The sequence below is a fragment of the Drosophila subpulchrella genome, chromosome X (assembly GCF_014743375.2).
Source record: "Drosophila subpulchrella strain 33 F10 #4 breed RU33 chromosome X, RU_Dsub_v1.1 Primary Assembly, whole genome shotgun sequence".
NCBI lineage: Eukaryota > Metazoa > Arthropoda > Insecta > Diptera > Drosophilidae > Drosophila > Drosophila subpulchrella.
Genome location: NC_050613.1, coordinates 25,386,163 through 25,959,920, shown reverse-complemented (window position 1 = coordinate 25,959,920; position 573,758 = coordinate 25,386,163). Strand labels below are relative to the sequence as shown.

The following is a 573,758-nucleotide window of genomic DNA, read 5'->3' as shown; positions in this document are numbered from 1 at the left end:
TCATAGCACGATCAAGAAAAATCCATGAAAAAATCCGCCACATCGGGGTCACCAAATCTTATTTACAGCATATCGTAACACTTCCAAGAAAAATTGTTTTAAAATTAGTTGAAGCTCTACCACCAAAAATAGAGATCCCTTCAAGATCCAAATCCCATCTAGCATATCACAACACACATAAGAAAGGCTACAACCAAAAGGATTAGAAGCCCCAACACCTTTCAGATCCATGAAGAAATGCACTGAATCGGGGTCACCACTATACCTACAGCATATAATAACGCATTGAAGACAAATTAAACTTAAAAGGAGTAGAAGCCCTATTTTAAAAAATACCGAATCCAACAAGGTATTCTTAAAAGGTCTTCTATAAATCCTAGAAGAAATTCCGTGAGACGGGGTCACCAAATCCTATCTTCAGCTTATTTAAACGAATGTAGGCAATACAATTGATCAAGTTATAAAAGACCTTTGAAATAAAATAGTAATAGTATAAATAAACAATACTAAACTTAACATTTTTCAACCGAAAAACTTGTATAGGTAAATCAGAAATACTTGAAAATAGCTAACAAAAATGTATCAACAATAAAACCCGCTGGGTAACTATTTCTTCGAACCCCGGTAAATTCCTGATGTTTGCGCTGCCCGCATTAATTACTTTCTGGGAATAAAAAACCCGCGCGCCATTTTTGTTTGATGGGTCAGCAGCGGGGGGTTGGGCTTTTCCCCAACTCCAGTTAAATGCTAATTTTCATTGGCTTTCCTCTGGTGTTTGTGTTTTTTTTCCCCTCTTTTTTTGTTGGCCCCAAAAGTTTTGCCTTCTCTTTCTTAATCGTCAAACAATTTGCAAATCGCATGCAATTTTCCTGCCTTCTGACTTTTCCTTGTTATTGCCTTCGTGTTGTTGCATTTCCTGTCGCCAGTACAGCCCCCTTTTTGCCCCCCTTTTTACCCCGCCACTGACCAGGCCCGCATACGTTTTGTATATTACATGATCATTAATGAACTGCTCCAATTATAGAGAGCGAAGAGAAAAATTACAGAAAAATAGTATGTGTGGAATAAAACATACCTCCATATCTGGATTTCCATATTGCCAGAAAGGGGGGGGGGGGGGGCACTTCGGAGGCGCCTTGGTCATTTAAATTGTTGTTTTGCATGTGAACTCCACATTTTCCACACCTTTTAATTGACGGGCCCCAGCGAATCCATTCGAATAGGACGAATGGCCAGCGATAGATGGGAAAATGGGAAATGGGCTGGGGAAATGGACAGGGGAAATGGGAAAATGGCTGAGCGGAAAGCGCCAGCTGTCCGGAGCAATTTCTGCGACTTTCCGCCGCGTTTCCGCCGCCAACTGGGCCACGTCACCAGATTCAATTGTCCAGCGGAACCACGTGGATCCGACGGATTGATTGGGTATCTGTATCTGGAAATATGTATCTCTTGGAGGGAATTGTTTGACAGTTTACAAGGAAAAGCCCATTAAATGTTTTGATTTAAGAGGTGTCAAGTTGATTTCGTGTAAGATGTTTTCATTTATTTTAAATCTAAATTGCTTTAAATGTTTTTATTTTGGAGGTTTTGAATAATTTTGTGTAAGCAGATGTTTTCATTTTTTATACATTTAAATAGTTTTAAATATTCTAACTTAAGAGGCATATTCTGAGGTTAAGATAGGCTTTTATAAGCATTTTCTATAACAAGAATCTACATTAAGAAAAGGTACACTTTTTGAAGACTGTCCTAATGATGTATACTTTTTGGTCTGAATAAGCAATAAGACCTTTAAAATACTTTTTTTGTCTAACTTTAACACTTTAATAAGGCTCCAAATTGTACAATATACATATAATAAAATTAATATTTAAAATTAAGACTTATCTTTAGATGAAATGCTTTTATTTTCATTATAATGTTTGGTTACGTTTGTCCAGATAAAATTTGGATTATAAAATGTAAGCACATTAAAAACAAGATACAAATTATATAAAAATATTAGGGAATATGGATAAGAAAATTAAACCAAATACGACTTATGTTTCCAACACCATTGAGACACAAATCTAACATAGTATGCCTTTTATATTTTAAATTAAAAAATTAAAAATAAATTCAAAGGTAGGTTTACATATCTCACAACTAAAATTCACATTACAAAAAAATTATACAAATACATTGGATAATGTTTGTTCTTAAATCTGAAAAAATAAAGGCATTGGTGGCAGTAGAACTTATCAATGGAATAATAAAGAAAATGCAATGATAAACATGAAACGATTTAATTTCCATTTGGCAATTACTAGAAATTTGTTTCTCAGAAAACCATTGGGGCAACGATTTGAAATGCTGGCATTACGTAAGCCAAACTCAGTAGCCGGTTATATATATCCAGCCGATTGGCACTCAATCAGAAGTAAGTCCCCCCCTGACAAAAACGCATTCCGGCACGTAAGCCGCGATTGGCACCTGCGTGAAATCAATGGATCGATCGAATCGATGGGATCAATATGGGCCGGAATCGTCGGCGAAACTAACGGTTAGCGGGCCATTTCGCAGGTAAGTTAATGCCAGAGCCCCCGGGAAATTGCAGAGAACGAAAAGCCAGCGCATTCGTAATTGAGCTTATTATTCAGTTTTTGTTAGCCGCTTTCTTTTCGCTCGAAATGACGCATTTTCGGTTTAGTTTGGCTGGCCGGCCGAGCAAAATGGCAACAATCGCAAGGTAAAATCGCAATATTGCGGGGCCAGAAAGGGATGGCTGTTGGAGCGGCGATTGGATTGGAAGAAAACCGGCCAGCCAGGTTATACACATATATATATATATTTATATATATCGGCAACTAGCAACTGGCAACATCTACAGCGGCAACTGGCAACCGGCAACCAGCAACATGCACACCAGCAACTAGCAACATGCAGCCGCACAGCAGCAACAACACGCGGACAACGCCTTCCAACGTGACTGATTGCCACTTGGCACGCAAGCCAAACGAAGCCAACAACGTTGCCAAAGTTACTGCAGTCAGTAGTTTGGCTGGAAAAAAAAGAGGGGAAAAAAATATATATGGAAGCCCCCCTTGCCTCAGCCCCTGCCCCACCGCCATTGCGCCAAAAGCAATGGCCGTCAAAAGCCGCTGTTGTTTACCATTTTGTGCGTGTGTGCTGCGTTTTATTTGCTGCTGGCATGCAAACCCATGCCCCTTTGGGCCACACCCGACAGTCTTGGGGTGTCTTGGGGAAAAGGCAAAAAAACTGGATGGATGCTCCTCTAGGAGGGGGAAAACTGGCTGGCTGGATGGATGGTCCACCAAGATGATTGACTTCTGCTCTTACACTTTAAGCAGAAGCCATCCACGTGGGTCAACCGATTATATAGACCTGATTTTTGGGGGGGAAAATAAAATTTACAGAATTAAATAAGTAAATATATTCTGTAATTATCATACTTTTTACTTATTTATTATTTAATTTATTATTTCTATTATTACCTTTAAGAATTATTTAATGACCCTTTTGGTATCCAAACACATAAATATTTTCTACAGCTAACATTAAAAGTATTAATTAGGTTATAACATTTTAGTTTTATTATTTATAAAGTAAACTTATTTTTTGTCTTTGATTAGTTTAAAAAAAATCTTAAGCAATTTTAAAATTATTTTGTAAAAACCAAACTGATAAATTTTTTTACAACCGTCATTAAAGTATTCTTCTACCTTTGATGTAATTGAATTTGTGCCTTGCTTTTCATATATATTATTTATCTGTTTGCCTTTGATCAGATCTAAAAATAACCCTATAGAAATATTAACAAACTTATTTTATAACCAAAAATATAAATATGCTTAACAACCATCATTAAAGTATTATGTATGATACTAATTATTTATTTCTTATGTCTTATTATGCATTGCCTACATATTAGTTTTTTGATCTTTGGTTAGTTCTAAAAATATCTTAAGGAAATAATAACTAAACAGATAAATATTTTTAACAACCATCATTAAAAAGTATAATTTATTCTATTAAATATATTTGTGTAGTCTTATTCATAACGCAAATATTTATTTTATTGCCTTTGTTTTCTCTCTTAGAATAGTTTTATATATATAGTTATATATTTTTATTGATTATTCCATTCGGATAATGGTTCTTAAACATTCTATATCCTATAATAAATATCCAAATTACTTTTCTAGGGAATTTGCTGCTTCGACTTGGGCTTTTTGAGAACCCAAGTCCGAGCCCCCTGGCCAAGCTGGCTTTTTGTCTCTGTGCAGATTCCCGATCGAGTCCGAAACTCGGGGGACTGGAACTGGGGATCGGATCGGATCGGATCGAAATGCTGCCGTTGTTATTGTAATTTTTTTATGATAATTTGCGGAATTTTGTTTGCTGCCGTTGAGCGTGATTACAAGCATCGGGACTCTTGGCCATCGGCCTGCTTTTTGGCCCGGAGTGGCCAGTTTCGAGACTCGGGGCCGTCGAAGCATTGTTATTAGGCGCATCTTATCGACAGGAAGCGATCATCGCACATTGGAATGGCTTCGGTAGAGACCCCTATTCCCCCCCTCCCCCCCCGTTTTGGAAAAACCCCCTTTATTAAGCCCCTCTTTATGACTGCCACTGATTGCCGGCTGTGCACTTGTTGTTGCAGTTTGCTGCCGTTGCCATTTGCAGTTGCTTATTAAATGGATTTCGTTGTGTTATTAAGTTCCCTGGCATTCGTGGAAATTGTTACTTAGGCAGCAACTGGTTGTGGCTGTGGTTGTTATTGTGGTGGCCATAGTGCTACTGCATTGCAGTGATACTCGCAATTTTCCATCTCCATTTGGCATTGTTCGAGCCCGAGCAGGCCAATCCGCAATCCGCAATCCGCAGTCCAACTGGGCCGAAACAGATGCCAGATACATTTAGTGGCTTTGTTCCACTGGCTCTGGCTCCCCCGCCAAAGTGTGAATAAATGCATATTAATCTGGCGCTGTTTCGCCTTAATTATTTATCATTACTTGGTTTAGGCCAAGTAATTGCCAAGCGCGAGTTTCCCTTTTCCTTTTTTTTTTTTTGCGTCAGCTGGCACATAGAGACATTAGATTTGGACCACAGATTTCGTTGGAAAATCACAGAGGAAAGTTGCTACTTAATTTTAGCCTGCCTGCGTTTCTCTGCCACCTTTTTGATCACAATTAAAGGCGCACTTTGCATTTTAAATGGTGTGAATTGCCACTAAGTTGGCTAAAAAGGGAAATACTTACTAAAAAGGTTTATTATCTTTTAATTAAACTCTGTTTTTCATTCGGAAATATGACTTGAATCGGATACTTAAGTTAAATCTTATGAAGTGTACAACTACAAGAGCTTTTCTATAAAGTTTCGTTATAATTTTATCATCTATGTTCTTTTTTTGTGATTGATTTATGTCAAAAATTGTTTACTTTTTAAATATATGTTTTTTCCTTTCGATCTGAACCATTTTATAGACTTAACCCTAATGAAATCTACTCACACATTAAAGCTGCTTCTGCAATAATTAAAAAAAATCTTTAGAATCTGCTTACATATTCCGAGGGACCTTTCCATTATGACAGCGCCATTTGATCGATCATGCCGCTATTTGCGCACAGCTTGAGATGAGGGAATTACGCTGAAGGACCTCCCGACGACCTCAGAAGTCCTGAGAGGTCCTAGCACGTGCTCTTCGGCAGCCCCCTCCAGGGTAATCAATCTTCCAATTACTCAAACAGCGCGCGAAAATTACGTTTTTCATTTTGTCACCAAGGGGCACTCGATAATAATTTTCAATTTTTTTGAAATCAAATTATTTGCCAACTGGCAACTGTTTTTCAGGCAGCTGCAAGGACGCAAAGGACTCGGGACAGGATGCTTGAAAAACGATACTCGGCGCTTTGTTGCGATAATTATAGAGTGCGTCGATGGCGATGTCGATCCAGCACCCAGATTCTGATTCAGATTCAGATTCTGATGCCGATTCCGGGGACCGATCCATCAAGGAATCAGTGAATCTGAATCGCAAGGACATGGCTTCCGCTCGCCAGGACACTCGGGACGCAGACGCAACAGCAGTAACTGGTAGCCTGGATTTCTGGATTGCTGGCTTTCGAGTACTTCTGGCACCCCGGGCTCAGATTTTGGGTGCTGTGAAAGCACTTCCGGCCGGGCTCTATAATTATATTAGTGCGGAATGCGGAATTCAATGCCCGAAAAGGGTGCAGGACGCACCACACGAGCTGCAGAGTCCTGCGTAATTACGACAAATCACAGACAGCGTAATAGAATTCGAGAGCGAGTGCCATACTCTGCACTAAAAGAAAATTATTTAAAAGAAATAAAGCAGCAAGGCTTTAAAATTAAAATTAATATTATAAGAAAGTTCACAATAAGTATTTCCTCAAATAAAAAAAAAAATAAAACAAGTTATAAGTAAAATGTTAAAATTGTGAGAAGACAGTAGATGGCTGGAATTTTTCAAAAATATCCTATTCAATAATGGATATATATAAATTTGCCTGTTGCAAATGATAATATACTTCATATTGGTAAATAATATTAATTTATTATTCTATCCAAAGAAAAAGATTTGAACAATAATTGAGCTGTATAGCTTTAAAGTTTATAATCGCATTCAAACATAAAATTTTAGTTTTTTAGCTTGGACGAAAAATAAAAAATAATACATACAAAAATATAGGTAATAAAACAATAAATTAGATATAAAATGTTCTAATTTTGTAAAGGAATATTTTCTTTACACAATAATTTGAATTTTAAATGTTATAATTTTGTAAAAGTAATTTTACTTAAATACTAATTCCTTTAAACTTTTTTTTATCTATCCAATCATTGTTATATGGATATAGATATATACCTTTTGCAAATGGGAATGTATTTTAAAGTATAGAGTATTTATATTTTAATAAACATTTTTTATAGCTTGAAGAAATGGTACTTAAAATTTCAAAGCAATTTAAAATTACTGAAATTCATTTTTTGATGTAGTGCTTTAGTTTTTCATTTTATTATTAAGCAGATATTTTTGTAACATTTACTTAGAAACCAATTGGAATATTTCTGCTTTTAAATATTATAATACAAATTACTGATATTTAAAAACCATTTTAAAGAATTACGATCTCTTATTTTACTGAAAACTACTCAAAGATTAAACCTTTTTAGGTGTTTTTATATAAGAGCATAAAATTGCTGCACTAAAGCAATTAGCCCAGTTCACCCTAGAAATCCGTTTTGCAGCAGTGTATTATTTGCCTTTGGTTTTCGCACACTTCCGGTTTGACATGTGACAGGCAGCGTGTCCTTGCCCCCTCCACCCCCCTTCCATGCCCATGTGCCGAGTGGGCGTGTCACTCCCGCCCGTCAAATGAATCGCTGCCTCCACCTCCTTTTTCTGGGATGCAAAAACAAAAAAGCAAAAATGAGAGAGAACCGAAATAAAATAATAATAAAATCGCGCGCCAGAAATGGGCCGGCTGTCGAAGGTCCTGGCTGCTGCTCTTTGGGGGCGTGGCAGGACTCGGGTTTTGCACCTCAGCTTCTGCTTGCCCGATCCTGCTGCTCCTGGTGCATTTTAAAGGAGCTCGCGTTTGTCGCTCGTCGCACAATTGGCACGCCCGTTCCGCCTCCGCGCCGCCTCCTATTCAGCTCCCTGCATCTCGCTGCCCAGCCTCGGGAATGTCCTTTGTCCTTCGACCAGGTCCTCTCGATGGCCCGGTGCCTTGGCTGCACAGCAAAAAAAAATTCGTTATCATTAGGCCTTTTTTTTTGGATTTTACAGGAGTTTTCTATGTGAATTTCAATGAAAAATGTAGACATATCAATAAATAAACATTAAACTAAATTTTATCAGTATTTGAATAATGTTGTTTTTCAATTTTGTAAAAAAAGAATAATTGATATTAAATATTTTGCACATTTAACAAAAACAGCATAATCAGAAGGCTCTTTTTATCGATTTAACCGAGGTTTTTAAGTCAATTTTAGTCAACTATGTTCATCAATAAATATTTAGTGAATTTAAAAAATTTATCAGTATTTTGTTGTAATTAATATGTAATTGATTTTATTTTGTATACGAAAGTATAATTTATTTTAAATAATCTGCACAGCAAAAATAAAAAAATCGCAGGCATAAGATTATTTTTTAGTATATTTTACGGAGCTATCTAAGTATATGAAATGCATTTGTAAATCTCTAAAATATAACAAATACTTGTGGCTTATAAACTAAGCCAAATGTTCTAAATTCGGTTTGTTGATGGTAAAATGTTATTAAAATTGTTCAACCTACATTTTAAAATATTTAGAAAAAACTTTAATTGAATTGGAATTTTTAAAAACTTTGAGTATTATTCTGTACTTAAAGAAATTGGATATCCAAAGATTGTTTATAGGTATATAATATTATTTATGTATTATGTATAATAATGTATTATAAAATGGTATTGCATAAACCTGAGTTAAAGCAATACAATATTTTTGATTTTAAAGCTATTTATAAAGGAAGGCTTTATACAAAGGCTGAAAAAGTTATAGGTTTCACAAAGGAAATTTAAATAATGGACTTTTTTCTGAACAAATCCGAAATCTATAAAAGACGTGATAATTTTTTCCCGTGTACCCACACAGAATCGCACGAAAAGAAGTACGCACAAGCGTTGCCTGGAACGTGTCGACCTAATCAGCTGCGCGTTGTCCTCGTAATCCTTTTTGTGCATACACAAATATATATATTGAGAGATTCATAATGCTGCACTACCGTTCCGCCCTTCCGCCCACTTTTGAGGGGCGTGGCCAGCTGGCTGCGTAATTGTGTGGGCGCTGATACACTTAAAAATTTACTAGAAACCCATTTGCCGATCTCTTCCGCACTCGCAGCTAATGCGGATCAGATCCTTAATGGGTTTTCGTCCTGGGGAGGAGTTCCTGTGGTGGGTGGAGCCCAGTTATGACAGCCTAATGAGAAGGCTTACGGGGGATTCCCCGGAATTGGTTTATGATAGGATTTGGTTATTAGCATTGAATGGTAGCAATTCAGATACTCGGAAAATGTGAAAGAGGTCCAAAAAAGGGTGTGATAATGCTGTTTCTGAGAGGTCTTAAGTATAGAAACAAATGCTGAGTAATAATTTGCTGACAAAGGTGTTAATATTATTATTATAATGCAATTTGAATATATTCTTTTGAATATAAGCTTAATCAGTTTGCATTTGTTACTTATTGAAATATTTTTAAAATATTAAATTTCAATTAATATACGTTAGGCCTTAAAAATATTAAAGCAATTTAAATATAATAATATTTATTATCATTTAAAAATATTTACCATATTTCCTAAAAAAATTATTTTACAAACAATAAGATAATGATTTAGTTTTGCTTTCTTCTTACAAATAAAGTTATACCACAATTTCAGTTGACCGTAGAAATAAATCATTCAAAATATGCTAGGATAGTCCTGTGTTTTCCTAAATTTCTTGTAGAAAATGCAGAATCCTTCTAAGAAAACTGTACATCCCCTTGCCTCGATTGAGTGACTGCTGCATTTGGGCCAAGTTTTGTGGCCAATAGTCTCGACCTGGCCTGTACTTATCGCAATTACACTGTGGCAAGATGCCAGGGCAAGTGGCACGTTGCACGTTGCACAGAAAAGTGCGTGAGTGCCGCAGCCTAAAAGGCAGACAAATACTAGATATGTAGGTTTAACAAATGGGTAGAAAAAAGGGTTGCCAGGTGCGTGACAGCGAGATGAGGATGAAAATGCTCGTCTGCCCGTTGACGTTTTTCCATTGCACGCATATGTTGGTTATTATTCTAGTTTTTTTTTTTTGGTATGGCATAGTATTTCAATGCGTTTTTCAATTTGCAGTTAAATGGCAGTTAGAAAAGTGCACGCAAACCCCGAGATACTACCGTTTTTGACTTCTCCGGTGACCGCAAGGCGATTACCAAGGTCCATCAAGCATGGCCAGCTTGAATGGTGGAGAGAAATAGTAAAAAAAAATGGTATAAAAAAAAAATAGGTAAAATAGGTGGGGGCTACGAAAAATATATGGGGGAAAACCCTCCAGCAGATGGCCAAACAGATTGGTGGGCCAAGAAAAAGAAGCCGGGCCAAGTGAAGCCAATCGGCGGTCGCTGTTTGCCACAACAAACAATCGTTGGTTGGCCAGCGGAGGGTTAAGCCATCTGCCCTCTCTTTCGCACCCGCGCATCGCCCCTCTCTTTCGCACACGGTCTCCAACTATGCGTATCATCCATGGGACTCTCATTTCGAACAGCACAAAAAAAAAATAGATATATAAACTGATTATTAACTTTAACCGCGTAATTACAGGGGGAGGCGGTTCGGGGGCGTGGCACTCGTTCCGTTGACAGTTTTTTCTTCTTTTTTTCTGTGTGTCTCCAGTCAGCCATTGTCATATGGTATGATATATATGGGCTATATATGGTCGGAGGCATCTGAAAAGCAGCCCGTGTTGTTCCATTCGCATTTTTCACATTTTCCATTATAATTTTTCGTTTCGTTTATTTGCCATAATCACATACGCGACGAGCAATGTTTATTTAATTTTGCTCATTGTTGTCTGTTTATTATTATTATTTTTTTTGCCTGTAATATAATCAGGGGGCCGGGACACGCCCACTTCGGTCAGCGTTTTGTCGAACATTTTGCACACAAACGTTTAATTTTTTTCATATTTCTTTTGTTATTCGATTTGTTGTGGCTTTTTTTCGCGATGTTTGCGCAAATTATATGTTGTAAACAAATCACACAAAAAGTAATACAGACTTGCATTAGTCGGATATATATTTAGAGTTTATCGAAACCTGTAATCAGAAACGGGGGGCAACAAATATCTAAGAATCTGGAAATGAAAAAAATAATAACAAAATGTTCTTACAGGAAATTATCATTAATATTCAAACAATCTTTATTGAATTTAATAAATAATTGTAAAAATGCTGTCTAAAACCTGGGAAATGTCAAAAAAATAATAAAAAAATCTTTTATCAACTTGAAATGTAATATATGTAATGTAATAATGTAATAGAAAACTAACCTTACTTTATTTAAACTTTGAAAGGTTTTAAAGGCGTCTCCTTTGTATCAGTGTAAACTATTTTAGCAAAGAATAATTTTTAAGTGTCCGTAAACCTTTACTTCTTTACCTAACATTAAACAAATATTCTTTATACATATAAATAAAATAATTATTGTAATAGAAAACTTGAACATAATTTTAATAAAATATGTTTTCAAAAGTTTCAAGTGCTTCACTTTTTTATCAATGGAAACTATTTCAGCAAAGGATTATTTGAAAAGGTTCTTACATTTTCTATTCTTTATCTAACACTAAAAAATATTCTCCATACACATTAGTATAATATGTTAATTAAGGATAAGTGTTTCCAAACTTTGGGCCACTCAGGCCAACCGATTTGCCTGCCAACAAAATCGAATTATGAATTATGCAAAAAAAGGAAAAAATTCAAAGGGAAGGGGAACCTCCGAATCAGTGGAGTGTTCATAATGCGTCGGGTTATTCAGGGGAAGTCGCCCGAAAACGTGGATAAATGCCAATTGTGCTGAAGGTTCGTTAAGCAATTAAAAAGTTTGACAAAACACAGCGAAATTAACGCACAAACACATCAGGCGCGATTTTCAATTTAAAGATTTGTATTTTGTTGTATATTATATTAAATAACCCCCCACCTATGCATAAATGGTATTGTTTGGTTTTTGGTTTTTATTCAGGGACTTGGTTTTATATTCATGGATATGCTATATATATGTATGTGTATATGTGGGGACCACATGCTGTGCGTGCTGCATTGTTTGTCCTTGGTCCTTGGTCCTTTTGGCCAGGACACTTCTGCGGTTAGCCAAAAGGGGGGGAAAAAAAGTAAGGGGATGCAGCATCATGCCAACTGCAATCTGCAGGATCGATTCGATCGATCAGACAAATGCCAGGCGACCGAAAAATGACAGCCATTATCAGCGTTTATGGGGATTTACGAGCGAGCATTGTGTTGGGAAAATGGGAAATGGACGGGAAAATGGGACCCCCTTCTCCTGCCTTCTCCTCCCGAAATAGCAAAATTGTCACTGTGAAAATTTGTCAGCGCATGTCGCGTAATTAGAAGGCCTCGCACAACAACAAATGCCAAATGGCAGGGATTTGGAAATTCGGAATTTCCTTTAATTGATAAATTGTGTCGCATGCTGCGTTGTCCTCGAGCCCAGACCGCATTGCCATTGTGAGTATTTTGGGATTGAGGGACCGGGGGATGCAGGACTCGGCATTCAGGACTCAGGATACAGGACTACGGGTTCCGAACTCTGGACTCTGTACTCATTGTCAGTTGCGTAAAGTTGACGTTTATGCGTGTTATTGTCTGTCCCCTCGTCGATTGAGCGTATCAATTACTTGGGCAAACAATCCTTCATAAAGGACTTTGACTTTGACTTCGACTTTGGCATTGCCTTTGACTCCTGTGCCACAGTTTGTCCTTTTTGTAACTTTTTTTTCTGGCTCCTTTGGTCCTTTGTGCGGCCAGCAGAATCTGTGTCCTGTGTCTCCTTTTTATTTAATTTTCCCTTTTTTGCACACCGGTAACTACTTCCTGGAAGTCTCTATTACACTGAAAACTTAACAGCCACTGGCGGCTCCTTTTGAAAGGACACTGAGTACAGGATACAGGAGTGGGTATCGATGGCAAACAAAAGCCAGAACAAACTTGGTCTCGAGTTGCAACAATTAATGGCCAATTGCCGACATTGATCTGATCATTTAAGTTTTAATTCTTAAGTGCAATAAAATCAAACGATTTCACAGGGCAACGTTTAAAAATTAGGAAATGGAATTGGTCAGACTGACTTTGAAATACTTTAAAATAAGGCTAAACAGTTATTATTATTATTTATACCAAATGCGTCTACAGCTAAACCAAAAATATACAAAGTCTAAGATATTATTAAAGTTATGAATAAACATATTTTAAAGAACTAAAAAAATGTGGGAAGTGATTTATTAAATATTAACAATATATGCAGAAATGTAACACAGTCTTTAAGGGGGAGAAATTCGTATTATTATTAAATTTACAGTTTGTTAAGCCTTCTATCAAATAATAAATTCCTAAAATGTGAATATAATTTAAGTGATTAGGCATTAATAAACAGGGGAAATGTTATAGTTTTATTGGAAAATGCCTCTACAGTTAAACCAAAAATATTCCAAGTTAGTATAACAGAATGTTAAACCTTTGATTAAAGAAAAAATTCCTAAGATGTGAAAAACAAATTTAAATAACAAGGCATAACGCATCTATTGAAAACTTAAAATAATAACAAAACAAATAAAGATACTTTACAGAACCTAAAAAATGTATTAAGTGATTTTTTGATAAACCAGATTATTTCAGAACAAAGCTGCTGTTTGTGGACAATCACAACCTTCTATGCCTCCAATTATTTGTAATATTAATAATGCTATAAAATCAATTAGAAAATCACAAAAATGTCTTTTAAAATCATTTTGTGTGTGTGTATTTATCAGAACTTTCCACTGTTATTACCCATATGCATGTGTGGATAGCTGGTTAGTTAGGGAACTTAGAGAACCGGCCACTCAGATACATTTGTGCGGCGGCCTTTGGCAAATTGCAAGGCGAATCGAATCGAAACGAATCGAATTCGATTTAACTACCGCCAGTGCACACACAAAACGACAATTGCCGATCATTTTCTAATTAAATCATTAAACTTAATAACCGCTTGTCTTAGAAACGAGTAGCCATACAGAATGCCATTGACATGAGTCGTCGTTTGAGAGGGGGGAAATGTTAGAAGGGTAGAATATAACCCAGAGAAGGGGTTGCAAATGTGTCCTTTTGCGAACAGGACACTGGTCAACCGGATCCCAGGTAGTCCCAGTCCTCTTCCTCCCCAAAATATTTCCAGTTCTGATGAATGCTAAATGGATTATGTCAAATTGCGTAAATGCCACGGGGTTGCTTCCCTGGCCAAATGCAATTACTCGACTTTCAACTGGTCCATCGTTAGATTTTCTCTTTTTAACTTTTCTTTAAATTAGCCGCTGGCACCACGAAATAGTTGACAGTCAGCGCACAGATTTCCGGGGCAAATTATTCTGCTCGAACGGCTCTCGACAAATGATTTTCATTAGGATTACAAAATGCGAAATGGAATTTTTTCGGCAAGGGAATGAGCAGTGATGAGTGTGATTTAGAAATCGCTAATGATAACACACTTTAAAGGTAATCACTACAAGCGAATTCCTAGAAAATGTTTTTAAAAAAACTTTAGCTAATTGAAAATGTTATTTGTTTTATTTCGCAGTCTATTTAAAATATTCGAGACATTTTTATTTTATATTTATTTGATGATTTTAGAGATGCTTACAAAATAATTGGTTTTGTAAAGAAGTTGATATTTTATATATATCTTAAGCTAAGCTTAATGTTGATTAGGCTTACAAAAATAAATAAAATAATAAATTAGATACTCATTAATTAGAATTCTTTTGATTTATTCTCTGATCTCATGAAAATATAACTTTTAAGGTGGGATTTTTCTACAAATAGTTCAGTTAAAAATTTCGAAGACTTCTTTTTGATAAATAAAATTTGTTATTAATATAATATATCCAGAAAATCATAGCTTTAGCTTTAAATTTCTAACAAGTTATCTAATTAAGTGCCTTTTTCTGGTAAATTTCACATATCAACCTATTTTAATTCAATATTAGCTATTTATAAGTTGTGCAAAAATAGGTATTTTATATTTTATAGTAAGACGCAAAGTATTTTAGAATTTATTTAAAATTCTGGCCTATTTCGAGGGAACTGCCTGTCCACTTATTATCCCAAAATTATCCAATTTGGCTGCTTTTTCCTGCCAATTTTACCAGTTTGGCGACCTTCTAGCCCCTGATAGAACTATCACCCCAAAATCAGGTGACCAGGTGGGCGGATTCGGATTTTTCTAAGGCCTGCCAGCGACGGCAATTTGTTGCACAATTCTATTTACGTAAGCAGAGCCGATGACTGCAGGCGAGGATCGACACGCGATGCAGTGGCGCAGTGGAGAAGTGGCATTGGAACCCACACATCTGTTGACACAACATACACACTGCCGGAATTACAGGGATTGCGATTGGGAATCGCACAACTGGCCAAGGTTCCCATATACAGGATATACCAAAGGACCGTACAATTGTCGGGGAGTTGAAAAGTTCGAGGGGATGGGGAAGGGCAATCTCAAACTTTTGCAGCTCTATAATTTCCATATAAAGGAAACGGAAAAATAATTATTAATGCCCACCAATTGTGGCATATTTTTTTTTTTTAAATATATGTAGCTGTATTTTTTATTGTGGCACCTCGTTGAGGCCATCAAAGCCTGCTGAATAATTGAGAATGTCCTGCGGCTTTGGTGCGAAAGGCATGTGCACTACGATTTATAGTTTCCCAGGACACTCTTATTCAAGCTGGGTATTTGTAATTTGTAGTAAGAAGTAACCATTACCATTACTTTTATTGTTTCGCCCAAAATACTTATTTTTTTGGGTGGAAAAAAGGATCTTAATTTTTTGGCGAAAAACCGAAATTTTTCATAGACCATTTTTGATGTATCTTGGTCAAAAATGGTCCAAAATATAAAAGGCGTACTGTTATGGACAGCTAACAAGCTAGATAATTAGTCGCAGTTATTTTCTGGCTGATTCTAAAAACTAAAAAATTTCCCAAATTTTCATTTTTGTTTACAAGGGGTTGTATATCTTTTTTTGTAAAAATGGGTCAAAAATAAAATTTCTTAGGTGTGAATGCGAATTTATTGGAAATTTTGTTACGAGTTCAACAAGGTATGACAATCGATTTTTGAGCTATAACTTTTATTGTTTCGGCCAAAATACTGATTTTATTTGGGTGGAAAAAAAGAATCTTAGTTTTTTTGCAAAAAACCGATAATTTTCTTTGACCATTTTTGCTGTAACTTGGTCAAAAATAGTCCAAAATGTAAAAGGCGCACTGTTTTGGACAGCTTATAAGCTATATAATTAATCGAATTTATTTTCTGGCTGATTCTAAAAACTAAAAATTTTCTCAAATTTTCACTTTTTTTTACAAGGGGTTGTATCATCTATTTTTGTGAAAATTGGTCAAAAATTAAATTTTTTAGGTGTGAATGTGAATTTAATGGAAATTTTATTAAGAGTTAAACAAGGTATAACATTCGATTTTTGGGCCATTACTTTTCTTGTTTCGGCCAAAATACTGATGGTTTTTTGGTGGAAAATAGGAATCTTAGTTTTTTGGCGAAAATTCGATATATTTCTTTGTTTTTTTGTCTATCTTCCTAGATCCTCAGTCTTGTAAAGATGATTATAATGTTTAGCCAATTGCTTGCAACATAATGCATAAGTATTACACAAGAAAATACTCCCAATATTTGTAAGAGTATCAAAGGATGTTCGACTTTTAGGACTCTGAGTATTCACCTCACTTGTCAGTCGCACTTGTTTTTTTTACCAACTTTACTTTATTGTTTTACCATAATTGTTGTTGGTCTTAACAAGCTACACGACAGCAGCGTCAAACCGCAAAACGTCCATGGGGATATATGAAAAAAACAAAAAAAAAACGGACAAAAAGAAAGCCGGAACAAAAAACTAATTGTAATACCTTTCATTTGAAAAATATTAATTATAAAGCACGGAAATTTGTAACTGCCAGCTGCGGACATGTGGAATTTCTGATCCGTTTTCCGCTTTTTCGGTTTAGAGTACTTCCAGTAATTTTTTCAGTTTTCACGAATGCAATGTTGACAAGTGGGCGTGTACCGATATGGGAAAAATAAGAGTAGAGAACTGGAGCGGGGCTAATTGTGAGAATCGGGCAAGTTGTGCCGGGGGAAATCTGATAAAAACCGAACCGAAAAACACATGTTGCCAACAACCTTTTCCTTTATTTTTGTGTATTTTTTTATTTTTTTGTGAAACCGAAGACTTATATTAGCAAGGAATGGCACTCGGGAATCATCTAATGTGCGGATGATGGATGATAAGCCGACAAAATAGCTCGACACTCTCGCACTTCCTGTGCGCCCCTGGCATTCCCATCATCATCATCGAGAATCTCCCGTTTCATCAATGGAATGGAATATTATTGCAGCGTGGGAGCTCCAGGATCTCGAAAGGCAGGATCAGAAGAACAGGTACTACTCGGCGGCACCCAGACCTTATATACACCACATACGAGTGTATGTGAATGGGAGATTCGCCCTGACACACGATACTACTTCAAATGGCAGGGAAGTGGAGAAATAAGAGCAAAAAGGAGACACTCACTCGGGTGCAGAAAAAGGATAATAACGAGGCTAATAGACGGTATCGAATTTAACTCTAGCAGATAATCATCTCGGGGCAAGGTAATTGTCTAAGGATACTTGACGCTCGGAAGGCAAGTGTCCTCCGCCGAGGTTAAGGAACTCCCTGCTCCTCAACTCTTTGTGTATCCCTTGGGTTCGGATCCGGGGTCCCGGCTCTTGAGTCCTTTGTCCTCTGGCCTTGCGTGTCCTTCGGCTCCGCTGCCTCTCTCCTTCCTGCCAGTTGGCTGCAATGAACCGGAGCAGATCCAATCTGACGTAATTAAATGCAACTATCTGCCATCGATGGATCCTAATATCCTTTCTGCGATTGCGTGCCACAATTAAATGGCATTTGAAGTTTCGAAAATAAGCGCTCAATTATTTACAAGCAGGGGAGATACCTTAAAGCGGAAATCCTGATTCTAATTCTTAAAAATAAAGACACTTTAAAAAATATAATAACAATCCACTTTGGTTAGTCCAATCTTTTATATAAAGGCCTATATATCATAGTGTATATCTTTAGTGATAAGAAAACGTAGTAAATTCATCAATTTTATAATCAATTTAAATCTTTTAGTTTTGGTGTTCATCCATAATGGATTTTATTATACGTTTTAAATAAGAAAGTATTAAAATTTACCATTCTAGTTTATTTCTAGATTTTAAGCTGTGAGTATAATATGAAACTCTTTTTTTATTTAATTAGAAACTGCCTATAGTAAGTATCATTAACATAGTATTTAATATATTATACCTTGACATAAATATTTGTAATATAATATTGCATTTAAATATACGTTTTATAAAATATTCATGGCTGTTCTGTTTTTCCTTTTAGAGTATTTTACTCGCATTCGACTTGTACAAATCGTTTATGTTCAGTGGGCTTACAAGAATTTTCTTATATAAAGAATTAAGATAATTTTTTAATATCTTAACGCTTTAGATGGTATAGAAGATAGATGGTATAGTATAGTTATTTATCAGACGAGGCCTTCCCCGGCCTAGCTTCACTGTACTTGCACTTTCTCAGCCCAAAAACCCGCCAAGTGCGACTGACAGGACTGGGAACTCAACCCTTTGGGAACTTCCGCTCAAACGCACGCAGTCCGAAATGATAGGTTCGTCAATTGGAGACGCAGTCGAAATTAAATATTACCATTCGAAGAGTTGTTAACGAACTTATTAGGAGCAAGGGGAGTGCCGCCGGATAAGTGAGTATATATATATTTAAGTATGGCATATTCGTGTATCTCTGGCCAACAACAGAAGCTTGAACTATATGCCACTACATATATTCCCGTAGAAGTGCCCCAGAGATATGGGTACATTAAATAATTGCCTTATGAGTGGGAGGGGGGGGGGGGGGGGGGGAGGAAGGGGTTGAAAAAGGGGGCGGACTGGGCTGGGGGGTGTGGCCTCGGTTCGGGCCATGTCATGTGGCCGGGCCAACCGGCTAATTGAGCAATTAGTGGCTAAAAAGGCAACAATTGAGGCCATTTGCTGGGAAACCTGCGGGGAATTCGTAATGACTGCAAATGAATGGGAGAAGCCTTTTCCAGCGCACCTTAAAGGTCGGGAAATTTTTGGCAATGATCCGGTAGTGGTAACCAGTCTTATTTGTAACTAATGTAACCTTTCCAAGTTCTCTAAGTACAATCAGTTACTACAAATTTCAATTTAAAACCTGTCATGGTTCATTTTAAGATAAAGGCTACCCAGATCTTTTCATCGCTTATCGAAACATTAGTTTTTGGGTTTTAAGAATTGGTCTATTGCAGCCAAATTTGAAAGTATGTAACTCAAAAAGCCTGTGATTTTAAATTTTCGGAATAGTTGGATTTTGAAAAGGTGTATCTAAAAGAAACCTGCGACTTAACATATTCGAAATATAGAACTTTAAAATGATAGCCTTTATCTACATTTCTAAAATCCTTTACTAGATTTAATGGATTATAATAAAATAATTATCATCATCGAAAAATAGAATATCTCTTAAAATGTATAGTTTAATTTTCTAATAGGTCTTTAAATGGCTTATGGTAATGTTACATTTTTTGAAAAATGTTTGTTTTACTGGTGGCCAAATTTTTTACTCAACTGAACGATGAAACTTATTTTTTACCAGTTGGATTTTGATTTCAAAGTGTCATATCTTTAAATATTTATTTTTCAGCTACATCTTTCTTTTTAAACTTAGACGATATTGTTCAAAGAGCTAAGAAGTGTAAGGCAAAATATTTTTTTTTATAAATCTGTATTTTGGCAAAAACATTATGTGCTGATGTTGTGATTTAGATTCCAAAATTTCAGTTTGCCATATTTCAGTTTTCCATAAATGTGACCCAGAGCTTGGATACACGACCAATAATGGCATAATTCTCTATTATCCTGTATTGAACTTTACCATTTAGCCAAGTTACGATACAGGGAGGGGCACGCGACCCCTCTAACCGTGAAAAATAGAAACCGCAGGATAACAAATGAAATTTGCTTAAATGTTATTGCCGCCACAACAACACAACATTTGTAATCAGAGGTCACAGAGAGCATATATATTATATGCGACGAAGGGAAAGAGCGTCGAAATCGCGCCGACAGTTAATGAGATTAAAACACCCAGCGGGTATCCTTTGCGTTCGGTCGGTTATCCTGGCCCAGCGGGATATTACCGAATTGCGCAGTGCCAGACCGAAAATTGAGAAGTCAAAATGTTGGGTGGGGTTGGGAAGCCGAGGAAAAGTCGAAGGAATCCAGTGGAATCCAGAGGAACCCAGCGAAACCCAGAGGAAATAGGGAATGCCTGGAATCCGAGATGAGAGTCGCGGCATAAATCACTGCCATAAATTAGTTGGCTTTTAATTACGATTATTATGCTGATAATAGGGCGCATTTAACGCGCGATAAACATAAATAATCGTGTCAAATGCAAACAGATGTCGAAACAAGATGACAGCGGAGATGCTCCAAACAACCTCAACAACTCCAAATCACGGAGTCTCCATTCAGGCAGCGACTAAAGATTTAAAAGATAATGCCGGATACTATCAACTCGGCAGGTTCCCAGTAGTATTCGGAATTCGAGAGAGATCTTAAGAGGAGATCTTAAGTTGGAAATTAAATAATCATCTATTACATTTCTAGTTTCACACTTTGTTTATAGTTTGAAAAACTAACACAAAATGCTAAGAATTTTAAAAACAATTGTTTTTAGTCATTTAAGCATCGATAATAATTCATTCTTACCTTAAATTAAAATAAAAATTTCATTTTATTCTTATAACGTTATAGTTATTATTATTATTATTAATGATTTTTAATAATAATTGTGATCTTGTTTCTCATATTTTCTTATTCTTTAAAAAGTGCTAGATATTCCCACTTTATAGTTAAGACTACCTTATTTAAATTTAAAAACTGTCAATACAATTATGTCCCCTAAAACCTAAACATTAAGATACATAAAGATTAAATTCCAAGTATATTGTTATTATCATATTTGTTATAATAATCATAGCCCAGTTTTCCATATTATCTTATTCAGGATGCATGATACTCCCGTTTTATAGCCTGGCATACCCCAACTTATTGATTTATTTAGAGGGTATGCAAATATTTTCTGTGCGCGTTTCATTTTTTTGCTTAATGAAAACAATGTGTGAACAAGATTTGTGAACGGGGGCTGGCGGGGGCGTGGCAACCATTAAAAGATTCCTCGGATGCCTTTGGCAACTCCGGCGTTGACACTTTCTTGGGGTTTTTGTTTTGGGCATTGAAGATTGGAGATTTGGGGAATGGGGGTCTGTGAATGATGGGGATCTCTCGTTTCTGGCGCCTAACTCGGCTCAAATGTGTGAAAATCATATTTTAATTAAAGTTTGCTGCTAATGATTTTGTCAGCGCCGCAGAGTCGCTCGTTTATCATCGTCATCGCCTCAATCTTTCTGCCCCAACTCAACTGCAGATCCACCTTGGCCTCTTCTGATTTATTCAGTTTTATTCTCGGCTCTGCTTTCCCACTATATAAGTATTGTAGGCACATATATATATATGTATATATATTTACAGCCAGCCCATGTCCTTTGCAAGCCGATGCCAAACGCATGTCCTGTCCTTTGTTTTATGTCGCTAGCTATCTCTTTTCCCACAGCCCCCGCTCCTTTTGTGTTTGTATTTTTCATTATTTTAATTTACAACTTGCTCTGGCACTCTTTTGAAATCCGAATCCTGCGGGGGAGGAGTGGGTTCGGGTGGGGTGCCCAGCGGGATGCGGCTACCATGTGACACACAATACCCAGAAAACAGGAGTCAAGGATCCCGGGAGAGTGAGGAAAATTGTTGCCTCATTCCGATTCACCGCACTTGAGAGTCCTTTTGGGAAACACCAATTAAGACAGTTTTGGTGCCTTTAAATATTCTATATTTTATTTTATTTATGAATTTGTAATTTGTAATTGATTGTATAAGATCACTAATTTGAACCCATAAAAGGGCAGTATTTTGGCCAAAACGATAAAAGTAATAGCCCAAAAATGAAATATCATACCTTGTTGATCTCGTAATTCCAATAAATTGGCATTCACACCTAAAAAATTTTATTTTTGACCAATTTTCACAAAAAAAGATGATACTACCCCTTGTAAAAAAAGTGAAAATTTGCGAAAATTTTAAGTTCCTAGAATCAACCATGAAAAAACTGCGATCAACTCCCTAGCTTGTTAGCTGTCCATAACAGTGCGCTCTTTAGATTTTGAACCATTTTTGACCAAGTTACAGCAAAAATGGTCTAAGAAAAAAATCGGTTTATCGCAAAAAAACTGAGATTCGTTTTTTCCACCCAAAAAAAATCAGTATTTTGGCCGAAGCAAGAAAAGTAATGGCTCAAAAATCGAATGTCATACCTTGTTGAACTCGTAACAAAATTTCTAATAAATTCACATTCACACCTAAAAAATTTAATTTTTGACCAATTTTCACAAAAATAGATGATACCAACCCCTTGTAAAAAAAGTGAAAATTTGCGAAAATTTTAAGTTCCTAGAATCAACCATGAAATAACTGCGATCAATTCCCTAGCTTGTTAGCTGTCCATAACAGTGCGCTCTTTAGATTTTGAACCATTTTTGACCAAGTTACAGCAAAAATGGTCTAAGAAAAAAATCGGTTTATCGCAAAAAAACTGAGATTCGTTTTTTCCACCCAAAAAAAATCAGTATTTTGGCCGAAGCAAGAAAAGTAATGGCTCAAAAATCGAATGTCATACCTTGTTGAACTCGTAACAAAATTTCTAATAAATTCACATTCACACCTAAAAAATTTAATTTTTGACCAATTTTCACAAAAATAGATGATACCAACCCCTTATAAAAAAAGTGAAAACTTGCGAAAATTTTTAGTTGTTAGGATCAACCAGAAAATAATTGCGAATTATTATCTAGCTTGTTAGCTGTTTATAACAGAGCGCCTTTTAGATTTTGGACCATTTTTGACCAAGTTACAGCAAAAATGGTCTAAGAAAAATATTGGATTTCCGCAAAAAACTAAGACCCTTTTTTTCCACCCAAAAAAATCAGCCAGAAAATAACTGCGATCATATAAACATATATCATAATATCAATCATATTTTACCTTTTATTTGGTGCAAATCATTTATTTAATCTTAAATATGTATACCATTCCTTTATTTTCATTTCTTTCTCACGACATTCTGGTATTACTTGAGTACGATTGCGACATTAATTCTTTATGGCCCTGCAAACGCTTTAAGAGAGCAGTGAGGGCCATCCATTAATGCCCCCCGATGTCGAGAGTGCTCGTCGCCCAGTTTGCCATCTCGACCAGATCCTTATTCATTTGAATCTTGGATTCATTGCCCTGGCAAATTGTTTTTGCCCCCTGGGCGACCACACCCCCACCGAGGATGTCAAAACACCAGCGGGAAAAATAACTGCGCAGCTTAATCCACTTCCAAAAAGGCAAACGAATATAAAAGGGATGATGGAAACAATCTGCACCCACTTGACGGGCAATCTGTTCCAGAGGATTGTTTCGGGGATTGCGAGGGTGCCTTGCCTCATTCACGGTAATAAAATTTAAATCACCCACACACACATCAGGATATCAGGACATCAGGGTCGACCTTTTAACCCCCCCAAAGCCTTAGTATCCTTCAGTCGAGATTGAGAGCGTTAAATGTCGTTAACGACCAGATGAACTGGCCTGAGTTGGGAGTTGCTGCCGGAAGTCCAGCAGTTCGGCGGGCATCCCCAAATAAAAATCCGTCTAAGCCACCCCCCGAAAATCAGATAAACATATTTTACGCTTATTTGCAGATACAAAGATTGATTTACCAAATTGATTAAGTCTCCGTTTTTACCCCATATCCATATATATACATATCTAAGTCCATAGCCCAAATGATTTGGAAACGCTCGCGTTTTGTTGTACATTTATTTTGAATGAAATTTAAATAGTTTATTCGTATTTTAAATAATTAATTTACATAGACAAAAAAAAGTAATCGAAGATGATAAATTGCGTTATTTGTTTTTTGTTTTTTTTTTTTTTGTTTTGCATCCGTGCTGTTTTCTGTGTGTGTGTGTGTGTGTGTGCGCTAAGTATCTAAGTATCTGCCCTAAGCCTAGTTCAAATAAAACAACAAAAACACATTTAGTTTAGCTTGGTTTTCTTCATTTTGTTTAGTTGGGATCGATTAAAGCACTAGCGTCTAAGATATCGATATCGATACCGATATCGATCGATCGACCTCGATGGGGTTAGCAAAAATATTTGAAGGCCATATGCTAATTTACAAGGGCCAGAGTTCAAATCCCCCCCTGTTACATATTTTTTTTGTTTTTTTACAATTTTGGTTCGCTCACACTTCATAATTGGACTAGAAATATATTTATGATGTTTTTCCCCCGCTCAATATCCGTATTTATATTTATATATTTTAGGTTCCTTCGTTTAGAATTGCATAATTATGTTTTTTTTTTTTTTTGTGGTGCTCGAAGCTTGTCTCTTGGTTAATATCGTATATATATATATTTGCTTAGGGGCTATGAAAAAAATTACATATTCATAGGGCTAGTAAAAAAAATACAAAAAAAAAAACTCGAACTCCCTTCAGTATTTTTTTAGGGATACAACTAGATATACTAGAAAATGGCTTAGACTAAACAAATAGGCTACAAGCAATAGATATTTATTTATCGTTTTTCAGATTAGTGCTGGGGATAAGCGCCATAGACACATAGAGCGGGCTTTATCGAATATGTACAACCGCCGGATAGCTTTTAGATGATATATATTATCAGATATATTTGAGATGGAACCCATTCCTTAGTTGGTGAACAGGAAGGGTCCCAGCGAACCTCAAACCATGGGTGGCTTGATGTCCACCAGGGAGCTGGGATCCAGGCCAGGTGAGCCACCGGTGGCCAGGTGGTGCGAGTGGTGGGCATGGTGGTGCAGGTGGTGATGGGGATGCTGCTGCTGCTGCTGCTGGCCGAATTGCTGATGAAGGTGTTGGTGGTGTTGCTGCTGCTGCTGCTGATGGTGTTGCTGCTGCTGCTGCTGCTGGTGTTGCTGCTGCTGCTGCTGCTGATGTTGCTGCTGCTGCTGCTGCTGTTGCTGCTGCTGCTGCTGCTGCTGTTGCTGCTGCTGCTGGTGGAGCATCACCGGCGAACCGCCCGCGGCGACCATCTGGTGCGGCGTGGCCAGGTGCAGACCGCCGCCCAGCAGGCTGCTGGACGTGCCATTGGCGCTGTGCGCGTGCAGCGAGGTCGGGGTGCCGGGATGGCTGCTCCCAGAACCGGAACCGGAAACGGACCCGCTCGACCCACCGGAGTTGGAATTGGAATTGGATGTGGAGCTGGAGCCGCCGCCGCCACCGGAGGACGAGTTGCCCCCAGCGCCACTTCCATTTCCACCACTTCCACTGCCGCTGGCCAATCCGGTACCGGAAGCTGATCCCGAGCCACCCCCGCCGCCACCGACCCCGCCCGTCTGAGGGCCACTGCCCACGCCGCCCAGCCCGTTGGACTCGCCCGACTGGTTGGCGGCCTCCTCCGAATCGCTGCACGATTCCGAGGAGCCCTTCTTCAGCCCATGGCCACCATGGCCATTGACCTGGTGGCCGGCCGTGCCATTGTGCGTCTTCACGTGCTTGGCCAAATGGTCGCTGCGCATAAACCGCTTGTTGCACACGGGGCATGCAAAGCGCTTCTCGCCGGTGTGCGTCCTCAAGTGCCGTTGCAGCTCATCGGAGCGCGTGAAGCGCTTGCCGCAGAACAGCCAGTTGCACACAAAGGGACGCTCGCCGGTGTGCCACCGCAGGTGAGCCTTCAGATGCGACGTCTTCCCATATACCTTGCCACAGCCGGGTATGTGGCACGAATGGATGTTCTTCTTGCGCAAATGGACGCCCGCGGGGCCCAGGCGCTCCGCCTCCTGACAATTGGGGCAATCGCAGGTGGCCCGACCAGCATAACGCCGCTGTGATCTTGGCGATGGCGTTGATGGGGAGCCACCCTGCGGGGAACCACCGGCGGCTGCTGCCGCTGCCGTTGCTGCCGCCGCCGCTGCCGCCGATGGTGAGCTATGTGGCAAGGAGAAGCCACCCATGCCCACGCCCACTCCAATGCCCACGCCGCCGCCCACGCCCACACCCTGGCCGGGCAACATGCTCTTGTAGGTGTCCTGCAGCAAATGCTGGCCGGATCCCAGGAGCGAGTGACTCAGCGCCGAGCTGTAATTCTCGCTGGCATAGTTGGCCATCGTGGAGTGCATGCCGGCACCACCCATGTCCAGCCAGGAGCCGGCGGCACTGTGCATATCCCACCAGCCGGAATTCACGCTGGCCGCCTCCTTGTGGCTCACGGCATTGAAGGGCCAATCGTAGGGATGGCGGGAGTAGACACCCCCAAAGGCCGCCGCTCCGGCCTCCACCTTGCCGAGAAGGCCCTGGTGCATATGATGGTTGTCCATGTTCGAGGTGGAGGCGTTCGGGAAGTAAAGATCAGAGCCATAGGCCGCTGCCATCGCGGAGGCCGACGAGGAGGAGGCGGAGGAGGAGTGCGATCCGGAGGCGGCGGAGGAGGAGGAGGAGCCACCGCCCGAGGAGGCGGAGCCCCCGCCCACCGCCGCGCAGGAGGAGGCCAGGGGGCGACTGTAAGGATAGATGCTGAAATTACTCGCGGGTCGTATAGGGCCAGCTGCTGCGGCTGTCCGCGCACAGCGCTCCCCGGGAATGCCCCGTACCAGGTGGGTGGATGTGGATGTGGATGGACCTTCCAGGGATGGCAATCCCGTATTCTATACTTCCAATATCTTGCCTACCCCTATATCATTGTGGTATACCCTCTAAGGGATGCCAAGCCTTTGATTAAAGTTCAAATAAATTGTTTACTATATCATCTCTAAGGATAGCATTCCTATATTCTAGCCTTTGGTTATACTTTAAACTTCTTCATTACCGCTATATCATCACAATATATAGTAATCCATTCTACTAGCCTCTCACTATATTTCAAATATATTGCCTATCACTATATCATCATAGTATATCCTCTCAAGGAAAGCAATCCTGTAACCTTCGATATACTTCAAATATCTTGTTTATTATATCATCCTGGTATATTTTCTCAAGGATCCAGTACACTATATTATCATAAAATATTCTTTCACGTATAGGAATACTGTATTCTCGCCTTTGATTTGTAACATCATAGTATATCCTCCCAAAGATGGCAATCCTGTATTCTTCTGGCCTCTAATTATACTTCAAATATATTTTTTACCACTATATCATCGTAGTATATTCTCTCAAGCATAGTAATTTTAAAACTTAAGTATCTTTCCTACCACTAAATCATTATTGTACGTCTTTCCTACCACTTTATCATCATTATACTTTGAATTTTATGGAAAATATTTCTTTGTTGACCGTTTTTCGGAATCCCTGACTAAGAAATATTCTTTAGCATAAAATATATCTCGCAAGAGTATTGTGGAAAAACCTTGGTAACTATAACAAACTGATTCCCAGTTTTATCTACTTGTTTAAAGACTCTTCTAGATCCCAAAGGCCTGAGTACCATCCACCCGCTGGGGAGTCCCCGGAGGATCGCTGTGCGCCGCCTGTCTGCTTACCTAGCTGTGATGTTCACCATGGTGCTGGCGCTGGCGGAGAGGCTCCTGGAGGACTGTCCTCCGCTGGATCCGCTGGAGCTCGACGAGCTGGCCGCTGAGATGGCGCAGGGCGAGTGCTGGCCGGCGCTGCTTCCTCCGCCATTACCCCCTCCGGATGAGCCACTGGAACCCGCTGCCGGGGAGTTGGGGCTCTTCTTCCACGGATGGAAGCCCTTGCCCACAGCGGCGTCGGCCAGCGGGGGTGGGGATTTGTTCGACAGCTTGTTGCACTGGGCGGCCAACATGGCGAGAGGGGTTCCCCTCAAACTGGGATGGTCCTGCAAGGAGAAAAATGGACACAAAAGTCGCATTAAAATAAACAATCTTAACATTTTGTTAAATTAAATTAGTTTAAAATTGAGAAAGTAAAAAAATAAAATACTTCATAAAAATATTATTATCTCATAAGATTAAAAAAACTATTTTTTAAAAGGTTTAGTTCCTATCGCGAATACATGTAAATTATTAAATGTATTTATTATTAAATATTTCAATAGACCAATGTTGCAATTGTATTTTCCCCATAAGTGAAAAAAGGTTCATAAAAATATTATATTAATATTATAAAATAATAATTCATATACAAAATCTTCTTTAATATTCAAATCGGTATATGCACTCCATCGCCACACATTTCTAGAAAACTTTTCCCATGGGAATGCTTGCATTTCTTAATTAACTGCCGTTCGCGCGAATTTGCAAATTACTTAAATGCGAATTAGTCGAGCTCAATTTCGCTTCCTGCCCGATTTTGCTTTGTTTTTCGGCCAACGGTTTCTAATGTCTGTTAACAGAATGGCCAAGGGGCAGGCTGAGGGCCAAGAAGCCAAGAAGGCAACCCACAAAATTAATTCGCCACGTAAATCAAAACTGAAATTCCCTTTTAGCGCTGCGAATGAGCCGCGTTTTTACGGTCTCTGGCGTTCTGTGGATACCCTTTGGGCCTAAAAGGGTTAAATGGACTAAGATAAGATTGAAAAGGTGTTAGGGATAATACTTTAATTGAAAAGCTTAAATTTTATAATGTTTGTATGATGTAGAAAAGAAATTATTATTTAAATATTCATCTTCATAAGAGGTACCTATTTATCATAGATTTAAAGTATCCAAAGTTTCGTATTTTTTCAAATAGAAGGAGCTTAAATGCTGTTTTTTTAAACTTATAAATATTTACTATAACAATTTATTATAGATGGGATGCTCTTTTTTCAATTTGGCAATGTATATTTACTTTTATATTTCAATATTTCTTACAATATTCCAAATAATTAAAAGGTACTTTTTTGCTTGAAAGTATTTTAAGTTCCTTACTTTTCAAAATAGCCAAGAGATCCTTCAATTTAATAGGTAAATACAATGTATATTAACTCAGGGCATTGCCCATTCGACTTGGAACAGATAACTTTTTTCCCACAGACATTTATAATCGAGCGCTGCGTTTTGGGAGGAAGTCATTAAAAGTCGGCTCGATGTTTGGGGATTCCTTGCCGTCCCGTCCTTGGCCAAAACTAATTTTCAATTCCGCTTTTTGTCTAGCGGCAACTTCGGCACTTGTTTTCTCCTTTTCTCACTCGAAATTGCTGCCTGATTGACGAAGGTCGAGGATTTCTCTAGAGAGAATTCTACCAATCTGTGGTCCACCGATCCTCCGATCCTCTGATCCTTTGATCCTCGTCAAACACATTTCATGCCTGCCAGCTGCTTGAGTTGCCGCAGCAAACAACCTGGTTAAAAACAACCAAGAGTCACGGCAACAACAACGCCAGAATTGTCAACAACAAGTTGAACCACTTTGGCAATACGGTAAAAGTTGTTCAATCAAGCGCAGCGCTATATAGTTACATATATACACTGATCCGAAATTAATCTGCCATCAATCGATTACCAAGGAAATGAGTCAATTCGCACTAATGGCAGGTTGCTTTGGCCTTTTTCTTTATTTATATTTTTTTAATAGCTCAAAAATAGTTTTAAAAGATACAGATAACAGATAGTTCCCAATAAAATGAAATATATTTATTGAGTCAAGAGATATTATTTTGGAATTCGGAACTTTATAATAATAAGTTTTTTCAATTATTTATCTTAAAGAACAAATAGCTCACTCACATTTTTATAGCGTTTTAAGCCTATTTTTATATTCTGTATATATTTTGAATGTAGATTTTTTATTTAATTTTAAATATTACAAACTGTTCTCCAGGTTTAAGTTGCATTGCATTGTTGTTGAATGACTTTAAAGAACCCTAAATATTTTTACCTATAACTGGTTATTTATGATTTTTTTCCAACTTAAAGTTGCAGTTTATTGTTAACCATTAAAATTTGTGCTAAATAGCTTAAGTATTTGTCACCTTTTCTATTTTTAACTAATTTGCTATATGTTTTTTTACACTTTCATTTGATTTTTTGATAGCAACTATTTGTTCGAGTGCATTGTGACCATAGCCCAGTAGTCGTGGCCTCGTCGAGTTGTCCAAAAAAATTAAGTTAATAGTTTACTGACTCGAGTCGGCCGATTTACAGTTGCCTAGTTTCGAGCTTTTACCGTTTCGATGGCGATTCGTGGAGGGGGTGGTGCAGTGGTGCTGCAGTGGTTTTATGGTGGTGCAGTAGTGCCTCGGCGGATTGCTCTGGCAACCCGCAATCAGGCCGAGATCGGGATCAGAGAGCCTCCGCGGAAGCTGCTATTTCGGCCAGTAATTGGCCACTCCAGAAATTGAGAGGAAGGCCTTTGGTCCGGGGACTTCCCCCACACAACCGCCCACCTATATGTATCCCATGCCATTTCCTTACTTTCCTGTGGATCTGTTTTTTCTCCTTTTTTTTTTGTGGCACGTTTATGTCGCTGCCGCTTTTTTTCAATTGCAAGAGTGCTCATCTCCAGCATTGGACAGGTGCTTTGGCAGCCTAATGACATCACCCATTCAAATCGTGAGCTTTCTGGATCTCTCTCTGGATATCTGGATATCCAGCCACCGAACTACTTTGGCCCCTCAGTTGGAGAAAAAAAAAACAAGAAATAAAAAACCCAAAGCTAAAACCCAAACGAAGTCAGGCCAAAAAAGCACACACTTAATTGGAGCAATTTCAACGTCGTGCAACTGCGCGTATGAGTAATGGCCGTTGTGCCAGTGTGTGTTGGATAAATTATACAAAATGATATCGGGGCAGGCAAGTCAGTCAGTTAGTTAGTCAGTTGGTCAGTTAGTCGGTTAGTCAGCTAGTCAGTTAGTCAGTCAGGGGAGTCTGGGGCAAATTAAAATGCAACTCGATTTGATTAATCGATCAGACTTTTGATTGACTGGGCTTGAGGGGGAATCAAAAGGTTTGGGTCAAACGATGATGTGTAGGTGGACTGTATAGTATCTTTTATTATCATAGGAAATATAAATAAATGGTGAGAAAAATGTATAATTATATTTTTGTTCTTTAAAATTAACAGAAAAATAATTTTATTATAGAACATTTTTGAAAAAGCACATAAAAATTAGGGATGGTTAAATTTATACCACCTTCTTTATTATCATATAGAAAATATGGGGAAAAGTTTACCTAAATTTTTGATCTTCGTATTTGTAAAAAATGGTTTTTATTATAGAGCATTTTTGAAAACCATCCATTTCTATTATTATTTATTCTTTAACCATGTAAAAAATATAGTAACGCTTAGTATTACTCATTTATAATAAATCATGGTACTTGAAAACGAAGTGATGAAAATATCCCTAATTGATATCTTCCTTTAATTCCATTTTGATATTATCTCAACCTGATTTTACAACTTCCTTATAGCTACCCCATTTCCTTTTCTCTTTCTTGTTTGTGTCACCCTAGGAGGTCTTGCAGTTGGCCTAATTAAAACAGTTGAATGTCATTTCCCAAAGCTGAAAACGGAATCGGGAATCTCGGAGATCAAAAAAAAAAAGGAAGAGCAAAGGGGATATCTTCAAAAGGCGCGAGCTAAACAAATTTGGTCAACTCAGCAGGTGGGGGGCTGGCGTTTATATGGCTTTCCCCTTCCAAAGTTCCCATTTCGGACTCCGATTCGGATGCCCTGGTCGAATTCACAGCGGGCGCTATCAGCAAATGGTGCTGCAGGTTCCTCACCTTTTATCTACCTCTCCCGTCTCTTTCGCACCCCGCTATACCCCTCTCTCTCTCTGCCGCATATCAGGCATCTCTTTCTGTTCTCCGTTTGGCAGAAGCGGCAACAAGTTGGGCACTTCAATCGGAGGCGGTGTCATAATTTTCACAGCAGGTGTCGTCGCTAATGATTTACAATGAGCCAGGGAAAAACGGTGAGAAACGGAGAATTGGAGAATCAGAGAAAGGGAGACAGAGAAATTGAGTGAGAGAGGGTGGGAGGGGTGATGCACTCGGTTGCATCGCCGTGTCGGCAAACAACAATAAAAATGTGAAAAATCTAAATTCGTTGTGGTCGACGTCGCTTGCCGTTTGAAGTCGATTCCGAAGACCAATTCATTATTCATCGGTTGGCATTGTATGCTATTGGTAGGTCATTTCTATATATAGGGTTCGATTCCTCATGGGTGGGGCGTTGCAGTGGCTAATTTGCCGCTGGGATCGATGGGTTTTTAGACCCAAAGAAGGTACGGCGACTGGCGCCAAGTGGCGCCCCCTAGGGTGCCCGAGTGCCAAACAAATTGTTAACCATTGTGATCCGATTCGATTTGGAGTCGGTGGATCAAAACGGCGCTATATCTGTTACAGATCTGCATTTCAAAAACAATTTTAGTATGTTTCTTAAGAATAACTGTTAGAATAAAAATGTAATTAGAACCTATTTTTAAAAATGATCCGTGATTCAATAAATTATATCATATTATAATGAGGTAGGTAATTTACATGAAAATTGCTATTACAACCCCTTAAAGTCCTATTTAATATTGCTAGAACTAACTATAGTTCTTAAAGAACTATTAAAATGGTTATAAAACCGATAGGTATTTTCTAGTAGGGGATCATAAAAATATGGCCATTAAACTTTGAAAATGATTCCCCACTTTTCCAACAAACTAATACGATGGGGGCAGCGTTTTAACTCCACTTTCAGTCTTTTCCAATTATCGCTGCCATTTACACTCCTGATGAGTTTTCTCCGCCATAAAAATGGGCCCCTAAAAAATCAACTATCGAAGCCGACAATTATCGCCATCCATCAACGGGAATCAATCTCAGCTAATCCGTGGGTCCAGCTAATCCCCAAACTTTGTGGCACAGTGTGTGAAAGGCAGCAAAATGCCGCTCTTCTCATCAGCGCAAAAAATCCATCGTCGAGAACCACTCAAAAACAAAAAATATTTAACTGCAGCAAAAAAAAAGGAGAAAAAGTCGAAAAGTCCGGCGCCAAAATGCAAATAAAACAACAAACGTAAGAAAACATAAAACGGCGCAACGCGAATATAAAAGAATCTTTAAATTGCGCCCTCTGCAGAAAGAGAAGAGGGAGCTACCGAATACGCTGAAGAGACGGCTGAAGAATCGGCCGAAGAATTGGCTTGGAGAATCGCGGCAGAGCAACGAGGCAGATACAATTTTCATAGGCAATTAAAAAAAGTTCATTGGTTTTGATTTTATTTTCGGCTGCAGAGGAGTTCTCCATTCTCGGTTCTCAATTCTCCATTCAGAAGCCACAAAGCCCAGGGCTCCTCGGGGCACTCGACTTTCAAAAGGATGAAAGACCAGTCCCCAGACATACTGTACATATATATGAGAATATATATATCCCCACCAGCAGCAGGCAGACCCTCATCCTTCCATTAGCATGTAAAGTGTAAACTAATGGCTTTGATTCTGATTCTGAAGGAGAGCGAAAAAGAGTCTTGCAAATTAAAAGCAGCGTGGGAACCGAGTCGCTTCTGTCCCAGAAGTTTATTAAAAAAAAGCGTAGTAGTCGTAGTAGCCTCGGTCAACTTTGTCTTGGGCCGGGTTCCGGAGTTCCTTGGAACTGGTCTCCTCTGGACTCCTGGACCTCTGAGCCCCATAAGTAAGCCATACACGAAAACTCATTAACAATGACGCTCCAAAAACGCGGCGGTGCAGAAGTAGCCGGGCAAAAATTAATGGAGTTTCCAAAGCTCCAGACTTTTTCATCATAATTTTTATTATTATTTTTTCATCCTTCTTCGCCTGTGCGTTATTTTGTGTTTCATCCTTATCTGGCTGCCTCGTTGCTGCTTTTTTATTATTTATTATTTTTTGAGAATTTTCTGAAAAAAAAAATTGGGGATGGGGGGGGGTGCCAGGAAGGTAGGTGCTATCTATAAATACTCTATTTTGGGATATATACTTGGAAAATAAAATTGATTACAAAACTCAGGATATCATTTTATTAAACCATTATCATCAGTTATTAATGAAATGATCGCCATTATCACTTACTTTTGGTATATATATTTCTATCCCTGCTTCATATAGGGTATATCCAGGTCTATATGTGCATTGTTTCTTGAGTTGGCCCGATAATTACGAACTGAGAGATTCGTCTGAAGGCGAAGTGGAGTCATAACCCAAATTGATGAAGTGCATTAAAGTGTCTTTAATGTGCGGCAATAAGAAGGGGGGAAAGAGACGGATGGAGAGGCGGCATGAAAGAGATGGCATTAGAGGGAAGAAAAGAGAGAGAAGACTTTCGCTTAAAAGATTTTAATTTAGGAAATGCTTTAATTTGATGTTCCTCCACTTTGCTGTTCATTTGGCCTTGGTGCCAGTGCTTACACCCCCCTTTTTGGGGGTTGGTATCACGCCCCCTCCTCCATCGCCGCCCCTTGACTACTGAAATATCATGATTAACTGACCGCTCATTAGAGCCACATGACATTATCGACTATGTGGCCCAAAAGGACCCCCCTTCAAAACGGGTCACATTTAATGTGCCTCGGATTGCAATTAATTTGAACCCGAACTTCTGGTGAGTGCTTTGGCCTGTTTGGGTGTTTAAGTTCAGGTTCCAGACCCAGTAATTGGGGTTGATTATGTTTTCAGTTCTGGATTTTCAGGGGAGCTGTTGCAGCCCAGAATAAAGGGGTTAACAAAGGAGCAGGCAGTGCAAGCAGAGCCATAAAATCCAGTTTGTTAAATAATTAAAGTGCTTCAGAAATGTGAAGCCAAGAGTGTTGAAACTTAAGCAAAGCTTTCCCTTTAATGATCAATCAAGTGTTGTTAAATTATATTAATTAACTTGGAAATCCCAATGTTTGGCAACTATTTTCGAAGTAATTTATAATATTAAAACATTAAAATTAACTAGTTTATTTTAATATTTAATTCTTTAATATACCATAAATATTTTTTTAGAGTCACTGTATAGAAACTGCTTGATTATTCTTTTTTAATTTCTAGAACTACACAAAATTAGCTTTTTAAGACCCACTCCTGCCAACCTTTAAGCCCTCTCCCTTTTTTCCTCGTCGACATTAACCCACCACATCCTTGACTCCTTCACACATTTCCTCAGCCCGAACCGCAACTCAACTTCCCCTGTTGACGTGTTCAACTCGCATTACACTTAGAGCCTGCTTAAAACTTCATAAAACTCACAACTTTCAGCACATTGGGGGGATTATTTGGCCAAAAAAAGAAGGGTGTGGGGGGGGTGTTGGCTTCAAACAAAATAAACGCTGACAGGGAACAGCAACAACATTGGCCACAAATTTGCAACGTCATTAGCTGGCAAAAAACAACAATAAAAGATATTTGCCAAAGGCGGTGAGCTCACATTTTAACCCTCTCTGGTGGCAGAACAAAAAAGGGGGTCTTTTTTCCTGTTTTAATTTTTTTATTCCTTTAGAAGGGGCATAAATTTCGGGGTGGAGCTGCCAATTGGATAGCATTTTTAAGGACATAAATCCGCATTTAATCCTCCAATCACCGTGCTCTAAGCGCCATTAAAAGGAATATTTAGCACTGACTATGGGCATTTTTTATGTGGTCGTTTAATTGCCGGTGCATTGCTCAGTTCGTGGCTAATTTATGCAATTTATGCGCCGCTTTCATTGCGGCAATTAAATCAAATTAATTGAATTATGTGTGCAGCTCGCGAAGGTGTTGTTCCTGCGGTTGTTGATGTGGCTGTGCTATTCGGAGCCCCCATAAGGTTTGCATGTCTGCCCATGTCTGCAGGCTAATTTGAGCAAAAAACAGAAAAAAATACATCACAAAATAAGAGAAAAACTAAGAAATAAAAAAAAACACACACCACGAAATGAAGACAAAACATTTGCCACAGGCCACAAAAAAGCAGCAGCATATTTAAAAAACACATTAAAAATGCAAACAAATTTTTGCCGTTGATGCCGATTAATAAACCAGGCCTAGACGAAGCCAAAATACCCTTCATAATAAAATATTAGGCAGGATATTTAGATATTCACAACTAAATTTCCCAAACAGTTGATAAATACTGATGATCTAATCAGTGATATCCTGTCGATACCTCACCGTTATAAAAAATACATTATATTTGATCAATATGATCCCCAAACTTGTTATAGATATGAATGATCAAGATTGTTTGTGACTTAATATCTAAATCTAATTACTGATAAACCTGTCACCACTTGACCGCCATAAAACATATATTTTATTTGATCACTATGATCACTGATCACACAACTGACAAATTAGCCAGCCCAACACACAATGGAGATTGCTACTTTTATTCCCAACTTATGGCAGCTGATCTCTAATCATCACTCGCAGGGTAATCGCTTAAATCAAATGAAATTACCAACTATTAGACTAATCGTTGTCAGCTATAACGATCTGCCGATCTATGGCATCAATCAGCAGGAAAGATATAATATACATCCATATAGATCACGGATGGCAATAAAGAGGATGGAGACCAAGGCCGCAAAAAAAGATAGCAGGAGATACGAAAATTAAAATTTTTTGAAACTTTTCAGTTGAAAGCTTAATTTTAACAAATATTTACACGAACAGATAGAATCTTTAGCTCATTTTGTTTATAGTATGAACAAATTTAAACGTCGCCGCAAGCTGTCGATGTTCATGTCGATGGTCAGGCATTGTCGATGATCATCACGATGATAATGATGTTGTACCCACCAGGGGAACTGGAACCCAAGCCCAAGCCCAGATGGATGGATGGATAGTTGGATGGCTGGATGGATGGCTGGACGGATGGTTAAGCAGCCCCAAAGCAAGTTGGTCGAGAGTCAAGTCGTATCGATCGCAAGTCGAGCTCGATTCACTCACCCACTTAGTCATCCAGCGATCATTTGTATCTGTGTTGGGTGTTCGGCATCTGTATTGGGTATCTGTGTGTGTGTGGAGTGTCTGTGTGTAGGCGTGTGCAGCTGTGTGTCTTCATTAGCATAATGAGTTTGATTGAAAGCCAACTTGATATTGATAATGATATTTATGGCGAGACAATTGATTCGGTCTGTCTCCCTCGCTTTGGAATATATTACATAAGTCTGGGTATTTTTAAAGTGCACTTTTATTTTTTTACAGATCTACGTCTTTATATACGGTTTTACGGTATAACAGTGACTAGAATACCTACCTACTTATAAAAGTTTTTTATATATAACATTAACTGACCTTAATCTTTACTTTTGTTTTTAATAGGTTCTTCTAACATATATGAAAGCTATACCTATTTTTAAAAATCTTTCTTATATAATAAAATTCTGATAATACTGAAATAAATTCCAAGTTATATAAAATCCTTTTTGAATAAAATAATAATCTGGGATTATACTTAAAAGTTCCTATGTTTCCAAACTAAAGAAAAAATGGCAGCTATGTTATATTTATCTAAAAGGTATACTTTGATTTAGGGAGGTTCCGTGATCATATCGTAAAGTTCTCCTGCAATGACTGTACTTTTTCGTATCACTAGCTTGCTATCTCTCTCTCTCGCACATCAGGAGAGCGAGACAGACGCATTGGAGAGGGGTGGATTAAGAGAGATGGGTTGATGGACTAAGTGCCGCTAAATGCTCGAAATGGCGCAGTAGGAGACGAAGGTCAAAGGGCAAGGCCGCCAGTGAATGAATGAGGGACAGAGACAGCGACAGGCGCGTGTGAAAGAGAGGGCAGCGGGGTGAAAAAGAGGAGGCAACTGCCAAATGGCGGTGATGGATGGGCGAAAATAAAAAGAACCAAAAATAAAATACAGACTCAAAGAGGGGATGCTGGATCTGGATGGATGGGTAGGGAAAAAGGACCGACGACCGACTGACACGGATTCTCGACCCCATGGCGCGAACTTCGAAATGTGCAATTTTTGTAACAAATTAGCGGTCTACTACGAGAGGGAAAAAAGAGGCAGAGAGCCATGGTGATCCTGTGATCCTGCCAGCGATTATCGCCGCAGGATGTCAGAAAGAGAGAGGGAGCGCTATAGAGCTGACTGAAATCCATCGGTTGATCCTGCAAATCCTTTAATGCCAGTGCAGAGCGCCTGATTTAAGGCCAAAAGAAAACACAACACCAAACACTTATACCCAAATACAGGACTCTCTCTTTGTCCGTCTTTCATCCAAAACAAAGGACATTTGCTCTAAATCTGCGCTCTAATGAGAGAGTTCTTGTAAAAGCAGTACCAGAAAATGCCCATTGTCCTTTTGCTGCACTTGACCACACACACAGGACAATGGCACACAAAAGCTGGCTTTTCTTTGGGCCAACAATATTTCCACTTGATTCCGAAACTATGCCAAGAATATAGAGAAGGCCTAAAACAACAGGAACCCAAAAAAAAAAAAAACAGAAATCCTCCGAACGTTTTTCACTCGAAAATTTCGCGCATTTTCTGTGTGCAGACACACTTAAAAGCTAGTTTCCTGCCACGCCCCCTATGCCCGCAGTGCGCCCCCCGACACCCCTTTCACGTAGTGCCCCCCACACCCATGTGTTATCATTAAAACCACGCGAAAAGTGTTCTAATTGCAAAACTTTTGCCATGCAATATTGCTGCTGGTTTTCTGCGCCGCGTGTTTGTGGTAATTGCAAATTGCAGTGGCATGCAGCTGCAGCCCCCCCCCCCCCCCCCCGGAAACCCCCCCATGGCAGCCCCTGGAAAACTTTCAAGGGGGATTCGGCACACACAACCTGACCAAATAGTCGGGACTTGGCCAACAACTCTCTGGAACAGGCGGCGACTTTTAATTAAAAGTGACGAGTGTTTAATAAGTGATGGGCTGCACAAAAAACACCTCACCTCTCTGCTTTTTTTCCATTTCTACGCCATGCAAATGGGATGGAAAATCATGGATTTTAGAATTATTAAAAAGAAATCACGTTTTAATAATTTACATTTAATTAAGAAATTTTCAAAGCGAATTTAAATGCGATATTATTAATTTAAGAACTATTTCTAAATTTAAAACCAGTTTAAAATTAACAATTAATTTTTGTTTAATTTTTTAAAATATGTTTATGCATATAAGCTGAAAAGCTTTTTACTTTCTGAGCCCACTCTTTAAAATGTAGTTTTTCAAAATATCTTATGCATATAAAATGTAAAACCTGTATTTAATTTTCATTTCATTTTCGATTAAAATTTATCAATTTTTCTCTGGCAAATGAATTGCACTTGAATTGACTTTTTAAACTCTATCTTTGAAAAAATGTTTTATAACTAAGAAAATATATCTTAAGCATTTTTATTTTTAATTCAAAATTGTCAGATATTTATCGATGACTTTCACTCTTCCAAATGAATTTTTAAAAATATTAAAGTAGATCTTATAAATAAGTTTTAAACGTAATTTGTGCTTTAAAATCCCTTGGCAAGTAAATACTTCCAGCAAAGCGCTGGAAAGCCTTTGGCTAATGCACTTTTGTCATGTGGAATGCCATTTTACCAGAGCTGCCAGTTGACGTGACTCGTTTAATGGTTGTACAATGTGCAATCAGATTTGTTTTACAGCTCCATATACCACTCTATAAACAATATGCATGCATATGGCTAAATAGGGGCGATCGGGCGATATCTAAGTGGGCCAGGCGATGCCATTATCTGTTTAATACTATTCTGTTCTGGTCAGTTTAGCCAAGCAAATAAGCTGGCAAAAAAAATAGGCAGCTACAACGGCTAAATAAATAGACAAAAATGCGGTTCGTGTCAATGGCAAATAAATCTACTAGTTATAGTATGTGCATCCGCCTGTTTATAAATATCCCCCATTGTGGCCTCTGTTGTTCTGCTAAAGTGCGACAATTTGTGTTAAACAAAAGACTGAACTTGGACACAGAAACAGTGGCGAAATCCAGAACACAAGAACAAGGCGTCCCAAGGATGTGAAGGGAGTGTATTTATATGGTTATATGGGATATATATGGGGTCCAACTCCTACGGAATGTGTTTATAATTGGTTATGCAAATCAATTTGTTGTTGCTGCCGCCGCCTACCCAAAATGTTTGATAAATTGCAAGGGGCATCCCATAAAATCGCTTTCAGCCTTTCGCTGTGCTTTGTTTTCTTCGCTTTGATGGGTGATGATATATATACCCTATATATGAGAAATTTGTACTTTATATATTCCCTAATTTAACTTACACTCTTTTTCTAAGCTTAAAACAATTATATATTAATATGAACTATTTTTATTAATTGGATTGTAAATTAAAACATCTGTTAATTACTTTTATAAGCAAAAAAAAATATTTTACCTTTCAAATTGTTTTATATCTCTTAACTCAGAGCCCTAACAATAATATCACAAATGTTTGGTTTATCTTAACTTCGGGGTGATCTTTATAATATGTGTAAGTGTTATGTATTAATTGTGTTACATTTTAGAACATCTGTTGAAGTAATTAAAAAAAATAGTACTTCCCAAATTTTTTCTGATCTTTCAATTAATATCCTTGTTAATATTAATAATAATAATATTATTTATAATATTAATAATAATATATTAACAAAGTTTTGCTAACCGTAACTGGAAGATGGACTTTGTAATAAAATCTTTTTATATATGTACCTAAGTATTTTGTATTATTTATATAATATTGACACATCTTAAAAAAAACATTTACTTGTTTAATTTTTTTTGAGCTCTAAATTCAGTCATAATAAAATTTATATTTTATTTTATAATAATATGAATTCTTAAAAATACATTTTATTTTTTTTAAATTTTAGTTTGGAACTCAAAGCCTAGGGCATTCCACATTCGATTTCACAGCCCCTTCTTTATAGCCGCTTGTTTGCAGCTCATTTAAATTAGCTAAATAAGAGCGAATGGGGCCTGGCTTGGACTGGCCCCCTGACCCTCCTCCTGACCCTCCTCCTGACCCTCCTCCATATCCATATAGCCGCATCCGCTATCCCGCTGTGAAGAGGGCTTGTCCAGCTGTCTGGGCCGCAGATCCAAAATGCTGCCGGTTTTGGTTTTTTGTGTCCGTTCCCCCCCTGATTTTATATTTATTTATTCTCGCTGTTGCCTGGCTCTTTTGCATATTCATTTCGAATGGCATTTCGAAGGAGTCGAAGATGGCCGGAGATCGGAGGACTGGAACTGAAAACTGAAAGCTGAAAACCGGAGACAGAAGACAGAAGACCGGTAGCCAATTGCTTTGGCAGTTAAGGTTGCACCAATTCGTTTAATAATAAATAATGAAAATGCCCATGTCCGTAGCTGGCAATTTGACTTATTGATTTCTTTATTCGGCGGCATTTTTTATATTTATTTTTCTGTTTTCTGTTTATTTTTTTTGTATTTTTCGCCCAGTTGACAGTGTCCAGCGAAAAGCGACGATGACCAGACCAGAAGATTACCAAAACCCCGTGGGCTGACTTTGATTAATGATGGCTAGTCGTGGCAGAAGTTCCTCTTCGATTAGTGTCTTTATAAATTTTAATTTCATAATCCAAAGGCTGAAGATGTAACCAGCTTTGCAGCCCAACATTCTGAATATTCTCGTTGATAAATTGCCCTGACTGGAGGCATTCATTTGGATTTACTCTATGGATTTAAGCACAAAGTGTAAACTAGACACTTGCAGTTGCCTGGGGGGGCGAGTGGAGAAAAGGTGTTACGGCTACTTCTGAGCCAAGAAATGGGAATTATAAAAATCATCCGCCATAATCAATCAAATCGCCCAAAGTTATTTAAATAATATTTACAAACATTCGGCATTTATGCCCATTTTCTCCAAGGCATTTTCTAAAAAAAAAAAAAAGTAACGATCGACGACGCTTGGCAACGCTTCTTGGCCATAGTGTTTATGGCTTTTTATAGTGGCTGCTAAACAAGAAAATTATGATTATTATTTAATGACTCAATAAATCAAAAATCGTGTTGTGACTCTGATTTCGAATCGGATTCTGGCTAATGGCATTGCCATTGTTGTTAGTATTGTGAATGCCGCCCGGTTTTATTGGGCATTAAATGGCTAATTAACAAAACGCAACAAACACCAGAGATCGTATCGTAGAGCTCATTATACCATTAGGAAGTGACAGCAGTACGATGTACTATAGCTTTTTGATCTCGATTTTGTTGGCCCTTATGAGCGAGCGCTTAACAAGTCGCCCGTGGAATCCATAGACATAACGATCGACTCTTAAAAAGGTTTTCCCTTTCCATTTCCCCAACCATTTTTCCCCCGCTCGCTTTCTTCTTCGATTTTCCAGGCGCAAAGTAGAAAATTACAACCTGCACACACGCTAATGTTAACCGGGCGAAGGTAACCCCGAAAATTACCCACAATTTTCAGCCAGACAACCGGAGTCTGGCGTTTGACTTGCTGGCCCTCGGGGCCATTTTCTCAGTTTCGAATTTTCCCCCTTCCCTTTCTCCCCACAGACATTTTCCCTAACCAGCTTTTCCCCCAGTTCTGCAGGCTGACGAATGTGGGAAAACTCTCTGCCGACTGACGACCGTCGACTGGATTTTGAGTTTTCAATTTGATGTTGATAAACGCTTTCGATGGCCGAACGTAACCGAGACTTGGCTCAAAATTCATTTAACTAATTGCATTTGTTGGACAAGCGACTGCCTCTAAACGAATTTGTCAAGTCAACAGGCCACAGTGGATAAAACAATGAATAAACCAGGCAGAAATATAAAGAAAATTTTAAGAAATTTCTATTAAAAAAACAAAAAATATGAAAATCGGGGTCACCAATCTCCTACAATTTGTCTCAAAAAAGCTGGATCATAGATCATAAGATATATTTTTAGATTCAGATGGTAAAAATTGCCTACCGACTTTCTTAATCATAAAATATATCATATTGAATACCAAATACGGGGTCCAAAGACATTGATTTGGGGTCACCAAAACGTAATTTCAATGAAATCAAATGTATAATTCAGTTTTAACTTTGATAAAAATCCAAAAGGCACATAATATCTTTTGGATATTACTAACTGTGAATTAAATTGGGGTCACCAAATATTAAAGTTCATAACAAGATAGACAAAAATCATCATTCCATGATTTTTTTCTTGTTGTGCTTAAATTATTTGCCAAGTTTAAGGGCTTTTTCATCCATTGCAACCAATGTTGCTGCTGTTGCTGTTGCTGCTGTCAAGTCAAGTTGACAAACAACCCAAATGGTCAAAGGTGAGCCTGGTGATTTTCATCAATGGAAAACCCCGCTGCCAGTTTGCCATTGAGAAAATTGTGTGCACTGGAATTTAATTCATTGCATACAAATTGCTGCTGCCGTTGAAGTTGATGTTGCAGTGGCAATTGCAGTTGCTGCTGATGCTTTTGCTGCTGCTGCTATTTGCATGCAACTTATTTGTCAAGCGGCAACAATTTTCGCGTACACATTTCAATTGGGAAATTGTTGTGTGGCAGTTCCGCAATAAAAATAAAATCGAAGCGAAGAAAAAGAAAAATGTAAAAATAAATACTTGAGCCTGCATCCGAGTTGCAGTAGGCGTTGCACAATTTTTTCGTTGCGTTTCAATTGCATTTCGGGGGCTTTGGTTTGCTTTGCTTTTTGCTTTGCATATTTTGTCGCCATGTTCAGATAGTTTTTGGCACGCCAGCAACAAGAACGCCCACTTTTGGCTGGCAAAACGAAAAAAAAAAAAATATATAAAAATATAAAAAAAAAAAAATACAACTGGGGGGAAAAATGCCTTTAAAAATGAAATTGAAACTGAAACGAGTTTGCAACGTGGCCAAGCAGCAGCAAGCGTCTTTGGCTCAGCTTCGTGCCGTGGCAAATCAATCAATTTGTGGCATATTTTTACAGCCCGTGTGGCTGTTGCTGTTGTTGCTGGGGATAATCGTTGCGCTTCATCAAGCCACAAACATGAAACATGAACATCATCAACGCCATTTCAACGCGCGCCTCGCCGCAAAGTTATAAACCCAATTTCGGACTCGGACTCCAGAGACCAGCGACCAGCGACCAGCGACTTGCAACTTGCAACCCGCAACTCGCGATGTTGCACAAGGACAAGATGGCATAAAAAAAGCATATAAAATGCTTAAGTACACGCTCGCCTGGTGGTAATCACAGCAGATACATCTTAAGCAGGCAGCGCAGCGGCCACAGCAACAACTGCAGCAACAGCAACTCATGTTGCATGTTGCTGGCGGGCCTAACAACAGCAACAATGTTTCCCCGGAATATGTGTGTGTGTCGCGCGCTTTTAAGCACGAACCGCTTGCAGCGCTTAAGCATAATGTTGCTGCTCTACACTGGACAAAAATTCATATATATTATATTTTTTAAATATTTTCAGGACTTAGTTTGTTAATTTCCTTGAGTTATACAATTTTTTCTATGCAAGGTACAGATAGAATATAATTCTTATTGATTAAAGTTACATGAAACAACCAAAATTTCTTTCTTTTATTGTATGTTTTCAAAATAAATTCCTGAAAACATAAATTTTAATACTGTTCATTTAAATATTTTCGGTATTTAACTTAACTTTTTTCCACAGCTCTAACATTATTGGTTCTATACAAGATTATTGATTGAATAGAATTAGAACAGAATATAATTCAAAATTCTTTTTACTATATTCAAAATCTTATTCTGGAATATTTATATCAGGGGATCAATATTTTTACTAAAATATTCTAAATTTATTTGCAATTTTTTAGCCTTAAGCATACATTTTCTTGACTGTATATTTTTTGTAAAGTTCCCAAAATGAAGCTGTAATTTTGTGCAGTGTCCAAATTGTTGCAGATTTTGCTGTTGTGGCAGCGTTGATAATGCGCGCAGTTTGACCTTATGACTAGACCCCCAAAACCGTTTGACTTTGAGCAGCTGCGGCAACAATAGCAACAATAGCAACAGCAACACTTGATGCACCAACATCAGGGCATCCCAATGCAACCAAGGTAAATATTGAAACAAAAAAGGGTTTGCAAAAAGTGCTAGAACAGGCTCTTCCCCCATTTGCTAATTGCCCCCAGAACATTGGGATTAAATCGGAATGAGGCACTGCCAATTGCATGGCAACTTACACGCAACAGCAGCAGCAGCAGCAACATCGCCGCACGGCGGCAACATGCAACTTTTTACTAGCTATGAATAATGAGCCGGTATGCGCAAATGCGGCAGCCGAAAAGTGTTTTGCATGCATTTGTCAATTTAGCATGCCATCAAACATCCTTTCAATTCCTTTTGACAACAGCCGACTGAAGTCATGCCCGTTGATTTTGACGCGCCAGATTGCCAAGCAGCCAAAAAGTAGGAGGAGTCGTCAACATCCAAGTTCCCGAGTTCCCCAGATTTTGCGGGGGGATCCCGGGATCCCCAAGCCAAAAAAGCCACCTCACTTGTCAACGCGAGTGACTAACGAGTGCATCATTAAACGATTTTAACGACTTCATTTAATGTTTAACACAATATTTACAGCTGGCTCTGTGCGGCTGAGATTTCCTTTGGTTGTGATGACAGACGGTCGGCAGAAGAACTTTGAAGAGTGGGAGCTATCAAGGGAAAGATCGAGGGCCTCGAATACTCTTGACTTTCAAATGATATACCCAATTTAACAGCATTGTTTAGAGGTATAATGAAGATATCTGTGATCAGTTTTTATAAAACTGAGTGATTAATGGGCATTATCTCTACATAACGGACAGTTACGGACAAGCAAAGAAAGGGCTTTCGAAGAAAGCCACTGTTTAATCATTTTTGACATTATTCTTAACATATATCGACACTTAATAGTAAGGCCAAAAGAATTTTACCTATATATATTTAACTGAGTTACTCCATGAGCATAATCTCTACATAACGGACAGTTACGGACAAGCGAAGAAAAGGCTTTCGAAGAAAACCACTGAATAATCATTTTTGACATTATTTTTAAAAAAGATATATTACAACTGAAACGTAAAGCCAAAAGAATGTGTCCTATATATATTTAACTGAGTGACTCCATGAGCATAAACTCAGCCCAACAGACAGTTACGGACAAGCGGAGCATAACCTTTTTGAAGGAAACCTCTTATCCAGCAACCTTATCCTTGGCCTGATTTAATTCAATTGAAGTAGATGCTGTAACCCCTGCCCCCTTGTAAATCAGCACCTACCACATAAATCAGGCGAAAGCGGGAAATCGGCTGAGTTTAGTGGGCTGGCTTTGACATTCGATGAGATATTCGCTGGCGAGTGTAAAAACTAACGGCAATTAAACATGCCGAGGAGTTGAAGCGTTTTACGGCTCGGCGCTCGTTTCCTGTCATTCGAAGGGGCCCCAAAAATCCCATCCCAACTTGGTATGTCAGTCGGGCACACTTCAGCACTTGCAAGAAATATGACCACATAAAAAGTTGTGAAATGCACCACAAAAAAACAGAGGATTTTTATCTTCTTTTGTTGCTGGATGGGATAGGTATGGTTTTGGATGGGATGGGTATGGCATGGGTAGGATAAATCCTCTGTGGCATTTCAGTCCTAAGCCGCCTAAGCAAATAAACCAAAACCGAGGCGCTTGAGCAGGCCAAAGCACTAAATAGCCGTAACGAAAACAAACTGCAGCCCAGGGAAATGTCCATATGTATACATATAGTATACATCATCGTCGTCATCATCATCATCACCATCATCATCATCGGCCACACATTGTAGTGCCTTGTTAAGTTGCCCCTGAGCCGAAAATCTCCTGACAAATCTGAGCACTCTGCGCCCTTCTTTCTCTATAATTCCGTGTGTGTCGGAATTATCTCCGCTTTGGTATTTGGTCTCCTTCTTTTCTTTTCTTATATTTTTTTGTGAAGAAATTAGCAAAAATCTTTGTTATGCAGAAAGCCTAGACGTGGGGGAATTAGACTAAGTGATACTCAGCTGAAAAGGACTCATGTGTGAGGTGAACAAGTCAAAAAGGTCCTGGAAGATGGAGATTGATATGGGTAGATACAAATAAAGATATGGGATAGATCGATGAAAATGCAGAAAATATTTAAGTACAAGTTATTGTGTAAAGAAAGGTATTACCAATCTTCTATTGAAATATTTTAATGGTATACTTGTCACTTTACTTATATTTTCATATATTTTTGTTGACCTTCATAATATTATATAAATAATATTTTACATTTCCTAATAAATACTCATTGTTCAATATACTTTGTTTAATACTCATATACCCCTAACTAACCAAGAACTTTGAGATACATTTTTAGGACTCACGAGTTTGATCAACATTTCATAATTCCCTCAATCCATTTGTGTCTACCTCTTTGCGAAATGAAATCTTTTATGCATTTTAGACACGCATCCCTCGAACTTATATGGCTGCCTTTTTGTACCGCTCTGCCCGCTCTTAACCCTTTGCAGCCCCCGATTTCTGTATCGATTCCAGGCCCAAAAAAAAAAAAAAAGAAAACACATATAAAAAAAAGAGCCAGGGACGAGAGCGAGAAATATCTGCGAATGCGAACTGCGCCCGAACCTTTTCGGTATGATTATCACAATTATCTGTAATTCAGACCATAAATCATTTCATTCTGCAAGCGCACAAAACTTTTAAACGTAACCCAATCTTGCGGCTTGGCTCAGCCGATGTGGCTCGTTGCTGTTTTTTTTTTGTCTGTTTCTTTTTTTTTTATCAAGTTATACAAGGCTTTATAAAAAATACATATAAATAAATAATGTCTTGCCCCGACTCTCGGGGTCCGTATAAGGCCAGTTTGTGAGCTCCGGAGTCGGCCATCGCCGCATTGCCGTCACCAAGTTGGAAAATACTTGGGTACGAGCAGAAATTTACAACACGATCAAACAATTCGATGCTGTTTTCGAGGCGAGGCGAGGCTGGATCGATTGATTGCTTAAGGAGGGTAGCTGCCAGGGGCGCGGAGAAAGGGGCTCCTCAATACTATACCACACTATAGGGTATACTATGGTATAGTATCTGCGATCGTCGATCGATCGACGACCGGTGCTTGGGTAGCAAACTTGTTGTGGTGCCATGTTGCCCATGTTGCCGTGCCGTTGTTGCCGGGCATTAAAATTGATTAACTCATGAACTTGCATTCAAATCAACGCTGCTCAAACGCTTGACTTCGTGTCAACAAAATTTATAACAAGTTATTGTGGCCGCTTGTGGCTTGTGCAATCGTCGCTTTTGCACTTGGCCAAAGCAGCGAAAAGCAGATGAAAATTGCCCCTCGATGCGGGCAGCGATTAACCCAAAAATGGCCACCACTGGCCATCGGCGAAAGAGGGTTAAGGGGTTATAATGGCAGCTGCGGAAAGAAAGTACCTTTAAGTTACAGATACATTGTGTGTATCACCATCACCATAAGTAGCTAACTTTATAGAAGAAAATCTTTCTCTAAAAACAAAGATCGATGAAATGTCTTAATATTGTCAGTTAAGTAACGGTTAGTTAAGTAACGGTTAGTTAACCAGAAGATTCTCATACAGTTTCTCTGAAACAAAGATCCCTGCTCGGGCGCCATCACAAAGTTAAATTTTTCCAAATGCAATACCATTTTGATCACTAATATCACTAGTCCTGAATTATTTCCAACAAAATGTGAGTTCATTTCAAAGCCAGAAGATTGTAGGTTCCATAATCCCATCAATCCCATAAAATCAATCACATAAAATTTCCTAATAAAATGAAAATTAGTACTATGCATCCGCATTACCTTTCAATAGAACCCAATACCAAAGCAACATTTTCAAACAAATAATTGACAGCACTCCATTTAATTACAAAAACCCAACCTTAGCTGGAAGTTAAACTATTACATGATAGATGTGGAAATAACCAAGGGTTGTGGTGGGCGTGTCCCCACCTCCCCCCTTCTCGTTTTAATAGTGCCCTCCCGAAAGTTCCTACCGATTGTCAGCGGTTGTCACCTGCAGCGTATTCGATGTCAGTTCAAATTAGTAGTGAATAATAGAACAGAGACACCACCGGTGAGGGTGATGTCGAAGAATTGGTTGGGGGGGTATACATAGGTAGATGGATCTCACCTGGGAATGTTCAAAGTGTAAGGTGTAAAGCGAACACACGTCGGATACCCCTTTTGCCCCTCTCGACTCATTAGAAGCGCATTCAGACCATTCAGCATTGAGTGATTGCTGTTGTTGCAGGTAATTGCCGGGCCATCTAATATGCACTTGGCCCGGTAGTCAGTCATTCTGTCAGCCAGTCAGTCAGTCAGTCAGTCCAGTCCAGTCCAGTCAATCACTCCCTGGCCCCCTGGCCATTCAAATTCATATTCATATTCATTAGAAACGAAGCCAAGCCAATGGAATGCCAAAGAAATGGGGGAAAATTCGCATTTAAGCATTTTATATATATGTATAAATTCAATTAGTATTAGCATTTTTTAAACATTCTCATTTCGAGAGAGAGCGATAAATTTGCATAAATTCTATTTGGCATTTAAATTGTTTATTACATTGTCGGCGGGGAGCGGTACTTGACTGGCAGTTAACACGTGTTGTAATCTCAATTATCCAGGCTGAACGCCCCGAAAAGGGCGTGTAAAGTTTACTCTAGAAGGGCTTACACACAGAAATTGTTTTAAAGCATTTAAAATAGAAGCCAATGCTGTGTGACTCCATCAAATTCCAACACACCTGACATTTTGATTCCATTAAAAATAAATCACATCACTTGCTGCATATTGATGTTGTGGAATTATTTGTCAAGCAATTTTGGTCAGGGTCTGTTCCAGTTTTTCTCATTTTGGCATGCAAATTTATTGTGTTGCGTATACGCAGCGTGTTCTCACCATCATATTTCTTTATGGCCAGGCTATATAAACTGCAAGTCAGAAAGTCAGATACACACGCATATGAATTTTTGGTGCGTGGTCTGCGTGTAATTGAAAAAAGTAACAGAACAAGAAAAAAAATGGTAAGGCTAAAAAGGAAAAACCAAATTGAAAAATGCTTTTCAAGCGGCGCTTTTGAAGCAGCAGCGACCTTGTGCCCCGCCCCTCCCGCGGATGTTCCTTTCTGGACTCCCTGCATTTTTTGCAGCATCATGCCAACTAATTTTCCAAATGACGCAAGTTAATTGCGACGGGCTCAGCCTTTGTCAAAGGTGAAAAATGCCCAGGCCAGACTGGAAAGAGGGGAAAAAGAATGGCTACAGGGTAGCAAGGGGGCAGGCACAAAGCCAAGGCGCATTCATTAAGCCAAATCATATTAAGTAAATATGTCGAGCAGCCGAAGGAGGTAAGAACACTGTCAGAAAAGGGGTGTTTATTCTGCAAGGCAAGGCTATTGTACCTGTCTAGCCTGAGAACATTTCAGAAAAACCCATAAGGTCCTAACTACAACTATTAGGTTATGGTTAGCTAATTTCAGGATCTATGAAAGCAATGGAAATACCATATAATGGATCACATTTCAGCAGCCATAATATGTTATTAAGTAACATGGAATAAATTTTGAATTATGTTCTCTGTTTAAATTTAAGCTCTAGATAAGTTCTGATGGTTAGCTAACCCAAAGTTGTTTGAAAGCCCCTTTAACAAAGCTCCTAATGTGATAAACTGACATAATTATGAAAGGTTTCTATTTTAGATTGTCATGGAAATCAATGTAAATTGACTGAGCTTATTAAAAAATGTAACCACCAGATAACTTTCAATGGTTAGTTAACCCGAAGATGCTTATAGGGCCTTTATCCAACTGTCGTAAATGTGTTTCTTATATTATCAGGCAAGGTTTTATCAGGAGACTCTTATATTTAATTTTATTCAACTATTAAGCTTAATCTCCAGATAATTTTTAAAGGTTAGTTAACCGCAAGATGCTTAAAAGTCCCTATACCAAACCTCCAAGCTTAAAAACCTGATAGAATGAGGTTATATAATAGCTTATTACAAAATGTAACCACCAGATAACTTCCAATGGTTAGTTAACCCGAAGATCTTTATAGGGCCTATATCCAACTTTCGTAATTGAGTTTCATATATTATCAGGCAAGCTTTTATCAGGAGATCCTTATATTAAATTTGATTCAACTCTTAAGTTTAATCTCCAGATCATTTTTAAAGGTTAGTTAACCGCAAGATGCTTAAAAGTCCCTATACCAATGCTCCAAGCTTAAAAATCTGATATAATGAGGTTATATAACCATACAGAGTCGTTCCCAACGGTTCTCCAATAAAATTTAGAGGACAAAAGCAATCCTCAGCCCAATTTCTCCAGGTGTACGATCTATGGGGCGCCTGTCACGGCTACCGCTGGCCACTCCCTGCCTTCAAGACCTCTGGCGCCTTCTTCCCGAGTGGAGAAAGAAGCCGGAGAACCACAAACAAATTAGTCAATGACGCGGCGAGATCTTCCCCAGTGTATTTTCATTAATATTTTATTGCTTAATTCCTTTTGTTATGCTGATTATGCCGACGCAGAGCGCACAGTGAACAAATGAGGCTGCTGTTCATGGGAAAACGGCGCGGATCGTTGCATGATTTTCAATAATTTAACAGCGGCTTTCAATATAATCCCTTCGTCGAGTCGAGCTTTTCTGTGATCTGCTAGCCACACGGCTGTCTCTTTTTGTTTCCCGGCACAAATGTTAATTTCAGTTTGTCTCGGTAATTTATCATCTTTCTACTGTTCCTTTTTTTTCTCTCTCTCTGTGATGTCTTTAAACGCTTTTAATTAAAACCAATGCGCATGTGTAACTTTCTTAAGCAGGCCCCAAAGAGTTGGCTCAAAGTATACATATATATATATTTTTTTTTTTTTTGTCTAGTCGCAGCCGCTGCTTTGAACTTGGCCGACAGGCGCGTTTGTTAAATGATTGATGTGGTATTAATTTTAATAAACGTTTCTCGTTCCTCTCTGCTCCATCAATATGCAGATCCGTTGGAGAACGAGACCGAAAGACTGGGAGACTGAAGACTGAAGACTGGAAGACTGGAAGACTGAAGCTTGGAGACCAGGGGCCAGTTTATATGGGAGCCACAGCTCGTTTCGTTCTGCGGTTCTTGGCAAATACATTTTTTATGGGCACACGCAGTTGCGTGGCGTCTGCACTTTGGTTGGAAAAAGTGAAAAATAAAGGAAAACAAGAGGAAAACAAGAGGAAAACGTGGAAAAAGGGGGCGGGCCGGTGGCCAGGGGCAGCAGATTGCCATTGCCTCAATCACATTGCGCCCATTTGGCGTTGCTGACTCTATTAAAAGTGTCATGCGATTCATGCAAATCCCCAGACGAGGGGAAAAATCTAAAATTCCCCAGGTTCAAACTGCCACATAATAACTTTAAGTTATTAAAATAATAAAAATGGTTATGGTAAATTGATTTAAACTATTTATAAAATTACAAAATATGGTTTTAATGACGACATTCTGAATATCAATAAAAACATTTTAAAAGCAATAGATACTTATGTATTAGCCTTTATTGAATTTATTTATATTCAATAATAACCAACTGCTTTTTAAGCTCCTTTTCTTTAAAAATAGTGTTGGCAACCGCTATACTTTTCTAACGACATTGATTTCAAGTGGACAGCTTAATATATATACTAGAAATAGGGTTTTCAGGGTAATTTTTGAATGATATACGACATTGACCCTAAATTAATTGGACTAATAACAGAGTATTAAAACGAAATATTTCGAATTACAGGGCTCCGCACTATGATATTATATGATGTGTGGCAAGATCATAGGTTTTTGCATAATCTGCTAATTGAAAGCCGAATTGAAATCGAAATCGAGAGCAACACCAAAAGCCCGGAGGAGTCATATATGTACAAAACGATCATTAGCGCAAATCTGTCTTAGTTTTTCGGGCCTGATCAAAGGCCCGGACGAGATTGATGAGCGAATTTTGGATCGGGGCCAGAAGATCATTATGAACGGTGATGCGTTTTAGCCTTTAAGTGTTTGCTTCCGCCGCCGAGTCGAGAAGTCAGCGTGGAAATACGATCTCTAGAGTTTTGCCAAAAAAATAAAGTAGGCCCGGGAATGATTCCATCGTTAGTTTCACACCTCAAGTGAGCCTGAATAATTGATTTTGAAAGCGAGAAACGGCGCCTACCTGGTCTCAGTATCCCCGAAAATCCATAGTATCTGTATCTGTATCTGCAGCTCTAGGTATCTGTGGCCCATACCGTGAAATCCGTTGGCACACAGAAACACACAGTAAAAATCAAGGGCTGAACAAGCCGCATCCAATCGATTTGTGTCCCGTTCCCTGGCATTAGATACTCCCAATCCCGATGAGTTCCAATCATCATCATCATCACTGCCTCACAAAAGGGATTCCAGCTGAGCGGCTGGCAAAAGGTGTGCGCTACTGTCAATTCCTCGGATGCGGATGTGGATGCGTATGCGAATTTGAATCGGAATCTCGGCATCTGAATCCAAATCATTGTTTGTTTATGGCTGTTTATTGTCAATGCTAATGCCGTGTAAGTGGTTGATTTGCCTGATAGCGGCGACAATTGGAAAAGTAACCACCAGGCAAATGGTAGATACTTGGCCGCTTTGGCAGCTCGGTATCCATGAAATACTTTTCCATGAAACAACTTGACTTCTCTACGCGAATGATTTATGTCGAAATGCTCGAGTGTCTGTGGGATGCATTCATCAAATCATGACTAACTCGAAAAATACCCGCCAGCCACTTGTCCGCAGTGAGCTCACATATGTATCCATGAGATACTCGGGGCGATATTCTACAAAGAGATCTATGAAATGCACAGTCCAGGCACTTGGCATTTTTGTTGGCCGCACAATGGACCTGTTTTTGTGGGCTAGTTGCCACCGTTTTGAATTCTAATTGGGCAGTATGTCCATAAATATAAGTAAAGTATATGTTTATGTATCCATTCGATTAAATACAGATTTATTTAAATATATAATATTTAAAAAATTTGTTTGGGCAAGGCTATGACATTTTTTAATAGCTTATACCTATACAGCTAACTTTTCCAGAATTGCATTTATTTTTGAACCAGTTTGGAAACCTTTAGAGATTGTATCTTCATTTATATTACGCTCTAGATACAATTGCATCTAAAATTAAATTTGTAACTATTAAATAAAAAAGGTTTGATTCGATAAGATGCAACTACAGCAATAGACAGATAACTTCAGTATTTGGGCAGTAATTCGCTAGATGGGTACCAATTGTTTTAAGGAGTGTGATAAATTGTATCTTTTGTCAAGATGAAATGTATCTAATACTGTGTTTATGCTATGCCTATTTCATGAAATCAATTCATGAAATGAGCAAATTCGTGTGTGCATAAACACCATTTCATGAATTCGATAACACACGAAAGTTGACTATGAATTCAGCCCCAATTTACGAAATGCTGAGGCACAGCCTACTTCACAGCCTACTACTCTATAGAGCTCCATATCAAATTCAAAAAATTTGACAGCTTTACTAATATCATTTCATGAATTTGTCTGTGTTGTATAAACAGGGGCTATTATAATTTCATGTATTGGAGAAAGCATGAAATTTATAGCATAAACATAGTATAAGGTGTAAATATCATCTATACCTCAGATTATTATTATTTCATAGTTTTAGTAAGATGTGTAGACACTTTTATATCTTTATAACCGACTGTATTGTATCTAAGAAGGTAGATCTACCTATACGTATATATTTTTTCTTGGACATATGTAAATATTATTTTATAAGATGTTTAGAAACTGTATCATGTATCCCATTCATACCCAAAGAAAGTATCTAGGGAGGGTTTTTATCCATAAGAACATATCGATAAAAGTCAACTGATTTTAAAGGAAATATGCAGAATATGTATCTGAAAAGCTAAAAATTGTATCTAGAGTGTAACTCCCATAGATTCTATCTAAGGAGTATCTAGCTTATATGTTCTTACATATATATTTTTATATATATTTCAAAAGATAAAAGGCAATTCTTTCTAAAGAGAATGAGCCTAATATGTATCTCTTATCCAACAATTGTGTTCCCAAACTTTATAAGGTCAATGTAGATAAGATATCATTAGATGGAAGGCAATTGTTTGTAATTGTAAGAAGAGCCTATGCTATAGAACATATATATTATATCGATGTTATTTTATTAAGTGATTGTGCATATTGTATCTTTACACCCTACAATGCTATCTAAAGACCAAATGCCTTTTTGAATCCCACTTCATAAGGTTAATGTAGATGGGATATCATTAGAGGAAAGGCAATTGTTTGCAATTGCCCAGAGAGATGCACCGCGATAAGAGCATCTTAAGTGACCCATCTGGGAGATACGTATCTGGGAATCCGAGGATTCCGAGTTTTCGGGTTCGGGATAGGCTTACCGGATTAACTTGTGGCTTCTGCAAGTGTGTGGCGATGTTGGTGATGTTCATGCCCATGGCCGGGATCTGGGATCCGTAGAGCTGACCGGCTGTGGGGGTCATGTCCGTTAGCATGTTTGTCGCAGTGTATGTTGCTGCTGCTGCCGCCGATGTTGCTGCTGCAGTTGCAGTTGCAGTTGCAGTGGTCGTTGCTGCTGCTGCTGCTGCCGCTGTCAATTTGAGGCGCACAATGATGGTGTCTTTTTTTCAATTGTTTTGCGGCCACTTGGGTTCGCACAATGGTTTAGGGTTCGTCTACTGGTTGGGTTTTCTATTCTTTTCGTATCTTTTCTTTTTTGCTTTCTGTAGCTATTGTTGCAGAAGAGGCTCACTGGTTTTTTACTGAAGAGAGTAAGGGAAATAGAGACATAAAGGACATGGACATGTGTGTATCTTTAAGGATTGGCAAGCACAGCACAGCACAGCACAAGCACACACGCACTCAGAAAAAAAGCAAATGGGCAGCAAATCGCGTAAGGATTAGCCCAGATAGTATCCGTATCTGTATATGTATCTGTATTTGTATCTTTTTTGTGAGTCCGTCGGCGCTGCACTTTTGTTCACTCGGCCGTCGGCTGATGTTTGCTGATGTGTTTGCCCTCTACAGTTGCAATGTTTGACTGCTCTTATTGTCCACTGGTTATAGGATTTTAAATATATAATATTTAAGGGGATTTGTTTTTTTTTTAGTAAGGAACACAGGCAAAAAAATAAATGTAAGCGATCAAATCAAAGGAATCTCGAACCAAAAATGCACAGTTGTTTTTTCGTTTTAGCTTGTCTGCTGGGTTTGTTGGCTTGTTTATGTTTGTTTTTATGCTTTGTTTATGCTTTGTTTGTTGGCCAGTTGGCTTGTTTATTTGTTTGTTTATCGGTTTGGTTTGCTTGGTTGGGTGACAGGAGGCGCCTGCCAACGAGAAAAAAAAGTGTCGCTGCTGTATCCGCGCCAAAAGTAACGCCGTCGTCGCTGATCGTTCAAAGGCTTGCAACTGTTTCACGCGAACAAAAAGCTTGGCTAAATGTCGCCGCTGCCGCCGCCGCTGTCGCAGTCGCTGCCTCGGCCGACGTCGCAGTGGCAGCGGTGCGAGCGGGACACCATGATCAAAAATATACCCAGTTTATATTCCACTTCGTAGCGCTCGCCCCGTTTGGGATCCCCATTTACCAAAGGTTAGTGCAAGCGAGACGGTCGTACAGACAATCCATCTCGTTCGACGAAACCACCACCAACACTCTCTTTTTGGTGGTGCGAATGGGTGCCCATATAGAGATGAGAGATATATGTGTTTTGTGTTTCGGTGGTGGTACGCTCCTTTCCTTTTCACCATCACCCCACAGAGTTTCATTCATAAAAACCCCGGCGAGCGGTGGGAAAACCAGTTCCCAGAGCTCAGCCCCCTCTATATGGTCGCTTCGACCAATGGGATTACGGCCGGGCCTAACCTATAATTAGAGCGATGGCCGCTGTGCGAGCGAGATGGCAGGCGGCACTCGGGACACGTGCCCCTCTCGCCATCTCTTTCCGCCCTTCCGGCGGCCCTCTCTTTCAATCGCGTGCCTGCGTGGAAAATTAAAACCCAAACTCAAACCCAAAACCCAAAAACAAATGCAGCAGGCCCAACTATCTTCAATTAAATGTTCGCCTATGTTGATTTCCCAGAACTGACTAGCTAGCTAGCTAAAAAAAAAATGGGTAAAAACAAAAAAGGGTATACAAAATAAAGAATAGAAATCCACGCAAAATGAAAAATTGTTTTCCATTTCTACTTTTCGGTCCTATCGGTGGTAGTTATCAGTTATCAGAGTTTTAGGCACAAAAAAAAAAGTCACCGGTAAAGTGGTGTGTTTTTACCCCGAAAACAACTGAATTAGGGGTAAGGGAATTTGGTCAGCTTTGCGGGAAAATACTAAGAAACTTATTTTCCACAAGCTTTGCTCCCAAAAGTAGACTACCTTTGCACTGGGACACTTTAAGCAAACCTAACTTGACCAAATTATGAAGTGATCTATGAACTATAGAAATAAAAGTTCTATTATAAGCAGAGTTATTAATTATATTTCTGAAATTTCTTATAGGTACATTTATTATCTTCAGCTCATTTTCACTTTTATTTCTTGACATAACAATATTCCTTAACAGAAACACTTATCATTTCTTTAAAAGTTCAGAACTAAGAGATTATTTAAAATACTTATGTAGGTCAAGCCTAAAGAAAAGTTGAAGAAAAGCGCAGGCAATCTAGAAAACAATTAATCATATCTGTTTCACTGCCTAAAGATATTATAAACGTGTTAAATTCTTCCTTCTTTTGAAGATTATTTCCTTTCATTAATATAATCTTAAAACATTAAGGCCTTGAGACAATGGAAGATTTTTGACGAACTGTTTGAATTTAATTAAAAGCGTCTTGGCAACCATACCATAATTTAAATGTTCTTAGGATATACCATTCTTAGTCTGCAAAACATATTTCTCCGTGCTATAAATATTAAAACTATTACACCTTGGGAACCTTAAGATAGATGAGTAACAGGATTGACCCATGTCGCTCCACTCAATGAGATTTCGGGGACCAAATCCAGATTAACCCGTGCCACTTGGCCCTCCCACAGCTGGAAGCTGTTGCATTTTTGGGCTGCAGCTGAGAAGCGGGCTAATTGAACCACACCCCCCGTACCGCCCCGCCCCTCCCAGCCCCTCCTCACCACCACTGGCCGCCTTATGCAAACAAAACGCCCAGACAGCCGAAAAACGACAGCCCCTGAAAAGCTGAAAAGTCCAACAACTGCGGACTGTCGATGGAGGTGGATGATGTGGATGTGGATGTGGATGTGGAAGTGTGCCCAGCACAAGTCGCCTGGCCGCGGGAAATTCTCTGCACAGCGGGAAAATCAAAAGGCTATATAGTCCGACAAAAAAAAGTTATAGATTTAACAACATAAATGAAATGGGTCTTTGGCTAAAGGTATAATAGCTTCACATTTCTTATATAGTCCACATATTCCCTTATAGTAAACCTACTTTTAATACTAAGATTTAAAATTAAAATGCCTATAAATTACCATAAATTTAGATTTTCCAGTATAAAATTTTTGTGCCCTTATTGGATATTTTAAAATATACATTATAAACTCTTTGTTATAATCTTAAATAGAATTTCGGTTGGAGAAAATTTAAAAACAATACGAAGAGCTCAAACAAAATCAAATTACAATGTTTTACATAACCGTTAAACCTATACAACCTCTTTCATTATATGTATACTTTTTAGTATTTTTTAAATAAATACATTTAATTAAAATAGTATTAGAATATAAATTATGCATGGATTTTGAGTAGTATTATTGATTACTGTTTAGTTTTTCAACACTACTGCGATAAAATATGTAAGCTATTTTTTTTTTGTTTTTTCTAAGCCCATGTGATTTAATAACATTTGTTATTTAATCGCCTCCAAGTTATAGATTTTTTTTCAGTGTTGCCAGGAATGAGGGCTTCCATTTCTAGCCCTGGAGTAAGTTGGCCAATTCTGGTTTCTTGCAGTGAGTGGAGTTTGGAGGGACTGGGGACTCCGACTCACGACCCTGCTGCAGGACAAATGCAACACATTAAGCGGTGGGCGGCGGGTGGTTTAGGTGGGTGTTGGGCGCTGTGGGCGGAGTGGGCGGGGCCGGGGGGTGTGCACAAAGTCGCTGGCAAGGCCAAGCAACTTCCTGACTCCCCATGGTCATGGAGTTGCGGTTGGACCTCATCAGCTGGGCAAACTGATAAGCCTGACTGATTGCACCGGGGCATCCCCTTTTCCCCATTTCCTTCTCTTTCGCTGAGATTCATGCGAGCGAATCAGCTTTCTGCACTCGACCTCTCTGTCTCACCGGACACATGACTCTCTCTTTCACTCCCGCACAGGGTGGTCTGCCACGCATTTTCCCGCCGCTTTTCCGGCCCCCATTTCCCCCACCACCCTCGACTTTCCACTTGTGGGTGGTTACCTCTCGGCATTGTTGCCTTTTTTGAGTGGCTCTGATTGCCTCACATCAAGTCGATACATGTGTAAAGAGACAGTGGGGATTGGCTAAGATGAAGAGAATGGGTAATCCCTTGATAAGACTTAGATTATCTTAAGACTAACAAGGTCTTGTAACTGAACAACAGGTTTCTTTAACTTGAAAGAAATTTAATATTAATTGTAATTTAATTAAAACAGAGACAAATATAAGGATTTTAGGACGACATTATAATGTTTTTAAAAGAGATAAAGACAACTCAGTTTTCAAAAAATATTGAAAAGGAATGGTACCAATATAAAATGCTTAGAACCAATGAACTTGTAATAAAATTCCCAAATAAAGGGCTTACAATAGTAAAATCTAATTTAATGTGTTGAAATTAATTCGAATCGTAAGAATATTAAATATATTTTTATAACAAAATTGTTTTAGATAGCATTTATTTTTAAGATCCAATAAAATTAATATTTTAAAGCTTAGTTCTAGTTAACCACCTAACTAAAAACCTTAAAAATATCGTGTTAAAATGTTAGTATCTATTTAAGAAATAGGTCCTTAGCATTTTTCCTAAATCTAATCTTATTTTAAAAAGTATTTTGTTGTACTTTTTTTCTGGAATCGTTTTTAATATTTTAGACCATATCATGAAGTCTCAGTTTTTTTGATAGATAAATAAAAAAAAGTTCTAAGCATTTTTCCTAAATCTAATATTATTTTAAATATTATTTTGCTGCACTTTTTTCCTGGAATCTTTTTTAATATTTTAGACCACTTCGTAAGCCCTCAGTTTTTTTGACAGATGTTCCCTGTATGTTTTAAGCTTTACTCTTTGACTTCAAGCACGACTTTATTTACGATTTCATTAATTCAATGCACGCACTGCTCGAAATCGTTGGCGTTCTATTTCTCCTCGGTGTTTTCTAACTCCCTCGGCAATTTTGCCAACTTCATTTGGGGCGTGGCCCATTTGCGGGGAGGTCCTCGACGAGGACGAGAAGGAAAACGAGGACTGGAGGTCCTGGCGATGATTTGCACTTTCGTTCATTGTGCCTGTCAACAATTATAATGACACTCTTATTGTCAGCCATTCGAGACTTTCAGCTTTCTGCTTCGCTTAATTAAACCATTTTGCAATTTCGCCAAAGTTCTGCTGCCACGCCCCCGCGCCGCCTGAATGGCCCTCAAAGTGGCAGTCGTCGGTAGACGCGACTTTTATGCATTTAATTAAAAATTAAATTTTTAATTGCACTCAGTCGCTGGTGATTTTCTCCCTTTTTCCCCGGCTCGTTGTTTTCTGTATTTTTTATGCTTTATTGCGCTTTTTAATTAAATTGTTTGCAACACCCACAAAGTGACAGGCGGCGACAGGCTTTAGTTTTAATTTCACTCAGCTGATGATGTTCTATCGCAATTAAATATCACATTGAGATGATATAATCCAGTGGTATAAAATTGCCAAAAAGTGGTCCAAATTGTGTGATTTATGGGTATAGAATGAAGACTAATTTATTATAATTTATATTACTCATCAACAGAAATTAACAAATTTAAATGATTATTAATTGGAACATTTAGAACATTTAAAATAGATATATTTATATATCAAACAATCCCCAGAAACCCATATAAAATTCAAATCACTGCAACTATCCCCTTGAATTGCGTTCGATGAATGGGAAACTTTTAGTGAAATTACACCATTAGTGAGTATTTATTTGGTGGTTGACTTTTCGCTCGAATCAAATGGATTTCATTGCGAACGTATTGGGGGCATAAAATAAAAGTAACCCCCGAGAATGCAGGAACTAAAACTACTCGAGGCTATTTTACGGATATCAAAATACAATTCAGACAAAAACCATGGGTGGAGAAGGGGGCACACCAAAGGGGCAACCAAACCCCTGGGCCTCATGAATGCGAATGTAAATGTTGTTGGCAACGCGGTTAAAGTTGTGGTTGTCTCTCTGGTGCTTGAGTAAAAGTACAAGTTATGCGTCAAAACAACGAAAGCAGCCAAGAGCAAGAGGATATGGCGTTGGGAAGGAGGTTTCCGAGGGGTTTTTGGGGAGTCCAAGTTCGTTCCTCTAAATTGCTAGGCGAGGGCGTGGCCCAGAATCGTAAATCACTTTGAAGTGGGTCGTAGACGTCCGAGCTGCGTTCCAGACAACAAAAAGCAACAGCAGCAGACACTGCGAACCACGAACCCCGGACACCGAACGTCGAAACCCCTGGCTCTACCCCTGGTAACCCCCTTCTTTTGCGATGCCCCGCGGCGACAGGAAAAAGCACGCTAGGCGCTGCCAAAGCTGCTTATCCTGACACACGGTAGCCGTTAAGTGTCCAAGTCAAAAATAAAAAAAAAATAAGAAACCAAAAAAAAAAAAAAACAGCGGAAGGAAGCGAAGATAATGCCTCTCGTTCGGCATCGATCGGGGTTGCAGGCAAATCAATCAGCAAATTTATTGATATCACTCATCACCCCGAAAAAGTTTTGCCTTCCTGCCCAGTTAATAACAATAATTATTCAGCAAATTAAGTCGCACGCATCCAGAAAGTGCAGTCTCGCCAGGAGAGCAGGATCATGATCATGTCCAATCGATCTTGATCTGCAACGTCGTCTCGGTGTTGATGACTTGTCTTAGCCAAAGATCAGGCCTCGGGGGATTTTCAGACACTTTATCGAAGGTCCGGCAATTTGACTGTAACGCTAAGTGAGATGTGCCAAACTCACTTGGCCAGATGTGAAATTTAATCCCAAGTAATAGACCAGTAGGGGTTCGGGTGTTCCAATGTGATAAGGAAAAGGAAACTTAAAGAATCCCGAATAAGATAATCCTGAATATCTTAAGCTGATAAGAAAAAGTAAATAATTTATTAGAGATTTTCTAAAATCAAAGTTATAATTATGATTACTAATATAAGCTAGAAAACATTTTGCTAAGGATCAGGTGAGCCATACCATCCCGAATAATAGAATAGGTTCGGGTGTTCCAATGTGATAAAGAAAAGGAAACTTAAGGAATCCCGAATAAGATAATCATGAAAATCTTTAGCTGATAAAAAAAAGTGAATCATTTATTAAAGATTTTATAAAATCAAAGTTATAATAATGATTACTAATATAAACTAGAAAACATTTTACTAAGGATCAGGTGAGCCATACCATCCCGAAAAATAGAATAAAGTAGGGGTTCGGGTGTTCCAATGTGATAGAGAAAAGGAAATTTAAAGAATCCCGAATAAGATAATCGTGAATATCTTTTGTTGATAAAAAAAAGTGAATCATTTATTAAAGATTTTCTAAAATCAAAGTTATAATAATGATTACTAATATAAACTAGAAAACATTTTACTAAGGATCAGGTGGGCCATACCATCCCGAAAATGTTTGCAATAGTGTCAATAATAATAAATATATTATGTCTAAAAGTAGTATCCTTAAGAACAGTTAAAACACCTAACAAACTATTTATCAATAATCCAAAGTATATTATACTAACCAAACCATCTTTATAAAAAGTATTCTTAAGTTAGGTAAAATCTGTAACCTAAAATATATTTAGCCCACCAAACAATCTCTATAAAAAATATCCTTACGATCAGTTAGAAAACCGAACTGTTTATCAAAGTTAATGTCAAGCGTTGGGATCTTCCCACCGTAAACGATGGTCTTAGATGAGATTTAATTTGCGGGCGATTTAATAGAGCTATCAAAGTGAAATCTCCAAAAGCTGGAGGTCCTCCATGGAGGAGTGGGGGGGGGAAGAAATGCGCAATCAACGCCAACATATTGTACAATACTATACATAAATTCCAGGGTAAGGCCCAACTTACCATATAATGACTACCTACCTTGATTACACACTCCTCCAACTCCGATTCGGAACCCCGACTCCAATCTTTTGGAGCGAAGAGTGTTGAGGGTGTTGCTTAAGCTCCCCGATGTTGTTGCTCCTGGGATGCTGCATGCCCCAAACCCAAAACCTGTGTTTAAGCTGAAGAGGGTGCCAACATGCGGCGACCCAGGAGCCCAGGGAACCCAAGGAACCCAAGGAACCCAGGGAACCCAAGAGACCCCGAAGACACCCAACTATAACCGAAGAGAAACCCAAGAGAGCTGCGTGCCAACTGACGACGCCTGATTGCTGGGATCTTGCTGCTGTGCCCGCTTCATTGCACTTAATTATTGTTATTTATTATTTTTATATTGTTTTGATGAGATGTTCAGCAGCATGTTGACGAAATGTCGAATTTGCAAATTGTTTAAATCAACTGACGTATAGAGTGGCGCTGCTCTTTCTCGTCCCGCCGCATATAATAATTGATCGATTGCAGGCTCAGGGCGTTTCTTGTGAAATTATCATAATTAGACTAAATGCCCGGGCTTTTGCCTTTGCTTTTTGCTGGCTGTTCATGCTCTTGCTGTGAAAACTGGGGGCTACCGATGGCCATCCTTTTTTGACACTTGCCACCTTTTATTGATGGCGCCCCAGGAGGAAGCCGAAAACAGATTTGCCATTTGTCGCATTTAATTGCATAATTGCCGGCAATCATCTATCCATTCTTAAATGCCATTCGATTTCAGTTGAATACCAGTGGCAAATTAAGCGAATAATATGCCAGGTAATGTTCAACTATCTATTTCGGATTCCGAATTCAAATTTAAACTGCCGCTCATATATCAGAAGGAAGCCAACAGTAGCGGCAGTAGTGTCAGGGAAAACTAATGGGAAATGGAAAATGGCAAATGGAAAATGGAAAAGTGGCCCAGGCGCTGGTCAAACCCGTTTACTTGGAGTCCCAGTAATTTCTGTATTTCTCTTTTTTTTTATTTCCCATTGCCTGTATTATTTTTTTTTTCTTTTTTATTTGGCGCGTCCACACAATTAATTACACAAAAAAGTCGGCAAAAGTCCGGGACCAGACCGTAAAAACATATATATATATGTGTGTATATAGAGTCGGGGTATACGAAGAGATACATTTTTCTTCTTACAGCGCAACCTGTAATTATCGTTCGATACAAATCGAAAAGCGAGAGACACAAAACAATTTATTATTGTGAATTAATAAATTTTATTTTTCATTTTTGCCTCCGCTTCCTTCCAGTTTCCTTTTTTTTTTCTGTGTCTTTTCTGTATTTTTTTTTTTCGAATTTTTTACCTGTGTATCTGCGCTTGTGGGTCTGACAAGGCGCATATATCTTGGGCATTATCTTGTCATACGATCTGGCAGCGGCATTAAAATGCTAAAATGCGCAAAAAAGAGGAAAAAAACATGCCAAAAATAATGGCTAACGAAAAATTAGCAAATGGATTTTGACTCTTTGACTCTGCAATAAAAGAGAAATTTTTACGTAATTCTTTTCCTACATTTCTAATTCGCACATAAAAAAGTTTAAGTTCGTTTTAATCACCCATTAGAAAAAACTTGTTAGCGTTTTCTGCGAAAGTCTTTTGTGTTCAGCTCGTTTGGCATCTCTTTTCCAGTTGCCTAAATTTAACATTTTATTCGGGTGCGGGGAAAATTCATTACAAAGATTACGCATACGCCGTGTTGAATGTTTATCCTGGTAGAATCCAAATGGGGCGTGGCATTCCCCTTTTTTATATTTTTTATGGCAACAACAAAGGGAAACATTTAATGAAGTTTCAATAAAAACGAGAGAAGACCAGAAGATGGAAATAAACACACACATAAAAAAGGGGAAAATAAAAAATCAAATAAAGAAATCAACCAACAAACAACAAGGAGCGTTTGCTGATGACAATGACAAAATAAAAATGGGAAATGTTAAATTGAAAGTGGGAAACGGGAAAAACGGGACAAACGGGGGTGCTATGCAGTTAGCTCCTAGGAAGAGTTTTCCCCCGACTTTTCCCACCAGCCGCCTCGATTGAAATTAACGCAAAAAAGGCGTGGCCTCTGCCGTTGTGACAACAACAAGAGCTGGGGCGGTGGGTGGGTGGTGGGGTGGTGCGCCCAGGGAAAAGGAAAACACAACCGCCGATGTGCAATAAACAAACAGCCAAGACCAACAACAACAAAGGGGTTGGGCGGTGGGCGGTGGTGGGCCCAGGGGGTGGTGTTTTTCGGTGTTTGGTGTTTTGTGGGGTTTTTAACGCTGCCTTTGACTGCCACTCAATTAGTTTTTATTGCGCTGTCAGCAAACTAAGCCTAAAAAAAAAGAGAAATGGGGCAGTGCGAGTACTACGGGATCTACCTCGTTTTGTCAGCTCATAAAAATGTCACAGCAGCTAATTAAACGGAATGAGGGAAGGTGCCCTGTGTTGTGACAGCTGCCCGGCCAAAAGTTTGACAAACAGCCTGGTAAATCGTTAAAAAAAAAAGAAAAAACGAGAGAAAGGAAAACGAAGATCTCCAAACGAGATCCCCGAGAAAATCGTAAACCGAAATCCGATGATTGACAGCCCCAACCCGGTACCGATCGCATGCCAGACAAAAAATACAAAATAACACCCATTTTCCCAGCCCACCGGCTAATCACCTGTTCCGAGTGTTGCGCAAATTGATTTTCATTAGCGTCCGACTAATTAATTGGCCCAAACGAACGAGCCGCGCCAGCCTCTCTGATTAATTTGCATGTCGATGGGGCTAATGCCACATAAGCACGGTGAGAAAAATAGATCTTTCCATCGTGGGACCACCACAGAAAATTATTAAGAAATTTTGAATATCATTTAAAGGATTTCTGCATTACTAAAAAAATAACTAAATTAAATAGCCGCTTAATTTAACGAATCAAGGACGTACACATTACTTCATTGGCGCTAGTATCACATGAACACGATTAAAAATATAGATCTTTCCATCGTGGGACCACCACAAAAAATTATCTAAAAATTATGAATATCATTTAAAGGATTTCTGCATTACTAGAAAAATAATTGAAATTAATAGCTGCAAAATTTAACGAATTTAAGACGTACACATTACTTCATTGGCGCTAGTATCACATGAACTCGGTAAGAAATATAGATCTTTCCATCGTAGGACCACCATAAAAAATTATACAACAACTTTTGAAATCACTCAAAGGATTTCTGCATTACAGCCAAATTCAATAAAATACAAGAGTATTCATTTCGACTACAATAATGCGACTTAATACGGTAATAAAATTGTAACCACAAAAATAACATATTAAATAAATGTATCAAACAAAAATGTTTAATATACATATGATACATTTTTATGATTTCATTTTTTTTAATTGCTAGATTTTTTGCTCTCACCAGGAACCTTAAAAATGATTTACTTATAATGTTTTCAGAGCCACTTGTTTAAATGTAGTCTATGGGCTATGAGTTGATGAACTCAGTTTTAAGCTGACTTCCAATTAAATTTGCCGCTTAATCATTAGCCCCACAATTATATATAACGCATATATACAGTAATATATATAAATCGAAAAGTGGGCGTTCCGAAAAGTGAGAAAAGTCCAATTCCAGCAATAAAAACCGAGCCATTATTGAATGATATTTTTTTGGCTTCTTTGGCTGATGTTTGTGGCATTGCTCTTTTTTTCTTTATTTTTTTTTTTTGCTCTTTTTCACTTTTCCACCTCTCCAAATATTTTTTCCGTTGTGAAATTCAAAACTCGGCCGAGTGAAATTTCCATGTCAAAAGCGGCCTGGCCTCCACCCCATTGGCCATGCTAAATTTTCGTGATGCTGCGAAAGTCAAATATAAAGCCGAAAAAAAGCCAGCAGAAAACTTCAAAACGAAAAATGCCGACAGAGAGTGAAAAAAAGAAAAAAATCGAGGGGAAAATATGCTGAAGAAAAGAAGCCAGGCCAAAACGGGTAAAAAAAAAAGAATGTAAGAGCCGAAACATTTTCGCAACGCTCTCGAAAAACCTAAAGACGACGGCATTATCCAATGTCCGACTGACTCAGAAAGGGGAAAGGGGTTTAGAGGGGTTTATGGGGGTCCAAAGGGGGTCCAAAGGGGGCCTAAGGAGGAGGAGGTCTCACCTGCCTCAATCCGCAATCCCCAATCCCCAATCCGCAATCCTCGATTCGAGGCATCTGCATCTTTAACCTCGACGACTTGACGACTTTGACTTTTGTTATGGCAGCGCCAAAGTTCCAGAGTTCCCGAGTTCCAGAGCTCCATGGATGAGATGGCATGGCCCACGGGCCCCGAGATACCGACGCGTTGAAGATTTTGTGCCAACCCACTTTTTTTTTTGGTCTCGGAGTCGCCAGTTCCAAGTACCCGAGTCTCTGGCAGACATGGGGCAGACCAGACCTCAAGGAGGCATTCTCCATCTACAAACTGCGAGCTCCATCCATTCGCCCGCTTTCTGCGCTCATTTATTTAACGTTGCCATGAGAATTATTAAAAATTTGATTCGCATAATTTGTGAATTATTTTGTGTCTGGTTTTGAGGTTTTTTTTTTTTGATTTTAGTTTGGGTTTTGGTTTTGCTTTCGGTTTGGTTCTGCGCCTTCAACGCCAACGTTGTCATGGAGTCACCACCTCCTCCTCCTCGATGGAACCTCTAAAAAATGCAACAGTCGAGATTTGCACTTGCCGAAGCTTAACCCTTGTGTCTTAACCCCTTACTGCCACTATTTAAATCGCCTCAGTCTATGTTACGAATTTTGCCTTATTTATTGGGATTTTATTTCAAGCTCTGCAAAAAGGTGACCCAAAAAAGGTGATCCCGATATTATTGTATTGTTCATATTGATATTTTAGATGGAAAGTTCAATGATTAAAAACTAAACAAATCTTATCCAAAATTCAAAGGGTAATACTTTTAAAATTAAGTGGTTTCATTCCTAAAATAATTTGGTTACACTTTTTTAATCCGTATTTTATATTCAAATATACAAAACTCTGGCCTATAAAACAGAATCAATGCTTAGCCTAAAACAGAATAACTAGAAAACTCAAAATAATTTATGTCTTTCATTAATGTGTTAAATTGATTTGTGAAACATTTGTTTTAATTTTTTAAAATTTGTTAAAATTTTTTTTTTTTCGGGGACTGGGACTTTGGTGACCCCGATTCACGATTAAGGGTTAGGAAAATCATGGCTGCCCTTGCCGATTTCCCCGCCGTTTAAATGCGGCCCACACAGAAATCTCGTTGAGGAAAAGCGTTTGCTTAACCACGCGATAAACATTTTTAATGCATAATAATAGCGCAAAACTAATTAAATTGTTCAGTTAAAGCTGAAAGGCGTTTTTTTAATTTCTCTTTCTGGCGAAAAAGCAAAACAAATCTATTTGGCCTGAAAGCGTGCGGAAAGTCGATCAAGGTATTTGATATATATTGTTTTAATGGGTAGTACGGTGAATTAATGAGCCACAAAGGCATTAAAGATTATATTTGCATATTTGGTTTTTACGAGAAATTCATTTTGAATGGGATATATGTGCAATGTACATATAGAACAGAGTTTAAACAAGGACGATACTTACACTTTGAAAATATAGCTTTAATGAATATTTGCATATTTATTTTTTGAGGTGTTTAACTGATGTGAATAGTAAGTGGAAAAAAAAGAAAATATTTATTCTTTTATGTAGAAATAAATAAAATACAAATTTTTGTTAAAACTAAACTTGTTTTATTGGTAATCTAAGGTATTTTTAGGTATAACCATTAAAGTATTGGAGTAATGACTCCTGTTCGGAGTTGACAAAACCAAGGACTCTTCAATCGGGTTTCTTAAAGGACTTTCAATGCATAATTAGGGTGCTGGATTTGGGATCATTAGGTCCGATGGACATTGCCAAAATCGACAGCTGCCTGGGAATCGGAGTCGGAATCGAAAATAGATCATAGAGCTGCGAACTGCGAACTGCAGGTGACCAGAGACTTTGAAGGCAACCGAAAAGTGCAACTCATTAGCTGGACGAAATTCGGTTGCAATTCCTGGAACACCAAAAAAAGAAAAAAAAAAAAAAAGAGGAGCCCGAGAACACGAGCAAATTCATTCAGCAATTGCACTAATTACACAGTCAAGTGGCGCGGCAGTCGGCAGGTCAGTTCATTCATAGGACCGAATCCATTTATCACCCGATGCCTGCTGCGTTTAATTAGCCTTTACCTCTAGAGAATGGGAAAAAAGCAGGAGCAGGAGCAGGAGGCCCAGGGACATGGTAACAATTGCTATGACAAATTGACCAGGGCTGACTGCAAATTGCTGCTGCAGCAGCAAGAAACAATTTTGTAATGAAATTAATTGAACTCCTGCACGGCTTGCTTGCTCCAATTTGGGTAAACGCCCCTCGCCCCCCTCACAGAAAAAAGGAAAAACCCAAGAAAATCTAATAAATGTTTTGTAACCTTGGCCCAGGCAAAAGAGCACCTTTTGACACCTGTTTGTCCTGCGGTCGTAAAAACCGAAGGACTCAAGGACTCCAGACTCAAGTTTTGACTGGCTGTCCTGTGCTGGAGGAACTGTCTACAAATCATTCATCATCGGGGCTCCCTCCTCATCCTCCCCAGCAACATTAACTCAACTCTCCTTTCGCAACTCGACGTTGCTCATCTTTCATATAAATGATTTCTTCGTTTCGTGGTCCTTCGTTCTTCGTTCTGTTTCTCTTACTGACCGACCGCTAACCCATAATTATGCGTCTTATGAAAAGCAATACCAAAAAGAGGAAAAAATACAAAATACGAAATACGAAATACAAAAAAGGGGCAAGTATTAAATAAAAAGGGGCTGCACTTTGGCATTGGCTGCTGCTCCAAAAAATACTCGGAATTTCCAGATACATATATCACTGGGCCGCTCGGCTCAAGGATATTTTAGCCCATGTCAGGAGACGATGGAAAAAAGAATTAAAAACGGAGCAGTCCAACAAATGATCTACCCTCCTTTGCCCCTGCCTACAGGTGCAATTCTTCTAATGCATCTCGGTCCTCGGAAGACAGTCTTCTTCGTGGGAAAAGTTGTGCAGATTGGGGGTTGTAAGTTCGGACAACCCATGACAGGTATCGTAAGTCAGGTCTTCAAGCTTAGGTCAGGGCTGTATTCCAGTATTTGAAATAATACGAATTTAAGAGGAAAACATATTACATTTACTAAAGTTATACTAGGCTGTGTCAAAAACTTAAAGTTTTTTATAAGTGTTCTATTTCAGACTGGAACCCAAAAACTGACTTCTAACTTCCATAACTTATGTTATTGGAAACCGATTTTAAAGTGGTATACCTCTATGAGTTTGTGGATGAATTTTCTAATATTCTACATTAAGATTTCTCTCTTGAAAGTAGGTTAAAACTTTAACCCATTTTCATGTTCCATATTTCCAAGGTTTTCAGAATCGGTAACCAAAACTGCACTTCTAGATACCATAACTTAAGTTACTGGATCCCGATTGAAACGTGGGATACCTCTATGAATTTGTGGTTGAATTCTCTAATATTCTAAATTAAAATGTTTCTTTTATACGAGGGTCAAGATTTTAGCCCATTTTCATGACAGATTTGTTCGAATTCGCAATACCTTTCAGAATGGTGACCCAAAACTGCACTTCCAAATTCCATAACTGGGCTAATTGAATTCCGATTTTGAAATGGGGTACCTCTTTGAGTTTGTGGTTGAATTCTCTAATAATTTACATTATAATTTATCTTTTTTAAGGGGGTCAAAATTGTAGCCCATTTTTATATTGGATTTTCCGAAATACCAAGGTTTTCAGAATGGGGACCCAAAACTGCACTTCAAAATTTCATAACTTGCGTTATTATAATCTGATTTTAACGTGGGATACCTCTATGAATTTGTGGTTGAATTCTCTAACATTCTACATTCAAATGTTTATTTTCAAAAAGGGTCCAAATTTTAGCCCTTTTTCATGTTGGATTTTCCGTATTTCCAATGGCTTTCAGAACGGGATCCAAAACTGAACTTCTAGATTTCATAACTTTAGTTATATAATACCAATTTTAGTGTGGGATACCTCTATGAGTTTGCAGTTGAATTCTCTAATGTTCTAAATTAAAATTGGTCCTTCTATCAAGGGTCAAAATGTAAGCCCACTTTCATGTTCGGTTTCTCCTTATCTATTAGGTTTTTGGCTCTATTCACGTCGTGTGAAAATGTCGATGGAAACTGTGGCTTAGATTTAATTATAATTGATTTTGGTTGCGGCCTCCGCTTGGCAGAGAGTGAAAATCGATTAATGAAGCCCGAAGGAAATTAATAAAAACCATTTTTCGTGCCGCAGATTCGATTCTCGCTGGCCATTCAGAAAGTGAGGGAACCGGGGACGGTGGCGCCACTTTGGGCCGGCGCATAATTAACCAAACAAAGAGCCGCACAAGCCGTTAAAGTGTCGAAGTTGAAGTTGAAGATGAAGCCGAAGTTGAGGTTGAAGCTGGGCTCGAAAAGTCAGTCGTCAGACAGACAAAAGACCGGGCCGAAAAAAGGGAAGAGAAAAAATCACTATTTTGAGAGCCGAAAAAACCAATTCAAAAATGCGGCAAACTACAAAGCCAAAAGAAGAACATGAGGATTGGAAACTGTAACGAAACGAGTGTGTGTGTGTGTTAACCACCTACGTACCGAAATACTAAAAAAATATATAACAAAATTGATCGGAGGCCAAAACGCTGACGATGATGATGACGAAGGGCCGAGAAAGGCTCTCAGGGTCCAGAAATCATTAAGCGTGATTAAAATGCGCGAAAGGATGAAATGTTTTCCCCCTTAGACGAAGGTGAAAGAGCCCGTCTACCGAAAAAAACCAGAAACTCAATCAATATAACATTTTTCACTTTTGTTTTCGAACTCCGAAACTGTGTGGGAAATTAACAAATTTGCTCATTTGATGAGGGTTGGAGAAATGGGCAAGGATTTCGAGGGTTTGACGCCTTTTCGCATTTGATTCAGGGAACTAGCGGAAAACTGGAGATTTGCGTGGGATTTTAAAGGTAAATTCTATTATTTATAATGCTCTATCAAAAATATTATATTTGCTCTTGAAGAAATATTAAATAAATAATAAATATGTTGAACGTGAGTTTGAAATGTCGTCTTGAATATTTGAATTACTTAAAAAACATATTTAATTGCATGATTGAATTGTAAAAATATTAAGATCAAGGAAGAACATTTTAGTCACTAGCCTGTTAGTCATATTTATTTTATACATACTTAGTTTTATGAAAAATAATTTTGTATTTAAGTAAAAAGATTTTAGAATCCTTTAATTGAATGTAATAGTTAAATTTTACGTTTCCATATTAATAATTTATTAAAACCGCAATGCAATTGACAAAAAAATAAATGGATTTATAAATTTGCTTTTATTAGTGTAAGTACCTAATTATATTTTCTTTGACTTACATTTTTTCCATTCTATTTTCTATGGCCATTTTCTTTTAATGTAATAATCACCTAAGAAGTGCACAAGAGTCTTTTTCCAGCTAGTTTTTAATGAATATTAAACGTGAGATAAGAGTGGATGCCAGACTTTTGTGGCACCCCTTCTTTTTAGCGCATCGTACACCCCTTTTCTTCCTTTTTTTGCACTTGGGACAAATGCAAATAAAGCAGCAACTTAAATATATCATTTCTTTGGCTTGTTGCTGTTGTTGTTACTGGCAGCCTGTAATTAGCCGCAGACGTTGCCTGCCATTTGCCATTCGCCATCATCTCTGGACGTTTCCCTGCCCCAGAAAAACCCCCTTGCCCCACGCCCCTGATCTTGGGCCACTGCCACTACTCACTGATAAAAAAATGTAGTAAATGCAAGGATTTCATATTTAATTTATTATATTTATTTATATTTATTAATATATCATATATTGAGGATTTTTTACTTTAAATATGAACATAGTTAAAAGTTAATATAAAATTGTAAGGATTTAATATTTTTTGGTATATTTTGCATCTATTGAGAATTTAATTTACTTTAAATATGAATATAGTAATAGTAAATTTAAATTTGAAAATAATGCTTTCAATGACCTTACATATTTAAAGTAAATATTACTCATATCTAATATTTTGTACCATGATTTTAATATTTTCAAATTAAATCACGAAATTTATTATATTTTCTATTGAACACTGCGTTTATTTAATACAAAGTTTAACACTTCAATTTGCAGATATTTATTTGTACTATTCCATTTCTATCAGTGCTGCCACTCTACCCTTTATTTATTTTTCCCCTGGATTTTGGCATCTACAGCTGCCGGCGCAAGTTTCTAAGTTTTCAAATCCAAGCCAAGACTTTGGGCCAAGTCGCAACTCCAGTCAAGTCAAGTCCATGGCCAAAAGTTGTTGTTCTCTTTCTGGTTTTTGACGTTGCCCGTTTGACCTGCCAACTAAAAGTCCGGACAGGCTGCAGTTCTTGTTTTTATTTTCTTCTTTTTATAATTCTTTTCTTTTTTTATTTTGTAGGCGCAACTCGTAAAAGTCTAGACGTGATTGTATCACGATTTCTATCGCCATTTTTGTTGTATTTTCCCCATCTTCTGGTTCGCGTTTTGCTTCGATTCCCATTTTATTTTTTTGGTTTTTTCCATTTTTGCCAAGAAAAGATTCCTGGGAATTCTTCTTGCGACCGACGAACACAAAATATATAAATTTCTCATTAGGCAAAACTTTAATCCAGTGCGTGGGTCTTGTCGGCCAAAAGAAGAGGAGATCTGAAGCTCCTTAATGAGTTTGTATAAAATATTAGTATGCCAGGAAGCACAAGAAATTCGAACGGTAAAATCAGAAGAACAGGACCTTAAAATATGTTCTTAAAAAATTCCTATAGAACCAAGATATAAGATATTCCAACCAATATTGCCCACTCCATTGTAATCAAACAATCAAATTTGAGTATAGACTTGTGAACCCTTTCAAATCGTTTTCGATTTTCCATTTGAAAATTATTTATGATAGGAAATGCCCCCCGGAGAAAATACATATGTAGAACCTATAGAGAGACTATTATTAAGCATACGCCAAGGGGACTTCAATTAGTAACCGAAAAAAAAAACCCTTTTCGGAAAATACACCACGAAATTTCCCATAATTAAAGGCTTCGATAAAATGTAAATTTAGAGAAATCCACGAGAGGCAAACGGAACCCATTTTGATTGAGTTGTCACGGAAAGCGAAATAAAAGGGGTTCGAGGTTGCCGGAGGCCAAAATAATCATTAATCAATAAGCCGGTGGCAAGTCGACCAGCTTAACCCCTTGGCGGCCATCGCGGAAAACCATGGCGCCATACGATAGTATATACTTTAATTTATACAAATGACAAAATAATTAAAATTACCCAGCCCGGTCGGCTCGAGCGTCAACTAGGCCATATATCATTAGGTTAACAACAATGGACAGTCGACAGACCACCAGAAGCGGGGAAGCGAGAAACGAGGCACGAGCACGAAAGCCCCCGCACCTGGAAATATACATTGTAGTGCCTCTATTTCCCAACCCCCGGTGACAATTTCCATTATTGACAAATTAATTGTCACCTTTTAACAAAATGCAGCCAAGCGGCCACATCGGGGATCTCCTTTTTACCCTCCTCCCGCCCTGCGGCTCATTTCAATAAAAATTACAGTACAAAAAGAACACTTTCTTGGCCATTGTGGCATGGAGTGGCAAAGAAATCACATAATTATGATTAGATCGTCTAGATAGAAGTTCGTAGGTCGCCCGGAAAAGGTAAAGTAAGTGGAGGGAATCGAACTTGTAGATACCCTGTGAGTTCATTTTAAGTTGGTTTATTTATAAGGTGTTCATTTTAGAAAGTCGATATGGAAGTTTAAAGGTCACGCGGAAAAGGTTACCTAAGAAAAGAGAAGCAAGTTAACAAATTAAAAGCCTACATTTAAGTTCGTTCATTTTAGTTGAGTTAATTTCAAGAGAGTTTATTTTTGGTAAGTTCATTTCAAGAAAGTTCATTTTAGGTGAGTTCATTTTATATGAGTTCATTTAGGTGAGTTTTTATTAAATAAAAGCTTCTTGTAAAAACTTTACTCAAGATTTATTGAAGGTGAATTCATTTTAAGGTATTAAATGCATAAATTTAGGTTAGTTCATTTTAGTTGAGTTCATTTCAAGAGAGTTTATTTTTGGTAAGTTCATTTCAAGAGAGTTCATTTTAGTGAGCTCATTTAGGTGAGTTTTTATTAGACACAGAAATGAACACAAAAGCTTCTGGTAAATACTTTACTCAAGATTTACTGAAGGTTAATTCATTTTAGGATGGCGAGTTCATTTTTAGAGGAATTATTTTAGGACGGATTTTAAGAGCACTTAAAAATAATTAGAAACGAAAAAATCTGCTAGGTGCGTTATAATTCTAGACGATGTGGACTTCTTTGCCGTGATTTTCCATGAAGTACCTTAAAGAAAACCTCCACTAAACCGAAACTCCCCTTTGGCATACCCTGGCTCTATTTTCTTCCGCCTATTTTCTGAGCACAAAAAGCGTAAACGCCGAACACGTAAAACTTAGATTAGCGCCTTTTGTTGGCCCACAAGTGTCATTAGTTAGCGCAGGATACGCTATATAGGTATATGCATGTGGAGCAGGAGGTCGCGAAAGGCAGCCGGACTGGAGTTCTAATTAAATAGACACGACAATGGCACGAACCGCAAAGTTAATCATATTTTAATGTTCCATCCAACCCCGAGGACCTCGATGGGTGGGCTGGGTTCCATTCTTTTCCATGCCAAAGGGCCCCGTGGGCTAATTACAATAACAAGGCCGTGGAACTCCCAGCGATACGAAGGTATTGTCATTAGCCAGGACTAACAGGACTATCAGCACTGCGAGGACTTCGATAGCCATCGATGGTTCCTTGCTATCCCGACTTTGACCCCAAGTTCCTTCGCTCAATAATTGAACAGCTAACGGAGTGGAGCTGGAATGTAATTTATCTAATGCAGTCATTAATTTCGTATTAACAAGGTGTGGATGGTAAATTAAACTTGCCAAGGTATGCGACCGCATATACGGAGAAAGAATAATGGAGTGGTAAAGGAAATGAGCAAATTGGGCTACCTTTAAATGGTAAAAGTTTACCTTAGAGAGAAATATAAAAATAAGGACGTATTATAATATTGTTAAATAATAATAAAATTTACACAAATTGGGGATATACAAGGAAACCTTTTTAACCTTCTTACTATGTGAATAATATATTATAATATGTTCTTAAATGGTTTAAGCAAGGTATCCTTAGAAAGAAATATTGATATGTTTTTCATTGCTTTTGCCAAACGATGACCTTTAATTTTCCCTAACTTTATAGAGGAAAGCACTGAAGTGAGTTATAAAAGAGTAACTAGCTGGAAAAATAATTTCCAAGGGAAAATTAGCTCGTTAAAGGATAAGGTTTATGGAGGGGGTAGTGGGACTCTTTGATCCCCAATGCGAAAGTTCGGATTACTCGCTCTTTTTTGGACTCCGCTTTCAATCATTAAGGCCGCATGCCACTGGGTTTCAAGTTCAATTGTCCTTGGGTTGCACTGGCTGCGACCACACCCCCATCGACGCCCATGGAACCACCCATCGAACCACCCATCGAACCACCCATCGAACCACCCATGGACCACCCATCACCACCCATTGAACCCACCCATGCACTCCAGCCTCATCTCACACTTTCGATGAGAGCTGAGCTGAAAGATAAATCTACAAATGTCGCAAACGAATGCCACGTGACCTTTGACACATTAGTGTCAGTTGTGTGGGTGGCTCTATGTGTGTGCGTGGGTTTTAAAACAGAAACCAGAGCGAGAAATCCAAGTCAAAGGACAAACAGCATGACGAGGCAATTTACACAATTGTTGTCAAATTAAAGTGCATCCGCTTCGTTGGTCATTTAAAGCCAAAAGTCGTGAATACCCATCTATTCTATAAAGACACCCCCCGATCTAATGAGCCCGCCACTCTGCCATCATCATGTACGCTTCTCAAAAACAGTTTCAGCCTGATTTGGCCAAAAAAAAAAAGAGGGGAAAGGGAGGAAGGGAGCCACAATGTTGACGTTAATAAATTATAAAACGAAACTAATGACAAAACATATAAATACGAGGAAGGCGGCGGGTGGATGTGGATTTTAGATTTTCTACTGGTTTCGGGTGGTTTCATCGTCTGCTGGGGATTTTAAAATATATTTCCTCGGAGGGGAGGCAAAGCAATTTCAACCGCGTAACGAGCGCAAATTGTTTGCCTCCTGGGAGGCTGTAAAGCTATCTACGCAGGACACGTGACCGGGCTGGAAAACATATTCGATGCATCATCCCCCTGCCCCACGTTTCTTTTTTTTTTTGGGAACCTTTTCCTGATTATTGTTTTTAGCTTTCCACTTACATGCGCCTGGGTCATCAAGCTGCTTTTCAGTGATTTTCAAAAGAAAATTTCAAGTCAACTGTGGAGTTAATTAGTTGTCTGTGGGTTTTCATGGTAGAATTTGTGATGACAATTTTTTTTGTAAGGCGATAAACTAATATTTTAGGTCTCCTAAAGAAATATCACCTAAAAGAATTTAATGTAGATGAATTGAATGTAGAAGAATTTAACTGTCCTTAATAATAATAATAATCTTCTACAGTAGCTACAGTAATTATTATAAAATAACTAAAAAATCTAAAAAAGTATTATTCTATATAAGAAGTTAATGTAACTTTTATCTCCTTAATAACTATAGTTTTAGAGAATTTTATAAAATTTTAGATCTTACTAAGAAATGTCATTTAAGACTCATATTACTTAATTTTAAAGCTTATAAGCTGAATCGATCCATTTTTATGGAATACTTTAAGATTAATAGAAAACTTTTGTTCAAGCTCTGATAGCATTCACCTCAAGTTTGAAGCTCTTTTAGGCTATAAACCAGGATACCTGCACCATTTTACCCTCTGTCCCCCCACCCCATCTCTTTTTACCCTGCTAAGCAATGATTTAATATTACTCATACGCCATGTAAGTTAATTAAAAATTCTTTCGAACATGAAATTAATTTTTGCCGGCGCGTAGCGCATTGCCTCACCTGGCCAGTTGATCTTTCTAGTTGGCTGGCACACCTGCAAGTGTCAGGGCTGCCATGGAGCCCCCTTTCTGGTCTTTCGGAGGAGACGTCGCGACGTCGTCGAGATCCACACAATTCGATAGTGCAAAGTGTGCCGCAAACTTGCACACACACACAGTGTACACACAGCACTCGCAAAATCAAGAAATCAAGCAAAAATATTTTACAACGCAGCAAGAGCTGCATCGGCAAAAAAAAAGGGGGATAAAAAAACCAAAAGAAAAATTATTAAAAAATAATTTCCAGAAATTGCTTGCTCTCTCTCCCTCTCTCTTTCTTTCGGCTCTATCCGTCCTTCTCTGTTGCCGGCGCACTTTATTAGATTTTTATCGGGCCCATGTTTAAAATGACTTGAGGTCTTTGGTATGTGCCCAGCGCCTGTGAGGAGCCTGAAAAAATAAAGAAAAAACAAAACACAAAAAAGAAAACAGAAACTTGCAGCCAAGTTGCAACTGCAGCAGAAAACATGGCCACAACTTCGGCGAGGTGTGGCCAAAAAGTTATCACACAAAATAGCAACGATTTGGGGTCAATGAATTCAGTTAGTGCTTTCTAAAATATTTGTCTAAGGAGCCATGGTCAAAGTCTTCTATGTTAAAAAAAATTACATGCATAAAATGTTTCCCAATTTAGCAGAAAGGTGACCCAAACTTTACGTATAATAACCCATAGCTTGATTTAGGTGAAGCCTCTTTCAAATTGACAAACATAAAGAAGTTAGGAGTTAAGTTATATGGAACATGGAGCTTGGTGACCCCAATTTTTTTTTTATTTGCTTTACCGAAAGATGGCAGATATTTTTCTGGCGGAATATGATCCTTTTCCTTGGAACGCCATAATCAAACTTCTAGTTCTTTTTTTTATTTAAGATGGGGGTCTAGCTACTTTTGGCTGTGGTGACCCCGATTTCGAAAAAAACTAACCGAATACGGCAGAAAGAAATATAAGTTTAAAGGTAAATAGTTCCCAGCGCATTCTTAGTCACTGCTCCATATTTTCCCATAATAACCTCCGTTCTCCAAGAACCTTTTTGGGGGGTTCAATCGTAACTCTCACTCGCTGCCCCGCTATTATCATCTGGTCGAGCTGCATTTATAAGCCATAAAGCGGCGCAAACGCTCGACAAATTGCATTTAAAATGCGAAGAAGCCCAGCGGCCTCATCGACTCACTCGTCGTAATCTACGACTCATCCAATTTGCTGACACCCATCAATCAAAGCATCAAGCTCAAATCGCTGAGTGCTCGGTGGGAGGGGGGCGGAGGACGGAGGGGGCGTGGCCGGGGGGAGGGCGCTGTACAAAATGATCGCCGGTTCATGCGCTCAATTGAGCATTCAATCAATGCGCACGCCCCAACGCCCAAAGAGAGTTTTTATACCCGTTACTCGTAGAGTAAAAGGGTATACTAGATTCGTCGGAAAGTATGTAACAGGCAGAAGGAAGCGTTTCCGACCCCATAAAGTATATATATTCTTGATCAGGATCACTAGCCGAGTCGATCTAGCCATGTCCGTCTGTCCGTCTGTCCGTCTGTCCGTCTGTCCGTCTGTCCGTCTGTCCGTCTGTCCGTCTGTCCGTCTGTCTGTCCGGATGAACGCTGAGATCTTGGAAACTATGAGAGCTAGGCTATTGAGATTTGGCGAGCAGATTCCTGAGCTTCTTACGCAGCGCAAGTTTGTTTCAGTAGAGTGCCACGCCCACTCTAACGCCCACAAACCGCCCAAAACTGTGGCTTCTACAGTTTTGATGCTAGAGTAAAAATTTAAACTGAAATGAATTGTTCTCATCAATACCTATCGATTGATCCAAAAAAAAGTTTGCCACGCCCACTTTAACGCCCACAAACCGCCCACAAACTTCAAAAAACCGTAAATATGAACGCGGATATCTCGGAAACTATCAAAGATAGAGTATTGGGATTTCAGATTTAGATTCCGTAGCCTTGTACGCAGCGCAGGTTTGTTATGCGAATATGCCACGCCCACTCTAACGCCCACAAACCGCCCAAGCCTGTGGCGCCCACAATTTTTATGCTAGATAACAAATTTTAACTGAAATGTATTGGTCTCGTCAATACCTATCGATTGATCCAAAAAAAAATTTGCCACGCCTACCCTAACGCCCACAATGCTTAAGTGTGTCTTCCGCCGGTAGGTGGCGCACTTAAATCTCGCTTTGCTGCTTGCATATCTCCATTTCCCTTTGGTCCCTTTAGCTGAGTAACGGGTATCTGATAGTCGAGGTACTCGACTATAGCGTTCTTCCTTGTTTTTTATTGTATTTTTCTCAGTTGTTCGACTCTGTGGTTTTGTTTTTTTTTTTTTTTTGGCTATCCAGCAGCTGGCACAGTAGTCGGACCTAGCGATGAGCACGTGAAAGGGTCGTGAGAGGACCAAATATAATCGTGGGCCAGTAATATATTAAATAAATTATGATGGTTTCTATGATAGAATATGATAAACTTAGGACCAGTAAGTTAGGGATTAACAATAACACTTATCTTTTTATTTAACAACACTTCTTGAAGCCGTTCAATACAATTTATTTTATTAGGGATACTATCCTCCAGTTACAGTGGCTTACAATGAGTTGCGACTGGTTGACTTATAGTGATGGAACAAACATTTGGCGCCCAACGTGGGGCCCAAAGAAGCCCCCACTTTTCGTGTCACGCGGCCACCGCCGACTAGTGGTTTCCTATGGTGGCACCACCATCTGACATTCAATTAAGCCGCACGAAGAAAGCGACGGCTGTCTGCAATCTGAGAGATCTCCGGTGGGTGTTGCACTTCAGTGGTTCGATGGTGCGCCGCTTCGGTGGCTCAATGGCTCGGTGGTTTGCTGGATCGCTGGCTGCTGCACCGCGCTGCACCTGTACACATAATTTGCCTATTCATGTATCGACGGCATCGGCATCGGCGTCGGCGGCTTTTGAAATCAAATTAACAGCCGCAATAACAGCCGATTTCTTGGAGAAATCCCACCGTTTTCTGTCCGGTCATCTTTACATCAGCAGTTTTTTGGTGCGCGAAACTTAAAAGCATTTTGAGTGCGTCTTTAACAGAAGCCCGATCCCCGCGCTTGTTGATTGATGTCAAGTTAAAAGTAGCAAAAGCTACGTCCAGGCGGTACCTTATCTTTTAAAGATCAACAATGCCGTCATCGTCGTCCGGGATTATTTCCCAAGCCCATCTCCTGGACTTCCGTCAAGGTCGCCAAAATCCGCATGGATTCGGAGGAGAATAAAGGAGCACTTAATGCCCACTCTTTTCAGATTTTCCCTATTAAATCTTCTTCGGTTAGATCAAGTTTTGCTAGGCCCAAGAGTAATAATCTTAAAAAATAGGAGATATACCCAACAAGAGTAAATAAGCCATAGGCCTTATAATTACTCCACATTAAATTCAAAATTACTCTTTAAAAATCAATTTGCTAAGACTAAAATCATTAAACTATTACAACCATCAAATGCGATTACTTACAGCATTGCCTCGAAATTCGCATGTGGTCTACAGTAAGCCCCTGCAAAGTGGCACACAACTTGGATGACTGGCTGGCTGACTGCTTGGCTGGCAAAGGAACAAGGGCCTCCTGGCCGCAGCTACTTATTTCTAAGAAATAAAAACCGCCTGGGCGTGTCGCCTCCGCCTGAACCGCCCAGGAATCCAGAATCCAGCCCAGGAATATTCCTGGAGTCTCGAAAAAGTTGAGGAATTGAGGAACTGAGGGGTCTGAGTCGAAAAAATGGGACCTGGTCTCTCGGTTGGCTGGCATCGCTCAGTTCAGCACAGTTCAGCTCGCTTTGATAGGCCTCTGTGGCCCTTTGGCACTCATGCGCGCCACTTTCAATAAAACACCCACTTTTCAGGGCCGATCCCTCCCCAACGTCTTGTATTTTGGCAACCGCTCTCCGAAAATGTTCGCCGCAAATCAGTGGGAAGATACAAAAAAAAAAAGGAATAACGAAAAAATGGCACAGTGAATGAGCAACCCTTTTTAGATTAACTGCTTACGCACTTGGCCAAGATGTGGGCGGTGAGGGCCCAGCTTTCGCTTTCTATCGTCATTGAAAACGAATCGGAAATACTCTGGACCTAAGTAATAGTTAGAAAAAACGACCATGAAACATTTTCCTAAGTTTTATAAAGCTACCAAAAAAGTTGAAAAATAGTTATGGCCGATTGACACTTGCTTAACTAACGATTAACTAGCTGGTTTTATTTTATCTCCATATCTGTTAAATTTTATATTTTCATTTTATATGTAAACTTTCAATATTTTGAGCTGACGAACCTTTTTTTGTGTTCCTAGAATATATTGATTTATTTGAGCCAGTGCCATAAGTCCTTAACCATTTGTCAACTTTTTTCTACCATTGGAATTGAAAATGTGGTTACAATATACATATTTAATAACTGAATTTTTATTTTTAGCCAGAATGTTTATAATATGTGAATTATATAAAATTTATCAAGATATTTGTAGAACATGAAAGTTTATTCCACTTTTTAGTTTAGGTTAAAAAATTGCATTTATATCTGAATATTTTAAGAGCTTAATGACTTTGAGATCTACTGCTTTATAATAGCAGGTTTTAAATGACATTTTATAATTTTAAATTAGTTCAAACCATGTTTTTATTATTTGTTTACCTCTATCAATATTTTTCCCAATTCAATTTTTTTCTACTACAAGAAAAACTTTGTGGTGGGTCAAACAAAAACTTGAAAACCACTATTTCCGCATAAGTTTTCTAACTTTTTAGTAACCACATCGATTCGAGACCATCTTATATGCAAGCGACCTTATTTTCTCCCTTTCTCGAACATGTTGAGGGATCCTTTCTGAATCGACGATGGAGCGCGTGTGTGTCAAGCGAGTTGAAAAATGGGTGTCAACGCATGAAAAGCAACAAACAGTCATTTTGTGTGCTGTGAGGCAGGATTAAAGAAGGGGGTAAAAAAAAAAGAAATGGGTGAAGAGTTGGGGGGCTCAGGACTTCAAAGAGTTGGCAAACTCAAATAACCCAGAGCAGGACCAAAAAAGGGTTCACGAAATTGCCGGCGACGGCGTCCATTCATTTGAATGCACAGACGTTCGACTGATTTTGCGTTTTGTGTTCCAGGATGTGCGTGAGCAAAAAGGACTCAATGGATGGGGCCGGGCAAGGACTCGAGCTCTCCTTCCCGCCCTCCCCCCACACTAATGCTAATGCGAGAATGCAGGCAATTGGAAAATTTATTCAATTGCTGGCAATTCAACTAAATCACTCATTGGCTTTATTATGTGCGCCTAATTTAAATACACGCGCTGTGCTCTGTGACTTTGTCGCAATCACCAAACCGAACCGTGCCACCCAAAAACCTCCCAAAATAAACCACCCACGCATTAGCATCGGGCTTCAGCTTTTCAGCTTTGGTGGAAATAATTCGAAAATTGAAATTACTTTGTCTTCGGCGGCTTGATTAAAGGCATATTGCGCCATCGTCAGTCGAAAGGAGTCGACGGCGTCTGCTGAGTCAGCCAAGCCATTCAGGCAATTCACAAAATAATTTCGAGAACGAGGAGCAATTCAAATGGTTCATTTGGCCATAAAGAACCCAATGAAGTCGTTTCATTCAGGTAGAAAAATGAATATGCAAATATCTATAGGGTGGTCACATGCTCGAATGCCTTAAATAACTTTAATCAACACTACTTTTTATTTAAAATTGCTAGAATGCATTGAAACTTTTAATCATCAGTACTTTTTATTTAAAATTTATTGGGGCCATTTCTTAAGGTTACTTTTCAAAGACCATAGTTAATGCAAATTCTTATTAAAAGTTTGTAGAGTTTGTTGTCATCTGAAAAAAAAAGCTGATGGCATGTGACACTTACCAACACTGTTTTCCGTTTTTATTTTATACCAACTGCAAGAGAAAAGTTAAATTCTCAAATCCTAAATGCTAGACATCTTATATTAAATTTTGTTACCTAATAAAAAGGATATTAAAATAGATAGTATTGACCAACACTTTTTAAGATATGGTCGACAGTTATTTATGTTATTCTTATTCAGTAATCAAAACAAGTGGATGATGAATTCTACGCACTTGCAGAAAATCGTTAGCAATTTGTTGTTGTCTGAAAGAAAAGGGATACAAATGTTGTCATTTACCAACACTTTTTGCAATTTTACCTTTTAACGTCGATGTCCTTGGTAAAATAGGTGGACCTAATCCCATTTACTTACGCACCAGTTACTTGTAAGTGATGAATTCTGCACCTTCTCCAATTTCTTGTTATCTGACAAAAATGGGATACAACAAGTGTGCATTTACCAACACTATTTTGAGGGATTGTCCCTTTGTGTTGTATTTTGCCTTTTTTTGTTTTTTTTTTTTGCTTGGCCCTGCCCTACTCACATTTCAATGTCCAAACGGCAGCCCAGGGAAGACACATGAGAACCCGAGTCCAAAACGGAGTGGGAACCCTTTTCCTTTATAACATGTCGGCTATAATTCCCGGGCTCTGACTAATGCCGTGCAGAAACAGAAGTAAAGACGCTGGATCTTACGAATGAGAGCAAGAGCAATGCTAAAAATATTTCAAATACGATAAATCAGTTGCCATTACACACGCGGCCCGGGCCAAGTAAATTAGCCCAGGGGCATGAAATATTTCAACTTAATATTTTCTTTTCCTACATTTTTGTGCCTCTTGACTGTTGCTGCTTCTGCTTTTGCTGCTGCTGCTGCTCGATAATTATAGACTACAGTTAACAGGCCACATAAAGCATAAAATGGCATTTCATATGGGAGCATAGTATGGAGCATATATATGCGGCAGACGTTCGGGCAGCTGGGCTAAAACTTCTTTCTGCCATGTCAATTGATATGAAATATAACAAAAAAAAAAAAAAATAAAGAGAAAGAAAAGGAAAAGGAAAGGAGGGCGAGTGCTGACATGGTGGATCCTAAGATTGGGTTTTTGGAGTGCCCGGTGTACCTGGGAAAATCGAGTAGACTTCCCGTCAGGTGTGGCAGGATTTCGCAGGCCGAAGGGTCGCCCCCTAGAAATCCGATCGGTTGGCTGGGCTAATCAATGCCAAAAACGATACCAGATTGCATCCCAATCGCAATCGCAATCGCATCAAATGTATCTCATTCCGCAAGTGCGCACAATGCGACATACGACAGGATGTGTCAAGGATATCCGCTGCCGCATAAGTCTCTCATATTCAACGCTATTTTTCTCTGTTTGCATTTAATTTTTCCGCTCCGGCAAGATGATAAATGCGATCCGCCGAAATCGCATACAACATTCATTGCCGGCGGGGGGAGGTGTCGCCGTACAGGAAGCCCGAGCTTGACACATGAAACGTCCTGTTCGATGAGGGGAAAAGGAAGAAATAGAAACAATTTGCGACAGGACATCTTCATACGAAGTTTGTATGCTCTTCTAGGGTTTCTTTTTAGGAGTTACCGAACCGAATTTTAATATTTTTGCTCATATAATAGTGGTATATACTTTACAGCAGGTTAGACAATAATATCTTAAGTAAAAAGCCGAGTTCGCTTAGTTATTTACAGTTTGGGTGTATTTTATCAACCAGATTTTCCTTAAAACAGCTTTAGTTAGAGTTAAGAACCCCGCATACCAAATTTCCTAACCCTATAGAGACTTAACTAGACTGAGATCAAAATAACTCTTTAACGTTATACCATTTTATTTCTAAAGCTTAAGATTTTATTACCCTGGCTTTTCTTGCAACACTTTTAAAAATTACTTAGAACCCTGCATACCAAATTTCTTAACCCATTCTAAAGTCAAGACTAAGATCAGAATAAGTTTTTAACACTATACCATTTTGCATTTACCTTCTATACCCCTATTTAGAGCCCACATTATCACATACCAAATACGAGATGGCCAGGCCAACTCCTCACTGAGTTCACTCAGTTAGTTGGCTTCATTTTTGTGTTGCAAAAGTAATCGAAAAGTTGGAAAACTCTGCGGGCCCAACGAAGCGGCGAAGCTCGATGATGTATACACTGGTCCTTATCCGATTTTCCCATTGTTTGCCAATTGTTTGGCGCTGCGATTCTCATTTTTATGCATTTTTTATGTATATCGAGTACATGATTGTGTTGCTGTTCGACAAGTTCATAAAAAATGCAAACACGCTGCTTCAACTGGAATGTTTGTCCGCCTGTCCGTCCGTGATTTATGCCCTCGCGTAGCCAGGCTCTTTTTGGCCCATTGTTGTGGCCCGGATTGCTGGACAATCCCGTCGATTGGCGCCAAGTTCGGAGTCCGGGATGCCTGGTTCCTGATTCCTGATTTCTGCCTTCTGATTCCTGATTCCTGACTGCTGGTTCCCGAGCTTATCGAACACTCTCTACTGACCGTGCGGCATCCATTTCCATTTCCGCTTCCGCTGGCCATGTTTTTCTTTTTGCCAAGCGCATATAAAAAAGTTTATGCAAATGTTGTGTGTTGTTTACTCAGTCAGCTTTTTGTGGTCGTTGTAGCCGCATTGTTCAAGTGTCGATTTCGAGTGGTGAAAAAATCTGGAGTGAGTAGCTCAAGTACCACATGTATTTGTATTTTGGGGTGGAAAACCCACGCCATAGCTTTGTTTTCAGTTTTAAACGGAGGAAAAGTTTTTCATGAGCTCATCATTGCGTTCATTAGCGGGAAGCTAAGAGTAATCAAATATTTTATAACGTTCAAATGGTGAAAGTTTACATTTCACAACAAAAGCCTAGCAATAAAATGGGTGAAAGGATCATTAGTTTTTAAAGATCTCTTGTTAGGAGAGCTCATATATATTAGGATTATTATTGTTAAAATATAAATTGGTATCCCATCCTATTAAAGTAATAGTAATAAAATAATATACTTTAATATGATGGGATACCAATCAAAAATAAACTTCAACTTAAATCCAGAAAGAACTTAAAATTTCTTATATACAACATTCTGTCCGAATCTTTAGTCAACTTTAAAAATAGAACAATTGCCTAGCCTTTCTCCGTAAATTAGTCAAATTTTAGAACGTGCTAATTTCAAATAAATATGCCAGTTTTCTGAGCACTCATTGGAGCCCAGGCTGAGCGAATTTGTATATTTATTTAGAGACTTAGTTTATTGTGTGCTATAAATAATAGAAATTGCCCACTAGAAGGCCATTGTTCGGGGTTTTTACTTTTGTTGTACTATTTCACACATTGTTGTTAGGTCGGTGGGTTCCACAGATCCACAAACACCAGAACCAAACCCAAAAACCTGGGCCAAAACCGAACCGGACTTCATGGGGCCACACACTTTGTAAGTGTTTTGCGGTCGTAAATAACCTCGAATAGTTCGCAGTCGTTGCTGAAGTTTGTTACATGGCATAAATCAAATTCTTGATTTATAATAATTGCAAAAACACTCACTCAAACCCGGGGAGCGACGGGAACTTGAAACTGTCCGGCACATGTCAACCGAATTGGGTTTCCAGGAGGTGTTTCGGGGAGCATGGATATATAGGCGTAATTGTTGGCACACACGTCAGCTCCAGACAGGCCAGTCCAAAAACAATAGGAGTCCAGCCCGGTAGATTGTATAACCCAGAATAAACTACAACTGAATACATGATATAGTTCGCAATAAGTAATAACCCTATACTATAACCGAGACTGTTATATAACCCTGTAGTATAACCCGGAATATAATATATCCTGTATATAATATAACATTATATGGGAAATCTAAGATACAAATTAACATAAACCAGAATAAACTACAACTGAACACATGATATAGTTCGCAATAATGTATAACCCTATACTATAACCGAGACTATTATACAACCCTATAGTATAACCCGGAATATAATATATCCTGTATATAATATAACATTAGATGGGAAATCTAAGATACATATTTATATAATACAAAATCTAGCTTCCTAGTTCTTAAAGTAACAGCATATCATATGAAAACCTATGTTCACATATTTAACATATTTTAGTGGCTTAAAAAATTTAACCTTAATTGTTTAACGCTTATGTGTATCTATTATTATAATAATCATATAAAATTTATCAAAGAAATGTTGTCTAGATCTTAAGAATTTTATTAAAATAATTAAAACACACAATTAAGACACTTAAAAAATACATTAAAATAATCTAAAAAATGGCAATGGCCTTTTTTAAGGCTAGTTACACATCAGTAGTCCCTTTAAGGGATATACAGCGAATAACGCCCATTTTCCCCCCAATCCTTGGGTTCTGATACCCTGTATAAACGGAAATCACACCGAAAAGCAGGCGCAGCAAATCGATTTATTCCCTCCAAAGGGGAAATTCGGTAAAGAGGGCGAAAGGAAAAACTTAATCAATTCGCAACGCTTTTTTGTGGTCATAATGCGGCATTCATATACATATAGTACTCCCTTTTGGGCGAGGTGTGGGCGTGGCAGGTTGGTGGTTGGGGGGCGCTACACGGTGCAGACATTTAAATGCATTTTAATAGATTTTCCACTTTTCCTTTATTTTGTTTGGGTTTTTTTTTATATGAGCCCTACTATTCCGCAGGAAATGGAAAACAAAACACACACACGCGTGTGTATGGGTGGGCGGAAATGGGGGCGGTGTGGGCGGTAGGTAGTGTGGTTGGGGGGCGTGGTTCATATATCGATAAACCGCAGCAAATCGAAAGAAACATTCTTTGACACAAACAAATAAGCGAAGCGCGAACAATAAAATCAAATTAAATGCAGCAGAAAAGGAGCAATTTACTCGAGTCCTTTTCTTATGGGGTCCTTTTATTTTTCTTGTCCTGTGTGAATTAAAGGCGCCTGGTCATTGTGGAGCCATTAGCGGTCCTCGAGCGCCCCTGTTTTCACCGCTTTCCCTGCTTTCCCTGTTCCCTGTTTTTTTTTTGTGCTGTCAGCATGAAAAGTGGAAAATTTATTGACTGCACATATGTCGCACTTTTTCCATTGGCTCCTGCCAACAGGACACAGTTGTTGTGTCCTTAATGTTTGCCCTCGCCTAATGCACACATAAATATTTTAATTTGTATGCCGCAGATGCCGTTTGGCTCGATTGAGTTGTCCTTCGTTCGATGGCTTTGAGGTCCTTATCCCTTTGGCCACTTTAGTGGTCGAATCGAGCCCCAATCCAATCCAATCCCTCATATCCTTAACGATTGTCACGGTTTGATGTGCCCGACAGTGATTGGGTCACGTGCCGCAATCCACAAAGGACTCCTTAAATGCCAGTTCATCGATTGGGTTCATCGGTATTCATCGGTTTCTTGATGGGGTAATTATTTTATATTCAAATATATAGTGCATGTAAGAATGTCACCTTGAGCTATGAAGAGTATTCAAATTTTTCAGCGTTCTCAAAGTGTGTTAAGTATCATGTTATAAAGTTCATTGGATTAATTAGAATTTATTACATTTTTAATATCATTTATAAGATTTTAAAAATAGGTATAAACAGATTTAAAAGATACCAAAAGATTATAAATTAAAAGAAATCAGAAGTTTATTCCATAGTTTTAAATTTCTAAATTTAATTGTAATATAAAACTTAGTAAATTAGCTGATATTCAGAAAATGCCTTTAAGGAACAACTAGAAAATACCGTATATAACATGAAACTATAATATTTAATATTTTAATAATAAATCCACACAAAGTTCAAAATATAAACATGATTAAATGTATCTAAATGTATTAAACAAGTTTTAATAATATTTCTGCTCGATCAGAACATAAAATATAAAATCAATTAAATTTACCCATATTATACATCTAGAAAATCCCCCAAACTATCCACCAATTCAATCTGAACCTGTATAAGAAGTACTATTATAATACTTCCGCTCGATCAGAGCTAAAAATAGGTGCCATAAATTAAGAAATTACGTTCTGGGGATTCCATATCTGTATTATAATCCTCAGGCAAAGTCAATCCATCGTTGAGCTGTTTATCTGGGGCCTTTTGCCAATCGGAATTGCGATCTTGTTGCGCGATTATCCCTTAACCACATGTCATCTTAGCCCCCCACCCTCGATTTATATTCCTAGCAAGATCTGCACCCGCATTGGGCCAAAAAAAAAAACAAGCCATATGCCGCTGCAAGGATCTTTGGCCAGAAGACAAAGGGCCAGGGAACCCACACACAGGACTCGCAGTTCTCGACCGCAGGACACGACCGAAATTTATAATCACCGATGACCATGTCAAACACGCCCACCGCCAACGCCCCCCGAACAAAAACAAAAAAATAGAAGAAGGAGGAAATGTGAAAAGTGGAAAGTAAAAACTAATAAATACCAAGTGCCGATGAAACATAAAACATTTTCTAGTTAAGTCATGTTCGATCATCTCGGCCGCAGGACCTTTTTTAGACACGCTTGCTTAGCGCAGGCAGCGAGATAATCTCAACTCAATTTGCTGTCCTTTCGAAGGACCAAAAGGATCGCAGGAATCCCGAGCGCCGAACATCAAAACACGGTTTCTGTGGAAATGTCAAAAGCGATAAAGAGAGAGAGAGAAAGTCAAGTGCGCGAGCAAAGCGATTATTTATAGCCCCGATCAAAATTAGAGCAATATCTGGTTACCCCAAAAACTTCGGCAGCGCCACTTGAGAATCCGAGTGTTCCAGATCCTTGAGGATCCTTGAGGACCCTGAGATCCGAAGCGTGCCCAGAAGTCGAAGTTACTCGAGTCGAGTATGTGTGACAACACTTTGCTTTTGGTTTTCGGCTTGGATCCTCGAGTGGCCATAGGTGTGGTGTCAGCTAGCCACAAATTCTGGGAACTTCTCGGCTGCTGATCTAATTCCCTGCCGCTATCCTAAGTGGTTACTCATGTCCAGGCGATGTCCTAATATCTGGTTGCCTTGTTCGTTTTGAGATGTGATTTCATAATTTGTTAATTTGTGTTTTCTAACAGGTCTCGGGCAAGTACTTTTCCACACAGCCCAAGGTAAGATCTATTAAATCTCACACGATTGATATGAAACTGCATAAACAGTGGCATTATAGTTGAATATAACATTTTATATACAAAATATTTTCTAATTCCTTGAGTATTTTATGTAATTTTAGTTAAGATAGTATAAATAAATTTATTTTGTGGGAACCACTCAAACAAAATAATTAGAAGATACACAAAAAAAGAAAGGAAATTCCATTCCTGCTCTATTCCACATAGCCCAAGGTAAGATCTATTAAATCTCACACGATTGATATGAAATCAGTGGCATTATAGTTTAATATATCATTGTATATAAAAAATATTTTCTAATTCCTTGAGTATTTTATGTAATTTTAGTTAAGATAGTATAAATAAATTTATTTTGTGGGAACCACTCAAACAAAATAATTAGAAGATACACAAAAAAAGAAAGGAAATTCCATTCCTGCTCTATTCCACATAGCCCAAGGTAAGATCTATTAAATCTCACACGATTGATATGAAATCAGTGGCATTATAGTTTAATATATCATTGTATATAAAAAATATTTTCTAATTCCTTGAGTATTTTATGTCATTTAAGTTAAGATAGTTTGAATTAATTTATTTTGTGGGAACCACTCAAACAAAGTAATTAGAAGATACACAAAAAAAAGAAAGGAAATTCCATTCCTGCTCTATTCCACATAGCCCAAAGTAAGATCTATTAAATCTCACACGATTGATATGAAACCTTATAAATAGTTGCATTTTAGTTAAATATATCATCGTATTTACAAAATAATTATGACTTCTGGGGAATTTTATACATTTTAAGCTTTAAATATCATAAAAGATTATAAAAACAAAAAAAATGTTTGAAACCTCTTACAATTACTATACAATTTTATATAAATAGTTTGATTATACCTGAATATAAAATTTTAGAGAAATGTAACATTGTTTTTAGGTCAGAGACTTACCAGTTTATATTGTTTTATAGGCACTATACGTTTAGGCAATAGAGTGAAAATCTATAAATATAATCATTTATAGGGCCTCACCAACTAATATTTCCATCGACTCTGTAACCCATACTTAAAATTACACTTTCGCCTGGCCAAGAGTTGGTGGAGAGCACTTTTCGAGCCATTAAACCGACCAAAACAGAAAAGACGAATACCTCATGTTCGGGTTACCTCCTCTACGCAATAAAAAAAAAAAAGAGACGAGGAGACGCGAAGAAAAATTAACAAATCATAACATCATCATTTATCATCATTAAGCTGCGAGATTTTATATTTTGTATTTCTTGTAGTACTTTTTTGTTTTTTTTTTTTTTATTTCAAGACTTTTCCCTTTTGGTTATGTTTTATTTTCCTTCGCTGACCGCAGACTTCAGTTATAAATCAATCAGATTTTGTTTGCCATTTAGTGGAGCGCCCCGAAAAAAGGTGGTGGTGGTTGAGGGTGGGGCGTAAAGGGTTTTCGGGGTTTCGGGGGTCTTAACGCGGCCAACGCGGCGTATGATTAACGTGCGTGTGAAGTTGTTGGGCTGCCCCATCACACCCTCCATCTCTACGAAGAGGTTTCTCCCCCGATTTTCCATCTACGAAGAGTCTCTCGCCCAATCCCAACCGAGGTTGAGGTTGTCAACCGCTTGCACAAATGCATCGGAGAATCAGAGAATCGGAGAATCGGGTATCCCAAAGATGGTAAGGAGTTGGCCCAGTTGTGGGCGTGGCACGTTCGGGGGCTTGGCGCTCACTCAACTTGAAAATTGATTGATGCCCGGGCAGGGCAGCATAAATCAATATTTTATATTGGCCGCAATCGATCTGCATCGCTATCTGCATCGCTTCACGGCGGATCGGATTGGATCGATCTCCTCTCCGGCGATTTGATTGCCAATCTTCACGCCATCATTGCTTTTTTTTTTTTTGTTCTCTTGCCGGGACAAAAAGTTCCCCATTTAATTATAAACCCTCTGTTGGGCAATTCATTTTGGGCTGGCCAAAGTGGGATAGTCGGTAGAGCTAAATTGACTCTCATTGGTTGTCTTTAGATTGAATATATGCCCGTTCTGAGTTATGATCCCCTGTTAAACTAGGAGGCAACTTGGGGGAAATGAGCTTAAATTAATTTAGCAGCTGGAAATGATTCAGATCTACAAATGACAAGGCGAGAAAAACTTGATTTTACTATTTTTGGAACCGAATATCCCTTAAACCTCACAGAATTGTTATGAAACTTGGTACACATTTGTATTTCGAATAAATATAGCATTACATGAAGCAATCCCTTGAATACCAACATTCAATAGTGATATTTTTGACCATGGGAGTTCAAAGCTAACCATGTTTTTACTGTTTTAAAGCGATGGCCGATGGTAACGCAGACAGGTATAACCGATGGCTTTAGAAAAAGTTTCTATTATTCAAGTCCCGCCAAAGATCAGCGCACCCAAGGCAGATCAAGTTCGCCGGAAGTCGAGAAGCTTCCTGGGTCCCTCTTTATACGCAAGAAACCACCCCTGGTCGAGATCAAAACAACCCCGAAATAAAACCGAACCATAGACCCATAAACAAGGGTGCGTCGTGATCGGTTGCTCCCCGAGAATAATAAAAACTGGTATTGCTTTGTTTTCCGATATAATTTTGTTCGTTTTTTTATTGTTAGGATTTCTTGTATGGGGAATTTGTCGCCTTGTTTTTTTTGCTTTTTGTTGTTGTATATAATTTATCTTAAAGACAATTAACAATTATTATGGTACACAACTAGATGGTTTCTCGCATTCTATATGGTATGGCTTATAAAACGATTTATATGTATGTACAGACATGCAAAAAAAAATGCCTTAACTAGGTTTTGGGGGAAAAAAAAATTGGAAAAAAATTCAAGTTCTAGAGCTAGTTAATAATATAGTTAATATATATATATATATATGTTTATAATATTATATAATGTCTTATGGGGTATTTGTGGATTTATTTTTTTTCGATTTTCACATATATTTTTATATCAACAATAAACACTGAAAAAAAACACACACTAGAGGTTCGTTCTACGCTTGCTTTGTTGCCTTTTGGGTTGCGGGACTTTATGGCATTTTTGTTTTTCAACTTTGAAACTTTATAACAATCTGGGGGGCAATCCCTCTTAGGAATCCTAGGCGGTGGCATGCGGATGATAGGCCGCTGCCCAGGCGTTGTGATGATGTGGATGTGGATGCGGATAGCCGTAGCTGGCGGTGCCTGCTCCAAATTCAGCCGGATAGCTGGCCGCATACTCGGACTTCATGTGGCAACTGGAGCTGGAGTCCTGGCTGGCCCCGCTGGCCAGTCCGCTCATGGTTAGCCCATATTCCGCCGCCAGCTGGGACTCACTCTGCATGGCCAGGGCGGCATAGTGATGCTGGGCCAGTGCCGCTGTGGCGGAGGCGGCCGGGGAAGATGCTGAACCGGTGGCGGCGACGACAGCCGCTGCCGCCGGCGAACCGGCGCTGGAGGATGAGGATGAACTGGCTGAGGTAGTGGCTAGTGGTTGTATGGCACGGCTGCTCCAGGGCTCCACGTAGCTCGTCGTCGTCGACGACTGATGATGATGATGCTGCTGGAAGAGTGGCGGCGGTGGTGGTGGAGGATTGGCGGACGAGGATGAGGTGGCCTGCTGGTAGAGATTCGCATAGGGCGCATAGTTGACCAACGGTGCCGTCTGCTCCGGCTGCTCCTGCTTGAACTCCACGGGTGGTGTGAGTGGCGGCTTGCCCGCCTTCTTCTCCTTCTTCTCCAGCTTTATCGCCGCCGCAGCCTGCTCCTTGGCCTCGGCGGCCAAAGCCTTCTTGCTCTTCTTATCCTTGAAATGGGTCTTCTTGTGCTTGCTGAGATGATCGCTGCGCGAGAACTTCTTGGAGCAAATGGGGCAGGCATAGGGTCGGTAATTGGTGTGCGTACGGCCGTGCCGCTGCAGTTCGTCGGAGCGGGAGAAGCGCTTGCCGCAGGTGAGGCAGAGGAAGGGACGTTCGCCGGTGTGCCACCGCAGGTGGGTCTTCAAATGGGAGGCCTTGCCGTACAGCCGCTCGCAGCCGGGAATGTGGCAGATGTGCTGCTTGCGACCCCGCTCATCGGGACCCACAATCGGCGGCAGTCCGCTCATCTCGTTCGTGCAGTTGGGGCACGTGCAGCGAACAGAGCGCCGCTGCAGCTGGGTCTGGAAGGCGATGTCGTCGAAGTTGAAGCCCGGATAACTCTGGGAGCTCCACGGCTGGTAGAGGCGCTCCTGGTGCGAGAACCAGGCCGCCGAGGAGGACATGCCCACCGCATTGCCGTAGTAATCGGAGGCGTACTGGGCATACGGGAACTGACTTCTGGAAGAGCAGGGAAAATGGAAGGGCAGCTGGTTAGTTTTGCACTTAAAACATTTGCTTAATAGTTTACATATTATAGTTATTTTTCTGCGATTTTTATCTAACCACTATTGAGCATTTAAAAATATTTTATTAATAGCTGTAATCACACTTTGATTACTATCATTAAAAGCTGAAGCCCTGAATTTGTTGGCAAACATCGTTATAAAGTGGTGCTGTATTTAAATTAACCTATCATTTTCACAGCTTTGATATCAGATCTATATATATGATGCACTACTTGAGATTATTCAATCTATTCCATCTATCTATCTATTCAATCAAATTACTTGAGATTATTCAATCTATTCCATCTATCTATCTATTCAATCAAATTAAATGAGTTTATTTTTAAGATTCTTTCTTTAAGACTTATGCTGATTGAACTGTAATTTAGTAATAATGGTTCCGTAATACAGGAAAATAAAAGGTAAACATATCCGTTTAGTTCCTTATTCCATACCTTGAGATGAGAATAGATAATCTAAGATGGGTATTGTAACCAATAATAACTGTATGTCCTAGAATCTATTATTAAACTAGTGACCAATGGTTCTCTAATCAACTTCAAATGTGAATCTTTAAGACAATCCAATTATATCAACCAATTATATAAAGATTCTGTTTTAAAAGCATTTCTATGATCTCATCTCTAGGTGGCGATATTAATTCATAGATATCCTTAGAATTTTTTTAATTCCTTAACTAGAAATATAATGCGATAAGATTCTACCATCTCAAAGTAATCAACAATCTCTGATGATGGTATATAGGGATGTTCGTAGAATTTCTAATATCTTAACTTGGGATAAGATATACCATCTCAAAGTAATCAAAAATCTGATGATGGTACATAAGGATAACCATAGAGTTTCTAATATCTTAACTTGGTATAAGATACGATAAGATACTCCCTCTAGATACACCATCTCAAAGTAATTTCAAATGGGAACTTAAAATGGTATTATATGGATTCTAGCATCTCAAAGTAATCAAAAATCTCTGATGATTGTATATAAGGATATCCATAGAATTTCTAATATCTTAACTTGGGATAAGATACGATAAGATACTCTCTCTAGATATACCACCTCAAAGTAATTTCAAATGGGAACTTCAAATGGTATTATATAGACTCTAGCATATCAAAGTAATCAAAAGGATATCCATGGAATTTCTAATATCTCAACTTGGGATAAGATACGATAAGATATCCTTTCTAGATATGCCATCTCAACGTAATTTTAATATGGTATTATATGGATATTTACCTTGGGGCTCCCAATCCGGGATAGGCGGTGTTCCAGCCGTAGGCGGCACTGGCGACCGCCGCTGCTCCCAGGTCCGCTGCTGCGGCTGCCGCTGCTGCTGCCGCCGCCGCCGCAGATGCCGCCGATGAGGAGGACGGCGACGAGGATGTGGATCCCGCAATCGCTGCCGCTCCGCCACCACCCAATCCGCCCGCCGATGGGGGTGGCAACAAAGTACTGGTGCTGGTGGGCGTGGAGGGACTGGCCGAGATGGAGGCGAATGACTGGGCGGGCGATGGGAAGATGCTGGGCGAGACGGAGGCCGATGAGGGCGCCGACTGGATGCTGGAGTTGGGCGAGGCGGTGCCCGTGGAGGAGGCCTGCGGATAGGGCAGCTCCAGCTTCATGGCCGGCTTGCCAACGGAACGGCCGTAGATGGGTGAGCTGCCGGAACTGGAGCCGGAACTGGAGGAGCCGGAGAGGGACGAGGGGGCGGACAGCAGGGCGGCGGCGCTGAGGAAGTCATGTGGCTGCGGCTGCTGTTGCTGTTGCTGTTGCTGCTGTTGTTGCAGTTGCTGCTGCAGTTGTTGCTGCTGCTGCTGCTGCTGTGGCGGCAAGTGTTGCATGTGCTGTTGCTGCTGCTGCTGCGACAAGTGCAGGTGATGTTGCGCCTGCTGCATGTGCAGATGATGTTGCTGCTGTTGCGCCTGCTGCTGTTGCGCCTGCTGCTGTTGCGACTGCTGCTGTTGCGACTGCTGCTGCTGCGCGTAGGGATTCAAGTAGTTGCAGGCCGCATCAATCATGTTGAAGGGGAAGCTTTCCTTGGATTTTCCTCTCGAAATGAAAATGTGACTTTGATTTCTCGGCTACTGGCTACTGTGTGCGTTTCCTTAACACTTTTCGCACATTGCTCTCGCGCGCGCACTTATTGATATTCGCTCGCGTAATTATGGCACGCTTTTCACTTTAGTTTTATAATTATAGTCTTTTGCCGCGGCACACACGTAATTGCATGCACATGCGGTGGCGAACACGGAAAAAACACAAACAAATTAAAGGCGACCGAAAATTCGCCAATGCGCTGTAGTGCACATATATATATATATCGGCGAATTTATATATATATATATATAGATCCAAAAACGAGCGAGTTTCTCTGCTGCTGCTGGCTCTTCTTCTTGCTGCTTCTTGCTGCTGCTGCTGCGCGTGATGTGATACAACCACCGGTAATTATCGTCGATTGTCGACTGAATTCCAAAACGCGGCGAGAGAGTCTAACAACGTACAAAACGAATCACTTGGCTGCGGGCAGCGGCGCGGGCAGAGAGCGGGGCAGCGGCAGCGGCGGCGGCGACGGCCGAGCGCGGTAGTGCTGTCCTGCTCTGGCGCACGCCCTGCTCAGGCCTCTCTCTGCGGCAGCCCTCGCTCTCCCTCTCTCGCTCTCGCTGCTCTGGGGGGTTTGCAATCATGGTGGTTGTTTTTTTTATTTGCCTTCGGGGCAACTCTCTTGGTCTCGCTCGCTCTGCAGGCGAACACTGCTTGCCAGTCAGCACTCTCTCTGGCTCTCTCTTTCTCGCCTTAGAGATGTGGCTCTCTCTTCTCGGTGTTGTTTTTGCTTCTGCCGCCGCAGGCGTTTTTGTGTGTCAAAGCAATTGGGTGAGCATGCTGTTGTTGTTGTTGCCTTTGCGGTGCATGTGCTGTTGTTGTTTTTGTTTTTGTACCTGCGGTCAAACTTTAAGTTTTGGCCACAAATGTTGATCTTTCTTTAAGGCAAATCTTTGTGGGCTAAAGTTTTTGCTTAGAACTTTTAACAATACTCAGCTGGGGTTTTTTAAAAATATTTTTAGCTACATACGTGTATTAAAATTTAAATCATCAAAAATAAATATTTTTGAAAATTATAATTTTTGAATTTATTAAAAAAAAATATATTGGACCCAGCTAAGGATTTTGAAAGAATATTTTTTAGCTTTACTTATGAAAATTTAATCATTTGAAAATTAATATGTCGAAAATTAAATAATTTACATTTATTTAAAAATAATAAAATTTTTTTTTTAACCTTGTGCTTTCAACAAAGTACATATATCTTTCAATTTTTTCTGAAAATGATGCTTCAGAAAAAACATTTCCATGAATTTAAAAATTTCGAGAACATGCTGTACACAACAGACATTTTCTAGAATTCTAGAATAATATTAACTTTAAATTGTTAGAACCTTAAGCTTTTTAAGAACACATTGCTATTTTGGTATTAAAAAAATTCTTTAAGTGCTCATAAAAAATAAGACCGTAAATTATTTCTATATTTAAAAAAAAAATTAACACCACACGTATGTAACTTTCGAATATTTTCCCACCCGATTTAAGATGGCCATAAATTACACCGCTTTTTACACATTTCAAGTACCTTCATTATGAGCACGAATATCTGCTTAAATTCCCATTATCCCTTAACCCATTCAGCCCTTCAATTTGTTTCGATGAAAGTAAGCAGACAGAGAAAAGCATGGCTCATCATTTTAATTAAATTAAAATTTCTGTTTAATGGCATTTAATTTTTCATTTTACGGCCGAGAATCCCAAACAAAAAGAAGAAGAAAACGAGTCAAAAGAAGAAGAAGAAGAAGAGGGAGCGGGCATAATTCAAATATCAATACAATAACAATAAAAACTAATAAATTTGTGGTCGCGGCCCAATGAAATAACTGTATTTAAAGGGGCGTTGACCAAACACCACCACAAAAGAGACAGCAGCTCTCTCTTTCGCTCTCTCTTGCCCGCGCAGGCCATTCCATTGCGCTCCCTTTTTATTATGCGGCGTCTTTTTTATTACGCATACGCAACGTGGACCGGGGCCACAAATTTTACGATTTGCTGCTGCTGTGAAAAGATAATGATGACTCCCAAAACGAAACGAGCCCTCTGAAGGGCCTCTCGACGTTTGTATTATCCTTTGATAAACCGGGAAGTTAAAAAATGAAGCGATTCTCCGGTTAGTCATCTTTAATAACTCTTTTAAAAATCATCCAACTGATATGAAATTTGGTATGCCCATGTATTATGACTAAATAAATTTGCATCCCAAATATTTCCCCGTTTCGAACATTGTCTCCGTGTGTAAAGTAGAAATTGAGGTAATACATATTGCAAAGATTATTCAATTGTTAGGAAAGTTGGTGTTACATAAATTTAGGATTAAATCCTCCTGTATCCCAAATATTTCGTAAATTTTACGATTTGCTGCTGCTGTGAAAAGATAATGATGACTCCCAAAACGAAACGAGCCCTCTGAAGGGCCTCTCGACGTTTGAATTACCCTTTGATAACCCAGGAAGTTAAAAAGAAAGCGGTTCTCCGCTTAATAAGTCATCATTGATAACTCTTTTAAAAATCATCATACTGATATGAAAATTGGTATGCCCATGTATTACGACTAAAAACATTTGCATCCCAAATATTTCCTGGATTCGAACATTGCCTTCGTGTGTAAAGTAGAACTTGGGGTAATACACACTGCAAAGATTATTCAATTGTTAGGAAAGTTGGTGTGACATCAATTTATGATTAGATCCACCTGTATCCCAAGTATTTCCCCTTTTTGAATGTTTGTTCCATTATACAAAATATTATCTTCCTCCAATATCATTTGATTTTAAAGGCAATCACTATAAGGAATGATAAAAGGGGATATGAGATTGTATATGGTAAGGATGAGAATAATCAAGAGAGGTATGAGGTAAATATTGTATTTCCTAACTATATATTAAAATATTTTTTTAAAATACCTTTCAGTCCCATATACCCAGCTTGTGCTTTACTGGGTATGCGACTGGGACTTCTGGGCAACATGTAATGAAACGGAAGATACAATTATATTGAGGCAAGCAGGGCAACAACAAGGAGCCTGTCTCGTGTTCGGCCCTCTCCTCCCTGCCCTTCATCCTCTTCCTCTGGCTCCTTTGGCTTCCGAAGATTTATGACAATGGTGAAGTCCACTAGACTTGAAGACCGTCTGCCTGCGCCTGCCCACCCCCTCCACCGCCTCCCTCTTTCCACCCCAGACCCACCCTCTTTTCAGGAACTTCTCCTTGTCCTTGTTCTTGGTCTTCTTCTTGTTCTTGTCCTTGGGCCACAACGTCGCCGCATAATCAATTAGCAAAAAGTCGGCAGCAACAGCAAGGAAAGTTCCTACTATCCCTATCTACCACCACCGCCCACCAAGGAACACGCCCACTTTTTTGTACCACTAGGTCAAATGAAGTTGGAAAATCGCTTTGGGGATTGGGACTAGGAAAAGACGGTAATTTTCAAAGGGGAATAGAATGCATAGACTTCTAAGGGAAACTTTAAAGGAGCTATAGATATAAATATAATAATAAATTAATAATATTTATATATTCCTGAGATATTCTTATGTACTCTTAAGGATAAGAAAGTAATAATATCAATTATTAAAGATCTAACAAATATACTTAATTGATATTGATCTAAATAAACCCCTACACATAGAGAATTATTCAAGTACATTGTTCTTGAATTGAGAACATTCGTTCTTAAAAACCGTCTAAGTACATTTTGGTATCAATGTTCTCAATATTAGAACGAAATGGTGAGAAGAGATAAGTTAAATTGAGTTTGTTTAACTATTTTTTGACAATTCAACTTGATTCGAGCCAAATAAAAATATTTTCAACTTAAAAAATGTTTAATTTTTTAAGAACATTTTCAACTAAAATGAGAACATCATAATTTTCTCTGTGTACTTACTTACATTTAAAATAAAAAGGTAAAGGAAAGTAATATCAAAATTTCTAAAATAATAATAAAGCAATGCAAAAAATATATTAATAACTCATTATCACCCCACTTATAGTTAATATATCGACCAAATCGTGACATTATTGATCTGTAAATCTGTCCAAATATTATGCAAAATGAGTCCTAATCCTAATTTTGAGGAAGTGACTCCCTTCAATCCGCTTCTCTAGTCCGCACAAACACAGTCAAGCCTACGTCCCCAACAGAACCGATCTTAACCATTCCAATCCATGGCGATAATCAATTGATTAACCGGGACGAGCCCACCAAACAAGGCGGTGATCAGAGATCGCCTATCGGGTCAGGTAGAAAATCGGGAGTCGCGGAGGGCCTAAGCTGGTCTTAAGCTGGAAAAGTTTTGACTTCGTCGCATCAAAGCTCCTCATCCGCGGGATTTTTCGCTGGATCGTCTCTAATCCCGAAAGCGGACAGCCTGGAACCCTTCCAGGATTATCCCGTCTTGTTTTGCTACCTAGCCCCCGACTCGGTTACGCCTGAATCGTAATTATTGATTCTCAATCCTTATCGCGGTCCTTTGGCAGATTAATGCGACATCTTCTGGTGCCCTACACTCAGGAAAATAATAAGGGGTACTTTTTATTTTTGAAATATATCAATTTCTAAGATAATAACTGTCTATATATGGCTGTAGCTATAGATCTTAAAAATATATTCCTAACCTAAAGCAGTTGAGTCAAAGAATTCAAATATTCCTACGGTAGTGAGGTGCATTAAAAAAGTATTCGCCCGGAATTTCAGTAATTTAAGTTAAGAGGGTTTTTTTTTAGAAAAAATATTGACTCCAAAAAAGGCATTTTTCAGATAAAGTAGATTTACTTCATAAAAAAAAAATTGTTCGAAAAAAACAATAAAAAAAAAATTTTAATTAAAAAAAAATGGTTTAAGATAAAAAAATTGACATTTAGTTTGAAAGTAGTTTTTTTATTTTTGCATAGTTGGTCAAAAAAATGCCTGCTAGTTTCTATGGCCAGAATTTAAAGGCGTATAGAGAAAAGATTCTGACGTTCTTATCTGAGTGAAAATGTTCTTAAAAATAGAACGACATTTTTAAGTTGAAAATGTTCTTGTTTTGATCGAATCAAGTTGAATAGGCGGTATTTATGCACATTGTATATCTCAACCAATAAACTATTAGTTCAGTCCGTAGTATATACTTAAAAGTTGTTTAATAATAAATCTAATATTGAGAACATTTATACTTACACGGTTTTTAAGAACGAATTTTCTCAAGCCAAGAGCAATGTAATTCAATAATTCCCTCTGTGTGCAAGTTTCTATGCCCAGAATTTAAAGGAATCACCCGCATTTTCTCCGAGTGCAGCTTTATGGCTCTCCCATCGGTTTTTGGTGGTCTCGGATTAAACCGCACCCCTTGACCAAAGGTCCTGTGGGCGGTGGGTGGCTGGGTGGTTTCGGGGCTGCCGCGGGGTGCCATAAATGCATAATCCACGTTTTACGATCGCTTAGCAGGAAAAGTCAAGGGATCGTCTGCGGTAATCCGAAAGAAAGGGGGGTTGCAGGTAGTCGATGGGTAAAATATTCAATTGAAATGCTTGGCTTGCCGGCTCGTAATCCTTTACCTTTGCGACAGGACCCCGACCCGCAACCTTAACCCGTTATGCAGATTTGTGTTAATTGGATTTATGGGGATTTTCGCATCTAAATCCTTTCACTGTCTGCAAATATTTTGGCCTTTCTAGCGTCTTCGCCCCGTTCTTCGTCGAAGATTAGATTAATCTCCGGGGTTTTTTCGCCAATTGACTTTGTATATCTTGTATACCTTGTTTCTGGGACCTATCGCTAACTATCTTTGACTTCTGGACAATCTCTGACTTTCGCAAAAGTTGATCTGGGTTTTGTATCTCAGTCGTTGTCTTATCGTTTTACTTTGGTAATAATACGAAAAATCAAACAATTTTGAACAGAGGATTTGAGATTAAACGATTTTTTAATATTCTTTAAAGATGTACTGCACGAATTCCAAATCAACTTTATATTATATTATAATAAATATTATTTTTCATCTAATAATAGGTTTCTTTGATATAATTCTATTTGTATCTTTTGAGAATAAACCCTATATATTTTGTTAGAAATATTATTGTTATTCTATTAGTTAACTTCTTTGAGATCATTGCGTATTATATTATATTGCATGTCATATCATATTATATTATTAAAAATAATCATCTATAAGGTATATTATTTTTCATCTACAAAAAGGTTTCCTTAAGATAATACTATTCTGATCTTTTGAGAATAAACCCTATATTTTTTATTAAAAATATTATTGTTAATCTATTAGTGTACTTATTTGAGGTCATTGCATATTATATTATATTGCATATCATATCATATTATATTATTAAAAATAATCATCTATAAAGTACTTTCATTGAGATAATAGCATCTTATCTATTCCGACTATGGTTTGTCTTAGGGAAACTTAAAAGACATGAATATATTAAATGAAGTAAGACTTGTGCTGGCATTATCGACGAGATGCAACAGATGGCAAAGGAATTCATCTGAGCAGATCCAGGCAACGCCCCCTCTTTTTTTCACCCTTCCCTCCAGAATATATCCATACATATATGGTTCTCGATTTACCCAACTGTATCGGCTGTTTGACGACAGATTGCGCAATCCTCAGGCCTCATCGCAAGGTCGTGCCGCGCCCCCTTTGACCTTTTCGGGGCGCACTTGTGGCCATCTCTCGGGATCGCAATCGATTTAGGAATTGGGTTCGGGTTCGGGTTAGGGATCCTTGGACTTCCACTGAATTCTCTAATCAAGCGGCAACGATGCAAAAAAAACACACACACACTCAGTGGAACAAGAAACAGAAAAAACAATAGCCATCAAACAATAAATTTTAATTTCAATAATAAATATTACCCTCCATGTGTGTGTTTTTTTTTTCTCTTTTATGACGGAGCGTGTGGCTCTGAGGGGAAGGGGGGGGGCCCCGAACCGCGAACAAGATATTAGAGATCTCCTCGGGGACCGTTTTGCACTAAAAATGTCAACAGCATCAATTTACAGCCCCTAAATAGGGGTAGAAAGCGGGGGAGCCAAGAAAGAGTGCCGAAACAAGGGGATTCTAACACTTTCCGGGAAATCACTTGGCAGACCGAACCGAAATCCCTAGATGTCCGAACTCGAGACACTTGTTGCAGCACTGGAAGAAATACTTGTAAATTGTTCCCAGACATTATCATGAAAAACTCGGTTCTCAAAAGTAAATGATTATACACTTATAAGGTAAATAAATTAAACAATGTTACCTCTAATATATTATAATCCCATAAAATTTAAAATATATAACTCATTTATCAAAAGTAAACGATAATTAAATAAAAAAAAAAATTACCTCTAATATATTTTATTCCCATAAATCTTAAATTATATAACCCCTTAAAGTTATATATAGGGTTAAAAACAAAACCCTCTGATTTTTTTATATTTTTTTTTTATTTTGATACAATTTTTTTTCTTGATGAAATGTACTATAGAAATCTTAGTTTTAGGCATTCCACAAATTTTTTTAATACTATCCATTAAATTGAACATTTTAAAAAATTCTTTTAACATTCTTTTAAATATTTTTTTACAAGAGTTTTTTTTTTTAATTTTCCCAATTTTGTTTTTAAACATTCCCATGAATTTATAAAAAGAAACGTCTTAATTCAGCTATTTGATAATTTAATTATTTGTATTTCTTTTTCTCTTAAATTTCGCTTGAACATAAGACCAGAAAATCGTGTAAGAGTTTTGCGCAGTGCACGGAGAACAGGAGCTGACTGGAGAGAACCGGAGAGGAGAATGCAAGAAGCCGCCGCATAAATGGGGTGTCGAAATGATCATCAGTTGAGGGCGCCCCGCGGCGGACCGCTCCTCTGATCTCCGCACCGCACGCCCGCTGCGCTCCCTCCACGGTCCAAGGTCCATGGTCCATGGTGTATGGTGTATGGTATGGTGAATAATATAAAAGGGATCCTCCGTCCTGAAACAGGACTCCTTGGGCTGCAAACAGTGGCAAAGTGAGGGAAGATGCATGGGAAAATCGATGTGATTTTACTGTGTTTGCGAAAATCCGGGCGACAAAGGTGCCAGGACAAAGGACAACTAATTGGTCCGATTCCAAATTGCGAGTCGCTGTTCTTTTGATGCCTTAGAATCTGCCGCTGCTCCATTGTCCCAGAATGGTGGACTTTTGTTTCAGTCGGTGTCGGCACAAACAGGTTCAAAGGGCAATCGACCTGTGCTAGGGAAATCAAAAATATTTCTATTGCATAATAATAAACAGAGCCCACACTCACCGCAATTTTCAATTTTTCAAAAAATAATACTTTGAAACTTGTAAACTTTTTTTTTTGGTATCTAGCGCAAAGCGATCATTTTGTGGTTCGTAATTTTATGGAAATCAAAAATTCAGAAAATGATATTATTTAAAAAAAAAAATTTAGAACTTCTTTTTGACGCAAAGGGATCTAGTTAAATACACTAGCCAAGGATCCAGATAGTGCATGATTTTCGGGGTCACCACCCTCTATTAGATCTTCGTTTTGTGGTACACCACCCTCTATTGGTACGATATTTATTGGAAATCAAAAATTGTTCCTTATTATGCAATAAGCAGAGCCCACTTACCGGAAATTTCAATTTTTCTGCAAATAATAATTCAAAACAAGATTTGGAACTCTTTTTTTTTTGGTATCTATCGCCTGGGGATACGGATAGTGCGTCATTTTTTGGGAGCTGTGTGAATGGAAGTCAAAAATATTTCCTTATTTTGCAATAAACAGAGCGCACTTACCGGAATTTTAAATTTTTTAGCAAATAGTAATATTTAAAATACAAAATTTGTGATCTATCGCAAAAGGATCCGGTTTAATCAACAAACTCGAAGGAAACTGCGTCACTATCGGTATCACTACCCTCGGCCGATTCGTCACTTTGTGAGTCACCACCCACGGCGACGGAATGCACTAGAACAACCGTCTCGCGATTATTCTCGACTTCAGGATCTGTAGTTTCATATTCTGAGGATCCAGATTGAGACACAATATCACTATCAGTATCACGAATTACGAGTGGCAATGGAACAATCATATATTCCCTAGCTATGAAATTATCAGCTTCATCCTCCGAGTATCCAAATAGCGACGCATTATCACTATCAGACCCAGTTGGTAGGGGATCCGGTGGAACAACCGCATTCAGATCGTCATTAGTTTCCGTAGATTCCGATTGCGACACTTCATCCGTATCAAGCTCTTTTGGATCTTCGCGGATTTCAACGAGATTCGCGACGGGATTCTCTAGAACAAGCGCATTCGAAGTACCGTTAGTTTCGAGATCGTTAGATTCGCGATTTTGAGATTCGGTTAACGGGGTTTGTGGGGTCACACTTTGACGTGCCCTCTTCACGAATTGAGTGTAGGGTACATCTCGGTTGCGTAGTCGTTTGTAAATGGTCTGCATATCGAAAATAAAGTTAAAAATTTTTTAGTCGAACTTTTCTGGAAGTAACGCTAGTTGAGATGCTTGTCGTCTGGCTGTTGTGGAACTAATGAAATAAATGGAGCTATGTCTTACCAAAGCCTTGACATATTTTGATTTCGGATTCCATAGCTTCCTAGATCCCCGAATTTTCCTCTATCGATTTTCCATTAACATTTTAAATTTAAAATGTGTATTTTATATAAATCAGCTTAAAAATCAACTAAATTAAATATAATATATAAAAAAAATGCTTCAACAGCATAAACCATTTTAAAAATTATATAAATAAATAAATTGAAATATTCCTAAATGTTTTATTTTGCTGAACGTTGACATTTTTTGTACATTTTTCTTGGTTCAATTATTTTAATAATCATATTCTTAATTGTTCTTTTGTTGGAAAAATTACTAACATTAATATTTTGAATCGAAACTTTGATTTATTTCCAGTATTTGGTAGGCGTTACAAAGGAAATCAAAGCAGATACAATTTAAAAAAATATAAACGAAATCCCACTACGGTCTAATAAGAAGTAAGCAAGTTTTTAAATCCCTTTCCTTAAAATTAGAATTTATAACAAAGAATACTTATTATTTTCCATTGTTTAAAGGCGGTTAGCAAGTACACCCTCCCGTCTAAGCCGATGCACCATCCTAACCTATCGAAGACACCTTGATATAGCGGATACATTCTTCCATACTGGTTGTGGCATTCGCTAGCGGTGGTGAGTGACGTCGGTAAGTAACGCATTCTGACATTTTACAACACTGTTGGCGGCATATTTAAACGTTTCATTCACCTCCTCTGTGGTGAAAAAGTATTTTTAATTTTCTCGCAAATTATTTAAATACAAATATGTTACAGTCCATATCTCAACCAGTTTTAATGGTCGAATCCATTTTCTTAAAATTTTAAATCCTTAAAGGTACTACATTACTATTCAGCAATTATTTTAAGCAGGTTATTTATCATTTTTTTTTAACAATTTCCTAATATTTATCCAAAAAATGGACCACATACTTGTCTTAACACTTTTATATAAGAAATGTGTCTAAATAGTCCCAATTAAATATTAATTGCATTAATTTAAGTAAGAACAGCTCATATTTGATCCAAAATAATGTAAAATGATTAAGTTCTTTTATTTTACAATTGTTTTACAATAAATAAAATAATTTATTGCACGAAGAGCGTGTACTTTTCTATTTGACCCAAATTATCGAAATTAACCAAATCCAAATTAGTTTTTCTTTTTTAATATTAATTTTCATGTTCATAGGAGATGGCACTTTAGAATGTCTGGAAACGGCAAAAATAATTTCTTAATAAAAAAAAGTTGTTTATTAGAAGGAAATAATTTTTAAAAATCAATAATGAAGCAGTCGCCAAAATTGTATTAGAATCCTAATGAACAGAATTAAGAGATTTGTAATATTAATTTTTTTTTGTTCTCAAGAGATGGCTCTTTAAAATGTCTCCAAGCAGGAAAAATAATTTTTATATTATTAATAAAAAAAAGTTGTTTATTAGAATTAAATAATTTTAAAAAATCATTAATGAAGCAGTCGCCAAAATTGTATTAGAAGCCTTATAAACAGAATTAAGAGATGCTGCCAGTGAGTTTTGTACATTTTAGCTCGCACTTATTACCAATTTTAATATAATTTGCATCTATTAAGGTATATTTCCAAAAAAAAAAAAAAAAAAACAATACAAAATAACATAGCTAGACTACTTATTGCTTTTTTGAGCTACAAACTAGCCAAATGGGCAGCACTAGAGGGAGAAGAGGAAGAGAGGAGCGGCGGAAAAGACGAGAAAAGGGGGGAAAATTGGCGCAAATTGTACACGCGAGGCGCAGCAGTGACGTTGGATCAGAACTATCGGTTGGTGTGGCTTGGTTGGCGGCTGATTAAGTGCCGCCGATTCGCAATGTCCCTAGGAAAATAGCATAATTAAATAACCAGAGCCAGCGCATCCAGTGTAAAAAGTCGGGCATTATTCCCAATCGCAAAAGAGAGTCATCTCTCGCCGACTCGCTGACCCGTCTCGTTGGAGTCTCGCTCGTGCCATCTCCGTCACACTCGTGCCCCCAGCGCCAGCCAGCCGTATTGCTATCCTGCTCGTTTCGGTGACAACGTGTCGGTGTGTGTGCGCCAGTGTGTCGGAGTAAAGTGTGTGTGTGTGTGTGTGTGTGTGCGTTGTGTATGTGCAACAAACAACGGCGGCCGCTAACAAAAAAAATTGTAAATAAATACGCATTCGATAGCGCGCGAAAATCGTAAAAGTGCTGGGAAAGCAAAACGGAAAGCTGCCCCAAAAAAACACAAGAATTCTGGTCGTAAAAAGGGAAAATCTAGAAGCCAGTGGGGCATTTTTTGAACAATTTGAAAATTAATTTGTTCTGTGCGTTGTTTGCATGGCCACCGGTTCGTCGGACAAGGACGACAATAGTGTTATCCTGCGGCGGCTGATTTTTCGGCTTGTCCCCTCTCTATCTCTCTTGCGGCGAGAGCAAGCGGAAAACACGCTCACACTGCACCCACCAGAGATGCGCAAAGCCAGTGACTCGATTCTTTTCGTGATCCGGCGGTGAACATCGTTACTTTATTATGTTCCTTGTATTTAATTCGAAAGGGATTTTTTTCATTTATTATGCTTCAAACCACTGTTTTTTTTTTAAAACATGTTAGCGTTTTTTAAAATGGTTTATATATTACATCAGATTGTTGGTAAAAAGTAATAGTTCAAATTCAGTTCAACAATTTAAGCGGAATAAAATAATAATTTAAATATTGAAAAAGCTGATTAGGCAAACATTTTAAAAACACAAATTATCCTAGAACACTATTCCAACAAGTTTCCAAGGTGAACTTTATTTTTTTTTACATTTCCAAACAATTGTGCGCAATTAGCGTGACTTAAGCTGTGACTGCGGCCGCATAAAAATATCGCCGAATGTGTCACCGGTGAGCAGTGCTCATCTCTGCACTCGCTGCCTCGTTATCTGGCGCGCCATACGTGTGCGGGTGTGTGCGTATCGGCTCTCAGAGAGCGCGTGGCGTGAGCGGACTCGCCGACGCGGAGAGCGGAACAGGCTTTGCACAGGCGGCTAACAGCTGTTACGGCTGCAACAGCGCGCTAACAGCGGCATTTGTATGGATTTCGGGCCGTAACAGGCCGCTAGCAGGGGCCCAACAGAGTGCGAGAGCAACGAGAGCGGCGAGAGGCCACTCGCGTGTTGTGTCGCACAGTCAATTTTAGTGTATTTCCGTGCTCGGTGGTGTATTTGAACGGCCAGCCGCGGTCACACTGAAGCAAAAACATTTTTGGCTCGGAGAACGATTAACACAAGCGGACTGAAATTTTTTTGTTTTAGTGTTGCGAAAAAGTTTGTGGGATTTTTGTAAAATCGCCGGAAAATGTGAAAAATATATGGTAGAAAACCGAAATTCGGCAAAATTCCATAGAATATTTAGAAATTTAGTGCGTGGCAATCGGTTGTGTTGTAAAAATTTAAAAACCGGCCAAAAATTGGCCGGAAATTTTTTCAAATTTTCCACGACATTTTCTCGAATTTCGTATTTTCTCAAAAAAATTTTGCGATTTTTATGCAAGCCGGGAAAAATCAAAAACGCTCTGGCGGAGACAACACAAAAAATTTCTGCAATAGAAACTTTGAAACGACGTGAAGAAGAAAACGAAACGAAAACGACGAGCGAACACAGAAAAAAATGGAATATATTTCTGGTCGTCTGTTTTTCTTTCTTTTTCCAATGCTCCTCGCACTCGTTGCCGCTTACCCGTCGTGTGTGTATGCACACCAATGCCGCTCGGCACCAATACCAGCGCACGCTTTCTCTCTCTCGGACTCGTGCTCGCTCTGGCACGAACTCGCTGTTCACGGTGTGCGTGTGTGTGTGTGTGTGTGTGTAACTGTGTGGTGAAAACGTTGGCGTCGCTGTGAGAATTCTGTACGCGCGCCCCAAACCCCAAGTGTGTGTGTGCGTGCCTGCGTGCGTGTGTGAAAGCTTTTGTCAGCCAGCCCCACTAGCGCTCACTAGTGTCGTCCCGTTCGCACCCCACTCGCCACTCGCCGCCTTATTAAATTGAATTTCATATGATGGCCGCTCGAATGCGGAAGCAAAATCAAAATACGGCCACTTTTTCGGCCATTTAAAATGTAAACTAGACTGCAAGCCACAGGCTCAGCCGGCTGGTATTTCTAGTTCAATTTTTTCCTTGCTCTTGCATTATTTTTGTCCCCCCAAAAGGGTGATTTTTTCCCTCCTTTTTCTTAATTTTTCTAGACTTTACATTTTTTTTGAGCATCTTTTAAAGCATAATTTAGCCAGCAACGGCAATAGTTTTTTTTTTTTTTGTGAACTGGCGGCAAAATAAATTTTATTATTTTCATTTTCGTGGTGTGTGCGCCAGCAGAGCGAGAGGCCAACACACACGTCCACACGTCTGCGGGCAGAGTAGCGAGTACAGCGCATAGTATTGGCGAATAAAATTGCGGGACAAGAACAGAGAGGAGCGGAGAGAGAGAGAGATTGAGATTGAGAGCGGGAGCGTGAGCGAGAGCGAGTGGTCGTCAAGCGGCGCAGAGAGTGCAACGAGAACTGTCATCGGTCTGTCTCTTCTCGTTGCATTTAGTTTCGTTTCCCTTTTCCCCTCGGTTTCGCTGACCACTCGCGCGCGGCTAAAAAAATAATAAATAAATATTGCTTTCGATTTGTGTGTGCGGCCCATTCGTTCCAATAATCTAATAGGCATTGTTATTTGTTCTTGTGCGTTTACAGTTTATGTGCAATGTTAGAGCGGCAAACGGCGGCATTAACAGCAGCAGCAGCGGCAGCAAAAACAACAACAACAACAACAGAAGCAGCAGCGCCAGCAACAAAAACAAAAACAACAACCGAAACACAACAAACCCAACAACAACAGCCAACAATGTGAATTGCTTAGTTTCCCCATTTTTAATTGTAAATGAAAACCGAATCAAGTGCAGATAAAAAAAATAAATTATATTAATTGTATACACACACAAGCATATATAATATATAGTAAAATATATTATGTATATGTAAAGAAAAGCGGAGCCGAAAAAAAGCCGCCAAAAACAAAATAGCAGATTAAAGATGAAAGAAAGCGGAATAAGGCGGATTGCAAGGGAAGAGGAAGAGTGAGAAGAGAGAAGCAAGAGAGAGAGAGCAAGCAAAACAACGACCGTTAATTTTCGCTCAGTGGAGGCAGGCAGGCAACAAACAAACAAACAAACCAGCAAACAACAAACAAACAATAACAATAACAACATCGAGCCGCCCAGCCAAGGTCAACTTTTGGTGTTTTTGGGGCCCAACAACACAAAATGCACGCGTGTGTCTGCTGCTGTTCGACAAACAACAATTGCAACAACAACAACAATAATATTAACAACAAGAACAACGACGGCAGCAGCAACAACAGCAGCAGCAGCGGCAGCAACAACGGCAACAACAACAAACTGCAGCTAGGAGTTGTAGGAGAAGAGGAATCATCAACCACACAGGTCAGGCGAAAGGAGGAAAGCCGGAAGCAGGAGGAGCAGGCGAAGGAGCAGGAGGAGGAGCACCAGAGGAAGGAGGAGGAGGAGGAGGAGAAGGAGAGGGTGAAGGAGGAGGAGTTGTCTGCTGGCCAAAGCGCCAGTGGCGGCGACAACGACAACGATCTCAACGGCTCCGCAACGAGGAGGCGGTGGTGGCTGCGCGGTCCTCCAGGATCAGCGGAAGCGGCAGACGAAGAAGGAGAACGGAGAGAGGGTGCAGCAGGAGGAGAAGGTGCAGCAGGAGCAGGAGGAGTGGGTGCGGGAGCGACGACGACAACAGCAGCGCGGTGGTGGTGGTGGTCTCCATCTCCAACACAATCTCCGCCAGGTGACGTTGCGGTGACGATAGCGCCGGTGACGTTGTTGCTCTCGTTGCAGCGGCAACTAATCATTGGAGCAGCAACAGCAGCAGCAACATCCTTAGCAACAAACACCTCAGCAACAACAGCAACAACCTCCTCTATCAAGTTGAAGATCCCAAAACACCAATACCAAATCCCAATCCTCGCCAGCCACGCCTTTTGAGTGCCTCTTTGTGTGTTGTGTATTGTGCGTGTGCCCTGTGTTGCAGTGTCAAAAAAAAAAAGAAAAGAAAAGAAAAAGAAGCAACAACAAATCGTAAATCTTTTAAAACACTAAACTAAACCAATCTTCTGGCAACCTGTGCAACAACTGTCAAAAACAAAAAAAAGAAGAAAAGCAGCAAATCAAGCTTCTTGTCAGAAACCCTAAATCAGAATACGACTGACTTTCAACGTGGTCGGATTATCAGAACGAAACAAAAAAAAAAAAGAACACACCAGACAGACACATATAAAAATTATATTATATCAAAAAAGCTTGCAAATACGCGAACTCGGAAATATAACCGGCGAACGGAGGAACCTTTTCCCCCGCTTTATTTTCCCCAAAACATTTTTCGTCTTCGTTTTCGGATTCGCTCGCGTCCACGACGGAACAATCCAACTAACTCTATATGATGGCCGATCACTTAGACGAACCGCCCCAGAAGCGGGTCAAAATGGATCCAAGTGAGTAGCGCCCAGGGCCCAGGGAATTTCCATTTTCCCCCTTAGTTCCCCAGTTTTTCGTTTTCCATTTACCACATTTTGACAGGAGAATGAAAATCCCAGCATGACTTGACTTTTCGCAAGCCGGCATTTTATTTTCTCTTTCGAAATGTCAAAGAAAATTGTTCATTTTAGTTAATATCTTATAATAATAATAGTATTATAACTTAGACAATCATTAGCAACTTTTGTGGGACCTTTTTATGAAGATATTTTATAAATACATAAGGATAAGGATTGCAGTGGTCCTCCAGAACTGTCTTTTAATATTAAAGGAACCCCTTATGACCAATCATTAGCAAAAGGAGAACGAAAATCTCAGCACAACTTTACTTTTCGCAAGCCGGCATTTTGTTTTTTCTTTCGTAATGTCCAAGAAAATTTTAATAATCAAACATTACCAACATTTCCTGATCTTTTGATGAAGAATTTTTATATAATACATAAGGATTGCAGTGTCTTTCAATATTAAAAGGAGCACCATGAGATATGGCATATGTAAATGAAATCTTTTTTCTTATATTTATAAAATATGACGGACATTAAAGAATATTTTTTTCTTTTGTTATATACACTGGTCGGCATATGTATTTTGACAAAATAAAAGTTAAGTATACTCATAACTTGAATATACTTCTTGTAAACTATAGGCATCAATGGAAAGGTAATTTCAATGCCGTTTGAATGATACAATACATTTCTTTACCCATTCAGTACTTATTGAAAAGGACGAATTTGTGTAAATCAACTTTGAAATTTTTAAAAAAAACTTTTTTCCTCGTCTTGAAAACTTAAATTTTTTGATGCAAAAAGTTTCTTCAAACAAAAACAATAGTAACTGCAAAAAGAATTTTTCAAAAATCATTTTTCTTATATTTTTTATGAATTTTTGAAAATGCTTAAAAACAGGCATTTGAGCCATATTTTTGTCTTTTTCATACAAATTTTTTCCGACATTGTCACCTTCAAAAAATCATAAAAAATATAAGCAAAATGATATTTGAAAAATTCTTTTTGCAGTTACTATTATTTTTGTTTGAAGAAACTTTTTGCATCAAAAAATTTAAGTTTTCAAGACGAGGAAAAAAGTTTTTTTTTAAAATTTCAAAGTTGATTTACACAAATTCGTCCTTTTCAATAAGTACTGAATGGGTAAAGAAATGTATTGTATCATTCAAACGGCATTGAAATTACCTTTCCATTGATGCCTATAGTTTACAAGAAGTATATTCAAGTTATGAGTATACTTAACTTTTATTTTGTCAAAATACTTATGCCGACCACTGTACATATATATCAAATTTGAATTCAAGTAGATAGTAAGTTTTTAATTTCACCATTTAAAGAAATTGTAATATGATTGATCCCACGTGAGGATCCCTGACAAACCCCTTGCTAATCCCCCATCTGTTCCTCTTCCCGCAGCGGACATCTCCTACTTTCTGGAGGAGAATCTGCCTGACGAGCTGGTGTCCTCGAACAGCGGCTGGTCGGATCAGCTGACCGGCGGAGCAGGCGGCGGCAATGGAGGCGGCGGCGCCTCCGGCGTGACCACAAACTCCACATCCGGACCAAATCCCGGCGGGGGACCCAATAAGCCGGCTGCCCAGGGACCAGGAGGACCTGGTTCCGGACCCGGCGGCGTTGGCGTCGGCGTCAATGTGGGCGTCGGCGGTGTTGTCGGCGTCGGCGTTGTGCCTTCCCAGATGAACGGAGCCGGCGGCGGCAACGGATCCGGCACAGGCGGCGACGACGGCAGTGGCAACGGTTCCGGTGCGGGCAACAGGATCAGCCAAATGCAACACCAGCAGCTGCACCACCTGCTACAGCAGCAACAGCAGGGCCAGAAGGGCGCCATGGTGGTGCCCGGGATGCAGCAGCTGGGCAGCAAGTCGCCCAATCTCCAGTCGCCCAACCAGGCCGGCATGCAGCAGGTGGTGGGCACCCAGATGAGTATGGTCAACTCGATGCCCATGTCGATATCGAATAATGGCAACAATGGCATGAATGCCATACCAGGTGAGTCTCTCTCTCTAATCTTGTCTAGCTTTCAGTCTAGAATTCTATGGTAACACCTTCTATAACAATCCCATTCTCGCTGACTTCCTTGCAGGCATGAACACCATTGCCCAGGGCAATTTGGGAAACATGGTGCTGACAAACAGCGTGGGCGGCGGCATGGGCGGCATGGTCAATCATCTGAAGCAGCAGCCAGGCGGCGGCGGCGGCGGCATGATCAATGCCGTCTCCGTACCAGGTGGACCCGGAGCGGGACCTGGTGGTGTTGGCGCTGGCGGCGGCGGAGCAGTTACCCCCAACCAGGGCATGCACATGCAGAATGGCCCCATGATGGGCCGGATGGTGGGGCAACAGCATATGCTCCGTGGCCCCCATCTCATGGGCGCTGCGGGTGGAGCCGGCGGACCAGGCAATGGACCAGGTGGCGGAGGACCACGCATGCAGAATCCCAATATGCAAATGGGTGAGTGTTTTCCCCTTACCCGGATTGTAAAGGAATCGTTGACTAAGTATCTTGGTTTTTATGCGCTCGCAGGTCAACTCAACAGTCTGCCTTATGGAGTGGGTCAGTATGGAGGCCCTGGCGGTGGCAACAATCCCCAGCAGCAACAGCAGCAGCAACTTCTCGCCCAGCAGATGGCCCAAAGAGGAGGAGTTGTGCCTGGAATGCCACAGGGTAACCGACCCGTCGGCACTGTGGTGCCCATGTCCACACTCGGAGGCGATGGATCCGTGCCCGCTGGTCAGTTGGTCAGTGGGAATCCACAGCAGCAGCAGCAGATGCTGGCGCAGCAGCAATCCGGAGCCATGGGCCCGCGTCCTCCGCAACCCAACCAACTGCTAGGTCATCCAGGGCAGCAGCAGCAGCAACCAGGAACCTCGCAGCAGCAACAGCAACAGCAGCAGGGAGTGGGACTGGGAGGAGCTGGTGTTGTGGCCAATGCGGGAGCAGTTGCTGGCGTGCCGGCAGTGGCAGGCGGTGGAGCTGGAGGCGCCGTGCAAGCGAGTGGCCCCGGTGGCGCCAATCGCGATGTGCCCGACGATCGGAAGCGACAGATCCAGCAGCAGCTGATGCTTCTGCTCCATGCCCACAAGTGCAACCGCAGGGAGAACCTCAACCCGAACAGAGAGGTGTGCAACGTCAACTACTGCAAGGCGATGAAATCCGTGCTGGCCCACATGGGCACCTGCAAGCAGAGCAAGGACTGCACCATGCAGCATTGCGCCTCCTCGCGCCAGATTCTGCTGCACTACAAGACGTGCACGAACAGTGGCTGCATCATTTGCTATCCCTTTCGGCAGAATCATTCGGTTTTTCCAAACGCGAGTGTTCCACCTGGTGGCGGCCCGGCTGGAATAGCAGGTGCACCACCAGGAGCCGGCGGAGCGGCTGGTGGAGCAGCCGGAGCAGGCGGTAATCTTCAGCAGCAGCAGCAGCAACAACAGCAGCAGCAACAGAACCAACAGCCCAATCTCACCGGTCTGGTGGTGGACGGCAAGCAAGGACAGCAGGTGGCACCGGGAGGTGGTCAGAACACTGCCATAGTTCTTCCCCAACAGCAGGGAGCGGGCGGAGCACCGGGTGCGCCCAAAACGCCAGCCGACATGGTCCAACAGTTGACCCAACAGCAGCAGCAGCAGCAACAGCAGGTGCACCAGCAGCAGGTCCAGCAGCAGGAGCTCCGTCGCTTCGATGGCATGGGCCAGGTCGGCTTATCGCCCGTACCAGCCGGTGGAATGCAGCAGCAGCAGCAGCAAGGATTGCCTCCTGTGATTCGCATGCAAGGCGCTCAGCCGGCAGCCAGGGTCCTCGGACCCGGTGGTCCCGGCGGTCCAAGTGGACCAAATGTCCTGCCAAACGACGTGAACAGCCTGCATCAACAACAGCAACAAATGCTTCAACAGCAGCAGCAGGGCCAGAACCGACGACGCGGTGGCCTGGCCACTATGGTGGAGCAACAGCAGCAGCAGCAACCCAATCCCGCCCAGCTGGGTGGCAACATTCCAGCACCACTCTCTGTCAACGTCGGTGGCTTTGGCAATGCCAATTTCGTTGGTGCCGCAGCTGGCGGAGCCGTTGGAGCCAATGACAAGCAGCAGCTGAAGGTGGCCCAAGTGCATCCGCAGAGCCATGTGGTTGGCGGAGCGGGCGGAGCAGCGGCGGGTGCTGGAGCGAGCGGTGGCCAAGTGGCAGCCGGTTCCAGTGTCCTGATGCCGGCCGATACCACGGGCAGTGGCAACGCGGGCAATCCCAACCAGAACGCTGGAGGCGGCGGAACCGGAACTGCCGGCGGCGGTGGCAATGGCGGCAACACTGGAGCTCCGGGCGACAACGAGAAGGACTGGCGGGAATCGGTGACCGCCGATCTGCGCAACCATCTCGTCCACAAACTGGTGCAGGCCATCTTCCCCACCTCGGATCCCACCACCATGCAGGACAAGCGGATGCACAATCTCGTCTCGTATGCGGAGAAGGTCGAGAAGGACATGTACGAGATGGCCAAGTCCAGGTCCGAGTACTATCACCTGCTGGCCGAGAAGATATACAAGATCCAGAAGGAGCTGGAGGAGAAGCGACTGAAGCGCAAGGAGCAGCACCAGCAGATGTTGATGCAGCACCAGGGCGTTGCGAATCCGGCGGCAGGAGGAGCAGGAGGCGCAGCTGGCGGAGCGGGCAGTGCAGCTGGCGGTGCTGGCGGAGTAGTTCTTCCCCAGCAGCAGCAACAACAGCAGCAGGGTCAGCCAGGTCAGCAGCAGCAGCAGCCTCTGCAGGGCTGCATTCATCCCAGCATCAGTCCCATGGGCGGTGTGATGCCGCCGCAGCAGTTGCGTCCACAGGGCCCACCGGGAATACTGGGTCAGCAGGCGGGTGCAGCTCTCGGCGTCGGTGGTGTGGGTGTCACCAACAACATGGTGACCATGCGCAGTCACTCGCCCGGCGGCAACATGCTCGCCTTGCAGCAGCAGCAGCGCATGCAGTTCCCGCAGCAACAACAACAGCAGCAGCAACCGCCCGGCTCTGGAGCCGGTAAAATGTTGGTCGGTCCACCCGGACCCAGTCCCGGTGGCATGGTGGTCAATCCGGCGCTATCGCCCTACCAGACGACCAATGTGCTCACCAGTCCGGTGCCGGGACAGCAGCAACAGCAGCAGTTCATCAATGCGAACGGCGGCACAGGCGCCAATCCTCAGCTGAGCGAGATCATGAAGCAGCGACACATCCACCAGCAGCAACAACAGGCGCAACAACAACAGGCGCAGCAGCAGGGAATGTTGCTGCCGCAATCGCCCTTCAGCAATGCCACGCCCCTGCAACAGCAGCAACAGGCGACCAGCAACAGCTTTAGCTCGCCAATGCAGCAGCAACAACAGCAGCAGCAACAAGGTCAGCAGCAGCAACAACAAAAGCCCGGCAGTGTGCTTAACAACATGCCGCCCACGCCCACGAGTCTGGAGGCTCTCAATGCGGGGGCTGGAGCGCCCGGAACGGGTGGTTCCGCCTCCAATGTGACGGTTTCAGCTCCGAGCCCATCGCCTGGCTTCCTGTCCAATGGCCCCTCGATCGGCACGCCCTCCAACAACAACAATAGCAGCAGTGCTAACAACAACCCGCCCTCGGTGAGCAGTCTCATGCAACAGCCGCTGAGCAATCGGCCGGGTACGCCTCCCTACATACCCGCCTCCCCAGTGCCGGCGACCAGTGCCTCCGGATTGGCGGCGAGCAGTACGCCCGCCTCGGCAGCAGCCACCTGTGCGAGTAGCGGCAGTGGCAGCAACAGCAGCAGCAGTGGAGGAGCCACTGCGGCGGGTGCCAGCTCCACGTCATCATCATCTTCCTCGGCGGGCTCGGGTACACCGCTCAGCTCTGTGTCCACTCCCACCTCGGCCACGATGGCCACCAGCAGTGGTGGTGGTGGTGGCGGAGGAGGAGCAGGTGGATCATCTACCACACCCGCTAGCAATCCACTGCTCCTCATGTCTGGAGGAACGGCCGGAGGTGGAGCGGGAGCGACGACGACCACTTCGACGTCGTCGAGCAGTCGCATGATGAGCAGCTCCAGCAGTCTATCCTCCCAGATGGCCGCCCTGGAGGCTGCGGCGCGGGACAACGACGACGAGACACCCTCGCCATCTGGCGAAAATACCAACGGCAGTGGCGGTAGTGGAAATGCTGGCGGTATGGCCTCCAAGGGCAAGCTGGACTCCATCAAACAGGATGACGATATCAAGAAGGAGTTCATGGACGACAGCTGTGGCGGGAACAACGACAGCTCACAGATGGACTGCTCGACGGGCGGTGGCAAGGGAAAGAATGTGAATAACGACGGCACCAGCATGATCAAAATGGAGATCAAAACGGAGGATGGTCTCGATGGCGAGGTGAAGATTAAAACCGAGGCCATGGATGTGGACGAAGCTGGAGGTTCGACGGCGGGAGACCATCATGGTGAAGGTGGTAGCGGTGTTGGCGGCGGCAAGGACAACATCAATGGCGCCCACGATGGTGGAGCGGCAGGCGGTGCAGTGGATATAAAGCCCAAAACGGATACAAAACCACTCGTACCGGAGCCACTGGCCCCCAATGCGGGTGACAAGAAGAAGAAATGCCGTAAGTGAAGGAGGAGGAGTTGTATGTAGAGAAATCTAAACTAACCCGCTATTTCTTCCATATAGAATTCAATCCCGAAGAGCTGCGCACCGCTTTGCTACCAACGCTGGAGAAGCTTTACAGGCAGGAGCCCGAATCCGTGCCCTTTCGCTATCCCGTCGATCCCCAGGCCCTGGGCATTCCCGACTACTTTGAGATCGTCAAGAAGCCCATGGATCTGGGCACCATACGCACCAACATCCAGAACGGCAAGTACAGTGATCCCTGGGAGTATGTGGACGATGTTTGGCTGATGTTCGACAATGCCTGGCTGTATAACCGCAAGACATCGCGGGTCTATCGTTATTGCACAAAGGTATGTGGCTAGGACCTGGATCCTCAAGAATTCGAGGTTAATTCTGGTGGTTTCTTTTTCATTAGCTTTCCGAAGTCTTTGAGGCAGAGATCGATCCTGTAATGCAAGCCCTCGGTTATTGCTGCGGCAGGAAGTACACGTTCAATCCACAGGTGCTCTGCTGCTACGGCAAGCAGCTGTGCACGATTCCGCGGGATGCGAAGTACTACAGCTACCAGAACAGGTATGTGCTGATCCGATCTGGATCCTCCATTTCTGAACCCCCCCCACCCACACTTTCTCGCCCGTCGAGGATAATATTTGCTTGGCTCCGTTTCGTTTCTGTTTCTCTGTTTGATGTGAAATGTAATTTAGTTGAACCGCTTGCTCGTTTATGAATGTTCCAATTCAGCGAGTCCTTGAATATATGTCTTTTATTGTAATCAGAGGCCTGTTTCGGTTTTCAAAGATCTCTTTTTTGAAAACAGTTTCAGTTTTTCAGACAAAAATTTAAGAACCTTAAATATCTAGGCTCTATGAAAACGCTGTGAAAATTATAAAGCCAGAACAGGTCCTGTGATTTAGTTATAAACCGCTTGCTCTCTCTGTTACCGATTCCGTATCAATGTTTGATTGCTGCTTTCAGCATCTTTACTTTACCATAATCTAAAATGTCCGTTTTGTGCACTAATTTGATGGCTTTAGATCCTTGATCCCCCTTGCTCCCTTCCCGCCCTCTCTCTTCTGTGTTTTCCTGTGTGTGTGTTTTATCCCCAATGTTGCTGTGTACATAAAATCATTAATGTTGCACATAGCGCACAATGGAATTCGAAAAAGATATATATATTTAGAGGTATATAACAAACCAACAACGATACACACACACAAACACAGACACCTTATAGTATCGCCGCTTTTGCTGCTGCTTGAAGCATTCCCCGATCCATCATGGCCATTAACTAACTGGATTCAATCTAACGCAATCCAATCCCTGGTCCAAGAAGTCGAGGTTTAACATTCCACATATTTCGAGTAGTCAGAACCGAGCAAAACGAATCAAAAACAGGGAAATCACATCCTTGTAAGACTGTATTTCTGGGATATTTTAATAAAAAAAACCCCGAACAAATAACCCAACTGCAAGATCTGTTCAAACATCAAAATCATATGATAGCGAACCGATCCCGAACTCATATAACAGGAAAACTTGAATATCCCAGTGTATTATTTAATACAATACAATACATTCATATGAGGTATATGATATAATAGAAAACCGATCTCAAGTTCATATAAATGGAATTGAAATACAATTCTCTTTATATTAATTGTATTAAATGGAATTTTTAAAAAGTTTAAGCTCTGATATGTTCCAAACTTAAGATCATAATACTCATGGGATATTGAAGTGTACCTATAACGATTATACCCCTTAATTGTTGTATTAATGTGTAAAAATTCTAATGCAAACAAAATCACTCTTTTTGTTTCTCTTCCTTTCTTTCTTTTTATGTTTATTTTGATTTACATTTCTCCCTCGCAACAACTACAAAAAAACCAAAATAATAATAATAATACCCGTTAATCTGTGTCACCTCATAACTGTATTATTGCGTGTCTTAATCAAACTTTGTGTCTGTGTGTGTGTGTACCACTCTCTGTGTGTGTGAAAATTGATAATAAAAAAACAACAAAAAAAACTGAAACAAATACAACATATGAACCACACTCACATATACACTCGCAATTGACTAAATGCATATAACCATCTCGCTTGCACGCACACCTGTACATCCGTACATCCGAACACCTGTACACCCATACACCTGTACACACGCCTGTGTTGTTGTGTTCCCTTTTTGGCTGCCATCTTCAAATTTCGTCCATCAATCAACTAAAATCGTAAAAAAAAAAACAAAAAACCAAAAAAACTATATAAAAACAAACGCAATCGAACAACCAAAAATCAAAACAACAGTCTAAAGGAATACGGTGTCGCCTCAAATAGATACACCTACTGCCAAAAGTGCTTTAACGACATCCAGGGCGATACGGTCACACTGGGCGACGATCCTCTGCAATCGCAAACGTAAGTACCAAAAAAAAGCAATTAATATATATTGTTTATATTATTTTAAGTTGGGAAATAGTTTGTATTTATTAAAAGAGATTATTTCTAGAATATAATCTATAGTTCCTATAGATCCGACCAGATTTCAATAAAAATACGGTCTTACTAAAGATCACATAGCATATCATTTCATTGAGGAAATAGGTTCAGAAATATTATTAGTTTTACAAGGAGGGTCATTAAAAACAATAGTTTACGTTGGAAATTGTAAAAAATTTAATCGTAAAACGTCGAAAAGGTAAGGTTTAAGTGAAAGTAACTATTTTATTTGTAAAGCAATGAGCTCTTGGTATATTATCTGATAAAGTTAAAAATGCTAGTTAAAATAAATAAATAAAAACAGGATACAAATAATATATAGACATAGGCAGCTTCAACAGTCTTTAATAGGTATAAAGTATTTGTTAATCGTTCTCGGTTATTTTACGTTTATTAACATTGTATACACTTTAAAAAATCGGAGAAAAAGTAGGGCCAAGTAAAATTAGTTAGTTTTATAATATTAATAGATTACAACATTTTAGATATAGGCGGTTTCAAAAACAGTCATCAATAGGGATAGGAATAAGTATAAGGGGCTTAGATTATTTGAAAAATACCTTAATTATGAACCCCACCATGTGTTTACCCTCTTCCCACAGCCAAATCAAGAAGGACCAGTTCAAGGAGATGAAGAACGATCACCTGGAGCTGGAGCCGTTCGTCGATTGCCAGGAGTGCGGGCGCAAGCAGCACCAGATCTGTGTGCTCTGGCTGGATTCGATTTGGCCCGGCGGCTTTGTGTGCGACAACTGCCTGAAAAAGAAGAACTCGAAGCGGAAGGAGAACAAGTTCAACGCGAAACGCCTGCCCACCACCAAGCTGGGCGTGTACATAGAGACCCGGGTGAACAACTTCCTGAAGAAGAAGGAGGCGGGCGCCGGCGAGGTGCACATCCGTGTGGTCAGCTCGTCGGACAAGTGCGTGGAGGTGAAGCCCGGCATGCGGCGACGATTCGTCGAGCAGGGCGAGATGATGAACGAGTTCCCGTATCGGGCCAAGGCCCTCTTTGCCTTCGAGGAGGTGGACGGCATCGATGTCTGCTTCTTTGGCATGCACGTCCAGGAGTACGGCTCGGAGTGCCCGGCGCCGAATACTCGGCGTGTTTACATCGCCTACCTGGACTCCGTTCATTTCTTCCGGCCACGACAATACCGTACGGCGGTATATCACGAGATCCTGCTGGGCTACATGGACTATGTGAAGCAGCTGGGCTACACCATGGCCCACATCTGGGCCTGCCCGCCCTCGGAGGGCGACGACTACATCTTCCACTGCCATCCAACGGACCAGAAGATTCCGAAACCCAAGCGCCTGCAGGAGTGGTACAAGAAGATGCTCGACAAGGGCATGATCGAACGCATCATACAGGACTACAAGGACATCCTGAAGCAGGCGATGGAGGACAAGCTGGGCTCCGCCGCCGAGCTGCCCTACTTTGAGGGCGACTTCTGGCCCAATGTGCTGGAGGAGAGCATCAAGGAGCTGGACCAGGAGGAGGAGGAGAAGCGCAAGCAGGCCGAGGCCGCCGAGGCAGCGGCTGCAGCGAATGTAAGTGTGGTTGGAAAGGATATGTTTAGTATATAACTACTCAAACTAGTCGCTAAATTTGTTTATATATGATAAGTATATGGAATATTTGTAATATTACATGTTCCCCTAATCCTTTACAGCTTTTCTCCATCGAGGAGAACGAGGTCAGCGGCGATGGCAAGAAAAAGGGCCAGAAGAAGGCCAAGAAATCGAACAAATCGAAGGCGGCGCAGCGTAAGAACAGCAAAAAGTCCAATGAGCACCAATCGGGCAACGATCTCTCCGCCAAAATCTATGCGACCATGGAGAAGCACAAGGAGGTCTTCTTTGTGATCCGTCTGCACTCCGCTCAGTCAGCAGCGAGCTTAGCGGTTAGTGTGCTTTCATAACTGAGTGGGATTAGGTTGACTTACTTGGTATTATTTTTCCATTTTACAGCCCATCCAGGATCCCGATCCGCTGCTCACATGCGACCTGATGGACGGACGCGATGCCTTCCTGACCCTCGCCCGCGACAAGCACTTTGAGTTCTCATCGCTGCGGCGCGCCCAGTTCTCGACGCTGTCCATGTTGTACGAGCTGCATAACCAGGGCCAGGATAAGTTCGTTTACACCTGCAACAACTGCAAGACGGCGGTGGAGACTAGATTCCACTGCACCGTCTGTGATGTGAGTATTGTTTATGGGATATTCCCATTTTTATTTAAAACAAAAACGATTTGTATATACATATGTATAAGCATGAGCCTACTCCAAGTGAGATAAGGCGGGTAATGTGATAGAAGTGGCTTGGGTTCGACTTGTCTCGCTCAGTTGAGTGTGGACCGCTCAAGACGCTATTACTCATAAAGCAAATCGGGCGTTGTAGAAGAATAAGCTCTGATTTCGCAAGAAATTGAAATTTAGAAAGCAGTTCATTGAGCGATTTACAAAGTAATCTTCGTTTAAAGTAATGGTAAATGGTTAAACTATATATATAAAGTGATAAAGTGGAATTATCATCATTCATATATATTATATTCAGATATTTGCAATACAAAAGGGAATTTATCTAAAGTTTCAAACTAGTTTTCTTTATATATAAAGATATGGTATTATATACTTTATTTATACGCAGAAAGTGACTCTGGAATCTTCTATACATAAAGGGGAATTTATCTAAAGTATAAAACTAGTATTCTATATATACAAACTATATCACGCCAAGCGAAATATAGAGGGGAATACTGGTAAACCTTGAACACCCCTTGCTAATCCAACTCTCCCTTCCTTTGCCACTCCACAGGACTTCGATCTGTGCATCGTCTGCAAGGAGAAGGTCGGCCATCCGCACAAAATGGAGAAGCTCGGCTTCGACATCGACGACGGCTCTGCGCCGGCGGATCACAAGCAGGCCAATCCGCAGGAGGCCCGCAAGCAGTCAATCCAGCGGTGCATCCAATCCCTGGTGCACGCCTGCCAGTGTCGCGACGCCAACTGCCGTCTGCCCTCGTGCCAGAAGATGAAGCGCGTCGTCCAGCACACGAAGAACTGCAAGCGCAAGACCAACGGAGGCTGCCCCATTTGCAAGCAGCTCATCGCCCTCTGCTGCTACCATGCCAAGCACTGTCAGGAGCAGAAGTGCCCTGTGCCCTTCTGTCCCAACATCAAGCACAAGCTCAAGCAGCAGCAGCTCCAGCAGAAGTGAGTTCATTTCAATTGATTGTATTGATTCGTTTGTATCAAATTAATTGCCTCGAAGAGGCAGCAAATTGATTTGGTTTATGTGCGGGGTATAGTCATCTGTGTAGACCCACTAAAACATTTGTATTCTTCTTTCCATTTTTGCAGACTCCAACAGCAACAGCTGCTGCGTCGCCGTGTGGCGCTCATGTCCCGGACAGCAGCTCCGGCTGCCCTGCCCGGTCCCGCTACCGTCAGCGGTCCGGCCGTGGTCGCTGGCGGAGTGCCCGTGGTGGGGATGTCCGGCGTGGCGGTTAGCCAGCAGGTGATACCCGGCCAGGCGGGCATATTGCCACCGGGAGCGGGTGGCATGTCGCCGTCCACAGTTGCAGTGCCGTCGCCCGTTTCGGGCGCCGGCGGAGCCGGTGGCATGGGTGGCATGACCTCACCACATCCACATCAGCCGGGCATTGGTATGAAACCAGGTGGCGGTCACTCACCGTCGCCGAATGTCCTGCAGGTGGTGAAACAAGTCCAGGAGGAGGCGGCCCGTCAGCAGGTCTCGCATGGCGGTAACTTCGGCAAGGGTGTGCCCATGGCGCCGCCCCAGATGAATCGACCGATGGGAGGCGCCGGACCCAATCCGAATGTTGTCAATCAGCTGGGCGGCATGGGTGTCGGCGTTGGTGGAGTTGGTGGCGTCGGTGTCGGCGGCGTTGGCGGAGTGGGCGTTGGCCAATTAAGCGCGGGCGGCGGTGGCAATCCACCCGGGGGCCCCGGTGTTCCCGGCTCTGGTAACTGCGGCATGGCCGTGAACCACCTGCTGTCCATGGATCAGTGGGGCGGTGGCGGTGCCGGCGGCGGAGGAGCAAATCCGGGCGGCGGTAATCCCCAGGCGCGCTATGCCAACAATGCCAGCGGCATGCGCCAGCCCTCGCAGCTGATGCAGACGAATCTGATACCGCCGCAGCAGCAGCAACAGATGATGGGCGGCCTGGGCGGACCCAATCAGCTGGGTGGTGGCCAAATGGCCGTCGGCGGTCAGCACGGAGGCATGGGCATGGGAATGGGAGCACCGCCAATGGCCGGAACTGTGGGCGGCGTGCGTCCACCACCCGGAGCCGGCGGTGGCGGAGGAAGTGCCACTGGCGGCGGCCTTAATACCCAGCAACTCGCCCAGATCATGCAGAAGATCAAGAACAATCCCACCAACGAGAGCAACCAGCACATTCTCACCATCCTGAAGCAAAATCCCCAGATCATGGCGGCGATCATCAAGCAGCGCCAGCAGAGCCACCAGTCGCAGATCAATGCGGCGGCAGGCGGAGGAGCACCCGGCCCCGGCGGTGGAGCTCTGCAGCAGCAGCAGGCGGGCAACGGGCCGCAGAATCCCCAGCAGCAGCAGCAACAACAACAGCAGCAACAGCAGCAGCAGCAACAGGTGATGCAGCAGCAGCAGATGCAGCACATGATGAACCAGCAGCAGGGCGGCGGCGGTCCACAGCAGATGAATCCCAACCAGCAGCAGCAGCAGGTCAATCTCATGCAGCAGCAAGGTGGGCCGGGAGGACCCGGCACTGGACAACCGCATCGCATGCCCAACATGCAGAACGCAGCCATGATGCTGCAGAGCCTGCCGCCCAACATGTCGCCCGGCGTCTCCACGCAGGGAGGAATGGTGAGTGACCAAGAACAGTCTCATAAAAAGTCCAATCTTGGGCCAAATCGGGTCATATAGTTTATTTTTATAATTGGAGAGAGATAATCCCTTAAAATCATATATAAACTTCTAATTATCTTATTTTACTATAAGAATCGCCGGTATCCTAAATACTGAAAACGGTTTGGTATAAAAATCTAAAATCAAATGCCGAAATAAGGAAATAATTGTAGGATGCATACCAATGCTAAGTATATAGAATAGTAATCAGGGTTTACCACTAATTATATCATTCTTAAGTTATTTAAACAAAAAAACGTTCATCTAAATTTAAGAAATTTCTTAGAGGTCTGAAGTTATATAATCTAGATGTTTGTAATAGGTATAAACCCATGTTTTATTAAAAAATAAATTCTACGATGCCTGCTGTACAAAATATGTAGAACAATCGACCTCGAAACACCCTAAAATGCTAGTAAAATATAAAATATTTATCAGGGTTTTCTACTATTACAAAAACATTCATTTGAACTAGGGTAATTTTTTTATGAGGTCTAAAATAATTCTAATATATAAAATTGTTGACCCAAAAAAAAAACTAAAAATGCTGCTTAAATATAAAATATCAGGTTTTCCTATTATTAAGATCCATTCTTAAGTCTCATTTAAACTAAAGTAATTTCTTGATGAGGTCTGCAGTTAACCCACATTTAACACAACTCTATCTAAAACGATCCTATGAACTGGGTGAACCCAGTGAATTCCGGCTGTTATACTGAGTACAAATTCCACCCCCTCACAGGTGCCCAACCAGAACTGGAACAAGATGCGCTACATGCAGATGAACCAGTACCCGCCACCGTATCCGCAGCGCCAGCGTGGTCCGCACATGGGCGGAGCGGGACCCGGTCCCGGTCAGCAGCAGTTCCCCGGCGGCGGCGGCGGCGGAGCGGGTAACTTCAATGCGGGCGGAGCTGGCGGCGCTGGCGGCGTCGTGGGAGTGGGCGGAGTGCCTGGAGGAGCAGGAGCCGTGCCCGGCGGCGATCAGTACTCGATGGCCAATGCGGCGGCGGCATCCAATATGCTGCAGCAGCAGCAGGGCCAGGTGGGCGTCGGAGTTGGTGTCGGAGTGGGCGTGGGCGTGAAGCCAGGACCCGGACAACAGCAACAGCAGATGGGCGTCGGGATGCCGCCGGGAATGCAGCAGCAGCAGCAGCAACAACAACAGCAGCAGCAGCAGCAACAACAACAACCGCTGCAGCAGCAGCAGATGATGCAGGTGGCCATGCCGAATGCGAATGCCCAGAATCCGTCGGCGGTGGTCGGAGGACCCAATGCCCAGGTGATGGGTCCACCGACGCCGCACTCGCTGCAGCAGCAGCTGATGCAATCGGCCCGCTCCTCGCCGCCCATCCGTTCGCCGCAGCCAACGCCATCGCCACGATCGGCGCCATCGCCACGTGCTGCTCCATCCGCCTCGCCACGGGCCCAGCCCTCGCCGCACCATGTGATGAGCCATTCGCCGGCGCCGCAGGGACCACCGCACGACGGAATGCACAATCACGGCATGCACCATCAGTCGCCGCTGCCAGGAGTGCCCCAGGATGTGGGCGTGGGCGTCGGCGTTGGCGTCAATGTCGGCGTGGGCAATGTCGGAGTGGGCAATGCGGGTGGCGCCCTGCCCGACGCCTCCGACCAGCTGACCAAGTTTGTGGAGCGGCTCTAGTGCAGCAGCAACAGCAGCGGCAGCACCAGCAGCAGCTACAATGGATGGTAGCCGTGGCCCAGGGGCTAGAGACTGATTGTATCACCAACCAGACGACGACGACGACGACGACGAGGATCCACATCAGCATCATCGTCATCCAGCCAGCAGGGATCACCAGTGTGTGTTAAACTTTAAACGACCTATTGCGTACTATATTATATAATTATTTTTTTTATCAAAAGCACCCCCTAATTGTATAGCGTTATCATGATTATAAACCAAGCAACTATCACACCTAATTTGTACTGTAGCCTAAGATATCCAATTTCCCACAACCCCCATTCATCCGAGCACCCAAAACCCCTTACTTTAAGTCTAGGACAAAATTTGAACAAACAATTATGATTCGATTTCCAATCTAAGCCCGCGCGATTAAGTAAATATATAAATCATATATTTCATATGCTCTAATAACACACACACACCATGTATTAATTAATTAATGAATGCAATTCGTTGTTCAACCAAACCGAAATAGAAAAGTATGAGAGGATCAGGATCAGGATTAGTACGATGAGGCGAAACATGGGCAGACCTCGATGTGACAACGTTTAAAACGTTGAGCGAAAGCTGAAAAACCTTTCCTTAGTAACTTACATTTTAAGCAGCAGCGAATGTCGAAATGTTTTGTAACGTAAAATTATTTATTTTGTGACAGAAGCGAACAAACGAATCAAGCAAGTTTGTGTAATGATTGAGAGATTGAGTGTTGTAAAGTTGAATTAAGTTTTTTGTACCCTTGTAGTGTTGTAAGCCAGTTGACAGACGACGACGATGACGACGACAATTCACCCGACCATCCGCATCCGCACAAGAAATATATAGCCTATAGTGAACATGTGCCTGTTGGCGATCGGCAGTTGATTAAGTGCTCCTTATAGGAGCTTCAAATTGGGAACACGCATAGAGTAAATACATATTTTTTATACACAAATCGAACGGAATAGGAATCTGAAACGTAATCGTAATCGCAGTCTGAATCGAAATCGGGGATCCTCATCCTTATAGCCTCGCCGCCGCCCCCCCTTAATCATCATAACCCAAGAATCACTTCCAGTTGACAGACAACAATAAGTATAACCAAGGATGAGGAGGATGATAATGATAATGATAAATGATATTGATAACGATTATAACGCAACCGCAAACGCAATTAGGAGAATCAGGAATCAGGACAGTAGCAAACGAAACACCAAACAGTTTAGCAGAGGAGTGGGATGACCGGGGTAGCGATACGAAAGGAGTATGATTAACAAGAGCAACAAAATAGCAATAGCCAAAATGCTTTGAAAACAGATTTAGGGTACTTGAGCTAACTAAGGAACTAACATTTACAACATATATATATATATATATTATGATGATTATGCATACGTAGGACGACAACAAATTAGAGTTGTAATTTCTAACAAATTGTTCACGAATTGATTGTTTATATTGATTAAGGATTTTAGTCGTTTAAGAATTTCGCCCCCTTTGTGTGTGTGTGTGTGTGTGTATGCGTGAGTGCGGTCGTTTTGCGCGCGCGTGTGTGTGTGTGTGTGTGCGTTCCTAATTCCCCAATTTTATTACATCCATTTAATTTCGAACCTAATTGTATATATTATATACTATACCATAATAACTTGACGTTTTACTTAGTATTTGATTTTGTGATAGCCAAAAGAAAGGGATGAGGGAGCGCCAACAGAACCCCCATTTGTCTCAAAAGCAAAAAGCAGGATTTTTTACGGGGGACACGCAGGATTGATTGCTATTTATTAACGCTAAAACAAAGGAAAACAAACAAAAAACCATTTAGGCTATAAAATTTTAGGCTTAAACGCGATTTAGTTATATCACTATTTATTAGACCGTAGTCTGTAGTTTCCAACTGGGTTCTTATATCATGTCTAACTATCATTTTTTTTTACATCTAAGATGGTATCTCGGAGGAGGGGAGGATGGATAGTGGTATTGTTTTCGTTTTCAAACTGTTTTCATTCTACCAGTTGCCGCCGCCCAAGAATCAGAAAGAGACAGAAGACAGCGAGAGAGCGAGACAGTAGATGAGGAGGGGAGGGGATTTTGTAAATTTTAGATACTAGGAATACTACTTATTCACTGCGCATAAAAATGCCTTCGATTGCGAGATCAGCAAGTAACTAACATTAATGTAAATACCCAACACACACACACACACACATACGAATACAAATACAGATACACATAATATATATATTAATATATAATATATATTTACCGATTACTGATTACCGATTACTGATAGGTGTAGTAGGTCACATGTACGCGACAGTTTGTAAAATCCAATGCCCTAGTTCGTAAGCCGCGCATATATCGAAAGAATCGGTTATATCGTTTATACATAGATCGATCTACAACGCCACACACACATATGGCATAAAAATCTATATATATATATAAATATATCGGGATATATACTTTTAGTTAGTGTGTTTTTAAACGAAACGCGCATAGTTTCCTTAGCTAAGCGAAAGACAACAACAAAAAATAAGAAAACCAACTAAAAAAGCTGCGCCTGCCACCGATAAAACCGATAAACATAAAAAAAAAAACAGAAAGGACGAGGAGAAAAGGAAACCCACGCTGCGCTGCACACAATCAAAACAAAACAAAAAAAAAAAACAAAAAACAGACACCAAAAAACAAAAACTAAAAATAAAGCAAGTTAAAGTAAATATTATTATATAGAAACGAAAACATACTCAAGTCACTGGGCTCTGCCGCCGAATGCCTTTGTACTTTTAACGTATGGAACAATGATCGGTAATTGATTATCGACAATCGTCGATCGGTAATAGTTGCGATAACAAGACGCTGCCTTCAAAACGCAGACGCCGCGTGCTGGTGCAAAACAAAAAAAAAAAAGAGAAAGTTATCGGATTAGCGGGCGCAGCGTTTAATTTTTAAGTCAACCCACGATAGTAACCAAAAAAAAATGAGGAAGATCTGAGAGAGAGGGAGACGGAGAGAGAAAGAGCTGCTTGCCGTCTTTTCTGCGCATTGTTTTTGTTTTTATACCACACACACAGTCAGCAGCAATGAACAAAGTTATGGGTGTGAAAGAGAGCGAGAGAAAGAGAGAGTGGCTGAGTGAGTGTGCGAGTGCGAGTGGTAAAGACACATCAATTATCGTTTTTAAACCGTTTTGTGTGAGAGCGACGAAGCGAGCGAGCGAGAGAAAGAAAGTTAGAGAGAGAGAGAGAGAGAGAGCATATTCCAAAACTATTTGTGATTACAATTATATATGATGATGAAAAGAGAAAGAAGTAGGAGGAGGAGGAGAAAGGATGCGAAGAAAGCCGGAAGCCAGAAATCCAGAAAACTTAGAAGCAACACAAATCGCATTAACCGGATGATACCTAGAGTCTAAGCCTTAGTCTAAAACCAGCGCTATATACACATTTATATCTACTTAGGTACGATCGATCACACGAGAGCGCGGGATATATATATATATATATATATATATATACACATATAAATAGTTAAGTCCACGATTGTAAATTATAAATGAACATTTATTCTAAATGCAGTAGCAGCGGAAAAAAAAACGAAAATCGTTAACCGGAAGACGAAGACGAAGCACTTTGCTAAACGCGTTTATTATTATGCATACAAAATGTAATTTCTTATAACAAAAACCAAGAAAACCCACAAAAAAAGAACTCGCGAAGGGGAAAAAGAAAGAAAAAGGAAAAAGAAAACAAAAAGAAAAACAAAAAGAAAAACACAAAGGATGCGAAGGATAGATAAGTCAAGTGTAAAGTAAACCAAGCCTTAGTAAAAACTAGTTCTAACACAACAACCACAACAACAAAACATGAGAAAAGAAACGGTAAAAAAGAAAAACGATGAAAAACGATTGATACTAATAACTAATATTAATAATGAGTATGATAATGTTTATGCTAATGATTACAATAACGATAAATGATAATGATAAATGATAAAGATAAACCGTTACGACATAATACCTACTTGTAAAATAGTGCGACAGTTAAGCTGATAAGATGACTTTGACTTTTCTATCAGATTTCATTAATTTAATGACACCCAACACCCCCTCCTGAAAAGAAAAAACAAAAACACACATACTCCCCCACCCCACACACGCATACACAACCACATGCATGAGTGTATGATTAAACATAAATATATAAATATTTTTTTTACTATTATTACGATGATTATAATTATTAATATTATTATTGTTTCTACCAATCTCTATTTCCTACTTTATTTCCCTTCCTTTTTTTGTCGTAATGATCCAAAATCACAGCAAACCAAGCGAAACAAAACAAAGCAAACAAAAACAACAAAATAAAAAACCAACAACACTGTAATTAACTAAATACTTTGCTTGAAAGTGTAAAATAAATTAATTTAAATAAAAATTATGAAATTAAAACGAAAGAACATTGATTTATTTTGAGGGTGGGAATTGAAGAGAATCTGAAAATGTTTTAAGTCTTGCAAAGTTTTGGAGAATAGTCACTGAAGTTGTTAAGGTTCCATGGTAATTTCTATAGATAAGGAATTCTTAGCTCAGAAATATCAGCAAAAAAATTTAAAATTTTCTTCAACTGCTTTATAATCCATTTTAAGATTAAACAATGATTATATAATCTGCTGACTGGCCAGATAGTTCTTCGAAAATAATGTCGGACCATGCATACCATAGTCATATACAATGTATATTTGCCTAAATTTAATTATAACGCAACGGGGAAACGTAGTTAGTGATAAGAAAGCAGGTGCTCCTGGGTTAGGGGAATTCAGAATCGAGAGTTAAGAGCCGAGAGCCCTTGATATGATTCACATTCGCAGAAGGATTTATAGCCCTTAAGCTCCGTATAGTCGCTTCACTTTCCCCCAAGTTTTATAGCTTTTCGTATATCGCCAAACGGATGTCGGGAGAACTACGGCTGTTTGAGTACAAAGTCCGTAACGCTCTTCCTATTATATATAGAGCGGTTTACTTTATGCTGGGAATTATCCGTTAGTATCAAACCGTACCATCGTCACTTGGAACATCTATAAATAATGTGTCGAAAACAGTTTCAAGTGCCGGCCAATTGACGTTTTAGCTTCGAGGGATATATATGTACCGATCCCATCGCTTCGGTACGATCCCTGATAGCCCCAGGTAGAGGTGGACCTTAGTGGTATGAATTGCAAAGGGGTCTTATGATTATTGTCTTAGGGAAGGTATGCAGAGATAAGCTTTGATCCTAACTACTATATTCAACGACTCTCCTAATAATAGATAGTTGTTTTATTCATTCGAAGTTGGTCCACTCCAGAAGAATGAGTATTACGAAAGACCTTCAGCGGGGGGTCGCAAAGTCCAAATGGAGGCAAGCATACGCGATCAGGCGACCTTGCAATGACATCACGGTAAGGAAAACTAAGACTTGAAGAGCTTTGTAAAGAAATAGGTAATAAAAGGTTAAGTCCTGCTTTAAGTTGAACTATGGGGTTCTTAAATCTCTGTAGTACAATGCTTTCTTATTTAAATATCCTCCAATAGTTAAACTATAGCATATTTTCGTATTATCGAGCTCGTATAAAATCTTAACTTCCACGGCAACACAAATCTGTGATTCATTTGTTCATTTGAATCAACTTGTACTTTAGGTCCCAAAGTTTTGCCAGTCTAGCCGTGGCTTATCACTTAATTTACGATCCTGCTGAGATTCGTTTCTCTCGATAAGCAAAACTTTTGGTACAATTGGTTTACAATGATTTCCTGCGCTAGTAAATCTACGGAGACCAGCTCAGCTGTTTGGTCTTGAGCCAGTAACCGGGGTAATCTGTAATGGGCAGATAAGATTTGGGTTGGTAAGTACCCACCTAGTCACGGGTGTTGTTCCCACGCCATAAACATAAACAAATTTTGCTTTCTTTGAGAGAGATATACGTGTAGATTTCCTATCGATGGTTCCGCACTCCATCTGAAGTGAGTGATGAGTGTCTTCCGAAACGAATGCCACCACTCGATCTCAATAGACAGGGGCAAGTGGCCTCTCGGATCGTAGATACGATCGCCTGATATGGCAAATGAAATAAGGCTGATTATGCTCCTCACCGGGTTTATCGACTGGTTTTTTGTTTACCTCCTTGAAACGGTTTCGATTCGCTTCCGTGCGGCCCCGAATGAGATTATTTAAATTCTACGAAGTGTTTAAACGCTTTTTTTTGGGTTTGGTTTCAGGGAAGTTCTTTTCGATTGGCTTACCAGGAAAGCCCTCCAATTAATTGCTGCTAGATACCTAAGACCCAAAACGCTCTATCTCAACATTTATTATTTATTTCGTTTCGTTACTGTAACTCATTTGGACTTTTTCTTATCAATTATAATTGTTGATAATACTATTTAATTTATTTATAGGTCTTATATAATCACCAAGCTAGAGCTTGGTTTCTTATCACATTTAATTCTTAATCATTTCATCATAATGCCATTTTAATCTATCCACAATATGGACCCAAATATACATCAACCGTATTATATCATCACAAGCTTTCGTTTTATTTCTTATATCACTTCATGCAAGGAAATACCATTCTTATCTTAAACAAATATATTATATAATGATCCTAATTTCCAATATGTATTTCTATCACGTTTGTTATCCATTAAAAAGTGCCGTAGTCATTCTTCTATCTAACTTTTTTTTAGAAACCCCTTCCTCAATTCGACCTTGACTTTCCATACCATCCGAAATGATCGGATAATTGTCTGTTCAGGTGGGCCACTCGTGGGACCAAAGTCCCCTAGCAATGGGTAATTTAATTAAAGCGAATCTAACTGCTGGATCGTCTTATTTATTTGGTTTCGATAATGGCATTCTTTGAGTCGCATGATGAACTAGTGTCTGCAATCTTGGCCACAGCCCTGCGATTACTATTTCTTGCCATCGACATGGATTTATGGACGCCGGACGGCGGACTATGGCCACAAATCCGTTCGGCAAATCCAGGTGGGGATCGGGGGAGTGAGCCAGATAAGACACACGGGGCAATAAAGCGGGCAATGCAAGCCAATTGATTGGGAGACGCTGGCCAAAGGGGAGGTTACCCCTTATCGGGGGCTCCAAGACCAGTAGCCGGGAATATTTATAGACTACAGGGGCGGGCGTTGCTTGGTCATCGTCATCGCTGCCCTCAAGTGCCCACTCGAATCGGGTACTCGAAACACCGACCCAAAAAAAAAGTAGTAGTAACTAGCCTATAAAAGTAGTGCGATCCCTGCGATCGCCCACTCAGTAACACAATCCACCTTCAGGTGGTCGCGACGCGTTCTCCAGATCATCGTATCATCATCGCATAGGATTATGAAGGACCATTTTAGTGTCCTGGCAGTCGCGCTGCTGATCGTGACCGTCGGTGCCCAGGATCCCTCGTCCAATTACCTACTCACCGGACACTCCACTCCATGGAGCAACAGTCTGGCCCACCAGTTCTTCAGTTTGGCCTCCCAGCATGCTCTACTCGAAAATAGGACCAAATCCGGCCTGGTGAAACGCGTCTACGAGGACCGAACCTTCGACGATGACCTGTGCGATCGGGATGTCACCTTCATCCGAGACTCTATCGACAACCTGGAGGAGTGGGCTCTGGAATGTAAGTATTATATCCAAATTGGTGATCATTGATCGTTGCTAGGAAAAAACCTCGATTACTAGAAGTATTTGTATAGGATCATAGTCTTTAATTGACTCTTTGTTGTTAATATCCATTTAAAATTTGGATATACCTCATGTATATTATGCCTTTTAAACAACCGATCCTTATTTGAAAAGTATAGTATAACTATTACTTGATTTTTTTCTTAATATCCATTTGTAAAGTTGGAAAAACATTCATTTGTATATATACCCTCAATTTAGAAGGTATTTCTCCAAAAGTGTTAGTGTTACTCTGGTAGATATAACCTAGTAAATATGATTTGAGATATAAAGACGTTCTTCGAAGAATTGCACCTTTTCCAGCCATACAATTTACTAATATCCCATTTTACTTACCACTTTTCTTCGATTACCACCATTCCACTTCAATGTTTGCATTGCCCTTAATCATAAATCCCATTTAGCCTTGATTTCAATTTTATGAGGGCCATAATTTCAATTTCAAATCAATTTCACTGCTGAATTGCCAGCGATAAGATCTGGCTAATCCCTGCGAAATTTCCAAAATGGTATCACGGCCCAATCATAAGTTTGTATTATTATTTATTAAGAAGATTGGGAGATTAAGAATGAGACTGATCCGGTCACTTGATCTTTGGTGGCGTAATCCGATTTCAGTGATTTCTCAATTCCATTCATTATTTCTACAACGAACTGCCACCATAAATCCGTAACTTTCGTAATTTGTGATTTTTACTGGTTTTCTTGTGATCCCCTTATTTCACAACTCCATTCATACTTAATAATTCTTATTCGTATCGGTTTGCGGTAACGGTTTCAAGTGAAGTGCAATTTACGATGTCCATAAATCAATACCGAATAGTAAACTGCACAAGCCCCGTGGCAATCCACAGGTCCACATCGCAACACTAATCGTATCTATGCATTATCATATCGAACCCCTTCAGCTTATCGCTGCTGCAAATCCCCCAGCATAAAGCCTGCAGGTGCTCTTCAAAAAAGCTCTTATCTTACTTCTTCAAATTAATACAATACTCGGAAAACCAAAGTGGGTTCTCTTTTGTGATGGATTGGGGAATCTTTGATTAGATACCGATATAATACAACAAATGAAAAGTGGTCAGCCAAACAGGGTAGAAAATCGGAAATATCTTTTCGATCCCGTCTAACTTAAGTTAGTAGCTCTTGGCATTAAATAAAGATATTGATGGTATGTAGTTTACGATTTATTAAATGGATACTTACATATATAATACAAAAATGAAAAATGGTCCTTCGAGCAGGATAGATATTCGGAATTTACATTCTGGTTCCTTAAAATGTTAGTTAGTACCTCTTTAAATCAACGAAGGATGGTTCTTAAATCTCCGATTCTTCCGATCTCCTGCAGTCCCGGACACATGGGGTCGCATGCCCATGGGTCTCTTCTGGGGCCACACCATCAGCATGGGTCAGTACGAGGAGTGCGTGGCGGCGACCAGTACTCATACCGAGGAGGTCCGCGGACAGTACTGCCTGGCCAGTCTGAACATCACCACGTTCTACCAATCGGTTAAGAAACGTGGCGAAGAGTTCACACGTATTAGCTACAAGCAAACGGATCCCCAGATCTTTGAGCTGGGCATCTGTGTTCCCAAGACGTGCAGTGCCGAGAAGGCCGATGAGTTGCTTAAATACGCCATCTCCAAATTTTACGGCCAGGATGTGACGGATTCGGAAACTCCAATGGTCACCCAAACGCGCTGTAAATACGATGCACCCATCGAGCTGCGCGGCATTGATATTTTCGCCATGTGAGTATGACTATAATAATCCAAATGCGATTATATTACTAACTAAATATACCAACCCACGCAGCATTTTCTTCTCGCTGATCATCTTCTTCATGGTGGCCAGCAGTGTGTACGATTACATTCAGACCCGCAATGGAGGTAAGTTTGGGATATTCAAGTTGTCTGGGATAGGGTCTCATGAGATGCTCTATTCACAGCCCCCAAGAAACCCCTACTGCTGGCCTTCTCCGTGCTGACCAATGCCCCCAAGATCTTCACCGTGAAGAAGGTGAACAATCCGAATGTGATCCATTGCCTGAATGGCTTGCGATGCTTCAGTATGATGTGGGTGGTCTTCGGACACGGCTACATGACCTTCTACGACCTGCCGCACATCAACAAGAACAAGTTCTACACCTGGGTGCAGACCCCGTACTCGATGTTGGTCCAGAACGGTTCCCTCTGCGTGGACACGTTCTTCTTCATGTCTGGTCTGCTGATGTGCTGGGGCGCCTTCCGCGAAATGGAGCGCACCAAGGGCAAGCTGAACATCCCGATGATGTACTTCCATCGCTACATCCGACTCACCCCGGTGGTCGCCGTCGTCGTTTTGTACATCATGTCGCTCTACAAGTACTCGGGCGCCGGACCCATGTGGTTCAAGCTGGGCACCCAGGACAAGAGGTGCGCCGACACCTGGTGGGCCACGCTGATATACGTCCAGAACTACGCCTTCCCCTACAGCATTGTGAGTGATCATTCAAGTCTATGGTTATTCTAACAGTTTTAGATCTTAGTCTCTCAAGCAAAATCATTTTTAAATAACATCTATATCAATTCAAGAGCAAATGATGACATCTATTCCAATTTTTGTGATATTAGTTATTGGTCTTTCAAACAAATTCATTTGCTTTCTTCCAATAATATTTGTTATTGGTCCTTCGAGCCGCATTCTTTTTATCTTGAGGATCACAGCAAAATGATCACAGCAAAATGATCACATCAATTACAAATCTATCAAGAGCTAAGTCCTTTTAAGTTTTTAAGAACCAAGATAAATGACCAGTGAGGACTTCAGGAAATACCACCCATAAAAAAGCTATTAATATTACTAAATAGGAGTATATTGAATGTAAAGGCATATAAATCATCATTGTTAGAATGGTAAAAACACTAGATTACCATATTGATGGATCTCGAATTCCATTTTCTAGTGCATCTCCCAATCCTGGTACCTGGCTGTGGACACCCAGCTCTACTTCCTCTCACCGCTGTTCCTCATCCCGCTGTGGAAGTGGGGCAAGAAGGCCCTGGTGCCCATCGTGATCTTCCTGATCCTGTGCCTGGGCGGCACCTTTGCCACATTCATGTTGAATGACTTTACGCTCTTCCGAGTGCAGGACGATCACGTGGATCTGCGCCAGCGGTTGACCTACTATCCGACCCACACGCGCATTCCCACCTGGCTGATTGGCGTGATCTTTGGCTACTTCCTGTTCACCCGCAACCGCGGGCGCCAGATTCCGATGTCCAAGCCCATGGTGTTGACCGGCTGGTTCGTGGCCTTCGGCACGATGTTGGCCTGCATGTGGGGACCCTATTGGCGCATCCTGCCCGACACCCCGGACTCGCCTCTGATCGAGGGCGCCTTCTTTGAGCCCCTGAGCCGTACGTCGTGGGCCCTGTCCATCGGCTGGATCGTTTGGGCCTGCTACAATGGTCACGGCGGCCTGATCAACGACTTCCTCTCCTGGAGCTTCTTCACGGGCTTCAGCCGACTGTGCTACTGCATGTACGTGATCCATCGCATTGTCCAGCTGGTCAACGCGGCGCGTCTGCAGACGGACACCCACTTCTCCAACTACGATGCGGTAAGTGGTGCTAGGAGGATTTCTCTACCCGATTTACTAATCCCATATATTCTTTTTAGATCCTCCGCTGGTGGCACGACTTCGGCATCACCCTGTGCGCCTCCATCTTCGCCACTCTGGCCTTTGAGGCACCCATTTTGGGCATCGAGAAGGCCATCTTCGGCAAGCCGGCGCCCAAGAAGAAGCCCACTCCCGGTGAGCTGGCCAAAACTGCCGCTCCCGTCGAATCGGAACCGGAAACGAAGCCGCAAGCGGTACCGGAAGTGGAGCCCAAGCTGATCGAGGAGACCAAGGCGGACGTAACGCCCATCCCCTCCAGCGAAGAGAATCCATCCAAGGCCTAAGCCTCCCAGCCTCGACACGATTTTTTTTTTCCACCATACGAACCAATTTTTTGTGTGTAGTTAGTTCTATTTATTAAAAATTTTAAACAAACAAGAGGAAATTTATTACAATTTCGTAGAGGTATCACACTTCAAAATCGGGATCCAAAAACTCAAGGTTGGAATTTAGAAGTTTAATTTTGGGATACCATTCTGAAAGCCATCGGAAATATAGAAAAATGTAACATAAAAATGGGTTAAAATTTTTACTATCGTTTAAAAGACAAACATATATGTAGAATATCAGAGAATTTAACCACAAACTCATAGAGGTATACTACTTCAAAATCGGTATCCAATTTGCAAAGTTATGGAATTTAGAAGTTGAGTTTTGGGTTCCTATTCCGAAACCCATTAGAAATTCGAAAAAATCTAACATGGAAAGGGTGTAAAGTGTTGACCCTCTTTTAAAAGAAAAATTTTAGTGTAGAACATTAGAGAATTCAACCACAAACTCATAGAGGTATCAACTTCCAAAATCGGTATCCAATTGGCAAAGTTATGGAATTTAGAAGTTGAGTTTTGGGTTCCTATTTCGAAAACCATTGGAAATACGGAGAAATCGAACATGGAAAGGGAGTAAAATTTTGACCTTCTTTTAAAAGAAAAATTTTAATGTAGAACATTAGAGAATTAAACCAAAAACTCATAGAGGGCTCAACCTCCAAAATCGGTATCCAATTAGTAGAGTTATGGAATTTAGAAGTTGAGTTTTGGGTTCCTATTCCGAAAACCATTGGAAGTACGGAAAAATCCAACATGGAAAGGGGTTAAAATTTGACCGTCTTTTAAAAGAAAAATTTTAATGTAGAACATTAGAGAATTCAACCACAAACTCTTAGAGGTATCAATCTTCAAAATCGGGATCCAATTACCCAAGTTATGGAATTTAGAAGTTGAGTTTTGGGTTCCTATTCCGGAAACCGGAAATACCCAACATGAAAATGGGTTGAATCCTTGACCCTCATTTAAAAGAAAGATTTTAATAGAGAATATTAGAGAATTGAACTACAAACTCATAGAGGCATCCCACTTCTAAATCGGAATCCAATAACTCAAGTTATGGAATCTAGAAGTGCAGTTTTGGGTTCCATTCTGAAAACCTTTGGAAATAAGAAAAATCCAACACGAAAATGGGTTAAAGTTTTGACCCACGTTAAAAAGACAATTTTTTATGAATTATATTAGAGAATTCAACTACAAACTTATAAAGGTATCCCACTTGAAAACCGGGATCCAATTAACCAAGTTTCGAAATTTAGAAGTGCAGTTTTGGGTTCCCGTTCTGAAATAAAATAACAAACTGATAGCTCGACCAATTTGAACTTGATTTTAAAAACCAACTACATTTAAAGTTGCTTATTTACTCTTCTAATTAGCTTTTATTTACTTTTGAATGGTTGGTAAATTTTTTGACTACCATGTATGCTACTTCTTAGCATAAAAAAAGCTGTCCAGCCGAGACACGAACCGGCGAGTCGAGTGCTCTGGCTTTTTTAGTCCCTTTCCACGCTCCGGAATATTCGGGCGGCCCGCCTATGGTCACACTCTTATTTACTCGGTAAAAAATGGAGGCAGAACAACAAGAATTCGTAAGTTCCGTTTTCAAAACCAAAGCAAACAAACAAATAAATATTATTGAACACTAAAAATCGTAAAGGAATCGCTTAACGAAATTGCGTTTTTCAACATTTTTTCCCCGTTTGCCAGCGTGTGTTTGTGTGCGTGTGTTTCTGTCGGTATGTGCGAGTGCTCACCTGTAAGTGTGTGTTGGGCAAACTTTTGATGTTTCGGTATTTGTGCGTTTGTTCCGCAATTGCAGTACATGTGTGTATGTTTGTGCATACATCGAAATGTGTGTGCGTGTTTATGTCGGTTAACACGTGCCGCCCCCGCCCCTCCGCTAATGCTCCATCTCCCTCCCACACGCATTCCGTTGCAGCTCTCTTATCAATGCAACAACAACAACAACAAATGTGTGCGTGTGTGTGTGGGTTCGCTTCATTAGGGAAAGTGATTTCCGGAGTGCAGTTGTTTTTGTTGTTGTTGCAAAAGGGTCAAAAACCGGTTTAGTTGCAAGCAGAAAAACAACAAAATAAGAGAAAAATTGAGAAAAACGAATGGTGGAAAAACGCTTTCCCTTCGTTAAAATAGCTGTAATTTCTTGTTGTATTTTTTTTAAGCCGGCCAATTTTGCATTGCACAAATCTTTGTTCCCAATCCCACTGTCAAACACACACACATACACATGCAATTGCACTGCCATTGTTTGCTTAATCACTTAACGGGTGCGAAAGGGAGAGAAGAAGAGCGGAGGGAGTGAGAGAGAGAGCGAGTAAATATATTTATTTAACTGGGACCCAAAAATTCCATCATTTAACTGCTTCTTCTTCAAAGTGTTATTAAAATTTTCCAAAATATTAGTATTCCAGAAATTGGTGTCACTGAAATTCTCCAGCATTATTTTTCTCTTCTAAATGATAAGCAATTGTAGAAAATAATCTGCACAAATTTCGAAAATTATTGAATGATTCATTGTTTCACAACGCTTTGCAAATTTAATAAAACTAAATTAAATGAAGTACATTTAAAATAATACAAAATGCTGCAAAGTGGTATTTTTTTCAATTTACTTAAAGCTTTTAATTAATTCAAGTCAAGTTATGATTTTCTAAAACTAAAAATTAAATAAAGTTTAATTTGACCAATATTCCTTATATTAAAATTCATAAATTTATTAATGTCTTCATTTTAATATGTAGCATAAAATAATTTTTAAAATCTTCCCAGAATTCTAGAAAATGGGCAAATATTTCTTCGAAATTTATTTGTCATTCTGCATTCTGGTTTAATAATTTCTACATCGAAATTCCTTTGTAGTCGCCAGTTTTTCCCGATTTCAGTTTGCCATTTTCTCTACGCCATTCGGAAGTGGCGTTGTTTATGTGCTTTCCTGATAATTTATTTATTTTCTTCTAAAGATCCCCCAAACCATCCACCTCGTAAATTCGTATTTCCTTGGAAATTCGGTTTCGGGTGTTCGAAATGGGTTTTAAGCGAAAATCATTTCATTCATGCAAATCTATCGTGTTGTTATTGCACGTGTGCTGATGAGGTGGGAAAATAATAGAGGGGGAAGGTCAAATTGTGGTTTATTTTGCTGATTTGCCAATAATATCAGTAGTTCAGGACGGAACTGAAATCACTTTTTGTATTGTACGGGAATCTAAGCTATAAATAATCGGATTCTTATCAATAATACGATTTTTAAAGTTTTTTAGTGGGCTATCTCGGTAGATTAATATTACAAAATCCTATATTTCGAACGTTGAACAATGTTTCAATGGGTTCAATGGATTATTTCAATCATATCAATATTTCAGGTCGGTTTAGGAACTACTTTTTATAAAAATCACGATTTTAAGCTATAGGTAATAATATTGTAATCATTAATAATCTTTTTTAGTCATTTAGGTGGCCTATTTTTATGGATTGTTACCATAATTGGAACACTGTTCAATGGATTCTCATTTAAAGGATGCCAATTGGGATTAGCTTGATGAAAAGTCCTGAAAATGACATCCTTTGATGGCATTCCCATAGCCTTTCTCCTCATTTTCATATTTCGTGTGCGCACAATTGATTTCCCTTGAATTGACATAACCAACTACAAATTGTTGCGTTTTCATTGTTGCATATTTGCCAACTTTTGTGGATGCCACCACCCCCATCTGTCTGTCTGTCTGTCTATCTGCTCGTCTGCTCGATGCATAAATCAAATTGCTCATAAAAAGGGCAGACAGTCGGGCAACAACAATGACAACACTTCACCCAGCCAGCTCTCTGGTTCCTGGTCCTCCATTCGGTTCCATGTGCACTAATAAATTTATTTGTGCCAGAGGCGGTGGGTAGAAGGGGTATCTTTAGCTGGTGCCCAAAAAATGGGTTATTTTAAAAATCATATTCCAATAAAAAGCATCTAAGGAGATTTGAAAATCCTGCTGTTACTGAAATATACCATACCATATCATACACAGAAAATTCTAACGTTCTCATCTGAGTTGAAAATGTTCTTAAAAAAAGAACGACATTTTTAAATTGAAAATGTTTTTGTTTTGCTCTAATCATGTTGAATTGGCGATATTTGCATAGAATATCTCAACAAATAAACTATTAGTCCAGTCAGTAGTGTATACTTATCAAAAAGTTGTTAAATAAACTAAATAACATTTTTAAGAACGAATGTTCTCAATTCAAGAACAATGTTCTTGGAAATCTCTCTCTGTGTACCATTTCTGTTTCGAAATGTTCATTATATAATTTTAATGAACACAGTTTATTGAGCTTTTAGTTCTTAAATAAATACACAAACTATGATAACTTTGAAGCACAACTCTGTGATTGTGAGCTCCCCCAAAATAATTATCACTGAATTTCCTAGGCTCTTTATTTTCCCCCTTTGAAAACGCATACTGCATTCCCACAAAACCCCTTTGCGGCAATTCCTTCAACTCCACCTCTGCCCTGCGAGCGCTTACAAAGTTATGAAATATTTGTGTCCCATTGCAGTTGACTGCTCGTACTGTCCTTCCCCACCACCCCCCACCCCCAAAAAAAAACTTGGCTTCCTTTCTTCCTTGCCACGAAAACTTTTGCCCTTTTCGGTTGCCCTGCATTTATTGTGGCATCCTTGTGCCGGGATTTTGAACCCAGCCAGCCAAAGTACAATAACCCATGTCAGCACAGGGCAGGATAAAATCCAGGATGAGGTACGGCCGCCTGTTGCTATGCCTGTTCTTGATTCTGGGCTGACTGGGCTTCCTCATTTGCGTTGATTAAGCCGCGAGGGCTGTGCCACAGATAGCAGCCACAATAACTTTCATTAAAAACGAAAAGCGGAGAATAAAAATAAAATGGAAAATAAACAAAAACGGCGTTGGCGTTGGCGTTGCCTTTGCCGTTGTGCAACTGGGCCCATGTGTGTACGTACGCTGGTGGAAATGGGTCAGCCCAATCCCAATCCCAATCCCATATACCCATTCCCAGTGCTCCCTTATCATAGCCCACAGCCCACCAAAGTGGGACAGCCGCCCGAATCGAAACTGGAACGAGAAGTAGGGGGGGACTTTTATATTTCCCCCCGATTCTCTGGTAGCCCCGAGCGCCTAGCAAAAATAATATTCCGAAAATAAACAAGCAGGCGAAATAATATATACAGGGGAGGGCAAAGACAAGCCCACAAATGCAAAAAAAAAAGTATATGAAAACTACAAAAGGTGTAGACTCCCCACAGAATATTGTTTGCACAGTCGGTAGTTTAACTATACAGAACTTAATGGTAGCTTTTCAAACCATAAACTTTAACTAAATACCTCTAATAGTACCTAACTAGATATGGCTAAGCACTGTAAACCACTTTGTAGCACTCAAAACATTTACGTTTTTCAGAAATGTAAACCTTTTGCATCTGGAAAATTGAATTGCGCCATTTTTCCCGATTACTACAGTACGCTTGCCTGGGTATTTATGGCATATATAGTAGGTATTTGTATATGGGCATGAATCTTATTGTTCGAGAATATTTCATTGATACTCGTATGGGTGCAAGTGGAAACTGCTCTGAATAGTTCTTTGTACCTACTTGTATATTATTCTTAATGGTATAAAGATGTGTTTATTTATTCTCTAAATATACACTCCCATAAAGATTTGTAGATTTGTTGTGGAATGTTTACCAGACAAGAAGCTCATTGTTTTGATTTAATGCTTTTAGGAGCTGTATTTGAATGTTAATTTTAAGTTTGAACCCTCTAAATGATATTGAAAATAATATTCAAATTTGATACTATAACCTCGCATATGTAAATCTATATATTTATATGTATAAATCTCAGGGTTAGTATTTCCAGAATCAACACAGTGTTTAAACTAGTAAAGCTACAGCTTCCATATTTTCACCAAATATTCTTTTTGTAGTGCTGATCTGAGCTAAGAATGGATTTTTTTCTAAGAGACCAGAAACAGCTCCAAAGAAATCAAGTTGGTTTGGAATACCTAACAAGAAAGGAAATTCTTTATGGTGTTTTGTAAAATTTTAGAGGAGATATCTGATCTGCACCCTCTTAACCCCTTAAATCTCGACAAATGGCCATTAATTTCCGTGCTTCCTGCATGGTAACCCCTTCGATTGTTTGCCCCACTGCGGCGGGGATGTGTTTGCCACCAAAGTGGGTCAATGGATATATCCGTCTGGCTATCTGAGTCCGGCCATTTAATCGTGGCCAGATCCCTGGTCCGTTGCTTATTACGATTTTCCATTTACTTGTGCATAATTGGAACTATTGCGATTGCCATTGGAGGTGGAGGATGGGGATGAGGATGAGGAGGAGCACTTGGTGTGCAGCTAGGGCATTGTGTTTCATTTTTGTTGTTTGCCTCATGCCTCCATGCCAATCATGCAGGTTGTTGAACTCCCTAGACCCGACTCGCACACTCGCACACTCGCATGTGACCGACCGATGGAGTGGCTCTCAGAGACCAGAGACCCGGGCTCCCAGTTCCCAGCTTTCAGCTCCCAGCTCTTCTCTTCCGCCGCCAGTTTATTCTGATTCTGATTCTGAATCCGAATCCCAATCTGCTCCGCTGATGCTCCGCCTCTGAGCTTCAGATGCTTGGCGTGGATTTGACTTGACTTGCTGTTGTTGCTTCCGCAGTGATTTCTTTGCGAGTACAGTAAACACTAGATAAGGTGTTAAACCCATGTACATAGCAAATATTTAAAGAGCCTAGAAAGTCTAAAATATACATGGATTATATAGCTGGGTTATCTTGCAATCCCTGGTGATTTCTTATCATTTCTTTGGCTGCCCAAATGTAGACTACGAAATATTTAGTTTTATCCAAAGCCAGCAAATGCAGGTACTTAAAAATTAAATAAACAAATATGTATTGTAAAACCTAAATAAAAAATTTTCACAGAGAGAAATATATGAAGAACATTGTTCTGAATTGAGAACATTCGTTCTTAAAAACCGTGTAAGTACATTTTCGTATCAATGTTCTCAATATAAGAACAAAATGGTAAGAAAAGAAAAGTTATATTAAGTTTACTTAACAACTTTTTAATAAGTATACTCTATTGACTAAACTAATAGTTTAGTTATTGAGATATACAACGTAAATACCGCCAATTTAACTTGATTCAAGAACAAAAAAACATTTTCATCTTCAAAAATTTCGTTTTATTTTTAAGAACATTTTTAACTCAGATGAGAACTTCAGAATTCCCTCTGTGTAAAATGTTTCATTTTATCATAGGTATATTTAATATCATTATGTTATACAATCTGAAGTACAGCATTCCAACTATCTTACATCTTATTGAGTACCCACTGTGCTGTATCTGACTTTTTGGTCTTTTTCTATATCCCTCTTATTCTTGGCTCTTCCCAGTTCTTTGGCTTTCTTTTGCACAATTACTACCAAAGTTTTTGGCTTCGCTTTGCCTTGCTTTGGCTGCCGTTGGTTTTGTATACAAATATAGTTTCTAATGCAAAGGTCCCATTGTCTGAGTCTTCATTTCCGCTGTTCTGGTTCTCCATCTCTCCAGCTCATTGTGTCGTGCTCAAGTCCTCATTGCGATATTTTCTCAATTGCATTTGGACCACGGCCTGACAATGACATGTGTCCCCACATCTCATCCGTATCTTTCATCTTCCATCTCTCGTCTCTCGACTCCCAACTTGTCTTGATCCCATCCTCAACACTTTCGAATGCCGCGGGCTTTTAACCATTTCTAACAAAAATCACAACTATGGTACACGGAGAAAAATTCCACTTCATTGAGACGAAATCTTTATTGGTTTTAAGGTATGGTCTATAATTTTAAAAAATGTATTTAGTTTTTGTTAGAAACACAAGATTGAACAAAATGGGCGTTATTGCACTAGGCGTTGTGGCATGCACCCGTTTTAAATTATTGGTTATTGTATTTCAGTGTCATCCCTCATTAATACACGATAAGTAAATATATGTCCAGTAAAGTATGGTATATAATTTTAAAAATTGTTGTATTTATTTTTTGTTAGAATCTCAAGATTGAACAAAATGGGCGTTATTGCACTAGGCGTTTTTGCATGCACCCGTTTTAAATTACTTATTATTGTATTTCAGTGTCATCCTTCATAGATACACGTTAAATAATAATGAATTTTCAAGTTTAGACATGGTTAATTTAAAATTAAAATATCTCCTTTTATGTATGCATTTATTTTGATAATTAAACTTAAATCCTAATTCTGTGACTTTTTTTCATGTGTAAAAACTAGACGAACACGTAAAAAGCAAGTTGAAAGAACTCTTAGGGGCATTGTTGCTCTTTTTTCGCTTTTGATTGGTTTGACCGATTTACATTGTGCAAAAGAAATGAGTTTTGGGGGAGGTTTAGAGATATGGTGCTAAATGTGGGGGCCGAGGGCTTTTCATTTGTTTTGGCCTACATAGAGTCAGAAAACATGTTGCTGTTTTTTTTTTTATGGTTTCTCCCACATTTGGCTCTCTCTCCTGTTTGGAAGTTTTTAGCCATTTCTGATAATTAAAAAGGCAACATTTCATTTGTTTTGTTTGCTTTTCTAAGGCTGTTATGCTCCCTTGGCAGTTTGCCCATTGGCTGTGCCAGAAGCATAAAACGGATTGGATTGGACGGAAGGGAAATGGCTATGTGGCAGACTTAATTGAGTCCAATATGGAATCCCAGAGGGCTGCCAAGTACGCTCCAAGTCTATAGGTTTATTGCCTCGGACTGCAGACTTTATCAAAACACATCTAAAAAGTATTCGACAGACAGAACTGTTTTGACATCCTTTAACTATGAACCTTAGGTTTGAAGTTTTTAAACGGTATTAAGATGGAACTTGCTTTTTTTAGAGCTATTCTTATCAAAAAACTTTGTTTATAGAAGTTCAACCTGAGTATATTGAAAAATAAATAATTATATAACTAGTCTTACACATATAGTATACCATCTACAAAACGTCCAACAGCATAAACAAATCTATCACGCACTTTGTACTTTTTAATTTCAATTTAAAAACATCGTAATAAAGCAAGTTTTAAGTTGGGTACATGATATAAGAAGTCTTCAGCTGGCGAAATGGAGAATGAGAAATGCTTTCAATTGCTCAGCTTAGTCACGTTCCATGGCCAACTGGAGAAATGTGTCGCATCATGAAGGCATTACCATGTTTTTTTTTGTTTTCGGGGGATTCCGAATCTTGCTCCATTGCGTAATCGTATAGATATACATATTTAATGGGGGAGGGGGAATGATAAGGCCCCTAATCCAATTTGTGATCACTTTCTATGGGGAATGGGGTCAACAACGGCGGCTAATTTGTGGATCAAACTCGTTTCGAGGGCGCCAAGTACAGTCGCATTTCTCTTAATGGGTACAGCGTTATAGAGATATATAAAATTTAAAATTTATTTTTAAAACTATGAGTAATTTAACTATATTCCTTTTTTTTTGAGATTTTATGTTACACTCGAACTACTTTAAAATATCAATGGAAACATTTCTATAGAGATGTTTAATAGAATTAGTTGGAAATCCCATATTTTTTAAGATGAATTGTATGTTGTATGATCGATATTTTTTCCCCTGACTTGGAGGATCTACTGTTGTGGGTTTTCGTTTTCCTTACTGAAGTAGGACTGTAGCAATCAGATCGATTCATCGGTATTAACATATGTGTGTTTAAGCTGCGGTGATTTCTTTTCAATGCGGATTTGTGTATAAAAACGCATTGAAAAGAAAGTTTTTTCAGCCTGATGTGTTGTGCTCAGCAGCGGCAACAACAATAGTAGTAATAGTAATTATATTATAATAATAATAACAACAACAGCAGAAGCGTGATGCTCAAGTCTTTTGTCTTGTCTCAATGTCACGCCCCCTGGGGTAAAAAGGGGGAGGCGGTGCGAGGGGGCAGCGGAAAAGAGACAGACTTAAGCGAGCGTTTTGTTTAAATAATCGAAAGACAGGAGCGCGCGCGCCACAAGAAAGCGTAATAATAATGAAAAAATAATAACAATAATCATGCGCAAATGGTAGAAAACAAAAAGCACTCGCATATGTAGAATACATATGTACAAAAATGTACATATGTGTGTCGTCGTCGACGTACGCGAAGCAAGTGAAATTTTTTTTGCTCCAACGACACTCGAAACTGTGGCGAAATTTCTTAACACTTTCATAAGAAGTCATGAAAAAAAAGAAAATAAATTAAATTAATCACAAAAGCCGCTCAGCGAGCCGTGCCTTTGGGCATTAAGATTTAAGCTTGATTTAGTTATTTTCCTCGCATTTTTTGATTATTTTTATTGACGGCTTTCGACTGAGCCCGATGCGCACCTCTGTTAGAATACAGTGGGAAAAAAGTGGGCCTTAAAAATTACCTTATAACTCCTCAATAAATGGGTTTGAAACAAAGTTAGTAACAGCAAAAATGTGGAATTCAAATTGGGCGAATCCGACCGCGTAAATGTTATATAGACTGCCTGTCGAAATGTTTTTTTCAATACATGTATGTATTTTAGTTACTTTTAATTTAAGTTTACATTGCTTTTTAAGAACTCTCTTTAATATATCATAAATTAATTTTAAATTTTAGATATAAAAAAGAGCACTGTTGCTACAATTCGTTCCACTGTGCGAGCTGGCGATTAACAGATCATGATCACTGTTAATGGGCATCCTTTTAGTTTTAACATCGGCGCTCCGCTCTCTCGCCCCCTCTCTCTATCGCCGGCTGACATTGAATTGTGTCAGTGGCAGCAGCGACAACAACAACTGCGCCTTGTAATGGGGCGTACTGCGCAGCTCCACTCGCTCAGCTTCTCTCCGCTCCACAGTGGGCAAAATGGCTTTGCCATTGCAAGATCATATTTGTTTCTTTAAAAATGATTTTTATAATTATTTTTTTTCTTAGAGATAACTTTTTTATATTACACGATTTATTAAAAAATGGGCTTAAAAATGTATGTATGTACAGTAATGTATGATCAACTTAAAGTCTTAGTTTCCACAGAATATTTGTTGAATACTTTTGTAGAACATATAGAAAATATAGAAATGTGGAGGAAACTAAGCCAAAATATAATTAATACAGGTCACATATGAAAAGAAATTTTAAAATCCCAGTTCTTGTCCGCGTGGCCCACTGTGCGCTTTTCTTTCTCTTGTGCGCATGCGCAGCGGCTCTGCCGACGCCAGCAGCGGCTGCTGGCTGCGTTTCTCGCCGTTTCGCTGTTTCGCCGTTCGCTGTTCATTGTTTGTTGTCAGTCGACGCGCGTTCATCTCTTCTCATCCATCCGCCTCGTGCGTTCGCGTCGTTTCGCTGTGATGTGGAATTAAACTATTACTATTATTATTTATTTGTTTTTGTGCGTGCAATATAGTGGTATTTGTGTGTGTGTCTGTTTGTGTTTGTGTGAAAAATGCCCTAAAATGCAGCGAACGCATTGGAATAAGGACAAGCCGGAGGACAGGAACAACAACAGTGGCAGTGGGAGGGAGCAGGATAGCGGCTGTCATCAGCGTCTCTTCCTGTGCATTGCCAAGGTGTGTGAGTGTGTGCGTTTGTCCATCTCCTTCTCGCACATGTCTTTGATTTTTACTTTCTAAGCTTTGCTTGGCTTTTCTCTCATCCCAGGATGCTCTCTTTGCGTGGCTCTCTCTTTTGTGCTACACAAGAAAAAAGTAGAACTTATATTATTATATTATATTTTACGAAACTATATGTTCAAATTATTTTAATCAAGAAATTTTGGTTAAATTCGTTCTTAAAAGATTAAAATAAATTTGAAGTCGGGTTTTAAGCTTTTTTGCCATGTCATGATTGATATTTATATGCTTTTTTTTTTTAGTGTAGTTAGTACCTACTCTCCTTCACTTGCAGTGCTTTTGCTGGGCTATTTATAGATAGTTTTTGTGGCCTTTTTGCTCCTTCTTTTCCTTTTCAACTTGTTGCTCTCTCTGCAGCTTCGCTATGTGTTCTTCTGTTCTTCTTCTTCTTGTTCTTTCTTCTCTAGTTCATTAGCATCGAACAAAGAGTTCTCTGAAGTTGCCTTCCCACCTGAGAATTACCGGGAAAGCCAGAACAACTTACTCACTTATCGCTGATGCTGTATTTATCTTCAGAGAGAGGGCAAGAAAAGAACCCATCTTAGTTATACCAAGTAGCCACATACATATCTTATCAGATCCGACATTAAATAAAAGCCTTACACTTCATTTTGGCTAGAAAGAAAGAGAGTTTCGTAAAAACAAGTACCAAATTGCCCAATACCAGGAAACAAGACTGTTAGATCTGGGAACTGTCTATAGAGATTTGTTGTAATCTTCTCATAAAATCAGCCATTAAATAAGAATAAATCTAAGTAAAGGCAGTTCTATAAAAATAAAATGTCTGAATTTAAATTCCATTTGTACTGCATGCTTTTTTTTTAAGAAAGACCTACTTTTCGGTTATCCGTATGTTGTACTCATACATTCTAATTGCTCACCTATTTCCATGAAATATGCTAGCAGATATTTCCGAAAATTCATAGCAGCTGTTGGTAGTATGAAATCATGTTCCATTTCCACTACCATTTCCATCTCCCTTGGCCCCTCGTTAGCCAACAGCTGGTTTCTTTTGTTTTTCGCCTCGCATTTCTTCTGCTATTGGCCAAGTTCCGTTTGGAACTCGGATTCGTACCATATGTAACACATCTCATCGCACAAGAAACACGAGCTGAACGGCAGACCCCAGACCCGACATCAATTCGCATGCAAATGAAATTTCGCCGCTGCTTCTTTGCACATTTCTCTCTAAAAGCGTTTGTTCATATGCAAATGGGCGTGGCGGAATGGGAAAGGGGTCTAAAAAGGGGGGTATACGGATAGACAATGAAGATAAACCGTTTGAAAAGCATAGTGGATATTCTTGGACAAAGTCTTAATAAACAGATATTATACCTTTTCTTTGTGTTTCTTGGTGGGCATTTTAAAAATGCATTCTTTGATAACTATAATTTATTTATAAAAAATAATTTACATACAAGTTTGAGAGTTTGAGTTTGTATTATAAAATATTTATTTAAAATATTTACAATATTATTTTTTAGTATGCATTAAAACTATGTACTCATTTTCTTTAAATCCGTATCGTATTATAAGTACGAGTTGAAGTTTTTTACTTCACAAATCCAACTTTTTTCCACACATTGAGGTTGAACTGTAGCGGCAAAATGCGAACTGAGCGGTCTTTTGTCCCGCTCCAAGTTGGCACAATCCGCTATGGGGTCAGCTCTTCTCTGCCCTCCTCATCCTCAACCTCATCGTCATCTCAAAAGCCCCCATATCACTCCCCGTAAACCAATTTGCGACTGCGCATTACGCGGAAGCATAATAAATGCGCTTTAGCAGAGCATTTCGAATCAATTGCGAAAGTGTGAAAGGAAGTAGCCCCTCCTGCGAACAAAAAAAAACAGATACCCCCTTCACTGTGTGCGTTTCCTGCTGTGGAAACTGTGCAATATTCTCAGACAACAATCTGTCAGCAATATCCTGCATCCTGTGAAAGGAAATCGTCGAAAGGAGCCGGAATGAAGTCGTAAATAATGGCGAATGCCTTGCTTGAGGATCGTGGGGGAGGGCCTGGGGAATTCGCTTGATGAGGGTTATTTCCGAGCTCACTGAATGGTTACAATGCGAGAAATGGATAACCAAGATAAAGTGGGACTTTAACACATTTGCATAGAAATTCGACTTTAAATAATCTCTTTAGATCTATATTTTCTACGTAAACTAGGCCATCCGTTTCAGATCAGAAACTTTAATAATACACACCCTTTATAAAGATTGTATAGCTCTGTTTAAACTCTTTCCACTGACCCAACTGGTTTGTCAACTCACTGACCGAGTGCAATTCAGCGTAAATATATTCTGATTGAATGCTCCATTTACTACAGAGCAATTGTTCACGACCAGAGATTAGTCAGCAGTGAAATCATTAATGATGAGTGATCATCTGGGTACAGTAACTACTATGCTGATCAATTGATAGGTAGTAGTAGTCCTCCCCCATTTCTGCTTTCTCCGCCCAATCAGCATGGGTTGGTCTTGGTCTTTCTGCAAGCAAGTCTAACTGGGAGTTTTCCAATCGCTGATCGTTGGATGATTTTCAGAACCAGCGGCTTCCATGCTCAGAGTCCGTTAACAGCGGCAAAGACTCTTCTCCAGAGATCGGAGACACCGATTTAGCCATGGCCCCGAGTGGTTTTACAGTTTCCAGGTAGAACCGAACCGAACTCAGTAAAAACTGAACGGAATGGAACGGATCGGAACAGTTTGCGAGGTCTGTCGCTTTTACTTTGCATGCAAACAGTTAAGAAGACTGGCGGCGGGGTTGTTGTTGCTCTATTAACTGGCTCTGGCCAAGAGATTTACGTTGACTGTAATCATAACCATAACCAGAACTCAAACCGAAACCGGAAGTGAGTGAACCGCCTTCCGCCTCTCTATCTCTCTTCTTCAACCGCTTTCTTTCTTTCTTTAGCATAGCTAAATGACAAACAATAAGACTGATTATTCATGCGATATTGCAAAATACTATACCTGATTATACATTGTTTAAAAAGTTGTAGCTTACAAAGAGAATAGTACATTAATTTCTTATTTGCATTACCATAAAATCTTAATTAATCATTAAAATCTCTTTTAGAACCAAAGAAACTAATGATCTTTTGTAAACATTTCTCATTTGATTGATTGAGATTCTTTCATGGAACTGATACATCAGCGCATCAGCATACACAAACAATCGTTGTTTTTTTTTTTTTGGACTGCCCACCACAGCTGACCCATTCCAATGAACTTAGTCACAATCCGGGGCATTCGGGCGACTCTCTCCGATAAACCTTTTTCGATTTCCAGTCCAGTCCAGCCCCGCCTCGACCCGCCCCTGTGATCCCCACGAGGCAAAAGTGAAAGTAGCGCCCGCGGGGCCATTAGCAAGTATCTAAAATTAGACAAGACTTGGTGACCTGTTGGCCTAGGCCAGCTAACAACTACAACAAATAAACAACAAACCCACAACCGACGGATGACACATTATAAACAAATACCACACATGTACCTACATATGCATATAACCAGTTTTGGGAACTGCTTTTTTCTCGTTAACGGAAATAGTCCAATTACAAATCATAGGATTCCAATTTCGACTCCTCACGGGACATATTTCGTTTCCTTTGAAAAAAGCGAGAATTGAATATCTTATGTCATAACCATTAAGCATTAAGCCCCTGTTCCCTGACTTCGTCGCGATAATGTATTCGTAGAAAGACGCGAGATAAACAAACACGATCGTCAGGAAAGAGGTGAGGATCATAAATACGATGACGCATAGCATCGCTCACCTCTCTTTCGGGCCTCACATCATCAGAATCCGTTTCGAAGGAATCCCTGGACCCGCACACTGGGTCAAGATGTGTAAAATGGAAAAATAGTTTTCATTTTGTTTTTAATATTTTTATTAATGTTATCCAATAATAATTTTTTTTGTTCCATAGATACACCGAGTAATATGCTGATTTAATAAAAATATTTCATTATTTCTAGAGATAAAAAATGTATCATGTCTAAAAAAAAATTTCCAAAGAAAGGTTCGTCTCATTGGTCTCCACAGATCTACCTACAGAATTAGTTCCTTCTTAAGAAAATGCTTTTCATACGAAACCCAAAGACGGATATTTGGTTTCCGAATTGTTTTGCAAAAACCCATGACAATTCTTAAATATTTAGCGTGAATTTGCACAAAAACAAATTAATTTATAAGAATTCGCACACGAATGTGAGCTCGTAGAGCAACAATTCATGCTAATTGATAGGTTTTGGGTTCAATGAATGGGAGCTTCGGCGAACTTTGCCAGATAAAAGCTGGTGTTCTTACGAACACAATTTGCTAGATAAGGTATCGCTTGTCGCAGCACTAATCAAACAACGGCGCTATCACCGATCTGTACCACTGTGCACCGGTCGAAGGGTGACATATGGTGGCTCTGGTACCGGTACTACGGTGGCTTCGTCTCCATCGGCGACTCCCGCATGACTCAAATTGTTGGTATGCCTCCGCTGGCGCCGCCCGCGTCTCCGTTTCCGAGAAACCGCTCAACGTGTTGGCTGCCCCTGCAGTTCGTTAACCGCAGCGGAGCAGCAGCGATACACAGATCGAAAAAATAGCAAAATCCCATTTAAAAATATTTTGTAATACTATACTTCAAGATGTGATTGATCCTTGACTAAACTTAAGATCAGGGTCGTAACTTTTGGGGAAACTTTTCGACTTTGGGGTGGAACTTCTCAATTTGGAAGGGTTGGGGTCTTAACTTATTGAAAAATTACAGTGTTTTAATGAATTTGTAGGGAAACATTATAATATCTTAATATAATTAAGACGCATAAGCCCACGGTTCAAACCAGATTTCCAAAGGTGCCATTTTAAAGAGCTTTCAAAATTTCAAAAAATTGTAACATTCGATATTTTAGACATAAGATGAAAAGTAATAGCTTATGGATTAAAGTCATATTTTAAGTAAACTCACTTATTTTAGAAAAAAACTGTTCTACTTTTGACAGTTTTATAATGATAAAAGGTTAAAGCTATACCTATTTTTATTGGAACTACTACAATTTGATCTTAGCAAAGTGAAATAAACTAGTTTAATTAGAAGATCTCATTAAAAGGTCCCTGTGATTTCTTAAAAGTTCACTTAAAGCGATTTAACTTCGAACCCAGACCCGCATTTCTCGCAGTGTATTCGCTATCAGTCGGCGACGTCGACAGCGCTGCCTTCCGCTCTGCCCGGCGATCGAAGCCAAGTGGTCGCGAGTATTTGCAGTTTTCAGTACACAAGAAACTTCGGACGCGGCGTGTCGCGAAAAGAGAGCCCCCTATATCATCATTCATCATCTGCAGGATATATCCTAATTTTTGTTCAGGTGTTATAAAGTGCGAATTGAACCGTCAGTGATTTAAATCACAAATATTTGATTATCGAAATAATAAAACATGGTGCATCTGTATCAACGACGTCGCAGCCGCGAACAGGTGGGTTTCGATCGGTTCGAATCAGTTCCGTTCTGGGCCATTTGTATACATACCTTCATATATGTGTCGGTAAAATAATACCTATACTCGTGCCTGGCATGTGAAATAGCTAATTAGTTAGCGTAGAAAATCGCTTGAATGAAGAGGACTCTGAAATAATGAATAAAGCATTGGAAAATCGATGGAATTTGCACCTGGTTAATTGTAGCCAAGAAGAACCGGCGTTGAATGAACACTGGAAAGCCCAAAAAACACCAAACAGCGAGAGAGCGAGATAAAGAAAAGGCCTCAATTGGTACGCCAATAATGACGAATTGCCATTAATTGAGCAATTCCCACCCGGCGTATAATGCTTTAATTTCGTTGATCCGACACTTTGGTGGCTTTGGCTCCTCGCATTGCATTAACCTTGATGTGGTGAAACGGGGCCAACAACACACCCCAGAGCCACTGAAGAGGCTGACCCATTAAGAATTGAATGAAACTTGCACTTTTCGCCAGAAACATGGAGAGTATACATATATTATCTCTCTACCAAAATAAATAATGACAATGTTATACGTGTTTAAAGAAGCGTTATCGAATAATGTCGCGGAAATTGCTAGATAAAGATAATTCGACTGAAAGCGGAAAAGCCAAAAGGTGGCACATTTGTTGATACCACCCATTTACACACTTAATCTCGAAAGATAAGGTGGGCACAGTGCCGTAGCATTGCACAATGTGCATACTAAATCTATATGTACGTAGTACTTGTAACATTATAAGCAGTGATGTGATCATGGGCGTGAGCCATTAACTCAAAATGAAAGATGATCACCGTGCTTAATTGCACAGCATCACGATATCGTGAGAACACCGAGTTTGCATCACTCCATAAACTGCACAAATTTACGATCCGTCAGCTCTGAACTAGTTCCGCCGATCATAAAGACGGCGGTTTTATTGATCTGCTCAGACTCGTTCTCAGTCCTATCCTATACTATACTATTCTATCCTATCCCATTCAATGCCCATGAATCAAATGGGCAATGGCAAAGCGGAAACCAGTTGACCACTTAATGTGGGTCAGAGTGGCAGAACTAGTTCCGTAATTTAACCAATTGTCGTAAATTCACTTGGTTATGATGGAGGACCCAACCCGTTCTCTCACTGCAGATGGTTTTTAATGAGGCTATCTTTTAAGATCTCCAAGATATTGTACAGATACTGGATTAAAGCGATAAACTTGTGCTGTCACAGTTAAATTTCACATAAATTCGTAATGTAATGGAATCTAATCGTATTAAATCGATGAGGAACGGCCTCAGAGATCCGGGAAATATATAACCCATAAATTTTAGTCAAAATGCCTGTCAAATGTAGGAAGTTCTACAAACTGGTTGCTGATAACAATTTATTTTTGTACATAAGACTAAATAGGTTATGCTTTCGACCCTAATTCAAAGGAATTTCGTTATGATTTACTGCGGGATATTTTTATTAATATTTAATTTTTTTTGGAAGATCTGTTTAATAATATTTATGGGAGAATTTGGTTTCTTATTTGTGGCTTTATATAATAATCTAATCTATATTTAGTGGGATTCCCAATACAATAGCCTTACTTTTTCCAAGAACTGCACAAGAGAATGTCGTTTGATGGATTTCTGGTTATTACCAGATCATCTTAATGAAATCATGCAGTTCTAATTGATGTTACTAATATTGCAAACAAATGTCTCATATTCTCCCTTTACTTTTTGTAACTTATTTTGCAGGCTGTGAAACAATTCATCGATCTCTGCAACAACCTGGGTGCTAACTGCAGCACGACGACAGCCACATCCCCGTCAGCTTCCTCCTCCTCAGCCAGCAGCACGCAGAACTTAATAGCGATTTTGCCGCCACACACACAGCAGCTGCAGGTGCAACTACCGGCGGCACCGGGCGATGGAGGAGGTGGTGGCGGTGCGCCCGTGAGGCGCCACATATCGCATACGACAGCCGTCAAGTTTCTGTACGCCCGTAAATTCGATATACCGCGAGCGGTCTCGCTGTACGAGCAGCATGAACAGATCCGACTCAAGGAGTATCTCTATAACATCGATCCGGATGTGGAGCCCTTGCGCTCCGAGCTGCAGACCGGCAAGTTTACCATCCTGGTGAGTGTGTGATTTAATTGCTGACCCTTGGGATACATTGATAATAACCATTTAACTTGTGCTTTCAGCCCGCCCGCACCTCCAGTGGGGCCGCAATCGCCCTCTTCACCGCCAATCGACACAGTCCGCTGAGCGTTTCGCACACGACCACGCTGCAGGGCATCGTCTATCAGCTGGACAGCGCGCTCCAGGATTCGGAGACGCAGCGCGCCGGCCTCGTCTTCATCTACGACATGAGCTGCTCCAAGTACTCGAACTTTGACTACGACCTCTCCCAGAAGATTCTCACGCTGCTCAAGGTGAGTTTTCGATGGCATACTTTTGGGCGGCGGGTCCATGGGAAAATTCACAGAGAGATCTTGAAATCGTAGGGGAAGTGGAAGTTTTTGATACAAAGATATTTGAATACAGATGTAAGGATTTCTGAATTATTTTGTACTCATGTATCTGTTTGTTTTACGCCTGAAAAGGTGCTGTAAACATACTCTTAAAAGTTACTTAAGATACATAGGATTATTAGTATAAAAAAGAAAGTACCTTTTATGATTTTAGTTTTGTCTTAAAGAAATATGGTTTTATATGGGTATGAAATCAACCAGCCAGGTTGTATCCCATCAATATGCAGAACATTTCTAGTCAATAAAAACTTAATTAAAAGGTTGTATAAACCTACTCCTTAAAGTTACTGAAAATATGATGGATGTTTAATACAGAAAATAAGGTACTTTTAGAAAAATTTTATTTAAATGGATAAGAAATCAATCAGCCAGGTTTAATCCAATCAATATGTAGAACTATTCTAATTAATTCTTTGATGAGTTAACTTGTTGCCTTATACATCTGGTTTTTTAGTCAGATCAGTGATAAGAAACAACCTTTAAGATAATGCACTTCTACTTGCAAAAGTTTTTGCCCGAAATGTGTCTGCTTTGGAGTGGAATCCGACATATTTCCAGGTGGCCTGGCCTGTCATCACAGTTTGCCCCATTGTGGCACTTCCGGCTCTCGTCGTGGCAAGTCAAAAGCCAAAAGTCAACGCAACCCAATCCCAGCTTGCCCCACAAAGGCACGAAGCGTGGCACCACGGCGGCCCCTGAAATTAAAATATTAAACATGCCTCTATTAATACAAAAGATATTTCTCATTTGGTGTGTGCGTTTTGCGTTTGCGTTTTTCATTGTGCCCATATATGCGCAATCTTTTTTTTTTGTCGTATCTGTGAATCCAGTATCCGCGCATCCAACTATCCGAGTTTCTGTGCCAAGTGGGCTGTGGGTTCTCTATCAACGGAATGCCGGAAAAATGTCTTCAAGCTGAACATTTCTGTCTCGTTTCGTTGGCTTTTCATGTCATGCGTCAAATTTTGTTGTTGTATCTTGTTCATATTTACTTTGTGGTTCTTGTTGATTGAAAGGAAGTGGGAGGGATCATGGATATCATGGTCGGTATTGGGCAAGTTCTTGGTTTATATGGCTTTTGTTTAAATGCTATAGAGTACATACATTACACATTATACAAAAGCAAATGGAGCTGAAATTTAAATTGGAACTTTTAAAGTTTCTAATTTCTAGCTTTTAATAGTGTGTTGATATAGTATTGCATGTTTTTATTTTAGAAAATTAGATAAAATATATAATATTAAATCTAATAGGTTACTGTGAATGTTTTTAAAAGAAAAAAACGTTGAATTATCTAAAAAAAAATAAAGTAAAGGGAAAGGAGGATTACTTATTAACTTCAAAAATCCCATGTTCACATATAAAAACATTTGAAATTATAACCCCTTTTGTATGCAATTGTTTTTCACAGTTTTAAACTGTGCTTTGTAGGCCCCTTTGAGTACTGTTGTGACTTTCTCCAACTCCACAGTTCCGCCCATAAAAGTTAGTTATTCGCTTTGTTTTTACATGAACTCCCATAAAATATTACTGTCGTACCTGACTCGGAAATCCTTGTTGTAGGAAGTAGTTGAGTGCACACAATCAGCGCTTGAACAGAAAAAAGGGGAAACCCCCTCTAAAAGTACACACACACACACACACACACACAGGGGGCGGTGGGTGAATGTGGGTGGTAGGTAGGCGGTGGGTGGGCGTGGCTATCGCAGCATGCGGTGCGTGGGCGGCGGTTTTGGTCTGCCCACGCAAAAGATGAAAACAACTACCTACATACATACACAGAGAGAAATATCCAAGAACATTGTTCTTGAATTGAGAACATTCGTTCTCAAAAACCGTGTAAGTACATTTTGGTAGCAATGTTCTCAATATTAGAACGAAATGGTGAGAAGAGAAAAGTTTAATTGAGTTTATTTAACAACTTTTAAGTATACAATACCCCCAATTCAACTTGATTCGAGCAAAATAAAATCATTTTCAACTTAAAAATGTCGTTCTATTTTTAAGAACATTTTCAACTCAGATGAGAACGTCAGAATTTTCTCTGTGTACATACCCACTCCCTTAGTCACACAGAATAAGACGTAATTTTGATTGGGGACAACCCACTGTCACCACCCCCCCTCCCCCACTATTTGCATAAATAAAAAATGTACAAAAAAACAACAACAGGTAGCTATCATCATCCAAGTTTGCTGTTGTTGCTGTTGCTGTTCTTGATGTCTTGTTTTCCATTTCATTTGCGTTTCGTTTGCTCGAGTCCCACATTTTTGTGCTCTTTGCTGTTTTGCTGTTTGTCTTGGAATTGCGTTCTACATTTCGTCCTACTGGCAATGTACAGTTACCAGAGATCGTACTGTGAACGAAAGTATATATGTATATATATATATAGCATAAATAGGTATTATGGGGGAGTTTTGGTTTGGGGACCCAGAGAAATCGCCGGCCGGCATTGAAAATCGGCGAACATTGGAGCCCCTCGACATATTTCGCTCAATTTGCCAAAAAGCCTCTTCAGGTTCATACATACATACAAATATATAGATGAATATACATTTACATTGCTGTTTATCTACCTACCCATATTTGTATACATAATCTACCCACTCTGTTGTATAAGCTGGGAAAGACAAATATCACTCATTATTTGTTATCTAATATAATCTATTACTCATTTCATTAGAATTGGATTTATTTCATCTCACTTTTGCGAACACTTTAATATTTGTAGGTCGAAAATATTAGATAGATCCTTATGAATAAATGTGGTGTTCATTTTGTAGGGAAAAATACAGTTATATATGTAGGTCTTAAAGCCAGGTGATAGATGATATGCAGAGGGTTTAACATTCAATAATATATGTATGTATGTTGAAGTTGGGATAGTTGTAAAAGTACTTAATTTTTTTTTTTAAATTTCTTGATACCAAATTTTAGTTATATACATTTAAAATTAAATAAAAGTTGTAATATATTTGAATTTTATGAAATTTATTAACAAAATATAAAGTTCTTTCTTTACTTATAATATTTCAAATACATTATTGCATTGCTATTTTTCTGACCACGACTGTCTTAATACATACATATCCATCCATATATATTTATTTATTCCATTCTGCTACGAAAATCAAAACGCACAAAAAATAAAGTTAACAATGAAAGCGATTCGGCGTGGGCGAGCTCTTCCCTCGCAAATGAAACGCCAGTGGTCAGAGGGAGATGGGGATAGGTGTGGAGAGGAGAGGAAGAGGAAGTGCGGGAGAATGAGAGAGTGTCCAAAAAGCGTTCTCTTTGGCGCGTGTCTTAGTGCTTTTTTACTATTATTATTTTTGGGAATGAGAGAGAGAGAGAGAGAGAGTGGACAGAAGATAAGCTGCGTTGGCGGTAAGCTCGACGTCCGTGACGTCATGGTGACCGAAAGAAACGAGGGAAAACATACAACTCTGGCTTGTACCAAGGCGCGTATGCGCAATATTTTAGGTCCAATCACGCATACGCAGCGTTGTCGTAATCGGAAGATGGACGAGATCGCAGCACGCTCACACACACAGATGCACACACTTGAAGAGCGTGGAATGTGCCCACGCTTTTTCACTCTCACTTTTACGCAGAGAGTGGGGGACAGAGAGAGAGAGAGAGAGCGAGAAAGACTCTGTTTATGCGTAATCAATTTTTAGAAATTGTGATAAAATTTGTAATTAACAATTATACGTCGAATTGTATATTTGAATCTAGTAATTTTGTCTCTTTTGCCAATAAAATTAATTGAAATTTTTAATCTGAGGGTAAGCTTTGGGTTTATACTCTAGCTCTATTGACTAAATATTCGCATATCAATATTTTAAGCATGACAAATTCTTTTTGCCATCACGTATTCAATAGTTCATGAAATTTAAGGCATAAACATGGTAAGCGACAGAGAGAGAGCTCGGAAGAGAGAGCAAAGCTGCGAGGCGCGCTCTTTTTCGCTGGGCCGCTTGTGGCTATCTTACGCTTTTGCTTGATTAACTAATTCAGTTGACGTGTTCTAGTCGAACGTTATAGGTTATAGATATTGTATCCAAAAGATTGTATCCCTCCCCCATCTATCCCAAAATAATACGAACGATACGAGCGGTAAAAATGTGCGTCAATATGGAAAAGTCATTTCCCATTTCCACTAAAGCACGCGTGTGAAAGTTGTATTTCTTTTTGTTTTCGTTTGCCCCCGTTTCTTTTTTTGGCTGCTGCACTTGGCCCACAAACACTTGATCAAACAGTGATTGACGGCGGGATAATTTGGTCGTATTTATAGAACGCAGATCGTTCGTTCGGGAAAGCGGCGCGCAGTTCATTCATTGCTCAGTTGGTTTAAATATACGATTGATACCCGATGACGCCGACCCGATATGCTAACGCTTTTGTTATTGTTGGTCGATACGTCGGCTGCCGTTTTGTGTTATTCTTACAACGTGCTTTTTGTTGCCACAGCCGTTCGGTTTGACATTGACGCAAATGTTTAGACCAGGCCCGAGTCTCTAAAATGCAAATTAATACGCCAGAAAACAGAAACGAGAGAATTGTACGCCCTCGGAACGTGGATTACTCCGCTTCCGCATTACAAGAGTGGTTCCGGAAAATCCAAAAAAATAAACCCAACGAAAAATAAAAAAATTAATATAGTTTAGTCTGGAAATTCCCAGAAAAGTCCAATATTTCATTTGAAATACCACAGTAAGCAGTTTGATGGCTTATAAACGTGGGACCTTTGGTTTTACTTCTACTGATAATTCGAACATTATTTTGTTGCGTAATTCATATTTGTGGCTTTCTGAAAGAAATTACTTTTTTAAGAGCCATAGAATAGCTATATAAAAAAGCCAAAAGATTGGGTTTACAAAAAAGACTTATCTTATCAAAGCTATAAGTATTTCTGATTCCTTCTTTTTGGTCGGAATAAGCCTATTTAATAAAGTTAAACCTTTAGGTTTAGGCTAATCAGAATTTAATAATATAATACTGGAAAATTCCAAAAGCCCAGTCATCAATGCTTCGGTAACTCTTAAATGTATTTATTTGTCAGTTGAAGTCACTTTCCATATTTGTTGCTGTGTTTTTTTTTGACTATTCCAAGCCTTATTAATAGTCATCTCATTTTGGCAATCTGTGGTTATCGGAAACGATTAAGATGCTTAGCTGATTAACGCTGTTAGCCAGTTAAATTGTTCTTATAAGTCACTATTTTTATTTAGTGTTTCCTTAAGTCTGCAATTAAGGTATCAAGACTGGAATAAATATATATTTATGATAAATAAATTTAGGCAGCCACTTGAAGAGTATATTATGAAAATAATTACTTTAACTGCCTTGAAACCATTTTTGCATCCATAACTATAGTCAAAATGTTATTCTTCGAATATCCTGCTTTCTAAATGGGGTTGGCAACCCTGCTGGCAACTTCAACCACTTGAGCCACCCACTCGCGGGCAATCGACAGCTGCATCGCATGCAACCTTGCACTCGCAAACCAACCCCTAGCACTCCGGCTCTCTCTCTGTCTCTCGCTTTCGCTCTGCGGCTTTCTTTCTCCGTCCCTCGCTCTCCCAGCAACCCCCTGGTGTCCAGTCCACCAGGGTTGCCAGAGAGCGGGTGAGAGCTGCCCACTGTGCCGACGGTGGTGGCAAAAAAGAGAGCGCGTGCGCCGAGAACGCAGCCGCAAAATAACAAAAAAAAAAAAATATCAGAAAAAACCAAAACGAAACGAAAAAAATAAAGTAAAGCAGCCGCAGCAGTCAGACGTAGTTCAGCTTTCCACGACGACGCGCAACAAACAAACTACATAAAGAAAAGCGAGAAAATCCAATGAAACGCAGCGGCCAAGAAGAGACAACTCAGAGGCGTAGGAAAATCAAAAATCGAAATATTGTTAAACTGAAGAAGATATCAAGCTAAAAATTGTTGCTCAACCAGAAAAGAGAAATACTCCTGCTAAACAGTTGAAAAATTCTTCTTTTTTTTCTTTCTTGTTTTTCCAAGTACAAAGAAAAGTGGAAAACTCTCGGTGCGTGTGTGTGTATGTGTGTATCCGAAATCAGCTTTAGTTTGTTGAATGTTTCACACGCACTTTGCAGCAACAAATTCGCGAAACTCTTAGCCGGTTGAAAGAAACGGAAGAAAAAGATAGAAAAGTATCTGCAAGTTTGCCAGAGTAAAGGGTCAAAACTGGCAAAACAAACTGAAATTTAAGCTAAACTTCAACCCGAAAACCTGATCTCAAATGCGTTTTCTTTTTGTTTTGTTTTTCCCCCGTTAAAACCCCAACAATCCCAACCCAACCCCCGAATGTCTGCCGTTTAACCCATCAGAAGATAAAGAGAGGATGTGCATGCATCCCATTGTGTAATGTGACAAATCGGCAACACACAAAAAAACAAGAAGCAAAAAACAAGAAACAAGAAATACAAAACAAACGCAAATAAAGTTATGTAAAATTGTTCAATTGAAAGTGCACGCAATTAGCATTTAATTGTGCGAACCAAACTATATATTACAGTAAAAATCTGAATAATTAGACAGCGGCGGTGGCGGCAACAACAGCAACAACAATAGCAACAACGCGGCAATCAACAACAATCCATAACAACGCCAACGCGCGACTCAGGTACATGATTATACAGATACAGATACAGATACTCTGGGATACGGATAGATATACAAAATATATAGATATATATACATATATACTCATCGCCTATATGGACAGAGAGTCGCCCCCTGACTGATTTGTAAAGACCTCGCCAAAAACATTTCTATTTGTTGTTTTCGCTGTCTTTTGTTTTCAAGGAAATCACATTTTTTTTTGTTATTTTTTGGCTATTTGTAGACAACAAACATTTATTTTTAATTTGAATTTTGTTTATGATTCATTAGCCTAGGCTTTCGCAGTGATTCACGTTTTAAGTTGACCACGGTTGCTTAGGTAAATCACAGATACTCCATGGTTATTAATCAATAAGCGGCTGAAATCTCGCGGATTTGCGCCCTATGTGTTTGTTGCTCAATTAGCCAAAGCCAAAGACTTCGGATGGGACGTTTGTGTCAAAGTAGGTCAGCTAATAATTGGGTTGGCCCCACTGGAGGCGAAACTATTGTTGGTAGGAAGAACACATCAGGGGATACCACCGCTCTGAGCCCATTTAAATTAAATAGGGGAATCCAGCAAAGAGTATTTATAGATCATAAACGAAAGAAATTTTAAAAATGTTTAATCCTTAACAAAAAGAGCAATATTTATGAGAAAAGATACATAACTGCAAAGTTGTACATAGTCTTTTACAAAAATATAGCATAAAATTACAAAATCGAATTTATCGATAGTAAATAGTAATCGAAACAACCATTAAATTAACTATATGAGTGTATACCAAGACTAATTTACAAAATAAGTAATTATCGGTACTAATTACTTATCAAAACACGAAATACCATTGAACTATCTGAGTTTTTAGAAAGAGACATTTATTAAAAATCGAAATTATCGTTGTTAATTGTTTATCGAATTTATCGTTTTAGCTTTTTCAAAGAAAATCCAGCTTCATCTATTAAAAATCGATATTTCTGAAATGTAAGCCCCTTTAAAGTTGTTTATACCGCCAAGAAATCTTGAGATACTGCTCCCACCACCACTTTTCTTAGCGAGCTGCCTTATGCAGATATCTTGGGGTTCTCGCAGTCGACCATCAATGGCAGGTGATATGCGACTTTTGTTTTCTTTGCGCTTACCTGTCCTCTCCGCTGCTTGCCTTTGAGGCAACAAAGGCTGCTGCTGCGGCTGTCATTCACAGAGCTTGACAAAAATCAACAACAATAGGAGCAACAGCAACAACAACACGGGCTTATATGCCAATAATACCGGGAGGGGAGTGGTAGAACTGGGGGTAGGAATACGAAGACCGAGGAGGAACAAGTGGAGGCAATCAAACACAGCTGTTGGCGTTGGTTCAACGGCGCGTACATATTTTTTGCTGCCACTTTTTACTTCTTACCTTTTGATTTATATCCCCCGATGTCTGCTCGTTTTTGAATATACAAAGGTACATATTTGTGTGTGTCATTTTCTATATGCCAAAGAAAGAATGCTAGTTACAGTGCGTATCAGAACTTTAAGACAGTTGGTCATTCAATGGACAAAGGCTTTCAATAGCAAAGTGTCAGAAATGAGGTCATTTCTAAATACAGTTTATCAGAATAATTGATATTAGCTATCAAGCAAAGGTAGTAATATCAAATCGAAACAATCGATATTAGTTATCGACTGGGATCAGTTGAAATATTGGTTATATTATTGAAGTTACAGATCAGCCAGTTGTAGTAAAGTACTCAACATATTTATTCAATCAACAATGCTGTACTTTAATCAAAAATCTAAACAATCGATACTAGTTATCGAGTGGTATAAGTTGGTAAATTGGTTATATTGTGGTGTTTATCCGACTATTTGATATTAGTAATAAACCATAGATAGTAATGAACTCAAAAGATTTATTTTTGATAACTAGCTGTTCTGATGTTTAATAAAAAATGCAAACAATCGATATTAGTTATCGACTTGAATTACCCATTCACTTCAAACCAATTACATTCTCATGTGGGTAATTTACAAACTAGAGTGCTTGCATACTTTATGATAAATATTAAATTTATCGCATGCAGCCCTTCGACCTTTCGAATGACAAGTGTTTTAAGTATTTGCCCGTGTCTCCAAGGGATTTTCAATTGGTTGGCTTGCGGCCTTACATATATCATATTCTGGGCAAATAAGCCTCGATTCGGTTGGGATCTCCCACATGTGTGTGCGATAGTCGAGTCGAGCCGTCAGTCAATCAGCGTGAAGAGCTCTCCAATTAGCATGGCTTAGCCGGAGCCATCAAATATTGATTCCCCTTACGGATGGATATCTTGGTCTTCTGTGCGACTGTTCCACCTGCAGCCGAATAATATTTATTATTTATTTTGAGTTGTGTTGTGGCTTAAGCCATTTTGCCATATGACATATTGTCATGTTTTTCGCTTTCTACTTTTGAACCTTTTTATTGTAAACGTATAGCTGGCTCGGTTGGCTGTACTTGAAGATGACAAAAAAACGATCTATATACGATATTTAAAGTTGATTTAAGCTGTACCTAAGGTATTTCCACCTCTGTTTTGCATCATTTTCTCAAAAATAGAAATATTTCATACCACAGCTGTTCTGACTTCAATTAGATAATTGAATAAAGCTGATTAATCATAACTTATCGATGGCCATTTCCCATGATCTTTTGGCCCCACGTTCGCTTATTCATTTGTCTTTGGGCCTCTTCCTCCCTTTTGTCTCCTCGTTTATCGGTTTGTTTGCTGTGCGTGCCGCTTTCGCCTTTTTTGGCCAACGCCGACGACAAATTCATTTCATGCCCAAAGACGGGGACAAGCTTAAAACGCATTACCAAATTTGGCCACGGCTAATTTCACATATTTATTTATTGTTTCGCCCCCTTTGAATATGTGGTATATGGAATATGACTGAAAAATGGTCAGGGAGAAAAAAGCAAACAAGCTGGCTATTTTTTTACATATGGCTGGGACCGCGTGGCGTATACTTGATAACAATTTCAACTTTGATTGCGTCAGTTCCGCAGAAATTCCTGGCTTAATGGGTTCCTGGTGAGGTCCCCTTGACATTAGTAGATTGCAATTAAAATGCATCTTCTGAATTCCCAGAAATAGCAAACTACATGTAAATGATATTCTCGTTAATTAAGGGATTGATTTCAGGGAATATTGAATTTATTTCATGATAGTGTTCCTTCATTTACTGTTTGCTATTCGTGGAAGTGGGCAAAATTTGTTAATAATCGCTGATACAGTGTATCATTTCTGTTTTGATTGGATTTCGCCTTGACCATGATGAAAATTATAATTAAGCTGAAATTGAATGCCTTGCATCAGATTCCCAGAAGCCATCCAATTAAGCCAGCTTACCTCCATATTTCGCAGCCAGGACTAAAAGTCGATTGTGGCACTTGAGGTGAGTTATTATACACTCAAAAGAATCTGTTATGGGGCAGTGTTGGAAAGTGGTTTTCAACAGGCCTTCTCTTATAGTGTTGAAAAGGTCTTTTGTTTCAATTGTTAGTCAAGATTTACTGTTTTAAGATATAGCCAACATCTATCGCCAGTTTTCATTGCTAATTTTGAATATGAGTCATAACAAACTCCACAGGTTCTGTTACAAAGCAGTGTTGGAAAGTGGTATTGCATGCATTTTGTTTTTAAATTGCATCTAAATTCAAGTTATGGCTTGCAAATTATATAGTTACCTTGTCATTTTCTCTCTGTGCATGATAACCACTAGGCAAAGTTGCTAATTTTAGCTTTAGCCAGGAATAAACTTCATATAACAATATCCAATTTCCCCAGCATCCCACACATTTTTGCAGCCAAGTAACCAGGATTGCTTTCAGCAAAGTGGGATGGATGAAATGAAGAGGGGTCCCACAAGTCGAGTCGTCGGGGAGAATCGGGAGCAAAACGCATGCCAAGGCACGTTAAGTTGCCCACTCGAGTCCCATCAGGAAAATTCCTCCTTAGTCTCTCCGCCGGAGGGGGCGTGGCATGTCGGCGGTGGGCGGTGGGCGGAGGTTAGGGAAAGGGTGAAATCCGGAGACGCGAAGGTGGATGGATGCTTCAAGTTTGTCCCAAGTTTCATTCAACTTTTGCGCAGACTTTTTGGCCCCCAAGGCTAATAATCTGGCCAAGAATAGCAGAATTTTCATGATGTTCACCTGCTAATGTTTTTTTTTTTTTCTGTGGGATGTGTGTTTGTCAATTAAATGTGTGCATGTGGGGTGGCTGGCTGGCTGACTGAACATTGTGATTGTTATTATTGGATTGCCTGCTATCTGAGCGCCGCCAGCCCCCCAATTGGATTCTAATTGGATGTGGGAATAACCAGAAATTGAGGGTGTTGGAAAGCGGATGGCATGTGACCCTGAAACGCCGGACGACAAGTTCGATATTTGTGCTTTGGGTTATAGTTTCAGTTTCAGTATATTTACCTTTAGTGTTACAATGTGCAACAAAAACGGAAACAAAAAGAACACGTACGAATATTTTCGATTATGACTCATAAGCACCCTTAAAGCTCACATGCCAGAAGAGAAGAATGTGAAATGAAATGTTATACAATATTTCATTATTATTTTTTGTTGTTAACCATTCAAATTTCTTCGAGGCACGCACCTTGCATTATTTATTGGCCAAGTTGGGGAAACGGCAAAAAACTACCAGAAGAAAGTCGATTATTTATTGCCTTTATCGAGTACTGCTGATATGCAAATTGGACAAGTAAAGGACATGGGAACTAGTTTGCCAGGAAAATGTTTTATATAATATATATATGGTAAAGAAAAACTAAAATATTAATAAATTATGTTGCCAACTTTCAAACTTTGAAAAATTAAGGCTTGCAAGGTTATTTATTTCCTTCACCTTCACCTGAGGCTCATTTTTAATTGGTATGCTACTTAAAAGACTTTCGACAAGGTCAAGTAGTTTAATTAGGGAATTGATTGAGAATTTTCAATATGCATATTGTAGAACTGAAGGACATGGGATGAATTTATAAGCGTTCACCTGTTCCTTGAAGGAGAATAATAAATAGTGCTGAATAACACTAAACATTTCACTCCAAGCGTAATAAAGTAATAATCAAGTATTGATGATTAAATGTTTGGTACCTAAATTAAAAATTAAAATTGGTCAATATTAATGCTAACTAGCATTTATAGGCTTAAAAAAAAGGTACAGTTTTCAAACTCTTATTGAAGAGAAACAAAAATAATATTGCCTACTTTCCTGAATGACGTTTTTAAAAATTATGCAACACTGAAAGAAACTGATTTATGCGAGTGTATTTGGAATAATTTAACATATTTTTCAAACCAACTTTTAAGAATATGCATAAAAAAACTATTTTAAAATGAAATAGAAAAAATAATTAGCCCTTTTTGATGATTTATGATTTAAATTCTCCTTGAAGGAAAATAAAAATAATATTGCCTACTTTCCAGCACTGAAAGCAACGGTACTTTAAGGTAAATTCACGTGTCTATGTATGCATGTGTATATACATATGTGTGTGTGCTATGATCAAAGTGAAAGTGCACATGAAAACAAACTGAAAAGCAATACAAAGGCATAAAAAGTAACGAAAAAGGGGGGCAAAGCAAAGAAGGAAGAAGACGAATATGAAGATGAAGAAGGAGAAGCAGCAGATGAAAGGAAGTTGTTTATTGTGTGTGTGTGTGTTGCCTGCATTTCTGCGTATGTGTATGATTGGATGATGCAATCTTTAGGAGAACAAGAATAGCAAAAAGAGAGGAGTGGAAATGCAGGGGGGGAGGGGGTTTGTTGTTGGGAAGTTCGCCCAACTTAATTGAAAGTGTTGCCAATTAGAGCTTTAACTGGAATTTATTGAGCCAACAATGGGGGAAAAGCAGGGAAACGCAATATTTTTTAGGTAAACTGCGAAAAGAACTTTTAATTAAATTTTCCACAAACACACGAGTGTGTGTGCGTGTGTGTGTGTGTGTGTGTTTATATTGGTTGTGATTGTGCGTTTAATTAAAGTGCATTTGTTGTTGCTTTTACCGCACTTTCTGTTGCCTTTTTCTCGTTTTTTTCCCCCACTGCCTGCTGACCTTAATCTGCTTGCTGCACCGCTTTTGGGGCCAATAAACTAAATAATGATGGCATGGATGATATATTGTATATGTATGTGTACGTATACACCAAAATCAAACCCACCCACACCCCCTTTCTCTTTCACTGACAGGCTCTCTTTCTCTCTTTGTATATATGTATCTATGTATCTATGTACCTATATACCTTTCTCTCTTTCGCTGGGAAATCACATTTCACCTTTGAGTGAAGCCAAGTATTCCACTTGTTGTTTTTGCTGTATCTCAATGTGGCATCGGCGAAAAATGCCGCAATGAAATTTGCTCAACATTTGCCCAACTGGGTGAAGGTTGCCGGTTGGTTTTCCACCACCCATCGCCCCACCAACCCACCACCCACTTTTCCTCATTCTCAACCGAACATTCGTCGAATGTTGTCGCAGTTTTCTTTTAGCCGCTTTACCTAGCGGCCTTTTCAACTTAATCAGTACTGTGTGTGGTCAGCCAAAAGCATGTGTACTAAAGTACATAAATGGTATACTAGCAAGAACTTACTCTGGTCACAAAAAATAAAATATCTTTGGAGCCAAAAATCCTTTCTTGGCGTAAATCAACACTTCAGAAAGTAAATTTGGTGGAAAAGTGGATGCTGTACACAGAGAAAATACTGACTTTCTAATCTGAGTTGAAAATGTTCTTAAAAATAGAACGACATTTTTAAAGTTGAAAATATTTGTATTTTGCTTGAATAAAGTTAAATTGGCGGTACTTACATTGTATATCTCAACAAATAACCTATTAGTCCAGTCACTAGTGATTACTTATCAAAAAGTTGATAAATAAGCTCAATTTAACTTTTCTCTTCTCACCATTTCGTTCTAATATTGAGAACATTGATACCGAAATGTACTTACACGGTTTTTAAGAACGAATATTCTCAATTCAAGAACAATGTGCTTGAATAATTGGTTATAAATGGTTACACGAGTTTTATATATATATATAAATCTATACCTTTTTAGGACTGAGCAGCTCTAAAAGGTATAAATTAGATTAATGTTAAAAAGATCTCACAAATTGACCTATAGACAATCAAAGTCACTTTAAAATGTCCTTAAAAATCATGAGAGATTTATTAAAATGAAAGTTCAACCAAATGATTAAAACTTATACATATGTATGTATCCTTTTCACAATCCAAATCACTTCATGTATTCCTCAAAGGGGAAACTTTTAAGTTTAATAAAGGTTTCTGTGCCTTATTCATCGTTTGGTTGAAAGAGATTTCAGTGATTACAGGAATAAGGTTTCCACATTTTTCCGAGAACTACCAGAGTTCTTTGAAATCCCCTTTGCCAATGTTCGCAACGCAATTGGCCACAGAGAAGAGCAACCAGAGATTTCATTGGGTTGCGTGTTAATTAATAAATGCAAAGCTTTTTAGTCGGAACTCGTGCCATGTGCAGGTCAACTTGGTTTATTGCAGAAGGTTTCCCTGGAAACTGTGCCCCCTATGTGCGTGGGCCACTCGCAAATCGGAAATTGTATCTCTGGTTTCTGCCACGCGTGGACTTTTCATACCCCCACACCCTCCTCTTTTTTGCTTGATGCCCAGCAGTATTCACTATCAATATTTCTGGGAAAAACTACAGGTTGTGTGTGGGTGGAAGGTGGTGGGCGAATTAGTTAGTGTTTCATCAACAGAAGTTCGGGGAAATGTCACTTCAAATACAGTCGAATGCAAAACCAAAGCTGCAAAATACATTTCTGGGGAAAATGGCACAGGTCGAAACCGAATATTAAGCATAAATGTCAAATGCCAGAAATTGGTTCTCGGTAGAATGAAATTACGTTGTCTTGTCTATTGACGTATATCATTAAAAAGTTTCTGCGAAATGCCATGCGAAAGCATTCTAATTTATTACTTGGTTTATAGACATTAATCTCACTTTTAATCAATTAGTAAAATGAAATCAATAACAAACGGGCTAAACTAATTGCAAATTACGAGTAAAAATTCGGGAAAGTATGACTTTACGAGTCATAGAGGTCATTTCTAAAGGATAGTTAAGATAAGATGATGTGTAGATTCGATTTAAATGTCCTTTCACAATTGGCCACTATAAGGTGTACATTTTTATAACATATATAATTCGATTTTATTTCGAGGACTGGCTGATAAAATATTAATTGAAGACTTTAGTCCAGGAACTGTAAAGAATATATAAAACCCTACTTAAATATTTGTTTTTCCAATATGTCCTGTTTTTAGACGTCTTATAAATAGAGTTTTGATGGTGAAAAATAGTAAAATGAGTGTGAAATGAGTGAGTAATACAAATCTAAGTGGTCTTTTAATAATAAATAAATAAATAAAATCACAAGTAATGTTTTTTTTTAATCCATCAAAATCTATAAATTTCAAAATCGAATGGATGTCTTAAATTTAAATGTCCTTTCGACAATAAGAAATAAAAATTTAATGATAAGATGAACATTTTGGAAACTTTTATGATAGGTATAGAACCTAAATCCTTGTGAATTAAGATCTCTTGGCGTCTTGAAGACCATTTAATACTGTAGCAAATATATAACGATAATATATATAAACACAAAGTTCAATCAATAACCAGTTCTAATCCCGAAAATCTCTCTCTTACCTTTTCAGGGCGGCTATCCGGCGCGTCTGAAGAAGGTGCTGATCGTGACGGCGCCGCTGTGGTTCAAGGCGCCCTTCAAGATCCTGCGTCTGTTTGTGCGCGAGAAGCTGCGCGAGCGGGTGTTCACTGTATCGGTGCCTCAGTTGGCGCTGCACGTGCCGCGCAAGGCGCTGCCCATTCACTTGGGTGGCACGCTGGAGGTCGATCACGCCACATGGTTGCTCAGCTGCCGCCAATCGATGACGAATCGTGAGGACGAGCTGCTGGCCAATATTGTGGGTGTGGCCGGATCTGGCTCTGCAACTGGATCGTCGGCGGCAGTGGCCACCAATGGCACGGAATCGGCAGAGGCGGCCACAACGGGTGCCACGATAATCAGCGCCGTTCATCTGCTGGGCGATAACAATACCACCGTGGTGACGGTCAGCAATGGCGTGGGTCCAGCCGGAGGAGCTGCGTCCGCGGCGGCAGCGTCAGCAGTGAGCTGCAGTTCCGAGCCCAACGAAAACATCACAATCAACGGACTGAGTCCCAGCCACCGTCAGCAGGCGAGCAACAGCAGTAGCAGCGGCAGCAACAGCAACGCCACAGCAGCCAATCCCCTCAAGCTCAACACGAGTGGTTCGGCGGAGAGCAACAGCACCACCGCCGCCGCCACAGCAGCAGGAGCAGCTGGAGCAACTGGTGGCACCACCAACACCACCACCACCACCACCAACGGGGGCGGCGAATTCTGGTCAGAGAATCCGCCAAGTAGCGCCTCGTCCGGCTTCAGCGACGACGACAGTCTGGCCGGCCAGGAGGGCGACCCGAAGCCCATCGATCAGATTGTCCAGATGGTGAAGCAGCGCGGACGCCATGGGCTGATCAAGGAGTACGCGGACATTCGGAATAGGGCGCCCGAGGGCACCTTTTTGCATGCGAGGTGAGGGCATTAGATTGCGATATGTATATACATTGGAAACCTGTATAAAACATTTCGAAACATTTATGATTCGAATGATTTAAAATATCCATGTTTATGCCATGCCTATTTATGAAATCATTTCATGAAATGATCAATTCTAAAGAACTCGCTGTATTTGCTACTATTCAAAAACACTTCCTTGTCATGTTAGATTTTTCTTTTCTGAAGAACTCGCTGTTTTTTTTGGTATCATTGTGTTATCAAGCTAAACTCTGCTGTGAGTTTAGTTTTAAACTAGACTTGTTTGTCATGTTGGATTATCCTTTTCTGAAGAATTCGCGATATAAATATTTAGTCCGCCTAGAGCGAAGAATAAGCAAATATTCAAAAGCGAATTCTTCAGTGGAGGATGGCCAACAATGTCTTGTGATGTTGGATTATAATTTTCTAAAGAATTTGCGAATTTTATATTCTTGAGTTGGTCAAAGAAAGAGCAAAAATTGAAACGCGAATTCTTTAGCAGAGGAAGCACACAGATATCCGAGTATAGCGAATATATTTTTAACATTTAAGTTTGGAAAGCTTGCCTAATTTTATTTTTCATTCCTATAGTTCAAATATTAAATACTTAGTAACGAATTTTCTTGAATCCCTGCAGGATGCGCGCCAACCTGACCAAGAACCGCTACACAGACGTCCTCTGCTACGATCACAGTAGAGTGGTGCTGGCCCACGAAGACGGCGACGAGCCGTCGGATTACATAAATGCGAATTTCGTCGATGGCTACAAACAGAAGAATGCCTATATTTCAACTCAAGGTGCGATGGTGCCATATCCTACTATATATGAACTGTGAGCTAACGATTTTTTGCTTTCCCTGCAGGTCCATTACCAAAGACATCCCAGGACTTTTGGCGCATGATCTGGGAGCAACATTGTTTAGTTATAGTGATGACGACGCGCGTTATGGAGCGCGGACGCGTTAAATGCGGCCAGTACTGGGAGCCGACTGAAGAAAGTTCCTTAGAGTTTGGCGACTACCATGTGCGAACAATTAGCGTTGAGTGCAACGAGGACTATATGGTGGCCTCGTTGGAATTGAGAAACATAAAGGTGAAGTTTATTGAATTAGCTAGCAAGCTGCATTAGAACTTTATAACTCACTTAGTTGTTTTGCTTATCACCACTTTCCCCAAACAGACTGACGAAATACGCAATGTCTCACATTGGCAGTTCACCAGCTGGCCGGACTATGGGGTGCCCAGCTCGGCCATGGCCATGCTGAACTTCCTGCAGAAGGTGCGCGAGAAGCAGGCGGAGCTGGTCAACGCACTGGGCGACACCTGGGCGGGTCACGCCCGCGGACCGCCCATTGTGGTGCACTGCAGTGCAGGCATTGGACGTACAGGTGAGTTTAATAGTAACAAATCCCAATTCCTGCCATTTTCACTGACCCTACGTTGCTCCACAGGCACATTCATCACCCTGGACATATGCATATCGCGGCTGGAGGACGTGGGCACGGCGGATATACGCGGCACCGTGGAGAAGATCCGGTCGCAGCGAGCCTACTCCATCCAGATGCCCGATCAGTATGTGTTCTGCCACCTGGCCCTCATCGAGTATGCCTATTCGCGCGGAATGCTGCAGACCGTCGATCTGGCTGGCTTCGATGAGCGCGAACAGGACTCGGAGTAGGCAGGCCGTCGTCTCCTCCAGATGTCTGTGGAAAAAAGCGGACCGGAAAACAACTTGTATACAGAATAATTTTTACTTTTTACCTTCGCAAATTGGTACACACAGTCTTCAGGAATGGGGCAAAAAACGGACGAGAAACCGAATAATTCTATGTTTTACCTTTTGCAAATTGGAGTTTTAACATTTTTCCGACTAGATGTTCGTCCTGATTATGATATAATATGATATGATATGATGCGAGTGAAACGATGATGGGAAGCACCGATAGATTCCGAGGTACGAGGAAGTTGAAAATGTGTAGAGTGTAGAGTAACAAATTTACGTTAATCTATTATTTTTTTTTTAAATATTATTACATACCAAGCTATAGTTGTATAGCAAAAACATCTATATATAAACATTATTTAAATTAAATTTAAACTAAATGAAAAACAAATAGCTAAAAATAAAGAAGAAACAAAAACAAAACAAAATAAAATCAAAACCAGCCGCATTAGCGAAACAAAGCTAGAAAATAAACAGCGAAGAGTGTTTAAACATCATGACAAAGTTAACTAGAGTCCGATGAAGATGAGGAGTACAACGAAGGCAAATAGGATCAGGATCCTGATGAGGATGAGGATGAGGATGAGGACGAGGACCAGGATCAAACCGTCCGGCGGAGAGTCAGAATCGGAGGAGCGGACAATTCTTGTGCATTTTGCCCCCCATCTCAACCCAAGAGGAACCACGGCGAGTTGCAAATTTCCTAAAAGCAACCAACTAGTTACACACATAACTTATATAGCATATGCCTAGATCTACGTACCGCATATATATATGAATATATGTATAACGAATATATAACTACCAGAGGAAATCAGATATAAGCACTGTTCAATGTTGTTGCCCACGAAAATAGCCCAAGGGAAGAGGAGATCTTCTCCAGCCTGCCCTCCTGGCCGCATCTTCTCCAGATGTGACCCAAACCGAAACCCCCCACCCCCCAGAAAACTCTTCGCCTCCCAGCTGTTAAATGTGTTTTTTTTTTGTTTTTACCCCCAATTTTTTTTTTCTTTTGCTAATTCTTTACAAATATTTATAATTAGAGCAAAATTAAGTGTATTATCGTGCAGAGGGTCGTAGTGAATTTTACTAACAATTATTTTACCAACTAAACATAAATAGTTGAAAGAGTATTACAGAAAACAAGAAAATAAGAAACATATATCTAACATGCCTTCTTTCCTACATATTTCATATGCCAAGCGAATCTAAAACGGATCTAATAATCGTAATGAAAACAAATGAAGGAAAACCAAACATATTTTGTATTACTTTTTTAAATAACAAGAAGATCTATATAAAATTATGAATCAAGTCAAGAAGAATGGCAGCTTTCTCGAACAGAAATGAAAACGAAATACGAAATATTAAGTGTAATTATGTGTATGTAATGTCGGACAGAATGCATTTTCTTCGTGCATCTTTGCGAAAGTATTATAAATATTTATATATATATAAAAAGAAATTAAGTGCATATACTGCGACACACATCTGCAAGAAAGATAAATATACGTTTTTTTTTTCGTCATGTTTGTATGCATGTAAATACGAATACCTACGAAATATATAGTATTTTTGGTGCGAACTCAAAGATTGCCCGCGCACTGTGCTCCAAAAAGAAAAACACTCTCCATACACACACTCTACCACTCACACGAATATCATTAGAATTGTAAAAGCTGTGATCAAACCCGAATGAAAGATGCAAGTCGAAATTGGAGCCACAGATACTCCTCGCACAGCCAGTCAAGTCAGACCATTGAAGTCATATGTATACTCTACAATAATACTTAATCGCAAATCGCAGAACAGAACCATTTTCAATTCTTTCAAAGGCCTTTTCCGAGAGAAACAAAGAACAAGAAACCTAACCAGATTGCATAATGAATAATGAATAATGAATAATGAATACTCACCTCCCAGATCGATGGACGTTCTATTTTTATAATGCTTGACACAGAGATCATACTGCATATAATCGAAAAACCCTAAAAAGGAGACCCAAAAAGATACCACGATGATAACTATAAATATTTTTTGTAGGCTCCAGTCGCGGAGTGGAGGAAAGAATTTATTTAAAATATATATATATATATATATATAAATATATATCTATGTATTAACACATGTATGAAAATTAGCAAAATTTCTTCAAGTGTAATTTAAAACTTAGCTAGAGTCACAAGCCTTTGTTTTCCGTTCAAACGAAGTGTAAAGAGAATTACCTAGTACGAGTACTCAAAAGTGTTGCCTGTGTCACGATGCTTTCAGAAAGCTTTGCTGCGCACAACATGCACCGTAAAAAAAAAATCGAAAAGCCACTCACAAGATCGATCGATCCAGCCCACCCTTAACCAACTCTTGAATAGATCTATCCACTAGCATCCCCTAGCCGCTACTTTCCCCCAGCATATTGAATACTCGCATTTGTCGCGCACTTTAATAAGAGATACCACTAATCCCGGGAGACAGACACATCTCCATCACTCCAGCAATCCAGTAATCCGGTAATCCACTGACCCAGCTCAAAACCACAGGGAGACACTGTACAGACACCGGCAAACCAGTCCAAGATCCAGTCCAAAAGCCCAAAAAACATGGAAGTCTTAGCCTAGAGAAATGGTCGCATAATATTTAAGGGCATTTAAGTATATGTTATCATTTCATGAAGACAAACGAAACCAAAATACAACTTGATGTAAAAGCAAAATGCATTTTGCAGTTAAAAAACAAAAACAAATAAAAGTAACAAAAGAAAATTGTGGATAAAATACATAGAAAATGAAATACATTTGGCTTATTTCGGCGGAACTCTTGGGGTCTCTCTTCTCTTTTCAGGAAAAATTCGAATTTATTCCAAAATTCGCAAAGAGTGGTAAGTTTGTCTAAAATACACCAAATATGTTTGCAAAATGAGCCTGTTTATGACGCTATCTTGACAACATCGACTGCAAAATGAGCCTGTTTGTGACGCTATCTTGACATAAACGACTGCAAAAATGAGCCTATTTATGACGCTATCTTGACAACATCGACTGCAAAATGAGCCTGTTTGTGACGCTATCTTGACAACATCGACTGCAAAATGAGCCTGTTTGTGACGCTATCTTGACAACATCGACTGCAAAATGAGCCTGTTTGTGACGCTATCTTGACATTGGCGACTGCAAAAATGAGCCAGTTTGTGACGCTATCTTGACTTTTCTGACTGCAAAATTGAGTCTGTTTATGACGCTATCTTGACAACATCGACTGCAGAAATGAGGCTGTTTGTGACGCTATCTTGACACTTTGGTTGTAAAATGAGCCTATTTATGACGCTACCTTGACATTGCCGATTGCAAAAATGAGCCGATTTGTGACGCTATCTTGACTTTTTGGTTGTAAAAAATGGGCCGGTTTGTGACGCTATCTTGACATCAATGACTGCAAAAATGAGCCTGTTTGTGGCGCTATCTTGACATTGCTGACTGCAAAAATGAGCCTATTTATGACGCTATCTTGACAGCATTGACTGCAAAAATGAGCCTGTTTGTGACGATATCTTGACCAGTACCCTTTGAAATATGTGAAAATAGCTAGAAAATAGCTGGGACCAATTTATTAGCTTTTTAGCGGTTCAAAACGGTTAGTACTTGATTTAGGACAATGGTTGCTGTCCCCGATATATCCCAAGTTCATAAACAACCACAATAATCGGTTTTGCTTTTGAAGTAAAAGGCTCACATTTATTCGTTTATAATTATAGTTAATTTGTTCATAAATACACGCACATTAATATTTTATTAAAACAATTCATTTATCAATAAGTAGTTCAAAAAGCGTTTTATATCTTTCTATCTCTGTCTCTTTCACTGACTCCATGTCTATCGCTCTGTCTCTCTCCGTCTCTGGCTCTCCGTCTCTTTCGCTTTCCGTATTAACTAATGCCAAAAATACATGTAAACAAATCACCATTTAGTTATCTTTTCGTTTCGTTCTCGCTTTTGATTAATACTAATAATAATAAAAAATGTTTTTTGTTTGCTTTCGTTTTTTCAATTAGCTACGTTTTTGAATTTTGTATGATTTCGTTAAATATATAAATCCATATTAATTTATGCGCCGAAAGAACCAATAAAGCCGAAGCAACGCACTGGACCAATTTGTAATCGTTGGCAAAACAGCAGCCAATTGTTGTATATATAATATACCATATTAACCCGCCGGGAGCTGCCATGTGCAGTCTGTCCTGGCCAGAGATTTGGTCAAGTGGCAGGCGAGGATGCACAGGGAAGCTTCCGCACGGATAGTTAAAGGGTTCGTACATAAATTAAAAAACAATTTACGTACTTTTTGGGTTGAAGGAGAGAGGGATTAATATATATATATATATATGCTATATAATAACTGACATCCACAATACGCTTATTTTGGAATGCACACATCTAGGGAGTGTTCAAATTTGAGTTGGAATTCGAGTTAAGGCTAAGACAACATTATAAGCTAGTTAAGTATTGGCGTAGTAGAGTTGCTCTGCTCTCAATCTTTGGCGCCTGTTAAACCGTAACCGTATCCGTATCTGAATCTGAATCTGGAGGAGCAGCGGTTACGTTTTGAAAATTTCTCTAGAGGCAGTTGGCATCGTTTCAATTTCGATTGTAAGTCGGGCAGAGTCAAGCGAAGGATCCTTAGGCTTACGGGTTATACGGGGTGTACGTGTAGATCTTAGGACTAATGACTGGCGGCGCTGGCAAGCCGTTTTGCTCTTGAGGTAACTTCCATTCAATGAACGGCAAACGAAGGCGAAGGCAAATTGTCTACGAACTAGTGGGGTGACATGCCTAAAGTAGCTAGTCTTTCTATGGCTAGGCTTTTCACTTTTTGTCTTTCTTTTTTGAGGGGGACGGGTATCCTACGTATATAAATAACTACAGTACAATCCGGGGGTGTTGCAGAAGTCCTATGAAATTTATATATGTATTATTTAGGCGTCTAGAAATAGCTAACAATTATAAAGTACCAGCAAACTTTTCACAAAAGATTATGAAATAAATTGCATTTACATATTAGCAAGTATAATTATTTCAAATGTTGCAAATTGCCTTTAAAAAATTCAACAACTTTAAAGTACCAACTTACTTTTCACAAAATGTTATGAAATAAATTTGATTTACCTAACTCTTTATATAACTAGTAGTAAATTTAGGGATCAGCATTTGAAACCAAATATTTTAGCAAATATCAATATTTCAAATACAAGATGCCTTTAAAAAATGTTAAACTAATAAAGATTATGAATACATTTCATTATCTAACTCTTTATACAACTTGAAGTAAATTTAAGGATTAACATTTGAAACCAAATAATCTTTTAAAGTGTAAATATTTTTAAAATTGCAAGTTGCCTTTGAAAATTTCAATTCCTTTGATTGCAAGGGAATGAAAACTTAAACCTTTTCAGGAATTTCTGCATCACCCCGAATTCCTAGACTTAGGTAAGTTATAAAAAACTTCTAAAATGGAAATAAAGCGTTTCGGGTGTGTTTTTTTGGGTGCTACAACGTGAGGCTGAGGTGCAATATCACGTGCCTACTCGATGCCGAACGTGTTGGTCTCCTCGACGGCCAGCAGCAGCTTCTCGTAGAGCAGCTCGGGCGTGGGATAGGGCGGCAGGTCCAGCCGGTTGAAGCAGGTGTGGGCGCGGGGCAAGGCATTCGGCTTGCCCCACTTCTCGATGCAAAAGCGCCGCGGACCCGTCGATCCGCGCAGCGCGGAGAAGCCCTCGTAGGGAATGCTCGAGGTGCCAGTCACAAACTGCAGCAGTCGCAGACGCTGCTCGTTGCTGAAACGCTCGATGACCTGCCAGAACCACACGATCACCTGGTGGTTGTCATGGTAGCCGGAACGATACTCCGTATTCAGCCGCCAATCGTTCGTGTCTATCTCAGCGGTGCCGGCGATCACCAGCTCCAGTTCCCGAGCATCGAAGACGGAGACGAGGCGCGAGTCGACCACTTCGTAGAAGCCACGCACCAGCGACTCCGTCTGCTCCTGAACGCCGCGCTCCAGCCGCCACTTGATCATCCGCTCCAGATACTCCTTCTTGTTCTTCTCGTTGACAATGATGTTCTTGCCGCCCGGCTTCAGTTCGCGCTCCACCACACGGCCGAGCAGCTCCTCGGTGACGCAGAACGTGAGGCCCAGATCCACGCCGGTGCCGATGTCATTGTCGCGTATCCACTGCAGCGACTGATGGAACTCGTTGTCCAGCGACTCCAGATCGCTGAGCGCCACGGGCAGGCGGAGCAGCGCCTTGTAGAAGGGTCGCGTAAAGAAGGCGTCCAGCAGGTATTGGTGCACCAGGGCCAATCCCAGCACACGGCCGCTGAAGCGGAACCAGTCGTGGCAGTTGTCCACGAATGCCGACAGCGGCGACACCTGCACCGTGTACGTGTCGTTGGCCGAGTACTCGAACAGGCCGTAGTACGGGTTGAACAATTCGCGGGAGAGCAGGAAGAAGAACTCGCGCGAGGGTCCGCCGTAGTCCAGGCCCTCCTCCGTGTCCCACAGCACGGCGAGGCGGCCGCGCTGCAGATCCTTCTTGTTGGCAGACATGATGCGGCGGAAGGCGTCCTCCAGCAGGTGGCTGCGGCGGATGTGCAGTCTGAAAGGAAGAGATTACCGGATTAGTTTTGCTCAATCTTGGGAGTTTTTCAGGTTCATGGCCAGATTTGGTTGCATTTTCTATTAGTACATCTTTTAAGTACGTTCACACATAAAAACATACCAATTGGTCCTTTGAAACCAAAGATATAGTATTTTATAGCTTATCTTTGGATACCACAGAAGCAAAATTAAAAATTTAGAAGGGATTATCTCGATGTAAGATTCTCCAGAGCGAAAATTATATATAACCCATTTTCTATTGGTACATATTTTTAAGTACGTTCACACATAAAAACATACCAATTGGACCTATGAAACCAAAGATATAGTATTTTATAGCTAATCTTTGGATACCAAAGTAGCAAAATTCAAAATTTAGAAGGGATAATCCCTCTATCTCGAAGTAGGGCTCTCCAGAGAATGCGAAAATTACTGTTTCGAAGTACCAATGTATATAGCCCATTTTATATTAGTACATCTTTTTAAGTAAGTTCACACATAAAAACATACCAATTAGACCTTTGAAACTAAAGATATAGTATTTTATAGCTAATCTTTGCATACCAAAGTAGCAAAATTTAAAATTTAGAAGGGATTATCTTGAAGTGTAGGATTCTCCAGAGAATGCGAAAATTACTGTTTTTCGAGGTACAACCCATTTTCTATTGGAAAATTTTTTTGAGTACGTTCACACATAAAAACATACCAATTGGACCTTTGGAAACAAAGATATAGAATTTTATAGCTTATCTTTAGATACCAACGTAGCAAAATTTCAAATTTAGAAGGGATTATCTCGAAGTAGGGTTCTTCAGAGAATGGGAATACTACTATTTTTCGGTGTACAAGTTTATAAAAACCTTTTTCACCACCCCAAATACTTACTTTAGCTTGTGGGGCCCCTGGCCATAGCCCTTGGACTCCAATTTGCGGTAGAAGCTGCGCAGCTTGGCCTCGAAATCCCTGCGGAACGGAGGCGGCGCCCGCTGCGGCATTCGGGAACTCAGGACCGGCGATCCCTGCGGACTGCGCTCTTCGATAGGAACATAGCTCATGATCTCCTGCTCAAACAGGCTGCGTGGGAGGAGATAGAAGGTGGAAAATCGTTTAGATACAAGGTAAAATTAGTTGCACTCTATCAAAAAATAAAAAAAGAAAACAGCGATTAACTACGGGGTTGGCCATAAATCTACGGCCAGAACTCTCCGCCACTGGTGGCGTCATTTTCCAGCGGTGCTTTTGATTGCTCATGGCTAATCCGACAATTGATTAGCCCCCACGCAGCAGAGCACCAGCACATCCGACAGCCCGGAAAGGACGCCAATCCAAATGGGGATTGATAGCGTTGATAGCGGTTAAAGGAGATAAATGCGGTTCGGACTTTGGATTAGCCATATGGGCTCCCACCGAGAGAAAAACTAAACGAGATGGGTCATACATAGAAGCTTTTTTGTATTATATCTTAAAATATGTATTATAACAGTCTCACTTAAGTGAAATTCGGTGTCCGTTGATTCTTGGTTTAGAGTAGATAGTTTATATATTTTAAAGATGAAAAACCAAATATCGTTAAATAAAGAACCTAAAGAACCTATATATAGATAGATTAAAAGATTCAAAAAAGAAAGTGTTCTATAGCATAAAATCTAACCTAAACTATGATAATTTGTAAGATCATAGAAAAGACTTATAGACTCAAACAAAATATTCGAAACTAATAAGATTGTATCTTCACTAATAGCCATAAGAATCGTTGGTAACTTCATAAAGAACCCATAAAACGGCTGAAAAATGTAATAGTAATCAATTAAAATCCGACAACTAATTGGACCCCCTAATGATTGCAAATTTTCAACTACGTATCAATCTTAAAACACTTGTTCAGGCTGAAAATCATACGATTGCAGCTGGCTGATACGTCACTCGGCGACATATATACACATACTATATATAGAACCGATTCTGGTGGTGTCGAACCATTTGCATTGAATTCAGCGGCGATGAAATCAGACCAGAGATGACCAATGCAAAAGGTCGGGAGGGCAAGTGATTTGTCAGGGGCATTAATATGCGCGCCTTGAATACATTTTAGAAGAGCCCAGCGCAGTCTTTCTTCCGCCCCCTCCCCCCAACTGGCCACGCCCACCCCTATCTCTACCCCTCAAAATAAAAAAAAAACCAAAGACCGCCAAAGTTTTCTCACCGCCAGGCGGAAGAATAGCTCGATTTTCAATCAATGCAATCGATTAGGTCAAAGGCGACCTTCGCCCAAAAGCCAGAACACACTTTTCCTTCCAGCTTTTTTTTGCTTTTGTCTGGCTATATTAACTGTTCCGATTCTAAGTAGTTAATCCATAATTTAAATTGCTATTTGGTCGCGCCTTTTGCTTTTCGCGCTGGCGGCCTTCAACTTGAAATTGAAAATTGGCCAATTAATAACGCAAATTATGGCGGTCAACCGCAGTTGCTACAAATAAATGTATTAATTTTTTTCGGGGGGAGCGATCGGATCGTATCGTATTGGAGATCGTATCGAATGGATAGTGACAACGGTAACAGTCGTTTTGCCTGCAATTATCGCCCCGCTCGGAAGTGACTAATTCGGCAATTGGAGCTCCCTCCTTTTTGGGGCTCATTAGCAATACTTTTCGGCAGATGGAAATGGAAACGGATCAATTAATGGCCGCACACATGCCGTGTCAAATTACTTTCAAATTACTAATCTAATGAAATTCTTGCAAAATTATTGGAACAACAGGAAGCTGCAATTAACGCAAATTAAATGGGGGGAAAAAATAAAAATAAAACGCGCGTTTTGTGGTGACACCCACTTCAAACCCACAACAAAGAACCATCGATCGCCATTCTGCGGGGCCTTTGAGCGATAGGCGGTGGGCGGTGGGGGAGCAGTGGAGAAGGGGGCGTGGCCGGATTGCGGGAATATCTATAAACACTTGATGCAATCGCTCTGGGTCACTGACTTTGCTTCTAGAGAAAGCCCACACAAACGCGGAAATACCAAGGGATTGGCTTTGATATCTTAAGAACAACTCTTTCTGTAGCCGTTATTGACCTATGAGGATTTTTACTATATTATTTATAATCTTAACTAATCATCCTAACATTTTAATTATCAAATTAAAATATTTGCTTAAGAATATCAACTAACCAACTAACTAACTATTAAATATATATAGTATATTATTTCCTAAAACAAAAAATACTAACTATACAATGATCATATTAAACTGTTTGCATAAGAAATTCATATTATTAACCACTTGGGATCCATACTATATTATTGATGATCATCAATAATGATGATCATCGGATCATATGATCAATTAATGATCATGCAAGCTAATTTCGGTTATCATATATTATACTCGAGTTCCATATTTTCTTCAGATGATCTACAATTACAATTAGATTACAATTGAATTAAAACAAGTCAATTCAAAGTATAAATCGCAACAGGCCTGTTAGACAGATTTGTTCCGAAGAACTGCCAAGTTTATTCAATAATCTTTCAGTCCGCAAAAATAATTCCATTTATGCGGGAACGAATGAGCGCTCGGGGATCTCAGATACAATTTATATTTTATTACAGTTCCCCCACTTCACTTCCTCAGCATATTTTATATCCTATCATATACTTATGAATGCACCACCGACTTTACCCACATTTCACAAATTATTCGCTAAATATTTGGAATTGGAGGCACTCCAAACATACTTGTATATGAAATATGATATGATATGGTAGCAGAGCGCTTTTATGCTGGTCGTCGAAACAGTAAAACAACATTTAAATATATTTATGTGGCGACTCACGTACTTCTCCCACATGTGGAAGGTGTAGACGAACTTGGAGAAGAGACCCATTTGATGGGTTGTAAATCCGAAATGGATTCTCAATTAGCAGTGCACTAAATTCACAAAAAGCCAAGAACCGAAAAAAAAAACAAAAACATAAGTAAAAATAACTCCAAACACAAGCGATAACTTCGGTGGTATCGAATCCGAATCCAACTGAAGCAGGCAGGCGACTGATTTTGGGTCCGGGTCCCCACATTATACTCGATTCGATTCCATTCCGAGTTGATGCACTGGGGGGCAGCAGGAAGGTGCGACCGATACCGCGATAAGCTGATAAGCACGACGGCGATAATGGATAATGGAGCCTTAACCCATTTGGGTTCTCGGCTGCCTACGGGTGAGTTTTTGTGGTTGGATATTTCTTTTGGGTATGAGAATACATATCTTAGGGTTTTTTGGGGGTTTCAATCTGCTTTTCACTGAAAACATATCAGTTTTAATAAATATGTATTTAATATGTTTCAGTTCCAACGATTGGCAAAAGAATATGGGTTTTACGCCCGAAAAAGTAATACCTTAACATCCATCCTATCCTGTCATCCTCACTATTTACACAACCGAAAATGTCAATAAAATCTATGAATTTTTTGAATTAATCAACCTAGCATGTACAATTTTAATTATAATATAACAAAGTTAAAGATCTAATAGACTTAATACTATATATTATATTTATTTTATTAGAATACAAAATAAATTCACATTTTTACAAGAGAGTCCTATTTAAAAAAAAACAAAACAAGGACTATTTAAAAAAAATTTATAGGATTTTGAAAATTTATTGAGTTCTAATAGGGATTATAAAAATAAATCGGATTTTGAAACATAAATTTAAATATTACCAAGACTAGCTAAAAATGATTGTTAACGTTTGGATTTCCTAATAAAATGTTTTTAAAAGGCAAGAGATTATAAAGTGTTTTCAAACATAACCCCTTTAAAAAGCGTTTCAAACGAGCATTCTCCTAAAACTCTTGGGCAAACGAAATCTAATCCAAAATCACTCAAAATAGTTGCAACACTGCCCCATTAATTGGTAAAATGTATGCCCCGCGATAAGCTACAAACTAAGTGCTCGGTCCAACAAAGTAATTGTGTAATGTAAGCGAACCACTTGAACCTAACCAACTAACAAAACATATCCTTGAGGCCCTGAGATCCCATGACATGGAACTCTGCAATTGGACACTCGCCATAATAATAGAGCCAATGGGACGGACAGAAATATGTGATGGGTGATGGGTTCCCACATCGCCATCACACAAATTACTCATAATTTGTGCGAACTGTTTACTTGGCATTCCGCAGCATTCCTGAAAGCCCAAGGGACCGGGAGTTGGGGATCCATCGGATCGGAAAGGCAGAGAGCTGCAACGTGGGAATGGAATGGGACCCGGAGGAGTCGCCAGCTGGAACCCGATCTCCACGGATAGAAAAGTGCAGGCCCGGCGGAATGGTAAACAAAATCGGATGCAACAGAGGGATTTGGAGGGGGATTTGGGACAGGATGTGATCTCGTTTTGCATACGCTGCACTTCTAGCCAAGCCACTTTTTGTGGGAAGTGCATGGGAAATGGGAGACTGGCCAATAGATGAGTAAACACTTCTTGGATGACTCAAAAACAAAGTATTAGATTATTGTGAAATAACAAATACTACTTGGTGTGGACATAGATGGCATTTATAAGAAAGATGATAAGCCCTATTTAAATAAAAGGTTAAAATGGGAAAGTTCTAATAGTTAGGATACAATAAAAACAAGACAGAATCTATTAAGTATTAATACAGCAAAGCTACCAGAAGACATAAGCTTCTGAGTTAAGATTCTAGCGTATACTTGCTTTTTTTCATCGGGGAAATATCCATTAAATTTGAACAAAATAGTTAGAAGTTAAGAAAATTTCTTATAGTTCCAATAAATGAGATAAAATTAAAATATAGCAATACAGATAAGATAATAAACTAACTGAAAAGACAATAACTTTTAAATTCTTATTTTTTATATATTCTAATTTTATATAGTATCCTTGCTATTGTATACATTCAATTGAAGTTTTCTAAAAACTTCAATAAATAGAATATAATACACATAAGAATCCAAGAATTCTATAATAAAGTAGAGTTAGTTCCCGAGTTTAAAATTCCACTTATATCCTTGTTTAGTATTTGGTATATATATTTTTCAATATAAATGCAATCAAAATAATTGGTAAATAAGTTTAAGTTATTTAACAAAACCATTTATGCGACTAATATAAACAGAACCAATTTGGGGTTCCTAAAAAAAGTTTTATGGATTTAAAGAAAAAGTTCCCTTAATCCGATCGTTTGCTTATCAGAGGGTACTTTACAACCATACAAAGATGACTCAAAGAGGTCAGGGGGAATTTTCCAGATGGTATTTAGAGGGTTTTTGATTGCCAAATGATCTACTTACACGGCCCACACGATGTAGGCAGCCTTCGACAGAAAGCCCATTTTGTTGTGCGCCCAAAGTCTTAAGATCCAAAAAGTTAACCATCACTGAGAACACCGGAGAGATAGCTCCTTGCGGTTATTTCGCTAACCGGTAGGGAAAAGGCGCGAAACGGTTAGTATCGGTTAGGGCGGTATCGGGTAGAATCGGTTTTGCTAGGCGGTCAATCGGAAACGGGACGATGTGTGCTCACGCTGCGGCTGTTGAAACGCTTCTGGTGATAGAAGCTCACTATCCGACGGAAAAAACGGAGCCAAGTCGCAACGGAGGCGGCAGAAGCGGCGGCAGCGGCGGCGAGCGTTAACCGGCGGAGTCACAGATAAACAAAACAAAAACTCTATACATACATGTATTACAAAAATAAAATAATAATAAAAAAAAAACAGAGCTCCAAACTCTCACTCTTTCCAGAAAAGGGTGGTTTTTATGCTCCCCGATCGAAAGCTGTACAGCATGTGCTATAAGGTATTTGCTATATGGTATTTGGTATTTGGTATTTGGTTGTATGCTACCCCAGTGACCGACGATTGCAGAATGCTGGCGTTTGTCTAGCCGCCGAACCGATAAATATGAAATTCAATTCAATTTAAGCGGCAAAGGAAATTATTTAATTATTCGCTGGTTTTGTTTTCGGTCGGCTTTTCGTTTCGTTTCGTATCGTTTAGTTCTGTTTTGGTTTTGGTTTCGTTGGTGATTTTGTTATTCGGTCTTTGTGCAAGGCGGCGGCGATCGCGATCGCGAGACGGTGCAGCGCTGCCCCAAACGACGTCGCCGCCGAACTCCAAGTAGCAGCAGCGATTGCACAGTGGTCAACAAAGGTGGTTAGGATTGAAAAAACAAATGGTAAGGGGTCTTAGAGTTTTGAAAACTTATTTTTCGAAAGCTTTTGATTATTAAAACTTGCAAACCCCATTAAATACCACACTAATATAGATGACAATATAAGTATACCATTATAAAAAAAAACCCTTTTTATAAAATTAAAGATCATAGTGCCGCTGTTTAGAACTTGGAAAATATATTAATGAAGCAGATTTTAAGGATAATAAATAAATAACCAGATAACACAACTGGTAAGGGGTCTTAGAATTTTGAAAACTTAATTTTAGAAAGCCTTTGATTATTAAAACTTCCAAGCCCCATTAAATACCACACTAATATAGATGAAAATATAAGTATACCATTATAAAAAAAACCCTTTTTATAAAAATAAAGATCATAGTGCCGCTGTCTAGAACTTCGAACATATATTAATGAAGCAGATTTTAGGGATAATAAATAAATAACCAAATAACACAAATGGTAAGGGGTCTTAGAATTTTGAAAACATATTGTTCGAAAGCCTTTGATTATTAAAACTTCCAAACCCCATTAAATACCACATTGATGAAAATATAAGTATAATGGTAAAAAATCCCTTTTTACAAAAATGCAAATCAAAGTGCCGCTGTCTAAAACTTGGAAAACATATAAATAAAGCAGATTTCAAGCATATTTTGTGGATAATAAATAAAAAGCCATAAAATCTTACAACACTTTAAATACAACGAAGGTACAACAGATTTTATTTTATTTTACTTTATAAGAAAATCTTTTTTTTTTAAATTTCGTTTTTCAAAAACACAAATTTTTCGAAAAATCATCAAAATTCGAGCAAAAGTTTTGTGCATAATAAATTAATTCTTAAAACTTCCTAAATCATTTAAAATACTATAAAATGAATGTAATGTAATAAATGTTTAAGATTTCTTATCACACCAAAAAATATTCTCCTTAAGACCTGAACTTTAGTTTCTGGAAACCCTAATAAAAGATTATTTTCCAAGTAGAAAATACTTGTATGTTACTTTGCATTGTAACATTGTTATAACTGGTGGGTTACTAAAAATGATATCTAAATAGCATTCTAAGGTGTTCCATAATCGTAAGACCTGGCTACACTGTACCGCCTGTCAGCTGTTGCCGGCATGACTTCGGGTTTGTGTTTGGGGTCGGTTTCGGGTTCTTGTTTGGGTTCGGATTCGGAATCGGCACTCGCTGCCACCGATTGGGATTGAGTCACCCCCATGAGGAGTGCACTTCAAACGATCGACGACAGCCCCATCCCATCGATTCCAAGCCACTCGCATGGCATTTGGGTGGGTGAGTGTGTGGCGTTGGTCATGGTTATAATTGTCCGCTCATCACTCCACCACGAGGGCGACAACGACGACGACGACGACGACTTATACGACCACTCCCACTCCCTTTCTAACTGGAACTAGTGCCACGCCCCGCATTTAGCACGCCCCAAAACGGAAGCCAGCCACAACAGAAAGCGAAAACACACCACAAACAGACGCCGGCCACTGTCTCCATGTGTGCCTGCCCTGCCTGCCCTTCCTGCCCTTCCTGCCCTGCCCCAATGCCCCAATCCCTCAATGCTCCAATGCCTCAATGATCCCATGTCCCCATACAAAATTAAGCGCATGCACGCATGCGCAGCCGCCCAAAAGCCCAATGAACTGTAAACAAGCAACGAACAACGGCAACAACTAAAAAAAAAGCGAACCTTCCCTTCTACGGGTCAAATTTGAACGGCAAACAGCAGTTAACCCAACTTCACCGCCAACTTCCTGCTCCAAAGAAAATCATGAAAATGCCAATACCCTTAAAACTTTGTTATCATGTTTGGACTCTAATGTGAACTACTCGTATGCATTATAAAACTTGGATGTCTTATATCTTTAAGTATATAAGAATACATAAGCAAAAATGTTTTAAAGTTTAACTTTAAACATAATAAAATATATTATATTATTCAGTGTTCATAAGGATCTAAATACTCACATAAGTACCTAGGTACAATCTCGTATAACTAGGTACAATAAATAATTTTATATTTTTTAACTTACTAAAGCATTTATTTTCATTGACCCTAAAAAAATAAGATTACCTACGTTGGTAGGGTACTTAAATATTTAAAACTATTTAGTTATTTGCATTGTTTTTTAACCATATTAATAAAACAAAAATATAACCCTTTCCGACACTGGTTAAATTAATATTTTGCACCTACTTCTTAAAAAAAAAACGCTGTTATATAAGCCAAGTTTTAAAAAATAAAGCCCCTGCATTTAAAACATTTTAAAAAATAGATCTTGGTAAATATTTTGTTATTATTATTTTTTGGGTACCAAAAAGTATTACCTTTCCCAACACTGATTTTGATAAGCTATATTTATAGTTTGAAAACATGTTGAATATCTGAATTTATAACCTTATATTAAAAACATATAATCAAATATTTTGTTTAGTATTCGGTTTTCTTCGGGAAATTAGATATACCCCAAGAAAGATCATTTAAAACTTGTCGATGCCTTGGCGACAGCGACGAAGTTCAACGATGACGATTACCAGAGAGACTACCAGCGAGGGTGCCGATGATAATGATAATACTGGCTGATGACGATGACGACACCGCCACACCCCCGCCAGAAAAAGAAAGACGATCGGTAGGGACTCGAAATTAAAAATGGAATTGGAGTTGCGATGGTTGCACAGCTAGTATTCGTTCCCCGTTTGGCCAATAAATTATGCTTCATTTGGAATTGGGTTAAATTGTGAGCCGGGGGAAAAGGGGGAAGAATTAGCGGATTAGTGGGGAGAGTGCCATATTTATGGGGCAGCTGCTGTGGCTTTAGGGCGTTGCCCTGCCCGAAAAGGGGGCGTGGCTGCCCCGAAGTTGGAATGCCCCCATCCAGGCAGTAAATATCCAAGATCGCTCAATAAATACCCATCTGCAGTTATCTATGTATATTATTTCAGGTAATTCACCAATGTAAAAGCATTTAACCAACTGGCGAAATGTGTAGGTAAATAGATGGACGGCTTATTAATTGCAGCCCGTTTTGAGGAAGGGGGGTTACCTCATTCGAACCTATGAGTAATGACCAAGTGCAGATTGTCTGGGGCTGCGAATTCTGATCTAAGCCTGTCCTACGGGGAGTTGTGCAATCCACTTTATGTGTTTCCCCAATCCGAACGGTTTCAAATGCTTGTGTAAATATTTCTCCTAACAAGCTTGTTTACTGGAATTCTTAACGAGGCAATACGTTTCATATGGGCCAGTCGAGAGATTGAATTTCATGTTTTTCTTTCAAGATTTTTTTTTTAAACCCAATTGCACAGACATATTCTGTACACTTTAAAATGCTATCGTTATACGTTATATTTTCTATCAATCGATGGCTTGTCTTTATTAAGAACCTTTAAAAAATTACAACCAAAGTTGATTGACTAGGTAGATTGTGACCCTTTTCAATGCGTATTCTCAAGTGTTTTGTTTTAAGTTTAGCCCAAAATTATAATTGTTTAAATTAAAGCTTAACGTCAAGTTTAGGTGACTTTCCTCCTAGAACGTGAACATTATAGTAAATATAAACTGATTATCTATAATATGAATATGAATGAATATTGCTCCCACTTAATATTTCCTCTCCTACGAGAGCAAAAACTCCCACGGCTCTTTTCCCAATGAAGCTCGACAATTTGGCTAATTGAAATGCAATTAAACGGCTCGATCGGAATTATTGGTGGCCGCCGCGGAATAATCGACAAGTTGAAAGCTTAATCTCTCGACTTCAATTTCCATTTCCATTTTTCTGCCGCCGAGATTGGGATTAAGATTAAGGCCAGCACCACTGCATGTCGGATGCAGTTCCTCCATTTTTGTGGTCAGAGCGGGGCGGCGGTGGATGTGAGTACTTTTGAAGAAACACGGCCAATTAGACAATAAGCAATGAGATTAGAAGCCAAGACGAAGTGCTAGCCTTGCCGTGGGTAGGTGGTGAGGTGGTTGGTCCGTTTGCTTTGTTGGACGTGTTTGGCGTTTTGGAAAATTAGCCAACAACCTTCGACACGGTTTTTAAAAGCAATTAAACCCCACACACACACTCATTCGCGGAGCACTCAAGCAGGACCGCCGCCAAAATCGATTGAAGCCAACAGAACCGAAGTCAAAAACCCACAACACCAAATCCACAGCCAAAACCAAACTAATCCGCACCGAGCCAGCAAAATGACGCACCAATGCAATTTCAGGCCAGGTGGATTCGGACTCGGATTTGGATTTGGTTTTGGATTCGCCCTGGCTGTGGGGAACCTTCGTCAAGTGCAGGTGGAGCCATTGGCTGACGGCCACCGGTGCGTCATGTGAGGGGTTCATTAGACCCACGGCAGTTCCGAGGGTTTCCAGCTGTCTGGCAGGCTTATTATTGGTTTAAAGAGGTAATAAGTAAATAATAAAGTGCATCGAATATAATAGTGAACAAGATTCTTAAGGAATTAACCCCCCGGTAAGAACATATTTATATAAAACAAGTTTTTAACATAAACATGTTTTGAACTATCTGTTTAACAATTTAAATGTATCCACTTTGGGATTTTAAAAGTTTTGGAAAACGTAGAATGAAAAAGCTAAAGAATTCAACCAAGAGCCCATTGAGGTATCACACTTAAAAATCAGGATCCAATGACTCAAGGTATGGAATTTAGAAGATCAATTTTGGGATCCCTTTCTAAAAAACCATTGGAAATTCAGAAAAATGTAACATGAAAATGGGTCTACATTTTTACTATCGGTTAAAAGACAAATTTTAATGTAGAATATCAGAGAATTTAACCACAAACTCATAGAGGTATACCACTTCAAAATCGGGATCCATTTACCCAAGTTATGGAATTTTGAAGTTGAGTTTTGGGTTCCTATTCCGAAAACCATTGGAAATACGGAAAATTCGAACATGGAAGGGTTAAAATTTCGACCCTCTTTTAAAAAAAATATATTAATGTAGACCATTAGAGAATTCAACCACAAACTCATAGAGGTATCAACCTCTAAAATCGGTAACCAATTAGCAAAGTTATGGAATTTAGAAGTTGAATTTTGGGTTCCTATTCCGTAAACCATTGGAAATACGGAAAAATCGAACATGAAATGGGGGTAAAATTTTGACCCTTAGAAGTTGAGTTTTAGGATCCTAATCCGAAAACCATTGAAAATACGGAAAAATCGAACATGAAAGGGGTAAAGTATCGATTCTTGTTATAAAGAAGAACTTTAAATTTGGAATATAAGAAAATTCAACTACAAACGCATAGAGGTATCCCACATCAGAACCAAACCCCTATAACTCAAGTTATGGAGTCCAACAGCTCTTCCTAATGCTAAAAAAAACCAGGTCGGTGCACTCACCTCAGCAAAATGGTCAGTTGTAGGTCATGCCCCAATCTCTCGAGAGCGGGAACACCCTCCACCCGCAGGATATTGATTTTCTCACGGAGCGGGCGGGACATGGTGTGCTGGCCCTGGCGCTCTCGCAGGATCTCCAGGATGTTCGGCTGACGCAGGAAAGCGATAACCTTGAGAGTGAAACAGAGATTAAATAAAAAAGGGCTAGGAGGATTGGGAGCAAACAACAGACTCACCTTTTCGTTGTAGGCAATGGGCACATCCTCGTACCCGGCTGCTGTGGCCCCCACGCCGGCCATTCCGGCTGCTCCGCCCGCTGAGCGATCCATGCTGAGGGCACAGGCGATGGCTGCCGTGGTGGTGCAGTTGTGGCCATGTCCATGGCTGCTCCTGGCGGAGGACGACGAGGACGATGAGGGCCTGGGCGGAGGTAGGGGCGGCACTCCGGACACCGAGGAGCCGGGACTGGCGTTAATATGCCCACTGGTGGCCGACAGGCAGTTCCCATCCACGAGATCCGGATAGTAGTAGCCCACGCCCGGCTGTTGCTGCGTATGCTGCTGGCGATGGCGCACAACACGCGGACACTCGACGGGCAGGCGGGGATCCATGAACGAGGTGCGACGGTGCTGGTGGTCGATAAAGAACTGCTTGCCCGACTGATCCAGCTTGGTCTCCCAGCAGGAGGGCAGCTCCCTGCTCATCTGGGCGAAGGTGTTGACCAGCGCCACCAGATCCTTGTTGTACTGGTACCGCTGGAAGCATTGCGGATCTCGTCGAATGCGCATGACCATGTGCTTCAGCGCCGCGTTTCGGTTGTAGATGGCCAGCGCAGCTTCGTTGGTGTGCAGCAGGGAATAGAAATCCGGACGGCAGAGCATCAGAATAGCGGGATGGATGGCCGAGGCGGGGGGAGGAGCAGCCGGAGCACCGGGATTGGCGCCGCTATTGGCCGATGGAGGCAGGTTATAAAGCTGCGCGGCTCTGCTCTCATTGGTAATGGTGCGGCGGATGCTCTGATACCGCCTATCCAGCTGTTGGCGATGGTGCTGCTCTCTTCCCGCTGGTCCACCACTGGGCGCCGCTCCTGGTCGCTGCCAGGAGGTCGTCCGCGTTGTGTGGTCGATGTAGAAAATGCGTCCATGGCTATCCATGCGCGCCTCCCAAGCCGGTGGCAGTGGTGGCTCTCCCGCGGCTCCAGCTCCGCTTGTTCCGGACACCGTGCCCGATCCCGGTTCCATTAGAGCTGCTCCAGCTGCTGCTGCCGCCGCCGCCGCAGCTGCTGCTGCACTTCGTTCTGGGATGGATGGCAGACGAGTGCTGCTAATGTGCACCACTTCGTCAGGCGGCTCCTGACCCTGTTCCTGGCCACCATCCTGCAGGTAGACGTAATCCAAATGACTAGTAACGGCTGGGGGATCCGATGGGACTGGGATCCCTCCGCCGCTGGCGAGGCTAGAGTTGGCAGTGACGGCTTGGAGGCGGGCATGCCGTCGGGCATGGTGAGTGGGCGTGGGCGGACATACCAGGGGCGATCCAGTGGCTCCCCCTGCGGTACCAGCTCCGGCTCCTCCGCCCACACGCTTCAGCAGACGCTGCTGCGGTCGCTGGCCGTGGAAGGTTGGCGTTCCTGGTGCCACGGCATCCTGAAGTGCGCCACCCACTCCCCTGCCCCTGGTGGGCGAGTGCTGCTCCGGACTCAGGCTGAGATCCAGGGGCGAGGCGCTGCGCGTGGAGCAGCCCGAGGGAGGACTCCGCGGCCGCTTCGGTGACAGCAGGAGACGTGGCGAGGCTTGCTCCTCCGAAGAGCTGGCCTTGCCATTGGAAAGGGCACGAGTGAGCGGACGGTGCTGACGCAGATACGGGAATTGCAGACTGTTTGGCGACGAGGACGAGTGTCCAACACCCGAGGAGCTGGGGAAGGTGGGAAACTCATAGCTCTGATGGACCGGCACCTTTTGTGTGCTGATCGTGTTGATGTAGCTGTCCGGACCGATCTTTTTCTTCAGCAGCGGCTTGAATCGCACGGGTGGCGTGGCCAGGGGTGAGTTATTAGAACTGCCACTGCCCTGGGGCATTTCCTCGGTCAGTCGCTCGTCCGTGTCCAGGATGTCGAACTGGAAGACATCGCCCTGCAGCTTGAGATCCCGACCAACGGCCCGCGGCGGCCAGGAGCGCTCCAACGGGCGATGCTGCGGTGGCGAGGGCTGCCGGAGATGATGATGGTGTTGCTGTTGCTGTTGCTGCTGCTTCTGTTGCTGTTGTTGCTGTTGACGGCGCTGCACATGGGTACTGGCCTGAAGGGCAGCGGCTGCCCCCAGCAGACTCTCCACAGCAGCCGCCTCCTCGTCCTCCTCCTCCTCGACCTCCTCATCCACTTCAGCCATGCTCAGGGTATCCACCATCTCGGCGGGCACGGTTTCGAAGCATTCGCGAGCCACCCACAGATTAAAACCGTCTCCATTGGCATTCGACAATGTGGTGGCGGGCGAAGCACCCGCCTTGGTCTTCTTCTTGGCGCCGCTGAGGGGCGTGGAGCCACCGCTTTGGGGCGACAGAGTCCAGGACTTGCGACGGGCACCACCACCCACGCTGCTGCCACCATCGCTGCCGATGCTGCCGTTGTAGGAGTTGGTGGGCGAGAGCGTGGCATTGTTGGCCGGCGTCTCGCAGGATTTGGTGGAGAGCAGGGTCTGGTGGCGGGGTTCCTTGGGCTCCCTGAACTCTGGGGGTTTCTCCTCTTTGGGCGCTGTAAGTAGGGAAGGATGGATAAGTGGATGAATTGGCTTTCTATGCTCGAGTTACTTACATGCTTCACTTGGTGGGCTGGCCAGTGCGCAGGCCCCCAGCTGCTCCTCCGTTTCTTGGTTCCCTGATGACAATGGCTGCTCCTGATCCTGCTGCTGCTCTTGTTCCTCCGCCTCGCTGACACTCACCTGGACATCGTTGGTCAGGGTGAGGGCACTCTGGAAGGCCTGTTCTAGTTCATCGCTTTCGTTGCCGTTGCGCGCCTCGTAGAAGGCCTCCTCCTCCTTGGGATCATCCTCCTCGTCCTCATCGTCTTCCTCCTCCTCCTCCTCTTCTTCCTCCTCCTCCTCCTCCTGCGACCTGGCTGCAATGGGATCCACTGGGCTCCTGTCCGCCAGGCATGACGAAGATGCTGCCAAGGGCTTTAGGGCCACCGGAGCAGCTGGTGGCTCCATTTCGCTGGACTCCGGAACTCAAGATGTGCTCTTCCTCTTCCGCTTGGCGTCCCCACCTCTCTTCCTCTTCCGCTGCGTCCGCCCCTACCCCTACCAGCAATGCCACCCTGCCCCCGCGCCCTGCCCAGGGTTAACGGTTACAGTTACAGCTGCAGTTGCTCTACTTCGGCGTTGTGACCTTTGCTGCCCTTCGACCCGCGCATTTCCGTGCTCACTGCCATTAGACTGGTTCTTCTATTTTTTCGACTTTTTATTTTATCAATTGTTAATTAAAGTTTTTGTAATTAAAAAGCTACAAAATATTTTTTACGCGCAGCCAGTGTTACCGGATGGCAATGCTGTGATTTGCCAGCACGCTGCAGCACGGTACCACTGCCCGCCGGAGTGGCCACTTGGATAAGCACCAAATCGAATTGACCGCATCTGGCAGCCCTGGCCGTTTACCTTTTTTTTTGTACTTTTGTGGCGCTTCACATTCGCAATTTGCGCCGCCTTTCGAATCCTCGGGCTTAACCAGCGAGCAACTTAACCGGTAACAGCATGGCCGCTGCAAGTGGAGAACTGTCCAAGAAGTAAGTGCCCCGGACTCGTCGAGATTCGATTCCATTCGTTCGTCCGGCCAACCAAGCAGTCCTTTGAGGTTAGGTTGAGACGGCAACGTTCCAGTGCTTTTTGTTGTTGTTGTTCTTATTGACCGCTGGTGAAATATTGCGGCTTTTGTACAAGAAGTAACAATGTTCGCCCGCTGCGTCCTTAAAACCGTGCAGGGGGCGTGGCCCAGGTCCAGGTGCAGCAGGATTTGGCCACAGGCAGCCGGTTTCCACGTGAGCGGCTGCCAACTGCAGCCGAGCAAGCAGACCAAACTGTGGGTTACTCATCCGCCCCGTTGGCCAGGCTGTCATAACTATGTGGCAGGGATTCCCAGAGTCCTAGCCAGTGATTCCTGGGCATAATCCCCGCGTAGTTATGACAGCCTTGTGGTAGCATCTGCCACCATCTATTTATATCAACCTACTCCACTTTCTCGCCCCACAGTGAGCTGAAGCGACGCCTGAAGGCCGAGCAAAAGGCCAAGGAGAAGGCCGAGAAGGCGGCCGCTGCTCCGGCGGAAGGTGCTGCCGGCGGCAAGAAGAAGACCAGCGCAGCCGAGGAGGAGGAGATCTCGCCCAACGAGTACTTCAAGCTGCGTTCCGCCGCCGTCCAGGAGCTGAAGCGTTCGCCCACCACGGATCCCTATCCACACAAGTTTCATGTGAGCAGCTCGCTGGAGGACTTCATTGCCAAGTACGATAGCGGTCTCAAGGAGGGCGAGACCCTGGAGAATGTCACGCTGAGCGTGGCCGGGCGTGTCCATGCCATTCGCGAGTCGGGCGCCAAGCTCATCTTCTACGATCTGCGCGGCGAGGGTGTGAAGGTGCAGGTGATGGCCAGCGCCAAGTCGTACAAGTCGGAGGCCGCCTTCGAGACGGACACCGCCAAGCTGCGACGCGGCGACATCATCGGCGTTGTCGGACATCCCGGCAAGACCAAGAAGGGCGAGCTCTCCGTGATGCCCACCGAGATCCAGCTGCTGTCGCCCTGCCTCCACATGCTGCCTCATCTACATTTCGGCCTTAAGGACAAGGAGACGCGCTACCGCCAGCGCTACCTTGATCTGATTCTCAACAACAAAGTGCGCGAGAACTTCCAAGTACGCGCCAAGGTAAGAATCAGATGAATTAAATGAATACGAGCAAAAACTAAAGCACTACCTTCTCCCATTTTCCCAGATCATCTCGTACGTTCGCCAGTTTCTGGATCGCCTCGGTTTCCTGGAGATCGAGACGCCCATGATGAACATGATCGCTGGCGGAGCCACTGCCAAGCCCTTTGTAACGCATCACAATGATTTGAAGATGGACCTGTTCATGCGGATTGCTCCGGAGCTGTACCACAAGATGCTGGTGGTGGGCGGCCTCGATCGCGTCTACGAGATCGGTCGGCAGTTCCGCAACGAGGGCATCGACCTCACCCACAATCCGGAATTCACCACGTGCGAGTTCTACATGGCGTATGCCGATTACGCCGACGTTATGGACATCACCGAACAGTTGATCTCGGGAATGGTGAAGGCCATCCGTGGATCGTACAAGGTCATCTATCACCCGGAGGGTCCAGAGGGACCCGAGCAGGAACTTGACTTCACGCCGCCCTTCAAGCGCGTCTCCATGATCAAAACGCTGGAGGAGAAGCTGCAGGTTAAGTTCCCAGCGGCCGATACCTTCAACACGCCGGAGACGAATCAGTTCCTGTCCCAGCTGTGCGCCAAGCACCAGGTCGAGTGCCCCGCCCCTCGCACCACCGCTCGCCTGCTGGACAAGCTGGTGGGCGAATTCATCGAGGAGTTCTGCATCAATCCCACGTTCATCTGCGAGCACCCGCAGATTATGTCCCCGCTGGCCAAGTACCATCGCAGCATCCCCGGTCTGACGGAGCGCTTCGAGCTGTTCGTGGCCAAGAAGGAGATCTGCAATGCCTACACCGAGCTGAACGATCCTGTCGTGCAGCGCGAACGCTTCGAGCAGCAGGCCAGCGATAAAGCGGCCGGAGACGACGAGGCCCAGCTGGTCGACGAGAACTTCTGCACGGCTCTGGAGTACGGACTGCCGCCCACTGGCGGTTTCGGCATGGGCATCGATCGCCTGGCCATGTTCCTCACGGACTCCAATAACATTAAGGTGGGTGTTTACGGTGTTTTGTTTATATGAAATCCGTGTTAAATCTCGCTTATCCCACAGGAGGTGCTGCTGTTCCCCGCCATGAAACCGGAGGAGGCCAACCGCACGGCAGCGGAAACAGCTCCCGCCACCACCGCCCCCCAGCAGTAGAAGAGGCCACCGCTCACTCCACTCAACCCCAATCCTTGTACGTTACGCTGGTCCCGGGCTAGTCCCAGTTGCTAAGTTATTCAACGAATAAACCTTTTTTTCCAAATATGTGATAAATGAGTTATTTCATTGTGTCGAGCTGTGGTCATTTCCGAATTTCAGTTGGATTTGGGGTAAAACTTTCATTTTTTACCTTTCTGCAGACAAGATGTAAGATGTTTAATTTACTAAACACGATTGGGGTTCGGTTCCAGTTTTTCAAATATATTTTTAAGGAATCAAACTATTACCCATATTATTTACTTGGTAGAAAACTAGATACAACCGCACTGTTGGCATTCAAAATTATTCATATTAAATTTTGTGATTGTGATTTTGTTATGTATGTCCGTACCTCGGTTTTATACGCTTTATAAATTATTTGAACGACAAAAAATGTTCAAAAGTTAAGGTAATACCCTAAACATTTCATAAATAGAAGTTTAAAAGCGGAAATTGCGTTTACCAACACCGCGTAACTTTTCGATAGGCACGAAGAACTAATGCCTTCGGTTATCGATAACAGTCTTGTTTTTTTTGTTTTGCCGAATTTAATGAAAACATTGTGCGAGGACAAATCGCGGCATCTGTCAATTAAGCGGTAACACAAGGATGGGGGACCAACAGCAGCTGATCCTGGCCACCGGGGGCTACGATCACACGATAAAGGTGTGGCAGGCGCACACGGGGAACTGCATCAAGACCATGCGATTCGTGGAGACCTCGGTAGGATTAACTCCATTTACCCAATATCCTTTAATGCACAACCATCGATCTTTCAGCAAGTCAACGCGCTGGACAGGACGCCGGACAAGACGCGCCTGGCGGCCTGCGGCTACCAGTGCATCCGGCTGTACGACCTGGAGTCCAACTGCACCGCCCCGGTAATCAACTTCGATGGGGTGCAGAAGAATGTGACGCGGCTGGGCTTCCAGGAGGACGGAAACTGGATGTTCACCGCCGGCGAGGATCATCACGTGAGGATCTGGGACATGGTCTCCGCCCCGCCGCACTGCTCAAGGGTGTTCGATTGCGAGGCGCCCGTTAACGCCGCTTGCCTGCATCCCAACCAGGTGGAGATCGCCATTGGGTCGCAGAACGGCAGCGTCTTTCTGTGGGACGTCAAGTCGGAGCGCCACGAGAGGATCGTGCCCGAGGTGGATGCCTCCATACAGGATGTGGCCATCTCGCCGGACGGCAGATATCTGGTGGCGGCCAATAACAAGGGCAACTGCTACATCTGGTCGCTGACCAGTCAGGATCAGAAGATGAGCACGCTAAGGCCCAAACAAAAGATCAAACCCCATAAGCGCTACATACTGCGCTGCAAATTCAGTCCGGACTCCAAGCTCCTGCTGACCACCTCGGGTGACGGAACAGTGGGTATTTGGAAGACGGAGGACTTCACAAAATGGCTCGAGCTGTGCATCGAAAACTATTGGGTCTGGGATGCCGCCTTTAGCGCCGACTCCAAGTGGCTGTTCACCGCCTCGTCCGACGGCATTGCCCGACTGTGGAACCTGAAGGAGAAGAAAACCACCAGGGACTATACCGGCCACACCAAGGCCATCACTGCCCTGTCCTTCAAGGACGAGATTGTGGGCAAATAGTAGTAGCTAGGCGCTAGAATTTAGGCAATTTGTAAGCTTTGCGACCAGCGTGTCGCCATGAAGAGTCCTGCTAAGTTGATTGTCTCCAGGTGGGTGGATGATTGTCTCCTGATGGATTCTCACGTGGGTCTCCTCAAGGGGCAGTAAGAACTATTGAACTATTGCCATTATACAAACCGAAGTCCTTTTTATACAGAACCTTAATCAATATACAGCTGAAAACTCATTGAACATCTAAACTCATTTTAATGTAAATGAATCCTGCTTGAAATCGGCTAAATTTAATCAACATTATAAAAAAAAGATTAGTCCTTCATTTAAATGTTCATTAAGCTTAAAGTTATTAACTATTCTTTTTATTACTCTTTTGAATGCCAATTTGGTATAATTACTTAAAATTCAAGGTCTCAAAATGTTCTATATTACCCATGCCAAGAGGAGTTTTATCTGTTCTAATTGTTTTCAAAAACTGCCAGCTTTGCTCATGGTCCTCTTTGATCTATTTTCTATATACCCGCCTATTCAATGATCCTAAAAATCAGAAAGTGGCTTACATATTCCATCGAGATAGTTCACAAACCGCCAGACAAGCGAGACAATCGTTGGGAACCAAGTCATTCAATTGCTCTGTCAAATAATTTCACAATTTTTTGGCACTACAGACAGTAGCGATGACTCCACATACGCAACACACCAACCAGAACTGAAGCATCATCAAAAAACAACACCCACAATTCAACAGAGAAATGAGAATACCTCTGAAAATGAGCGCTTGGCTTTTGTAGCGACTTTTTCATAATTTATAAACCTTTGATACATAATTATAGTACGACTAAATCGTGTGTATGCAAAATGCAATTTGAATAAAATCTTACGGGCATAAAAGTACATACAATACAGAAACTAAAACCAAGTTTATCTTTTAGATAATGCAAATACAGGGGGGATTAACATAGATGTGGCAAATTGACTTTTATCGCTTGCTTCTCTTAGTTTTGGGGCTTAATGGACTTTAAGTGGACGGGAGCGGGTTAAGCTGCCTCGGGGTTTCTGGCATTCTAGTCCACGTAGTCGATGCCCTGGGCCACAATGGATTCCTTGATGGGATCTGGGTCGTCGCCCAGCTTGTAGCCCACGATGCAGGTGACATCCACGGCCTTGCCAGTGGGATTCAGGAGGAGCATCACCTGGTTGATGGGCGTGGCCGGGCGGAAGGGCTTGTGGGGCGGCATCTGGCTATCCGTCGGCGGCAGCAGGCGCACCTTGCAGGGCTAAAAGGCGGAGAAGATTGGGTTAGTCCCTCTAAACACGCTCTAATCTCTGCCAGCTTCGTACCTTCTTCACGCTGGCCTCGAACTGAAAGTCGCGCACTGGCTGGCGGCTCTTGTTCTGGGCCGATATCACAATCACCGACACACGATGGCCGGGCCGATCGCTGGTGAAGTTCAGACTGAGTTGCATGTCGTCGTCATCGAGGACGATGCGCTGCTCCCCGGTGGCCTGAATTGTGTCCAGGTCCACGTGGATCTCGCTAAGCGTCTTGGCCGGCGGAACAGCTGCCACGGGAGCAGGTGCCACCACTTCTTCGTTCTTTCCAACCTCCTCGCTGAGCAGGGGAACATCATCCACAGAATCAGCAGGAACAGGAACAGGAGCAGCTGTAGCAATCGCTGGCTCCTCTGGCGCCTTCACTTGCATCCTTTCGCGGGCCAAGTCGTTGAGCGAGAGCTTCTCGGGATCGCGTTTGAAGCTGGGCGTCCGATCCTGGGTGGGCAGGATCTGCTGGAAGAGCTCCTCGCTGAGCATATCAATCTGCGGCATCTTTCTGGCCGTTCCCGGCACTTTGCTGGCCTCGCCCCCGTTGCCATTGGCCAGCGCCTCGGTCGTTGCGCCTGGGCTCAGGACCTGCGGCTCCAGCAACGTGGTGGCATTCTGGAATGACTGGCTCTGGCTCTGGCTCTGCTTCGCCTCGCTCTCGGCCAGGGCGCTGCTGAAGATGTCACTCAAGTCGGCCAGCGGATCTCCACCGGTGGCCGTGGTTGCATTGGAATTACTGCTGGCGGTATTTGGTATAGTTGAGGTGCTCGGAGCACCCTCGCTGCTCCCACTGATCAGCAAATCCCCGAGCAGTTCGTTCAGCAGCAGGGCGTTGTTGGAGCCGACAGCTGTGGTCGCACTGGGAGTGGCCTTTGCAGTGGATGCGGTTGTGGTTAAAGTACTCGTGGTTAGGGCGGGAGCAGTGCTCTTCGTGGGCGAGGGCACCAGGAGCTTGTAGCGCTGCATGGTGGTGAGTAGGGCACCATTGGCGTCCAGGGTGTCGGCTGTGAAAGGAGATTGAGGGGTTAATATATATATATATTTTTAACAGCCCTGCAACAGTGGAATCACAGTACTATTGAAAAGAATTCTTCAGAATATAAATTGATAAAAAGCTTCTCAGATATTATTTAGACTAATAAGATGACCCATGGAAGGAATAATCTTTTTCAGCTGTGATTTAAAAGCTATAAAATGAGTATTTAACTTAAATGTGTAAGAAATGAAACCTACTGAATGAAAGAAATTTTTTTCTAAATTTAAAAAGATATCGCCATTGACTGAAAATGTTCATCATATGCAGGATATTAAAGTATATTATAAACATGTACGTAACTGGCAGAGGATTGCACCCACCCACGAGCACTTGTAACTATTTTTGGAAGGAAAGCGATCAGCGAATTCTTCAGAATATGGTCTAATTAAGCTTCTAATGTAGCTGTGTGAGCCAAATCTATTTGATTACATTTTCATGTTGGTATGAGCTTATATCACACTTATTTTAATCAATTAAGTAGCCTGATTACTGAGCTGTGACTGAAGGGCATAAATGTAAGCCCCTCGATTAGTATCACACCCACCTACTAGCTGGGCATCGGAGTCGTCCAGCAGCTGCGGCAGATGCTGGAAGATGGGCTTGTGCTTCTTGCAGCTCTTGTAGAGCTCGTGCAGCGTCTCGTTGACGTCCTGATTGGACGGGTCGTAGGTGTCCAGCATCTGGTTGAGCAGCTGCATCGTTTCCTGCACCTCGCTGAGGACCAAACGGTGCTGGGCCAGTAGATTGTTGCGTCGCGCCTCCTGCGCCATCCGGTACTGCAGCAGGAGGTTGGCCCTCTTGAAGTTCTCCGGGTTATTGCTCTTGATCAGCTTGGCGAACATGGCCTCGTCGATGGTGCCCAGGACACTTTCCCTCTTGGCCACCGCCGACTCCGTGGTGCCGTGCTCGATATCCCCCTCCTTGCGCAGCATGTCGTAGGCATCGCGGATCTTCTGGCGCTGCGGGAACTCTGTGGTCCAGAGGAGCAGGCACTCCATGATGCGCTGCTTCACCTCGTGCGGCGTCTCGGCTCCCATGTACTTCTTGGACACCAGGCGGATCAGTTCGTTGAGGAAGCGGAACTTGGCCGCCTCGTCCTGGAATTCCTCGCCGCACTGTGTCATGCACTCCTCCAGCAGCTAAAAGAGAGTTTAATATAAACTTAAGAAATTATCGCATAAATAAGGGAGTTTCTAAAATATTGTTATTAATAAAAAAAATGGGGTAATAGACATTTATAATTGACTTTATCAAAAGGGAGGTTAATTAAAAGAAAAGAGAGTAGTTTTCCTAATCGTTAGTAAGTTAAAACATGTCTAGCCATAGAAAATATTGGCTCTCAGGAACATTAAAATAAAATCAAATAAAGTATTAATTGTATATTTTTACAAATTTAAGGATTGTATGTAACAAAATAAAATTAAAATGATATGCAATAAGTAAAGTATACATTTAATAAAATAATGTAAATATTATAGGTAGGGATTATTTAAATAAAAAAATTTAAAAAACATTATTCAAGATGGTACATAAAAAGTTTAAAGTAATAAAAAATAACGATCCTAACATACGAAAAAGTATCTTGTATACATTCAATGACAAAAAATAAATATTAAAATAAAGTATATAGAAATGAAAGCATTTAAGAATACATATTTTATAAGATGGTACACAAAAATGTTAAAATAATATTAAATTTGACGAGCAAAGTTAACGCTCCTGACATATGAAAATGCCGCTAACTGTTGCATATTATTTTAGCCACTTTTGTACCCAGCTGGCCATACAATACAGGCACGAATTTCGGCTACAATTGATAACAATTGTTATTGCGAATGTAAGGCAGCCACATAAGTGCGTGTGACTCTGTGTGCTTTTTGCCCACTGTGCGTCGTTGTTTGTGAGTGTGTATTTGTTTGTGGGGTCTCAGTGGGCCGTACTTTTTCCCACACACACACCCCTTTACCGTTAGGCGGAGACAGTGGGCGGGGTGGGTGGAAGAAGGGATAATTTGAGGGGGAATGCAATAGTCACATATATATCACCTACCGATATCGCTCGCGTCGCCTCCGTGACATTGGTGGACCGCACCTTGGCCACAATCATCTCCTGGGCCTTGTGGACCAGCTGGGCATTGCTTTTGACCACAATGCAGAACATTTGCACGCCCAGTTCGTCGATTTTCTTTGCCGGATTTGTTGCTCTTTCTGTGTGCGGTTCGTTGGAAGAGGAAGAAGGCGCTGAATTCCGCGGTTTTCCATTGCCGATTTGGGGGCTTACTTACCCAGCATCTCCTCCATTATGCTCTCGTCGGTTGTCATCTTGCGGGGAGCGGCCTAGCTTTATTTTATATTAACTGGGGGATATATAATATTTGCGGTGATTTCGAACAACAACCATTGTTGCTAGAGATGGGAGTAATATCGATATTCTAAAGCTTTGCCGTAATCGATTGTTATTATATTCGTTATTGCCCACTAGTGTGACCAGCCGCCGTGCGTTTAAATATACCAGAAATACCGAAAAAATATACATTTTGGCGTTGCCACATTCTTGTAGGGCTGCCATCTTAATTTTAAAAACATTTAATGTTACCACTTGGGTTTCACGAACGAACGTTGGTTTTTGAAAGTCGGGAATGCATGGGAATGGCTGTTTTTTTTTATTTTTGTGGCGTATTAAATTATATTAAAACATTTGGACGCGATTTCAAAACCTTCTGCATGTTTAATTTAATTTTTAAGTATAAACTGTAAGTCTCCCTACTTTTTCTAGGTTCAAAACCCACTCAGTGTGCTTGCAATAACCCCATAAATGTATGTAACACTTTAAAATACCAATCATTTCCAGACACAATTGCCGCTTATGTAAGCACACGCCAGCACGTGGGCCGTCTGTGTGTGCGTGGGCAGCAACCTGTGGCCATTTCACCTTAAGTTAACCTTTCGGCAGGACATCGCGCAGGCGCTCGACACCGGCGGGCTATAATTAGAAGCACTTGCATCATCATCTCGCCGGGGAATCGGAATTGTTGCCCCAAAAGGTTCACAAGGTGGTGGGGTCATGGTGTTTCATTGCCCATTAGCTTAATAGTGGAAAAAGGGCATATGTATATTGGGAAGATGGTATCTCGACGACATGTTAAACTAAAAGTATGGTTCAAAATGAAAATAGAAAAAGTATTTAAGTTTTCAGTTTAGGACTTACTTTTATTTTAATACCCGAAGCCCTTAGAAGTAGGCTACATTATATCTTAGGACCGAAAATTCAACCAGTAAATGCCGACAGGTGGCGTTTTATTTTTATAATACATATTTCCAGTGGGTTCAATCGCAAAATACGTTTTTTTGAAAGAAGCTCTTATTGATAATTTAAAAAAAAATTGGGCAAATGTGAAGTTTTGATTTAAAGTACGCCTGGAGGTTGGGCAACACATTTCGTTTAGCGGGTATACAAAAGTCGTGGCTCTCAACTGTCTTGTTTTTTTTTTATTTTTTTATCGCATTTTCTGCGTTTGGCAACACGTGCAGCACTCACTCACACACACACAGACACACACTCGCGTAGGAGGCTCGTCACCGGCCTGCGCATGTGTGTTGGTGTGTCGGTGTGGGCCGCCAGAGAGAGCCGCTCTCTCTCTCTCTCTCTCTGCCCCACTCTCTTGGGCGCTTAAAACTGTTATACCAAAACCAGTTTACATGCGCCGCCGCGTATAACAAAAGCCTCTGCCGACGTCGCTGCTTCTGCTCCAAAAGGACAAACTCAAGGGCAAAACTCAATGGAAACAAAAAGCAGAAAACTAGAAGAAAAACAACAATTACGGCGAGAGTCTTGCAGTAATTTCGTACGCCTGACTTTGATAAGTTCGCCTTGATTACAATACTCGGGCATATGTTTATGCATATGTATTTGCATACATATGTAGATATATACATAGATGGGCTATACGTAGTGGACCTAATACTAATTCTAGATTACACAATCGTTCCCGGTTTTTGTATCAAATTTTTCTGTTGCCACTCCCACGCAATTTGTTGTTGGGAGAGGATTCGGCGGGTGACTGTGTATGTATGTGTGCGTGTGTCGCCTTTGACTGACACACTTTTTGTCCTCCCACTCTCACTCTCTCTCTCTTATCTCCCCCTTTCTTTCTGGCGCGTGGGCGTGTTTGAGACCGCCCTTTGAGGTTATGTCCGCTGATTGCATATTTGAGCAACTGCCATTGATTAACCATCATCAAAACTGGCGACAAAAAACGACAGAACACTCAATCGCCCGACTATGTATCTCTATCTGTCGGTGGCCCTTTGTTAAGTGCCGTTATTGATATTGATTGGCATCGGCGAGGCGAGGCGGCCAAACTTTTCCACGCAAGCAAGACAGCTGGCTTCGAACATTATCGCTGGCAAACAATTGCCCGTTGCGATAGGTTTTACCGCTATAGTTAACCAAACAAATACCCGATACGATCAATTGACCGTACCAATGTTCTTTCTTAACGGTTCTTTTATAGAAGATCAATGTTACAGTTACCGATAGAAGTTACCGGCTATGAACAAAATAGTGAAGCTTACAATAAACTTACCATAATTTTCCACTCCAACGAATCGGTTTCTAAGTTCAGTGTTAAATTTTACCGTTACCATGAGGAAAATATACCCGATACGATACTTTTTACCGTTTCAGTTTGCCTTTCTGTTCTTTCTGAACGGTTCTTTTATAAAAGATCAATGTTACAGTTACCGATAGAAGTTCCGCAACCGTTTGATAAAATAATACCCGATACGATGCATTTTTTCATTACCGGCTATGAAAAAAATAGTAAAGCTTACAATAAACTTACCAATATTTTTCACTTTAACGAATCGTTTAAGAAGTTCAGTGTTAAAATTTACTGTTACTATAAGGGAAAAATATCCGATACGATAGTTTTTACCGTTTCAGTTTGCCTTTCTATTCTTTCTTATCGGTTCTTTTATAGAAGATCAATGTTACAGTTACCGGTAGAAGTTACCGTAACCGTTTGAACAAATAATTCCCGAAGCGATGCATTTTTTCATTACCGGTTATCAAAAAAAACAGTAAAGCTTACATTAAACTTACCAATATTTATTTTCCACTTTATTGAATCGTTTTAAAGGTTCAGTGTTAAATTTGACCATTACTATAAGAAAAAAAACCCGATTCGATACTTTTTACCGTTTCAGTTTGCCTTTATATTTTAACCCAGTTTGGCTTGCCAAAAAAACCATCTGAGAAAGTAACAAATAAAACATTTTAAAGGAATCATACAAATTTTTTTAAAAATTATATTTATAAATTGTACGTTTCGATCTTTTCAAACTGTACCCTACATATTGCTAAAAACTTGTAAACTTATCTGGAATTGATAAACCTTTTATAAAATAAACTAGTTATTCTCATTATTTGTACATGCATTTGAATCGAGTAAGGCCTATCAATGCCATTAAAATATGAATGAAATTTGGACAGCATCGAATGACTTTAGTCGCCATAACCTGGGGATCCATAAACACAACTCTATAATTGGTAACTGTCGTTAAGCCTCGGGAATGTGGTCAGAATGGCCGAGTGCACCCCCACTGAGGCACTTGAGATCCCAAGGCTATTGGAATTATTTTGGCACTATCGATCAACAATAGCATTCCTTATTGCACTCGTCGAACGTAATATATTGCCGCATCCGGAGTCTGGAACGTAAAGCTTATCGGCCGGGGGGCCAAAAGGCGATCGAATTCCTTTGATAGGGAAAGTTCTTGGCTAACGATTGAATTATTCAATTGGGCCGATTTTTCTATAAACCAGTAATCCCCTCCCCTTTTTTTCTATATATATATTTTATTTCGATTTGATAAGCGCCCCGGGGAGGATTATTTGTTGGAAGTACTTGACAAGAAGAATGGCAATATTTATTCTTTTAGGGGCCAATCAACCGCCGAAGACCCCCAGTCACAGAACAGAATTGGTTTTATTAATCTCGGGGCCGTAAATAGTAAATCCACTTAGTGGTGCAAAAAAATGACAGATTTTGGTAGATATAAAGCAAGAGATAGGACCACCAAAAAAAAACATGAATTAATTACTGCCTGACAGCAGAGGCGATTTTACTACATGGAGTACGCATATAACCCCATGTCCGGGTACGTTAAATGCTTATCAGGGGTTCTGGAGGGGTATTATCGCCCGACTGGCTTTTGCACTTTTACTTTCATCTATCGGACTCGTTTCAGAATCACGTCGATTGGGCTGAATTGACTTTATCGGACAGTCCGATCTCTGGGCACAACAAGCGTTAATGGAACAATGTTTCGGGAAGGGTAGATATGCATAAAGTAAATCAACTTTGCTCACAAGTTGGTAAAAACTTACTACGTAGATCTTAAAGTGGAACATATCATATATCTTGGCAAGGCGCATTTCTTTAAAGGATACATGCTTATCAAGTAAAATGCCAATAAGATAGTGGCTCTACAAAAGTTTACGAGTCTTACGACTTTACGATTATTTCATCAAGTGCTAGTAAAGTCTCTTTATGAATCAACCACATTTTAAACTTAATCTCACAATATATGAGTCAACAGGTAAAACCCATTATGGTTAAGACTTTAGTCGCTCTAGAAGTACCTAGTAAATTTGAGCGATTAATCAAAGGGACCCATCAATAAAAATTAACTATAGAGGAGCAGAGCATTACCAAATGGTAATTCGCTTATCATTCAAGTGGGGGTAAGAACAGTACCAACTTTGATGATCTGTCGTTGGCCAATCCTTATAAAACTTTTTTGGGGGATGGTAGACGTGTGTGGGCCCAGTAAAAGATATGCTAACATGGTGAGCACAGATTATTGCGTATTTATAAGACCTAAATTAGAAAACGCTTTTTAGTTTAATCAGCACTCCGCTACTTAATAAAAGTTTATTAATAATATTTCGTAGTAAGCTGAGTCATTGTGGAATAGTATATATATAACCACACCTTCTCCTTCCAATCACCTTCTAAACGATATCGATTAAGAGTATTCGCTTCTCCTCCTGGATCCAATTCCATTCGGGTCTTTGTTTCACGTGTGTGGGCTTATCAACTTGAGGTTCGGCAACAATTCTAATTACACTCCCAATGCGCTTGACATGGGGCCCCCAATTCCCATGCCCACTTCTATCTGATTCCGAAAAAATATAGAAAAAATTCGCACACATTCCATGGTCGAGTTTTAGTGAGTTTTATTCTATATGACCGATCATAAATATGTTTATTGTTTATAATCGTAAACAAGAGGCGAAAAAAGAGAGCATTTTCGAGGTGTTGGGGCTGAGGAGGGGTCTTTATAGATTGCCTTGCCACTTGACCTGTGATTATCGGGGGATCTGGAATTTTTCCTTCACTTCATATTCGTTTTTATAATTCTTTATTAATCTTAAATTTGTTTAACTTATCTATTTAGATCTTTGAAGTTCTATGGATGTGATGTAAATTTATTGATCGTAGCTCTCAGTTGAAGCCCCATCCCAGAATATTCCATCTACCGTCAATATAATCCCAATGAAGTGCTCGATTTCCATCTGGTACTTATGCAATAGCCACTCAAACTGCGTTTTACGGCAATTGAGAAGCGGAAGACAACGAGATCCAGTTCGAGATCGAATTGCATTTGTTTTGTTTGTTTTCATTTGCTAACATACCCGTACCCGTACATTTTTCAGGTAATTATCATAGTATATATGGCCCTGGCTGAATAGTTGCTAAATGAGTGGGCCCAGTGCAGTGATTATTGTGTTGGCAAATGAATGAATGAACCCATGTAGGGGGTGTAAAAGTGCGCCCTGTACAGCGGTTCAAAGTTCTGACTCGGGTCACAGTCGTCGGTTTAGTCACCTGCAATCGAAATCGTTGCGAAAACGGGTTATAAGTAATACCCTAACGAAATCGTGAGTTTTATCATCGTTATTCTTCAGGCATTTGTAATTTATGATTAAGGGATCACTAGAAAGATTATAAAAAAAAAACGTATATGTGTCTTACTTCAGAACTCCAGGTTTTGTAAAATACTGGGTTCAGACTTTTCTTACAACTGATTTATTTCGTTTTTAAGGGTTACTTGGAATAAAATCAGTTCTTAGTAGTAAGAACATGGGGTAAACACTTTAATTTGTTATTGGTAATATTTTGGGTTCTGCATAGATTACTCAACTTTTAGATTCAGTTTTTTATATATAGAAGAAAATATATGATATTTATTTATAAATTTCCCCCTTATAGCACTGGTATTTTTTCTTATCAAACATTTCCGTGCATTATCACCATTTGTGTTCCAAGAAATATAGATATACGATCCGAGTGAGTTTCGAAACCGCAGCAAATTTCCAGGGTTCAATGTCGGGGGACTGCAGGGGATTGCACGAGCGTCTAGATGTTGGTATACCTCTGGTTCGGGGTGTAGGGTGTAGGGTGTAGGGTGCTCGACTTGGCCCGTCCGTATGAGAAATGCAGAAACGTGATCTATTCCATGTTGTCTCACTGGCATTCTCTGTGGTTATCAGCCGAGCTGTGTGTGTCCCATTTGCACTCAAATTGGCCAGTTGTTTACGTTTGCCGCTATTGGCTATTGGCTATTTGTTTTTTGCTTTGCTCCGATTTGTTTTGCTAGCTTGCGATTCTGTTGTTATTGTTTATAGCGCCCCAGAAAGGTGTTTTATTTATACCCCCCACCTTCATCCGCCCACGAAATTCGCACACCTCGATCAATCCCATGGAGTGGAGATTTATTGGGTTCGAATTCCCGTTTTCGCATAAATAATCGATATTCCTATTAGCTTAACGCGAAACTTTTTACCCGATATGATCTAAGGATCTTAACCAGAGGTTAATGCTTTTTACTCAAAATCTGTGGCTCTAAGAACTGAAAATCAATTCACTTTTATCATCTTACCATATCTAAAATAAAATTACAAATGAAGACTTTAATCAGAGGTTACACAACTTTTAGATCAATCTAGATTAACCAGAGGTTAAATAATCAAAATTCCCCGTAACATAAAACCTTAAAAGCCTCATTTTTGGTCCACACTAGATCATTTTGATGAAATATTATATAACTTTAAGTTCCCCCATCCATCTCAACTCTCCAACTACGCCTTTCAATCTGCCACATCATCAATTGTTCCATTAACAGATCGTTTTGCTGACCAAACAAATTCAAAAGAACTGCTAACGAAAGTCTCGTGTTTATCAGTCTGCCAATTGACTCAAGTGTCTGGGATCAAATAAATTTGTATGCCCAGCGAGCTCCTCCAGAGTCGGTTGAGTCCCATTAATTGAGACGAAAATACCTCGTATGGGTACTACCCATACCCATACTGGAGGCCCTGGAGGCAGTTTCTGGCGGTTCGGTCCGCCGAGAGACCCGCTCAATTGGTTTGCATTTGGGCTCGTTTAGCGATTAGAGGCGAGTCGTCGCACTTTCATTCAATCATTCACTTACATCACCAATTGAGTGGCCATGACCATCGTAAGGTCTCGCCGGAGGCAACTGTACCCCTGTTTCAGGCCTTCGGCACTACGACGCCTATATATACATAGACTTGCCCCTGAAATCCGGATGCGGATGATCGGGTGTTCTAATTACGGATCGTATCCCAAGACAGCTTCTCACCAGCCCGCCCTTTCATAAACAGAAACGCTTTTTTGTATTACTATCAATTTTCTGACACTTTGAACACACATCTGTTTGGACTTTTGTAATGAGAGATTATCAACTCTATGGCCTTAGCTCTAAGCATTCAAATCCGATACCTTTGAGTGATATATGGGGTAGTATATTAGATAAAACTAATGTTTTCCAATTTACCTTTATTACAGTTTAAAAAGCTGACTCGAAATTCTAGAAAGGTTGTTGTAATATAATATTTAATGGTTTCCAATGCACTTTTCGGTTTTACGTAATTCAAAAACACAGCTCGTTGACAATCCCCTGATTGATGATCCCCATACAATCTTCATCTTAATTACCCGTATTATATCACTCAATTGAGTTCATCTCATACAGCTTTTGTTTGTACTTTCCCGAGTTATTTTAATTACTCACTTTTTCTGGGCTTTTTTTTCGTTGTGTCACAATTATATATATTTTTAGTTGTATTTGAGGTTCCAAATTAAAATGTAATTAAAGCTGCTAAATTAGCAGCAAATTAATTGCCCAGCCAGGCACACGATCGCTGACACCGGCACTCAAAAGTATTCACCAACACAAAAACCCCTACAATTAGGAGAAGCAAATTGTTTTCATGGCGCAGAAAAACAAAAGAGTTATAAACTAATAACCCCAATTATTCGCTGAAAACAACAGCAATAAAACAAGATCGCCAAAGGAAATGACGGCAAACATCTGTGGATGATTGTTGATTGTGGTTTTGGAATGTTGGTGTAGAAAAACGTCGAGCCCAATGGGAAAATAACGAACAAAAATTGTATTAGTTCGAAATTTTTACCAATGTACTTATTTATAGAGGTTAATTAGAATGTATTGCTTAGATATCTTCGCCATCTTAAGTATTTTTTGATTACCCACGTATTAAGCGATTATTTGCAATCTTTATTCGCCATATCTGGGCAATCGTAGAACATTGCAATTGTCAAGTCCAAGCTACCGAGTGCGAAATCAAAGGTTTTATCACGGTTGCCGACCGATAAGATTTGATATCTGAGATATGGCCCGCTTATAGGAAAAGAAAGAGAATGTCAAAGAATGTCAAACCAGAAATATAACTTGAATTTGGTCTTAGTTCTTAGTCTTTTTTTCAAGCATGACTTTGCAAATTAAAAAAAATCCAACCTATATAAGACTATTTTATTAAAAGGTTACACCAATCTATTGTTAGCGAATCCATGTTAATCATCAACATTTGATTACCCCTTCTTTCACTATCAAGACTAGCTATCATATATCTATCAAAATGTTCGTGGTTACAATCAAGTTTTCCTATCTAAATTAGCATTTTGTTTTTTTATTTGGACAAGAGAACTAATTCCGATTTCAATTGACAACTGGGTAGTTGGTTCCTGTAAAGTGGTCCACTCCAATTTCCATTGACGGTGCTCCTTCCTGTCATTTGATGTTGCTGTCATGATTATATGTGAATTGCATTTGTCTAAACTGGTTTAAGACTCCCGACCTGCTTCAAGATTTCGATTTCAACATCCATATCCGCAAGTGAAAGCTTCATCCACAAGCAACGAACGGTTGCAAATCTTTGGAGAAATATCTATAGAGCCTCTGACAAATATTAAAATTAAAGGGAAATCCAATAACCAAGCATTTAAGAGAATATTTCAAACAAAAAATGAAAACTTTGTGTGACCTTGCTAATGAAACTCTGTCCAATTTTACACGCTGTTATAAGGTCACACTGAAACTGAGGATTTGCTTTAATTTTGAAAAATTGATCTTCAAGACGAAAAACTTTATATAGCACTGTGAGAAGTCGACAGTTGTCAATCGTTCTCTTGTAAATTGTGAAAAAAACAAACAAAAATGAAAAACAAACGTGGAACATTGTGGGTATAAATATTGAATATGATTGTACAGGCGAGACGCAATTGTTGTTGTTTGGCACTCACATGATTGTTGCCTTTTTTTTCGCTATTCGCTTTTGCATTTTCATTTCACACTTTCGAAAATTGCATTTTGCTGTCGTTTGAAATGATTTTTAGCATTTGCATAACAACAAAGCAAAGCTCTGAAAGGTGCGAGCGAGTTATAAAATATAAAATGGGATAGGAAAACGAGATACATAGTTACAGATCAAGAGAGCAAATTTGTCAGCCCTCTCTGGGACCGTTTCTCTAGAGTCTAGATCTTTTTATTACTGCGTATTTCGATTCTCTGAAACTATTTTAGCAAACAAAAAATTCTTCGGTATTCATATCGCCTGGCGCACCGAAAACACATAGCATATTTTGTAAAAGTGCCGCGAAATTAACGCAAAAATTTCGACAACAACAAAAAACTGTCAGAGCTCTCGAAAAATGTTGAAAAGAATTTTGTTGACTCGCCAATCGCCCAATGATAAATCTTTTCTCAACTGACGCAGAAGGCGTCTGATACTTTCCGCTGGGGCGTGGTTAACGCCCACCTGATTCGGGGACTCGGTGACGTATGCGCGATATTTTGATAAATTATTTAACTTCTGTATATATTGTGTGCTCGGATCAAACATATTTTTGGGGTGAAAGATCTTAGGAAAAATTGACGATTTAAAAAACCTCCAAATAAATAAAATGGATATGATTTTAAATGACAATGTAATGGAACTCGTATGGTATAATAATATTGCGCATACGCAGTGTTTTCAAGAATATTGCAATGATGTAATATTAAACTTGAAATTGAAATCCATAAAAAACTACCATATGATATCTTATTGCGCATACGCCGCCTTGTTCCCGAGAAGTTTCGTTCTCTGGAAAGTACAATCGAGTGAAATTGAAACAAAAACCATTGAAGACGTGGGGGATCTGTTTAATCGGTAGTTCCAGAAAGTGCAAACGCTTATCAACCACGATGCATTGCGATTGCATGGAGAGGGCGTGAGCCCCTGATAAGTCACAAGTGTAGGGAGATAAGGATACCCCTGGTATCAAGGGCATCAGGTGTTAAGTGGGGCCAAGTGGGGTTAAGGCGAGTGCAATGCAATGATTTCAAGTGCCTTTCAATTGGCTTGCGAGCTTGAGGTAAAAATGGTCCAGAGTTTTCCTTGATTGAATTAAACTATTTGGGTATTTGAAGATCTGAAATTCCCATTTAAGGTAAATTTAATTTAAAGATCAATATTTATTTCCTTTAATTCCCTAAAAATAGTATACTAAAAAGTACTAAATTAAAGTAAAAATAGATTAGAATTTTAAATTCCCCAAAAATAATATACTAAAAAATACCAAATTAAAAAAAGGGGTAAAATATATTTTTTAAATATATGGTTCTGGTATCTCAGGTTTATAACGTAAGTTAATACTCAATTTAACATGAATATATAATTTTTCGATTATATGTTATATATTGATTTTGTGTGATTTTCTCAAAATAATAATATTAAATATACCAAATGGTATTTTCCCTGAAAACATCTCACTTCCGATCCGGTTAATACCCAAAGGGTATCTCCAATTTGGGATTCCCGACGCCAGCGACGAGTTGAAATTGCTTTCAGCATTTATAAATTGAAATTTGCATTCGAGATATTTAAATTGGGTTTGAGCCGCAGTAAAACGTGATCGCGACTTGGCTGAGATTGCGGTGCATCGGGGTTGCACACGAGAATCGTTTTCATTTGAAATTCTATAAACAACTTTCGCGGAACTCGAGCTCTGTGAGGTTTTATAATAGAAAATAAGTACTTTCCCCCCCCCACCGTTTTTTATGGCGAGACTTTGGCGTTTGCACCAGTGGCTATCGAACGTTTGCCTAACCGCCTCATCAGTAGCCCCTATATCTCCCCACCCTCCCCGCTACGATCAATGGCTCAATCAAGCCTTTTGTCCGCCTCGGATCCCCAGCACTTGTAATTCAAATGCGTCAAACGAAAACTCAACCGCAAATGATTCAATTTAAAATGGACTACAAAGCAGCAGAAAACTACGTAAGACTCAAGTGCTGTGATGGAAATACCCTTTAGTAAAGGGGGAGATACGAACGTTACGTATCCTATTTTAAAAAAATATTTTTGAATTTTTTTTTGGAAAATCTTACTTCAAAGCTAGGTCATTTTTAGCATATTAACTATTTTTATTTGATATACTCTACCTGTAATATTTTTTATAGATCTATATAGAATTGTTATACAAAATATACATCCAAAAAAGTATTCGCCATGAGTTTTCAAAATATTGAGTCAATGCCAAACTTTTTTTAAAATAAAAAATATAGGGTAAAAATTTTTTTTTTTAAAAAAGCATTTTTAAAACTTTTTCTAAAATTAAAAAAAAAATTCATTGATTCCAAAATATCAAAAATTCAGGCGAATACTTCATTGAATTCAGAAAATGGATAAGTATATCAAAAAGTTATTGAAATATTTATATGCCTTTAGTTTTTATAAACCCAGTTTATAGTAATCCCTGAAAATAATGATATAATATTCAATACCAGTTACGACAAAGCCAATATGCCCACTTTGTGCGCAGGGTATGTTCGAGTAATATAAATAACAAAATTGAGCTGGCAAAGTGCTGACTGATTGTTATTGCCCCTGATGATGTATAATTTTAGTCTGCGGCAACAATAATAATAAAAAATGCAGCGACCATAGAACGAGAATAAAATTTAAAATAAACAGATACCCCGCATTTTTAGACCCAAAAGAACACGTTTTATTTTCTATTTACTTTTTTTTTCTGTCTGTTTCAATCATTTTTATTTGGTTTCACTGTCGACAAACATTCCATTTGTTTATATCATTTACTAAATTCATCTCATCTTCCCAGAGCCTTCGATTTGCAGTTTATGTGCGGGTTTCTTTGTTTTTAGTAATTAAATTTTTGAATCGCCTTTTGATAACGAGAGTTTTTCAATTGGTTTTTATCTTTTAACATGGGCTAAATTTATTTTACAATCTTTTTTTTTTTGTTTTGTTGAAAAATAGAAACACTGGTTCTTCGTTTTTTCCTATATTCTTTATAACATATATTTTTCTTAGGCTTCCTCTGCTTATTATTAGACCAAAAAAATGTGTCTTCTTCGTTTTGCCTTGATTGCGAATTGTTTAAGTTTGTTGTTGCCTGAGCATGCCGGCCAGCAGCTGCAAAAATGATGATTAAACAATTAAGAAACAATACCAAAAACCATATCGAAAGTATGACCAAACAAATAGTACCGAAATCACTGTGAAATACCAAAGATGAACTATGGGAAATAAATAACAATTATGTGTGTATGAATTAAGAACAAATTTTATTTGCTTTCATTTTCATTTCGCTTATTTGCCTTTTGCTTCTCGCATTTCCTCCGTTGTTGTTGTTCGTAAACAATAATTAAATATAATTAAGGGATCTGTGGGTTGGGTTTTGGTTTTTCTCTTGGGGTGGGGACATATATATTGGGTTGTATTGCGGGCTTCTTCGACGACATTTAGAAACTAAGATAAGAACTAAACACTAAACTAGATCAAATGTACAATTACATAAATAATAGCTCACAAAGTGCGTTTCTATATCGAAAGAAAAAAAAAAACTGTTTTTTTTGTTTAGTTTTTACCTGCTTAAGTGTTAACAACAAACAAATTCACTAAACAAAGACAAGCAATACATTACAAAAAAAAATCAGTAATATAGTGGCTAAATATATCATATTTATATTTATATATATATATGTAAATATATATGTATGCAGTATTATCATATAACGCTTCGTAATAGGTTCTATATAAACATTTACAGTTACAGAAAGGACACGGTAGCATTACCTAGTATTCCTCTCTCTCTCTCTCTCTCGCTCTCTCTCTTTCTGTCTCTTGTTTAGCGGCTTGTTTTTTGTTGCTTTTCCTTCGTTTTTGCTTTTGCTTTAACAATGTGCGGTTTTACAGTTTCCCTTTCCGTTGTCCTGCAGGATATGCTAGAATGCTTGTAGCACAGTAGTATAACAGTTTCTTCTCTCGCTTGCTCTTAAGTATCTCCGTTTTTCGGCGCTTTTGTGGGGGATTTTCGGGGTTTTTGGGCGGGGGTATTACAAAAAAAAAAAATTGTTTTGTCTCAATCGAAAAGAAATTCGCTTCACAAATTGTACTATATATATACCTCATGTTTTTCTGTGTGTATATGTATATTATGGATTTTGTAAAATATATATATATATATATATAGAAATGTATATAATAGCATAACAAATTTTCAACAAAAATCGAAAATCGATCCATAATCATTAAGCATAGCGATTTTTTAGGTTTTTTCTGTTTCGTTTAACTAGGAGAGAAAGAGATAGAACGTCTCTTAGCGGGGCTTTTCTGTTACGTTTCTTGTTAAAAACCTGGTTTTTGCCTAATTAAAATACTAATCAGAGGCCAGGCCAACTCGCAAATGCCCTATATAATGTATATGGGGTTTTTTTTTGATTTCTTTTCATCGTGGCAGCTTCTTTTTTTGTATTTTTTTTTTGTTGGGTGATATATAGGGCCTTTGCGAGTTAGCGTGGCTCTACTGTAATTATTACGCATACGCCACCGTGGCCGTTTACTAGGTTTTGTGTCTGCTGTGTGTGGTGTGGTGTGTACGTTGCTGTTTCTCCTAGGACTGCTTCAGCTGCTCCAGCGGCTCCAGAGGCTCCATGGGCTCCTCCTCCTCCTGCTGCTGCTCCACCTACTTCTTGCTTTTAATTATGTCCTCCCGGCAGGCGACGGCGGCAACCAGGGCCGCTCCACGGCCCGAACCGTCCTCGGAGAGCATGAGGTCAAAGGTGATGCCCGGCTTGATCAGCTGCGAGATCTTCTCCACCATCAGGTTATGGAACTTGGGATGGAAGCGGTACACACTGCCATCGACGCCCACCGTCACCGTGGGCTCGTCCATTTTGTTGATCAGCGTGGCAATGCCGGCGGACACCAAATGGGCGGCCCTCTTCGACACGCACTCGCAGATGTACCGCACATTGGCGCAGTCCGAATCGCTGGCATTGGTCAGCCCCAATTCCTCCAGCACCAGGCGACAATTGGTGAAGTTGCCCGGCTCATCCGCCTCGATTTCGCTCACATATTTGGTGAAGAACAGGCCGCGGGTGTTCAAGACCTCCGAATCCTGGCCGTTAAAGAGTATACCCGCATGGGTCATCTTCACCAGCACCAGACGCACCAGCTCGCCCATATACATGCCCGAGATCATCTTCTCGAACGTCTGCTTGCCGGGATTGATGCTATGCACATCGATATCCCGATCGAATTCGGTGCGCACAAAGTCCAGGGCACCATTATCACCGAAGGCGCCCCATTCCGTGTTGATGAGGACATGTTTCTTGCGTGGATCCTCGGCCTCAAACAGTTCCGCCTCCTCCACCCGCTCCATGTAGCAGGCATTGGCGCCCGTGCCCACAATCAGACCGATCTTGCAGTTGTGATTCTTCCAGGCGCAGCTCATCAGGGTGCCGGTCGTGTCGTTGAGGATGGCGCACACATCGATCTGGACATCGCCGCGCCGGGCGATGGCGTCCTTAAGCAGCTGGACCACATCCTCGTTGACCACGCCGGCACAATTGAAGCCCTTGGTCCAGGTCTCCAGCAGACCCTTGGTCAGGCCCAGCTGGCGCAGCGGGAAGGAGAAGGTGAAGCCCAGCGGCAGCCTCTCCTTGTACACATTATGCTCCGACATAAAGTTCGATAGGCACTCGGCAATGTGATCGAAGAGCTGTTGCCCGCTACCGATCATGATGTGCTGCGGTATGGCATAGATTCGGGACTCCATTTGGAAGTCGTTGTTCTCCTGCAGATGGATGAGCAGCACCCGGAAATTGGTGCCACCCAAGTCCAGGGCCAGGAATTTGCCCCGCTCATTGCCATTGGGCAGATCCTGCACGTAGGTCACAAAGCACTTGACATTCGCCTTCGGATGGGTGTCCTTGGCCAGGCCGCGACGCAGCTCGTGCAGGATGCGGTAGCACAGCTCCTGGACCTGCTCGTCCGTCAATAGCAGCTGCTGACATAACTCGTGCACCATCTTGGTTTTCTCTGCAGCGGACAAGAGTGCAATTTGCTGCGGGCTGCTGTTGCTGTGAGTTGAATTTGTTGTGGCCGCCGCTGCCGCCGTTGTCGTTTTAACAACATTTGTGGCGGCGGCTGTGGTTGTGGCGCCCAATTTTGTGGTCGCCGCTGGTGCACCGCTCAGTGCCGCCCCCTGTGCTGCCACGCCCACGCGGTCCGTTTCATCTCGACCGCCTCCAACGGCATTATTGTGACCATTCTGTTGGGCGCTATTTATGGACACGCTCCTCATCGCCCCGTTCAGCTCGCGATCCATTCTTTGCCTCTTTTTTTTTTTTTTTTTGGTTCTCTCTCTGTTCCTTGCACTCACACGGCAAAAAAAATGTGCTAACTGTTTTCCTTTATTTACACACTCGCGATCGTTCCGTGTAACAGCTGAAACAATTTTTTCTTCGAGTGTGTTCTTGAGTCTTTGAGTTTGAGTTTTACAGTTATTCTGCTTTGCTAGTTTTTTGTGTTTTTTCTAGTTTTTCTGTTTTACTGCCTCCACACTCGCCGCTCGCTCTCCGTGTTTTATTTTCGTCCGCTGCACGCGTCCGCCGCTCGAAACGTTTTTTACGGAATTGAATTCACTCGCCGACCGTTGCTCACTTTTCGCCGTCGCTGCCGCTGCGCTGCCGACGCCTACGCCGACGGCGACGGCGGCGCTACGCTCTCGCACACACGCTCTCTTTCTCGTTTTGCGCGACGCGTCGTGAAGGAACCTTGAAGGTCAAAGACTGAAAATCGCTTTTGGGGCGGGATGGTTGGAGATATGGCGCGTATGTGTACGCCGCTTTGGGGTCTATGAATGGTTGGGAGGGGTGGTTCAGGGGGCGGAGAGAGAGGGCAGAGAGAGCGGAAACCGAGAGCGGTGGCAAACGCGCGTTTATGCGAGAGCAGTTACACGTTTTTTACGCCCTATCGCGAATCTACCTAAGGTTTTAGATATTGTTTATCTAATAAATAAATTTTTTGTTTATGCTTAATAATTTAAGTCAATCTGTAATCAGCTTAATAATTTGTAAACAAAAAATTTTTGTGTTATACAACTTAATGTTTTTTTAAATGCATATACATAACTTTTAAAAAATACATAATTATTGTAGTTCCATACATACATAATATGTATGTATACAGTATGTAATTATACGTTTCGTTTATTTTACTCACAAAATTTCTAAACATCATGTAAATTGCATCGCATAAACGCGGAACTACAAGGGACAGGCGGCGGGGCGCTCTCTTTTTGCTTCCGCTTATGAGCGAACCGCTTTTGTCGTCGTCAGCAATTTGGTTTTATACCCTACACTTTGTAGGGTTCATTGAAATCGTCTATCTGTTGTTTCCAATACCTCTTTCAAGTTTTGCTTTTTGTGTTTTTATGCTTTTGATCAGGTTTTCCATCACATTATAGTTAAAGAATTTATGTAACATTTTTTTTTTTTTTTTTCGTATTTATGTTTTATCTATAAAATTTGCAGGGAAAAGTACTTTAATTTAAGATTCATGAAATCAACGCAAATAGTTAGTACGAATGGGATAATAATTTTACTACCTTCAAATGAACTTAACCACATTTCTTATACGACTTCAACATATATTTTGGGTCTATAAATACTAAATTTAATAATTATTACGGTCTCAAGTGCGATTTTTGTTTGCTTCTTTCAATTTGACGAGACAATAAGGGTCGCCACTAAGTATGCAATATTTTTTTTCGAACACAGGGACGAAAATGTTTGAACCTCTGGATAAAAGTAGCGCATTTAAAAGTCGCTGTGCCCCCCTTTTTTGCTGCCTGCGTGTTGGCTTCGTTCCTTGAACCCCCTTTCCGCACCCACCCCCCTCGCCCGCGCTCTATCAATCTATTTGCTCTTCCTCTCCGATGACATTAGTATTAGTATAGCAATGTCAGTCCAGCTGAGGCGAGAAAGAGAGCGGCTTGCTCAGTTCACCTAGAAAATGAAAGAGCGAGTTTGCTTAGCTGTTGGCCGCCACTTCCACTCCCCCCATCCGGCCCCCTTTTACCGCTTCTTGGAATTCTCAAGTTCTGGCGACGCGTCAACATCCTCGAATACATATACATACACGCAAGTATGTATTTTTTCAGTGTCCGTGGGGCTCGTCTCCCCGTCCCGCCCCGCCCCCTTTGTGTGTGTACGTGCCGCCGAGTTTTAGGTTCCTCTCCCTCTGCTCTCTCGTTCTCTTTCCCGCTCTCCATTCAATGGAATTTTGTTGTTGCCCATGGGTTTTTCGTATTTTTGCAGCTAGATTTCATGTGCAATTTCATTTAGATCACTGCATATTTGCCTATTTGTTTTTGCCTTGCATTCTTTTTTCACCTTTTTTATGGCAAAGAGGCTCGTCCGCAATTACGGCAACAACAACTAAAGCGCTTCCAACTACAAGTGAGAGTACGTTGCGTACATATGTATGTATGTATGTACATATATGTATGTATGTACATAAGTATATCCATATGTATATGTAAACGGGCATGTCTGCAAACGTGTGTGCTGGCATGTGGCCTCATAACTGTTATACAAGACCAGACACCAACACTCGAGGGGGCAAAAATAGCAGCTGGAAGTCAGGGTTATTAAGTAAAGTTTATGCGAATTTTATTATTTTAAGCTGCAAAATGAGATAATTCAAGCATTAAAATTAAGGGTGTTTTTAGAGTTCAAAGCTTAAATAATAAATTATATGGAAATAAGCGTTAAGAAAATTGATTTGAAGTAAATCTGTATACCTTTGTGTGTGTCGAAATTACGTGTCTTGCGAAATTATTTCGCCACAATAACAAAATCCATTAGTTGTTTACGCCAGTTTGGCGTAATAAAGCTCCAAAAATAAAGGCCAAAAAATCAGAAAGTGCAAAATGCATTAAAAATTCAGTGAGTTTTGATGATTTCAAGAGTTTTTTTTTATAAAGAGACGCTCCCCCGTCTCTCTGGTACATATGTATGTACATCTATACATATATTATCGTAGGTGTGTCTAGGTGCGTGTGTTTGTGCGTTGGGGCGACAGAAATGATTAATTGTTTATCTGGCTCGGTTACACGTTCCGTTACTCAGGAACACACAGTCGCCAATCGAAAAAAAACTAGATTAATTCTATATATAAACCGAAGCGGCAGATACTCTTAAGGATCTATCTATAAGGAACTGTGGGATATAATAAACTTAATGAAATTTGTCAACTAACTTTTAGAACAACAAGGATTTCTGAATTTTAAATGATCTTAAGTTCAATACCAAAAAAATATGGATAAACTTAACCGAAATTATGGTGTCTTTAAACTTCCTTTGATATTGTAATGTAATTGTAATCAAAGACTAAAAATATCTGAAAAATCCATCTATAAAGAACTGTTGGATGTACTATGTAAACTCAATGAAATTATGCATTTAACTTTAAAAACTAAAAATATTTCTGAATTTTAAATGATCTTAAGTTGGAAATTGATACAAAAACTTATAAATTTAACTGAAATCATGATTATTCTGTGATATTGAAATGATGATGATCAAAGATTTATGAATTTTAAGTGACCTAAAGTTGGAAATTTATACAGTTTTAGAAATGTAACTAAAATCATGATTCTCCTGTGGTATTGAAAAGATGATCAAAGATCCTATTATAGTTATTTTTTTTATATTTAAGGCAAACTCAAATTTTTGTATAAGCGTATTGCGTTGCAAACGGCCTGTCAAATTCATTGCAATCTTTTTAAAGGTACATTTGTACATATAAAGTCAACTAGATTATATTAATGGCAAACGAGACAAGGAGTGGTAGTGGTTGTTTCTTTTTCTTATCTGCAGTTACGGAAATTGCTTTGGTGAAATTCGAAATGGGGATGGTGGGGACAGGTTGAAGAACGGGAAATGGGGGCCAAGCCACTTGGAACCCACAGAGGGGCGTGTCATAGCACAGTGATATTTTCAATAAGTATATCATTCCAATGAATTATTAATTTTGATTATGACTAGATCCTTATTTTTTCGAAATGGAAATGGTGCAATTGTTGCTACGAATGTTTGATTGTGCCCACAGAGGAATAAAAAAGGTGTTAAATTTCTACAGATCTCTTGGAAATCAAAAGGGTTTCTACTGTACTGGCTTGTGAATAAATATTTGTATTTTTCATTTCTTTATATGGAACATTTGTATATTTGATAGGTCCACACAATAGGTGCATGGGCACGATGAGTCAGCGCTTTTAAAATGAGCAATGATGACAGCTGAGCACAGAAATATCATTTCAAGTGCAGCTAAACTGCGTTTGTGAATGATCAAAGTGTATGAAAAATATATTAGAAACGGAAACAAAGAAAAGACTCACGATCTCTGGAATATGATTAGTGATTAAAAAAAAGCTGAAAAGCAAAAATATTACGTTACGCTACGGTCTGTAGCTATCACTTAAAGCGTAATGAACCTTTAATAATTCGATGATAAATTTGTAAAGTAACTAATAAATAACAAATAATGCGAAATAGTGATACAAATAGTTGGATTCAAAGCTATTAAATGCCTTTTAGTTACATATATTACGTTCTTACTAACTGAGAGTTTTAACAGTCGTAGAAATCTTGATCATTTGCATACATCATTAATTATACAGACTTAGAGGAGAATACTTGTAAAGTTGCTTGAAGATGATTTTTTCCTCTACTCAATTACGCATTAACTCCCCCTATTTCGTCGTAGGTAATCCATAGAACAACCAAAAAATGTACCTAAGGGAATTCCATTTACAATGCTTTTGATTGTTATAACAGGTTCCTTGGGCAAAAAAATCAACTGGTTCCAGCTGGGTTTTTTTTTAGGGAAGGGGCTAACCCGAAGCCGCCCAACCACGCCTTGAATTCCACCGATTTCGTCAGCCAAAGTTGGGATTACAGAACTGTTATACGCGTCCTATCACCAGGGTCTCCAGTGTCACCTTCAACTGTTATACCATATTGTTCGTTGTCCTCTCCGGTGTTTTCTTTTCGCTGGTAGTACGTTTCTGGGAATCCAGTTTTGGGGGCTCGCCCCATGGCACACACACACCAAAAGCCCCCCCGTGTGTGTGTGTGGGTATTTCTGTGCTTGTATTTGGGGGTTTGCCCATGTGCGCTTGCTCATCGCTTTTGTTGTATATACAAAATAATCGATTTTTTACAGCATTTTATCGTATGATATTAGAGCTCTTTCTCTGTATGTCGACTGTGACGTCAATGATGATGACGTCGCCCACTCCGGCTCTCCCTCATATCCGCCATCTCGCTCTCACTCGAAGGGGTCAATGCAGCCCACGAAACCGCATGGAAAATTTGTGAAAATCGCCGGCCTTCGCTTTATAAACAAAAGTCATTAATTATAATACGTTTTTGGCAACTGTAAATAACTTCACGTGACGCTTGGCCAAAAGCCGGAAAATTCATCTGACCAGAAAAGCGACGGAAAAAAACATACATATTAAACGAGCAAATAGATAAAACCAAAATTAGCGACAAAAAACCCATAAAAAATGTTCAAAATCCCACTGAGAAATTCACCGAAAAATATCAATATAATAAAATAGGGAAAACAAAGAAACGCACATGTTCATGTTATACGTAAGACTGAAAAAAGTATAATACATTTATTTTAAATAATAAAATGTATCCAAGAACTATTTTAAGAATAAGAACACTTTTATTTTAAACGTGGGATACATCACTAAAATTCATACTTTTAACGATACAATAAAGCAAAGAAAAGCAAATACAAATTCGCCACATCTAATGGCAAACATAACACCGTAATAAATCAAAAATAATATCAAAACCTAATATATTTGAAAAACGTACTAACTATTTTTGAAATAAAAAAAAATTTTCAAAATAAAGTTCATTTTGAATTCAAAGGATAAGACAAAAAGCTTTAAAAAAAATATAAAATAAAAAACAACACCATAAATTATATATTTCTAATGCGATTTTTAAAACTAATGGCATACATAACACCGTAATAAATCAAAAATAATATCAAAACCTCAAATATATTTGAAAAAAGTAGTAACCTTTTTGAAAAAACAAAAAATTGCAAAATAAAATTCATTTTGAATACAAAGGGTAAGGCAAAAAGCTTTACAAAAAATATAAAATAGAATTCAGCACTATAAGATATATATTCCTAAGGCGATTTTTAAAACTAAAAGTCTTTCTACAAAAATAGGAAATTTAAGGAATGACAAGTAATACAATTTTGTATGTTAAGCACCCATTTTAAAACCCATTGTGTACGACAATTTAAGTTCAACCAATTTGAATGAACAAAAATAGCTAAACTTATACATATACATATTAATATACATAGATAAAAAGTCCATTAATAAGCGCAGCCAGTCATTAAAAATCGCTATTTTGGCCTTGGAAGCGGTTGGCTGATTACGCAGTGGGCGGTGGGCAAAAGGGGCTTGGTCAGCCAGAAGAACTACTCGTAGATATGTTTGTAGATATGTTGTAGATACGTTTAGACCGCAGCTCTATAGATAAACCCCCCTGCAAGCAGGCACTCCTTTCGCTTTCGTGCAAACGGCATCGAGTTGGGCAAGGTCACGGGGTAAAGGGCGGCGAATAAACTTCGTCAAGGTCACCGGCGCAGGCGTATAACAGTTAATGCCTCGCCGCCGCCCTCAAAAATAAGATTGCAGGTGATCATCATCACATCAGCGAAAAACCCGTTTTATCTTGAAAAACTAACCACAAGACGCGACGGAAAAAAAACTGGTTGGATCGCTTGTTTCTTAACGCAACCGCTGATAAAGCTATAGTATAGGTATAGTATACCTATGTATAGTATGGTATAGCAATAGCCATAGCCTAGACATTTGCCTGTTAACTAGGTGTCTTGCCTTTGCCTTGGAAACGTTTTCGATGAAGATCGTAAAGTTTGATTTTTTTTTCGGACGAACAACAAAACACGTTTCCAACACATGAGACGGCTGGGCCGTGAACTGTGGGTCTGGTCTGCTGCCAGATTGAGATTAGACCGACTCGTGCCATAAAAACACAAATTATTGGGTGGCGCGATGCTGATTCCGGGAAGCACGTGAAACGGTAACGGTCAAACGGTCAAAGGAGCGCTGGAAATTTGAATTCGAATTTTAGGCGCGCATTCCAGCAGCGTTGCCAGAATTTAGGCAATTTCGAATACAGTTTAGAAAACGTTTTATAGAAAAGAATCCTCAAGATCCCTTAATATGTATATATTTTACAGTTTCTTTTTTATCGGGATGAACAAGATTTCAATTCTGATCAGAAATATGTTATCTTCAATAAGCTTTTCATTGACTATATTTCAGAAATGTATTTTTCTACTCCGAATAAAATGTTTATTTGTTTATTTTATTTTAACAAATTAAAGCTAGTATATAATTTTAAAATTAATGTTTTAAAAAAGGGGCGCTGGAAGTTAAAATCTTAATAAGTAACTTATTATGATTCCATAATTTTTGTAACGGTTCTAGCCACCTCTAGTACACAACCAAGGTTGCCAGTTCGGCAGAAACAGAAGCTGGTATTTATTTGTAGTATTTTTTGCAGTATTCATCGGCTGGCCAAGCAGTGTTGCGCAACGCGACGGCAATAGTGTTGCGAAGCTACGCCGTGCGAGTTTGCAAAACGTATTTTGTGTGTTGTTGTGTTGCTCGAGAGGGGAATCCAATAACTATACTATGGGATATATGCTTGCACGCCAATATAAATTAAATAATTTCAAATAATTGGAATTCGAAAAACAAAAGCCAACCGAAAAGCGGCGGTTGTGTGAGAACCAGTCCAGAAGACCAGTGCAAACCGAATTACCATTGTTATTATTATTTATTTGTTTTCTTTTGCATTTTTTTAACCGCTGTGCGGGAGTGCGTGGTGTGATACCAAAAACAGTGAGAGAAAGAAGTGATTAAAGAATAAAAATAAAAGGGGCAATGACGACGTCAACGATTAAGCCAACGGGCGGCGAGGAAGTGCCGCCGGCGGGGGTGGTGGGCGGCGTCGGCGATGTGGGAGTGGCCGCCAGCCTGTCGAAGCGGGATTCCGAGGAGGATGCGTGGGCCTCCAAGGGGTACATAAATCCGTTTGTCCATCGCCTCGAAATCGACAGTCACATTGAGGTGGCCAAGGTGAGTCCCCCTCCCCCTACCCCTCCCACGCCACTGTTTCCTCTTCTCCTCCTCCCACATTCCATCTCGCTCTTTCATTCATGCGAATCGGGCACATGTGCGATCTCCAGGTGCGCATCCAAAGGGGAATTATGTTATAACCTCCCCCACAAAAAAATAATGCATATGTACATATAACAGTCTTGCAACATCAATACCCTTAATCCATTTTAAGCTCAATCCCTTCTTCAGTTTCAATTACCCCCGCTCAATTGTACTCCACATCCGCCCCTGGCGATCTCCACTGGAGAGAGTGCGAGCGAAGAGCGAGAGAACTTTCTCTCGCCCCATCTCTTTCCTTCGCATTGCACTTGACATGCATTTGCCGTTACATTGGTCAATGTTCTTCTACTTTTTCGCATTGTTTTTGTTGTTTTTTCGTTCCTTTTTTATCGCCCTCTTCCTTCTTATTTTTTTTATCTGCCGCTGTCGACGTCTCTGCCTACGTCAGCGTTTTTTCTTTTTTTTTTGCTTGCGCGAGAATCGTATGATTTTCTTGTTCTCTTTGTTGTTGTTACGCCCCTCTAAATTTGCTGTTGGTGTTTTTGTTGCCATTGCTGCTGCGACGCACAGTGGCCAAAGTTGACCAAATAACGCGCAATAACAAAATTGTGGGGAAAACTTAGGTAGATATCCTGGAAGAGATTTCCGTTTTTCTTTTTTATTATCCATAAAATTAATTATTATCAATTGGTTTAAAAGATATATTTTATTAACAAAAGGGTTAAATGGCGCCACTGTGCGACGCCGGTTCTTTTGGCTTGTGTGCCGTTATTATTGTTATGTTTGTTGTTGCTATCTAAAGTGTATGCCTCTCGCTTGCACTTGCCAATTCAACGGGGTTCTTGTTCCGCTTTATTCCCGTTTTTTAATGGGTGCCTGAAAGATATTGTGGGGTATATTGGGATAAAAAGATATAGGGGTTCAATAAATACCATTTGTTATTACTATCTAACGAACCGACATAGCCCTAAAGATACAAGATATGGGATTTCAAGCAATCGCAACTAACTAAAGCGGAAATATCTTAAAGATACAAAGATTTTCAGATACAATTCGTACATGTATATGAGTTTATAATACAATAAAATATAATTTGTTTGTAGTTATCTTAATGATATCGCCCGATGGTACTGCATACCTAGAGTTCTATAAAAAGATACATATTGAAAGTACCTGTCATAAGGGTTTATATTGTAAAGATAAATCATTCCAAATAATTGCTCCATTTCCCGTTTCTTGGCAACCTTTGAAACACCTGCAAATTACCGTGTCAATTGCAATTTCCACCGAATCAATGGCAATAAGAAAAGTTTATTTTTACAAATGCCACAGTATTTGTTTAAAAAAATATTAAAAAAATGGTCTATGCATGATTAATCATTACGATTGTTTTGTAAAATATTGTTTTGAAATTCGTAGTTCATTAATATACTGACTCATAACAAGTTATTTCGCTTTGATAGTACCAATTTGTTGTTTCTAATAATAAACTAGAATAAATTACCCATGACGCAACCGAAAGTAATACACATAATACTTTTGTAGTATAAATCTCGGGACGAAAGTCAAATGGTTTTTATTAGATTGCCGGGTATCTTTACGATCAGTCTACCAAGTATTTGTCCAATCTTTCTTATTCTTTTTCGATTCCCGCTTTTTGTCATATAAGAAGAATTGGGTTCCACACTTACCACCCTGAAACCTCCCAATATGTATCACCCCACGACTAACCCGACACCTTATCACTACCTTCCAGTGCAACGTCAGTTGTTTTATTGCTTTTAAAGCACCCGATAATCGGGAAAACAGTTCTAATTTCATGCACGTGGGCTAATGGGAGAACTTGCCAGCTGGTAATACATATTTAGATATACCATACTTTTGGCCCACCCCTTCTATAATTCCTATATTTTGGTAAAGTTCGCTATTTGCACTTAGCGCTAATTGCTGCGAGTGGCAATAACACAACGATAAACAAAAGCAAATTCAAGTGTTTTAGCTTGTTTACGGATCAGTGCAGATTAGCCCGGGAAATGGTCTAATTGCGGTTAAAGGTTGCACAGAAAGAAACCTTTTATTATACAACAAAATATTCTTGAATATATTTAATCTTCTATGATACTCAAAACTATATATTATACTCACTACTATTAAAAATAAAACCTTTAATTTATGGAGTATAACTATATTAATTTGCAATAGAATGGCCCTTTTATCAATAATTCATTTTTGACACTATTTTAAATCAAGATATAATTAAATTTCCTATATATATAAGTATTTTCTTTCACTTATGATTGATTGTTTAGCTGATTCACCGAAATTCCCGTTTATGGCGTGTTTCAAATGAGTTGTGGCCATTGGCCAAGGGATTTGTAGGGATTTTCTAGGTGTATACTAGGCATGTACTATAAATAAATAGAGATTCGTTTGTAAAATGACTAAAAACCTTAGATTATTCCTAGAATGCATTTGCGGTAGACTAGGCAAATAATAGTATTTTGTTGGATAGGGCTTACGTAAAAATAATATTATAAAAATAAAGATTAAACTAGTTATGACTTTTCATTTTGATAAATAGCACTTAAGGTTCTTTAATTTTTTATATTGCGACATTGCAAACTGTATTATTCCATCAACCTACATATTTTCATGTCTCAATAATCACGCGACGTAAACAAATACTATATAATCAGTACCGATCTCAGTGACGCATCCAAATGGCTCTATCGCTGAGTCAAGTTTCAAAGTCTTGAATAAACGTTAATTGTTGCAAAACCAACAAACAAAATTGATAACTGCAATGGGGCGTAAAAAAATTGAAGTATATATACACATATTGCTAAGTTGAAAGTCTGAGATCAGCTGGGGAAGAGGAAGCAGTGCACTTATTGAGCCATTGACCCACTGAAATAATATGAATAAATATAAAGCCGGCGAAAAGTGGGGTTTTTGAGGGGGGATTCCATTGCGTGCACCACACAAAAACCCGTTTTCGCTTTCATTTCGCTGCCGACCGAAGTTCAAGGCACTTTAATGACCCTGACATTGTTGATACTTCCCACTTTGTTGGCATGCAGTAACTTTGACCATGACTCCCAGAAACACTTGCGGTCAAGAACATGATTAAAATATTATTAACCTGTTCTTGATCTTATATTATATCATCAATATAATCAGCACAAAAAAACGACTAAGAAAGAATATTTGGTAAACAAAATTAAAGCTGGAGCTTTACTAGCTTGAACTTGGCATTGATTCTTATAATGATAACGAGCGTTTTTTATATATAAGGTTAAAAACATTTTTGAACTTCTGTAAAGCATCATATTACTTTGCTCTTAGCTGTATATTTAAATTCATATACACACCGAAATCATCTGAATGAGTTTTTTAAATATAGAGATTATTATAGAGATCTTTGGAATGTGAGAATATTAAAAATTCAACTCTGATCTCACAGAATAATGTGATAAAGCGTAATCCCTAGAGCTGTATTATTTTAATAAACGCCACTCCAGACATTGGGTCGGAATGGTACGGTTCGGACTATTTCTATACCGATTCCAGGAACCGATTTTATCTAGAGGGCCGGATTGAAAGGCAAAGTTCAGGGCGGTACCCGACGGGCCTCCACTTGACTGATAAGCATAGCTTAAATGCTATATACTATAAATCGCTATCAGCGATTAACGCCCGGTTTATTGGCAGGTGGCGAATGTAAACATGGAAATGTTTGGCGACTCATTGATTTGTGGGGTCCATATTTTAATAGGCGACTGCTTGAATGAATTAATGCGAATACATGGTCATGTGATTGGCCTATTATCCGATAAGGGATACGTGATTGTCTGACTGTTTTTTTTGGTTCCTCAGATTAAGATACGATTTTTCGATTAAGTGCTAATGTACCCCGAATTGCGATTTAAAAATACTTTGTTTATTCGTTAATATTCTTTTTTAGGGCCAATAATCTTAGGTTAGTAGTATAGAATACATGGATACATGGATTAATAGAATTGATAAATCCTTTATTTATATGCCTTTCATATAAATATCTGTCTGGTAGCTAATCTAATCGGAATCAATTTAATCAGGCTGTATAAATTAAAACTTGACTTTTATTACTCAAAGACCAAGAGTTATGGGATACGAGGTAACCAAACATTTTTCATTAAATACATCGATTTCTTCTTCCTTGTTTCTAATGTCACCAATGGAAAGTCTCTACTATCGATGTTATCGACCGAAAAGCAGCTAAAAATCGATTGCTGGCAACAACGATGCTTTTGCAGCTCTAGCAGATAGTGATTTGTGTTAGACAAGTTCTACTGTACATCGTAACACATTTGGCTCTGCGTCAAAATTATTTTGTGGCAGGAGCTGGCAAATTCTGGAGCAAACAGGTTAAACACAACAATGTCGATGGTCGATACCCTGGACTACCTCATAGTGGGCAATCCCGTCAGCCAGCTGATCATCTTGTCCGCAAATGCCTTACTGCAGACCATCGGATTGCTGCCGCCGAAATGTCCCATGGAGGACACGCTTCTCGTCTTCCAACCCTCATCGCATTCGTTCGTGCGTTCGCATAGCTCACTGTACTGCCTCGCCGGAAGCCATTATAATTTCGTGAGGCTGGCCGGGATTAGCGGAGCATCGGCCATCTTTATGGGGGCCTACTGCAAGTATGTTCTGCGAGATCTGGATAATGTTCGGGAGCAACTGGACTCGCAGGCCTTCGCCGATGTGGCCAATCGCATCCACTTCCTGCACTCCTTCGCCTTGATGGCCATGCCCCTGGCCCACTATCCCTTCCTCACCGGAGCGCTGATGATCACCGGCACCCTGTTCTTCAGCGGTTCCATGTACTATCGCGCCCTCACGGGCGAGAAATGGATGCAGCCATATGCCACGGTCGGAGGATTCTGCCTCATGGGCGCCTGGCTGTCGTTGGTCCTCTAGAATTCGCTGCAATACGAATACGAATACGAAATACTTGTGTATAGCTTGTCCGGAATTGGAATGCCAGAATGCCACGATGAATCTCGTATCTCTAACTATGCTGGCAGTAGTGTATAGTAAATATATAGTTCGTCTTAAAAGTGAACTCTGGGAGGCTTCAGCAGCCCATGGAAGACACTTTTAAGATATATATTTCTATGAGCTGTTGGCCAAATGTACATACATAGATCCCTAAAATCAAATAAATACAATATAGGTCTATCATATAAGAAATAATATTATATGAAGGAAGTACAACAGGAATTATGGAGCGTTTTGGGGTTGGGATTCGAAGGTCCCTATTTAAAAGACCTTCCTTTTATTTGGTAGTTAATATTTATATTTCTATGCTTACCATAGTCGATAATGGTTACAATAGGTATATGCTTTGTAAGATATACCCAAAAACCCCATTACTTAATTTGTCAAATCCCTATTCAAATTCTTTACCCATTTTTCTTACAGATCTATGTGCTGACAGTGCTGCTGCTGCCCATCCGCGTGGTGGGCTGCGTCCTTTCCCTGATCTCCGCCTGGATGTTTGCCTGCATTGGACTCTATGGGATGACGCTGGATGATCTCAAGGCGAAACCCCTAACCGGCTGGCGCAAGTGAGTAAATATCACACCATTTCGCGAATCTCTGACTAATTAGCATATACCTTTCAGACAAATGCAATGCATGACGGCCTGCGGCATGCGCATGGTGTACACCTTCGGTTCGTTCCACTATGTGACCATGAAGGGTCGAGCGGCGACACCGAAGGAGGCACCCATACTGGTGGTGGCACCGCACTCCTCCTACGTGGACTCCATCCTGGTCGTGGCCAGTGGCCCGCCCTCGATAGTGGCCAAGCGGGAGACGGCGGACATCCCATTGCTGGGTCGGATCATCAACTATGCCCAGCCCATCTATGTGCAGCGCGAGGATCCCAATTCGCGCCAGAACACCATCCGGGACATTGTGAACCGAGCGCGCTCCACGGAGGACTGGCCGCAGGTGGTCATCTTCGCCGAGGGCACCTGCACCAATCGCACAGCCCTGATCAAGTTCAAGCCGGGTGCATTCTATCCGGGCGTGCCCGTCCAGCCGGTGCTCCTCAAGTATCCGAATAAGTACGACACCTTCACATGGACCTGGGACGGACCTGGAGTGTGAGTATCTAGGGGTTTTGGAAAGAATTTTGAATAAGAAACAGTAAGGCGGTTCAAAAAGGGTTTAAACAGCTTTATGTTAGGTCAAAGATGAATAATAATCAATCTTTAATAACAAATATGTTATTGTTATAATAACATAGGTTTTTAATCCATTATATGTATATTTGATTAGACTAATTTAAGCTTTAGGCTTTATATAGATTAGGAAGAGATAGAGAGCTTACTTGTGAAACTTTCAATATTGTAAGATAACTTTTATAGGAGGGTACTTGTATACCTATTAAAATCGATCTTATATTTTAATATTGATCTGTAATAAATATTATTGTAATTATAACCTCTTGTTTAATTTAGGTTGCGCCTTCTCTGGCTGACGATGACTCAGTTTTATAACCGTTGCGAGATCGAGTATCTGCCCGTATACACCCCATCCGCGGACGAGGTGGCCGATGCCAATCTGTATGCCAACAATGTGCGCGAGGTGATGGCCAAGTAAGTGGGGCGAAAGCCCGTCCGATTCTCTGAAATGGAAATTTTGGAAAAGATATAATTTGTAGAAATTGAATAGGTCATTTCCTTTAGCGTTCCTGTTTATAGCAGCAATTTTGTATTTTATAGTCAACATTATAGCGTTTATTTATGATAAACAAGAGATATTTTTTGTTTCTAGTTGTAAATTAATAATGTATTTATATAAGTCCAAATTCTTTGTGTATTTTTTTGGCGTATTTTATATCCACATGCGGTTATTATAAGTGTTTGTGTTTTTCCTTTCGATTTTTTTGGGAAGGGTGGGAACAAAATATTTATTTTTATTTAAGAAAATGATTAGTTAAATTAAAGGCCATGTTCAGATATACAAATATTATTTAGTTATTTATTTAATAACAATTTTCAAACGCTTCAAAATTGCCTTTACTGTAAGTTAATACAATTTTAAGATCACAAGATTATTGAAATGCCTACTAATACGCATTTTTCTAGGGCTCTGGGAGTACCCACCTCGGACTATTCCTTCGAAGACGTCATCGTGATGAGCCGGGCCCGCGACATGAAGATCCCCTTTCCCGGCGACATTGTGGAGATCGAGCGGACGATCGAGAAGCTGGGCCTGGTCGAGAGCCATCGGGATGCGGAGCTGTGCAAGGAATTCCTCCGGCTGCCCAACACGGACGCGGTGGACATCATCACGTTTGGCGAGCTGCTCCAGATGGATCTCAAGGATGCCAATCTGCACAAGCTGTTTTCGTTGCTCGATCACGTGGGTTTCTCGATCGGGAATCGCGAGCTCTGTCCTTTTCTAATCCGAATTCTTTATCTCTTTTCTTTTAGCGCCGCACGGGCACAGTGAGTTTGAAGAGCTTCCTGCTCTGCTCCCTCTTCTGCAAACTGAAGAACTCCGATCTAATGACCTTCCTGCGGGCCCTGATCTATGTAATATAAATTAAGAAAGCAAATGTGAATTGATTAATACAGTTTTAATATCCAATAGCTGTATAGCGAATCTAGTCAGCAAATCGACAGGGAAAGCTTTGTGCGATTAATGAGACATGCTGGCGGCAAGCTGAATGAACAAAAGGCCCAGGCGCTCTTCTATGCGCTGGATACCCAGAACCTGGGCTATGTCTCCTTCGGTGGGTACACTATATTAAATAAATGCCAATCCTTAAATATAAAAAAAAAAATATTTCAGATTCCTTCGTTGAGCATACGGAAAAGCAGAAATCGAGCTATAAATTCCTCTACCACAAATCGGAGCACATAAGGCGACCGAAGGCAGTCAGCACGCCTGCCAACTGAATATGTGGAGCACACTTTTGTGTTTATTTCACTGGAAATGAAGAAAGTATCTGGAAGACGAGGAGTTGCAACCAAGAGAAAAACAAATACCCAACCTAAGCAGAAAGTTCAACTGTCGAGTGTATATTTTTAATATTTATTTATCGTGTAGCGCGTGTCCTGGCACCCCCATATATATATTGTAATTAATATAATTTCTATTATTATTACCATAGTTTCTTGAGAACACTGCTCACAGCACAGAGATCCGGATCTTATTGCGCCCCAGCTTTGTTATTATTTATACTCGGACTCTAAACGCAAGTCATTTCATCTTTGTGATTCTTATTATACACACTTACGTTATATGTACACTTAAATATTAAAGCATATATAAACAAGTATGTATCTTATGTAGAGGCAGGCAAAGCAACCTTGAATATTTCCTAATTTCCCTGGCCAAAAAAAAAGAAAAGAAACCACAAAGAATTGTATGGCAAGCCATAGGTATAAGATATAACAGCAGACCCAGCCAATGAAGCTCTCCATCGATCCCACTCACTCACTAAAAACCACCAAGACCACACAGAACAATGGAACTGCGATCGAAATCGATCATAACCACCACTACTAACCAACCAAAACTGAACAACCACCAAGCACACTACATGAAAACCTTTTGTAATCGATTATAATCGATCGGGGAAGATTTCTTTTTCACCTTAAAAGTATAGAGAACCATGTCACACAATAACCCATATAGGAATGCTTTCTAAAATTACCCAATCTCAACTAAATTTGTAAGAAATTATCGATTATGATCTATTATTTTAGATTTGCTAATCAACCAATTTAAAAACTGATTGTACATAATGTCTTCAAGATAGACAAGAGATTGTAAAACTTTCGATTTCTTCTGGATCATTCTTGTAACTGTTTGCCTAATTTAATTTTGCTGAATTTAAATTTAAGGATCTCTGATCTGTAGAATGTTACCTTCAGATCTATAGTTCCTCAGAGTTATCGAACATTTCTTGTGCATTTGTATCCACACGGCCAACTTCTCTAGACTTTACACAAAAGCACTTGGCACGGAGAGCAGAGATCTATGTAGAGCACAGCCTGTACTTAAGTCAAACACCTTGGGCACACCCCCACTTCACACTACATAAATGATTGATTATTGGAAACACACCATGGAACACCAGGTATTGTGTAATTGTAAAGAATATCTGCTATCTGCAATAGAAAATCTGCTCTTTCGAAATGATAATTATGCTTTCGAGAGGGCAAACAGGCGAACTCCTCCGTAGTTTTTACATTTTGAGAAGATCTAACCCTAAGCTAAACGATCTAATTTATGTGCTATTGTAATAGATATTATTAGAGCCCTAAGCCTGCACCGAGAGCAAACCCAATTCGGCTGAGAAATCTGCTCAAAAAATATATATGTGTGTACGATTTTAAACCCAGCCTGCTTATCTATTTCGATGGGAATGGGTTTAATGGGCGTTTTCTAAAAAAAAAAAAAAACGCCCTCCGCTCATGAGTTGATCTAAAATGTAAAGATCTCTGGAAGCAGCACAGTCAGACATTGAGACTCCAGCAGATCGGATCTAATTTTTTTTAGTGATCACTAATGTTTTAATTTTTTTTGGTGACCTCACGTGGTTTTGTTAAGTGACAAAATGAATGGATCTGCCAGGAGCAGACTCCTGTTGTGTTTGGCAATCTTTATTTTAACGGATATTTGGCCTTTTGCGGAGGGTTTTGTCAACTCGTAAGGATTTAGTAAAAAGTTTTTAGTGTAGATGTTAATACCGCTCATTTTTAGGCCGAAAATTATAAGCAAAGATGGCAATTTGATTTTTGAGTCTGGAGCCAATCGAAATATCAGCTTTCGCTTAATGGGAACTTCGCGGCTAACGATCAACGAGGAGTACGATGTGATGGAGCTATTGATGGCCACTGGTGGTCCCAAAAAGCGACCCAACGGTCCCAAGGATGAATGGAACACCGGCGAGGATTTCGTGGATGTGCGGGAGCTGGCGGATCAGCTGGCTGATTTTAAGAGACGAGCCTTCGGGGTCAACGGCTTGGATGAAAGGCTGCGAACGCAGCTAAACAGGTGAGAGCATAAAGAGTGTTACAAACCTATTTATAACTCTGAGAATATAGAAGTTCGACTCGGGAATTTTGGGATGCAAGTTCGTTGTCATATCCTTATGTGAAAAAAACATAGATATAGGTTTTATGTTAATAGTTTCAGATACGAAAGTTTCGAATACATATTATAACTAGCCGTAGGATTGTATGTGAAAATTAATTTCATAACATTTATAATTTTCATTATTTTGAAATATGACTTCATAATTCCGTTTCTATTGGGGACAGGACTCGCGGATCGATGGCTCTGTTGCGGCGTTTCCAGACACGACTTAGGGCGGTGGAGAACCGGGTGGATCGTGTCAAGATGATGTTGGAGACGAACAGTTGCGGAAGTGGACCCTGCGAGAACGGAGGAACCTGCTACAACACCTTCAACGGCTTTCGCTGCCAATGCCGGCCGGCCTTCGAGGTGGGTCTACACATTAAATCCCCCTGAGAACCCAGAAAAAAAGGGGAGTATTGGGGGGCGTCTGAAGTGGTACCAAAAACAGATTCTATAGCAACAGTGATCACTAGAGACTTCCACGTATAAGTAGATAACTGATTACTCTGTTTCCTTGTTTTAATGATGCTTATTCATATTCAACATAAATATTTCAAATGTAATTCACCCGCTTTACACGGCGAATTCTTTAGCACACTTTAATACGCCGCGAATTCTTTAGAGAGGGGGAATCACCAAAGGAAATACAAAGCTGTGTTTTTCAGATCTAGGTACTAATATTCAATTTACAATACTAACTAATTACTTTGATTCTTTACTACGTAGGGCACCAAGTGCGAGTTGGACGTCAACGAGTGCGCCCTGTACGAGGGCACCGACCTGGGCTGCCAGAATGGAGGACAGTGCCAGAATCAGTTTGGCTCCTACAGTTGCCTGTGCCAGCCGGGTTGGCATGGGATGCACTGCACCCAGCGCAAGGCCGACTGTTCGCAGTCGAGTGCCTGGGAGCTGTGTGGCCACGGATCCTGCGTTCCCAGCTTCGACGATGCCGGCTACCGTTGCCTCTGTGAGCCGGGTTGGAAGACCAATGGAGTGACTCCCGTTTGTAGCGAGGATGTGGACGAGTGCAGCGATTCGGTGGCCCACAAGCCCTGTTCCACCGGCTGCATCAATCTGCCGGGTAGCTTCACCTGTGCTCCCTGTGCCGCCGGCCTGACAGGAAATGGTATCAGCTGCCGGGATTTGGACGAATGCCAGACGAACAACGGTGGCTGCAGCCTGAATCCCAAGGTCGATTGCATAAACACCTACGGATCGTATCACTGCGGCGAGTGCCCCATCGGTTGGACGGGCGATGGACGGAATTGTGAGAGAAGCGCGGAGGAGTTCGACATCCAGACCGGCCAGCGCCCGAGGAGTTGTCCGGCGAGCAACAATCCCTGCTACCCGACAGCCAGCTGCTTCCTGATCTCAGGCACCGCATCCTGCAGATGTCCGGCGGGCATGGTGGGATCGGGATACGGTCCGAATGGCTGCGTCAATGGAACGACCACGAATTGCTTTGGAAATCCCTGCCTGGTGAGTCGCATTTTGGTCTTAGTCTTTTGGGAACCCATTAAGTTTCAATATGTGGGAGGGAATACCTATAAAATCTTAAGAGTTTTTTAATAACTTCAAATAAGTTATAAAGGTATCTGAACAATAAGACCTTTTTTTATTTTTAAACTATTTCAAATATTTACAAATATTTTAAAATTCTAAGACCTTTTTTTGAGATTATTTGTCTTTAATCTATTAAATGTAGCTTACAACTCATTAACTAGGTATTTAATAAAAATAAATAGGGATACAAAGAAATATAAATTTAGGGAGTTTTTGTTCCAGTTCAATAATGACGTTTTTCTTAATTTAAAAATACACACTAATATTAAATTAAATTTTGCGCGTTTTCTAGTCCTCGTGGTAAACTTAACGTAGGCTTAAAACCATAGGCTTTAAACATATGAAAATGTAAAGCTTATAACCGCCTACCTAAACATGGGGATGAGAAAACAGATCATACATTTTTTAATTTTGATAAATAATAATAAGTATGCATTTAAATAACTCCCATACGATACTTTTAGCTTGGCATGAGGATGAGAAAATAGGTTCAAAGGGTAAAATAACATGTAAAACCTCAAAGACAGATCATAAAGTTTTTTATTTTCCCAAATCAATGCATAAGAAATATATCCATATTATATTCCATTTTTTTTTATAACTTATCATGATGATTTCTAACCCGTCCTTCGTTTGATCCCACAGAACGACGGCATTTGCCTGGATGCCGGACCCTCGAACTTCACCTGCTTGTGCCAGAGTGGGTTCCGTCCGCCGATCTGTGAGCCGGTGCCGAGTCAGTGCGACCGGAAGCCGTGCCAGAACGGAGGACGCTGCCGTCCCACCACGTCCAGCTCCGATGGCTTCGTCTGCCAGTGCCTGCCGGGCTACCGGGGTCGCCGGTGCGAGACGCGCTTCAGCAGCTGCAATGGGATGCTGAGTGCTCCGAGTGGCCGGCTAAGGTATCCGCCGGAGGGCACTGGCTACGAGCACAATGCCCAGTGCGCCTGGGTCATTCGCACCAACGAATCGCTGGTGGTGAATGTAACCTTCAACAGCTTCGATCTGGAGGACTCCACGGAGTGCCGCTTCGATTGGCTGCAGATCAACGATGGCCGATCGGCGGCTGCCCAGATAATTGGACGCTATTGCGGCAACCATCTGCCCCACGGCGGGAACATCATCTCCTCCGGCAATCAACTGTACCTGTGGTTCCGGTCCGACAACTCGACGTCCAAGGAGGGCTTCGATCTCACCTGGACCTCGATGCAGCCGCAGTGCGGCGGTCGGTTGGAGTTCGAGACACACGGCACCCTCGCCTCGCCGGGATCGCCGGGAAATTATCCCAAGAACCGAGACTGCCGGTGGCAACTGGTGGCGCCCACCAACAAGCGCATCAAGCTGACCTTCTTCAGTCTGCAGCTGGAGCAGCACAGCAATTGCAATTTTGATTTTGTGGAGGTGCGATTTTATATTAGATCACTAAATAATCTCTAGTTTCGTTTAACCTCCCATTGGAGTGACTTATAATATCGTAAATTGTCATCTAACTTCCGGATTACAAATGTTTCTTAGCCAACCTCTTGAACGGTTTTTAAATTTGTATTATTTTCTCTTATTTTTCTGCCTTAAAATTATAAATTAAACTTAATTGTTTTGTTAATGAACAGGCTAAAAAAAATGTTAAAGGTACAATTTTTTCAAAAAGTAGAACGATTTCTTTTGTTACTAAGCAAACAGCTGAAAATAAGTACTTTTTAAAATGTTACATTTTCGTAATATGGGTAAATCATTTATTTTTTAATTTAACCCATCTTGAAGATCATTTATTGATTAATCTTTAAAAACACAAATACTGGTTAACTTAAAATACTTTCTACACCACTTTTTGGTTGATGGCTACCCAATGAACTAAAAGTACAAAATACATATTATCAACGAAAATATAATATGTATCTTTAAATGATTAATTTTTGAAAATATCTACAACTCTTTGATCATATGTATATATTTTCCTAAATTAAGAATACTGTTTCAAAAATAATTTTTATATTTCAAGACTTATTATAAACTAAGGGAGTTCTTAATCGGCTTTATTTATTTCAGATCAAGGACACCATTTCCGGACGCGAGCTGGCCAAGTACTGCACCAGCGGAGCGCCGGCGCCGCTGCTTCTGGCCACCCACCTGGCCGAGATCCACTTCCACTCCGATGCGGAGGGCGGCGACACGGGCTTCCAGCTGCACTATTCGGTGGAGGAGCGGGTACCCGGCTGCGGTGGCGTCTATACCGCCAAGCAGGGCACCATTGCCGAATCCTCTACGGCCAATTCTGAGCCAGGAGGTGTTTCCTGCGAGTACGAAATCCATTTGGCCGTGGGCGAGCAGGTTGCCATTCAGTTTGTGCGTCTAGATCTGGAGCCCCAGGACTGCCTGGAGGTGCTGGACGTCACGGACGAGGGCGGCAGTGTGCTGCAGGAGAAGATTTGCGGATCAGATGCGGCACGTTCGAATCCACCAGCCTTCACATCGCAGTTCAATCGCCTCAAGATCAAGTTCTACGCCCGTGCCGGTGCCTTCGAGCTGAACTATCGCATGGCCTGTGATTTCAAGCTGGACGCTGACCAGGGCACGATCACCTCGCCCGGCTATCCCAACATAACCAAGAGCGATCGGATGTGCACCTATACGATAAGAACGGCGGCGAACACGGTGATCAGCTTGAAGAGGATCGATTTTCAGCTTAACAGCGGCGAGGACGATGAAGATCAATCTAGCTGTCTGACCACCAATTTGAGAGTGGGTGCCATATTCAAATATCCACTTCCCGATATTCATTTCCACATATAAATATCTAGATATCCAGATTCAGATATCCATATCCAGATATCCATGTCAAGATATCCATATTCATATACGTATTACTTATTCTACCCCATATCCGCAGATAAACGATGGATTAAACCGCCAGATCCTGGGACCCTACTGCGGCAAGAATCAACCGGCGGAGGACTTTGTCAGCGAGACCAACTACCTGCAGTTCCACCTGACCACGGATGCGTACAGCTCGGGACGTGGCTTCAAGTTCGACTACCGATCCCTGGCCGGCGGAGACGACAAGTGTGGCGGAGTGCACACCCGTTCCGGCGAGCACATCCGACTGCCGACCACGGAGGGTCAATATACCAATGATGCAACTTGCTACTGGGTGATAATGGCTCCGGCCAACAAGGCCATTCGCCTGCACTGGATCAGCTTCGAAATGGAAGAAACACAGGACTGCAGCTTCGACTATGTGGAGATCTACGACAGCCTGTCCGCCCAGTTGGGCGATGACAAGGCCAAGCCGATGGCCAAGTTTTGTGGCACCCGTCTGCCGGAGGATCTGGTCAGCCACTCGCGCCAGCTGGTCATCAAGTTCGCTTCGGACTACAGCGAGTCGGATGGCGGCATGGAATTGACCTACACCTTCGAGGACCGCGACAATTGTGGCGGACACATCCACGCCTCCAGCGGGGAGTTGACCTCCCCGGACTATCCGGCCAACTATTCGTCTGGCTTGCACTGCGATTGGAAGCTGACCGGAGCCATTGGCCATCTGCTGGAGATTCAGGTGGAGAACTTTGAGCTGGAATCGTCGCCCAACTGCACGGCGGACTATCTGGAGATCAGGAATGGGGGCGACGCCGTTTCCCCGCTGATAGGTCGCTTCTGCGGCCAGAGCATACCCACGCGGATACCCAGCTTTAGCCACGAGATGAGACTGATCCTTCACACGGACTCGGCGATCAATGGTCGTGGGTTCCGGCTGCGCTGGCGAGTCTTCGCCCTCGGATGCGGTGGTCAACTGCGCTCCAACATGGGGCTCATCTCCACGCCCAGATACCCGAATAGCTATCCCCACTACTCGCACTGCGAGTGGCGAATAATTCTGCATCCCGGATCGGCCATCTCACTGCTTATCGAAGACATGGACGTGGAATCTTTGAGTAGCTGCTACTACGACAGCGTGAAGATCTACTCGGGAATAAAGATGCCCAACCAGATTCCCGAAAAGGTGCTCTGCGGCGAACAGAAGGACGAACTGATCCAGCTAGAGATGAATGAGGCCACTATAGCTTTTGATTCCGATTCGTCTAATGCCGGCCGAGGATTCCGGATTTCCTTCAAGGCGAATTGCGTGAGGAACCTGACGGCCACCACCGGAACCATAGAGAGTCTGAACTATATGGAACCCTTTATGGAGACCATACCCATCAATTGCAGCTGGACAATCAGGGCGCCCAGGGGCAATCATATTCGCATCGAAGTCTCCCATTTGGAGCGGCACGAGGAGCATATACTGAGTACCCAGATGCCCGGGGGATTGTATATCGTAGACGGCCGACATGTCCAGAAAATAAGCAACCCGATGGCGGTGAATGCCAGTGGCGAGGTGCTGACCGTCGTCCACAATGCCAGCTATGTGAACTTCCAGCTGGACTACCGCATCGATGGCTGCCTGGAGGAGCTGCGCGGCGAGACCGGATCGTTCCAGTCGCCCAACCACCCCAATATGTATCCCAACGACCTGGAGTGCTACTGGCTGATCACGGTCCAGCGTGATAGCGTCGTTGAGCTCACGATCTTCGACATTGATCTTGAGGAGAGCGTCAATTGCACCAAGGATGCGCTATCGGTGAGTTTGGGTATTTGGGAATTGGGGATTGGGTATTGGGTGTCCGAAGTACTAATCCAATGATTTCAGGTGTCCAACCATCAAAACAGTGTGGAGACACACGAACGCCATTGTGGATCCACGGACAAGTTGGTTCTGACCAGTTCCGGACATCGGTTGCACGTGCGTTTCAAATCCGACGGTTCGCACAATGGACGAGGCTTTCAGGCCACCTATCGCACTGTGAAAGCAAGTGAGTAAAACATTTGTGAGCCCAGGACATCTAGAAAACCTAGCTATAAATTTATATTTATACTACTATTTCTAGTATATATTTTTCATAGCATACTTTTGGCCATCTAAACAAATGATTTCTGTGGCAACACCATTTTAACCCAATTGGAAAAATACTTTCTAATTTATATGTGATCACCCAAATCCCTGGACTTTTAACAACACCCTAAAATGTAGCAATACAATTAATATAAATGACTTCTGTTGCATACTTTTAGACACCTTTATAAGTTATTTCTGCAGCCGTATTTACTAGTTCCCATCTTTCATGCCCGCAGCTTGTGGCGGCAAAATCACGGCCCGAAACGGAGTGATCGAATCGCCCAATTATCCGGCGAAGTATCCGCTCCACAGCCATTGCGAGTGGCAGATCGAGGTATCCGCGCACCACCAGATCGTTTTTGAGATGAGTGATATTGAACTCGAGGCGGGCTACAGTTGCAACTGGGATTATGTGGAGGCCTTTGATCTGGCCGAGGACGACACCGACGGTCAGAGGCTGTTCAAGCTCTGCGGCGATAGTGATGAAGATACATCCCTGCTAATGTCTGCCACCAACATGGCAGTGGTGCGCTTCGTCAGCGATGACTCCATCTCCAAGAAGGGCTTCCGGATGCACTTCCACGAGTCATGTGGCCAAACGGTGGGTTTTCAAATAAAATATATTTATATATACATATAATATGTAGCTCAAAATGTCAAATATTCCAAGTATAGGAAAAGGTTTATAGTAATTTGTGTGATACCTATGTAGCACAAAATGTAATGAGTCCCTAAAAACCAAATATCTCAAATATCTCCTCGAAAAATAAGCTAGGTTTATAGTCATTTTTATGATCTACTGATTCTACTGATTATTCTTTAATATGGAATTTTACAGTTTAGGATGCACTTTGCATAGTCTTCTAGATCATTTAATGTTGTATGTTGTATGTTCTTTTTTTTTACATTCAAGCTGTATTTATTTTTATGACCGTAAACCACATTGCAGATCTCCATCGACGACACGGACTTCGAGTATATCCAGATGTCCCGCCAGGCGCCGCGGAACGAGAGCTGCCTGTGGGTCATCCAGTCGCACGAGCCCAACAAGCGTGTCATCTTCACGCCCACCCATATCAAGCTGCGCGACGGGGCCAACCTGCAGTATCCCACGGAGGGCGACTGCCTCCAGGTGGGCGTGAAGATCTACGAGGGTACGGAGGCCAAGGGAACACCGCGTCTCCAGTACTGCCGCTCGCATCCGCCGGCCCTGATCTCCAACGGCCAGGCGCTGACCATCAGTGTGCCCCTTCAGCTGGTCGAGGAGTTCGATGGTCACTACATGACCATGACGACGGCCTGCGGCAGCTTGTATAACGCCCTGGCCGGCAAGTTCACCTCACCGTATTACCCCGCCTCGTATCCACCGAACATCGAGTGCCTGTGGGTGCTGGAAGCCACCGCGGGCAATTCCCTCAGTCTCACACTCGAGTCGATGGACCTGGAGAAGTCGGATGGGTGCAATCGCGATTATCTGGAGGTGCGCGAGGAGTCGGACAGGGGAGAACTCATCGGTGTATATTGCGGCAATGAGGTGCCCGGGGTGATTCACTCGCGCGGCACCATCTGGATGAAGTTCAAGAGCGACGATGACAACGTGGGCGAGGGATTCATGGCGTCCTACAACTATGGTGAGTGCATTTCCCTATTTTAAGCCCCTAATCCTAAAGAATTCGCGGTTTAGTTGTTTTTTTAATGGTTGATTGAAAACTTTTGGTGTCATCCTGAAGAATTCGCGAATGAATTAGTTCAAAAATTAACTACATTTTCTATTCCCATATAGAGCACCACAACGAGCTGAATGGCACCGATGGCATCATTGAGTCGCCGCACTATCCCAGCAAGTTCCAGGATCCGGAACCGTACAGCTGGCGCATCACCGTGGACAAGGAGTACGTGGTGGTGATATCGGTGTTCCATTTGAGGGATATCGACCAGCCGCATTTGCGCTTCTACGATGGCTATTCGGATATTGGAGCTCGCATTGAGATGACCAATACAGACCAGCCGATCATATCCAGCACCAATGTGGTCTACTTCACAGCCAACCGGGGTCCCTTCCGGCTAAGCTGGGAGCGATTGTCCAAGGAGGAACTGCGCTCGAATCGCACCGCGGAAGAGCAGACGCGGCTGTGTGGTAGACAATTGATCACCATCGGTCGCTCGGTCATCGGGTTCCACTCGCCGGGCTATCCGCATGGCTACGAGAACGGTCTGAAGTGTGCCTGGAGCCTGGTGTCCGCGAATTCGGCCATGCATACCGTCCTCACGCTGAGCCAAATCGATCTGGAGCTGTTTGGCGGGGAGAACGAGTGCGTGGCGGATTACGTGCGGGTCTCGAGCAGTAACGATCTCCAGAACTGGTCGGAGCTGAGCAAACTGTGCACCCTGCCCACGGAACCGAGTGCGAGGATCTTCCACGGCCGACCCTATCTCCGGGTTGAGTTCGCCACGGACAGCAGCGTTAACAAGACGGGATTCAATGGCATTGTGCGAACGGTCTGTGGCTCGGAGATCACGGCCAGTCGGGGTCAGGTTAACATCACCGAGGTCCTGCGACTATATTCGCGAACAAGCCAGGATTGTGTGTGGACGATAAGGGTGCGCCAGGGACGGCGGATCAGGATCGATTTCCCCGACTTCCAGTTGGAGAACAATGCGATGGCCGGATCGAATGATTGCCGCAACTTCCTGGTGCTGCGCAATGGCCACGATGAGGATTCACCCTTTTTGGGCCGGGGCAAGTACTGTGAGGATGTCGTCAACGAAGTTCTGAACACCAGCTCGAACACGGCCTATGTGAAGTTCCACTACATGAGTCCACCGCGCTTCCTGCTGACCTTCCGCTTCGAGGAAGTGGGTCATGCCTGCTCCGGCCGCATTCGATTGGCCAGCAGTGCGGATGAGCAAATCATCAGTTCACCCTACTACCCGCACCTACCACATCCACACTCCGAATGCATTTGGATCGTCCAGGCGCCGCCAGACCACCGCATCATGCTGCACTTCGAGGGTGCCTTCGATCTGGTCGAGGCCGTTGGCGAGACCAAGGAGTGCCAACGGGAGTTCGTCCTGGTCAACGATGGCAGCACGGAGCTGAAGCCGGAGATCGGTCGCTATTGCGGCGCCCGCAAGCCGGACACCATTTACTCCAGCGGCAATCAGCTGAGGATCCGCTACTTCACGGATGTCTCGGAGCCACATATGGGCTTCAATGCCAGCCTGCGACTGGCACGATGCGGTGGCTCGTTCCACAGTCCCGAGGGCATTCTGGCCTCACCCGCGCGTGATCTCCTCCAGATCCATGAGGCGGGCAAGCAGCTGGAGGAGTGCGTGTACACCATTGAACTGGAGGCGGGCAGCTCCATCGATCTGCATACCGAATTTATGCAGATACCCCGGCTGGCGAATGGCAGCTGCTCCCAGCGGAATCATCTGCGGCTGGAGGAGATGGACGCCTTTGGGGCGGATGGCGTGGAGAAGATCGCGGACACGATGACAGTGTGCGGCGATGAGCGGCACCATCTGTTGAGCGAGACCAACAAGATCGTCTTCCGGTACCGCTTCCTGGACGGCATTCCGGCGGAAAATGAGGGCTTCCGCATCAAATACAAATCCCTGGGCTCCCGCTGCGGCGAGACCATCCGCGCCAATGTCGGCATCCTGCAGACGCCCGGCTATCCGGTGGGGATTCGCCAGCCCCTGCACTGCGTTTGGCACATTGAGGTGCCCAAGGGCTCGCGGGTGCGTCTGGAGATCCTGGACTTCAACACAGGCGTCTCCCCTGCCTGGGGCTTTGACTATGGCGGCGGCAGCTTCCGGGGTCGCCTCACTGTGGCCAACGACTTCAAGATGCAGTCCCTCCTGGGGCGCTATAACAGCGATCCGCCCGCAGTGGTGGTGTCCTCGGACAACACCATGGGCATCGATGTCTTCCTTCTGCCCGTTTCCGAGAGCCACGGGATCAAGCTGCGGTTCAGTGCCTACGGCTTCAGCACCTGCCAGCGGAATGCCATTGAGCGGGACGTGGCCAAGGAGATGCAGTTCCAGCGCCTCAATGCCAGCGATCCGGTGCACTGCAGCTACAAAATCGAGCCGGCGGCCAATAGTACCATCCTGATTCAGGTGAGTGTGTGATCGTAAGGGGTTATCGGCTATGTAACACAAATAAACTCACTTCGCAACCTTCCTTCCAGGTGAAGGAGTACAACACCACCTCCCCGATGATGCGGAACTCGAATCTCTGCGCCCTGCTCTCGCCGCTCAAGCTGAGCCGAGTGGACCAGGAGGACCATCTGGCGCAGCGCATCCTCTGCGACTACCAGGCACCCACGCCGGGCAAGCCCCTGCCCTCCGTCAGGGTACCCTTCCCCATTCAACTGGTGGTCTCGGCCTCCGCCCGCAACTCGTTGGCCAATCTCGTGCTGGGCTACAACATGCAGGCCTGCGGCGGAGTCTTCATCCTGGAGCCGGGTGACAATATGACGCTGCGACAGCCATCCGGAATGGAAGCGATCCAGGGGGCCATCGACTGTGCCTGGTCCATTGGACCCTATGTAGATGCTAGTGGCGACGACGAGGTGGAGCCCCAGGACATCCAGCTGGAGGTGACGCTGCACGATGTCAATCTGCCCACTCCGTCTCCGGCGGCGGGATCAACGGAACTCCCCTGCCTGCATCACTATCTAAAGGTACGTATGCATGAAAACCACTTTAAATGTCATTCCTAGGTGTCTAAAAGTATGCAACAATATATTTGAAACTCAGAAGTACAATGAATTCATTCACTGCATACTTTTGGACACCTTTACAAAGTGTGTCCCGAAGTGATTTCAAAACCGTAGTGTTTGAATATATTTAGATATTTTGAAACCACATGTAAATGTACATTTAGGTGTCTAAAAGTATGCAACAATATTATCTAAGCTCAGAAGAACAATGAATTCATTCAGAAAGACAACTATTCTTTATTTGCTGAATGCTTTTGGACACCTAAAATTACATTTAAAAGTGATTGCAAAGACCTAGTGATATAAGCTTTATATATTATAGGTGTCTAAAAGTAGGCAACAATATATTTTATACTCAGGAGTGCAATGAATTCATTCGCTGCACACTCTCAGATACCCAATGTGATTAGAACCCTAGTGATTTGAAATATTTATATGTATATTACCCATACCCTTACTAATCCCTCTACCCCTGCGCAGGTGTACAATGGACCCGATCAGAACTCGCCCTCGCTGGGATCCTTCTGCAACCAGGCCACCCCTGTGAACGTGGTGGTGGAGCGAGGCCTCTTCTTCGAATACCACTCCGACAGCTTCTCCCCCAACGCCACGTTCAATGTGTCCATCAAATACGGATCGGGATGCGGTGGCAAGCTGACGTATCCGTATCGCCACATCGATTTCGACGAGCAATACAAGAACAATGTGGAGTGCATCTGGGAGGTGGAGGCGGCGTCGGGCTATCACATCGGTCTCACCTTCCACCGGCGCTTCTACATCGAAGACAGCCCCGGCTGCACCAAGGACTATCTGCTCGTCCAGCAGCGCAACGAGTCCTCTGGCAACTGGACCGATCTCTCAAGGATCTGCGGTCGTGTTCCGCCGGCGATGATCAACACCACGTCGCCGTACCTGCGGCTAATCTTCCGCTCCGATGGCGATGTGGTGGCCGATGGCTTCCTGGCCACGTTCGAGAGGAACTGCGGTGGCCTCCTGTACGCCGACGATGAAGAACAGGATCTGACCAGTCCGGGCTTTCCGGTATCATACGAGAAGAATCTACAGTGCAACTGGACTATTGTGCCCAGGGATCCCTCAATGGCCGGCGGTGTCCTGGTCAGCTTTACGCAATTCGACCTGGAACACGCACCCATATCCGCGTGTCTGTTCGACAATGTCTCGATAACCACCACGGACGAGAACTCGAATACGGAACGGTCCATTATCTGCGGCGTAAAGCATAACCACGAGTACAGGGCCAAGAAATCCATCAATATAGTGCTCAAAACGGACAGCAGCTACTCCGGGCGGGGATTCTCGTTGCGCTACACTAGCCGCCTTTGCGGTGGAGTTATCGCCCAAAATTCGGTGGTGCAATCACCCAGGCAGCATACGGATAACAACATGCCACCCGGAAGCGATTGCTATTGGAACCTGACCGCACCCGCTGGCAACAAGTTCACCATTAAGTTCGAACTGCTCGACTTCGAGGCCAATGGGAATTGTGCCTACGATGGCGTCGAGGTCTTCTCCGGATCGATTCCGGACGAGCGTCAGAGGCGCGGTCGCTTTTGCGGCCGCATGAACGAGGATCTGCCGGTGATCAGCATCCCGCAGGAGCGGGGCATCATACACAGCTTCTCGGATGGGCGGGATCCTTCGAGGGGATTCCGTGCCCTGGTTCGCATGATGCCAAACTGCGACGAGAACATCTCGCTGAACGGATCCTCGCGCTATGTCTTTAGCAAGTTCCACAGGCCTGGGGGCTATGAGGCCAGTCTGGATTGCCATATCGTTTTCCGGGTGAACCCGGATCAGCAGATTAGCCTGCAGTTCAGCAACTTCCATGTGGAACAGTCGGATGGCTGCGTCAAGGATTACGTGGAGTTGCGCGATGGCGCCGGACCCTTTGCCGATCTCATCGGACGTTTCTGCGGCCAGGATCAGCCGCCCAGCCTGGGCTCCTCCAGGCACACGCTCTTCCTGCGCTTCGTCACCAATGAGATGGTGGCTGATACCGGCTTCGAGGTGACCATCAATGCGGTTCCCCGACTGTGCGGCAGTTCGGTGATTACCTTGGGCTCGGACGGACGCAAGGAGGTCAACATTGACTCGCCGCCAAGGACGCCGGGTGGAAATTACGCCAATGGAGTGGCCTGCTTCTGGAAAATTGTGGGTGATCAGCCACTTAGGATTAGCTTCGTCAACTTTGATCTACATGGACCCGATGCCAACGGAAGCTGTGTGGATGACTACCTGAAGATCTACAATAGTGAGGTGATTAAAGTTGAAGCCTAAACAAAAACATATATTGGTGATAGCCTACTACCTACGTGTGTAGAATCTCCATTATCAGCAAAAAGTAATGAATGGTGACCCAAATTTTTTTTTTTTTAATATTTGTAAAGGAAATGCCGCTAGTACCGAAATTTGTATCAATTGGTATGAGATTTTTACAAGTTTCTCGTCTAATTCTCTAAAAATCTGAGTTAGAAATGTTCTAAGTTAGCGAAGGTGACCCAAAACATGACTTACGCATCATCCATCAGCGAAAAGAAATGATTGGTTACCCAAATTGTTTGATTTTTTAATATTTGTAATTGCAAAGCGCTTAAATCAGATAAGTTTATCAATCAAAACAAGATTCTACAAGTTTTCGGTGTAATTCTAAGTTAGCGAAGGTGACCCAAAACATAACTTACAGGTCCCGTAACTTGACCCACAATTTGATCACTGTTGTGATCTACTTTTCCATTTCTTTTTAAATATTTTTTAAGGGAATGTGACCCAAAATGTAACTTATAGATCCAATAACTAGACCCTTAACATGATTCCGGTTTAAAAATGCTGATTTGCCTAACTGCTTATCCTCGTTGCTATCATTTATCCAGGACGCCGAACAGGTGGAGCTGGGCTATGGCAGCGAGTTGGTCTTCAATGGCCAGACGTCTGGACAGGATCACTTCGACTACGCCACCGAACACGTGTACTGTGGCAACGTCAAGCCGGACACCTATCACTCCAAGGCCAACGAGGTGTACCTGAAGTTCCGGTCGAAGGGTTTGGAGCAGCGTGCCGGATTCCAGCTGCGGGTCATCCTGAACTCCAACGCCGACCGCCACTACGATGGGCTGCAGGGACGGATACATCTATCGCAGACGATCGATAGCGATATCACGATCCGGGCACCCGTCAATCACACTTTGAGTTTGTACTACACCGAAGTGATCTTCGGCTCCTACGACTGCCAAACTGAGAATTTGGAAGTTTACGACAGGACAAACAAATCGTTGCAGCGCATCTGCTCCTTTGTGGATGCGGGCAAAAGTCTGTTCAGCAATTCCGATGAGCTGCGGCTGCACATGAAGACCGGTTCGTTTTTGACCTCGCTGGATCTCACCTATTTGGCCAGTCCGGTGGAGAAGGGACCCGGATGCGGGGGACAGTTCTACAACATCGAGGGCATCTTCGCCAACCCCTTCTATCCGGCCAATGTGCGGAATAACTCCGAGTGCCAGTGGATCGTCCGGGTGCCCAGCAACAATAAAGTTTTTCTCACTTTTGAAGGTGAGTTGTGAAACCCATATATTATATTATAATGGGTTTCCACCATTTGCATTTGTCGAATTTTTTCCAGTTTTTAATCTGGGCTCCAAGACCACCTGTCACACCGACTACCTCCAGATTCTGGAAAATGACGAGGCTGGGGAGGAACTCGAAGTGAGGCGCTTCTGTGGCGAGGACACCCCGAAGTACTACAAGAGCCAGCGCAGCCAAGTGGTGGTCCGCTTCCACAAGACGGTCAACTACGATGGCATCGGCTGGGTGATACGCTTCGCCGGGGTCTACTCCAACTACCAGATACCCCGATACTTGATGGGCGGTTGAGTCCCATTCTAAATACGTATTATTGTATAGAATATATCTGAATAAATCGAATTTTTTTCAGTCCTACAAATAGCAGCTGAATATAACTAAATATCCTTCCCAATATTTTAAGTGGCTTGTTAGAGTTTCATCATTCATTATTGAATTTAAATCGGTAGGGACGAAAAAAGGCTTAAGCAAACACTTATTTAAGTTTTATTGATGAATATTTGTTAGAGACTATCACAATAATACGCTTTTTATTAAAAAATCACAGCTTAAGGCTTTCTTTTTGAATTCTTATTTGCGCCAAATATTTTTAGTACATCAGGGATGATGTTGAGATATATCGGCAGCTCTACAGTCATCGTGCTTATCGATTGCTAGAAAGCGCCATTTTTTTGTAAAGCGTTTGATAGGTTTGACCGGAACTCCACGCGGCTGTGTTTTAAACTAACAGAGAAATATTGAATTATAAGCTGTTATTCGTTAGAATCATGGATCAGAATTCTCCGAATAGGATTGCCCCAACTTTTCTGGGAAATCAAGGCGAATCCGCCAGTAAGGAGGTACATGAGAAAAATTCGCCGAGTTTTAACTTTAAGGCAACCGAGGAGGAGCTCAAGTTCGTGCGCGAATCTAGGGCTACGAAGCAACCCCTGGGCATCCTCCAGGAGATGCTATCCCGACGCGGCATCGTCCTCAACTATGATATTGTCCATACTGAAGTCGCAGCCGGTCACGTGCTGAACTACTGGTATCGCGTCTTCTTCATGGAGAGGGAACTTCCATATTTCGCTTTGGGTACTGGACGCTCTAAAAAAGCCGCCAAGCATGATGCGGCAGGAAACCTCACCGAACTAATATGTGGATCGCCTAGAAGTGGCCCAAATTCAGAGTAAGTAGACCAAAAGGTATTCCCACCTTTACGTAGCTCGCGTTTCTTCGGTTTCTCATGAGTCTAGTTATTCCAGGAAATGAGGTTAGCTCTTGAGAACCGTTTATTTCTTGGAATTCAACTTAAGACCTTTATTCCAAAATATTGGTGACTATTTTAATGTTTTGTTTAAGTGCAGTCTGATCTAAAACAGTGGTCGGCACACACATACCATCACAAGTTTGCCTTGCGTTAGTGTGAGTGTAAAAACACGAAAATGGCGCGCAGCGCTCTGTAGCCTGACGTTTCTCTGTTTTGCACTGAGAATCTTTGCCGCAGCAGCAAAAAAGCGCGCCGAAGCTGATAGAAAAAAGACCCGAAGACCCTTGCCGAAGTCATACGAACATCTACGTTATACGTAAGCGAGCAGAGGATGGGCAGAACACTTCCCTATGCTCACTACATAGATAGGCCGCTGCCGACCCCTGATCTAAAATATTGTTTAATTACAATTACATATAAAAAATGTACGCAAATATTGTGGGATTTTAAGGGAACAATCAAAGGGGATTTCCCTAGTCTGACCTAAAATATTATGTTTAATTATAATTACATATAAAAAATGTACGCAAATATTGTCGGATTTTAAGGGAACAATCAAAGGGAAATCCACCTTTCCATAGCTTTCGTTGCTCTGGTTAGTTCTTGAGAACCGTTCATTTCTTGGAATTTAACTTTAAGACTTACTCTTATGCCGAAACATTGGTGACATTTTCGTAGACAAATGTCTGCTAGTCTAAAATATTTGATTTCTAATATTGATAAATATTTTGAAGTCATATATGTAAAGGTGCTTAACCGAAAAAAAATTATTACTTCTTGTACGGGCTAATACCAATTTGTTAGGATCTCAGAAAAACCAAAAAATAAATATCCGACAACTACTAATGATATTATGGGCGAAATCGAAAGATCTAAGCATACAATAATTGTTAATTTTGAATATCAGATAAACAGGTATTTTGTTTTTTTTCTTTCAGTGTCCTCGATGATGCTCATTCTATCCGCCGGCTGAACGAGTTGTGTATAGGACGCCGCTGGCCACCGCCGGAGTATGACTTTGAAGCTAGTCGCCCCGAGGACCACTACCACACGGTCGCTTGCTCGGTCCTCGAATATCGCGAGGAGGCCAAGGCTTTTACCAAGAAACAGGGCAAGCGTTTGGCCGCAAAACAAATGTGCGACCGTCTGCTGCAGGAGCCCGTTTCTTCCGAGGAAGTTCAACAGATTGATGATGGGGTACTGAACGTGGAAGAGTGGATACCGAAACCCCGATTGGGAGAGAAACTGATGCCGAAACCCGAAATGGGAAATAAACTGATGAATATTCAGGAGACCTGCCTGAAGAACACCAAGATTGAACACAAGAAACTTTTAGACGAGGTCGCTGCGGAGAATGGATATAATATCACCTACGTGGATATCGACGAGGCCTCCTTCACTGGGAAATTTCAGTGCCTGGTCGTGATATCCACGTCGCCAGTGGGAATATGTCCCGGCACTGGGGCTTCGGTTGAAGAAGCCCAGTCGAATGCCGCCCAGAATAGCCTGGAATACATGAAGATACTCACCCAAAAGGGGGAGAGTATTGAGCAAGCGATTGCCAAGTTAAACTAAGATATTTCTCCCTTGATACAACTTTTTTTTTTTCCAAATATGTAAGAATTAACTAATTCTCTCGACCGAAAGTCTACACAAATTTGAAGCTTTCTGGTTGTACATGTATTCTAAGAATGTGAAAAATGTCATAAAGTACCCATGTATTTGAAAAACGTAGATTCGCTTTGCTTATGCTCAAAACTACCAACATTTAAAGCCCTATGTTTAATAAATGCGAATAAACTGAATGTAAAAAAGTGGGAACATCCTATTTTGCTTTAACTATATGCATATGTCAATATATTTGTTCCTCCCAAATACAGTTACTTTCTGATTTATTTTGTTTAAAATTGTTAAAAGCTTTTTAAATGTTTCTTTTTGACACAGAACTCAAATTTTTTACACATTTGTTAATATTTGATAGAAGTATGTCTTTTGGATAAATCGGTTCCGTCGTCCACAAGCTTATAAAGCTTTAGGTCTTATCATCATTTCGACGAAGGTAAGTGATATTTGGTAGTTGTAGGACTGCCAGGAGCCCCAAAAAATGCCATATGATCCTTGGTCTTCCCTTTGACCATCTTTATAGAATTGTCCATTCAGGGAACTGTAATTTTAAATGGTTGAAGTAGTAGTTTAATTTTAATTTAATATCTTTACCTTTTTGCACAGTCCTTGAACCACCATCCTCCACCGTGACTTCTAGCGCAATTATTGTCGTTATCAAATGTACTGAACTTGCATTTCTTGTGGTATTCTAATGAATCTCCGACTGTGCCAGAGATCTTTCCCAAAGTTTTAAGTTCGTATGATTCGTTTTCATTGCCTAATTTGAAGTCATTATAATGAGCGTAGCCGGTGGATCCATTAACTTTCCGAAGGGTAATGTAAAGTTCATGCGGTCGAGACTCCGTTAGCAAGTGAATTTTTTCTAGCCCAATAAAAAATTCGCCTTTAATGTCCCCGAACCCATTTTTATACTCCTCCCAGGTTCGATTAAAGTCCACGGATCCGTCGAAACGTCTCTGAATTACCGTCCATCCCGAGGCAAGTGAAACACATGGCACTTTAAAGGGTTCCATACCATGCGGCTTTACCTGGTAAATGCCATTCGGAACGCCACTGGGACATGTTTCTGGAAAATGTTCGTCTTGTTCGACTCTTTCAGACATCGTTTTCGTAAAAGATTTGATATAAGTACTTAGTTCGGAGATAGTTTTTCCCTCGTCCGCTCTTTCGGATATGGTTTTTTTAAGAGATTCGATATGATTCCTTAGGTCTGAAATCTGATGCTCAGACATGAACAACTGATTCTTCAAGCCTTCGATAGTTGCTGTCATTGTATTTATTTTTCTGTTCAACTCGGCGTTCTCATCAACGGCTTGTTTCAGCTCCGCAAAATGCTCAAAAATATGTGATAAGGCAGAAAAACAATATTCGTTACATTTCTTCTCATTTGAATTTATATGAGCCAAATCTGCACCGGAACGAGATACCAGCAATAAAGTCAAAGACGACACAAAAACTAAAAAAATTCGCGTCTTCATTGTGTTAAGCACCACCATCGACTCAGAACTGATTTTATATTGACGATTCCTATAATATTTATATATTGTTGATAACATATACATAATTAACAAATGTACATACATATATGGAAGAAGAGTCAACGAAACTTGAGATAAGAAAACATTTTTTCTTACCCTCCGGCTGAAAATTATTTTATAAATAAGGTAATATATAATATGTACGTGCTATGAAAGAAATGTATGATGAAATGTAATCCCCAGGAAAACGTATTACCATAAAACAATTTCAACGGATCCGTTTTGTAAAGTTGCATACAGATACATTAGGCTGCTTATTTTAGTTAAGTTCAAGAGTAAGTATTCAGAAAAACATTATGGGCTTTGTAAATGCGGGCTAGAGATTAAAAATTATGAAAAATGTGGAATTCAGCATCAACAGCCAACATAAGGCTCGAAACTATTAATCAAAATCATGTTTTTTAACGTTTAAATAATATTAAACTAGTGTAAATGTAATATCAATGAAATTAACAACGGGCCACGTCATCGGTAATGTTAAAATAAAAAGTATACCCTCGGTGGGTGTTAATATATCCCAATTATTTATACATACATACATAAAAATAACCTAGGCGTTATGGTTATTCCAGAACTGGACATTTGGAGGCAGTACATACATACACAGATAACATTAAACTGGTATTTTTTAATTATTTTAAAAATTAAATTATAATTTCATCTCCCATTCTACATTCAGGTATTTGACTATAAGAACTATAAATAAAAAAATTAAATTTAAAAATATAATTATTAGAAAAAAAACTGTTGATGATATATATCGCACTCGAAACGTTTACCAACACCTACTCTAAGTGCCGATAACGATATAGGCCTATCGCAGAACTATCAGTCAATCCGATATCGATGACAATAATCGAATTGTGTGTTCGCACATTTTACAAATATTATTCAATTTTTACGCATTTCCGCTATGTTGTTGCCGCCAGATCGTTTGGAGCACTATAAAACCAGTTTGGAGCAACAGCTGAAGCGTTTGGCCAGCAGCATAAGGAGTTATTTGGTGCTAAAAGCAGCTGACACATCTGAATTGTCGAATCGAGCGAATCGCTTGTGGGAATTGAGTCAACGCTATCGACTGGTCAAGGGGTAAATACTATTTTATCAATTTAAACAAGGCTAATATGTTTTCTTAATGCAGTACCAATCAAGCTGCCACTTTCGCCCTGCTCGCTGTGTGCCAGGATGTTTACCAAAACCTTCAGGACAGCATGTAAGTGGTCTAATCCCCGCCAGAAATCTCTCTGATTTCGTTTACTTTCCATTTAACAGATTGAAACTAGATTTAGAACTGGATCAGATATCCGCCCAAGTAGCCGACTTCGAGATCGAGTGCCTGCAACTCGGTCAAGAGCAAAGCCAATGCAAAACGCCCACAAATTTAACAGAATTCCGTAATTTCCTGGAGGAATCCCTCAAGCTGCTGCAGAATCAGGTCAAATATCTGGAGCTCCATCTTCGCCAGCTGCAACCCAAGTTCTTGGCCCCGGAATCCTCACTGGAGGCCTTCAGATCCGATCTTCAGCTTCCCGAACACGCAGAGGCACGAATTTTTCTTGGACTGGCCAAAATCGAGAGATTGACCAGTTTTCCACTGATTTTGTAATGATAAAAGGGTTGTTCTTGCTAATAACTAAAGGAATACAGCACATTACTTGAATCTAGTTGTAAACCATTAGTAAGAAGTTTTTTGGTTTGGTTTTAATATTATCATTATCTTCCCTGTAAAACAAAATAATTTTCTCAAAATTCCTTTTTTATATTTAAGTAATTTTTAAGAGATATTGCCCTTTTTTGTGAGTTGACTTTATATAAAGCTGGCTGTATCAATCCTCAATTTATTGTTGAAACCATTAGATATCAACCGCACTTAACATTAATTCTACAAACTGAATTTTTAAATGCTTTTGTTTTGGGTGAAAAAAGAACTTTGTTCCACAATCGTATTCAAATATAGTTTTATACAGATTTATGGGAGAGAATTAAGTTTTATCCAATGCAATTTACAAAAATCTAACGTTAAATATAATAAAAGGCTTGCAATTTTTAAGGGCAAGTGGAAAAGAAATATTTGAATATTTATATCTATACTTTTTCACTGGTGTTCGTAATAAAAACATTTTTTGTTTTAGGTATTAAACTACCTTTTGTTCGCTAAATGAAAACCACTTAAAACTTTTAAAAATGATTTTAAGGAAATTGCAAGCATTCAATTCAAAGGAAGTCTACTTTTTTGGGAAAATCATTTACAACAAATTCCTCCATGTGTTTATAGCGATTTAAAGCCATCCACTATAGCTGCATTTTTTGTTGATCTTGGGGAAACCATTTTGTTAAATGGCAGGTCAAGCGTAGATTTTCCGGGGAAATCGCTAGCAGGTCATGGACCACTGGCTTTTCTTGCTATTTTTCACTGAGCACTCAACAAAAACACAAAAAAAAAAAAGGGAGGTCCAATAAATGAAACCAAAACACACCTTTGACTGGTATTCTTTTCGTAGAATGGCGCTCCAATGCTCTCGAGATTTATTTAAAACACATTTTGGCTGTTTTCAGGCGAATTGGTTGTGTATTTTCATTTGTTTATAACGAATATGCAGCAGCCTCCCGCGGATTTCCTTGCGTTGTCTCCATCCGCCTCCGCAAAATTAAAAAGCCGCGTGCAAAAACAGTGTGTAAGAAGGTTCTGTGGGAATGAAAGGGAATTCGGGTTAGCAAAGATAGCACTTGGATATATTTCAGATGACCGACTTACCCTCTCGAGTGGGTCGCCAATCGGAATTAGCGCAGCCTCCTGGCCTCGCGTTCAGACTCCAAAAGGGTCAGGATGTCGCCCTCGCGAACGGGTCCCTTCACGTTCCGGATGATCTGGCGGTTCTGCTCGCCGAGGAACTCCACCTTCACCTGCGTACACTGGCCCTGGGAGCCGGTGCGGCCCAGAACCTTCATCACGCGTGCCCACACAACTGGTTTGTCCATGTTAAATCGCTAAATTCGCAGAGAATTCACGTGCAAGTTGCGCTTCAATTGACAGCCGCAAGCAAAAAGGAAGTTGGCCAGTTATCGGTGCGGCGACGTGAAGTTGGCTGCGCTGCGGGCGACGCGATAGGTGCGATTAACGGCGCTGCCACCTATCGATTGCGGGGGCTGGGCCTGGCTATTAAATAGCTAAAAACATTCGTTCTTAGAACTTGAATATTTGTTTATTTAAGTTGTGTTAACCTAATCAAGTCTTGGTGAATAATTTTATTACATTTTCCTTACCTTCTTCTATTAAATCCTCAGCCATAGACTAGCTAAACACATTTATTTATAGAGCCCAAATGTTTAATGACTTAAGTTGTGTAAACCTATACAAGGCAATGACTTGTTAAAGGCAATCTTAAGTCTTCTAAAGGGTATATCATAATCAAAATTATATAAGCTAAAAGTCAGCAAAATGCATAAATACAAAAACGTTACTTCTCTTGACTTGCAAAAATTAAGCGCGGCTTTTATTAAACTACAAGCCATGTGTTGTCATGCTAAATTTGTTAGGTCTTTTTTGAATTAAGATATTGAATTGTTTTATTGATTTAATATTTTAATATAGGCTTGTCACAACTTATAAGCCGAATAACTAATCGGAGGGCCATGTTTACTAGCCTTTTAAGAAATAGCTAAATTTCTCGTTTAAAAACAGCCAGGCTGTCAGCACTATAACTGGTAGATATCGATACAAACATAGTGTTGTGAAACGCTACCGGTAGCTTTACCACCGGCTACAAATGGTTTTTGGCTAACAAAATCACATAATTAAGGTTAATTATGTTTGCCAAAAATAAGCAGTTTTCTAGTTATCCGTTTTTAAGTTACTAAATTGCAAATACACGAGTGCTGACAGTTGTGGCGTTTTTCAACACTGCCAGCGAAACCAGAGTTGTCGAGTCGGGGGAATAACAACAAAATAATGAAAATATTTTGTTATGCAGTGAAATCAAGTATATAGATGTATTTTTAAATCCATTTGAATATATGTTTTATTGATGGCTTGCGAGTGAACAGCATTTTAGAGGCTGAAATAAGCGGATAAGGGGAAACTCGAGGCCTTCGGTGCGAGGGCCTGGCAACCCTAGACGTGGCACCACGTAGACATTTGACAGTGAAAGTCGTGCGTCGACTTCGTGAACGCTCGGCTTCTGTTTTCGCCGCTATTCCGCGCCGCTCGTCACTCTGTCATTTTCACTCGATCGCGAAGGTTGTGTGTGCGTGTGCGTTTTCCCCAGCCGATTTCCCAGCCGAATTTCCGTGTGTGTGCCGCGCATTCAAGTGCAGCCCAGCCCGAATAGCAAAAAAAAACAAGGCCAACAAGATGAGGCATCTGATGTTCCTAATGCTGATGGTCCTGCCCATCGTCATTTGCACCTTCTCCTCGCGTAAGTATCTTCCATTTCCGACTGCCCTCGCGATAAATAACAATCGGTGGGCGGGGGGCACTCTTCATACATACGTGGCACACTGCCGACCCATCTCCATTCGCTACGTGGATTATACTATATGGCCCCCCAATATCAACGTGAATCCTCTGCCCTTATCGTATTTCGCCGATTTTCATTCATCTTCAGTGGCCAAATTTTCATCACACAGTCAAAACTGTTGAGTTGGCATGGCCCCTATCGCCCTCTCGCTCTTACTCGTGAATATGGTCGGCTTCGATGGCAATTATTTCGGTTGTTTTTCAAGACCAAGGCTTCAAACTCGGCACAATAGTGTTTTTAAAGGTCCTCTACGGCATTGCCGAGTTTCACAATAATCGGTTGAGTTTATCCCATACTTGCCATATAAATCACGGCACTTGTTGGCAAATTGGATGCTCCATTCCAGGTCAAGTGTATATAAATCGAATAACTTTTCGACCTACATAAAATAGTAATAAAAAAAGCTTTAAAACTATATAAAACAATCCCATATTTATACTATTCACGAAGATAGTAGCCAATCAATTGTTATAAAAATACCATTCCCAAGGTTTGATATCCATATACTTTGTATATATTCTACCACTTGGATTCCAAAGATTATATGATAGCTATTTTATGAATTTACCTATAGTTGTGCCTTCATTTTGTTTCAATGTTCATATTCAAAAAAACTGTATTCCTCCTTTATACAGCCAACAAGTTCGGTGCCTATGCCGCCGAGCCGGTGGAGGACGACCTGGTGGACGTGGACGCCGAGGAGGGCGCGGTGACCGGCGAGGATGCGGAAGCGGACGAGGACAGCGACTCGGGCAGCAGTAGTTCGCCGAATGCGGACACCTATCTGCTCTTTACGAAACCCCTGTACACGCCTGGCCAGCAGCTGGATCTGCCCGGCGGCAAGCCCGTCGAGTTTCTGATCGGATTCACGAACAAGGGAGCCGAGGAGTTCGTCATCGAGACGGTGGAGGCCTCCTTCCGCTATCCCATGGACTTCAACTACTTCATCCAGAACTTCTCGGCGGTGGCCTACAACCGTGAGGTGAAGCCCGGCTTCGAGTCGACCGTGTCGTACACTTTCCTGCCCTCGGACCAGTTTGCCGGCCGTCCCTTTGGCCTGAACATTGCTCTGGCCTATCGCGATGCCAATGGCATTCAGTACAACGAGGCTGTCTTCAATGAGACCGTGCTGATTTCGGAGGTCGACGAGGGTCTGGACGGCGAGACCTTCTTCCTATACGTTCTGCTTGCGGGCATTGTTGTCCTGCTCCTGGTCATCGGACAGCAGTATCTGCTGGGCAGCTCCGGCAAGAGGAAGCGTGCCGCTGCCAAGAAGGTGATCGAAACCGGAACCGCCAACGACAGCACCATCGACTACGATTGGGTGCCACAGGAGACGCTGCGTGCGCTGCAGAAGTCGCCGCCCAAGACCAAGACGCCCAAGACCTCGCCCAAGCCCGGCAAGCAGGCCAGTCCCAAGGCGGTCAGCCAGCAGAGTCCCAAGCAGCGCAAGGTCAAGCGCTCCGCTGGCGATGATTAGGTTCAATCCGCTCAAGACTGCACATATCCCAACAACAACAACAACACCAAGAACGGCAGCAAGAACAACGACAGCCGAAGCAGCAACAGCAAACCCCATTTTTTCATACTGTAGGGAAGAAGAGCAGAAGAGCTTGCAGTTTCGTAATTAATTAGTTATGTATCATCATGTTCGAGATCATTTCTAGACATACTATCATAATTTTTTTTCGTGTATCGAGAGATTGTTAGTCCCTAAACGAATAACGAACCAACGTTTCCACAGATTTGTTTTAGAATTTTGAACTTTGAAATGCCAACTGCACATACTCCAAACACAACAAACAAACAAACAACAAAAAAAAAAAGAAAAGAAACAAAATTGTAACCTAAAGAAATTCCTTTGTGAAATTGTCTTCGTTTGTTGAAGACACATTATAGAAAGAGGAGAGCAGCTTAGAGAATGAGCCGTCGAACTAAAAAGGAATATCAAGCGAAAATGCAAGAAAGACCGATCGATTGATAGGTAAGACGAGAAAACCTTCCAATTGTACGATACATTTAAATTAGTCTTATGATTACAAATCGATTGATTGCCTTTTGTTTTTGTTTAATTTACGTTTGCCCCCACCCATCCAATTCCGATTTTGACTGTCATTCTTTTTCTGTTAGAAACGAAAGATGTTGAAGTGAGTTCTTTTTTAGGTAGAGAAGTCGCAGGAAGTCGACCGATGAATAAAGAGAAATTTTCTTACAACAAAAACAAAAAATAATAAAATTTGAAAAAAAATATCAGAGTTGTATTTATTTTAGATGTACTGAGATCATATATTTGGATCATATTCATCATATGTCTGTCATATCATATCATCATATTTTTGGATAACAAGGTTCTAAATGTTAAAAATCTTGTTAAATAATTCATCTCTGTACTAATGGCGGTAACATTTCTGGATTATTTTGGAGCCAAATATAGTTTTCATTCTAATGAAAAGTACCTAAAGTAGGTAATATTTTAAAAATTATTTAATATTATTTTCTTTCTTTCCAAGGCAGTCAAATTTCTTCTTGGAGTTCTAAATATTAGTAAAATATAAATATTGATTTAAATTTTTTGTTTTTCAACACTTGTAAGGATTTTTTGATAATCAAAGTCTCCATCTGTTGGTGGGAACCTTAAATTATCTTGGTTTTCTCGTTCTCAAAGATTTTTTTGGCAGCTCCCAAATAGTAATAGTAAAATATTATTAATATTTAAGAGTGCTAGGATTTGCAACTTTCTCTTTCTCAAATATTTTTTGGGAGCTCCAAAAAGTGTTAGTAAAATGTTATTCATTTTTAATTACATATTTTGTTTTCCAAATTTTTGATTTTTTTTATAGTGTCGCCATCTGTCGGTGGAAACCTTAAATTAGCTTGGTTTTGCATCGGCTAAACTTTCTCTTTGGCGGAGCTTTTGCCGCTGTTATCCTCTGCGAATTCAACAGGCCTGTAAGCAGCGCTGTTAAGGACATAACAACTTGTTGTCCTGCCGCTGTTAAGGATTCGAATCGCCCATTCAAACTCATTCGTCAACAGACTCTCGTGCGGTTCGGTTCTCAGCCTCTGAATTCAGCAGCCCAAATCACAGTCGCAAGTCACTGGTCACTGGTTTATGGTCACTGGTCGCAGTTTAAAATCGCACATTTACTGCTTCAGTATCCGGTTTTCGAAAATATTCGAAAGTGCTGAACACACTTTTTTTTTGGTTTTTGTGATAAGCTAAGAAATTGAGTATATACAGAGCTTTGGCGGGCGAGCCAAAAGCGTTTTGAATACCGTTTTTCAATTCAAGAAACGACCGAGCCGAAGTGAAAGTGTGTGTGGCAAAAATTTGAATCCCATTTGCGTTCCGAATCGGAGAAGGATTTAGCGGAGAAAGCTTAAGAGACAGAGAAAACACCGCAGTCAAAGGTGAGTGAAGTGCTTGACAAATGTAAATAAGGCGAGTTTCTTCGGGGAAAGGGAACATTTTCCTACCCTGAGACCCGGATTGCGGTTATGTTTGCCCGAAAAAATACTTTTTTCAACTTTTTAGAACGGTGGAATTTAAAAAATTCAATTCAAATACATACAAAAGCTATAAAAAACATTACCAAAGCTTAAGGGCCGTTTTCTCGACCGCATGTTAAATTTAAAGAAGGGTTAAAGCCTTGGAATCTTTTTGAATTTAGAGTTTTAAGTCTGAACTAGGTTTAACATGCGGTCGAGAAAAAGGCCCTGAATACTGAATACATAAGCTAGTTTTTGAAAAAGAACGACCTTATTAAAATCGGTCCTTGAGAAATTTTAGAAGTTTTGAATCGCAACGCTGTATTTTTATAATACCTTCGCATGCTAGTTGATTCTAAAACTATTTCAAAAAGAAACAAGTTAATAATTTAATTTTAAAATTATTTCAAGATCAAAAAGTGTTGTTATAATTTAAAAAAATATTTAAATATTTAAATAGTTACAGCCAAAATTATTAAAATTCGTTTATTAAGGCAAGACAACATCAAAATATATAAATTAAGAATTTTTCTATAAAATGTATTTATGGAAGGTTGCTCTTAAATGAACTTTTAGATCAGAGAAGTAATTGTGAAAGTGACGATTTACAAACTTTGATTTAAGTAATTAAGATTTTCAAAGAAATGTGGGGAGTCCTGCTCAATTTTTGAGCAATTAAAACTTGCTTGTGAGGAAATCTGCAAGGAGATGTTTGAAATATCCTTGGCGTAATATAAGCACTGAATTCATGAATGTCCCAGTAGGTGCGGGCACATGTTTGCTTATTTGGCCCAGCATTTGTTTGTCTGTCAACAAAATGGTTGACTTGAATCGAGTCTTCGGCCAACTTTGCAGGGTTGGAAAATGAAGTGAATTAATTACCTCTTCGGGCTTGAATTCGTAATTAATTCGCTCTTGTTCCTGCCCGTCGTGTGGCTCTTTCTAATTCGACTTATAAATCATGTTGGCTGAGCGGTGGAATTAGAAAACCGAGGAGAAAGGTGAGTTCCTTTCGCTGGGGATACCAATTTGAAATGCAAAGACATTTTAAAGTCGCCGGAAATCTGGGCACAACAAGATACAGATACAGATACAGATAATTCGGCTGGATAATAAAGTGCCACAAATTTCTCATCCCCAACTAAGTTGTGGCTCCAACTGATGGACATGGTTAAATAGTTACATATGTAAGCCATAAATTATATTCGATTTTTGTCTGGGGAATTATCGTAGTCAACCAAACTTTATGTGCCAAAGAGTTAACTTTTTAATGAATGTAAAATAGTTTTACCACAAGCAACTTTGCGCTTAATTGGAATTTAGTTTGCCATAATTGTGGAAATGCTTTTAAGTAGATGAGCTGTTTGCAGCAAACTGGAAAAATCTTTTTAAAACAACTAAAATAATAATCGTTTTAAAACAGTTAAAAATATAAGGTAGTCTGAATTTTTGAATTAAATTACAGAATGAGTTATTTTATTTGTAACCTCAGTATTTTTTTTTTTTTACATTAAGGTATATTTATTTTTATTTTATGTGTAAAGTGATTTATATATTTTTCTTTACCATTTTTTTGTGATTTTCAAATGTGTTTTAAGCCTTGAATGGTTTTTAAGAAAGTGAGCTGTATTCAGAAAAGTGGAAAATTTAAAACAATTGGTAAAAATTTAATAAAATAATATAGTTTGTTGAACATTTGAAAACATAAGATAGTCAGATTTTTGGGATTGAATTACTGAGTGAATTATTTTATTTATAACTTTAACACGTTTTATTTACATTATAAACTATATTTATTTTAATTTAATGGGTAAAATGATCTATCTATTTGAACACTTTTTTGATTTGATTTTAAGCTTTGAAAAACTGCTGAAACCATTAGAATTAATTAAAAGAGTTTGGCCAAAACGGTTTATTGAGTTGCCTCTTTTTTTGGGGGTTGGGCAAAAGTGTTGCTGTCATTTGGTTTATTTTGGTTTTGCTTCTGTTTTGCTTTTCTTTTTTGGGTATGGGGGGCAAATAATTGTCAAGCAATTTTACTTAATTGCCTTTTGCAGATAATAAATCATTTTCTTTGCAATTTGCGCCGACATCAAAAACCCGCACTTAAGTGGAGGTCTCCGCAGTATTCAGCCACCTTCCAATTTTGTTGGCCTTCAGTTCGACCACCCCTTTCATCCACTTTCACCCACTTTCACTTGCTGCTCAATCAGACCTTAAGATGGCCTTAGTTGGCTGCTCCTTTTTTGTGTGACGCTATCTGCTTTTTGCTAATTAACTTGGCTTGTTGCCTGTTGCCACAAATACAAATACGAATACAAAAACAGCCAACACACACACACACACACGCACTTAGGGATAGAAAGAAAGTGTGCCTCACACACACAGGGACAAAGTTGAAGTAGCTACGTTTTGAATTTCTTTGGAATTCGAAAATCTCATTAAAATGTTGGCCAAGTCTCGCGGAAATGGGAAAAATCGAGCGGGGAAAACCCTTTCGAAAGGTGTGTCCCGGGTCAAAAATGGATTTTAGTTGACATTTTATTGTTTTCTTGGCCTTATTTACTCGATACTCAGCAAAATGTGAACTAAAAAGGTTAAGCCAACCAGTATATATACATATATAAGGAATAAACATTTGTTTACGTTGCTTTGTCAAATATTTTCGGGTAATTTGCCTAACAATATTTTGGGGGAAAACCCCCAAAATGATATATAGAAAAGAAAATGGCCAAGAAAATAGAATGATTAGAAAATATAAAATATTGCAGGAAAATGTTGAAAAAGAAAGTACCAAAAAGTGATTGAAAATGGTCGATGAAGACAAGAAATGTATAAAGATAAATCGATTGAAGCGAAGAAAACTGAATGCCAAAAGAAATTCGAAAAGAATAGGAAATTGAAAAATGACAAGCATAAGGCAAGAAGAGAAGAAAAGAAGTGAAAATAAATTACGAGAAATAGGGGAAATTGGAAACACCGAAGAGGAAAATGGTTCAGAAATCGTTGGATAAAAAATGGTTCAGAGTCATAAATACTACAAAAATTGTTTGAGGACTTAATCAATATGAAAATGAAATATATTAGATCTAGTATAATAGATTTAATAAAGAGTTGCACCATTAAAACTTGGTAAAGGAAAAAGTATCCAGCTTAAAATAAATAAAAATCGTAAGTCAAATAAAATTAAGAAAATTGTAATATCCTCCTCCGAGTTTCCAAACTCTGGATTTTCCATTTTGTACCGCACTGTAGTCGAATTGAAATATGAAATTATAATTGCATTTGCATACTGGGCGAGCTAACACAAAAGATTTCCGAAAGTACTCCCAGACAAAAGTGCCCCAGATGGATCAAGGCCCCCTTAACCCCCCTACGCCCCATAACCCATCACCCATGACCCCCAAATCCCCAAAGCTCTCCAAACATGTGCGATGACAACATTTTCCACACCCGAAACAAGAATGAAAAATGATAATTAAATAACAACTAACCAACTAACAGGCTGGGCAAGGAAAAGCCAGGAAAAGCGAGGAAACTCTGCGAAAAGAAGGTGTGAGTTGAGGGTTAAGGGCTGAGCCTGTAATTCACTTGGTTGACCAACTAAAGTTTCTCCTGCCCGAAATTTCTTACCAGCACTTGTCAAGGATAGGAAACTATTTTCAAAAAAAGTTAAGTCACTTCTTAGTGAATAAAAAACAGCCTTGTTTTTATAAAAATAAAGTTCTTAAAACTTAAGCTAAAGAAGAATAGAATTGCCTTGATTTACAGAAGTATATTTTAGTTTTCTTGTTAAGGATATGAGGAAAATACAGTGGGAACTATTTTCAAAAATTTTAAAAGGCCATTTTTTTTATATGAAAATGTATTTTTAAAATAGGTTTAAGAAAAATGAAAATGCCTAGACTTGCAGATTTTTATTTTAGTATTTTATTCTAAGAACCAAGTAGCTTAAAAAAGTATCTCAAAAGGTGCAAAGGCTATATCATGGATACTATGAAACAACAAGAAAGGGGATTTGATTCCATTTTTAAATCTCAAAAGGAATATATTGTTGTTGATTAAGAATGGGATTTCATAAAAATGTCACAGGCAGTATTATTTTGTTTTTTTTTTTTTCACTTTCACTCTCCATTGTGGCGAGGCGGGTAGTGGAGAGTTGGGTGTTAAGGGGGCTTCGGAGGACCTACAAGTAAAGTGGAGTAAGGCAGCGTAAAGTTAAGCAGAGACGACAACTTTTTTTGTGCATGATAACGGCAACAACACAACACTAATGGCAATGTATGTGTATGTATGGCTCGACTCTAACACGTGTGCCTGTCGGTGTGGCTTTCTTTTCTTGTTTGTGTGTGTGCGTGAGTGTGGCTTTTCCCTTGCACATGTGTGTGTGACAGGCGGCTGTCATTTGTAATGCGCTACGCAACAAGAGAAAGAAAAGAAAGAGGGGGGGGGGGGGGGGGCGGTAAAGGAGTGGCAAGGAAAAACGAAGGGGAAACTATTTCCCCACATTCGGATTTCTCGTGAGCGGAAAACAGAAAAACCTCTAATGATACAACTACAGAAAATTGGAACACTTCAGAACAACAATTAGGTGTTGAGCAACCGAAAGGATAACCAAGCATTAAACAACTTTTGACATTTTAAACAAATTGGATTGGCTTATTCTCTATCTTAGGTATACATAGTTTTAACCAACATGGGTGTTCAAAATCCTTGGTAAGAATCCAAATTTAAAACATTAGTCTTTCCACTTTAACATCATATATCATATAGTTTTATAACTTATAATATTTATAAAATACATTTGAATTCTGCAAATTTTGAATGTATACAATGTTTTTGGTAGGTATTATATATATTTTTATATATGATATTATGATAAATGTTTATAAGGTTTTTTGTGGTTAATATATGTACAGAGTTTAGTTTTTATCTTAATGGGGCTTTGTTCAATGAAATGATAAACAAATAAAGTCCTAAAAATAATATGAATATTATATATTTTCAAAACTGGTTAAAAATTCTTTATTTAAGGGTTATACGATATATATACGATACGGTAAAGGGTTATCTTTCTTTATTTGGTTCAGTAAAATGACAAGCACATGAAGTCTTAATAATACTATGTAAGCTGTGTTAATTTCATTTAAATTCAAGAGATTTAAATATTTAAAAACCAGTGTCAAAGTCAGAAAAAATGTTCTATAAAGGTGTACTTAAAGAGCCTTTTAACTCTATATATAGTGTGTCCATGGCAGGTTGGGTCTGGCTATACCCTGTTGAATTCCATAACAAAACAGTAAAATATCATGTCTCGAAACAATAACTCACACACACACACCTACACAGAGAGAAAAGCGGGTAAACAATGCCATTGCCTGAACAATTTCAAAGCCGAATGAGGGGGGGGGGGGGGGGGGGGGTGGTATACGGAGGAGGGGGGAGGAATTGTTGTTTGTCACCGCTGCCTTTGCCGAGCGAGAGCAATATTCATAAATTTTTGAAATAAATGTTTACAGACACTTTGCACGATTTCGCATTTTTTCTTCACTTTTTTACCTGTTTTTCCCGCGCCCTTTGTTGTTGCGCAACGCACTTGATGCAGATGAGATATTTCCCTGAATGGCGGGAAAAATGGCAGTGTGTGTGTGTGTTTGTGTGTGTGTTAGTCTAGCTCATCTGCATAGGTGAGTGTGTGTGTGTGTTTGCCGGGCTGGCAGATAGTTTATTTACTTATTCATGCCCCTTCATTTGCATCGAAAGCAAACGCGAATGCGACTGCGACAACCCTTATTTGCCAGGGTTTCCACCTCCACACTTTTCCCACTTTTCACTGCTGTCACCTCGAATCGCAATCGGTTATCAAGCGGAACTTCCGCAAGTCGCCATCAAATTAAGTCGTCAAATTTCCTTGATTTGTGCTTGCGAATTTGACAGCGAGGTGGATTTATTATTATTGTTCTAACAATACATTTTACTAGTCAACAGTATTTTTAAAGTATATACTGCTTTGAAAAAATACTTTTTATGCTCTTTTAGGAAAACGACTTTAATGTTTCTATGCTTTTACATCCATAGAGAACTTTATTAATAAAAGATAATATATTATAATTGCGAAATTGACAGCGAGGTGGATTTATTAATATTGTTCTAACAATAAAGTTTACTAGTCAACAGTATTTTTAAAGTATATACTGCTATAAAAAATACTATGTGTGCTCTTTTAAGAAAATCACTTTAATGTTTCTATGCTTTTATTTCAATAGAGAACTTTCTTAATAAAAAATAATATATTATAATATATACCTAATATATATAACAATATAATTAAATATACTGACGAATAATAACTAGTATAAGTATACAACTTAAAATTAATATATTTTTTTTTAAATCTTTGACTTTAGTAACCAAAATCCGCTTAGTAGTAGTATTTTATATTTTTTTATATTCATTTCTTAATTTAAATAATTAAGATTTAATTTAAAATATAAATAATAGCTTTGAACTTGGCCAGTACTTTCTTAATTACAAAAAAATCAAGACTAAATTTAAAATATAAATAATTTCTTTAAACTTGGCCAGTAACTTCAGCGACCAAAAGCCAATGAAAGAAGTAAACAAAAATTTGCTTACCCCTCTGGTCTCACTTTATTATATCCCCCAGCATTCTGTAATAAAATTACAGATGTTTGTTTGCTACTTGGCCCCTTATCATTTCACTATGCTTAATCTGGGGTGCTCTTCAGTGGAATAGAGATATGGATAGTGAGTGGGGCTAAGCTCAAAGGGAATTTCTGGGCGAGTTCCGTGCATTTTTCATGAGGGCAGCTCACCGAGAGCAGCGCAGCATCAATTAAACACTTTTCTTCCATGGCTAAGATGGCCAACACAAAAATGAAAATACAAACGGGAAAAAAAGGAGGAAAAATAAAAATAGCTAGGGGAAAAGGCGGCGGCAGCAGTAGGACGGGTAATAAAATATTTACAAAAAATAAAAGTGCCGGACAGCAAAGTGAGCGCTCTCTAGTAAAACGAAAGACACCGAGGATGGATGGTTAGAAAGAGACGGCTGTCCTGCGCCAGCTGGGGTGCGAAAGAGAAGGGGCGAGCCGGGGGGAAAAGAGAGGGCGAGAGGGAATCAATGTTCAAGTGGACTGAGCTGCATAAGTGCATCCGTTGAGCACTGCTCCTTGAACATTTTTTAGCTGATTCGTTTATGCTATTAACCCGACTTCCACTGCCAAGTGCACAATTTTGTTCCACTTTGGAGATACCCTGTAATTGTGTCGCAGACAAGGAGTACACGGCCTTGCACTCAGAAGAAACGTTGAAAATATGACCATTTTGTACTCTATGAATATTTTTGTGGTTTTTTAAATTTTTTTAGGTTGATTAGGGCATTTTAAATATTGAATTCAACATGAAATTATTTTTTATTAAATTTAAGAGTGCCTAAAGTAATTCTTTCAAAAATAATTTATAATATTTGGTAGCTTGACTTAAAAACTTTCCAATTTCCAAATTTAAATATGTTTACCCAAATTTAAATATGTTTACCAGTTGTGACTAGCGCTGTAATTTATAAGTTTTCGAACTTGTAGCGTTAGGAAGCCCAAAACAATAAATAATAATAATAAAAACAAAAAAAAAAACATTAAATTTAATATGTTTTGTTGAATATATATAATGTTTTTCTATTAAAAAAATATTTTGAATTCAATAAGCATATATATATTTTAACTATTTAATTTGTATTATTGTTTTATATTTAATATATACGAGATAAGCTTAAGCGTATCATTGTTTTTTAATATTGGTATTTTGAATAGGTATAAAATAGTCTATATGCCTAAAATTTGCGGAGGCCTGTGCGCCCAAAAAGGGGGCGTGGCTAATTCGATTAGTTGAAGAAGACTGGGCGGCTGCAGGAAATGCAATCCATTTGTAGCCTACTTTTTCGGGCGCCCTCATTACAGTAACATTTCGATTGGGTTTTCGCTTTCTGCTCGATGGAAAACCGAAAACTTGATTTGTTGCCTTCATTTTTTGGGGGCCACACACACTTGATTTGTGGCCTGCGATTTTTGGCTGGTCTGCTTAAACCCAGCCGAGTATTCCCGTTTACCCCAATTCGTTTGTGGCCAGATTCTTTTATGGGCTTTAAGTGGCCATTAGTTTTCATTTACAAATGTTTTTTCGCCCCCCGTGTGTGTGTGTACATGTGTATAGTATAGATATATGTATGGTCAGCCCGCAGTTATTTGCTTAACTTCAAACAAAAGTCTGTCTACAAGGACACCAATTAGCCGTCGAGAAGGTTGGGGGAAAAAACCGGGGAGTTCGGTCTTAATTTGACGCACTGAATTTTCCTTTTTTCGTTTTTTTTGGGTTCGCCTGGCCCTTTTTTAATTACACGTTGTATGTGGCAGAAGGTCCTTGTGTGGCTGGCCAAATATTTTACGCTTGATGTGGCAGCAACAAAGGCAATAACTAGGCCCGCATTCTGTTCTGGCCAAAAATCGGAAACAAAACTGTGAGGAAAATGAAGAAAATTGGTTAGGGAAATGATTGGAGATTGGGCACAGTAGTGTGTAAAATTTAATACATTTTCTGGCTATTTGATTTGTTTATTTGTTATGAGATTTCCCTTATAAAACTATAATCACTTGCAGTTTTTATTATTTAATAATTTTAATTTTAGTTTTATTGCAATTATCTTTGAAACATTTTTTTCATTTATTTATTTGTTATGAGTTTGCCCCTCTATAAACTAAAATCGATTGCAGCTTTAATTAATTAATAATTAAAATTTCAGTTTTTAGTAATTATTTTTGCAACATTTTTCATCATTTCTTCCCCTCTTTTGTGCCCAAAAGAGTGTAAGCAAGTACTGTTCTACTTTTTCATCTTCTCCAGTTGAAGGGTTCTTAAGTTCAAAAGTTGCTCAGCTTGAACTTTAAGATTTTTATTTAATTAGGATAATATGCTTGAAGTTTGGGTGCTCATATATGCATATATTTAAATATATAATTAAGTGATTAGTATTTTATTAAATTAAAAAGCTTAAAAACACTTTTTTTTCTTTAAATTTTTTAAAAGATAAAGCTTAAAAATCATTTTGTTACATATTTTATATAACGTAAAATGGGCTTTTTTCAAGTGTGCTATATGAAAGGAATTTCCATTACTCTCGAAGCTGGGGCCTTGATAATTTGCGTCCTCGAAACCAGTTTTTCCTCCTTTTTTCAACTCGTTGACACATCCCTCAATGGGATCAACTTTTATGTGATTGTGATTTTTTAATTGCTTTGCTTGGCCCCCAAAAAAACAAAAGGGGTTAAGGCGCTAGAAGTGGACGAATGGGATTAAATTGTTGGGCAGACAGGGTTCAAATTGGTTTTTTTGCACCCATTGTCATGCGCTCGGTAGATAATCAGCTTATTACATTTCATTTTCACACTGCTTGTTTGTTTTTTTTGTAATTTTTTCCTTATTTTTTTTTGCATCTACAAACAATGGTCTAAATTGATTTTAACCCCCTGCAGCCCAAGGGGGCTGGTTGGTTTTCGTTGTGCCCACAATCAAGGCTGTGCAAATATCAACTTGCAACTTGTTTGTTCGAAACTTTCATTGAACATTGCATACTTATGGCAGTCGCTTTGATTGGCTCTACCACCCTTTTGCCCCCCCCCCCCCCCCCCCCCCCCCCCCCCCCCCCCTCTTCTGCTGGTGGGAAAAGCAATTTCCATGGGGGGAAATTGCACAATGCTTAACTCTCGGCGGGCCTATGCGGCGTATGCTTGATACTTACAACTTGTACAAGCTACTTATCAAGCATACGCCGCATGGGCATTAAGTTAAGTGCTGGGCGTAAAATACAATGTCAAGACTTTCTAGCTTTCTCTTTTTGAGCCCTGAAACTGTAGTTAACTTTTCAGCAAATAAGAAATATTCTAGAATATTTTAAAATATATCATTCTCTTTTATAAATACCATTAGTTTTATAACTGTAGTTAACTTTTCAGCAAAAGAGAAATATTTTTTAAGTCTTTATAAATAAGCTCTGCCATTTTTAGTTAAAGTCTGGTAAAAAGTCGAAAATGTCCTGGTCAAAATGTTGCAGTTTTTCTATTGTCCCACCAACTGCGTAGAAAATCTCTCGGGTTGCTTTTCCCCATTTTCCTCTTTTACTTTTCCCCCTTTAAATTCCCTTTCCTCCCTCAACCTCCGCTGCATCCCATTGTCCACTTTCTCCTTTCTTTCTGGTTGCCTGCTAAACGAATTTTATGACTAGGCTTCCGGTTTCTGCCAGTTTTTGTTAAAAAACTTTCGAGGGGGTGGCAATAAAAAAAAAGATAAAAAGAATTGCAAGAAACTGGAATTAAAAAGAATTATGCACAGCTTAGCGCTACTTAGTAAACTGTGAAAATTATATAATAGGATAATAAACTTTTTGCAGAAGTGGAATTTGCAATTGCCTTAGTCTGCTAACACTATTAAAGGGCCCAATAGTTTTTGATTTTCAGACCATCAATTTATATAATTTAATATACTAATTTGCGTACCCTAGTTTACTCATAATTTTATTATTTTTTATAACTTTCTAGTCAAAAAGCCAAATAAAAGTCTTGCAATTGATAGTCTCCATAAATAATAAATGTTAATAATAATAATAAAATAATAATGTTAATATTTATAAATAAATAAAAATGTTAATAATAAATGTTAATAATTATCCTTCTATTATTTTTTAAATGGTAAATTAATTATCAGTAAATAAAATATTAATTTTATTATTTTATTATTAATATTTTATTTACTGATATTTAATTTAAATAATAGTAAGATAATTATTAACATTTTATTTATGGAGACTATCATTTGCAAGAATTTTTATTTGGCTTATTGACTAGAAAGTTCAATTAATGTATCTTCTTTGGGGCTATATATCCCTTAAAAACCCTCTTAAATTTAAAATTTCTTTACTTGGCAAGAAGCTAGCATCTTTGTTTTATTGGACTAATGGCTCCAAAGTTGAAACAATAAGTCCTCCTTTGTGGCTATGGAATTCCGAACTATTTCACTTTAGTTTTTCCACAAGGTTTTCCCCCAGGTGAACCGTGGCTCCTCTTTTATTGCCCCCGGGATCATTACACCAGAGGGCTAGCTAAAAATTGGCAAAATATATTGAGTGCCTTGTGGAAGCATCTGCGGTCTGGTCGGATGATTTATAGACTGTAACCATGCATGGCTCTCTCTTTCGGGTCAAGAGTGGGGGGGTCATGGTGCACCGAAGGACCAAAAACAAAAAAAACGGAAGGGAAATTCAGGAAAACAGGATGGAAAAGCGAAAGGAAGCGGCCGACAGGCAGCCGGGAAAAGGCAAACAAAAAATTGCAGTGGGGCAACAATATTTTCACTGCATCCCCAATGCAGGCAAAACAATCAATGCCCTGCTAGTGTGTGTGTGTGTGTTGGCCAACTTGGGTGTGGCCGGAAAACTAAGGCTTTAAAAGTTGCCCACCCCCAGCAACCCTAAACTCCGGAAAATGCGAAAAACGAGATTTAAGAGTGGGGACAAGTGGGTCTATCGCCTTTTGTGGAACTTCAATTAACGAAGGCCCAAAAAGGGATCCTGTGAAAATACACAGGTTGTGCAGAGAGCTTAAAAAAGTTAAATATTCAGGAAATAGTATATTTTGATAATATTAATTATATTATATAGTTTTACATATTTAATAGTTCTTAGCCTTGTCATTTACTTTACTAAATGTTACTATTCTTAAATGTTATATTTGGCTTTCAAAATATAAACACAAATAGTTATAAAAATAAATATTATTATTCATTGCAAATATAATAAACATAAAATAAATTATATTTGTATTTATGTGTGTAAATACATTAACATTCCAAATGCGAGAATTATTATTAATTAATAATTCATTAAATAATTCTTGGCCATTTCATTGCTTCTGCCAGCGGAACAAATATTAAAATAAAATTCTTTGTTATGCCCATTGCTCTTTAATAATTTTATTGAATATAGCTATATAAATATTGGATGATATTCATGATGTTAATTAAATGTGGTATTTATTTGTGTTTATTTAACATTCCAAATGCCAGTATATTACAATATAAACATTAAAATATTATTAAAAAATCTCTCATTAAATAATTCTTGGCCATTTCATTGCTTCTGCCAGCAGAACAAATATTAAAATAAAATTCTTTGTTATGCCCATTGCTCTTTAATAATTATATTGAATATTGCTATATAAATATTGGATGATATTCATTGTAAATATAAAAACATGATGCTAATTAAATGTGGTATTTATTTGTGTTTATTTAACATTCCAAATGCCAGTATATTACAATATAAACATTAAAATATTATTAAAAAATCTCTCATTAAATAATTCTTGGCCATTTCATGGCGCCTGCCAGCAGAACAAATATTAAAATAAAATTCTTTGTTATGCCCATTGCTCTTTAATAATTATATTGAATATTGCTTTATAAATATTGGATGATATTCATTGTAAATATAAAAACATGATGCTAATTAAATGTGGTATTTATTTGTGTTTATATAACATTACAATTGTATTATACTCGCAGTACAATATAAATATTTAAATATTATTAATAAATCTCCCATTTAATAATTCTTAGCCATTTCATTGCTTTTGTCAGCGAAGTAAATATTAATTAAATCTTAGTTATTCACATCTCCACTTTCCCTCATATTATGATTAATCTATGGCCCCAATAATGCTATACAAACATTGGATGTAATTTATTGGAAATACAACACATGATATGAATTAAATTTGTATTTTTTTGTGTACATTACACACCCATTTCTCAGCTGTCTGGGAATTTCGTTGCAATTTTCAGGCGATTGTATATAATTCAGATGTGCGCGAACACACACACACACACACTTGTGATGGCCGCGGTGCGGTCCTGTTTCCGTTTCCGTTTCCTGTCCGCTGGCGTTGCCATTATGATTTCTATTATTCGCAAACTCGGCACAAAAATTGCGCTGAAACTGGAGTGAAATAAAGATTCAGCTTAGGAGGAATGATGATGATGATGATTATGATGACGGTGGATGATGACGACGGCACATCACGTTGGGGACCCGCACATCTGGAGTATTTATGGGCGTGGTGTGTATGCGAGGCCATAAAGCGCACATGGCCCCCAAGGAGTAAGTGGTCAGCTCGGAAACTCGGGACCTGGAACCGGGGAGCCTCGAAACTTCGGAGTCTCAGATACTTGGAACCTCGAAAAGTAACGAAGGCGAGGAGTCTGACAGGTGACGAGAGAGCTGAAGGACATGTGGGCCATGAATGGCCAGTGGGTGGCCCTGCCCTTCTAGCCTTAACCCATGACGCCCAGCAGCCACTTCAGTTATCCAGCGATTCGCACAGGGAGCCCGCTCCGATGCCTGTCAATTAATGACCCATTTGGCCAGCCAAGGGTTAAGGCCTGCCCTGGTGGTTGGCTGTTTCTATTTAAGGAATTGCTTCTGCTATTTTTTCCATCCGTTCAACATGCACACACATAAATAAAATAATGGGTTAGGGGTCCACAAATTGGTATACACAGCATTTGAGCATCGAGAAAATATAATTTGTGTTTAATATGAAATGAAATATGAAAGCCCTTTTTTTTTGCTGCTTCGATTATTAAGACACTTTCATAGTATTTGCTCATTTAAAAAGCATTTTAATCTTTAAAGGGCTAGTATGATATTTATTAATTGCAATTTTTGCGGTTTTTTAATCGTAACTTGGTCAAAATGGGGCGCACAGCTGAAAGACTAACTGTTTTGGACAGCTAACAACCTAGGCTTCCGATCTCTATTACATTCCGGGAAATTTATTTTTTGACGAAATTTCACATTTTTCTATTTTTGCGAAAATCGGTCAAAAATTTAATTTTCCGGGTTTGAATGCCAATCGATTGGAAATTTAATTACGAGCTCAACGAGGTATGACATTCCCGATTCCGACGTTATTTCGCAAAATTATTGCCAAAATACCTTGGATTTTTGGTTCGGAAAATGGTATTTTGATTTCAGACAAAAATACCATTATATTTTTGCGGTTTTTCAGTCGTAACTTGGTCAAAACGAGGCGCACAGCTGAAATACCGACTGTTTTGAGCAGCTAACAACCTAGGCTTTCGATCCTCATCACATTCCGGGAAATTTATTTTTTGACTAAATTTCACATTTTTGATAAGGTAACATTGTCTATTTTTGCGAAAATCGGTCAAAAATTAAATTTTCCGGGTTTGAATGCCAATCGATTGGGAATTTAATTATGAGCTCAACGAGGTATGACATTCCATATTCCGGCCTTTTTTCGCAAAATGACTGCCAAAAAACCTAGATTGTTGGGGTCGAAAATAGGTAGAAGGATTTCAGACGAAAATACCACTATTTTTTTTGCTGTTTTTCAGTGCTAATTTGGTCAAAACGAGGCGCATAGCTGAAAGATTAACTGTTTTGAGCAGCTAACAACCTAGGCTACTGATCCCTATAATTTTTCGAGAAATTAATTTTTTGACCAATTTTTGCGTTTTTCGTATCTATTCTATTTTTGCGAAAATCGGTCAAAAATAAAAGTTTCCTGGTATGAATGCTAATCGATTGGGAATTTGATTACGAGCTCAACGAGGTATGGCATTCCATATTCCGGCCTTTTTTCGCAAAATGATTGCCAAAATACCAAAACCCAGTAGGTATTCAAGAATGATAATATCAAAAGGCGAATATTTTCGGTTCGCAATAAAAAGAGCGAAAAGTACTGGGCATCTGATGGTTGGTATTGAGCTACATTTTCCCCCCAGAATACACTGTGCCCTCTGACCTGCCTATCTGCACTCTTGGGTCGTGTGCCACAAGTGTCGAAAAGTGTGCGCACTCCAAGTTTTTTCAGGGGGTCCTCGTCCTTTGTCCTCCCCATGTTATATCTCTTACCCGTGGCCAGGACACTTGTCGGCACTTCGTTGCCAGTTGTCCGCCTCCTTAAGACGACTCTTGGGCGAAAAGTGACGAGGAGAGCGGGGAAGAAGTTTGGATACCCCTTATATAAGAAATATTTATGTTTTAAAGGGTTCTTGGACGTGTTTTAGGATACACTGACCCTTCGAACTCTTATTTAAATTAAGAATAATTTAATATATATTTCTAGTAAATGAGCAAGACTTGTTTAGTTATCTACAAGTATTTTAGAAAAAATATACCAGTACTCCATGTATAAAGTTTTAAGTGTTACCAATTCAACTTAAAAACGTGCTGTTTTTATGCTAAAAATGGTATTTATTATTCAGCAACAGCTTAAGGATTTATGATGTTGATGATTTTTTACTTTAACATCTTTTGGGATACAATTTTCCTAGATCGCTTTGTTTTAGTCAAGTGAAGAAATATTAAAAGAATAAAAAAAAAATAATTAATTACTATTTACTTTTAATATTTAATGAAAATACTTCATCACGTGTTTGTAGCACTTCCAAATAAACACTTTCTTTTTGATATGCGAAAGCAAAAGTGTTTTGCAAATGCTGGCATTTTATTATGTTTAAATCACCCTCAAAGGCCAAAAGTTAAATGTGTACACAATGTGCATGGTAAAATAGAAGAAAATGGTATTTATTATCCAAACAACAGTTGGATTTTCCTTGCTTTTGTGGCTTCTTTGATTTAAGCCGAAAATTCAGCAGCAAAGAAACCACCGAAATTGAGCAACTGCAATTTAGTCTGCCTTTCTCCAATTAGAAGAATCTCAAGGCAAAATTCTCAGGGAATTTCTGTGTGTTAGCCAGAGGCGGCCCCCCCTTCTCCAACCCAACCTACGCCCCTGTTTGCCTTTCCTTTCAACTCCTCGCTCTCTAATTGAATATGCATATTTAGCTGTCAGTCATTTTGATTGCGTAACAAACCGAAATGAAATGAAACATGAGGCCCCAAAGAGGCACACAGTCTACCCAAAAACCCCATCCACCCTATGGATGGTGACCTTCAACCCCCTTCTGCCAAATAACCCAAAATAACCTCAGTCTAAACGCTTTGCATTTGAGTATCTTGACGACAAATCATTGTCATCATCTTCAGTCGAATTTCAATATATTGGAGATGCGTTTATCTAAAGCCACAAGTGTACTGAGAAAAAACAAAGTGAGCTTTAGAGAGAATCTAAAATTTAAGGCTTAAATGTAACAATAGATTATAAGACAATATTTATACATATTTAAATTGATCGTTTTGATTGATTTCTTAATTTGGCGGAAGAATCTACTTTCCCGCTCTGTATATTTATTTAATCACAAGTGCACTGAAAGTTAGTGAAAGTCAGTAATTAAAAGAAAGTAAAATTCGAATCCTAAATGTAAATATAACATCAAGTTAAAAGATTTTTAAAGAATTACATTGTTACTGATTGGTTGCCTAGTTTAGTGGAAATATAAAACTCAATAAGAAGAATTGTTATACAATTTGATGTGTTGTCCAAATGGCATGGAAATCCATTTTCCCGCCCTGTACAATTGTTATAAAATGTTCAATAACACTCACTTGGCATATATGCCAATTAAAATGGATAATTGAGCATTTCTGCAGCCTACATTTCGAAGCACTAGACAATTGACAGTTGATAATGCATTTTAATTGCCGAAATATGAATGGATTTGCTGTGAGAATGGATGGTTATGTAATCGCAACTCCATTTAATCATCGATACTTCAATTTTCAGACAAAAGGGGGCCGACAACTAAGGACATCTAATTATGAAAGCCCATCAGAATGGAAAACTAATTGAGGTATTAGCAGTTAATTAAATGGAATGGATAAAGAGCTTGTTAATTGTGTAGTTTACGTAATTAGGGAATTTGCAGAACGTTATTTAATATCTTCAACGTTTTAGATAGCTTATGAATTTGTAATAATATTTTGAAGGGGTTTATATTTTGGTTTTTCGCTTAAATTTAATTCAAAAAGGTTTTGCACAAACTAATAAAATTAAAAGTAAAAGTAAAATTCGGTCTAAACAAATTTGTAATATCCTTTAAATCAAACCAATAATTAAATTGTTAATATTACAAAGGCTGTATTGTAAGTTAGTACATGGAAACTAAAACTGAAATATTAGTAAAATTCCTAGAAAATAATTGAATACAAATGTATTCCCAGAAAATAGTAACCAGCTTATATTTATTATTCTCAAATCGACTCGCAGTAGTTTGCATTTATTCACTTATCAACTTTATCTGTTCATTTCATAGCAATTTTCATTTCAATTGAAATGGGAATCCCCTCGCCTAAGCTCGCTTTGAGTTTTGTTTCCATTTTGGATGGTTGGTTAGTTGGTTGCTGTTTGCTGTAATTATAATTGCCAATTTGCAAATTCAATTGACCGTAATTATGCTGGCTACCACCGAAAAATCGCCATGAATAATGCAATGAAAATTGAATTTCGCATTCATTCAATTAGAGTGCGAATGCGAATGCGAATGCGAATGCAAAGGACAATCGAAATCCCCCTTCCAGGATAATCCTGCAAACCGAAGGAGGCCATGGCGATTGCCAATAAAATTCTAATTTCATGCAATTAATTTAAAAACACGCTGGCAACAAACAAGAGAGCTCTGGCAATCTTACTACTTTATTGCCACTTGAGTGTTGAAAGTGGAACCCACTTTTACTTTTCCTAACTGTGGAGTGGAAAAAGGGGGTGAAAAGCGTTCAATTTGCAAAGATCTCCTCCATCCAGCTGGCATTCCTACTGCCCCAAACGCCCCAATGGGAATGTAACTCTTCGAGTAATCAACTTAAAAGATATATCCCCGAACGAGCCTGGGGAATCCGATTATTGTGGCATACGAGGCGGGATTTTTGCCTGAAATTTGTTGGCTTTGTTTTTGCCTCCGGCTATCTGACGGATTGCATTGCCAGTTATTAGGAATTGATTAAGGTGATTGGATTGCAGGATGTGTTTGAGTTGGGAAGGTGATTCAATTTCATTCTACGGCTTGCCAAAAAAAAACTCTACTTGTTTGATTGCCAAATTGTACTTTCAGGAAGTGCATTGTACTACTGCATAACTTTAATGGAATACAAACTTGCGGTGGAATGCTGTTATGAAATTTTCAAACTCAAAAGAAATTTTATAAATTAATTTTTAATAAATAACACATTCCTAATGTTTTACCTATTAACCAAATTATTATAATAATGGTTAAGCCTAAAAACAGTAGTGAATTTAGTAGGTTCTTTAACCATAAACCATTTTTATATATCACAATTATATTACCCATTTAAATATACATTGTATTAATTGTATATTCTATTTAAAGGCTTTTCAATAAGTAAATTTATAATTTTTAAATTAAATAATTTTTATTGAGTAACTCATTTATACTGTTTTACCTATAAACCAAATTAATATTATGATGGTTAAGCCTAAAAACAGTAGTGAATTTACTAGCTTTTTTATCCATAAACCATTTTTATATATCTCAAAATATCCCATTCAAATATACATTTTATCAATTGAATAATATATTTAAAGGCTTATTAATAACTAAAAGCAAAAATTAAATTCAATAAGTAATTAAATATATTTGAGTGGTTTTACTTTAAGGACAGGAATATTTGAACAGCCAAGAAGTGGTCGGCTTGAATATCTTTGGCCCAGAACACTCGTAAGTACATGTGGAAAGAAAGTCACGAGTGTAACACCTCTGGGCCGAACCCTTTAATCCGGTTAGAGCCAGCTACATGCACATGCATACATCATAAATAATTGAGTTAACCATCGGTGTTTTTCCCCCAACTTGCTCTTTTTCTGGCTTATTCTTTTTTTCTTCTTCTTTTTTGGTTCGACAACATGACAAATTTATCCTAAAGTTAATTCCCTCAGTCAGAACAGAAGCCCCGCGCCTGTGGCTGCTGACCCCTTTGCCTCGTCTCATGAACTTTGGCCTGTAAGTACGATTGAGGGCGCACAAATAGGGCTTAGAATAGAGAAATAATAATTAAAAAATGTTGTAGAATTATCTCTGGGTATTTAAAATGTTTACCCACATATTTCCATAATTATTAAAGAGCTTTTTACTATTAAAATATATTTTAGTTAAATTAAAGAATATTAAGTATAATAAGAAAGAAAGCCTAATAAGAAAAGCCCTGATTTAAGATGATATTTGCATTGTATCAGTAGGGATTTTTGAACTTTAAGAAAAAAATTAATGTTATTTGTGTAATTTATAAAATTTTAAATTTCTAAAAATTATTGTGAATATTTTTTTTCATATACATTTTGTAATTATAAGAAATTTAGTCCATATATTTTGTGGTCTGCTGTGTTTTTGTGCGAGTCAGTTGGGATGCTGTTCATTTTGCTGGCGATGTCCCCGGCTGGGCGCAATTCGTATACATATTGATGAATATGTATAAATAAATTTCTATTGATTTTTCATTATTTATATTTAATAATAAATAAGGCAAACAGCAGCCCTCTCGCTCGCACTGCCTTCATAGCCCGAGTGATGTTTTTTCCGAAAGTGTTGACACACCTAAGTTTGAAATTGAGTCGTTGGAGCACATTGATTGAGTTGCTTTTATATATATATATATACCTACGAATATGGTATATATAGGTATATATATATTTGTGTATTTTTTTCGGGGATACACAGGGTTTACACAAAATTTCCGCTTTATTGCGCAGCTGAACAACATTTTAAATTCCCCCCCACAGGATTTTCAAAGCGTTAGCGTTTATTTTATTTTTTTGTCCACCAGCGTGTTTGCGCTAAAAATAATTAAATTCAATTGCAATTCAGTTATCGCGCGACAGCCACAAAAAAATAAACCAGAAAAAAATGTGATAGAAAATTCAAAATACCCGCCCCCGCCCCCAAACAGCTTTCTACTTTCTTTTTTGTGGTGAGAAGAAATAATATTGAAAATTTATTTATAGCTAAATACGCTACGTTGCACCTGTGTGCGTGTGCTGTCAACACACCCCCTAGTGTCTGTGTGTGTGTGTGTGTGGACACAACAGATGTTTGCTGGTGTTGGAGAGGGGTGAGCCTGTGTGTGTGCATAGTCGGGTGTAAAAATGATTGAGTGTTTGAACTCAACTTTTGTGTCGTTGCCATCGTCGTCATCAGTGGCGGTGGAATATAAATGTCTGTAAAAGTGCAGGGGGGAAAACCACCTGTCAAGAACCACCCAAAATCACCCACAACCACCCATCGCCACCCACAGCCACCCTTCACCACTCCTTGGTGATTTCGGTCAGCAAATTTCTTCTTTTGGTACACGAAATATTTTCGTAAAGCCTCCCTTGAAGTTCCGTTTTAAGTCACCTTTCTGAAAGACCTCTAAAAAATAAAAAGGTATCATATTATAATAAATTTTTAATTTATTTAAAAATAATAAATAGTTAATAGTTAAATTACAAAATTAAAAATTTATTATGATATGATATAATAAATTTTTAATTTTGTCATAAGACAATATTTTAATCTCGTGCAGATTTTGAGTCCCAAACAATTGCTTTAATTCATGGTTTGGTTACCCTAAAAAGTTTTAGTGTAATGACATTACAAAACTTAATATTTTCCAAAAATATAATGGAAAAGAAAGTTCTCATTATAAGGAAATTAAGCAAACAACTTAAAAAAGTAAGTAACTTTTAAATCGATAGTTGGCCAAGTTGTGTGGCTTATAAATACAGTTTCAGGTCACCTTTCGGTCAAATCATTGTAAATGAAATGAAATACTTAAGTAAACAATGAATTACAAAATTACCCTTTGAATTAAGCCACGTCTTTTAAGCAGTATGTTACATTCGAAATGGAAAGTTGAGGTTTGAAATATGGGCCTTAGGATAGCAGTTGTGGGTCACCTTTTTTTCAAGCCTTTTTATCTGTGATTTTTCTTTTCTGTCTTAACTTTTTTTTAAGTATATTTAAGCTTCGACGCCTTTTCCTTATATATTTTATCGCTTTTGTTGTTATCGCTGTAGGTGTTCTCGATTTGTTCAGCTTTATTTCGCAGCGCCTTGTGTCTATGCCAAGGTAACCCCCTCAACACAGAGATAAATTATATGAGCTATCTATTTTACCAAATTTAGTAAAATACAATTTTTTTGTTTAGATATTTTTGGGAAAATGTTTCATGGGGACAACATATTTTTGGGATAAATTAGGCAAGCCAAAAAATAATAAAAATGATCAGGACTAGATTTCTGTATGGATCTAAAATACTATATTGTCTCAAAAGAAGAAAACATATAATAAATAATTGTTATTATGTTATTATTATGTTATGTTACTAACACTTTCATGGGAACAACATGTTTTTGGGATGAATGAAGGATCAGGACTAAATTTCTGTATTGATCTAAAATACTATATTGTCTCTAAAGAAAAAAGCATATAATAAATAATATTTAAGATGTTATATTGGGAAAGAAAAAAACACCATAAATAATGTTGCATCGGTTCTTATTATTTGTGCACATAGACACGTTTGTGAAATGCATTTCAACGACCCCATATTTCCACCAAATCACTGATACCGTAGCCCCTTTCGGAGGTAAATTTTAGGGTAGCTCCCTTGGATCCAGGACCTCCACTGGATAAAACGGCGGTGGCTCCGTGCGATTTCTTTTTGTCCGTAACCTTAATGGCCGTAATGGTCAGGGCGTCCAGGTTGTTCTGTTTTGAATATTATAGATACTATGGCTTAGTGGTATATGGTAAAAATATATATGAATATTACTCACCGACTGCTTGAACACATAGGTTTTCTTCTGCACCAGGCCCACGAAGAATGCCTTCGAAACGGTATCCTTGGCCAATTTGTAGTCGTTGTCGCCGATTGTGCCCCACAGGTAGTCATTGGTCGCCAGCGTTGGCAAAACGAGTGCTGCTAAAGCGAATAATACAATTGTGGGATATCTCATTTTGATAACTATTTCGCAATGACGAAACACTTCAAACTGATTTGGAAAAGAATTCGTACCCACTTTTTATGGCGAAGCTTTGGTATCTACAAGTACTTACTTAATTAAAAAATGTGATATTACGTCGAACATCCTAATCAGTTAAGTCTCTTTATCATTTCCAAGCTGTCTGTTCCGGTTTTCGCACAATAATGAGTTACCCACTACCTGTTCTGGTTTTGATAATCGAAATCTTACTAAATATAAAAACTCGGGAATTTTTAAGGCAACGAATATATGCAGGGTTGAACTTACATTTTGTATCAATTAACATAAGATAAATATTTTATCATGTATGTTTAAGTTAAGGAAAATTATTTGGAATTATTTTCTTAGATCTTGGTTTTTATATTACAAATTGTAGATAAATATTTTATTATGTATGTTTAAGTTAAGGAAAATTATTTGGAATTATTTTCTTAGATCTTGGTTTTTATATTAAAAATGGTATAGTAAATATTTTTTACGTGAGATGTTTAAAACTTTTCTTAGCTTAAATATATATTTTACTCTTTTTTCCAACATAATATTTATTATATGTGGAATATTTTTTGTAATTGTGAAAATATCGAAAATTTTCAGTGCATATAGTTTTTCTCCCAGTGCATTCTGGCTACGGGTTTAAATTGTATTTAAGGTGGCTTCGACTCCAGCGGCTTTATCTACTTTGGCTGCCACTTCTTTTTTATCTGCTACCGCTTTTGTTGTTGTTACACAGGAAAATTACCAGCGACAAGCTGCGACCTTGGGCGAGGGGGGAAAAGCGCGGAGGGGGTAGGGGGGGGGGGGGGGTGGAAAAGTCTACGGGGGCAGTGTCAACAGTTTTCCCTCCGGCTGAGTGAACCGCCTTCGGGCATGTTTGTCTGTATGCACTTCAATAAAAATTTAGCATACGCTTCACTTCACTTCACTTGCCACACACACAGTGTGCCACGCATACATATGCACACACACAGGTGTACAAGGGCGGTAAGAAAAATAGGACAGATGTATATAAATATATTTATTTATTTATATTCAGCTGAAATGAACCTAAGTTATTTGCGGTCATTGTTTATCATATTTTAGATTTATTTTATATCAATATATATAATTGTCAATTTAAAAAAAATTGAATTTTGGTTTAATATATCAGTAAAGTATCACATTTTAGGCTTACATATAACATTTAAAAGCACCTATTTATCCTTGGTGCTATTACTTTGCCCCGCACTGTGCGTATACACACCTGTAACGCCCCCTGGCGGCGGCTACATGAAAACATTGCTTTGTATCATTTCCCCTTGGCGAAGCATTTTTCGATTATATGTTGCCTTTGCTTTTTGGCTCGTTTTTCAATCTAAATGTCAGCACATGTGCGTGTGTGCGTGTGTGTGTGTGTCAAGATGGCTGCCAGCTGTGCGTGCGCGCGTTAGTGTGCGTGCGAGTGTGCGCTAGTGTGAGTGCGAGTGTGCCCAAGTGCGTGTGTGAGTACGCGTGTCGTGGCAAATTACTCGAGTGAAGTGCGCACTTCAAGAACGAAATAGCCAGAGCAGCCGACACGGCCCCAAAAAAAAAACAAAAAAAAAAGAAGAAACAAAACTTCATCCTTGCCAGCCTCCTTTATCCGGCCACGCCCCCTTCTGCTGACGCCCCCATCTTGGAAAACTTGGCGGAAACGCGGGCATGTGTGTGTGTGTGTGTGTGTGCGAGCGAATTTCCTTTCTAATTTGCTTAACGCAAGTTGCTCAAGTCTCGTTACGTTATTGTTCATTCATTCAGTCGCAACTGCAACTGCTTGCTCAACATTTCGAAGAAAAGGAAAACAGGAATTCCCCTAGGAAAAACCATGTGAATTCCGAAATACCCATTGGTTAAAATTTCGATAGGAAAAGCAAGCAAGTTACGAAATACCCATTAAAAAATTGAAAAGTACACAGAGAAAATTTTGACGTACTCATTTGAGTTGAAAATGTTCTTAAAAAAAGAACATAATTTTTGAAGTTGAAAATATTTATATTTCGCTCAAATCAAGTCGAATTGGCGGTACTTACATTGTATATCTCAACAAGTTGTTAAATAAACTCAATTTAACTTTTCTCTTCCCACCATTTCGTTTTAATATTGATAACATTGATACCAATGTACTTAGACGGATTTTAAGAACGAATGTTCTCAATTCAAGAACAATGTACTTGAATAATTCTCTCTGTGTATGGAATATGTCAAGGGTTATAGGATGCATATCCCTCTCTTTTTGTCTTTCAAGATAAAAAGTTAAAATCTAGGATTAAAATATATAATGAAATATATAAAATATAAAGTACTCTTTCAGACGTTCCTAATTTGAAAATCAAAAGAAACTAAAATGTTCTAGAGACTTTATACAGATGAAAAAAAAAATACTAACGATATACTAACTGTTAATTTTTTATATATCAATCCTTTAGCCCAATGATACAAAATATGATAATATTTGTTAAAGTAATATTCTTTCTTTAGATTTTATTAAGGGGCTGAAGGGGCTTAATATTTTTAAATAAAGATTCATTCTTGATCCCTTAATATACCTCCTTAATCCCTTAACATACTTTGTGATCTCCAAAAATTACGATTTATTATACCAAAAGTGCCCAGCAACCCCTTGATACCTCGCAACATTTGGCTCTTAACGTGTGCATATAAAAATGCGAAATGGAAACTTTGAAGTTGAAGATTAAGGAAGCATAACAATAGCAACAACAATTTATATCAAAACGACCATTAAGAGGAAAAGGAAGGAGAAGAGGGAAAAAGTTACGGAAACATTTCATTTCAAATTACTTTGCAGCTGTTGCTGTTGTTTTAAATACTTAAATATATAGCTTTAACGATTCCTAGAACTTTGTTTTTAAAATGTTGTTTATTATTTTAATATTTTAACATAATATTTTGTTACTTTATATTAAAAAAATAAAATCATGCAAGCTAAAAATCGTATTTTAATTATTTTAAATTTTTCTTTGTATTCTTTGTTCTTAGACATTTTTTACTTGGGTTTTTCTTGGTTCTTGGTAGGGTTCTTGGTAATCTCTTCTCTCTTTATGATACCCGTTTTCCTATTAGCTAATTGTCAAGTAGTCAAATGAACCCACTTAGTCCACACATTTAATATGCATTTTCAACCATTTTGGGCGACATCAAAGGCAACGAACTCGAAGGCCGGAACTTAGGCGACCTGCTTATCCGGGCTGCCTTTTCCTTTCGACCCCTTTCTCCCACTTTCACCCACTTCCGGCCGCAGGAAGAGGAAGTCGATGGTCCTCATCCGCATTTACATGGCCCGCAATGCGATACACCTCCAAATGATGGACAATGTTTTATGCATGGATATTTTTCACAGAACTGCGTATTTATTTAATGCATCGCTTTTGCAAAACATTAATGCTTAAAAATATGTGTATTAATTAATTAGTCTCAGGGTTAGGGATCCAACTTGTAAATACATTTGAGCAACTTAAGAGTGATATTTACCTTTCTACGGGTTATCTCTTTATTTACATTAAGTATATCAAAACAACCCTTTTTCATATTTATATTTTAGGTAAGCGAACGAAGAATACCACTTTAAGAAGTGACTTATAAGAAGACTTATCCATATAAGTATAATAACAATTACATAACCCAGATCCATAAGTAAGTTCAACTATTCATTTTTAGTAAGTCATGAACATAATATAATAATTATATTAAATCATAATGTTTAATAATAATAATAATATTATATTAAGCATGATTTTTCACTTAATGAGTGTTATTATCCATATTATCTTGTTACATCAATAAATTTGGGTACAATCGCCATGAAAAGAGTCATTTAAATTAATTAATCTGATGGCCAAAGGTCACATACTGAATATATACATTTCACATGTTACACACAAATGCCTTTTAATTAAGTTTTTAAGCCTCTGGTTTGGACTAAAGTTGCGGTTAAATAAATTGTAATAAATTCTGCCGGCTGATTGTTTGTGCAGGTAAATTTAATCAATAAATAAAATGTAAATTTCTCTACGAATCGTAATTTCCTTCCTTCGCCTTCGTTTTTTTTTCATGTTTTCCTTGTATTCTTTCTTATTTTTTGATTGCTAGGCCCAGCGGCTGTTGACCTTCCCCGCTCCTCTTTGGTGGGGTCAACCGCAAAAGAATAAGGGTCGAGGGAGGGGGGGGAAAACAAAAAGACTGGAAAAAGGAAAATTGAAGAAAAGTTCGGGTGCGTTGCAAGAAAAAGGCCGGGAATTCAAGTCACGACATTCGCACCTGGGGCGAATGGCGTTTAAAATTCAGTAAAAGGTCAACAAATGGCCAGGTAACTGGCTCGGTCAGCTGCGCAAAAACGCAAAAACCCAAAATATATACCTAAATATATCCCTATATAGATAGCTTGAAATAATTATGTACAGTTCGTGTCATAAGAGTTTTGAAATATATGTTTTATAAACTAATGTAAGTAAATATCACAAGTCAAAACATTTATTTGGATTGTGAAAAGGAAGTATAGGTATTTAAAAATGATTAATCTTAAATTAAATTAATTACGAATTTAATTGATAAGAATATAAAAATGTTTAAGGGGTGTTACAAATATTTAAAACTACGTAGTAATATATATTTTTAAATGCAAAAAAGGTCTTTAAGGCTTCCCTTTTGCTATTAATCTTGACATGTTAAAAATGCTTTGAATTTTTGACTTGCAATCATTTTAAAATCCTGAAACGCACTGTTTTTCTAAATTTTCTGTACATTTGGCTTTGCAACGACAGGTCAAAAAGTCTCGCTTCAATTACTTTGAGTTGTCCAAACCTTTTTTGTTGGCTTACCTTTATTTTTGTTACTTTCTTTCCCTTTCTATTGTCCCACTTTCTCCGGCTCCTTGGCTCCTTTCTGCCATATTTTTCAGTTACCCTTGTGGCCTTCTTTTCAAATGAAAGGTGACGCCGTATATTTGAATTTTGAATGGGTGGTGTTGATGGATGTGGAACGGAGGAGGTCCTCGTGGGTGGGCAGCGTCACCCCGGCATTATATCCTGCTATACTGCGTCAGTTTTTATTAAAAAACTCATTATATCTCGCTCAGCAGGACGAAACGGTCTATGACGGCGTGCTCCATGGCGGGGAGCATGAACATTTATTTCAGTTTTTTCCAGATTCACGATAAACATAAGCCATTTAGTTGGTACAAACATTTCGTATTTCAAATTTTAAATTAGAACATTCAACCACAAACGCTTGGAGGTATCGCACTTGAAGATTGGGGTCCAATAATTGAAGTCATGGAATTTGGAAGTGCAGTTTTGGGATCCGATTCGGAAAGCCATTGGAAATACCGAAAAAACGAACATGAAAATGGGTTAAAATTTTGACCCTCGTTAAGGAGACAAAATTAAATAAAAAAAATTAGAAAAAAAAACCACAAGCTCATAGAGGTATCCCACTACAAAATCAGAATCCTATTACCAAAGTTATAGAATTTAGAAGTTCAGTTTTGGAAAACCATTAGAAATACTTAAAATTTGAACATGAAAATGGATTAAAATTTTGACCATTGTTAAAGAGACAAACTTTAATGAATAATATTCAAAATCGGGATCCAATTACCCAAGTTATGGAATTTAGAAGTTCAGTTTTGGGTTCCTATTCCGAAACCATAAGAAATACCGAAAAATCAAACAAGTAAATGGGCTAAAATTTTGAGCATCGTTAATGAGACAAATTTTAATGTTTAATGTTAGAGAATTCAACCACAAACTCATAGAGGTATCCTACTTTAAAATCGGGATGCAATAAGTCAAGTTATAAAATCTATAAGTTCAGTTTTGGGTTCCCATGTCAAAAAATAAGCATTAAGAAATAAGAAAAAAATTATATCGACTCCAAAATAACTTGCTGTACACACATTCAGACCCCTTTATAAGTGGTTTTATTGATAAGTATAACTAAAACTCATTCGTCAAAAGTCAAATCATTAAATCTGGCTTCCCATTTCTCATAGTTTCGGTTTTATTTTCTCGCATAATTTCCCCTATTTTCATCGCATTTCCGCTTCCTGCTCTTTCCACCGGTTAATTTCCCCTCGGATCGACTGTAAAGCTATCTCAATCGGGGTTTTCTTGCCATTGGTTTCCTTCGATTGCCAGCGAATTTTCCCTATTAAATTTCCTTGGCTCCTGCGCTCGGATTTTCCTGCCGGGAAAATGTTGTTAGCTGTCTTTATTATCTATTTTCAGTGCTGCAACTTTTCCTTCACTTTTTCTCCTTAAGTAATTTGTTTTCTCTCTTTACCACGTTTTCAAGGGTATTCTTTTTATATATTTTTGGCTGGATGTACTCTGTTTTACAGGAAAATCCAACAGCGGTAAAAACGAAAAATGGAAACTATTTTGCGACACAATCCTTCCGGTTCTTTCGCCCACTTTTCGATGGGAAAAGTTTTAATTTTAGCTTGGTGGTGGTGGTGGTGGTGGGCAAAAAGGGGGGAAAATAAATAGGGTGCATGTGGTGGTGGAAACTTTTCAATAAACTATCGCATTGCACACATGCCACACATCCGCTTGCCAACTGCTGCCAACTGTTGAGTTATTTTTTTATATTGTTAGAGCAATCCCCTTCATATATCCTTTTGCCCCCATTTTCCCGGCTTTTCTTCATTCCCCACACTGCCTTTCTTCGCTTTCTCCGTTCGCCATTGATAAGCTGCGAATGGTTTGAACGCCATTTGCCAGTAGATTTGTTGTGCTGGTCTATTTGTTTGCCCAAGAGAAAAGTTACTGGACATACAGTAGAGGTTGGCTATAAGATATATTCTATGGATTTTTATTTTTTTTATATTTCAAGTATTAAGATTCCAAGATTATACATTTATTTTAACGCCACAATAATAAATATAAATTTGGTTTTGATAAAAGTTACTGTACATACAGTAAAAATTGTCCATAAAATATATTTCATAGATATTTTTAATATTTTAAATACTTAGATTCCAAATTTTAAATTTATTTTAAAGCAACAATTACAAATATAAGTTTTGTTTTTACTTAATTTAGACTTGATTTGTTCAATTTAATAAAGGTTAAAAGTGGTTCTAATCTGTCCCAATCTGATATAATTTTCCAAATCCTTATGGTTCATTATCAACGATGGCCCACTGTAATTTGGTGAAGTAAAACTCGCTTTCTTCGCTTGTTGTTTGTTTTTCGCAGGGCTTTTCTTTCACCCACCGCCTTCCTGTCTTACTATAAAAGTTAAATTGCAATTTCGAAAAAGTATTTAATATGACAGTTGTGCAGGGGAGAGGAAAATAAGTAAAATGGGGAGAGAGTGGGGGAAAGTTGGGAAAGTGGGGAAGGTAAAAAGGATTGGTTGCAACGGGCGGGGAGGGAAAAGTGGCGATGAAAACAAGGAGTGGCACCGGCCTCTACAGAAAATCTCAGCTTCGGTATGCTGTCAACGAAGTTGTTGCAATTTTGCCAGTGAATTTTCCACCCCCCTGGTTTTCCCCAAACCCCGTTTTCCCCCACCCTTTTTTCGGACAGTGAAAATCGCTTAAGCAACAAGACCTGACAACGAATCTAGTTTTGCTGAATGTCACTGCCAACCGTTTTGACGAGCCAAAGTCTGAAGAGAACTCTCGTGCTAATCGCATCAGGAGCGGCAATTGAAGATGATTAAACGACCGGGCGACTGGAAAATGTCGAGAAGGGGGAAAAACCTTTTAAGCTTTTCATTTTATCGGTACTCGCTTTAAGTTTATCGAGCAATTAGCAAAGGGATCATTTAAGTGGTCTTTAAAGGGAAATATTATGTTTGGAAACGAATTATCATCTATATCTCAAACTATTTTAAGGACCAAACGTAGTGTTCCTGCTTATAAGCTTACTTTTCTAATTAATCGAAATATTTAAAGCATTTTATTTATTTAAATATTTTAAATATCTGAGAAAAACGTTTTAAACTGTTCATTTAATCGGTCCTCGCTTTAAGTTTATCGAGCAATTAGCAAAGGGATCATTTAAGTGGTCTTTAAGGGAAATATTATGTTTGGGAATGAAATGTCTTCTATATCTCAAACTATTTTAAGGACTAAACGTAGTGTTCCTGCTTATAAGCTTACTTTTCTAATTTAACGAAATATTTTAAGCATTAAATTTATTTAAACATTTTAAATATCTGCAAAAAAATGTCTTGATCTGTTTATTTTATCGGTCCTCACTTTAAGTTTATTGAGGAATGTTGAACGAGGGTAAAAGCCTTATAAGATATTCACGTTTTCGGACTTCCCTTCAAGTTTATTGGACAAATAAATATATTTAAATAATATCTAAAGTAAAAATGTATCATTGCTAGTGGAAGCTCACCTTAATTTTAAACTATTTCTAATATTTTCAAATTCTAGATATTTAAAACCTTTCATTTATTTATTATAAAAAACAAATAAAAGAAGACAGTTAGAATCTAAATAATGTGAATAAAGATAACCAAAACAAGGATCTTTTAACCCAAGAAATGCGCACTATTGGCTATCCCCCAGAAATCCGTTCGAATTCCTTTTTGGATTATGAGCCTATGGATTTATTCAAGGCCCAATCAACCCCACCGAAATCCCCTATACCCCCACCCAATATATACACAAAGCTAATGCCGAGTGAGACCTTGGAGGCGAGTAGATGGATCCTTGCCCTTGACCTTGGCCCCGATGGCGTATACGCAATTTATGGAAAAATATGTGAAAACAAAATGAGCTCCAGAGCATGTAAATGATATTTGCCATCCGATGCGGAAAAATTCATGAGCGCATATCGACAAGCAAAATATTCAATGACAGGGATTTTAGCCAAAATTTGTGAACGCTCATAAATATTCTAATAAATTAAGCAAAATTCGTTGGCGAAAAACCAGAGAGCCCATAATGAAATATTGACGAAAATTTACCAAAAAAGTCAGGCCAAAATCAGCAAACACACGTACATATGCATATAAAAGGCAACCGAAATTGGGTTCAATAAAACGAGAGAACCTCACACACACTTTACGACAAAAGAATGAATCCAAATCCTGGTCATAAAAAAGGGCAACATGAAACCAAATGTAAATCGAAACCAATGTCAAACGAGGCACGTCCCGATTTCAAAATGAAGAGTTTTCCAAATGCGATGGAATTAAATTTGGGGCTGTCGTTTCGCTTCATTTGCCCTCGGTTCGTGTTTATTTTTAGCCCAAGTATTTGGGCTTCTAATGAACTCAAATGGCTCTCGAAGCCATTTGTATGGTAAACATTTTCTTGATTTATTCTGGGCAAGGTATTTGACAAATTAAATCCATAAAATGAAAGAAGTATTTCCTTTTTGGTTGAATATGCCGGGTAAATGATTAAATATTTGGGGGCAGGATTTGTGGTTATAACACAAATGTTTATTACATTTTTATAAATATCTCAAAGGCAGTTTTTAATTATGACAGCATTTATTTTCTTTTGGTCGTATAAATATTAATCAAATGATTTATTAACCGTTGAATTAATTTGTTTAGCATTTGGCACATATAACACTTGTGCAAGCCTCGCCCACAAACAATTTAAATTGAATTTCGCCGACTGAGTAATGGCCAAAACGAACAGGTTAGTTAAGGTCGAAGGTTAAGAGAAATGAAAATAAAATGTGAAATAATCAAAGCGCATGTGATTTGCATAATTTGTTATGTGGAATTTCCGCTCACATGACTCTCATTTCCTGTTACACACTCTCGCCCTTTTTCCGCCCCCCTTTTCCCGCCCTTTTCCCAGCTTTTCCCGCTCTTTTCCCAGCTTTTCCCAGCCAGATTTCCCGGCAGCTCTTCCATTCCGCTTGGATAACTGTTTAATATGCATAAACTTCACTGGGAAATGTGGGTGGTGGGTGGTGGGTGTTGGGTGGTGGGCGGTTGGTTGGTCGTTGGGTGTTCGGATCCCCGCCCACAGAAAGGAGATTTTTGGATGCTGTATCCTTCCGTTCGGTTAGCAAGCCAAAATCTGCCTTTGGGGCCAAATTGGGGGTTGAGTTGTGTGTTGTTTTGGCCTAATTGGTTGCCGCTACTCAGCGAGGAACTTTATCTACCAGTTTTCTTACCATTTTCCATCTTCCTGCTTTAAAGCCTTGCCAAAAGTTCTCGTCTTCGTCTTTCCTCGTTTTTGACCATTTTTATGGGATTTATTATTTGCTTTATGGCGCAAAACTTTAAAGGCTAATTGGGCGTGTCTTTATGGTTTCCGATTTCAACATAAATCGAGACGGGAATATTTTTCCTTTGCACTTTTCATATTGTTAATGAAGGGCATTGGCATCTCCCCTTATTGATCAGCTTTTTGGTGAACTGCCAAAGGAAATGTATAGCAAGAAAACTTTCTAAATATGCCTGGAAGAGTTTTAGTGGTACTTCTGTGTTTTGTGTGGGGAAAATATTATGGAATATTTTCGCCGGAATTTTCTGCATAAAAGTGCTTTGCCAAAGATTTTTGTAAAATCTGTTGAATTGCTTGATTTTTTGTTGGTGATTTTCTAGGAATTCTTTGGATCTAATGGGAAATTTTATAACACAATTTAAAGAGGAAGCATTGCAATGTGGTTTCGAATAATTTTCCATATCTTAGCCAAAATATGTATCAAATTTTTAATTTTTTAGAATTTTTTGGAATTTTTTGGAATTGATAAATGATAATCAGGCTTATAATATTGATTGAGCTTGCCGGAAATCGGCATTAAAATAATATTATATATAAAATATAGTTCATATTCAAATTAAAATATTAAAAATAAAATATATATAAAATTTATATTTTATTCTTAATACTATTTTTTAGCAAATTACAATATATTACAACATATTAATATAAAAATGCTAAAATATAATGTAATATAATATAATATAAAATGATAAAAACGCTACAAATTACAAAACCTCTCTTAAAAGTGTCGATATATTTATATAAAAATCCTTTTTAAAGTAAGTTTGGCTTGGACTCTCTGTCAAAGGCTTATCTAGCCGTATCCCCCACGTTTCACAAAAGTTTCCCATATATCTCACTCCTTAGACATCCCTTTGGTGCCCGCATAAAACTTTTCGCATAGCACACTTTCCGTTTTATATTCAAACAGTTTTATTTCGACCTGATTTTTACACATGAATTAATAAAAAAAAAAAAAAACGCTCATTAAGCCCTCGTCCCCGTTGGTGGTCTACGTTTTGCATGATTTTTTGTGTTTTCCTGGTATTTTTCCTAGTTTGCGTCCTTGTTGTGGCTTAGTTCCCATGGCGGCCTCCGGTGCGTATGAGCAATGTGAAATGTAAGCCAGTTTGCGGCACATTTGCATACTATGTGGCAAAGGGTTTTGCCAGCGTGTGCGAAGGAAGCTAATTTGCATTCGAGGGTCTGTAAACCAGACAGATATGGATGTGGGGGGGGGGGGGGGTGGATGATTATGTCCTGGCTGCCTTTTGTGGTTGAGTTTTCTTTTTCGGCGCTTTTATGGGAAATACTTTGTGCGGCCACAGCCGTATTTCGTATTTTATGTTATTTGCCAGTGCTTTGCATACTTTGGGGCGTCTTTAAACTTGCATTTTGAATACGTTTTAAATGCCCCTTTGTGAGTGTGGCCTCATAAAATGTTTTTGAGTTTTCGAGTTTTGTTTTTAGGGCCACCGGCTTGCGGTTTTTGCACGGACCCCTGGGTACCTTTTTTTGTGAAAGAGAGCTGAGAGCTCTCTCTCTTTCGGTTTATTTTTTTATTTTATTCCGGTCCCGTCGTGTGTGCAATTAAAAAAGGGTTCACTTGCCTTTTTGCTCATTTCATTTGCATACCGCTTTTCCCTTCGGCGGCAGCTGCCCCAAATTGATTTCCAACCTTGGCCAAGTCCTTCAACAGTCTGCCTTCGAAAAATGAAACCAAATACGTGCAAATTTCGAAATACTCACATGTTATGATGGCATCATTATGCATTCAAAAGGGGACTTTTAGATTATTAATTGAATTTTTATTGGCAGTCGTAAAAAGTACTTAGTATTTTATTTATTATTTGGTATTTTTAGTATTTCCAGTATTGCACATCTATTACAAGAAATTATATATTTTATAACACTAAAATCTAATTGTATTATTATTTCAATTTTTTATTGACAGTCCACAGTCAAAATATAAATCTACTTACTAATTATGATTGTATTGTTATTAATTCTAGTGCTTATTTTAAGTAAATTTAAATTTTGTTGCATAATTATACAAAATATTAGAGAAATTTTAAAATATTCTTAAAGATTGAGTTCCACTTTAATTATATATTTTTTTATTCACCGGACTAATTTAAATTGAAGAATATAAGAAAAGGTGATGAATTGAATGAGAAAAAGTTACATTTAAAATAAAGTTAAAACCATAAAAAATTTATTTCGAGCGGAGACCTATTTAAATCCAAACCCTATTTTAATTATTCGAATTTCACTGTGGCTGCTGTTGAAGTTGCTGTGGTTTGGGAGGATCTCGGTGGCCGGAGGCAACTTAATTAACGCGTGTCAAATTCATTTCGTTGGCCACACTAAAACAAATGTCATCCTCGCAGGACACGCAACTTATTTTATTGCCAGAGAGCGTCTCAAAGTCAAACGGATACGTGATGGAATGTTCGGGGGTCTTGGGAACAACATTTTCATCCCGAAAGATAAACAATTGAAATGGAGAAAAACAAGATGAGAAAAAGACAGTCCACATTACATTCTTAGATACACTACCGAAATAGTCGAAATTTGAAAATCATACCCATGAGTTGAAAAAATATGATTTGAATTCAATTTATTTTTCACTAACGATTTGAATTCAATTCATTTTCCACTTACATTTTATAAGGTAAAAAATTGTTGAAGTTTTTTTTAGAATTAAAAAGGAAAACAATTAAAACCAGCAAATTCTTAGAAAATCTAAGAGAACTTTTAAAACAATTTATAAAAAGTCTTTATACCCCGATTCACTTTGTAGTGTATTCGAGAAGCATTTGAAAGTTTTTCTTTCCGCCAACTTCTTCACTTTTATGATTCCAAAACGTCTAAACAACAATTGAGATACAACATAAAGAAGAACAATAAGCAGGAGTACAACAGTGGCAACAACTATAATATTAAATGAAATTTATTTTATTGCAGACAACAGACGCCAAGTTTTGTCTCATCCCATCCCCATTTCCATTTCCATTGCCATTCCGCTTGCCTTCGCTTTCACTTTCACTTTCACATTCACTGGCTTTCACTTTCTGCCCCAAAAAGTATGCTTTAGAAATTATCAAAGCGGAAACTGGCCAAATGAAAGGCGGCGGAAGCGAGACGGCAAATTTGGACAGGTAAACCCAAAATGGACACCTGGCCTCAAGTGTTTTCACACACACACACACACACACGCACACAAAGGACTCGACAAACACATAAAACATAATTGCAAATTAACCTTTTTCTGATTTTCTACACTCTCCTTTCTCCACGCACATGCATACACACATATAAAAACAGGTGAAAGCGCTGAGAAGAAAATAACTGTAATTTCGATTTGAGGATGCCTGCAGGGCACTGAAAAAAATACATAGCTTATATTTGCATTAAATATTTTTATTTTTGTGATGCTTCATATCGATACCTCTTAAAACGGATTTCAAAATGCCTCACTAAATATAAATACAATTCTTTTTAAAGGTGTTTTATTTATAGACTGGTACAAAATTTCAGCCTAAATGAATTGCAAACTACAAAAATTGTAATAGAAAATAAATTTAGTAAAATAAGCGGCTTTAATAAATAATGAGTAGGATTAATTTTATTTTTATATATTATTTCGTAATATACGAACTTTTGTATCTTATTTTATAGATATATGTACAGACTTATTTCCGTCTTATTCAATAAGTTTTATTTTACTTAAACATATGTATTATTATATAATAATGTATTTTTCAGTTTGGTACAAAGATATTTTATGAATATATTTACAGACTTCTTTCCGTATTATTTAATAAGTTTTATTTCATTTAAACATATTATTATATAATAATGTATTTTTCAGTTTGGTACAAGATCATCAAGATATCTTTATATATTTTTCAAAGACTACATTATGGACATACACAAAAGTGTGTTATAAATCCTTAATTTTTTTTGTATTTTATATTTGCTAGGTATTTTTCTCAGTGCCCTTAAGCGCGGCAATGACAACTCCTACCTGTTGATGGGCCAACAAGGGACGACTGTACATTAAGTAGGCAAAATTATTGAGTTTACCGGGTAAATGCCGAAATAAACACGGGGAAAGGAGGCGGGAAAAGGGGGCGTGGCGGGGCAGGGGGCGCCATTAACACAATTGCCTGGCTGGCTGCCTCGGCAGCTCGTTTGCGTTGTCAGGCGTCTTTGGGTTAATGATTTTTATGTGCATTTTAATGTGGCAACAGTTTTTCCCCCATCCGTATTCACTCCGCTTGTTTGCGTGTAAAATGAGCGAAAAATAATGAAAAAAGCGCCTTGAAGCTGTGAAATGTCACGAGATACACACGCACACACACATGAGCATTACTTAACTACAATAACATAAACTTAAGCAAGGGGTGGTGGGTGGTTCTGGGTGGTTCTGGGTGGTTTTTGGGTGGTGCAGGAGCTACATGTGCGCTGCGGGGCAATAAAGTTGATTGCCTTGACAACTTGTGTCGCCAAGTTTCCCGCTCTGCGCAAAAATCCCCACAGCAATTACAAACTTCAATTATAATGCAAAAACATTATCTTGTAATTTTAAGGCTGCTGCGACGGCTGCAGAGATTGATTTTCCCCGGAAACTCCTGTTATTCAAGGATTTAATTAGTTGCCGCATGTGATTTCCGAGAAGTGGCTCCAATCATCAGAGCCGGAAAATCGCTTTGATATAAAATATATATTTTATGGGCCCTTGAATTGGTTTCATTTAAATTTACACCTTAAAAAAAAGGCATAATCAACATTTAACAATCTTATATTTACGCAAAGATAAAATTCTGACGTTCTCATCTGAGTTGAAAATGTTCTTAAAAATAGAACGACATTTTTGAAGTTAAAAATATTTTTATCTCAACAAAATAACTTTAGTCCACTCAGTAGAGCTAGCGAAAAGTTGTTGAATAAACTCAATTTCTCTTCTCACCATTTTGTTCTTATATTGAGAACATTGATACCCAAATGTACTTACATGGTTTTTAAGAACGAATGTTCTCAGTTCAAGAACAATGTACTTGAATAATTCTCTCTGTGGCATATATTAAAATGGCTTATTTAAAAAATGTGTACTAGTTTTTAGTTTCCTAAAAACACAGATTGAAATGTTTTTTAATTATATTTTTTGTTCCACCTCTTTTAAAAATGGTCCATTTATAATGCATAGAAATATTATTTTATTTGAATAATATAGAAAATAATATTTTCCACAAAAATTCTGATTTCTTGTGTACAAATGGGCAGGCATCCTACGCTCTTTTGGCCTTGATTTTGCTGGCCTTTCTTTATTTCTGATTAAAAGAGTGTGAACTCCTCCGCACTTTCTCCGGCTGCTTCTGACTGTTGCCACAAATGTGGCCAAGTGAAAGGTGACTGTTCCCAGATTTCCTATTTCAGCTTGCCCCATAGTATTGCGTATTATTTGAGTAAAGTTTTTGCATTTTTCTTTGGCTAAGGAAAATTGAACTGTCAACAGCATAAACCGATTGCCCAGCAGGCTGAAAAGTAAAAATTGTGGAAAAAGCGGCGAAGGTGCGCTCTAACAAGCCGAGTGGAATGTGAAATGAAAGAAAGTTTTTCACTTCCACCTTTCCCCCTCTCGGCTTTTCCTTGGCTACTCCTCTTTCTGTTTCGCTGCCCCAGGGGCTGGAAAAATGTGAGCTGGGCAAAGAGATAAACAGTAAAAAAGTTTTAAATGTTGAAATTAGCGAGATCCGTTGGGTATACAATTATTTACTACAAAAGTTTGATTATTTATGTGCTGGGGATTAAAAGAGCATAGTTATCTAAAGTTTTCCATTTTAATTGTGGCGGAAGAAGTACAGTTTAAATTTAATCTACCCAACTATTTAGAAATCTTGTTTGTTTGAAATTTTTGTAGGTTAAATGAATATTACACATAAGCTTAAAGAGATTTTTTGGTAAAATGCAAAGGATTAGTGTGACCAGATCATAGTTACAACTGAAATATCATATATAGTGTTGCGTTATGATATTTTTGTTAAATGAATAAGTAAATTTAAATATTATAGACTGTATATATATATATATTATATTTTTTATAAAAAATTATTGCATACAAAGAACCAATTGTCGATATGTTGGTGCCCATAATCGCTTGGCCTTGGGTGTATGTTTGCTTTTGCGCAGAGTCCATGGAGAACGGCAGTCAACTGTTGATTGAACATCTGCGTTGCCTTTTCATTTGCATATTTATATTCTTGTTGATTTTTCCTCGTCCGCCCATCCTTCCTTTCTGTGCGTTTTCCTTTCGCCCCCTGATTTTCCACCCCCCCCCCCCCGCGTTATTTTATCATTTTCTTTTTTTTTTTTTTATTGTTGTCTTAGACAAAGTTTGCCAATTGTTTTGCCACTCGATTTGCATATGAAAATTGACACAAAAAAATTCTCACCACAAAAGTTTGGGCTGTTATTTATTTCGATTTGATTTCGATTTCATTTTTGATCCGCCTTACCAAGTGGCGAAATTAATTAGCGAGCATTATACATTTTTGGTGAGTTCCCCTATTGGCATAATGCTCATTTTCCAAGCAATTAGCAGGTGCTGTTCGCCTTTCAGGCGCAGTGAAAACTTTCTCCTGACTTTTAGCCCATGGCCACGGAAATTTCCTCCTGTATTTTGCGGGCATGTGTGCGGGTATCGCATTCTCCACCCCCAAAAGCCCCCTCCCCCGACCATAATGTGCTTATCTAATTTATGGCTTCATAAAGCGGCAATTATCGAATTTCGGTATAAAGGTGCTTGTAGGGTTTTCACTAGACCTGAAAAGCGCGATTATGGGTATGGAGGAAATTTAATAGGCGACTAACGAATACCTACTAGAAATTGTTCCAACATTTAGACTTCCTTCGTTCAAAATTTATCTAATGATTAAAGTAATTAAAAAGAACATTTTTTTACGATCCTGGTGATGCAGGAAATTTTTAAGGTGACTTAAGAATAATAAAAAGTATGATATGCTATTAATAGATTTATTTAAACATTTACAAAACTTAAAGGGTATATTCTTTTTAATCTACATTTAAATATATTTTATTTAGTGTACATTATGAGTTTTTGAAAACGAAATTTAAGAAAAGAAGTTTACCTTAATTAAAACTTTCAAAATTGCTTAGACATTCCTTACGAAATCTGCAGACTCTGAGCCTCAAAAGTCAGTTTCAGCCATCAGTTTTCCTTTGTTTTCCAATTTTTTTTGGTGATACGAACCGAAAACTGTAAGCAAAGTATAAGGATCTGACTCTGTCTCTCTTTCTTCTCTCGACTTTTCTCCCTTTTGTGGCTTTAAGACAAATGACAAAAAATTGTCTTGGTTAATACATACACATTTAAGCACACATACACTCGCTTAACAACCTGTGATACTCTTTTTAAAGGTACTTTGAAACTCTCAAGAGGGCTTAAAGGGCTCCTAACAAATATGATATTATACTATTATAGCTTCAAGCATGCTGAAAATTTGTAATTATTTGAATACAAAAGATATGTATAAATTTAATTTTTGTAATAACAGTATCTTCTAAGTTGATAGATACACTTAACAGCTGAAATGAGGAGTTATTTTTTTAAATAAACAATTATAAAACTTTTTAGATTTCAAAAGCAACGTTATAGTACTTAAACAAAATGATCTAATCACTTTTCTAAAATTCCAACTAGAGTACCCAAAGCTTTGGTGTTTTTACAGTATGGGTTTCTTTTTTTTAGGACTGCAAAAACAGCCAAGAGCAGGCGATGTTCTTGTTCCTTGTCGTCAAAAAGCAAAAAAGTTGGGTGCTCGCAATATTTATTAAGCTTTTATTCAAGCCATCAGGCATTAGGGATAACGATGTGTCGTTGCAGTGGCGGCAGCAACAGATTCTGGGGAATCTTAGCCCCCATCCCACATCCCCTTGCCCCGCAGCCCCTGGAAGGGCGGAAGCCCCGAAAGGCTTAGGCAGGGGTGGCGATAAAAGGGGGGGCCGAGAGGCTTTAGGGGAGGCCCGCCTCCCCCCTGAAAATGTAGCCGACTTATTTGGGTCCCGAGACCAATTGGCCATTAAGTATACGCCGTGTTCGCCGTTGCTGTTTTCCACTGAAATGCCTCGAATGAAATTGTCTCGAAATGGGCTGCACAGCTGCTTCCCGGGCTTCCTAGGATAACACTCTATATTTAAATGTTATGTTGGTGCTTAAATCGAAGTCCTGTTTCTGGAATTGCGAGAGCAGGGATTTATTTTGGTTCAATTTAAGTCCTTGGAATTTTTTTAGATAGTAAAATAATTAGTAGGTCTTTGCAACAAGCTAGAAAATATTTATGTGAGCTTAAGACTATCGCCACAGAGAAGTGGTGGCATTTCACCTCCCATTCGCATGCAGACAGATTTCCATTTATATATATAGGATATGTTTTTCGCTACCGAAAACTAAAAATCCATTAAAATGCACTAGAGAGCGCCACAGGATGCAGGCGGAAAATATCCAAAAAGGACGATGGGAAGTGGGTGGAAATCACAGAATTCAATTTGAGCAATTTCCTTTTTTCAAAAGGTGCTCGCTCGTCGGGTGTTGGCCAAAATTAAAATGTGCTAAGCAGGCCAAAAAAAAAAGAGGGAAGAAAACGATGGAAATGGAATTGGAAGGCTCTTGAAAGTCACTCAGATTAAAAGGAGACCCGAGTAAACACTTTCCCACTACCAGAGCCGCCTTTTCTTTTCTTCTCGCCTCTCCAGGGCACACTTTCAATTGAATTTTTCAATTCAAATTGAAATTAATATTCACTTTGAGCATATCAATATACCAGGCTATATATATATCCCCGCATTCTGGACTTGGCTTAGTCTCCCGCGGGTTACACATCGCCCAAAAATATACGAAAAAAAAAGAAATGAAAGAGAAAAAATCAATAACGTAGGGAAAACCCGGGGCCAGAATTTGTTTTGATGAGCTGGAATTAATGGAAAATTCAAGTAAGGCACAACTTTATCGATTTGTGGCACGGCAAAAAAAGGAACGCCGTATTGGCTGAATTAAGATAAACAAAATAGGATTTATATGGGGGGCCATAAAGAAGATGCCAGACATTTACGACAACCATTTGATTTACTCAAATGAGGACAATGTCAAAGCCAAATTGTAAATTGACAATGGGCCATAAAAGGGGAAAACCCCGAAAACCCAGTGAAATGAAATGAAATGGAAAGTGAAAGTGAAATGGAAATGGGATTGGAAAAGGAGAGGCGTAATACGCATGAGGTAAAAGGATCCTTCTTATCTAATAAGTGTAATCATCATCAAATAATAATTTATAATACAATGAGCAAGGGCCAAATTAAGCTGAACTAGATGAAAGGAGGAAATTTAAATTTAAATTGCATTTTTCACTTTCACTTTAACTTTATACCTATTATTGTTATATATTAAGAATAAACTTTTAAGTATTTTATTTGACTGACGTTCTCCCAAGGATTCCTCCTTGAAATCTCCAAATCATTGACAGAAAAACCCAATTAAATTTCCATTTGCCAGAAGAGTAATTGAAATTGATGTGAAATAGTTTCGTGGGGTGGTTGGGGGTGTAAATCAAACAAAGAAATTCTGGATGGCATCTCTGCAGTTTTCCAATTTCGGCATAATAATTGAGGGCGACGAAACCAAAACTGCAGGCATTGGGAAACGAGCGCGAGATAAACGAAAAACTTTCGGCACTCAAGAACTTGTTTTGTTATCCTCAGCGTCGCCTGTCAAACTCGTTGTAAAGCCTCGAGAGTCCTGGGCTCAGAACTCATTACAACAGAGGTCCTGCGGAGGCACAAACTTTCTCGACTAATCCGTGATTAAATACTCAGTCCCGGCGACTTCGTCATTCGGTTCTGTTGGGTTCTCCCTGCGGTTCAAGTTCAATCATGTCGCCATAAGCTGACCCCACTCCCGCCCCCGCCGGAAGTGGCCGGGAAGCCATTTTGACCCTTTTAAAGTCCTGCACTTCCGGCCGGGGCCGGTGAGTCCTTTTAGTGCTGCAAAGGGCTCACCGGCTGATGGGTATCAAATGGAGGTCGGCTCTTCTGAGTGATTCAATTTCCAAGTATAATACGTAGAAAGCAGAGGAAATCTAAATACCCTTTCCTAAAAATAAATAGCTCTTGGTATAATTAAATTTATTTAATTTATTAAAATATACCCTTTATAACAAGACACCTATTTATAAATAACATTTGATTTTATTTAATTTTGGTTATACAACCATCCTTTAAAAAAGTTTTGTTAAGATTGCGCTTCCAGGTTTTTTTATAAAATAAATATGGAGTTTTTCCTCAGATATATTAATAAAAATAGTTGAGTTAAAATAAATAATTAATAATAAATAAATAAATACTTATTAAGTGTTTACAATGATGGTATGTATTTTAAAAATTTTAATTAGTTGTAAAACCAAATGTTTAAATTTATATTTAATCATTGAAATATATTGTATCTCTATACTAGAAGAGTATTCATTTAACATCAGCGAGTTCTCACTTCCATCGTGATCTTGTTTATATACTTTCTAGCCCAGTTCACATTTGAAAAACATTTGACATTTTGTTGCCCGTTGCCATCTGCAATTGAAATCAATAAATTTGCCAAGGAAAAGCTTGGCTGGGTAAAATATGACGAAAATACTTTAGCCGTTGGCTGGAAATTTTCATTCCGCATTTATGATTTGCACACTCTTTGAGTGTCATTTGCACCGCCATCACGTGCCGACAATCACGCAAAATCATTGCGCCGTCATTTATTAGCAGGACAAAGGGCGGAAAATGGGAAAACGTCTTATGGAGTTGCCACTTCCGCTTTTCCTTTTCCCTGACGCAGTTCCAATGTCAGCTGCCATGGAATTTTCCCTTTCCCTTGGTTAGGTCAGCAAATTGTTTTGGGTCTGCGTTAGATGAAGATATGAAATTTGAAGAGCTCAATTTATCATTTCCAGAGAGAAGAAGCACTTGGAAAAAAAGATCGCTTAAAAGAAAAAAACTGTTCAGAAATAAAAAAAACAAATATGCAATAAAATAAAACCAACAAAATTATCTCTATAGTACTAAGATTTTAAGAAAAATGGCATCTAGTGTTGTATAATATTGAAAATAAATTTAATCTATGGTTCTAAACTCTATAAGAAGGATAATATCTTAAAGCCCTAAATTTTCCTTAGTGCGTTTACCTGGAATCATGAAACCTTTTGATGATTTTAGCTGATGATTTGGTGACCTTTCAGGGAAAGGCTAGCGCAACAAGTCCATCATACTAGAATGAAAATAAATTAGTGGCACCTGTTAAGGGTCTGGTGACCCCTGAACTGTTGACCCTTGAACTCAAGCCTTGTCATTCAATTTGGATTTACTGCATAGCCTTGTTTATATTGCCAGTAGCCAAACATTTTTCTTGTTGACATTCCTGGTCATTTATTTACTTTCGGTGGCCAAAGTCCTTCGTCCATCTATCTTAATCAATGAAACAATGGCCATTTATCGTTGTGATTTGCTGGAAATATACCTATAAACAGCACACTCCATCTAACCACATATTTATACGAGTATAAACTGTTACCGATTGACTACAATTATTACATGTCGTTAATCAAAACCACTGACTCGGAATAATTGGCCCATGAAATATTTATTATTTATTTAGAGAGCACACAAGCACACGAATTTTAAATATCAAATAATATTTTGACAACCTGTTGGCTTGTTTTTTGTACGTGAATTAAATTTGCATATTCATTTATGGTCTTGTTTGTTTTTCCATTTGGAAAGATTGAATAGAGGCATGCCTTTATTATCATAATAGATGCAAAACTATTAAAAGCTATTTGTTGACGGTTCAATTATTTAAAAGTCTTTGTTCATACTTTTAAGTTTTCAGCCTCATATTTATTTTAATTTTTAATTATCTACACAAAGTGGTGCCATTTTAAAGCTGATTGCTGTTTTTACCTCACATTTGAGCACAAATTTAATCTAAATTTAGTCCAACCATTCAAATGGTTTTTAGGTCCTGCAGTTCGTAAATATTTGTAACAGTAATTATTTTTTTTCATTCGTTTGGACGCGGTTCCATTGGAAATCCGCTTAAATGTAATAAAAATAAATTTAAATTGAAATACGCTTTTTGCAGGCCGACTTAAATGGGCGGCCATGTAAACATAGACAAACTTGGGGGTTGGTACACTGAAATTTATATTTTATCGTATTTAAAAGTGAAGAGAAAGTATATTTGAATGTCTTAAGTTTTTTAAACAAAGAATTATATATGGGTATTTGAAAAATTAACAGTCTGTTTAACATGGCGAAATATATATATAAACAAATATTTAAGATATCTTAGTGACTTAAATAGACTTTACTTTTATAGTGTATGTTGCAGCACTATAAATTTAAAAAATTTAATGCGTTTTACATTTGAAGTGTTGAATAATATATTGGCATTTGTAAACTGGACAATCTGCTTAATATGGTGAAATATATATATTTTGATCATTTTTTTAAGAGTGTACAAAGTTGGGGGCTGACTCCATCGCCTGGGGATTGGGTCCTGATTTGGGTGTTTGTGCTTGATTGACCGTATCGTCTATCTGTTGAGTTCTGGGTCCGCGGGGTGTCGCATTCAAGGGTCACGCCTTGGATTCTGTTCTCCAGGCTCTCTTCTAATTAAACCATTTTGAAGTTGATTGCGTTTTCCGTGCGAGGCTTCTGGCGGCCGCTTTCTACCGATCAAATCAAATTTAAATGTTTGAGTGCTACTCAAATTGACTGCCCACTTTTACCCCCAACCCCAAAAATAAACCAAAAAAAAAAAAGGAAAATTAAACGAATCGAACACACGCCGCGCAAAAATGTCGAAGGCCCCGCAGGGAATTCACATTGGAATCAGTCTCTGTGTTCTGTATTCTTAATTTTTTTGTTTTTTTTTTCGTGGCCCCTGCCTGTGGTGCATTGTTCGTATGTTTAATGTTATTTAAATGCATAATGAATCCGTTAAATAAATTCTTTTCCGGTGGCCCTGAGGAAGAGATGCTCAAAGTAGTACGATTTGAGTATGAGTTCGTATATAAAAATATGTATTATTCATTCAAGAATTATTTTTTAAAGTAGTACGATTTGGTATGAGTTCGTATATAAAAATATGTATAATTCATTTAAGAACTATTTTCAATAAGAAATATTATTTTCCAAATTTGAGTCTTATCCAATGTATAGATATATACTAAAAACTATAATAAATGGATAAGTATATACCAAAAACTATGATAAGTGATTACAAACTGTATTTCTTCATAGAATACAATTTTTGAAGGGTTTCCATACCATAGTCTATGCTTTATATTTAATTGTAATTAAGCCATTGGATTTTCCCATCCTCTTAATTAGTGCTATTTTAGGGTAGTAATAAAATGACGACCCTTAACTTTTCTAATCGCATTAAAGTTCCCAAACAACGAGCATCCCCCGAAAACCGATTCCGTGACCTTGTTGCCTCAAATCAATTCGAAAAGGGACTGAAAATGGGGTTTGGGGGGTGTATATATCATAATTGAGCCACTCGATTGCTTTGCCTTCCGTTCCATTGTAGTTCCTGTAGTCAGCAGAACTTTCTCCCATTTCCCGGACCCGCTTTTCCCCTAACTTTTCCCCGGACTTTCATCAGTCCCTCGTGGGTCTATCTGTCAGCTCACACGATGAGTACTTAGCTGGGAAAAAGAAAAGCGATTTGAATTTTTGGCAGAGGCGATGCCCTAACCCCTATAACAGCCTATATCCGTCTCTCTCTATCTCTTTTTTCGCGAAAAAGAGACGGCTGTATGGCGTTGGAAAGAGACGCCTGTCAATTTTCATTTTCATCACGAGCGCGCCAAAAGAGAAATTTAAATGAGGTAATCTTTCCCTTTCCTGGTGTGTATTTGCTGGAATTTCCTTTTGTTGTTTGCCAGGCTTAAAGGCGTGCGTGTGTGTGTTAGCTCTTTTGCTAATTACATGCTGCTTATTGGGAAACCAGGGGATGGGGTCAAAGGTTATGCCTGCATTCGATCCGAAGTCGAAGCAAATCGTTCGCTATTAATAGACGCTCATTATTGGCATTTTTGGCATTGGCATTGGCCAAAGTCAAGCCCACACGTCTCAGGGTGTTTTTCTATTTTTCTGCCACTGAAGTCAGCTGAATTCCATAAGAGAAGATGCCAAAAGTTCGAAAAACGTAGAAAATATATCTGCTTAATATATAAGAATTTTTAAGTCATTTTAAAAGATACAGTGGTCGGCATAAGTATTTTGACAAAATAAAAGTTAAGTATACTCATAACTTGAATTTACTTCTTGTAAACTATAGGCATCAATGGAAAGGTAATTTCAATGCCGTTTGAATGATACAATACATTTCTTTACCCATTCAGTACTTATTGAAAAGGACGAATTTGTGTAAATCAACTTTGAAATTAAAAAAAAAAACTTTTTTCCTCGTCTTGAAAACTTAAATTTTTGGATGCAAAAAGTTTCTTCAAACAAAAACAATAGTAACTGCAAAAAGAATTTTTCAAAAATCATTTTTCTTATATTTTTTATGAATTTTTGAAAATGCTTAAAAACAGGCATTTGAGCCATATTTTTGTCTTTTTCATACAAATTTTTTCCGACATTGTCACCTTCAAAAAATCATAAAAAATATAAGAAAAATGATTTTTGAAAAATTCTTTTTGCAGTTACTATTGTTTTTGTTTGAAGAAACTTTTTGCATCAAAAAATTTAAGTTTTCAAGACGAGGAAAAAAGTTTTTTTTTTAAATTTCAAAGTTGATTTACACAAATTCGTCCTTTTCAATAAGTACTGAATGGGTAAAGAAATGTATTGTATCATTCAAACGGCATTGAAATTACCTTTCCATTGATGCCTATAGTTTACAAGAAGTAAATTCAAGTTATGAGTATACTTAACTTTTATTTTGTCAAAATACATATGCCGACCAGTGTACAAATTATTACCAAATTTGATTAATTTTGACGTATGTTTTTGTCTTTAAAAAGAAAATCATATTTTGAAAAAGTTTTTCTATAAGTAACTAAATTTTTTAATAACATTCAAAAGATTTTTTTTTTTGCAAAGATATATAACCATTTTTTTAATAAGTAAAAATATAAAATAAATAGGTTCAATGTAAGGTAAATACTGTAATGCAGCTAAAAATGTTTAACAAATATTTTTAAATAGCAAACAACATATTAATAATATTAATATTAATATATAACCACTGTTAAGAGTCAATCAAAATCAAAATGGTTAGTTTGTACATCCTGCTTTTGTCTCTTAAAAAAACAATCGGATTTTGAAAACACTTTGTTAAATGAGTAAATTAATAAATATAAATAAAATAATAAAAATAAAAATAATAGATGAAATATATCTCTAACACCTTACTGCTTTCAAAGTTAAATTAAGCTTCTCATGGGTATTTTTTGCTTTCAAGCCTGATAAATTGGCAAAGCTTTAAAACATTGTCATCACCATGAATCCAGAGATAAAAGAGTCAGAGTCGGGCTTTTTTTTTAACTTTTAGACTTCGGCTTGTCGGGATCTCATCTCTGTTTCTTGAGTCCTCGAATTAAACCGCCGCCTTGTTGCCCACACACGAATCCTATTCCTTTCTTTTTTGCGATTCTGATGGGCCTAATGCCTAATAACAATTTCATTTACATTTTCGGCACATTTCTCATCGGTTTTTGGCCCAAGCGGCGTATGCGCAATGTCCCCCAGCCGAAAGGTATTTTATTTAATTTACTTTATTTTCCTTTTTTACCCTCCACTGTTCTGCGACCTGTAAAGGGGTTTTACTGAAATCTTATGATTTTTCCGGGCTTCCCTACTCACAGCCTGCAATTTGAATCCCATTCAATTAATTGACACATTTTTTTTGCGAAACTTTTTTGTTTCGCTTTCGTTTTGGGATTTTCCCCGCCCACTGGCCACGCCCCCTGGGAAATATGCCCGCTTTGTCCCAACGCCCACACAATTTCCGGTACGCTTCGCAACACTGCAACGTAATTATAATGCACAAAGGCTAATTAAAGGGCGAACGGGGAATAAAGGCGAACAATGTATTGGGCTTCGGATTTGCGTTAAAAATACAAGGTAACAATGCCGCATTTGTTTTTCCTCTTTTTTTTTTTGATACACTGTAGGTACTTTAATTACCAATAGGGGCTGTCAAGTACATTTTGTGCCACAAAATTGCACGTTTTTATCGGGATTTTCCAGCAGTTTCAGGGTTTTCCTTAATGTGAAACCACTTTTACGGGATTATTTTTTTTTAGGCCTTTCCCTGATTCTGTTTCGCTTTTCCATTAAGATAATGTTAACGCCCAGCAGCCACCTGCAATTTTCGCATTTTTTATGAGGGGTTGCATCATCTTTTTTTTCGAAAAATGTTCAAAATATAACGTTTTTAGATTTAAATGCCAATCGATTGGAAATTTAATTACGAGCTCAGCGAGGTATGACATTCCTTTTTCTGGCTCCATTTCGCAATTTGTCGACAAAAAAACTGACATTTTTTGGGCAAAAATAGGAAGTAGCATTTTTTGACGAAAAATACGTTTGTTTAAAGCCGTTTTTCAGTCGTAATTTAGTCAAATCGAGGCGCACAACAAAAAAACCGACTGTTTTGTGCAGCTAGCAATCTAGGCTAACGATTTCTATCACATTCTGGAAAATTTATTGTTTGACTAAATTTCACATTTTTTATAAGGGGTAACATCGTCTATTTTTGCGAAAATGGGTAAAAAATTAGAGTTTACGGGCTTGAATGCCAATCGATTGGGAATTCAATTACGAGCTCAACGAGGTATAGCATTCTCAATTCCGACGTTATTTCGCAAAATTATAGCCAAAATACCTTTGATTTTTCGGTCCGAAAATGGTATTTTGATTTTAGACAAAAATACCACTATATTTTTGCGGTTTTTCAGTCGTAACTTGGTCAAAATGAGGCGCACAGCTGAAAGGTTAACTGTTTTGAGCAGCTAACAACCTAGGCTTTCGATCCTCATCACATTCCGGGAAATTTATTTTTTGACTAAATTTCACATTTTTGATAAGGGGTCGTCTATTTTTGCGAAAATCGGTCAAAAATTAAAGTTTCCGGATATAAATGCCAATCGATTGGGAATTTAATTACGAGCTCAACGAGGTATGACATTCCATATTCCGACTTTTTTTTCGCAAAATGACTGCCAAAAAACCTAGATTGTTGGGGTCGAAAATAGGTAGAAGGATTTCAGACAAAAATACCACTATTTTTTTTGCTGTTTTTCAGTGGTAATTTGGTCAAAACGAGGCGCATAGCTGAAAGATTTACTGTTTTGAGCAGCTAACAACCTAGGCTACTGATCCCTATAGTTTTTCGAGAAATTAATTTTTTGACCAATTTTCGCGTTTTTCATAAGGGTTTTCCATAATCGGTCAAAAATAAAAGTTTCCGGGCTTGAATGCCAATCGATTGGGAATTTAATAACGAGCTCAACGAGGTATGGCATTCCCTATTCCGACCTTATTTCGCAAAATGATTGCCAAAATACCTTGGCTTTTTGAGTCGAAAAATGGGTGGGAGGATTTCAGACAAAAATAGCCCTATTTTTATGAGGTTTTTCAATAGTAACTAGGTCAAAACGAGGCGCACAGCTGAAAGACCAACTGTCTTGAGCAGATAACAACATAGGCTTCCGATCCCCATAACTTTTCCGAAAATCAATTTTTAGATTAATTTTCGCATTTTCCTCCGCCTTTCGCATTTCCACCAATCAGGATATTACATTTTACGACTTGGAGATCTGCCAGCAACAACTAATTCTCAACCGTTCTCTGGCGATAAAATTAGTGTAAACATTGCTTTTAATTGGTATAGCAATTATTTAAACATCACTCTCATGTCGCGAGCAGCTTAATTAACTGAAAACAATTGTAAACGCTTGTACTTATTTAATTAAAAACGAAAAACCGAAAGGGATTATGTTAACCAAAGCAAAACAAGTTGTTTTAAACTGATTATCCTTGCCTCCCCTGTCATTTCAATGCAAGTACGAGTATTATAAACACGCAAAGCCACAATTCATAACTACCGGCCGTGCCATGGACATTTCGATAATCCCGCTGAGCTTTATGGAGCGACAAATTGATTCAGTGTTTATCTGACACTTTTCAATGTTTCTCACTATTTGAACCATCTTTCGATCCGAGTTTACACAAACGCCTCCGTTTGGACAAGCCGGCAGTCAAAGTAAACAAAAATCGGGCCGCAAAAATCAAGCCCAGCTGCGGCGAAACTTTTGCAGTTGATTTAAATTTTGCTAACCGAATTTGATTGCTGAAAAGTTGCCGCCTGTGCACAGTGACCGCAAAATGTCAACAGCACTTCTCCGCTTTTAAGCTGCACTCAAACAAACTCAAATGGAAATGTGAGGAAAATAATTTAAAATGCAGGAAGATATTTTATAATCCCCGAGGAAACAACGATGGAAATGTGGGTAGTGCGAGAAAAATAATGTGGTGTGCATTTTATAATCTCTAAAAAAATGAAATGTTTTACGGTTGATCTTTAAACACTCACAATATTTTATTTATGTATTTTTAGTGAGAGAACATTAACAGTGATTATTTGTAAAATTCCATTTTAAATTTCCGTTAACCATACTATTTGAGAATAACAGATATTATAATTGTTATCGCCGTTCTATTTCACTTTTTATTCGTATTTTCTATATTGGCTTAAATTTACACATGTGCTCGCTAGTCTCTCTTATATCGCAGTGTGACCGTTCTCCGATCTTTACAATATCCTTATCTTCATATATTAGCTTAACTTAGTTTTACATTGATTGGGAATATCGGAATTGGTACATAAATGCGGAAGTTAGCATGTAAATGATATTAATACTAAATAGTCATCGGCATACAGCTTATTCTATGAACCTATCTAATACACTGCTAGCATAATATTTTTTTTTTGTTAGAGAGGTGTCCTACTAAATATGTTTTTTCTTAGGGCTTAAAAATATTCATTTATTCATTCATTTATTTATTTAAATCCTCACACTACAAGTAGACTTATATTTATTGCGTTAGTCACATAATATATTTGGTAAATAATATTAGAACTTTTTATATTAGGAATATTAATACTCACTAGTAATTTACCAAAAAACAATTTCCTTTTACTATAAATACAAATATTTTAAATTACATTTCTTGTAGGTTTTTATTATATAATGTGGATGCTTCTATAAGGACTTTGCAATAAATACTTTTATATGCACTACAAGCTTACTAATACATGTTTTTATATTATAAACATAAATAAATTACTTTAAGCAGGCCTTGTAAACATCATATATAGGAAATGTAACCCATTATTTGTTTCCCCATCATTTCAGAACCATGCGTCGCTCCTCGTTCACGCCCGTCTTCAACCTGAGCACCCAGGAGCCGCTGATCGTGGTGGAGGAGTCGCACACCGCCGAAGATGGCGGCGACCTTGAGGGGGCGGCCGGCGGTTGCGACCCGAACGCCTCCGGCACCCGGCGCTCCAATAGCGACGACTCCGAGCCGGACTCGCCGGTGAATCCCTACCTGCTCTGCCCCTTCCCCGACATGCAGCAGCGGCGCAAGCACTCGCTGCCCTCGCTCCAGATCACCGAGGGCATCACCGCCAGCCAGGTGCGCCGCCTGTCGGAGGTGGGCGGCGAGACCGGCGGGCTGAGTCCCAAGGAGGTCGAGTTCCTGGCCACGCTCTCCCAGAAGGCCAATCCCTCGGCCGGCGGACGCCGCCACTCGGTGGTGACCATCTCGGCGGTGCCGCCAACGCTATTCGGACGCAACCGCCGCGAGTCCATTTCCGGTGTATCCTTCAGGTGAGAAGGCCATTCGCCCCGATTCGCCATTCCCCATTTGCCATTCCCCCACTTGCCATTCGCCATTTGCCATTCACCATTAGCCATTAGTCGGCGGAAGTGGGAAGTGGAAAGGTTCCGCGCAGCGGGACACACGACCGCAGGACCTTTGTTAATCACTGCACTAAAACAAATAATAACTAGTTAAAGAACTTTTAAAATTAAACGAATTTCTGAAAAAATTATTACAGTAAGAACGTTTTTTTACTTTGACAAGAGGCTTTTTATTTTATAAAGTACCCTCTGTTTAAACCCAATCTCTATTAAAAAAAAAAATCGTAAACCTAATTTAAAAAAAACATATATATAAAATATGATGATCTACTAATTTTTGAATTTCCTCAAAATAAAAAATAAGTACATTAAAAAATCTTTTAGTGCTTGTCCTTACAAAAAGTTGTTATCATATTACACGTATTATCATTACAGAGTAATGAGTTAGCTCATTACCTACAAGACGGTTTTGCTTATTCTCTTTTTAATTATATATATCTATTAAAATAAGTACTAAGGGGCCGTTAACTAGTACGTTATTCGACTTACATATTTTGTACCCCTGTTTAAACCCAATCTCTATTAAAAAAAAAATCGTAAACCCAATTTAAAAAAATATATATATAAAATATTATGATCTACTAATTTTTGAATTTCCTCAAAATAAAAAATAAGTACATTAAAAAATCTTTTAGTGCTTATCCTTACAAAAAGTTGTTATCATATTACACGTATTATCATTACAGAGTAATGAGTTAGCTCATTACCTACAAGACGGTTTTGCTTATTCTCTTTTTAATTATATATATCTATTAAAATAAATACTAAGGGGCGTTAACTAGTACGTTATTCGACTTACATATTTTGTTGCTTAGGAGTCCTTAAAGTTTCATAAGGTAATTTCTCTCTGTGCACATATCCTCTTGCCTGGATAGCTCCTGCCCTTGTCCTATCTGCTACTCTATGTACCGCGCCTAATTGAATCGCCCCGCCGGCTGTTTTCAAGCATTTGTGCTGTGACAGCAACATTTTGATATCCTAATAGGCGAGGGGCGGGGACGGAAGTGGGCGTGGCCAGGGCGGGAATGACCAGGGGCGTAATGAGATTGTCATAAACTGCGACCGGTCATTGCCATATGATGAGGCCGGATAATGAGTCTAGCAATCAATGCGGAGATGCAATAAAATCTGAGGCATGTAGAAAAGTTTGTGGCCCACTTTTTGGGGATTAATCAAAGAAAATTTTATTAGGTATATATTTATTAAATACAATCTCAAGTATAAGAGCCTAATGCTAAAGATTTGGGAAGTAGTGCCTGTACTACTTAAAAAAAAATATTATTAATAGTTAAGTGAGGAATGAAATGTTTTAAAAATATAACAATATTAACATACTAGGCTTTAAGGATTTTATAAAATACTTTGAATTATTTGACTGGTTTTCAATGATATAAGCAGATTCATTTTCATTTTAGATATTTTTTTCTGGTATTTTCTAAACATTTAGTGCCATTTTGGTCCGATTTTCCAGCCGAAAACCTAGTGCCATTCGACCATTTTAATTGCATTTCATCCAGCGTGGCAGGCCAACTCCATGGGCCAATTTCCCCGTGTGGCAGCGCACTTTACGAGCCCAAGTCGGCGGCTGGAGATGAGCGGCCTCGGGGGCGTATAATTTATGCTAAAGTGATAACCGCAGACCCATCAACCACTTACTATCGCTGCACATGGATGTGGGGATAGGCCAGGCAGTAAAGTACAAATTGGAACAGCCCTGGCCGAAATGTCAAATAGTTTCTCTTTTTTTTGTTTTGCTGTCTAGGCACCTAAAGAAAATAGGAACTAAAGCAGCGTAGGAAAATATATCTAATAAATCATTTCTAAAAAGTTTTTTAAGGTTAGGTACGCCTGCTATGACCATTTTAAATTAAATTTTTGGATGGGAACACGTCAATGATTACAAAAAAAAAACCTTTGGACAAAAATACCTCAATTTTTTTGGTTTTTTTCAGTCGTAATTTGGGCACAGCTAAAATACTGACTGCTTTGAGCAGCTAACAACTTAGGCTACCGATTACATCACTTTTCGGGGAATTAATTGTATGACCAATTTTCACATCAGGATTTTTTTTGCGAAAAATTGGTCAAAAATTAAAATTCTCGGGTTTAAATAACAATCGATTGGGAATTTAATTATGAACTCAATGAGGTATGGCATTCCCTATTCCGACCTTATTTTGCAAAATGATTGCAGAAATACCAATTTTTTGGGTCCCAAAATGGTATTTATTTTTCAGACAAGTATACCCCTGTTTTTTGAGGTTTTTCAATCGTAACTTGGCCAAAACGAGGCGCACAGCTAAATGACCGACTGTTTTGAACAGCTAACAACCTAGGCTTCCGATCCCCATCACATTCGGGGAAAATAATTTTTTGACTAAATTTCACATTTTTCATAAGGGGTAACATCGTCTATTTTTGTGAAAATTGGTCAAAAATTAAAGTTTCCAAGTTTTTATGCCAATCGATTGGGAATTTAATTACGAGCTCAACGAGGTATGACATTCCCAATTCCGACTTTATTCGCAAAATTATTGCCAAAAAACCTAGTTTGTTTGGGTAAAAAAATAGGTAGAAGGATTTCAGACCAAAAAACCATTATTTTTTGCAGTGTTTCAGTCGTAACTTGGTCAAAACGAGGCGCACAGCTAAAAGACTAACTGTTTTGGGCAGCTAACAACCTAGGCTTCCGATCCCCATCACATTCCGAGAAATTTATTTTTTGACCCAATTTCACATTTTTGATAAGGGGTAACACCGTCTATTTTTGCGAAAATCGGTCAAAAATTAAAGTTTCCGGGCTTGAATGCCAATCGATTGGGAATTTAATTACGAGCTCAGCAAGGTATGGCATTCCCCATTCCGACCTTATTTCGCAAAATGATTGCCAAAAAACCTAGTTTTTTGGGTCAACAAATAGGTAGAAAGATTTCAGTCCGAAATACATTTTTTTGCGGGTTTTCTGCCGTTTCTTGGTCAATAGAAGGCGCACAGCTGAAAACCGACTGTTACTCCCAATTCTAATATACTTCGCAAAATGATTTCCATATGGACCGATTTGAAGAAAACAAATCAAATATTGCTCCTTATTTATAGGTTTTTTTTTCAAGTAATTACAATTTTTAAATTAAAACTTCCGCATTTTTTTGCAGTGGCAGTCGCCGTGGCAGCGTGATCGCCGGACCGCCGCTGACCGACCACCGCGGCAGCGTGCACAACTTGCAGCTGGACATCATGGACGGCATCGTGCAGCAGCGGAAGACGCGCAGCGGCAGCGGCGTTTGGACAGCGCCCGTTCTGCAGGAGGCGGACAGCAATGTGCCCGTGCAGACATAAGCGGCGCAAGGACACGCAGGACATGGGGGGGATGAATGGAGGGATGGATGGCGGGATGGATGGAGCTATGGATTTATGGAATTTCTGGAGTTTCTGGAATTCCTGGCATGAGAGCAGGATGATGGCTGGACGGATCGACAGATGTGCAGATGGATTGGGCGGACGTGGACACTGGGCAATGCAAACAAATGCCCGGATACTCCGCCACTCGAACAGCAACTGGACCTTTATTAACATTCCGTGTATTTACCACCCCACCCCCTTATCCCAACCCACCCCCCCTTTCCCTCCGATTTTCCGCCGGGAAATTGCTTTTCGCGGCTGCCGCATGAAGCAAACAAACCAACCACAAAACCGCATGAAAAAGAAGAAAAATTCGCACGAAAAATGGCAGAGAATGCTGGGCGGGGTACAGAAAAAAAAAATAAACAAAAAATTACAAAAAAAGAAAATATAAAACTTCGAAAAATGAAAAACTGCAGTTAAACAATAGAGCGGGATGGCGAGCCGAGTTTAAGATGAAAAGAATTGGTAGAACAAAAAAAATATAGAGTTGGAAAAGCGAAAAAATAAAAGGAAAAGCAACAGAAAAACGCAACGCGACCATTTTGATTGCCAGCAATTTCGGTTAACACCTGTGCCATGTGCCACGCCCACAAATGTCGCCAGTAAGCCCACCCACGCCCACGCCCACGCCCACAATTACGACTTAAAAATTGCCACCCCCTCGTGCAAGGATAATTGCAAATAATATTTAATTGGAGTGTTCAAGAAGAAGGACAATGGAAAACAGAAAGATAGCGCAACACTCGAAACCCTTCTCCGAAAAAAAGAAACAATTCCCGAATGGTCAAAAAAGGAACACTTAACCAAAGTAAGTGGTGTTTCGGGGAACCCTCAAACCCTATCTCGTTTTTAATTTCTTCGCTAATTTTTATGTTTTAATAATAAAAGAAAGGATTTAAAAATAAAACAAAGATTCAAAATGTGAGATATTAATATATATTTACAGCATTTCCATTAATTAAAAGAAATAGCTGCCAAAATATTTTTTATTGATATTTATTTTTTAAGTAGGGGAAATTGCAATTTAATAATTTACACTTGGTCATTGACATCAATAAAAAATATTTTGGCAGCTATTTTTTTAATTAATGGAAATGGTGTAAATATATATTAATATCTCAAATTTTGGATCTTTGTTTTATTTTTAAGTCCTTTCTTTTATTATTCAGGTATTTTTTTATTAGTAAATAAAAGAAATAACATTAATATTCATTTATTATTTTTTTTTTAAATGTTTGTCACCTGTTTTATTTTTGTTACTTATTTTACTTTTAATTTTAAATAAGAAAACTTATTTTTTAAATTTTTATTGGCTTATGGATAAAACCATTATTTATTTTTGCTATTGGACAGTTGATTAAAATTAAACTTAAACTTAAATTTCCACAACAATTTACAACTTTAAATTTAAAAATTAAAAAGAGTTCCGATGGCTGATTTATAAATTCACAGAGATTTTGCAATTGGACAGTTGCTAAAAATAAAGCTTAAATCGCTTTAGCCACAATTTCTGCCCAGGTTTTTTAGTATAATTTATTTGGAAGCCCTTTTGAAGGGGGGTCCGTTAATTGCAGGTGTTTGAAGTGCCCCAGAGTGAAACCCAAGTTCTGCCCTATTTTCCAGTACATTTTTCTGTACTTCTTGCATTTTATTTTTGACATTTGTCAATGGGCTGTGTGCATTTTAAATACTCCCAGTGCCGGGCAGCTAAACATAAACATGAAAAACACGCAGCACAAACATACATAATGAAAGGCAGCTTTGGCCCAAGGACGCGAAGAGGGTTGGGGGGGTGGTGGGGTTGGGTGAAATGGGGGCCAAGGACGAGGCAAGGTTGCCGCAGCAAACAGCATCGCCCCCCTCACCCCTGTGGCCAACGTGGCGTGTGAGTAATATTCTGCTGCAACAGCTGCATCAATGCCAATGACAATGCCAATGCCATGACCAAGGAGATGGCTCGTGTTTTTAATGGCTTGTCCACTGGCCAGTGGCCCGCCCCCATCCAACCCAGCTGGCCACGCCCACTCGCCCCCTCAATAAGGCTAATTTTATGTGGGCGTTGGCCGATGGGCGTTGGGCGGTGGGCGGTGGGCGTGTCTCTTAATTGAAACGCGTGTTAGTTTGCATTCCATTTCCATTTCCGTTTCCGTTTCCACAGAATCCACTCGGCCAGGCGCCCGGAAACTAATTATAGAAAATCAAAATGCAATTGGCAATGGCAACTGAACTGCGTTTAGTCCACGGCCGTCTGCCGGCGGCCATTTGGTTGGCAAAAGTGGGCAAACATCAGTTTGTCCTCGCTAAGCACCATAATCATGTAGGGCAAAATTAATGGCCCGGAATTACCAAGTGTCCTTTTGAGCGGAGTGAGCACAGTTTCTGACAGATCAAGCGATTAATGGCTTCCAAGAGTTTGGATTCAGCAATTAAGGGAATTAATTTATAAAATATGGCTGTAACAAAATTGAAGTGAGCTTAAAATATTAAATTTGAGTTTTTAATTTCAGTAAATTAAATGAACTCACTTGGGAAATGTTCAGAAGATTTTAAATTTGCTTATTTTATATCTCTCCAAAATTTAGCTAAACCTAAAATATTATAATATTTATGTTTAATTTTTAATTTTAGTAAATTCAATAAATTTACTTTAAAACAAGGAAGAACGCTATAGTCGAGTACCTCGACTATCAGATACCCGTTACTCAGCTCAAGGGACCAAAGGTAAATGGAGATATGCAAGCAGCAAAGCGAGATTTAAATGCGCCACCTACCGGCGGAAGACAGATTTAAGCATTGTGGTCGTTAGGGTAGGCGTGGCAAATTTTTTTTTGGATCAATCGATAGGTATTGACGAGACCAATACATTTCAGTTAAAATTTTTTATCGAGCATAAAAATTTTGAGCGCCACAGGCTTGGGCGGTTTGTGGGCGGTAGAGTGGGCGTGGCATATTCGCATAACAAACCTGCGCTGCGTACAAAGCTACGGAATCTAAATCTGAAATCCCAATACTCTATCTTTGATAGTTTCCGAGATATCCGCGTTCATATTTACGATTTTTTGAAGTTTGTGGGCGGTTTGTGGGCGTCCAAGTGGGCGTGGCAAACTTTTTTTTGAGCCAATCGATAGGTATTGCTAAGAACAATTCATTTCAGTTTAAATTTTTACTCTAGCATCAAAACTGTAGAAGCCACAGTTTTGGGCGGTTTGTGGGCGTTAGAGTGGGCGTGGCACTCTACTGAAACAAACTTGCGCTGCGTAAGAAGCTCAGGAATCTGCTCGCCAAATCTCAATAGCCTAGCTCTCATAGTTTCCAAGATCTCAGCGTTCATCCGGACAGACAGACGGACAGACGGACAGACGGACAGACGGACAGACGGACAGACGGACAGACGGACAGACGGACATGGCTAGATCGACTCGGCTAGTGATCCTGATCAAGAATATATATACTTTATGGGGTCGGAAACGCTTCCTTCTGCCTGTTACATACTTTCCGACGAATCTAGTATACCCTTTTACTCTACGAGTAACGGGTATAACAAGATTTATAATTTCTATATTATATATCTCCCCTAGCTTTTACCGAAAATAAATAGCCATATTAATAAATACCTTTCGCTCCTTCCACAGGTTCCATCATCAATCGATTTAAAAGCAAAATACAACTCTATGTAATCACTTTATAATAATAATACATGAAATTAAATCAATATATTGTATATTCAGGAATTGATAAATTAGTAAATAACTAGCGCAAAAACGAAGAAAAACGGCAAAGCGACTTAAAAACAACTATTTACTTAGGTCCTAGTTGCTCCTCATTTTTGGATGTTGTGTAGATTTGTGAACCAACCACCGCATGAAAGAAGAAACCACCAATGAAGACACTAAGATACAAAACCCACAGACTATTTATCTATAGAACAGAAGAATCCAACTCGATTGAAATGTGTAAATCCTCAGGTGCTTTCGATCTAGCTTGTTTTTGCATTTTTCATTTTCAATTTAACACTTAACATTTGCAAATTTTATCCCAGACGGATTCAATCAACAAGTGCAATCAAAATTCAAGAGAGTTGACAAATGTACCATGTACCTAAAGTAAAAATTGAAACCCAACATTAAACTTTAAAGTGGAGAGCTAAATAAAAAATGAAAATAAAATCCCTAGGCTAAGTGTAAACGATTTATCGCCCAACAGCCATAAAACAAAGTGGAAAATCAACTATTTTTGAACTGGGCTTGCTGCTTGCCCAGCCCAGCAGGTCAGCCAGCCTTTAGTTCGAGTAGCCATCCCCGAAATCCGAAATCCGAAGCCCCAATTAAAATAATATACATGCATAACGGAAAATGTGAGAAATTGAGGATTTCATCAATTTTATTTCGGGTTGTGTGGGGGTAACCAAATATTTAGAGGACATGTTTAGGGGATTTGAGATCACTGAAAGGGCGTCTAAAAATGTTCAATATTATGGCATTCTTTTATTTATCAGTTAAATATTTATTTTTAATAGTAATTTAATTTAGTATTTATTCAAAAAACATTTAATTTATTAATAATAAATCGGTATTTAATCAATATAAATACAGAAGAAATTTACCTTTTAGGAAACCCCTCATCAGAAAAGTGTTTTGATTTGCTTTAAATTACGAAATTAAATTATGAAATTTTAGGACCATCTTTTTTCGTGATTTCAAAAGCCCTAGATAATCTTTGGAAAATTGCCCTGCCTAAGTAAAAGTTACCCGAAACCAAGAATGGAAATTGAAATTGAAGAGATCAGCATGCTCTCGAGTCGACGGAGTTTTCTTTTATATAAGTCTCGATGTTGTTATTGCTTATAGAGTATACACATAAACGTAGGCTATAACCACGTCGTCATAATAACATTTGGAATGTACATAACAAAATACTGGAACTATTTTATCTTCGTTTTCGAGATTGCGCCTTCTTAGCACTCCAAAAAAAATTAATGAAAATTCCCAATATTACAGAAAAAAAGGAAGAGAACATTGAAAAAAAACACCTTAAAAGAAAAACCCCCTTCCTCTATTTTGACCTGAGAAAATGTCGCTGGACGACGAAGGAAAAATATATGGAGACGTGTGTAAAACAAAACTAGACAATTTTTTTATTATTAAACATAGTCAAGGATAATCAACTCGAGACGATGGGAAATTGGGCCGCAGTTGGCGAATATGATTATGAGAAACCAAGGATGTAAAAGATATATTTATAGAAATGAACTATATGTATACATACGGACAGATTGATTATATGATTATATAGTAACTTATTGTCACAACGCAAGAGCAATCAATGTTTAACTTTATTAAATGTTACAAAGAGTTTTAAATATTAAATATACCTAAAGAAATATATACAGATATAACTATATATTGCAGATTATATTCTATACATATAATTTGTAGGTGAAGCTAAGATGAATGAAATACTAGACGTACTCGTAGTTTGCCATTGTGTTTGCCAAAAAAAAAATCGGAGATGAATATAAAAAGAAGTTGTGTCAGCCAATACAGAAATTTAAGAAAAATTATTTACCAAAGAGTTCTGAAGAATCTCATTTAAATTCATCTGTAAATCTATTGTATCCGCGAAATAAATAATCCAGGAATAATTAAAATGTGCAATCCAGAAAAAACTAACAAAGGCCAATAAAAACGCATTTCCCGGGCTGGCACTCTTCATCAATTTTTTTTAATAGTATTCATTTGAAAATCGTTATTTTTGTGTCTTAGCAATAATAATATAAATACAAACAAAATGTGTGTGTCGCTCTGTCTCTGTCTCTATTGTGTTTGAGATTACTCGTATCTTATAATGAATATTATTACTAAACTGAAGCAAAAGAATAAAGAAAAGTAAGAAAGCAAAAACGGAGGAAAGCGCAGAATGGAATCCACAGAAGAAATTAAAATTGCTAATTAAAACGATTACTTACAGTAGACCTAAGAATACAAAGATTAAATAAAGAAAACGATTTCCTTAAATTTAAATTTAACATGCGATTTGATTTAACATTTTTGTAACATTTTTGAAAAGCTTCACGGACTTAACAGAAGCTTTTAAAGGAGAAATGTGAGCTTTTAAGGCGCGGAAAAGCTCTTTAGAAGCTCTTTGCGAGTGTTGAACTTAAAAGCTATTTTCTGATTCGTGTATGAGCTTTTAAAGCTCATTTGAACTTAACCTAACTTGTGTTAAGCTTTTGTTTTGAATATTAATTTATCGTCAACCTTAATGTTTTTATTTTTATTGCAGAGGTGTTGCTAATAGTATTAGTATATTGGAATTACCTTTTGTTATTATAATAATAATTCAGTGATGGTCATTCGGCTTGCCGAAGTTGAAGTGAGCTAATGTCTTTTTATATGTTTTAGTTTATGTATATTGCTGATGCTGCTATTGAAATGAAAAGGGTTAGATATATTATAATTTATTTTATATGTTTTTGTAATTATGATTTTGTCTCTCTTTTTACTCACTGGTAGAGTTGGTAAAACAATCGATAGCACTGTCAATACTATCGAAGGTTTTTAAATTTGGGAAACATCGGAGGTATCGTTCAGTAGAATAATTAATTCTTTCGTACGAATTTTGGTATTTTTGTGCAATACGTATTCTTAGGTATTTTTTTTAATTTTAAATATTTATTTTCAACGCCGAACTTATTTTCATTTTATAACCAGCTATTAAATAGCTGCACTCAGCTTCTTGTTCACATATCGCTGAATCGGTGAAGCAATGAGCTGATTGGCATAAACAAACAAACGATAGTATCGATAGTGAGTGGCAACTCCGACAAAACTATCGCCGGAGCCGACTATCGTTGTTTTACCAGCTCTAACTTCTAGTGTTCTTCTGTGCATTGCGACTTTGTCTGCCTCAAAGTACATGCCACTTTGCTACTTCTCCGCCTTGCAAATTGCTCTTGGGTGAAATTAAAATATTATTTTAAGCCCTCAAGAAGGAAATGGCTTCTTTGAGGTCAACCTTACATATTTGGATATTCAGGTGCGAGCGGCACTTCTCAGCCTCTAATTTAGCCAGGACCATAGGAGAACAAGTCTTTACACAAGAGCTTTATTAGTCTATTTCCGTTTAAACAGGCCACGGAATATTTATTTTGAAGATCCTTGGCCCTCGAGCGCTATTAAAGGCTGGATGGTAGAAATATTGTGTTGAAAGATAGCGGGGATTTTTTCCCCGGGTCTTTGGGCCGAGGGGTTCCCGTGGCCAGTAGGAGGTTGCTGACTGGCTATATAATATTCCATTGCCCTCATACTGATCTTATATCGGCCCTTGGAGGAGCGATCAGCAAGTTATAGGTTACTTTTGCGTAAAAAATTTCTTGGATTCGCGCGCTCCTTCGTTTCTACCTAAAAAAAGCAGAGCATTACTTTATACTTATTAAAAATGTGCCAACTGCTATTGGCTTCTCCATATTGGTTTCCTGGATTTCTTTGATTCGCAGGCTTCTTCGTTTCTACCTAAAAAAAGCAGAGCATTACTTTATACTTATTAAAAATGTGCCAACTGCTATTGGCTTCTCCATATTGGTTTCCGGATAAGTTTGCTTTTCTTGGATTTCTTTGATTCGCAGGCTTCTTCGTTTCTACCTAAAAAAGCAGAGCATTACTTTATACTTATTAAAAATCTGCCAACGGTTTTTCTAGTATGCTTTCCGGATAAGTTTGCTTTTCTTGGCCATAATGGAAATGTTTTTAATTCGAAATTAGGACATTTATGCGGGGAATCGGCTCTACCATTAAGTTCTGCTGTTCAAAAATTAAATTGCAAGGAAGTTCCACGGCATCACTCTGATTGCCCCCCCTCCAGGATCAGCTTGCCATCCGAAGCGCACCTTTTAAGTGGAAAATCTGCCTCCAGTTTAACTTGGTCAGGAAAGCATCGTCTGCCGGTCAAATATTTCCACTAGCTGATAATGCGCCGGCCTATCGTGAGAAACGTCAATGGAAACTTTTTGCATCGGAGTTGGTAAACCCCACATTGGTCCACGCTGTCTCGCGAGCGATCAGCAAGTTATCGATCACATTTGCGTAAAGCATTTCTTGTATACGATCGAAAATGCGCTTTTGAGGCGCATCCCAGGGCTAACGGAAAAAAGCATACCATAACAAACTAAGTAAACTAACCATTTAAAAATAAATATAGCGTTTTTTACTTCAACGGTTTGAAAAATATGAAAAAAAAATTCCTGGAACAAAAATGTAAAATTAGAGTATATTGAAAACATTGTCCTTCATATCTCAAATTGGTTCTGTTTCGCAATAGGATTTCACAACGCTAGCGATGGAAGTCGCGCCTCAAAGTTCATGCCGTCTCCGCCTTGCAAATTATTCTTGGCTGAAATGAAAAATATTATTTTAAGTAGCTGTCCTCAAGGAGGAAAAGGCTTCTTTGAGGTCAAGTTTTCATATTTGAATATACCTTACAAGTGTCTCGGAATGGTTTGGGGTACTTCCTCCGAACTGAAAGCCAACTTCGGCGGAGAATCGCCAGTAAAATATTATTTTAAATAGCTGTCCTCAAGGAGGAAAAGGCTTCTTTGAGGTCAACTTTTCATATTTGAATATGCCCTCCAAGTATTTCGGAATGGTTTGGGATACGATACGAATCCAAGAAATGCTTTACGCAAATGTGATCGATAACTTGCTGATCGCTCGCGAGGGCAATGGAATATTAAATTCGCTATCCGATCCAGGACTGATCTCATATCAGTGGACAGCGTGGACCAATGTGGAGTTTACTAACTGCGATGCAGAAAGTTTCCATTGACGTGTTTCACGATAGGCCGGCGCATTAGCAGCTAGTGGAAGTATTTCACCGGCTGACGATGCTGTCCTGACCAAGTTAAACCGGAAGCAGATTTCCGTTTTAAGGGTGCGCTTCGGATGGCAAGCTGACCCTGGACCGTTTGATGCGGTCAATCAGAATGATGCGGGCAATCAGAATGAGGCCGCGAAGCTTCTTTGCTATTTTCATTTTTGAAATTAGTCGAACAGTAGAACTTAAGCCGGGTGGAATTAATGGTAGACCGATTCCCCACATACCTGTCTTAATTTCGAATTAAAAACATTTTCATAAGAAAGTATTATGGCCAAGAAAAGCAAACCTATTATCATGCATAAATCAAAGCGTACAGCTCCTATTTATTTTATCCGGAAAGCATCCTTGAAAACCGATAGCAGTTGGCAGATTTTTAATAAGTATAAAATAATGCTCTGCTTTTGTAGTTAGAAACGAAGGGACGCGCGAGTCCAAGAAAAGCTAACTTATCCGGAAAGCATCCTAGACAAACCGATAGCAGTTGGCACATTTTTAATAAGTATAAAGTAATGCTCTGCTTTTTTAGGTAGAAACGAAGGAGCGCGCTAATCCAAGAAATTTTTTACGCAAAAGTAACCGATAACTTGCTGATCGCTCCTCCAAGGCTCGATATCAGATCGGGATGAGGGCAATGGAATATTATATAGCCAGCCAGCTGAACCAGGACAAAAGTCAGCAACCTCCCACTGACCACGGGAACCCCTCGGCCCCAAGAGCCGGGGAAAAAATCCCCGCTATCTTTCAACACAATATTTCTTCCATCCAGCCTGTAATAACGTTCGAGGGCCAAGGATCTTCAAAATAAATATTCCGTGGCCTGCTTAAACGGAAATAGAATAAAAAAGCTCTTTGAAAGATTTGTTCTATTAATAGGTCCTGGCTAAATTGGAGGCTGAGAAGTGCTGGTGCAACTGCACCACAAATTTTCATTTTTAAAATTAGTCGAGCAGCAAAACTTAAGCCGGGTGGAAATATTTGGCCCAAACCTTAGGCCGACAATGCTGTCGTGAACATCAAAGCGCATCACAGGGCTAACGGAAAAAAGCATACTATAACAAACTATAGTAAACTAACGATTTAAAAATAAATGTAGCGTTTTTCACTTCAATGGTTTGAAAAATATGAGAAAAAAAATTCCTGGAACAAAGTTAAGAAAAAAGATGATTTTTTAAAATTAGAGTATTTTTAAAACATTGTCCATCATATCTTAAATTGGTTCTGTTTCGCAAAAGGATTTCACAATGCTAGCGATGAAAGTCGCGCCAATTTATGTGTCAACATTTGGGGGAAACTTTTCGATATAAGTAAATATTCAGGGTATTCCCTAAACTGTTGAATTGCTGAATTGTTGAATTTTGATCAGCTGTTCCATACAAAGTCAACTGTCAGAAATTTCATCAATTCAACAGCCTCGGGACTGTTAAAAATTTTGTTGACTTTTAGGGTCGTTCCCTTAATTGCTGATATTTTCTGTTTTTTTAACAATTCAGCAACTCAACAGTTTAGGGAATACCCAGATTGACACTATCAATGCAACTACTTAACTATATTTTTAATATTTTAACCGTCAAACTCAATAAAAACCACTCCCAAAACTGAGTACAAAAATAAATAAATATAGTTAGTTTATATTTCTGTTTATAATATTAGTTTATATATCATTTTTTTTACTTAATATTTATAGATAGTTTTCTATATTCATGTTTTGAAATAGTTTCTAAAAGTTGATGTGGCACCATGCATGCCCAAAAAATAGATCATCAGTTACAAGTATGTGCTGTGTTAACTTGTCAAAACTTTCCAATTATTAACATGCACATGGTCCCTCCTAATAATTTACCTTATATCACATCCGTTGTATCCACTTACATTTCCGGAACAATGGTTAAACCAATTTAGAGATGAATAACATGATAAAGCTATGGAAACCCGATTAAAAGGAAGCAAATTTTGTGTATACTAAAAATTCTTTCAATTTAAATTAGTTTGTATACAATTTTTTATATAGTTTCTAACGAATGATGTATAAGTTATATGAGAATTTTTTTTGATTTTACATTACTAATCTTTGCTTAGTTTTTGGCGACTTTATAAATTTTTGTTTAAATTTTTCTTGTTTGAAAGAACTAAGAAGTATGCGTCAAAAACGTATGATACCTTAATTTTTGAGTATTATTAAGTGTGCATATAATTTGTGTAAGCCGTGAAATTTTCAGTCATTTATTAAGCAGACAAATCGAGCTAAATTGCGATCAAGTGTCCGACCTTGGCGCGCCGCCACTCGAGAACATGCTCAACGGTCGGTTCAACTTTGGATGGTTAATACATTTATTTTGATTATTTTCGGGCGGGTCACGCTTTCGCCGATGACCCTGGTCTTAAAACGCGCGAGAATCTCTCTCTGGATAAAATAAATGAGAACTGCACGCTTTGGGTTATGCATGATAGTATTATATGTTTGCTTTTCTTGGCCATAATATATCTTTAGGGAAATGTTTGCAATTCGAAATGGGTATAGGGATTGTGGGGGAGGAGCTCTCTACCTTTAATTTCATTGAGAAACTGGCGATAAGGAAATTTCTGTATAACCCGTAACGTTCGGTGATGTCTCTGAACGCGATCTGGCCGGGTCTGGAAATGCATTTGAATCGGTATGGTATAGGTATGTTTAGGGTATATTTTTTCTACCTGCCACCTGATAGGCGAAACAGCTTTCCACCGTTAAGAGCCACAAATTGTCCGGTTCGCTTTCCCAGAATGCGGAACGCCAGAAGGCAGGGAAAAGTTTTTAAGAGCCGAAACAGCTGTTCATTTGGTGACTGACTTGCCGGCAATTACTGCGATTTTTTGCGGAACGAGGCGGGGGCAATAAGGGTCCCTCAAAATAGTTTGGATACACTCAAAAAGTCAATAACAATTTCCGACAAAACTGAGTTTACTGTAAGGAAACTACTCTTATAGATGATTCTATATGCGATTTATCATTAAGGTAACAATTTAAGTATTGGGTACATTTGATAATATAATAAATATGAGTTATATTTTTCTACAAATATTTCCACAAATTTTACTCCCATATTACCTGTATACCCATATTATCTGAACAGTCAATTTTTTTATTTAGTACTAACTACTACACATAGTTTGCATTTAAAATATAGAGAATGTAGTACCTAGCTACTGTGGCCACCGACTCCTTAGTTTATATTAAATTTCTCCTTAAATACAATGAAACTAATAATTGTTTCATAAACCCCATTTCGATCAACCAATTTCTTCATAAAAGAGGACTAAGAATTTCCCAGAGGACACAGTCAACCTGTTGCAGTTGCAACTCGAGCCGCGTTCGCTGCAACATCATACATGTTGCACGTTAACTCAATATTCATACTCCCGATGTGCCGCAGATTTCGCCTTTAGAAAGAAAAATAAACAGAAGTCCCCTCCTGAGAAGGTATAATAATAATTTATCAACAGACAGCCGACAAATAAACACACATGTCTATGTATACACCCGAAAAAAAATCGTCATCTAAACGCCCCTTTTTAGGTGTCAATGAAATATTAAAAAATAACATAAAGAATGGTAAAAAACTCAAAAAAACGAAAATTTTAATGATAGTGACATAAACTTTGAGGGACAACAGCTACAGTTTTATATCTATATTTTTATTAATTTTGTATAAAACTTGTTCACTGTACGTTTTTTGATGAAGAACCACTGTACCAACGAAGAACCAATCGAAACGCTATTCAATCACAACTGATATCGATTAGGATTGATATCGATACCGATAATTTTTTGAAGAGTTTATGTTGATTTCATTCCTACCATCTCATCGCAATGGACATTGAAAGTTTTTTTTTTCTTGATAGAACCTACTTATGACCAGGGTTCAAGGGACGAGTACTTTCTGTATCGGAGTAACCGCGGTTGTTATCAAAAAAACCCTATTTAGATTAGATTCGATTATTAAGATTTTTCATATATTGTTGTATGCTTTTGACCCTTACTTAGGATCAAATTGATTCTAAAAATTTCACCCACACTTACAAAATTGACACTCAACGATTTTTTTTGTGTGTACATATGTATGTACGTATGTACGGTGGGTACCGACTCAGCAGCTTAAGTAGCTGCTCTAAATAATAAATTCAATTGTAATCAGAATCGTTTATGTAAATATTCAAATCGTCAATTTGCCCGGGGTGCCCGGGGAATTGTCCACCAATAATCCGCGAGGCGGGGGGAGGTGTGAAGATGGCGGGCAGATGCAGATAAGCACCCTATTAAGCCAACAATAAACTCAACAAGTTGTTCTGGAAAACTGTCAATTAGAACCACGCACTGTGGCAGCAACAATTTTCATTTTCCGAATAAAAACACAACATGCAACATGTTGCACTAGGGGTGGTTCACAGGTGTAGATGTAGAGGGGGCAGGAAACCCCTTTTGCTTTAATATTTTTGGATTCAGGGTAAACAAAAATATATGTATTTAGAAAAATGTTTCAGTGTACCAAATAAGTTTAAGCTTTATATAGTAAACCATTATATGAACAATAGGGTGGTCTAAAAAATGAAAACTAGTTCTCACCATTTTACATTGTAGATTAAGGTCTGTAAAAAATGTAATCAAAAATAAAAAAAATTGTACATTTTACAAAAGTGTAGGGTGTACAACAATTACTTTACTCTCAAATAACTGTCTACACATATTTGCATAAGATCCGAAAAAAACAAAAGTATTCTCTCCTTCTAATCAGACTAGTTGTAATCTCTTATAAGATGATATACATACGTACGTACATGCATAGCTATTCTATTTTTATCTCACAAAGAGGTAAGGTAAGTGAAACACTGAAAAAAAAACAAAAACAGAAACAAAAACAACGGTTCTTGCTTAAGCGAATATATAATTGAATAAAAGAGAGACTTAAAGATAAGCATTGCGTTCCGTTTCGCCCCCTTTTTCCTATTTACCGTACTTTCACGTTAGGGAGAGTCATCAATGAATTATATTTCTTACATAAATCCATGTACAGTATTGTACACTGATAAAAAGACTGGTCAATTAATTTCATAGCCAAATCATTTGATTTTTATGGAGTGGGGTTTTTTATTCATTTTAAACATGGTGATAATATTTATTTAATATTTTTCCATTGACTTAAATATTTTAAAACGGAATATGTTTTGTATAACATTTTGATAACATTTTTTTTAATATTTTTACATTGACTTAAATATTTTGAAATGAAATTTGTTTAGTAAAGACTTTTAATTTATTTATATTTTTTTAGCAAATTAAAGGTAATATATAAAACTAAAATTAATATTTGAAAAACAAGGGCCGCTGGAAGCTAAAGTCCTTCGGCCCGGCTTTTTAAGCTAAATTAGGATATCTAAATTCGAAGATGAACTCTATTAATGAATTCCCTCAATTTTTTAATGTGAGAAGGTAGGATGGAAGGGTGACGATCCAAAAATGGAAAATCGTGTGTGATTTAAAGCTTGGCAGGTATCGAGAAAATGGTCGATCGAATAATAATGAACGTTTCTAGAAGCCTTTGAAATATTTTTTAATTCTGAATACTTTTTTAGGTATGGTATTAAAATATTCATTATCATTGTTATTATTATCATTCATAATTTTTAAAGAACCAACAGATAGCTCCAGTGGTATGAGTAATTGAAATACATTTTTACCATATACAACCAGAAAGATAATGGAACAGAGGACTTTCCATATGAATGAAAAATACTTGGTTTTCGAAAATGGTAATTGCTCACAAAAATTGGTGACTTATGGGCTTTCGAAACATTTTCGAATACCCGAACTTGAAATATCACCTTGGGACTTCCGATATCCTCAATGGGTTTTTTTAGATTTTATACTTAACTTCAATATAAAGCAAGAGATTCTTTTTTTAGTAAGCATGTTAATAATTTTACTACCCCCTTTTTTTTATCAGTGCAAGGTGTAAAACAATAAGATGAATGGGAGTTACGAGAGAGTATTACCACTGAGCAGCGGCCCCCCTTGCGAGCGAGTGCGAGAGCGAGCGGCGCTCCTGGGCCGAGTCGCGGTTGCAACGCAACATGTTCGAAGTTCGACGCTCGACGGCCGCTCCACGTTCGCAGATCGCAGGCCGCCTCCGGTCAGTCGCTCGCGGAGCGCCTTCGTGAAACGGTCAGCCGCGCGGCCAATAAAATAAGCAACTGAGTTGTTGTTCAGTGACAGTGCGATACTGACTTTGATCCGAACCCGAATCCGAATCCGAAGATCCCACAGATACGTCCAGAGCCGAGCAAAAAAAAAAAAAAAAAAAAACGCTGCAAGCGGAGCTACTATTTAAAACAAAAATTCCTGTGAGTGTTACGAGTTTTTTTTTCAAGTGAGTGCGGTAAATATTTCGAGCTTTTCTTATTTTTTTTGCTGTGCCTTAGATGAAAAACAAATATTTGAAAAATTAAAACCAATCAGTGTAAAATCGAAATCGCTAAATATATATCGAAATAGAAAATATGGAAAACAATTGGAATCGCAGGCCAACGCAAAAAAAAACCAAAGGGGCAGACAGAAAGAAAGCGCTTTTATTATTTTTATTTTTAACGATTTTTCTTGCAATTTTGCCGTGTTTGCTGGTGTATTTGTATTTTGCACACACTTTGTTGTTGGGTCAGTTGGCGGCTTTCGCCACTTTACGAGCAACTTCCTTTTTTGGCCCGAGGAAAACCAGTCTGGCCAAGAGGAGACCTCTGTGGCCGAAAAGACACTGCGAATGTAAACAAAACGTATTTGTTTATGACTTGACCAGGATAAAATCCAAAGCCCCCCAGACCCTCAAAACTCAGAACCCATTGCCAGAAATTCAGAGATTCTTAAGTTCCTTTCCCCCCGGTTTCAAAAAAGAAATAAAAACAAAAACACCCGGTGAAAGTTTCCCAGTCACAACTTAGAACTCTCTTCATTTTCGGGTTTCTTTACTTTTTTGCTTGATAAATGAGTCGCTGGCATGGCCCCCGGGGCGGTAAATCATCTCTGCTTGTGGCACTGACAATTTCACAAATTTATATATTTGCCACAACACCGAAACAACACTAACACTCGCAGTCGAAAGTTTTCCACTTGGAGAGCCAAATTTGACTAGCTGGAAAAGTCTGCGCGACTAAAGTGGAAAATTGGCCAGAGTTGTGTTTGCAAACGCCAGACAGAAAACCCATTGAGGATATCGGAAGTCCCACGGTGATATTTCAAGTTCGGATATTGGAAAATATTTCAAAAGCCCATAAGACCAAAGATATTATGAGCAATTACCATTTCCGAAAACCAAGTATTATTTATTCAAATGCAAAGACCTCTGTTCCATTAATCTTTCTGGTTGTATATGATAAAATAGACTTCAATTACTCATACCGCAGGAGTTATATGTTGGTTTTTTAAAAATTATGAATAATAATAATATTAATGATAATGAATATTTTAATACTAAACCTAAAAAAGTATACAGAATTAGGAAATATTTCAAAGACTTCTGAAAATATATGGGAGATCTCACAGAAAGAAGGTATAGCTGCTCTATTTTGTAGATATTTTAACAATGCAAAGTTTTCCTATAGGTATATATATGGTATTTAACACTCGCAAAAAGAATTCAGAATTAAAAATTACTCAAAAGACTTTTAAAAATATTTTGTGAGATCTCACAGAAAGAAGGTATTGTAGCCCTATTTAGAAGATATTTAAACACTGAAGGTATTGTAGGTCTAAGCTGTAGATATTTCTAACCCTGCAAAACTGTCGCATAAATATAGATGGAGTTAGACTATACAAACTGGAAACTGGAGCCACCACTGGCTCCTATTTTAACTGGTTCCCCCGCCCGAGAATTCTCCATGTCGGCTATATATTTTTCCACCGCTTTTCGCTGACTTCGCCACTCATATCGAATGGCAATCTGGAATATGCCAGGCAGATCCAATTGCATGCCACATATGCAGATGTAATGGGAGAGTCGGGCCCACTAGGCCCACCCCTTGCCACACGTAAGCCCCCTTAGAGCTACCTCCCCCCCCCCTCTGAAAATGGGACCCCCTGGCCCCCGCCAACTGTACCGCTGATCTGCTTGCCTCATTGCCGGTTAGAAAGCCAATGGAACGAGTTTCGTTGAGTGTGCAACTTATTTTCTAAATTGTTGTCGCTGCTGATCGTTGAGCGTGGCAAAAAAAATACACACATTATTTATATGGCCAACGTCGCACAAAGAAAATACCTGTCACCAAAATTGGTCATCAATTTGTTGTCTAGAAAAACGCTTTAATCAATGACGTTTCAATTAGATCTTCTCTTAAAAATATGATAAATGTTCACAAAACACGTTGTGATCTTAGTTTTGGGGTGATTTCATTTTGGTGGAACGTGTTTTAATCTTAATTTAACTATTTTTATAGAGTGCATGATTCATAAGCTTTTTTAGAAAAGTCTTTAAAATGTGTCCAAAATATTTATGACATTAGTTGTAATAAGTAGGTTCGATGTTTTTGTATTATGAATAATCCGCTGTTGAAACCGTCCAACTTTTTACGTTTTTTTATAGGATTATAGTGTTTTTAGTGTTTCTGATATATTAGAAAGTAATAATTTTAAGTAATTTATACCCATGGTTCATTCAGTTTATAAATCTCTATAAGCAAGGCTCTCTGCAGAGAGTGGTGGGTGATATTGTCAAGATCCCATACCGCTCATTCATCATTGCGAAGATCGAACTGCCATTTATGCGATTGATTGATTGAATTTTAATAAAATCTTTGAATTCTGATTTATTTTTTTTGATCGGGTTTTTCTCTGGGAGTGCGTCGTCATCATTTAATGGTGTAGCAAGAAGAAGAATCACCAGAACGAACCCATAGAAGAAGAACAAGAAGAAGCAGAAGACTGGGAGAGAGGGCTATGAAGAGAGAAAGAGAAAGACAGAGAGAAGTTAATGGATTAGGAAGCGAGCACAAAAAAGGCAGTCAAGAAGAAGAAGAATCGAATCTCGGCTTGCGACACTCGCCCTCTCCCTCCCACTCCCGCCCGAAGAAGGTGGGCCAGAAAGAGAGGGGGCGAGCAGAGGGTGAGAGCGAGAGCAAGAGCGGAATTTGATGGCCAAAGGAAAGGTGAAAAGAGGCAACTTGGCTTAGACGATGATGATGACGGTGGCTCTGAGTGTGTGTGTGTGTGGACAAACAGGTATTACACACACAGACTCACACCTGTGTGGAATAACTAAGCAGCGACCCGATTTTCAAGAGAGAGAGAGAGGGAGAAGAAATCAAGCCAAGAATCCATGCCATGCGCTTGAAAAGTATTACAAATCTATAACAAATCTACCACGATCTTCAAGCCACCAGAGATAATAATAAAGATGAAATTGGTATTGGTATTAACCAAATATTTCCAGTTCTCAAAAGTTGGGTTATAAAAAGAAGTTGTTTGGGCCATTTGTTTGATAGGAAATTAAGAAAATCTCCTGGTAAATTATTACTATGACATCGTATTAGACTCTAAACTTTTCTTTTTTTTTTAAATAATATGATAATTAAAAATGTTTATCCTTACCATTAAATAACTTTAATATTTTTTTTAATTTATGCAAGTAGATATAATTTGAATTTATAAAGTTGATCAATTTTAGTATATTTGTATGTTGATTAAAAATAACTTGAAACTGTTGGACATTTTACTAAATTATTCGAAAACTTTTAAAAATACATTAAAACTCTGACGGTTTCTTAGATTAATAGTCTTTTTTTTTTATAAAAAAAACAGAAGTTAAAAGTGCTTATAACAAGTTGTTGGCTCTCCTAATTAGCTATTCCAATTCCGATTAATGGAATTCTATTCTTAGGCTGCCCAAGTCAAAGAGTTTTTGCCCTGGATTTATATACCTAAGCTATATAGGCCGAAAATCGGTATGCAAAAACAAGAACAAGTAGTCATCATATGTAAAACTGTTCTCATTAAGTTCCCGACAGATCATAATGATGTTTCGCCCCATCTCTGTCTCACACTCTCGTGCGTACTTGTATGAAGGAAAAAAAAAACCGATTTTTTTTGTGATTTTGCCGGTTGCCACACCTGAAATTCAACTCTCTCTCTCTCGCTTGCGCCAACGCAGCAACAAGAACAAGAACGACCAAAACGAAAGACTTAAACGACATACGTGTCTCGCGCTGACGTCGCCGCTCTTCCTCTCTCTTTCACCCGGCCTCTCTTCCCCACTCTCTCGCTCACCGATTTCAGTGTGTGTTTTTTTTTTGTTTTTCAGTTGGTTTCCAAAGGCGCGCCGTCGCAGTTCGAAAAACGCGGCTCCCGCCAGCCAAAAAATACAACCGCAATTAAATTTAAATAACTAAAAAAAAAAATCGATTTATAAAAAAATCGGTAAAAAACGAGAAACGAGATTAGAAACAAGTACGAATTTTTTTCAAGTGCTGCCAAAGTTTGTGTTTTCTTTATTTTCTGTTTTTGTGTTTGCCCTTTTGCCTGTTTCGTTTTTGGTTTCTGTTTTGGTTCTGCTTTTTCCCGTATTTTCTCTATTTTACCTGTTGCTTTGGCCTGCAAGAAAAAACAGCAGCAAGAAAGCAACAACAAAAGGATCTATTAAAGAAGAAATGAAAGAAAAGTGCTAGTACAAGGATTTTCGCTCTCTCTCGCGCTCTGCGGCTCTCTCGCTCGCTCTCGCTCTCTCTCTCTCTCTCTGGATTACGCTCTTCATTTTGCCAGTGACAGGTAAGCAAAAACAATAACAACCAGAAAATCGGAAAATCAGAAAAAAAGAAAAACAATTTTCTTGTAATTTTAATTGGAAAACGTGTTACGTTGCACACACAAAAATGTGAGAAACCAACAAAGAAAATCTTTTGGAAAATGTTAGGCAAACGAAGACATGTGAACTAGAAGAAGTTGCCGGTCGAGCGGTAAATAAAGCTATTCCCCCCAACCACCCCCATCTGTGGTATTTTTCTGTACCATCTGTAACTTGGGCTCTATAAGTATTCAATCAGCGAGTTTTGGTATGCAATATGTTTTTTTTCTTTTAAAATACTTTTAAATACTTGCCAACTCGAATTTCTCCTTTATCATGATAAGCCTATAGAACACTTAAAATGGTCCAGTTTCTTTTAACACATTTCTTTAAATTTATTTTGAAAAAAATATCGTTATACATAGCCTTCTGTCTAATTTTCTAGAATTTAAGAGGCAGCTAAAGAAGTATCTTCAAGTTGTTTTTCTAAGATTCGTTCTAATTTGTGGTTGCCTGTTTGTTTATTTTTTGTTCTTCTCGCAACTTCAGTCGCATTCCCTTAACGCTCATCAACTCGTTTGTTGTTGGGCTGCATTTTCTGCGCTTTTCAGTTTGGCCCACCCCCTCTGGGTTTTCCGAACCCCCCCCCCCCCAACGCCCCCAGGAACTTACTGATTTTCCCCTTTCGTTACGTCTCATTGCCTTTTTCTTGTTCGCCGTCCTTTTCCTAGGGCAATGCATTTGGAACTAGATCTTAAAAGATTTTTTTTCAGGGGAAACCAGCATCTTTCTATACCGTCTTTGATATCTTCCCTCTCGTTTGCACAGTGTGTGTGTGTGTGTGTGAAATGTTTTTGTTGTTTGTTGCCGCTGATTAAATTGTTTGAGAACTTTCGTTTATAACTTGATGTGCCACCCCGGTTTCGCCTTCTGCTTGGAAAACTCGCCACCCACCCGGCGACTTTCGCCCGGAAAATTCCTACCACCGACCACCGCCCACCGTATTTAGTTTCATTTCTGTGTGCAATTAGGCAGCATTTATCTCGTTTAAATTTGCGGCTGTTTTCGAAGCTCAGCGGGTCCCGCTTATCACAAAAACCCAAACAAAGCACAAAAGATACGTGTGCGGGGTACAGGGGGAGAAAAAAGGCCGATATAGTCAGCATTTATAAAAGAATATATAATTTTAAAAATTATTCAGACTTAGATTACACCTTTAAGTTAAAGACTTACTCAGTAATGCAATTATTTTTGACTGTAAAAGTTAATTTGGGTTAGATATAGCACATATAATTTTTACTAAGCCTTTATCCCATGGTGTATAAGCATTAAGGTCAATTTCTAGATTTAACAAATTTCTCCCAGTGCAGGCCGTCTAGAGCCTGATGAATGGCTGGCTAAATTAAACTTAGAACTTTTTGAAGTCTCAAGAAACTTCAGATCTTAAAAGGAGATGTATTTGAAGTGGAAAAGATTAAGAAAGATGAGGGAGAACCGAATGAATTTTTACCAAGAAACATCGTAGGCTTTAAGTGAAGATACATATCCCCATTTGTTGAATATTAATTATCAGAGGCATGCAATTAAATTGGCAAAATTGATAATAACCCTTTTTGCCAAAGCCCTAGAAATCCAATTGAATCATTGCTATGCTGACTAAGTCCTCAAAACCTGACAGCTCATCTGGCCCACCCCTTATAAAGAGATGGGTCTCCATAACAGACCTACTTACTCAATTGTTTCTCGCTCACTTCACATGGCAGCCACGCCCCCTTTTTAGGGGCCGGGGAGCACCTACGTCAACCTCCAACCTTTGAGGGAAGGCTGAGGCTCAGGCTGCTCGATTCTAATGCATTTGCAAACCCTGATGGCAATTGAAATGCTGCTGCTGCAGTGGAAGAAGCAGAAGGAGCTGCAGCATCACCAGAACCAGAAGCATCATCATCGTCTCCTCTTGTTGTTCCATGTGGCATGTCATCATTAGGATGTCGTCTGGGCTCTATAGTCTCGGGTATTACCCTGTGCGAAGAGGGGTATATTCGGGTGATCCTTAAAAATGAAATATAAATATATCTTATATTTTAAATGCTTTTCTTTTTAAGGGTATATTGTTTATAAAAGCAATCTATGTTATGTATTAAATAATACCAAATAAGGGGTACCTTTTTGGGCTGAAAAAGTTGCTTTACCACCTAGGTACATACTTGTAGTATTTGGTATTTGGGTTTATTCGGGTGATCCTTAAAAATAGAATAGAAATTCCTTTTCTTATATCTTAAATGGTTTTTTTAAAGGGTATACTCCTTATAAATGCAATATATACTATGCATTTAGTAATACCAAGTAAGGGGTACCTTTTGGGCTGCAAAAGTCGCTTTACCACCTAGGTACTTGTAGTATTTGGTCCTACGAGCCGGATACCCTCAATACCCCCAATTCCGACCCCTGACCCCCGTTTTCTGGTGCTGCTCTTCTGTTTCTGCGGCGGCTCTAATGCATTTTTCATGCATACATTTAGCAAACGTTCGCCAATCAGACGATGCCGCTACTTGATGTCTGTCTGTCTCCTTTGGAACCCCCCCCCACCAACCTACCAACCGATTTTCCCATGCCCACCTGTCTTTCCGTCCGTCCGGAACTCAACTCGACTGCAGTTTTTTGGTATTTGTCATGTTGACAAATTGCAATGCCAACCAACATATGTGGAACTATTCGAGGTAACGCAAGGATATCGGCGGTGGGGGTGCCGATTGAGGGGCTGCCGCTCTCGAAAGTCCCAAATCCATATGCAAATGCCATTGACAGGTGGGCAGGCGCAGGTAATCTGCATGACAATCTTTTTTTTTTTTCTCTTTTTTTTGGTCCTGTTTGCATTGGCCTAATGCACCGGGAGAAATCCGGTCGTTAATTGGCCCTGGCTGCAAAGTGTTTGATTGCATTACTTAATTGATTAGATTTAATTAGAAATTGGCATTGATTGACACTGCGAAATTGCCTTGTTTTCAAACGGAGAGAGTTGTTAAACGCTATTCGAGAGCAGCGATTTTTATTGCAATCTCTTAATTTTTATTTTCTTTTTGTTTTGGAACTATACAAATTTTGTTTTAATTTTTTTTTGCACTTCTTATACAATTTTAAATAGTATTTCCTCATTGTTTCTCATTAGATGTTATTTTCAATTTAGTTATTTAACTAGTAGAGCTATAATTTGTACATTAATCTTCAAGCTTATATTCTGGTATTTGGTATTAAAAGATTTATATTTTGCCCTGATTTATTTTGGTATTTTTCCAAACTATTTTAGTATTTTTGCGATAAAGGTTTTCAGGAGTTGTGATTTGCCTTATATTTTTAATAATTCCTTAGAGATTGGTTTCTTTAAATGTAATGATCTTTTATTTACCGTGTAATACGGACCAGAAACAAAATTAAACCTTCATTGGGAATAGAAATTCACCGATTCGAGCCCATTCAAACTCGATTGTGCTGGGGAACTCTACGTTTAGAGCATCGCTCCCCGTGTGCGGGTGTGTCAGATTTGCTTCTGAACAATTGCATTTTAATTGCAGTTACAATTGCAGCACTTTCGCCCCGATATCTGCGCAGATTCGGGCCCAAAATGCTAATCAAGTTTTTGGCCGCTTTCCGTTTCCGCAGTTGATTTCCATCGGTTAATCAACGGGGCACAACGCATCGCATCGCATCGCTGTAATTTCAGTTTACGAGAACGTGCTGATTTTCGTGTATTGCATTTATCGCCCGTATATGTTTCGTGTTTTATTCCATTTATTTATCTTGTGGTTTTCGCCCAGTCCTTGAAACTGGATGAGATCATAGCCCAGGCGTTCGGCCATATCGAAATCAAACAATAACTCTGTTTGTTTTTACAAGGAACAGGAGAAATCCCTCCGGCTTTTGGGTGGAAAATAAATAAGCAACAGAAATTTGAAATCAAATTGCCGAAACGTGAGAGACATTTTCAAACCGACACCGTAGATAATTTTTCAAGAAAGCCCTCGTTTGTTTTTGAGGAAGTACTCAAAAGATTGCCAAGATTGATTGAAAGGTACGAGAGTTATTGTTTTTTATTTTGTGACCTCGAAATTGGTGGAAATATCATTTGCCCAGCAATGGTTTTTGCACATTTCGACCCTGAACTGCCAAAAATAAGATAATTAATCAGAATATAACTGCCAAAATATTTTTAAAAAATATCATCGTTAATTTTATTATCTTGGAATAAGGTTTATCTATACAAATAAATAGTATCTTTGTTATGTACATTTTAGTATTCAAAATGATCCGAAAATGATATTGAAAAATCAAAAACAAACCCCTACTAAAACATGAGATTTATGTACCGCTAATTTATTAAATCTTTCAACACTTGGGTCGACTCGGTGATTTATTTTCTTCCCAAAGCCAGTTCCGTTTGAATAATATAATATAACTACTCCAGGGGCAGCAGATAATTAAGTTTTTATTAATTAGCAACTGCACTCGGGGTGATGATGTTTTAGATACTCACGTGAAGCATTCGTCAGATTGTTTTCCAGGAATACTCCATTCTATACAGATAATTTATTTGCTAATTATTTAAAGCCACAATTTGCAAATAATGTGTGGACACAGTCGAACAGCATATGCGTCGTATATAGTTATAGATGTTCGAGTAGAAATTCCCCCGAGCCCAGAATTATTCCAGTTTTTCCCCTCTTCGCCGCCAATGGGGATTTCGCGGGGTGCCCAGGTTCCGCAAAACAGGTATCGAGGCTTCAAAGTAAAAAACGTATATATATATATATATCTAAGGCTGAGAGAAAAAATCCACTACAGCAAACTTAATTAGAAACAACACCAACGACTGCGGCGAGGCAAATAAAAATTAGAAATCTTGAAATGTTGCTAAAGTTGTTGAGCATCTGTAGTGGATACGTGGCTTTGGCGGTTGTTGTTATTCTTATTTGTGATTCTCTTGCAAAAAAAAAAGGTTTATAAAGAAAAAAGCAGCTTCGAGTCACCGGCCAAAGTCATGTGAATGGCTTATGCTAATTTTATTTCATTTCGCAGTGGCTTTAATTGTTGGCGGCCAGCGAAGATGGGCCGAATACTTCTAATGGCAATGATAATTTGGGTATAATTATTTTCTCCCATCTCCCAAACGTTTTCTCGCTCTCTCGGAGATCCAAAAATATAAAGAAATTTGTAGTCTTTGATGTGTCAAAGTCAAGATCTTCCCCAGAGATCAATAGATTGTATTGTTTTTGTCGAACAAAGTCAATAATGATATCATTATCAGAGGCTTTCAGTTTTCAAAAGATGACTAATGCGATCTGGTAGCTGAGAGATTTCAGTAGCATTTTTCAAGTCAGCTTAATTAGTCAATAGACTTAAGATCGGTTTGATTACCAATATGCTATCATTTGTTTTTCGATAACTCAATGGCATTGTTATTGGGTTAATGTAATCTGTCAATCAACTATTGGTTATGTTTAACTTGAACTCAATGGAAATCATGGGTCAATATATAGAATCAGATATAGAAGGGGATCTCATTTATAGTTATTGTTAAATAAATAGTTAATCGATAATTAAAACATACAATGTCGCATTTAATTTATCGAAATCGATAATTATATTTGGGTGCAATAAATTTACCGCTAGTGACATAAATCGAAATAAATATTTTTGGGCCCACTGCCAACGGAAGTTGACGCAATCGACCTTGTTTAAATCGCGAACCCATAAGCGATGGCGACAGTTGCATTGTCACCTGTTATCGGATCTATCGATGCAACTCTAGAACTCCCCCCCCCCCAACTGATATTAATTAGAACCCCTGCCTTGTTAGCACATTTTCGATGTCACAAACTTTTCGAGCTGCAAAACCCAACCCTTTATCTCGCTTGTAATTGAATATATTTTTCGGTCGGACGGCACTACTATATGGACGTGTTTTCGGGGGAGAGAGACAGACAGAAGTGAACTATGGTGGCCTGCCATTTGGATTTGAATTACTGTCCGATGGAATAATGAAAACGAGCAGGGAAGACGAGTCGAGACTCGCAAAACCTTTGCGCAAGTTAATGAATGAGCTGACATTTGGGTTCGTTTTGGTTCGCTTTCAGTGCTCAGAGCCATGGCAAAAGTTCAAATATTGGTTTGCATCGGTTTACACACAAATTAAAAGTACCGAAAAGCAGAAAGTAACATTCCAAAACAGACTGGGACAGAAATGTCGTACCGAAAAAGTTGGTTAACTAAAAAGTTTCACCGTTTGCAACGCTTTTGGGTCCCCCCTGACATAAAAAATAAAACGTAGGGTTCAATAATCGAATATTACTTACCTGGTATTTAGAGATATTATTTAAGGTCAAGTTCTCAGTTGCTTTGAGACACGTTTTCAGTTTTAAATATTGTAAACGTGAGTTTATTAAAATTGAAAGTATTGTAAGAATATAGAAAATTGTAAACTGATAGGTATTTGTAATGTTTTAATATGTGAGTCAAAGGTTTTCGAAATTGGTTTGAGACATACTGTATATACATATAGGGATCTTTAAGAGTTGACAAATATTTTTTATGAGAATTATAAAAATATGTGAAATTGCAAACCGACCGTTATACATTTTTTAAAAGATATACTCTATATATAAGGTTCTAATATACTGTATTTATAAACCCAATATAGTTTATAGAATTGCTTAATTATACAAAATTGTATGGGCATTTATGTTGGGATATAAGTATTAAATATTATTCATTTTCCACCTTCTAACGGCCATTTCAAACACAACTATATGTCATATAAAGAGGTCTTATTTAGCAAATGGGCACTACACTCATTAGCCACATTTGGTGACTGTTTGTGGCACAATACGCCCCCATTCTCTGCTGCTGATGGGTACTCAAAATAGTGCTGGCAAAACTTATAGACATAATCACAACTGTGGCTGATACCAGATACCAGAGCGCAGCAACAATGGCAACAAATTTGTGTGTGCAACATCGAGGCGAAGCGAAGAGCCAACTAACCACAATGAACTTTTGGCAAACTTGCTGGGGCGAAAGGCCCCGAAAACCCCCCCCAGAAACATCCGAAAAGCCCCGAAAACCCCGAAAACGCAACCAAAATGTCAAAAGCCAGAAAGGCAAAAGAAGCTGAGATGTTGAGGCGAATTCTGGAGAGCTGGTAAACTGAAAACGAGGCGGTGACCTTGCCCCGAGTGCCAAATAAAAGTCGATCATAAATATTTGCCTAAACAAGAAAGCCGGGACCGGAGAATAAAGCAAACTTAAATTAGCCATCAGCTTCAGTTGGTCGTCGGGCTAAAAAATGTTGTGCCATAAAATGTAAATAACGGTGGCCCAGGACCTCGAACAGCTGCAGGACCTCCAGATGTTCCCCCCCCCCTCGAAGAAAGCCAACCAAAAAATAAAATAAAAAGAGATACAAAAAAGAAGAAGGAAGTTAAATGAAGATATTTGTTACAGTCACTGCACCTTGAAATTGTTCTGCGGCAACCCCCCAAAAATTCAGCCAAACAAACCCTATATATATATATTAAATATATATACCTGATCGGGTGTGGCAGACAGTGGAGTCACCTGCGATAAGGTGAGCAGATTTATTGGCCCGACTTGCAATGGCGCAAAAAGCTGCTTTGAATTGAGTGCTGCAAGCAGCTTAACTTTGTTGTACTCCCACTTTTTTTGCCAGTTATTTGTAGAGTGCTAGGTAGAGCTTATTTTTGCATATCTAGGGATCAATCAATTTGCAGGTTTTCAGTTCTCCTGAGCACTTTGCTGGGCCCCATTGAAGGTTTCCTCAGACTGAGTGCGATTAGTATGTAATCTTAAAATGTCCTTGGGGTAGAAAAGGGAATCAATCAAAACTTAGGATGGATAAGAAGTACGATTTGTGTTAGAAAAAATCGAACCTGACATTTTATTTAAATTTCGTTTCGGTTTTTACATATATTTTCTGTGGCACATTCTATTGAATTGAGGTTTTAAATCTATTTTAATCTGAAAAATGTTATTTGTTGTTCCCCAGTTCCCAAAAAGATATAATGAGGAAAGAAGAATAAATAATATTAGCTGTGGGTGATCATTTTACAATAAATTAGATAGTATCCGAATTTTTTTTAAATTACCATTATAAATATATTTATTAATGGACTTAGAATATATCTTTTCTGAATTGATATACCATTTTTTTAAATAACCCTTCCATTTAAGATGACTTTGTTTCTAAAATGTGGGTGATAATTTTAAAATAAATGATATAGTATCCGATTTTATTTTTGAATTAACATTGTAGATTATATTTTATTAATGGACTTAAAATATATCTTTTCTGAATTGATATACCATTTTTTTAAATAGCCCTTCCATTTAAGATGATGTTGTTTCTAAAATCTTAATTATTTTAGGGCACTTATAGAGTCGTATAGATTGCATAATTTGTTTCCTTTGTAAGCGCATCTTGTGTATTATTCGAGCTTATTTCGCACGGTGCTCGGATATTTTTTATGGTCATATCCCGCTGCTTCTGTTTTTGTCTCTATTCTGGATCCGCTCCTGGAAATCCTGGGGGACGTGTAGATGGTCGCCGGAATGGAATGGAAACGAGTGGAGTGGAGTGTAGTGGAGTGCCAGAGACAGATTATCATCAGTGGGCAACTTTATTAGTGTCATTAGATGCAGTCAAAGCGCACGGCATGGAGCAGAAAATGCTGGCCATGCGATGCCAGAAAACTCTACTTTATGTTCTCTTTAGAACGAACCCCTAACCCCCCAATCCGCCAACCACCCCCTGTCATTTTCTCTGCCGGTTTTCCTTCGTCTTCTGCTGGTTTTTCCCAGCTCGCCGACTACTCCGTTTTGTGCTATTTTGTCTCTGTTGTTGTTGCGAAACGACTAACTGCAAATTAGTAGCTACTTCTAGCAATTTATCTGAGCATTGTGTGGCGGGCATAGGTGGTGTGCGGGGAAGGGGGGCGGACTTCCACGGGGGCCAAAGAGGGTATAACAACCGTCAGATTGGAGTCTCATTATGAATACGCGTTCGCAGTTTGGACACTGATGGACAGGGGCGGGGTTACGAGGGGGGGAGCTCTGGGGTTCTGTAGCGGGATCTAAGGGGCACTCCACCATCATCATCGCAGTCATCATCCTCATTCCGGGTCCCATCTTCCTCTGCTGCATCTGCAATTGTATCTGGCCAAAACCGAAACTAGAAACGTTTCAAATGCCAGACCATGTGCAATGCCTCAAAGATGCACTCGGAGAAAGGGGCATAATTAAGATTTATCTACTTGGAAAGAAAATGACTAAATTACCTAATAATAGGTACTGAATATAATAATATGATAACAGAATTTCGTATCAAGGCTATCAATTTCGATTCCCTAAAAAAGAGAAATCCTTTAGGAGCATTTTTCTAATATTATAAAAAAACATCAATGTCTCAGTGCTAATACTTTATTTAATGTCTTTATATTTTAAGAACAGAAGTCTGAAAGCCTAAGCTTTTTAAATAATATGTATAAATAGCACTAAGTTACAATCTTATCTCAGTTGATAACTAACTAGGCAAAATGTTTTTCAAGAACATTTTAGGATCTTGTAAACGGTTTAATGAACTTATTAAATCTAATGCCTAAAATGTTATACACTATAAGATATTTTTGATGATTTCGAAGTAAGTACTGAATATTAAAAATCTATTCAACTTATTTATGATTATTGGAAGTACCTTAGTATTTTTAACAAAACCATTTGATAATAGGTAGTAGCAGGTTTCGATAATTTCGATTTCGATCTTTGATCCATGCGGGTACCTAGATATTTTTAGAAAAACCTTATGACAAAGGTATGTATGTTTTTCCCCATTTCTCCCTATGTAGTCAACCAAAACTCTCGCCATATCTGAATACATCTCCTTCACATCCACATCCAACTTTTCGCCGTGGTGTGCATGTGTTTCATAAATTTTGTATGCTCATTATTTTCGGCTATGCAAGAGATATGGCAAAAAAGGTGCGGGTCCCGTACTCGAACCCTGTACCTAACTACACCCACTACTCCCCATTCTCAATCTCATCCTCATCTTCATCCTCCCGATCTCCCATTATTGTTCAGCTCTCTCTCTCTCTCTCTCTGTTATTATTCTTGTTGTTGTCTGGCATCCAAAAATTTTCAAGTGACTCAAAGTTTGCCATGTGTGGGTATTTGAGTATCTGTGTGTGACTGGGTATCTGTGTGTTTGTGTCTGGTGGCAACCTAATTTTTTGGTTTACGTTCAGTTTTAATGGGCTTGGGAGCCCGTCAACGTTGCTCTCCCTTCGTTTTAGTGTTGTTCTTGTTGTTGTCTCGTTGTTTTGTTTTTATTACTATTGTTGTTGTTGTTATTGTTGTTGTTGTTGTTGCTGCTGGCAGCATCCTCATCAACAACAAACGTAGGTAGCTAAATTATAGCAACAACAAAAAGCAAAGAAACGGAAAAAGATAGAGGAGTTAGCGGCAAACTAAAAACACTGAGGGAAAATATAACCAATAGTTGTTATTAAATTGGGGTCATAATAACCTATACAAGTTTCATATTAAATGGTTTTGTATATCCTAAAAGGGATCCCCCAAAAAAATATTATTTTAAAACATAAGTGATTAAGTCTTATGTCATATGATATTTTGAAAATTGAAACATTGTATTTCAAAATTTTTAGTTTCGATTTTTTTTTTAACTTTTATAATATTGCTATTAAATAAAGGCCATAATAACCTATATTTCATATTGAATAGTTTTGTATATCTTTATAGGATCCCCGAAAAATATATTATTTAAAAACATAGGTGATTAAGTTTAATGTCATATAATATTTTGAAAGCTGGAACACTGTATTTCAAAAAGTTTAATACTAAGGTAACAATAACCTATACAAGTTTGATATTAAATCGTTTTGTATATCCTAATAAGGATCCCCCAAAAATATATTATTTTAAAACATAAGTGATTAAGTTTCATGTCATATAACATTTTGAAAATTGGAACATAGTATTTCAAAATTTGTAGTTACGATTTTTTTTTGTAACTTTTATATTATTGCTATTAAATAAAGGCCATAATAACCTATATTTCATATTAAATAGTTTTGTATATCTTTATAGGATCCCCGAAAAATATTTTATTTAAAAACCTAAGTGATTAAGTTTAATGTCATATAATTGGAAAATTGGAACATTGTATTTCCAAAATTTTAATTTGGATTTTTTTTAAACTTTTCTATTAAATTGTGTTTGTTGTAGGCTGATCTATTTTTTTTTACCAAATTCCTTAGTTTTTCTCGATGTGGTATATTTCCCCTTTTTTTCAACTCTCCCTACATTTGCTAAAAACAATTGTTTCTTGTTTATGGCCTAAAGGCAAACATTTTAAATTTACCTCTCTTTTCGGTTGCCTGTTTTCGTTTCGGCTTTGCTATGGTTTCCATTTTATTACCGCTTTTTCTTTGTTTCTGCAAATGTTTTTTTCTTTTTTTTTAGAAGCAATAAAGGTAACTAAAATAGTGCCTTCTTAAATGTATTTTCTTACTTAAACTTCATAATTGAATACAGTGAAAATAATATTTTCAAGTTTCTCTTTCTTGCAGCTTTACTTACGCTATAACTGCAGGATTTCCTTGATTTTCCACTTGTTGGGCATAGTTTTATGATTTTATAAATTGGATTCCACTTGCCGCTTTCATCTCAAGCTGTTGATGTTGCTCTTGTGCACATATGTTGCTGTTGTTGTTGGTCGTGTTGCTGCTGTTGCAGTAGTTCAGTAGTTGTTGCTCTTGCTGTTGCATGTTGCTGTTGTAAGTGTTGCTTTCGTTGTTACTGCTGCTAATTGCGTTTTTGCTGCTGCTGTTGATGTTGTTTGCACTGATGTTGCTGCTGGAGTTGCTGTTGCTGCTGTTGCTGTTGCTGCTGCTGCTGCTGCTGCTTCTTTCTGGGATCCATATGGAGTTGAAACTTTTTCGTGTTGCCTCTGGGCCAAAAGCTGCTCCTTCTGTTGCTGCTGCTCGCATTAATAGTCAGTTAGTATGCACGGTAAACGCTCGCGGTCTCGCAAACTATAGAAAAAAATATTAAAAAAAATATATATATACAGATAGAATAAAGTGGCTGGCAAGCCCAACTTTTTTTTATGATGCTTCAAATAGTTTTCAAACTTATTTTTTATTCAAATCAAATGCAAAATCAAATGCAATTAATTAATGAACAACGAAAGCAAAGCAAGTGGAAAATCAAACGGAAGATAAACTCTGGCCCGGCGGTCTTTTTTTTCTGGCTTTAGCCCAAAACTTTTCTCATAAAAATGGTTATGTACATATATGAGTGGAATTTTTGAGACGTGAATTATGGAAAATGTTTGAATTTGCTCATGGCCTCTCTCTTTCGCTGTCTCTGTGTATTTTTCCTCTCTTCCTAACTCATTTGGCAGACAGAAACACAGACACTTACAAAACGATTTCCGTTTCCTGTGTTCATTAAACTGTCCGAAAAAAGAAAGCGACGACCGCACGGATACATGAGCGTCAGGCGGCAGATACCCAAAAACTTGGATACTAAGATACTCGGATACTTAGATGCGCTGGCCACAATTACAAATGCCAAAAAGAATGGGGCAAAAAATTATACAAGAGGAAGAACAAAGCTATGGCTTAAACAAATTAGCCGTGTTATTGTATGGCTATTTAATAAGAATCTTATAATGATAATGATTTCAATATAGTTACTGCTTAACATAATCAAATGGTATTAAAGCTATGAATTTTTTGCCAGGAAGTAAATCTACATTTCTATATCTAAACCTATATATCTATCTACCTATCTATAAAATATTATAGTATTTTTCTTTCGTATTGACTAAAATTGGGATTTTATTACTATTATTATAAAAGTACTTTTAAAACTGCTGATGGCTTGAATATTTCGATTAAAATGATCTGGTTTGAGTGTTTAAGTGTTTATTATAATGATATAGGGGTTAAAACTTTGCATCCAACTCGATCCAATTTTACGGTGACTTAAAAACCGAAAAAGATCCAATTACATGGACTTTTCCCCGAACAATCTCAAAGAGTATCTCCGACTTTGTAAGGCCATTTGAGCGTATCTGCATCTGAAGTGATTTGCTTGACGAGCTTTCATTACACAATTCGCCATTTCAGCCGGCCATCGAACATCTTTTCGCACATGTTTGGTTTTAAGAAAATTACAAAAAGAAATAGTGGCTATTATATTGTTGTTTGTTGTTTGGTTTTGGTTTGGTTTTTGGTTTTGGTTTTGGTTTTGGTTTTGGTTTGTCTCTGAGTTTTCAGAGCCAGAGTCGCTAATGTATTCAAAAGATAGCGCAGAAAACAAACGTGGTCGCAGATACAGATACTTGTCTCGGCCGCATTGTTGCTGTTTGTCTCGCCTGTTGCTTTGAAGCCAGCCCGATATCCGCTACTGTACCCCCTCGAAAACCCCCCTAAAAACCCCCCTCCTACTACTGGGTACTCTGCCCACAACCCGTCCAAAGCCCCACCCCCTCTTTTTGGCCCGGCCTGAAAAAGGGGGGGCCACGCACACCGCAATGTGAATGACCCTTTTGTCGTCTTCGCATTCGCCTTCATCGTCTCCTTCGCTGTTGGTTTTTCTCTTTGTGTATTTTTATTTTTTCTTTTTTTTTGGTTGTGCGGTTATTCCGACAGAGATTTTCTAAGCTGTGTGTGTGTTTGGCCAGGGAAAATAAGGGAAATGGAAAATAGTTGAAAATTACGAAGTGCGCCAGCGTATGTAAACCGAAACCTCACATTAGCCCGCGAGGGCAAAAGAAAACTAAAAGCCCGGCTAACTGGGCAACAGGTAGGAAAACATAAAAACAGAGAGAGAGAGCGTTTGAGGGTGATCTATTAAAATAATTATCGATGCAGTTGGCCTGCAATCATTTTCTACGGCTTCCCATTTTGCATTTCGCAGAAAATCTTTATGCTTGCATGTGTGAGCCCAGCAAATGGGGGCTAAGAAGGGGTTAAGAGGGGGATTAGAAGCCCCCGAGCGTTTTCGCATGAAATATATTTATCTGTAATTTAAAGTTCATGGCGGTCATGGGTTTTACGGATGACAATCATGATATGGGGGTGAAATATTTGCCACCATAGACGTACATTTTGGTATACACCAATATGTTTAGCTTACTAAGCTAAATGCAATGTTTCAGTCTTATTTATAGAAGAATAGCAAAATTTATATTAGCATAGATTGAAGTATTTTATTTTTTTTGCGTTTTAAATTAAATCCAATTTAAATTAAATCTAAAATTCTAAATATATTGTAATTAATATGAATGTTTTAGAGTTCATAGGGGTCACTAACATGTGACAACCATGATATGAGGGTAAAATATTCAATCCCATTAACGTACATTTTGGTATACACCAATCTATTTATCTAATTAAGCTACCCACAAATATTTAGCTTTATTTATAATGGTTTTTTCTTAATAAAATGTTTTCATTCAGTCCACGTGATTCAAAAGTGTGAAAGCGTCTGGCGAAACCCACGTGATTTCCAAGTGGCCGGCAGATGCGCTTTGTTTTCGTTAAGAAACCGCCAAAATGGGTTAAGCTCGGGGGCTAATTATATCAATTCCCATCGGAAGCGAGCCAATCCCAATCCCTCCACCACCCCGCTCCTTACTCCCCAGATTTCCTTCTTTTTCGGGGCCATTGGAAGTCGCAAAATGTGCAAAAGACAAAGCAAATAACCGAACGTGACTGGAAATTATAAAATTAACACGAATATTGTTCATGTTTATTTCGGTTTTTGGTCATTTGCCGATGAATTTTATTGGGGAGCCGCCTTCATATACACATTTCGATACATAAATGGTAAATGCATTGAGATAAATAAGTGAGTAAATATGCAAAATTGACACTCGCAGGTAGAAACCAAAGGAAATATCTTAAACCGAAAAAAAATAGAAGGAAAGAATTATAAAAAAAATACAAATGCAATCGTAAACAAACAAAAATGATCTGCGATCATGTGACGATTTTATAAATTGCTTTTATTGCCTTCATTTCGAGTGTGCTCTTGGTCAACGAAATGCTCTGCCATTTATTTTACTGGATATTTAAAAGAGATTATTTAAATGTAATATTATACGTACGAACTAATTTCGGACTTACTTTTTTTATAAAAATAAAGTCCCACTAGTGACTCACCATAAATAAAGATATTTTCAGCACGTTTTGCGGAAATCTTCCTTTGCAATGTGATACGATCCAGTTATTTGTGACTTACTCGAGAAATTGATATCAGACCGTATTATTTTTCGCCATAAGTGTAATCAAAGGTATTGGATGACCGAAAGGCGTACAGAGTATTCCGTTATCGGGGGAAATAACTTACGAGTGCCTGAACATTTGCCGAGTCGGACTCTGAACATCTGGATATATATTTCAATCGAAACATGTGGAGGGCAAATTGTTTCCAATGTCTCTTTATTTTTTTTTTTTGGTATTTTTATGTTTGTGCCGAGGAGCGCCAAGCCGTGATTAATTGTATGTGGATTTCACAGTACGAGGCATTTATTTTTGGGGGCGTGGCCGAGCCCCGCGAAAATGTGCGGCCATCAAATCGCATTAGGTGGCCAGAAAATAGCAACAGCAAAACACAAAAAGCACAACAATCTAATTGCATTTGCACGCATTTTTCAAATCGTTTACATGGCATTCTAATGGATTTGATTTGGTTTTCTAGATTCTGGTTTTCCCACTGGGAGGTGGAGTGACCAATGTCCACTTATTGTTTTGCCAACGAAAATTTTGATTGGATTTTGGTGTAAAAATATATGTGTGTTGTGTCTATCAATTCGATATTCGACGCACTACTGAGGCCAACCCATTCAAGTTCAATGTTGCCAAACAAAAATGGGCAAACAATTGGCAAACCAATCGCAGGAAAAAATAATGCCCCTCGACAAGTTTGTTTGTCGAATCGAAATGATTCTGTGACCCCGAGACTCTGGAAACCGTGGATAGAATCTTATTTTTCAATAACTAAAATATGGTATTTAATTCGAGATATTTTCGTTTAAGTAATGCATCCATTTTAATTTATTTGTGAAGTGCGAAACTTTCGCTTAAGTGCCTCTTCAATTATGATTTATCGTCGGCAATTCAATAAGTGGTTTCAGAACAAGTTATGTTACACTTCTTACAAAAAGCTCTCAACTTCATATGTTTCATTCAATAATTGATATCAAAGTATGATAATGCATAATGCGTTGGTCCCAAAGTTAACGATAAAATTCCCTTATGAAATTATAATGAATTAAAAATATTTTATCAAGAAGTCTCAAAAATGAGAACAGATATGCCTTATCTAACTGGCGATTTTTATGTTGAGTTATAAGGAACTGTATATGTTTCCTTATGTGCCTGATTTATGAAGAATTACTTAAAAGCAAGTACTTTTAAATTTGATATTTTTCTTATGAAGAGAGAAATAAGTACAGCAGAAATTAAAATTTTTAAAAATGTAATAATTATTTATCGAACTTAAACAAAAGTAGGTACCTATAATTTTGATATTTTATGAAAATGAGTTCCTTCGGGTTGAAGTTGTAATTTTTCTTATAGAGAGAGAAATAATTCTAACCCAAAATCACGTTTTAAATAAAATTTAATAGTATTTAAATAAGTCAAATTACCAAAAATATTTTCTGTGATCATTCTTATTTACTATAGTAATACAACAGTTACTATAATACTTATTTATTTAGTTCCAAACAGAAAATAATTAGAAAAATATATTGATGTATGAAAAAAGGCTATTTAAATTAAAATAAATACAATGTTAATAAACATATAAATTTGGGTACTTCTAAGCTTGTTTGCCCCACTATTTGCTTTGCCCAAAAAAACTTTTCCCCTATCACCGCATGACAACTATTAGATATAAACTCACATCTTCAGTGGACTTCTTTGCCCCAGCTTTTTTTTTTGTTTATAGATTGACTTGACTTTGGATGCCATCCATGGTCAGCTGAGCAATAGATCGTCATCTCTCCTCCTTGATATTGTATATATACATATATCTATATATATAGGGCTCCCTGGAGCCCTTTCCCCCGATTCAATCAGTTGGCTCCCCTTTGCCACCGTTTTTTCTGCAACATTTTTATTATTGAAAATTGTTATTTTGCTGGCAAAGAGGGGCGGTGGTGAAGTTGAAATTGAAATTGGGCGCAGCTGGCTGGAACTGTAACTGCTCCTCCTTTTTAGTTAGGGTTTTCCTCTTCATTTTCTTTTTTTTTTTTTTGCTGTTGATTTTTTTTCCATTTTTTGCAGACTTCACTGTAGCATATTTCCGCCTTGGCTTCTGGCGGCTTCTGTCTATCTTCATTGGAATTTTTCGGGGTGTGTCGGCTGTGTCGCACCTCGAGAAAAGCCAGCAGTGGCAAGAACAGCAACAGCAACAGCAACAACAACAAGAGCTGCGAAAATCAGGAAAATGCACAACAACATTCGACACTTCAGCTGGGCCGGCTGTCAAGTCAAGTCATCTCATCGCAACGCATCTCATCTCGCCCCGAAGTCGAGTCGCCAGTCAAGTTGAGTCAAGTCAAGTCCATTTCATTCCATCACTCTCGACTGCAGTGCGCCTATCTATTGGGTTTGGCCACTGCCACGGCTACGACTATGGCTTTCACTTTGAGCGCAGATTTTTCCCATTTTCCGCTCACTAATTTTTCCGGATGCAGTTCGTCGCTGCCTTCCGCTGCCTCTCCCTCGATTTTCCATCAGTATAGTCTCTGAAGGCCCGCATCATTGCAACTTCCTTTAAAAAAAAAAAAAGAAAAAAGCGGAGAGGTCGAAATTGACCTTTGTCTAGGGCTACACTGGCCGAAAATGGTAGGGTTTTCAAAGTATTTATTACTTTTTAAGATCCTTAGCCCTATTTCAGGGTTTTCCATTAAACAGACTGAGTTCTTCAAAAATATTTTGGTATTTTTATTTTTATAAAACTTAGGGATAGTTGTAGCATTAAAAATGTATTTTAAACTAGAATTCCGTTTTAAAATATTTTTAAAAACAGAAAGTCAATGAATTTTCGAAATTGGTAGAATTTATACCCTACTTACTTTTTGGGACATTTCACCTTATAAAAGGATTTTTTAGCAGCCAATCTTAGTTTTATAAAGAGAATTTTATTTTAATAAAACTTTGCCATATTTGCTGAGAAAATGTTTAAGAAATATATATTTTTATTTATTACAAATTCCCAATCGCGCTTTTTCTTGCACTGTAATTAAGCACTCCTCTCCCAAAATCTCCCCCCAACAATCTTTTTGTCATTTTGCCATTCTATTTGGACATTAATTATGCTAGTTGGTGCGTAAATTTCCGCTTCAGTTTTTGAAAAGAAGACCAAACGGAAAATGGGAAAACTATGGGAAGCCACCCACGCCCCATTTAGAAGTTCATGGTTTTCCATTTTCTTTTTTTTTTTTTGGATAAATAAATCTTTAAATGACAGTTGAGCTATTATTCCCATTATTATTATTATTGGCACTAATCTGCTTGCTGTTCGGCATGATTTGGCTCCTTTAACCGATTGCCGATTGTGATTAATGGCTTTGGGTTTTGGATTTTGGAGTGTGGTCTGTGGATTTCGAACGATGGACTACGGATTTCGATGTGGTTCACTGCTCGGACTCTCTCTTTGGCCCTCGAGGGCTTCGGATCTATTATTCGTTGGGTATTTAATTTATGGCGAGACATCACATATGGGGGTTATATGGTGTATATAGCGACGATACCGATACCGATACCGATGCCGTGTGAAAACAAAAGCGAAACTCTATAGCTTAAGGCTGGAAAGCCATTTAATGCCAGGCACCAGCGATGTGCTGTCACTCACTCACTCACTCATTCAGTCATTCACACAGTCAGTCAGTCAGTCAGTCAGTCAGTCAGTCAGTCAGTGGGCAAAAGTTCAAAGGGCATAAGCACCTCAACGGATTCCCCACACCCCAGCGTTTTCACCAACAAATTGAGTGCACAGAAAAGGGATAATCGTGTCGAAAAGCCCCGAAAGGTTTTCCATCGTCTCACCAACTTATCCCCTTTACCCTCTCCCCACCAGCAAAAAAAAGGGGAAAAAATAAGAACAGAGGAAATCTTCGATTTCTGTTACGAATTTTTCGCTTTTCGTTGGCCAGGGCTCAAAGGAGAGTTAAATGCGGAGTCTATTCGAAGAATTTTGGTGTTTGTACGGCCAAAAGAAAGTAAAACACCCGGAAACAGACAGCACAAATACGTAGGATAGCAGGGAGATTGATTTAAGACCATTGAAGTACCCTTTAACAGTTGATATGGTATCATGAGAAAACCAAAATGTAAGAAGAAAACTGAGGAACTGGGATCATTATGTTGAGATATATTATACATTGGTTGATAAGAAATCCAAAACTATAATGTTATACCTATATTGGTTATAAATTGAAATAGACCAAATTTAACATTTATATAAGATTTAGATATGGGATTGAATATATCATATCATATATGTATATATTGTATTATAGATATTATTATATAGATATTATTATTATAGATATTAATATTAAAGATATTATTATTATAGATATTATTATAAAACCCCCTTTTCTTAAGAACACTTTCCAACAAAAAGTCCTGCATACCCTACTGTTTATAGAGAAGCATATAAATATCAGTTGGATATATAACTGCTTGTGTGTGGCAAGCGAAAAATGGCAATGTCCAAAAGTGGCAAAAGGGATTCCTGGCCGAAACCCCCCCCCCCCCCCCCCCCCCCCCCCAAACCCCCCTCGTGAGTCCTTTTTGCCAATCTGCCCTTGGGCCCGAAAATTGAAATCGAAGCCGAAAAGCGGCGGCAAAGGGATCGGGATCGGGGATTCGAAATCGGGGTGCCTGGAAAAAGAGCTCAGCACAAACACCAAGGAAATACAATAAAAATATTTACCATTGTCGTCGCGCAGGTGAGGCGATGTGGTGTAAAGGGGTTAAGGGTGGGAAGGGGGGCTAACAGGGGTTAAGCGAAGGTAGTGGTTAAGGCTGGGGGAACCCCCCTCCAGATGGCCAACAAAAAAAACATCGTAATAAATAAATGAAAATGACGAGGGCAATTGATTTATGTTGCCGTTGCATAACTTTTATGCAGCACTGTGTAAATGGAGCCAAGGAATTAGATTTATTTTGGGTGCTTCCCCTTTTTCATTCAAGCTGAATTACCTGAATGTTATCAGGAAAATTCTGAACGGCAGGCAATTGTTTTTTTTTTCTAACTGAAGTATTTTATTTAATATTCCATTTTAACTTCTTGCTTTAATGTATAAATTTTCCCTATATGACTTGCCTATTTTTTCTGTTTTAGTTCCAACTAATTCTTCCGCTCTTATTTTCTGCAACGTTGACCAAAAAACACGGTTGACCAAATGCAAACGCAGCTAGAAAATTGCGGGCCGCTTACACACATATGTATGGCTTTATGCAGATATATATAAACTTCACCCATTAACACAGTTTTCACTCCGATATTTAACCCAAATAACAGAAACCCAGAGAGACACGAGATATAAGACAGAAGACAGAAGACACAAGACAGAAGACCGAAAACAGAAGACAGAAGAACGGGGAAAAGCCGAAGAATGAAACAGCAAAAGTCGTCACAACATCTAGAAAAACGAATGAGCAGAAGAAAGAAGAATTTCTTTGAGCTTGCAAAAAAGGGGGATACAAAATCTAGCTTAAAAGAAGAAAAAGCCAAGAAGATCCCAAAGGGGGCGAAAAAAAGGGGCTGATTCAAGTCAAATGCGGCGCCGCAAAGTCACTTTACCTGTTTTCTTCTGGCCCATACACTGAGCAAAAAATTCCAACATAATATTAGATATTATATATTTCTTTCATCTACATTTATTACTGGATTGCTCTTTTTAAAGGTCTTTAAAATAATATTACTGTCAATAGAATTTTTCAAGAAAAAATATTGTCTCTAAAAATATTTTAAAAAATATAATAATCAATAAAATATCTTCAATAAAAATATATATTTACCACATTTCTGTTGACAGTTGCTTTAGACTCAATCATCTTATATCATAAAATAATGATTTTAAAATAGTTCTGATAACTGGCTCGTTCTTAAACAAAGGTCTTTAAATATTAAGACTTCTTTAAAATGAGCTCTTAAAATATTTATTAGAAATATATATTAAATTTTATTAAAAAATCTTAAACACAAATCTAAAATACCATATTTTTAAACGCCTCTTTTATAACTTGTTCAACTTTCTTGGGCATTTTTCTTCTGTACATCTCAAACATCTTTCACCTTCTCTGGCACCTTTTTATCTCCTGTCGGTGCATGCAAAAACGTTGGAAAGCCATTGAATTTTTAGCCCCGATTTGTCAAAAGCAGAACCAACACAAAAAGCCCCCTGCTCTTCATACAAAAGTCCCCTATTTTTCCCCAATCGCAAATCGCAAATCTCGCAATGAAAGCATATCAAAGCCAGAACACACGAAACAATGATGAATCAAGGTGAGAACCGGGAAAAAGTGAAGATGGGAAAATGGGGCGGTGGAAAATTACTGACTAGTTGCTGCCCAACTGGAGGGAAAACTCAAAGCTCGTCGGGTTTGGGGGGTGGTTGCGGTGGTTCTGTGACGCATCAACCTCCATCAACATTTAGTTGACAATGGCAGAAGGTCAAAGAAAAAACGAAAAATTCGGCATGGGAAATTGGTCGGATTTTTTTCCAATTGAATATTTCAATTTATGTGCGGCATACAAAAGAGGGAAAAGCTTTTGCCTTTGAGCGCAATGGAGTTAAAGCCAAAGTTTTAAATAAAAATGGGCATTTTTTGGGCATTCAATCCAAGGATTAATTGATTGCTCTAAAGGAAAATACTTTTATTTAATTTTTGTGTATTTCTATTATCACGGGTATTTAAACATGCAATGTCTTGATTATATTTTGAGTATCTCAAAGATTTTCCCATGACGCCCCATCTCCATTTTATCTCAACCAATTCCCGCTACGAAATGGTTTTTACTTCTTCGCCCTGACCCTTCTTCAATTTGTCATTTATTTTTCGCTTTATTTCTTCGCCAGCACCCCCTCGTAAATACTTTTCCATAATGTGAAACAAAATTTAAATATTTCAATTGGTATTGCCTGTTATACGTATTTTTTTCTACCCCCCCAACGATGGTTGCTGGCAACTTTTACCTACTTTGGAGTATATTTTATGGCATTATTTTTATTTATTATTGGCTTGTCGGCGGCCTCTCCCTTCGATTGTTGTGAATTTTTATTCATATACATTTATTTTGTTTTGTTGTTATCATATTTCATATTCCTGACATAATGCGCACCTGATGCCACCCGACGAGCCGCGTGTGGCCAATTGGCCAAAAACATTTTGCGGTGCCGTCTTTGGGATATCTTCTTCTGGCCAATCCTCCTTGATTTTTCCTTTTTTCCCCTGGCTTTCCATTCTTTTTTTTTTTATTTTTCCTGAGAGCTTTTCAGCGCGAACATTAGCGGGATTCTGGTTTTGTGAGCGGGGAGAGTGCAATAAATCCAGATCCAAACTGATTTTCTGGGGGAGCCGAGCTTAGAGATGGTCGCGTGATTGGATCGTTAGGCAGGGGGAATATGACCCCCCCACCTGCCACCTCTTCCCATTTCAATTTCAAGTTATGACGATGTCCTGGTACTACCCACACCGAAAGAAATTATAGATAGAAAAGCAACTGTTGTTACATTAATTCTACTCTATAAAGTGTCGATTTGGGGTCTATAAGAGCAGTATTAAAATTAAATACTTATCAAAGTATTAAATTGAAGTTAAATGGTTTGAAAATAATACCACATATCCAAGTTCTAGACTCTTTAATATAGAAATGATATTGTAAAGTATAGACTTCTTATTATTTAGTCTGAAATATATACTATAATTTCTTATTTAATACAACCGATATTGGATCTTAACTTTCTGTTTTTTTGGGTGCACCCATTTCCCCTACTTTTCTCATTTTTCCCCCCGTGTTTGTGGCCATTTTCGAAAATGGCTTTGGCAATTTCTTGGCTGCCGCGTAATGAAAACGGACAGGTGTGCTCGGCCTGGCCAAAAAAAAAAGCCCCAACCACAAAACCCCCCTATCAATATGCCGCCTTCTATCATCACACACCGAACCCTGCGGCTGCTGATGATTCGCGTAACTTTTCATTTGCGCAGCGAAATGTCGCAGATGACGATGGGCCATGGGCTAAATACTGATGTTGATGCTGATGATAGCCCACCGCCCACGGGGCAATGGCGGATTTTCCCTGGCCGAAAATTTCCTGCATTTTCCATCGACTTGCCCGGCAGAAGGCGACGTGCAAGTGATTTTTCAACATAGCCTAAGGAAATTCGGGATATCGGAATGTTCATGTTTGGCCTTCTAATTTCTTGAATTTTTTTTTTGAAAAATATAAGGTTCTTTGGCGAAAATACAGGTCACTTTTGGTCAGTAAAATTGGGGGTAAACTATTGCAATAAAATTTAATTTTAAGAAAAGTTGTGATATTATATTTGCTTTTTCATTTGTTTTTGGGGATTTTCTTATATTTGCAGGTATTTGGTTAATTACTATATATAATATATTTATTAAATTGAACAAACCTGAGATGTTTCATCTTTTACTTTTTAATACCAATTTTTCTAGTTTCATAGAATTAAAAAAAAAATATTTTTATAATAATAATAATTTTATAATAATAAATGATATTTAAATGTATACAAAAAACTTGTGAACTTATTCTTGTCATTTTTTAAAATATCCCCAATAGGTAGTATTTAAGATACTTAAAAGTAGAACATGTATTTTTTTTTAATATTTATTAAATTTTTAAAAAATATCTCCTTACCAAAAAAAAGGTTACTTTTAATAAACATTAAAAAATTTCAAAGAAAACCTTAAAATAAAATTGAGTTTCAAAGATGGGCTAGAAAAAGTATTGATATTATTTTTGATTGTTTTTTTTTTTGTATATTTTAAAAATCCTACTTAACCCAACTCATAAAATTACAGCAACTTAAAATACCTGAGATACCTAAACAATTTACCTCTATCTATATATTAAAATTCCTTCAAGTGGTTGACAATTTATATAATGTTTTTCCGTCCTTTCCTTTTTTACACTTTGAGTGCATTTCATCTTTGACCCCAACTTTTGCCCTGTGTCTTTGCATTGGTTTTTCCTCTTTTGTTTTCCATTTTCTATTTGCCATTTTCTCATTTCGTTTTTTTTTTCAGCAATTTTTTCTTTTCTTTGCAATTTTTTTTTTGCAATTTTGTGCGCCTAAGCTTGGCGTGCGTGAGCTTTTGTGTGTGAAAACAGGTTTCACTGATTTTCAATTTCAATTGTCTAATACTGACTGTGTGTGTGTGTGTGTGTGTATTTTCTTGAGCCATTTTTATTTGCGCACATTAGCAATTTCTTTTGTTGACTCGTTGGCATCGTCGGGCCTACTCCTCAATCTGACCCAACCGCATTATTGTGTCCACCACCCCCCCAAACCACCCACCGGGTTTTCCTTTCGAAGACGATGTGCGTGATTTTCCACTTGTAGGTGGAGGCATCTCCCAACTCCCCGGCCCACATTATGATCTCCCATTGTATCTGATTGTTGCTCATTTTTTAATACTTTACTTTTTATTTATTTCACATCAACGTTTTCCAGCCTGCTTTTTATTTTTTCTTCGCTTTCGCTTCGTCGAGCAATTCATTTGTGCTTTAATTTAATGTAATCTGCTCAATGTTCTATTTTCTTCCTCGTTTCCACGCCGCTTTCATCTTTCTTTTTTCGCTTTCGATGCGGTAATGCCACTTGATTCCAAGTCGGAGTCTTCAAATTGTATTACAAGTAGCAGAAATATGGAAAAGAGTTGTGTAATAGTTGGTTAGGTAAAAAAATTAGAACTTGAAAAAGATCTTTTAAGAATTATGAAATCATTAGTAAAAAAAAGAATGTCTAAGAAACTATTTTTACTTAAAGATTCCATTTTATAGGTTTAATATTTTTCATATTTTGGTTATCTATACTGTCTTCCATTATTAATAATTAGAATTGTAATTGCTAGAGTACAGTAAATTAGAACTAAAAAAATCCTTTAAAAATATGAAATCATTGGTACTATAAATAAAATCTACTACTTACAGATTTCATTTTATAGGATTAACTAGTAATAGTGTGTTGGGTAAAAAAATGAGAACTTGAAAAAAATCTTTTAAGAATTATGAAATCATAAAGTAAAAAAAAATGTTAAAGAAACTATTTTTACTTAGAGATTCCATTTTATAGGTCTAACATTTTCCAGATCTTGGTTTTTTATACTGTCTTCCATTAATAAATATTATAATTATAATTGCTTAAATAAAGTAAATTATAACTAAAAAAAATCCTTTAAAAATATGAAATCCTTGGTACTACAAATAAAATCTTCTACTTACAGTTTTTATTTTTTAGGATTAACTAGAAAATGTTTATTTTGTTTTTCTTTACCATCTTCCATCAAAGTATTTCCATATTACATAGTAAATTCTCGTTCGAAAACTTCCAACAAACTAATCGCACTTCACTTAATAATTGGAAAATGCTCTGGATAAACATTTTGCCAACTTTTCTCACCACCACCATTTTTTCTCCTTGCAGGATTGCAGTGAAAAACTCCAAGGGAAATGCAATTTCCCTATCAAACGAAAGAGCCGGCAGCAGCAACAAACAAGATGCCATCTCCATCTCCCTCACACCATATTAATTTTTATTTTTCAAGTGTCTGAAAATACAACAACCGACGAAAAAAAAATATAAGAAGAAAATAAAAAAAAAATAAATACGCAAAAGAAAATCGCGGGGAGAAAGGAGAAAAGTTTAAAGACGCCGAAGGCAAAAGTTCACATAAAGCAGCCGAAAAAAGTTTTTCAATTATTGTAAAAAGTGTTAAAAAGATAGGGACAACGCGAGCGAGCGAGCGAGACGGCGAACAGAGTGCAAGCGAGACGGCGAGCAATTATCTTTCATAAGCAAAAAAGTTTAGCAGGCAAAAGAGCAAACGGAATAAGACGAACGACGGCCGACGGGGAAATTAAATTTAATTAATTGCGCTTTCAAGAGCCCGCCTCCCCCGGCCCTGCCCTCAATAATAATTAAAAATATTAAACGCGTTAATTTTCCGCTTATTTCATTAAAGCAGCCCACCAAAAAAAACAAAACATATACATATTTCGCACAAAAGGAATAAAGAAAGAAAACACCAAGTAAGGGGAAATCTCAAGAAGCAAGACAGAAGAGCGGTGGGCAGAGTAGAGGTCACCAGAGGGTCACCAAAGAACCCGAATATCCAAATCAAAGCCAAGGATAATCCAGCCCAAGGATAAGGAGCGCGGAAGCCAGGGAAGCGACCAACGAACCAAAAATGATTCCGACGCCCGTGGGCATTGGATTCGGATTTGGTCGCAAGCCGCCCAATAAGGCCAGAATGCGTTCTCGCTGGCGACCACCGGCGACAACCCTGCTGACCCCCGACCCCGCCGAGGGCGACAACCCTGCCGCCGACCCGCTGCAGGTCACCGAGGTCGCCTCGTCGTCAGCAGCAACATCCTCGCCCATCGGCGACCGCCATCCGCAGCAGCACCACAGCATCCTGCACCACCAGCCACAGCACCACCGCCAGCGCGGCCAGTTGACAACCCTGGCGCTGCTGCTACTGGCCCTCGTGGCCCTCAGCAACCTGGAAACCCTGCTCGCCGTGCGCACCGAGGGACCACGCAACCGCCATGGATCACCAGGTGAGTCCAGTCAACTCCAAGCATATAATATATATAAATGTGATCTTAAAAGTTTCCTAGAAACGAGCTTATAGTGCAGAATGTAATTCCTGAAGAATTCGCGCTCACTATAAAAATCTTAAATCAAAAACAGAAATTAGGAACTAACTCGTGAGTTCATACCAAGAAATTGTATTAATGAATTTGATTGATCTTAAAAGTTTAGAAACGAGCTTATAGTTCAGAATGTAATTCCTGAAGAATTCGCGCTCACTATAAAATTCTTAAATCAAAAACAGAAATTAGGAAATAACTCGTGGGTTCATACCAAGAAATTGTATTAATGAATTTGATTGATCTTAAAAGTTTTCTAGAAACGATGTTATAGTGTAGAATGCAATTCCTGAAGAATTCGCGCTCACTATAAAAATCTTAAATCAAAAACAGAAATTAGGAACTAACTCGTGAGTTCATACCAAGAAATTGTATAAATGAATTTGATTGATCTTAAAAGTTTTCTAGAAACGAGCTTAGTGCAGAATGTAATTCCTGAAGAATTCGCGCTCACTATAAAAATCTTGAATCAAAAACAGAAATTAGGAAATAACTCGTGGGTTTCTACCAAGAAATTGTATTAATGAATTTGATTGATCTTAAAAGTTTTCTAGAAACGAGCTTAGTGCAGAATGTAATTCCTGAAGAATTCGCGCTCACTATAAAAATCTTAAATCGAAAACAAAAAATAATAATTAGCTCGTGGGTTCATACCAAGAAATTGTAGTAATGAATTTGATTGATCTTAAAAGTTTCCTAGAAACGAGCTTATAGTGCAGAATGTAATTCCTGAAGAATTCGCGCTTATATACTTACTCGCTTAGGTCCTGCATGCAATGTATATTTTTATAAAACTTTCTGGATAGAAAGTACCTTAAACTAATATTAAAATATATTCACGTTCAAATCTAATACTGAATCTTAAATATGCATTTGTAATTTGTATCTTTTACCTATGCTTGTTATCTATAAATCCTTAATGTCGTCAAGTGGCCTTAATTTAAAATTCCAAACATTTGCCTATCCCCATCCTTTTGGGCCGCCCATCTCAAATTGATCCCCTTGCTTTGACTCCGGTACACATTCCTTTCAAATTCCCCGACATGTTTGACTTATAAATTAGGGGGGGGACTTTGTGACTTTTTCCACCCCCGCTCGGTGTGGAAATTGCATTTCCTTAATCTGCTGACTCTGCCTCTGCCTCCATATATTGATTAGCACTTCACACCAGCAAATTAATGCACAAAGCGGACTGTTTGTGTGAGTGTGGCGCGGCGGTAACTGCTCGTGTCACTTGAAAATCTTGCCCGCAGCATGACCAACATTTCCATCCCATCCCCTCGAAAATTATGAACGCCGCGAGGGGCGAGGAAACCCCGGGAAGACAATCGAAAGAAAGCAGAGTCAGCCCGCAAAACCAAACCGTATATATAAAAAAGAGACACTGAGATTCAGTCGAGTTGGGCAGGGAGGGCAAAACAAAAAATTAATAAAATTACAAAAATCGTTACAGACCAACAAAAAACGAAACAAAAAACAAAAGGCCAGACAAAAACAAAAAGGTGGAGAAAAAAAGTGGGGGAAAAAACCGAGTGGAGAGTGAGAGAAAAGCAAATCCCTCACCACATTCCCCGCAAATTCTTCGCGGCAAGACGATGGCGCAAAAGTGCGCCAAGTCGGTGGCTTTTGCTTTCTGCCACGGCTGGCTTAAAAACAGGGTATTTGATCAGGTGATTCCATCCTAAAAGTTCCCTGGAATCGAGCTTTTAGTGACCAATGTAATTCCTGAAGAATTCGCGCTAACATACTAATTTGGGTCTAGGTCCTGCTAGCAATGTATAATATTACTTGACTTTGGTAATTATTTATTTATCTTTTCATTTAAGTTTATACAATTTCGTTTGTATTAATGAATTTGATTGTATTTCTTAAATATCGGGTATTATTACAAAGTGATTTCATCTTAAAAGTTTTCTGGAATCGAGCTTTTAGTGAAAAATTTAATTCCTGAAGAATTCGCGCTAGCAAACTAATTTGCCTAGGTTCTACTAGCTTTGGGAAAAATTTATTTATCTTCTCATTTAAGTTTATACAATATCATTTGTATTAAAGAATTTGATTGATCTTAAAAGTGTTTTAGAAACGAGCTTATAGTGCAGAATATAATTCCTGAAGAATTCACGCTTATATATTTACTTGCTTAGGTCCTGCTTGCAATGTATATTTTTACAAAACTTTCTGGATAGAGCTGGTTTAGGGTCATAAACTTTTAAATAATAGATAGCTACAAGTCTACACAATATATATATATATATATATATAAATATATTTAATGTATAACTCATTTTTACTGGGTTTCTTAGAAATCGTGTATGATTTCATCTTTATGGTTCCCTGGAAATGATTTTACAGTCAAATAATAATTTAAGCGCTGGAAACTTATAGTGCATATATTTGCACAGAACTGGTTTAAGGTCATAAAAGTGCTTTTAAGAATAATTTATTAACCTTTTTATACAGGCTTGTATCATTTGTGTTTAACCCTTTTTGTAGTTACTTTGTTGTATCCTATAAATATTACAATGTTTCTGCAGCTGTCGCTGTAAATATTAAATTTATGGTTATTTCTTTTTTTAATATTGAAATACTGGGTAATACCCATTCGTTACCTCATCGACGTGCCACTTGTCTATAGTTGTTGTTGCCAGTGCTGCCAGAAATTATGAATCAGGAAGTCTTAATAAGCGCAATTTCAAGTCGTTAGTCACACAAAGTAGAAAAAATGCTGGAAGCTCTCGAGCCACGTCTTTGGCAGTGCTCTGAATTCTTATTTTTGTTGTATATTTTCCTTCATTTTTTTTTTGTTTTTTTTTTTTTTGATTTTTTCAACGCTCTCACACGAACTCACATCGGACTATTAGCGCCTGTATATATAGGTTTATACGTAGGGGTCTACGGAATACCATACTTTATATATGGGGGCGGTCATTTTGCAGTCGGTTTTTGTTGCTGTTACTGTGTTGCCGTTGATTTTAATTAAGTGAAACGTTTTAATGTGCGCCACAGATTTTCAGATTTTCTGATTTTCTGCCCTTGATGCTGGCTGTGTAGAGAAGGAGAAAGGGGCTCCGAGACTTTCATGGGCAACTACAAGTATTTACTGTGTGTAGAGAAAGAAGAAATGTGTGTGTAAACAGTAAATGTCAAGACAAGCGATCAAATTGCTTATTAAAGCAAATGAAAAACGAGCAGGAGCAGCAGCATTTGAGCTGTGAAACTAGGGGGTGTGTTGTTGGTCTCTAGGGCCAAGAACAAAGTTGATAAATGTCCAAGCTATATCTATTTAAGCCTAGCTGTGTGGTGTACCTTTAAACTGCAATCGCATAAGCCCAGGGGGAATTAAGCAAATGTCAGACAATTCACAAGATAATCCCTTGAAAAGAAACGAAAACATTATTTTTTTGGCGCTTTTAGCTGGCTGTCAGGCAGTTGTCAGTTTAGGCCCTATCGATTGTTGTGGAAAAATGTGGTAAAATATTAATTTTTCATAGCTATCAAATCAGCTTTAATTATTTTTAATAACTCTAGAGTATAAAAAAGACTATAATTTATACATCAACATAGATTTACTTATATGTAATCACAATGCACACAAAAAAAATATTAGGTAAAATTGACCAATATAATAGTTAATTGTAAATTTGACCAACGAAATAGTTACTCTACCAACAATAAAATAAACACAACTTAATATTTTATGGTAGCTTTTCTAGTAAATAGTAACCAAAACTTTATTTTTATAAATTGCTAACCATTTTTTACAGTTACGTAACTATCCGCATTGGTGAATTTTACCCATACATTTTTTTGTGTGTATGATTGCATTTTTCCAGATATTGCAGTCACCCTTTCTCGGCTCTTTCCCTTTTCTCAAGTTGTCTCTTTCTCCGATAAAGCTGAGATTCCCCAGCTCGCTCAACATATATCCGATATATATGTATATATACTATATATGTACTTCAAAGATATATCAGCGAGAGGGGCAACAATTGCAATACAAAGTCATTTAATGCAATTTGCTGATTGCGCTTGGCTGATGTTGCTGCTGCTGCTGTTGCTGTTGCTGTTGCTGCTGCTGATGTTGCTCGTGTTGCTCGTGTCGTTCTTGTTGCTGATGTACCTTTTGACATTTGAGCAGTGCTGCTGCTGCTGACAATGCAACTCTCCCACAGTGTGACGCACACTTCCGTGTCCCCCGAGGCTCGAAAAACCCCCTGCAGTTACCATTCAAAGTGCAAAAGCCAAAGGCTGAAGAAATGGCTTTAATGGCATTTAATAAACATGGCACAAACAACATTTTCAGGCAGCAATGAAAGGGAAGGGGATGGGGTGTAGGTCTTTATAGAGGGAGGGGGGGGTGGGTGCATCATCATAGCAACCGGCAACCGGATTCAAATTCCAGTTTCAATATGCTGCTGCTGTTGTTGTCGATGACGAGCCAGCCAGAGAATGCCGCAGTTTGAAGGAGTCGCTTGCCTCATCACAATCATAACCATCATAATCAGCTCTATGATCATCGCCATCAGCATCATCATCATTATCATTATTATGCATTATCATTATCGCGAATGTGCTAGTTACAGAGTGACACCCATTTCAATGCAATGAAATGCAATGCAGTTGACGACGTTGTCGTTGGACAGCCAACTTGCAATACACTGCAATTTAATGGGTACTAGGAACTTTTAAATAAAATGTTCCAAGCATAAATTGGGGTTCTTGGTGAGCAATGAAGTACTCAATAAATCACTTCAATGTGCTTTGGTGCTTTTAATATTTATTTGTTTATCAAACCTATGCTGCCACATCAGGTCAATAAGGTTAATATAAAATAAATTAAAATAGTCAACACATTAATTTCTACATTTTTGGGTCAACAATAAATATCTATGGATTATTATATATATTTTTGTAATATTTACTTACTTATTCTACCATATGTTGTTAAATACTTTTATAGCTGTTGAAAAAATTCATCAAGAAAAAAAAATTCACTTAGAAAATATAAACAAAATCACAACAATTTCCAATTTTAAATTTTTTTGAATGTAGTAATTTGTAATATGTTGGAAATATAAAATCAACACTACAACAAAGATGTTAAATATTTTTTTAACAAAAATCATTTAAAAATCTTCAGCCAAGGGCATTTTCAATTCGCCTACCTCTTGATTTTGCAGCCACAGCTCGTTTTCAGCCGCTTGTTGCTGTTGTCATTTGGCCTTTAATCACAGACGACGGCAGCAACATCAGCTGCAGCAAGCAGCAACACCAGCAACAGCAGCAACATCAGCTGCAGCAGCAGCAGCAGCAACCGCAGCATCAGCAGTCAAAGCCACTGGCGCCTCTTCTTCTTTCCACTCACTCACCAATACCAATACCCAAGGCACGCACACAAAGGCAGTTGGCCAGTGGGTGGCTGTTGACCGCAAAGTTAATTGCAGTGTGTGTTGCAGTTGCCTTTTGTTGCTGCTGCAACTGCTGCAGTTGCCGCTGCTGCTGCTGCTGCTGCTGGCTGATGTTGCTGCTGTTGCGGTCGCTTGGCCCGTTGCGGGCAAATAACTTTGCTAATACTTTGACCAACCCAAAAGGCTCTCGGCAAACTTTGCCACCAAAGGCAAGCGAACACACAAGCCTACACTGAAAAAAATCAGTGACAAATGAATAATCAATCATTAATGACCTTTACAAGAACATTAAAATATGGTATAGAAAAAATATAAGTTTTAAAAGGTGTTGATAAAAAACATCATATGTATGAGTTAATTTTCATCTAAAACTTCAAATAAAAACAGTACCTAGTGGCTTAAAAAAATATTATCTTAATTTAAAAAACCAAAAATATAATTTAATAAGAAACAAACTGCGTATGTAGTTTTCTTTTACAGGGTTCTCACATTCCCCACCCTATTATTTTGACCGCTGCTGTCAGCTTTCGCCCAACCGTTTGGCAAATGTTCAATGCGCAACTGTCGCGGCCATTTAAATTGCATGCCAATGTCAATAAATATGCTCATTGGGGTATTCCGGTCTCCCTCGATCTCGGTCGCCAAGGCGATCTGAAAATCCCAGTCAATTTCTAGGCGAATCTAGCGGCTTTTCGCCTTTCCGCCGAGTTGACAAGCTCAGGTGAAAACCAGTTCAAACTGCAATCACCGAACGCAGTTGCATTTGCAGTCGCTGCCCCATGCTTGACTGCCTTATTTTTTTAACATTTTTCTCCTCTGGCTAGCCGGCCGGCTCTAATTGTTGCAACCAGAGTTGCCAACGCGCTAAAAAAAAGAGTTGAGCAAATTAACCCAATTTTGAGAGGTTCTAGGATTAGTTCTTCTCTTGTAAAGGATTTTAATTATTAATGTTGTTAATAGTTTTTAACATTTTTCTTCTCTGGCTAGCCGGGCGGCTCTGATTGTTGGAACCAGAGTTGCCATTGCGCTAAAAAAAAAGAGTTGAGTAAATTAAACCAATTTTTTAGAGGTAATAAAATTGGTTCTTCTCTTGTAAAGGATTTTAATTATTAATCTTGTTAAAAGTTTTTTAATTTTTTTCTCCTCTGGCTAACCGGCCGGCTCTAATTGTTGGAACCAGAGTTGCCATCGCGCTAAAAAAAAGAGTTGAGTAAATTAAATCAATTTTGTAGAGGTAATAAGATTGGTTCTTCTCTTGTAAAGGATTTTAATTATTAATTTTATTAATAGTTCTTTTTTATTAAATGCTTCAGCAATATATTTAAAAAAACAAAAAGAATCTTTAAAAAATTAAAAAATATAATATATCTTCAACAGAAATAATATTTGTCTTTAAAAAAAGTTGGTATACTACTTAGTGGGCAACAAATAAACTGAAATCTATGAGATAATCTCATATTAAATTTTTATAAAATACTAAAAAAGTTCGCTGCCTAAATCCTTTGATTTGAAAATATATTTGAAATGTTTACACATTTTAAGGCTAGAAATTTAAATAATTATTACTATTATATTATTATACATTAATTAAAAAACAATTTGAATAACATATTTAATAAATTTTTTTAATTTTAAAATTTGAATTTGGCTTAAGCATTTTTTTTTTAAATTAAAACTGCATTTTTATCTAAAAAATCGGCCAAGTTATCATCTCCGATGTTTCACGTTTTTATCATCTGTGCTTTTGTTGTTGTTGTTGCATTCTTCTCCTCTTTCGTCTCGCTTCGCAGAGTGAGTAAGTGATAGAGAGAGAGAGAGAGAGAGGGAGGGATGATCGCCGGTAATAACATCATAGGTCAGCCGGTCGTTTTTTGATTTTTGTTATTCTCGTTTTAATATTTATTTTATTCCGTCTCTTTCCCGCAAAGGTATTTTTCAGCTATAAACAGTTTTTTGTATCTTTTTTGTTGTTGTTGTTGTTGCTCTTCACTCTCGTTGTCTTCGCAGTTGTTGCTATTGTTGCTATTGTTGATTTCTTTATTGCTCGCCGTTTTGTTGTTGTTGTTGTTGCCTTCGCTGTGTATTTCTTTCTTCCATTTATTTATTTTCATTTTGCCTCTCTGTCTCGCCGCCTCTGTCGCCCCGTCTCTTTCCCACTGACGTCCAGCATTTGGTGCCAGGCACCGGCGATCACCGTTTCAAAAACAACAACAACAACAACAACAATAACAATGGGAACAACAACAAGGGCAACAATGACAGCAACAACAGTTACAACAACAACGGACAGACAAACAAACAGACGGAAAGACACACAGACAGACACAATCGTTGCTCTCAGTGCATGTGCACTGTCTTCAGAGAGTGCAAGCGAGATGGCAACTGCAAGAGAGATAGAGAGACTCTAGAGTGGACCAAAAAAACAGAGAAACTGCACTGCTTGCATTTTAAGAATTGAAGTTTTAAAGAACTTATGCCCTACTACATGAAGCAAGCAGTAAAAGAAAGGGGTTTCTAAGCCGTTTAAAAAATATATTTAAAATAATCTACATACTTAAGTATTATATTTTCTAAAATGAAATTAAAAAATATTTAAAGTATTACTACAATATTAGAGCTTTAAAAGAATGGGTTCTGTAGTTCATATAGAATAAAGGTATTTGTACAAGCAGTGGCAACATTGCGAATGATTGATTAAAATAAAGAGTTTTCTAAGCCGTTTAAAAAACATATTTAAAATAATCTCCATACTAAAGTATTATCTTTTCTAAAATGAAATTAAACAATATTTAAAGTATTACTAAAATATTAGATCTTTAAAAGCCTGGGTTCTGTAGTTCATATAGAATATAGATATTTGTACAAGCAGTGGCAACATGGCGAATGATTGATTTTTTTTCGAGGTAATTAATTTGTATTATTGGTAAACTATTAAAGTTAAGCACTCGAACTCAGGTCCACTCTGTTGGATATTCTACACGGAACTATTAGAAGAATGTGCAGATCGTATGTAGATAACCTGGAAAAAATCTCGTAACTTTTGCGCAATTTTGTTGCAAAATCAATTGGATCTGCTTATTAAAAAATATTAAAAATAAACAAATTGATGGTTTTTATTATAAGGTATTACAAATAAACCTAATAAACGGGTTGTAACAGTCTAAAGAAAGATAAACAATAAACATTTAATAGCGAACTATCAAGTACCCATCAATATATCTTGTCAAGAATATCCCTTATTATAAAATATAGCCAGGTATTTGTTCGTTTCCATTTTAATTTCAAAATTTTAATTGGCATTTCAAGCGTGTTTGGCCAGCAGCTCATTCCCCTCATTGCCTTTCGATTTATTTTCTCAGCATTTTCAACGATTCATTTGAGGCCTTAATTGCAAAGCATTCAAATCCCAACCAATTAAGCCCTAGTCAAAGTGAATAAAACGAAAATTCCGGGAAACCGACGGCGTAAAATGAAAACTCGTTTCGGATTCTCCTTTTCAATTTGGCCAGAGATTAAGTTACCTATTTATTAGTTTATTTGTTTTTACTCTTAGCCGAGTGGGATTTTTCCAAAATGTTGCACAAAGTTCACTTAATTTGTGTGTGGCTATAAATTCTTTACGAAAAATATTTTTCGGTTTGCCTTTGGCCTGGTGTTTTTCCACATTTACGAATGTGCGGCGCATCTAAATGGAAATTTTTTGTTTTTAATTTTTTTGCGCAGCAGTTTGTTTATACCAATTTTTTTTTGTTATTATTCTGTCATTTCGGGGGAACACCTGCAAATGTTTTTGGATTTTTGTAGTTTCACCGCATTTAATTTAAATAAATACTGCATTCGGATCGATATGGTTTCAATTATGGCAGCAAAGGGGCAAAAAGAAGACAAAACATTTTTGAGTATTAACGTTTTTGGCAAAAGCAGACATCAACCGCAATTTTTAGCACAAACGAGAAGTATTTTCCTGGATTTTCGGAATGTTTTAAACACCTTTCCCCCTTTAGTTGGCTGTAATTCCCTTCTAATTGACAGGCAAATCGGCCTTGACTCCAAGTCGATCCTCATAGATACATTCGTGTATGTTTCAGGCGAACGAATAAATTTGCCAAGCGCTGTAATAATAAATAAATACTTGGAATCGCATTACAGTCGCCATCTCCGACCACAAAAGCGAAAGCCAGACGTACACAATAGCGAAATGTTTAATAAATAAATAAGTTGAATAATCAAACAGCGGAGAGGGCGAATCCAGAATGAAAGGCTTAAATGTTTCGCTTGAAATTAATTATTTTTGATTATTCTGCAATCTGGTTTGACTTGGGTCTTTAAGAGCAATATGGATAGGTGCCTATGTGATAAAAAGCGATTATAAAAGAATATTTTGTTCTTGAAATATGTATGTACCAGCTCTAATATATTGTAGTAGCTCGAAATGAATTTACATGTTAAAAAAGGTGTTCCCCTTAAGAATAAAATGAATTTACATATAAAAAAATTTATTCCCATTAGAAATAAAATATTGTTAGGTCACTTTTTGAAAAATGGATTTTTTAAGAGTATTTTGTTCTTGAAATGTGTATGTTACAGCTCAAATGTATTGTAGTAGCGCGAAATGAATTTACATGTTAAATAAGGTGTTCCCCTTAGGAATAAAATGAATTTACATATAAAAAATGTATTCCCAATAGAAATAAAATATTGTTAGGCCACTTTTTGAAAAATGGATTTTTTAAGAGTATTTTGTTCTTGAAATATTTTTACGACAAAATGATTTTACATATAAAGCAAGGCATTTCCCTCTTTGTACAGCTCAACCTTTTATTTTTATTTAATTAATTAAGTTTAATACGTTTTATTATAGTTGCTAATGTGAACTATTTATTATTACACTCGTTAAACTGAATACTTTAAACATAACTGGCGTGCTTAGCAGCGAACTATTTTAATTGAAATTTAAACAAATTTTCGGCAGTTTTTCGGTAAACTTTCTCCAGCGAGGAAAGTGCGGGGGAAATGGGGGAAAAGCGAGGGTTTATTTCAGCGAATAGACTCTCTCTATATGCAAACAATATGGCCACGTGCATACCTTTACTACCTCTACAAACACACGCCGCATATTTTATGCATTCTAACTGTGCTTTCTAATGCCTGTCCCCGATGTACGCTGTGTGTGTGCCGGCATGTAGGTGAGTGTGTGTGTGTGTGTGAGTCTATATGTATGTGTAGGTGTGCCGGCTGGCAAAGTTAATTGTTTTTGAATAATTAATTACAGACTGCGCGGCAACAACAGCAATGCGAATTTATGTAACCAACAATGTGATAGAAAAACGGGGGTGGTTGGCAAAAGGGGATCCAAGGGGCTCTTTGTCCCCCCGACAACAAAAACAACCGGCTAACGATTGTAAGCCGCCATCAATGTCAATAATGAGGTTTTGATTGGAGCTTTGACGGACATTTTTCAATTGGAAAGTTTTCGTCGTAATCGATAAACATGTTGGAAATTCAAAAATTAAGGGCATATGTCAATGGCGGGCTTTTAATGCAAAATAATGGAAATATTTGCGGCATTATTAAGTTTTACATCAATTTAAACGGTGATTTAAGCAAAGTTTGTTCCTTAAACTATCGATAAATAACAATTTATCGGGACTAGCGATAAATCTTAGTATCAACTTGGCGCGCTAGTATAGTTATAATAGTAAATAAGTAAATAAATGTATTACCAATGATCTTACTGAAAAGTGAATCTATAGAACTTACAGGATTTCCAGGCAATTTAATTAAAAGAAACGTAATATTTAATAGTATAGATTATATTTTCCACTTTATCTCACGAACGTTTAAAACCTCTTCCGATTTAATTGATAGCAACTCGATTAAGCCAGCACTCCGGCCTTTCGTCATTCGATATTCCGCCGTATTCCCAAACATTATTAAGTTTTAAAATATTCCCTTTCATGTTCGGTATATATATGTATAAACATTATTTTTTTGTGTTTATTTTCGATGGGCGTTGAGCAAATAGTTTGGCAAGCCTTTGGGCCAGGCAGGGGGATTAAATCGATTTTCAAGCCCCAGGTCTCTGTTGTTTATTATTATTTTTTAATCAACCATTAAACTGGGTCCTGCGCCAAAATGGAACGAATTTAATTTGCCAAAAAATACTAGTTTTTTTTAATGCATTTTTTCCTTGGGAACCTCCACTTGCCTAATGAACAGAGTTTCCCACTATTAATTGGGTAGAAATGGCAAATTTATTGGCGACAGTCGGCTGTTCGAAACACCTGTAGATTTTCTTTTGTATATTTTATATTTATGCTACCTTTATTTTATTTCACCATCAATTATTGTGAAGTTCGTTTGTTATTTTAAAGTAATGTGCGTTTCAACATTGTAAAAATAGTTAAGTTGAAAGTATAACCATAATTAAGTATACCAAATATTTTTCAATATTCCTGATATGGGTTGGGAATTATATATATCAATAATACTTACGGAAATATTCATTCTACTGTTGCGAAACGCACTGTATGCCAAGCGGCAGCAAAATTAATTGAATGGCACAATTTTCTGGGTGAAAAGCGCAAAAAGCACTCCATACAACCCATAGGCATCAACACCCGTGTTCTTTTTGGTCGAGAGGAAAAACCATTTGGGCCGTGATTTTTTATGATTACTTTTTCGCAACTCCCGCTTGGCGGACAACCTTCCGGGATTTTTTATTTGTTATTTTGTGGGCGTGTGTGTGTCTTGTTTTTTTTTATCGAGTTGCATAAACGAATTTGCATCGTCGATGCGATGAAATAAATGCGAGAATTTATACATTTAACGTTATTTTTGCATCTCCTCTCCGGATCGGCCACGCCCCTTAATGCTCTTAGTGGTGCCACCGCCCAAAAAAAGAATTAAATCGAATGAAAAATATAAAAAAAAAAGGTATCGTATAGCTGGACACAATTTAAATTTGCATACGAGTCGAATGGTGGCCACTTGAAAATGGTGGCCTTTGGGAATTTAAATATATTGAACTTGAGTCGAAGTATTATCTTTTGTGGTTCAGCATTCTTGGTGATGAAGAACAAATATAAAAGTGGGTAAAAAACATGTTTTAATGTGAATTAGTATTTTTTAGTATATTTTTTGTTCAAAGAAAATGCTGCATTGCATACTTTAAGGTAAATTTTTCCTAGTGATGAAGAACAAATATAAAAGTAGGTAAAAAATATGTTTTAATGTGAATTGGTATTTTTTAGTATATTTTTTGTTCAACGAAAATGTTGCATTGCATACTTTTAGGTAACTTTTTCTTGGTGATGAAGAACAAATATAAAAGTAGGTAAAAAATACGTTTTAATGTGAATTAGTATTTTTTAGTATATATTTTTTTTAAAGAAAATGTTGCATTGCATACTTTTAGGTAACTTAATTTTTAAACCATTTATATATTAAGAAAACCTTATCTATTTCATACTTTGTACCCTTGTTTGCCTCCTAGAAGCTTACATTTGGCACCCATCCTTCTTTTTTGGCCTAAACATACTTTTGGTATTTCAAAGGACACCCATAATTCGTTGGGGAATTTCATATTCTTTCGCATACCCAAATTGTCCTAAAAGGTTTTTCAGAAAGTGCGTTTTAAAATGCCAAAGGGGGATTCGCAATTGCGCTATTGAATTAGAGCTGTACCTGCAATCGCTTGATTAGCTCCTGTAAAATACAGGTGGCGCCCAGGGGCGTAGCAAAAAGGGGGGAGGGGACATGGTGCCTGGGTGTTGTGGCATGCCTGCAATATTTGTGTGTCACAGTGACAGGAGGGGACAAGTCAATGACCATAAAAGTCAACACTCACTCGGCACACGCAACGCGAAAGAGACGGCATGCGTTGCCGCGAAAGAGAGGGCACGAGTCGAGTGGCGACATCTAGCGGCGGCATTTTCGCCTTCCGGCCAAACCTGAAAAAACACAAAAAAAAAATAGAAATAGTAAAAGAGGGAGCAACTTTGCAATGCAAATTTCAAGTAGCTCCAGTCGTTCCCTCTTTTTCTCGGCATGTGACACATTTAAACTGAATGCAGTTTAGTTAGTCGAGGTGTTTACACTGGCAGAAATTCCAGGGAATCCATAAAAAATAACCAAGAGTATAAATAAAAATTTCAATTTAAAAATTCGAACAAAAGCTCCCTTAAAAAAAAGGAGATTTGTAAAAAAAATATTAACAAAATATATAAAATATTTGTTCTTTCACTTAGAACCCATAGTTCTCAGTGTGGCCGACATTCAAATGGCTAAAAAACGTGCAAAGCCAAGAGATGATAATGATGATGGCAGAACCAGTTGCTCCGTTAAAGCCTGGCCATAACCATTAGCCAGCTTCATTCATGGATTTCAAAAGCACACACACATCCGAAAGATTCCATCTTTGCTGGAAAAATAGCAATATACCACATGCTATAGGCCAAAGCTCTTGACCAACTCCAAAATAACCTTCTCAACGAAGGAGGCTGAGAACCCAGCCCCCAAAAGTTGCTCAATCACAGATTCGACTGCCGAATGCAAAATGCAGAATGCAAAATGCCAATTGCAAATACCAAAGCCCCCTTGGGAAGTCTTTGAAAATTGCCAGCACTTTTGCATAAATGTTCTGGTGTTGAAATCTATTGGGGTGAATCTATAAAACCCCATTAAAATCACATTCAATGAAGACCATTTTTGTTTTTTTTTTGCCCCTCTCCTAGACAAATTGCACAACTCTTTTGTACGTTTTTGTCGCTTGGGGAAGTTTTTAATTACTTGCCAGACTTTGGATTGAAATCCCAAACCCCCGCTTGCCGGCGAAGCCACTTCAATGATTGATTACACACTGATGGCCCAGTCAAGGTGACTTCGGGATATCATCTTGCACTTCATCTGCCACTTATTTATCTCCTGTTGCCCCTCGATTGCAACTTCATCCTCTGGCTGGGATTTCAACTTGCCATCGGTCGGACTTCCTCTCTCTCTCTGTGCAGTATCTCCAGTATCTACAGGTCCCCTAAGTATCTTCAGTGTTTATAAATTAACTTGGCTTCACATTCCAACCGATGCAGGCAGCATCACCTTTGCCTTTGCCTTAACTTTACCTTAGTTTGCCCAGTACTTTTACTTTACTTTTTGAGGAAACACGCGAAACCCGCCGTTAATCACCCAACGCCCACAGCCCCCCCTCCCCCAATGCCACGCCCCATTTTATGGCGGCCCAGTTACCTGTGGGCCATCCAGGAATAAAGAGGGTATTACGATTATGACAAGTAAAACAGCGACTGTGGCAGCCAATTAAATATAATATTACATTTCACTTGGTTTAAATGGAGCTGGCATTTCCACGAGAAATATTTACACAAGGTGTTATTAAATCACCAATGGAGCAAAAAAGCAGCTTATCTAAATTATATTCCATTATTTTCTCTTTATAAATTATTAAATATTATTGAAATTATATCTAAAGACGATCTAAGAATAATGTTTTCTTTATTAAAGCACATATATTTTGCTTACGTTTATAATATATTTGTTTTAAATTATTTTCTCTTAAAAATTAACTTAATAATATTTTAATAATCTATTAAGATTTACTCAAGATTATAATTTAACCATTTAAAATAATATATTTTATTTTTATTTGCAGGTAAATACACATTGACATGTAGAACTATATTCAGGTAACCTCAAAGGTGCTCCGTTTAATGGAAAATGTAAGCATACCTAATGTAAAATAACATAAAATATGTAATCTTTTAAGGATAATCTCATAAATTATAGTGAAATACTTGGAGATTCCAGGGCAATTTAAATTCGACCCCAAACTGGGGTTTTCCCATTTTTTGTCCAACTCTGGCCGGGATTTGGGTTCGTTTTGGTGCCGCTGCACTTGCCATCTGCCGCCCACTCATTAAGAATCCAAGCTGGGTCCGAGTTTTCCACCTTATGCCACCCACTTTTTTTTTTGTAACCCATAGCACTTCCCTTTGACTTTGTTGCTGGAGTTGTTTTTCACAAAAATGTCCACTCAAATGGCGTTTAGCGTGCAATTATGAGCTTCTTTTCTTTCCGCCTTCTGTTTTATTTTTCATTTTTATTTTTCGCTTAATTTTTTATGCTTAAGTACTGCCCAAATGAAGCAGGCGAGCACTGGTGGCAAGATTAATGAAATGATAATGCAGAGTAGCGAAAAGATCTCTTCGTGTTTTGCATAAATAGATTTATGTATTTTTCACAGCAATATCATGTTACAGAATTTTTAAGAAATTTTTTATTTGCTTCAGCAAAGATTGTAAAAAACAATTCATAATATTTAACTAGAGTTATGTGCCTGATGTCTCAAAAATAAATCTTTATATATTTACCAGCAGCTTTGTTAATTCAATGAAAATATATTTTAACCTAAAATAATTCCTTGTATGAAATTGCATTTTTCAAAAAACCTTTTAGAGGTAATTATCCAGTCGAATATACATATATTCCCCTATTTAGCTTTTCCGCTTTTCCTGAGCTTTTTTTGGCAGCAGCCTCATCTGATTGTGTCTCATTTGCAATTGAGAATGTCCCCCATTTCGTGTTTTATTTTTTATTTTTTCGCTCTCATCTCAAACAGAAGACTCCGGCTTTAATTGCTGTCACATTTTTTGTTTTTTATTTAATTTTTTTTCACTGTTTCCAGTGCTGTTGTTGTTGTTTGCTTTTGTTTTGATTCTATTCTGTGTGTGTGGGGGGTCGGAAAATAGGGGGCGGGGCCGGCATTGAGGCGGAACAAAGCTGACTTAATGACTCCGGCCGCCCGCAGATGGCAAAAAACGAAAAACGTCAGAACAGAAAGTATAAGTAGAAATTTAAATACAAAAAAAATGAAAAAAAAGATTCCGCCCAACAAAAGAAGAAACAAATTAAAAAATACTTAAAAAACGCCGGAATTTAAATCAAATTTAAGGCAAGTGCCTACATTTTTAATGGTGATTCCGCTTGGTCCTTGAGTGTTGATAGGGAAAAGCCCTCTTTGCTCCTTGACATTGACGAAGATATCTGACCTTTTCGGGGCTCTGTGAATGTGACTTTCAGTGACATTAGATGGGGACTGCTTATTAATTTACGTCAATTAGAAGCAACAGAAAATATTTATTCATTTTACTTTTTCATTTTCCCTTTGTCCGCCCGCTGATCTAATCAAAAGCTGGGGGTCCAAATGGCCCCCGACCCCGCTTTAACCCCCTTTCGCCGCCTAATTGATATTCATTGTCTTGTCTAGATTTTTTGTTTTGTTTTTTTTTTTTTTTTTGCCTGGGGATCATAAATCTTTAATTTGATTGAGGCCCTCGATGCGATGAGGGTTTTGTTTAAGGCGGATTCAATTTATTTCTCTTACATTCAATTAAAATGTTTTCTATTTTTCCATTTGCCTGGTTAATAAATTATCAAAAGCACACGCTGACAGCTTCATTGGTGGAGATATTCCTACATGGGCAAACAATTTAGTTATACAAAGTAGCAAACAAGTTTTGAATATATTAGAATACAGTTCAAATGACTATTAAAGCTTTTTAGTTATTGACTATAATTTATTTCTAAAATTAGAGAGATAAACTTTAATGTTAAGTTATGGTTTTTACCTGCTGCCAAACCTCTGCTAAATCGAAAGTCAAATCTGGGTTCCAAAAAAGTTGAAACAAACTTTTCGGCGGGGCAATGTTTCTTCTTTTTTTGGTTCGAAAACTTTTGGGATTTTTGGACAGTTTGTTAAAAACCATGTCGGCCACGTAGATTTCGCATATTGTTGGCAACACGCGCCTATTAATTAGCCAAAAGTCAGTCGAACTAAAACGGGCACAAACACACGCTAACGAACTAGTTGGGGATGTTTTTCGAAAATTATATAAGCCGTCTAATTAAGGGCGTGGCACTTGGCTGCATTTAAATGTTGGCAATTTTCGGCTATTTAAACAGCACACAATACAAAATTAAAGGGGGTCTCAAACCCCCTACCCAACAAAATGAGAATTTTACAAATTTTTTGATTTGTGGCCAGTTGTTGGGTTGTTTTTGCCACAGTTGTTTAGTTGTTGTCCAGTGCCGGTCACCGACTGTAGCCGATTGTATCGCCAGCGTAGCCACCTCACTACTTCCCAGAGCCGCACTTTCATATTACAGTGGATATGGCTTCGTCTATAACTACGTAAAAATGTTTAATAATATATATTGAAAAGTGATTCATATACTTGGGATTTAGTGAAGTAAACGCAATAGATCATATATATTATTGCCTATGACCCGCGTTTTCATACTACTGACAATTTGTAATGGTATACACAAACACGCGTTTTCATACTACTGACAATTTTTAATGGTATATACAAATAATAATTCATATATTTCTGTTTTATTGAAAGAAAAATATACATTTTAACGTAATAAATAGTTTATTTTAATATCAACTATTGAAAAAAACACAACTATTTTAAGGAGAGTGCATATATTTAAGATTTTTTACATATTATATTTTTAAAATATTATTTTGTATCATTAAAAAGTTTGTGTTTTTCTTTAACTAAAAAATGTATGCAGTCCATCCAATCTCCACTGTGGTTGTCATCCGTGCCTGTGGTCAAGAGGAAGTGGGTGGGGATGTGGGCTGTTCGACGCCATTGACCACGAAAATTGCTCATGCATGGCCGAAAAAGGCGGTGGGAAAATGGGGGCGGGGCTGTGGCGGTTGTGGATCGAGTGCGTGCGCTTTTCGTGTTAATAATAATTGACATTATCGTTGCTATTTGTTGCCTTCGTTGGCCATTGTCGTTGTTTTGCTCTATTTATGTTCCCCGGAATTTATGTTGTTCTTTTCTGTGTGTGCTACGGCCTTTGTTTGGGTATTTGTCCACAAACATTCTAATCAAAGTTTATTAATTCACAAATTGCTACACTTAACTAGTGCGATGGCAGAAGTGAGAGCAAGAAGTGTAGGAATTGGTAATAGAGTCACTAAAATGGGGGGTTTGTTTGAGGAAATTATTTAATTAAATTGAATTGAAACAGTCTGTTATTACAATGCCTAAGGTTTAATATATTATGAATTGGTTGTATTTCATGAAGGCAAAACATTGGATAGTCGTGAGTCATAAAAATCCATAGCCATACTTTAAGTTCAGCAAGCGAATCGAATTAATATCAATTTTTTTTAATGGATATATGCACATTCTTATCTGAACTTTGCCACCGCTAAAATGGAAATATTTTTATTGTTTCGAAAGCCATTATAATCAATAGGCTGCAACTCGACAGCCCCCTTCGACCGCAAATAATAAGTGGGAATTGTTTTTATCCAGCGCCAACCAGTGACATTCATTAATTTTTTTTTCCGCTGTCACTTAATTTTCTTGTTTTTGCAAATTTTTGTATTTTTTTTTGTTTGTGCCCATTTCTCTGTGCCATTTCCATGCCGATTTTGTTGATTTGACGACAATTTGCATGCAACAATTTATTGTTGACGGTCAATTGTCAGTCGAAGTTGAATGTCAATCAAAGTTGACAATGTTGCCATGGGCGGTGGGCGGAGGGCGAAGGGGGGTGGGATCGGACCCACCCCTCTGACGTAATCAAATTGTAAAATGGCACAAAATAAGGGAGCTCGAAGAGCCAAATGATAAAATCGAAACTCAATTATTTGAGATGCGTCGTCACCTTGAATAATTGAATCAACATTTTCGACAAACTCCCCGTCTCTTTCTATCCCCCCAATCGGTGGGTAAAAAGGGGGGGGGGGGTTTGGGGTTGGACAATTGGACAATTGAATTACGAATGTCGAGTATCGAAGTCGAATGTCAGTGGCGATTGAATCGGGGGCAAAATGGAAATGCAATTAAAATCAAAGATGTCCCAGTGCCAGACTGTAGAAAGAGATGGCTGCAAAAAGAGCGAAAGAGAGGGCCAAGTGGATGACACTCTATTAGCCTGGCTTTCTAATGGAAGTTTGATTGACTAATGATTGCAAGGATGATGGCGGAATTATGGCAAAAATTAAATACCTGAATTATTTGAAACTTAAATTATTTTAAATTTCTATAAAATGCAAAAGCTGATTAACCCAACTTTATTATCTAGTCAAATAACTTAATTTAAAAAAAAGCTACATTAATATGAACGTTTCTATAACAAAAAAAGACAAATGATCCTAACCAATAGGTTAGCTTAAATACCATTAAAAAACCTCTCTTTCAACTTTAATTGGCCGCTTGACCAAGTCCATTTATCACGCGGAAATCGCACTGATTTAGTCATGTGAACTACTTACCCATTCGGAAACGAATTAATTTGCCATAACTAAACTTTTTCGCCGGCCATAAAACAATTTCGGGATTTTGTTCTCTTTTATAGCTTCGCCGATTTCGCCATGTTTATTGTTTTTAAAATAATGTAGTACTTAGATTAATTGCGCGCATTATTCTTTGTCTGGCTGTACAGCACAAATAAAATAAATATGCAAAATATGAAGAAACAGTCTGGAATTTTTGTGGGATAAGGTAAATATTAGCATTTTTGGATAAGATAAGATGGTAAAGCGTTGAATAAAGTTCATTGTTTTGTGATATTGCTATCTCTATCGCTTATACTCGCCCCCTCTCTTTCGTTTTTTTTTTTTTTTTTAACCAAAGTGTGGGCTTTGAGTGTGCAAATATTTGAGCGTCGCCTATTTGTCAATTTTCTCATGCTTTTCGTTTACGTATCAATGACCCAAGGCGACCACATGCATATGGCGAAAGAGACGGCTATAGGGGGGGAGCGAAAGAGACGGGGAGTGCCCCATGGAGAGAGAGACGGGCGATGGCAGCTGCTCTTCCATTGACTTTACGGTCTGCTATTTGCTTAGTTTCTGAAATTGGAAGTTTTCGGGGGTGGCAAAATTACCAGAGTGCAAAAAAGAGTACGAAAAACATAAGCTTTTGTCGACTGTAATTCCATTAAGTCCTTATAAATTCTTCTGACTGAACACGAGTAGTGGGCCAAAAATTATTTAAGGTTCTTATGCTGTGCAAACATTATTGATAAATAAATATTATTTAAAAGTTGACTTTAATTTACATTTACAATTTTAATTCTTTAAATTTAAAATGGCTTACTATTTCCGCTGTTAAAGCTGGAGAATACAGCGCTGAACAGGAAATGTAATTATTTACATACATGAATAGCTAATTGTTTCATAAACGTTAGGCTCTTTAAACTGTTCGATATGACTGTGGAGCAAATATTTTATTAACCAAAAAAGATACAAAATACTAAAAAATCTAAGACAAATAACACAAAATTACTATAAAAACAGAGATAAGTTAGAGAGATTTAAGAACTTAAATAAAATGGTATTTCCCCTATGAAGATTCAATCTGATAAACGCTTTAACCCACCGTGCCGAAATATTTCATGCACAAAATGCCTTTCGGGCCAGGGCTTTTAATTGCAATTTCATGTAGCTCTTGTTTTTGTCTGTACACGCACAAATATTTGGCCCACTCAAAGGCCACCGGAGACCTGCAAATAATAATTATAAAATTAACAACAATGGCAAATACTGTGAATTATTTTTAATAATAAATGCCAATAATCAACGCAATTAACAAATTCATCGAGCTCAATTGGACAAAGTCAACGACTTGCAAAGGCGGCAACAATGTGGGATAATAACAATAATAGTCTTCTTAAGTTCGCAAACGTATCTGCCGTCCCTTTCCCCTGACGGTCTTCCCGTCTCTCTCTCTCTCTCTTTGAAGGCTTAGAAAACTTTGACTTTGGCAAACGTTCAAAGAGCGTTAAATAAATTATGCGGAAATGCTTAAATTATCCCTATTCCTAGCTCTGTTGGTCAGGGCATGGAAATATGTATATCAAATTAAAAAGAGAAGGAATAAAAGAGGGATTAAGCGAGTAAAACAAATCGGAAGTTAGGCTTTCAGAGATGATGGCGTGATAAATATCGATATATAAATATCGAAAATATCGGAAATTAAAAAAAATTTGTCTTACCATTTTTCAATTTAACAAAAACAGTACTTCGTAAAAAGAAAACATTGTTAAGATCAAGTACTATAAAAAAAACCTTTTTCAATCGACTTTACAATATAAAAATAGCTTTTAAATGACTAAAAAAAATGTTCATATAAAAATGGTTTGGTTTTAAATATTTAAAAATTATATTTGACTCAGCAATTTGCAAATTGTTTTCATTACCATTTCTTTTATTAACTTTAATTATGACACCATTTTTAAATAGTTCGATTTTTCTTTACAAAAAAAATTAAACTAATCCAATTACAAAACGCAAAAGAAGAACTCTTCAGGCTGACCTACGTCGTCTACAGTTTCTGCTCCACTTCGAGTGCAGTTCAAGTGCAATAAATTCGCTCCCCCCCCCCCTCCAGGGGAGAAATGGGGAAAGTGGGCGTGGCGGGTGGTGGGTGGTGGGTGGAAAATGGCGGCAGGATGTTGGCAAAACCCCAGCGAAATGGAGGGAAAATGAAGGCCCAGTGCGGTTTGCAAGGCATTGGAACCAATTAACGAACAATCAACCCCGGCAACCGCAAAATCCAAATTGTTCAGTGTTACATGAAACAAAGGGGTTTGAGTTTGAGTTTGATAGTTCAGTTTCAGTTAATAATACGCACATATATATGGTCGAATACATATGGTATATCAACTGACCAGATTTACAAGCGTGTGCACAGCAGCATGTAAAAACCAATTTCAAATGGCGACATTTTCAGGGGAAGAGATGCAAGTGTAGTTGCATATTTAAATATTTTTTATTACTATTTTGAAACTTTCTATTATTAGAAAATGTTATAATGTTAAAGGAGAACTTCACTTTAAATATTTTAAAATCAAGCAAATTAAATAAAGTATAAATAAAAATTAAAATATATAAAAATATTTTTTTAAAGTACAAACAGAAAAGAATCCAATATTAATTAATGAGCCAATCCCAAGTCGCCACAACTGAAATTGCAACAAACCCGATTTAAATCTCAGCAGATAAAAATTGAACATGATTTCTGTATTAATTTTCCCCTCTGTTTACATTTTTTTTTCCTTCACATAATAATTTGCTGCAATTTTAGTGAAAACATGCAACAAATAAAAACAATAAACATTTTAATTAAACTACAATAATAATCAGCAGAAGGCAAACGAGAGACACTGGGTAAAATTAAAATATAAAAAGAGAAACACAATGCACACGCACGCACATTTAATAAATCATTTTCCATTTAACTGGCAAATCAAATTATATTTAAATATGCTCAAATTGAGCAAACACAGCCGGCGGGTAATTCACCGAACATTCCGCACAGAGATAGTAATATCCACAGAAAGTTGAAATAAACATAAACAAATCCGCAGACAAACAAGGCTAATCAACAGAAGTTTTCTGGGTCCTCAATGAAATCAATCAAATTAGCATGCAAATTGAAATGGCTGCAAGCAAATCGAGAACTAACGAAGTTAATTTCTTTAAACTGCATAGTTGAACATTTTTAAACAAGGTTTAATGCTTTCAAAATGAATAACATTATTTTGGGATATTAAAATAATTATTTGATGTGTTACTTAATAATTAATACCTATTGTATTACTTAATATGGAAACATTTTGTGATAATTGAATTTAAAGTCCACACATTTGTAATTCAATATGGTGTGGTTGAATTAGTTGATTAAAATAAATAAGTTGAATTAATTACATGCGGTATAATGCAATAATTCCCACATTGTAAGTACTTATTAAATGAATTAAAGTAATATTAGCGCAGGGCTTTGCCTATGTGGAAATATTTTACTGGCTTTCGATTGCCATTTAAAAATGTTTTCAAATATATTGCAAGTCATATTTAAATGCCTTTTCAGGCCCTTAAATTTGGGCAACTTGGTGTGACCGAAAAAATCAAGTCTGTAGTCAGAGCCGTGAAATTCAAGTCTTTAAATGTGTGGCCAAATAAAAAAAAAGGCGGCAGACGAAAACGAGCAAACAAACGTTAATACAAAAAAATTACAAAAATGTGTATGAATGAACCAAAACAATGTGGGAAAGAGAGGGGGCTTGTGGTGGGAGGGAGACAGAGAGTTGGCAGCACTTGGCGGTCATTGTTCCAATTTCTAACCATTTTTTACCATTTTTTTTTTACTTTATTTTATTTTGTATGTGTGCTGTGTGGATTTTATTTCTTCTGCTACGTTTTCCAAGTGTTGTTGTTAATTTGTTTGGCTGTGGCGCGCATTTTTCACACACTACTAAACAGGGGGAAAATGGAAAATCCCCCCCAAACCCCCCAATTTCCCCCGACCATCCTGTGTGTCTTGTGACTCCGGTTTTGTGCATTAAAGCCTGCAGCTACCAAATACGCCACAATTTAAGCATTTGTATTCGTGCCTGTGGCTCACATGTCAGGTTGACCGCCCTGAACGAAAACAGCAGGAAAAACAGCAACCTAACAACAACAAGAAAATGCAGATAGTGGAAAAACCGGAAAAACAAAAACTTAAGCATGGCCAAAAGGACAACAAGTGGAGGCGCGCCGAGTCAAGGAGTATCTTGAAAAAAGGACAAGAATATTCAATCTTAACACATTGAATTTTTTTCAACATTTAAGTTGGCAAAATAAATATGAAAAAAAATTATAAACAGCTGCTAAACAATTTTTCCATGAGCTAAAAACAAGATATGTGCTGTACTACTACTATTTATAAGCGCTTGAGGCCAAATTGTGTGCCCAAAATGTACGGAAAATATGCGTGTGCAAATCTGACAGCTGAAACTCGCTGTTTTCCCGGCGAACACAGCTTTGAACTTAAAACCAAAATAACCGCCGACAGTTTTGAGTGATTTGGCTGTTCAACTAGTCGTATGCGTGATATGTGACAGATCTAATTTGCAGCGCTGTTCAATGCAGATATAAATCATAATTAGACGAGGCAAACTGATGTACTTACTCAAATCAGCACAATGGCCACATGATACTTACTTTCCGCTAATAGGGCTTTTTCCACATGGCGTATACGTAACTTTCGAACTTTTGTTCGTATTTGTTCAGCAGTTTTCCCTTAATTAAAGAGAGTAAAATATCAGAAAAATATATACCGATAGCCTTGTGGGTTTTCCCCTTTTTGATTTAACAAAAAAAAATATAAAAACCTGATATCAAATACTGTTCAAATCCAAACTAACTAACTTTATTAAAGCAGAAAAAATGGGGGGGTTTTTCATTTTTCAGATTGGGAAAAGCGAAAGGGTTTGGGGATTCACAAAGGGAATTCGAACTAGACCATATGCGATGTTAGCTTGCTGCTGCTACTCCATTTTTTATTTCAGTTCCCGTCCAGCGATTAAAAGCACCTATACATCCCAAAAAAAAAAAAACACCAACACCCACGGATGCATGGTAAAATAGATAGAAGCAAACATGTTCCCGTGCAGATAGAGAGAGACGGGTAGAGTGGGCGGAAAAGAGAGGGGGCGACTGACAGCTGCCGTCGGCTTAAATGGCGCTTACAGCAAACGCAAAAATTCGCGCCAAGCAAAAACAAAAAGCGAGGCATAGGAACAACAAGCAAGGAAGCATCAACAAAATCTGGAAAACATAAAGCATAGGTCGACACAGGTACAGTCGAAATTCCATATATCGAACTAGTTTTGGGTTCCCGTTCGGAAAGCCATTGGAAATAAGGAAAAATTAAATATAAAATGTTGACAATTCTTAAAAAGATAATTTCTAATGTAGAGTTTTAGAGAATTCAGCCTCAAGCTCATAGAGGTATCCCACTTCAAAATCGGAATCATATTACCCAAGTTATGGAATTTAGAAGCTCAGTTTTGGGTTCTCATTCCAAATAACATTATAAATACCGAAAAATCGAACATGAAAATGGGTTAAAATTGTGACCCTCTCATAAAAGGTAAATTTTAATGTAGAATATTAGATAATTCAACCACAAACTCATAAAGGTATCCCACTTGAAAATCGGGGTCTAATTACCCCAGTTATGGAATTTAGAAGTTCAGTTTTGGGTTCCTATTTCGAAAACCATGGAATATTCCGACAATCGAACATGAAAATGGGTTACAATTTTGACCATCTCTAAAAAAGTAAATTTTAATGCAGAATATTACAGAATTCAACCACAAATTCATAGAGGTATCCCACTTCAAAATCGGAATCCTATTACCCAAGTTATGGAATTTAGTAGTTCAGTTTTGGGTTCCTATTCCGAAAACCATTGGAAATACGGAAAAATCGAACATGAAAATGGGTTATAATTTTGACCCTCTCTAAAAGGATATATTTTAAAGCAGAATATTATAGGATTAAACCACAAACTCATAGAGGTATCCCATTTCAAAATCGGGATACGATTACCTGAGTTATGAAATTTAGAAGTTCAGTTTTGGGTTCCTATTCCGAATACCATTAGAAATACCGACAAATTGAACATGAAAATGGGTTAAAATGTTGACCCTTGTTATAGAGACAGATTTTAATGTATAATATTAGAGGATTCAACCACAATTTCATAGAGGTATCCCACGTCTAAATCGGGATCCAATTAATCAAGTTATTAAGATTATAATTACAGTTCCTTTTTTTTGGTGAGCGAGATTTTAAAATACATATTTTTGGATACGTACTAAGATTACCTATATTTTCTATGCTCTTTAAACCGAGTGCTTGCTGTAGCTTTGAAAAATGGAATTAACGTTCGCATAATTGAGCGCGAAAATTGTAACTAATAAAAGAGCAAAACAAAAAACGCAGCAAATTCAATTAAAGCCACAGAGCGAAGAAGAAGCATGCCCAAAATCACTCCACACACACACACACACACACAAATCCAAGTACACACACACAAAGTGAGTGTGAAAATTAAATTTGCCATGCTATTAGCATTTGTCTACGCAGCGAGTGGGAAAGAGACAGCAGGTTGCCAGGGGAAAGAGACGGGACGAGCCATGACTGATGCGAAGAGAATGGAATGATATATATATATATACCCATACCCCATATATGGGGCTTTTTTTCGGGTGGTTGGGGCACTTTTTGATGGATAGTTGAAGAAGATTCTCTTGTCAGACACGTGTTCGACTGCTTGCTAAGCAGTGTTAATGTGACATCTCGGCAGGGGAGGGGGTATTTGCTTTTTTCGGTGCTGTGCAACACTGGTTCTTCGGATTGTCATCCGGTAAATTGCTAAATAATTCAGGGGCCCCCGAAAGAACGAGTTGCGGTGTTGCGAGTTGCCATTCTTACACTGCGTTTTTATCCGCTCGAGTGACTTTTGTGGCCCACTGTTTGTGCAGTCAAATGTTTTATGAACAATTGAACAGATTAATTGACTTTAAATTGAGTTAAAATTCAAAGTCATGTTAAATACAAAGTCGCTTTAATTGCTAGTTGCTATTCCTAAAATTTAGTGCTCTAAAGTGATAACTTTTGGCTTTACAAATAATTGCCTTGAGAGATCTTGGTTGTGAAGGAAATGATTTTTTTGGGATTAGTAATATTGCTTAGTATTTTTTAAAGTTACTTTATCTTAGTACAAACAATTTGGTTAATGTTACAAAATATTATTTTAGTAAGCTAAGTTTTTTTTGGTTACCTTTTTAAAACATGCATTTAGTAAATTCGGATTAGTAAAACTGTTTTGTATTTATTAATTATTTTTGAAAATATTGTTCAAGTCCCAACATTTTGTCTCTCTGTATCGGAAGTATATTACATATGTTATACTTAAAAAAAATCATGTCGTATGCAAGCTTCTACAAATGCGGTGACCCATTTTAGGCACCCTTCCTCTGCAAAAGCATTCATCTCTGTCGACTCAATTCGAATTTATCAAAGTCTTGGCCAAATAATTTGACCAATATTGCATATGGATGTGCATATATACATATGTTAAGTTATATGTATTACTAAAACGGAGTCAATGATCGGCGGTCACTGAACTCCATGCTTTTCACACTTGCCCGCACTTTTTGTTGTCGGTCTTTCGATTTAAAGTGTCAATTTTTGGGGTGCTCTTGCTTTTTGATTTGATTTTCGTACGCTAATTCAATTAGATTTATGTGCGCCATTTGACATACATCCCTCTCCCTCGCTCGCCGGTCATTCCGTCTCGCTCTCGACCCATGCTTTTTGTTTGAACTCAACTCGTATGTTTATTTATTCCTGGACACGTCGCTAAATGGGTTTTCTTGTTTGTTCAAAATCAGATCATGGCCAATAAATCAACACTCAATTCGATTTCCAGCGTGGGTGCTGTGTGTGTGCTGTGTGTTTGAGTGCTTGTGCTGTGTGTGGTTGTCAAGCAAATTGATTTGTCCATTTCTTCGAGGGGTTAAACAAATAGAAAGAGAAATAGAAACAGAAATAGAAACAGAAACAGAGGACCCCACCGGCAACAGCAGGTTATGCAAATTTAACAGGAAGGGGCGGCCCGATTTTCCCGTTCGCCAACTTAATAACCGAATCGCCTTAAAAGAAAAGCCAAAGCCAAAACCGAAAAACCAGCCCAAGGAGTCACAGTCAAAGTCAAGAAAAACTTGTTTTCCCCAACCGAACAGCGGAAATTGTTGGGTTATTATGGTTTTTTTTTTTTTTGCTTGTCTTTTTAAAGCTAAACCAAGTCAAAGACTCATAATTGATACGCAGAAAGAAAGGGGGAAAATGGGGAAAATGCGAGAGATGAACGGATAGAGAGGTGTGTTCACTGGCGAACCAGTTGGAAAAGTGATAATGAATTCGGGGTAAACTGTGTCACGGAAAATAGGAAAAATCAACAGGAAAACTGAGAAAATATGCAAGACTTTAATAAAAATGTGGTGGCTATTATTCATATTCATTAATGGAATTGTGAATAATGTGTTTCTTACATACCTTAAAAAATTATTTATATTTAATTTTAATAATTCGAATATATAAAATATGAATCAAATGGCAATTTATTTTGTTCGCCATCAAATCAAGTATACGCCCTGTGATTTTTATGAAACCAAATTGTGAACTCTTCCACCGACCTCTTTGCATATAATTATATTTCTGCACTTCTTATTACGATCCTCAGTCAATTGAACCTCGTTTTTGGAACAAAATTCAGCATTTGACACTTTGGCTTATTGAAATGTAATTGAATTTGGAACGATCGGATGTTCGTTGTGGATCGCTCGATTGATCGACCTCATATAGAGTCGATAGTGGTGGTGTGATGCTGATTTAATTAGGCACTCGCATCGAGACTTTTGCTCATTTTCAGCACGTACTCGAGCCAACGACCAATGGCCAATGGAAAATGCAACTGGCTCGCATTGAGCCCGGTTATGACCGACCCACCGGGCACAGTGGTTCAAGGTCCATTGGAACCGGTCTCAATTTATTGACTAGATGACTGTCTGGGCTTGTTTACACACTTTTATATATACAAAAAATTCTATCATTGCAATCATTTTTTACACCTTTTTGTATGCTTATAAAATTTTTTGATAAATTGTCTGTGTAAAACAATATGTTTTCCAAGTTCATAAAAAAAAATTTTTTTTTGCTTATTCCTGACACAAATTTTTATGATTATAAGTTTAATGCGTTTTAAGCTTTCAAAGTGACAAAGGATAATTTCTTCTATTAGTTTGCCCAAGCAGTTTGATTTAATTTCTTTTAAAGTTAAGAAATTTTTTTTTAAGTTTTGGAATAGAAAAAAAATTTTTTTTTATTCATGGCACATTTTAATCATTATGAATTATATGCATTTGTATACCGTTTATGATTTAATACTGGAAATAATTGAAAATATTTTCTAATTTTGGGAATATTATCCAGAAAATACCCTTATATCTTAAAGATTTGAACCCACTATGCTGGGACTCTGAAGTTTTCTGCAACTTGGCGTTTTCGTCTCCAGTCCGATTGTCAATAAGGCAGCTCATGGGTCTCCAGTCTTCGGTCTTTGGTCTCCGAGAGCTTTGAGTCTCTGGTCCCAGGTCCCTGGTCATTCACATTATCGTTGCATGTGCCGAGAGGTAACCCCGCATGGGTGTGTTCGTTCATCTTTATTTCTTGTGCGTGCAAAAATTCAACAATTGCAGAAATTGAAACTTTTGCCTCTTGCCGTTGTTGCCCCACACAAGTAACATTGAAAGAAAACTTTCAGACATGAAAAACGTAAAAAATGAAATAAAATAAAATAAAATGTGCACACGTTTGCCTGTTTCTGTTTCGGTTTTTAGTTTTCAGTTTTTAGTTTTGCTGTTTTCTGTTTTCTGTTTGTGTTTGAGTTGGAGTTTATGCCCTGCAGACAGACGCTTAATATGCCAATGCACTTTTTCCGAGGGCTGGAGGAGGGCTTTTCCCCCGTTCTGGCTCACATTTGTGTTTATTTAATCTTTCACCGGCAAAATTGATATGCCCAAGTAATAAACAAACATCGCCAAAAAAATAGAAAGGAGAAATAACACAAATTGAAATTTATGTTTCAATATTTGCCTAATGTCTCAAGAAGCGGTTCTCTGTGTGGCAAGTGGCTGTTTGAGCTGCACAACTCAAATCGATTAAATTTTAAAGGGTGCTAAGTGCTTTCTCTTAGCAGATTTATTTTTCTGCCCTTAGATAGGGCGAATTATGACTTGAAGTTATTTTATTTTGTGTGCAAAGGCATTTAGTTTGTGGTATTTTTGGATTTATCTAGATTGGTATTCTGTTTTCACAACATTTTTCATTTTGCATTAGTTAATTAGCTTGGATTTCTCATTTGATTTTGAATTTCATTGAATTTCTTCAGCTCCTTAATTAAATTATGGATTTTCTTTCTGTTTTTTGATTAATCTAGATTGTTATTCTATTCTATTATTTTACATTTTTAAATAAAGAAATATATAAGATTTATATTTTACAATTTTCTTCAACAATGCACAACAATTTGCTTTTCTCTTAAATGCCATTCTCTTTCAGTTTCTTCAGCTTGGTAATTAAATTATGGACTTTCTTTCTATTTATGGATTAATCTAGATTGTTATTCTATTTTATTATTTTGAATTTTTAAGTAAAGTAATATATAAGATTTATATTTTATAATTTTCTGCAACAATGCACAACAATTTGCTTTTCTCTTAAATGCCATTCTCTTTCAGTTTCTTCAGCTCGATAATTAATTTATGGATTTTCTTTATAGCACTTGACTTTTGGAAAATTGTTTTCCTGCTTTCCGTTGAGCTCTCTTTTTCCATTAATTTCGTGCTTATTCTTGGCTATGCTTCCACACATCAAGCATACGCCATGTGGTGCATTATGCGAAATGTACTTCTTTTCGCTGACTCATTCTTTCACTGAACTTTTGCTGCCCTGCCGCATTTTTCATTTGATCTTACTTGGTTGCCCTTTTGTTTACTTGTTTATTTATTCTTTATATTTTTGTGCTGTCCCCCACTCTGGCCATATTTTCTTTTTTTTTTGTTTACTTTTTTATGTAATTTGCGCACAATTTGCAGTTCATTGTTTTAAAAAGAGAGAGAGAGAAAGGCTGAGGGAAATGGGAAAGTAACCAAAGTGTGCCTCATCAGGACGTGGGTTAACCCACTCTATCAGCCATTTTTTGCAGGGAGAAGAGAGCACTTTAACCCATGTTGCCGAGGACCCTTTCCTCCTTTCTCCGCGCCTTTCTTTTTATTCTTCGCCTCTTCATTTGTCTGTTGTTGATTTTTCCAGCCTCAAATGAGTCTGTCTTATATATTTTATAGATATATAGGTACCATATAAGGAGGGCTTTGTGCGTGGGAACAAGGACAAGTTGCGGCTTCTGTGGCAATTTCTCTGCTACTTTCTCAAATAATCATTTCAATGCAATTTTTATATAACTTTTCCCTCCACTCTCTCGCTTTGCTAATCCACTGTTGACATGCAATTTGATTCAATTATCATGATTTTGTTTGAGTGTGTGCAGTCTCCTCCCCGAAAGTTTTCTTTTTTCATCTGTCGCCGTTTTTCTTATGCTGGTTTTTTGCTTCTTTCAAGAAGCGTGGGAAATTTAACAAGCTTTTGGTTGATTTTCCCATTTTTTTTCTTTTGCTCGTTGTGTGTGTGTAACTCATGCAATTATTCAATTTGTGGCCAGCCATTAGGGCGCAAAAACGGCAACAAAAAAAAAATAGGAAAAAATGTTAGGAAAATCTGTAATTTTCCCCGATGTCCACTAATTAGTTTCGATTACCCAAGAAATATATATGTATGCCTTTATTCCCTGCTGGATTTTGCTGTACCTAATGGATTAACAACTAAGCGATGCGTGAATACGAAATTAAAATCAAATTTTAATGCCTTTTTGTCGTAATTTTTTGAGCAATTAATCGTTTTGCTCTTAATGATTATGCTCTGCAGCTGTCTCGCTCATTATCTGTACAGCCATCTCGCTCCCGCTCACGCACTCGCCTGTTTGTTTGTTTCATTAATTAATCATTGCTGACATCACGCATACGCAACGTGTGCTGCATACGCAACTTTTGTGCGAGGGAAATTGCAAATTGCAAACACAAATATGAAAAAAATAATATAAAATAATCACATTAAATGCAACGGAAAGGAAAATTGAAAAATCCACGCAAACACAAGAAAATTCCAAAATTCTTTCATAATTAATAAAATACAACTATTTTGTATGCAATTTTATGGGAGAAATATTTTTCAATTATTTTTAAATAATTAAAATTTAATTTACAAAAAAGAGATTTAAACATTACAATCATTTTGGTTTTCCTTCACTTAATAGCTTTGCTTAATTTACGTAGAAAACACCGCATAAGACTGAAAGCTTTATCCATATTACCCTTCTCTTTCTTTCGTAATTTCCCCTCTCTCTCTATTTCTGCCCAAAAATTGCTTTGGCGTCGCATAATCGCCGCAGTGTTGCAACAAGAATAACAACGAAAATCCCATTTCCCCAGTGAAAGTAATTTCTATGCAAGGCCAACAATAACACCAACAACCGCAGCAAGTTAGAGCGAGACGGAGATGGAGATGGAGGCGTTGAGAAAGCGAGATGGCGAGAGGTAGAGTGACAAAACGGCACTTTTGGGCGAGCATATTTATGATGTGTGCTAGTGAGTGAGGGAGAGGGCAGGAGCGGAGTGAGCGAGAGGCAAGAAAAACCTTGGCATGTGAATGAAATAATTTTAGGGGCAAAAAACGAAACAAACGACTAGGAATCTAAATAGAAATCCCTAAAAAAAAAGGATAAGGGACCATTACAGTCATCAACATGATTTTAAGAAGTTAAGAAACAAATTATGTTGCAAAAGTAATGTAAATGCTTAATAAATATAATTTGATTTAATTTATAATGGTTACCTATATATTTAAATCAAAACACTTTATAAAAGCGACTTTAAAAAAATGTTTACTGTTGTATTAAGAACCATTTGATTTTATTTAAAAATACCTCAACTGAGTCCTAAAATAGCTTACACTACTTTTTGACCCAGAATCGATTTTGAGACTCAAATAGCATAACTTTAACCTGCCAGGACACTCAAGATCGCTAGCAATGTTCGACAAAATCCCGCTATCACATTTCCTTGCGCTGGCCACTAAAAAAAAAAATAGAAAGGAAAATGTATTCGACCATCAAATGACGCTGCACATTGTAGATTCGTTTTTCCGCAACACCCACAAACACCCACATAAAATTTAGTATCGCATAAAAATGGCAGAGAAATATACACGGAAAACATGACAGGATGAGCACGAAGAAAGTGCGAAAGGAGCGGATGAAAGCAGGACAACAAAGTGAACACTGAATGGACAACGCTCTTGACCACTTCCCGCACATGTGGGGGTTTTGAGGACCCGGCAGCAGACCCCAAAGCAGCTTAACAACTCAAACATCCTTGGGAACCGAACTCCGAACTCCGAACCCCGCCCTATATATATGAACACGACCCCCCCACCCCACAAACCCAATAACTTTGGGCCAGTCAAAGTCGAGGCGTTTGTCGCCGAAACGAATTTGTGTGTCACTCAGCAAATAAGTCGCACACACACACAGGGTTGCAAAAGGGTAAAAAGTACAGGAGGTGTTGACATTGCCCAACACTAAGCGATGATGTCCAAACACACAGACTCCCGCATTTTCAATCGAAATTGGGGCTTGCACAACAAATGGAGTAGAAAAATAAAGTGAAATGGAAAAGTAAAGGGTTAAATTTACCTGATTGTTACTTGTTTTTCAAAACACTACCTACAATTTTTGGTTTTTAAGTAAATTTACTTTATGATAAGACTTAAAAAATATATGATTTGAAATTTAAGTGTTAAGGGTTGCAAAAGGGTAAAAAGTACAGGAGGTGTTGACATTGCCCAACACTAAGCGATGATGTCTAAACACACAGACTCCCGCATTTTCAATCGAAATTGGGGCTTGCACAACAAATGGAGTAGAAAAATAAAGTGAAATGGAAAAGTAAAGGGTTAAACTTAGCTGATTGTTACTTGTTTTTCAAAACACTACCTACAAATTTTGATTTTTAAGTAAATTTACTTTATGATAAGACTTTAAAAATATATGATTTGAAATTTAAGTGTTAAGGGTTGCAAAAGGGTAAAAAGTACAGGAGGTGTTGACATTGCCCAACACTAAGCGATGATGTCCAAACACACAGACTCCCGCATTTTCAATCGAAATTGGGGCTTGCACAACAAATGGAGTAGAAAAATAAAGTGAAATGGAAAAGTAAAGGGTTAAATTTACCTGATTGTTACTTGTTTTTTAAACACTACCTACAAATTTTGGTTAAGACTTTAAAAAATATATAATTTGAAATTTATTTAACTGGCAAATTGAACACGATAATAAGATATCTTGCATTTATTATACTCTTTTCAGACAAGAATTAAAATAAATATTTGCAAAAATGGTAAACGATATTTTGCTTATGTGCTTGAAGCTCAATAAATTCGAATATTGAATAATTAAGTCAATAAATTGCTGCATATCCTGCATACCCTCCGAGTTCATAGGTAAACGGGATAAATCATCCGATAACCCAGCTTTGCCAGCTTTTGGCCTCCTTTTTTGTCGAATAACCTAAGCATTTGCAATTCTCCAGACATTTATGACCACAGAAAATGGCTTTGGCTTTCTTATATTTCCCCCCCATTCGAAGAGTCGAAAATTATTCGATTATTTGTTCGAAAGTTAAAGAAAAAAACGCAATCGATTTGAATAGTCAATGTCCCGGTGGAATTTGCCAGCTGAATATTTGCATCTGATATTAAGCATTTATATAGATTTCTGTGTGAATACGTTTTGTGTGAGCTGAGCGCTGTGTGTGCTGTGAATTCCTCCGAGATTGTCGTCCCATTTCTATATGTTCTTTCGTCTCTTTCTTTCGACTTTCGAGTATCCAAAGGATATGTCCGAAGTCAAAAACATTTAGTTGCAGAGCGCTGCAGACCGCAAATTAAATGGAAATAAAATGCAAACCCATACCCTCCAGGGGCAGGCAAGTAAATAAAAAAAAAAAATGTATATAAATAGAGGTGCATTTATTTATATAGAGTGACAGCCAGGCGGAAAACCATTCCCATTCCCATTCCCATTCCCTATATATTTTTTTTTTATTTTTCTTCTGCCGATGTGTGTGACACACATATACAGAGACGTACGCCAGTCGAGTGCTGAGAAGTTTTGAGCAATTCTTTTTAAGCGTTTTTCCTTGTTTGTGTATATTTACCTTTGGGATTTATGAGATTAGTTGCAGACGCACACAGATGCACACACAGACACGGTGACTGCAAATGAAAAGCAGTTCGCAATTGCTTTGAATGCGAGCAGAAAAATATTTAATACAGCTCACAGCACACACACACAAACAAACACACACAGAGGCGGAAAGGATATGAAGACATTGCACAAAGGACACGCGCACGCACACACACTGACAGCCAGACGCACCGGCACACAGACAACTTCATTTCAAGTGCAGCGAAGCGCGCCTTTTTAGTCGCAGACAAATGTCCATGTGGCCACAGTGGGCCCTCTTGATGGCTGAACAACCACAAAGAATAAATTCCAAGGCTAAATGTATAGTAACCACCAAAATGGTGACCCCGATGTGCACTTCGAAAGCCAATTACTTGGGTCACAGGACTCCCATCACAACGAGGTATACCTCTAAAAATTTGTAATTGAATTCTTTAAAATCTGTATTTAAAATGTATTTTATTTAAGTTGTAATATTTTTTTTTTTTTATTTTCAATTTAGGTAACCCAAGCACAACTTTGAAAGTACATAACTAAAGTCACGGGTGTTGAATTTTAAAGTGTGATACCTCAAAGAATTTGTAATAAAATTATAAAATTATCTTTATTTAAAATGTTACAAATATTAAGAAAAACAAAAAAAGGTGACCCCAAACTGAACCTTATAAGACCATAACTTAAGTATTAGGACTCAGATCTCAACGGGGCATTCTTTTAATAATTGGTTATACCATTTCTTTTAAAATCTGCATTTGTAAGAAATATTTTTAAGCTTTTAAATTCCAATAATTCCAATAATCTTTAGCTTGGTGACCCATGACAGCACTTTTTAAGTGCATAACTCCTGTAATGTCCAACCGATTTTAAAGTCTAATACCTTCGAGAGCACATTTTTAACTTAATGTTCCAGTAATTAAATACAATGTAACCAAAAAGATAAGGTTGTTTATTTTAGGGCTTCACTGTACGTTACCCAAACGAAAGTAATGGCTGCTCTTGGGCCGACCTCTCTATGACCACATTTTGTGTACATTTCCCTGGCAATGACAGAGCAACAGTGAAACGTAAAAGTTGAACCATAAATTCTATGACAATACTTGCAGTCGTTTCTCATTTGAATCCTTACTCTTCGATTTCCCATTGCTTTTTCACCATTTCCCACCGGTCATATGGATTATTGGGCCTCTGCAACTGGAAATCGAAGATTACACTGGGATTCCTGTTGTTTGGGCTCTTTGTGAGAAAACTAATTAGGTTTCGTGCTAGGATGGGGGGGCAAAATCGATTTTGCATATTCCCTGCAGTCTAAAAATTGTAAGCAAATTACATATTACATATTACATATTATTACTTGCAAATGGAATTACTTGCAAGCGGCTTTCATTATCAATTACTATTTGCTTGAACGCACATAGAATGTAATTACTTTGATATTCCTGATATTCCTGCATTAATTAAACCAAATATTCATACAAATTCATATCCCTTTCATTGCAGGTAAAAAAAAACTCGAACTAACTATTTCCAATTAAGAACAGCACATACATGCACGTGTGTGTGTGTGTGTGTTTATTTGCTTTGATGGGTAAGTTGAAATCATTTGCATATTTTTCCACTTTGAGCAAGACATTCGATATGGTTATCGAACGAATAAACCGAAACTCCTGTTAGTCAGTGTAATCGAACACAATTAAGCGCACTTCCTTCTCCCTCTCTCTCTCTATGGCTATCGCCCTCTCTTTCCAATTTTAATTAAGGCAAAAAAGGACAGAGATTCAGTGAAAGACTATCCTTGCTTACTGCCATTGGTAAAAAAATATTTGCAAGACATGGAAAAAAATTTTAAAAATGCAAAAGTTGCTGAATAATATTTTTGATTTATGAAAAGCAATATTTTCTACCGAAACTACCATTGCGGTTGATTCATTTTCCCATTTTTTCATGCTGCACTTTTAAAATACTGACTTCTCCTTGGCTCCCTTATTTTCTTCGAGTGCACAAGTTACTTGACTGCAAAATTTGCTTAGCACTAAAAGTGACGCCGTCGACTGAAAGTCAAAGAGGAGTCAACAAAAGCGGTTGACTTACTTTGACATTAGCACTTGGCGTTCTCAAAAGGAACCTTAAAAAAAAAGCTAGAAAGAGGCGGCACTATTGTGCGCGAAAGAGTGGGCACTAGTGATTTCGATGGCTCGTCAAAGTCAATGGTGAAAAAAATAGAAAAAAAATAGGAAAACGGGCCAAGGCTTTGGGAAAATTCATTTCCCAATGAGAATGGCGGGCGTTCAGCTGTCCAAGATGAAATAAATAAACTACAAATTGAATTGACCGAAAATTGAGCAAACAGAAAAACACAAGAGCTCTGTTGTTAGCAAAAAGAATAGATTACAAGAAAGAAAGTGTTTACCCAGCGGAAATTGATCTGCCTCGTAAAGGGTTTGGGTAATCGATCAAGTTGGGCGTATAAATTGAGCTTGAATAAATTTATTTGTGCCTTGGAAAGTATTCTATTACTATTAAGAACGTTTTATTAGAACAACAGATTATTATTCCAATTTATAGAATTAAACTCAAGGAATTGAATAAGTAATTGGCTGTTGATAATGTGCAACATATACCAACAAAGTACTATTTAAATTTATAGAATTTAATTTAATGGTGAAATGAAATCATAATATTATATATCGTTTAACATATTTCTTGCTTTCCCTTTGCTTAAATGAAATTTGATATTTTTCCTACAGGAAGAAAAGCATTCTCTTCCGGCATGATTTCTGTTTTTCCTTTGTCTCTCTGCCAATTTGACGTAATTGCTCGAATTCATTGCATATTTATATTTACTTGCGCAAATGTGAGGGAATCACAACTAAAACTTTTACCGAAAACATTTTCCAACTATTTTGTCCAGTTCCTTCGACTTTCCTCCTGCTTTTGTCTGCTCCTGTCAGTTGCTTTGCCATTGCCTTTGCTATTTGCCATTTGCTATTTGCTATTTGCAATTTATTTGGACTCGAATCAAAGTGCAATTTATACAGACCGGCCACGCCCCCCTTTTCGAGGAGCTGCCTCCGAAGATTAAGGCCCAAAATGTCCGACTTCCGTTGGCCCCCGTTTCATTTGTTGCATTAACACAATTGCCAATTAATAATGACCAGGACTAAGAGGATACCGTAAAGGATTTGTGTAGTGAGTTGTAGTTGTATATGGTGGGGGGCTCTCAGAATTATTGCCTACTTTGGGGCCAATTCCAGCGGTGTGACAGCCCCCCAAAAATCCAGAATCCATTTCGGTTATTATTACATTTGCCTTTTGCACCTGTCTGCCAACAGCTGCCTCTGTTGTTCTTGTCCGTCCCGACAAGTAAATTAAAATTCAAAACAATTTTCTCTATGGCAAATTCCATTTTATGACCATCAAAATTTATGCAATAAATATAAACCAAAATTTGTTGCCAGCAATGTGACAGAGATGGAGAGAGATGGCCATATGCAAACAGAGAGAGAGGCAAGAGTTTGGTCTGAGGAGTGTGACAGAGTTAACTGCTGAAGTGAACAGCCAAAGTGCACTGATCCAAAAGCAGAAGCCAAGGGAAAAATGATCAAATTACTTCTAATCCCTGAAAGCACTACACAAATTAATATTGCTTTCATTGAAAAATATCTAAAAAAATTATGCCAACATATTAATTAAATATTTCAATATTTAATCTGAGCTCCGAAAGCTTCTGTATTATTTATTAAAATGTATACATTATTTTCCATTGCATAATCAATAAGGTGTAAAGTTGTAAATTGACTTTTCGATTGTCCCAAGAAAAAAAAACATGGCTTGATTAAAATAAGCATTTATCATTTTTTACCATATAATTGCAGTTTGAAAAGATGGAATTAAGTTAATAAGCTGGGATTCAATTGCAACGAATATTTAATTATATATATTTAATTAATGTGATGAAATTTGGTGTTATGTATATGTAATGTTAAAAAAATAGAGCCTTACAGAAATGATTGCATGTTTTATGGACAATTGATAACATTTTTTGCTGTGCAAACCGCACAAACAAAGCAGCAACAACATGTGCATAACCTGTGCTCCGTCTCTTTCTGTCAAGCCAACTCCGTCTCTTTCTGCCATCTATAGCACCCTCTCTCTCTTTCTGCCGCATCGAGAGGCGTGTGCAAGCAGATAACGTTGGCATTACGTCAGGATAACGTTGAAATTACATTTTTCACACAAGGACTGTCAGCTGTTCTGGCTTTTTCGTTGAGTGGGCGGCACTTGGGTGCATTGCGGGGTTGTACAGCTGACGACTGACCGTTACACATGCAAATTTACTTGCAGAAGCAGCAAAAACACATAACTGTTAAAGTTAAGCCACGTCCGACTGGCGTCTCGTCTCGTTTTCACAGTAAGAGCGAAAGGGAACGCCGAACCGCCGGCACGTATGCAACCCGCGCGAACAGTGTGACCAGACCGGCGAAATGTGTGTGACCAAAGTGTCAAGTGAAGCATTTGGCTTCCTTAAAAACACGTTTGGCCTTATTAGTAGCAACATATTTGCAATTTTTGTTTTGGTATGAAGTTTAATCAAATTGGCGAAAGAACAAGCATACATATTTATTTATTATTTATCTATTTCAAAAAAGATGATTACATATTCTTAGTTAAATAACTTCCTGTTAAATATTTCATATTTATATTTTTCCATCTTTAATCTCTTGTTTTAGTCCGGTTGACCGCAAGAAAAGATGGAAATGTGCCAGAAGTACCTCACAATATGCTGCCACACACACATATCCTCTTTGGTCCTGCAACGCCCTTGGCTTTGGCTTTCGCCTCGTTTAGGGGTTTTACCCCCTGCTTCCAAATGGAAATGGAGTCTAAAAGCGGGTGTTCTGGACTCCGTCGACCTGTGGCTCTCTGTGTGGCACATAAAGTGCATATTATTTCTATAATAATTTCGCCTTTTTTGCCCCATCTTTCCGTGTGTGTGTGTGTGTGGTTGTGTGCTTCAGGAGCAGAGATGCTTTCAAGGATTTGCAGTCAGGACTCGTTTGGGTTCTCGTTTCGCTTACTTTTTTCTTACTTTTTCGCCTGTGCCAACTTTTGTTTTGCCACTGCTCTTCGGCGAAGACTCTTTTGCATGCCAAACCATAAATGTGCGAATTAAAATATAAAATGCAATTTACTTTCCATGTGGCTGTGCACCTGTATGGCTTTCCGTTCCGCCCCGGGCTCACGGGGCGTATGTGGAATGCGAATGCCCGAGGCTTTGGCCAGACTTTGGTGAATAGTTCCGTGAAAACATTCTTGGGAAGTTTGTTGCACATTTCCCAAAAGTTTGCCCGAATTGGGCAGTAAAATTTGCATATCTTCTAATTTATCATATGCATTAAAACTGATGGAATATTTACTTTTGCTTAATTTTGCGTACAGCTCTTTATGTTTAACAATATATTTTCTATGTTATTTTAAGTCATGATACATATTTTATGTTACAACAGAATCATTTTAATATTATTTAAACAATATTTATGCCTTTTCATTTATAATATTTAAGCACACAACTTTCTGTGGAATGCTAAACTTTTGGTCAACTTTCTCCCATTCACTTTCTTCGTTTTAATTCAATTGAAGGAATAATTTTAATGGATTGATTGATGGCCACTTGAGTGTCAACAGGATGGCTGGCCTGTCCTTGGGCTAACATTCTAAGAAATAATGGAAATCATTCAACTGCAATTTCAATTTCATAAGCTTGTAGACTTCGCAAAAGGCTCATCTATTGAGAAAGAAATCTCTTCAGCCAAATGCAATTAATTCGATTAAAAGCTTACGCAAATACACAAAAAAAAGGACTTTGATTCGAGTATTTGCCTAGAGACTTGCTGAGCCGAAGTAAAAAATATTCGCCATACATCAGCAGAAAAGTGGACAGACTTGCTCGACCTTTTCGCTCATTTGCAGACGCGTCCTGCGGTCAAAGTTCACTGAGGCAAGTGCGTCCCACAAACAACATGGCAACAGCTGCTGTGTCAGCAGCAGAGAAAGAGACAGCCTGAGGCGGAGTGAAAGAGATGGGGCATATCAGCAGTGACTGGGCGAGAGGGAGACGCAAACCGATTATCTACCACAAATATGGCCGCTTCCGTAAAAATTGGCATGAAAAGGATTTCCGCTTGTCTGAGCAGTGGGGCATTTTCTTTTTTCCTCTAGCCGTCTTTTGTATACCTGAGGGGCAATACACTGGGGGAAATATTTCATTAAAACTGACTTTTATAAAATGGCCCTTAAACTAAATAAAACTTAGAGCGCATATAGGCGTATTAACACTTTTATTAGGTATATTCATATACTTAACATTTTTTTTCATTTTTATTTTGATAATTTTAAAATTCGTTACAATATAATTTAGAAAAAGCTGTAAAAAAAACAATTTTTAAATTTCTTTAATGTTTTAAGGCACTTTTTAGTTAGTTATACTTTATTAAAATTAGAAATAAATAAAAATTAAATTTATATACATTTTAAAAACTTTTTCAGAACACCTAAAAAAACGTTTTTTTAAATGTAGTAACGTAGTTACAAACACGTAACAAAATCTTTAAAAATTAGTTAAGTCTCTTAACATACGAACTTATTTTTTCCCCTGCCATAAATATACATATATCTTTTAATATAAAAATACTGAAACAAATATAAGTTCGTTTGTTTTCCCAAACAACCTTGCTTTAAAATGCAAAATAAAATCCCGCAAAGCTTTTAAATAGATTTCGTTGAGTGCTTTTGCATTCTGATTTAGTTTTTTTCTTTCCAATTCAACTCCAAGCCAATCGCAATCGCAGCACAAACCAATTTGCTATGAAAATTTCTACTCTCTTCGAGTTCTGTTTATTAGCAAAACTGTCTGCTGCCCTGCTTTTCCCAATTTTCCTTCTTTTTTCTAGCCATCTATTCTTACTCCATCCATGGGTTTTCCTTATTTTTTGGATATTTTTTTGGACGGGTGGGGGGGCGGAAAGAAAACTTCTGGGTTTGCTTTTCTCATTTGTTTGTCCATTGTTTGGCCCCGCTTTAAATTTGACTCTGCCAACATATAGAATATATATACATATATATATATGGGGGGGGATCCTTCCTTCTGCCTCGATTTCCCCACCTATTTGTCTATTATCGATAACTTTAAATGGCTTTGTGGGAATTTCTTTGGCTAAATAGAAAATTGCTGCGGACGTCCAGCTCTCGCAAATGAAACTTTTGCTCGAAAGAGATAGCTGCACGGCGGTTAGAAAGAGAGGGGCGATGGACGATGGGCAATGGACATATGGGGCAGGTCTCGAACTCAACTTCAATTTCAACGTCATTTTGTATCAATTACCTTTTAACAAGTTTCCATGGGCAGAAGCCCGCTCCTTTCGCATTTCAAGGGGTTTTCCCTGCACGCACATTTCAAATATTTTAGTGCATTTTTACTGGATTTCAGCATTCGTTTCTATGTATTTTTGAAGTTCTTTTTTCGTTTTTGGTTTTTTTTTCGTTCGTTTTTGGCTGAAACGGAAACGGCAGCAGCAGCAAAACTTTTATCACGTATTGACGGTTGAGTGCCCCAAACGCTTTGACCCCGCCTGCCCCACGCCGTGACCTCTGCCCCCATATCACCTTCTCATCCTCCTTTTGGTTGGCACAGTGAAAGCTGACTAAGCAGGACTTGGATTGATTTTTTGTATGGCTTTTGAGGAGCTGCATTGGTATTCTATAATTGTTAAGAATTATTTAAATATTGAAAATAAGTTTACAGCTTAAGTTTATTGCATTTAAAAACATTTAATAAAATGTCTAGGCAATAAAAGTTAACATTACTGAGTGATGACTGTGGATTAGAGTCCCTTCATAGCTTAATGTTCCTTTGCCAACTCAGATTTTCTCTTTAGGAATTACAGTAAAAAGTAATTAAATGAAAAATAATCAATAAATGAAAAATAATATTTTACCAAGATTAAAATTTAATAATTATTCATTTTAATAATATTAATATTACATAATATGCAGTTATTGGTTGATTGGTTGGATTTTTTATTAAAATTTTGCCATAATTTATAAATCATATTCCCTATTCAACACCACTACTGTTTAAATTTGATTTACCCTTTGCCTGCCCTTTCCCCTTGTTTGCTCTCTTTTTATTCACCTCAACGAGTGCTCACTGTGCATAGGTGCACGGGACTTTTCAAGTGCATAAACGGTTAGATTGCTGTGAAAAGTTTCGGCTGCCCCCGTGACGCCCCCTCCCCAGCGTTTCCTTTAAAATCGGGGAAAATGGGGAAAAAGTTACTTTTTTTTTGTTGGAAACGTTTTCAGCTTGAGCGCCAATGCGGCCAGCGTCAACGGCTCCTTAGCCTAAGCTGCCCCGCCCACCGCCCACGACCCCCCCTTTTTTTCACTAGTCACCTTTAGCCCTTAGACCCCCTCCCCCCTTTCTCCCACGCCCACTTTCGCTCTGTGAAAAGAAGTTTTGCGAAGGCAAGCGTCCATTAAGTGTTGCTGTCCCTGTCGCCCACTCCGTTGCCCTCTCTTTTCAGCGTTAGTTTGGCCAAGGAAAGCGTTTAAATGAAATGAATTTCCCAAGTTGTTGTTTGTCCGCTTTTTCAGCTTAGCAGCGCAGCAAAGTATGCTATGGAAAGTTGGAATACCCTCAAAGAAGGGTATTGTGATGTTGTTCCATATGTCTAATAACGTATATTCTAGATAGACTTTACTAGAAAAAGTAGTAATAATAAATATTTTTAAAATAATTATTAATAATATTTAGAATACTGACTGATGAGGGCATTTCAAGGCTCGTTTTTAGTTTTTTGAAAGTACTACAGAAGTTATTATATAAAGATTGATGGGGGTTGTTAAAAATATTATAAAATATTAAAGGATAATGGTTTCATTTTCTTGAGGGTATTTAAAAGCATGTTAATAATTTCTTTTACAGACTCAAAATATTAAAAATTATCAAAGGATAATGGTATTATTTTCTTAAGGGTATTTAACAGCTTGCTTATAGTTTTTTTCACAGACTCAAAATATTATAAAATATCAAAGGATAATGGTATAATTTTCTTAAGGGTATTTAAAAGCTTGCTTATAGTTTTTTTTACAGACTCACAAGTTTTACGAAAGGGGTTGGGAATGCCCCCCTCGTTCCTCCACGTCTCTGTTTACTGACTTTGTTTATGTATTTTAACTATGCAGCCTGGCAATTATTTCAATTAGTTCATTATGTTGCCTGATTGACTTGCACTTGCCCCAAGTACACACAACTATGTGTGGTAACGAGGGAGGGGGCGGGGGAATGTGAAATGCTGGGGAAATCCCCCAGGCTACTAGGGAAAACTTTCTCATGTCCTTTTCCTTCTCCGGTCTCTGAGCCACACGGAATCCCCTACGGGACACGCACCAAAGCCCAAAAGTTGTTTGTTAACAAGCACAATGTGTTAATTTAATTACAACAAAAATCCAACACGAAATAGAATGCAATAAAATTTAGTAAAAATGGTGAAAGAACTGAAAAAACCTCAGCTTTACCCCTAAAACTTGGTTAATTAAAGCTAATGGTTGACTAGAAAAACTAAATTGGATTGCAGATGGAAATAAAAACCTTATTTATTGCCAACTGAAGGGTTTCCTTGTACTTATTTTAAGACCCAAACAAAATTCTAGCTTAAAAGTATGGCCAAAAAATTTAAACATTTTGGATTTCCCTTTTTTTACTGCATTCAATTATTTTGGGCACATTTTAGTTACGCCTGAACAATTCAAATTCCCGCTCTCTGTGATTCCCAGTAATTATCAATTTGTCCATTTGAAAATTTGCCTTAATTGGTGGCAATTAATTTGCACGCTAATTAAAATGTGACCAGCGCACACACACACACACTCATTTATATACAAAAAAGAAATGCAAATGTAAAACATAAAAAAGGGAGAGAATAAAAGGAAAAAAGACACACTGAATAGTGAAATTTGAAAATCAAATCAGAAAAGCTGTTGCTATTCCACACTGATGATGACGATGGCGGTTCTGATTGCTGGCGGCACTTAACTGCCAGCGACGGCGGCAACATGCAACATGGGGGCGGTGCAGCAGCAACATTAGCGCTGCCCGGCGGCAATTACACAGCCCTGCAGCCATCGCATCCTTAGCTTCCTTGTTGCAGCCCAAAAATAATTTGGGGGGGGGAACCCCAAACCCAACATCCTGTAGCCGTTTTTATGATTATTTTCATTATTATGTGCTGCTCCGCAGCCTCCACGAAATTGCCACGGCAACCACATGGGCGCACCGCTAGCACCACTTGCCCTACGCTCTTTTGCCCCACCCAGAGCCACCCTGAAGCCACCCTAAATCCACCGAAGACCACCCAAACCACCGCCCCAATTGGCAACGCTTGGCTAATTTTCATGTAAGGCTGCCGCCTTTCGGATGTTGTTGTTGTTGCCGCCTTGCAAGGACATTGCACAGTGGTCCTGCAAATTGGGAAAACACTTTCCTCAGATCCTGCAAAGTCAGCAATTAAGGCGGAAATTCCGCTCAATTACGGCAGATGATCAAAAATGTGGAGCAAGTGAGAGAATTTAAATTCAGTTTATCCAGAAATCACTGTTTAAATATTAAAAAAGGATTTGCAAGAATAATATAAAGTTTAGCTCTACACTGGAACAAAAAAATGGCTTTTAAACTCAAAATGATGTATTTAATATTTAAACTTAACAAAAATCATTTTAAATTGCATAACTTAATTTGAAAATATTTGAATAGAGTTATTAAATATTAAATACTATGTTAGCCATATTTATTTTATGCTTTTTGTAATTTATTTAAAAAATATATATAGTTAAAGTTTAAATTGTAATAATTTCAATATAACATTTTTAAAGCAGAAATTGGTAAAAACTATATCGGAAATAGTTAAATTAAAACGATAATAATAGATTTACTACTTTTCCTTTTTATCAGTTTAAGCCCCTTTTTTTACTACGTTTTTTTTTCGATCAGTGTAAGAATATAAAATAATAAAACGATAATAATACATATACTACTTTTCCTTTCCATCAGTTTATGCCAAATATATTACTACGTTTTTTTTCTATCAGTGTAAGAATTTAAAATAATAAAACGATAATAATAGATTTACTACTTTTCCTTTTTATCAGTTTATGCCCCTTTTTTTACTACGTTTTTTTTCGATCAATGTAAGAATATAAAATAATAAAACGATAATAATAGATATACTTTTCTTTTCCATCACTTTTTCTTTCCATCATTTTATGCCAAATATATTACTACGTTTTTTTTCGATCAGTGTAAGAATATAAAATAATAATATATAAAATACTATTTTTACTTTATTTTATATTTTATCATATTTTATTTTGATTTTTTAATATTGCCCCACTGTTTATTCACCCTCCTTTGCTCTTTCTGTGTATCTTCTGCTACTTCTTGTTGTTCTTTCTTTGGCTTCCGCTGTTGCTTGTTGCTGATGTTGCTGTTGCTGCTGTTGCTGTTGCTGCTGTTGCTGTTGCTGCTGTTGCTGTTGCTGCTGTTGATGTTGCTGTTGCTGCTGTTGATGCTGCTGTTGTCCTGGCTCATGTGCAATGCCTTTGTAATCACGCTAATAACTTGACTTTCGAAAGTAATTAGCCACATAGCGCAGTGAGTGAAAGAGAGGGGGAGCTGTGGCAAGAATGAGATGGGGAATTGGCTGTCATGTTGCTGCTGTTGGTGTTGCTGTTGCCGCTGTCTGCCTTCATGTTCTTGTACCGCCCGATTCACATTTGCTATTTTTGGTAATTTGACTAGCAAAACCAAACAGCCAGGCCCAGCTTGGCTTTGGTTTTGGCATTTGGGCCCTGGTCCTTGGTCCTTGGCTCCCTTGGCTCCCTTGGGTGCCTTGGTCCTTGGATGCCTTTGCTCCTGGCTTGGCCCATTTACCAGTGTCCACCAAGCACCACCGCAGACCGCCAAACCAAGCGGGACGAGAACAACACCAACAATTATTCCAAAATGGCCAACACTTGCCAGGAACATGACAAGTAACAAATGCATAAAGCACACACAAATACACACCCACATTCCCAGGAGGCGGCTCTAAAAGCCTTTTTGCCCCACTTTTTTTTTGTGTACACCCAAAATATTTGACAATTTCTTAGATTTTTCAGATATTTTTCACACCTGAATGTATAAGCAAATAGGTAGATAAATTACGGAATTTCATGACAGGAAACTTAAATCCAAGAAATGGAAAATACAACATCGGTTGAGAGCAATTTTAAATTGCTAAGGCAACTTTAATTGGTAAACAAAGGCGGAAAAAAATGAAATAAAATAGCAGGAAAAAAGCCAAGAGCAACATGAGTTGCAAACACAAGTTGCAACAAGAGCAGCCACACCTTTGGCAACCCGAAAGCCAAAATCCGAGAACAATAGAACAATATTGGCAACAATGGCAGCAACAACCTGCGAATCCCAGCAGCAACATCATATATATATATATTTGCTAGAAGGGAAAACATATATCGAAGTGGTACGATTAATTGAGTTGCTTGAATCAGAACCAAAGTCATAATTACAGCGATTAATCTAGTGACAAATACTTTTGCCATATCCATAGATTATATCATCCAAATCGCACTTGACTGACAGATAATTAATTTTTCATCGCCCTCTTCCCCCCCTTGATTTTCCCTCATTTTCATTGAAGCTTAACTTGGCTTACAGGAATTTTCGAACGCCTAAATGCCTTTTCCTTCTGGCCAAGAAAGATGATTCGCCAGATTTGTGCTCAGATTGATTGCTGTGGGCCTACTAATTAAATTTCCGTTAATTACTTACACATATATATTATTAAAGTGTATATTATTGCAGAAAAAACTGAAGCTGTTCGTATTCTTATGTCAGAGAAATGATATTGATAAGATATGATGATTATTTTTTGTGAGATCCAGTATCAATTCCATCTAGATACGGGGCGTATCACCATGATAGGTTCGCCATTTTACTTTTTCTCTCTTTTTCTGTTTAGGAGAGTTTCGAATATCGTTGTCATGCTCTCAACCAGAGTAAATTAAGGCACTCTCTCGATATTTTCTCTTCTTTTTCGGTTCTAGAGCTTTTTAGAAGAGAGAAAAATGATACTTAATAAATAAAAAACCATGCATCCATATGATTTTTTTCTGTGTAAGTAATTATACCATGTTTTTTCATAAAAAGCTTGGCTTTCTGTAACCAAATTCTCGTGGAGATTTGATCTGCTTTTAGGGTGTTTAGGACCTGGTTGGCGTATTCCCCTCTTATTACGCCTCCAAAAGGCGGAAATCGGACTCTGGACGGCATTATAATGAAGCATTAATATCGGCTGGTGGTGGCAGGGCATTATTGCAGCAACATCGTCGTCATCAACGTCATTATCGGCGTTATCAGCATCATCATTATCGGCTTAATCGCCAGGATTGCCGACAGGAAGACAGGATAGCAAATGGCAGTGGCAACAACAACCATGGGGCACATTATATATGGCACACACCTGTGCCATTTCCCATTTCCCATATCCCACTTCCCTGATTTTCCCCAGCTTTTCCCAGCCTCTGCCCTCTCTGTCGCTCACTTGTGACCGGGAAATGGCCGCTCCACTTTATTACTGAACACTGACTTCTGTCTCGTCTAGGCCGCAAAACTTAATTGCGCTTTAAATTTGTCTGTCGTGGGATATACATACATCCCTATATATATATCTCTATATATATCTATATATACCCGAGAATATATTTATGTCCTATCCCCGATGTTTGTTTGTGTTTGCTGGCGTTCGGTTAAAGCACTTTAAAATAAACGAGCAAAAAGCACTTTGAACAACAGCCACTATGAAATCTATGCCGCCAGCTAGAACTTCACAAAAAATACAAGGGCCAGATCGAAACGGAATAATTTAATACCCTGAAAGAGATGGAAAAATTTTGACCATTTACCACAAACCATTGTCACTTTTTGTTGGCATCTCACCATTTGATTTTGTAATATATGTTTTTATAAAATGCTATCATACGAAACCAAGAATCAAACATAAATGATCCTATTGAAATTAGTTATTATTTGATTTTTTAAAGAGTAAATATGTATGCTTTGGTAAATTGGATATCCCAAAGCAGCTTTTTTTATATATACAATATAATTTCAAATAAATCCTTAATTAATATATATACATTTACATATAAATTATCCAACAATTTCCAACATTTATTAAAGTCTTTTACTCTCTTTTCTTAGTGATACGTTTATATGCTATATTTAAGGAAGATATTTATGTACTGATAGCATTTTTCTTACGGAGATTGGCCTTTAAGCCCCCGATCTTTACAATCGAAGTTGGCGGCCTGCAAAAATAATGTTAAAATTAAATAAACAGCGATGCTCGACGATGTGGGTCAGCAACTTTCAGGCAAACTGTCTTGGGCTCTTGGGGTCCTGAGCAAATCTTTGCGAGGAGCCTTTCATCCCGGATTCAGGATCCATTTGTAGGCCGTGTGAGGAGAGCAAACTTCGCCAGGCCGTTGGGAATTCGATGTTGCCTCTGTTGACTGTCAACTCATATATGGTGTATACGGTTTATATGTTTGTGTGCTGCGCTGCGAGTGTGTTAGTATGCTGCTGGTGTTGCAGGTTGCTGCTGTGATGTTGCTCCTGCTGCTGCTGCCACTGACGATGATACTCGCATTTAAATTAACATTATTTGCATGCGGCGCTTACAGCATAAATTTCAGAGCTCCCTCTCTCGCTCGCACAGCCTCGCCCCGTCTCTTTCCCCCTGTGCGGTATACTGTGTGTGTGGCAGTGTGTGTTTTGTGTGTGTGTGTGCATTGTTTGCGTTGCATATCATTCACACACCGCCACTCAATGGCAAAGTAAATTGCTTAAATATGGCACCCAGCCCAGCGACAAGAACAAAAGCGAAATAAGAAAAACACACTGAATTTCAGCTGTTTCATACTGAAATTTGGCAACCCTGGCACGGAGCATAGAGCACAGAGCACAGAGTCTGTGTTTATTAGCTACTCAATGGGTTAAGCCCCTCTGGGTCCTGTCCCTTTTTAATCCCGAGATAAGGCTGACATAAAGGTAAATTCTAGGGACCATCACCATCACAACATATCACCATCGCCAGTGTTGCCAAAATTAATTTTGCCAAAAGATACATATGACAACACACCATTCGATAAGTCCCTCCTAAAGGGATGCTTCGATAATTGAGTTCCGTTGGGGCGAATTAAGTCGCAAAACAATGCCTCTGATTAATTAGCTCGAGATGTTGACCGGCAGAAAACATTTCTGAATGGAAACCAGGATAATTGGGTAATAAATACCTTGATTAACATAAATCAGCAAAATTGTGATTTGCTGTGGTATGACTATATATTTTGTTTGTTTGGGGCGAGAGACAGTTTACTGCATCATAATTTAGCCTGGCAACCCTTTTTTTTTTTGCGGCCCACCCTTCTGCGCCAATGCAGTTTTATTGCACACACTTTTTGCAGGTCGTTGGCGGAAAATATCATTATTAAATGCACTTGCTTCGCCTATAAATATAATTCTTATCGCATTACGTGGCCCAATATCCGCAGTGTTTTATCTCGCCACCCCTGGCAGCCCTGGCAACCCTGCCACTGCGCCACTCCCCCCGCTTATTTATGGCAATAATAAAGTTGTTGGCAACATTTTATGTGTTTTGCTTGCAAAAAGGAGTCAACAGATTTGCTTGTAATTAAAAATTTGTGTTTGGAACATGACCAGGGCAACTCTGGTTTATGAGTGGTTTAAAAGGCACACACACAAACAGTTGTGACAATTATTTAATGGATTTTCCGACAGCACTAAAAGGGCTTTTTTAGGGAGGACGGATTGTAAGATAAAAAAATATGTATTCATTTTATTTACTTTGTGGTCAAAGGGACATATTTTATTATTAAAAAAAAACAAAAAATAATTTATTTTCAATGTCTCTGTATCTTTTATATATATATATTTATATATTGCAGTTGAGTTCAAAGTGAAATTAGTTCTGAACTTTATTTATTTTGCGATATGTGTGGTGTGGTTTGGTCCTTTGAAATTCACTGAAAGCGACTTTTTGCCTCAGTATCTCCCTTTGGCGGAAAAGTGGGATAAGCTAGATGAGGGAAAATGCAGATGGCTTAAGCTTGTAAGCCGAAAATAAACTGATTTGGTAACACGCACACACACGCAGACTGACTCAGATTGCCCATTGAAATGCAGCCGAGAATATTTTCTTATTGAGAAATATGCAAACGCTGCAAAAGCACAACTCCTTTGTGGGGTGCAGCCAGGGGTTAAAGGCGAGTCAGGGGTTAAGGGTGAGGCTGGGGTTGTGGGGCAACACTTTTACGCATCAGCGGAGCGTAGGTCAAAGGTCATACCCTCACCATCTGCATCGATAAGCCAAAGATTTGCATTTAATTGGCATGGGCAAAGTGGCGTGTGGCGTGTACTTAAAGTCCTTAAGTGGATTTTAATATTCGATAAACAAATAATTAAGTGTGTGCTTCAAAATGGATTAAAAGCTTGAACAAACGTTTAATGAGGAAAACGAGTGTACCAGGCATGGGTAATTACCATCACGGAATAAATTTGTGATTCATTGGCAAGTAAATTTATTCAAACAACTGTATGAGTTATTTACGAAATAAAATCTTATTAATAGTATCAATAACTTGAACATAATTTATGATGGCAGAAATCACAGATAAACTATGAATATCATTGTTAAGAAAATATTTAATGATCCTATCATTCTGTTTAATATAAGTATATTAAAAGGAGTTTTGGTTAGCTATGATAAAATATTTTGAGCAATTAGATGGCTAGGTTTTAAGCGATATCTTTAAAATTTATTTATAAATTAAAGGGACCTGTGGTATTATTGGTTTAAAAGAAAAATGTAAAGCATTATATTTTCCATTTAATATTACAATATTTTCTATAAGTATGTGTAAATTATTTGTATATATTCTAATTCTTGCTAATTTTTAATAGATCTTTTTTTAGATATTCACAAAATATCAAGACTTGTTAGGCATTTCAATTTTCTCCTCCCTTAAATATTTGGTATATTTTTTCAGCCTTTTCTTGGCAATTGCAAAGAGCCAACATGTTAGCCATGTTCGCACGCCTGCGGCGGGTCAGAAAAAGGGGCAAGGAGGCGGAAAATGTGGAAAGGGGGGGAATGGAAATCCTTTACCCCCCTCCCTCCTGGATTGCATCTTGGCAAATGCTCTCAAAGGCACGCAGATTGGCTGGGAATAGACCACATATACATATATAGATATAGATATGTAGGGGTCCCTCCGCCCGCTTGACTTGGCTAACATGCTTTTGGCTCACCACTTGGCCGCATGTCGCCCCCCCAGCCCCCTTGCCACACCCATGCCAGCCCCCTTTCATCACCCTGACCCCTCCTCTTTGTCGGTCTGCTGCCAATTCTGGAATATTCTTGGCAGCGATTTTAGCCACAATTACAACATCTTAATAGGAACAAGGCTGGCCAAAAGAAAAAAAAAATACTAAGAGCAGGGGAAATGACTAGCCTACAATTTCTCCCTGTGTAAGTGGAGAGTTGAAAGTCTTTTGCCCTCGCGTTTGATTAGTTGCGAATGATTCTAGGAAATCTGGGATATTTTTGAAGCGGGGTTGTTGGTTTGGTGTTTCTATAAACTTTACTATTCCAAATATATTCTTGATTTTAAGTTATATATAAGTTTTTCTTATCAATTGATAAGATTATAGTGTTGTTAATTATAAAAATATATTTGAGAAAGATTCCATACTAATCAATCATTTATTTTTATTGTTTCTTTTCAGGTAAATGACACACACATCTGCATATAAAGATAAGAACTAATCATCTTGTAAGAGTAAGATTAAATCTTTCTTATCGTACATATTATATTATTATCATACATATTTTAGAGTACGTTAAGTGCCTTGTGCTGCCCCATTTCATTATTTCGTCATATTTTTTCAACAAAATGGTTATCTATTTCTTGCATTTTTTTTTGGCAGCATCATCAAATATTTATATGCATTGAAATGCGATTGATGCTGCTAGGGAAATTTGAAAGGGGGTACCCTATGAAATGCCTTTGGCTTATTTGGCAGACCAAACTTTTTACTACCCCTACCGAATTGAAAGAAATAAAATATAAATAAAAAAGAACACGAAAAACACCTTCAAGGTCTGTTGCCAGTAAAGCGAAGGAAAAGCGAGCGCGAATTGAGTTTTGAAGAACTTTTGAAAAAGCGCTTTAGCGTGAAAACGGTCGTTCAGGTGAGGGCAACGGGGGGCGTGGCAAAGAGAACTTTCCCCCCTTTCCAATTTTAAGTGCTCGGGGTGCGAAAAGTTTTCCCCGCGCGCAGCGTGTAATTTCCTTGTAGTCAACTTGAAATGCTCTCAAAATGCATTTGCATGCCGCCCCCTGTGCCATGGTTGCCATGGCGTATGCGTAATATTAGTTTTGGCGTGCGAAAAGATCTCATGGCAAGCGCAAGAAAATGCAAAAAAAAAGAAGGAATAGGGAAAATCAAATAGAAAACTTGTTAAAAAATGAACCGCAGGGAGCAGGGATGCGGAAAATTGGTAAACAAGGCAAAACAAAAGCCTGACTGGAATAAAATGCTGGCAAAAAAATGTAATTAAAACTTATGATTTGTGAAATGACGTTGATAGATAGTTAATTTCATGGAATAGAACTGGAATTTTCAGTATAATTGTGTTGCAGGTGGAAATGAGAAATTTTAAAAGGAAATATCAATTTAAAAAATATTGATTCTTGACCTATAGAAATCATTTTTACAGTGCTTACGTTTATAATAGCTGCTCAATTGCTTGATCCGTTTCAGTTTATAGCTCAATTCACTTTTGGGATTTTTCGGAGGTTTTTCTGGGGTTTTCCTGGGTTTTCCCAGTTCCCTTTGCCCATGTTAAACCCTTTGGACAGCTGTGGCCAATCCTTGTTATTCAGCAGTTCGAGTTGATAAATTTGTCTGATTTGTGGCCGCCTTTTCCTCTTTTCCCCCAGTTTTCCTCCTTTTTGTTTTCTTTTCTATTACCAACTCCCCGGGCTGCCAACTCATGCTTGCTTCCCCTTTTCCACCGCCAAGCACTTAATTCGTTCGCAATATGCTGCCAAAATCTCAGTTGGCAAGCCACTAACTCATCCCCCCCCTCCCCTTTTGTTTTTTCCAATTTGATGCTGACGACGTGGAAAAATGTTTGGTAATTATTCGGAATTTGGATAATTACAATGGCGCATGCTAAAAATGTTGCAAATGATGTGGCACGAAAATATCTTAAATTTTTGGCCAACATTTTCATTTCGGTTTTTTCGGGAATGACAAGAACAATGGTGGAGTGGCAGTAGGAGTGTGGCGGAGTGGAGGGATAATCTCTATGCAGCCGCATAATTTTGCGGTTTTTTCTGTTGGCCAAGCGAACGTGAAAGCCAAATTTTAGAGATGGGACAAGTCATTTGGAGACCATGAATAATTTTACAATTTAATATATTTTCATCGACATAGTTAACCCATTGTTGGTACCTCTTAAAATGTATTGACTATTCAACTCGAAAAGTATGCCTTTGCCATACTGTTTGGATTAGTGCGCTATCATCTGAATATCTGTAAAATTTTCTGTTAGTTGAGTACATCAATGGATTCCACAATATCTGACACACTAACTCACTGTTTTTAGTTCGTTATTTTCAACAACAATTTCAACAATTATTTCTAACTTATCCATTTACTTAAAATTTACTTAATTTTCTGTTACTTAGTGACACCAATGGTTTTAACAATATCGAATCTTTCTTCCTCCTAATTAGTTTCACCAATGGTTTCAACAATATCCAATTAACCATCTCACATTTGTTTGTTGGCTATTTTTGAGTATGATTATTGCAACTTTAATTATCTGTTCATTACTGTCACCAATGTTTTCAACAATATCTGATCGATCACCTCACTATTGTTTTCTGGTAATATAGCAAAATAGCAATTTCTGGTTTCTAGCAATATTACCATTTTTTTAAAATTCATTTTCACCAATGGTTTCAACAACGTAACAAACTTAGTCATGTCTTTTTTATTTGATCGGCTAAAGTTCCAGTATACTATTAGCCCTTTTCCCCCTGATCATATTTAGTTGGAGACTTTCACCAATGGATTTCACAACTGATTGACTGAGTCACATCATTCAGGTCCTGGTCCTGGTCTTGGTCATCCACATTTCCATTCCAATTCCCATTCCCATCTCGCATTTCAATTGTCCGGCTGGCGATTCATTCGCTTGCGGCCGTGAGTGTGTGTGCGGTTTAAGCCTCATTTCCTTGCACTTCCGTTTCTGGCATATGAGCACTGAGATAGTGGCTTAACCCATGCCAGCCAAGCCCAAACCTTAACCCCGCACATTTAGAATGGCAATGGTAAACTGCTCTTTGGGTTGTTTGGCTCTTTTGGCCTGCTGAAAAATGCAAAACTTTCATTTGCACTCGGTGCTCGTTAGGGAAAGAGACGGCATGAGGGGTCTAAAAAGAGAGGGGTAGATAGAGAGGGGCAGACAGAGAGGGCCTCTGTTCGTAGTTCTGGCCTTTAACTCGGTTAGAGCCCGGTTAGGAGCTTGGTCATCCCGTTTAGCATTGCCCAGCAATTTATTAGAGTTTTGTTTTGTTTTCCTGCCTTTGTACCATACAAGAATGTGTATGTATATATAGTTATATATCCCCCAACCCTTTCCTCCTTCTAATTCCATCTTCTTTTTTGTTAAACTCTCTCGAATTGCATAAGTAAATAACGCACGTAAATGCATTTTTGCACAACAAAATACAACAGCAGCAGCAGCAAGGGAAAGATTTTCTGGCAGTTTCGGTTGTTTCGGGTGAGTTAGAGGGAAATTCACTAAAAACTGTAAATTAAACAACAGCAAAAATGCAGAGGAAAATACTGGGAAAGCGTTGGGAAAACAAGGTGGCATTGTAGCAGCTGAGAAAATACACTAAAACGTAGGGGATGCCAAGAAAAATATTGCAATTTCTTTGAAGACTGTAAAAACCAACAAAAGGTATTCATTGGGGTTTTATTTGGAGCATTAATAATAGAAATTTAATTTATGAATAAAGACAATTTACTGTAAATAAAACAACAGAAAAAGGCAGAGGAGAATACTAAAATAGCTTTGGAAAAACAAGGTCACATTATATCAGCTGAGAAAATATACCAAAATGTAGGGGATGCCAAGGAAAGTATTGAAATTCATTGAAGTTTTATCAAGAGCATCATTAATAGAAAATTAAATTAATAAACCAATGAAATGAAACAACAGCAAAAATGCAAAGAAAAATACTAGAAATAAGAAAGTACATTAAAATGTAGAATACTAAAATAGTTTTGGAAAAACCAGGTCACATTATTTCAGCTGAGAAAATATACCAAAATGTAGGGGATGCCAAGGAACTTTCTTTGCAGACTATAAAAACCAAAAGAGAAAAATCATTGAAGTTTTATCAAGAGAATCATTGATACCAAATTAAATTAATAAACAAATTAAATGAAACAACAGCATAAGTGCAAAGAAAAATACTGGAAATAGGAAAATACATTAAAATGTAGGGGATGCCAAGAAAAGTATTGGAATTTTCTTTTAGACAGAACTTTTATTCGTTCTTTACAAACTGAAACAACTTTATCTAGACCATCATTAAAAATATATATATAAACAAGAAAGGAAGTTAGCTTCGGCAAGCCGAAGCTTATATACCCTTGCAGCTATAATTATTAAATTTAAAAACACAAAAAATGATATTCCCAATAGTATAAGATAATATGTCAAAAAACACCGAAGCTATAATTTGTTTCATATTATTTTCCTACCAATTTTCCGATCGTTCCTATGGCAGCTATATGATATAGTCGTCCGATTTTGGTAAAATTAAATTCGAAACTCAGAACTAATTAAAAAATGTTATTTCCAAGCGTAGGAGGTTATATGTTAAAAAACACCGAAGCTATAATTTGTTTCATATTATTTTCCTACCAATTTTGCGATCGTTCCTATGGCAGCTATATGACATAGTCGTCCGATTTTGATAAAATTTAATTCGAAATTCAGAACTAATTAAAAAATGTTATTTCCAAGCGTTGGAGGTTATATGTTGAAAAACACCGAAGATATAATTTTTTTCATATTATTTTTCCACAAATTTTCGGATCGTTCCTATGGCAGCTATATGATATAGTCGTCCGATTTCGATAAAATTTAATTCAAAATTCAAAATTATTTAAAAATTGTTATTTCCAAGCTTAGGAGTTTATATGCTAAGAAACACCAAAGATATAATTTTTTTTCATTTTTTTGTCCGATTATTCCTATGGGAGCTATAAGATATAGTTGTCCGATCCGGCTGGTTCCGACTTATATACTACCTGCAAAAGATATAAGACTTTTGGGAAAGTTTCAGCCGGATAGCTTTAAAACTGAGAGACTAGTTTGCGTAGAAACGGACGGACAGACGGACAGACGGACAGACGGACAGACGGACAGACGGACAGACGGACAGACGGACATGGCTAGATCGACACGTCTAGTCATGCTGATCAAGAATATATATACTTTATGGGGTCGGAAACGTCTCCTTCACTGCGTTGCAAACTTCTGACTGAAATCAATATACCCTCTGCAAGGGTATAAAAACTCAATTGACCTAAGTTTATTATAAGTTTTTAATGAGTCTGCCAGCTACTTCTTCGATTGAAAAGTACCTTAAAGTCACAATTGTTTCGAGTATTCCATTGTTATTTTGGGGATAATTGTTTTTGTGGTCACACAAAGCCGAGCTCCGAGAACCCTTCGCCAGGTGTCCTCCTCGTGCCCAAATCCACCTCTCTAAACTTCCTTTCAAACTCTAAGCCTCTGCGGGGGTTGCAGAACTTGCCGAGGTTTGCTCGAATTTTCCTGGCCAGGCCACAAAACAATTTTACAAAATATATTTAATACACAAGTTTGCTCAGTTCTGTTTGGAATCCTTCTCTATTTTCCTTTTTCTGGTAAGTTTTGCAGTTGGAGAACCCAAACATGCAACTTGGCAGGGGGAAACTTCTCGCTTGCCGACTTTTTCCTTGGACCTTAAAGTTTTGCATGTGCCATAAAACACCTGCTCCTCACCTGTTTCTATATGGGTTTCTTTCCTTTTCGTTTTCACCCAGACTTTTCTTCTTGTCTCTCCCCATTTTTTTTTGTCTTGTGACATTTACGTTTACATGCTGGCAAAACAATGTGGCGGAAAAGGCGGGGGAAAGTGCATTTCACATGCAAAACTTTGCCATTTTTTGGGCCTCCGTTTCCGTTTTCTTTTCGTTTTTTTGCAGAGGCGTTTGGCATACTTTTAGGCGGAAACTAGACTTAATTGATTTGCAAAGTGGAACGTAAAGCGACTGGCGATCAAAAAGGAAAATGTTACAAACACGAGAGCGAAAGGAAAATCCTATTGAATAGGCAGCATCCCTGGGAAATTTGCGCCGCAATTGGAATTCTTCTTCTGTTTTTTTATTTTTTCTTTTTTCTGCTGGGCCTTGCTCTTTCCTCATCTTTTTGCTGTTTTGTCTCTGGCGAGCAGACAATGCAGGTATGCAAACTATGGCTGGCAAAATGTTGGCAAAACGGTTCGGTTCAGTGGTTCCCCGGCAGCATTTCCCCCATTTCCACCATTTCCCCACCGCCCCCCCCTGGGCAAATAATCAATATTTCTTCGCATGTGACTCAAATTAACAAGGGACTTTTTTACCCCAGACGGTTCAATTTAAAGTGGTTCGGTTCAGTGGTTCGCTTTCAGTGGGTATCTTTGTTTCGGTTTTTCTGCTTAGTAATTATTTTATGTTTTTCAAGCTTCAGGAGGATATTTTCGATGCAGCTAAAAAATGAGAGATATTTAAAATGTTGTTTAATTTATTTTAAATGTAATATTCAGTCCACACAGGTGTACATTTTAACACATTTTCAAGTGATTTTAATGCCTTGTAATATATCTTATCAATTTCAATTATAGGTTCTTATTAACTAAGAAACCTTTTTGCAAATTTAAAATGTATGATTTCATAGATTTTCTTATAAAATAAATTCGAGGAGTAAAGAGAAGTAAGTTATCGAAACATCAATTGTTCATACTCTTTTCTAGTATTTTTAGTTCTTGAAAATAAATATAAAAAGTAACAATTTTAATTAAAGGTTGTAATTCCTGCGATTTTAAGAACTTTTTTAAAAATGTTCATGTTTAATGAGAAGTAAGCTATCGAAACATCAATTGTTTCAAACTCTTTTCAAGAATTTTTAGTTCTTGAAAATAAATATAAAAATGAACAATTTCAATTAAAGGTTGTAGTTCCTGCAATTTTAAGAACTTTTTAAAAATGTTCATTTTATGGCTTACCGATTACTTAATTAAATAAAATACAATAATTAACAGAACAAGAAGTAATAAAAAAAAATTATTCAAGAACAAAAAGAGCTTAAAAAAGTTATGTCTAAATTAGCTTGTTCTTTGCGAACACTCTTTTAAGGTCTTACCAGCTCAGATATCCTCTTAAATCCACCGGACTTTCGCATTTTTCTTAGCGATTCAAAGGCAGGCCAATCGAATGTCTAACGAACGACCCACAATTCTCGATCATCACTCAAAACTTGTTGTTGGCTCGCCTTGAAGTGAGCGGTTCAGTGGCTCAGTGTTCCGGTTCAGTTCCAGTTCGATTTGGCCTGCGCCCCCCCCCCAGAATCCATCAATCGAAGGATTCCCCCATTTTGCAGCATGAAAAGCGAACAGAACAACAAAAAAAAAAAAGAAGGGAATCGCCAGAGAAACTGAACCAGAGATTCCACCCTCTGCATAATTTTGTGGCATGCAAAATGCAACAGCAACAATTCTAATGCCTCTCCGTTCGTCGGTGGAAGGGCGCCAGGGGGTTGTGGGAAAATCGAGGGGGGCTGGGAAAGCAATCTGCAAATGCTTTGTTGCCAAAGCATTATTAAACTGGCATTTTCATTTCTGCCCCCCACACACACACAGATAAGCAAGCATATTTTGGTCCTGCAGGAAGTGGGGGCATTTTCCCCTCCTCATTGGGAAATCCCGCTTTCCACATTTGAATTTGGAGTACTCGACTCTCAGTCAGATTCACTTTTTACAGGTTTGCACACATCAAACTGCATTTACAGCCCCCCTTCTCGGAAAATGCCACCCACAAAACTTCTAAAATATCTCTCCACGAAAATACCATTCACGTGCAGTGAGTTCAAAGTGCGGATTTTCAAACGTTGTGACTAGAAACCAGAAACCATAGCCATAAAAATTGGAAAAAAAAACTTTACCTAAAAAAATATATTAAAATTTTAGTAAATAAAAAAAAAAAAACAATTTATTAAAAATTCAAAAAATACGTAAAAAGCTTATTACATTTTTCAAAAATAGAAGTAAAATATTTGAAAATATTTTAAAAAATATTTATTTGATAAAAATATATTATTTAAAATATATTATTAAGAACATTGAATTAAAACAAAAAAAAATACAATTTAAGACAAGATTTTCTTAATAAAACTTTTAGAACATTGATCAAAACTAGGCCATAAATAAAACTTAGGACTACAAATACTCCAAAAGCACCCCAAAAAAATTTTGAGTTACTTGGAGTATCCGAAAATAGGGTATCCAAAAATGTTCAAACCACAAAAAAAACAAAACAGAAAGTCACAAAAAATGTTTCAGCGGCGACAACAAACAGGGCGCATCCACATCCACAGCCACAGTCACGTCATTATGGAGTGTGCACGGCTTTATAGGTAGGGCTGCAGATACGGATACAGCAGATATGGCGGCGATATAGCGATGGCTCTTCATCATGCCGAGGAAAACCGGGGGTAAGTCGGGGAAAAGCGGGAAAAAGCCGGCAGAAAAGCAGCAGAGAAATAATAATAATGCGCTCGAGTGGAAAACGTAGCCGGGCAACAAAGTAGAATTTCCTTTACATTTCTTTGTCGCTGTGCTGCAGATGAGTATGTGGCTATATCCCCGGCTATATCCCCGTATATCTCCCTGTATCCCCTTTTCCATATACACAACAAAATACCTCCCCAAAACTCCCCCAGTTTTCCGTGTGATGAGCGCTATTGATAATGTTATATCCCCCTGCATCCGTGGCTGCTCCTTTATAGTTGCCTGCAGCATTCCTGCTACGTTGTTGTCCTTATTGTTGCCACTTTTTGTTGCCATCCTGCGTCCCTTGCTGCACTGCGACAACATCGGATTCAGAACCAACAACTGCAACATCACATGCAAAATATTGTTTTGTCTTTCGCCCTAAGAGCATAATCAAAACGAGATACTTATCTCAGTGGCGCGCTGCTCTGGGGAAAAATATCAAATTTAATTCAATAATGAAATGCATTTTACCCATCGAATTAGCAGGAAACTTGAGATTGCAGAAGGTGAAGTCGGCAGGAAAGCAGGAAACTATCAAATTTAATTGGGTAGGAAGCTATAAATTGAAATCAAATAATGGTCATTATTTAAATACTAAGCTTAGGATAGGCAGGGAAATATGAAATTTAATTGAGCAGGTATTGATATCAGATAATAGAATGAATTTAATAAGAGCAATTAATTTAATATTAATCTTGGGTAGTAAAAGCCTAAAGCTTTGTATATTAAATTTAAAGACGAAATCTAACGTACATAATTTTCAAATGACTTGGAATCAGTTGTAGAAGCTTAAAAATATTTTAAGATAAGTAGGATAGTATAAACTTTATTTCTATAGGAGGCTAACAACCGATATCCTATAATACAATGAATTTAAAAAGAGCTTTAGATTTAATTTAGAATTTTAAAATACAAAGCAAAATTTGCAAATCTTAGTTGCAAATGCCTTAGAATCAATTTCAAAAATGAAAAGTTCCTTTTTCCTTCCACTTTCTGCGGAATTCTTTTGGCCATAGTGATTACTTTGGCAACCCTTAAAAAAATACCATAAATCTTGTAATCGTTCTCTACTTTTCCACCCACACAAAAGAGTAAACAAAAAAGTTTGCCCATAATCAACGCGTAATATTCAAAACCCATTTCTTTTCTTTTCTTTTTACTTTATTTTTTTGGATTCCTGACCAGATTTACCATTATCTTTGGCTGCTTTCTTTCGCATTTTACCGATTTCTCTTGCCCGATTTTCCATCCATCTGGGGCTTCATTTCCCTTTACCCTTTATTTTGTGTGAATATTTTTTTTCTCCTAGTTTTTTCCTATTTTCTTCTCTGGTCTCCATTATTTTGTATTTTGTATTCCCTTGCGCTCGATTTGTGTGCATCCAAAAAAAGGGGGCGGTACGGAGAAAGGGGGCGTGTGTGTGTTGGCATAATACGCTTTATCAAACGGAGAAAACTGAGAGCTGGCAACGTCGTCAACTGGCGGAAATGTCTTGGTCCCCAACGGCTAAGATATATATATACCATACTATATGTATATGCATTGCATTGATGATGGACCGTCACTGGGAAGCCGGAAACTGAAATTCCCAGTGATTTAAATATATTTACTCGCCGCAGTTATTCCGTTCTTATTTTTGCCATTTTAATTGGCTCACATTCGCGATCTTGTCTCCCATCTTGGCGGATTGAATGGCATCGCTGGAAATGGGATGCTGTGACGCCTCGAATAAGAAAAGTGTTTGGGCGCCATATTGTATCCTCGAAGATTGGCATAAATTTTAATTAAGCCTCGAGGAAACCGTCACCCACAAAACCAACTTCCGCCAGTTGGTCAAACCGAAATGGAGTGGCTGCCAAGTGGAAAAGTGGAGCACTGCGGCGGTGGATATAGCATTTCCATCTCAATTTCCCACCGCACTCAAAAGGGGAATTGTGTAAAGAAGCCGATGAGCAAACAATGAATTGCAATTTAAACCGCCGCCGTCGCTGGAGGACAACAATTGTTATCGAAGCGGATTTAATCAGCACGCCAGAGTTGCCAGGCTTTTGAATTTATTTTCGATAGAACTGCAATTAATATCGAAAAAGTTGTATTATCGAGGCAGGGTTTCAGTTTTCAGAGATTAGTGTTTTTATATAAAAACGCACCTTTCAAACGAAATGTAAATGTTTCATAGGTATTAAAGAGCCAATCTTTGTGACAGATTAAAAAAAAATAAAGACCATTCAAAAAATGCTTAATTCCGGATTTTACACCAAAGCCAGTCTCTAATGATGCCATTAACAAAAAATATATATATGAATGGCTTTGACAGCCCATCAAAAAAAAGTTGATAAAATCCCCAGAAATAATGAAAACTGATAGATAAACATCGAATCCAACGAAACTTTTGGCCACAATGTTGAAAGACATCTCCATGAGTCCCTCCCCTAAATATTCATTTAAAATGTTGCGTAAGTCGACGGGGGGAAAAGGGGTGGAAACGTTTTTTGGTTCACGTTCGCGAGGTAAAAACGTTTTACGATGAACTCGAATTGATATTTTTTCAGCAAAACGAATTTTTGAATGTGCTTCGCTACCTTCCGCCCGCCCTTAACCCACGACAGCCCCTCGTATCATCAGCCCTCTCATTGGTAGTAACACACTGTGGTTAAACGAGCAAAGTTGAACCAAAATTGAACCTTTTTAGAAAAATAAATAATAATCTAAAATTCTAAGAAGACTTTTTCAACGAGTTTTTTGGTTATTAAAACATTTATTTTGAGTATTTTATGAAGGGAAAATATGTCAAATATTATAAAGGGAAAATTGTTGTAAATTAAAAGAAATTGAAAAAAAATTCTTTCCTTATGTAAGATTTCTCTCTTAATTTATTGTATTTTGTTAACAAAACTGGGAGACCATCTTACAAAACTTAAAGAGTTCCTTCTGTTTTTCTTTAATAACAAATATTTATAATATAACTAGTGAAATTTTTTAAACAAAAAGTAATTGATCAAAAATAAAGTTTTTAGTATATTACAAGTAAAATTACCTAATTATTCATTTAAATTATTGTATTTTGTTACAAGACTGGAAGAATATTTTACAAAGCTTTAATAGTTTCATTTAATTTTTTAAATAATGGTAGGGGAAATGTAAAATTTAAAATTTAGAAAAACTGTTCAATATTTCGAACCCACTGTACGACTTTTCCGGCACGTGATGGCGAAGTTGGATGCCTCAAAAAAGGGGGGCAGGGAAAAGGGGCGGCGGTGAAAGGTGGGCGGCGTAGAAAGGGGTGCCGGAGAAAGGTGAGGGGAGACGACGACGTCGATAAGGACGCACCTGCTCCGCCTGCGGCTTTCTTTGCTCTCGATTGAATTTCCACCGCTTTAGCCTTTCGCTGGAAAGGGGCGTGGCTGTCGCTTTCCGCCCCCCGAACCCCCTTACCCCCGCCCTTGCTTTTATTCTCATCATTTGGCAGCAGCTGCCAGGCATTTTTTAATTTAAGGCTGCGAATAACAAAAAAACCAAGATAAAGAGCGAAATATACAGGAGACTTTAAGGATTTAATGCGCTGCATGTGCAACACACTGCGTATGCGTAATATAATTTTAAGCACTCGCCACCCACTCAACACTTTCCACTAAATGCTTTCTCCCCCCCCTCTCTCTCTCATTGCAGGTAAATATTGGCAGCAAATATTTGAGCTACGTTCTTGTCTCCGGCACAATCGACTGAGGAAACTGTCACGCCCAGATTGAAAATCCCCCGTTTTCCCAACCATTTCCCCCCGTTTTCCACCGATTTCCCCCTCAAACGCAAACCCATTTTCAGCTAGCTACAATCGCCGGGGCTTATTCACTTGTGAGTAAAAGTTGGCCAGAGCCAAAAGCAAACTTACCCCACCCGCTGGCAAAGAAATGAGGGATAATGTTAGATCGAGCATATATACCATATATGCAGGGGCGGAGGAAATGGGGTCTCTGTTTTCCGTTCAAACAGCAGAGACATTGGAAAGGATTAGAAAAATGCCATCCGGCGAGTGTGCGTGATGTTCTGTGAGCAGAAGGCGGTCTGTTTTTTTAAAAACAAAGTGACCAGGTCCGGATGAAAGCTGCTGTGAGCATGTTGAAAATGAATGCTACATGTTTTATAAAAAAAAATACATATTTTTATAAAAATAATTCACAGTAGGCGGGGTTTTGTAATTTTTTAAAACATACAATTTGTTAAAAAGTTAGAAATGTTTTCTTAAAATTGTTTCAATTAAGAGTTTTTAGATTTTTTATTTTTTTTAAGGTCTTACATAGAATATTGCTGGAAATGTTTTCTTTTTTATTTATAGATGAGTTTTGCCATATTATCATTTCTAGACATTTTCCTTTTCTTTTATTTCTTTATTTCCCTTAGAATTTTTGATTATTTAATTTTGTAAAAACCTTTTTACATTTACAATACTTTACAAAATATAAAAAAAGGTTAGTAAGATTTTTAAATGCTAAGATGTACCAAGAACTTTTTCCGGCACCCTCTGACTTAGTTCTTCTTAATACTTTATGACCCTTGAGCCCCCTATTCTTGGGGTTACGAGAGCATAAACTTCTTCGACCTGTCAACATGGCTTTTTTCTCACTTTTCTTCAGCTTGTTCTTGTTTCATTGCCTTTTATCCCTGCCTTGTTGTTCCCATCCAATTTTTTTCCATTTTGCATGCAGGAAAATGGAAGGGAAAAAAAGGACCTCCTCAAGTTTTCAGCTCCTGACAGTCAAAGGGACTCTTGGCGGGGGGTGGGGGAGGATGCCTTTCCGTTAGTGGAAGGCATATGTCAATAGCAAAGGTTCCACCTCATCAAACAGTTGGTGGCTCTGTGGCATTGGTACTGGTGGAGATGTTCTGCCGGTGACCCATATCCCCCCGGTACGCACCAGGCCTGATTGAGAGCAAAAAAAGCCCCCCACACAGTAGGGGGGTTAAGTTCCGCCAGCACAGGCTGCAGTGGGTTAAACGCAGGGCACTAAGACAACGTGCAAGTGTCAAACTCGATTGCCTAAAAGAGCACGGGGAGAAATTTTAATTATAACTAGATATTATATCATTTATTTATTGTACTCTGTTGCCAAAAGTTTAAAACTTAAGGTACAGGGAGGAATCGGCCATAGTTCCTAAGACTTTCGGCGGTATTATATCATATATTGGTATAAGTTAGAGAATAAATGCCTTACAGCCTTGAAACACCAACTTAACCGATGGTTAAAAATAAAAGGGTTAATATAACCTATGTTATTCTTTACTTTTTTATTTTTTCCAATATATTTTAGAAAGAATTTGTTTATTTAAAATTCTAATATTTTCTGTCTATGTAGAACCTAAAAATGCAAAAAAAAATACCCATCTGCAACTCTCGCTTTTTTTCAACATCTTTCACCTAGCAGAAAGTTTTCCGTTGCCTTCTTCCGTTTTTTGCTCTTTCTGGGCAAATAAAAGTCCTTCAAATGCCACAATGCGGTGCACCTGAGACACAGATACAAATGGGGAACCGAGGAGAAATGGAAAAGTGGAGAAAGTGGTAAGAGACAAGCAGCCGCCGTGACACTTGTTACGCGATGGGCTACGTGTTAAACGCATTTCCGCCACTTGAAAGTTTCGCTAGCGCTAAAAAAAAAGAGACAAAAAAAAATAGGGGAGAGAGAGGAAAAAGGATTCCGCATAGATGTGGATGCGAATCCTTCGGGTTTTTGGCCCAAAGTGCATGTGGGATTTGAACTTTGATGCAGTTGCCAGCGATGCACTGATTGCCGACTTTATTGAGTTGCGGTCTGGTCACCAAAAAGCAGATCCATTTACCCGTGGGGAGCAGCCAAAAGCGAATTCAGGCTGAGCAAAGCCAACCAAAATGAGTCCCAATGGAGCATGTAACCAGAATACACATTTTGCTGGCCAAATAAATTGGTTAACCGAATGCACTCGCCTTCAAATGGGTAATTGAAAGCATTTTAGCCAGCTTTATTTGATATTTTAAGGCAGCGATCGGCAGCGTCCCTGTATAGGGAATAGCTCTGCTCAGCTAGGTAATAGAAAAATCTAGGGGATATTATTTAATATTATAAAGTAATAATAAAATCCTTGGGATATAATCTATATCCAGTTCTTATCTTTACAGCCCCTTCAATCTTATTCTAATATGTCAGATAAATAATATATCATAGTTGAGGTGCCGAAGTGTTTTTAAAAATGTTTCCCATTCCCTATAAAAATCAGTCATTAAGTAAGCTTCACTGTTGCCTCGTTAAGCACTCAACTTATGCCACAAAATTGCCCCAACTCGTTCCGCAACTCATTCTTGGCCATATTACGCATACGCCGCGTGGTCTCCCCGTAAAACATTACAGCACTTTGCCCTCACTCTTTTTTGGTTTTCCCTCGTCACATCTCAGCATTACGGGGCACTTTTTAACTGCTGATACCGGGGCGAAAAACCAACTTAATTATATTTAATGAAGAAAAAAAAACGAAACGTTTAAGCCAATAGGAAAAGCGGCTGTGAGGCTGTAAGGCCGTGAGGCTGTCCCTTTAAGCAAACGCGCGGACCAAAAGAATCAATATTTGCGGCCATAAATACTGGCAACTGGAAAATGGCAACTGGTAACTGGTTGCTGGTTGCAGGTTGCTGGTTTCCGGTAACCAACGACTGCAACTGGCAGTAACTGCAGCTGGGCAACTGCCACTGCGGTTTACTGTGCGCATTTACTGCCGATGAGCCGCCGTGCGGTTCGTTTACGGCTCCAAAAAAAAAACGATTTTTTTTCACGCCGCCCACGAACTCTGACGATTTTCCTTTGACGGTTATTGAGTAGTGTTAGCCAAGATTTTCTCTCATGCCAGCGGGGGTTTTTAAGCCCTGAAAATGCACAGGTGTCATGGGGAAATTGGTAAAGCAGGTACACAAATTGCGCAGATTTATGAAATACATTGGGAGTTTTTGTTGTTAAGAAGTTGTTATTGATTATTCAGAATTGAATGCTTTTAAAACACATTTTTAGAGGCCATAACTTGAGCCCTTGGCCTCCAATTTTAATTAATAATTTGGTTTTAGTATATAAATTCTAAATGTTTTGTATTATTTGTAAGTCAATTGTAAAGGCCAGCTTTTTGAGTGGTACATGCAGGTTTATTTACTATTTAGGTTAATTAAGTTGAATATCCTTACATTGATAAAATGATTATAATAATGGTGCTTGGCTAAGACTAAAAAGAAAGTATCTGGTCACACTACGAAAATAAGAAGTTTGTCCACACTATCAAAATACTATAAAATATACTGACTTAGGCACTGTTCACACATCGCACTTTTGAGATTCTAAAGGACTCCAATTTCAAAGTGGTGTATCTTAAAAATAGCTTAGTTCTTCAATAATCTTTACGAAAATATTTTGTCTTAAGATCACTTTGGTTACCTTAATTTCTCACACTGTTTGTCCTTAACCCTTGTTCATCTTTTTGGCTGGCAATCAATTTAAAGATATATTTAAATGTGAAAATAAAAAAATAATCAAGTCGACGAGCCATGAAAGTGCAGCCACCGTTGGCAATTTCCCGGCCATTTTCTTTATTTTCTGTTTTCTGGCCACGTGGCGTATACGCATTATAGTTGCCATATTTCCGCTGCCTTCGCCCCAGGGGGCGTGGCATGCCTCATAGCTGACGTGACTGAACGTGTGGGTAGGAATGACAAAAAAGGCGCTGTTGCTGTTACTGTTGTTGTTGCAGGTTGCAGGTTGCACGTTGCTCCTGTTGCTGATGTTGCCGCTGTGTTGCCATTGTGTGCAACTGTTATTGTTGCCACTGCAGCCGCAGTTAACTGATGTTGCTGCCGTTGCAAGCACTTTTTGCCACCTTTTGTTGCCAGTGGCGGGTTGGCCCATCCCCCAAGTGCCCAAGTTTTATGATAATTTTCATGTTATTATGCTCAACTTTATTATATCTCAGCCCTGTTTATTTAGCCAAGGGAACAGGGAAATTTTAGCCAGCTATTTTCGCATTTAATTGCGGTTACCGCTCAACGGTTCAATCCCCCCATTAAATATCCCTTTTAATTGGTATTTTATTGAAAGTTGCCGCTGGCAACGATTTTCGTGTGGGCCAGCGAAAGTGATTAAACAATTTCATTAACTTTCGCCACCCAACCTGCCCAAAGTCAAATATTATTAAAATTTATGAGAGGCAGACTTGGCCAAATGCCTTGCCTTTGGGGGAAAGTTTTGCCGGCTCGAATGGCCCTTGAGACGAGCTGCTTGCCTTAATGGTGCAAAAAAGTTGCACAACAACGCCAGTTTCCCTATAAAAGGCATTTGTCAGCATCCCAAGAAGGGGAGAGGGAGCATTTCGGGGTCATGGGGAGACAGGGCGAAGGTCGTTGAGGTGAGAAAAGCTGTGGGGGGGGGGGGGGGGAATGGTGTTCCGAAACAGAAGAGGCAGCTGCCAGGCCAAAGTGCACTTTGAACCTAAAAGCATAAGCCTTGAAGAGTTGAAAAATACAAGAGGAGCGAAAAAAGCACCAACCAATTCCCCAGCTATGCAGGTGTGTGTGTGTGTTTGTGAGGGGCGGCAGGGGCCCGGGGGGCGTGGCCAACAAAGGGAAATTGTTAAATTAAGTGCTTGCCTGAGCTGTGGGCGTGTCTAAAAAGTTGCAAGTGCAAGGAGCTGCCCACAAAGGAGGACTACTTAAAAAACTATCACGGCAAATTCGCCACAAGTATCAATGCAAAAAAATACCCTCTCAATGGGATCGTTATAAAAAGAAATACCTGCGAATATAATAACTCGACTGCGAAACTTTGAAGAAAAGGTGTCATTTTCCTCTAACCATGACTTACAAATGCACATTTCACTTACAGTTACCAATGAGAAAGGCTTAAAACTATTTTTTTAAAATATTTTAATTCATGAAAACAGTATTTTAAAATATTTTAAAATTTTTTTATTTACAGAAATGTTTTAATTTTATTTGTTTATGTATTTTTTGTTAGATTTATTTATACTTTTAAAGGGTATCCAAATGAGAATAAAAATTTAGCTGGCCAAGAAAAAGTAGCAAGTGAAAGTTTTTATTTTACACACACACAGAATGACATAGACTAATCACACACAGAAACAAATAAAGTACTTTAAAAATTTTAAACACGAAAACCACTAAAAAAAGTTATTTATTTGAAAAGTAAGAGTCTAAAATTTGTTAAAGAATTTAATGATGTAATTTATTCTTAAAAAGACTATCAAAGAAAAATTTAAATTGTATCTAAGAATTATTTTGCTTTAGAATTAACATATATATATGAGAGGCACTAATTATTTTTCCCAGTGCACCCACTGCGACACTGACTTTTTTCCATTGCCTACTTTTAAGCAGCGTCGCTGACGCTTTGGTTTTTGTAATCAACGCATGCCAGCTGCAGTGCCCCCGTCTCTTTCTTTTGCCCAGCAGCCGTCTCTTTCGCCTCCGCACTCGTGTGGAAAATTAAATTCACTTGACTATCTGACTGACTGCGGGTGTTTTAGTGTTTTAGTGTTTTGGTGTCTCCCAGTGCTTAAGTGCTTCAGGTCCCTTTGGGTTTTGGGTTCGTTTTGGTTTAAGGTTTCCGCTGCATGGTTTAATTAAAAAAGCAACTCGATTCTTTGGCTTCATTTGCATTTAGTTGATTTCTGGCTCAGCTTTTTATTTCATTAATATTTAAAAAAATCAGATTATCAAAGGCTTTTAGGCAAACATTATGCAGCTAATTTAATTAGCATTTTAAATTCTTAAATTCATTTCGAATTCACTTACATTTGATTTTATTGTGTGTACTTAATGTTTACTTTTCCCTTACGTTCCTGACTTTTCTTATGGCAATTTTAGTGATCGGTTTTCCCGAGTCCTGTCAATTTTAACCCCCTGGCCGCCCAGCCAATCTCCACTCCCTTTCTTTTCCTTTTTGCCATTGATTCAATTTTTTTGTATTTTTTTTTTTGCCTGTCTGCCACTTAATTTCCGCCAAAGTTGGTAATTTGCTCGTTTCTGCCTGTGAAAGAATGGGGATTAAGGATTTGACGTGGGGGGAAAACACAAAATAGGGAAAAATGCGAGGGAGGTTGTCTATAACAAAGTATTTGCCGTTTATAGAAAGCGATTGGTAAAAGCAGAAAAAGCAAGAAGCGGCAGGAAAAGCCCAGGCTCTTTGGACCAACTGGGGAAAATGGGGAAAATGAGTGGGTAAGGAGGCTGGAAAATCGTGGCTGGGGAAAATCCGTGTTTCTCCACAGACGCTGACGTCGCCAAATTGAATTGTAATCTTTGTGTGTGTGTGTGTGGGCTAAGGTGTGTAAAACGGAAACGGAAGTTTGTTGGAATGCAGTTCCACTTCCACTCTGCCACGCCCACCGCCCCCCGCCCCCCGGAACGTGGCCCATTATGAGGCCAAAGCCAAAAATGCCAGCGAAGCGCACAAAATCACTTCCGATGAGATTTCAATTTAGCGATTACTTAATTGACACTCAACGTAATGGAACTTTGCCAAAAATACAGAAGGAACAAAAAGAAAACAAGGGGCGTGGCAGGTGTTTTCCATCCTCAAGTTGGCTTTTTTGCTATTAATTAAATTTCGGGATAATTAAGTTAAGCAAAGCATTTACTTTCCACTTGTGATTACTTTATTAAAAATAAATTGTTTAAGTAGGGAAATAAATTTATTTATAAGGCTTAATTATATAAAGCTTTCCACTCGAAACCAAAATATACTTAAATGACACTTTAACAATATCTTTAATTCATTTTTTCAATGCTCAGTTGACTATTTATATTATTATTATTATTTTATCATTATTATTATTTATTATTATTATTTGCATAAAAAATACAAGTGTTATGTAAAATGCTTTCGAAGAAAGGTAGCGACACCTTTTTCGAATCCTTTTGCTGTTGCTGCTTAATCGACTGGAAATTAAATGTACAAAACGAGCGATCTCATATGTATATGTGCAGCCGAATAATAAAAACAATAATGTAGCGCAAATTGTGCGCGAATGAATAAAACAAACCGGAAGTAGGGCCATAAAAACTGCGTTTAAACTCGCCAAACTCACGCACACCGCAGACGGAAGGAGTGAAAGAGACGGGTGCATGGGCGACAGAGAGAGAGGGCCAATGCGATGCCAGATAGAGATAGAGATAGCTAAATATGCAGCGTCCCAGCTCAGGATGTATAACATTTTATGGGGACAACGGAAAACTCAGCGGTTTCCTTCCGGCACACTTTTTCCACCAACTTTGTTTTTTTGGCCATCAGATTCCGTTGCCGCATTTTGACCTCTTTTTTGTTTTTGTTTTTGCTTTGAGATGATGGTGTGACACGATGGCTAAAATAAAAAAAAATCCTATAAACAACCAAAATTGCAGGGGGCACAAGCTATTTTAATGAAGCCGAACCACTAAAATATGTCATGGTTATTTTTATATTTTTATGAAAGCTGGTATATTAAATTTGTATATTGTATATCATAGATCTTTCTTTAAGTTGTCCACTCTTATTTTCCCTTTCCCACTAACACTCTAAAGCCTTTGTGTTCCTTAGCCCCTACATATAGGACTAATTCAGATGGCTCTTGCCTCGAGGTTTACCTGATGTTTGCCTTTAATTGACATGGACGTCGTTCGTCGCAGCAGAAAGGGGGTGGTGTGTGGGTTACATAGGCGGCGTAAAAGGGGTCGGGGGCAGTGCGCATGATAGTTCTGCCAACTGCTATGGTGATTGACGAGCACTCGACTTGTTGCTGACAAAGTTGGGGCCATGGCTTAAGGACAATCTGCACTCGAGACTCGCAGCACAAAAGGAAATCCGCACACGGTCAAGTCGGGTTTATGGAATCTGTTGGCAATTTACTGCCTGTTTCCTTTAACACTTGCAAAAAAATCATTTAAATTTAGAGCCTGGGAAAAATGCACAGAAATTTATAATTTAACCTCAGGTTAGCCTCGGGTTAAATTAAAAATTGTGTGTTGTATCTATTGAAACCTAATTATCAATGTTGAACTAAAAAATAAGTCGAGGTTTAAGACAAAAATATTTATCCTGAATTTAAATTTAAAAACAAATAACACAAAAATATATAAATTTAAAATTTATCCTGGAGTTAAACTTAAAATGTAATATTGTTGCAAAGACAGTCTATTTAAGATATTTCATAAAAAGTTATATAGATTTATAAGGCAATGTTATTATTTACCCTGAAGTTAAATTTTAAACTTGATATTATTTCTAGGCCAGTATATTTCCTTATCTTGCGATTAATCCTAAGTTCTAGCGATGTTCCGAATTGCAACCAGAAAGAGACAGCCTTCTGGGCAAAGAGAGAGACAGCTAGTAAGAGTTGACAGCATAGGTTGCGATTGGCTTTAAGTTCCGACCGTTTGAAAAAAGCTAAAATGGTAAACACGTCGACACGACAAATTGATGAAATTGTCAATTTATTCTCACGTCGTTTGTTCATTTTTTCTAGCTTTTTTTCCCGTCCCATTTTCCGAAGAACAAGGGCGAAAACCAGATAGAGCTAGACAGAGTTAGATATAGAAATAGAGATAGAGATAGAGATAGAGACTGAGCTGCAGATAGAGGGCAATAACAATAACAGAGCGTTTACCACTCGAACCGAGGAGGACGAGACAATCCTGTCAGCCAATTTAGACGTAATGGCAACAAATGTCGCTGGGGAGTGGAAAGGCCTTTCCACCGCCAACCGGTCAATGGCAAGTTTTTCCACTTGTTTTTCACCACTTTCACCCCATCGCTTTCCATCGTTTTCCATCGCTTTCAAACGGTTCAATTCATTCGCCTTTTGATTTCGCCTGAACGACTCTCACACAGAGTGGGAAATGTCGGGGGGCAGGGACAATAAGGGAAAAAAGAAAATGTGGAGTGGAGTTTTCCTCCTTGATTTCCCGGCTGCCTTTTGGCCGGCCATTGCAAGAACAGAAGCGGAAATCGCAGGCGACAGGATACAAGGATACGAGGATGTGTCCCCTTGACATGAGAGCCGAGCAGACTGGGAAAACTTTTCCCGGCTAGCTGGCCATAATTATTTCATCCACATAAGTAGGCAACGGAAAGGCACTACAAAATATCCTTGAGAAATCATTAAAGGTGGGATTATTGTGCTAGTTTCCCAACTATTTTTTCTTATCATTACATATATTTGAACAATCTTAAAACAACAATCTTTTAGCTTTAAAATAAATGTAAAATACCAAAAAAGCTAATTCCAAAGTTATTAAGATTCAGTATTAATACTAAAATAATACCTTAAACTCTTAATACAATTATACAATTTTAAAAAAGTGAACTCAAAATATATAAAGTTTCAGTTTTAATACTTTAGTAATCCTTTTAGTTATTTAATTATTAAATCACAAAATATTTATTCAAAAGAACAGCTATAATTTGAATTTCTGCGGTATTTGATTATTTTAGTATTTTTTAGTATTTTTATTAATATTTTGGAAACATTTTCCAATTAATTAAATACCATATATATTTTCATTTGCTTAAGTTCTTAAATATAAATGATCTACCTATCGTTTTAAAAGTAAACACCCCTTCTTACCTGCAAGAAAAAAATGATGGATAATGCTTAAGAAAATTCGCCATAAAATGAGATGAATTCCGTAAATTTGGCAGACTTGCGAAGAGTTGAAAAATGTTCAAGCCTCGGGGGAGATTTTCCCGCAGGGGCAAGGTGGAATTATCAAGGAACCGTAGAGAGCCAAAAAACAATTTTCGAGCCTGTTAAAGCGATTTGTTATTATTGCTACCACACTGCCACTTGAAGTGCCACGGTGCGTATGAATAATGACAACTGCCAGTCGAAATGGCCAGCAAAGTGGGGCGTCAGCTGATGATAAAGGGGGCGTGGCAGGTTGAGAATGGGAAAATAAAGGGAAATGGGAGAGAGAGAGACAGAGACAGATACCTGGACCTAAGCCCAAGGAAAAGTGCTTACAGTTTTGGGCTCGTCTCCTTTTGTGGGAAAATTCGGTTTTCCCATTTATTGCTGCCAGCATTTTTGACAGTAATAAGCAGGGGACTTAATACTCTTTTAATTAAATGTTTTAATTAAATTGTTATTTATTTATTTAAATAAAGCTAACAAGAGCTAACGGTGGGACTTAGAGCCGTATAATTATATTTTGAAAATATTTAAAATGTATTTTAATTTGGTCCTTTATTGGGGTGAGCCCTATTTATTTTGTTTTATTATTTATTTTTACTTTTATTTACGGAAAACGTTTCTATAACTTAAAAATATTTAAAATTTTTGTGAACTCGGTAAATAATTAGGTTTTCAAGGTTATTTTAATTTGGTTAATAATTAGGGTGAGCCCAAATTTTTTTTTTATCATTTTTTCAAGGTAATTTCTACAGTCATTACATGAAATTGTCTTGACTGCTTTCACTTACGTTACCCGTGTTTTTGGGCCCTTTTGTAAGCCGCTCGAGCGAGGACTCTTTCCTGACATTGGCCATGTGGCAGTCATGTCCTGTCCCGCCCCCGCCCCCGCTCTTCTCCGCCCCTGCCCCTTCTCTAGCCCCCCTTTGTGCGCCTCCTTTCGTTGATTGCATGTGATGATGGCGTTGATGCTACCATGCAATGTCACGCTCATGTCAACTGTCGGATTGTTATTGCACACAGAGACAGACGGAGAAAGGGAGAGGCTGCTGGAGAAAGGCGGAGAAAGGGAGGCAAAGAGACAGAGGCAATAGCCAGAGAAGGAAGATGGATACAAAAGAACCTTTTGTTCGCCACCGGCACCTTGAAATGTTTTCTTATTCATTTTTAATCCCACCTTTGCACAAATAAAATTCTATTAAAATTCCTTTCCCCACACATTTTACAAGCCCACTTTCTTCTGTAGAAAAATCCCTAGCTTTAAGCGCGCTAAATGCCAGAAATCTGTTTTCCGGAAGGAAAAAAGTGTAAGCAAATAAAAGTTGACCCCCCCCCCAAAAACAAAGTTCGATTTAGACAAACCATTCAACATCTCTCTCCGTCCCCCTCCCGAAAAACATGGTAGAACATTGTGCCCCCTTTTTACCCGCCCCTGCCATGACCACTCCGTCACAACAACAACAAACACAAGAATAACAAAAACAAAAGCAGCAAAGTGGAAGCTTTTATAGCTGACAGTTGGCCAGTTTGAAGTCTGTGCAGTAAATTTTGTGCACCAAAAAAAAAAAAACCAAAAACTGAAATGCTGCAATATGAGTTACGGGGAAAAATGGTAAACGCTCTTTTTTTTCCAAAATTTATTGGGCAACATTTTTGGGACAGTTTATGCTCGTCCGCAGACGTACAGTCAACACCAGTTGAAGGCTCATTTGTCTAAAGGTTTGCCCTAAAAAAGGAAAAAAATGAAAAATTAAATATACTACTGATTTTAAAGAATCAAAGGGTATTTAAAAAGCTTGATAACTAAATAAGAAAGAATATTTTGGGTTGATTTGGCAGCATTTTTATATATTTTTGAGATTTTATAGTTGAAAAGTTCATATTTTTAGCCTTTCTTTTTATTTCTTTTGACGTATTAATTCCCCTAATACCTTTGATTGCTACTCTGATGCTCTGGCTATTTTATTATTTAATAATTTAACACTTATGACAGAATGTTGTACATTGTAAACAGTTAAGCCGAAAAACCCTTTGCTGATTACTAGACAAAGAAAAATATTTTATGTTGACCTAACTACTTTTTTATGTATTTTCAAGAATAGCAATCCATGCAACACAATTTAATAGTTTATATTTTTTACATACAAAATATTTATGTAGCCTTAGTGTTTACTTTTTTGACGTTTTGATACCCTAAATACCTTTAAATGTCTCTTTTGGTTTTATGATTGTGCTATGGATACGTGTTGGTATTTTTATCAAATGTTGCTTGTATTTCGTGACTGTATCAATTTTTATTTAGTGTTTTTGTGGCTTCTGGTGGCGTTGTTAGTGTCGCATTTGAAATGTCAAAATTTTTATGACCCGCAGCGACATTGGAGCAACAGCAGCAATAACACCGATAGATTGACATTATTGACAGGCGTCGAGGGTGGAACGAACAGTTTTGCGTTCATCAACGGAACACACCACCCATCCCATTTTTGGTCCTGTGACAGTAAATTTTCCAATTGAATTTATGGTTTTTTGGGACTTTTGCCAGTCCTCGACTGCCTGCCTGCCGCCTGCCTTTTTGTGTATTTATGTTTATTTCAATTTGTGGGTTCATGCACTCGCGCCCTCTTCTTTTTTTTTTTGCATTTTACGAATCCTACGTGGTTCATTGAACCTGACTTGATTAGGAAACTTTGGGGCTTTCCATTTTCCGGGGATTTAATATTTTTGATGGCCTGCGTTAAAGCGAGGAAATTGGAACAGGTGAAATAGTAGTGGAGAGCCTGGGAAAATATCCTTGCCTTTGCCTAAATAAGCCATTTGTCAGGCTTACGGACTAGCCACTACCACCCCCCAACGCCCTCGTTTCTGTTAATTACACAACTCTCAGACTATGCCAAGGGGGGTGGGGTGGCTTAAGGGGAAACCAGAGGCGTGGTCCTAAAGGGAGACCCTCCAAAAATGAAAAACAAAGCGAAATCGCAGCCTTTAACACAGCAAACATTCATTTCAATTGCCCCGAGTGGCCAAACGAATCATTCCCCCTGTTTCTCCTTTGACCCCTCTCACTCGGGGGCTCCTGACCCCCCCGTGACCCCTTTGCTATTAAAACTGGCGCGTTGCTGCATAAAAATTACACACAAGAAGAGGGGCGGAGAAAGTTCCTCGGGGAAACGACACGAAAATATCCCTCCATCTAAAAAAAAAGAAGTAAAACACAGGAAACGGCTATTAACTTTGTAAAAAATAACTTTAAATTGCCATGTACTTTCTCAAAATACTAGTTACGAAACGAAAATTAAATACCTAGGTTTATAGTTTGATAAATGCTTATTTAAAAACATAATTTTGAATAGGCGAATTAAAAAATAAACTAGAAAAATATATAAAAATGCTAAGCTAGGATTTTTTTAAGGTTTTCATATATACTTCCTAACAAAGTTGAGGATCTTGTGCAAAAATTATGAATGTTGATTAGATTATAGAATTTAAAAGTGTTTGGCTAAGATTTTCCAAAGCTGTCTTCAATAGTTTTATTAACAAAATCTAAGATTTAGTATTATCTTGTCTAAAAATAATAAACAGTAAACAGATTTAATGTGTTATCCTTCCATAACAAGTGCCTTACGTCTGTTGTAGTTCTTTAATACAGTTTTAGCTAACTTTTCATAAAAAAAGGTCACTAAATATGGCCTAAAATACCAGAAAACGGGAAATACCCTACAGATACCCTCGTCCGCAGGCTATTCAGTGGAAAGGGGTGCAATAAAAAATTGTAAAATATTTCACAACATATTTTTGTTGGTCGCACAGTCGTCTCCTCTTGATGGCCATGGTCAGCGTCGGGCGTTTTAAGCAATCCACATGACCATAAATCCAGTAACCCCCCCCCCCCCCCCCCCCCTCCTTCTACGCTTATGTTTTTTATTTTTTAATTTTGCCTTTTTTGCGGCCAAGGGTTAAAGGGGTGCACCGCTTTTATGACGCATCCAACGAGTAACTTTTGACCACTTGGCCAGACCGCGACATTTTCATTTCCAGGGGGGTGAGGGAGGAAAATTCAGGGGGGAGGGGGGTGTAGAGGTTTCCCTGGGATGTTGTGCAGTTTTTGCAAGCGCCTAAAAGTATTCCCAACTCTGGTTTCGGCTTTGGCATTGCCTTCACTTGGCATTCCAACAGTTTTCCGACCTATTTTTTGCGGCCTAAGATTTGCCCGTCCTTTTTTCGTCATGTTTTTCGTTTCGACATAACTCACAGCACACCCTTGTCCATGTCCTTGGGCTACAGTAGATCCTCTTTGGAGGGCACAAAAAAAAAACCGGCACTTTAGGTTTGTAAAAAGAACCAAAAAATACTGCTCTTTGGGAAAAAATAGAGGCTCAAATTAAACTGTCGTCTGGAAATTAAAAACAGATTTTAGAACTACGATTGTAACATATATTTTAAAAAAAACACAATGATAGAAAAAAAAGAAACAATTTAAGTAATAAAATCCCAGTTTTATCTTGTTTAATAATCCTATATTTAAATAGGGGATTTTAAGTATGTTACGACCCCTTAAAAAGTAAGAAAGTGTAATCCCTAACGATGACTTCCCTGTCGCTTTTTTGAGGTGAACCGAAAAGTTTTCCCAGCTTTGGGCTTTTCCCCTGCTTTTCCCCCGCTTTTCCCCCGCTTTTCCCATCGCCCCAAAGGGCATTCCGCTTTGCATGCCAAACACTTTCGCTACGTACTTTTATTTTGCCCAAAAAATGTTTACACAAAATGAGATTTTATGCGGCAAATTATTATTTATTGCCAGGAGAGCAAGGCAGGGACTTTATCTATGCCGATAATTTCGATAAAAATATGTCGTAAATTGAGGTTTTTCCGTTCTAGCCTGCGGGGCTATATATGTTCAACAATAAAAAGTGTGTGTAAAAAATGCTGGAAAGTATGCAAAGCAGTTGCTTTCGCCTCTTTTTCAGCCTGGACGCCTTGGGGTATGCAACAAAAATATATATTCAACTCTAATGAGAAATGCCGGAAGCGAGAGCGAGATGAATGTATGCAATATAGAAAGAGACGGATAGATAGATAGACAGATAGATTGAAGGCGATAGAGCCGCGTTAATTGCAAAGTAAACTGACAAACTGACAAAAGGAGCATTCATCATATCAACAACTCCTGCCCCCCCTTTTTCCAACATTTTTGACACATTTCACGGCCCATTTAACACGCGCCGAAATTTCATTTACAACTGTCAGTGGGTTAAGAGCGGGTCAAGGGGTCGGGGGTCGGGGGGGTGGCTGTAATTGACCAACTCGGCACCGGCTGGCCACGATTGACATTTATTTGCATTTAATTAATCTGACATTTAAAATTAACTGCTGCATTTTGGCAGGTCGCTCGCTGGCATCTGTCTTGTTTAATTTTGATTTGCAACACATTAACCATCAGCATTGTTGCAGTAATGTGGCCCATCCTTCCCCCGACATCCTGGGTATCCTGGGTATCCTGGGTATCCTGTGTATCCTGGTATCCCGGCTGGCTGGCATCCCTGATCCCGTTGTGCCGGCAATTTCATTCAATTGTACGTGCCCGGGACAGGACAAGGCCCAATCTAGGCTGTCACTCAAAGGCACTGCTCCTGGCGGCCCTTTTGGTTAGGGCCAGGACATTGCGGCCATGCACTGGGAGAAAATCCAGGGATAAAATGGGGTCACTTATTAAGATTAATCAAGATTTACTAAAATTATTATTATTCAGTTTTCCAAATGGTGAAACCCTATCTACATTTTTCTTAAGTACTTACGTTGAAAAAATATCTCTTCCTTTAGAAGTACCCCATATCGTTTTTTATCGGGGGTCACTTATTAAGATTAATAAGATTAACTAAGATTATAAGTATTTAGTTGTCCAAATGGTGAAACCCTATCTACATTTTTCTTAAGTACTTACGTTGAAAAAATATCTCTTCCTTTAGAAGTACCCCATATCGTTTTTTATCGGGGGTCACTTATTAAGATTAATTAAGATTAACTAAGATTATAAGTATTTAGTTGTCCAAATGGTGAAACCCTATCTACATTTTTCTTAAGTACTTACATTGAAAAAATATCTCTTCCTTTAGAAGTACCCCATATCGTTTTTTATCGGTTGTGATTTATCATTTTTTAGTGCAATAACACCCTTGTTTATTTTAAATATTTTTTCGATCTTGTCTTCATCCTATAATTTAAAAAAACATATACTTTACAAAGAAAAATACTTCCGATTCTTGTTAAAAATTGTTTATGTCAAATATATTTTGCTATGGCCATTAGAAAACAAGGAAGAACGCTATAGTCGAGTACCTCGACTATCAGATACCCGTTACTCAGCTAAAGGGACCAAAGGAAAATGGAGATATGCAAGCAGCAAATGCGCCACCTACCGGCGGTAGACAGATTTAAGCGTTGTGGGCGTTAGAGTGGGCGTGGAAAAGTTTTTTTTAAATCAATCGATAGGTATTGACGAGACCAATACATTTCAGTTTAAATTTTTTATTTACCATGAAAATTGTGGGCGCCACAGACTTGGGCGGTTTGTGGGCGTTGGAGTGGGCGTGGCATATTCGCGTAATAAACTTGCGCTGCGCTCAAGCCTACGGAATCTAAATCTGAAATCTCGTTTCTCTATCTTTGATATTTTCCGAGATATCCGCGTTCATATTTACGATTTTTTGAAGTTTGTGGGCGGTTTGTGGGCGTTAAAGTGGGCGTGGCAAACTTTTTTTAGGTCAGTCGGTAGGTATTGATGAGAACAATACATTTCAGTTAAATTTTTTGTTCTAGCATCAAAACTGTAGGAGCCACAGTTTTGGGCGGTTTGTGGGCGTTAGAGTGGGCGTGGCACTCTTTTGAAACAAACTTGCGCTGCGCAGGAATCTCAGGAATCTGCATGCCTAATCCCAGTATTGTAGCTCTTATAGTTTCCAAGATCTCAGCGTTCATACGGACAGACGGACAGACGGACAGACGGACAGACGGACAGACGGACAGACGGACATGGCTAGATCGACTCGGCTAGTGATCCTGATCAAGAATATATATACTTTATGGGGTCGGAAACGCTTCCTTCTGCCTGTTACATACTTTCCGACGAATCTAGTATACCCTTTTACTCTACGAGTAACGGGTATAAAAACCTAAACCATGTGTTGCTTAGTTTTTTAGATTTTATTTCATACTACCATATTTTCATTGAAAAGAATACATTAAAGGAAGACCTATCTTTAAAATGAACACTTAATTTTGTAAATTTTTCAAAATTATTATTTTTTAAATCAATTATAAGAGAGAATCAGACCTTTGTGATAACATTTAATGCACATTTGTGACAGTGCAGTCGGGGCATGTTTAATAAAGTCAAACAGACACACTTCGGGCCACACGTTGCACGTTCACCGCTCTGGCGTCTCTTTCGCACGTGTCGCTCCGTCTCTCTCCCGCCGCCTATGGCCGTCTCTTTCGCTTTCTCTGTGTGTGATGGCGAGACAAAGTAAACTTTGGCGCGCAGACACGCGTAATTAAATGCAACAACAGAGGCGAGGTGGTAACGTCACTTCCCCCCCTCTTTACAACCCCCTCTTATTTTCCAGCCTCCAAAAACCCCTCCCCCTTTTTCAACCCCTTTCACCCCCCCCACTGCCATGTGTGTGACAATTTGCAACAAATCGTTGCGACATGCTGAATGCAGCCAACCAAGCGGACCACGCCCACAACTGAGGGCGGAAGTTCAGAGGGGTAGGGGGAGGGGGAGGGGGTGTTTGGGGGTTTGGTGACCCCCAGCAGTGGGCAGCCACAAACACACACACACTCACGCACCCCGACACACACTTACTTAGAAAACAGACAGACACATATGCCTCTAATGCGCTTTTGTCGTGCATTGTTAACATGCTGCGAAAAGAGAGAAAGGGGTGGTGAAATGGGGGTGAAAGGGGCTCTCCTAGGGGAGAGGGGGGGGGGTTACTGTCCAGGAGGAGCTACAAGATTTTCCAGAAGGCAGGGACACATCATCATCATCATCATAGCTGTCAACACGTTGACAAAACTCACAGCAGGGACAGGTAATGTGGAATAGGAATTGCACATTGCCCCCACTTTCACCAACCCCCCACCCCCCCCCCCTTTCACCAACCCCCCTTGGGGGCGCCCCTTGTGCCTTTTCCTGGTCACAGATGTGCTGCCACATTGACAAAGTTGTTGGCAGTTGCCAGGAGATTGAGTTGAGAAAAGACCCTGACAAAATGGGGGCGGAGATGGGGGAAAGCAGCTGCTTTGCATGCATTTTCCTTGGCTTCCGTTGGAACCCCTTCCGTAGGAACCCCTTCCGTTCCGCCGCTGTCTTTGCAGCAAATGTGTTGCTTCCGTCAATTTGCAAACCTTATCTGAGGCTCTCCAAGAGACGGCACCTTCAGCCACAGCACTGAGACAAAAATGGGATATAAAAAAAGGAAAATGGCACATAAACTAATTTTGTACACTGGCAAAAAACTTGCTTGAGCACAGAAGCAAAGCATTGCATTATAATAAAAATAGATTTCAAACAGAATTTTTTCGTTTAAAAAACATTTTTTTAAAAATCATAGCATACTGTTTTGGGCAGGGCTAAGCTTTGATGTTAATAAACCAGTTTTTAGTCAATTATTTCTTCCAGTGTACTTGGCACACTGTCACAAACTCCATATGACAGTCCGATCCTTTTGGCTGTCGCATTCGTGTCGAGGTTTTGTACAATTTCATGTTTAATTTCCATAATTTATTTATGTGTCCTACGCTGTATTGGATTCTCTGTGAGTGTGTGTGTGGTGGTGGGTGATGGGTGTGTGTGTGTGGGTGGTTAGGGGGTAAGGGGGTTCCCCTATGTGGGCTTAATGCCTAATCACAACTACCATCATCATCTAACCGAGATGCAGATAGATGCTTAGTCACTCTGACTATCTAAGTACGCACACATATAAATGCAGGCGTTTGGATATCGGTATCTGTGTGTGTGTGCATGGGTGTGGGTATCTATGTGTCACTGTGTATCTGTGTCTCTGTGTGCGTGTGTAATTGGCACTCACGTAGCCATTGATTGGCAAGATTTGTTGAAAGCTCCCTGAAAACCCCCCAAAAACCAAATTGAACGCAAAACCAAAGTTGGACAACCATTTATGTGGGCATGTAGGTGTGTGTGTGTGTTTTTGCGGGTGTATCTCTCTATATGTGAGTGTGTGTGTTCTTTGCCAAATGGCAAATTAGTCGAATGAGTATGCCATTTGGCAAAAGAAAATCAAAGGAGACATTTACTTAGCGTGAGGTTAACCATTTGCATTTAGCTACAGCCTTTTATTGGCCTAAAGTGTTTACTTTTTGGGCTTCATTTATAGTGGTGGGTAATTTATAGCATTATATTGTAAAGCCGTACCTCATCTTGCATTTTAAAAAAGACAACACTACGTATGAGTGATATTTTAGATATGTAATAAATTTATTTATTTTCTAAAATATTTGTAAAAGTTGGCATTCCTTTTGTTTATGCTTTCTCCTTTTGAAAACGTATTTTAATTAATAATATACAATATTATAATAAACTTTTTTTCTTTTTACCAAAAAAAAATAACACAACACCACGTATGCGTGATATTTTAAATATTTATTACAATTTATTTTTCCCAAAAATATTTTTTGTCTAAATTTTTCTCTTTGACAGACAAAAGTTCACTTAAATTCTGAGAAATAGAACTTTAAGAATTTTAATTTAAATTAGCATGTGATATCTTCAAGTTGCGCCTCGCCCAAAACTTCTACAAATATTCCAGTTGTGTTATCTTACTTTTAAGATTTTTTTTTCCGGTAGCTTTGCTTTTCATTTCATTCTGTTGTTTTCGTTTTTCGTGTTTTTCGCTCGAATTTGCATGCATAAATATTTCAAAAGCGCGCTCCAATCTCGGCCAACAAAACAAAACGTTTGCACTTGGACTCCTTACAACAATTGCCACGCCCCCTGAAAAAAAGAGGGGCGAATGGGGGGGGGGGGGGGGGGGTGGGTTCAGGTGTTTCCCGCATACCTCTAATATGGCATTTGATGGTTGGCTTTCGTGGAAAATCCGGGGAAAATGGGAAAGCCAGAGCCTCGCTTAAAAATGCCCGACAAATGCGGGTACAAATGAAATGAAAGTTCAAGCAGAATGAGATTTCACAGCACGCACATATAGTACACAACATACCGCAACGTTTTGTTTTGTTTTGTGCGAATTTTCAATTATTTTTTACTATGCTAACTTTGCACTAACAATGGGCCCAAAAAGGGGGGGCCAAAAGGGGGCGAGGAGACACCGGAAGGCGGCAAAAACATAAAATGAACTTACAGTCACGGCACGGACTGTTAATTGGCTTTCGGGTTCCGGTGGAGTGGGCGGGGGTTTTTGAAATTAGGGGCATTTTCTCATAAATACCTGCAATTCAAAATCTGGCGAATTGTTCGCGCCATCAATCAATTCGCGGGATTCTAATATAATCATTTAACAATGAATCACATTTTAATGATTACCGACTGACTACCATAAATATAGGGTTCACTTCATAAGCTCATGGATTCATTGGTTTGTAGATAATATAATAACTAGACGTGGGATTATATCTGAAATTAGTTTTTAATATCCGATTTCCAGTAATACTTGATTGGTTAAAAGTTGTTTTCTTAAAATTATGAAACATATTATGGTTTTAGACAAAAATAAGTTTAACCATAAGAATTTTGCGGGTAAACGCAAGCTTAAGAATGGATTTCATATATTTATAATCTGAAGTCAAATCATGAAACTATCGTAACTTATTGTTTTTTTAAATTTTATTCATTCTTAGATTTAAATTCAATTTTTTTACCTCAAGGTATTGATTGTTTACAAAATGAAAATAGTTATATTTTTAATCCCTCAGCTCTTGGGTTTTGACAGCGATCTAAGCTTTTACAATATTTTAAAATACTTCATCCCCTTTTCCGACTTTAACACTAAGCCCTTTCGGGGGCCGGGGGCGTGTCTCATAAATACCGCCCTAAATGCGCTCACATCCGGTCCTCGACAAACTCAAAAGAGGGGCAGGTGTTTTTCCCCCTGGAAAATCCCCGCTAGCGACCTGAAAAGCCTTTGCTTCAGCCCGATCCGGAGTTGGGTGTCAGAAATGTGTTATTTCCAACACTATTTAATAGCGCAGCAACAACAGCGAAAGCAATTTCTAAACCCCCCCCCCTCCACTCACTTTTCCCCGCAGTTTTCCCTCAGTTTTGCCATCATTCCCATGCAAGAAAATTGAATTCAATTTTTCCCCTCGCTCCTGCTTAATGCGTTCGTTTGCTATTAACTTGGCCAACAGCTCCTTGTTTTTGTTTTTGTTACTCGCGTAGTTTGGCATGTGACATCATATGGCAGCAAGACTTTGAGTCACTTGCTAATACCTGTTTTTAACACGCTTTGATTAGACAGCAACTGATTAAATTTATGTTGGGCAAAACAAAACCACTACATAAGGATATATAATTTTTGACAATATAAAATCAAAAGGAAAGTAATCAATCTGCATTAAAAATAGAAATAAGTTGGGAGCCACCAAAAAATATACAATATTTTATAAAGCTTTCAAATGTTTGTAAATGTTTAAGAAAAGGCCTGGAAAATTGGTTTATTAGCATTTAACTGCTTAAAAAAACACGAAAAAAGTAGATTAATTTATATAAAAAAAAAGTTATTGGTTGTTTTTAGGTATGTATTATCTTTTAAAAATAATTAAAATTCATCAAGAAATGTTGCACATTCAAAACTCATTTTTTAAGTAACTTTTTGGCCATGACTTTCCCATTTAAATGACATTATTTTTGGCTTTTTATTGTTAAGTTTTTTCATTTATTTATTTTAGTATTGCCATATTTCTTGTTAGAACGAATTGGGCATACCCTTGAATGGCCACAGGTGTAGGGTGTTAAACAAGAAACTCATTTGCCGTCGCTCACTTCCCCCACTTCACACTAGAAAGAAAGGAGAGGCAAAGAGCACGAACTGAAAGTTTCTGGTGCCCACTCCCCCTGCTTTCTCCCCCTGCTTTCTCCCCCTGCTTTCTCCACCCGCCCCTTTCTCCACTCATTTCCCCCTGCAACAGCAACAATCGCGACTTTCATTGCATTCTGTGTCAAGGATCTCTTTGCTCCATTTTTATACCCGTTACTCGTAGAGTAAAAGGGTATACTAGATTCGTCGGAAAGTATGTAACAGGCAGAAGGAAGCGTTTCCGACCCCATAAAGTATATATATTCTTGATCAGGATCACTAGCCGAGTCGATCTAGCCATGTCCGTCTGTCCGTCTGTCCGTCTGTCCGTCTGTCCGTCTGTCCGTCTGTCCGTCTGTCCGTCTGTCTGTCCGTCCGGATGAACGCTGAGATCTTGGAAACTATAAGAGCTAGGCTATTGAGATTAGGCGTGCAGATTCCTGAGCTTCTTACGCAGCGCAAGTTTGTTTCAGCAGAGTGCCACGCCCACTCTAACGCCCACAAACCGCCCAAAACTGTGGCTCCTGCAGTTTTCATGCTAGAATAAAAATTTTAACTGAAATGTATTATTCTCATCAATACCTATCGATTGACCCAAATAAAGTTTGCCACGCCCACTTTTACGCCCACAAACCGCCCACAAACTTCAAAAAATCGTAAATATGAACGCGGATATCTCGGAAAATATCAAAGATAAGTAAATGGGATTTCAGATTTAGATTCCGTAGGCTTGAGCGCAGCGCAAATTTGTCACGCGAATATGCCACGCCCACTCTAACGCCCACAAACCGCCCAAGCCTGTGGCGCCCACAATTTCCATGCTAGATAAAAAATTTTAACTGAAATGTATTGGTCTTGTCAATACCTATCGATTGATTCAAAAAAAACTTTGCCACGCCCACTCTAACGCCCACAACGCTTAAATCTGTCTACCGCCGGTAGGTGGCGCATTTCAATCTCGCTTTGCTGCTTGCATATCTCCATTTTCCTTTGGTCCCTTTAGCTGAGTAACGGGTATCTCATAGTCGAGGTACTCGACTATAGCGTTCTTCCTTGTTTTTCTCTTGTTTTGTCTCCAGTTTGCCGCCCACTGTTACTCCACTGTCTCCCTCTCTTTCCCCCGCCGCTCGTCCCCTCTCTTTCTTTCGCCACCCCCCAACTCCCCTGCTTTCTCCCTCCGATTTGCATTTAAAGGAAAAATAGTTTTGTTTTAACAAAAACAACAGCAATCGGTGCATTATCATGAACTGGGCACTGAAATTTAAGAGTATCCCTCGGAACGCACTATCGTTATTGGATGCACTGAGAAAAAAGCTGGACTATAATGAGTGTCATTAAATATTAATAAACAAAATTGGTTTTGAACTCTATATCTTGTTCTAAAACTTTCGTAATGCATTTTTAAGGAATTTTAAGAATGAAAACGTGTTGAAAAGCAATGATTTCAAGTAAATTTCTTAATATTGTTATAGCACCCAATACTTATTTCCTATAAAAAGCCTGCATATTTTATAATATAAGTAGCCATATAATATAAAAGGTTTAAATATATTGAGTGCCATTAAATATTAATAAACAAATTTGGTATTTAGCTTGATATCTTTTTCTAAAACTTTCGTAATGGATTTCTAAGGAATTTTAAGAATGAAAACGTGTTGATGAACAATCCTTATATGATTTCAAATACATTTTTTAACATTATTATAGCACCCAGTACCTATTTCCTATAAAAAGCCAGCATATTTTATAATATAATTAGCCATATAATATTGAAGGTTTCAATATATTTAAATAATATTAAGTACATTTTACAATTTATCAAAATAAAATCCGACTTTAGCCAACTTTTTTTTAGGTCCCAACATAAATTGCGCCCTTAGCATAATGTCTTAACCCACTAGGTGCACTGTAATACCTTAACCCACTTGGCATTACTATTGTTGCTGCTATTATGGCCATGCCATAAATATGCATAAAAATGTCGACTCGAGTTTGAGTTTGGTTATTGCATTCTGCATTTTGCAGTAAGCCACAAATGGAACTTAACTTTTATTGCACTGCCCCCCCCCCCCCTTGGACACCCCCCTTTTGACCCCCCTTTGAGCCCCCATTTGACACCCCTGGAAAAGCGCCCACACCCCAACTAATGTTTCCATTTAGTTTTGCCCATGTGTTCAGATAGAATCGTTGCCATATTATGATGTTATGCATCGAAATGCAGTCGAACCAAAGGGTTTTTAGGGTGCCAGTAATGGGGAAAATGGGAATGGGGGGCATATAGTAAAGTATTTTGTATATTGCCCACAAAGGGTGGTTGTCATTTCACTATAGTTATAGTGGAAAATGGTGGGAAAATGGGGGGAAAATGGGAAATGCAACTAAGGAGCCGCCTCGAGCATTGCATGACAAACGAAGCGACACATGAAAAGTGGCTGCTAGTCAGTAAACTTGGCGGAAAAGCAGTCAAAATTTTGGAGGGAAACGGCTAGCGGTTGGCGGGAAAATGGAAAATGGAAAAGGGAAAAAGTTAAACGGGTAAAGGTAAACCGCTCTCGATTTGCATGCAAACAAACTCAGGTAAAAGGCGACGGACGAAGTGCATAAGTTTGCAATTTACTCGAAAGTTTATGAACTGCCTGCGGGGGCACTCGCTTTTCCCGCTTTCCCCGATTTTCCCCGATTTTCCCGCTCGTGTGGCATGGCCCCTTGCATATTTATAGATAACGATGTACAAAAATTCCACAAATTTCTATATGCTTATGCTTACTATAAATTTTCTTGGCCCTTTAACCCTTTGTTCATTTGCATTTTGTTTGTGCAGTTTGGTAAATATCAATACTGCTGTGGGCTAAATACAATGGAAAGCATTTCGAAAGCAAAATGGAAAATGTGTTTTTAAGAAAATACAATATTATAAATTCTAAATTTTATTTTTTTTTTCAATTATTGAGTTACAAAAAGTGTAACTTTTGGTCAAATATCAAAGGTTCATAGGCCAAACTTATGACAGCTCTTACAATTTAAATCAATTATCGAATCAAAATGCCTAAGTGAAAACGCTCTACTGTCAAAGCATTTCGGCACTTGTGAATGTCCAGTGCTTCCTCTTTCCGCTTTTCCGCTTTTCCACATTTAAATATTTCAATTAATATTTTAAGAAGCATTTTCTCCGGCAGTCAAATAATTCAATTCAGTTTTCCTGCCCCGCTGCCCCGTTTTCCTTGGCTCTTCAATTTTATTTTCAATTTTCAATTTTCATTTCGTTTTGTGACATTTTACAAATGGCCGCAAGATGGCGCTGCATCAAGATGGAAAACCAGCAAGAAGAAGAAGAAGAGGATGAACTAGTGTGTATGTATGAGTAAGGAAAACTAAAAGCGCAATTTAAGTGGAATTTTGTTATTATTTTCGGCTTTTGTTTTGTTTTTCGGTTTACTATTTTCCTATTTTTTTTTTTTTTTTTTGTGTGTCGGTATGGGCCGGGATTAAAAGGAAGGAGATTGCCATTGTCACAGAAAATTTCTTAAATGTTTTGAATATTTTATGATGGCAAAATCTGCAACCGGCAGAGCAGAGCAACAATGGCGATAGCCGAAAACAATGGCCAAAGGACTGTAAATCCTTTTCTGCCCCGCTTTTGGTAGTGTTGCTGTTTGTGTTTCCAGTTTCCAGCTACCAGCTTCCAGCCTTCGGTTTTCGGGGCCTCAACAAAATATTCATGGGAATAATATGCTTTTAATTAAGGCATTCTTTTTCGCCCACAGCTCTGAGCCATTTCATTTTATTTCCATTTAATTCGCATTTGTTTATTTGGATCGCCTGCAATTGACATTCGTCCAGGAGTTGCCACAGGGTTTTTCCAGCTCAAAAAGTGGGTTTCCCATTTGCATATCAAGGGGGCGGGATTATCGCCACGATTTAAAGGGAAATACAGACAAATATTTTTGTAAAAAAGGGTTCTTCAGCCGGTTTTATAAAACAAAACGTTTGCTTTTCCTAGATGAGTATTTTTTATATTTTACTTTTATAGCTATTTAAAGTTCCAACTAATTTTGTATATATTTCTTTTTCTTTCCAGGTAAACACAAACACAATGCCAAGAAATATTTATTTACAATGCCAGGTGAACTGATATCATATTTTATTCCTGATAAACACTTAGTTTTTGGAAAAACTAACCCAAAAAAATTATATAATAACATAGCTATGGAGTTTTTCTTTAAGTTCTGCAATTTGCATGAGCACATATTTTAAAATGCATTTTCCTGGGATATTTATCAAAGATTCCCACTACCACAACATCACCCATTCCATCTCGATTAATTCTTTTTTTTGCAAGGGAACAGCTTTTCTCGAGCTATTTGGCAGGTGGCACAAACCTCGATGACTGATCGGCGGCCATTTCCAGCGGCGGAAGTGAAAAATAATGCATGGTGCGGCAAAGTGGCGCATTTAATATTTCCGCCCCACTAAACCCCCATAAAGCCACCACCCATGCATCAAAGGGGGGTGAAACTTAGGTTGGCCCCGCTAAAAATCCGCCTTTAAAATGGCTTGCATTTCGATGGTGCAACATGGCGTATACTTTATATAAAAGTACCTCAAAGTATGCAACGAAAAATTCAAATAAATTGTTGCCTACATAAAATAATATAACATTTTAAAATGGTAGTAGAGAAATTAGGTGTTCTACTGTTAAAACCCCCCAACACAGCTTTAGCCACTATATTTTGTCCAGTGTAGCTGCCATGACTTCACATGGATAGGGCTAAATTGTGGGCGACTGCATTGCAAATTTGGCTGTGTGCTGGTGACCCTAAATCACTGGCCACGACTGTGCGGCCAGCGACACTTGCTGGCAATTGTTGTCCACCCCCCCCCAAACCCCTTTAACCCTTTATCCCTCAACCCCAAACCCCAAACCCCTTTCCTTTAACACTGCTGCAGTCATCGATTATTAACAGAGAAAGGCGATGAGAAAGGGAGGAATGGGCTGAGGACCTCGAATGGGTTAAAAGGGGCAATGGCAGTGTAGTGGAGGGTTAACGCTTCCACATTTGGCTGCGATTGACCAACGACACCCGAGGGGCTTGAACTCCGCCCCAAACCCCTTACCGCACTTTTCCGCCCACGCCCATGGCTGATTTTTTTTGCCTTTAAAGTTTAAAGTTTTCCCTTTAGGCCATCAATTGCTGGCAATTAAAAGCCGAAATGCATTTTCCAATAATGCTGGCATGCAACGCGATTCGGAACCCTTAACCCTCCGCCCTCCAATCCTTAACCCCTGGCCGCAACGCCCATTGTTTTGGGGGGGGGGGGGGGGGGAGGGGGCGGGGCCGACGAAATTGTTTGGCATCGTTTGGCCTAATGCTAATTTCGCGCCGTCTGCCACCATAAACAACATCGGGGCTGGTCACACCAACTGCCCCTTGGCCCCTTGGCCCCCTGACCCCTTGACCCCATCGCCAGCGTAACCTCTTAACCCCCTGACGGCCAGCCCACTTTTTGTCCCCTGGTTCGGAGTGCGCGTGATTTCATTTTGAACGCGCTTCAAATTCAAATTAATGCGACACAAATGTTGCACAGTAGGGAAATGGCGGGTGGAAAAGCAGGAAAAGCTGAGAGAAAAATAAAGAGGAAAAAAGGAAAAGCCACTGCCCTTTTCACCTTAAACGATAGAAAAATCCATTGAGCTTTAATTAAATTCGGGATGTTCAATAAGGATGCCTTGTTTCTGGTGCTTTCATAATGGTTAAATAGGTAACTTAGTATTTTTTTAAAATAGTAATTACCCCTGAAATCGAAGCAAAAATATAATTTCTCTTCCTTATGACCCTCTGCCATTTTCTGCGCCACATAAAGAAAATACCCCAATTTGCAATTACCTTTGTCCTCCATTACATGACAACAGCCCCTTATTTTCAAGGTCATTAAGCATTATCCACATCAAGATCAGAGCACCGTGCTTATGGCCACTCAAAGTTACTCCAGCGCTTCCTTGAATTCCTCTGCATTTTGTATGCCAGGTTGCATTCAACTGCGAATCGAGTCAATGCCATTGTCCTTTGGGGCAGGACAAAAGGATTTTCACTAACAACAAGGCAGCAGGCGGATGGTAAAGGGGGAGGGGCAAGGAAAAGGCGGCGGGAAAGAAAGCCATAATAAAGCCAAAGAACAACACGAACAAAAAAAGAAAAGCAGAACCGGGCGTGGGAAAATCCTTTTGTGTCAACTTTAAAGCTGAGCCCTGGGAAAAAATAACGAGTGTTGGGAAATGCATAGAAAAGAAATATTTATCGAACGTAATGTTAACCTTAAAAACACCCAAGTATTGCAGTAACTAAGGTTTTCCAGGAGTTGGATGAATCAGCTGAAAATCTAAAACCTTTAATAAAAAATTAGCTTCAACTTTTACAATTTTATATTCTTATTACATTTAACATAAGTATTTTTTTACAAATAGTTTGTACATTTTAATCTTTTCAGTATCCAAAACATATAGAAAATCTTTAAAACCAAATATTTTTCCTAAATATTAAGCATACGCACTGTAATCAGAGTATCTTGCTTTACTGAAGGCCCCTTTGTAAATCCAATAATATCTCATTTAATAATTCTCATCCCATTTTGTAAATTTGCATTTTAAGCATCTAAAAACAACTCAGGAAAGAGACGACAACCCCAATATCTCTATCCCACTCGGTCGCACATTAAAGTTGTGCCAAAGTTGTGTGTTTTTTAACTGTCGCAAAAATCTCGGTGACTGAGTTTTCTTTGATTTTTTCATTTTTGTTTTTGAAGCTGTGCTTTTAGCACGTTATTCCCTATGCCCGTCTCTTTTTCCCGTGTCTATCTCGCTCTATTTGTTTGGGGAACGTGCCGAGGAGCAGAAAGAGACAGGTAGAGCGGAGGAGAGCGAGAGGGGGCGAAAAAGAAAGCAGGCTGGCGCGCATTTTGGCAGGCATTAATTTCTCCCGTGTGTCACATAGCGGGAATTCCCCTTCTCCCACTTTATATCTATATTTTTTTTATTTTGCTTTTGAAGCTGGCAAATATTTGTGAAAATAGCTAGAAAAAAATAGTTTAAGCAAAGTAAACACGAATTTTAGAATACGAAAGAAGGAAATGCAAGCTAGTTGTTTGGTTAGGAGTTTTTAAAATACTAAAGCACTTAACTATTAATAAAAAAAACATTCGATAAATATGCCTAAAATAAATAGCTAATAAAACAAAATTTTTCGCACACGAATAATATTTAAAGAAAGAAATGTATAACATTTAAAATATTTTATAGATTATAAATATGCTTAAAATAAATAGCTTATAAAATTGTGTTTTACGCACACACATAATATTTGAGGAAAGAAATGTATAACATTTAAAATATAGATTTTTATAGATTTGAAATATGCTTAAAATAAATAGCTAATAAAATTGTATTATTCGCACACAAATAATATTTAAGGAAAGAAATGTTTATCATTTAAAATAATTTTTAGATTTGAAATACATTTATTATCATTATATTATATACTGGTTGTGGAAAAGCCTTAAAAAATAGCTAGGACTGGCTATAAAATAGCCATGTTGGCCGCTCTATTGGTTGTTATTGTCTATCACTTTATACTTCAGTAGTTGTTGTTACTTGTGTTTGTTGCTTGAGCTTGTTTAAATTTTGTTTGTTGTTTTTTCACTCGTTTTAGTTATTGGTGTTTTTGGTTGCACAACGTGGTTATGGAGTCACTTTTCTCAGATTTTCAGACTCTCAGTTTCCCAGCTTGGCTGCAATGTCACGTACAAATCTTTCGCCCGCTTTTCCCGCCCAGATTTTCACCCACTTAGTACCCCTTTTCCTCCATTAAGCCCCGTATTGACAAACAAATTAAGCCAGCATTGATAGAGGTTTTTAGCACATTTTATGCGGGATGTTTCTAAAAATAATTAAAGAAAATTGCACACTCTCTATGGCTTATGGTTTTCCGGGATCCATAAAATAATATCTTGATATGCTATTTAATTTACATGATCATTAAAATTAATCTTATAAAAATACTTAATATTGCAAAGTTTAGTTTTACCGGGATCCATAAAATAATATCTTGATATGCTGTTTAATTTACATGATCATTAAAATTAATCTTATAACAATGTCCAGGATTGGGAACATCCCTTTACTTTGTTTTTCACCATTTTTCTGATACTCTTAAGGTTCGAAATTTACGTACTGCTTGTTTGTATGCCATTCATTATGCCAGCTTTTCGGATCCCAGGGATTATTATTAATATCTGCACTGGTCGTGTTCCGGATATGGTTCGTGGATCCGGGATTCTGGATCCCGAATGAAAGTCCTTTGAAGTACTTTTCGCCCTTGTTTTGCTCATTGAATGTGCGTAAGGTCATCAAATATAAATTGCGGGTGTCTGCGCCTCCTGCGTGTGTGTGTATTTGTGTGTGTTTTTGACCTGCAGCTGACGGCTGCAAGTGCGAGGGGCGCTTCATTAGTTATTATTAAGATAAAATATTTTGTTTTTATTTCAATATTCTTCAAGAACATAGAAACATTTAATTGGAATTGTACATAACGATTTATTTATAAAATAAGAAACCCAGATAAAAGTATATTTGTTTTAATTTTTGAAGTTCCCTAAAAAGCATGCTGTAAAAAAGGCAATATTATAAAAATAATTATCATATTTAGAACTCCTTGCCCTCCCCTCGCTGTCCGTTGGCTGTTTACTTTGCCCGCCGGCTGTGACGTCGTCGTCAACGTCATCGTCCGCATCGGTGGTCCACATGTCATGGGGCAGGGGCAGGGGCAGGGGCAGGGACGCGGGATTCTGGGACGCAGGATCCATGGGATCCATCCATTGGCTTGTTGCCGTGGTCGCATTAACCCTTCACAGCCGTTGCGGGTCGCCGGCGTCGTCGCCCACGTCAGCGCTAAAAATAATAGGCCGCCTGTGTGCATACAAATGAGTCCCAGGAAAGGGACGGGCAGCACTGAGAAAAATTGGAACCTAATTTAAATAATTCTTTCCATTTTATAAGCAAGTCTTTTTTGGGCCGCTATATAAAATTTAAGTCATTTTTTTCTGTTAAAAAAAAGAAATATTCTCCCACATTACTAATTAAGTTACTTTAAATTTAAAAAAAATTTCGAAAAAAAATTTTTTTTTATTTTTTTAAAGTTTTTTGTATATTTTTTGTTATTGGCAATGAAATTAAAGTGATACCTCAACAAAAATACATAAAAGTATTTGGTAAACTGTGTAGATAATCCCCTATTGCCTCATAAATATCATAATAACCCCCTAAAATAATTAAAAAATTGTTTAATACCATTCTGAAGTCTTAACTTTTTTTATGACCTCTTCGTTTTGAAAATGTCATTTTTTCTGTGTGACTTTTGGGAGGGATAGGTGGATGGCCTGGAGTTTGGGCTGGTGGTTGGCTTCGAGCATGCAATTATGCCAGCTGCCCCTCCTGCCCCACGCCCCTGTTCCGACCCCCCCTCCCCAACCGTACGCCCTTTTCTTTTATGGCCATGCTCTGGCGCCTGTGTGTCTGAGTTTTTGCCTTTTTATTGCAACTATTTGCATGACAGCGTATAATAATTTACTCGTTAAAAAAAGAATCTCACTTTGGTGGCATAATTAACGGCATCTCTGCTGAAGCCCCTCTTTTCATGCTGTTGTTGTTGTTGTTGTTTCATTTTGGCCAAGTTGCATTTGGTTGTTGGCCTTTTTTTTTGGGCCCGTTGTCTGTTTGTTCTTGTCCCCCACTGATGCATTTATTTGCTTATTTATATTTGTATTTATTTAATTTCTTTTGCTCCTTGGCCTTTGTTTGCCGTTTGCCGGCCAGGTTATGCTGCATAAATATTTAATTTATTTCCATTTATACGCCTCATACAGAAATAAATTATTATTATGCTGCTTCGTTTACATGCTCTTTTTTTTTGCGAAATACTTTCGCATGCATTGAGAGCACATCGGTATTTGTTTGATATTTATCTTTATTTTTTTGCATTGTTTTTTTTCACCGATTCGTTGTTGCATTTTGAAATTTATCACATTTAATACGAGGAAAATTTGTCATGTGATTTAGTGTCACGAATTTATTTATAAGTTAATGCCGGAATATGCATTTTATGGCGCATTTCGCAGCGCAATTAATTATTTATATAAAATTATAAATTAATCACTAACTGCCACGCCCTTCGGCGCCCCTTCGAGGCACGTACGAAATCGCATTACTGGTCACGGGGGGGTTAAGCGGCTGTGGTCATCGATATATGGCTGTTTGCTGGGGAAATTTGTGGGATAGTCTCTCGAGAAGGTACGACATTTAAAATAATTTAATGATGGCAAAAACAGCAGAACATAAAACTTTCTTAATCCTAAAAAATATAATAAGTATTGATATCGTTGGGCTTAGCACATAACCATAATCATTTTCGATAAATATCGGTAGCGATCCATTAAACTCCCACCTCTAGGAAAACAGCGCTTAAGAAATTTTAATGCGCTGAATGGGAAATCAAAGGCAAACATTGTAAACTGAGACGTGCCCCGATGCGAATGTCCGCAACAATTTGCCGGACATTATGAGGCGGCTTCATCGCTTTCGCATTACTCTTGCCATTTTCCATTTTCCGGCTGAATGTAGCGGCTCTTCGGAGTTTTCTTTTTCCCGGTGCCTCAGCCAAGGCATATTGGCCTTAAGAATCTTTCAGTTTGCAAGTTCCTTTTAATACTTATAAAGATTAAGAATCTATTAAATTACTTTATAATATATTTATTTATCAACATTTAAAATTTAGGTATGTTTTCTTTACTACTCACTAACTAGAGAAGTCTTAAAATGTATTATATTTTAATATATTTCTTAAATTTATTATAACACTTCTTTATGTCCTATTTTTCTTACATTTTCTTTATCTATTATCTACTAATTAATAATCTATTAAATTACTTAACAACATGTTTATTTATCAACATTTAAAATTTTGGTTGGTTTCCTTTACTACTTACTTAATTAGAGAAGTGCATTATATTTTAATATGTTTCCTAAATTTATTATAGCACTTCTTTAGGTATTATTTTTTTTTTATATATTCTTTATCTATTATCTATTAAATAATAATTTTACATCAGTAGTTAAATATATTCTTTTCCTTAAATATAATTACCCCACAGTTTTTAGGGCATTCCCATGTTCGTCACTTTTCCACTTGCCATTACTTTATTCTCTTTGGCTTCGTCTGCTTTTTTGGCCCCGCTTCCTTTATGACTGCCAAATGCACTCTCCACATGACCAAACTGCCTTAAGCCCCCCTTTCCCCACCCCTGCCATTATTCAAAAAATCCCAAAAAGGGGGGGGGGGGGGGGGGGGGGGGGGCAGAAAAAAGAGGGGGGGCGGGGAAGAATCGTTTGGAGTTTGAAAAGCTGTTGCCAGTTATTGTCTGGCCCTCAAATGTATGCTTTGTGGCTGTGTGCGACTGGAGATATATATACTGGGTATCTGTATCTCTGGGTAGTATCCATATCCATAAACCCCCCCCCCCCCCCCCCCCCCCTTCTCCCAGGGGCTCGCTTTTAGCCAGTGGCTCAGCCATCAATAAATAATAAATTGCCTATAAAAACTGATAAATTCATTGATGAATCTTCGAGGGAGTCGGAAAACTCTGCTCCGCAGTTTCCATAACGCGTTTGTCTGACTGCCATATTTGCGGCCACGCCCACTACCGATTTTCCCCTCCTTAAGTGAGTAATGGAAATTCATGGTAATAAATGTATGGATAAAAAGGCGTAGGGGTTGGGATTCCAAATGCGGCTTGCACTTTTTGGTGGCATCAGTTTGGGACTCTGCCCCCCTGAAATATATCTCCCGTTTAACCCACCGAAGCCATGGTCATGGACACATGTGCACCCAGAAAAAAGGTCCTATTTTATAGCAACTTTTTTGTAATTCAACAAAAAATATGTCTTAAAATTCTACAAATATTTTATGTTACATTTAAATTAGTGAAATTTAAAGAAATATATGTTTAATTAAGCCAAACTTTAGGATTATATACAAGATATGTGTTTTTTGGTATATAAGTTTATTTTTTTAGGGTCACCCAATTTTTCTCTCTGCTCGCTTATCGCTTATCTTATGGTTTAAGAGGGTGTGAAATAATAGTAAGCCATCCATTCATGGCATACTTAGAACAGAAATACACATTCCATTTTGATGTGGCCCAAATCTTTTTTGTTCTGTCAAAATGTAAACATTGATTTATGCTTGTTCTCGGCAAAAATTCAACAGCATTCAGCTTTTGGGAAACGAGAGCAGGAATTGGGTTTCAGTCACTTTGGAGCTTTATTAGGCTAAAAATCAAAAACCCCAAAAAGGGTCCCAGGAACAATGAAGTGATTGAAAACTCACAATTTCCATTGGCCAGAAACCCGATTGTTTTTTCACCTGTCTGAGCTTAAGAAGATTACAAATCTGTTGTTAAACTACTTAAGGTCCAATACAAAATTGATGTAAACAGGGGTTTTTTCAATCTTCTAGAAAACACACTTGCCAAATAAGCTGTTTTGTTTTTGTAATTCTCCTAGAATTCATAGCACTTTACTGGGGCTTAATCCCCCACAAAAGTTGGTTACCAAAGGCTTATTTGAACTTTAGTAAAGTTAGAGTATATTATTCGAATACAGCTGATTTTCAACCTGTATTAAAGTGTACTTCCGGTTGCTTATTTTGTTTATTTATATTTTTGGCGCGTGGTAAATGCCTGAACCATCCATCTCTTCGTCCAGCCAACCATTCATCTATTTTTGATTTACCCCCATCCAAAAGTGCTGCAAAGGAAAATCGCAGACAAACATTATTTCCTGGCCGGTCCTTTTGTTTGGCTATTTTTTTTCCCAGCCAGCTTTTTGTTAAATGTAATTTTAAGTGACGTCGCCAAAGTTGAGACGTGACAAAATTACAAAATATTTTGTAAGCCCTCAAAAACCGTTGATGCTGCTGCCAGGAAAATGGGGAAATGGTAGCAGGACATGGCCATAACATGGCCCATAACAATAAAAACAAATAGAAGCAGCAACAGCAACATAATACTTAATAACGTGCATTTTGATGTTGTCGCGGTTGATGGGAGGACAGGAATTTCCCGAGCTTGGAGTTGGATTTTGGTTCGGATAAGGAGGGATCAGTGGGGGAATCCCCGCCCCGTGTCATTATCCCCATTTCCGGAACAACTTTTGTGCGGGCACATCAAAGGCAGTCTCTCCTTTTATTTTCTGGCAACTTGGACACCAAAATAGTTTTCCTGGCAGCCAAAAACTATTCCAAGAGGCTTCTTCCACAACAAAGTGGCGAACAAACGAAGTAAGAAAAGTTCCCAAAACAGATGCGGGACAAGTCCTTGGACAGTGGTTGAGAAACTATTCGAATAAATAACATTTCAAAATAATTAGAAAATAAATATTAGTATTATCTAACAGATGGTATTATTAAAAGGAAACAAATATTTAAATATTTATTAATCTGAACCACTTTATAAAGTAAAGACCTTATAAAACAGGACGATAAATCTAAAAAAAAACTAAATATGGAAATTATATTTGTCCTTGGACAGTGAAAATATTTTTCCAAAAACATTTTTAGAAAAGAAATACGAAAATATTTGAATATTTATTCATCTTAACTACTAAATAAAAGAAAGTCCTTATAAAAGGGAAAGATCAACTAGCAATTAAATTTAAAAAAAAGCCAAATTCGTAAATAATATTTTATGTCCTACAATATGTTGTAAAGTATTTAAATAATAATAAAATATATTTTCATTTACTTTTGCTCCACTGTGGGCAGTCCGTCGCAACGTTGGCATTTCCCCAATTATTATTATTATTACTGTTATTATTTGAGCAACATAATGCATGAATGAAAGGTTTCACACTGCACAATTATATGGAGGGAATCCCCCGAAATGCGAATGTGAATTATACCCAGTGATAAAACACGACTCCGTTTTCATTTCGTGGCAAGGCATGCGTACTTAAAATCGCAATGAATTGCTGGAAAAACAGGGGCGTGGCGGGAAAGAGGCGAAAAGGGGCGGTGGGCTTAACTCCGGTTGTCGTCTGTGGTTTGCTCTTATTATGGCTCAGAAGCGGCAAAAATGATTTCGACATGAATTGCCAAACGGAGAATGCACTCACTAATTAGATGCATAATTAGACATGGAGTTTTCGAGGTTATTTCAAAGGTGGTTGGGTGCGGGAAATGGGAGTGGTGAAAAGGTGTGGCCAACGCACAACTTTAAAGATTCAAGTGGCTAGTGAGTATGCAATTAATCTGTTTATGACAGAATATTCTAAAAACGTAAGACTTTAATAAAGGTTGTTTTTCAAATATTTAAATATGAATCATTTTGACTAAAATTAAATTAGAATTTATCAAAATCTTACAAAAGATGGAAATGTGGAAATATAAATTTCCATTCAATATCTATTCAATATCTTATTATTAAAATTAAAGACTACTATTTTAAACATAAATAAACGATTTTTAAATATTTAAAAATCAAATCTATAGAACTTTACAATGTAAATCATATGTTTTTTTGAACTCAAGCATTTTTAAATTTCTTTCTAGACCCTTACAAGTAGTTTCAAATTATTTTAGATTCCCCCTTTAGTTTGAAACCTTTTTCATTCCCGGGGCTTCTTTTGTTTTTGACAGGTTCTTTGTGCTGATTTCATTCCGCTCTCAAGTCAGTTTCAATTCCTGGTTTTAGTTTGTGCCAATTGTGTTAACTTCGCATCGAATCGGGCTTAATTGAAGTTCGGTTTCAACTTCCATCGAAGATGCGGCATTGCAGGATGCAGGTTGTAGGTTGCAGCTGTAGCAGGTGCAACCAAAGTCGAAAATGCGAAAAATACTGGGAACAAAGGGAGCTCGCAGTGGCCGCCTTTCTCCACTTTCTCTCACTTGGCCGCAGAAAGTTGGGCACGTGCAGAGTGCACGTAGCCGGAAACAAATGACATTGTCAGCGCCCTGGCCCCAAAAACTGAACAATCCTGCCCCTCGACCCCAAACGGACCCCCTTTTCTACCCGCCCCCCGCCACTGCCCCTGCTCCGCATCCTGCACCATTTTCCCCGTCGAGAAGAAATCCCAGCTAAGCATTTCCGGTCGCGTTCTGACTTGCCTGCTCCTTTTTCCTTGGCCTCTGCTGTTGCAGTTTTTCCTGCAGTTTTCCCCGCAGTTTTCCCCCCAGTTTTCCCCCCAGTTTTCCCCTCATATGTGTGTGTTTGTTTGGATCTGTGTGTGTGACAAGGCCATTAGCCGCGGCGGCTTTGACAGCCACAAAAGTTGAGGCGCATCCTTGCAGCTGCCATTTTATGACAGTCTTTTGTTGTCTGCAGGCGGGCTTCCCTTTTTCCCTTTTGGCCAAGCTCCCTTTTGGCCAAGCTCCTTTTGCAACACTCGAAAAAAGCGCATTCTCAGCTTGTTAATTAGCAGGAAAGCACTTCTAATTCGAGTAAATAGGAAAAGGAACAATAGCATTGCGCCGAAAATCACATTTTTAAATCATGTTTCTTGTAGATTTAACAGATTTAGTGTTATTTGCTTTGTTTGTTTAACTTTTAATGCTCGTATTAACAAAAACAAAGAACTAAAAATGATTTTAAAGAATTACCTTTTATTTATTTCAAACCCTATTTTATTTATTTCGTTAATAAGCAACCAAATATAAGTTAAGTACAGAAAAACAAAGAACTACAAGTGATTTAAGTAAATACATATTATTTACTTAAAACATTTTTAAAAATAATAAGAAATGATTTGTTTTTTGGAAAACTAATCCTTTTATTTTTTAAATTGATATCATATAAAACTTATATTTAAAATCGTAACTGTTTATTTGTTTTATTTAATTTTGGTTAACAGATAACATTTACTTTGGAAACAGTTTGTTTGGTTGGCTAATTATTATTATTAATTTTAATATTTCCAAAAATGATTCCAATATTATTTCGAAGTGCATTTGTTTGTTTTATTTAATTTTGGTTAACAGATAACTTTTACTTTGGAAACAGTTTTAAGAAATAACAAAAAATATTATGTTTTGGGGATTTTTCCCCAAAGAATTTCAGAAAAATATTTAGTGACTAATCATGGCTAATTTAATATTTCCAAAAATGCTTCCAATATTATTTCCAAGTGCACTTGGCAAATTGGCAGCTTGTTTACTGGCACTGCATTGGTTATTAGCAAAGTTACGGACCGACTTACGTATAAGTCCGATGACAAAGCGGCATTCACATGCCAATTAGTTCGACACAAGGGAGCCACTTACTGACTCGCTTTTCCCGCTTTTCCATGCATTTTCCAGGTGGCAGCCTGGGCAGCACAGGTGGCAGCGGCATCAATACCGAGTGTCCAACAGATTCGTTCCGCTGCAACAACGGCAAGTGCATCTCGCACCACTGGGTCTGCAATTACCAAAAGGACTGCGATGATGGCGAGGACGAGATGCAGTCGTGCCGTAAGTATTAACCATCCAACCAACCAGAAAGTCCACCGTTCTGTGGAAAGTTTGGGGGAAAAACCGTAATTAAAATATGAAATTATAGACAGTAATTAAGTGGGCCGTGCGATTCGCCGCCGAAGAAACCGGGGAAGTATTCAAGTACTCTGCGTTGGCGATTCGCTGAATGGTTTAATCGAATTCCACTCGAGCCATTATCCACAGGAATTTCCGAAATTAATTAAATCGAACGCGTGCTTGTTGAAGATCGGCATCTGATTATGGCAGAAAGTGCTCAATGAAAATGCATTCATGTTACTTTTTTGATTTTTTCAATTGACTCAAGATACGCGTTGACTTTTTGTTTTCTTTGGAGTAACTAGCTTTCGGAAAGTATAAATTATAATTTAAGAAAAACCCATTAAAAAATCAAAACAGATCTCCATATTTATTAAATATAATATAACGCTTAATGAAAATACTTAAATCTAATTTGAAGTAAAAAACCTTTTTAAAAAGATGTATATTTTGATTTTAAATAACGAAATTTTAAAAAGGGTCGTTTATAAATAGATATATTTCGTATCGAATTAAAAATTCAATACAAAATTCTACGTATTTAAAATTATAACCAAGTTGTTTGTATTTGCCAGTAAAATAGATCGTATTGAATGGCCATCAGTTTCTAAAAATCACAGGATAATATTCCAAACTTAATTTAATTTTAATTTTAAATCAATTACTTGTAACATATCCCTAACCAAAATTGCAGCCCCACCGGAATGCGAAACGCCCCAGCTGAACTGCGGGCAGTATGTGTTCAACAAGACCTATTGCATTCCCCCGCATTACCGTTGCGATATGATCGAGGATTGTGAGGATAAATCGGATGAGGCCCAGTGCAGTGAGTACCATACTTCAACTTTATCAATATATATAACTAAGCATCAGTTAGCCCCCATGCAATCTCAACGATTTCGAGAATTTTCTTGCTTTGAATGTAAATTTGTTGACTCCACAAATATTGGCTATCTCATCCACGTCCTCATCGAAATCCTTTCAAGAGGGTGGTGCCGTAACAATTTGCTAAGCAAAATGTTTGCATTTTATTATGCCAATTTTATTTATGCAAATTTCAACACAGAGATGTTACCGAAGACCGCAGTTCTTGTTTTCCCAACTAAATTACACAAGCGCACAAGTATACCAGAAATATGTACAGACAAAATACAAATACATACCTGCAGATGTATATGTATCTGAGAAGAAATATCTGTGAAATCCCCAAGGTAAAGGCCGCAAATTAGCGAGGAAAACTCAAGACGAACTCAGAAATGGATCAATTTGATGTGGGGCCATAAATCCTTTCCGTGGACCAGGGGGTAAGGGTGTAGGGTTAACCCTTTAGCTAGTGGAATTGATGATGGCCGGCCAAAGTTGTTTCCGTTGAGGGCTTCATGGATGGAATCGCAAATGAAGTTCAGTTTTGTTGAGTCGAGTAGAGGGCCCAAAAGCGATGAAAAGTAAGCAGTCTTTGAAATAAAACTCCACTGGGAACTTATGCGTATCTCAAATAAAATTGTAACGAAAAGTTGATCCTAGTTTAAGGAAAAGGTTTAAACGTAAAGTATAAGAGACTTCAGCCACAAACTCATAGACACATTCCACTTAAAAATCGGGATCCAATTACCCAAGTTATGGAATTTAGAAGTTAATTTTTGGGTTCCTATTCCGGAAACCATTGGAAATAGGGAAAAATCAAACATGAAAATGGGTTTCAATTTTGACCCTCTCTAAAAAGGTAAATTTTAATCCAGAATATTACAGAATTCAACCACAAACTCATAGAGGTATCCCACTTTAAAATCGGGATCCAATTACCGAAGTTATGGAATTTGGAAGTTCAGTTTTAGGTTCCCGTTCCAAAAACCATTGGAAATGCGGAAAAATCGAACATGAAAATAGGTTAAAATGTTGACCCTCTTTAAAAATGTAAATTTTAATGCCGAATATTAGAGAATTCAAGTACAAACTCATTGAGGCTTTCCACTTCAAAATCGGGATCGAATACCTGAAGTTATAAAATTTAGAAAAGCGGCTTTGGGTTCCCATTCTGTAGATACGGACAAGTCGAACATTTGAGATTTTAGTAATTCTTTTACAGAGAAGGAATTATTAATTATATCTATGGCTTATTTGTTTGGTAAGATGGAAGTTGGAGCTCAACTTTCTGACCCAATTTATTTATTGCTTTGTCTGACAGACATTTTCCTCTCTAAGTGGCTGCTAACTTCCTTGACTTTTTCTGGCCAATGATTAATTTTGGCCTCTGGACTTTTTCGGTAATATCTATCGCTGAGGACTTTAATAATCCACTGTACTTTTGGCCAACATCCTGCCCCCACTTTCCCAGCACCTCAACTCGAAAGTCTGTTGTCTGCTCGTTGAGCAAAGAATTTAATGCATTTTCAACAGCTCTCGCTCGGTTGGAGTTTGTATAGCCCTCTCTTTCTGCGACTTATCGGGCGGTCTCTTTCGGTGATTTCCCCGCTATTTCCCTGGCACTTTCCCCACGGACTTTCCTTTTGGCATAAAGTTCAAGTGCATTCAGCCAGCAGACTGTGGGCCGCACATTTTGATTAAAAGTTTGCCGAGTGAGAATCTGAAGAAAAGGAGTCGAGTCCTGCCGCCAAGAGAAAGAGATGCAGATGAGGAATGAGAAAGAGAGGGGGATAGTGGCCAGAGCGGAATGGCAGCAAGTCCATGCAAATCGCCGAAAAGTGCCCAAGACTTGTAGAGCATTTATTGCTTGTTATTTAAGATTTATGCACCCACACACACACATTCGCACACTAGCCCACCGACAGGCAAACAAATATTTAAATATCTTTGAGGCGACCAATTTCCAAGTGTCCCGCTTTTCCGCTTTTCCGACTTACCCGCCTCCCGCCTTCCGCTTTTCCGGCATCCTTTTGTGCAAGTTCGGCTGGCAGCTTTGACGACTCCAGCTCTGGTTCCGTGGAAAAACGAGGGGGCTGGTGTGAAAATGTGGAAAACGGCTAGACAAACGCCCCACAACTTTGTCTTGCGTTCGCCATCTCTTTCGCACCAACGCAGCCCGTCCCGCTCGCACATCTAAGCCCGGCTAGAAGGCCAATTTGTCCGCTCAAAACGGGCCTGATCAGTTGGCTATCTGACTTCTTAGCCATCTTAAATAAATATTTAAAAAGTAATAACTGAAGATATAAGTTCTTGTTCGTTTTCAAACCAAAAATGTTGACAAACTGATTTCAATTGAGCTTATGAAAGTTAAATATTACGTATATCTGATATTTCTATATGATATCTTAACAATCTCAAAAATAACTCAAGATATAAGATATATAATATTTAATATTATTTGTAAATTTATTGCTTTTGTATCACATATACATATATATTTTTATTATGTTTCTAGGTCTCGTTAAAGTAATCCCTTATCAAAGTTTTTCTTACTTCATAATATTAAATAATATTTTAAGACAAATAAGTCTGATGAAATAAATATTTTTATAAGGGGTCACAAAGAAATTGGTATTTAAAAAAAAAGTCGCTTTAATCTAAAGAACATTTAAAATTAGAGTATAGTAATTCCTCTTCTGATGATAAATATTGGCTAAAACTATTTTCAGCTACTTTATAAGCAGCTCTGATGGCAAAAAGCAGAAGGGTTGGGTAGATAGTCATTCCTTTTTGGGTGCAGAAAGTTTTGCCGGCACAAGATCAAGTTTAAATTTCGTTTTAATTTAATAAGACGTTCGCGTAAAACGAGAGCATGTCCTCTCCTTCCCGCCGTCTGTTGCTGTCTCTTTCTGCACACCCTCGCCTTGTTTCTGTCCCTGTCACACTTTGTTGCACAATAATTTATCGCGCTTAAATGGCGACAAAATGTTCACTCTTATTGCGTTCTTAACAAATTTATTTTGCGTACGTGTCAACGCGTCGTCTTCTTCAGTCTTCAGGGTGACAGTAGTCCCCTTACTTACCCCCTTTTCGCGCCGCCCATGGCCGACGCCCTTAACGCCCCCCTTTATTTGCAAGAGTGTTTGTGTGTTTGCCTTTGTTTGCTTAATTTATGGGATATAAATATTAGAGCGGGCTTATTTCAACTATTTAATTACTTCAGGTGTTGTGCGAACAGGGAGATGGATGTGGATGTGGATGCGGATGCGGATGTGGATGTGGATGTGGATGTGGATGAGGATGTGGATGCGAATGTGGATGCGAATGTGGATGTGGATGCGGATGTGGATGCGAATGTGGATGCAAATGTGGATGTGGATGTGGATGTGGGAAGATGGGGGCTATGCCATCTCAAGATAGTCCACACACATCCAAGATAGCAATGTAGTCAGGTAGTCATAGCGATACAAATTACACAGATTTCCCCAGATGTGAGCAATTAAAATCAACAGATTGTTTGTCTGCAAATTCGATTTATAGGCTTTACATATAAAGATAGTTGCTGAGATGTTGTACAGTTTTATCTCTCATGTACTATGTTAAAAACACTTTCAAAATAAACAAAACTTCAACATAGAGAAAATTTGTACGTTTTCATTTGAGTTGAAAATGTTCTTAAAAATGGAACGACATTTTTGAAATTGAAAATATTTTTATATTGCTCGAATCAAGTTGAATTGGCGGTATTTACATTGTCAAAAAGTTGATAAATAAACTCAATTTATCTTTTTTCTTCTCACCATATCGTTCTAGTATTGAGAACATTGATACCAAAATTTACATACACGGCTTTTAAGAACGAATGTTTTCAATTCAAGAACAATATACTTGAATATTTCTCTCTGTGAAGAAATACTTTAAAAATTAATGAGATCTTAAATTCAATTTCAGTAGATCTGATTAATTAATATGTTTTAATCTTAATAGCTTTTAGCATTATGTACAAGTTCTTAGAACAATGCTTATATGTTTTCTTATAGTGCAATTATGTTTTAGAGCTCGTGGGCATTAGAACACCTCCAAGGCAACTAATATCTGTGAGAACAAACAGCAGACATCTGCTGTGAAAGAGACTTGGAAGTTACCTTCTCCCACTTTTCCGCACTTTTCCACACTTTTGCCCACTTTCCACCCGATTATTTTCGCTTCCGTTTCGCCAGCGTTGCGGTCGCAAGTCAACAAGCTGAAACTGAAGCATAAATAGAGGCTAAAGCACTTTTACTTGTTTACGGCTAAAACAGAGGAGGCTTGGGGTATTTACCGGGAGTTTACCTGCAAATTTTCGCTTTTAATTGCAGGCAGCATCTAATGAGGCAGATATAGCTGCGTAAAAAGTGCGTAAAACCAAAAAGAGCGAAGAGCTTAAGCCGTCATTACCAGAGGGCCCTTAAAACAACCCTACCCCTCAATACCTGTCCGCCGAACCCAAGTGTTATAGTCAACTCCACTTCATTTAACTGTCCATCCAGTGATGACGAAAGAAAAATGTATATATTATATATAGCAAATAGGTAAAATGATTTATTATACTCGCAAGTTAGTACTTTTTGGTATTACCTTCAGTTATTTTGCAAGTTTTATTAATTTTACTATATCTTTCTCAGTTGGAATTGATTTATTTTAAAAGAATATAATTTTTCTTTACCGATAAAAATGACTTATTAAATAATACAAATTTATATTCTTTTTAAAATTTGATTGAACCATTTGGGATTGCAACTAGTTTTTAAAGAGTACCTTTTTTTATGCCTCATAAAATATAATATTCATGGGCCCAGATTATTTCATTTTGAATTCTATTAATACATTAGTCCATAATACAAATAGCAATGCATTCAAATTAAGTCTTATATGTGCTTTTTGAGTTTAAATACAATTTAGATGTTTTTACTCGTGTTTTATATATTTTTAAAGTAAATCAGGTATCGGTTTTGTAAGATATGAAACATATGTCCTCAAGCTGACCTCTGTAGCTAACCATTTTTGGCAGCGGAAAAGCCAACTTTTCAGCTCTGTTAACTGTCTCATAAACTGTCATCACCCCCCGCCCCTGCCCTTTCTACAGCCCCCCTTTCTCCGCCCTTTCTCCGCCTTTTTTCCTCCCCTTTCTCTTCAGCTTTTCCTCCCTTTCTACAAGTTTCTCTGAGTGGCGACGATTGCAGCTGACGTTTATTTGACTGCAGCTAAACGTGACGGGCGGTGGGCGGTGGGTTGGGTTTTGGGAGGGGGCGTGGCACTTGTCGCGCGTAATTACACACCCCTTCAGTCTCCCCCCAAACCCCCTCTTCTTGGCCTTGCTACACGCATAAAAGTCTTGGCTTGCAATAAAAGTTAATGCTGAGAAAACAGCGAGCGAAAGAACCAGAGAACCCAATTAGAAAGTGTTTGGTTAAAATACAAAAAAAAAAACATAAAACAGAAAAGAGAAAAGTAAGAGAAAGGCGGTGGGTGTTGTTTATAAAGTGCCAGCAACAATGCAGGAACCCCCTTGCTTTTTGGTTAAAGTTTAGGGCCAAAAGTTTTGCAGCCAAGCGGAAGCCGGTGAAAAATGAGTTTAGAGAAAAGTGTGAAAAACTAATTTTAAATTTATAATACACACTCGATTTTTTTCTTCAATTCAATCATCGCTAAAACATTTTTTTAAATGGTTTTCTTAGCTATAATTTTGACAAAATTGCATTGGGCCACGCCCCCCGTTTGTCATTACAATTTGTCTTTAAAATGCAATGCAAAAGTGCGGAGTGAAATGCGAAGGGAAAGAGGGAGAAAGCGAGACAGCCAACGAATTTGTAACAAATTGTTTGGCGTAAATCTTTTGGCCAGGCCACGCCCACAAATTGCAAGGGGTCGAAGGATTAGCAGCGGGACATTTTAATGCCAGACAGTCGGCGGGGTGGAGTTATTTCCAAAGGAAAAATCGTGGAAAAGCGAGGAAAACGGGTGGAAATGCGCTGGGCTGCCCCGAGTGCGTGACACATTTTTATGATCACCGGAGTCGTAGGTTCACAAAGTTTCGCTTCCGCTGCTCCACTTTGTCAATAGGAAAAGCAGTAGGGAGCCAACAAAGCAGATAGTTACACAACAAAAATTTAGTTACAATATTAAACAATAGAAGTAGGCAAAAAGAAGATTTAAAAATAATATTTTACAACCACATTTCCTCCGTTTGAACATCCTATTTTTGAAAAGTCTTATTTCTGGTATTAGTTATAGACAAGAATTTTATTTATTGTTGAGTTTAAAATATGTATAGCCAATGTATTTCCCCTTACACACCTGTAGTGTATATATATTTATTTTTTTCTGCACTGCTTTTACCTGCACTCACACTTGCACACTCGCACACAGACAGGGACACTTACACAGACGCAGCGCAGGATACGCATTCCATTGTTTTGCTTGGAGAAAGTTTTGCGCTGTCGGGGAATATTTATACAACTTGGCTTGTTTAACTTGCACTAATTAAGTTTGCCCTGCCACACTCGGATGCTCCCGTTGGGGACCCGGGGCCCCCGTGGCCCCCGTTTCCACGCTAATGTTCCGGGAGTTAATCGGGGGTATTGGGAGTGCGTTGTGGAGGGGGGGGGGATGAATCCTGGCCAGGGAGACAGGGAGACAGCCATAAAATACTCGTTGCCAAGTTTATGATGTCCAGAGACACTGGGAACTGGCATAGATCAACGGGGCGTCCGACTAAGCTGGAACCCACATAGACCTACAGTGGAAACTCCCCAAGACAAACCATAAACCTAAAACTTTTAATTAAAGCCAGCACCTCCTTGTTTTGGTTAATCTATTCTTTTCAATAACTTGGGGAATATATTTCAGACGATCTTTAATTTTTATCCAATTTCTACAACATTTATGGATATTCTAAAGAAATATTACTACACTGACAAAAAAAACGTAGTAAATCCAAATATTTCATATTCAACCCAAATATTTTTCGCTTTGATTTTCATCCATTGCGGTTTTTATTAAATTTAAATATGCGCATATTAACCTTTTTTTCCATATTAAATTTAAATATTTTCGGAATAGATTTTAATATTTTAAATATTTAAGTTAAATATAAGCCATATTTAAATTAAATACAATGCATATTTATATTTAATACAATGACTATTTGATTTAAAATTTGAATTAAATAGTACACGTGTTTAATATAAACAGAAACCATATTAAATTCTAAAATTTTAATAGTTAAATGAATAACCGACATATTAAAATTCAATATAAGTCGTATTAAGATTCAATACTAGACATATTTATTCAAAATATGCCAATTGTAATATTAAATATGATAGGAATTAAAATATTTTTGGTACACTTAAAAAAATTTGTACACAATTTTAATTTTTTATTTTTCGATTTTATTTAAACATTTCTTTTTCATAACGGCTTGCTGGAAGGTACATATAATACAGTTACACTTATATTTATTTTTCAGAGATCTGTATACAACACATTTATCATTACAGACTACATACACAGTTGTCAATTCATAAACGAAATTCAGTACTTAAAACAGTCTTAGAGTTTTACCAATCTTAAAAGCTAAACATTAATTAGTTTTGTAAGTTATCTGTGAAATAAATAGAAAGATAAAAAAGAAAATTGTAGATATCATTTTAAAAAGATCAATCAAAATATGAATTACCAATAGTCTCTGCTTTGGCTAAAGATTTGGACCTGAAAAAAATCAACAAAAGAGCACAAAAAAATAAATAAAAAGACAAAATCTGAATGTAGTCTGACTAAAATTATAAATTACCAATTCCGGCGCCCGCGAATCACCATATTTTGGCCATGCTTTCAAAAACTCAGCTTCATAGGTTTTATTTCATATTTTGATGACGAGATTCCAGTCTGAGATCTCCCTCATTAATTCCGTTTTGTCAGCCATGTATGTACAAATTTCGTCGAAATCTAGCAGAAGGAATCTCTAAGATTTTGTACAGTTTTATACGCTTCGTTCTGGAATTTGTATATTTGCGAGGAATGAAATAGAAAGAAGTTATTAATTATTATAAAACCTACTTTGCTGTATTCTTACTTTTAAAAATGTATTTATTTCTACGTTTTACTTACCCATGACTTTGCCAGGAACTGTAAACGCACGCTGTGTGTGGGTAGATGTGTTGCAGCAAATGTACATGTGTGTGTTCGCTAGGGCACGCTCAACTTTGTTGGCGACCAAGCAACGGTAAACGCACGCTGTGGTATATGTATGTGTGTGTAGCTGAACTTGAATGTACATATGTACATACGTTTCTGAGAAGCGAAAATTTTAATCCACTTAATAATTAATACAAACTTCACTTAAGTTCGATTTCTGTTTATCCACTATGTGCATATGTATGTATATGTATGCGTGTAACGGCGAGCGCCTATTTGTTATATTCTACGAAAACGCAGTACGGGTAAAATATTTTTGATAATTTTAATTTAACTTTTACACATATGCACATATTTAATTTTAGGCTATTTTCACTTTAACAAAGCTCCGACACGTCCTACTTCTTTGGGTGCAATTATGAAATGGCAAGCGCCGTGCTGTGTTGAAGAACGGAATCAATTGTACATATGTACATACATATGTATGGCCGAATACAGTTAAAAGAAAAAGACAAGCCGCGAGAAATATCCTTTTTGGCTTTGCATGTTGCTGCCCACATACACACTTATTTATTTAAAGAAACTTCACATGATTTTTTGATAGCGCGATCAATTTGAATTTTATATTTGTATGCCAACTTCACTTATGTAAAGGCCCGACACGTCCAACTTCTTCGGCTGCAACTTTTCAATGACACGCGTCGTTTAGTTATCAAGAAGAAGAGTCATTGATCAAAGCAAGCGCGAAAGAATGTGTGTAAAATAGAACAAAAAAAACCGCCAAAAATGATCTTAGCGCCTTCGTTTGTTTTCTGCCCATTTACATACATATGTATGTATGTCAATTTACTTTGATGTATATCAATTTGTTTTTAAAAATGTATAATGTTCGGTCTGAACAGATGTATATACATACATGAGTATACAGTTTATGAAATAAATCTTTTTGTAAAAGATTCAGCATAAAATTAAAATATTTATTTTAAATATTATAGTACTTAAAAACGGACATGGCAGAAACTAATATTTAAATATGAAACATATTTAAATGTGATAATACAAATAAAATACATTTTAATTAATTAATTTGTACGTAAATATAAAAGATATCTTCTTTAGGTGTTTTTATTTGATATAAACATTGAAAAACCCTTTCAAATTGTCACTTTCAATATTATTATTACAAACATTTTTATTTTAAATATTAAAAACTTTAAAATAAAATAATTTGAATACTCAAAATTAATATGAAACATTTTTAATTTAAATACGGATTTTTTTAATTCTGAAAATATTAACGATAAATATAATATTTTTTAAAATAAATATAAACATATTTAAATTAAATATGCTCTTCTTTGATTTAAATATTTTAGTATTAAACTATGCAATTTAATATGTTTCGTATTTAATACAATGTTTTTTGTATTAAATTTAAATACGAAATATGAAATTTTGGATTCAATATGCGGATATTTAAATGTACTATTCCATTTTTTTATCAGTGTAAATTTAATATACCTGAGAAAATGATTCCACCTTAATTTAATACTTTTTTCATAAAATAAATATTTTAGAAATATATCATTTATCGTATCATACTCTCTTCTATTTAACACTGATTATATTAAAGAATTTTATTGGGTCACCCCAAGATCAAATATTTATTTTGCTTGCCGAATAAAAGGTCCACCCTGATGAAGACAAACATATGTCCCCATCAAAGCCACACATATATCATCTTCTTAAAGCCCGATTCGCCTGCAGTTGTTCTAATTTAGTCATTCAAATGCACGACTTTCCCTGCTACCTCTTTCTTGTTAACCGAACCCTTGACAGGTCCACACCCTCTTCTTTCGCCCTATACCCTGTACATTTGTTTAGCCAGGGTGGATTAGTCCTTAAGTATTGGAGTGAAAAAATGTTCAGAATAAATGTTTTGAGAAAACTAGTTCTCATAGGTATTTTTACAAGATCTATCCATCAATTTTAGGAACTTCCAATTCGTTCAAATTGTGTATTTTCTATAATTTTAAGGGGTATTCTTAGCCCCAACAGTTTCCCTGGCCACATCCCTTTTTTGTGTGGCTTTCGGGGGGAGGGTCCTGCAACCAACTACTCGATAATTTATAGCACTTTTGCCTGCCGACACACACAACTCAAGTGCACAATTCGGGGGAGATGAACGGTCGGACGGACGGACAGACGAACGGACAGACGAACGGACAAACGGACGAGTCGAGCGGACAGACAATCACGCCCGACATTGGTACAGCGGCCATGCATTATGTATACGCCATGCGTGTCCAGTCAGGAGCCACCCCAAAACCCGGGGGCTGGCATCAAAATTTAATGTCTCTGGCAGCACAAATAGTTTTGGCCTGCCATTTTTAAGGCCCTCCCATTAAAATACTGGTTGACTATACATATATATCTGATGAGCCGAGAAACGACCTCTGTCTTGGACAATTGGTTCCGGTATCCGCTATCCAGGGAAACCCCATTGAGCCATTGACGCCCGCCCCTAAATCTTCTATGGATGGGTCAAGAGCTAAACTCTCAATGCGAATGCAATTAATCACAATGGAGGGTCCCGAAATGAGGTCTAATTGAGTGCAGTCATGTAAAGATTATTATCCCAGGGCGTGCTGTGCGAAATATCCTAGCAATAGGGTGGCGGAACCCTTAAAAATATATCAATTAAGTATGTAATAGAGGTATTTCGATTAGGCAACTAACTATTATTGTTGACCTGGCAGAATATTGGTGTAGTCTTATTATTAAATCTTAAATTAGCTGAGTTAAATGCAGTTGATGTGTTATCAGAAATCACTACGGAACTACGGAAATCATTTTTAAGTGACCTAAAGTATGCTATGAATTCTTTAGAGTTATAAATATATGTTGGTTGCATACTTTTAGACACCTAAAATTAATTATGCCGTTGTTTATATTTCAAAGGAAACTTTAATGTTTTTGAAGATATTTGATTGGAATTGATGGATAGATATATTTATATATATATAAAAATATATATTTATTTAATAGATTTGGAATAACTTTTAAATAAAAAAATAACCCTTAAAGATACCCCTTAAAGATAACCCTAAAAACAAAAACTAAATTCAAATTAAGGGACCTCTACTAACGACCATGGAACTTCCTTGGACTTTCCAGCTTACCGCAAGTGCCAGCACACGGACGTGTTCTGCAACGCCCCCACCGGAGCCGCCCCCGCGGAGGGCGCCCGCCTCGCCGGTCCCTGTGTGCCGAAGGAGAAGCGCTGCGACGGCTACTTGGACTGCCGCACCGGGCGGGACGAGGACGGCTGCAGCGGCGTGTCCTGTCGCCTGGACCAGTTCCGCTGCGCCAACGGACACAAGTGCATCGACGCCGCTCTGAAGTGCAACCATCGCGACGACTGTGGCGACAACTCCGACGAACAGGGATGCAGTAAGTACACCCAAGGGGACATGACTCTCCCATTAAAATTAGGAAAATGAAATCTGATGAAGCTTAAGGATGGTTTTTACAATTGCATACAGTTAAGCAGTTATCAGAAAGACTTTAAACATTCTTGGTTATACAGAAGCAAAAAAATTTCATTGACTGAAGAATCCGCTAAAAATAATACAAGTTAAAACTAAGCTATACAAATTTAAAATCTATTTAAAAAGCGAATATTTTGATTGACTGAAGAATAATATAAATTAAATCTAAGCTATAAAGATAGACAATATATTTTAAAAGCGAATAATTTGATTTACTGATTAATTCGCGCTGAATCCGCCAAAAATAATATAAATTAAAACTAAGCAATTAAGATAGATAATCTATTTTAAAAGCGAATAATTTGATTCACTGAAGAATTCGCGCTGAATGCGCCAAAAGTAATATAAATTAAAAATAAGCTATAAAGATAGATAATCTATTTTAAAAGCGAATAATTTGATTGACTGAAGAATTCGCGCAGAATCCGCTAAAAATAATATAAATTTAAACTAAGCTATAAAGATAGATAATCTGTTTTAAAAGCGAATAATTTTATTGACTGAAGAATTCGCGCTGAATCCGCTAAAAATAATATAAATTAAATCAAAGCTATAAAGATTGATAATCTATTTTAAAAGCAAATAATTTGATTGACTGAAGAATTCGCGCAGAATTCGCTAAAAAGAATATCAATTAAATCAAAGCTATAAAGATTGATAATCTACTTTAAAAGCAAATAATTTGATTGACTGAAGAATTCGCGCAGAGTCCGCTAAAAATAATATAAATTTAAACTAAGCTATAAAGATGGATAATCTATTTTAAAAGCGAATAATTTAATTGACTGAAGAATTCGCGCAGAAAAAATATATATTACCGATAAAAATATAACTGTACTAGTTATGCTAGGTCAGCTAGCTATCTCTTTTTGTTCTCTAATGAAACGTACACCTTACTGATACATTTCACCATGTCCTCTTTAGATTTCCCGCCCTGCCACCACGCCCAGTTCCGGTGCTCGAACGCCCGGTGCATCCCGTACAACTTCCACTGCGACGGATACCACGACTGCGCCGACAAGAGCGACGAGGCCAACTGCACGGCCATCGCATGTCCGGATAACAAGCACCTGTGCCCGCGAGGTGGCGCCAGCGGCACTCCCAAGTGCATCCTGAAGTCGCAGCTGTGCGATGGCAAGCGGGACTGCGAGGATGGGAGCGACGAAGAGACCAACTGCTGTGAGTATCCCCCAGGGGATTCCTTCCCAACATGCAACCTAAATTCAATACAAACCGAATACTATCGGGAAATTTTGAAATGCTTTGTATCTGGAAAGGGAGATCGGTTGAAAATCGTGTAAATTTGATATTTAGAATGGGGATGAGGTCCTCTTATGTCTCTAAAAAATGTGATAAAATTAACCATTATAACCCTATACTATTATATTTTTCCCTTCCCATTCCAGCGATTGCCTCCTGTCCCGCCCTAAGCTGCGAGTTCAAGTGCGGACCCTCGCTGACGGGTGGTGTGTGCTACTGCAAGCCGGGTCAATCCCTGGCCCCGGACAACCGCACCTGCGTGGACCTTGACGAGTGCGCCGAGTGGGGTCACTGCGACCAGCTGTGCACGAACACCCTCGGCTCGTACACCTGTCAGTGTGCCCAGGGCTATACGCTGATCAACGACTCCAAATGCATTGCCCCGGATGCGAATAACCTGCAACTGATCTTTGCCCACGATCGAGCCATCATGCGAATGCAGCCCCATGGTAGTGAGCTGAAGGTACTGGCCAATGCTACCGCGGCGGCTGGTGTGACCTTCCACTATGCGCGGAACACGCTCTATTGGTCGGACATCAAGACGCGGAAGGTGCAATCCCTGCCCCTGGATGACCAGAACAAGGCCGTCTCGCCCTTCGATCAGACCCTTCCGGGCACCTGGGCTCCGGTCGCCCTGGCCGTCGATTGGGTGGGCGATAAGATATATGTGGCTGATCTGGTGGGTCAGAAGATCGATGTCTTCGAGCTGAGTGGCCAATGGCATGCGGTTGTCCTTGGCTCCAATTTGACCTCACCCGCCGACCTGGCTCTGGATCCCACGGCTGGTCTGATGTTCGTGGCCGATGGTGGTCAGGTGCTGCGTGCCCACATGGATGGGACCCATGCCCGATCCATTGTCTCGGAGGCGGCCTACAAGGCCAGCGGCGTGACGGTGGACATTATCGGGAAGCGGGTCTTCTGGTGTGACTCCCTGCTGGACTACATCGAGTCGGTGGACTACGAGGGTGCCCATCGGGTGATGGTGCTCCGGGGCCAGCAGGTGCCGAGTCCCTCGCGATTGGCCCTGTTCGAGAACCGAATCTACTGGACGGATGCCACCAAGCAGGGCATCATGTCGGTGGACAAGTTCGAGGGACCCACCTCCATCCAGGTAACGCACAAGGCCAAGGACATCAGGGAGCCGAAGGGCATCATTGCCGTGCACGCTCTCAGCCAGCCGAGGGTATCGAATCCCTGCGGGAACAACAACGGTGGCTGCAACCACATGTGCATCGTGACAGCGGTCAAGGGAGCACCCACGGGTCTGGGATTCCGGTGTGCCTGCTCCACGGGCTACCAACTGGAGACGGATCTCAAGCTGTGCAAACCGGTCAGCGAGTTCCTCATGTACTCGCAGCAGAGATTCATCAAGGGAAAGGTCCTGGAGCCTGTCATCGAGGGATTCAGTGATGCCATCATGCCGGTCGTCTCACGGCGGGCCCGTTTCGTTGGCCTGGACTTTGATGCCCGCGATGAGTTCATCTACTACTCCGATGTTCTGCAGGATGTGATTTACAGGGTGCATCGCAATGGAACCGGCAGGGAGATCGTCTTGGCCTCCCAGAACGAAGGTGTCGAGGGACTGGCCGTCGATTGGGCCTCCAAGAATCTGTACTATATCGATTCCCGCAAGGGTACTTTGAACGTCCTCTCCACCCGGAATGTCACTCACAGGAGAACACTGTTGAAGAACCTTAAACGTCCGCGGGCCATTGTGGTCCACCCCAATCGAGGATTCATCTTCTTCTCCGAATGGGATCGTCCTGCGAATATCACCAGAGCCAATACCGATGGCAGTGGTCTGTTGGTCTTCAAGAACGTGACCCTGGGCTGGCCAAATGGTCTGTCCATTGACTTCAAGGAGGATCGGGTCTACTGGTGCGACGCTCTATTGGATCATGTCCAGCACGCCAACTTGGATGGCACGGACATCAAGACGGTCAACTCCCGCCTGGTGCGACATCCCTTCTCCATTGTCATTCACAACGACTGGATGTACATCACGGACTGGCGCCTGGACGCCATCATCCGGCTGCATAAGCTAACCGGCGAGCAGGAGGAGATGATGGTCAGGGAGCCGCAAACGAATAGGCTCTATGGGGTCAAGGTGTACAGTCATGAGGTGCAGAGGATCGCGGATACGCAACCTTGTCACCGGAACAACGGCGGCTGCCAAAAGATCTGTTTCGCGGTTCCGATTGGAGGAGCAAATGGTACGACCGGCGAGGTCACCACCACATCGCCGCCCTCCTTCGGTCGCCTGCAGTCCCGCTGCTCGTGTCCCTACGGCGAACGCCTGGCCGAGGATCAGATGAGCTGCATCCCCGATCCCAGTGCCGAGCCACCGGTGCAACCGTGCCCGAACTCCTGGGACTTCACCTGCAACAACCAGAGATGCATTCCCAAGTCGTGGGTCTGCGATGGCGACGATGACTGTCTGGACAACAGCGATGAGGAGCAGAACTGCACGAGTAAGTATTGGGACTAGCGTGGGAGCATAAGGTATCCTAGAATTTCCTTAAAAATGTATATAAAAAAACCTCAGAAGATGTTGACTCATGTTCTTATTAAAAAAAAAAAAAAAAAAAACGTGAATTCTTGAGAATGACGAATATTGTTTGATCACTGAGCAATATTAATTTGACTGAATGATGATGACAGTTTCTTTTGTTTAGTAAGATCGTTTTTTTTTTTATAGGAAAGTAGATATGAAATACTCTCGATAATTGAACATTTGCCTATGTTAAGGAGACATTTACTAACCCAAAGGAGTCTCTGGGAGCACCTTCATTTCAATGACCCACCCCTTTCCCATCCACAGAACCCACCTGCGGATCCAACGAGTTCCAATGCCGATCTGGTAGGTGCATTCCCCAGAACTTCCGCTGCGACCAGGAGAACGACTGTGGCGACAACTCCGATGAGCAGGAGTGCGGCAACGTGACCTGCGGCACCTCCCAGTTTGCCTGTGCCAATGGACGCTGCATCCCGAACATGTGGAAGTGCGACAGCGAAAACGATTGCGGCGATAGCAGTGATGAGGGTGACTTCTGTGCCGAAAAGACCTGCGCCTACTTCCAGTTCACCTGCCCCAGGACAGGTCACTGCATTCCCCAGAGTTGGGTTTGCGACGGCGACGACGATTGCTTTGACAAGCAGGACGAGAAGGACTGTCCCCCGATCTCCTGCCTGGCGAATCAGTTCAAGTGCGCCGATCTGCGGCAGTGTGTGGAGGAGTCGTACAAATGCGATGGCATACCGGACTGCAATGATGGCTCCGACGAGGTGGGCTGCCCCCCAATGGGACCCAATCAGTGCAATCTGGAGAAGCACTTCCGCTGCAAGTCTACCGGGTTCTGCATTCCAATCGCTTGGCACTGTGATGGCTCCAACGACTGCTCGGATCACTCGGATGAGCAGGACTGCGGCCAGATCACCTGTGCCCAGAACTTCTTCAAGTGCAACAACACGAACTGTGTGTTCAAGGCCTACATATGCGATGGCAAGGACGATTGTGGGGACAACTCGGACGAGGGAGCCGAGCACGCCTGTGTCCCGCCGCCCTTCAAGTGTCCCCACGGCCAGTGGCAATGTCCCGGTGTCTCCGAGAGGTGTGTGAACATCACGTCCGTGTGCGACGACACCCCCGACTGTCCCAATGGCTCCGACGAGGGCGAGGGCTGCGACCTGGCCGAGTGCGAACATCAGGCGGGTCAGTGCTCCAGCTTCTGCCAGAAGACGCCCAACGGAGCACTGTGCGTCTGTCCACCCGGTTCGGAAATCGGCGAGGATGGCTACACGTGCATGGACACGAACGAGTGCGATCCCCCGGGCCTGTGTTCCCAGCAGTGTACCAACACCAAGGGCTCCTACTTCTGCTCCTGCACGGATGGCTACATCTTGGAGCCGAATAAGCACACCTGCAAGGCGGTCAATCACACAGCCGCCTTCCTCATCATCTCCAACCGGCACTCGATTCTGGTGGCCGATCTCAAGGAACAGGGACTCGAACGGGTGCCCATCATCGTGGAGAATGTGGTGGCCACCGCCTCGAACATGCACACGGGCACCATCTTCTGGAGCGACATGAAGCTAAAGAAGATCTCACGATTGGATCGCGGCATGGAGCCGCAGGAGATCATCAACACTGGCTTGGATCTGGTCGAGGGCCTGGCCTACGATTGGATAGCCCAGAATCTATATTGGCTTGACAGCAAGCTAAACACTATCGAAGTATCCGCAGAGAACGGCTCGAATCGCCTGGTATTGGTCAGAGAGAACATCACCCAGCCCAGGGGCATGTGCATCGATCCCAGTCCCGGGGCCCGGTGGATCTTCTGGACGGACTGGGGCGAGAACCCCAGGGTGGAGAGGATCGGTATGGATGGAACGATGAGGAAGACCATAATCAACACCAAGATCTATTGGCCCAATGGTCTGACCCTGGACATAGCCACGAAGAGGGTTTACTTTGCCGACTCCAAGCTGGACTTTATCGACTTTTGCTACTACAATGGAACCGGAAGACAGCAGGTGCTGGCTAGCAGTCACTACCTGCTGCATCCGCACTCGCTGTCTCTGTTCGAAGACACGCTCTACTGGACGGACCGGCAGCTAAATCGCGTCCTGTCCGCCAACAAGTTCCGTGGCAAGAACCAGACGGTGGTGTCCCATCTGATCAGTCAGCCGCTGTCCATCCATGTGCATCATGCCTCCCTGCAGCCGATGACACCGAATCCCTGCGCCGGAGCACGCTGCCAGCACCTGTGTCTGTTGAGTCCCAGTGCCCAGGAGGGCTACTCCTGCAAGTGCAAGCCGGGCTTTAAGCTGCTCAGCGAGGGTCGCTGCATCGAGGAGGAGAATCCCTTCCTGATGGTCGTCAAGGGCACCCAAATAGTGGATCTACCCCTGAATGGAGGCGATGCCCGGGCCGGAGCCTTGGCCCCCGTGATTGGAATCGAGAGCAGTACAGGGCTGGACTTTGATCGCAAGGGAGAGACCCTGTACTGGGTGCAGGGCAGGGAGGACGATGACGAGAACTGCACCATCTACACCACACCCTATGGCGGTGGCAACAAAACCCTATTTCTGGGCACCGATAGCGGCATCGTGGGTGCGCCCTATACCATCGCCTTCGACTGGCTGGGCAGGAATCTGTATATCGGCAACCGGGTGGCCAGCAACATTGAGGCCGTGCGAGTGGATGGCAAGCAGAAGTACCGTACCATAATCCTGGCCAACGATGGTTACCCCAACTCCGTTTCCCGGCCCAAGCAAATCGTGCTGGATCCCACCGACGGAAAGCTCTTCTGGATCGACGAGGGTGTGCTAGAGGTACCGATTAAGATCGGCAGGGTGGATATGAACGGACAGAACCCCATTGTGGTCTTCCAGGACTTTGCCCACCCCGAATCCCTGGCCGTGGACACGGAGAAGAAGATGCTGTACTACAGTGCCAGCAATCCGGCGGTGATCGGTTCCATGGACTACAATGGCGATGATCACACACTGATTGTGATGAAGGACTCGCATCCGATGGCCAAGCCCCGCAGCCTGGGCATCCTGGATCACAGGCTGTACTATCTGGATCCATTGTACGAGCGTATTGTGAGGATTGATCTGCCGCATGGCGATAATCCAAAGACCATCGTGGACAACGAATCCGATCTGCGGTCCATGATGATCTACAAGAAGCGCGCCCTGATGCAACATTCCTGCCAGACGAACAACGGTGGTTGCAAGCATCTCTGCATCCCCGGAGCTGGGGCAACTAGGACCTGTGCCTGCGGCATTGGTTATCGCAAGGAGAACGAGATCAACTGCGTGGCCTACAAGACTTTTGCCGTGGTCTCCCAGCTGGACATGATCAGGGGCTACAGTTTGAGCGACAGCTCCGAGGCCATGGTCCCGGTGAGCGGACCTGGCCATCACATTCTCCACGTGGACGTGATGTACCGCGAGCAATGGATCTACTGGGCGGAATACAATCGTGGCTACTGGAACGGCATCTTCAGGTCGCGACCCAATGGCACCGATCTGCAGCATGTGGTCAAGGATGGCATCGGTAGCAATGGCATCCGCGGTCTGACCATCGACTGGGTGGCCGGCAATATGTACTTCACCAATGTCTATCCCCACGAGAATTACGTGGAGGTCTGCTGGCTGGATGGCAGCAATAGGAAGGTGTTGGTCAAGACAACCACCGATGCTCCCCGTGAACTGGCCGTGAATCCCATCAAGAGGCTGCTCTACTGGATCGACTACGGTCAGCATCCGAGGATTGGAAAGGCCCTGCTGGACGGCAGCAAGTGGACGCCACTGGTGACGTCGGGCATCTCGTTGCCTCGCGATCTTACCATCGACATGCAGACGCACGACATCTACTGGGTGGACTCAAAGTTGGACACCATCCAGAAGATCTCGTTCAATGGCGTAAACCGCAAGGTGATCCGCCGGGATCTGCCCAATCCCATGGGCATCGCTGTCTACCTGAACGATGTCTACTGGGTGGACAGGAACCTGATGACGGTGTTCAAGGCCTCCAAGCACAGTGCCAATGAGACGGCCACCAGGGTGAGGACCAACTTGGAGAAGCTGCGCGACATTGCCATCTACAACATCAACAACCAGCCGCAGGACGACACCAATCCGTGTGCCCACTTGGGCAATGGCGGCTGTGATCAGTTGTGCTTCAGTTTCCCACCGGAGGGCGGAGCCACTGGTCCTTCGGGCCGGAACTTCCGTTGCGAATGCGCCACCGGAAAGCTGAGCTCCGATGAGCGAAAGTGCGAGGTGGTCAATGAGTACCTGGTTTTCGCCACGAGAACAGAGATTCGGGCCGTCAACCTGGATCCCCATTCCACGGAGGTGCCCTTCACCCCGCTGACAAATCTCACGAATGTCGTGGGCCTGGACTTTGACTTTGCTGACAACCGAATGCTCTACACCCAGATCCGTCCGTGGGCCAAGATCGCCTACACCAAGGCGAACAAGCCGGGTCATGACGACATCACCGTGGTCCTCAACAAGGGCATCAATCCCGAGGGCATTGCTTACGATTGGACCCAGCAGAAGATCTACTGGACGGACAGTTCGAACAATTCGATTTATGCCATGAATCTCGATGGCAGCGAACTGGTGATGATTGCCCGCGTGGAGAGGCCCAGGGCCATTGTCCTGGATCCCTGCAATGGCACCTTGTTCTTCACGGACTGGGGCAGGTTTGGCACCTCTGGAAAGATATTCCGCACCACCATGGCTGGTTCCTTGAAGAGGGCCATCGTGGATAAGGATCTGTCGCAGCCAAGTGGCTTGGCCATCGACTACGACGAGAGGCGACTGTACTGGACGGATGCGGTGAGGGAGAAGATCGAGAGATCCGATCTGGACGGTCAGAACCGGGAGCTCCTGGTTGCGGCCACCATTTATCCCTTCGCCATTACGGTGTTCCGGAACTATATATACTGGACGGATCTGCAGCTGAGGGGAGTTTACCGAGCGGAGAAGCACACCGGAGCCAATATGGTGGAGATGGTGAAGCGCCTGGAGGATTCCCCGCGAGACATTCGCATCTACAGTGCCGATCGGCAGAAGTGCAATGTGAATCCCTGCCGGATCAACAACGGCGGCTGTGCCCAAAGCTGCCATCCGGCGCCCAATGGCAAGGCGGAGTGCAAGTGCGACGACAACACCAAGGTGGTCAACGAGGGCAGAATGTGTGCGCCCAGGAATAACACGTGCGAGGCCAGCAAGTTCTACTGCAAGAACGGCAGGTGCATCTCAAGGATGTGGTCCTGTGATGGCGATGACGACTGTGGCGACAACTCGGACGAGGATCCCAACTACTGTGCCTACCATTCCTGCTCGCCGAACGAGTTCCGCTGCAACAACGGACGCTGCATCTTCAAGTCCTGGAAGTGCGACCACGAAAACGACTGCAAGGATGGCTCCGACGAGCTGGGCTGCACCTATCCACCGTGCGTGGACGGTGAGTTCACCTGCGGCAATGGCAGGTGCATTCCCCAGGCCCAGGTGTGCAATGGGGTGAACGACTGCAAGGACAATGCCACATCCGATGAGACCCACGAACGATGCCCCATGAACACCACCTGTCCGGCCAATCATCTCAAGTGCGAGAAGACCAACATCTGTGTGGAGCCCTATTGGTTGTGCGATGGGGATAACGATTGCGGTGACAACTCGGATGAGGATCCCCTGCACTGTGGCCAGCGAACCTGTCCCACGAACAGCTTCCGCTGCCCGAACCACCGATGCATTCCGGCCACCTGGTACTGCGACGGGGATGATGACTGTGGTGATGGAGCTGATGAGCCCCCAGATTACTGCAAATCCGAGGGGCGAACCTGCTTCGGGGATCTCTTCACCTGCGACAATGGCAACTGCATACCCAGGATCTACATCTGTGATGGAGACAACGATTGTCTGGACAACAGTGATGAGGATAACCGACATCAGTGCAGTGAGTACTGGAGCTCCTAGCTCCACCCCCCTCCTTACATATTATATTTCATTGCTACCTTGCTCCCCAGATGACCGCAAGTGCGATGAGGAAACGGAGTTCACTTGCGTGGAGAACAAGTCCTGGCAGCGTGCCCAGTGCATACCCAAGAAATGGATCTGCGATGGAGACCCAGACTGTGTGGATGGAGCCGATGAGAACACCACGTTGCACAACTGTGCCACCCAGCAACCATGCGGCGAGGACATGTTCACGTGCGGCAACGGACGTTGCATTAACAAGGTGGGTTTGCAATAAATAACATCTTTGATGGATATATAATGTTACTTCTTCAGGGATGGATATGCGACCACGACAACGATTGCGGCGATGGCACCGACGAGGGCAAGTTCTGCAACTCCAAGTACAAGACCTGCTCGGCCCAGGAGTTCACCTGCCAGAACTTCAAGTGCATCCGGAACCAGTCGAGGTGCGATGGCGAGGACGACTGCGGCGATCACTCGGACGAGGTGGGCTGCGCCAAGGAGAACATCACCTGTCCGCAGGGACAGTTCGCCTGCACGAACGGCCAGTGCATCGACTACAATCTGGTGTGCAACAAGTATCCCGACTGTGCCGACGAGTCCGACGAGCCGGCACATTGCAATGTGGACGAGTGCGCCAAGGTGGAGATCAATCAATGTGGTCACAAGTGTGTGGACACGCTGACCGGCTACTACTGCGACTGCAATGAAGGCTACAAGTGGGTTTTCACCTGGAATAGTTCATAAAATATTTGATTTATTTGAATTCTTTCCATTTCACAGACTTTTGGCCGATGGCAAGGCGTGTGCGGATGTGGACGAGTGCCTGGAGCAGCCAGGAGCCTGTTCGCAGCACTGTTCCAACACCCCGGGTGGATTCTACTGCAAGTGTGATGAGACCTACTACGAGAGGCAGAACGACGAGCACACCTGCAAGCGAAAGGACAAAATCCCGCCCTGGCTGATCTTCACCAACAAGTACTATGTGCGCAACATGTCGGTCGATGGACATCAGTACAACCTAATGCACCAGGACTTGATGAATGTGGTGGCCCTGGACTTTGATATCCGCGAAGAGTACATGTACTTCTGCGACGTGACGGCCAAGACGATCTTCCGGGCGAAGTACGGGCAGGCCGATGACGAGATGCCGCCGGAGAGGGAGGCTGTTATCAGGCACGATTCCCACGGCCTGGAGGGCATCGCTATCGATTGGGTGGGCCGCAAGCTCTACTGGCTGGACAGGCACTCCAAGAACCTGGATGTCTCCGAACTGGATGGAACCAAGCGGAAGACTCTGAGAAGTGGAGTGGTCGATCCCCGTGCCATAGTGGTGCATCCTGGAATCGGTTATCTGTACTTCACCTCGTGGCATCTGCAGGCCTACATTGCCAAAATGGGCATGGATGGCTCGAACTTCTCGAGGATTCTGAACTGGAACGACGGCATCGCCTGGCCGAATGCCCTGTCCATTGACTACTTTACGGATCGAATTTACTGGGCCGATGCCCATCTGGACTACATAGCCTATGCCGATTTGGAGGGCAGACATCGTCACACAGTGCTCTCCGGCAGCAAGGTGCCCCATGTGTTTGCCCTCAGTCTCTTCGACGACTATATCTACTGGAGTGACTGGAACCTGAAGGCGATTGTGAGGGCCAACAAGTTCCATGGTGCCAACTACACGGTGCTGAGGAACACCACTCATCGTCCCTACGACTTGCACATTAATCATCCGCTGAGACAATTGCCCTACACCAATCCATGTGGCACTAACAATGGCGGCTGCTCCCATCTCTGCCTGATTGCTCCGCCCCCGGAGTCCACCTATCTGAACATCGAGGGCTATATCGAGGAGGGAGCTCCGATCTTTAAGTGTGCCTGTCCCAATCAATTCTATTTGGCCAGAGACATGAAGACCTGCGTTGCCAACTGTACGGCCGGGCAGCATTTGTGCGGCGGACGGGATGAGAAGTGCATACCTTGGTTCTGGAAGTGCGATGGTGAGAAGGACTGCAAGGACGGCTCCGATGAGCCAGCCACCTGTGCAGCTCGACACTGCAGGGCCGGCACGTTCCAGTGCAAGAACACAAACTGCACACCATCGGCGACAATTTGCGATGGAGTCGATGACTGCGGCGATCGCAGCGATGAACAGAATTGCGACCTGCCCTGTCCACTATCCGACTTTAAGTGCAAGTCCAGCGGCAGGTGCATCCTGGACAGCTGGCGCTGTGATGGAGATGCCGACTGTAAGGATGGCAGCGACGAGGACCCCGCCGTGTGCTGTAAGTATCTCATAACAGGCTTATAAATATAACTAAGGATGCCACGAATCTTTTTTGGTATCGTAGAGTCGTATGAGTAGTATCGTAGCATGTCTCGCTTTTTTGTGGCGCCTAACGTGGGGCGGAGCGTGGTACCCCTTTAATTCTCTTCGTAGCAACTTATGTTTCGATTTAATTTTATAGTTTCCCAATCCTAATTACATTCGGTATCTCTTTCATCTTCAGTCAAGCGCACCTGTGACCCCAAGACGGAGTTCGCCTGCAAGAATGGACGCTGCATTCCCCAACTGTGGATGTGCGATTTCGACAACGATTGCGGCGATGATTCCGATGAGCCGGCGTACATGTGCCGCCAAAGGAACTGCACCACAGGCTGGCAGAGATGTCCTGGCCAGTCCAACTACCGCTGCATACCAAAGTGGCTGTTCTGCGATGGCAAGGATGATTGTCGCGACAACAGTGACGAGCTGCCGGAGAACTGTCCCAAGTGCAATCCGGAAACGGACTTTAAGTGCGGCAACAACCGATGCATACCCAAGTGAGTGTGGTGTTGTTACTTTGGTCCTACTGAATACTGATTTTAATCTGAAAACCCCCCCGCCAGGCAATGGATGTGTGACTTCGCGGACGATTGTGGCGATGCCAGTGACGAGAACGAGGCGGTGTGCAAGGGTCGCTATAGGGAGTGCTCCGAATCGGAGTTCCGCTGCGGCAACGGCAAGTGCATCTCGTCCAGGTGGCAGTGCGACCACGAGGACGACTGCGGTGACAACTCAGACGAGATGCACTGCGAGGGCTATCAGTGCAAGAACGGTACGTTCCAGTGTGCTTCCGGCCACTGCATTGCCTCCTACTTCCGGTGCGACGGAGATCGCGACTGCCGCGACATGTCCGACGAGGTCGGCTGTCCGCCGCGCTTCCCCGGCGGTCGCTACTGTCCGGAGTCGCGGTTCCAGTGCAACAACAACCTGTGCGTCTCCCTGTCCGACCTGTGCGACGGCACCGACGACTGCGGCGATGGCAGCGACGAAGATCCCAGCGTCTGTAGTGACTTCAATTGTGATACCCTGCGGCGGTTCCAGTGCTCCAATCACCGATGCGTGGCCCGCTACCAGATCTGCGACGGTGTGGACAACTGCGGCGATGGCAGCGACGAGAACAACATGACCCTCTGTGCCAGCAAACAGAAGCCCTGCGACCTGTACACCCAGTATCAGTGCGCCAATAAGCACTGCATCGAGCGCTCCCAGGTGTGCGACTTCTCCGACGACTGTGGCGATGCCAGCGATGAGCTGGGCTGCCACCACACCAGCAGCTGCTCAGAACAGAACCGCGGCGGGTGCCAGCACCACTGCCACAATCTCACCGACGGCGGCTACATCTGCACCTGCTATCCCGGCTACATCATAGCCGTCGACAACAAGAAGAAATGCTCCGACGTGGACGAGTGCCTCACGCGGCAACACACATGCTCGCATCAGTGCCACAATCTCAATGGCACCTACTCGTGCAGCTGTCGCGAGGGATTCCATCTCACCGACGGCGCCAGCGGCGTGTGTCGGGCCGAAAAGGAGGATGTGATCCTGGTCTTTGCCAATGGCCAGGAGATCAGGGGCCTCGATCTCCAGAAGCGCGAGGAGTTCGATGTGATAGCGGCGGAGAAGAGGATCGAGGCTCTGGACTACGATGCCCAGCAGCAGATCATCTTCTGGGCCGACAGCTACGACAAGACCATCAAGCGATCCTACATGGTCAACGCCATCGATGGCCGGGCCAAGATCGGCTTCGCCCAGGATCTGAACATGAAGGGTGGCTCGAAACCCACGGCCGTGGCCGTCGATTGGCTGGCCTCGAATCTCTACTGGACCGAAATGGACAGGACGGGCTCCAAGCCACGCGGTCGTGTGATGGTGGCCAAGACCGATGGTCGGTATCGCCGGTCGATCGTGAATGCTGGATTGGAGGTGCCCACCTCGATAGCCGTCAATCCGCAGCTGGGCAGGATCTATTGGTCGGATGCCGGCTCAGCGCCCAAGATCGAAGTCTCTTGGATGGATGGCTCCAAGCGTCGGCCCCTGATCACCGAACTGATTCGCCATCCGGCCGGCCTGACCATCGATTACTCGCAGGATCACATCATCTACTGGGTGGACACCAAGCTGAATGCCATTGAATCGATGCGGGCCGACGGCTCCAGGCGGAAGGCCATCGTGAAGGGTGACCAGCTGCGGCATCCGGTGTCCCTGGACCTCTTCGAGTCGAATATGTTCTGGATGACCCGCGACACCGGGGAGCTGGTGCGCCAAGATAAGTTCGGGCGCGGAGTTCAGGTGGTGCTGCATCGCAACCTCGTCAATCCGTCCGGCCTGAAGGTGTACCACGACAAGCGTTACAACACCTCGCTGCCCAATCCGTGCGACAACTCCACCTGCTCCCACCTTTGCCTCCTGGTGCCCGGCGGCCACCGGTGCGCCTGCCCAGACGCCTCTGGGCCGCCGCCCTCGCACCGCAGCACCGCCGAGGTGATCTGCAACGCCGCCGCCGAGCATCCGCGTCCCGCTCCGCGGATCTGCCCGTGCCAGAATGGCGGCCTCTGCAAGGAGGACGCCCAGGGCGAGCTCATCTGCGACTGCCTCGCCGAGTTCCGCGGCGAGCACTGCGAGACGAGCACCACGGGTGCCTTCGGCCACGGTGGCGCCAACGTCACCGCCGTCGTGGTGCCCATCATGGTCATCCTGCTGGTGATGATGGCCGCCGCCGGCGCCTGGTACGTCATCCGGAAGCGACCCTTGTAAGTACCCGAGACGGGATTTCTAGTTTCACATAAGCTCTATAGTTAGGCTGAAAAGTTGTATACATAGATACAATACTGATCTGAATTTTATTTTCTTCCCCCCTTCCAGCGGCAAATTGGCTCGCATGCCGGCGATGACCTCGTCGCAGAGCGTGACCTTCCGCCACGGGTCGAACGTGGAGTTCAGCGAGAGCGGCTTCCCAGGAGCATCCGCGCCGGGAGCCGGCGACGTGGCGCCCATCGAGGGCTACAACCTGCAGACGGTGAACGCGAACAAGGCGCGCGACTTTGCCAATCCGATGTACGATGCGGTGCAGTCGGGCACCACCGCCGATCCGGGCATGGGCAACGGTTCGGGTGAGTCCATGTCTTTTAAATTCTTGAAAACACTTGTATTCTTAAGATTGGGTGATGGTATCCCTTATCAAAGGCACAATAGCTATAATATTTGAAACTTTGTATACTTTTCCGAATAATGGTTAGTTATTAATATTATCTATGGGAACCATTAAACTTGAATCGAATCATTAATATATTTTATCCCAAGATCCCACATATTAAATATATTATGATACTATGTTCATAATTTAAGGACTGAATTATTTCTTATGTGTTTAATGCATCCGGAAATAGGTAGAAGGATTTCAGACCAAAATACCATTATTTTTTCGTAACTTGGTTAAAAGAAGGCGCACAGCTGAAAGACTAACTGTTTTGAGCAGCTAAAATCCTAGACTTCCGATCCCCATCACATTCCGGGAAATCTATTTTTTGACTAAATTTCACATTTTTGATAAGGGGTAACATCGTCTATTTTTGCGAAAATCGGCCAAAAATTAAAGTTTCCGGGCTTGAATGCCAATCGATTGGGAATTTAATTACGAGCTCAACAAGGTATGACATTCTCGATTCCGACTTTATTTCGCAAAATGATTCCCAAAATACCGAGTTTGCTTGGGTCAAAAAATAGGAAAAAGGATTTCAGGATTTATACCCGTTACTCGTAGAGTAAAAGGCTATATAAGATTCTTCGGAAAGTATGTAACAGTTTTCGGCCCTTTAAGTATATATATTCTTCATCAGGATCATTAGCCGCCGAGTCGGGTAACTATAAGATGTAGATTCTAGAGATTCTTGCGCAGCGCAAGGCCGTCGACTATTCCGTTCTTTCTTGTTTAATTGTATTATCGTATACTCTAATACCTAACAAAAATATATGAATGGTCGCTAATCCAGGATTTTTTCCCTTCCCCCAGGCATCTACGATGTGCCGGGCGAGCCGTCGGCCAAGGGCAAGTCCATGGGCCACCATGCGGGCGGCTCCTTCACGGAGCCCGCCTCGGCGATCATCGCGCCCAGCAGCATCACGCACAAGGCGTCGCCGCAGCTGCAGCTGCGCACCAGGGAGCTGGACCCCTCGGCGGACACCGGCAAGGACACCCAGTTCCTGGTGGAGGAGGACAAGTCCGAGTGCTGATATCAAGCCCGTCAATCGGCTGCCGTTGCGATGGCCAGCTGTCGCCAGCAGCGCCGGCAGCATCGTCCGGAGAACAGCTACCCGCTGCAGACATAACACAGACTGGTCATGGAGAGGAGGGAGCAGCAGCAGGAGCAACATCATCTGCAGGGCCAGGGACGCTCTTCTAGTAGTAAACATCACAAATCCTGGCAGGTAGCCACCGCTGGCAAGGTCACCACCAAGGTCTAGCCTTGACCCCAAACGAAGAAACCACACACCACCAACCACAGAGAGCAGCAGGATGATCAGGAGGATTAGGAGGAGCAGGTCCTCGGGGGCAGGGGACGGCAATAAACATATCCAAAAAAAAAAAACAGAAACATATGCAACCCCCCACAAGAAAAAAGAAAACCAACTAAAAAAACTGTTGCAATTATTATTAAATAATTACTAAAAACAAAAACTATAAATGTACACAAAACAAAAAACACTAAAAGCCACACACAGAAACTTTTGTAAAGCCAATTTTTGTAGCCTACTGTTTTTTTTTTGTATTTTTGTGTGAAACTAATGTGTTTTTTTTTGCTAATCGAGATACTTTTGCGCAAAAGGAGAATTGTAAAAAGCAAGCAAAAACGATAAACAAAACAAAATTAAGGCAAAAAGTATATTTTTTTGAAAGCTAAATGACAATATTAACTATATATGTATGTAAATCGGTAAACAAAATATCTATATGTATACACAAGGCAATTAGGGGACAATTCCCAGCTAGGATTTCTATATATTTTTCTAAAAAAACGTAACAAACAAAAAAAAGCGAGCTAAAAACTATACAACAAATTATATATATACTATATATATGTGTGAAACTAAATGTAACAAGCGAAAGAGAACACTTTTGTGCTAAAAAACCAGGATAGAAATCAAGCATTCCCCACACAAGCATACATATGTATATCTACTTATGATAATTATAATTTAATTATTTATTCAAACACACACAGACAGGACACAGGAAAGTGCTAATGATCCACAATCCGGAATCCATGATAATAGGGGCTTTTCGAGATTCAAAATATTCGCAATACATTCCAAAAACTAAAAACAAAACGTGCAATCCCCTCCCCCGCCTACACTGTGCAACAAAGAAAAGCGAAGCTTTTCCTTTCTACCTTTATATTTTGGTTCTCGCGCAAGCCAATCTGCTTTTCTATTTTTTTTTTCGTTTTGTGTGTGTAATTGAAACTTGTCGCGCGTGTTTTTTACACATCAATATATATATATATAAATATATAAATATTTTATTTTTTAATTATATCATCGATTTATGAATTGTATTATGATTTATGATTTATCTTTCTCGTCGAAAGTCGAAATGTGTGTGCATTTTTTTCATTTTCGTTCTCTGTGCAAAATCTGTGCTTCCCTTCATTTAAGCGTGTTTTTAGCATAAATTTTAGTGAAAGATGAAAGAAACTAAAGCTGTATACGCCAATCGGGCCATATACAACGCTATATGTGAAGTTAATTGTATATTTAATGTCAAGCTACATAATGGATAACGAAAAACAAAACCAGAACATAATAAGAGTAAAACTACGAATGAAATGAAAAAAACTATTTGTTGAAAGAATAAACCTTTTTTTTATTATTATACATACGGGGGGAAAATTGTAAGATGAAGAAAACTAAAACATTCAATAAAGAAAAATCATAAAAAATGTAAAAACACAAAGCACACTTTGGTGGACATTTATAAGTGTCAGATCTCGATTGGTAAGTATAGATACAAGGAAGGGGCTTATTGGTTAGATTTTCAGATTCGCTTAATCTTTAGTTCATTTCCGTAATTTTTTCATTTTTCAAAATGAGCCAGCAAATGACGCTATCTTGAAAAATTTTCATTTTTCAAAATGAGCCGGTATGTGACGCTATCTTGAGTCAAGAAGCGTCACTTGTTGGCTCATTTTGAAAAATGAAAATTTTTCAAGATAGCGTCATTTGCTGGCTCAAAAATGAGCCAGCAAGTGACGCTATCTTGACTCAAGACAATTATTCATTTTCTAAAATGAGCCAGCAAGTGACGCTATCTTGACAATTTGAAAAATTATACACTGAAAAAAATTATTTTTGCTGAAATTATAAAACACCAAGCAAAATGAAAAACTATTTGTTGAAAGAATAAACTCTTTTTTATTATTATACATACGGGGGGAAAATCGTAAAATAAAGAAAATTAAAACATTCAATGAAGGAAAATCATGAAAAATGTATTAACACTAAGTGAAACTTCAGGTGACATTTATCATGTTCTTCGTGGCCAGCCGGCAGTTAGTGTCATATTTCTATTGGTAGGTGTACAAATATACTATAGAGGTTTACTGGTTAGGTTTTCGATTTCGCTTTATCTTTGTGCATCTATATCTAGCGAGGGTTCGTTTTCATTTTCAATTTCATCTGGATTTGATAAATCTTTTCGCAACCTGGAATCTACCACTATTCGCTTTTAAACGTTTCGATTCGAAGTCGGTTGCATTCACTGAATGCGTAGAAAAACGCTTAAAATCGGCATGGTAAATCTGGTTGTGGATAAGTACAATACAAATCGTTTTCGAGCCAATTTCGTGAAAAAAATGTATTCTTATGTTAGCACACTTATTTAGTCACTACTTTACGTCAAATCGAATAGAAATTGCAAGTAGAAAAAAAAACTTTACATGATTTACAACATTCAGAGTGGCTGCTGCTTCTACTTAACCATCTCTTACATTATTACATATCCTTTCTAGGATCATTTGCAATCGATTCGCGTGGTGTTCTAATAAATTAGTTGTTACATTTGACCTTAACGCTATGGACCTATCGACCTGCAGTTGCCCCCGCCACGATAATGATTGAATGAGGCTTCCGGCGGAGGCAACTACCGGTCGTAAACAGTTAGAGTAGGAGAATTGCTTAAGTCTTGGGCTGAGGCAGATACTCTCGTCATCATCTTGGCGATTTCGATTTCGATCGCGACATCGATCTCCTTCGGTGCTGTCGGTGCTAATCTAACTTAACTAGGGCTCTTAGTTAGTTGCTGCTGCTGCTGTTGGCGCTGTGGCTGCGAATGTTTGGCTAGTCGCTCGTCTTCAGGCGCTTCACGGGCCCATCGCTGCCCTGCGAGTTCGAGTCCTCGGAGAAGGGCATGCTCGACACGAAGTCGGCGCCCTGGCTGTCGGACACGACGGAGAAACCTGCGAAAAGACAGATGTTAGTATGGTTCTGATGGCTAAGGTCGTGAAAAACAACATGAATTAGACAGAGTAAACAAGATGAAATAAGACTGAACACAAAAACTGCTAAATAAGTGTTCTGGTGTGTAAACTAGGTGATTTTGACGGCTACAACTAACTAGACGACATTTATTTTCCACCTGTTCCTAGAGATATTGGATTAATCAGTATTAAATTATTAAACGATAAGACTTTATGAAGAACCGTATTGACTAATCAAGTATCATTGAAAAGATGATATTGTAAATAGTCTTTACATTTAGTCCTACGTCTAACCTATGATAATGTTATAAGATCTAAAATTTCTGGCCTAATATTGGCGATTTTGTGACCCCGAAAGGTTTACCCATGTATTTGCTCCATCACAATAGCTGTTAGAGTCTGCAAACTAGGTATTTAATGACCTTTAATTAAGAGGTCTGAACAAAATCTATTATGTGGAATTAATAATAATGATAATATTCTAAAATTTGTCAAATTGCTGGCAAAATATGTGCATTTTGGTGAACTTAAAAGGTCCACACGTCTATATAATACATCTTAGAAGGAGTCCTAAGCTGTCGAGTTTTTTGAAGTCTAAAACTAAAGGGTCTTAACCAAATCTTTGATGTGAAAATAATAATGATAGTATTTCAAAATCTATCAAATTCCTAGGAAAATAGGTGCCCTTTGGTGAACCCAAAAGGTTTGTCCGTTTACATACTACATCAAGTGCTTGTTTCAAGGCCTAAAACTAAAAGGTTTCGACCAAATCATTGATTTTAAGATCATTTTGCTAACAGTAATAACAATGTCTAAATATCTTTTGGGGAAAGCTGAGATTTGGCGACCCCGAAAGGTGCGCCAGCCTATGTAATAAATGCTCACAGGTGTTGGAGTCCTCGGCGGTGAGTCCCTGGTAGCTGGGCGTGATCTGGGGCGGCGTGGGCGTGCCCTTCTGCGAGTTCTCCTTGTCGCTCTTGCTGCCGCTGACGGGCGCCACTCCTGAGCCGGTGGGCGGTCGCCGGACAGCGGCCGATCCCGGCGAGGCCTCCAGCTTGGACTTCTTCTCGCTGGCGGAGGCGATGGGCACCCATTTGTAGATCTTCATGGTGGTGTCGCTGATGGTCACCCACTTCTTCTCCCAGTGGCGCACCTTGTCCACCGCCTGCATCACGCGCTTGATGTCATCCTTGGCCCGGCTGCGGGTTTCCGCCCGCACGCTGCGCGACATGTCCGTAGTTCGATGGGGCTGGCGCTGGCCTTTCCCGCTTTCCTCGCTTTCCTCGCTTTTCCTCTGCCCAAGTCGGCGTCTCGCGAAAAGCCGCTAAGTGTTTTTTGCGACTTCCGGCTGATTTACACTGGCGCCCTTGTTTCCGGGCCTTTGGGGTGGTGCCTAATACTGCCGTCTGCGGTTTAGGTGGTCTTTTAGCCCTTTGGTCAATAGGTATTGAGGATTTTATGCCAAATTCGCAAAAGATTATTATTACAACAAAATACAATGCAATCGATATTTGGAGGCGTGATGTTAGTGGTGGGGGAACGTCGATGTTTCCAAAGCCGCATCATAAAATATCGATATTCGCTTGCAGTATCGATATATTTATACTCCGCACATCCATCCACGTTTCAGTTGCCGTTCTTCCACCTCTAATTATAATTTAAATCTTTACAGTGTTGCTCTCATTTTAACAGAAATGTTAAGAAACAAATAAAAAAAATGGTCGAAATACACTTATGTAGATTAGCAGGATTTGTGTGTTTTTAGCTAAGGACCGTGAAGAACCTTTAGCTAAACATGGCTTAGAATAATTGCTAAGTGGCGGCAGCTCTTCTATATTTGGAAGAACAAAAATTGTATTTTTCTTCAATATATGCTCAAAAACATATTTAAAATTCATTAAATAGTTATATCGCATTCTAATTTCTAAGAAAATTCAAAATAACTATCGAAATATCGCTTCGATTTTGCTATCATTTCTGTTAATGGTGATAACAGATGTTAGTGATGTGGCTCAAACATCGATGGCCGGCACGGAATACCGATGTTTTCCGATACCCGCGACCATCGATATCTCCTCCGATGTTTCCATGGAAGCATCGATGTTTCCATCGACGATCTCCCACCTCTAGTCTGCGACCGACCCGACAAAATTATGCGTACGCTCCGCTTTTTTTTTTATTTATTTTTTCGTAATCCGAACGCCCTGCCGCCCATTGAAATGAAATGAAAAATCGCACAAGACCGGAAAAGTGCCAAGTTAAATGTTCGCAGTGTGCTGTGCGTGCGAATGGGAGCGATAATTAAAAAATGAAATCGCAGGCGACGCCGAAATAAAAAACAAAAAAGACGTTGCAGCAACAACGTGCGTGCGTGTGTGCGAGTGTGTGTGTGCCTGTGTGTGCGTTGGTATATGTGAAGAGCAAGGAGAGCGAGTAAGAGGGCAATAGGAGGCAGAAGAGGAAGAAGCAGTGGAAAAGAGAACGAAGAAAGGTGGGGAAAACGAAAAAGGCGAACGAAAAACGCACACGAAAATGAAAATTGTTGTATGAAAAAGCAGGGAAAGTCAACGATCTTTTTTGCCAATTTTACCTTTTTGGCTGGATATCAATATCACGAAATGTGTGCGTAAGCTAATACCGATAATACTAACACTAATACTAACAGCCAGATCGAGAGGATTTTTGCGAAAAACTGAAAACAAGAATTGCTCTCTTTTCGGAGAGAGAGAGAGAGAGAGAGAGAGAAAGGAGAGAGAAACGCAAACAAATTGGAATAAATTATAGAATTTAAAACAAAGTAAACAACTCAAATGGCAGGAATTTAAAGCCAAAGTAAACAATGCAAGGGAATGGTATAAAATATTCCGAAATTTAGAGCATTTCAAATTATTTTATTCAATGTGATGGGCTATATAATTAGTATAAAAAAATAGATTGATCAGAGAACATTTGTTTTAGTACGTTGCGTTTTCAAGTTTTTAATTTCTGAAGCCTTTAAAATATAGTACGATATTATAATAGAATAGCTTTCTATAGTATGAATATGTTTTGATATGGGAAAGTACAAATTTTGAGTATATATAGGATCTATCAGATTTTATTTGGTGTGAAAATATATTTGCAAAACTCTTTTTCCAAATTCTAATTGATCGAAATATGGGCGATATAAATTAAAATAAATTGGTATGATTTCTTTCAGGTAATTTCTTTTATGAAATGCGAGTGTGCCTGCATGTTTTCCTCAAATCGAAAATGTGACAGTTAATCTATTTTTTTTTAAGTGCAAATCAAGTGCTGATTTTTTTAATGTGTGCCTAAGCTGGTTAATTAAATTTTACTTTTGAAAATCCTGAAAATAGCAGCCGCTTCAAAAGCCAGAACTTTGAAAAGTCGAAGCTGAATTTTCCCCGATTTTCCCGATTTTCCGTTTCCCGCGAATCTGCAAGCCGCGCTGCCGGCGTCGCTGCCGCTGCCGACGTCGCCGATCCCGTTTCACGCGTCGCCGCTTCGTCTCGCCGTCTCGCTCGTTGCCCCCAACCCGCCACCCCCCCTCTCTCTCTGCCCCGCCCCCTCCTCCCCACTAAACACAAAAAAAAACACACTGAGAGGGAGAGAGAGAGAAAGCCAAGCCAGGCCAGGCCAAAAAACGTCATCAAGCGGCAACAACAACAACAAAAACATCAGCGGCGGCAACAACAGCACCAATAACAACAACTACAACAACAACCAAACGCATTTCATTGCCAAGAGAAAAACGAAAAACGGTCAACGACATTGCAACAACAACAATAGGAGCAACAACATTGCAACATTATTGGCCAAGAGCAACAACAACAAAACAGCAATAAACGAGAGACTGCAACAACATCCACATCAACAACAACTGTAACAACAACAACAACAACAAGAAGCGTACCAACAAATAGGAAAATGCCCAAATGCGATGTGAAAACGCGCTACATTCCTGCGACTTTCGCCTGGATGGTACTGCTTTTGACCACATGTCTCTTCTTCTTCTATCCGTAAGTTGACTTTCACCCCAAATCAATTGAAAATAATTGAAAAGCATTTCGAAGATGATCATAGACTATCTAAGTATACCTACTACCTACTATATGTACCACTATTTCTATATAATTTTGCTAGGTTTTATACATATTTTAAGTACAGTTGTGCTCAAACAAATTAGAGTGGAGCCATATATATTGTTTAAAAAACAAGATATGTACCTAAAAATGATAGTGATCCACTATAATTTCGATTGTATTTCAAAATAACCAGGGACCGTAATCAATCATTAATGGTAGTTCTAATTTTATCACCTACTAAAATTTCATTGTATTTCTTTAGTTGTTTTATTTATAAATGTATCACTAGTATCATTAGTAGTTTTTTTTTAATAATAAAACTCAGAAATACCAGGATGTCGCAGAGATTTCCAAAAAATCCCTAAACATTTGGTTTGAAAATCAACCAATAAATCCATCGATGTCACAGAACATTTAGTATTATGTGTGTTTCGGAGTAAATTTGATCTAAGTTTAGAAGCTTTACCGATTTGCTTTTAGGGAAACACCCTGTTCTTGGTTCTAATCCCTGAAAATAATTACTTTCGGTCTTAAATATAACATTGTATTTGGGATTAGAGCTTGCATTAGATTTAGTATTTTTTATTAATAAAGAGACAAGTTTCTAGTTTTGAAACAAATATCCTTATGTTGAATTTCAAAAATCCCCATGGGTTCTTGGTTCTTTGACACCCCTGACAATGATATTCTGAACCTAAAAATTGCATAGTACTTGGGAGTAGATCTTGAATTGCATTTAGTATTTTTATTATTCAAGAGACAAGTTTCTAGTTCTGACAAGAATACCCGTCACTTTGAATTTGACATTTTTATTATTCAAGAGACAAACTGTCACTTTGAATTTCAAAAATCCCCAATCTACCATTGTTATAGATTCTATAATATAGAACTGCTGAACTAGAGCAATCTGTAAGTGGAACCACTTGCATGTGTAGTTTGTAGTTTGTGTTGAGTTCGCGAGAAGTTCATGAATATTGGATGGGCCTAAGGCAATATTTACTGTAGCCCCACACGCGCACTTTTGGAGTGGAGTAGTGTAATCCAAGACGACCCTTCGGCCTTCGTCTGCCACCCACTCCCCCACTTTTCCACCCACCACCCACATCTTTTGTAGTTTGTAGTTTCGTCGCTGGCACTTTATTTATTTTGCTCGCATTTTCGTGGATTATAACGACGGGCCGTAATGCATTATTATATGTGGGACAGCAGCTCGTTTTTATCCAGTCTGGCCCCCATTTTCCCCGCCTCGATTTTCCTTGTCTTAGTCATCTCTCAGTCGCCATTTTCCCGCCCGCATCCCCCTTTTTGGCACTCAATTTGCAGTTGCTCTGTTCGGTTTTTTCATTCTTTTCCATTTTTTCCGCAAATTGTTTTCATGTATTTTGGTCGTAAAAAGAATTTTAGTTTTCAAAATGCCGGGGGAGAAATGGATCGAGAAAATCGTCTATGCCATGAATAATTCCAGAAAAATATAATTGGTTCTTTGCGATAGCTATAAAATGTAGGTTCATAATATTAGTTGGACAATGATTTATTCTTTTTTAGATTCTAAGGAAATCGAGATATTAATTAATTCTTAGTTATTGCAAAGATATTTTCACCATTATAAAACTCTCTAATGAAACAGAAAAGATCTGTAATTGTTTTCATTCATTTTCGGCATTATTTGAGCAAAAGCTAAGTTGTTCATTAATTTTAAAGTGAGTTATTTCACAGACAGCCAGCCACATCGTGATATCTCACATGGTATAAGCACTTTTGTTTTTTTTTGGAGGCGACGAGAAGGCCAAGGGAGCAACAAATTTGCATAGCATGTGCACAATTAGCACATGAAACGAAACCAAAATAGCAATTAAGCAGTCAGTTTCAGACCCCCGAACACCTTTTCTGTGTCCGCCCAAATCCCCCCTCTCCCCTTTGAACAGAGCAATTTTCCCCAGATTTTCCTCTCGATTTTCCAGTTGCGTCCGTTTAATGACGAATTCTTGTGGTCAATTGCAGCTGCAATTGCCACGCTTGACTTTTGCTCGTTTTTCATTAAATCCGAACCATTTTTCGAGCATTGTCAGTTGGACTTTTAGGTTCTCATCTATCTTCACCTATTGTGAGTTCGAGTCCTTACCTCTTTTTCAAGCACACGGAAAGAAATGCAATCGATTCATTTGATTGTTCTTCAGATTCTACAATTTTCATATGATATGAGATGATTTTGTTGAACTAAGCATAGGATATAATAATAAAATCTCTAATTAAACAGGTATATTTTAATGTTACATGTGGAGCTTTGACTTGAAACATATTCAGCTTTTAAACGGAACAGATTATATAAAAACTAAGAAATAGGTATATTGTAAAAATATTACATGTAGTGTCATGATTTGAAACATATTCAGCTTTTCAACAGAACAGATGATGTAAGATCCAGGAAATATTATAAAAAATCTCCAATTAACTAGCTATATTATAATAATATTACATGAGGTGTTATGAATAGAATCATATTCAGTTATAAAACAGGTGGTCTGTTATAATATCAAAAAAAATTTATTAATTAGAAGTGTTCTGAATTGAGACCTTTTCAGTTCTTCAACAGAACAGAAGATATATAATATCCAAGAAAAATTAAACAAATCTTCAATATTATTTCAGTACTATGTTTAGTATTTCTCACTGTGCACTTTTCCTGTGCCTTTGTTCTTGTTGTGTCTTTTTCGGGTTTCCCTTTGTTACAGTTATCTATGCTGGTGCTGACTGGCTCTTTGTTTTAGTCTGGTGAGTAATTCACAGTCACAGGAGAAGGGCCACGCCCCTTGGCGCCCCTTTCCCCACACTTTTCCATTTCCATTTCCATTTCCATGCCCATTTTCACTTGACTCTTGCGGCGACACTTGAGTTTTGCACTCTCCCCTGTTGCCTAGTTTGGGAATTTGTTTATTTAATTATGCCCTCCCTTTGTGCTTTGTTGTTATCTGGAGTTTTGGGCACGCAGCAGGCGTATTAAATATCGCCTAGGTTCAAAAACCAGCTTAGACCAGCCGCAGAACACTGAGAAAAATGGTGGGGCAGTGCAACAGATGGATGGGAATATGTAATGAAGCAAATGGAAGGTGTTCCTTTGTTTCATTTATTTTATTTACATTTTTATGATGATAGAACTCTTTTAAAAAGGCAATCTATTTACAAATATTATAAAATAAATATTTATTTTTAAATATTTTCAATATCTATTACATTTTTTCTAGTAGCCCTAATCCCCCGTCAGTTTGGATGAATTAAGGCTTATCATTTCCGCAGTGTACTTGTATAGTTTTCAGCTTTTGTTTGATTAGCCAGCAACGTCATCTGATATGGGGAGTGGTGTAGGAAACTCGGATAAGGAGGTTCGTTCGGGTCGGTTTGGCAAAAGTCCAATTACGGAATATATTTCATTATGGCTACTTTTTTTCCTTTTCGCCTGCCCTCGCTTTTTATATGTATATATATACCCACCATTTTTATGTATTTTATTTTCCGCACTCAATGCCACAGGTTGCCTTTGTTACTATCACCGAAAAAAATACAAAACTACGCTTGACAAAACAAACCGAATCGGGGTATAAAAAGAAAATTAAGTAAAACATGGCAGGGCACAAAAATACAAAAACACGAAAGAAAAAAAAAAAGCGAGAACAAAACTGTTGCTACATAACAACCGAAAAAAACCGGAAAAAGGGAAGCAACCACGATAAAAACTACGGCAACACAAATGCGTCACAACAACAGCGTGGACAATAGTTTTAGCCACCCACGCAACCCCACTGGCAGCCCAGAACCACCCACCTACACGCCCAGCACCACCCAACCACCACCCCTCATTGAAATTCTAGAAGCCGCACCACTCAGAGTGATGATTATTCCTCGCTGTTTCGCTTTTTCTGTTTGCGTTTGCGTTTGTTTTTGTCGTCAAGTTTTCAAGCCTCTATGCTCCCATATCATCCATCCCCCGTACCACCCATACCACCTATACCATCCACCAAATCCACCCGTTTCACACATGGTACAATAGGATTTGTTGGATTTTTAGCACCGAATATGTTTATATAAATTCATGGGATAAACAAATATGCCTCTTTTGATTGTGATTTCAAAGTGGCATACCTCTAAGAAATTCGTATTTTATTCTCCAAGCTTATTGTCCATCTCAAGGTTCTCGAAATAATATTATAATATTTGCTAAACATCTCTTTATTATAATTTCTAAGTAGCATATCTCTAAAGAAAATATTATTTTATTCTCTAAAATTATCATCCATTTCAAGGTTCCTGAAAAAATTTGTATTACTCTCTGAACATCTATTCATCCATATCAAAGTTCTTCTGATTTCAAAGTGCCATAGATACCTCTAAAAAATTCTTATTTTATTCTCTAAACTATCATTATTTTCAAAGTTCTCGAAAGAGTGTTTTACTATTTTCTTAATAATCTTAAAAGTAGCGAAAAATTTTAAAGCAAGCAAAAAGAAACTTACTAACTTCCCTAGCCATAGATTTGCCCAGTGGTAAACGATAAAGAAGAGGCTAGATAATTATAGGAAAATGTCAGAAAAAATCCCGGGGAAAGGGGCTGTCTTCGCCAAGTGAAAGTGACTTTATGTACACAATTTTCAAGTAATTAAATTTCCGTTTTGTTGCTCTGACAACTTTCATCAAAAGAAAATTTAGCAGGTGGCGGAAAATGCGAGAAAAGTGGAATAAAGGGGTGGAAAGCGGAAAGTATAGAGGTTGAAGCGGACGCAGAGGAGATAAACTCAGTTTAGTCTTTCACAGAATATGTATTTGAATAAAAAATATATAGCCACAGGACGGAGATAAGTGGAGAATGAGACTGAATGCTGTCCAAAGAACCGCTTTCGGTCAGTAAAGTTAAGCTCAGCAAGGCCTGTGGAAAACCCCACCACTCGACCCAATTAAATGTTGTTTGTAATTTGTGTTAAAAGCATTTCAAGGACTACATTTACTTTTTTTTCTTGCCCAAGTTTGCTTACTTCTAGAGCTAGAGCAGAGCTCTCCCGCACACATTTCTTCTACTCGGTCCCAGCGGTCGCCGGGTTTGATTTTCTTCATTCATTTTACTTATTGCTTATTACTGTCACCTACACTGAGCAACAAGAACTTTATCACACGGAAAACATAAGATTCATGGATACTAGAGTTCGTAAAAGGATTGATAGCACGGTCGATACTATCGATAGTTTACAAATTTAGGAAACATCGATGTTTTGGGCCTATTATCGATAATAACACTTAGTAAAGTAATGTAATTTTACATGTAAATTTTGGTATTTTTGAGGAACTTAGATCAAGATTTCTATTAGTTTTGTAATTCTAGCATAGATGTTCAATCACATTTTTTATTTTCTTTCCTTTTTTTTTTTAATATGTCGTTTATTTTCTTAAGTTATCGATAGTATTGATGGTTTCTTCTATCGATAGCAAGCTTCAAATAAATCCCTAAAATGTCAACAGTTTTAAGGTAGAAAAAATACTAAAGTAAAAATTCACTAGTATAGTATTTTACCAGAAAATTTTCTCGTTTGTTTCCCAGTGTACTTGGGCCATTTTCCCAAGATTCCATCTATTTTTTTTTACTCAAATCCACTTGAGATATTCATTTGGTATTGCTTCTATTTTCTCCTTGTGGGATTCTCGGCCCCCTTTCTACACCATCCCCTCCAAGAAAAGACCACTCGAACACCCACCACTCATTTGGAATTTTCTGTGTATTTGTCCACTAATTATAATAAACAAAGTTTTCTTTTTGCCAGCAATTAGGCGACACTTGTGATGAGGAAAACTGGTGATTACGTTGATTTGGATTAAATATACAAATATTAAATATTGCAAACAACTAATAATTATTTCACAAAAATACTTTTCAGGGTTCTAATATTTATATTATTAAATCATACTAAAAAATGCTTTTTTATATGTATAGCTGAGGGATCAAAATAAAGGAAGGGGAATATTAAAAGGGAGGGAAGTTATGCGACAGCAGGTGGTTCAAAGCAATTTACTGGGAGCCCCGGCAAATGCCTCTTTCTTTGAATCGTTTAATTTTATGTTAATCATGTTCCATGAACAAAAACCATTTTGCACGCTAGTGTGTGTGTGTGTGCTTTTAGACAGGTCGTGACCTGTGTCAGCCACGCCCACACAGACCGGCCCGCCCACTCTTTGGCTTTGATGCTGAACAAACGGCCTTGGCTTCTTTGATTTTCCCTACCCGCTTCCCGCATGTTTGAAGGCCTTTCAGCATTTTCCATGAGCGTTTTCTAATTGAATCGAATTTGTGGCAACCACGCGATATAAATTATACATAAATACCAACTTGATTGCAGCTGTGCAGCACCTGAGCAACACCCACTCGTGTTTTACACAGCTTTACATCTGCACATGGAGAAAACGTAACTCACTTTTTGTACCATATTTTCTTAAATCAAACATATTGAATTAAAGCACAAACTTTAAGACCGACTGTTTTGGGCAGCTTCCAACATAGGCTAACGATCCCCATCACATTCATTCAGGGAAATTTATTTTTTGACCAATTTTCGCATTTTTCATAAATGGTAACATCGTCTATTTTTGCGAAAATCGGTAAAAAATTAAAGTTTCCGGGTTTGAATGCCAAGCGATTGGGAGCTCAACAAGCTCAACGAGGTATGGCATTCCCTATTCCGACCTTATTTCGCAAAATTATTGCCAAAAAACCTAACTTGTTTGGGTCATAAAATAGGTAGAAGGATTTCAGTCAAAAATACCATTCTTTTTTCCAGTTTTTCAGTAGTAACTTGGTCAAAACGAGGCGCACAGCCAAGAGACTATCTGTTTTGAGCAGGTAAGAACCTAGGCTTCCGATCCCCATCACATTCCGGGAAATCTATTTTTTGACTAAATTTCACATTTTTGATAGGGGTAACATCGTCTATTTTTGCGAAAATCGGTCAAAAATTAAAGTTTCCGGGTTTAAATGCCAATCGATTGGGAATTTAATTACGAGCTCAACGAGGTATAGCATTCCATATACCGACTTTATTTCGCAAAATGATTGCCAAAATACCTTGGTATTTTGGGTCAAAAAATAGGTAACAAGATTTCAGACCGAATTACCATTATTTTTTGCGTTTTTTCTGTCTTAACTTGTTAAAAACGAGACGCAGGGCTGAAAGATCAACTGTTTTGAGCAGCTTACAATCTAGGCTACCGATCCCCACCACATTTCGGGAAATTTATTGTTTTTTTTTAAACAATTTTTGGATTTTTCATAAGGGCTTTCACATGTTACTTTGGCAAAAAATGGTCAAGTATTTTTCCCCACTTTTCTCTGTGCAATTTTTCACATTTTGTCTTTTAACCCTCGCAGCTGCCCACAACAGCAACAATATATGCTATAAATACCCCAGTACTACCAGTTCCATAACATATATTCAATAGCCTTGATGTGTTTTCAAACGCACACTCCAATTAATTTGTGCAGTTCCATGTTTATAATCACTTTGAGGGATAATGTGTTTACCTTTGACATATAATCGGCCGGAACCTAATGCAATTACCAGCCAGTTGCATTTTATGTGCTTAGACTTAGGGCATAAATGCATTAAAATAGTTTGTAAATCACTACTATAAGTTAATTTGCGGATGTTCGTTTGAGTATTTGGGAAGTTTTGTATACATTCTTGCCAGCCGACAAGACGTTTAATTAAGTTAGAACAAATTAAATTAGTTTAGATAATAGAAAGAGGAAGTTGATGTCAAGCAAAAACATAATTTGATTTTATTTCATTAAAATGCTTAGAATATCTTACTCATAAAATAATTTAGAAACACGTAATTTGATAAAATATTTTAGCAAAATTCATAAATACTTCAGTAATGTGCTCACTTCTCAATCTCTAATGTTTTCCTAAAAAAAATTCCACTGGATTAATCATAACGTTCTGCTCAACAGCAACAGAAATTTGATGAAAACTAATGACAAATAAAAGTCACTGCAACTTGAGTTCCTGGAAACGATTGCCCACACATGACTGGATTTATTTTCGTTTTTACTACTCTTTCAGTTTTCCCTTGTCTGCCGGACTCGAGTTACTTTTTGTTATGGCTTTGGCTCTCGGTTTTATTCACTATTTTATTTTTATTTTTTGTCTGTCCAACTTGTTAATGAAAATAAATTTCTGACGCCGTCGTCGCTCTGATAAATAATAATAACAATAATAACAATAGCATTTGCAGTTGTGTTGTTGATAATATCCGCCGGCCATTGCCATAAAAAGCGATGTGCAAAAAAGCAGCCGTGGCAAGAAAAATACTACAGGGAAAAGCAAAACTAAGCACAAACAAATGTCAGAAGCAGGCAAAAAATAAAATAAAGTAAAATAAAATAAATAACGAAAAAACGAAAAAAACGAGCAAAACGGCCAAGAAGAAGCTGCCAAACTAGAAGAAAAAGCACATTCAGCGAGGTGAGCTGAGCCGGGTGCCATTGCCACGCCTCCTTGAGCCACCAGCCACCCACCGCCACCCACTTCCTGTTTTCCATTTTTTATGGCCAGTGGCGTGCCTAGACTTAAGGCCTAGGGGGGCTAAGAAAAATAAGATACTGCATCCTAACAAAATCAGGGATTAAACATTCAAAAAGTATTTGAGTATAGTATAGTAACATTTGGTATTTCAAATAATAATATAATAAAAATTAAATACTACATCCTTACAAAATCAGGAACTAAACAGTATTTTAATATAGTATAGTATCAGTTTTTGGTATTTGAAAACATTTAATAATGTAAAATATAATACTGCATCTTAACAAAATCAGGGATTAAACATACAAAAAGTATTTGATTATAGTATAGTAACATTTGGTATTTCAAAACATATAATAATATAATACAAATTATATACTACATCCTTAGAAAATCAGGAACTAAACAGTATTTTAATAAAGTATAGTATCAGTTTTTGGTATTTGAAAAAAAATAATAATGTAAAGTATAATACTGCATCCTCACAAAATCAGTGTTGAAAAATTGAAAAAGATGGCTAAGAAAAATTAAATACTTCATCCTAGCAAAATCAGGGATTAAACATTCAAAAAGTATTTGAGTATAGTATAGTAACATTTGGTATTTCAAAACATATGATAGTATAATACAAATTAAATACTACATCCTTACAAAATCAGTATTTTAATATAGTATATGATCAGTTGCTGGTATTTGAAAACATATATTAATGTAAAATATAATACTACAGCCCTACAAAATCAGTGTTGAAAAATGTATAATGTTGTATAGTATAGTTTAATTGTTTGGTATTGGAAAACATATTAATATACTATGCATATGAATATTTATCTAGAACTAAAAATTCAAAAAAAATTGTTCTGTGTATACTACAAAACATGTGTATGTAGATATTAGAAATCCCCTTTGACTACGCAACTGACTCTTTGTTAGTATGGGTGTCATTTGAATGCTGCTTGAAATTTGCGTTGTTGTTGTTGTTATGCCATTTGGTTATTGCCACCATTGTTGTTGTGCCTGGCTATATTCCACCCTCAACTTAAGTCTGCAAAATGTTTAACTCGGCACCCGCAAAAACCCGTAGAAGAAAGTTTAAGAAATAATTGGAAAATCCAGATAAAGTTTTCCAGGGGAAATTAACATTTTCTTAGGGACTTTAAACTTTGCACAATATAATCTGTATATATGTTTTTTAGGTAGAATTTAAGCTATAAAATGATAAAGCAGCATCATAAACATGGTTACTTTAACTTATTATATAGCTTTATTTTAAGGTCCATGCTTTAAGAACTTTAAGATATTAAAATATGAAAATGATACTGCTGTTATATCTCGCAGTGTATAGTTAAAGAGCTCAAGAAGAGGTAGTTTTCCGGCGTTTTCTTCTTTAAGGAAATCGATAAAATTCAATTGGCAACGTTGCTTTTAGCAATTACTCATTGGCAATAATGCCTGCTGCTCTTAACCCTTTGTCGGCCAATGTCAATGACGCTAACCGTTCTGAGCCCCCTGTTTCCCCTGTTTTTCTGACTTTTGCCATGATTTATTCCCCATATATGTGTGGGCTTAACCGCATGAACTCTGTTTGTACATTTCCCATTAAGTTCGATTTATTTTTCTCATGGCCAGACAACGGCGCAAACAGTCACACAAAAAAAAGGCGTTAATTTTTTATCACTAACTGTTTATTGAACGGATTAAGTGGCAATCATGTTGACGGTTTTTTTTTTTTTGTTTTCACTCGAATAATTTCCTGTTGAATGCCTATTTCCGCTCCGATTCTCGCTTTTTATCTATTTATTCTCCCCTTTTTGCCACTCTTTTTTTTAATTATTAATTAAAATTTTTAATTAGGCACATTTTCACGCAAAGTTTAAGAAACTTTTGGCAAAGCGAGTGGCGAATACAAAAAGAGCTGGGGATGAAAAGTTCGGGGGGCTGGGAAAATGTCAACATGGAAATCAGGGGGAAACAAAGTGAAAATGTCGACATCGAAAGGGACAAGTATATTTTTAGTTGGCAAACAAACGCACAAAATTTGTTTGCCACTCACACACACACACTCACGCACATAACGTATACGTATGCACTCAAACATATTACGCATACGCCCTAGAGGCCATCCATCCAAATTTAATTTCATTCGGCCCCTCATAAATACGCACAAAATGCCCAAAAAAAAAAAAGATGGAAGCCAAAAAGAAAACATCCAAAAAAAATATATAAAACAGAAAACCAGATTAAGGAAGCCAAAAAAGTTTGCTTTCATGAGCAGAATATTCCATTTTATGCCCGAAAATGTCGTTATGGAGGGGGGGGGGGCACTCTACGGATATACTCGTATCCTGATTTTATCAATCATTCGATTGGGAATTTACAATTTAACATTTCGCTTTCGAACTCTGTCGTTTTAATTAGTGTTGGTATTGGGCGTAAAAGCATGTAACTGGTTTAGCAAACGATTTATAACCCGTAATAAAGATTGGAAATGGAAAATGTGAGTGATAACTCAGCAAAGATAGGATTGCAAATATCAATGAAATCATTGAAAGTATATTATTTTCATTACTACAGAAATTTAAACCAAAACTGAATGCTATAAAAACTAAATGTAATATCTATAGATTACTTATAAATAGCGAAATATGTTCCAGATTAATCAATTAAATGAAACTTTGTTTCTCAATTTGGCAAACTCATTTCATGATTTTCAATTTCATTGCCGTTTCTTAAACAAACTTTGTAACAGACGCAGATGAACTGACTCTGAAAATAAACAAACTTTGTAAGAAGCGCTAGAAAAGCACACAAAAAATTGGGTTACGGAAGACCTCATGTCATGCCAACTGTAGATATTTGCGTTTCCATCTGCCTAAAAAAATTGTTTACAATTTTTTATCATGACCTTGGCTAAACAACAAAAAATATAAAACTTTTCAAACCAATTTTACGTCAATTTTTTGGTTTGCCCATCGGGAAAATCAATTTTTTTTTGGCTTCCTCGCCTTTTTTTGCCCAAGTTACATAAAATTTTTGACAGGGCGCATGACAAACTGAAGGACTTGCCATAGACAGCTATTAAAAAAATAATAAAATGGGAGCTGGGAGCCGTCTCCGCCACTTTGCCTGATTATCCCGCTTTGGCCCCAATCTCCTGGTAACTCGAGACCCCTTGCTCATCCTCCCCGTCGATTTTCCCCACTTTTCTAGACCAAAAAGTTGCCCCAACTTGTTATTACATTTCGTTTGTGCTTTTGTACTGTGTGGTTGGTTGGTTGGGTGTGGGAGTGTGTGTGTCTTGGGTGATTTTCCACCTTCCAATCCCCCTTTGCCAGTCAATTTTCCCAGCCCCGCCCACACCTGTCGCTCCACACTCTCATTTATTTTTCTTCTTGAAGATCCCCCAATAATTGCGTATAAAGGCGGCTAAAGAAGCAAAAACCGACTGAAAAAACAAACTGGCACATTTTAATTTTTACCTGTGGATAAATGATGTCCGACTGCTTAGAGTGGGCCAAATAATTGGAAGAAACTCATCTAATGTGCCCTTTGGATTAACCAAAAAAGATGGTAATCAATTGCATTTAAAATGATAATTGGGATAAAGAGGTAATCGGTTCAAAATACACATTTACAAGACTGCAGCGCAAGGAAATGTTATTAAAATATTTCGGGATCCTTGAAAAATACAATGAAATTACTTTTTCTATAAGAAATTTCTTTTTCTAAAGATATGTTTAAAACATAGCGTTAAAAATGATTTTTATTAAGGGTTTCCAGAATTTTTGAGACAAAATTTTCAATAAAGTTGGAATAAATAGTTACAATATTTTAAGATACTCCAAATATTTAAATTCCACATTCTTCTTACTTTTCTTTAATTGCTTGTTTAAGTTTTCGGTCTAGAATATATACCTAGATAAATGAAAACCCTAGAGCACCTGTAAATATTTCCGTAATATTTATCATACGCAAGATGATATCGGCGTTATTGAGAAGGCCGTGTTATCGCCGCAGGCAAATGGTCAATTTCCCAGAAAAAGGCAATTGATTCATTTATCGCTAATTTTGCAGAAAATGGAAACCACCAGAAAGAGATACGGATAGGCGGTAGAAAGAGAGAGGGCAATTGGCAGCTGTTGGCAGCGCCAGTGTTTGGTAACTGATAAAAGCCGGGCCGTTTAACCTTCTTCGCACCTCCTTCCTTGCCCTCCAGCCGCCCCTGCCCCGCCCCTTTGGTGTGGCAAAAACAAAAATTAAATAACCAACCATGATGCCCCCGCCCCTTAACCCACTGCTGCCCGCTTATCGGTTGGCACCTTTTATCGGGTCGCTTAGGAGAACCTCCGTTTGGAGGCCAAGCACAGCCCAGGGTGAGTGGATAGGGTCACAGGTGTCTTCCGCAAAATGCAAAGACCCAGGTTAAGGCCTTGGGCAACAAGAAGTGCCTTTAATGTTTATAGCACCTTTCTTTAAATAGTTACCCCACACAGAGAGAATTATTCAAGTACATTGTTCTTGAATTGAGAACATTCGTTCTTGAAAACCGTGTAAGTACATTTTGGTATCAATTATGTCAATACTAAAACGAAATGGTGAGAAGAAAAAGTTAAATGGAGTTTATTTAACAACTTTTCAACTATACAATGTAAATGCCGCCAAATTATCTTGATAATGAAAATATTTTCATCTTAAAAAATGTTCTTTATTTAAGAACATTTTGAACTTAGATTAGAACGTCAGAATTCTCTCAGTTCATGTAATTTTTTTTTTTAAGTTTAAAGGATTTGTTTATTTGCGGGATGAAAACTAAAAAAAAAATGTTACGACTTATTAAAAATGATATATATATTTATTTGGAAAAATATTTAAATGAAGTCCGCCGAAAACCCTGACTTACTGCTATGGTTTTGACCCTCATAGTAGCTATCCGGATGGGACAGCCGGCCACATGTGTAACAAAAAAAGAAACTAAACGGGTAAAAAAAGAGCCCCCATAGATAAGTCAGAAGCAAAGTCGAGGCGACGGCTGCCCATGGTCGAAGCAAATTTTTTCTTTTGTATTTTTCGTACTTTTCTTTTATTTTTCCCCAGTTTTTTTCAGCTGGGTCTTCGTACTCGACTGTGCTGGCTGTGGTGACTAATGCTTACTCGTCGTTTTATTATTATTTTTTTTTCGTTTCGGCGATAGTAGGATATTTTTATACTCTGCGAGCGCGAGAAGAACGGAAAGTAGAGTAGAGCTTGGGCGCCGAGGGGTTAATGTGACGACAGCGACGATTCGCCCGTTTTCGTCATCATAGCGTTTAACACTAATCAACAAAAATTCCATTTTGATAATCTCTGAAAACTTTAGAATTACCTGTTCTGTTTTTATAAATGCACACAGAGGGAAATATTCAAGTGCATTGTTCTTGAATTGAAAACATTCGTTCTTAAAAACCGTGTAAGTAAATTTTGGAATCAATTTTCTCAATATTAGAACGAAATGGTGAGAAAAGAAAAGTTAAATTGAGTTTATTTAACAACTTTTTGATAACTATACACTACTGACTGGACTAATAGTTTGTTTGTTGAGATATACAAGGTAAATAACGCCGATTCAACTTTATTTGAGCCAAATGAAAACATTATCTTTAAAAATGTCGTTATATTTTTAAGAACATTTTCAACTCAGATGAGAACGTCAGAATTTTCTCTGTGCAGGATCATATTAAGTTCTTTGTGTTTTTATCAATACGGAAGACGAATAGATCTCAAAATATAATATTCTTGTATATAGTAGTACTTCAAATCAGCTAAAACCTGTTGCACAGTGCCCAAACTGAAATGGGTTTCCATTTGCTTTTGCTTGACGCATAAAAAGCAATACCATTTTTTTGAGTTTTTAATTAATGCAGCTGCCATCGAATGCGAAATTGTCTTGGCCCCTTACTTTCCTATTTTAACCATCGCCCCTCTTTTGGCTGGCTTACAGTGCGTTTCGCTGGCATAAGGCCCCTCTGGAAGGTAATCATTTGCATAATGATAACGTCCCCCCTTCCAACAGAAGGCTTTAAAACAAGGTTAAATATAGATATATCTATATTGCATAACTTGTATTTCGATGAATCACAGTGTCCTTGAGCTCACCCATATGCACGGATGTCTGGGCCTGTTGGAGGTGTCAATGTGTCAAGTCAATTAATTGTCGATTGAAATCGTTTTTTGCGGTCTGTTCTTAGTTGACCTCTTGTGCGCGCATGTTGCAGTCCCTCCCGGTAATTGACTTTCCATCTTTGTGGCGCCGGTGAAAGTTGAAAGGGGGGGAGTGTCCGTAAACTTGTCACATTTCGCCTGAATGTGACATTTTGCCATTTGGCTCATAATATCCTCGCCCATCGCCCCGCGTCGCCTGTCTATGTGGCAACCGCTTAACATAGGAATTCAATTTCCTGCAAGTGTCTCCCTGGAACACCCGGAACCCCCTGATTTAGCCATCCCCCACCGGAAATGCTCTTGAAAAATACTCCACATTTTTTATATATACATATATATATATGTTCAGTTCTTTAAGCGGATGACAGTGGGTGGTGTCCACCGGCCACCCGCTGGGTTTCCTTCACCTTGACAGTGCCACTGGGATGCAATGGGGTTGGGTTGGAAAAAGGGGGAGGGGTTGGAGCAGGTCTGGCAGTAAATAAAATATCTCAACTCTGCTGGAATTTAGTCGGGGAATTGAAATTGAAATTGATAGGGCCGACATAAGACTACACACAGAAAAATGTGATTCGTAAAATTAACTATCTCGAATAGTTGTAAGCCTATCAACCAGAGTTTACTACTAATAATATAATGGGAAAATATTTTTATAAGATTTAATACTCATAAATATAATGTTGCTTTGACTTTTTAAAATACCTTCAGAAAGTTGGTCTAAAATTAAATAATTTAGTCTTATAAGGCCCTTACTTTTTATAGTAAAACTTCTGTTGCCTTGGTCAAATTGGTTCCATTTAACTATTATCTATTATATTCGTCGATTAGAACAATGGATTTTATTGGCACTTCGGGTACTTTAATTAAACTGAATGAATTAATAAAAAAAACTTACCATATTCCCCTAAGGATTATTCATGTATTTTCTAAACGGAATATTATTAAGCTTCATAATCTAGATCATATACATTACATTTTTTTTATAAAACGTACGATAGTTTCCTTCCCTAAATCCCCTGTCTTGGATTGCTATTATAATGGTATTATATCCCCCAAGATTTGCTTAGCAAACAAAGCGAAGAGCCACCCTAGAAAAGCAACCACCTCGCTGAAATTATATTTCAATCAATGCAAATCACTGTTTATTTGTTTTCCTTGGCAATTTGTTTCAATTTGATGGCGCAAGGCATTAATTGAAGTCAACCACATCCTGTTTGGGTAGCTTGGGTTGTTCGGGTTGCTTGGGCTGTTCGATGGGAGGCCCCTTTATAAGGTGCGTGCCTACATACATATATGTGTTTATTGTCCTTGTTGCGGTCTTGTCACTAATTTGATTTGCTAGTTTGCCCTACTTTCTCCAGCACACCACCCCCTCCTCTTGGGGAAATTGAAATGAATTATTTGTCATAAGAAAATCCTTGGGCCTGCCTTTCTGTATACTCTACTTTATTTATTTCTTTCCTTTTTTGTCATTTCTGGGCCAACTCTTTCTACTTTCTACGTTGGCCACCCTCTTTTCTGCCTGACTTTGCATAAATGTAAACAGATTTCCCTCCCGGGACTTGGCAAACATTTTTGCTAAATTGAAAAGTAAAGCAAACAAGTGTAATATACCTATAGGAATATATATATATATATATGGGTTGTGTGTGTGGATTATATAGCTAGACACCTGACTTATAATCGGGCATCAGATGGGTGATAAGAGATCGCTTTATTTCTTATATAAATGTGTATTCACTATTATATTGACTTTACTTTTAATGGTTCGGGCCTTGGGCTTGTATTTATTTGTAATATTGATTCTATATTTATTCTATATATATTTTTCTAAGCTTTAAATCGGCTTCACCCCCAGTTAGTTATGAGAATCACGTTGCTACGTGGATTAGCTATATGCACACATTTAAGATGGAAGGTAAGCTGTCATTTTGATACCCGATGCGAGTCGATTAGATTCAGATTCCTGCACATACTTATACTTATATACCCAACTATGTATATGTATACATTGGCCAATTGATGGATCCATTTTGGTTTCATTTTCATTGCTCCGGCGCCTTAATCGGAATCGAATCGAATTGAATTGAATCGTGCAACCCAAGTTTTGTTTGGACAGGTGCAATATTTATGCCAAGGTGTAAATAAATAAATATAGGTATTCCATTCTCCTTTGTTCGATTTGAAGACATTAATAAATTCAATCTGTGCGTGTGGGTAGAAGGTGGTATTGTGTAAGGAGAACCGTTTGTTAGCACAAGGTGTGTGTTTGAAGTACTAGGGAATTTAAGAATAGAATCGAATTATCTAACTCTTACCTTCGATTAATAAAAACTCAAACTGCATAACCGCGGAATAAATTAAGAGAGTGTGGCTTGCAGTTCATAATAGTAAACGTCAGTCTAATTAATTACTCTAGCTCAGCTCTCGTTAAAATTCTTGAGGTTTTCTCCACTTCAGCTCCCTCGTCTTATGATAGACCTCCCTTTTCTTCATTTTTGTCTACCCCCTACGTCGTACTCCTCCCGATTCCCTATTTTCTTTGTCCCAGGGCGATTAACATAAATCCCTGGCACGTGCTGAGAGTCGCTACGTTCCGGTTTTATTTGCATTCTAAAAATTGTATGCAAATGCCAGTGGATGAGATAGAGCCCTTTGTTTTGCTTCAACTGTAAGCGTTGGAATAAATGCGATAAGAGTGCCGAAATAAATCAAAACCAGAAGAGAGCTTACACAGATTCAGATATAAAGATACAAAACTACATAGATACATGGATACATAGATACAAAGATAGATAGATAGATGGTAAGGTGTGAACATTTGTGTGCAATCGCCGTGAGCCAAAATTGGAAATCTGGACTCTGCTGCACTGCTTTTCATCTGCTCGGGAAAAGGAAAACCTTCGGCTTTGGGCAATTGTCCGGAGGGCCAGTGAGAAAACCAACTGGCATGGCAGGAAAGTGAAAGAAAAGAAAAGAAAAGAAAATAGAAAATGGAAAACTGACAGTCTGAGGTCATTCTGCCAATTATAATGCAGCGAAGGACTGCCTGCCGAGGATGATGAAGTTGATGGCACCATGGGAAGGGCAAAATGTGGAGATGATGATAATGGGAATAGAATTTTACAGTTGCAGCACAGTGGTCGCAGGAAAAGAGGAAAGTTCGTTACGAAAAACTTTTATCATATATCTTTTAATGTGTCATTTCAATTTTAATATAGATTAATTCACAGTAATCGTTGAAAAAGTAGAAAGTTCTTAGCGGTAGAGTTCTTAAAATGTTTCAAAGCAATCCTAAAAAGATTAGGACCATTCCAATTTTAAGACGAAATAATCTCCCCTTGCAATCCCCATTGATATAATAAAAACCCACCGAAGCACCAACCACTGTAAAGATACAAATGCACTGCGGAAAACGGCAGATGATGAGCTGTAAAATGATGATGATGGCTGCATTAAGGATGAGTTTATCCATTAGAATTCAACAGCGGTTGCCTTGCTGCTGGGAAATTCCGGGAAAAGGGAGCCGGAAGACGGGGAACAGCCGTAATGCAGTGAGAAATGCCGGAAGAAAGTAATACATTCACCTTAAGTAACCCGTAAACCGAAACCAGCAGAAAGTTCCGCACATCATTGCAAATGCATCAGAGGTCGTGGGGGAAAAGCGGGAAAGTTGGGTGGGCGGGGACAGGCGGAAATGGAGATGGAAATGGGCCAAAGGACACGTGTATATCGCCGTTGCAACATTGCAACATTCTTGTGGTTGCCTTAACCCCTTAGCACCATGGACTAGAACAAGGGCCTTTATAAATATAATAAGATTGGAAGGTTACAAGAAATATATTGTGAATATTTTTTTAAACCATTTAGGAGTTACTAAATCTTAAAATATATTTTTTTTCATCATTTTTTGAATTTGATCTATCATACTTAAATGTGAGAATAAAATTATACTGGGTCCACCCTAATGAGAGCAGTTGTAGATTACTATAAGATTATTATATCATGACTTTTGCTATATTTCAATTGACTAAGACAAGACAATTTAAAGATTAAAAGTGAATAAAAAACATGTTATCATATTAAAAATATATGGTATTCATATGTATTCAGAGTTTCCTAATTTCATATTCCTCACCAATTAAACTTTTCGAAATGAAATATTCCAAATTCATTGAATTTTGTCATGGTCAAAGGGGTTAAGGCTCGCTTAACATTCCGTTCGGTTTGGGTTCGCTTTGATTCCGATGCGGATCGAGTTCTTTGGGATGGCACATGGAACAGGGAAAGTCGGTGGAGTTGGGAGATGGGATTTTGAGAGGGGGCTGGTTTCGACCAACAAAACAGTTCCGGTTCAGTAGACTCTAAAGTGATTGCGGCGACACAACGGGCGGGCTTCGTTGGATAACCGTAGCCCTGGGGCTCCCCGGGCCTCCTGATGTCCCGATGTTTCGGCCTCTTGGCCACCTGGCCACCTCTTGCTTAATGGTCAACAATGTGGTCGAAGGATTTTCGACCGATTTTCGGCCTACTTCATGAAATAGCAACAGCATCAGCAGCCACACATCTGCTTCCCCCCCAAAAAAGGCTGATTGCAAAGCCATCAAATTTGTCGTCACAGTTCTTCGGTTTGGTTCGGAATTAATCCAGCTTCTCTGGGTTGTATCGTTATGTAAGAAATTTCAAGGGGGTGGGTATGGAATTGGGGTTTCTGAACCACTTCCAGCCGGTTGTGTGTGTGTGCAGCACTTTTAAACCTGTTCAGTAAGCGGTTTTAATTAGGGTTCAAAACTAGACAAACACTAATCATATGTTAGCCGTATAACTTTATGGCAATTAGACAGGGGGGACAGCACGAAAAAAAGGGTCAATATCTTGCCCATTTAAGTGGCTTTTAAACTAGCCCCGAAATTCATAAAATATTGAACGGGTTCTGAAGCATTTTCAAAGGGTTCAATTATTTATGGCTAGCTTATAAGCCTAAGGGTAATATGGTAACCTAGTTAAATGTAAATTCCTTAAAGGTTTTATTTTGTATAGATAAAACATTTAAATATTGATATACTTTTTAATAAATTGTGTTTTTTGTTGGGTTGTTCTATAAACATGAGCTGCCAGTTCTATTTAATAAGCCTGTTTAAATAAGCTCCTGTTAAGCTACTATCAACGCATTTAAATATATGTGTTTATCAATAGGTTAAGCTGATTCTGACTTGTTTTTATTTATCAATAAGCTGAGTTCATTCTGCATTGTTATATAAAAACTCTTCCTTTTCAATCCCACACTTGCAGCTGCCAGTACTACGTGAAGAGCCATCCATGGGTGCTGGCCTACCAGGGCGTGATCACATTCTTCGTGCTGGCCAACTTCACGCTGGCCACCTTCATGGACCCGGGCATCATCCCCAAAGGTATGTAGCGTGCTGAGCAGGGGCCAAAGCCAGTCGTCACGGCCTAAACTTGACTGCATTCTAGCCTCGCCCGACGAAGACTGCGAGGAGGAGCTGCGCGCCCCGCTCTACAAGAATGCCGAGATCAACGGCATCACCGTCAAGATGAAGTGGTGCGTCACCTGTAAGTTCTACCGCCCGCCACGCTGCTCCCACTGCTCCGTCTGCAACCACTGCATAGAGGTGAGTCCTGAAAGGTGCATCTATTATATATCAGTTTAACATTATTATTATCCTTACTTTCGATTCAGACCTTCGATCATCACTGTCCGTGGGTCAACAACTGCATCGGCAGGCGGAACTACAGGTTCTTTTTCTTCTTCCTGGTATCGCTATCCATTCACATGCTGAGCATCTTCTCGCTGTGCCTGGTCTACGTGCTGAAGATAATGCCCAACATCAGGGACACGGCGCCCATTGTCGCGTATCCTTTTGCAAACACACAAATAATGCATTTAAAACATATTTGATATCCAAAGTTATTCTAAAAATGTTTATTTAGTACCAAAGTTTATGGGAAAGGCTAAGGGTTTTTGATTAGCTCACTGGATTTATTATATAAAATCATGGTAACCTACAAAAAAAGGTTCAACAACTTAACATGTTTAGCTTGGCATGACTTTAAAATACATTCAGTTAGTCAAAAATCAAGCTTACGATAGATTTCTATCAAATCAAGCTTAAAGAATATTTGTGTTATGACTTTTAAAATCACATATGAATGTGTTAAAAATTAAAAAAACCATCTATAAGATATTGTATTTTAAAGTTCTTCTATTTTTTTTTTTTATAAAAATAGCTCTTTTTTAATAATTGTTTAGCATTTATGATAATAAGTGATATCAAATTGATAAGTTATTGGTAAAATATCTCAGGATCTGCAGGCCCATTTATGTTCCGCCCATTGGTTTGCCTTAACTCTCTCCGTATACAGCATGATCCTGATGGGCCTGGTGACCATTTTGGCCATCCCCATTTTCGGTCTGACCGGCTTCCACATGGTTCTGGTGTCACGGGGTCGGACGACCAACGAACAGGTGACGGGAAAGTTCAAAGGTGGCTACAATCCGTTCTCGCGCGGCTGCTGGCACAACTGCTGCTACACACAGTTCGGACCCCAGTATCCCAGGTGAGTCCAGGGTGCCTCACGAGGAGGTTCCACTGTCCAGCTCGTGGCAGTACGGAAATTACCATAATAAATATCCAAATTGGACTGCCAATTATTGGCTCAGATTACCTTTTCCTTGGGGAGGCAATTTAACTGCAAATTGAAATAGTAGTATTGTAGATTGTAAACCCCCGAACTTGATAGCCAATTATCTTTTCGCGCCCCAGGGGAGAATATTAAATATCATAAGCACATACAAATACAATTCTAAAGTGTAATTTTCTAATAGATTGAGCAGCATATTTGATATCTTCACGCAAAGTGACATCATTTAAATGACACATTAAATCACAATATGAGCAAAAATATATAGGAAAAAATGTTGCGGCATTCCAAAGAATATAAAACATCATCAGCATTTAAAGATTAATTTTTAAGTGCCATTTTCTAATAGAATGAGCAGCATATTTTTTATTCTCCACTAAAATATCACACAATGTGACCTAATGCAAATGACACATTGAATGTATCAATCACAAAATGACCTCAATGGGACTTTAAATTATTAATCTTTTTAACAGTACTGTACATTTTAAATAGCTTATGTAATAGCTTCTTATGTGCGTTTCTAAAATGTCTGTTATATAGAATCTTACGAACTCATTATGAAATAGAAAATTGTCGAAGATATGAGATTTTAATTTTTTTTTTAAGTAGTAACTAGAGGTTTAGGAAATTTTTATTAATTATTCATTTTATTATAAGATATAAGATATATAATATAAGATAGATATAAGAGTATTGAATTTGTTATGTATCCTTAAAAGTCTTGTTTTGTATAGATTGATGCAAATACAGTTCAATCAAAATATTGTGTTGAGCCCGTTTTCTTGTCCGCCTGTTAAATTAGGTGTAGGCTAACCTTTAGATTAACACGAGGTCGAGAAAACGGTGCTTTTTCGTGAATTTTACTAATCGAAATGATTCTCTTTTGTATCCATAGCTTACTGAACCCGAAGAAGTACGCCTCGCGGAGGTCGCAGGTGCAGAACCAGGCGATCAGCACCATTTGCAACGACAGGAGCGGACAGCAGACGGGCGCCGGGGGCGGGGCCGGCGGCAATGGGACCGCCGCAGCGGTGGGCGGCGGAGCGGTGGGCAGCGGGGGAGGCGGGGGCGGTATGCGCGGCACTGCGGTGCAGTACTCACCACGCTCCTTCTACGACGCGACCCGCGAGAAGCGCGGAATTCAGGTAAAGACTTATATGGCCGAGGGCAATGGTTATAATCAACGGTCGGGCAGCACAACGCTTTACAGTAAGGTGGGTAAACAACAAGATTTTGCAATATCACCGAGAAAAGCGAAGCAGTTGCTATGCGAAACTCAGATTCCTATTAAATATATCTATGTATCCTATATCTATTGTATCTAATACCCCTAAATAGTGTGCCACAGGTGGCGAAACAGCAATCTCTTATGTAACTTGAATGTTTCCAAAAAACATCTCTGTTCCCATTCGGAATTTGTCGAAATTTAGAATATTTAATTGATATAATAAGTATGATATTACTGATTTAAATTTTAAATTCCATATAAAGGGCTTGTCAAAACTGAGAACTCTTTTCTTATTATTTCTTATAACAATAATTATAATTATAACAATTATAACTGATCTAAAATTCCTTATAAAGGGTTCATTTTCTTTTAGCGATTGCTGAGGCCACCTGTTGTTGTTGTTTGGCTTAGTTAATGTTGTTGTAATCGTAATTTGTAATTTGTGATTTGTGTTTATTTTACTGTAATTGTAACCGTTAACAGTTGTTTGTTTATGTTTGTTTTGATTTTGTTTTCATTTCTCATCTCGCCTCAATGTAAACAATTTCCATTTGATTTTCTTGACCTCTTACGTTTTTGGTTCTGTTTCTACAACAATTTTCCTTTGCTCATTTCGTATAATTTATCATTTGCTGTGATCCCCCAATAACCCCCAAGCCCCGCCCCCTCACCCCGCTTAATGCTTTGACTAATTAACTACAAAATCGATATGAATATAAACATATACATATATGGTATATATATACCATTCGTATGTATATTTCTGTAGAGAGCTTTATATTTTTTGGAGAAATCTGTGAAGTATCTTTGTGTTGTTGCCGCTGTTTTTTGTTGTTCTTGTTGTATTTATTCGTTCTCCGCGTGGGCGAATAAAAGTTTTTCCGCTTTTCCCAGCTGCTCCACACTACACATCCTTCAATCTCATTTTCCACTTTCCCAAACCGCTTTTCCTCTGCACTGCAAAAACTTTTTTGGCTGCCGCTATTACTTCATCTCCTTCTTCTCATTTTCCATCTGCTGCTGCATTTATATTTCATTATTTTCCTGGGAAAAAAAGGAAAATGGGGTGGTATGGGGGCTGCTAGTTAGTTAGTTAGTTAGTGCCACGCCCGTTTAATTGAAGGACAAGCAAACCAAATGATGCACACCCACCCATTACCCATTATCCATTTAGAGAAAGCAACGCTCACCCACTCAAAAGTTTTCCAAGTTCCCCCCTTTTTTCACCCCCTCCATTGTAATTGCTCTCAACTGTCCTTGACATGTCATGAAAAATACAGTGAAACCTCTGCCGAACGAAGAAGGGGAGTAGGAGAAAATATCTATCTGTCACTGTATAAATCTGTGTACCTATAAATAAATGTTATTTTATTTTCCTTTTTCATTTTTAGTAAATAACAAATAAATGGCACTTCAACTTTTAGTCACAAATGTATCTCAGCCTTTATTATCAAAGTTCAGTCCGTCTGTAAAACTTAAAATACATTTTAAAAAGACAAAAAAAAACGTAATACATATTGTGAAATTTATATTATTAATGCATAATATGCATAAAAAAGCAATACAAATCTTCAAGACACTTAAATCTTTAAGATAATGATGAGCTTCTAATGGAACCCTAACTTTCCTAATCCTGAAAATCCTAACAAAAACCAATTAAAATCACTTTGTTTGCTGCAGATTAAGTTTCACCAGTGCAATCAACTGAGAAAATTAAAAGGCTTCAAAATTTTCAATTTAAAATCAGAAACTTCGGAGTGACCGGAGTGGTTTCTCCCTAGTTTACCAACTTAGTTTCTCCCTATTTTCCCGACTTATCTCCGCATTAACCCACGAAAAACCCCCCCAAAACCCCACTTTGCATGCATGCGGTTGAATTTGTTGAGTTGGCCTTTTAAGTTGCTGGATATCCCGCTATTATTTGAGCTGCATTTCCCCTAATTTACCTTATTTGCTGACTCGTTTTCACTTTGCTGGGCACCTTAACCGTTTCCGTTTCCGTTACTGCGTATATATATCGTTTGTATATGCCGCCCAGAGCTGTCGTTATATCAGTATATATATATAATATATAGAAGTATATAGCATACATACTTATATCGAAAAGAATTGGTCGCATCTCCAAATAAACCAGCAAAAGATAAAAGAAAACAAAACCAAAAACTACACTTACTGCAAGCACCGAGAAAGGTAAAAAATCAAAAAAAAAAAAAATATTTAAAAAGTAACAAAAAAAAAAATTAAAAACTCAAACTAAATTCTTATTTTGTGGATCGTTTATTAATCACTTGATCGATCGATTGACCTTGACTTGTCCCGGAGGATCATTGATTTTAATTTATTGTCCCATTATGATTTCTTTTCCTGATTTCTTGTCTAAATCTAGTACATCTTGCCCTATTTTTCCCTCTCTTAATTGTATCTTTGTCTGTCCAGTCTTCCCTTTCTCTCCACCTGTCTGTCACACAAACCAATTGGAATGATTATAATAATTATTGGGATATATTTTATTGCATTTTGATCCTTTTTTTATTATTGGATCACTACAATTGGAAAACAGAAACACTTCAGTTTTAGGATAATTATGTGCAACTGCTTAAAGGTTTTCACTTAAGATTTAAATCAGAATTTGAATTTATTTTTGATATTATTGAGGGGTTACCATTGGGATGTAATCCTTTCTTTCCGTTTCTCTTATCGTTTTAGACATTTATGTCATTATGCAGTGCTTTTTCGAGTTTTCCTCTCTTTCATCTCTGACTTTTCCACACTTTTTCTTGCCGAATCTTATTTCTGGAGTTAATTACAGTGGGGAAAGTATTTCCACCATAGGACACTGTATGCCTTGAACTACAATTAATTAGCCGGGGGCGAGGGGCCAGAAGGAGGAGACACCCCACCCACTCCACTTCACCCCACTGACCACTGACCACTATCCTATTTCCACCACCCAAAAACCCTTCAGTTACCTTATTTTATGTTCATTTCCTCTTCATTTACCTTCATTTCTGTCGTTACGTGTTATTGTTTTCATTTTCACTGGGTTTATTACTATTTCAAGTTGAAAAACAATTATATCAGAGGAGTCACAGAATAATCACTTTCTGCAGTGATTTAAAATATCTAAAGTGATATGAAATCACTGTATACAGTCTACAGTGATTTGAAATCACTTTAATGTCATATGAAAAGTAACACTTTATTTTCTGATTCTCAAACCTTTTAAAGGGATTTTAAAATTACTTTATGAAGTGTTCAAGGATCATTGGGGTATTCAAATACCTGTTGTCTCTGATATATTATGTGGCCGCCCTGAAAAGTATATTAATTTCCCAAGATCACAGTTTTTGACAGTTATGTTGACTATGCGTGTTGAGATCTTTATTGAAATGTGTGAAAATGAAACCTTAACCAGTCCTTGTTTTATTCATATGTGATTTTTTTTTTTTGGAAATGATCGCAACTAAATGTAGGCCTAAGTCTGTGTCGATCTCATCACTATTTTTCGCCTGTGTTTAAGTCCGCCATGGACAATGGTAACTAATGAGCCCATCTTCGATATCGCAGCTTTCGCCGGGACGGGAGTGCTCCGACACGGACCTGGAGCCCCCGCCGGCCTCCCAGAGCCAGGACTGCGAGCCCACGCCCCCGCTGCAGCGCCACAACTCCAGCAGCTTCTACCTGCCGCAGGTGAGCGATGCCGGCGGTCTGAACGGCAGCGTTTCCACGGGCGGCGGCGGAGGAGGAGGGGGCGGAGGCGGGGACTCACCGCGCCACATGCGTCTCTACCATCCGCGTCACAGTCCGCACGCGAGGCCCAGGTGAGTTAATTAGCCGTAGCCCTGTAGTTATAGCCCCCCCCAGCTATTTGCTGTTCGGGGAATCGGATGGCACACGCACCATATATTTGCCCCGATTTCCGGGAATTCTTGCTCGTGTATTATTCAAACCGAAAGCTAATTGATTGCTCTATAGGAAGGTGCTCTAAATAGAAAATGGGTATAGGTATTATTGGCATTGCTTATAGGCAGGTATTGGAAATAACATTAAGGTGAAGCAAAGTAGATAGAATTTTTCTAAACACGCATTCAGTTATATTTTTATGCACTCTTTTAAGTAAGCCTCAAGTAAGAATAACAAATGTTTCAGCAAGGAGTAACCACTTTTATTTAAAGTCCCAAGATCCCTGAAGAATATATCGCGTATACGACTAGTTGTTCGGATTAACTTTCTTTATAAATAACGTAAAACATAGTTAATTGATAAAAACAATTATTGCAAATAGGGTATTATTCAAGTAAATTCGTTTAACATTTTTTAAGATGACTTAATAAATATAGGAATATACACAGATATTTAAATTACGATCGAATGAGAATTCTGTGGGCTTAGGTTGGGTGACTGAAAAGGTTTTTATTTCTATAGGGATTCGCTATCTAAGTTTAAGTGGGTTAACTGATAAATAAAAACCTTTATTTCTATAGGGAAATCAAGCTTTCATATTTTTTAAATCTCCATAGAGTTCAGATATGTGGGTTGTGACCATTATTTCTCTTGGGTTTCTATTTCGCTTTTTATATTCCCCCAGGAGTAGTTTTCTTAGATTGCAACCAGTACGAACACGTGTAGTTTTTATTTCTATAGGGATTCTGTATCTAAGTTTAAGTGGGTCAACTGATAAATAAAAACCTTTATTTCTATAGGGAAAGCTTATGTAATTTTTAATTCTCTGTAGAGTTCAGATATGTGGGTTGTGAACAATATTTCTCTTGGGTTTCTGTTTCGCCTTTTTAAGTTCCCCCAGTAGTGGTTTTCTTAAGTTACAACAAGTGCGTACACGTGTAGCCAAACTGTTCTGACAATCCATTATTGTATGTACATCCCCAGGGGTCTGGATCCGCAGCGGGGCTATACGAGTGATGCCCTATCGCCGGACCATCCCGTGGGCTATGGCGTCGGCGTCAACGGACCGCAGCAACAGCAGCAGCAGCAACAACAACAGGCACTGGCGGCGGCAGCGGCGGCGGCGGCGGTGGCAGCACAAAATCAACGCAGCGCAACTACCACGGCCACGCCCACCATGCAGCAGCGGATCAAGCCGCTGGGCGTGGCCACGCCCCTGGTGATGGCGAGTCCAGTGCGAAGGTGAGTGACGCCTCCGGGTTCCAATTTTCCGCCATATGTTTTCATGGTCCCCAAGTTCGTACCACCCACTTGCCCTGCCCCCTCGCTGTTGTTTTTGTTGTTGTAGTTGTTGTTGCTGTTGCTTTTATAGCTTAACCCCTTTCAGCCAGCTGGCTATATCCTTTAGTTGGTTTTTAAATCAAGACATCCCAGATCCTTTTTAATATTTTTATACTAAGTTCCCTGAACCATTCTGGTTTTTTTACTATAATATTTTAAATCAAATTGTTTCCTATTAGTATTATTGTCTGTGGTATTCATAAAATTGATTATAAGATATATTTGTAATTAAAGTTTTTTTAAGCCAGCTGGCCATTTGAACTTATACCTTTAGTTGGTTTTTAACTTTAGACAACCCAACAGATCCCAGAATATTATGTATTTTTTAGGTATTATGTAAACTCTTTTTTAATATTTTCATATTATTTTGTTCATCATTGATATTTATTAGAATTGTTAAAATTAGAATGGTTATTTGTAGTATTCATAGAGTTTATAATAAAGTATACAGGGGTGTTCCAGGGCTAAATCGAGTAAAATGTATATTAATGCACATAAAAAGTTGTGGCACCCCAAAAGTTATCAATATCGCTAAAACCAATGTTATTGAAAACCATTTTTCATACAAATCTATAGAACTGTTGTTATTGAATGGATCCTAAATCCCGAAGGGTTAAGCGACATGCGTGTGTGAGCGATTTTTCCTGAATGTGTGCTAGTGCTTGTTTAGTGGTGTTGCTTTGGATGAGCCCCCACCTTCAGCTTTAGCTTTACCGTTAGTTTGTTTGCTTATTTCCTTTGCTGGTTCGCCGCCTTTCGCGATTTTCCTGTAGGCGTGAGATCCTGAAGGACTAGTACTAAATTTATGAATAAATCTATGTATATCCCAGAGATTGTAATATCAATGAAAGTGGAAACTTCACCTTGTCGCTCTCCCTTTCGCACCCACCACTTGATGAGTAGAAAGAAACGGGATGGATATAGCGGGCGAAAAGGAAAGAGACGCCCTGTGGGTCAATAACCCCGCTTCTATGTACACCCCCAGTCTATTTGTTGCACTCACCCCCTCATCCAGTTGGTTGTTTTACCACTCATCTCGCTTTCGGCTCCCTTTTCTCCCATCTTATAAACTAATTAATTATTTTTTCCCACTTTTTCTTTTCCCCTTTTTGTGTGTGTGGTCTATTAATTTGTAGTCAATACTCAAATTCTGAGAACAGTACTAATTCCTAGGCTTAGCTTAAAGCAAAACCAAAACAAAGAAGTCCGTCGAGAAACAACAGAAAGAACCCAAGAAACAAAAATAATAATACGAATACCCCTTAAGTTTACCAAAAGTGAAGAGAATAAATAAATAATAATACGAAATAAGTAATGCAATGCGTAAGTTAAGCCCGAAAAAGGAACACAAGATATCGAAATGCAGAGGGAAAAAAGAATAAACCGGAAAATGATCCAAGAACCGAACCGTTCCGTTTTACACATAAGATATGAACACCCGTCTTCGTTGTCGTCGTTGTATCTTTCTTCCGCTCGTTCTTCGCTCTTTTTTCAACCTTCACCCGAACCACTGATCCACTGATCCATTGATCCACTGGCAACCACTTGAACTTGAACCACTCGCGAACCGAACCACTCTGCAAGAGCACCCTGTAAACCAAACCGAACCGAACCGAATCGAAAAAACGTTATCCGTAGACCTTCTACTAAGCACTTCTTCTACTTTCTTTCTGCCGCGCGAGGTGAGTTTTACTTTCTTTCTTTCGTTTCGTTCCGTTTCGCTTTCATTCTTCCGTTTTCTTACCGTTTTCGTTTCCGTTTCCGTTAATTTTGGTTGCCGTTTTCATTTTGCGTCCGCCTTTAACCCTCTCTCACCCCTCACATTCGCATTTAACCCGCGGTTCAGGATCCCCAGTTCCATATGACCATGTTCCATTCTTCGACATTGTCTCATCTCTGTGGTTTATGATTATAATAGTACTGCCTTTCGATTTAACGATGGATTTCTTCTCTGGTCTGTGATTCATTTTCTTTAAAGTAACTTACCATGATGTTAACCTTCGGTTAAATTGTTCATATATTCTTAACTCGCAAGTCTTATTAACTTTGACTGATGAAAACAAATATATTCATTTATTTATTACCTACAATATTTTATTATCCGGTATTTCGAAAAGGGTATACTATAAGACTATTGCGTTAGGGAGGTTACTAAAATGCCGAGTGATCCAAGTGGTCAATGTTAGAATTGTCGAAAAGATGTCACATACACAAGGTATTGTACATCTAGGTCGGAACTCAGAATCAAGGTCTCTAGAACACATTCGAAATCGGAGCAAAATCCAGATAAATTGTTGTATACCTTACTTCTCTTTCGGCACTCGGCTCTGTCTTCGTTTCTCTACGTTCCAATCAGGAAGTGATAAATATTAGTGGAATCGCTGGAGATCGAATGAGATACTATAAGATATCCAGAGAAATTTACACAAATCTGAGAAGTTTATAGGTATATTTCAAGTAAATTCAAGGGAGATAGGCCAAAGAAAATCTAGGAGAAGCAAGAGTCATCAATAAATTCCTAGTGTTGATAGAAAATTACAAGGAGAAGCCACCATGAGCAAAACACAGCGACAGGAGAGACAGGAGCGTGAGGATCTTGAGCACCTGAAATCCCTGCATCTGCTGGACAAAACGCTGCCCATTTCGGTGGCCTCCCCACCCGAGTTGCGATCCCGCCGGCAGTTCAGTTTCAATGGCCTGCGGTACGAGATGAGTGGGTTGCCACCGCCGCCGCCGCCGCCGCTGCAGATGCAGCTGTCGAGGCTCAGGGCGGGTGGAGGAGGAGGTGGCTCCCAGGAGAGAATGCAAACTCATGGCTCCAGCCACTCCATTACTGCCAAGTCCCCAATGGAGTCAGCTGGCGGTGATCATCAGGGTGGTGGTGGTGGTGGTAATGTCCCACGACCGGAGCAAAAGGGAGTCCTGCCCAAGCGGGTGTCCATGGGAGACAGAGCCCTGCTGATGAACGGAGGCGTTCGGATGCCTCGGCGAACCGAAGGAGACTCGCCCAAGGAGAAGCCAACAGCTGGCCAATCATCATCCTCGAACTTTGGCATCCAAACTGAGTGGCGGGATAAGAAAGAGGAAAAGCAGGAGCGGGATCACTTGAGGCGCGAAAGGAAGCACCGTCGCAGGCAGCAGTCAACGGAGCTGGAGAACAGAAAGTCCCACTCGGATGAGACCTCCACAGGCCTGACCTCTCAGCAGAGCTGGATGTTGGCCCAATCCCTGCTGAAGGCCTACGGCAGCGGACTAGTTCATCCGGCCGCCGGCGAGGGAGCCTCCTCCAAGATGGACTACATCACGCTCACGGGATTGGTGCTCGGCTGTGTGGCCTCGCATGCCCTCTTCTTCCTCTGCTGGTACTTCAGCTGGCTGAAAAGCCAGGCGGTGGGACTGCGGAAACGCTTCCTGGGCAATGCCAATCTGTGGGAGTTCTTCGACCTGGAGGACACCTCAAGGTACTCGGTGCAGACCAAACTGGTGCTGGCACCGCTGATCCTCGTCTGCGGACTGCTCTATTGTGTGGTCAACATGCTGCATCTGGTGGTGCAGGTGGTGCGGTCGGATGTGCCGCGCGCAGTGGTTGTGTTTGTCCAGCGGGTGGCGAACAGTGGTCTGCTGGGCACCATCACCATGGGACTGGCCGGCGGAGGAGGAGGAGCGGTGCGCGGGGGACGCCACAAGCAGGCGATCCGATAATTCCGGTCCATTTATCGCCAAGGATTGCTCGAGGAACAACCCCATTCGATTCCACATCCCTTCATTGTAGTTAAACCTGGCCAATCATAATGCCTTGGTGGTCTGTTTATTAATAAATGAAAAATGACTACAAACTTGGTTGTGATTCATACATTTTTAACCGTGGGTTAAATTTTGGTTTAATATTTCTTAATTGATTACATATTTTAGGGTACAATTAAACTGTTTAACTACTTGTATCTATTACTAAACTCATTGATTTAAAAATTCTTGTTGCAAGGCCATATTGACTTAACTGCAAGTTAGTTAACCGGTACAGTTTGCAAGCATTTGTGTGTCCTCTGTTACTAAACGATCTTGACATCCAGCTGTGGTTTAACCCTTGTTCTAAGGCCATAATCTCTCACTCACATCAGATCGGCTCAGAACACCCACAATATCTCTGTCTCTCGCTCATCGATCGCTATGTATTTTTCTAACCGTCAGTTAACCGGGCTGTTAACTTAGCAGCAGCTTTTCTGCTCGCTCTCAGCATGCTTTTAACAACTACTTGCGATTGTTTTGGATTAATTGGATTGATTATTAATTCCCGATTTGTGTGTACCTCCAACAGATCTAACCCGGGCACGCCCACCCAGCCGAGACGCCCCGATTTCATCGGACTGAACGCCCAGGCGGTGGCGCAGCAGCAGCAGCAGCAACAGCAACAACAGGCAGCGGCAGCAGCGGCCTACTACGAGTACACCAGCGGTCTGCCGCCGCAGCATCCGCAGGCGCCCAGCATCCAGCAGCAGCAGCAGCAACTGCTCCTCCAGCAGCAGCGCGTCCTCATGCAGCACCAGCAACAGCAGCAGGGTAAGTGATCTCTGGATGAATTGCCTGTTCCCTATGCTAATCCGAATCCATTTTCCATCCACAGCCCTGCAGCAGCAGCAGCAGCAACAGGCAGCGGTGCATGCCGCCCATCCGCAGCACGCTGCTTTGGCGCAGGCGGCCTACGGCGGCAGTCCGCAGCGGCGCTTCCTCTCCGAGGGCGAACTGGTGCGCCAGGGTGCCGGCGGAGGCGTGGCCGGCGGCGAGCTGTCCTACGCGCGCTCCAACAACACGGTGGATAACATACGAGAGCTGGCCGGCAGTCCGCAGCGAGGCGTTTACATGTGGAAGGACACGTCGCCGGGCTTCACCAGCTCCGTTGGACAACAACAACAGCAGCAGCAGCAGCAGCTGGGACAGCAGGTGGTCAGCAGTGGTATTGGCAGCAGTGCGGGCACGCTGTCCAGCAGTGGAGCCGCCGCCGTCGGTGTGATGCCGCATGCCCAGTACATGCAGGCGGGCGGTGGAGCCCATCCGCTGATAATGACGCACTCGCGACTCCAGGACTATGCCATCCAGCAGCAACAGCAGCAACAACAGGCGGCGGCAGCAGCGGCGGCAGCAGCCTCATATCATCGCTCCAATCCGACTAGTCCCACCACCATGCCACAGGTGTCCGGAGCCGGCCAGAGCTATATAGTGCGCTATGGAGGCGGCGGAGCGGCTGGAGCCGGCGGCAGCAGTGGCAGCTTGGCCAGCGTGACGGCCACCAATCCAGCCAGCGGAGGGGGAGGCTATCAGCCGGCACTGCGCGGCGGAGTGGCCGTGTTTCCGCCCAATCCGCTGGGCAATCCTCAGACGCAGCCCTCGCCACAGATCAAGCGAAAACAAACGCCCACGCGGCCCATGAGCTTTGTGCGTGCGCTGGAAATGACCGACTCCATGGAGATGCAATCGCTGGAGCAGCAGCAGAACGGCGGAATTCCCGGCAGCGGATCGGTGGGAAACAATCAGCAGGCTGGAGGAGGCGGCGGCGGCGGAGGTGGTGGTGGTGGACACCTGATGCAGAGCAACGCCTCCAATTCGGGCACTCCGGATAGAGCCAGCATCTACGACATGAACTACGAGATCTCCGTATAACCCGTGGTGGTGCCCGTGCTCCTGATGCCGCCACCCGCCAGCCAAGCTCCGGGCGCAGCAGTGGCTGCTCCAGCTGCTGCAGCTGCTCCAGTTGCCATGGCCAGCGCTCCAATGCAGCCACAGGGGCAGTTTTACAATGCCCAACTGGAGCCGGCTGCCTATGCATGCGTTCCTGTCCTGCCCTTGAAACCGATAAGCAATGGAATAGGAACCAATAGCCATCAGCACCACCATCATCATCACCAGCAGCAGCAACAGCAGCATCACCAACATCCGCACCAGAACATCCAAAACCAAAACCGAAACCAGAACCAGAACAAACGAAAATTTTCAACCTTCTTTTAGAGGGGGAGACTAGCATGTTTTTTTAATTTTTTTTTTTTATAACGAATGATTTGAAAGAGCGCTATATAGAGAGATGTATCTAAACCCAGAGCTATTTACACCAGATGTGTGTGTATATAAGTTGCACTGCTGTTGTAGCTATCTCTAAACTATAAGTAATTTTATTATGTAATTTTTATGCTTGTTATTATGATTATTTTTTAAAGCACTTTGGAAGACCATTTACATGATCGGATTTCAAAAGAAATTATTTATACTTTTAATGCTTTTTATACATACATATGATCGAAACCGAGAAAATAGAGTGGAGATGAAGAGAATATGAGATAAATTGAATTACGGGCAAGAGGAAAAATACAGTGCGTTTCATGAGGGGGAAACCCCCAAAGCATGGGCAATGCCACGCACTGTGTTCGTCCTGCCGATCTGCTAAATCTATTATACATATAGTACACACATATATGGAAACCTTTTGCAATCAACTTGAAAATCGCCAAAATTTGTACGTCTTTGTCTGTGTGTGTGTGCCCGTCTGTCTGTCTGTGCATGTATGTGTTTAACATTAGTCTTTATAAATTTATATCTATTTATGCCATATAATGTATATAGGATGTGCTACGTCAGGGCCCAGGTGCAGAGAACTTTGTCATTTGTGTACATAGGTGAAGAAGTTGGAGGGAGACGGAGGAGGAGGAACCGATTTGTGCTTAGAATACAGAGAGAGATTATATGATGTGGTGGCGAATTTAGAGGGTCCAGGGACCCCAGATCTGGACGGATGTTGTATTTCTTTGCTACGGGTTGTGCGAAGCAACTCCTAATCCACGAAAAATCTGTAAATAGAACCCCGTTTTGTAAGAACTACCTCCCTCCTCTCCATTATTCCTCAGTCCAGTGAAGCGAAAGGTCAAATCGCGACAGTGCAGGGACAGTGCGTTTCGGGGCCGTATAATCGCAATACCTATTTATTCAGCAACCTAAGGTTTCATTCGAAGTCATGCTATAAGTTAAACGCACCTTATTTCTCGCTCAGGATATTGATTAGAAGCAAATGTCATTTTCACTTTCACAAACACCACCCCCCTTACAGCCCCGAAACGCACTGTCCCCCGGTTCGTTACACACTCCCAGTAGAGTTTTATATTTTTTTCTTCCCATCATTTACTTAGAATTCGTAAGAGAGAGAGCCCTAATCTGGAACCGCGATTTTCGGTCCGTGTAACTTGAATGTCGTCCAATTTAAATCAGTTATGATTTTCCTGTACATAGGTGTAATAACGAATAACGCATGAGAATTCATCGGTTCGAGACTACCAACTACGTACGACGCCTGCTTGCCTCTATAGGCACCCCAACTTTGTTGTTATGTTTTTAAGTGAACTTAGCTTTTATACCGATCCCCCGAATGTGTGTGTGTTCTTAGATCAATTCAAAGGCATGTTTCAGTTCGATTTCTTGGCTCGTTTGGTTAATACGAAAGGCAAATGGCAAATTTCTAGCGATAATATCTGTAAGAAAGTTAGCTATACACACGACACTCACGCGATCGATCGAGAGAAGGAGAGAGAATTATACATGTGTAAGGCGATCCATCCCGCATCAGACCCTCTTCCCAGCCCCATAGATCATGAGAATTTGCAAGGATCAAAACTTGTATAGACTATGCAATGAGGTGGGCGACCTAGGTTTCTGGGGCGGCGATTTTCGCCTCTAAATTCGATTTCTTCCACAAGTATTATTTGGTTATTTTTATCCATATTTTTACTAGGATTTCCAATTATCGAATATTAACTTCCAGTTACAGAGATTTTGGTGAACATATTGCTGCCCCGGCCACGTATTTCGCACGCCTTATATTACGGATCAAGAGTATATATTATACACACGTATATTTAAGCGTTTTTTGCTAACACATTAATTCATGAATTTGCAACAATATTTAATATAAATACCGAAATGCATATACAAACAACAAAAAAAAAAAGAACAAAAAACAAAAGAAAAATCGAGAAAAACAAAAGTGTAATGTAAAATGTAACGAGAAAGTAAAAAACAAACGGAAGAAATTGTTTTAGATTTTTATACCAAATTTAATTAATGTAAAACCACGAATTGTTTATTTTTTGTATACCCCGTAACCCCCGCCAGAATGAGAGAAATCCCAGCCAGAGAAATCCTCGAGTTCTAAATTGTTTTTTTTTGTATTGAATACTTATGTAATTTGTAAATTATATGACAAGTAATCAAATAGCAAGCATAAACAGCAAGGCAATTAATAAACAATACAAATAAAAATGCAAAATGAAGTCGATGTTTTCATGTTTATTTATCCTTCGAATTTATTTCTTTGAAAATGAGCCAGACAGTGACGGTATCTTGACAAAGCTGTTCATTTTCTAAATCTATTTATCGTTGAAAGTAAGTATTTTGTTCTAAAATCCTTCTACCTATTTTTTGACACAAACAAAATAGGTTTTTATGGCAATTATTTTGCAAAAAACAGTCGAAATTGGGAATGCTATACCTCGCTGAGCTCGTAATTAAATTCCCAATCGATTGGCATTCAAACCCGGAAACTTTAATTTTTGGCCGATTTTCGCAAAAATAGACGATGTTACCCCTTATCAAAAATGTGAAATTTAGTCAAAAAATAGATTTCCCGGAATGTGATGGGGATCGGAAGCCTAGGTTGTTAGCTGCTCAAAACAGTAAGTCTTTCAGCTGTGCGCCTCGTTTTGACCAAGATACGACTGAAAAACTAGAAAATAGAATGGTATTTTTTGACCCAAACAAACTAGGTATTTTGGCAATCATTTTGCGAAATAAAGTCGGAATCGGGAATGCCATACCTCGTTGAGCTCGTAATTAAATTCCCAATCGATTGGCATTCAAATCCGGAAACTTTAATTTTTGGCCGATTTTCGCAAAAATAGACGATGTTACCCCTTATCAAAAATGTGAAATTTAGTCAAAAAATAGATTTCCCGGATTGTGATGGGGATCGAAAGCCTAGGTTGTTAGCTGCTCAAAACAGTTAGTCTTTCAGCTGTGCGCTTCGTTATGACAAAGTTACGACTGAAAAACTGCAAAAAATTATGGTATTTTTGACTGAAATTGTTCTACCTCTTTTTTGACCCAAACAAACTAGGTTTTTTGGCAATCATTTTTCTCCCTCGTAAGTATCAACCCAAAATTTAAAGACATTAGCTTACAAAAGCAGTTTTTCAGCTTCCGCTGTACATTTTATTGTTTTATACATCAAATGGATTTATAGACTCAATTCAGGCTTAACTAAAATTGGAATTATCAACACTGTGTTCAACATAAACTTAAACTAGGGGATCTCAAAATTGCACTAAAGAAGGGAGGACGTGAAGATCTGCTTCAGGATGTGAGGTAGCTTGGTCAGGTCCAGGCAGACGTAGCTCTGTCCCGCCGGCATTTCCGCATTGATTCTGGAAGAAAGGAAAATAGACAGTTAGGAACTGTTTTTTAAAAAGCTTAAGGAGTAGATAATACTTACTCATCCGCCTCCTCGGCCAGGCTGCCAATGAAGATGGCATAACCCTTGACCTTCGGTTCGCCCCGCTTGAGGGCCACAGCCAGATCCTTGGGGGCGATGCCGTACCGCTGCAGATTGGCGTCGCTGAGGACCACCACAATGGCATTATCGAAGTCCTGCTCCGCTCCCAGCGCGGAGCAGGCCTCCCGCGCCGCCTTCACCGTGGAGTCGCCGGACCAGCAGAACTGCGAGTGCGCGTGCATCATCCGGATGGCCTCGAAGCGCTCCTTGTCGTTCTTCGGCGGACTGCCGGCGGCCACGAACGGAATCTCCCAGCCCTCGCCGCTGTGGCCGACGATGTCGTAGACGATCTTCTTCTCAAATCCCTCGAAGGCCTCCATCACCATGACCACGGCCTCCAACTGACGGTCCAGCCGTCCATCGTAGCCATTGAACCTGAAGGATGAGAATTGGATTTAATTTACCTCGCTTTGACCAAGTTACAACTGAAAAAATAATGGTATTTTTGTCTGAAATCCTTCTACCTATTTTTTCACTCAAGCAAACTAGGTTTTTGGTCATAGTTCTGCGAAATAAGGTCGGAATGGGGAATGCCATACCTCTTTGAGCTGGTAATTAAATTCCCAATCGATTGGCATTCAAATCCGAAAACTTTAATTTTTGACCGATTTTCGCAAAAATAAACGATGTTACCCCTTATCAAAAATGTGAAATTAAGTCAAAAAATAAATTTCCCGGATTGTGATGGGGATCGGAAGCCTAGGTTGTTAGCTGCTCAAAACTGTTGGTCTTTTAGCTGTGCGCCTCGTTTTGACCTAGTTACGATCGAAAAACCACAAAAATATGGGTATTTTTGACTAAAATCCTTCTACCTATTTTTTGACCCAAACCAACTAGGTTTTTTGGCCATCATTTTGCATGAGGCAAATATCCATACACCCCCTACCAAACTCACCTGTACATCGAACCCGATACATCTACTACGAGCTTGAGACGGTTGGGCTTCTCCTGGACGTGATCCGCCCAGGGATTGGCCTCCGCCCGTCGCCTGTAGATGTTCTTCTCGCCGGTGATGCCCTCGACGAGTCGGGTGTCGTCCAGATCGCCGTGGGTCTGGTACTTCTGCCACTGGCGCTCCTTGCTCTTCGTTTGCATGGCGTCCATGATGGCCTTCAGCTGCTGCACCTGCTTGCGATTGGGCTCGCTGAACTGGGCATACAGCTTGTGGTCGTGGGCGGACATCTTGATCTCCTTGAGCTTCTCCTCGAACGCCTTGCGGTTCATTTCGCGGGCCGCCCGCTTGATCTCCTCGGGCACATCGGCCTTCTCCTCGTCGCTCAGTTGATGGACCTTGTGGCCCTTGTCCAGGCGGAAGGGTCCGCCCTTGCCGCCCAGTCCGGCGGTGTCGCGGCCCCCGCTGCCGCCCGCCCACGTGTTGCCGCCCACATGCGGCTCGTTCTTGGGATCCAGCTTGCCGAACTTGGGCCCAGAGACGCCCAGTCCGCTGTGCCGGTTCACGGATGCCTGCAGCTTCTTCTGCCGCCTGATGGCCTGGATCTCCTCCTCGGCGTACGACTCGATGCCATGCTTGGCCAGCACCTGGGTTACTTGCTGCAAAGCCTCGGGCTGATAGCGATCGAAGTCCAGCACATTGCCCACCACCTCGGACATGTTCTCCTCCGGGTAGCGCTCCAAGTGCTTGACAATGCTCACCACCTCGCGGGTGGAGTACGGATAGTTGAGCATTCCCTCGTCGGCGAGCGTTCGAAGTTCGCCGAAGGCGTTCACCAGGGTGCGTAGGGTTTTGATGGGCACCTTGGGTCCGTATTGCTGCAGCAGAAAGATCTCGGAGTCCGGGTCAGGATTGCTAATGGCATGGCAGCTGAAGACATCGCCCAGGGCGGCAAAGAAATCGTTGCCCAGGAAGGGAAAGCCCGGCCGATTGGCCAGCACGATTAGCCGGAAATCGGGATGGGTTTCAATGGAGTTGGGCACCCTTCCACCGGCGCCCGGCGGCACAATCCTCCGGCCATCGGCCAGCACCATCTCGCCGCTCTCCACCAGGGTGCGCAGGATGCAGGTCACATTTACCGGTGCCTTGTCCGCCTCGTCCACTACCAGAACGTGGCCGGATCGAACCGCCTGGACGAGGGCACTGTCCTCATACGACACCTGGCCATCCTTGAGCGTCGCCTGTAGCGTCAGGCTGTGCACCGTGGTGTCCCGATGCAGCTGAATGTACTCCCTGGGACGCTGCATCAGCTCCAGCAGGCGGTCGACCAGCTTGTTCTTGCCCACTCCCTGGTTGCCCACCAGCAGGAGGTGCTCGCCGATGAGGTAATCCTGCAGCAGGCGCTCCAGCAGCTGGACATGCTGCGGCATTTCGTAGAACAGGGTGCTGGGCACCTTGGACAGCTGCGCCTGGCTGGGATTGCCCAGTGGCCAGCGGGTGGAGCCAATTCTCAGGGTATTCTCCTCCACAGCTATCTGATCCTTGGTGCTTCTGGGTTTAGTCTCGCGTGGTCTGATGCCCACCTGTTGGATGGCCTGTTCCAGGGCACTCCTCGAAAGGGTCGGCATGAATCTGGCCAGGAATGTGTTCTGCAGCATTTCGTGAACATCGCTCAGCTCACTCTGCGGATAAGCAGCCAGACGGCGGGCCAGTTTCAGTAACTGCCGAGTGGACAGGGTGCCCGCCAGTCCTTGCAGCAGGGGATCCTGGGAGGACCTCAGCAGTTGGGCCAGTTTTAGCAGTGACTCCATGCCCGAGGGCAATTCGCCACCGCAGAGCTGAGCCAGCAGTTCCTGCTCCTCGCTCTGGCGCAGCGGACGCAGCTCCTGGTATAGAAACAGGCTGAGAAGTTCCGGAGTCAGCCAGCTGGGCTGCCCGCCACCGGGACGCGGTGGCTCTGCCAAAGCCACCACGCGGAACGACTGATGCATGGGCAGGAAGCCGAGTCCGGCGAGTTGAGCCTCGGTGAAGCCCTGCTGGAGCAGGGCCTGGAAGCGATTCGCTCCCAGAAGTGTGGTGCCATCGCACAGCTGCAGCTCGCGATCGTGAATGAGACTGTAAAATATATATAGTTATGCATATATTTAATGTGTAAATCGTTTTATCCCGGACTCACCGCTGCAAAACGCTGGCCGTGCTTTTGTGCAGGCGATGCAGTCCATTCAAGACCGCCACGGATCCCGACTTGGCTGCCCGGACCAGCGGCGAATCCCTCCAAACGGTGTCTCCCTGCGGACTCGTGATGCGCTGCTGGACGATATCCCTGCTGGTCATGTCCTCGTACAGCATCATGGGCTCCGAGGTCTGCCGGAGTAGGCGGAGGAGTTCCTGGGTCAGGGTCAGCTTGCCCACGCCCTTCTCGCCCATGAGGCACACATCCCCCACGGCGTAGGCCTGGAGCAGGCTGACGAGGGCCTGTCTCTGATGGGGCAGATCCACGAAGCTGCTGGCAGCCGGAGGAGTCTGTCCGCCAGGCAGATTCAGCTGTAGGTCATCCAAGTTCAGAAGAACTTGCCCCTGATCTCCACTCTTACTCTCGATTTTCTTGATGCTCCGGCTGGGTATCAACTGGATGTCCAGTTTCTGGAGCAGCTCCTCCACGCGCTTCTTTTGATCGGACTTCAGCATGGTTTGATAGGGATATATGCGACTGATGACATCGTGCAGACTCAGCGAGGGATTAGCCTCCTAGAGGAAGAAATCAAAGGGAGTGTGTGAGAACCTCGTCCGGAATGGCACGACGTTTATGTGGCTACCAGCATTTTCACACCCAATTGCAGGTTGTGGAGGGGAAAGTCCGGCAGTTGGAGCGCCGGATCCGCCTGCTGCAGGGTCAGGGCGAAGGTTAGCAGCTGTTTCAACTGCTCGCCGGGCACAGAGGGCGCCTCCTGGTGCAGTTCCTCGTACAGCTCGCCGTAGGAGTAGGTGGTCACGTTGCGGGACTGGAAGCGGGAGCGCAGTGGCGGGTCCAGCGGCGTGCCCTTGTACTTGTGGGTGGGCAGACCCAGGGCCACCACACGGAATTGCTCGGAGACGCGCAGCAGTCCCCATTCGTCCAGCTGTTCCCGCGAGTGTTTCTGGAATAACCAAAGGGTGTGGTTAGCTTGGGATTAGGTCCACGCTGGATGACCCACCTCCAAGAGCTTGTCGTAGCGCTCGGGAGCCATCAGGAACTTGCCGCTCTCCAGGTGCATCTCACGGTTCTCCAGCAGATTGTTCAGTATGGGCAGCACATTGCGCTCCGCATGCTCCACTCCGTCCAGCACCAGGACACGACCATTGAGGGCCGCACGCACGGCTCCCTGGTCGTGGTAGATGGCCGCCTTGTCGTGGATCTCGCGTCGCTGCTTCAGGTCGCTCTCGGTGGTGTCCCTGCTCAGGGCCACGTACTCCACCTCGCGCTGTGTGAGCTCCAGGAACTGCATGGCCAGCTGGCGGCGCAGGGGTCCCGGCTGTCCCAGCAGGAACATGTCCTGCCGCAGTGCATCCTTTTGCAGCATCCATCGCAGGTGGTGCAGGGCCGACTGCGACAGCTGGAGGGTGCCATCCGGAGCGTATTTCACTGGTATTTGGTTGGAGAACAGAGGAGATTTTTAGCTTTTGAATATATATAGGTTTAGGTACTTTCTTGGTATATAAACATTTATAAAATATTAACCAGATGACATAATAATCTCTCCACAAGTACATAGTCATGCAACTTTAACAGAATTTACATTAGGAAAATAATAAATACATTTAAATATAAATACATAATATAAATTATATCAGTATTCTTCTACACAATCTACATAGAGAAATAATACATTTTTGCTTCATTAGACCTAAAATATACTTTCTTATTAATGGAATAAGTTAGAAACATTTCAACTCTTAAAAACAGTTTTATATTGAACATAAAATTTAATAGAATTTCATTGATGATTCGTAAAATCACATGAACAAGTGTATAAGAGCCTGTACGCAAATTTTGCAAGTACATTTGTCAAATGTTGGCTATTTCATAAAAACATGATCAAACTCTTTATATATAGTTCGAAAAACAAATTTGGCGTGGGTTTAGGATCCTTTTGGAGCAAATATCACCGGCTAGGTGAAGAGACAGCCGTAAAGTATGTACTGATAATAAGTTCTAGGTTTTTCTTTTATCGAGAGTTAACCATCGGAGTTATCCCTTTTTGGCATTCGACTTGTTTTTTCCCTTTTTCCCATTGGGTGTCTGCTTCGGAATCGCCTGGCACTCGATGATCCCTGTTTGGGCGATGCGCAACTCCATCCGCTCGGTGGCGAAACCTCTGCGCTTGCCCAGTTCGGCGGTTCCGACGATGAAGTCCTTGATCTTGGCGTCCTTCACCAGGAGAAGGGTGGGCAGCTCCTGCATGCGCAGCCGGCGGATGAGAAAAGGTGCATTGGCCGAGTCCATCTTGCAGAACCTGGCCTCCATGTGCTTGGGTGCCAGGATCTCCAGGTGCCGATCCACGATTCTGCACTGCTTGTTGTCGACGCCATAGAAGTGGCACACAAAGTCCCGCGACTTCTTGGTCATCTTGAAGAACTCCTTTTCATCGGCCAGCTCCGTGTATTGCCCATGGCTGTTCTTGATCCACTCCCGCTGCTTCTTTTCGGTTACCTCCTTCATTTCTGTGGTCAGTCGATCCTTCAATAGCCAGTCGATGCAGCTGGTTCTCTAGAAGATCAGTGTCTTATTGGCTCTCGGTGTTGTCCTTGTTTTTCTGGTTTTCTGGTATCTCGATTCGTACTTGTTGTTTTAATTTTACAGATTCTATGTTTACTTTACTATGAGACGCTGGAATCAAGTCTGACTTGTGGAAATCTTATATTTTTAGACTTTTAGGTCCATAGGTATTAGGTAACTTGGATCTACAAATACTATTTTTAGTTCCCTTTTTAAAATACAACTATGTATATTAAATCAAAAGGACCTTGCAGATAAAGAATCTTTACGAATAATATACTATTACATAGGAATATATACATATTTATAAGTCATTGCGAGATAACAATATTGTATTTCTATTTTCATGATATTGATATTCTTATATTCTTTGTGATATGATATTTAAATGATATTGTATTATATGGTTGGAAGATAACTTTTTCTTTATGAATACAGGACATCTTTATAAATCATTGCGAATTAACATTATTGTATTTCTATTTTCATGATATTGATGTTCTAATATTCTTTGTAATATGTTATTTAAGTGATGTTGTACTATATGATTGAAAGATAACTTTATCTTTATGAATATGGATATATTTTCTAAAAACTGTTAAGATGATAAGATATAGTAATCCGATAAATGCATTTTGCGATCAGGAAATAAATTATGGATTATTTAGAGTTCTGGAATTGTGCTTTGAATGAATATGAATACATCCCTATGTTATGAATATGATATTTTCTAAAAACTGTTAAGATGATAAGATATAGTAATCCAATAAATGTATTTTGCGATCAGGAAATATATTATGGATTATTTGGAGTACTGGAATTGTGCTTTGTTTTACTACCTCAAGGATCTGATCTAATGATATGATACAATGGGGAAATGACCTAGATCTGCAGAGCGCACGGAGATAGAAATATGTACCTAGTTGACCTTTGTACTAACCGGAGATCTTGGTCCCCCGGAGTCCCCCTTCCCATTCCCATGCTCACCGTATTGCTGCGGCACCAGCTGCGGATCCTTGGGCCTGCTTAGTCGCACGCTCACATCGCCGATGGTCAGGCTGTCGTCCTCCGGATCCTTTCCAGACGCCGTGCTCGCCCAGCTTCGCCGCCACATCCTGCCGTTCCGGAGGCTGTGACGCAACAGGTGGCCGTGTTGGGTTTGCAGGAGGTTGGCCAGCATGGCCGTCGCTGAGAGGGCTACGGTGGGGCCTTAGTGGGTCAACTTAAATCGGGCTGGAGCTCCGAAAAACAGGTTGTTTTTACCGGATTTATTTGGCTAAAACGGCGGCGGTCCGCGCGTGTTTACCAGAACAGTGCTGCCCATCGGGGTAGAACAGCTGATGGGACAGTGCTGCCCTGTCACGGTTTGAGTCTCCGCTTAACCCAAGAATAAAAGAACACCCTTGTTATGGTTATTTTTAGGCTAACCAACTACTGTCACACTGGCAGAAACGAATAACGCAATTGGAAGCCTTTTTTAATATTTAGTCATTTTTACCTATTTAACTGCAAATTAGCTAGTTTAAAATGACCACAGCAGCGCGACCGACCTTTGACCCCGCCCGCGGAGGCTCCGGTCGCGGCGAAAAGGACCTGAGTGCCCTGAGCAAGCAGTATTCCAGTCGCGACTTGCCAGGCCACACCAAGCTGAAATACAGGTAGTATTCGCTAAAGGCGATTATTGGGTAATCGCGGGACTAATTCGCATATGTTTCGCTTCAGGGAGACGGGCCAGGGCACCAGCGAGGAGATCCGCAACCGTGATTTCCGCAAGGAGCTGGAGGAGCGCGAGCGCGAGGCCCGCGCCGGACCAGGAGCCACTTCCTCTTCGGGGAAGGCTCTGCCCTCCATTGTGCGCAAGGCCATCGAGGCGAACAATGCGGGTGGTGGAGGAGGCGTCGTCGCTGCCAAGCGGGCCAAACCCGATGTCCTGCAGCAGCAGCAGCAGTTGCAGCAACAGCAGGCCGCCAATCTGGATGCCGATGAGCCGCTGGACAACGACAGCTCCGATTCGGACAGCGATTCGGATGACGACGATGCCGCCCTGCTGGCCGAGCTGCAGAAGATCAAGCAGGAGCGCCTCCAGGAGACGGCACGCCGCGAGTCGGAGAAGAAGCAAGAGGACGAGCGCATTCGCATGGAGAACATCTTGTCGGGCAATCCGCTGATCAACTACGAACCCGGCACCGCCGCCTCGGCCGCCGGAAGGGCTTCCGGCCTGGGCGGCGACCTCAAGATCAAGCGCCGCTGGGACGACGATGTCGTGTTCAAGAACTGCGCCCGCTCTGCTCCCGAAAAGAAGACCCACTTCGTCAACGACGCCCTGCGCTCCGATTTCCACAAGAAGTTCATGGACAAGTACATCAAGTAGGCGTCTTAAGCCTCGCTTTAAGATTTAAGCGCTTTTTTGTAATAGTTTAAGTAAACCAATTGTCAACTTTTTTTGGCCTTCCGCCTGACCATTAAAATTCGCATTTTGTAAGAATAGTTTGTATCGGTTTTTGTAGGGAACGTGGTCAAGATCATGGCCAAAGCAAGTCTTTAATCATATCTATGAATGTATTATTTATTATGTTGTTCTTAATGCATTCTTAAAGCCCACATAGATTTCAATTGCATTTTTTTAAGATAACATTATATGAGTCATTTCGTTCATATTTGAAAAGAGATTTGATCAATTGGATTTCACAATATTGTAATTCTCCATAAAAAGATTTATTTTGTTACGTATTTAAATCGAAAAGATCTCTTTAAAACATTCAAAATCAAACAAATTTAATGAGCTTTGTTACTTTTTGGCTTAGTGATAGGATAATACCTCCCTTGGCCAACCTAAATTTTAATTGCCTTTTTCAAAAAGTTCCTATTTCAAGAGTTATTCTTTAAATTCCACCAATTCAATTTAATTTTTTAAAAGATAATGTCACAATATTGTAAATCTCCCTAAGGACTTGCATTCAGTACTATCGAACATCATTGCCTTTCGGTTTAGTAATAGAAAACTGGCTTAGATAAAGGTTTACAGGGCTACCTTTTCTTTTATTATCTGGCCAGTCTTTTTAAATTGCTGAGGTCGACTTTATTTGGGGAATAGGTACGCTTCCCTCGAGCTGTGACCCAATGACTGGGGGCTGACCGCGAGTGCGAGTCCGAGTGCGAAGGGCAGGAACCCTAACCAAAGTGTGAAACCGCAAAAAACATCGGTAGCCCGTCGAGGGACAACGGCAGCAGCCACCAGAGGCGGCGGACCAGGATGTCAAGGGGGGGTTGAGGGTCGGAGAGGGCACGGGGGCAGCAGCGGTTACGTGAGCGCACGAAGAAAAGCCAAGAACCAAGAAGCCCAAGACTAAGACCAAGCCCAGGAAGCCCAATGCCCAATCATCGTGGCGATCATCGCAAGGGCAATTGTCGCTGCTGATGAGGCACGAAGCAAAATCAATTTGCCCCAAGGAGCCGGGCCAAGCAAGCGCAAAATAACTTGGTCAATTACGCCGACCCAAGCAGCCTTGCAACACGGTTAGAAAAATCTAATGAACCAAAAACATGTAATATTGTCTTATGAAATTGGTAGAGAAGAATTCCATTTTTTATAATTGAAGAAAGTCAATAGTTATGAATAATTCCATTTAAGAACATATTGGCAAAATCCATCATATACCAAACTAATAAAAAATGATTTGGTATAGAGAAACGTAATATTCTACATTTTCAAATTCAATAAAAAATATTAAATAAACAAAATTATACTAAGTAAAAAATAATAAAACTATGAGTTATGCATAGACAGACATATTTAATTTAATACCATATCATTTTTTATAATACATTTAAATAGGAATGCTTTTTAAAATTATTAAATATGTATTTAATAACGAATAAAATAAGTTGTTATAAAATTCGGTGTACAAAAATGTAATATTCTATATTTGCAAATAAAAGCTCTATTTTATATACGACTTTCGCTCAGTGCAGCTGCGGCAACAGCGAATGCAAATCATCCGGAGGGTCTGGATTTCCACGCCTCTTTAATGCCCCGCACGCGGCCTGCGCCATCTGAGGATCTGAACTCCGACTTTGTCAATGAGCCCACGTTCCGACTCCGAATCGGACCTCTATATATGTGTATGAACCCATCTGGAAAGCTGGCAGGGATCAGCAACTGGTCGCGACCCCGCTCCCAAAAGTTGACGAACGCTCAATTTTACGCTAATTCGATCAGAATCAAAATCAAACAAAATTATCCTGTCCACAGTCGGCAAAAGCGATGATGATCCTCTTACACTGGCCAACATGGCTAGGATATGTACTTATAAGAAAAGACTTGTTTTAAAATGAATTAAATGCAAATAGTAGTTAAAACTCTTTCTGGCTTTAAGATATTACGTTTTAAAGGATTTTATGATACTTTCTTTAGGTTTTGAAAACTTAAAAAAACAATTACGAAGGGGATAGTTGTATATTCAATACACTAGTTTTCCAAAACAAAGGAAATTTTTTCAAAATCCTTTTAGATCTAAATAGAAATATCTCAAGATATTAACAGGCTGTGTTGTCCAGTGTCTGGATTGTTTGATTGACAATAATGATTGGGAGTATCGCATCGCTGTGATGACGCTGCTAATGCTAATGATAATCATGATGATTGTTGTTATTACGCTGCCTGTGCTTCTGATTCTGTCCTACGTCCGATGTCCGATGTCTGGAGCTCTGCAGTTCTGCAGTTTGCTGTCCTCCTACGGTGGCAGTGAAAATGCCGAAACCCCGACCCCCACTGAGCATAATTTATTTCCTGTTTGGCATTATGCATCCCCATTATTTGTGCATTCATCAAGAGACGGGTCCGGGTTCGAGTTCGGAGCCAATCTGCATTCAAGTTGTTGCTGCTGCACATGGAGAAAATCCCCTAAAAATTTTGTTTTATAATATAGTTGCAGAAGTATTGAGAAAATATTTAGTTGACCTAGTGAAAAAATTATTTGACACATTATAAACGAAATTTTTTGCCTTGGTTCAAAAAAAAAAAAAAAAAAAATCGAAAATATAAAAAGTTAAATTTCAAGATAACTTAAAATAAGTCTATAACTCTATATAATACTCATAATCGTGATATTTGCATAGTCGAGTTCCTAAGTTTTTAGTATTGCTTGTTTTGTTTTGTAAAAAAAAAAGAAACCTAAAATATAAAAAGCCAAATCTTAAAATAACTTAAAATAAGTCTATATCTCTTATAATAATCATATTCGTGAGTTCCTTACTTTTTAGTATTATTAGATTTGTAAAATATGCTGACATTTTTCAAATAAAAACAAAATATATAAAGAAACACAAGGCTTGAAAAATTGATTTTCGAGAGTACTGAAACTAACGAGCTTTTTGCTCAGTGTGATCCGATGTTGCTGCTGCACTTTTCGGTAGTCGCCGCGCGCTAAATTGTGGCCACCGAACGAGGGCCAAGTCAAGACTGGAACTGGAAATGGAACCTGGTCCACTGGCAACTGGCCACTGGGCAATGGCCACTGGCAGTGCCACTTCCACTTCCACTGCCACTGCCACGGCCTATCAATTGTCAGCAATTTTGCAACTGCATAAACTTGAAAAGAGCGCAAAAAACGCGAATAACTACAGACAAGCCAGCGACCAACTGCATAAATATGGCGACTGGCCGACGGAAATGGCCGTCGCGGTTGCAAGTGACAAATAGCCGGGGTTAAGCGGGGGCATCAGCGGGTTAAGGGGCAAGGGGATAAAGGGTTAAGGGTTAAGGGGGAGGGGTGAAGTGAACCAGTTGACCACCAAATAAAGACCGCGAACATATGTTTTTCTGGCCGGCGAGAATATGGCCAACACCAAAAGGAGGCTGGGCCTTCGATTTGACCCCGAAAAATTATTGGGAGTGGTTTGGGATCGGAAGAAGTGTTAACCATCTATTATAATATACATATATATTAATGTATAATATAATATAATCGTTGTTTATAAGAACTGATAAGGGCCACTTGGGGAGCCCCAACAAACCTTAAAAAAATGGTGGTGATAAGAAATATTTTCAGGATCATTCAAATAGATTTAGTGAGTTGTGAGTGGATAGCTTTATATACATAGAAGATTTACCTAAACTAAATCCAAATAGGTAATCAGAACTATTTTAAGAAATGAATGAATATTTAAACTATGGTTAAATCGGAAGAAATGTTAACCATCTATTATATTTAATTTAATTTATGTATGTAATGTAATAATATATAATATAATATAATCGTTTTTTACAAGTACTGATAAGGGCCACTTGGAGAGCCCCAACAAACCTTAAAAAATGGTGGTGATAAGAAATATTTTTAGGATCTTTCAAATAGATTTCGCTGTGCATTGATTCCTAGTTTTGAGTGGATAGCTTTATATACATACATAGAAGATTTACCTAAACTAAATCCAAATAGGTAATCACAACTATTTAAACAAATGAATGAATATTTTAACTATGGTTAGAGGGGGTATAAAAAACTTTATAGATAAAAGAGGTATATTAATTAATACCTGTACCAAATAAAATTCTAGAGAATATTTTAATATCCGATTTATGCTTTTTCAGTTTTACCAAATATTTAGGTTTCATTTAAGATAACAACCAAACTTTCATCTTCGCACAATTATTTGTATCAGTTTTCACTTCAGACAGGAGCAACATGAATTGCACTTGCAACAGCAACATCAGCAACAGCACACAGTAGCAACACACAGTAGCAACACGACCCGAGGTGGCGACACTTTATTTAGCTTTAAAATTTTATGGAATGCAGATTTCACTCAGCTGTTGCTCCTGGTGTCGATGGGATGTCCTGGGACCAGGATGATGCGAGCTGGCCAGGATTCTCGGGGATGCAACTGCAAACTGCAACTGATGCTGCATAATTTAGTTGGCCAATTTACACTGCAACCGTTGGCCACTGAGTGCAACCGGAAATGCAGGCAGCCAACACAGCCACCCAACAGGCCAAAGCATTTTTGTGGCCTTTTCCGGAGGAAAGTCGAGTGTGTTTGGGTGTGTTTTTATTTTCATCCATTTTCATTTTTTTGCCCATTTGGGGTCGACCGCCTGCACTTGACATATTTACTCGCAATGGCCGTTTGTAAATCGCCTCTGACCGAAAAGGATATTGGGTTCAGGGGTCAAAAGAGGCAATCAGTTGGCTTTTATTTAGCAGGGCTAATGTAGAGGGTGAATGCTTAATGGATTTAGAAGGTATAAATGAGGGTTTTTAAAATTAGGAGTTTGATTAGAAGAGACTAAGTACTGACTTGTCAATTCAATTCAATAAATCAAGTTTTAGTATTTTTATCTAAAGCTAACTTATACTATCTGAAGATCTTAAGCTCGTCTTAGATATATGCTCCTACATGATAGGTTAGTTCCTTATATTTTATTTTTCATTCTAGAAGAAAGTTAATTTCATAAACCTTCCTGCCTTGTTTTAGTAAATAATCATCCCATCTGCTCACCTTTTTCTTATGTCACAACCATGCGAATCTTGTGTGGTCACCTCTCAATAAGGAAATGCAACAATAACAGAGTCTGAGATCTGAGAACTGATGGGGGTTTTCGCTCGTTGATAAAACTCCAGAGCAAACTAATTCCAAGTGGTGGCTAACACGATTAAAAACAAATTTAACCTACGCACAATCTCCCATGAAGTTCGCCGTCTGCCATTCCATTAACTCTCTAGAATTGTAAGTGCACTGTGAAAAATATATAGGTAGTATAAAGGTGGGATCTTAAATTTAGAAAATCAAATCAAATCAAAATCAATTTTTTTGCAAATTCAAATTTGCTGTTCTGGAAAACCTTGAAGTTCCCAAAAACTAAGTAATCGCCTCCTTCGAATTCTATAGGGCGTTATATTACATTTTACCCCAAAAACACTTATAATTCCCAACTAGTTCTAGCTAAAAATTTACGAACTAGGTCAGCGGCTATATCAGGTGACCGTAACTTTCCGCGGAGGAACTAATAACAATTGTGTATAATTACATGATAGTTATACCAAGGACTTAGAAATTAGAAAACTTATTTTCATTCAAGATAATAAAAACACAATATTTTCACCACTAATTCGTCCTTATTGTGTTTCTTTTCTTTATGGGGGATAGAAACCGCCATAAAACTCATAAAATCACTAATTTCGGAGTTGACCAATTCCCTAACTTCCGGTCACCCTTTTTTTGTCGAGTGTACTCCACTTACGCACACATGGCGACTTTTGGCGGACGTGGGGCAGACGCATATTTCCGCAGAGAGAGAGGCGCTGGACCGAGACCAAAACCGAAACCAAAACCAAATCCAAATCCAAATCCAAATCCCAGCCCAGAATGTAAGGCCAGGACATCGATGGGCCATTGACTGGCCGCTAATGCTAATGCTTGAGCAGCTCCAGCAACAGGTGGGCAGGGATGGGGATTATGATCAAAAGGGAGGAGGACAAGGTGGTCCACCGGAAATGCGGATGCAGCAGGAGCGAAGGTGAGCAAAAACTAAAAGCTCATTTGCAGCTACTTCCGCTGCTAAATGAAAATGCATTTCCTGCTTGGAAAAGCGTTTAAGGTCAATAATGCTGGGTGGCTGGCTGGCTGACTGGCTGGCTGAATGGGTGGTGCAGTCGACCACTTTCCCATTTTCCCACCAGGTGGTGCAGCCAGACTCTTGTGTTGTCTGTGACAGCAAATTTTTATGCAAAATGTTGCGACATCTGTAAATGATTTGCTGCTATTAGAAGATGGAGCGTATGGAGATTCAGGAGCCTAGCCCCAGGCCATTCCAATCCCCATCCACAACTCCCTCTTTTTTGGTCAGCTAACTACTTCCTTTGCCAGGCCAACACTTCCGGCCAACGGCAAAAGTCACCGAATGCTGTGGCCATCGGCATCCTCCAGGCTCCTGTCCACTTTCATCCTGGCCAACAGGAGATGGAGATGTGCTCCGCAATTGGAACTGCAGCTGGAGGAGGAGCAGGAGGAGCTGGAGATGCCGATTCAGATGCAGATTCAGATTCAGATACAGATTCGGACTCAGAGGCAGAGGAAACCGTGTGCCAGCCGCAAAATGCGTTCCAGTCGCATCTTCCGGACTGAAAGGGGGTCCAAGAAAAAATGGTAAAGGCCTACGTAGGCAAGTTCTCGACAATGACTACGGAATACGCTTTTTAAGTGATGGCAAGTACATTTATAAATATATATCTAAAGAGCCGCGGAAAAACAGAGACCTTAGTTCCTGAATTAACAGAGCTAGCCTTAAATAAACCTTGGGGTTAAAAAAAGGCAGTTGGATTTTAGACAAAAATACCCATATTTTGTGCGGTTTTTCAATCATAACTAGGTCAAAACGAGGCGCACAGCTGAAATACTAACTGTTTTGAGCAGCTAACAGCCTAGGCTTCCAAACCCCATCACAATCCGGGAAATTTATTTTTTGACTACAATTTACATTTTTGATAAGGGGTAACATCGTCTATTTTTGCGAAAATCGGTCGAAAATTAAAGTTTCCGGATTTCAATGCCAATCTATTGGGAATTTAATTACGAGCTCAACGAGGTATGGCATTCCCTATTCCGGCCTTAATTCGCAAAATGATTGTCAAAAAACCTAGTTTATTTGGGTAAAAAATAGGTAGAAGGATTTCAGACAAAAATACCATTATTTTTTGCAGTTTTTCAGTCGTAACTTGGTTAAAACGAGGCGCACAGCTGAAAGACTAACTGTTTTGAGCAGCTAACATCCTAGGCTTCCGATCCCCATCACATTCCGGGAAATCTATTTCTTGACTAAATTTCACATTTTTGATAAGGGGTAACATCGTCTATTTTTGCGAAAATCGGTCAAAAATTAAAGTTTTCGGATTTAGATGCCAATCGATTGAGAATTTAATTACGAGCTCAGCGAGGTATGGCATTCCATATTCCGACCTTATTTCGCAAAATGATTGCCAAAAAACCTAGTTTTTTTGGGTCAAAAAATAGGTAGAAGGATTTCAGACCAAAATACCATTTGATAATACTCTAATTTCTAAAATATTAGGGCGAATATTTTTTGGGTTTACAAACAATTGGGTGTAATTATAATAAATTTGTTAAAATTTATAAAATTTTCTTTTCAATTTACTTCAATTAGATAACATAAACATAAAGGATACATTCAATAGAGTGTATTTGTTGGGGTCTCTTCTCTGTGGATTTTTCACAGCCCAGGGGTCTCACTAGAAACGGCAGCCCCTTTTCCAAGGGGCTTTTCCTTCGGCCGGCACCGGCAGCCATTTAGAGTGAGAAATTGACCATTAAAACAGACAGCTACACATGTTGACAAAATGCGAACGCGACTCGGAAGGGTGCAGGAGTTTTTTTCGGGGGAGGGGTCGGGGGGGCAGTCAGCCCCCCAAGGACCTCCGATCCCATCCTTAACTCCCGGACTCGAATTCGTGTGCGGATTCCTGGACCGTCGAGGCGACCCAAGTGAATCGTTGTCGTTACCAAGTGCTGCAATTCTCATTGCGATAATCAAATTGTAGGTTTCGTTGTCTGCCCACCAGGGGCGGGGGTCAAAAAGGGGGTAAAAAGGGGTGCAAGTGCCACTGGAAGGGGGATGGGAACCGGGACTGCAAGTGCATGTCCCTCTGCCGGTGCATCCGGTGCGTTTTTGCATTTCCAAATGGGGGCCACACTTGTACCCAGAAATTGGCAAAGGAGCCCCAGAAAAGGACAGCAAAAGTCAGTACGGGCCCACACTGGGAGAAAAATGTACAATGAACCAGCAGATAGAAATAAAAATGTATCAAAATGTTTAGGATTACTTAATAGTTTTATAGTGCAACTTAATTATGCACTAAATATATTCCAAGTATTATTTTACTGCTTGGTTGCTTAAAAATAGTTAACATAGACTGTTAAAGTGAAAGTGAAAAAAATTATCTTCAAACTGTCAGCTAGAAATACAACTTTATAAAGAGCTTGGGATGACCTAAAAACAGCATAGTGTAAGTTAAGTAATTAAGTAATATATTATTATAAATAATTATTATAACTTTGTAAGCCCTGATTTGATATCAGCAAAATTAAACTGGAAGTTATCTTAAAATCCCCAATTTGAAGCAAGAAATAACTATACGACCTTTGGTTTAGAGTTGGGCTTACTATAATATATATCTTTTATTATAATAACTTTGAAAGTTATTTTGTTAAAAAAAATAGGGCTCAAACCGTGATTTGATATCAGCATAATTGAACTGGAAGTTATCTTAAAATCCCCAATTTAAAGCAAGAAATAACTATACGACCTTTTACTATATTATGTAACCTTATACCATATACCATGGTAAACTCTTTAGTAATACAAGTAGGTAACGAATACGACCTTTTACTCTATTATGTAACCTTATACCATATACCATGGTAAACTCTTTAGTAATACAAGTAGGTAAGGAATTGTTTTCAGTGCACGACTGGAGGAGCCTGTCAGAGGACAGAGGACCCTTTGCATCTATTATGTGAGCCAATAAATAGAGGTAGTTAAGAACCTTGCGGTTTTGGGGCTCACTTTTCAATTTGAAAAATGCCCTACGGCCAATCTCAACCCCCACTGGCCACTTGCCACCTTTTCGACCTTTTCAACCCACCTGCTCTTCTGTGGTATTAATAGAACACCTACGGACTGCATTCGTAGAATTCGCACGCTTCCACGAATGTTCGAGTGTAAAAACCAGGCTTTTAAAAGTGCCGCGAAATTTGCGAGAGCTTCTCATGATAATGTATTAAGGCAATGATATAATACGATATGATATAATACTTAATATTCAATAGGATTTTATCACTCATGCGAAGTGTTGTTTTTGTCTGTCTTTAAATAACCACTTTCGTTTCAAGAATGCTAATTCATTTCCAACTTTTCATTTCCCTCCCATAGAACTGTCTAAAATTCCCGATTAGCGGGTATTTTGTAGTCGCAATACCCTAGAATTAAGTGCTCTTCGCAGCCGCTGTTTGTAGTTGCTTTTTCCCACACCTCGGAGTTGAAAAATCCCCCGCTCGAAATTATTCAGATGAGTCAACGCGGCACGCGCAAATGGCTGTGACAGATTCCAGCCGGGGAGATATAGAACTATATGGTATAAGGCATAGGGCATATGGTATCTGCTATCTGGTATCTGGTACTCGACTCTCCCTAACTAACCTACCTCATCGTGGAGTTCTCTTTCGACTTTGAGCGGTATGTTTGCCCCGGAAGGGGAAAATCGCACTGCTTTGGGCCCGAAACGAACACAAAACCGGTTTTCGGGCTTTGATTTATGGATTTTGATGAATGGGAATGGCAATGGGAATGGGAATGGGCTGAAGTCGAGGTGAGAGGCCGTCAAATTGGCAATCTCTATTTGGCTCCTTCGCGGCTAACCCGGCCAGGCAATACCAACTGGCCTGCGGTTGCACCAAATATCCTGCGTTAATTGTTAATTTGCATTGTTGCAGCACTGAGAGAAATTAGGCTTCAAATGTACTTTGGTACTTTCTTATAATAATGTCGTTATAATTACTTGTGAGCATTATATAAATAAAGAAATAAATAAGAATGTCATATTAACATTTAGCTTCTTGAATAATGTCTTCAATTTATAGTTTATGAATTTTGTAGAATAACGTATGGTTAACTATACAAAATCATTTTTTTACTGATTGTCTTAAAAGTATAAATTAAAAAACATTTAATTCAGGTTTATTATTTAGCTTGTGCTTAAATTAGATGTATTTATCCAATATTTCGTAATATTTAATATAATATAATCTTGCTTTATATTTCTCTGTGAGTTTTAGTTTTGACCAACTTTGTTGCCAACTTTAGCTTTGGACTTACCACCCGATATCGCATCGGGTCTTGCATACAAATGGGAATTTGGGAACCATGAATGGGAGCCAAGTTCATGGATGGGTCTCGATCTCCGAGGGCTACGTGCACGGGCTCAGATCGGCGGATCGTGCATGAGTGTTATGGGTGTAGCTATAGGGCTGAGGTCCGACCAGTTGGCTGGGGAGTCGTCACTACTTTTCAATTGGCGGGTGATTCACTGCCCCATCGGATTTGAATTCAGAGGGAACTAGGTGCCTATTGTCACTATAAACAGACATTGCAAAAATCGGGGTAGAAAAACTATCAAATATTCTACCTATCGGTTGAAACTCTATGGTATAGTTTTATAAAAAATTAAAGAAAACGATTTTAATGGTTTTAAAATGTAGTCTCTTTTCTTAGAAAACAAATTACAGGCACTAACATATTAATAGTATCATAATAATCATACTTTATTACGCATTTATCTATCATCTTGTATTTATTTAATTTTAAAATACTTGTTCAATGAATGTTTTATTCCATGATTTAACACAGAAATGTCACAATAATGTGAATCATATCGTTTTTAATTTAAACAAAATATATTAATTTCCTATCGTAGCTCTCTAAAAAAATTCCTTTGTCTAATATGAAATTATAAATCATATACTAATAATGTTTATGATTACCCTGAGCTGATTTATGTAATTTTGTATATGTGTTATATTTATTAAATATATTTATAGGGTATTTTTTGTACGACTAACACTTATTTGTCAATATGGCTCGATTGCGCCATATAAACAAATGAGCCGGGCGCAAAAATAAAGTGTTTACGCCAGGGTTTTACCCAAACGTGCAGCAGATTCTGACTGATATATTTTAGGAACTTGAGCTTAAGTTAAGTTCTTCTTTAGGTGGTAAGGTAGTCTTAAGGGAGAGATTTTGAAATCTGAGAATAGGGATTATTTTGACTAAGATCCAACAACAAAACTGCATTTTAAGGGATTTTCTATATATATAAACGCACATCATAATGAAATTAATTTAAAATAATTTTCTTATGTGGGATAACATTATTTCTAACATTTAGCATAGAACCCTTGAAAAATCCCTATGATAGCCCCTTTTGATAAACGTTTTTCCCCCTTTTCCGGCACCTGCACCCACACACGCACAATTTCCATCCACTTTCACCGCTTCACACGGAAAAGTCATTTTCATTTTTCAATTAGCCAACAAATAAATTTGTTTATCCCATTTTCCTTGTTGCCATTGCAGTGCTTTTTAGCCAACTTTTGGCTCCATGCTGCCTATTATTTTATTTGCATTGCGTATATTTAATAAGCGGTTTCGAAATCCCAGCAACAACATCAAAGCAAATGCGGTTGGGCCTCAAATACCGATGGCAACAACAATAGTATGGGCAGGAAAATCGAGATGTGTTAAATGGGGTGAAATGGGGATTACCCATTAGTTGGTAAAATAAAATAGGTTTGTATTTTAAAAAGGGTTTCTTAACAAACTGAATGTCAGTCCAAAGAATAATCCTTTTTCTTACATTTTTTGGAAACCCTTCAAAAACAATAAAGAACTTCTATTTTATAAAGAATTGTAGAACGTTGGGAATACTTTTGCTGTATTTTTTCTTGCAAGATTAAAGATTTGTAGTATTAGCGATTAATATATTAATATTAAACTTCAACCAAAATATGTTTCACATACACTTTGAATCAATATCTATAGCTGGGAATATAAATACCCCCTGGGTGTTGGAACAACAGAAACAGTGACGAAACAACGGGAACAACAAATTGGTGCTAAAATAATCAAAAGGCTAATAAAGTAGCTATAATGATGTGGCAGCAACAGCAGCAACTGGCAATCGCTAATCACTCGACGCGGCTTTTTTGGGGGAATCGGTGGCAGTGGCAGTGGCAGCGCCAGAAAACCGCTAATCAAGTTCACAGGTATCCCCCAGCCCCCTTGTGACCCTTGACCCCGGCACCCTGACCCCAGGCCCGCCATCATCGACGCATCATCGAAAGTTGCTGGCGGGTGACAGCAGCAACAGCAGCAACAGCAGCAACAACAGCAATATCGCAGCACGGCAGCAACATCAGCGGCAGGAGCAACAAAAACAACAGCCCACCACACACCGCCCACAGGCACACCCACAACAGCACCACCCTGTGACCTTCAGAGAATGAGTGCAACGCGAGCACTGAGAGAAATTATGTGTATTAAGTATAACATAGGGAAACAGGCTGGTTCAAAGAAAATATATCTATGGTAACCCAACCTAAAAACAAGGATCTTTTATGGTCCGTTTTTCCATCCATATGTTAAATTTAAAAGTAGGTTTTAGGCTTCACATTAACATTAACGCGTGCACTGACAGAAATTATGTGTACTAAGTAACATAGGGAAACAGGCTGGTTCAAAGAAAATATATCTATGGTAACCCAACTTAAAGTCAAGGAACTTTTATGGGCCCTTTTTCCTTCCATATGTTAAATTTAAAGGTAGGTTTTAAACTTCACATTAACATTAACGCGTGCACTGACAGAAATTATGTGTATTAAGTAACATAGTGAAACAGGCCGGTTCAAAGAAAATACATCTATGGTAGCCCAACCTAAAGTCAAGGAACTTTTATGGGCCGTTTTTCCATCCATATGTTAAATTTAAAAGTAGGTTTTAAACTTCAGGCTTGTACTTGGATTTCATTATGGAATTATTTGCAAATTACCTAATATAGTATCAAATTTTTGCTACCTTGATTCAATAATGTTTACATCAAGTGGTGTTATTTGAAAGCTTCCATACATATGTTAAATTTAAAAGTAGGCTTTAAACTTTAGGCTTAACATGTACTTGGATTTCATTATGGAATTATTTGCAAATTACCTAATATAGTATCAAATATTTGCTACCTTGATTCAATAATATTTACATCAAGTGGTGATATTTGAAAGCTTCTATCCATATGTTAAATTTAAAAGTAGGTTTTAGACTTCAGGCTTATACTTGGATTTCATTATGGAATTATTTGCAAATTACCTAATATAGTATCAAATATTTGCCACCTTGATTCAATAATATTTACATCATGTGGTGATATTTGAAAGCTTCCATCCATATGTTAAATTTAAAAGTAGGTTTTAAACTTCAGGCTTATTTTTTGACTTCATTATGGAATTATCTCCAATTCACATAATATCGTATCAAATATTTGCTAACTTGATTCAATAATATTAACTTTAAGTGGTGATATTTAAATGTTTTCAATTGAATACTTTCTTTTTTTAATTTTAATGTAAACATTTAAAAAAAACTCATTAGAACCCAGTATTTCCCACAGTGCAGCAGCATAATAACCCCAGAGATGACCACCGAACCGATGCCGTGGCGTGTCACGAACTGGTATTGTCCTAATTATAGACTCCTATTCAAGAAACACGCACAATCACGGGTATCGATATGTTCGTGAATAATCCGTGAATCAAGGGGTACTCGCCAGCATGACTGGAGTTGATTCACCCATTCAAAGTTCGTAGTCATCTTGGCCATCAAACAAGTTGGACTCATCATCTCCGCTATCCGAAACTCTTATTCACTTTG

At 39.4% G+C, this 573,758-nt stretch overlaps 28 protein-coding genes and 1 long non-coding RNA gene across 52 annotated transcripts; 18 read left to right on the top strand and 11 right to left on the bottom strand.

Moving 5' to 3' along the window:
- Positions 1-23,868: 23,868 nt before the first annotated feature.
- Positions 23,869-56,364, bottom strand: LOC119557199 (transcription factor Sp9). 3 transcript variants are annotated; one of them, XM_037869853.1, is made up of 4 exons: positions 56,137-56,364; positions 55,352-55,732; positions 27,593-27,909; positions 23,869-26,624 (listed from the first exon to the last, which is right to left on the bottom strand). In XM_037869853.1, the coding sequence occupies exons 2-4, from the start codon at positions 55,463-55,465 to the stop codon at positions 24,815-24,817; spliced, it is 2,241 nt and encodes a 746-aa protein (XP_037725781.1). In that variant the 5' UTR covers positions 55,466-55,732; positions 56,137-56,364; the 3' UTR covers positions 23,869-24,814. The 3 variants fall into 3 exon arrangements, with proteins under 3 accessions (XP_037725781.1, XP_037725780.1, XP_037725782.1); XM_037869852.1 differs by having other exon boundaries at positions 55,352-56,364; XM_037869854.1 differs by having other exon boundaries at positions 23,869-26,609; positions 55,352-56,364.
- Positions 56,365-94,033: 37,669 nt separating this feature from the next.
- Positions 94,034-98,275, bottom strand: LOC119556606 (transcription factor btd). Its single transcript, XM_037868919.1, has 2 exons — positions 97,072-98,275; positions 94,034-95,761 (listed from the first exon to the last, which is right to left on the bottom strand). Exons 1-2 carry the CDS (start codon positions 97,851-97,853, stop codon positions 94,564-94,566), a joined length of 1,980 nt encoding a protein of 659 aa, XP_037724847.1. The 5' UTR covers positions 97,854-98,275; the 3' UTR covers positions 94,034-94,563.
- Positions 98,276-105,598: 7,323 nt separating this feature from the next.
- Positions 105,599-107,453, bottom strand: LOC119556994. 2 transcript variants are annotated; one of them, XR_005220017.1, is made up of 5 exons: positions 106,712-107,453; positions 106,546-106,653; positions 106,215-106,477; positions 105,974-106,159; positions 105,599-105,918 (listed from the first exon to the last, which is right to left on the bottom strand). It is a non-coding gene; the product is annotated as an uncharacterized LOC119556994 (long non-coding RNA). The 2 variants fall into 2 exon arrangements; XR_005220016.1 differs by having other exon boundaries at positions 105,602-105,918; positions 105,974-106,154.
- Positions 107,454-109,203: 1,750 nt separating this feature from the next.
- On the top strand, positions 109,204-113,770 carry LOC119556340 (uncharacterized protein DDB_G0285917-like). 5 transcript variants are annotated; one of them, XM_037868438.1, is made up of 2 exons: positions 109,204-109,287; positions 112,207-113,770. In XM_037868438.1, exon 2 carries the CDS (start codon positions 112,776-112,778, stop codon positions 113,514-113,516), a length of 741 nt encoding a protein of 246 aa, XP_037724366.1. In that variant the 5' UTR covers positions 109,204-109,287; positions 112,207-112,775; the 3' UTR covers positions 113,517-113,770. The 5 variants fall into 5 exon arrangements, with proteins under 5 accessions (XP_037724366.1, XP_037724363.1, XP_037724365.1 ...); XM_037868435.1 differs by lacking the exon at positions 109,204-109,287 and adding an exon at positions 110,658-110,792; XM_037868437.1 differs by lacking the exon at positions 109,204-109,287 and adding an exon at positions 110,679-110,825.
- A 197-nt stretch (positions 113,771-113,967) lies between these two features.
- Positions 113,968-129,913, top strand: LOC119556339 (CREB-binding protein). Of its 3 annotated transcripts, none has more exons than XM_037868433.1 (13): positions 113,968-114,022; positions 115,487-116,080; positions 116,175-116,543; positions 116,616-120,689; positions 120,755-121,044; positions 121,110-121,267; positions 123,032-123,112; positions 123,796-124,744; positions 124,867-125,097; positions 125,165-125,395; positions 126,012-126,409; positions 126,557-128,066; positions 128,851-129,774. In XM_037868433.1, exons 1-13 carry the CDS (start codon positions 113,968-113,970, stop codon positions 129,772-129,774), a joined length of 9,864 nt encoding a protein of 3,287 aa, XP_037724361.1. The 3 variants fall into 3 exon arrangements, with proteins under 3 accessions (XP_037724361.1, XP_037724360.1, XP_037724359.1); XM_037868432.1 differs by having other exon boundaries at positions 123,002-123,112; XM_037868431.1 differs by having other exon boundaries at positions 116,175-120,689; positions 123,002-123,112; positions 128,851-129,913.
- A 7,204-nt stretch (positions 129,914-137,117) lies between these two features.
- On the top strand, positions 137,118-141,552 carry LOC119556546 (nose resistant to fluoxetine protein 6). Its single transcript, XM_037868829.1, has 6 exons — positions 137,118-137,466; positions 138,883-139,285; positions 139,350-139,423; positions 139,483-140,012; positions 140,479-141,135; positions 141,195-141,552. Exons 1-6 carry the CDS (start codon positions 137,178-137,180, stop codon positions 141,477-141,479), a joined length of 2,238 nt encoding a protein of 745 aa, XP_037724757.1. The 5' UTR covers positions 137,118-137,177; the 3' UTR covers positions 141,480-141,552.
- Positions 141,553-143,032: 1,480 nt separating this feature from the next.
- Positions 143,033-181,999, top strand: LOC119556119 (tyrosine-protein phosphatase non-receptor type 9). Of its 6 annotated transcripts, none has more exons than XM_037868002.1 (8): positions 143,033-143,110; positions 160,429-160,812; positions 160,881-161,111; positions 176,580-177,496; positions 178,137-178,297; positions 178,363-178,592; positions 178,680-178,887; positions 178,951-181,999. In XM_037868002.1, exons 1-8 carry the CDS (start codon positions 143,087-143,089, stop codon positions 179,175-179,177), a joined length of 2,382 nt encoding a protein of 793 aa, XP_037723930.1. In that variant the 5' UTR covers positions 143,033-143,086; the 3' UTR covers positions 179,178-181,999. The 6 variants fall into 6 exon arrangements, with proteins under 6 accessions (XP_037723930.1, XP_037723931.1, XP_037723928.1 ...); XM_037868003.1 differs by lacking the exon at positions 143,033-143,110 and adding an exon at positions 143,245-143,277; XM_037868000.1 differs by lacking the exon at positions 143,033-143,110 and adding an exon at positions 152,885-153,135.
- Positions 182,000-183,002: 1,003 nt separating this feature from the next.
- Positions 183,003-202,002, bottom strand: LOC119556402 (E3 ubiquitin-protein ligase HECW2). Of its 2 annotated transcripts, XM_037868578.1 has the most exons (5): positions 201,267-202,002; positions 198,694-201,206; positions 198,461-198,627; positions 186,756-186,944; positions 183,003-185,868 (listed from the first exon to the last, which is right to left on the bottom strand). In XM_037868578.1, the coding sequence occupies exons 1-5, from the start codon at positions 201,658-201,660 to the stop codon at positions 184,794-184,796; spliced, it is 4,338 nt and encodes a 1,445-aa protein (XP_037724506.1). In that variant the 5' UTR covers positions 201,661-202,002; the 3' UTR covers positions 183,003-184,793. The 2 variants fall into 2 exon arrangements, with proteins under 2 accessions (XP_037724506.1, XP_037724507.1); XM_037868579.1 differs by lacking the exons at positions 198,461-198,627; positions 198,694-201,206; positions 201,267-202,002 and adding an exon at positions 192,187-192,645.
- A 73-nt stretch (positions 202,003-202,075) lies between these two features.
- On the top strand, positions 202,076-204,635 carry LOC119556121 (lysine--tRNA ligase). Of its 2 annotated transcripts, none has more exons than XM_037868008.1 (4): positions 202,076-202,232; positions 202,696-203,362; positions 203,430-204,377; positions 204,438-204,635. In XM_037868008.1, the coding sequence occupies exons 1-4, from the start codon at positions 202,201-202,203 to the stop codon at positions 204,525-204,527; spliced, it is 1,737 nt and encodes a 578-aa protein (XP_037723936.1). In that variant the 5' UTR covers positions 202,076-202,200; the 3' UTR covers positions 204,528-204,635. The 2 variants fall into 2 exon arrangements, with proteins under 2 accessions (XP_037723936.1, XP_037723935.1); XM_037868007.1 differs by lacking the exon at positions 202,076-202,232 and adding an exon at positions 202,351-202,525.
- A 438-nt stretch (positions 204,636-205,073) lies between these two features.
- On the top strand, positions 205,074-206,402 carry LOC119556123 (protein LST8 homolog). The gene is made up of 2 exons (XM_037868009.1): positions 205,074-205,292; positions 205,349-206,402. The coding sequence occupies exons 1-2, from the start codon at positions 205,179-205,181 to the stop codon at positions 206,174-206,176; spliced, it is 942 nt and encodes a 313-aa protein (XP_037723937.1). The 5' UTR covers positions 205,074-205,178; the 3' UTR covers positions 206,177-206,402.
- Positions 206,403-206,941: 539 nt separating this feature from the next.
- On the bottom strand, positions 206,942-210,965 carry LOC119556120 (ADP-ribosylation factor-binding protein GGA2). The gene is made up of 5 exons (XM_037868006.1): positions 210,814-210,965; positions 210,579-210,736; positions 209,074-209,668; positions 207,512-208,497; positions 206,942-207,447 (listed from the first exon to the last, which is right to left on the bottom strand). The coding sequence occupies exons 1-5, from the start codon at positions 210,848-210,850 to the stop codon at positions 207,235-207,237; spliced, it is 1,989 nt and encodes a 662-aa protein (XP_037723934.1). The 5' UTR covers positions 210,851-210,965; the 3' UTR covers positions 206,942-207,234.
- Positions 210,966-223,469: 12,504 nt separating this feature from the next.
- LOC119556269 (hexokinase type 2) lies at positions 223,470-226,851 on the bottom strand. Its single transcript, XM_037868319.1, has one exon. It carries the CDS (start codon positions 226,537-226,539, stop codon positions 224,893-224,895), a length of 1,647 nt encoding a protein of 548 aa, XP_037724247.1. The 5' UTR covers positions 226,540-226,851; the 3' UTR covers positions 223,470-224,892.
- Positions 226,852-233,917: 7,066 nt separating this feature from the next.
- LOC119558109 (lysophosphatidylcholine acyltransferase) lies at positions 233,918-243,880 on the top strand. The gene is made up of 8 exons (XM_037871334.1): positions 233,918-234,426; positions 239,938-240,083; positions 240,141-240,626; positions 240,984-241,121; positions 241,614-241,890; positions 241,962-242,063; positions 242,122-242,263; positions 242,323-243,880. Exons 1-8 carry the CDS (start codon positions 234,232-234,234, stop codon positions 242,427-242,429), a joined length of 1,593 nt encoding a protein of 530 aa, XP_037727262.1. The 5' UTR covers positions 233,918-234,231; the 3' UTR covers positions 242,430-243,880.
- On the top strand, positions 238,671-239,826 carry LOC119558110 (transmembrane protein 256 homolog). Its single transcript, XM_037871335.1, has one exon. It carries the CDS (start codon positions 238,888-238,890, stop codon positions 239,431-239,433), a length of 546 nt encoding a protein of 181 aa, XP_037727263.1. The 5' UTR covers positions 238,671-238,887; the 3' UTR covers positions 239,434-239,826.
- A 216-nt stretch (positions 243,881-244,096) lies between the features above and the next one.
- On the top strand, positions 244,097-259,804 carry LOC119558108 (cubilin homolog). The gene is made up of 15 exons (XM_037871333.1): positions 244,097-244,188; positions 244,243-244,536; positions 244,803-244,986; positions 245,347-246,099; positions 246,829-247,584; positions 248,230-248,922; positions 249,071-250,801; positions 250,871-251,033; positions 251,353-251,717; positions 252,066-252,747; positions 252,900-255,241; positions 255,313-255,807; positions 256,327-258,123; positions 258,738-259,413; positions 259,484-259,804. The coding sequence occupies exons 1-15, from the start codon at positions 244,097-244,099 to the stop codon at positions 259,732-259,734; spliced, it is 11,274 nt and encodes a 3,757-aa protein (XP_037727261.1). The 3' UTR covers positions 259,735-259,804.
- A 355-nt stretch (positions 259,805-260,159) lies between these two features.
- LOC119557351 (interferon-inducible double-stranded RNA-dependent protein kinase activator A homolog) lies at positions 260,160-262,449 on the top strand. The gene is made up of 2 exons (XM_037870087.1): positions 260,160-260,611; positions 261,631-262,449. The coding sequence occupies exons 1-2, from the start codon at positions 260,211-260,213 to the stop codon at positions 262,265-262,267; spliced, it is 1,038 nt and encodes a 345-aa protein (XP_037726015.1). The 5' UTR covers positions 260,160-260,210; the 3' UTR covers positions 262,268-262,449.
- A 107-nt stretch (positions 262,450-262,556) lies between these two features.
- On the bottom strand, positions 262,557-263,812 carry LOC119556523 (fibrinogen-like protein 1). Its single transcript, XM_037868799.1, has 2 exons — positions 262,910-263,812; positions 262,557-262,856 (listed from the first exon to the last, which is right to left on the bottom strand). Exons 1-2 carry the CDS (start codon positions 263,794-263,796, stop codon positions 262,715-262,717), a joined length of 1,029 nt encoding a protein of 342 aa, XP_037724727.1. The 5' UTR covers positions 263,797-263,812; the 3' UTR covers positions 262,557-262,714.
- An 874-nt stretch (positions 263,813-264,686) lies between these two features.
- Positions 264,687-265,528, top strand: LOC119557677. The gene is made up of 3 exons (XM_037870546.1): positions 264,687-264,945; positions 264,998-265,069; positions 265,129-265,528. The coding sequence occupies exons 1-3, from the start codon at positions 264,770-264,772 to the stop codon at positions 265,460-265,462; spliced, it is 582 nt and encodes a 193-aa protein (XP_037726474.1). The 5' UTR covers positions 264,687-264,769; the 3' UTR covers positions 265,463-265,528.
- Positions 265,529-266,402: 874 nt separating this feature from the next.
- LOC119557678 (40S ribosomal protein S28) lies at positions 266,403-266,910 on the bottom strand. The gene is made up of 2 exons (XM_037870547.1): positions 266,612-266,910; positions 266,403-266,542 (listed from the first exon to the last, which is right to left on the bottom strand). Exon 1 carries the CDS (start codon positions 266,833-266,835, stop codon positions 266,638-266,640), a length of 198 nt encoding a protein of 65 aa, XP_037726475.1. The 5' UTR covers positions 266,836-266,910; the 3' UTR covers positions 266,403-266,542; positions 266,612-266,637.
- Positions 266,911-268,047: 1,137 nt separating this feature from the next.
- On the top strand, positions 268,048-270,267 carry LOC119557452 (translocon-associated protein subunit alpha). Its single transcript, XM_037870217.1, has 2 exons — positions 268,048-268,271; positions 269,009-270,267. Exons 1-2 carry the CDS (start codon positions 268,208-268,210, stop codon positions 269,851-269,853), a joined length of 909 nt encoding a protein of 302 aa, XP_037726145.1. The 5' UTR covers positions 268,048-268,207; the 3' UTR covers positions 269,854-270,267.
- A 1,116-nt stretch (positions 270,268-271,383) lies between these two features.
- On the top strand, positions 271,384-328,032 carry LOC119557487. The gene is made up of 3 exons (XM_037870258.1): positions 271,384-271,784; positions 323,615-324,091; positions 327,337-328,032. Exons 2-3 carry the CDS (start codon positions 323,619-323,621, stop codon positions 327,518-327,520), a joined length of 657 nt encoding a protein of 218 aa, XP_037726186.1. The 5' UTR covers positions 271,384-271,784; positions 323,615-323,618; the 3' UTR covers positions 327,521-328,032.
- On the bottom strand, positions 293,342-293,889 carry LOC119557488. Its single transcript, XM_037870259.1, has 2 exons — positions 293,684-293,889; positions 293,342-293,615 (listed from the first exon to the last, which is right to left on the bottom strand). Exons 1-2 carry the CDS (start codon positions 293,861-293,863, stop codon positions 293,442-293,444), a joined length of 354 nt encoding a protein of 117 aa, XP_037726187.1. The 5' UTR covers positions 293,864-293,889; the 3' UTR covers positions 293,342-293,441.
- A 14,602-nt stretch (positions 328,033-342,634) lies between the features above and the next one.
- On the top strand, positions 342,635-506,957 carry LOC119555987 (low-density lipoprotein receptor-related protein 2). 3 transcript variants are annotated; one of them, XM_037867718.1, is made up of 15 exons: positions 342,635-342,829; positions 373,585-374,179; positions 477,688-477,840; positions 478,595-478,726; positions 490,120-490,395; positions 491,418-491,672; positions 491,900-494,224; positions 494,575-500,232; positions 500,303-500,514; positions 500,568-500,974; positions 501,039-502,543; positions 502,769-503,081; positions 503,148-505,334; positions 505,447-505,694; positions 506,594-506,957. In XM_037867718.1, the coding sequence occupies exons 2-15, from the start codon at positions 373,807-373,809 to the stop codon at positions 506,812-506,814; spliced, it is 14,265 nt and encodes a 4,754-aa protein (XP_037723646.1). In that variant the 5' UTR covers positions 342,635-342,829; positions 373,585-373,806; the 3' UTR covers positions 506,815-506,957. The 3 variants fall into 3 exon arrangements, with proteins under 3 accessions (XP_037723646.1, XP_037723642.1, XP_037723645.1); XM_037867714.1 differs by having other exon boundaries at positions 373,044-374,179; XM_037867717.1 differs by lacking the exon at positions 342,635-342,829 and adding an exon at positions 347,101-347,234 and having other exon boundaries at positions 373,044-374,179.
- On the top strand, positions 403,029-403,915 carry LOC119558291. Its single transcript, XM_037871679.1, is given in 4 exon segments — positions 403,029-403,080; positions 403,575-403,688; positions 403,691-403,860; positions 403,862-403,915. Coding segments are annotated over 4 exon segments (390 nt in total).
- Positions 506,958-508,980: 2,023 nt separating the features above from the next.
- LOC119555988 (B-cell CLL/lymphoma 7 protein family member A) lies at positions 508,981-511,588 on the bottom strand. The gene is made up of 2 exons (XM_037867719.1): positions 510,942-511,588; positions 508,981-510,035 (listed from the first exon to the last, which is right to left on the bottom strand). The coding sequence occupies exons 1-2, from the start codon at positions 511,285-511,287 to the stop codon at positions 509,917-509,919; spliced, it is 465 nt and encodes a 154-aa protein (XP_037723647.1). The 5' UTR covers positions 511,288-511,588; the 3' UTR covers positions 508,981-509,916.
- Positions 511,589-512,229: 641 nt separating this feature from the next.
- On the top strand, positions 512,230-550,338 carry LOC119558323 (neurogenic protein mastermind). Of its 6 annotated transcripts, none has more exons than XM_037871739.1 (11): positions 512,230-512,678; positions 513,256-514,078; positions 534,196-534,314; positions 534,394-534,536; positions 534,605-534,777; positions 535,288-535,482; positions 536,465-536,714; positions 540,365-540,618; positions 541,685-541,942; positions 546,357-546,598; positions 546,663-550,338. In XM_037871739.1, the coding sequence occupies exons 2-11, from the start codon at positions 513,987-513,989 to the stop codon at positions 547,694-547,696; spliced, it is 2,760 nt and encodes a 919-aa protein (XP_037727667.1). In that variant the 5' UTR covers positions 512,230-512,678; positions 513,256-513,986; the 3' UTR covers positions 547,697-550,338. The 6 variants fall into 6 exon arrangements, 4 of the variants coding, with proteins under 4 accessions (XP_037727667.1, XP_037727664.1, XP_037727666.1 ...); XM_037871736.1 differs by having other exon boundaries at positions 536,465-536,783; XM_037871738.1 differs by having other exon boundaries at positions 534,379-534,536.
- LOC119558324 lies at positions 543,763-546,340 on the top strand. Its single transcript, XM_037871740.1, has one exon. It carries the CDS (start codon positions 544,595-544,597, stop codon positions 545,741-545,743), a length of 1,149 nt encoding a protein of 382 aa, XP_037727668.1. The 5' UTR covers positions 543,763-544,594; the 3' UTR covers positions 545,744-546,340.
- Positions 550,339-551,249: 911 nt separating the features above from the next.
- Positions 551,250-558,604, bottom strand: LOC119556319 (von Willebrand factor A domain-containing protein 8). The gene is made up of 7 exons (XM_037868406.1): positions 558,260-558,604; positions 555,711-556,138; positions 555,333-555,653; positions 554,693-555,264; positions 552,520-554,631; positions 551,565-551,999; positions 551,250-551,496 (listed from the first exon to the last, which is right to left on the bottom strand). The coding sequence occupies exons 1-7, from the start codon at positions 558,450-558,452 to the stop codon at positions 551,397-551,399; spliced, it is 4,161 nt and encodes a 1,386-aa protein (XP_037724334.1). The 5' UTR covers positions 558,453-558,604; the 3' UTR covers positions 551,250-551,396.
- A 109-nt stretch (positions 558,605-558,713) lies between these two features.
- LOC119556320 (protein CWC15 homolog) lies at positions 558,714-559,759 on the top strand. Its single transcript, XM_037868407.1, has 2 exons — positions 558,714-558,930; positions 558,995-559,759. The coding sequence occupies exons 1-2, from the start codon at positions 558,800-558,802 to the stop codon at positions 559,641-559,643; spliced, it is 780 nt and encodes a 259-aa protein (XP_037724335.1). The 5' UTR covers positions 558,714-558,799; the 3' UTR covers positions 559,644-559,759.
- Positions 559,760-573,758: the final 13,999 nt, after the last annotated feature.

Excerpts from the sequence above, each read along its gene's own strand:
- LOC119557199 (XM_037869852.1), bottom strand. The coding sequence starts at position 55,465 with ATGCTAACGGACATGACCCCCACAGCCGGTCAGCTCTACGGATCCCAG. Across the intron at positions 27,910-55,351 it reads AGAAGCCACAAGTTAATCCG|GACCATCCCAGTTTGAGGGG; the intron begins GTAAGCCTATCC and ends TTCTCCTTGCAG. Across the intron at positions 26,625-27,592 it reads ATGGTGAACATCACAGCTAG|CATCTATCCTTACAGTCGCC; the intron begins GTAAGCAGACAG and ends GAGTAATTTCAG.
- LOC119556606 (XM_037868919.1), bottom strand. The coding sequence starts at position 97,853 with ATGATTGATGCGGCCTGCAACTACTTGAATCCCTACGCGCAGCAGCAG. Across the intron at positions 95,762-97,071 it reads CCCGGATTGGGAGCCCCAAG|AAGTCAGTTCCCGTATGCCC; the intron begins GTAAATATCCAT and ends CTGCTCTTCCAG.
- LOC119556340 (XM_037868438.1), top strand. The coding sequence starts at position 112,776 with ATGCACGCGTGTGTCTGCTGCTGTTCGACAAACAACAATTGCAACAAC.
- LOC119556339 (XM_037868431.1), top strand. The coding sequence starts at position 113,968 with ATGATGGCCGATCACTTAGACGAACCGCCCCAGAAGCGGGTCAAAATG. Across the intron at positions 121,045-121,109 it reads TCTATCGTTATTGCACAAAG|CTTTCCGAAGTCTTTGAGGC; the intron begins GTATGTGGCTAG and ends CTTTTTCATTAG. Across the intron at positions 125,098-125,164 it reads AGTCAGCAGCGAGCTTAGCG|CCCATCCAGGATCCCGATCC; the intron begins GTTAGTGTGCTT and ends TCCATTTTACAG.
- LOC119556546 (XM_037868829.1), top strand. The coding sequence starts at position 137,178 with ATGAAGGACCATTTTAGTGTCCTGGCAGTCGCGCTGCTGATCGTGACC. Across the intron at positions 140,013-140,478 it reads ACGCCTTCCCCTACAGCATT|TGCATCTCCCAATCCTGGTA; the intron begins GTGAGTGATCAT and ends TCCATTTTCTAG. Across the intron at positions 141,136-141,194 it reads ACTTCTCCAACTACGATGCG|ATCCTCCGCTGGTGGCACGA; the intron begins GTAAGTGGTGCT and ends TATTCTTTTTAG.
- LOC119556119 (XM_037868000.1), top strand. The coding sequence starts at position 153,022 with ATGCAGCGAACGCATTGGAATAAGGACAAGCCGGAGGACAGGAACAAC. Across the intron at positions 160,813-160,880 it reads CCGGCAAGTTTACCATCCTG|CCCGCCCGCACCTCCAGTGG; the intron begins GTGAGTGTGTGA and ends TTGTGCTTTCAG. Across the intron at positions 178,888-178,950 it reads TGCAGGCATTGGACGTACAG|GCACATTCATCACCCTGGAC; the intron begins GTGAGTTTAATA and ends GTTGCTCCACAG.
- LOC119556402 (XM_037868578.1), bottom strand. The coding sequence starts at position 201,660 with ATGGAGCCACCAGCTGCTCCGGTGGCCCTAAAGCCCTTGGCAGCATCT. Across the intron at positions 201,207-201,266 it reads CAGCCCACCAAGTGAAGCAT|CGCCCAAAGAGGAGAAACCC; the intron begins GTAAGTAACTCG and ends CCCTACTTACAG. Across the intron at positions 186,945-198,460 it reads CAACTGACCATTTTGCTGAG|CCTGTTTGAGCAGGAGATCA; the intron begins GTGAGTGCACCG and ends CCTCCCACGCAG.
- LOC119556121 (XM_037868007.1), top strand. The coding sequence starts at position 202,395 with ATGTTCGCCCGCTGCGTCCTTAAAACCGTGCAGGGGGCGTGGCCCAGG. Across the intron at positions 203,363-203,429 it reads ACTTCCAAGTACGCGCCAAG|ATCATCTCGTACGTTCGCCA; the intron begins GTAAGAATCAGA and ends CCATTTTCCCAG. Across the intron at positions 204,378-204,437 it reads CGGACTCCAATAACATTAAG|GAGGTGCTGCTGTTCCCCGC; the intron begins GTGGGTGTTTAC and ends CTTATCCCACAG.
- LOC119556123 (XM_037868009.1), top strand. The coding sequence starts at position 205,179 with ATGGGGGACCAACAGCAGCTGATCCTGGCCACCGGGGGCTACGATCAC. Across the intron at positions 205,293-205,348 it reads TGCGATTCGTGGAGACCTCG|CAAGTCAACGCGCTGGACAG; the intron begins GTAGGATTAACT and ends TCGATCTTTCAG.
- LOC119556120 (XM_037868006.1), bottom strand. The coding sequence starts at position 210,850 with ATGACAACCGACGAGAGCATAATGGAGGAGATGCTGG. Across the intron at positions 210,737-210,813 it reads CATAATGGAGGAGATGCTGG|AAAGAGCAACAAATCCGGCA; the intron begins GTAAGTAAGCCC and ends AACCGCACACAG. Across the intron at positions 209,669-210,578 it reads AGGCGACGCGAGCGATATCG|CTGCTGGAGGAGTGCATGAC; the intron begins GTAGGTGATATA and ends ACTCTCTTTTAG.
- LOC119556269 (XM_037868319.1), bottom strand. The coding sequence starts at position 226,539 with ATGGATCGCGAGCTGAACGGGGCGATGAGGAGCGTGTCCATAAATAGC.
- LOC119558109 (XM_037871334.1), top strand. The coding sequence starts at position 234,232 with ATGACGACGTCAACGATTAAGCCAACGGGCGGCGAGGAAGTGCCGCCG. Across the intron at positions 241,891-241,961 it reads TGTTTTCGTTGCTCGATCAC|CGCCGCACGGGCACAGTGAG; the intron begins GTGGGTTTCTCG and ends CTTTTCTTTTAG. Across the intron at positions 242,264-242,322 it reads CCTGGGCTATGTCTCCTTCG|ATTCCTTCGTTGAGCATACG; the intron begins GTGGGTACACTA and ends AAAATATTTCAG.
- LOC119558110 (XM_037871335.1), top strand. The coding sequence starts at position 238,888 with ATGTCGATGGTCGATACCCTGGACTACCTCATAGTGGGCAATCCCGTC.
- LOC119558108 (XM_037871333.1), top strand. The coding sequence starts at position 244,097 with ATGAATGGATCTGCCAGGAGCAGACTCCTGTTGTGTTTGGCAATCTTT. Across the intron at positions 244,537-244,802 it reads CTGCGAACGCAGCTAAACAG|GACTCGCGGATCGATGGCTC; the intron begins GTGAGAGCATAA and ends TATTGGGGACAG. Across the intron at positions 251,034-251,352 it reads CTATCGCACTGTGAAAGCAA|CTTGTGGCGGCAAAATCACG; the intron begins GTGAGTAAAACA and ends TCATGCCCGCAG.
- LOC119557351 (XM_037870087.1), top strand. The coding sequence starts at position 260,211 with ATGGATCAGAATTCTCCGAATAGGATTGCCCCAACTTTTCTGGGAAAT. Across the intron at positions 260,612-261,630 it reads AGAAGTGGCCCAAATTCAGA|TGTCCTCGATGATGCTCATT; the intron begins GTAAGTAGACCA and ends TTTTTCTTTCAG.
- LOC119556523 (XM_037868799.1), bottom strand. The coding sequence starts at position 263,796 with ATGAAGACGCGAATTTTTTTAGTTTTTGTGTCGTCTTTGACTTTATTG. Across the intron at positions 262,857-262,909 it reads TTCAAGGACTGTGCAAAAAG|TTCCCTGAATGGACAATTCT; the intron begins GTAAAGATATTA and ends TTAAAATTACAG.
- LOC119557677 (XM_037870546.1), top strand. The coding sequence starts at position 264,770 with ATGTTGTTGCCGCCAGATCGTTTGGAGCACTATAAAACCAGTTTGGAG. Across the intron at positions 264,946-264,997 it reads CGCTATCGACTGGTCAAGGG|TACCAATCAAGCTGCCACTT; the intron begins GTAAATACTATT and ends TTCTTAATGCAG. Across the intron at positions 265,070-265,128 it reads CAAAACCTTCAGGACAGCAT|ATTGAAACTAGATTTAGAAC; the intron begins GTAAGTGGTCTA and ends TCCATTTAACAG.
- LOC119557678 (XM_037870547.1), bottom strand. The coding sequence starts at position 266,835 with ATGGACAAACCAGTTGTGTGGGCACGCGTGATGAAGGTTCTGGGCCGC.
- LOC119557452 (XM_037870217.1), top strand. The coding sequence starts at position 268,208 with ATGAGGCATCTGATGTTCCTAATGCTGATGGTCCTGCCCATCGTCATT. Across the intron at positions 268,272-269,008 it reads CATTTGCACCTTCTCCTCGC|CCAACAAGTTCGGTGCCTAT; the intron begins GTAAGTATCTTC and ends TCCTTTATACAG.
- LOC119557488 (XM_037870259.1), bottom strand. The coding sequence starts at position 293,863 with ATGAGATATCCCACAATTGTATTATTCGCTTTAGCAGCACTCGTTTTG. Across the intron at positions 293,616-293,683 it reads CCTATGTGTTCAAGCAGTCG|AACAACCTGGACGCCCTGAC; the intron begins GTGAGTAATATT and ends TATTCAAAACAG.
- LOC119557487 (XM_037870258.1), top strand. The coding sequence starts at position 323,619 with ATGCGTCGCTCCTCGTTCACGCCCGTCTTCAACCTGAGCACCCAGGAG. Across the intron at positions 324,092-327,336 it reads ATTTCCGGTGTATCCTTCAG|TGGCAGTCGCCGTGGCAGCG; the intron begins GTGAGAAGGCCA and ends ATTTTTTTGCAG.
- LOC119555987 (XM_037867718.1), top strand. The coding sequence starts at position 373,807 with ATGATTCCGACGCCCGTGGGCATTGGATTCGGATTTGGTCGCAAGCCG. Across the intron at positions 494,225-494,574 it reads TGAGGAGCAGAACTGCACGA|AACCCACCTGCGGATCCAAC; the intron begins GTAAGTATTGGG and ends TCCCATCCACAG. Across the intron at positions 500,515-500,567 it reads ACGGACGTTGCATTAACAAG|GGATGGATATGCGACCACGA; the intron begins GTGGGTTTGCAA and ends TTACTTCTTCAG.
- LOC119555988 (XM_037867719.1), bottom strand. The coding sequence starts at position 511,287 with ATGTCGCGCAGCGTGCGGGCGGAAACCCGCAGCCGGGCCAAGGATGAC. Across the intron at positions 510,036-510,941 it reads CGCCGAGGACTCCAACACCT|GTTTCTCCGTCGTGTCCGAC; the intron begins GTGAGCATTTAT and ends GTCTTTTCGCAG.
- LOC119558323 (XM_037871735.1), top strand. The coding sequence starts at position 513,987 with ATGCCCAAATGCGATGTGAAAACGCGCTACATTCCTGCGACTTTCGCC. Across the intron at positions 514,079-534,195 it reads TGTCTCTTCTTCTTCTATCC|CTGCCAGTACTACGTGAAGA; the intron begins GTAAGTTGACTT and ends CCACACTTGCAG. Across the intron at positions 536,784-540,364 it reads GCACAACGCTTTACAGTAAG|CTTTCGCCGGGACGGGAGTG; the intron begins GTGGGTAAACAA and ends TCGATATCGCAG.
- LOC119558324 (XM_037871740.1), top strand. The coding sequence starts at position 544,595 with ATGAGCAAAACACAGCGACAGGAGAGACAGGAGCGTGAGGATCTTGAG.
- LOC119556319 (XM_037868406.1), bottom strand. The coding sequence starts at position 558,452 with ATGCTGGCCAACCTCCTGCAAACCCAACACGGCCACCTGTTGCGTCAC. Across the intron at positions 555,265-555,332 it reads AATTGGGTGTGAAAATGCTG|GAGGCTAATCCCTCGCTGAG; the intron begins GTAGCCACATAA and ends TTCTTCCTCTAG. Across the intron at positions 552,000-552,519 it reads GTATCGGGTTCGATGTACAG|GTTCAATGGCTACGATGGAC; the intron begins GTGAGTTTGGTA and ends CTCATCCTTCAG.
- LOC119556320 (XM_037868407.1), top strand. The coding sequence starts at position 558,800 with ATGACCACAGCAGCGCGACCGACCTTTGACCCCGCCCGCGGAGGCTCC. Across the intron at positions 558,931-558,994 it reads CACACCAAGCTGAAATACAG|GGAGACGGGCCAGGGCACCA; the intron begins GTAGTATTCGCT and ends GTTTCGCTTCAG.